At 42.8% G+C, this 576,716-nt stretch overlaps 17 protein-coding genes, 2 long non-coding RNA genes, 1 other non-coding gene and 1 pseudogene across 45 annotated transcripts; 7 read left to right on the top strand and 14 right to left on the bottom strand.

Moving 5' to 3' along the window:
* Nucleotides 1-859: 859 nt before the first annotated feature.
* zgc:56095 (Ferritin, lower subunit-like) lies at nucleotides 860-78,845 on the bottom strand. Of its 5 annotated transcripts, none has more exons than XM_055923346.1 (5): nucleotides 78,307-78,845; nucleotides 15,430-15,533; nucleotides 9,719-9,865; nucleotides 2,100-2,225; nucleotides 860-1,809 (listed from the first exon to the last, which is right to left on the bottom strand). In XM_055923346.1, the coding sequence occupies exons 2-5, from the start codon at nucleotides 15,529-15,531 to the stop codon at nucleotides 1,660-1,662; spliced, it is 525 nt and encodes a 174-aa protein (XP_055779321.1). In that variant the 5' UTR covers nucleotides 15,532-15,533; nucleotides 78,307-78,845; the 3' UTR covers nucleotides 860-1,659. The 5 variants fall into 5 exon arrangements, with proteins under 5 accessions (XP_055779321.1, XP_055779338.1, XP_055779313.1 ...); XM_055923363.1 differs by lacking the exon at nucleotides 78,307-78,845 and adding an exon at nucleotides 30,319-30,431 and having other exon boundaries at nucleotides 15,520-15,533; XM_055923338.1 differs by lacking the exon at nucleotides 78,307-78,845 and adding an exon at nucleotides 30,319-30,431.
* LOC129855490 (receptor-type tyrosine-protein phosphatase H) lies at nucleotides 1,741-57,780 on the top strand. Of its 2 annotated transcripts, XM_055923219.1 has the most exons (19): nucleotides 1,741-1,910; nucleotides 5,856-6,404; nucleotides 48,847-48,907; nucleotides 49,321-49,578; nucleotides 49,902-50,165; nucleotides 50,579-50,848; nucleotides 51,197-51,460; nucleotides 51,757-51,993; nucleotides 52,153-52,419; nucleotides 52,776-52,869; nucleotides 52,958-53,008; nucleotides 53,193-53,274; nucleotides 53,513-53,603; nucleotides 53,889-53,965; nucleotides 54,429-54,563; nucleotides 54,775-54,897; nucleotides 55,153-55,313; nucleotides 55,573-55,708; nucleotides 56,190-57,780. In XM_055923219.1, exons 4-19 carry the CDS (start codon nucleotides 49,386-49,388, stop codon nucleotides 56,337-56,339), a joined length of 2,595 nt encoding a protein of 864 aa, XP_055779194.1. In that variant the 5' UTR covers nucleotides 1,741-1,910; nucleotides 5,856-6,404; nucleotides 48,847-48,907; nucleotides 49,321-49,385; the 3' UTR covers nucleotides 56,340-57,780. The 2 variants fall into 2 exon arrangements, with proteins under 2 accessions (XP_055779194.1, XP_055779185.1); XM_055923210.1 differs by lacking the exons at nucleotides 1,741-1,910; nucleotides 5,856-6,404 and adding an exon at nucleotides 46,453-46,765.
* Nucleotides 57,408-62,201, bottom strand: si:dkey-197c15.6 (putative nuclease HARBI1). Its single transcript, XM_055923316.1, has 2 exons — nucleotides 58,628-62,201; nucleotides 57,408-58,284 (listed from the first exon to the last, which is right to left on the bottom strand). Exons 1-2 carry the CDS (start codon nucleotides 59,319-59,321, stop codon nucleotides 57,878-57,880), a joined length of 1,101 nt encoding a protein of 366 aa, XP_055779291.1. The 5' UTR covers nucleotides 59,322-62,201; the 3' UTR covers nucleotides 57,408-57,877.
* On the top strand, nucleotides 70,098-148,743 carry LOC129855502 (potassium voltage-gated channel subfamily C member 1-like). Of its 8 annotated transcripts, XM_055923268.1 has the most exons (7): nucleotides 70,099-70,662; nucleotides 80,785-81,458; nucleotides 111,625-112,600; nucleotides 117,334-117,537; nucleotides 118,543-118,673; nucleotides 119,584-119,604; nucleotides 142,583-148,743. In XM_055923268.1, exons 2-5 carry the CDS (start codon nucleotides 80,835-80,837, stop codon nucleotides 118,662-118,664), a joined length of 1,926 nt encoding a protein of 641 aa, XP_055779243.1. In that variant the 5' UTR covers nucleotides 70,099-70,662; nucleotides 80,785-80,834; the 3' UTR covers nucleotides 118,665-118,673; nucleotides 119,584-119,604; nucleotides 142,583-148,743. The 8 variants fall into 8 exon arrangements, with proteins under 8 accessions (XP_055779214.1, XP_055779206.1, XP_055779243.1 ...); XM_055923239.1 differs by lacking the exon at nucleotides 118,543-118,673 and having other exon boundaries at nucleotides 70,098-70,662; nucleotides 133,476-148,743; XM_055923258.1 differs by lacking the exon at nucleotides 119,584-119,604.
* A 97-nt stretch (nucleotides 148,744-148,840) lies between these two features.
* LOC129855532 (potassium voltage-gated channel subfamily A member 7-like) lies at nucleotides 148,841-162,108 on the top strand. The gene is made up of 2 exons (XM_055923304.1): nucleotides 148,841-157,764; nucleotides 160,235-162,108. The coding sequence occupies exons 1-2, from the start codon at nucleotides 156,931-156,933 to the stop codon at nucleotides 161,138-161,140; spliced, it is 1,740 nt and encodes a 579-aa protein (XP_055779279.1). The 5' UTR covers nucleotides 148,841-156,930; the 3' UTR covers nucleotides 161,141-162,108.
* A 7,629-nt stretch (nucleotides 162,109-169,737) lies between these two features.
* Nucleotides 169,738-176,011, bottom strand: fgf21 (fibroblast growth factor 21). Its single transcript, XM_055923482.1, has 4 exons — nucleotides 173,991-176,011; nucleotides 173,707-173,784; nucleotides 171,881-171,984; nucleotides 169,738-171,773 (listed from the first exon to the last, which is right to left on the bottom strand). Exons 1-4 carry the CDS (start codon nucleotides 174,127-174,129, stop codon nucleotides 171,474-171,476), a joined length of 621 nt encoding a protein of 206 aa, XP_055779457.1. The 5' UTR covers nucleotides 174,130-176,011; the 3' UTR covers nucleotides 169,738-171,473.
* A 90-nt stretch (nucleotides 176,012-176,101) lies between these two features.
* LOC129855572 (liprin-alpha-3-like) lies at nucleotides 176,102-232,340 on the bottom strand. 7 transcript variants are annotated; one of them, XM_055923396.1, is made up of 31 exons: nucleotides 232,085-232,337; nucleotides 227,805-228,713; nucleotides 225,327-225,428; nucleotides 224,584-224,748; nucleotides 224,351-224,425; nucleotides 224,179-224,238; nucleotides 223,845-223,973; nucleotides 223,272-223,364; nucleotides 222,369-222,421; nucleotides 221,827-221,920; nucleotides 221,383-221,517; nucleotides 220,880-220,963; nucleotides 220,463-220,594; nucleotides 220,264-220,326; nucleotides 218,571-218,674; nucleotides 217,975-218,161; nucleotides 217,274-217,467; nucleotides 207,775-208,021; nucleotides 197,942-198,081; nucleotides 196,553-196,671; nucleotides 187,324-187,502; nucleotides 186,915-187,115; nucleotides 186,674-186,736; nucleotides 186,127-186,153; nucleotides 182,802-182,977; nucleotides 180,059-180,156; nucleotides 179,686-179,861; nucleotides 179,365-179,433; nucleotides 178,729-178,891; nucleotides 178,513-178,580; nucleotides 176,102-178,060 (listed from the first exon to the last, which is right to left on the bottom strand). In XM_055923396.1, the coding sequence occupies exons 2-30, from the start codon at nucleotides 228,132-228,134 to the stop codon at nucleotides 178,528-178,530; spliced, it is 3,711 nt and encodes a 1,236-aa protein (XP_055779371.1). In that variant the 5' UTR covers nucleotides 228,135-228,713; nucleotides 232,085-232,337; the 3' UTR covers nucleotides 176,102-178,060; nucleotides 178,513-178,527. The 7 variants fall into 7 exon arrangements, with proteins under 7 accessions (XP_055779371.1, XP_055779397.1, XP_055779380.1 ...); XM_055923422.1 differs by having other exon boundaries at nucleotides 196,553-196,674; nucleotides 217,975-218,119; nucleotides 218,595-218,674; nucleotides 232,085-232,336; XM_055923405.1 differs by having other exon boundaries at nucleotides 196,553-196,674; nucleotides 217,975-218,119; nucleotides 232,085-232,336.
* Nucleotides 232,341-233,931: 1,591 nt separating this feature from the next.
* LOC129855602 (pleckstrin homology domain-containing family A member 7-like) lies at nucleotides 233,932-244,642 on the bottom strand. Of its 4 annotated transcripts, none has more exons than XM_055923450.1 (12): nucleotides 244,494-244,642; nucleotides 244,225-244,323; nucleotides 242,698-242,806; nucleotides 242,430-242,515; nucleotides 242,107-242,211; nucleotides 241,886-241,976; nucleotides 241,340-241,386; nucleotides 240,263-240,394; nucleotides 237,005-237,586; nucleotides 236,397-236,515; nucleotides 235,585-235,709; nucleotides 233,932-235,321 (listed from the first exon to the last, which is right to left on the bottom strand). In XM_055923450.1, exons 1-12 carry the CDS (start codon nucleotides 244,620-244,622, stop codon nucleotides 234,012-234,014), a joined length of 2,934 nt encoding a protein of 977 aa, XP_055779425.1. In that variant the 5' UTR covers nucleotides 244,623-244,642; the 3' UTR covers nucleotides 233,932-234,011. The 4 variants fall into 4 exon arrangements, with proteins under 4 accessions (XP_055779425.1, XP_055779435.1, XP_055779416.1 ...); XM_055923460.1 differs by having other exon boundaries at nucleotides 237,077-237,586; nucleotides 240,263-240,397; XM_055923441.1 differs by having other exon boundaries at nucleotides 240,263-240,397.
* Nucleotides 244,643-244,930: 288 nt separating this feature from the next.
* LOC129855623 (uncharacterized) lies at nucleotides 244,931-246,907 on the bottom strand. The gene is made up of 3 exons (XR_008759527.1): nucleotides 246,551-246,907; nucleotides 245,355-245,426; nucleotides 244,931-245,036 (listed from the first exon to the last, which is right to left on the bottom strand). It is a non-coding gene; the product is annotated as an uncharacterized LOC129855623 (long non-coding RNA).
* Nucleotides 246,908-249,358: 2,451 nt separating this feature from the next.
* LOC129857771 (pleckstrin homology domain-containing family A member 4-like) lies at nucleotides 249,359-253,632 on the bottom strand. Its single transcript, XM_055926366.1, has 7 exons — nucleotides 253,311-253,632; nucleotides 250,831-250,903; nucleotides 250,570-250,668; nucleotides 250,227-250,323; nucleotides 250,035-250,135; nucleotides 249,786-249,904; nucleotides 249,359-249,579 (listed from the first exon to the last, which is right to left on the bottom strand). The coding sequence occupies exons 1-7, from the start codon at nucleotides 253,349-253,351 to the stop codon at nucleotides 249,378-249,380; spliced, it is 732 nt and encodes a 243-aa protein (XP_055782341.1). The 5' UTR covers nucleotides 253,352-253,632; the 3' UTR covers nucleotides 249,359-249,377.
* A 34,790-nt stretch (nucleotides 253,633-288,422) lies between these two features.
* Nucleotides 288,423-289,555, bottom strand: LOC129857828 (stonustoxin subunit beta-like; annotated as a pseudogene).
* A 15,677-nt stretch (nucleotides 289,556-305,232) lies between these two features.
* LOC129855630 (myosin-binding protein C, fast-type-like) lies at nucleotides 305,233-356,714 on the top strand. Of its 2 annotated transcripts, XM_055923501.1 has the most exons (30): nucleotides 305,233-305,320; nucleotides 327,536-327,553; nucleotides 327,960-327,977; nucleotides 328,716-328,739; nucleotides 331,073-331,099; nucleotides 340,485-340,553; nucleotides 340,847-340,995; nucleotides 341,423-341,540; nucleotides 342,375-342,423; nucleotides 342,697-342,756; nucleotides 343,220-343,389; nucleotides 343,507-343,639; nucleotides 345,384-345,508; nucleotides 346,189-346,294; nucleotides 346,531-346,694; nucleotides 346,955-347,120; nucleotides 347,374-347,480; nucleotides 347,657-347,686; nucleotides 349,159-349,301; nucleotides 349,515-349,779; nucleotides 349,913-350,101; nucleotides 350,342-350,476; nucleotides 351,095-351,262; nucleotides 351,606-351,694; nucleotides 352,015-352,210; nucleotides 352,537-352,676; nucleotides 353,686-353,845; nucleotides 353,987-354,123; nucleotides 355,875-356,061; nucleotides 356,600-356,714. In XM_055923501.1, exons 1-30 carry the CDS (start codon nucleotides 305,299-305,301, stop codon nucleotides 356,632-356,634), a joined length of 3,399 nt encoding a protein of 1,132 aa, XP_055779476.1. In that variant the 5' UTR covers nucleotides 305,233-305,298; the 3' UTR covers nucleotides 356,635-356,714. The 2 variants fall into 2 exon arrangements, with proteins under 2 accessions (XP_055779476.1, XP_055779484.1); XM_055923509.1 differs by lacking the exon at nucleotides 331,073-331,099.
* Nucleotides 356,715-358,225: 1,511 nt separating this feature from the next.
* Nucleotides 358,226-376,158, bottom strand: LOC129855650 (testicular acid phosphatase homolog). Of its 2 annotated transcripts, XM_055923534.1 has the most exons (13): nucleotides 375,858-376,158; nucleotides 375,687-375,747; nucleotides 375,215-375,359; nucleotides 374,534-374,629; nucleotides 374,133-374,219; nucleotides 373,095-373,250; nucleotides 366,803-366,901; nucleotides 362,292-362,390; nucleotides 360,473-360,605; nucleotides 360,092-360,174; nucleotides 359,758-359,864; nucleotides 359,030-359,208; nucleotides 358,226-358,783 (listed from the first exon to the last, which is right to left on the bottom strand). In XM_055923534.1, the coding sequence occupies exons 3-13, from the start codon at nucleotides 375,302-375,304 to the stop codon at nucleotides 358,674-358,676; spliced, it is 1,239 nt and encodes a 412-aa protein (XP_055779509.1). In that variant the 5' UTR covers nucleotides 375,305-375,359; nucleotides 375,687-375,747; nucleotides 375,858-376,158; the 3' UTR covers nucleotides 358,226-358,673. The 2 variants fall into 2 exon arrangements, with proteins under 2 accessions (XP_055779509.1, XP_055779519.1); XM_055923544.1 differs by lacking the exon at nucleotides 374,534-374,629.
* Nucleotides 376,159-392,343: 16,185 nt separating this feature from the next.
* Nucleotides 392,344-407,349, bottom strand: LOC129855641 (leucine-rich repeat-containing protein 4B-like). Its single transcript, XM_055923523.1, has 3 exons — nucleotides 406,902-407,349; nucleotides 397,813-398,415; nucleotides 392,344-397,682 (listed from the first exon to the last, which is right to left on the bottom strand). Exons 2-3 carry the CDS (start codon nucleotides 398,053-398,055, stop codon nucleotides 395,667-395,669), a joined length of 2,259 nt encoding a protein of 752 aa, XP_055779498.1. The 5' UTR covers nucleotides 398,056-398,415; nucleotides 406,902-407,349; the 3' UTR covers nucleotides 392,344-395,666.
* Nucleotides 407,350-438,565: 31,216 nt separating this feature from the next.
* Nucleotides 438,566-455,548, bottom strand: LOC129855658 (uncharacterized). 2 transcript variants are annotated; one of them, XM_055923563.1, is made up of 7 exons: nucleotides 455,344-455,548; nucleotides 441,412-441,438; nucleotides 440,993-441,193; nucleotides 440,641-440,792; nucleotides 440,140-440,395; nucleotides 439,905-439,973; nucleotides 438,566-439,386 (listed from the first exon to the last, which is right to left on the bottom strand). In XM_055923563.1, the coding sequence occupies exons 2-7, from the start codon at nucleotides 441,431-441,433 to the stop codon at nucleotides 439,334-439,336; spliced, it is 753 nt and encodes a 250-aa protein (XP_055779538.1). In that variant the 5' UTR covers nucleotides 441,434-441,438; nucleotides 455,344-455,548; the 3' UTR covers nucleotides 438,566-439,333. The 2 variants fall into 2 exon arrangements, with proteins under 2 accessions (XP_055779538.1, XP_055779531.1); XM_055923556.1 differs by having other exon boundaries at nucleotides 440,641-440,840.
* A 4,024-nt stretch (nucleotides 455,549-459,572) lies between these two features.
* On the top strand, nucleotides 459,573-461,287 carry LOC129855669 (uncharacterized). Its single transcript, XR_008759534.1, has 3 exons — nucleotides 459,573-459,660; nucleotides 460,320-460,395; nucleotides 460,633-461,287. It is a non-coding gene; the product is annotated as an uncharacterized LOC129855669 (long non-coding RNA).
* Nucleotides 461,288-469,066: 7,779 nt separating this feature from the next.
* On the bottom strand, nucleotides 469,067-478,723 carry LOC129855673 (uncharacterized). 2 transcript variants are annotated; one of them, XM_055923591.1, is made up of 9 exons: nucleotides 478,574-478,723; nucleotides 478,350-478,376; nucleotides 474,471-474,680; nucleotides 474,179-474,381; nucleotides 473,604-473,616; nucleotides 473,306-473,515; nucleotides 473,014-473,216; nucleotides 471,713-471,772; nucleotides 469,067-469,577 (listed from the first exon to the last, which is right to left on the bottom strand). In XM_055923591.1, exons 2-8 carry the CDS (start codon nucleotides 478,369-478,371, stop codon nucleotides 471,749-471,751), a joined length of 885 nt encoding a protein of 294 aa, XP_055779566.1. In that variant the 5' UTR covers nucleotides 478,372-478,376; nucleotides 478,574-478,723; the 3' UTR covers nucleotides 469,067-469,577; nucleotides 471,713-471,748. The 2 variants fall into 2 exon arrangements, with proteins under 2 accessions (XP_055779566.1, XP_055779558.1); XM_055923583.1 differs by having other exon boundaries at nucleotides 473,604-473,619.
* A 13,510-nt stretch (nucleotides 478,724-492,233) lies between these two features.
* Nucleotides 492,234-499,690, top strand: LOC129855682 (heparan sulfate glucosamine 3-O-sulfotransferase 2-like). Its single transcript, XM_055923604.1, has 2 exons — nucleotides 492,234-493,292; nucleotides 497,856-499,690. The coding sequence occupies exons 1-2, from the start codon at nucleotides 492,772-492,774 to the stop codon at nucleotides 498,472-498,474; spliced, it is 1,140 nt and encodes a 379-aa protein (XP_055779579.1). The 5' UTR covers nucleotides 492,234-492,771; the 3' UTR covers nucleotides 498,475-499,690.
* Nucleotides 499,691-518,779: 19,089 nt separating this feature from the next.
* On the top strand, nucleotides 518,780-518,855 carry trnaa-ugc (transfer RNA alanine (anticodon UGC)). The gene has a single exon. It is a non-coding gene; the product is annotated as a tRNA-Ala (tRNA).
* Nucleotides 518,856-528,100: 9,245 nt separating this feature from the next.
* LOC129855689 (ubiquitin carboxyl-terminal hydrolase 31-like) lies at nucleotides 528,101-554,639 on the bottom strand. Its single transcript, XM_055923617.1, has 16 exons — nucleotides 553,037-554,639; nucleotides 543,472-543,609; nucleotides 542,960-543,048; nucleotides 542,608-542,700; nucleotides 542,273-542,408; nucleotides 539,178-539,325; nucleotides 538,551-538,734; nucleotides 538,261-538,372; nucleotides 538,073-538,167; nucleotides 537,741-537,818; nucleotides 537,311-537,440; nucleotides 537,118-537,237; nucleotides 536,588-536,813; nucleotides 535,809-535,967; nucleotides 533,214-533,366; nucleotides 528,101-532,889 (listed from the first exon to the last, which is right to left on the bottom strand). The coding sequence occupies exons 1-16, from the start codon at nucleotides 553,586-553,588 to the stop codon at nucleotides 531,301-531,303; spliced, it is 4,002 nt and encodes a 1,333-aa protein (XP_055779592.1). The 5' UTR covers nucleotides 553,589-554,639; the 3' UTR covers nucleotides 528,101-531,300.
* Nucleotides 554,640-555,232: 593 nt separating this feature from the next.
* On the bottom strand, nucleotides 555,233-572,719 carry LOC129855695 (conserved oligomeric Golgi complex subunit 7-like). The gene is made up of 19 exons (XM_055923626.1): nucleotides 572,298-572,719; nucleotides 571,987-572,209; nucleotides 570,653-570,801; nucleotides 569,011-569,127; nucleotides 568,260-568,428; nucleotides 568,053-568,135; nucleotides 567,821-567,943; nucleotides 566,522-566,720; nucleotides 565,875-566,002; nucleotides 565,398-565,552; nucleotides 564,784-564,900; nucleotides 562,104-562,169; nucleotides 561,720-561,906; nucleotides 561,305-561,445; nucleotides 561,137-561,220; nucleotides 560,794-560,908; nucleotides 560,263-560,406; nucleotides 555,874-556,061; nucleotides 555,233-555,519 (listed from the first exon to the last, which is right to left on the bottom strand). Exons 2-18 carry the CDS (start codon nucleotides 572,147-572,149, stop codon nucleotides 555,895-555,897), a joined length of 2,307 nt encoding a protein of 768 aa, XP_055779601.1. The 5' UTR covers nucleotides 572,150-572,209; nucleotides 572,298-572,719; the 3' UTR covers nucleotides 555,233-555,519; nucleotides 555,874-555,894.
* Nucleotides 572,720-576,716: the final 3,997 nt, after the last annotated feature.

A 576,716-nucleotide genomic window follows, 5' to 3' on the forward strand; every position in this document is an offset into this window, starting at 1 on the left:
AGTAGAAAGGGTCTAAACCCTCTGACCCAGATGTTTTTTTGGGGGGGGGTCAAGTTAAGGAGCTCCTTTAGCATCTCGAACTCAGGGGCAACCAGGGGCTGAACCTGTTTTTAATTCTAATTTTCTTTATGGGGGTGTGTTTGTTAACAAATATCAAAAAACACGCAAATTTCACACTGATGTGTCTCCTCCGTGTAATTTTGGCTTTAGGATGAAAGTGTTGTGGGAGATTATGACGTTGCATGACGCATGCCAGATGTTACGTCATCTGTAATTGTATATTACGTATCAGCTAACATGTTATAGCAATGTGGTGCCCGACAGCACAGCTGATGACGTGGCACGCAACCATTAGTTGATGCATGGAACAAGACCATCATCAACAATGCAGCATGGTGCATTGTTCAGAAACATACAGTACTAGTTTTCATTGGGAAGGCAGAAAGCAATCAGTTTTGCATGTGAAAACACAGATTCCTACGTCACTTTTGTTTGTTCCAAATAGGATACAATCAACGCTAACTCGGTTCGCCCGGGGAATTAATAGAATCCCCTCACTGCCTATGCGTTGGGGAGTTTCTTATAAATCTTTTTATTGGCTAACGAAGGCCAAGTTTGACACGTTTGACCACCAGACCTTTCGCGCATTTGGGCAGAATTGTCTGGGAATGAGATTAATGCATGGGTGGAATTTAAGGTAATTTTCTTGTCAAAAATTGGGCTGAATTTTCCAGACCTATATTTTCTGTGCGGTTATAGAAAAAAAGATCTGGCAGTCGCAAGTAAAACAAACCTTCGCTCGACAGTGACTCAGTAATACCAGGAACCCCAACAGAAAAAAATTAGACAAAGCCATCAATAGTGTTACTTTTACTTTTATTCAAATTCAACTATTGATTAAATCCTTTAGAACATATTTGATTATATGCTGCTTTTTGGAGTAATGAAACTAGGTGTAACACAGCACTGATTCAAAATATGTAGGAATGCACAACACAATGAAGCATATTTACTGCTGGAATGCTTGATCAACTCTATGGCAGAAACCAAGTTGACTTACAGCACCAGAGTTGTTTAGGTGAACGAACACCTGGGGGCAGTTGCCCTTCGTGCCCACTCCCATACCCTATAATTCTGTATTACTTTGTGACTAATTTGTATACAGGTAGGCCAGAAAAGCCACATTCCTGATTGGCAGATGAGTGGCAAACCTGATCAGAAGTACCTGCTGCTCATCCATCGGTTGTTCTCTAAAAATGTGGTTTTGAATTAAAATAAAATTGTATCTACACACTGAAGGATGTAAAGGCGAAACGTCTTTGTACGCTATCCCTGATGCAGTGAAAATAATTTAGAAAAATTGAATAGTAAGCTTTATGTGACATTTTTGAGTGCGAACCCATTACACCTTTATGTTTGTCAGTGGTAACCACTGTTCACATCAGAGGTGGTAAATGGGTGTTGAGGTATTCAACTGTTCCATTGTCTTGCATTGTTTTCTGTACGTACTGTAAGAGGTATGTGGTTCTATTGCTAAATCCCACTTTAGTGCTACTTGTAACAGAAATGCATGCACAGTTAGAAAGGACGTTCTGCCCAGCACAACTCTCCAGACTCCAGTCCCTGTGTGAAAGCTGTGCTCTCTTCTTGCTGTGAGTCTTACAGGGTGTGTTTGTCAAACAGGTATTCTCCCATGGAGCCATGGGTCTCAGAGGAAGTGAGGCGGGTCAGGCTGCCCAGATGGTCACCCAGCTTCTTGATGGTGTCGTGGCTGTCGGACAGGAAGTGCTGCTCTAGGAAGTCACACAGCTAAAGAGGAAGTAAAGTTGTATTGTCATGACCGGGTTACAACAGACAGCACAGCATTGAGATAGATGCATACTGCAGCGGAGGCCACATGCTTTCTGCAGGTATTCTTTCAACATTCTATCTGTTCCTCCTTTTCATTTTTTGATCTGTTCAAATCACTAACAGACCAACATAGATGTTATGAGCTTCAGTTATACATAGCTATCAAATACATCTGATCTAATAACACTGAACATCCATTAAAATATGCATAACAGTTCATCACAATGGGATAATTATCATGGATTTACATGGGGGTCAGTGTGAGTGTTGGCACCACGGTGCACCTCGAGGAGGGACGTGTTGAGGGTTTTCTGAAACTCCAGGGAGAAGGTGATGGCATCCAGGCCACCTCGCCAGTCCTCCCTGCTGGGTTTCTGAAACAGAGACAGACCGCGCATTTGAAGGAATCAGTTTGAGCAAGGCGAGGCCCAGAACCGCTAATCTAGATCACACAGAGTAGTTATTTGGGATACATCATGCAAGGTTATTTGTAGATTAGTGATACTTCATAGTTTGCCTACAATGTAGTCAAACAGGCACAGTGACTTGGCTATCACAACTGCATGTAGGGCCCTGACAAATCCGCGTTGAGGAAAACGGACGGAATAACAAAATCAGGACAATGCATTCTAGCACCTCCCACATTGGGCATTTCATTTCCGCTTGACTTCGCTAACTCAGGGAGGGAGATGTCGCTAAATATGGATAAAATTTGTTAAAATTACATTCACATAATTTGTAAGCTACCACAGGATGTTGAGAAAATTGGATGAAGAATTTAAAACAAAATGTTTGCATATAGTATTACCGCTACAAAGTTGATGCTAGCTAGCTAATTTTTCATTGAAATAACATGGCTGGTTAGCTATCATTTCCACACGCCCTCGGGCCTTCTTTCTTAAAGTGGAACTGACAGCGTTTTAACTACATGGCAGATATGAAAAACAGAATCATAAAATCAGTCAAACATATCCAATTCCCAGTTTATGCTACAAAACCAAAAAAATAAGTTGTATTTGACTCAACATTTCATGACATACATTAAGGCATTGTTGGCAGAATAGATGGATGTAGCTCAATGCATGATCAATAAAATTCACCAATACATTTCTTGGTAGTCCAAAAAATATTACTATAAGGTTGTAAATCCCAGCTGGCCTGGTACATTGTTTGCTGCCTCCATTCGGGATGCACCGTTTCATTTTCGATGACTCAATATTTTGGACAAAAATGGACAAATGTAACTAAGGCTGGGAATGTCAATACAATCAAATTAACAAGGGCAATCATCACAAATCAGCCATAACGTGGCTAATAGGCTAACGTATCTATTTATGTAGCAAGCTAAAAACACAGCCTAACGTTCGCTAGCTAGCTGCTAGGAAGATGTCATGTCATGAGAGGAGTGACTGACCTTTTCCCCTCATTGTTTTTCGGTGGCTATACACAGCTAGAGATGCAGGTGTCATTTGGTAAGCTAGCAAGAACTTGAACGACTGCTATCCAGTTAGCATATCTCTTGCGTTCGCAAATTCACACTGGCTATCTACTCCGATTTCAAAGCACTTGTCTCAATGTGCTAGTGCAGAATAACTGAGGAATTTACGAATCGGCTGAATATGACCGGTATCAGTAAAAGTAGGCAAAAAAACTAAAAGTTAGTCATGAACCCTCTAGATAACATGCAAACAGCCTAGCTAACCAGCTCTGCTAGAGTGAGTCAAATGTGAGGTCCGTGTGAGGTGTTCTCTCATTTGTGTTGAAGTAGCTAGCTAGCCAACTTTAGCGTGGGGGCAGGCAAGCTGCAGAAGGATGAGTAATCTACAATTCCCCATTGTTTATCAGTGCAATTTTGACACCCAACTAGCTGAAACAGTTTGAGAGGGTTTATCTAATGTTACTTCGTTAGATTTTAGCTCATCTTGCTCTGCTAGCATTAGTTGTTGATCTTGTTGTTGTGCATAACTAAAAGGGAGAGAGCCTAACTTGACATGGTTGTTTGATCAATAGGACTGTAAAGTTCCCAAATGTAAGAGGACTCTTGTGGCATTGACATACTTGCGGAAATCCATTCTGGTGTATTTTGTGGCTTCTGGCGAATGCGTTCTAATGATCTACAGTCGCACTGTTGCAACTGCCTGTAAACACACAGTCCATTTAAAAGTGAATGATGGCAGGCCCGTGTGGCAAATGGACGAGACAGATGTTTTTATTAGGTTTTATTTACTGCAGTGTCTCTTAAATTGTCCAAGCGCACCACCGCTTTCCCACTCTATATTGCTATAGAATTTTCACAAATGCCTTAGAATGTTTGGGAATTACGTATACTAAGAATTTATGAAAAAGTGAATATGACCATATCTAAGCGCTCGCTTGTCAGAAAATTAATTAAAAAGAGTCATTCTTCCTGGTGGTGTATATTAACAGATTTGAGTAAGTTTATGTTGTTAAAATGCTGTCCGTTTCACTTTAAATAACTAGCTAGTTACAGTGCATTCAGAAAGTATTCAGACCTTGACTTCTCCCACATTTTGTTACGTTACAGCCCTACTCTAAAATTGATTAAATAGTTCCTCCCCATCAATCTACATACAATACCCCATAATGACAAAGCAAAAACAGGTTTAGATGAGACCCGAAATTGAGCTCAGGTGCATCCTATTTCCATTGATCATCCTTGTTTCTACAACTTGGTTAGAGTCCACCTGTGGTAAATGCAATTGATTGGGCATGACTTGGAAAGGCACACACCTGTCTATATAAGTTCCCACAGTTGACAGTGCATGTCAGAGCAAAAACCAAGCCATGAGGTCGAAGGAATCGTCTATAAAGCTCCGAGACAGGGTTGTGTTAAGGCACAGATCTGAGGAAGGGTACCAAAGAATTGCTGCAGCATTGAAGGTACACAAGAACATAGTGGCCTCAATAATTCTTAAATAGAAGAAGTTTGGAACAACCAAGAATTCCTAGAGCTAGCCACATGGCCAAACTGAGCAATCGGGGGAGAAGGGCCTTGTTCAGGGAGGTGACCAAGAACCCCATGGTCAATCTGACAGAGCTCCAAAGTTCCTCTGTGGAGATGGGAGAACCTTCCAGAAGGACAACCATCTCTGCAGCCACCAATCAGGCCTTCATGGTAAAGTGTCCAGACGGAAGCCACTCCTCAGTAAAAGGGACAACAGCCCGCTTGGAGTTTGCCAAAAGGCACCTAAACGGACTCTCAGACCATGAGAAACAAAATTCTCTAGTCTGATGAAGTCAAGATGGACCTTTTTGGCCTGAATGCCAAGCGTCACGTCTGGAAGAAACCAGGCGCCATCCCTACGGTGAAGCATGGTGGTGTACTTGAGTGGATGTACTTGAGTGGCCCAGCCAGAGCCTGGACTTGAACCCAATCGAACATCTCTGGAGAGACCTGAAAATATCTGTGCAGCGATGCTCCCCATCCAACCTAACAGCGCTTGAGAGAATCTGAAGATAAGAGTGGGAGAAACTCCCCAAATACAGGTGTGCCAAGCTTGTAGCGTCATACCCAAGAAGACGAGGCTGTAATCGCTGCCAAAGGAGCTTCAACAAAGTACTGAGTAAAGGGTCTGAATACTTACCGCATGTCAATGTGATATTTCAGTTTATTATTTAATACATTTTCAAAAGTGTCAACTTTTTTTTGCTTTGTCATTATGGGGTATTGTGTGTAGATTGAGGGGGGGGAAATGGCTAACGTAACAAAATGTGAAATAAGTCAAGGGTCTGAATACTTTCTGAATGCACTGTATATCAGATACATTTTCAGGACAAGCAGGGATAGAGCAAGCTAGTAATAGTAACATTATTTGAAACCACCACATGCGCATAATCTGTATCATATTCCATATGTTTGAATCTATTTGTACTTTATTGCTAACCGTCTCACGTCGTACAGATCATCAGCATGAAGATTGATTTCTATTGAATCGTCAATTGGACTGAACTCTCATTAAAATAACATTGTGCCTCTCTCTCAGATCTGCCAAGCACACCTCTGCCAGCTTCTCCCCGTGCTGACCACAGATGGACAGTACCCATTAGAGCTGCTGTTGATGGGTTCCTGGCCAAGCACCAAAGGCAGACAGGCATCCTGAAGCGAGTGGATGGGACATACAACTCTGCCATCAGCTCTACCACCAGTATCATGACTCATTAGCTGCTACAGCTAAACAAATGTACTAATGTGTATTGCACCATATAGTATTGTTTTTTCCCCTATACAAGATCTAGGGCGACTGTCTCAGTGGTTGGGTAAGCTTCTTCCTGGTTGTCCCGGTCCGTTCAGCACCAGTGTCTCCCAACCCCACCGTCTCGGGATAGGGTCGGCTTTTCTTTTCTGGTGTACTGTGTGTTCTTAGGCATGCTCCCACTAATCTCGCTCTCTCTCCCCTCCCGGATGACCTGAGCCCCTGGTCGTGCTGCAGATTCCGTGCTGCTGGTCCAACTGCAGCTGTGGACCCCTGACCTGATTTCATCATGTCTATGTGCTACCTTGTCCCGGACCCCTGCTGATTGAGCTAAGCCAGGTAGTCACTGTGCTTCTACGTCTGCATTGCTTACTCTTTGGGGTTTAGGATGGGTGTCTGGAATACACTGTGACAACTCTGTGCACCATGTACCTGTATAAGCCGCCCACATCTTGCCAGCCTCTCAGGAGTGTAAGTACCTACAACCATGCGTTTATTCAAGTGTCATGAAACCATAACAATAGTCATGCATTTGTAACAGTGAGTTGTGTTGGTTTTATTTCCCATATGTGAATGTTTAGCTGATCTGGACAACTGAATTTAAAATGATTCTCTAGGATGACGATCATTATCCACGACTACGATCCACATGCAATCCACCACCACTTTTCTAATGAACACTCCTCAATAAGCACATTGCACATGGATGAACAAAGTTAATGTATTTATGATTCATATTCCCTTTTGTCAGCTCAATATTACGTGTTCTTAATGTTTTGTACAGTCACTTCAGTCAAGTCACCCTGAATATTTTGTTGCCAAAATGATGTGTCTTTTGTATTGTTACTTTATACATGCTGATAATCTCATTTATTGAATTTATCCATTGCGAAGGCCACAGGGATGGCAGTCTTTTACCGTTCTCATTGTCGGAGTGGACACGTTGTTTGCAGAGCGCACAACCAATGCTAGACTTGTGAGACAAGTTCTGGTTCATTTCATTCCATTTATGAGTTCTGTCAATTTATTCATTGTCTATTGTTTGGCGCGCTCCTGTCAAAGTTGAGTAAGGACACGCACCTGATTACGCGTAGAAGTCGGCCTTAACTCACCACCAATGAGATGTGGCGCTTCTCAAAGTAATTGTCTTCACCTTAACAGCAAGTAAACAACGTTTTTACTTCCACCGAGAATGTTAATTCTTCTGTATTTGAAAAATCTTTCCAGCTTCTCCCCTTCGGTGTGAAAGGGAAAAATGTCATGAGCTGATCCAGTGGAAACGTCATAAATAAAAACACAATCGGCCTACCTGATTACTTCTTATCCCTTGCACAAATAGCCTACAGCTGTGTCTGTCCAGAGCTCACTGGTGCGGGAAAATGAGGGCCCACAATATTTTATACAATGTTGCAAGTTTTGTTAGCATGAGCTTTGAGCCAGACCCAGTTGATACAATATTTTAAGTTTGTTGCAGACAGGCCAATGTGATTTATGATATTTGGCCTGCAGACCGAAATGTTTATATCAATGGCAATAGAAGTTAGCTTAAGATTGTATCATTTTCATTTAGATAACTTTGTATAATTTATTTAGATAACTTTGATTAACCACATGAATGATTTTGAGATGCACCAATACATAAATGAAATTAAAACATGCATATGAATACCATAGCTGGCACGCAGATCAGTAGAAATTGTAAGATAAATTGGCAATCCAATTGAAAAAGGTTGCCGACACCTGGTGTAGCCTATTACCAGCAACTTCAGGAGCATAACGGCAAAATCTGTGAAATGCAGCGGATGGTTGGGTACAGGTTTTTCTGAATCTCTGGCTCCCTCTTAAGCCATGTCTTATTTCGTCAAAAAGTGCGCTATGTACTGGACGGGGGCTAGCAAGCGGTTTTCAAAACATTGGATTACCAATTTAAGCAATGAGATCTCGGCTTGCTAGATAGCAAAGCCAACCAAACGGACCTTAGCAAGCAATAATGTTGCAAACTAATGTTAGCTTCAACTAACATGACAAGTACATACATCTTTGTAAAACAATGTTAGTCTATGATATTAGCCAGAAAGCTCTGCTTCTAGCTAGCTAACCAGTCAAGTCTATTGAAGAAGCTGGCTAGCTAGCATAATCTTTGTACTGGTTATACTATATGTTGAAACACTAGTTTTAATATTTCTCACAAGTGTATCGCTGTAGCTTTCAAATTCTGCGAATGTCATTAAGTAATTAACAAATTTTATCCATATTTAACAAGATCTCCTCCCTTTGGCAACGCACCGGGAAATGGCGCCCATGATAAGATGGCTTGCAACGTTCAAGCGTGAAATGTGCATTGAGGGAATTCGACAATATTCAACTTATGAAATCAACTAAATCATTAATTTGCTCAAGTTAACCCTATCTGTCCCGAGACCGAGCGAAAATCAGCTTTTGATTTATCCGACTCATTTATTTGCATGTCCAGCCCTTATATTTAGCCTCACAATGAAGTGTTTTAACATTTATTTTCACGACAACCAAGGCTACAAAACAATTTGACAAACAGTTGCATTCATGAGTTTTTAATTGACAAATGTCAAATAAGTCTGCAAAAGCAAAAATCCGATAAAAATAAATGTATAGGAGCGCTGTATGTACAGAAATGGTTTGCTCAGTGGGAAATTAATATCCAACTAGTTAGTGACAACTGTGTTGCGTTTGACAGCAACTAAGTGAGGTTATTACAGTATTAGACACTATGTCCTTGGATTTCATATGATCTAACGACTCGCGTAGCTTGTGAACGCACCAGTAACGAGCAAAACATGTTACATGTGCGTGTTTGAGGGACTCAACTTTTCATAGGTCGATACAAATTACTAAAAGCTCAAACCATTTGGACTTGAGTCCTTGTCTCATAAATACTACTCTAGCTCAACCCCCGTTATTTACACACACTAATGGTTGGTACCAATGGATGCAGAAGACGTTTAAAAGGGGTTATAAGTAAAAATCACACCAGCGTCAAGGTGGGACTCATAGGGAATGAAATGCGATTAATTTTTTTCTGCAAAAAATTTTTTTCTGCAACTTTCTGAAATGGCATAGGAATGCTGTCTGTGTGATGCCTAGTCTATGCTTTGCGTAGCCATTAGCGATAAAGATAACCGTCCGCTGGCGGATGGAAAGGCTTTCCTAAAAATCTTACCAATTAAATGTTAACTAAGGATATCATGATTGTTTGCATCAATCAAGTGGGCATTTGTTCTGCAAACCCTGCAATCACATGAGCGCTACAGAAGCACAGGTGGTCTCTGGCTGGTGGGCGTTGCAATGAAAGGGTAACCACACCTACATTTCTTCGATTTTTATTTATTTTCCCCCCAGACCTCAAAGTGGTCTCCTGATGTGATTTAAGCTTTCCTGTAGACTTAGAAAAATAACAAAGTTGGATGTTCTATTAAAAAAAGTGATTTTGAGAGCAATCCCCCCCCCCCCCAAAAAACTGAAACCTGGGAAAACAAAACAAAAATGGAGAATTATGATAATGACAGAGGGCAATTCCAGGACAGGAAATTCAGTTGCCAATCTCAGGTACAAAGGCCTTAAAAGCAAAATAGGAGTGAGCATGTTTTGTAGTTAACCGGGGAGAAATAGTGACTTACAGCGATGGGCTGAAGGAGAACGCGACCGCCTCTCATATTCTGGTATTCCAGCAATTTTTCTGCCTGCTCTCTCTCCTTCACAGAGCGCTCCTGGAAAAAACTAGAGAAGCTGCGCAAAGCCACGTCGTCCCTGTCGAAATACATCCCCTGGGCGAGAACAGAGAAATACACATTAGATAAAAAGAGGTCGGTATCAACAGATCATGTTTTTATAACATGGTGGACTATGGGGTAGAAAATAGCCAGTGCCAGTCAAAGAACTAAAACACATGAAAATAACATGGAGAGGGAAGAATAAGAAAGAACATTTAGGAGAGAGGGCCCTATCGGAGTAGGCTAGAGCAGATAAGGGGCTAGATATACACTGAGTACAGCCTCCCGAGTGGCACAGTGGTCTAAGGCACTGCAGTGCTAGCTGTGCCACTAGAGATTCTGTGTTCGAGTCAAGGCTCTGTCGCTGCCAGCCGCGACAGAGCGGGTTGTGTTTCGGAGGACAAACGGCTCTCGACCTTCGCCTCTCCCGAGTCCGCACGGGAGTTGCAGCGATGAGACAATTGGATACCACAAATTTGGGGAGAAAAATGGGTAATAAATGAAAATAAAGATATACACTGAGTATACCAAACATTAGGAACACCTTCTTAATATTGAATTGTGCACCCCCCTTGCCATCAGAACAGCCTCAATTAGTCGGGGCATGGTCGAAAGCGTTCCACAGGGATTCTGGCTCATGTTGACACCAATGCTTCCCACAGTTGTGTCAAGTTGGCTGGATGTCCTTTGGGTGGTGGACCATTCTTGATACACAGGAAACTGTTGTGTGAAATACCCAGCAGCATTGCAGTTCTTGACACAAACCGGTGTGCCTGGCACCTACCTGCCATCATACCTAGTTCAAAGGTGCTTACATTTTTTGTCTTGCCCATTCACCCACTGAATCGCACACACAATCCATGTCTCAATTGTCTCAAGGCTTAGAAATCCTTCTTTAACCTGTCTCCTCCCCTTCATCTACACTGATTGAAGTGTATTTAACAAGTCACATCAATAAGGGATCATCGCTTTCACCTGGTCAGTCTGTCATGGAAAGAGCAGATGTTCTTAATGTTTTGTATACTCTGTGCATTCAGAAAGTATTCAGACGCCTTCACTTTTTCCATATTTTGTTGTTAGCCTTATTCTAAAATGGATTAAATTGGGGGTGTCCCCCTCAATCTACACACAATACTAATAATGTTACTTCCGGTGCTGACAGAGATGGCCGCCTCGCTTTGCGTTCCTAGGAAACTATGCAGTATTTTTTTTTCATGTGTTATTTCTTACATTGTTAGCCCAGGAAATCTTCGGTTTTATTACATACAGTCGGGAGGAAGAGCAACGTCAACTTACCAACATTACGACCAGGAATACGAGTGTCCCGAAGCGGATCCTCTGTTTGGCCCACCACCCAGGACAATGGATCGGATCCCAGCTGGCGACCCAAAATAACGGCGCCATAGAAGGGGCAGATGGAGCGGTCTTCTGGTCAGGCTCCGTAGACGGGCACATCGCGCACCACTCCTGAGCATACTACTACTGCCAATGTCCAGTCCCTTGACAACAAGGTAGACGAAATCCGAGCAAGGGTTACCTTCCAGAGAGACAGAGACTGTAACGTTCTTTGTTTCACGGAAACATGGCTCACTCGAGACAGAAACAAGCATCTCTCTGGTAAGAAGAAGGGCGGGGGTGTATGCCTTATGATTAACGAGACGTGGGGTGATCATAACAACATACAGGAACTCAAGTCCTTTTGTTCACCTGACTTAAAATTCCTCACAATCAAATAACGACCGCATTATCTACCAAGAGTATTCTCTTCGATCATAATCACAGTCGTGTATATTCCCCCCAAGCAGACACATCGACGGTCCTGAAAGAACTTCATTCGACTCTTGGTAAACCATATATCCTGAGGCTGCATTTATTGTATCTAGGGATTTTAACAATCTGAAAACAACTTCCGCGACACAAATAAGGCCCTCCCCCGCCCTCCTTTCAGGAAAGCTGACCACGACTCCATTTTGTTGCTCCCAGCCTATAGACAGAAACTAAAACAGGAAGCATCCACGCTCAGGTCTGTTCAACACTGGTCTGACCAATCGGATTACACACTTCAAGATTGCTTCGATCATGTGGACTGGGATATGTTCCACATAGCGTCGAACAACAACATTGATGAATACGCTGATTCGGTGAGCGAGTTTATTAGCAAGTGCATCGGTGATGTTGTATCCACAGCGTCTATTAAGACATTCCCTAACCAGAAACCGTGGATTGATGGCAGCATTCGTGCAAAACTGAAAGCGCGAACCACTGCTTTTAAATCAGGGGAAGGTGACCGGAAACATGACCGAATACAAACAGTGTAGCTATTCCCTCCGCAAGGCAATCAAACAAGCTAAGCGTCAGTATAGAGACAAAGTAGTCGCAATTCAACGGCTCAAACAAGAGAGGTATGTGGCAGGGTCTACAGTCAATCACGGACTACAAAAGAAAAACCAGCCCCGTCAAGACGGACTAAACAACTTCTTTGCTCGCTTTGAGGATAATACAGTGCCACTGACACTGCCCGCTACCAAACCTGCGGGCTCTCCTTCACTGCAGCCAACGTGAATAAAACATTTAAATGTGTTAACCCTCGCAAGGCTGCAGGTCCAGACTGCATCACCAGCCGCATCCTCAGAGCATGCGCAGACCAGCTGGCTGGTGTGTTTAAGAACATATTCAATCAATCCTTATCCCAGTCTGCTGTTCCCACATGCTTCAAGAGGGCCACCATTGTTCCTGTTCCCAAGAAAGCTAAGGTAACTGAGATAAATGACTACCGCCCCGTAGCACTCACTTCGGTCATCATGAAGTGCTTTGAGAGTGTAGTCAAGGACCATATCACCTCCACCCTACCTGACACCCTAGACCCACTCCAATTTGCTTACCGCTCCAATAGGTCCACAGACGACGCAATCACACTGCCCTAACCCATCTGGACAAGAGGAATACCTATGCAAGAATGCTGTTCATCGACTACAGCTCAGCATTTAACACCATAGTACCCTCCAAACTCGTCATTAAGCTCAAGACCCTGGGTCTCGACCCCGCCCTGTGCAACTGGGTCCTGGACTTCCTGACGGGCCGACCCCAGGTGGTGAGGGTAGGTAGCAACATCTCCACCCTGCTGATCCTCAACACTGGGGCCCCACAAGGGTGCGTTTTCAGCCCTCTTCTGTACTCCCTGTTCACCCACGACTGCATGGCCATGCACGCCTCCAACTCAATCATCAAGTTTGCAGAAGACACTACAGTGGTAGGCTTGATTACCAACAACAACGAGACGGCCTACAGGGAGGAGGGTGAGGGCCCTCGGAGTGTGGTGTCAGGAAAATAACCTCACACGCAATGTCAACAAAACAAAGGAGATGATCGTGGACTTCAGGAAAAAGCAGAGGGAGCAGCCCATATCCACATCGACGGGACAGTAGTGGAGACGGTGAAAGTTCCTCGGCGTACACATCACGGACAAACTGAAATGGTCCACCCACACAGACAGCGTGGTGAAGGCGGCGCAGCAAAATCACTCAAACTTTTACAGATGCACAATCGAGAGCATCCTGTCAGGCTGTATCACCGCCTGGTACAGCAACTGCTAGGCCCATAACCGTACAGCTCTCTAGAGGGTAGTGAGGTCTGCACAACACATCACCGGGGGCAAACTACCTGCCCTCAGGACACCTACACCACCCAATGTCACAGGAAGGCCAAAAAGATCATCGACAACAACCACCCGAGCAACTGCCTGTTCACCCCGCTATCATCCAGAAGGTGAGGTCAGTACAGGTGCATCAAAGCAGGGACCGAGAGACTGAAAAACAGCTTCTATCTCAAGGCCATCAGACTGTTAAGCAGCCATCACTAACATTGAGTGGCTGCTGCTAACATACTGACTCAACTCTAGCCACTTTAATATTGGAAAAATATATGTAATAAATGTATCACTAGCCACTTTATATAATGTTTACATACCCTACATTACTCATATGTATATACTGTACTCTATACCATCTACTGCATCTTGCCTATGCCGTTCGGCCATCACTCATTCATATATTTTTATGTACATATTCTTATTCATTCCTTTATACCTGTGTGTATAAGGTAGTTGTGAAATTGTTAGGTTAGATTACTTGTTAGATATTACTGCATGGTCGGAACTAGAAGCACAAGAATTTCGCTACACTCGCATTAACATCTGCTAACCATGTGTATGTGACAAATAACATTTGATTTGATTTGAATACCCCACAATGACAAAGCAAAAACAAGTTTAGAAATTGAGCAAATGTATAAAAATACAAAAACATCACATTTACTTAAGTATTCAGACCCTTTACTCAGTACTTTGTTGAAGCACCTTTGGCAACGATTTACAGCCTCGAGTCTTCTTGGGTATGACACTACAAGCTTGGCACACCGGTATTTGGGGAGTTGCTCCCATTCTTCTTTGCACATCCTCTCAAGCTCTGTCAGGTTGGATGGGGAGTATCGCTGCACAGCTATTTTCATGTCTCTCCAGAGATGTTTGTTTGGGTTCAAGTCCGAACTCTGGCTGGGCCACTCAAGGACATTCGGAGACTTGTCCCGAAGCCACTCCTGTGTTGTCTTGGCTTTGTGCTTAGGGTCGTTGTCCTGTTGGAAGGTGAACCTTCACCCCAGTCAGAGGTCCTGAGCACTCTGTAGCAGGTTTTCATCAAGGATCTGTACTTTGCGCTGTTCATCTTTCCCTTGATCCTGACTAGTCTCCCAGTCCTTGAAAAACATCCCTACAGCATGATGCTGACACCATGCTTCACAAGGAGGGATGGTATTGGCCAGGTGATGAACGGTGCCTGGTTTCCTCCAGACGTGACGCTTGGCATTCAGGCCAAAGAGTTCAATGTTGGTTTCATCAGACCAGATAATCTTGTTTCTCATTATCGGAGTCCTTTAGGTGCCTTTTGGCAAACTTCAAGCGGGCTTTCATGTGCCTTTACTGAAGAGTCTAGCCACTCTGCCATAAACGCTTGATTGGTGGAGTGCTGCAGAGATGGTTGTCCTTCTGGAAGGTTCTCCCATCTCCACAGAGTAACTCTGGAGCTCTGTCAGTGTGACCAATCGGATTCTTGGTCATGACCCTAACCAAGGCTCTTCTTCCGATTGCGCATTTTTTTTTTTGTACCCCTTCCCCAGATCTGTGCCTCGACACAATCCTATCTCGGAACTCTACGGACAATTCCTTCAGCTTGGTCTTTGCTCTGACATCCACTGTCAACTGTGGGACCTTATAGACAGGTGTGTGCCTTTCCAAATCACGTCCAATTAATTGAATTTACCACAGGTGGACCCCAATCAAGTTGTAGAAACAGAATGCAGCCGAGCTCAATTTCAAGTCTCATAGCATAGAGTCTGAATACTTAATAAAAAAATTAACACTTTACATTAGATAGTTGCAAACATTTCAAAAAAAAAAAAACTGTTTTTGTTTCGTTATAATGGGGTATTGTGTGTGTGTGTGTAGACTGACAAGGAAAATGTTAATTTAATCAATTGTAGAATAAGGCTGTAACATAACAAATGTGGAAAAAGCGAAGGGGTCTGAATACTTTCCGAATGCACTGTACATATTATATAGACCATACCAGGGAGAGGTAGGTGTAGGATGCAGTTAGCTTGATGTTCACCAGCTTGTTGATGTTCACCTCACTCTCTGGGTGGAAGTTGTGATTTACCTGCGACTGCATCTCTGAAATGGCAAAAAAAGATATGAAATTAACTAAAAGAAAGCAATGGTATGGAATATATATTGAATAATTTACAAAACCATGTTCACCCACACCATTACTAGTAACTTTCTTTCCTGCAATGAAACAAAGGCAGGAATTCTAAGTAAATAACTTGTAAAAAGCTTAGTCTTGGAAGTTATAAAATCATCGCTAATATAACTCATGTCTACATAAAGCTGTGTCCGTGCAGCACCGTACAGTATGTATAAACTCATAGGGTCTGTATGCGTGATAAACATATTGATAAACATATTGACTAACAAATACACACCTACTAATTGAATTCCACTAAATTATTCAAATTGACCTATAGACCAATAAGCATGACCAGCCAAATGTATTTCCATCAACTGTTATTTAAAATCAATGAATAGGCTAAAAAGCATTATTCTGCAATTCGATTTTACTTTCTTCTCCTGGACAATTGGCCCGCGCCCGTTTTATTTATCGGCTATTACCGGCTAACGGAAATCCTGCATATCATGTGTTGTGGAGTAAAGGGAGATCAAATTCAAGGTTTTATTCAGCTAAGGTGGCAGACACAGCGGACACTGTCTAACGGAAGCCATACTAAATAAGTGGCAGAGTTGCACGGTTAGAAAACACTCTGAAGTTTCTAAAACTGTTTGAATTATGTCTGTGAGTATAACAGAACTCATATGGCAGGCACAAACCTGAGAGAAAAAATCCAAACAGGAAGTGGAAAATCTGAAGCTGGTCGAGTTTCAACCAAGATCCCATTGAAATCACAGCGAGATATGAATGAGTATTCAGTTCCTATGGCTTCCACTAGATGTCAACAGTCTGTAGAACTTTGTCTGATGACTCTAATGTGAAGGGGGGCCGAAGGAGACAGGAATGAGTCACCACTGCCATGAGGTGAACATTCTTTGACACGTGAGGCAGCTCCGTTCCATCGCTCATCCGAAGTCAATGTAATTCTCCGGTTGGAACGTTATTCAAGATATATGTTAACAACATTCTAAAGATTGATTCAATACATCGTTTGACATGTTTCTACTGACTGTTACGGAACTTTTGGACATTGTCAGGTTTTAGTGAACGCGCTTCGTGACTTTGGAATTGTTTACCAAACGCGCTAACCAAAGTAGCTAATTGGACATAAATAACGGACATTATCGAACAAATCAAGCATTTATTGTGGACCTGTGATTCCTGTGAGTGCATTCTGATGAAGATAATCAAAGGTAAGGTAATATTTATCATGTCATTTCTCGTTTCTGTTGACTCCAACATGGCGGCTAATTTGACTATTGTTCTGAGCTCCGTCTCAGATTATTGCATGGTTTGCTTTTTCCGTAAAGTTTTTTTCTGACACAGCGGTTGCATTAAGGAGAGGTATATCTATAATTCCATGTGTATAACTTGTATTATCATCTACATTTATGATGAGTATTTCTGTTGAAACGATGTGGCTATGCAAAATCACTTGATGTTTTTGGAACTAGTGAATGTAACGCGCCAATGTAAACTCAGATTTTTAATATAAATATGAACTTTATCAAACAAAACATGCATGTATTGTGTAACATGAAGTCCTATGAGTGTCATCTGATGAAGATCATCAAAGGTTAGTGATTAATTTTATCTCTATTTGTGCTTTTTGTGACTGCTATCTTTCGCTGGAAAAATGGCTGTGCTTATTGTGGTTTGGTGTGACCTAACATAATCGTTTGTAGTGCTTTCGTTGAAAAGCATATTTGAAATCGGACACTTTGGTGGGATTAACAACAAGATTACTTTTAAAATGGTATAAGACACATGTATGTCTGAGGAATTTTAATTATGAGATTTCTGTTTTTTGAATTTGGCTCCCTGCACTTTCACTGGCTGTTGTCATATCATCCCGTTAACGGGATTGCAGCCATAAGAAGTTTTAAACCCTTTACAATGAAGATCTATGAAGTTATTTGGATTTTTATGAATTATCTTTGTAAAACAGGGTCCTGAAAAAGGTACGTTTCTTTTTTTGGTGAGTTTATTAAGTTAAAATAAGTGCTCATTGTTCATTCAGTATTGTTGTAATTATTATTACAAATATATACATTAATAAATCGGGTGCTCCACGTCCTTTCCAACCGATCAGCTTAAAACTGCTCTGCGCTCAAAGGGGGAAAAAATGGCCACTCCAAATTCGCTCCATTCATTAAAACCACAATTTAACCAACACACACACAACTATTTTTGTGACTAGCTGGACCTACCAATTCGTTTTGAAGTATTGAAACCAAACCATATGATTTGAATGAAAAGTATGTTAATAAACATGAAAAGGTGGATGTAAGAAGCGCTCATCATTTCAAATAGGCTACATGTCATATTAAACAGCATATAAACACTAAATAGGTCAGGAGCCATTCAGGGGGCCTAGTAAGGAACGAAAATTAATTTAGGCTATATTATTCCAAGGCTATACCCTACAAAGAAATACATTGTGAAGCATTTGCGAGTGCAACACAATAGGCTGGTAGGGACAAAGCGCGCAGCATTTCAACATTTCATTGTATTAAATCATTATAGTCTATAAATTGTGCAAATAGGCTGTGACTGATACAAATTAAACAAAATTACTTAGTGCTTTTTTTACTAATACATTTTTAAAAACACGAGTTTGGCCGTCTGTGGCTTCAGGTTCATGCGACAATGCCCGGATAGCAGGCCAGCAGCGAAGAATATCCTCTCCGCACTTGCAGAGCCACTGGGAATGCTAAGCACCCTTTTGGCCACTCTTGCCTTGCTGGGCAGAGATGTAGTTGTTATTCTATAGTTAGGCATAAAAGGTTTAGGCCAAACAACCCAATCAAAACAGAAAGCTCATTGAACGTGGGAATATGCCAGGCCTATTGGGCCAAAATCAACTATGGCCTATTGTATAGATAATAGAACAAAAAGAACAAAACTTAAGATCAGATTTTTTGGTTAAAATACTTCGCTACAATTACACACTTGGTGATCTACCCACCCCGTTCCTTTCTTTTAGCATGTGCACGTAGTAAGTACACTATCATGCTTTCGGGATACATGTCTTTTCAGATTCAACAATGATTTTTTTAGTTGTGAACACATCACTGCACTCCCTCCCTTGGTCTTCATCTTTGTAAGTCACCTTGATTTGCACCTGTGTTATAACAGTTTGTTTATGAAAATATTTAGCAAACTAAAGTAGCTAAAGCAAGGGGCTATTGCAGCACACAAATAGACTACAAATCCATACTGGGCCGGGCATGCCTTGAGCTCATGAAGTGGGTGCTACTGGAGCGGGCGAGAAGGACCGACGCTCCAGCCTTTGGGAATCTCGCTCCGCTCACATACTCTGATAGGTGGACTGCAGTCTGTATTCAGACCCAGAACGGGGTCAATACGGACCGTGGGTCCAGACAACAAAAAAAGAAACCTTTGGTGGGCATTTAAAAAAAAAAATTGTCATTCACTAACAGAGCTGATTATAACCGGTCAGAAATGACCAATTGATCCACTAAGCCATGTTATCTAGGTAGGTAATTTAGGCTAAGCTACTATCCAAATCTTGTAGTTCTCATGGCCAAGTTACATACCCAGGAGCCCCAATTGATTATTTTTCATTTTTTTACTCAAGTATCTCAATACACAAGAAATGGCAGGAAATGTTAGAATTGCAGGAATTTTGCTTTAAAATTGATAAATGTTCTCTCTGCTCCATGGCAAAATGTGTAGAACTGCAGGAATTAGCTTTGAAACCGCAAAAATAAAAATAAATCTGCCAACAAGATGTGTGAACAGTTTGGGGTCGCATTGTTGAGAGGTGGGGGTTGACAAATTACAATATCCATCTGGACCTTTGTCACCTAGCTAGGCCAAAGGCTGGCAGATGGCCACATTGAGGCCTTCCATCTTACCATCCGAAGGGAATACATGCAGCCGGCTAATACACGTATCCCCGTGGACCGGTTCGTACCTAAAGCATTCTCCATTCAGGCTGCAAATCTGACGATTTCCTCCTAGAACTCAATTTGACAGTGGGAAGTCATTACCCATTATCCACCACACTGGATAATGGGTAATGCCTAGGAATGCTAGTCCTGGATGTTGCTATTCCATTCAGCCAATCAGGTTGTAGAACCTGTTTACCCCAGGTTGGTGTAAACCAACCAAGTATATGTTAATAATATACAAATGACAATTGGGCTAGGGGGTACAATATCACATTACACAAGGACCTTAAGGGACATACAATACACTTATTATTCTAACAGCTTTTTTGAAACCTTTGGTGGTGCTTGGCTCTGCCCACCTCCTTGCTTGTTCTGCCCACTGACTCATCTGTTCCCATTGGAAACAACAGGCTGTGGTCTATCTTGGTTTGGTTATTAAAATCTTTGCATTCCCTTTGGACGGTAGGATTAAACGACTATAGTATCACCACCATCTGCCGGCCTTTGAGCTACCAGTAGCTAGGATGTGTGTGACCGTACCTTCTAAAATAGTATTTAAGTACCCCTGGTCTAACATAGTATTTAAGTACCCCTGGTCTAACATATCTCGAATCCTGGACATAAATAAAAGGCATGCCCAAATGGCTGAAAGGAACTGGCATAAATAGAAAAATACACCAGTTTCATTTTCATTTTATTAACAACAAATCAATACAGGAAGTACATGTGGGAACACAAGTGTATATATAAATAATATACAAAGGACAATTGGGCTAGAGGTACAATATCACATTACACAAGGACCTTAAGGAACAAACATACACTTATTATTCTAACAGCTTTTTTGTTAGAGTATTTAATTGTCTTAAAATACAGTTCAATTTATTTTTGTAAGGTAAGAAAATGTGGTGTTTTGTTTGTAAATTTACATTTGCGAATATGAAATTTGGTCAAAAGAATGATGAAATTAATGACACAAAAATGTTTCAGCTTATTTCTATCATAGGTAAAGAATCCAAGCAGTACATCTCTCCACAATAGTGTAAGATCCTCATAAATGTGTTCAATTATAAATCTACTGATGTCTTGCCACAGTTTTCTTACATTAATACAATGCCAAAAAAGATGCAACACTGTTTCTGGGTTGTCATGACAAAAGGAGCAATTTGAGTTGATGTTTTCCTTAAACTTTTTCATATAGTGGTTGACAGGATAATATTTATGAATCATTTTAATGGGAACTTCTTTAAATTTTGTTAACAAGAAGGTATGTGTATGGCAACATCTAAACTTTTTTCCAACGGATATTATCAATAAATCCATTCCAATAAGGCATGACATAAGGCATAGATAGATACAACATCCTGCTGAAACAAGGTTCGTATCGCTCTGTTGTTGAATGGACCAAAAGAGAAACAAATCTTTCCTACTGATGAGTCAACAGGGTCAACGGAAGGCAGGCTCTGAGGGTCAGGTCTTGACACGTTCCTGAATAATAAAGCAAAACCTGAGGGAATGGCATCTAAGACAATTACAAAATCTTTAGGTGTTACAGGGACCTTGTAAAGTGATAAGAATTCCTTATAACTGAGTAAAAGACCATCTGCATTTACCATTTGGCTCACCAATAGGATATTATTTCGGAACCAATATTCTAAAAACAAAGAAGAATTTTTATACAATATATCCAGATTATTCCATATATAATATCTGCGTGGAGAAGAATTCTGCTTATAAATTAAGGACCATGACAAGAAAACATGCCGATGAAAAGCAGAACGTTTCACTGGAACTTTGTCAATATTATAATTGCAAACCAACATGAAGTTAAGGCCACCAAAAGTAGAGAAGACATGATGAGGAATAAAATTACACATAGAAGTAGGTCTTCTTAGGATTTTTTTTATCCAATTGATCTTAAAAGTATCATTTAAGGTAGTAAAGTTCAGAAAATTCAGTCCACCATTCTCATAAGTGTTCAATACAACAGTTTTCCTAATGTAATGGGTACGGTTTCTCCACAGAAAGTTGAAAAGCATCTGGTCTATCTAGCGCCATATGTTAGTCTAGAGATAACGTCATTCTTGGTTATTAGGACTCTTCCTTTTAAAGATAAGTACCTCTGTAGCCATTGATTTAGCTTCTTCTGTTTTTTTTAATAGGGAAGTTCTTTTACTGGAATACCATAATATGAAGGTGTCACACAATCTTTGACAGGCATGAGTTCACATTTATTAATGTTAAGATATAGACCAGACGCTTTGGAAAAGGATTGTATCACATTGATCGATATGGGAATTTGGTTAGCATCTTTCAGAAAAATTGTAGTATCATCAGCCAGCTGGCTTATAATAAGTCCTTTACCAGCTATGGAAATACCTTGTACAGGACTGTTATTTAAAGAATTTGTTTGATTAATAAAAATAGGTACGGAGAGATAGGACAACCTTGCCTAATTCCACTCTAACTCAAATCTAGGTGAGGTGTCATATTTCAATTTGATAGAGCTGTTACCATTTGTATAGAGTCTTAATAGCCTCATAGAAAAAAATCCACAAAGCTAAGTCTCTCAAGGGAGTGGAAGAGGAACTGATGCTCTACTGTGTCAAATGCTTAATAAAAATCTAAAAATAATATGAAGCCATCCTAGGTTATTAGGTCTGAGTAGTCAAGTATGTCTAATACTAGTCTGATTATTATTAGAAATACGTCTGTTCCTCATAAAGCCAGACTGTGTTTCATCAATGATTGCATCCAGGACTTCTTTAATTATTTTTGCAAGTAGTAAGGCTAATATCTTATAGTCATTATTAAGAAGACAAATTGGACGCCAGTTATCGATGAGCAGCACTTCTTTTTTAGGCTGAAGTATCAGTGTTATTACCCCCTGACTCATTGTAGGAGGGAGAACATTGTTTTTAATACTCTAAAAAGACATCAAATAGGAAGGGAACTACTTGTTCAGAAAATAATTAGTAAAATTCTGATGTAATTTCATCAACACCTGGTGATTTATTGTTCTTTAGATGTTTGATAGACAATAATCTCTTTAACTTTGATGGGTTCACACTGTTTAGATTCTATATCACTGATGGAGTGAACATTATTCAGTGAGTCAAAAAACATATCTGTGGATTCCTGACAGTACGTAGAGCTATACAATTTTCTGGAAAAATTGCTACATTATTTAGTGATTAATTTTTGGTAATCTGTAATAACACCATCAATGTTTAACTTGTGGATAGTGTTATTTATAGAGTGAAATTTCTCAAGTCTAAAGAAATAGGATGAATTCTGTTCTCCCTCAATCCATTTTTTCCTAGATCTAATAAAGGCTCCTGCTTTTAATCTATCTATCTATCTATCTATCTATCTATCTATATGTTATCCAGTTTATTTTGTAACTCAATCAGTTCCATCTTCTCCTCCCGAGAGGCCGGCTGGGGACCTCTGAGAAAGGAAAGTTATCTTAAATGATCACCTTTTCCTCCTCAGCTCTTAGCAAGATTACTATCATATTTTATAAGGTATTTGGACACCTCAAATTTAAAGAGCTCCCAGTTCTTACAATACGATTTTTCTTCACAAGCCCTTTACCAAAAGTGTGAAAGCAGATCTTTAACCTCAAACTTAACTATATCATTATTTAATAATGGGCTATTTAGCTTCCAGTAGGATGCTCTACCAAGGTTAGTATCAGGGGTAAATATTTTGATATCAATGTAAATGGCCCTATGGTCTGTGAGGGGGGTAGTACAAATATTTGTAGTAACACTCACTATCAATAAACTTGGATATAAGCCAAAAATCTATTCTGGATTGTCTGGAACCTGTTTTGTTACTCCAAGTGAATGATCTGTCGGCCGGAAACCTCTCTCTCCATATATCAGTAAGATCAAACTTTTCCATTAAAAGTATTAAACCCAAATTCTGATTGGTTGGCCTACCTGGGGGGCATCTATCAGTTGAATTATCTATAGTACTGTTAAAGTCCCCTCCTATCAATAATTAATGAACTCAGAAATGTAGATAACCAATGAAGTATATGTTTCTCTATAGATTCAAGCAACTCATCATTCTCATGTTTGGTGTTGTACCCGTATAACTTTACAGTAATGAGCATAATGTCATTGTAACTGACCACAAGACAAATAAAGTGACCAAAGGGGTCACATTCCGAGTGTAGAATATTACCAGCGGTATTTTTCATTGTAGTGACACTAGCGGAGCGTTCAGATCCATGGGAAAGACAAATATCGTTGCCCCACTGTGACCTCCAGACGTTGGCAACAGCCGAAATTGAGTGAGACTCTTGAAAAAAGCAAAAATCTGTTCGAAATTGTTTAGCAAATAAAAATAAGGCCTTTGCGCTTCACATTGTTTCGTAACCCCCTAGCATTCAGAGAAACTATAGACAAAGACAAAACAAAGATTATATAAAAGAGGATACTTAGAGGTTACCTAGCCAGCTACACTTTCAAACAAAGTCAACAACGCAGCCACTGCTAGCTAGCCTATTTCACCAGCCAGCAGTACTATATCATTTTAGTCAATAAGATTTTTTTGCAACGTAGCTTAACTTTCTGAACATTCGAGACGTGTAGTCCACTTGTCATTCCAATCTCCTTTGCATAAGCGTAGCCTCTTCTGTAGCCTGTCAACTATGTGTCTGTCTATCCCTGTTCTCTCCTCTCTGCACAGACCATACAAACGCTTCACACCACGTGGCCGCTGCTACTCTAACCTGGTGGTCCCAGCGCGCACGACCCACGTGGAGTTCCAGGTCTCAGGCAGCCTCTGGAACTGCCGATCTGCGGCCAACAAGGCAGAGTTCATCTCAGCCTATGCTTCCCTCCAGTCCCTCGACTTCTTGGCACTGACGGAAACATGGATTACCACTGATAACACTGCTACTCCTACTGCTCTCTCCTCGTCTGCCCACGTGTTCTCGCACACCCCGAGAGCTTCTGGTCAGCGGGGTGGTGGCACTGGGATCCTCATCTCTCCCAAGTGGACATTCTCTCTTTCTCCCCTGACCCATCTGTCTATCGCCTCCTTTGAATTCCATGCTGTCACAGTTACCAGCCCTTTCAAGCTTAACATCCTTATCATTTATCGCCCTCCAGGTTCCCTTGGAGAGTTCATCAATGAGCTTGACGCCCTGATAAGTTCCTTTCCTGAGGATGGCTCACCTCTCACAGTTCTGGGTGACTTTAACCTCCCCACGTCTACCTTTGACTCATTCCTCTCTGCCTCCTTCTTTCCACTCCTCTCCTCTTTTGACCTCACCCTCTCACCTTCCCCCCCTACTCACAAGGCAGGCAATACGCTTGACCTCATCTTTACTAGATGCTGTTCTTCCACTAATCTCATTGCAACTCCCCTCCAAGTCTCCGACCACTACCTTGTATCCTTTTCCCTCTCGCTCTCATCCAACACTTCCCACACTGCCCCTACTCGGATGGTATCGCGCCGTCCCAACCTTCGCTCTCTCTCCCCCGCTACTCTCTCCTCTTCCATCCTATCATCTCTTCCCTCTGCTCAAACCTTCTCCAACCTATCTCCTGATTCTGCCTCCTCAACCCTCCTCTCCTCCCTTTCTGCATCCTTTGACTCTCTATGTCCCCTATCCTCCAGGTCGGCTCGGTCCTCCCCTCCTGCTCCGTGGCTCGACGACTCATTGCGAGCTCACAGAACAGGGCTCCGGGCAGCCGAGCGGAAATGGAGGAAAACTCGCCTCCCTGCGGACCTGGCATCCTTTCACTCCCTCCTCTCTACATTCTCCTCTTCTGTCTCTGCTGCTAAAGCCACTTTCTACCACTAAATTCCAAGCATCTGCCTCTAACCCTAGGAAGCTCTTTGCCACCTTCTCCTCCCTCCTGAATCCTCCTCCCCCTCCTCCCTCTCTGCTGATGACTTCGTCAACCATTTTGAAAAGAAGGTCGACGACATCCGATCCTCGTTTGCTAAGTCAAACGACACCGCTGGTTCTGCTCACACTGCCCTACCCTGTGCTTTGACCTCTTTCTCCCCTCTCTCTCCAGATGAAATCTCGCGTCTTGTGACGGCCGGCCGCCCAACAACCTGCCCGCTTGACCCTATCCCCTCCTCTCTTCTCCAGACCATTTCCGGAGACCTTCTCCCTTACCTCAGCTCGCTCATCAACTCATCCTTGACCGCTGGCTACGTCCCTTCCGTCTTCAAGAGAGCGAGAGTTGCACCCCTTCTGAAAAAACCTACACTCGATCCCTCCGATGTCAACAACTACAGACCAGTATCCCTTCTTTCTTTTCTCTCCAAAACTCTTGAACGTGCCGTCCTTGGCCAGCTCTCCTGCTATCTCTCTCAGAATGACCTTCTTGATCCAAATCAGTCAGGTTTCAAGACTAGTCATTCAACTGAGACTGCTCTTCTCTGTGTCACGGAGGCGCTCCGCACTGCTAAAGCTAACTCTCTCTCCTCTGCTCTCATCCTTCTAGACCTATCGGCTGCCTTTGATACTGTGAACCATCAGATCCTCCTCTCCACCCTCTCCGAGCTGGGCATCTCCGGCGCGGCCCACGCTTGGATTGCGTCCTACCTGACAGGTCGCTCCTACCAGGTGGCGTGGCGAGAATCTGTCTCCGCACCACGTGCTCTCACCACTGGTGTCCCCCAGGGCTCTGTTCTAGGCCCTCTCCTATTCTCGCTATACACCAAGTCACTTGGCTCTGTCATATCCTCACATGGTCTCTCCTATCATTGCTATGCAGATGACACACAATTAATCTTCTCCTTTCCCCCCTCTGATAACCAGGTGGTGAATCGCATCTCTGCATGTCTGGCAGACATATCAGTGTGGATGACGGATCACCACCTCAAGCTGAACCTCGGCAAGACGGAGCTGCTCTTCCTCCCGGGGAAGGACTGCCCGTTCCATGATCTCGCCATCACGGTTGACAACTCCATTGTGTCCTCCTCCCAGAGTGCTAAGAACCTTGGCGTGATCCTGGACAACACCCTGTCGTTCTCAACTAACATCAAGGCGGTGACCCGTTCCTGTAGGTTCATGCTCTACAACATTCGCAGAGTACGACCCTGCCTCACGCAGGAAACGGCGCAGGTCCTAATCCAGGCACTTGTCATCTCCCGTCTGGATTACTGCAACTCGCTGTTGGCTGGGCTCCCTGCCTGTGCCATTAAACCCCTACAACTCATCCAGAACGCCGCAGCCCGTCTGGTGTTCAACTTTCCCAAGTTCTCTCACGTCACCCCGCTCCTCCGCTCTCTCCACTGGCTTCCAGTTGAAGCTCGCATCCGCTACAAGACCATGGTGCTTGCCTACGGAGCTGTGAGGGGAACGGCACCTCCGTACCTTCAGGCTCTGATCAGGCCCTACACCCAAACAAGGGCACTGCGTTCATCCACCTCTGGCCTGCTCGCCTCCCTACCTCTGAGGAAGTACAGTTCCCGCTCAGCCCAGTCAAAACTGTTCGCTGCTCTGGCACCCCAATGGTGGAACAAACTCCCTCACGACGCCAGGTCAGCGGAGTCAATCACCACCTTCCGGAGACACCTGAAACCCCACCTCTTTAAGGAATACCTAGGATAGGATAAAGTAATCCTTCTAACCCCCCCCCCCCCCTTAAAAGAGTTAGATGCACTATTGTAAAGTGGTTGTTCCACTGGATATCATAAGGTGAATGCACCAATTTGTAAGTCGCTCTGGATAAGAGCGTCTGCTAAATGACTTAAATGTAAATGTAAATAAAAGTATAAACTGTAGTAGGATGAGTCAAAAACGGAGGAGCAGTGAACGTAAGCCATTAGGAACCGAGATCTGCACCATTTAAGTCAACTTTAAGTGAAAATAGCTCATTCCATAAACTCTGAGCTAGATGTTGTCTGGCTTTTGAAATTCAACTCAACTGAAAATTATGTTCAAGACCAAACCAAGGGTTCTTTGTAGTAAGAGACTAAAAAACCCTCTTTAGTGTAATCAGGAACAATTCTGAGAAAATACAAAATAATAATTTAAATAAAAGGATACCTACTATTTTAAGTTCATAATGAAAACTGATCTGAAAACTGATCCTAAGACCTTTTTCACTTGGAAATAAGTATTAATAACTAAATAGAACAACAACCGTGTAAAGTCAGAGCAGACCTGTATGCTCTTTAAAAACAGTATCTTAGTTACTTGTATACATAAAAAATAAATACAACTTTCAGTCTTCTTCGTAAGTTTAAACAAAATATGCCTTCTCGTCATACAAGACCAAACTAATAAATTGAAGTACCTGAGTATTCCGAAAAATCGTCACCTGATGCTTGTTAGGTAAAGTTAAACAATACAATGAAAATGAGAATACCATGGCCGAAACCATCAATCTGTTCCTTCTGGTTAGATTTTAGGGAGGAATATGGATTTCTGAACCGTTGACGAAGCCTCGTCCTCCGAAGTAAGCAGCCTTTCCCTCATTTTGTACTTTCTTGATTGTTGGCCACAACTTGTTCCTTCTTTCTATGTCCTCCTGGCTGAGATGCTCGGCGAAACGCATACCATGGCTCTGAAGGAAGGCATTCTTCCTAGCAGCTTTCCAGACAGCATCCTTGTGTAATCTGGCAGTGAAGAGGATGATGATACCACTTGGTCTTGAATCGTTTTGCTGTTGTTTCTTGCCGAGGCGATGCACAACGTCGATGGTATCACCAACTTTGTTCTTCTCTGCAGGCATAACTTCTTGGCAGATGCGGATAGCCTCTCCTCGCACATCCTCATTCTCCACCTCTGGCAAGCCGTAGTCTCAGGTTCCATCTTCTTGTGTATTGTTCCAGATCAGTGAGATGTCTATGGTAGACATTGTTATTATTTTCAACACTTTTTTCAACTTTTGCCACATCCTTGATTTCACCACATACAAACTCCAGTCTTTTCAAGCCTTCGATAACCATGGTGGTCGCGTCTACCATTTTCTCAATGGCGTCAGACCTGGAGTTGATGAGTAAGGAGAGGGTAGCCACGATGTCAGAGTTCATGTTGGGTTTTTTGGAGGGTGGAGGTTTGCACGGAGTAACCGGTAAAGGGGGGAATTTGTCATCTTCAACAGCATTCGAAAGCATGATATTATCCATAGGGCAAGGGTAGTTATGGCAGTTGTCTATAAGCACGTTTCTCTCTTGTTGATTAGCAATAGAACGGCTAGCTTCTTCCTTTCTTTTTTTGTCACGTCTTCGCATGGACATGCCGAAATAAATTATCCAATTCTTATTCCAGTCACAGGAAAGTTATTATATCTTGAACAAATAAGAACAGTAATAGTAATGACTGTAAACTTGTTTTTTTCACAATCTTTCTGAAGTTTGATGCGGAGCTCGGTAAAAAAGCGTATGTTCAAGCCGCCATCTTGGCCTCCTCAATATATATACCAGTTTAATTTGAGGACAACAATGTTGACAGCTGCACCATAAACGTTGCAAAATAAATGAGAAGAGATTTTAGATGTACCAATTCCATGGCACATGGTTTATGAACTGGTACAAAAAAACTACACCTGGTTCAACACTTAAGAGTTTTTACATTTAAATGATATAAAACCCTTGCCACTAACAGAATGATATATATATATATATATATATATATATAGATATATATATATATATATATATTGTAATGAAACAGGCAGGGATCAAGTCTCGAACCCTCGACCTTCTAGCCCGAGGTCCGGCTCGCTATCGACTGTAAAAGCATGCTCGTGCGGCAGAGTCGATTTCCACGCTTATAAACCCAGGGTCGTTACAATATATACATAAGACCGTGAGAGTGACCTAACGTTACAGCACGTCATTAGCGTTAGTTAGCTAACAGACAAGCACAAGGAATGCAGAGCAAGGCCACCAACATGAGTGTAGTTCTCTGATAACATGCTGACCAGACCGGACACGTGGCGTGAGCGAGCGTCGCAAAATAAATTTAGAAATCCATGTTATTCAATTATTGCACCCACACTACTTGCATGCGCCAACTAGCGTCTGACACCATGGGCTAAAATAGATGTCGTTCCTATTTCTGACGCAGATTGCGCTGCAAGTCCTGCCTCTCCCATCTCCTCATTGGTTTATAGAAGCAGGTGCCCATGTGCCATCTCCTCATTGGTTTATAGAAGCAGGTACCCAAGTGTCATCTCCTCATTGGTTATACCCACGTGGGTGATAGAAAGACGAACTGTTTTGCCAGTATTCATGGTAATACAATGAAAGTTTAGATGCTATCACCATATAATTTAAACGATGAAAAAGCCTGGAAGGAGGAGAGATGACTAGAAACGATTTGGTTGGCCGTTTGTGTGGATTAATTGTCGGAGTAGAGATCCTTGTGCATTTCAGGTAAAATAACAACTCAATGTTTATATCCCAGGACAAATTAGCTAGCAACAGCAAGCTAGCTAAATTAGGTCAAATTAACGTTAGCTAGCAAGTGCAAGCTAACTAGCTAAATTACCATACATGTTTAATGCTTTTCGACCTGTCCCCAAATTAATGTCATTGGTTCAGAGTTTGTTTTGATATTTTAACCTGCGTGTCGTGGTCGCGTTTGGTGTGGGGTGGCAAAATAAATTTATGCCCGATAGCGCACGCGCGCGCAGCCGGTTTGGGCAAGGTGATAGCTACATAACTAGGTTGTTGGTGTTACCCAAATCAATATTAGCTAACGTTCGCTAGCCACTGCAAACGATTTAAAAAAAAAATGTATCACACAAATACTATTGCTTGTAAACCTCCAGCTAATTGCATTGACATATCGAATACTGAAGTACCAGAATGTTCTACTTACGTTCTCCCTTTGTTTCTAATCACTAGAAATCGTTAGTTTACTTGAGAAACTGCACTATCTTGCAGAGACTTTGTTTATAACGTTGACTCGTCAACAACATTAAAGAAGTACTTCCGGGTCACGGAACGTCAGAAATTGTCAAAATAAAGGTCCCCCACGTAATAGTAGAAAAGTGTCATTAACCAGTATTTATTTATGATGTATGAAAAATGCATGTCTAAACATTAACAATGATTCATATGTGTTCATATTTAGGTGGCATTTACATAAAATGTGGGTTTTAAAACATGTTTCAAGGTCAAATCACTGTATATCAGTGGAGACTGCTGAAGGTAGGACTGCTCATAATATAAACTGGAATGTTCTAAACATTATTATGAGCTGTCCTCCCCTCAGCAGCCTCCACTACTGTGTATGCATTACATATTGGCTTATAGAGAAAAAACTATTATTTGTGCCAACGTAAAAGTGGGGTAAGGTGTACTCAGTAGGGTCTGTAGAATCTATATATTTTGTACATTTCATAGGGCTCTGAATAATACGGAGTGTTGCTGGACTTTTACTCTGGCCATTACATTGGCCTAAATGCAAATCACTGTATATGCATTACATATGGGCTTATAGAGAAAAAACGAGTATTTGTGCCAATATAAAAGTTGGCTGGAGGGTACTCAATAGGGTCTGTATAATCTATATAGCGTGTCATTTCATGGGGCTCTGAATAATACCGAGTGTTGCTGGCCTTTTACAGTGGTCAAACAACTTAAAATGGGGTGCCTGGACATTACAATGCCTTCAGAAAGTATTCATACCCCTTGACTTATTTCACGTTTTGTTGTGTTACAGCCTGAATTCAAAATGGAATAAATATTTTTTTCTCACCCATCTACACACAATACCACATAATGAAAAAGTGGAAACATGTTTTTATAGATTTTTGTACATTCTTTAAAAATAAAATACAAAAATATCTCATTTACATAAGTATTCACACTCCTCAGTCAATACTTTGTGGAAGCACCTTTGACGGCATTTACAGATGAGTCTTTTTGAGTCATTCAAAAATCATGTTAACTACTACTATTGAACACAGAATGAGTCCATGCAACTTTTTATGCAATTTGTTAAGCACATTATTTAGGCTTGCCATAACAAAGGGATTGAATATGTATTGACTCAAGACATTTCAGCTTTTCATTTTGTATTAATTTCTTTAAAAAATGTAGAAACAAAACTACACTTTGACATTATGGGGTATTGTATGTAGATTAGTGGGACAGAATCTCAATTTAATCTATTTTAAATGTCGGCTGTAACTGTCACAACCTGATCTGTTTCACCTGTCTTTGTGATTGTCTCCACCCCCCTCCAGGTGTTGCCCATCTTCCCCATTATCCCCTGTGCATTTATACCTGTGTTCTCTGTTTGTCTGTTGCCAGTTAGTTTTGTTTTGTTTCGTCAAGTCTACCTGTCTCTCGGCAGGCGTGAGAGGTGGGCGGCCGAGTTGCATGGGTTCGGGCCTATTGGACCATGATGGACGAGAGAAGGGCGTGGAAAACTCGCAGGCCATGGGTGACTGTATAGGCCTGCTGTCCACCAATAGGTTACCAATGGATATGGACATCCGGATATATTGGTTTAGGTCCGTTAAATCGGTTCGGTTTGTAACTCCCGATTTAAGTCCCCTCCAGTAGACTGTAAGGAGAGCTGGTTCACGCCATTCACTGACGGCAGCCATGGTGCGGAACTCAAAGGCATACTCCGTGGTGGAGTGACGGCCCTGTCGCAGCTCACATAACAGGTCCCCGGTGTGATGACCTGAAACTGAATGGTCGAACACCTCCTTGAAGAGGGCGCGGAAACGCAATTCAGAGGACAGGTCAGAACTTTGAGCGGCCCACAGGGCTGTGACCCAATCCAGAGCTTTGCCTGTGAGTAGGGAGATGTGAAGTCATCGGGGTGATGGTCTATGTACAGGTTACACTGCTTGAGAAATCCTTGACATTTCCCTGGGGAGCCGTCATATTTATTAGGCATGGATATGGGGGGAGATGCTGTGACACCTGATGTCGGTGAAGCAGGAATGGAATGGCGAACGAGGTCGCAGAGTTCATCGATTCGTTCCTCCTGTCGGGCTAGACGTAGCTGCTCCTCCACTGATTCCATCTGTCGTTTTTGGTGAGGTGTTCTGTAATGAACACAATGGGAGACAGAGGGCTGGTTTCAAGCACAGGGCGCAGCAGGTGTTTATTGTAAGGACCACAGGAGGAGGCAGGTAGCTGGATCCAGAGTCAGGCAGAAGTACAACAGTACAGGCAGGGAAAAGGCTAGTAACGTAGTCCTGGAGATCAGGCAATAGGTCGATAACAGGAAATCCGATAGGCTGAAGTACAGGCAGGGAATAGGCAAAAGGCGTCGTTAGTGAGGCAGGCAACAACTATCATACACGGGAGGAGTAGATTACGGGGAAAAACAGGGCTCCGAAGAGAAGTGTGTCACAAAACAAACAATACCTCACAGTGAAGGGGTGCACGGAACTGAACTAAATAGTGTGGGATAATGACATACAGGTGATTGGGATCTGGGGAGTGAGCTGGAAAGTGGGCTGGAAAGTGAGCTGCGTTCAGGGGATCTACGTGTTTGGGAGTGTGAGTTGGAAGCAGGCGTTACACTTGTGCATTTCAGGTAAAATAACAACCCAATGTTTATATCCCAGGACAAATTAGCTAGCAACAGCAAGCTAGCTAGCTAAATTGCCGTAATGTTTAATGCTTTTCGACTTGTCCCCAAATTAATATAGTTGGTTCAGAGTTTGTTATGATATTTCAATCTGCATGTCTTGATCACGTCTGGTGTGGGAGGACAACATCAACATACGAGCGATATTTGTTATGAATCAAGTGCTTTTTTGGACCAAATGTAATTGCATCTCTCATATTGTACTATATATTTTTGGTATAACAATGCGTCCTATGACGCAATGCTATATTTTAACGATATATTGTCCAGGCACCCCATTTTTAGCTGTTTAAACACAGTAAAAGTCCAGCAACACTGCCAATGACCTAGCTTTTTGTTCAAACTCACACGCAGCGCATTCGGAAAGTATTTGCAAAATGTTCTTAAAAAACACATTTTGTTGGCTGGAGGCAGGGCTTTCTCCTATAGATCTCAATTTTTATGGAAAAGTCTGCCTACCCATGTGAGAGACGCAGACTCGGTCTCAACCTTTAAGTCTTTACTGAAGACTTATCTCTTCAGTAGGTCATATGATTGAGTGTAGTCTGGCCCAGGAGTGTGAAGGTGAACGGAAAGGCTCTGGAGCAACGAACCGCCCTTGCTGTCTCTACCTGGCCGGTTCCCCTCTCTCCACTGGGATTCTCTGCCTCTAACCCTATTACAGGGGCTGAGTCACTGGCTTACTGGTGCTCTTTCATGCCGTCCCTAGGAGGGGTGTGTCACTTGAGTGGGTTGAGTTACTGACGTGATCTTCCTGTCTGGGTTGGCGCCCCCCCTTGGTTTGTGCTCTGGTAGAGATCTTTGTGGGCTATACTCGGCCTTGTCTCAGGATGGTAAGTTGGTGGTTGAAGATATCCCTCTAGTGGTGTGGGGGCTGTGCTTTGGCAAAGTGGGTGGGGTTATATCCTTCTTGTTTGGCCCTGTCCGGGGGTATCATCGGATGGGGCCACAGTGTCTCCTGACCCCTCCTGTCTCAGCCTCCAGTATTTATGTTGCAGTAGTTTATGTGTCGGGGGGCTAGGGTCAGTTGGTTATATCTGGAGTACTTCTCCTGTCTTATCCGGTGTCCTGTGTGAATTTAAGTATGCTCTCTCTAATTCTCTCCTTCTCTCTTTCTTTCTCTCTCTCGTGGGACCTGAGCCCTAGGACCATGCGTCAGGACTACCGGGCATGATGACTCCTTGCTGTCCCCAGTCCACCTGGCCTTGCTGCTGTTCCAGTTTCAACTGTTCTGCCTGCGGCTATGGAACCCTGACCTGTCCACCGGTCGTGCTACCTGTCCCAGACCTGCTGTTCTCAACTCTCTAGAGACCGCAGGAGCGGTAGAGATACTCTTAATGATCGGCTATGAAAAGCCAACTGACTGACTCCTGATTATTATTTGACCATGCTGGTCATTTATGAACATTTGAACATCTTGGCCATGTTCTGTTATAATCTCCACCCGGCACAGCCAGAAGAGGACTGGCCAGCCCTCATAGCCTGGTTCCTCTCTAGGTTTCTTCCTAGGTTTTGGCCTTTCATGGGAGTTTTTCCTAGCCGCCGTGCTTCTACACCTGCATTGCTTGCTGTTTGAGGTTTTAGGCTGGGTTTCTGTACAGCACTTCGAGATATTAGCTGATGTACGAAGGGCTATATAAAATAAACTTGATTTGATGATTTGATTTGTTTTGTGATTATTGGGTATTGTTTGAAGATTGAGGGGAAAAAACAATAGAATACATTTCAGAACAATGCTGTAACTGTCTTCTGCCGAAGTCGATGCCTCTCCTTGTTCGGGCGGTGGTCGACATCACCGGTCTTCTAGCCATCGCCGATCCATTTTTAATTTTCCATTTGTCTTGTCTTGTTTTCCCACACACCTGGTTCTCATTTCCCTCATTATGTGTTGTGTATTTAACCCTCTGTTTCCCTCATGTCTTTGTGTGGTATTGTTTATTCTGTTTCATGTTATGCGCACGTTAGTCTCTTGCGCTGGGTTATGTTAACCCGTATTGTTATTTCGTGTTCACTTTGCCGTGTGCTTTGGTTCGCCTAAATAAAAGGCTCCGTTGGCTACCCAATATCTGCTCTCCTGCACCTGACTCCCTTACAGCCATTTACGCATACCTGACAGTAACATAACAAAATGTCAAGGATCCTTGACTTTTTCCACATTTTGTTACGTTACAGCCTTGTTCTAAATTTGATTAAATAGTTTTTTTTCTCCTCATCAATCCACACAAAATACCCCATAATGACAAAACAAAATGTGTTTTTAGAAAATTTTGCAAATGTATTTAAAAAAAAAATGGAAATATCACATTTAGATAAGTATTCAGATCCTTTACTCAGTACTTTGTTGAAAGCCCTTTGGCAGCGATTACTGCCTTGAATCTTCTTGGGTATGTCACTACAAGTTTGTCACACTTGTATTTGGGGACTTTCTCACATTCTGCTCTGCAGATCCTCATGCTCTGTCAAGTTGAATGGGGAGCGTCGCTGCACAGCTTTTTTCAGGTCTCTCCAGAGATGTTCGATCAGGTTCAAGTCCGGGCTCTGGCTGGGACACTCAAAGACATTCAGAGACTTTTCCCCGAAGCCACTCCTGCGTTGTCTTGGCTGTGTTCTTAGGATTGTTGTCCTGTTGGAAGGTGAACCTTCGCCCCGCTCTGGAGCAGGTTTTTTATCAAGGATCTCTTTGTACTTTGCTTCATTCATCTTTCCCTCTCCTGACTAGTCTCCCAGTCCCTGCCGCTGAAAAACATGCCCACAGCATGATGCTGCCTCCACCATGCTTCAGCGTAAGGGATGGTGCCAGGTTTCCTCCAGACGTGACACTTGGCATTCAGGGCAAAGAGTTAAATCTTGGATTCATCAGACCAGAGAATTTTGTTTCTCATGGTCTGAGAGTCCTTTAGGTGCCCTTTGGAAAAGTCCAAGCAGGCTGTCATGTGCCTTTTACTGAGGGGTGTCTTACGTCCGACCACTCTACCATAAAGGTCTGATTGGTGGAGTGCTGCAGAAATGTTTGTCCTTCTGGATGGTTCTCCCATCTCCATAGAGGATCTCTGGAGCTCTGTCAGAGTGACCATCGGGTTCTTGGTCACCTCCTTGACCATGGCCCTTCTCCCCCGATTGCTCAGTTTGGCAGGGCGGCCAGCTCTGGGAAGAGTCTAGGTGGTTCCAAACTTCTTCTATTTAAGAATTATGGAGGCCACTGCCATCTTGGGGATCTTCAATGCTGCAGATTTTTTTTGGTACCCTTCCCCAGAATCTGTGCCTCGACACAATCCTGTCCCGGAGCTCTACTGACAATTCCTTCTAGCTCATGGCTTGGTTTTTGCTATGCCACGCACTGTCAACTGTGGGACTGTAACGGCTTTCCTCCTCCTCTTCATCCGAAGAGGAGGAGCAGGGATTCGACCAAAACACAGCGTTGTGAAATGACATGATTTTTAATTAACAAAACAGAAAACACGAACGAACACTTGAATAGTTACAGAACAATAAACGACGTAGACAGACCTGAACGACGAACTCACATGAAACACGAAGAACGCATGAACAGGAAAACTGACTACATAAAACGAACAAACAAACAAAACCGAAACAGTCCCATGTGGCGTAACATAACACAGACACTGACACAGGAGACAACCACCAACAAACAAACAGTGTGAAAACACCTACCTTAATATGGCTCTCAATCAGAGGAAATGAAAACCACCTGCCTCTAATTGAGAGCCATATCAGGTCACCCTTAACAAACATAGAAACACACAACATAGACTACCCACCCAAACTCACGCCTTGACCATCAAACACATACAAAATAACAGAAAACCGGTCAGGAACGTGACAGGGACCTTATATAGACAGGTGTGTGCCTTTCCAAATCATGTCCAATTAATTGAATTTACCACAGGTGGACTCCAATCAAGTTGTAGAAACATCTCAAGGATGATCAATGGAAACATGATGCACCTGAGCTCAATTTCAAGTCTCATAGCAAATGATCGGAATACTTATGTAAATAAGGTATTTCTGTTTTTTATTTTATATAAATTTGCAAAGAATTCAAAAAAACTGTTTTTGCTTTGTCATTATGGGGTATTCAAATCAAATTTTATTTGTCACATACACATGGTTAGCAGATGTTAATGTGAGTGTAGCAAAATGCTTGTGCTTCTAGTTCCGACAGTGCAGTAAAATCTGACAAGTAGTCTAACAATTCCCCATCAACTACCTAAAACACACATCTAAAGGGATGAATGAGAATATGTACATGTAAGTGTATGGATGAGCGATGGCCGAGCGGCATAGGCAAGGTGCAATAGATGGTATAAAATACAGTATATACAAGTGATATGAGTAATGTAAGATATGTAAACATGATTAAAGTTGCATTATTTAGAGTGCATTGTATAAAGTGACTAGTTATCCATTTATTAAAGTGGCCAGTGTGTAAAGATGTTTAACTGGCGGCAGAGAAGTCAGACGCAGGAGAGAAATAACTGTGTTTCCAACGGCGCAGTTTATTTACAAAAAATCCCCACCGGAAAACATAATAATAAAAATCAATGGGTAACATAACCCGACGCACACCAGTACAGACATACACATACACTTACAATAAACAATCACCGACAAGGACATTAGGGGAAACAGAGGGTTAAATACACAACATGTAATTGTTGGGATTGGAACCAGGTGTGATGGAAGACAAGACAAAACCAATGGAAAATGAAAAATGGATCAGTGATGGCTAGAAGGTCGGTGACGTTGACCGCCGAACACCGCCCGAACAAGGAGAGGGAACAACTTTGGCGGAAGTCGTGACACAGTGATTGGGTCTCAATGCAGGTAGCAGCCTCTCTGAGTTAATGATTGCTGTTTAGCAGTCTGATGACTTTGAGATAGAAGCTGTTTTTCAGTCTCTCGGTCCCAGCTTTGACCTCGCCTTCTGGATGGTAGCCTTCTGGATGGTAAGCGGTGTGAACAGGCAGTAGCTTGGGTGGTTGATGTCCTTTGATCTTTTTGGCCTTCCTGTGACATCGAGTGCTGTAGGTGTCCTGGAGGGCAGGTCATTTGCCCCCGGTGATGCGTTGTGTAGACGGCACCATCCTCTGGAGAGACTTGCGGTTGAGGGCGGTGCAGTTGCCGTACAAGGCTGTGATACAGCCCGACAGGATGCTCTCGATTGTGCATCTGTAAAAGTTTGTCAGGGTTTTGGGTGACTAGCCAAATTAGTCTTCCTCCAAAACGAGTCATATTTTGTTAGTAGAGACCCTACTGAGTATTTCCCACCTAACTTTAGCGGAGACAGGTAGAATAGCTTTCTCTCTACAAGCCAATATGTATCCCATGCAAATCAAATCAAACGTTATTTGTCACATGGGCCGAAAACAACAGTGAAATGCTTACTTACAAGCCCTTAACCAACAGTGCAGTTCAAGAAGAGTTAGGAAAATATTTACCAAATAAACTAAAGTAACAAATAAAAAGTAACACAATAACATAACAATAACGAGGCTATATACAAGGGGTACCGGTACCGAGTCAGTGTGCGGGGGTACAGGTTAGTTGAGGTAATTTGTACATGTAGGTGGGGGTGAAGTGACTATGCATAGATAATAAACAGCGAGTAGCAGCAGTGTACAAAAGGGAGGGGGGGTGGGGTCAATGTAATAGTAATTTGATTATAGGTGGCCATTTGATTAATTGTTCAGCTGTCTTATGGCTTGGGGATAGAAGCTGTTAAGGAGCCTTTTGGTCCTAGACTAGGCGCTCCGGTACCGCTTGCCGTGCGGTAGCAGAGAAAACAGTATATGACTTGGGGGACTGGAGTTTCTGACAATTTCATGGGCTTTCCTCTGACACCGTCTAATTTAGCTCCTGGATGGTAGGAAGCTTGGTGCCAGTGATGTACTGGGCCGTACACACTACCCTTTGTAGCGCCTTACGGTCAGATGCCGAGCAGTTGACATACCAGGCGGTGATGCAACCGGTCAGGATGCACTCGATGGTGCAGCTGTAGAACTTTTTGAGGATCTGGGGACCCATGCCAAATCTTTTCAGGAATCCAGGATCCAGGTGTTTAGTCCCAGGGTCCTTAGCTGTGGGAAAGGGCTGTGTGTAATGGTGGGCTATGGAGGGGGCGGAGTGAAAAGACAGTAGTTGGCTGTACAACACAGCCTCCCTCCAAAACTACACATATTTGGTTTTAGCAGAGACGGGTAGTATGTTGTCCTCTCTACATTCCAATATGTATCTTATGTACAGTGTATAACTTATTGCATTGGGGTCTATAGAGGGGGTGTAGAATGAAGTGTTGCTGGATATGTAAGAAACAGTAGCCCTCAAAAACAAATCATATTTGGTTAGTAGAGACCCTACTGAGTATTTCCCACCCCACTTTAGCAGAGACAGGTAGTAAGGTTTTCACTCTACAGTGCTATATTTGTACCGTATAGTGTCCAGGTGCAACCTATTTGACTTAAGGTAAAAGTCCAGCAATACTTGCTATGACCTAGCTTTTTGTTTGAACTCACCTGTTTTGTATTCTAGGGACTCTAGTGAGTATACTGGATCCTAGTTTTATGGACACACAATCAATTCTTTTTCCTCTACAGTGCAATTTGTTTGTGCAATACAGAACAAATACAGTAAGACTTTTCCTAAAGTTAACGTTTCAAAATTGCATTTATTGAACAATAGCACCAAAATATATATATTGTATAACAGTATGTTATTGACATTTGTTCACTGAAGCTCCAACCATTTCTCAATGTGCTCCACCTTCTCTTTAGTTTAGATTTTTCCTCCATGTAGTGTTAATTGTATCATTTATTTTGACAAAATTGTAACATTATGCACAATGCAAAGCTGCAAAAAATATGTATTAGTTTATCATACAAATAGCGTTTTACCGCTGACTTTTATTTTGAAGGCAAAATCCAAAAACCGGATGACTTGTCGATTAACCGGTGAGGCTCCAATTGGTGAGTTAAAAAAAATAATCTTGTCATCATGTGATAAAACAAGTGACGTGTATAAACCCTGGATGACTGACGGGGGCGCTGTATTGAAGCCACCACGCAGCCATCTTGGTACTAAAAAATAAAGGGAACACTTAAACAACACAATGTAACTCCAAGTCAATCACACTTCTGTGTAATCAAACTGTCCACTTAGGAAGCAACACTGATTGACAATAAATTTGACACATGCACATTTGTGGCCTGCTGGAGGTCATTTTGCAGGGCTCTGGCATTGCTCCTCCTGCTCAAAGGCGGAGGTAGCGGTCCTGCTGCTGGGTTGTTGCCCTCCTACGGCCTCCTCCACATCTCCTGATGTACTGGCCTGTCTCCTGGTAGCGCCTCCATGCTCTGGACACTACGCTGACAGACACAGCAAACCTTCTTGCCACAGCTCGCATTGATGTGCCATCCTGGATGAGCTGCACTACCTGAGCCACTTGTGTGGGTTGTAGAGTGAGAGCAACGCCAGCATTCAAAAGTGACCAAAACATCAGCCAGGAAGCATAGGAACTGAGAAGTGGTCTGTGGTCACCACCTGCAGAATCACTCCTTTATTGGGGGTGTCTTGCTAAATGCCTATAATTTCCACCTGTTGTCTATTCCATTTGCACAACAGCATGTGAAATTTATTGTCAATCAGTGTTGCTTCCTAAGTGGACAGTTTGATTTCACAGAAGTGTGATTGACTTGGAGTTACATTGTGTTGTTTAAGTGTTCCCTTCATTTTTTTGAGCAGTATATATTTTGGAAGCTATAGAAATGCATTTGTTTGTTTTTGATAAGTAAATTATATTACAGACACCTTAATGCATACTTTTAAATTATATTATGTGAGAAACATTTTCCTTCAAGTATTCTTTTTAGAGAGTACTAATGTTACTGTCCCTACTACAACAAAAATAAATACTTAAATACATGTAATTTTGTCTTTGAAATGCTTAATTGAAATACTGTAGAATTTCATTTATTTCTATGGAGTACTGCTCCTATTAGGGAGTGCCAATATGGCTGACCGGTGGCTTCAAAGTCTCTCAGTGGCCAATACATAGAATCAACAATCCAGGGTTTGTATATGTCATTGGATGAAACCAAGGTTTCAGGTCAGACTGCTCCTACAGGGTACTGAAGTTTAACCAGTTGAGGCTGGTGGGAGGAGCTATAGGAGGACAGGCTCATTGTAATGGCTGGAACTGAACAAATGGAACTGTATCAAACATATGAAAACCACATGTTTGACTCCGTTCCATTAATTCCAAATCCATTCCAGTCATTACAATGAGCCCATCCTTCTAAAGCTCCTCCCACCAGCCTCCACTGGTTAAATGTCAGTTTAACTGACATCCGGCCCAGAAAGACATTTTCCATACACGGCCACGTGGAGAAGTCAGATTAGAAAATTACTAATAATAGTCATAACCTTTGTGCACAAAACATCCATTGAATTATTCAAATAGTTGTCGCTGGGGACGATTTTAAATATATATATAAATAAATAATAAATATATATATGTATCACTCACACCTGAAGATATTGGGCACGTTTGAGTGGTAAGCTGAAAGTGGTCGACTGTAGACAGAAGTCTGCGAGTACAGTTGACACCGAAACACGACAATAACCACGTTTCCATCCCAGTTTTTATTGCGAGTAAAGTCATACTGTATAAAAAATTTAAAAAAATCACAACAGCTGTGATGGAAACCGGAAGTTTCCGGTATAATTTAACATTTTAAAATGCCAACAAATCATTTGTTTCGTTCGACATGGTGGGATCTTTTTGTGTCGGTAAAATCAATTATGCGAGAAATGGCGGTGGAAACCGCTTTATAATAACCATCATATCGAAGTAAACTTGGAGTCATGCGATGATATGGTGTGTGGTCCTCCCACTACGACTCGGGAAAGCATACAGTTTATTAGGCTACCGATGAAATACGTTATAATGAACTTCACAGGGTGGTGAAAGTGCACGGTGATCTTGATGCTCCTTTCCACATAATATCGAGGGTTTATATTCTGATGACATGATGATCGATGCTTGACTGCCGTTTTGATCAAATAAAAAAGTTACAGGCGCACATATATCATACCCCCCCCCCCCCCCCCCCACACCCTCTCAAAAAATGCTAACCTCCCATGTTTTGGGATCATGATATTTGTGCGTCTAACTTTCTCACTCATCATTATTCACGATTCATTCAGGATCATGATAGCATCCATGATAGCATTCACATTAATGTAGAAGTGTTTAGAAACATGTGACTCCAAAATGACACAACACATTATTTACCATTCATTTCTATTGGGCACAAAATAATCTGAAACACAGCCAAAACAAACTGCAAATGCAAGTCACAAGCTTGATGTAGTCATTGTGTGCTACTGTATGAATATCGGACCAAATACTTCACTTTTTACTACTGTCCCAATGCTTTTGGTCCCCCCAATACGTTTTCATTCATATCACTTCAGAATGTGTTTCTGTAAACACAAAGGAAAAACAAATGGTCTGTTTCAGTTTCTGAGAGTGAAGCGAAAGGGATAACTGGGCCAAAAATCTGTCTTCTCCAACTCACCAAGCGAGTAGCGTAGTTTCTGTATGGAGGTCAATGAGAGAGTGTCGAATTTTGTCAACAATATTTTTTAATGGCTTATTTGCTACGGGAGGTTTATTTGACCTAATATAAGTTTCGCAATGCTTAGGAGTGTACTGATATAAGTAGGACACGTGACATCCCGGTAACTGTGAGGAAATGTTTTGTTTTATTGCGGAGTTGTCTCGAGATGGCTATGCATATTCATGACAAGAGCCTTGTAGCATAGCGTCTCTCTCATTGAATACTAGGCGTTTGATGTCAACCCCTTTCATTGAATATTCAAAAAGTATCAAAACAATAAGATTCAATTTAAGCTATTATATAAAATATTTGCCACGAAAAGATAGCTCAATGTATGGGGCATTGAACAGTCAGCCTTCTGCAGACTCTGCCACAAGGAAACATAATCGATAGAACATAGTTTCCGCACAGGAGGTTGCTGACACTTTAATTGGGGAGGATAGGCTCATGGTAATGGCTGGAGCGGAATATGTGGAATGGTATTTAAAAACAACAAACACATTGTTTCCAATCCATTTGCTCCGTTCTAGCAATTATTATGAGCCGTCCTCCTCTCAGCTGGCTCCACTGATTTTTCTGGTACTGTCCATTGGTGGCTCTTTTGGAGTCAGGTCCAGGAATGGTCATAATATGAGGGTTCAGATGGACCTGTAAATTGTATTGTTAGGGGGATCTGAAAAACCATGATCAGTCAATTGGAAATATCATTATACTCTTGGGTAAAGAATTTATTTTAAGGGCACTTTTCAGCAGAAATGTTACAATTAGGGAGGTTCAGGACCCTCAAGACATCACAGTAAAATGGAGTAATGTATTGCAAAGGAAAGAGCAAAATGGCATTCAACTGGGAAAGATGGGTTTATCTGGACATTGGAAGGTTGGAGTAAAGATCAGAATTAATGGTGGATTGGCGCTGTAGGTGAGAATCCAGCACTTGAAGAAAGAGGAAATTGAGAATATACTGTATATATAATTATTTAACTACAGGTACCATAGATGTGAGTGAAATAGTTGAGAGTAGCAGTGGAAATATTTGTTTATTTATATAATTATTTTTCACTTTGGATTGGCTGAATACAGCTAGTCATTATTAGTATTTTTTGGTCCAATTTTTATTTGTTTTGGAGTGTGGGGAGGGGGGGGTGGGGGCAGGGGGGTCACTGAAGCCTAGTACTGCTGACTTAAAAGTGAGAAGTGCAACAGTAGGCCTACTAGCCTTCCATCCTCATCCACATCCTCCTTTTTCATCATAGCGTCCGACATTCTATATGAAGATGATACTGTAGCTAGCAATGAAGGGATTAAACTCAAAAGTGCGTTGTTCATTTAAACGGCAACGTTTCTCCAAAGTTGAATGTATGCATGCCATGACATCATGATGTGTTTGAGAACTGTGAGATCCATTCAAGATCCATATTGCCTGGGATCTTCTCAAAACTTCCTTACCAACTTAGTTGTCTCTCGTTACCAATATGTTCCAGTGGGGGGAACTGAATTTAAGAGTCATGATGGAGATGGATCTACATAACAGTTGCATTGCCTTCTGCGTACAGTATGTTGCACAATAGTGGTCTCTCTGTTGCCAAGTTGCCATTGTTCACTATTAGTTCGGCCAGAGAGTAAGAGGCTAAGCAAAAACTTTCACTCTCGCCTAAATCTGTCCAAAAAAAGCCCAATTTCTTTCTATGGGCTTATTTTGGACCTGAGCTTCTCGCCTGCCACCCCGCCTTTGGGACAACGACTCCCATTGTCAGGGCAGAGACATGACCATCTCATCATTATACACTGAGTATACAAAACATTAAGAACACCTGCTCTTTCCATGACATAGACTGACCAGGTGTATTTGGGTGAAAGCTATGATCCCTTATTGATGTCACTTGTTAAATCCACTTCAAACAGCGTAGATGAAGGGAAGGAGACAGGTTAGAGAAGGATTTTTAAGCCTTGAGACATTTGAGACATGGATTGTGTGTGTGTGCCATTCAGAGGGTGAATGGGCAAGACAAAATATTTAAGTGCCTCTGAACGGGGTATGGTAGAATGTGCCAGGTGCACCGGTTTGTGTCAAGAACTGCAACTCTGCTGGATTTTTCATGCTCAACAGTTTCCCGTGTGTATCAAGAATGGTCCACCACCCAAAGGACATCCAGCCAACATCCAGACACAACTGTGGGAAGCATTGGAGTCAACACGGACCAGCCTCCCTGCGAAACGCATTCGACACCTTGTAGAGTCCATGCTCCGACCAATTGAGACTGTTCTGAGAGCAAAAGGGGGTGCAACTCAACATTAGGAAGGTGTTCCTAATGTGTTGTATACTCAGTGTATACAGATCTCTGGTTAGGCATACTGTCACACAGTCCCATACTTGTTAATCACCTGATTTGGGACTCTACAGATGAGTGAGCCTGTTTCTATTTGCATATGTGGGCAGGCAGAGAGAATATGCTGCCTCGGAAAGTGTTGATGTGTGCACAGAAAACTGGGAAAACCTGATCTGGTACTTGAGAGCAGGATAATAGACTCATGGTGTCAATAGGGGCTTCCAAATAAAGATTAGAAGATCCCCCGCCCTGCTCGCACCCACACCGATTCCTCATCTCAATAGTTGTAGTAAACAGAGAGAAAACAGCAGTTATCGTGACGTTGCACGATGTCACCCAGCTCATTTACAACACCATTTTTGAAAAAGCCTCTGGGGAAAAAACAAGTCATTCATCAAATACTGCATGCTGCCATGCTTTTCCATGTTTTTCTAAAAGGTGTATAGTACATGTCATACAGATGTGTGACTTTTGAGAAATAATAATTTATTTGCAGAGTTCAATGTAAAACACATCCAAATTGTGCCACCATTGAGGTGCCCTTTCAAACCTGAACTTTTAGGTTCCACTTCACTGCTGTGTTACCTCATGCTCTCTCTCTAATTCCTCAACGTGTGTCAAAGTAATCTGTCATTTTTCTAATGTTTTATTGAAGTATTACAAAGTTATATTTTATTTGGCCTGTTAGCGTTCCGCTACTATGCAAATGTGTTATCAGTGGTTCCTGGGGCCATTTCCTTATTGTTCTGTTGCTTGAAAACCACAAGGTCAAAGTACTTAGATTTTCCCGTTCTCTGTAAAACCATAAATACCGATTCTGTTCCTGTCACTCAAGCAGCAAGTCCAACAAAGCCACACAACCACAGCTATGAAAACAGAAACAGCTAATGTACTTAGATCATATACATTGACTCTGTACCGGTACCCCCTGTATACTGCCTCGCTACTGTTATTTTACTGTGGCTCTTTAATTATATGTTATTTACATTTTTTACTTATCTATTTTTTTACTTAACATTTATTTTTCTTAAAACTGCATTGTTGGTTAAGGGCTTGTATGTAAGCATTTAACCTTAAGGTCTACACACATTTGGCGCATGTGACAAATACAATTTGATTTGATTTGATATTCAACACCTAGCGCTACATATTTCTGCCGCTTCATTTCCTTCCACGCCCCACATGCACACCGAGACACACTCAAAACCACACCAACACCTTTTCCCAATTCGTTTTTCATAGACAGCATTCAATCGCCCAACTGATAAAGAGCAAAACATATGTTCAATTTGCATAAACCTAATACATTTCCATGATAGAGATACTCTCCGAGACTTGACAGGAGGTGATGAGATAATAAGGAAGTAACAGGCGGGGCAAAGGTGTCTCTCTCTCTCTGCGTGGTTGTTTCAAGCAGAAAAAAAGAGAAGTAACAACAAAACAAGTTGCAGACAGCCATGATATGAGATCAGAGGTGACCGAGAGGAGGACGTGTGAGAAAATGAAAAGTCAATACTGATGGAATTAAGCAAATAAAGGATCGGTGTAGGCTAATCAGGGCACGAAGATAACCTAGGAGGGCCAAACATACTGTTGCTTTTAGTTTAGAATCATTTCAATAGAAAATAGTCATTGGTGTTGGTGCATTTTCAACATTTGTACTGTGCCACCATGGTTTGGTCTTCGTCACTAGCAATGGGATTATCTCACGTTATAGTGTGCCTCTGTGTGGCAGGAGTGTGGGTGAGTCATTTTCACTTTGCTTATTGTATCACTTGAATAGTCCAGGCCTCTGTGGTTTGACGTATGCTAGTGGTTTGATTGTTTAAAAAAAAAACTTGTCTGCTTAAAATAAGTTTGTTAAGAGCAGAAAATATGCCTATATCAATTAAAGCTTAAATGAAAAGGCAACAACACTTGAATCAGTACAGTGCACATGAATTGCTGTGTCATGCAGGTTTTGGGTCTATTTTCTTGAAATTCCAATTCAAGAAGTTAAAAATAAACAATTATTGAGTTGGAATTCCATTTTTTTCCCCTGAAGTGATTGAATTAAAATGGAATTGACTCTAACACGTGTACTGTTAAATATAGATATTGTACAGTAACATATTATGACTGACTTTGTTAAAAGCAGCAAACAAAATATATTTGTTATACAAAGTAATTCAATACGAATTTGCTTCTACACAGGCAGCCCAATTCTGATCTTTTGCCACTAATTAATCTTTTGACCAATCAGATCAGATCAATAATTGTGCAAAATGTCAGAATTGGGCTGCTTGTGAAACACAGCCTAAGTAGACATACCTTTAATGCATCTTGCTGTAGAGTTCGCTCTGAAATTATTTTCTTATCAAAAGGTAGATACTCCCCCAACCAGATGATTGGAAACTGATATACTCTATAATTCTAGCTGCTGTCGGACATCAGCTGGAATTTTGACATTTACTGTAGTCAAAATGAGATCGATTTATTGGGGAGATAAAATGCAACCCTTATGAAATGCAACCATCATACACTTTCTTCAATGTTCCTAACGCTTTAAAGGGGCAGTGCAGTCAAAAACATGATTTTCCTCTTATTATGATTTTTACACACTATAAGGTCGAAATAACACTCTGTGAAAGCTTGAAAAATACATTTGAAAAAATGCCTGTAATTTCAACCTGTTCCGGTGGGATGGAGTTTTTGGACCACAGCATGACATCACAATCTGATCGAATTATTCTGACCAATGACCAGTCATCCTATATTTGCATATGTATCCTCCTAATTTGAAGGGGTACGCGAGGTAGGCTCTAGTCTAGAGTCTAGATGATCCTATCCGCCAATCAGGGCTGTGTATGTAAATATATTTACATTTGTATCAACACGTTAGCATGATCAGGCTGAGCATTTCAATGGCAAAAGGAGGCACAGGGAAATAAATGATAAAACATTTATATTTTGAGTTATTCTCATGAAATAAACACACACAGTGATTTATTGGACATGCAGTGATGGCATTAAATATAGTTAGCTACTGATAGTTAGCCGTAACTGGTTTTGTAATTTACATTGGAATTAGGAATAGGCCTATTTGAATGGTCAATTGAATTATAACACAGTTGCATGTAATTAAGGCTGAATAAGATCCCCTTAGATACTGTGAGTTATTTTTGGACCTCTGAGGTTTATGTCACAATTTGGGGAAATACACAATCATTTCCAGAGAACTGATGTTGTAAGCGATAGACTCCTCTGTCCTATTCTATTGTACAAATACTGTACAGTTGTTCTTTGGTTCCCCCATGATACTGTAGTACTGGTAAGACACTAATCAACATAGCCTACTACACTGCTTTATACAAGTACTGTAAGTAGTAGGAGAGACTCGTAAGGCGAAAGCAAACACATACAAGCTAACATTGCGTGAATATGCTTGTTACACAAAGCTGAAAACCACAAGCGAATCATTTGGGCAAATGTCTATTGGTCGCTATTGGTGAAGTACGGCAAAATGTATGCTTACAGTTTGGGATTTCGAGAAAGGGAGAGAGGGTCATTTCAGATAATTCACATGGCTTGATTTGCAGCCTTCGGGTAATGGAGAAGAGAAAAAGCAGAAATGATAACAGCTGTATGAAATGTAAAAGCAGGAAGGGGGAGCAGAAGGAGTGTGAGAGTACACATTGGAGAATCAGTCAGACGTGTAGTTCATTTTACAGCTGTTATAACCCACCTACTAAATATAGTTATACTGAAGCTATGTCTGTGTGTGTTGCCACCACTGTCCCATATTTTTGTATGTTCTTCTAACAGAGCTGTAATTCTGCTTTCAGTGTCAATCATCTGTACTACCAACTGCTACACCTACAATCCCACCTACAACCCCTAAACCACGTACGTTTTCAATCTCATACCCTGCATCATTTGACGGGTGATTGAGTTACGCTTTAACTTCATGTACATGATATTTGAGTTATATTACATGTCATAGCTAGGGCCCTGTGTTTTGGTTAATCATGTAACATGAATTGGATTTGAACCTATATTTAAAGCTTTTTCCATCAAACGGTCCCCTTTTCACTTTATGTCAGATGCTCCAGCACCATCCTCAGACATTGCTTTAATTTTTTGGGGTGGGTCTCATTTACAGAAAAAGCTGAAAAGAAAGATTCAAATCCAGGTCATGTGACATGATCAAAACAAAACACAGGGCCCAAGTCATAGCAGATGAGACTAAGTCCTTTTTTTGGAGAACAATAATATTGCTAAACATTTTACTGACTGAATTTTTCTGTTTTGTGTCTCAGCTCCCGAGGATGTAAAACATGTCACTGTGACAGGGCAAAATGAGTCCAGTGTAACTCTGGAGTGGATGAAGGATATGAGGTACACTTATGAACTGAAGTTCCAAAATGGGACATCATTGATAAACACCACTGCAACAAATAATGTACTAGAGACACAGACAGTCTCCTCTCTCACTGCTGGGACAGAATACAACTTCACTCTCTTCAGTGTAGAAGGGAGTGACAGGAGCAGTGGATTAAACTTTACAGCTGATACTGGTAGGTGGACATTGGATGCATTTTAAGCTATTAATATAGGTCTTTAAGCTGTTAATATATGAAAGTATACAGTATACTGTACCTGTACAGTGAAATCATTTGCATACTGGTTTAAGGAAATACAACTGACCTTTAAAAAAAATGTTTTGTGTCTCAGCTCCTGTCAATGTAGATCATGTCAACGTGACAGGGCACAATGATACCAGTATAACTCTGCAGTGGAACAAACCAGAGAATGGCGTCGGCCGTTATTGGCTGCAGTTGCGTGATAAAGTGTATGCATGCTTCTGTCATATTTGATTTGCCTCTACTTTTTTTTCCAGCTCCCACCAACGTAGCTCAGGTCAATGTGACAGGGCAAGATGAGACTAATGTAACTCTGCAGTGGAACAAAGTGAATGGGAACGGGATCACTTATGAGCTGAGGTTCAGCAATGGGACTAATACGACCATCCCTGTATCTGATGTAGATGGACCAGTGACATACACAGTCTCACCTCTCAATGCTGGGACAAATTACCACCTCCTTCTCTTCACTGTGTTCAAAGTAGTACCAAGCAAGGGATACAATTTCTCCGCCATCACCCGTGAGTCTCTTGAGAATGGATTCTGTGTAATTTCTTGCATCCTTAAAGGCCTCCGTATTATGTCAATGTATGCACTCATGACTGTAAGTCGCTTCGGATAAAAGTGTCTGCTAAATGGCATATAATATCTTGCTTATGATGTCTTAGATAATATTACATCTACACATTCTAAAATCTACAAAGTGAGTGACGTGAGTTGTGAATGCATTATAAATACACATTGTGAATGCATTATAAATACACATTGTGAATGCATTATAAATACACATTGTGAATGCATTGTAAATATACATTGTGAATGCATTGTAAATATACATTGTGAATGCATTGTAAATACACATTGTGAATGCGTTGTAAATATACATTGTGAATGCATTAATTGTCATTGTTATCTTGCTGTCTTTCTATCTCAGGTCCCCTCAGTGTAGGTGGTGTCAATGTGACAGGGCAAACTGAGACCAGTATAACTTTGGAGTGGAGCAAAGTGAATGGCACAGGGATCACTTATGAGCTGCTGAACAACACCCTTAGGACTAATACTATCATCCCTGCACCTGATGAAAGTGGAACTGTGACACACATAGTTTCACCTCTCACTGCTGGGAGAAAATACGAGTTCACACTCTTCTCTGTGTTTGAAGATGTCAGGAGTACTGTTGGAAGTCAATTTTCTGCAGTCACTGGTAAGTTTTTTTTTTTTTTTTAATTGGGGGCGGGGGGGGGGGGGTACTAGATTGTCTTTCAGTATTTTCATGGATCACTCTTGTGTGAGATACATTAAATACTGATATATCTATAGCCTTAAAAAATATATATATGGTTTGTCTTCTCAGAAATATTGTTATTACATTTTAACATTTTAGATTTGGATTCATGCTTTATAACTCTGGGATCTTCTGATGCTGAGTAGTTATTGGGATTATTTAAAGATCAGACATGTACAGAAGTCATTTTTGAAACGGTACATTGACTGTGTTGATTGGTTATGTTTCTACTCTCTGTCTCTCTCTCTCTCTCTCTCTGTGTATTAGCTCCCCTTAATGTTGAGGCTGTCACAGTAACAGATACACACCGAAATGAGACCAGTGTAACTCTGGAGTGGAAAAAGCCGGCGAACGGAGTCTCTGGTTATGTGCTGCATTTCGACGATAATGGAAATAAAGACATTGATAATTTAGGAGAAACAGTGACAGATCAAGTTTCAACTCTCGTTCCTGGGAAACGATATGCCTTCACCCTCTTCACTGTGTTTGAAGGCATCAAGAGCAGTGGAGCAAGCGACTTCACAGTCACAAGTAAATTTGCCTTTTTAAACCTTGGTCCCCCAATTAGAATCATCTCACAGTTCTTAGCCTAAAATTGTCCAATCAGTTGTTTTATGTGGCTACAGTGAAAGTTCGCTCTTCAAGTTGGTCCCACTTTATTTGGACAGTCCAGATGGTCTAGGGTTTTATATACTATGGAGAAGGATCGAGTCTAAACTCAGCAGAACTATTGCCTGAATAACACAGTCGTTTGACACATAAAAACATAATGTGAGAGCTATTAAATGTGAGAGCTATTAACAGAAGTCCCTTGCTTTTCCTTGCAGAGATATTTTGCTCTGCTTTATCCTGGGAGGTCACCAGCTCATCCATTCAGACTGGGCTCCTGTCCGAGATAGTCTCCTATGGAGAAGCCAATAATGGCAGTCACACTGGAGTCGTCCATAACGTTAATGGCAAACTATCATTCACTGACCTTTACCCTGGCGCAAAATACACGCTGACTCTTTGGTTTGAAAAGGATTCTAAAAAACTTTCCTTGTGTAAACAGGTGGAGACTGTGGGTGAGTCAGTCTCTTACTTTGTCATAGTGACCTATTGTGTTTAGTCCACTTTTCCACTAAATATATTAGTAGCCTAGCATTGATGTATTATGGTACACCTGTAGGATAGTGACTTTAGCAGGGAGTTAATGTGACATATTCCTTCTTTGTTTTAATCAGTTCCCCCAGCCCTGATAAGACCGAGATGTGACTATTTATCCAGTGGCTACGCTTTCTCTCTGGCCTGGGATGTACCGGTGGGAATATGGACCAGTGTGGAGGTGAATGTGACTGGGAAAAGCCCTCAGAGGGTGGAGGGAGAGTGGGTGATGAAGGCGGACATCGATGGGGTTCAACCTGCCCAGACCTATCAAGTGTCTTTGGCCTCAATCTCTGGGCATCGGATGAGTAAGGCTGTCTCTTTCAGCTGTAATACAGACCCAAGAGGTGAGTGAGCCTAGCATTTATCTTTAAGCATTTCATGTTAAAAGGTTCAATGATTGGTCAATGATATTTGGGATTACCACCAATAACAGCATCTACACACAGCATGATGTGATATAGCTGCCATGCCTTCTGCTGGCGGAAAACCATGGGATCTCACCCGCTTCCTGTATTCAAAATGGAGAGCTTTTTTATCTTGTTTTATATGCTCTTTTGATACTAAATGTGTGTCGGTCAGTAGGCTTGTGTTGCTCATTTGCTCAGATTACTCTGACATGTTTTGAAGTAAACCTATAACCTATTGATTAACATGTCGTGCCCTCTGCTCTCATACTAAAGCCCAGGTTTCTTCCCTATAGGGGTCATTGCAGGGTCAGTCATGGCTGTGCTGCTACTCTGCCTCCTGGTTTGTCTGGCTTTCTTCATGTGGCGTCGGAAGCCAGAAATATTCAGGTCGGTGCTGCTGCCGTCACAATGACGTTAGATTAGGGAAACCATTTGAACTCAATAACCACTGCTTTTCTTTTCCCTTTTCCAATAGCCGGCCCAAGTTGTTGTTTGTGGATTCCAAACTAACCAGCAATAAATTCAAGTATGTACAGTATAGAGTTCATTTTCAGTATTTAAGAGTCAGACTTAGCCTTAAACTCCAACCCTTTAGCGACTATGTACAGCAAGGCCAAAAAGACATGCATTAGACCACGCAGCTGTTAATAACAGTAACGACTTTTGGAATATTCAACTGAGAACTTACTATCTTCTCTTTTTTCCCCCAGAGCTATTCCCACGGGGAAGTTTTCAGACCACTACCACACAATGAGCGCCGACACGAACAGAGGATTCAGTGAGGAGTATGAGGTAGCGATAACGATAACGTGCTCTCTCTGTTTCCATCATGGTGTTGGTAATGCAAAGTGGTTGGGCGATTGTCCAAAGTTGCGTTCCCTACCGTATTAGAATGTATCTTTTATTTTGTCCTCTTGTAAATCCATCTGTTGGTCCGCGCATAAGCCTTTAGCTGACCCTTCTGAATATGTAAACATCCATTTGTTTTTCTTTACATTATGCACGATCTATGCTTTCTATCTCTATGCAGGGCTTCATCCCTGTTGGCACAGAGCAGACTCAAAAAGCAGCCCTTCTGGAGGAGAACAAAAACAAGAACCGTTTCACCAATGTACTGCCATGTAAGTGTACTCTGGCTGCCATTTCTACAGTACACATCATATGAACAACATACCGTTGTTGAATTCACATCACCACTTTCCTATTGCAATAGTTGAACTTTGTGTCAGCCAATCGACTAAGTATAATAGGGTGGATCAGATATCCCTCAGATTCCAGGCAGAATTTGGGCCCAATCACCCCACCTGCAGATTTGATACAATTTGAGGTTATAGTTTTAATCGTCATAATCCCCAAAGTGAAGTTGTTAAATCATCAAGCATTTTAAATCCTTTCTCTCTCTCCAGATGACTGGTGTCGGGTGAAGCTAACCATCCTAAACCACAACATGAGCTCTGACTACGTAAATGCCAATTACATGCCAGTACGTACAGCGGCATATCAGTCATAGATTTCCTAATACAGAGCAATGTCCATATCAGTCCTAGATATCCTATACAGCTATTCTTACTGTGACTGCAGTAATTAGGTCAGTACTAGAATGATGTACTAAACTGATCTCAACCTTGATAGCCTGCTGTAAAAGGCCTACTTACGGTAAAGGGCTGGCTTGAAACATTGCATAGCACCAAAGGTCAACTTTCACCAATCTTACAAGTTATTTGCCCGTATATGTTCTTCAATACATCCCCACACAACCCTTTATGTCAGTTATAAAATGGCATAATGTAAAAAAAAATATTCTAGTGTCACGTTACGATATCGCTGAATCATATGATGCCTTAGAGGAACTTCTTACACCTGTAAATGTTTAGACATCTGAGTCATCATGGATTACTCTAAATCGAATAGGTGTGTTTTCTTAACCCTGGTGCTTTTTGTCTCAGGGCTACAGTAACAGCAGACAGTACATCGCTGCACAGGGTCCCCTGCCCACCACCGTCAACGACTTCTGGAGAATGATCTGGGAGCAAAGGGTAAAGGGTGTGGTCATGGTAACCAACTGCACCGAAGGAGGGAGGGTGAGTCCTGTCGGAGTCCTCGTTAATGTGTTTGCTTTGCATTGTGTGTGTGTGTGGAGATTGTGGTGACATCACAGATAAACAGTGATAGTCATAGAAATAGAATCATTAGAACGGGAAAAGCACCTCAGAACATGGCAATTTGACGGATTCCATTCTATGTACTGTATTTATATAGAAACAATGACCTATTCTGTCTGTGTCTCCCTAGACTAAATGTGAGCAGTACTGGCCTTCGGACTACACCCCTTGCCTGTACGGAGACCTGTTGGTAACAGTCAGGTCAGAGAAAAGGGTAACCAACTGGACCCTGCGGGAGTTTGTAGTGAAAAGTGTAAGCATAGTACTTGTTCTACTTATGAAACCTGGGTCATCATGTTCAGTAGGGCACACAGTTGCAAAACGTTCTGCTACAAAAAATGAACATCTCTGATCTTATTGGACAAGATCAGGTAGTTCCTTTCGGTAGCACTCTGTTTCAAAATGTTCTCTCCCTTCTGAACACCACCCTGGACAAGGTTTTCAGTGCATTCTCTGCTTACAACCCGTGTGAATGTCGCCCCTGCATTTAAATAATTCTGTCTTCCAGAGGGACACATCCGAGGAGCACCCTGTGAAACACTTCCACTTCACGGCCTGGCCCGACCACGGAGTCCCAGAGGGAACGGAGGCTCTGATCCAGTTCAGAGGGCTGGTCCGACAGCACATAGAGAGCCAAGAGAACAGCGGACCCACTGTGGTGCACTGCAGGTAATGTTACAGCACTGACAACACCCAGCCATTTCTCTACACAGAGAAACATTCTAAATAGGGATGTGCAATGTGGCAACCCTATTGCGGTGTTTGAAGAACACACCGTTAACCAACAAGTGAGGTGTGTTTTCAATGACTGGTGGTGACAGTTCAAGTATAGGCCTAGTTTTAGGTTGTCTCTTCATTGAACTGTATTGTTCTGTACTCTATCTGTAAACGTGTACATTATGTTTACATCACTCTCCCTGCCTCTCAGTGCTGGGGTGGGGAGGACGGGCACCATCATTGCTCTGGACGTGATGCTACAACAGCTGGAGAGGGAGAAGGCGGTGGGAATCGCTGCCTTTGTGCACAAGATGAGGCTGAGCCGGCCGCTCATGGTTCAGACGGAGGTAAGGCCTGAGTTAGCCTAATAGAAACTATCACCACATTAACGCTAGGTACTACCCTAAAACATGGGCAATATCTATTGATTAGGGTTGTGCGATATCTAGATTGTCATACCGTTTCTGTACCATACTGGGGTATACGATATTACCGAACGTGCACAAAACTATTTAGGCAACAGTGATCTTGATCCGGAGGGCATTGAATGTCTCTGCTGTAACCAAGAAGCTTGATCTTGACATCTAGCCACTTAGCTAGCAAGTTAGCAAACCAAATGCATAGCTGGAGGCCTGAGCTGGATATCATTTATTTGACACATCTTACATTTCTTTGTTATACTTAACTTGTAGTTGTAATCAGTGGCGTAACACACAGCTCCGCAGCCCTGCCCTCTTTGGGTTTAATGACTAAAGGTTTGATAAAAGATGAATACATGACCTATGAGGCTCCATTTGTGGCTTATCATTACCATTTACACTCTTTTAGTCGCAGTATGTTTTCCTGCACCAATGCATCATGGATTCTCTGGAGCCCAAAGAGAAGATGATACAAGAATCCCTTTATGAGAACTCGGACCTGATCTACGCCAACGCCACAGCACTGAGGGAGTTCCAAGCTGCCAATCCAAAGGCCTGAAGATAAGGCCATGGATTGTCTGCTGTGAGTTCGTTTTTTTTTCAATCACTTTGGCACATTTTTCAGATGGAAATGGTACATTTGAAAAACTCTCTAAGTACAAAATTCTAAACTGATAACACTTGTAATGCCCCTTACTTAAGCAATAATGCTTGAGGAAGTGTGCTATATGGCCAATATACCACGGCTAAGGGCTGTTCTTAGGCAAGACGCATCGCGGAGTGCCTGGACACAGCCCTTAGCAGTGGTATATTGGCCATATATCACAAACCCCCGAGGTGCCTTATTGCTATTATAAACTGGTTACCAATGTAATTAGAGCAGTAAAAATAAATATTTTGTCATACTTGTAGTATACGGTCTGATATACCATGGCTGTCAGCCAATCAGCATTCAGGGCTCGAACCACCCAGTTTCTAATAAACTATAATTCCAAATGGTAGCGCATAGTGACTCTTTCCACTTTGTCCTATTGAAGCACACAGGCTGATGGAGGATGATGATGAAGTATTTACAGCCACATCCATGTATGATTTGTTTTTACCTTCCAACATAAATTCATACATTTATGAGATAAAAATATAGAAATGTAGTGTTCAGCAGTTATCAAACTATACATGTTAACTAGTTCACTGGTTCGAATCCCTAAACCGACTAGGTGAAAAATCTGTACAAGGTGCACCTGTGTAATGATCATGCTGTTTCATCAGCTTCTTGATATGCCACACCTGTCAGGTGGATGGATTATCTTGGCAAAGGAGAAACACTCACTCACTTGAGAGAAATAAGACTTTTGTGCGTATGGAAAATGTGTAGGATTTCTTTTTCAGCTCACATGGGACGAACACTTCACATGTTTAGATTTTTGTTCAATGTAGATTGAATAGGTATCCAAATTGAAAGAATGATTTGGTGCAGTGAACAAGTGACTGAATTTGTTTGTTGTAATCAGTCAATTGAAAATGTTAAGATTTGAATCATGAGCTTTTTTGATGACCTGTTTTGAGTTGTGAAAATGTACCACATTCTTGTGAAAATTGCACCTATGTGATTGACTTAAACAAAAAGTTTAATTTTGTAATTTCTTCTGTATGTTGAGATTTTTATTTAAATATATTCACATGTACATAATGTTTAAGCATATATTGCATGTAATCATTCACTGGCTATGTTCAGGAGAATTCAGCACACTTCACATTCATGTAGGTACTTTTTTTAAAATCATTGTGTTAGAATACTCAATGCTGCTTGTGTTTTCAATAAATGTCCATTTTAGCCTATCAATTTCTAAATCGCAATTCAAATGATCCATGGAGGATTAGATTTTTACTTGGCATGTATTGACAATGTATAAAAACATGTAAATAGATAAACCCATAGTATTGTCATTTGGTTTTCATGTATCACAAAGCGTGATAAAATAAAATATTTTTTTTGTCAATCCAGTAGCACCTATTTTCACAAACTGTTATAATAAGGGACCGAACCATCCTCCTATTAAACCCAAATGTCAACAACCCTTTTATACAAATATGTCCTCAGTCTGAAACGCCGTCATTCCCGGAGGAATGCGAGAAATAAATGCCGATAATGGCAGCTCTGGATTTCTCGGCGTAGCTAGGCACCTCCACCACCGGCACCTGGTGATTCTCAGCCGGGTGCATGGTCTCTAGCACGGTACCGTTGAGCGCAGGCACCGAAAACTTCTTAGCGATGTTATGCAGGACACAGCAGGCCTTGATGATCTCAGCCTTCTTGTCCAGACTGTTCTGCTGCACATGGCCCAGATTGGCCAGGCACCTGAAGCGCCTCTTCACCAAGGTGATGGTCCTCTGGAGGACCGAGTGGATCATGCCGTGGGCTGCATTGAACCGCCGATCCGCCTTCTCTTTGGCTGGCGAAACGGTCGTCAGGAGGTGTCTGCTCAACGCATAGCCTTTTCCGGCTTTGTGGGATCAAAAAAGAAAAGAAAAAAAAGAGGCAAGTATGAACAATGGTGAATCACAACAGACTTTTTTAACACTGACGGAGTGACCCACCTAAAATTAGACCACTGTTAAAAGTTTAACTCACTCAGAACTGTTCCAGACCAACGCCAACTTACCTGATTTCAGCTTGTTGATTGTTTAAAACGGATGTTAGTACTGGGCTGAAACAGCCTGCACACTTAATAGTGCTCCAGGACCAGGAGTTGGAGACCCTTCATAACAGGGGTGACTAGTGGGTCTGCACGGTATTTCTAGTCATAAGAAATGTATAAAACATATTCCTGTGTAGAATTAGCTTACCAATGATCCAATGCGTCCCATGTGCTCCATGCTTTAGTTGCTGGGCAATATCCGACATATCCCATATGGTTTGCTCTGGTGTGCTGCCAACGCAGCAGTTTTCAACGCTCATTAAATTCCCTTCACAATCGCAAATGACTTGGGTCATGACGGTGTGGTTATCCATTGTGTTCCGAAAAGCTTCCTTGTCGTGCTGAGGTGGTCTCACCTTGACATGCATGCATCCCACCATGCCCATGGAGGTCGGAATCCCGCATATTTTCTTGATCTCGTGTGCCACATTTGCTCGTTCCTCACCATTCGCGGGAAAAGTGATAAACTCCCTGACCATACCTGACAACACTTTTGAGACATTGTTGATGACTTCGTGAATCTCCATTTGCTCCATTTGAATCATATCTACGACTTTGGTTGACAAAATACCATTTACGTAATAGTCCAGTGCCACTATCACCATTTCATCGACGGAAGGTCCATTCATTTGCTGGAGCGTGGCTTTCATCCGGAGCCTGACGCAATCCGTGATGAAACTTATGCAAGGTCTAGTTAAACGGAACCTCTCAAATAAATAATCATCATTGTAATCGCCCAAGTAGTTTTTCTGTGGCTCTGGGAAGTTGTTTGCCTCGGCCTCTTCGTCGTCCTCGTATAGTTCTGCTTGAGCAGCTAACCACACAGCGGGAGCAAAAGCCATGTCTAGGCTAGACTAACAGGCAAATGTTTGCAGAGAAACAACCCGTGTTGGATGCTCGGCATGGAATTAGAACATTCCGGCTAGATACTTATCTAAGTCCTAAACATGTCACATTTCATTCATGTTAAGCTTCAAATACACACGTTTCTTTGCACCGAACGATTGTAAACAATGAAAAACCTGGTGGAGGAAGGAAGTACATCTTCTTCATTGGTGGACATGGTCTGTAAAGCAGTTTAAAGGGGTAGACCCAATGGGTACACCGCCATCTGTGGGCTGGAGGGCTCGAGAAGCCTTTGCTACAAATGTACAGTATGACATGTATTTTACAGACTCTCAAAATAATGTATTGATAAAATCAGTGGTGGGAAAAATAACTGAATTCTCATACTTAAGTAAAAGTAAAGATACCTTAATAGAAAATGACTAAAGTAAAAATAAAAGTCACCCAGTAAAATACTACTTGAGTAAAAGTTTAAAAGTATCTGGTTTTAGATGTACTTAAGTACAGTGGTGGAAAAATTACTAATTTAGTAAGTAAATGCTATACATAAAATTCCTTATAGCAAGCAAACCAGATGGCACGATTTTCTTGTGTTTTTAATGTACAGACTGCCAGGGGCACACTCCAATATTTAATTTACAAATGCTGTATTTATGGTTAGTGAATCCACCAGATCAGAAGCAGTAGGGATGACAACGCGTTACATGAAGTGGACCATATTGATGTCCTACCTGAGCATTCGAAATGTAACGAGTACTTTTGGGTGTCACGGAAAATGTATAATGTATAATAGGAGTAAAAAATACATATTTTCTTTACTTACTCACTTTACACCACTATATACAATATATTGTATTCCCAAATTCAAAATATCACCTTTAAATGAAAATATGGCAAACCTTATCATTTCCCTCTCAATACATCAAAACCAAAATCAATATGTAAGAATGAGATGTAGCGTGCCTCGCCCTTCTGAGTAGATATAGACCCCTTTCCAGTACACGGCACACTGACCGACTATTGGGGGCAGTAAGAAAGCCATCGTCATCTACGCCTTTTCAACATAGCCTAGATTTACGTTTTTATTACTCCTAAAAAAAACTGTTTTGGGTTCTCATATGCTTATGTTTTGATTCTTGCATGAACAGTCCCTAAGATTATATTCGGTTGTGATCTTTGCAAAATAAATGATTTGCGATGATGATACACACATTATATTAAGCAGGACATTCAGACGAGCCTTAAAATGTCATTCTAATCCAAAAGTAGTGTGAAATGCACTTTTTTTTTTGCTGCCGTTCTATAAGAACTCCCCTTTGTTCTGCCACTAACTTGCGCGGATCGCCCTCATGCGGCAATGTTTGCAAACACAGAAAGGGGTCTATATATGCCACCTACAGGTATGGGTCAGGTTTGGCCCCGTCATTTCATTACAAAGACACATAAATCACCTGCATTATGAACCTCAAAAACTTCCAATACCGGAATTCTTATATTATTAGCTCATTATTTTCATTAGATTGCCTAATATAACTACGTACTCCAATATTTACTAGTAGCCTACCTTATTAAGGTATGCATGATACCCTCAGAAATGCTTTGTTAAAAGGCCCAGTGCAGCTGTTATTATGCTGATGTCAAATATTTCTGGGTAACTATTAAGTACCTTACCACATTTCCATCCAGTTTTTATGCGAGTAAAGTCGTACTGTGTAAAAGAAATCACGACAGCTCTGATGGAAACAGGAAGTTTCGGTACAATTGTATACATTCCGAAAGAACATTTGTTCGTTCGACATGTTGGGATCTTTTTGTGTCGGTAAAATGTATTATGCGAGAAATGGCGGTGGAAACGCCTTTATTACCAAACATTGATATAATAACCATGATATCGAAGTAAACTTGGAGTCACGCAATGACATACTGTGTGGTCCTCCCACTACGACTCAGGAAACCATACAGTTTATTAGGCTGCAGATTAAATAAGTTCTGATGAACTTCACAGGGTGGTGAAAGTGCACGGTGATCTTGATGCACATTTCCAAGGGTCTTATTCTGGTGACATGATGATCGATGCTTGACTGCCGTTTGACAAATAAAAATATTCTTGCTCATATCTATAGTAATCTCATCATGTAGACCAGCCTACCCGCACTGTATCTGCGAACTGTTGACTAGGGCGCACGCACCAAAACTAGAGTAGGCACATTTGCTATATAAGGCAACAGTTTTTTGGGGGACAAAACTATCAGTAGAGTTAAAAATGTGACGGAAACACATTGAATTTTAGATTTTTATTTGGTACGTTTAAACCTAAGTGAAAAAGTTAATTTTGTGGACAAAACGTCATCACGCACATATTTTTATTCGCAAATTATCCGTTTGGTGGAAACACCACAAAAATGTGCACATTTTTTATGCAGATTTTAGAAATGGCTTTTTAGCAAAAAACAAAACAATTTCTCAAGCAATCATTTTGTTAGGAATGTCTGGGTGTGGTCTGAATGGGGAGGGTAAAACGGAAAACTAGCTGTTATTGGCAGAGAGGTTTGGAACTCTCTTTGTTATTGGTCTATTACTAATTTACCGCATGGCGATGTCACCATGGAAAGCCGAAAATCCCGCACATGCAAACCTGCTGATTAGAAGGTCCTGTTTAGACTTTATTTTCAACCAGCAACTATCGGGAAATAACACTGGTATAAAACCGAGAAAAAAATTGAATTTTGACTGCACTGGGCCTTTCAATCCCCCCTGAGGGACTCTGGCAGGTCCGGGCTGAGGGACTCTGGCAGGTCCGGGCTGAGGGACTCTGGCAGGTCCGGGCTGAGGGACTCTGGCAGGTCCGGGCTGAGGGACTCTGGCAGGTCCGGGCTGAGGGACTCTGGCAGGTCCGGACTGAGGGACTCTGGCAGGTCCGGACTGAGTGGCAGCTCATGACTGTAGGGCAGCTCATGACTGTAGGGCAGCTCACGACTGTAGGGCAGCTCACGACTGTAGGGCAGCTCACGACTGTAGGGCAGCTCACGACTGTAGGGCAGCTCATGACTGTAGGGCAGCTCATGACTGTAGGGCAGCTCATGACTGTAGGGCAGCTCATGACTGTAAGGCAGCTCCTGACTGGCTGGCGGCTCCTGACTGGCTGGCGGCTCCTGACTGGCTGGCGGCTCTGGCGGCTCCTGACTGGCTGGCGGCTCTGGCGGCTCCTGACTGGCTGGCGGCTCTGGCGGCTCCTGACTGGCTGGCGGCTCTAGCGGCTCCTGACTGACGGACGGCTCTAATGGCTCGTGGCAGACGGATGGCTCAGACGGCGCTGGGCAGACAGATGGCTCAGACGGCGCTGGGCAGACAGATGGCTCAGACGGCGCTGGGCAGACAGATGGCTCAGACGGCGCTGGGCAGACAGATGGCTCAGACGGCGCTGGGCAGACAGATGGCTCAGACGGCGCTGGGCAGACAGATGGCTCAGACGGCGCTGGGCAGACAGATGGCTCAGACGGCGCTGGGCAGACAGATGGCTCAGACGGCGCTGGGCAGACAGATGGCTCAGACGGCGCTGGGCAGACAGATGGCTCAGACGGCGCTGGGCAGACAGATGGCTCAGACGGCGCTGGGCAGACAGATGGCTCAGACGCCGCTGGGCAGACAGGCAGTGCAGGAGGCGTTGGGCAGACAGGCAGTGCAGGAGGCGTTGGGCAGACGGCCGACTCTGCCCTGCTGAGGCGCACAGTAGGCCTGGTGCGTGGTGCCGGAACTGGGGGTACCGGGATGACGGCACGCACTTCAAGGCTAGTGCGGGGAGCAGGGACAGGGCACACTGACCTCTCGAAGCGCACTATAGGCCTGGTGCGTGGTACCGGAACTGGAGGTACCGGGCTGAGGGCACGCACCTCAGGGCGAGTGCGGGGAGAAGGAACAGTGCGTACAGGGCTCTGGAGACTCACAGATGGCTTAGTGCGTGGTGCCGGAACTGGAGGCACTGGGCTGGAGACACGCACCATAGGGAGAGTGCGTGGAGGAGGACCAGGGCTCTTAAAACACACTGGAAGCCTGGTGCGTGGTGTAGGCACTGGTGGTACTGGGCTGGGGCGAGGAGGTAGCGCCGGAAATACCGGACCGTGTAGGCATACTGGCTCCCTTGAGCACTGAGCCTGCCCAACCTTACCTGGTTGCATGCTCCCTGTAGCCCGTCCAGTGCGGGGAGGTGGAATAACCCGCACTGGGCTGTGTTGGCGAACCGGGGACACCATGCGTAAGGCTGGTGCCATGTAAGCCGGCCCAAGGAGACGTACTGGTGGCCAGATATGTAGGGCCGGCCTCATGACATTTCGCTCAATGCCCAATCTAGCCCCACCAGTGCGGGGAGGTGGAATAACCCGCACTGGGCTATGCACCCGTACAGGAGACACCGTGCGCTCTACTGCTTAACATGGTGTCTGCCCGTACTCCCGCTCTCCACGGTTAGCCTGGGAAGTGGGCGCAGGTCTCCTACCTGCCCTCGGCCCACTACCTCTTAGCCCCCCCCCCAAATTTTTTTGGGTGGTACTCACGGGCTTTTCGGGCTTCCGTGCTAGACCCCTACCCTCATAACTCCGGTTCCCTTCTCCGGTTGCCTCTGCTCTCCTCAGTGCCTCCAGCTGTTCCCATGGGAGGCGATCCCTTCCAACCAGGATCTCCTCCCATGTGTAGCAACCTTTCCCGTCCAAAACATCCTCCCAAGTCCATTCCTCCTTCTTGCGCTGCTGCTGTCGTTGCTGTCCGTTAACCCGCTGCTTGATCTGGGTTTGGTGGGTGATTCTGTAACGGCTCTCTTTCGGTGAGTGAGTTGACCAAGGCGCAGCGGGTTGTGAATACATAATGAACTTTATTTAACAAGACGAAACTAAACACACGAAGAACACTTGAATAATTTTACAAAACAACAAAACGAACTAGACAGACCTAAACTATGAACTTACATGAAACGAGGAACACATAAACAGGAACGACCGAACGAACGAGACGAGACAGTACCATGTGGTGCAACAAACACAGACACAGTGACAATCACCCACAAACAAACAATGAGAACACCCTACCTTAATATGACTCTCAATTAGAGGAAAACGCAAAACACCTGCCTCTAATTAAGAGCCATACCAGGCAACCCAAAACCAACATAGAAACAGAAAACATAGACTGCCCACCCAAAACTCACACCCTGACCATCACACACATACAAAACAACAGAAAACAGGTCAGGAACGTGACAAATATGCTACCTTCAACTTCTTCCAAACTGCACACAGAGACATACAAATGATATCCATGAGTTCATCTGACTCTGGTTAAGTAGGAAAAACGGCTTAATTCAGAAAATCCCGGACTATCCCTTTAAGCCCCCATCACAAAGAAAAATATTTCACCTTTATTGATTACCAACATGAACACTGGACTATCACGTTTCAACATAACTGGAACCTGAAATGTGTATTTTGTGTGTTCTGCCTGAAATTAGTCCTTCATCTTAAAGATTGTTTGTGTTTATAGATAATAACATACTCAAACAGAAACAACACAAAAACAACACACCCACAACAGCTGATACACACCACAACATGTCCACACCTGTCCATGAACACACAAAAAGACACAGTAGCCTCTCATTTCAATACACATATACATATCGAAATCCAACACGATGTGTTGTGATTATGTCTGTTGGGAAATGCCAATGTAAGGTTTCCAGGTTTTTGCTTAATTTGATTAAACACAGAATCTATTTGAGTGTAACAACATAGTGCAGCCCTCCAGTTCGTTAGTGACATTGATGACGCTTTCCAATTTATAGCTATACATGTTTTTTTTTGCTGCAATTAGACCTAAAGTTACAAAACTTTCTTTGATATTGGTCACCAATATTTACATTTCCCAATGTACATAATCATAGAGATGGATGGTTATAAATTCCTAGACACAAGGATATGATCGCACAGACTTTATCCCAAATGGTGTCAGTTTGTCACAGGACCCCAGCATATGTAATAGGGTTCCTTTAAAAAGAAAATCCTCAACAGAGATATGACATTTCTGGGTGCTTTACACGCTTTCTTGTAGGAGTGTAGTAAAAGGTATTTTAAAATGCAATAATGTATTTCTAAGGTTGTAGGAGCAAATACACAATACAGTATAGTTGAAGTCGGAAGTTTACATACACTTAGGTTGAAGTCATTAAAACTCGTTTTCAACCACTCCACACATTTCTTGTTAACAAACTATAGTTTTGACAAGTCGGTTAGGACATCTACTATGTGCATGATGCAAGTCATTTTTCCAACAATTGTTTACAGACAGATTATTTCACTTATAATTCACTGTATCAAAATTCCAGTGGGTCAGAAGTTTACATACACTAAGTTGACTGTGCCTTTAAACAGCTTGGAAAATTCCAGAAAATGATGTCATGGCTTTAGAAGCGTCTGATAGGCTAATTGACATAATTTGAGTCAATTGAAGGTGTACCTGTGGATGTATTTCAAGGCCTACCTTCAAACTCAGTGCCTCTTTGCTTGATGTAACGGATGTGAAATGGCTAGCTAGTTAGCGGGTGCGCGCTAGTAGCATTTCAATCAGTTACGTCACTTGCTCTGAGACTTAAGTAGTGTTGCCCCTTGCTTTGCAAGGGCCGTGGCCTTTGTGGAGCGATGGGTAACGACCGTGCTTCGTGGGCAACCGTTGTTGATGTGTGCAGAGGGTCCCTGGTTCGCGCCCGTGTCGGGGCGAGGGGACGGTTTAAAGTTATACTGTTACATTGACATCATGGGAAAATCAAAAGAAATCAGCCAAGACCTCAGATTTTTTTTTTGTAGACCTCCACAAGTCTGATTCATCCTTGGGAGCAATTTTCAAACACCTGAAGGTACCACGTTCATCTGTACAAACAATAGTACGCAAGTATAAACACAATGGGACCATGCAGCCGTCATACCGCCCAGGAAGGAGATGCGTTCTGTCTCCTAGAGATGAACGTACTTTGGTGCGAAAAGTGCAAATCAATCCCAGATAAACAGCAAAGGACCTTGGGAAGATGCTAGAGGAAACAGGTACAAAAGTATCTATATCCACAGTAAAACGAGTCCTATATCAACATAACCTGAAAGGCCGCTCAGCAAGGAAGAAGCCACTGCTCCAAAACCGCCATCAAAAAGCCAGACTACGGTTTGCAACTGCACATGGGGACAAAGATCGTACTTTTTAGAGAAATGTCCTGTGGTCTGATGAAACAAAAATAGAACTGTTTGGCCATATTTACCATCATTATGTTTGGAGGAAAAAAGGGGATGCTTGCAAGCTGAAGAACACCATCCCAACCATGAAGCACAGGGGTGGCAGCATCATGTTGTGGGGGTGCTTTGCTGCAGGAGGGACTGGTGCACTTCACAAAATAGATTACATCATGAGGTTGGAAAATTATGTCGATATATTGAAGCAACATCTCAACACATCTGTCAGGAAGTTAAAGCTTGGTCGCAAATGGGTCTTCCAAATGGACAATGACCACAAGCATACTTCCAAAGTTGTGGCAAAATGTCTTAAGGACTACAAAGTCACGCTATTGGAGTGCCCATCACAAAGCCCTGACCTCAATCCCATAGAAAACTTGTGGGCAGAACTAAAAACGCATGTGCGAGCAAGGAGGCCTACAAACCTGACTCAGTTACACCAGCTCTGTCAGGAGGAATGGGCCAAAATTCACCCAACTTATTGTGTGAAGCTTGTGGAAGGCCACCCAAAATGTTTGCCTTAAGTTAAACAATTTAAAGGCAATGCTACCAAATACTAAATGAGTGTATGTAAACTTCTGACCCACTGGGAATGTGATGAAAGAAATAAAAGCTGAAATAAATCCTTCTCTCTACTATTATTCTGACAATTCACATTCTTAAAATTAAGTGGTGATCCTAACTGACCTAAGACAGGGAAGTTTTACTAGGATTAAATGTCAGGAATTGTAAAAAACAGAGTCTAAATGTATTTGGCTAAGGTGTATGTAAACTTCCGACTTCAACTGTATATACAAAAGTACAGTATGTGACCATTAGTGAATTGGCAACATATAACCTATTAATAATATATAATTTGTCCTGCCATTTGTCCTGGTTCTTACAAATGGGTTGACATCCATGTCTTGAATAATCTAAGTCTAGCAAATAGTCTGTACAGTGCCGTAAAAAAGTATGTGTCCCCTTTCTGATTTTCTTTATTTTAGTATATTTTTGATACTGAATGTTATCAGATCTTCAACCAAAACCTAATATTAGATTAAGGGCACCTGAGTACATACATTTGATTTAATAAACAAAGTTATACAACAACCCACTTCCTCTGTGTGAAAAAGTAATTGCCCCCTTACACTCAGTAACTGGTTGTGCCACCTTTAGCTGCAATGACTGCAACCAAATGCTTCCTGTAGTTGTTGATCAGTCTCGCACATCGCTGTGAAGGAATTTTGGCCCACTCTTGCACGCAGAACTGCTTTAATGCAGAAACATTTGTGGGTTTCAAGTCCTGCCTCAACATCTCAATTGGGATTAGGTTTGGACTTTGACTAGGCCATTCCATAACTTCAAATGTGTTGCTTTTGAACTATTTTCATGTAGACTTCAATGTGTTTTGGATCATTGTCTTCCTGCATGACCCAGCTACGCTTCAGCTTCAGCTCACAGACGGATGGCCTGATAATCTCCTGTAGAAATCTCTGATACAGAGCAGAATTCATGGTTCCTTCTATTAAGGCAAGTCGTCCAGGTCATGAGGCAGTAAAGCATCCCCAAACCTCACACTACCACCACCATGCCTCACCGTTGGTATGAGGATCTTACTGTGGAATGCAGTGTTTGGTTTTCGCCAGACATAATGGGACCCATCTCGTCCAAAAGGTTGACTCAAATTAGCCAAAAAAAGCACCTTGAAGCACCTGGAGGATCATCAAGGCTCGGAGGAATGTTCTATGGACAGATGAGTCATAAGTATAACTTTTTGGATGAAATGGGTCCCAATATGCCAATATCAATTTAATCAAGATATTAGTGTTTTCTTTACATCATTTATTTTCTCTCCCATTCTCCAATTTGCCATAACAGAGTAAAATCCCAATTAAATCCATTTTATTTCCACTTTGTAACTGTAACCCCAAAATATGTGAAGAAGTCTAAGTGGGGTGAATACGTTAAATAGGCACTGTATTCGTTTGTTTGGACTTCAATAAGAACTTCCCAGCTTTCTTCATCAGCTTGTTGGTCCTCCCCAAAAATGTATTTTACACGATCGAACAGAATTCAGACCAAAGCATTGCTTTATACATGATATGTGATGCCTGTTATTTACACTTGGGAACATTATGCTAGAATAGAACAGTATAGAATAATATAACAGATCAGAAAATTCATATATGAGATTAACATCGAATATAATCAAATGGAATAGAAAAGATTTATACCATTTAAATGATATCATTCTATTCTACCAGGCCCCAAATACATTGCGCTGGCTTACCTGAGGTCTTCAGCACCCAAGTTAGGGTCCTCCGTATGGGTCCATGAGGTCCCTCATCCGCTATAAACACTGTCTGAAGTATCATCCACCTACTGTACGCATCATCCGCGATGTGACAAACGTTTGGCCTCAGTACACATGCAGCGCTTAACATGGCCAGATGATGTCTCCACGAGCCAAGATGGTATGTCGCTCGTCATAGACAGTCCTCCACAGAGACAGAGGTTGAATCACAACAACTGCTATCAGCCCCCATGGTGACAGTAGTCAAGTATAGCAGAGAAGCATGGAGGATAGATTTATTTCAATACTATTTCTGCAGTGCCATTCAGCATACCTTTGAGATGCTGACAGAGAGAAACACGTGCATTCTCCACCCCTAACAAATCAGAAGCAATATGGCAGATAGGTCCTTCAACGTTTATATGACTTGTTCATTTAATTGAACTGTAACCAAATACAACCAGGTGAGATGTTTGATGCACAAAACGTTTTCTTCTGGTTACGAGGTGTGCCAATGGGTAGGATGTGTCATACATTGCATATGTATATTCCACAGTATACTTATGCCAAGAAGTCAAGTGTACCAAAATGATGTAACACAACTTTGAATTAGTCACCTACTCCGTAGGTAAATAGGCTATATAACACCCCAATCAAAGAGAAGGAGCAAACACGTTTTAGTAAGATATCATTGATTCATACAATGCATAGGTTAATTTACTGCATTGCCCATACCTATAGGATGATACAGATTGAAGATATTCCATTCTAATCAGAGACATTCAGTGTTGTTGTGCTGTTATGTAACAAACTACTACTGTAGGTTGTGTTTCCATTTCTAGATCCAGCTCCACTCCCCTTTTTAACTCTCTTTCTTTCTCCGTGGTCTGCATGCTGCTTTTAGCTATCCTCTTTCCTCCCTCATATCACGACGTGTGTGTGTGTGTGTGTGTGTGTGTGCCAGCGAACATGTAAATGTGTGAGTAAAATGTTGAATACGGGTTACTTTTCGGCTATAGGCCTATTTACACGGACGCGTTCATAGTCGTGAGCCCATTGTTTTCTTCTTGGTAGAATTTTTTGCTTCAAAGAAAGGTCATTGCAATCGTATCACAAGTTAGCCTCTATATTCATTTGGGTCCCCCCCACCCTCTCCCTTTTTTTCTAACCCGCCCACATGTGTCATCGAAAAAAAAGGGGGGGGGGGGGGGGGGGCAGTGCAGAAGGTGACGCTCCTCCAAGCAAACAGAGAGACAGAAACGTGCGCGCGAAGAAATAGGGAGAGGAGTTGTCTACAGGCTATACAATATCTCCATTGTGACATTGGGAGGAGGAGATCTAGAAAGAATTGAATGGTAGCTACACCCTGCGCGTAGAAGCGTAGTCACTATAGGAAAGACGGGGAATTATTTTTTGGGCAATAACAGAGGTGGGAGAGGGGCATCGAAACCGAGAAAAAAATAGCCTGAGACAGTTTCTGTGTAAATTCTGATTCGTTGAATGCGAGAGAGTAATATAATGTCGTCAGCATGATCTTAGGTAGAAGTAATAAGCGACAATAACGATAACTAAACGTCATTTTCAACAACAGACACTCCTATTTTGTCTCATTATTATTATTCGGAAAGAGACCCTGTCATCTGAAAGCCGACAGGACACTGCATGGATATTTTCTCTGAAACCATACAACAACAAAAAAACGACCTTACAAAGAAAACTACATTTTGATTGATCTTGTGAGTTAATTTGCGTGTTCTTGCACGCACGCACGCACACGAAACGAACCCGAAACAAAAGCAAGTGAGTATTGATCGTGTGTGTGTATTTGTGAATTGATGTCATATATTAAACACTATTTATTAGCAAATCATCCCGCCTTACCGGCCAAAAATAAAGGCAGAGCGTCTACGTTCAACAGGTATTGTTCTCTCCACTGTCAGACCTAATGCAAACGAGGGGTGTTTTTATTCAATAACAAGGTGAGCAATCAGTAAATCAGTACTATGTGTTCAAATAGCTAAACATAAAGCTCGCCACTGGGTTCACATATTAGTATTCAGCTAACTTAGTGATAGTGTTACATAGCCCCCACACTCTTACTTACACTTAGGTTATAATCTGACATATATCAAACATTGCACATGTGAGGTGGGCGTTTCCCCACCTAGACCGGTAAGTAGGTCTTTATAGTTACATGTCTCTTAAAGGGATGTGTTTTTGTCTGAGTGTGGGTGTGCCTGTCCGTCTGTTGTTTTGCTAGTGTGTTTGAGTGTCCGTGTCATTCAGTGTGTGTGCATGTGTAAATGGGTAGCACAGGGGAAGTGTCAAGGCCTGAAATGGAGGTTTGATATAGCTCTGTTGGGGGGGGGGGGGGGGGGGGGGGGGGACACACGACAGGAAGGAAAGATGTGCATGGCATCTAAGGGACCACCTAATACAGGAAGTCAATAGTGTCAGTTTGATGTCTAGACTAGATGCTCTTTCTTCTTTAAACACTCTTCGTCCTATCCAGTCACATCATCAATAGTTGGATAATTTTGTCAAGTTGACCAACCAACGATCCATCCACATTTTTCACTCCATTATTTCTGTGTGCACAAAGTCTGTCCTCTGTCCTCAGTTCTGCATATCGCTCTCTTTCCTAGTAGTAAACTTTCTTTGATTCATGAGCGTATGTAGGCTCTTTTTGTGCTTGGGCTACCATCTGACTTCTGCACTTTCTGGACTCTTCATGTTGCTTCCTCTGCTTTCCCCCCTTTGTATTATCAATCTACAGCTGCATCTATAGATATAGAGGGTAACCCAGAAAACCTCCTTCTACTTTTAGAACAACGAGATGCATCAAAGGTTTATATTCGTGTATATACCAGTTGATATAATACTGTATAACTTGGTATACCCAATTTACAGTCTATGTTATACAATTATTTATAAATATACTAGACGTATAGGTAATAGATCCAACAATACGTAACAGACCAGAAGTATAATCCATCAACTAACTGTGATTGTATTACATAGATTACTCCAGGCTATGTTCTAACTAACTACCTCTTCAACTCTTATCTATAGCCAACTCAAACAATAGATCTCCATCTTTCCCACGTTTCTTCACCCTTCCTAAATCTGTCTCATCTCCAGCTCTAACCAGGGTCGTGTTCATTAGGTGTGTTCGTTCACAACGGGAAATGTGGGTTTCTCACTGGACAAAGCCAAGTAGTTTTCTGCCATTTGGTGCCTAATGAACGTGACCCAAATCTATCTCAAATGCCTCTCTAACTCAATCCCAAAACCATCACATAACCCCACATATCTCCTCCTAACTCTAACCTGTCTCTTTTTCTTTAAATCATAACTTCACCCCTCACCTTTAACTCTTGACATGTGCAATTTCTCTCCGTTAACTTCTCTCTATTTTACTCCTTTACTGCTTTTCCCATCCTTGACTTCAATGGTTAAACTTCACATCTCATTTCTCATTTCTTCACCTCCCCTCTCTTTAGTAGCCTATAATCATCAGCCGGTTCAAAGGTCAGGGCCCATATTCATTAAGAGCCTCAGAGGATCAGTTTAGCCTTTTAAACCATAATTAATACAATTTATATGGACGGGGACGGACGGACGGGGGGAGGGGACGACGACGACATAATCCTAGATCAGCACTCCTACTCCCAGACATTTTTTAAATACAGACCCAGGGCCCCCGAGCGGTAATGTACTACTCCTTATTCCATCCCTAAATGTGACTCACACTGTGTCCCCCATCACTCCACCTTAGGCTTCTAATGGTTGTAATGAGCCATGAATGCCAGTGTCATTAATTAAGAAACTGACCAGATTTAATGTCGTGAGGGACAGATGAGGTACAGGGTTCAAAGTTCAAACTCTACGGTCATTATGCTAATTTCTTAGTATGGGGGTGGGGGGGTCCTATAATGTTTTGGTTGGATATGACTCTGGTGTACATGATCCTCCAATTGTATCCCTTGTTGTTGAGCTGTGGGTTAATGAGATAATGGCTCAGTGGGTTTGTAAGGGCATGGAGCTAGCAACACCTGTGGGTTTTATTCCCGGATGGACCACATATACCGAATATAAATGTCACTGTCAATGTCCACAGTTCTGTAAGTTGCTTTGGATAAAAGCACCCCTGCGAAATGACGACAGTTAATGTTTAAACTGGTAACAGCACCGTATCCTTCTCCCTTTTCTCTGTCACACCTGGGTTGTGTTCATTAGGCCACACTGTAAGGAAACGAAGACAAGCGATTCTTATTGGATACGTTCAAATAGTACCACCTCGTTTTACTCCGTTTCAGAGCGCTTTCTTCCATTTCGATCCTTCTGAACATGACCAAGACTCTGTTTGGCATATTCTTAATGCCCTTTGGACTGTTACTGGTGTATTATCCTCTTACCCACCAAGGGGTGCTATAACATCCTCTCTCCATATAGAATGCTTTGGTATTCTTACTCCCTAGTCCCTACACATTTACTATGGCACGCTAAAGGTGTCCACCCACTAGACTTTGCTGTTATTTATTTCATTGAACCTTTACTTATGCAGGGAAGTCCCATTGAGACCAATGCCTATTTCACAAGGGAGCCCTGCTTCACAGAGAGCCGCAAACAATGCAAAGTACACGGTGAGGAACTAGTGACATAATTATTTGGGACACAATTATTAGGGTGCTACAGAATGCTAGGCTTATATTTCTATGAGCTAGACATTGTGGACTTGACCCCTAGCTTTGGGCAGCACTATGTCTGAAGGACAATTGGTCAGCATCATGTTGATGCAGAGTTTGGACTTCGGGATTTGGATTCCGTTGCTGTCCGCTTGAATAGTGCTGAATCTCTAATTGCTGCTGTTGCCGCTTATTTGTTTACGTCGAAACCTCCCACACAAGACTAAGTCACCACACCCTTTCTGAAGGACATTTGGCTCAGCACCCAAAGGGCTTTTGCTCAGCTCCGTTTCTAAATGTCCAATCCTCTATTTCAGCTTCTTCGTCCTTTGTCCCTGGGTCTATTCCTGAATCAAGCTCATATATTAATCATTCATTTCCAGCCTGCTAAAGAGGAGATAACCACTGTTCAGGGTATCTTTCAAAATGGAGTCTTTCATTACAAAACAAAGCCTGAAGGCTTGAAGAGGAGTTATCCTTTGGAGGGTGATTTAGTTTTATCAATATGCACTAGAACCACTGCCCTAGGGGCTCGGGGCTCCTCTGATGCTGTGGTTCTACATGGGGATTGGTCATGAGTGGCGCACCCCTGAGGTTGCTGCACTGGTGTCGCCGGGTAGATAAGCTAGGGCCTCTGGGAGATTTCCCAGAGTCCATTTCCCTCATGCACGGTTAATTGATTGTCTTTTTTAATGCACAGTTGGTTAGGGAATTGGTCGTTGGTATAAGCTAGCCTGATCGTTCCTTACGATGCCCTTGTCTCAGTGTACCTTGGCTTTGTGTTTCTTTGCTAATCCCGTGACCCATTGCATACTCTGAAAAAGGTTCTACCTTAAACGATAAAGCATTCTTCGGCTTGTCCCTGTATCTTTTCACTCAACAAACAACCCTTTTTTTCTTTCATCAGCCCTTGTCTCTGTCAAAGACTCCTTTTTTCTTAGTGTATATTACTCTCTCTCTCTCTCTCTCTCTCTCTCTCTCTCTCTCTCTCTCTCTCTCTCTCTCTCTCTCTCTCGCATGCTCTCTCTCTCATGCTCTGTCTCTCATGCTCTCTCTCTCTCATTCTCTCTCTCTCTCTCTCTCTCTCTCTCTCTCTCTCTCTCTCTCTCTCTCTCTCTCTCTCTCTCTCTCTCTCTCGCATGCTCTCTCTCTCATGCTCTGTCTCTCATGCTCTCTCTCTCTCTCTCATTCTCTCTCTCTCTCTCTCTCTCTCTCTCTCCTCTCTCTCTCTCTCTCTCTCTCTCATGCTCTGTCTCTCATGCTCTCATGCTCTCTCTCCCTCTCTCTCTCTCTCTCTCTCTCTCTCTCTCTCTCTCTCTCTCTCTCTCTCTCTCTCTCTCTCTCTCTCTCTGTGTCTCTCTCTGCTCACCTCCCTCTCTCTCCCCCACCTGCTTTCTTGTCCTTTCACATTCATTCATACTGTCTCTCATCTCTTGTTTCCCCCAAATACTACCCACACACCGCTCTCTTGCTCCTCCGATAGTAGAATAGCAGAATGTAGAGTTCCACCATTAAACACAAAGACAGTCGGAGGGAGAGGACATTATACGGTGACACTGCACTAAAAGGGGAGGTGACTGCAGTACTTTCCTCTTGCTGCAGTGCCTCCATTTCTCCTGATGGTGTCTCACCAGTACTGGGGAGTGTGAGGGAGATGGAAAAGTGGGGGAGGGTAAAGATGTAGAGAGAGAACAGCGAGAAACCTTGTGGTACATCCTTTGATGAGGAGATGGGTGGTGGAGGAAAAAAATCAACACACACACACACACACACACACCAGCCCACAGCCCACCTTCTCCCTTGCGCTTCAGCATAGTTGTACACATACACGTCTGTCTTTCTCTCCCCTCATTATTCCTCTTACCCATCTTCTGTCCCTCCTTCCCTCCCTCCTCTTAATGTACTCAGTCTGTCACCCCCTCCTCCCACCCTGTTGTATATCCCCACTAAGTGTTGTCCCGCTCCATCGTTACCCCTCCCTCTCTCTCTCTCCTTCCTCACTTCCATTCAGATGCTTTACAGGCATTACCAAACCCCTGCAAGATTGCTCCCTCTTCTATCTCATCACCTTTTCTCTCCTCCTCTCCCTCATCTTCCGCTCTTCTCATCCCCTGCCCTTTATCATCTCTCTCCCTTTCCCCTCCCTCTTTTTATTGCCTCTCTTTCATGTTTCCCATCATTGTTCATATAATTCTACTCCATCCCTCTCTCTCCTCCATCCATCCCACCTTCTCACACAAATGACTCTCACGTCACCTCTACCTCCCCTGCCTTATCCTCACTTTCCCTTTCTTCTCCTTCCATTCCTTTTTCTTCCAACCCCCTCCTCTTCCACCGCCTCTCTCTCCTCCTTCTATCACACTCTCTCTCTCGTTCTCTCTGCGAATTGGGAAAGGGTTTTGCTTTTTCCGCCAACCACGACGCTCATGTTCCGCGCAGTCAGCACTCCTACCAAATTCCTCCCTGCTTCTCTCCTCCTCTCCCTTTGCTCTCTGCTTTTCCTCTCTCTCACAGTCTTCTCCCCTCCCCCTGTTCCTTTCTGCTGGTACCTCACAGTCGATGCGCCCCATAATCCCGCGCTCCCTCCCCCTCTTGCTGCAGTGTTTCTGCTAATATACATTAGCGTCAGTGCCGCCATCGTGCACGAGCAGTGCACTCTCTCTTTCTCTACCTCTTTCTTTCTCTCTGTTTTTCCTTCATCGTTGACCTCCCCTTCTCTCTCATTCCAAGTTCATTATGATTAAGCGGCGTTTTCCCCTTAAATCGTTGACTTCATATTTTTTTGGAATGCTTTTGAATGCTTTTGTATGCAGTGCTCACACTCAGCCAGGTGAGCCTGTGTGTGTGTGTGTGTGTGTGTACGTTTGTGAAGGGGAGAAGTAGCTGTGGAGCGCAGGACACGGTGGCCAGGGCAGGTATAGCTCTGAGAGAAAGAAAGAGGGGGGTACGGTTCCTCCTTCGCTTTACTCTTGATCACTTTCATCTCTACCACTCTTTCTCTCCAGTTATGTTGTCTGTCCGTCTCTCTCTCTCTGTCCTTCGCTTTTCTCCCCCCATTTGAGCACAAGTTCTTCTTCCTCCCCATAGCCCCCCCCCCCCCTTTTTTTTTTTGTTGCAGTTGAGACGTGCGTAGCTACTTCAATACTGCGCTCCGAACACTGGCCAGCGTCTTGAGACGAAACTCATCAAAAGGCACCCAATTATCTTGTTAACACGAAGCCCAGACCTACTATATACATTTTCCTTTGCCAATGAGCATTGAGCATTTATCTCAAGTACTTATAATGTTTAAACATAGGTAATCACTTCCACAGGAAAGGTTTATTGATGTTCTAGTAAAGTTGCTTTCAATTCCGTCATTAATTCTCTTGAATGGTTACATTACTTTAATTAGAACGCTAAAATCAATATGTTCTCCCCATATGGTTGTATTGCGGAGAAAACATATTGGCTGGATAGGGTTTAGCATTTAGCAATGTTGACAACTTGTTTTTGTTCATGTAGGCTATTAACTATGACCAAATAGTAACCAAATAAACCCCAACTCTACATAAAGTTTTTTTTTAAATACTGCATTTTGAAGAATAGGGATTTAAAAAGTAATCATTGCTCTATGCAGATAGTTCAAGATTCTTTGTCCCCCACCCCCCACCCCTTGGACTTTGGGTGCACTAGAGTTGAGTAGAGCCCCTATCCGATTCCATGCATAGGAAAACAGCAGTGCCTGCTGTCCATGGTGCTGAAATGTTATCTCTCAATAATACCTTGGACTACGCAGATAGTTCCAGATTTATACTCCCCCCACCTTGGGGTTTGGGTGCAGTAGAGCCCCTATCCCGTCCCATGCATAGGAAAACAGCAGTGTCTGCTGTCCATGGTGCTGAAATGTTATCCCTCAACAACACATTGATCTATCTATGCAGGTAAAAAAATAAAAAATAATCCCCCCTTGGACTTTGGGTGCACTAGAGTCAACTAGAACCCCTATTCCGTCCCATGCATAGGAAAACAGCAATGTCTGCTGTCTATGGTGCTGAAATGTGATCCCTCAACAATACATTCGTCTATCTATTCCATGCAGATAGTTTAAGATTCTCTATTTCCCCCCCTGTGGGTGCAGTAGAGACTCTATCCCGTCCCATGCAGTGCTGCTGTCCATGGTGCTGAAATCTGATCGCTTAATTAACAATAGAAGTGCTTCTCTGCTGGAATCTCCCTCAGTTCTAAGATGACCGTTGGTTAGATCTCATTACTGGGTTTCTTTTCTGGTTCATTTGTCAAAATAAGCCATTTCAAGTTATTTAATGTATCTTTCTTTCTTGCTTCAACTCTCCTATATCTTTAAATCGTCCTTTGAAATAGTCCATTTCCAACTGCAAGACATGCAGTAAACACACAAAAAAAAGCACTGATATGATTTTGCAGTGTTCTTAAATTCAAAGTGCTCCTGGTATTTTTTGTTGAGCAAGCAATATCAGGAGTACTGCAGTGAAGAATAGTGCCAAGTTTTACTTGGGCAGTCAAGACTAAGGAATTGGAATCCTGTCTTACCTATCTATTACTCTACTACTACTTATTATTAGAGTTCTGTGACGTATACATACATCAACTGTCCCCAAATCAGTGTATCTTAAGTATCTAATGTCCTGTCAGTCTCTAATCCCTCTAAGTACTGTTCTCAGACCTGTGCTTATATCTGTCCCATATGCTGCCAGTCCATCCCATGCAGCAGCCTCTGATAGTTGGTAAACCTTACCTGAGTGGAGGCTGTCTTGAATTCTGGAATCTTTATATCTAGATAATGTTTCATACAAAACACAAAACTAGAAAGAAATGAGCAGAAAACAGTCCAAATAGAAAAAAAGATTGAAAACAAGTTCCAAGTTAAAGATGCACTTTGGAAATGTCTTAAAAGTTGTTTGTGCGGTTGAGAAAGTAGACGTACATGCTGAAGACAAGACATTGACAATGTGGTGATGAGAAAAAAAAATGCATCAAGCTAAATGTAAATGGTTTGAGAAAAAAAGTCACCAAAGAAATGAACAGGTGATAAAATAGTAAAGAGCAAAGTGAGAGACTTTTTGAGAAAGAAAGAACAAAATGAGGGGAGAAAGGAAGGAAAGTACGAGTGAGGAAGAAAGAACGCTCAAGTAAAATGCAGTGAAGGAAAAGAGAAGAGGAGTGCAGAGATGGGATGAGAGAGGGACACTGAGAAAGGAAAGAGAGAGTGTGAGATGAGGAGGAAACTGAAGTCCAGATTCCCCTTGAATGAAATGTGAGCGCCTTATGCGGAATATGAGATTGAGGGAACAAGGGAGAGAGAGAGAGAGCAAGAGAGGGGAAGGGAGGGCTAGAGATTGAGAGAGCGCTGGAGAGGGGGTAGGACGAGGAAGAGGGGGAGGAAAGGGGCGTATTCCATTAGAATAGAAAAGGAGGTAAACAACATACATACGGTTCACAGTATGCAGAGGCTTTGCATTGAAGAACACCTTTTCAGAAGGAAATGGATTCTACACTGACAATGCACTGCAATGGGGATGTGCTAACCTAGCGAGGGGCAGGAGAGAAAGCAAATAATTCTGGCTTTTTACTGCAGTGGAATTCATTCACTTGTATAGCGCACTCTCCCTCTACCTGGCACTCATCCTCTCTCTCGCTCTCTGTCTCTCTCTCCCTCTTTCCCTGCTTCTCAATCTCTCTTTCTCTCTCTGCCTCTCTCTCCCCACCTCTCATTCTCTCTCTGCCTCTCATCCTCTCTCTATCTCTCCCTGCCTCTGTCTCTGTCTCTCTCTGTCTCGCTCTCTCTCTCTCTTCCATTCCCTCTAGCTTTCCCATCCTCAGGTATTTGTTGGGCATCACTTGTTTTTCCCGATCTAGATTATTTCTATCCTTTACCGATCACTCCATTAAAAAGCTGATTTCTGATCTGTCTCTCGCTCCTCTCTATCTTTCCCTCTCCCCCTCTCTCTTACACATGTACACGCACACACACACGCACGCACGCACACGCACACACACACACACACACACACACACACACACACACACACACACACACACACACACACACACACACACACACACACACACACACACACACACACACAGAAGACGCAGAAGACACTATTGGAACAGCATGACATAACCTTGCTTCAGTTGAAAGTAAAGGCAGTAGAGGGATATAGGGAAACATGGTGCCTGTAGCAGACTGATGGAGTCGATCTAACATTAGTATGGACACTACACTCCTGGGAAGCGATTAACACACACACACACACACACACGCATCGAATGCTGTGCCACCTAACGTCAGAAAAGCATTAGGGACTTAGAGAAAGGAAAAGTGAAGGAGCGAAATGTATCCCTGATTTGTTATGTTATACCTCCTTCAAATTCTCTCTCTCTCTTTCGCTTTCACTCTTTCTCTCGTTCTCATACCTCCTCGGATGCTCTCCTTCTCTCTCTCCCCAACGACCCCCCCCCCCCCCCCCCTCTCGCTCTCTGCTATTTGGTACCGAGGCAAGCAGATTGCAGTGGAGGGGATGGGGGTTCGCTCTGCTGGGGTCTTTAGTGGCCTAATTAGAGATACTATATCAATGAATTGAGAGAAATTAGAATCCTTTTTGGAATCATGTACAGTGTACATCATCTTACAGTAACAGCAGCGTGAGGCACAAAATGGAACCAGTCGAATAAGAGTGATGCTAGGTGCTGAAATAGGAAATGGAAGATATTTTGCTTATAGCACATTCATAACACAACATGTATTTTTAAATGCTCAAGCAGTAGTCCCGTGGTCTCCGTTTTTGCCTTGCTTTACACTCATCGTATTATTCTCATATTTCCCGCCTACACATTTTAAGTGTTTAAAAAACGACAACAACAGTATCATCAATGTTGACTCAAACATGTGACATTCCACGCATTTCACTCATTCATTGCTGTATGTTAGTGACTGAATATGGACTAGGCCTACATCTCCCCTGTCTTCTGGTGAATATTACTTACCTGAACAGCCTTGATAAACCAACTTTACATTCAACCTGTTTTATCTATTGAAATCGTTCTTTCTTATAGCCTAATGAACCTGCTGCAAGGTCATTTACTACACTCTATGCACATTACATGAGGAATTATAGCGTAACTAAAAAACGATGACTATTTCTAATGTTCATATTTTATACATACATACCTTTCCTTTTTGCTAAAATGATGTCCCTTTCTCTACCCGCAGACTCCTCCTCCCTCCGTTTTCTCTCCTCCTCTCCCTCCCCCAGTTCTTCTATGCTCAGTTCGGTCTGCGTCTCCTCTTTCAAAGGGCGCAAGGGTGGGAACAAGTCATCCAACAAAGCATGTTACACTGCAGACATGACTTGTCCGTCGGAAAGCGAGAAAATCGTGATAAACTGCGGGGGGGTGCGGCATGAAACCTATCGAAGCACCCTAAAAACGTTGCCCGGTACCCGCTTATCTTGGCTTACCGAACCGGACGCCTTTAGCAACTTCGATTACGACCACAAAAACGACGAGTTCTTCTTCGATCGCCACCCGTCCGTCTTTTCATTCATCCTCAACTATTACCGCACAGGGAAGTTGCACTGTCCGAACGATGTGTGCGGTCCGCTGTTCGAAGAGGAGCTGGCATTCTGGGGCATCGATGAGACGGACGTGGAGGCTTGTTGCTGGATGAATTACCGGCAGCACAGGGACGCAGAGGAGGCGTTGGACAGCTTTGAGAATCCCGAACCGGAGTTGCCAGAAGACGACCCAGCTCTACCAGGAGGCGCAGATGGGGACATGAAAAGACTGTGCTTGCATGAGGACGGAAGGAAAAAGACTTGGTGGGAAATCTGGCGGCCCAGAATGTGGGCCCTTTTTGAAGACCCTTATTCCTCAAAATACGCCCGGGTGAGTGACTCTTTGTTATATCTGATTAAATGTCATATTTCATTTGTCATTCCAACTTTGACCACACATATCTGAGTCGCAATAAGTTGTTGAAAGTTTTTAAAATGAGCTTCCCTTACTAAACAACCAATATACGTATAGTTGACATGAATAATGCTACCTTAGATTTTCGTCCAATAAGCCAACATAATCGAGCAGGCCACTTCGGTAGGCTATGACTTCCTTGACAGTTTGCTTGTGTTAAACGGCAGGATATTGACTCACGGATACTGAATAATTAATTGTGATAGCATGGGAAAAATGGAAAAATCGTATGGCTCCTATGTTAATTCCAGATTGTAGACTATAAAATAGCCTACGTGTTGATATTGTTTCGTTATGAGGGTGCTGCCAAGTCAATGAGTTGACAGGGATACTGATAGCATATATATTTGAATCATAATCCACCAAATTCATGTTTTCATAGTAATATTGTCTAGATAATTTAGCCTGCTGTAACAGGTCCCATACCTGCATCCAAGCGCACTATTTTCTCCGTCCCCCTCCCGTAGCCTACTCAAACACTCCCCATTAGCCCGTTCGTGTCGATGCGCCTAAGCATGCTGAATTTCATGCTATTTATTTAGCGCTCATTTGAGCCTTCATACAACCTCGAAACTGGAACATAAAAACAAGTCTTCTTTTCGCATTTCCCCATTTGCCCTTGGTGATTGTCATTTTTGGCTAGTTTATCTGGCCCCCATTACAGTGCGAGGCTGTGATAAAGCCCCATTCATGCACGCTTTTCAGACCCATTTCCTAGAAGCTGCGTTCGTTTCGAATCAGTTGGTTCTCGAGCTAATAGTCACGAGAGCTGAGGTGCTGAATGTAAAAAAGGCTTTTACCGTTTGGTGATTTGATTCTCTTTGATGGTGCAGAAGTCAAACATAGCGTCATATACGGGTAGAAAGAAGAACGATACAGGGGTTTGATGAAGAGGTATAGATTCAATAATTGGATTGAATAGGCTATGTTTCTTTATCCACAAATGCGCGTAGGAAATAACATGTAGGCTATGCCCAATTAGCTGGCCATATAGTTTGCTTTGTGTACAAAGATGTTGACATCATGCATGTTGTAAAAATTATGCACACTCCTATTGATGTTGAGTACCATACACGTTTCCTCGTTGATGACACTGCAAAACACTCCTCTTTAGGCACATACACACACGCTGTGTGCACGTATGTAGCCAGGCACCACATGGAAACAACACAAGCAGACAACAGACAAAACAACACCTGCAGCGCAAACATGTATAGATCCAAGTACCTGTACTGTATGTGCAAAAATAAGTATACAAATACACATCCATACACGCATGCGTGCGTGCGCGCACACACACACAAACACACACACATGCACCCCCCCCCCCCCCCCCCCCCCCCCCCCAATCCTACACACACTGCACCTCTCTCTCTAGTACAGTCTCACCTGACTCTAGAAACTACGCAGCTGTCCACGTCCAGTATCTGATCTCAGCACAGGAAGAGCTGTGTGTCAGGGTTAGATAGATATATCATCTGGATTGGGTCACCTGATCTTTCCCTTTGGCAGGCATTGGCTTTAATGTTGGATAACAGGAAGTGCCTCTCTATTGGGCGCTCCAGCCGATGGCGGAGACCACATGAGTAGGCTGGATTCCTGACCGGCACTCCAGGGTTTCTCGAACCGGAAGATATGGGCGGCGAGCTTGAACTGACGGATCTACATATGAGCAGCGATCAATGATCAGAGACATTATTCATAGTACTATTCAACGGGCTGTTTTTTTTTTATTGCACATGAGTGCATGGATATACCGTAGCACAACACCCATACACACACACACACCACACACACACACACACACAGACAGACAGACAGACAGACAGACAGACAGACAGACAGACACAAGCTGCTGTCTGTGCTGCCTTTTCTGCTGCAGTAGACACCGGGAGAGAAAGGAGGGGGAGCACCGGCGAGAGAGAGAGAGAGAGAGAGGGGATGATGAGAGAGAGGGAAAGGTGGAGTAACAGAGATGGAGAGGGAATAGATAGGGACAGGGGTAGAGAAAGGGAGAGAAAGAGAGGGATAAAGAGAGAGAGAGGGAGGAGAGATATAGTGGCAGGAGGGCAGAGACGGAGATGGGGGAATCGCTAGAGAGAAATAGACATTGGGAGGTGTGTGTGTCTGTGTGTGTGTGTGTGTGTGTGTGTGCTGGATTCATCTTCCATCTGCAATGAAGGCTTTAGCAATACAATCTGCCTCGATATTTGATTGATTATCTTCTCTTTTTGTCTGCATTTCAATTCAGTAATTTTTCTTGCCCTTTAAAATGTAAAGATGTTTAAACATGAATCGAGGCTTTGTTTTTAAGTGATATTATATGAATATTTTACCATCTCATTTGGTATTGACGGCATATGGCTTTGGATGTGGTGTATTATTCTATTTAGCATCTTCTATTGATCCCTAATGGCTCGAGATTGAGTTTCACAGTGCGATTAATCACAGTGTCATCACATAATTGACATTCCTTGATCCTAACTTAATATAACCTCAATAGAATTCTTGTTAACGGTGTTGTTTTGTCACAATTTGTCCAGTTAACTCCTTTTCAACAACAAAGGAGATCTTGATATGTTTATGAACCGGTATTTTAACGATTGGAATCAGCTGTGGTCTGATCAGATTGCAATGCTTGTCAATCAAATTGGTCAATAGAACAGTGGTAGTGTAGACCCAATAGATTTCTGCGGAATGCAGTGTTTGTAGATATTCTAATAGCGTAAAACTTCAACGAAACACTGAGTCTCAAATAGAGGCCTGTTCCTTTTAATAGCCGGGCATCGGCACACAATTCAGCAAATAAACGGCCGTTTCAAATAACGGCAGGTCTAAGTGAATTGTTTACGAGTGAACATTAGTGAGTACCATAAAGATTGTGCGACAGAAGATTAACGAGAGCAAAATCATTGCAGTGAATGAGAGCGGCGTCTCATTCAAGAGGCGCAAAGAGCGAGAGAATGGTGCCGAAGCATGACATCGGGAGTGTATGATAAGCAGCCTAGTCTTTGCAAGTCTGATCTGCGATGGATTTGTTATTATGTCTATACTGGTCATACTGGTCCTAATAAACAGTGTGGTAGTCTTTTCAACATTTTATTGAGCAGAAGCTGCGTGCATTAAGGAAATAGAGGCCTGGCTCAAATAGACGCCTGTTTCCAATAAGCACCGGTTGTGTTCAGTGTAGAGCTGGGCGATATGGACAAAAATCCATATCGGGATAAATTGCCTGAATTGATGCGATAATGATGAACAGGCCGTTAAGTTTATAATATTAATGTGCAGCACAGTTGATTTTTTTTATCATCCTTTAAACTACTACGGTTTGTAACCATCGATTGTCCAATTTAACAATCATCCATATGAGCAAACGTACATCATTTCAAACGTCACATTCCTCTAGTATAGGCTACTTATTGTAACGAACGATATCAGCAAAATACCGGTATGGTCGGTGGCGCTCGTTTCCGGTTTATCGTCCCAGCTTTAGTTCAGCGATTGAAGCAAATAAACGTCCAGGCGATCAATTGAAGGTAGACACGGTGAGGCATGGGCTTACTATAAGCGTTGAGCACGCTTTACTATGAAATGGTATTCCAGTTCTATCACCAAGGCATATATTTGTGCCTGCTCTACTGATACAAGAACATACAGTAGAACCGAATAGAATGTATTTGATCCTTTCCCTGTTCATTCAAGAGTATATCACTTGCACCAGGTCCATTTAACCTTTTTACTGCAGCGGGCTAAATCAGGGTCACACAGAGTGTTTCTTGGTCGTCTGAAACGGGTCCAATTTGAAACAAAAGTATACACCTCGCACACGCACGGTTAAGGGCTTCAGAAAAAGAAGACACCCGCACCGTGTCAGATATAGAGTTGAAATGTTTCCAGGTTTGCGTTTGCATCCCAATATTAACCTCATACACATCACAGAAGACTGAAAGATAACAAAACCGTTTGACACAGAAACACTGGATTTTAGGTAGTTAAAAAAATAAATAAAAATGTTGGTTAAATATGAAATTCGGACAAATATGATTAACATTACACGGCGTGAGGCCACTAGGTCATTTGACTGCAGGAAAGGCCTACCACAAAAACATGACTTATGACAGTCATAGAGACATTCAGTATTTCTTCCTCTACAGTGGAATGGTATGATTGTCTGTCAGTAACGTATCTACTGGCATATCACATTTGTTGTCTATTATGCACACCGTATACATTTTGATCCTCACCCATACCCTTTTCACACTATCGTGCTCACCCAAACCAAACTGTGCTGCCTCTGATATTTTCCTATTCCACACTGTCCATTTTTCTTAGCACGATTCAACCACGGCGGATGCGCAACCAGGCCAGCTCACTACAACTTGGTTGGGCTCGGTTGAGCTCAGTAGGCCTTGTCTGAAACCCTCTCTCATGCTTCACAAATACAGCCTGGCTGTGTTGGCTCTATCAGTGTTGTTGGGGCAGCGTTGCATCCTGGGTGAGGGTTCAGACCCCCTGTGGTTCGCTGTTTGCTGTTCTCCTCTACTGTGTTCAGTGTCAGAGCGCAACATTCCTGTAATGCACACGAACGTGACCAGAACAGGGTGTATCCGGGTAGAAAACACTGTGCTGACCAGAAAATAAAAAGGTAGCCTATAAACAGGGGTTCCTATATATAGAACAGTGGTTATTGGACAAAATGCTTGGGGCAGGGTTTGGGGGACATTGCCATTATCGGTGCGGGACCATTGCGTTCGTTTTTTTTGGGGCACCTTGTTTGAATTCTCAAAGGAAGCTTGAATTCTCAAAGGAGGGAATGAGCGGATGGTATGTTTGGGACGGAAGTGGAGGTTTTCATATCAAATATAATTGGTGTAGGTTTCCAAGTTGGCGTAGAATCTGAAAGCACTCGTACTTCACACGCAGCATGTACAACAACATTCTTCTGTCTCCGTTTAGCGTAGACCGCTTGTGGGCTCTCTATTTTTCTACTGGGTCAGTTCTAATTTTGCGTAGTCGTGTGAGAGTTTTTCCGCACCATTTGGCCCTGAAGCAACCACCTCCCACTCTGTGCAGTCGGGGTTTGTTTTGAGATACGTGCCGAACGGGACTGTGGATTGTCTGAGAGTCAGCCAATCACAGCGAGCCTCCCAGCCAATCACGGTGGGATCTCGTTCTTCTCCTCTCCTTGCTTCCTTGTGATTGGAGGAGAGCCCCAAGGATTCCTGCTGTGCTCTCCATTACATCACCGTCCACATCAACAAGGGGCTCCAGAGCCAATGTTTCTTTCGTTCAAGGGAACCACTCACTCAAGATCACAATGTGCTTCTCACCGTTAGAATAGTTTGTATGACTTGTCCTAAATGTGTGAAGCTCAACGCTTTCCCCCACACCATTAATGTCCCAGTGCAGGTGATGATATCTCTTAGAAATAAACCCTCTGTACGGACACAAATTAAGGTTAGTCCTGGACTAAAAAAGCTCTTTCAAAAGAGAATCTCCATTGAGAAGGCTTTTTAGTCCTCGCCTAGGTTTAACTGCACAAGACAAAGGCAACGTACAGAGGGTTTATTTCTAAGAGATATCATCACCTGCACCGGGACTTATGTGTCTTAAAATATAAAATAAATATCCTTCGTCTTCCACTACACTATAATTGATTCTCCAGTGTGTTCATTCAAAACCTGATTGTAAACGAAGGCCTCTCACTTTCATTCTTGCTTTTCCCCCCTTATGAAATCCCTCTAAAAATAGAACGCGAGTAGCAAGGAGACGAGTCTTTAATCCTATTCTCTCTTGGCAGGTCTATCCCTCTGTTGCTTGCAGAATATCATCTGGCCCGTACGGCCATTTGATATAAACAGCGCTTACACCAAACAGGTTGACGCCCCGAAAATAGCCCGTGACACCACACCAACTGTTTGGTTGCCAGGTGAACAGGGTTGTTCATTTAGGAGCCACTCTCGCTGAGCTTATTACGGGTACACGGCGTGTCACAGGAGGACTCATGGGAAGGGCATAACTAACGATTAGCCAACTTCCCTTTTTGGTGCACGTGTTTGGGAAAACCATCACGTTCGGTTTCTATTTTCCCTGACGAGGTATTGTGCCTAGGTCTTCTTGTCTTGTGTTTGTATCAACCCAGCAATCCGAACCCCTCTATTTAGTGTAGTGTCAATGTAATACTATCTCTGTCTGTTGTTGGTATTTTTGAAGATGGATGCGTGACATCGTGCCAAAGGAGAAAAGTGGACAAAACAATCACGCGATTCGCATCAACCGATTGGGCACTTACTGTGAACTAACTGTAAACTGTAAACGTGCTTTGAAAAAAACGAATTCTCTTTGTTTTTCAGCCTTCAACTTTCCCATCCTAATACGTATTATGTTTCACACTTTATAAAGTATTTTGCGATGACAATGCCTTGTTGCAAGAGGCCCCCTCCACTCCCTCGCTCCCTCCCAAACTCCCTCATACCCACCCTACCTCTGTGCCTCCCTCCCCCATCCATCCATCCCTCCCAGCCTTCATCATCCATCCCCTATTACCTCCTCCCTCCCTTACAAACTTCTCCCTTCCTCCCTCACAACCTCTTTCCTCTCCCCCTCTGTCCTGCTCCGCCCGTGTTCTCTCCACCCTTCCGTTATGGCCCTGCTTCAGCCTTTCAGCACTACAATCTGCACAGCCAGTCAATTACTTGGGGCATAGTGGTACCCCTTGTTACTCTCCGCCATCGCACTTCTCAAACTGAAATCTGTTTGGACACCGGCGAGGCTGGAGAGTTCGGGTGGTGCCAGAACAGGATAAAGCGGTGTCAAACTGAATCCCTTAAATGGGGGACAATCCAGTCAAAACACGGGAGAGGGCGGGAGGTAGAGGACTCAGTACTGTACACACCTATACATTTACATTTACATTTAAGTCATTTAGCAGACGCTCTTATCCAGAGCGACTTACAAATTGGTGCATTCACCTTATGACATCCAGTGGAACAGCCACTTTACAATAGTGCATCAGATCTTTTAAGGGGGGGGGGGGGGGGGGCAGAAGGATTGCTTTATCCTAGGTATTCCTTGAAGAGGTGGGGTTTCAGGTGTCTCCGGAAGGTGGTGATTGACTCCGCTGTCCTGGCGTCGTGAGGGAGTTTGTTCCACCATTGGGGTGCCAGAGCAGCGAACAGTTTTGACTGGGCTGAGCGGGAACTGTACTTCCTCAGTGGTAGGGAGGCGAGCAGGCCAGAGGTGGATGAACGCAGTGCCCTTGTTTGGGTGTAGGGCCTGATCAGAGCCTGAAGGTACTGAGGTGCCGTTCCCCTCACAGCTCCGTAGGCAAGCACCATGGTCTTGTAGCGGATGCGAGCTTCAACTGGAAGCCAGTGGAGAGAGCGGAGGAGCGGGGTGACGTGAGAGAACTTGGGAATGCTGTTGTGTTCGGTGCAGAACCAGTCTTTCCCCACCCTGTTATTTAAGTCCCTCAAAGCAACCTCAAGGACGGAAGCCTTTAGAAACCACATTATCTTAGATGGAGGGCTGAAGAGCTGGGCTGGATGGCCTGCCCCGCTTATCGATGGCAGGGAAAACACTTGACAGACAGAAAGTAGATGCAGTGCTTACCTCTTTAGGCAGTGCACTTTACGCCGACGAGAACTATATTATATATCTGAACACTGTACACACCTGTATACATGCACATTTGTTAATCTGCACACACTCCAACACATTAACCCTAACACTTTCCCCATAAACCTTCCTACTGCTTATTCACCTTTACGCTGTTCACATAAAACATGACCCGTACACCTCTTCATTTACCGTCACGCTGTCCACGCCTGCAGTATGAAGTACACATAAATCATGAATCATAGTACACACCTCTGCCCATAAACCTTAATGTGTACATTGACCAGCACACTGTAGCTACACACCAACAGCAAAGACATAACTTACTGTTCTCAGAGTCCACATAAGAGTCCACATAAACCTTTTTCCACTGTACTCAGCTATGCAAATGAACGATGAAGTACTGTACTCACCTATGCACATTAACCAGTACACAGTAGCTACACACACATACATCAGAACATTATACACAGAGCTCCATGTTCACTTTTTATTCCACAGCTATGCACATGAACTAGTAAAATGGGTAGCAGGGTGCACATAAACCATTTGCTGGACCTGCAATTTGAATGCAGAATATTTCTCTGAATTAGGAAGAATGTAACAATTAGCCTAAAATGCCGAAAAACTAAAAACTGTTGGTGTTATTTAGACGGTCAATTAAATCTCAGCAATTATCTGGCACTCTGAGTCCTTCTCAATCGCCGTAGCGCGATTGAAATGTCAAGGTCATTTTCGATTGAGCCGACATACGCAGTGTTCACCGTGAAAGCGGTCTCCGCGAACATTGCCTTTACAATTCTATCGCGCTGTAGCGCAGGTCCTCAGCGCTACGGTTTAAATCAAGCCCTAAATGTTCAAATCTCAAAGAATGGACCTGTTGTCTTTTATATACGAGCTGTATTAGGGCTGCATTCAATCCGTATCGCGGAAGTATCGCGGAAGATCTGTGTTGAAATGTCAAGGTCATTTCCAATTGAGCCGACATATAAAGTGTTTACCGTGAATGAGGTCTCGGCAAACGCGGGAACAATTCCTTTAAATTCCAGTCGAGCTGTAACGTGGATTCTTCACGATACTTCTGCAATACGGATTGAATCCAGCCCTTAATTGTGTTACATCCATACATTGAAAAGACACACACCCACACACCCATAAATACAAATACTGGCATGCATACAGACACACATCTATCCAATATATCGGAGACATAGTCATCTTTCCCATCCCCATATCACCTTGGTTTGCCATAAAGCTGAGGTATGGGGCTGGAGGAATGTAACCACACTCAAATTCATTGATGGCGCTATGGATGCAAGGACTGATAGTTGGAGTGAGTACATACAGCACCAGTCAAAAGTTTGGACACACCTACTCATTCAAGGGTTTTTCTTTATTTTGACTATTTTCTACATTGTAGAACAGTAGTGAAGACATCAAAACTATGAAATAACACATATGGAAACATGTAGTAAGGAAAACAGTGTTAAACAATCAAAATATATTTTATATTTGAGATTCTTCAAAGTAGCCACCCTTTGCCTTGATGACAGCTTTGCACACTCTTGGCATTCTCTCAACCAGCTTCATGAGGTAGTCAGCTGGAATGCATTTCAACTAACAGGTGTGCCTTGTTAAAAGTTAATTTGTGGAATTTCTTTCATTCTTAATGCGTTTGAGACAACCAGTTGTGTTGTGACAAGGTAGGTGTGGTATACAGAAGACAGCCCTATTTGGTAAAAGGCCAAGTCCATATTATGGCATGAACAGCTCAAATAAGCAAAGAGAAACGACAGTCCATAATTACTTTAAGACATGAGGGTCAGTCAATACAGAACATTTCAAGAAATTTCAAAGTTTCTTCAAGTGCATTCGCAAAAACCATCAAGCGCTAGTCCAAATTTGACATTTTTGGTTCCAACCGCCGTGTCTTGGTGAGACGCAGAGTAGGTGAACGGATGATCTCCGCATGTGTGGTTCCCACCGTGAAGCATAGAGGAGGAGGTGTAATGGTGTGGGGGTGCTTTGCTGGTGACACTGTCAGTGATTTATTTAGAATTCAAGGCACACTTAACCAGCATGACTACCACTGCATTCTGCAACGATACGACATCCCATCTGGTTTGCACTTAGTGGGACTATTATTTGTTTTTCAACAGGACAATGACCCAAAATACACCTCCAGGCTGAGTAAGGGCTATTTGACCAAGAAGGAGAGTGATGGAGTGCTGCATCACATCACCTGGCCTCCACAATCGCCCGACCTCAACGCAATTGAGAAGGTTTGGGATGAGTTGGACCGCCGAATGAAGGAAAAGCAGCCAACAAATGCTCAGCATATGTGGGAACTCCTTCAATACTGTTGGAAAAACATTCCAGGAGAAGCTGGTTGAGAGAATGCCAAGAGTGTGCAAACCTGTCATTAAGGCAAAGAGTGGCTACTTTGAAGAATCTCAAATGTAAAATATATAAAATATTTGTTTAACACTTTTTTGGTTACTACATGATTACTTAAGTGTTATTTCATACTTTTGATGTCTTCACTATCATTCTACAATGTAGAAATAGTAAAAATAGATAGAAACTGAACAGCGGTAGATATAGCAGATTGTACCTTTAAGTATTTCTTCGCTTACAGGTTTATGTTTGATTGAAAATATATAGTTTTAAAACAGACTGCTCTAAAACACTAGTCCTAAAGCATGTTGTGAGTTGTTGTGAGTTCTGTGAGGCAGGGTTATTTGCATCTGGTATAAGGTTTGTGAGTGAGTATGCCTGGTTTGACAACGCGTGACATTCGGCTCCGCTGTAGCTCCCTGTGCCCCGTGACACTTAAACAGTCATGCTGGATCACTGCTCATTCCAATAAAAAAAATGACATGGGTAGGAAGGGTGCGACACTGGAACAATTCCTGTGTGACCATCTGCTAGCTCACGATGGTTCCACCCCGTAAGTCACTGGAGAGGGAAGAGCGAGCGAACGAACGAACGTTTGAAAGCACCAGTGAATGACCGGTTTAAGAGAATATGTTATGTCATGTCATATCGAAGGGGTTTATTAAAATGTCCCCATAAAGATTTGAAATGTAAGGTCTCAGATGGACCACCGTTTAAATGGCTCAAGGTCCTCGCAGTGAACAAATCGGAGTGCTCTCGCAATGCACAGATCTGAATGTCCTCACAAGGTAGGCAATAGGTAGCTCTACGAGGACATTTTTATTCACCCAGAGATGTACCTATTTTTAGCTCTTCACCGGCGTTTGGCCAGTGAAGTTGGGGGTGGTGAGTGAGTGGGTTGATGCTGGTTCGAGCTCTGAAATGTCCTTGGTGGTGAGTAAACCGCGGGAATCTGCAGTCTGTCTGTGTGCCCCATGTCTTTCCTGTTTCTCTTACAAAGCCGTTTTTTTCGTCACAATGCCCTCAGTTAGATTAAGGACAGAGAGATATAGAGATAGCAGAGATATAGAGATAGCAGAGAGAGAGAGAGAGAGAGAGAGAGAGAGAGAGAGAGAGAGAGAGAGAGAGAGAGAGAGAGAGAGAGAGAGAGGCAGGCAGGCACTCAGTCATCACAGCTTATAGAACATGGACAGCTTTGCCAAACTAGGAAAAGAGAAAGAGGGATACCTGGTCAGTTGCACAACTGAACGCATTCAACTGAAATGTGTCTTTTGCATTTAACCCAACCCCTCTGAATCAGACTATCACTCAGGCTTTCAGACAATGTAAGCAGGGAGGACAGGGGGACGGGGGGACGAAGGGGGTGAGGGGGGTTGTGTCGCAAGGACAAACGACACATAGTCCGCTGCAGTGATCTGGATCGAATACAACGCAGACAGGGGGATGAGGAAAGTGCAACACATCTCTGTTTCGCGCCCTCACCTACAAACCCATTTGCTTGTCTTCAGAAATGTTGGACAGGACCACAGTGAAAAATGAGATGGACATGTGACGTGTCGATCATAGAGTAAGGTGTGTTTGTGTGAGCTCACTGATTCAACACGCCACATAGTTACCGCAAGTTATAAAGGGCATCACAGTAGCTGGTAATTACATTTTCTGCCAAATAAAATAGTGTGCTCCAGGATTCAGTCATTTGACCAATTAGCAGAAGGTACACTCTTAGAGAAAAAAGGTGATGTCTAGAACCTAACAGAGTTATTCGGCTGTCCCCATAGGAGAACCCTTTGAAGAACTCTTTTTGGTTCCAGATAGAACCCGTTTGGTTCCAGGTAGAACCTTTTTGGGTTCCATATAGAACCCTTTCCAAAGAGGCTTCTCCATGGAACCCACAATGGTTATACCTGGAACCAAAAAGGGTTGTCCTATGGGGACAGCTGAAGAACTCTTTTGGAACCTTTTTTCCTAAGACTGTAGCATGTGAGAGGACTTCATTTTTAGTAACATCCTGTTGCTTCGATTCTGTGTACTTCTCTCTCTTTACTCACGTCCTTAGTGTGTGTACAGTACATAATCACACACTTCCGAAACAGACACGCACTCACGTGTGTACGCAAGGCGCCACAAACACACACCCATGCATCTCAATCACACCTTACCCCCCTCACCCCCAGCCTCATGCCCTTCATTGTCCCGCAGTGTCCCGTGTTAGGTGACCCCTGTCTGGGGCTCCAGTCTCAGTCTCGCTTCGCCGCTGGGTCTACATAGCTCTGGTGCACCAGGTTCTTCCCTAACCCGCCTCTCCCCCTATCCAGTCTATTCTCCCTGGGGTGCTGACTTGGCCGGCGTTCCTTCCTCCACACCTTTTCCGGTATATCTATCTGGTTCTGCTTCGCCTTGCGTTTTCCCTCACTTCTCCTCAAGTAGCTGTCACCTGATCCCCCTTAGCACCAATGTGAGAGGCGGGGGTGGTGGGGATGTGGCTGGCGGCAGAGGGGTCTCTGGCTACATTCCAATATCACTGTAGAATGAAACCCAATGGGAAGTTTGTTTTGTGCTTACTACAGCGTTGTACCAACACAACCATACATTGGGCATGCATTGTAAGTGATAGTGTATTGGGCATGCATTCTAAGTGGTAGTGTATTGGGCATGCATTGTAAGTGGTAGTGTATTGAGGATGCATTGTAAGTGGTAGTGTATTGGGCATGCATTGTAAGTGGTAGTGTATTGGGCATGCATTGTAAATGGTAGTGTATTGGGCATACATTGTAAGTGGTAGTGTATTGGGCATGCATTGTAAGTGGTAGTGTAATGGGCATGCATTGTAAGTGGTAGTGTATTGGGCATGCATTGTAAGTGGTAGTGTATTTGGCATGCATTGTAAGTGGTAGTGTAATGGGCATGCATTGTAAGTGGTAGTGTATTGGGCATGCATTGAAGTGGTAGTGTATTGGGCATGCATTGTAAGTGGTAGTGTATTGGGCATGCATTCTAAGTGGTAGTGTATTGGGCATGCATTCTAAGTGGTAGTGTATTGGGCATGCATTGTAAGTGGTAGTGTATTGGGCATGCATTGCAAGTGGTAGTGTATTTGGCATGCATTGTAAGTGGTAGTGTATTGGGCATGCATTCTAAGTGGTAGTGTATTGGGCATGCATTGTAAGTGATAGTGTATTGGGCATGCATTCTAAGTGGTAGTGTATTGGGCATGCATTGTAAGTGGTAGTGTATTGAGGATGCATTGTAAGTGGTAGTGTATTGGGCATGCATTGTAAGTGGTAGTGTATTGGGCATGCATTGTAAATGGTAGTGTATTGGGCATACATTGTAAGTGGTAGTGTATTGGGCATGCATTGTAAGTGGTAGTGTAATGGGCATGCATTGTAAGTGGTAGTGTATTGGGCATGCATTGTAAGTGGTAGTGTATTTGGCATGCATTGTAAGTGGTAGTGTAATGGGCATGCATTGTAAGTGGTAGTGTATTGGGCATGCATTGAAGTGGTAGTGTATTGGGCATGCATTGTAAGTGGTAGTGTATTGGGCATGCATTCTAAGTGGTAGTGTATTGGGCATGCATTCTAAGTGGTAGTGTATTGGGCATGCATTGTAAGTGGTAGTGTATTGGGCATGCATTGCAAGTGGTAGTGTATTTGGCATGCATTGTAAGTGGTAGTGTATTGGGCATGCATTCTAAGTGGTAGTGTATTGGGCATGCATTGTAAGTGGTAGTGTATTGGGCATGCATTCTAAGTGGTAGTGTATTGGGCATGCATTCTAAGTGGTAGTGTATTGGGCATGCATTCTAAGTGGTAGTGTATTGGGCATGCATTGTAAATGGTAGTGTATTGGGCATACATTGTAAGTGGTAGTGTATTGGGCATGCATTGTAAGTGGTAGTGTAATGGGCATGCATTGTAAGTGGTAGTGTATTGGGCATGCATTGTAAGTGGTAGTGTATTTGGCATGCATTGTAAGTGGTAGTGTGATGGGCATGCATTGTAAGTGGTAGTGTATTGGGCATGCATTGAAGTGGTAGTGTATTGGGCATGCATTGTAAGTGGTAGTGTATTGGGCATGCATTCTAAGTGGTAGTGTATTGGGCATGCATTCTAAGTGGTATTGTATTGGGCAAGCATTGTAAGTGGTAGTGTATTTGGCATGCATTGTAAGTAGTAGTGTAATGGGCATGCATTGTAAGTGGTAGTGTATTTGGCATGCATTGTAAGTGGTAGTGTAATGGGCTTGCATTGTAAGTGGTAGTGTATTGGGCATGCATTGAAGTGGTAGTGTATTGGGCATGCATTCTAAGTGGTAGTGTATTGGGCATGCATTCTAAGTGGTAGTGTATTGGGCATGCATTCTAAGTGGTAGTGTATTGGGCATGCATTGTAAGTGGTAGTGTATTGGGCATGCATTGAAGTGGTAGTGTATTGGGCATGCATTGTAAGTGGTAGTGTATTGGGCATGCATTGTAAGTGGTAGTGTAATGGGCATGCATTGTAAGTGGTAGTGTATTTGGCATGCATTGTAAGTGGTAGTGTAATGGGCATGCATTGTAAGTGGTAGTGTATTGGGCATGCATTGAAGTGGTAGTGTATTGGGCATGCATTCTAAGTGGTAAGTGGATATTATCGATTTTGGAACGTAGCCAAATCTTATGTCTATTGTTTCTTGTCTGTTCGTATTGCGTAGCTATGTTACTTTGGCATTCTTGCTATTTTACTGTTCAAATGTATGAATGCGCTTGAACGTTTGCTTTCGTTGTGGTATTGAGAAAAGTGCACACTAAAAATATCTATAACAAGCTTCTCGGCGATTGCTAAATAGAGAACAAGTAATAATTTGATGTCTTACAATGATGCTTATTGACATATTTCATGTCTCACTGAAGAAGCGTAAGGGACAATGCAGCCGTTTTTATATCAATATCAAATCATTTCCGGGTAAGAATTTAGTACCTTACGATAATAGAGTACTATTAAAATGGGCAAAAATTGCTTTTTTAGCAACAACAACAAATTCTCAAGCCAGAGTGGGGAGGGGAAAACTAGCTGTTATTGGCAGAGAAGTTAGTAACTTTATTTGTTATTGGTCATATTAACCAATTTATAATATCACCATGGAAAGCCGAAACTCCCTCTCCTTCAAACCTGCTGATTAGAAGGTCCTGTGTAGATTGTATTTTCAACCAGCAACTGTCATGAAATAACACAGATCAATTTTTGTTCACACTTTTACAGTGCTAGTTTTATCAGCTGTTGCACGATATGATACAAAACATAGGAAAAACTGTATTTTGATTCCACTGGGCCTTTAACTTGCTTAATGCCGAATGACCGTAATATCGTATACTAGATCTCAAATACCATTAACTTTAACTTTTTTAAATGTTTTATCTCCTTTTATATGTTTACTTACTTATGTAGGCTTACTCATGCTGCAATTCAGCTTTTATCTGCAAATGTGTACAATTCAAAATAACCTTAAATATATAGAACTCCGAACTCCTATATGACAACACTGTTGAGAAACCTTTGGTTTGGGAAGAAGTCACAGGTACTAAAATCTACTGTGAGAATTCCTCATTCGAATTCAAAAGAACACGGTGAGAAAAAAAATGACTTATTCCTTTCCCCGTCTCTTCTTTTTCTGTCCCACTTTCAGGCTCTGTCCATTTCACACACTACCTCACCGTAGGGTGCTGCTTTCTCACACTCACTGCGTGCTAGCCCCATCACTCCATTGTTCAGCATAAAATAAGAGGATGAGAAGTTTTGTACGGTTATACCTTAATTTTACATAGCTGTAATCAGGGAAAGGAACCGGTGCAGGAAAGAGAATTGGGGGGGGGGGGGGGGGGGGGGGGACATAACTGGGAACGAAAGTGATCTGTAGTGTTCCGAGAACCAGTCAATAATGTTCAAAAATGATTCCTGATGTCTAGTGTACAATTCGTAAGTCAGTGAAGTGATGATGCCTGTAATAGACTAAACACACTCCAATTCACGTCATGTCATGGTGTTCAGTGCTTCAAGCCAAACCCCCTCCAGGTCCGCCCCTCTCTCCCCACCTGTGACATTTCAGACGCATATCACGCCTGCACTTACCTGGCCAATCAGACATGTCAATAACTAGCTTACCGGTTCCATAGCAAGCTGCTCTGTCTGCGCTAATTGGTGGAGTGAATGAATTCGCTGAATGTAAAAACCACGTTGATATAATGGGTAAACGTTTTTTTTTTTTTTTTTTTTTTATTACGAAAAAGAACTATATGAACCTGTACTTTTCTAGGGGGGGTGGACTTGTTCAGAATATTATTATGCCGGTCGGAAACACTGGAACGGGAAAAAGAAAATGAATAAGGAGTTCTGTTTTGTCTCTGGTTGAAATAGAAATGCCAATTGAAAACGTACTGTTAAGCAGTTACTTTAGTAATGATGATGATGAAGAAGATTTTAATAAAAATGATGATGATGATGATGATGATGATGATGATGATGCACTTGGTCTAACTCAAATCCTTGTCACCGATTCAAGGTTAAACCCAAAGTCAAAGCTTTTACACCAAGAAGGTACTTCATATAACTCTTCATATAAGGTTTCAGTCATTCCCCCTTAAGATAATACATGAACCACTTGGCAGGTAGCCTAGCGGTTAACAGCGTTGGGCCAGTAACTGAAAGGTTGCTGGTTTGAATCCCCGAGCCGGCAAGGTGGAAAAATCTGTTGTTCTGCCCTTGAGCAAGACAGTGATACTCACTTATGAGTATCAGAACGGCACTTTTCCAGCTCAGGGATTCAAACCAGAAACCTTGCCAATACTGGCCCAATGCCCTTACCCGCTAGGCTACCTGCCAAGTGGTTCATGTATTATCTTAAGGGGGTATGACTGAAACCGTATATGAAGAGTTATATGAAGTACCTTCTTGGTGTAAAAGCAACAGCAACTGCTCCCCGGGCGCCGATGATGTCGATGAAGACAGCCCCCCGCACCTCTCTGATTCAGAGGGGTTGGGTTAAATGTGGAAAACACATTTCAGTTGAAGGCATTTAAGTTGTAAAACTGACTAGGTATCCCCTTCCCAAAAATGTAACCTATCGTACAAGTTGCCCTTGACGAGCAGATATCATAGCCGACTGCGGTTGTGTCATTGCCGATATGCTTTGAACTGTTGAAGAAAAGATCCTACACGAAATCGAATTGATGGTGGTTATACCATCGTAACAATGATCCAATATCATAGTAATGGAACACAGTGTTATGTTAATAATGGAACACAGTGTTATGTTAATAATGGAACACAGTGTTATGTTAATAATGGAACACAGTGTTATGTTAATAGTGGAACACAGTGTTATGTTAATAATGGAACACAGTGTTATGTTAATAGTGGAACACAGTGTTATGTTAATAATGGAACACAGTGTTATGTTAATAGTGGAACACAGTGTTATGTTAATAGTGGAACACAGTGTTATGTTAATAATGGAACACAGTGTTATGTTAATAGTGGAACACAGTGTTATGTTAATAGTGGAACACAGTGTTATGTTAATAATGGATCACAGGCGATATGTTCATTTAAGTCATTTGTCTATCGTACACCCAAGGTCATTCGAAATTCACCTACATCAATTTAGCACTTTTACAATTCATTTTGACATGATTGTCCAGCCAAAAATGTATCACTATTTGACAGAGTCTCACTTCCTAAAACACGGCCATGTGAGGCAGTGGAGGAGCAGTATTTGGCTGTTGATCCCTGTCCTTGGTGCTGAAAGGAGAGAAGGTTTCGCTAAAGCAGTGGTTGTCATGGTGACACAGGCAGGCCCTGGTAATACTGTAATGATAAAGCTCTTCTGGATTGTGCCGCAGTAAACACTGCCACTAGGGTCCCGTTAAAAAAGCACCACACGCGCTGCATGCAAAACGGCTAACGGCTATGGGCTCTTGCCTATTTCTCCTCAGTCTCTCTGAGTATGTCACTTACCTTCATTCATTTACTCCTTAGTTCATTCATTCACTCTTTCTGTCTCTTTCTCCCTCTCTCTCGGTCACTCACTCCTTCATCGTTCTTGGCTTGAACATTTTGTCACCCTCTCCCTTGACTGGGGAAATGGTTGACTTCTCCATTTCCCTTTTTTTCCCCCTCTCTCCAAGTCTCTCTCTCACCCACCCTTTATTTTCTTCCTTACAGCCATTTGCCCCCTCGCTTCATTCCATCCCCACACAATCTCATCTCTCTCATAAACTCCCTCGAACGCTTTCTCTTTTTCATTGTCCATTTCTCATTTCTCATCTCTCTCTCTCTCTCTCTGTCTCTGTCTCTGTCTCTTTATCTCCCTCTCTCTCTCTCTCTCCAGCTCTTTGTCTCTCTCTGTTTTGAATTTATGTTGATGCTCTTTCCCAATCTAATTGCAGAGAGACTCTATTGAGGCTTGAAGGTCATTGGACTACGTACATGCACTGTATATAACGTGTTATTCCCACAGAGAACCTTAGGTCATAGTATACTAATTCACTGTGCTCTCTCAATGTCCGTCCAAAGATTGTTGTGTGAGTCCATATGGACTTTCTGTGCTGTCCAGAATCCTCCACCCCCACTCCTTTCCTCCACTCTATCAAGGGGATGCCTTGGTCCATGTCATTATGATGCAGTAAAGAGAGGGATGAGGAGAGAAGATAAAGAGAGAGGAATGAGGCAGACAACATAGAGAAAGAGCCTCTGGAGATAAATAAGTGTGAAGTCTACTCCACCTTTCATATTCCACTCCTCCCTCCCTCCCACTCCTCCTCTTTTCCTTCTCTTCTCCTCTCCCATTATTTTTCTACTAGAAACACACATGCTCACACGCTCTCTCACACACACACACACGCACGCACGCACGCACGCACGCACACGCACCCGCACCCACACCCACACCCACACCCACACACACACACACACACACACACACACACACACACACACACACACACACACCTAAATATTGTAGATACACACTTGATGAATAGCTTGAAGTACAGTACATTTCGTTAGAGGTCAAGCCATGGGAATATTTCAGTGTATCATCACTCCACAAGCACAGTAGAATACCTGCACAACATACTATACGTAATCTGGATTGACTGAAGTGATGGATTTATCTATTGATCTGGTGTACAGAGCTACATTTTATTCAGCGAGGAAATGTTGCATTGCTAATGTGTACTATTACTACGGTATGAGCGTTATAGTTGATACAGCTGCTGCCACTGTGACAGTGTAAGTTTTGCGCCACATTTTTCAAAACGACTGATAAAAGCGTTGCTTTAACACTTTTTAAATCCCACCTTCGTTTATGTGACTTGCAGGATACTGTAGTGTCTAACTTTCCTATAAACACGTTCAGGTTGTTGCGTAGTGTACCAACCTTTGTTTCACCTTGAAATATTCTGCTGTATTTATTGTGGTTGTGGTTAAAGATTTGTTCAAGGCATACTTTACCACTATTGGATTTATGTATTGTAATAGACCCCATTACCTTTTAGACAATTGCAGTGTAGGCTATGCAGGAAATTGGTCAACGATTGTTGGTAAAAGATAGGTATTTTTTTTTCTCTCTTTCCCTCTTTCTCTCTTTTCCTGTCTTCCCTGGTGTTGGACGTTGTATTTTTACCACTATGGTCGGCCAGTTAGCATCCGTCCTATGAAGATCATTATAATTTTTTTAACATATATATATTTTTTTTACCTTAGCCTGGACTAATGCCTAGCCTAGCCCTGCACTTGCCTAGGCTAACTTACCCCTGCGCTAGGCCTGGTTGAATAACTAGCCTAGCCCTGGACCAATGCCTAGCCTCACCTATGCTAGCCCTGCACTAACGCCTATCTTTATACTAGCCTAGCCTAACCCAACAGTAACACGTCCTGCACGGCTTAAGTGGTAGAGGCGCTAGAGAATGTTCAGATTGTCCGGTCTTGTCCTCTGGTAACGCATCCATTTATCTTGTTTGTTTTGGTCCTGGTTTTATCCTTTGTTGTCCTCTATTTCATGTATATCCTCTTAACCCCCCTCTCATGCTCTCCTGTCCTTGTTACATCAACTGGTCCCCCCGCTCCCTCCCTTTCTTCCCCCCTCTGTCTCCCCACCTGTGCAACCTACATAACATTTTTCTGTGTTAGGCTTTTTTTGGCGGTGTGTGTCCAGCCAAGTGTACTGTGTGCATGTGTGTGTAGGAGAGAGATACGTTGAGAGAGACAGAAAGAGACAAACAAACCGAGAAGGAAAATGCCTCTCAGGCAATGCTTGTATAGCGTGATGGTAAATCTACTGTGTAATGTTTTCCAATATACATGATTATGATGATGAACGTAAAGTGCTATGAGTAACACTACTTCTAGTGGTATTGCTAACAACCATCATCATCACCATCCTCACCATCCTCATCGCCATCGTCATCATCGCCATCGCCGTCATCATCGTCATCCCCATCATCACCACCATCATCCCCGCCGTCATCATCTCAGAACCCGAATCGCGTTTCTAGTCCGACTAGAAGAAAACCTTGCCTCCGCCGTCGTCACCACCACCAACGCCATTGGATGGAAACTCTCTGCTCTGCTCAGTACCACCGCTGTGTGTACGGTCCTCAGCCAATGAGAGAGCGCTGTGTGCAGGTCCCACTGGTTCCTCCTAGTTCCATGGGATGGGGGTGGCGGGTGGCGATGATTGAGAAATACAGCTCTCCGTACGTGTGTGCGCGCGTGTTTGTGTGTGTGTGTGTGTTTGTTTGTGTGTGTGTGTGTATGTATGTGTTTATGCATGTTATAGAGGAGGGGGAGCACTGCAGCAATCTGGAAAAGGTAGGTCAGACAGAGTGGAGAGAAACATGGCAGAGGAGTAAGGAGGGAGAGAAAGGAAGAGAAGAAGATTGGAGAGAAATGGGGGATGAGAAAAGAGGGGGAAGAACAGAAGGTCCATAAGGTAGAGAGGCCAGGACATGGAGCGTCAGACAGACGTAGAGACAGAGACGTGAAGAGAGACCTGGAAGGGACAAAGAGCCAAAAGACTACTGTTGCTTGGTTCCCATCCTGAATTAATTGGTGTGTTCAGTGTTACCGATCCCTGACTTCTCTTTCACAGGCTCTGTAAAATTCAAGAACGAAAGGAAGCATTGTATATCAGATCCCCACTCAGGCGTAGGAACAATACGCACATTTCTCTCCATCCATATGGTCTGCCTATATGGTCATCCATAATTACTGTTGTGCCAATCAAATGCAGCGATACTGGCATATCCTTTCAGTGTATTTATATTTTTATGTTTTATGGCTTTCCAAGAAGGTCACTCGCTACTGTGAGATGCTACTGCTTTTCAGCTAATCTCTGCTATACAGAACATAACTTGAGTTCCTTCTCTTCAGATTTTCTCTACAGATATAGATATGTATCTTCTGATTCTATATGTGGATTGATTTTAGTTCAGTGAAAATACACTGCTCAAAAAAATAAAGGGAACACTTAAACAACACAATGTAACTCCAAGTCAATCACACTTCTGTGAAATCAAACTGTCCACTTAGGAAGCAACACTGATTGACAATAAATTTCACATGCTGTTGTGCAAATGGAATAGACAAAAGGTGGAAATTATAGGCAATTAGTAAGACACCCCCAAAAAGGGAATGGTTCTGCAGGTGGTGACCACAGACCACTTCTCAGTTCCTATGCTTCCTGGCTGATGTTTTGGTCACTTTTGAATGCTGGCGGTGCTTTCACTCTAGTGGTAGCATGAGACGGAGTCTACAACCCACACAAGTGGCTCAGGTAGTGCAGTTCATCCAGGATTGCACATCAATGCGAGCTGTGGCAAAAAGGTTTGTTGTTTCTGTCAGTGTAGTGTCCAGAGCATGGAGGCGCTACCAGGAGACAGGCCAATACATCAGGAGACGTGGAGGAGGCCGTAGGAGGGCAACAACCCAGCAGCAGGACCGCTACCTCCGCCTTTGTGCAAGGAGGTGCACTGCCAGAGCCCTGCAAAATGACCTCCAGCAGGCCACAAATGTGCATGTGTCAGCATATGGTCTCACAAGGGGTCTGAGGATCTCATCTCGGTACCTAATGGCAGTCAGACTACCTCTGGCGAGCAATGGAGGGCTGTGCGGCCCCACAAAGAAATGCCACCCCACACCATGACTGACCCACCGCCAAACCGGTCATGCTGGAGGATGTTGCAGGCAGCAGAACGTTCTCAACGTCGTCTCCAGACTCTGTCACGTCTGTCACATGTGCTCATGTGTTCAGTGTGAACCTGCATTCATCTGTGAAGAGCACAGGGTGCCAGTGGCGAATTTGCCAATCTTGGTGTTCTCTGGCAAATGCCAAACGTCCTGCACGGTGTTGGGCTGTAAGCACAACCCCCACCTGTGGACGTCAGGCCCTCATACCACCCTCATGGAGTCTGTTTCTGACCGTTTGAGCAGACACATGCACATTTGTGACCTGCTGGAGGTCATTTTGCAGGGCTCTGGCAGTGCACCTCCTTGGACAAAGGCGGAGGTAGCGGTCCTGCTGCTGTGTTGTTGCCCTCCTACGGCCTCCTCCACGTCTCCTGATGTACTGGCCTGTCTCCTGGTAGCGCCTCCATGCTCTGGACACTACACTGACAGACACAACAAACCTTTTTGCCACAGCTCGCATTGATGTGCCATCCTGGATGAGCTGCACTACCTGAGCCACTTGTGTGGGTTGTAGACTCCGTCTCATGCTACCACTAGAGTGAAAGCACCGCCAACATTCAAAAGTGACCAAAACATCAGCCAGGAAGCATAGGAACTGAGAAGTGGTGTGTGGTCACCACCTGCAGAACCATTCCCTTTTTGGGGGTGTCTTACTAATTGCCTATAATTTCCACCTTTTGTCTATTCCATTTGCACAACAGCATGTGAAATTTATTGTCAATCAGTGTTGCTTCCTAAGTGGACAGTTTGATTTCACAGAAGTGTGATTGACTTGGAGTTACATTGTGTTGTTTAAGTGTTCCCTTTATTTTTTTGAGCAGTGTATGTGTAGCCCTATCTTGTAGTCAAATGTTCTTTTGGCCTCATGGGTGGAATGTCATTCATATTTTTTCATAATTTCGTAATTAATCAACATTATTTAAAACAGACAACCTAAAATCCAGTGTTTCTATGTCAAACTTCATACAAATTTTAAAAAAACAGAATTATTACATTTGAATACTTTCCGAATGTATGCCAGCAAAATATATCGCCTCAGTGAGTAAGTGAGGAAAAAGAGAGGACGGCCAAGAAAATAAAGAGACTCTCTTTTTCAAAACTGAGTCACCATCTCGTCATCAGAAACGGTCTGGGCAGATTGAATATCTCAGTGCCGGGATGCTTTAATAACTTTGCCCGTTTTTTCTTTGTTTTTGCTCTCTGTCCAAGAAATTCGCCCTGGAGGACAGAGAGAGTTTTGGAAAGAAATGAGCTAGGCTGTAGTTCTGTTTGTAGATAGGGATATTCTCCTGAGGCAGAGAGAAAGGGAGGCAGTGTCCAAACAGCAATTGAAGTACACTAATGACACTCAGGGCTTTTTAGTGTATCCCATTGCTTTCTTGTCAGTGGTGTGTAGGATGTCATTTTGTCAAAATGGTCAGGAGATTCCATCTTATTTAGACTCCGGCTAATGTTTAACTTCCATCCCCAAACTGAAAGACAGACACACCATTTACCAGATGCTTTTAAAATCGAATAAAATCACATTGAGTGCATGCATTTCTTGTAAACGTAAGTGATCACTGTGAGAATTGAACTCATGACCTTGGTCACACGCTCACCAACTGAGCCACACAGGATCACTAGGGCCACTCTAACCAGATATGGTTTATTGCAGAAAAACCAGTACACATGCAAGAAGTATACAAACAGACATTGATAACATATGCTAGGCTAGTGGGAACACAGCAAATGACAGATTATACAAAGACCTTAAAAGATGCACACATATTGATTGTTTTAGCAACTTTTTTATTAGAATCATTTAGAATGGTCTTAATGTACTGCTCGAATTCCTTATAGAAAATGAATTTACATTTATGAATATTCATTTTTTTCCATTAGCACAATTAGACTTCAAAGGGGGGGTCAAATTATAGTTAAGGAAACCGAGCAGCACATTCTCCCATAAAAAAAAACAAAAGTAATCAAGAATATTGACAATTATAAAACTATTAATATCTATCCATAATTTCTTTACATGTAGACAATGCCAAAATAAATGCAAAACTGTTTCTGGATGCTCAACACAAAAAGTACAGTTAATGTTCATGTCTTTGTTGAGTTTCTTCAGGTAATGATTCGCAGGGTAAGACTTATGGATCATTCTGAAAGAGACCTCTTTGACCTTGTTAACAAGCAGGTATTTGTGTGGTAATAACCAGACTTTTTCCCAACAGATATTATTGACAAATGTATTCCATTAAGTTGTGACAAGGAATGGATACAATATCCCTTTGAAATAAAGCACGTATACTTTATGTCTGTTGTTCTGAGGGAGCAAGGAGAAACACATTTTTCCTATTGGAGAGTCAACTGGATTAAGCGAGGGTAGGTCAAGAAGATGAGGTCTGGTTACACCTCTAAACAACATAAGAGTTCCAGATGGAATAGCATCAAAGACTATGGCGAACTCTCTATGAAAATCGGATCATTTTGTAGGAATCTTATCAATGTTATAGTTACAAAGTAACATACAATTGAAGCCACCAAAACAGGAGAAGATATGAAATTCCAAATTGAAGTTGGATTCTTTAAGAAATGTTTAGCCCAATTTATCTTAAAATTATTATTCAAAGTTGAGACCACCATATTCATGTGTTCGGAACGACAGATTTCCTAATATAATGTGTACCATTTTTCCAGATGAAGTTGAAAAGCATCTGGTCAACCGCTTTACCTATTTTGTTGTCCAGATGTAGGGACTGGGCTGCATAAGTAAGTCTGGAGACACCTTCAGCTTTAGAAAGCAATAGTCAACATTTCAAGGATAAATCCCTCTGCAACCAATGGTTCAACATCTTTTAGTTTTTTTCAATAATAGATATGAAATTTAATGAGCATCTTTCCTGTCGATCCTTAGATATGGTAATCCGAAGGTATGTTACTTTTTCCTTGACTGGATTATTGCATATAGTGGGTATCAAACACTCTTTAATAGCAAACAATTCACACTTATTAAGGTTTAGGCAAAGACCAGATGCTTTAGAAAAAACATTTATCACATCGTCTGCTCTAGGTATCTGGTCAGCATCTTTCAAAAAGAGGGTGATGTCATCTGCAAGCTGAGTTATGATAATATTTCGGTCAGCAATAGAGATCCCTTTTACATCATTGGATTGAACAAAACTTGTAAGAAGTTGAGTTGCAAGCAGGAAGAGGTAAGGCATAATTGGGCAACCTTGCCTAATTCCTCTTTTCAAATCAAATCTAGAAGAGCCATGCTTTAACTTAATGGAACTGTTCCCATTCATATAAAGAGTTTTAATAGTACTACAAAAGAATTCCCCAAAACCAAATTTCTCAAGGGAGAGAAATAAAAACCCATGTTCCACTGTATCCAAGGCTTTATAAAAGTCTAAGAAGACAATAAAACTATATTCGAAGATTAGTTCAGAATAGTCAATAAGGTCTAACACCAGTCAGATATTATTAGATATATGTCTTTTTCTCATGAAACCAGATTGGGTCTCTTCTATAATTGAGTCCAATACTGCCTTCATTCTTTTTGCAAATATAGAGGCTAGTATTTTGTAGTCGTTATTGAGCAGACAGATAGGACGCCAACCAGATATGGTTACATGGCTATGGTTATAGACTGAATGTTGTCATTTAGTTATAGGGCAACCCATAATACATTTGCGGAATTAGTTCACACAATTAATAGAGTTTGAAACTAAGTCTGGCAGTTTGGATATCTCAAATGAACACTTCAAGAGGATAATATCCAGTTTGACGCCTTGTTGAATTTTGATTGATATGAAGTCTCTGGCTGATTGCCCTCCTGTTGTGCTGTCTGAATTGATCAATGGTTAATACACAAGTACCAGGTTTTAGCACCCATGCCGTGCATTATACTTGATATTTAGTCAGGTATCATTCTCACAATGCTTTATACCAGCGTTTACCTAACTCGGTCCTCGGGACCCCAAGGGGTGAACATTTTGTTTTTTTGCTGTAGCACTACACAGCTGATTCGAAGCTTGATAATTAGTTGATTATATTATATTATAATCAACTAATCATCAAGCTTTGAATCAGGTGTGTAGTGCTCGGGCAAAAACCCAAATGTGCACCCCTTGGAGTCCCGAGGGTCGGGTTTTGAAAACCCTGTTAATACAGTAGCACAATAATCGTGGTAGTATAAGGAATACAGTATGGTGTTAGGTTCTGAAAAAATGGAGTAAAAACTCAAAATGGACGGCTAGAAAAAGCTCAAACCAAGTTTATTCAACCCATTGGATGCTCCAGCTGCAAACACACTTTGCATATGATCTAACGGGCATTTATATGTCATGATGAGGTTAGAGGTATGACTTCTGTCCATCTGTTTCCCAAAACTGCCTAAATGTTGCGCTGTTGTCTTTGCAGTCGAGCCGTCTGGAAGCAGTTCCACTTCATACTGTCACTTCTCCATGATAGTTACAAGTGACCATATGTTCACCTTACTCAACGGACTTTGGACATACAGTGAATTCGGAAACTATCCAGAAACCTTGACTTTAAGGCTGTAATGGGATTTTTTTTTATTTATTCTAAAATTGATTACATCGTTTTCCCCCTCATCAATCTACACCCAATTCTCAATAATGACAAAGAAAAAACGGGGTTTTAGAAATTTTGGCAAATGTATAAAAAAACCCTGCAATATCACATTTACACAAGTATTCAGACCCTTTACTCAGGACTTTGTTGAAGCATCTTTGGCAGCAATTACAGCCTCGAGTCTTCTTGGGTATGACGCTACAAGCTTGGCACACCTGTATTTGTGGAGTTTCTCCCATTCTTCTTTGCAGATCCTCTCAAGCTCTGTCAGGTTGAATGGGAAGCAGCTATTTTCAGGTCTCTCCAGAGATGTTCGATCGGGTTCAAGTCCGGGCTCTGGCTGGGCCATTCAAGGACATTCCTGTGTTGTCTTGGCTGTGTGCTTATGGTCGTTGTTCTGTTGGAAGGTGAACCTTCGCCGCCAGTCTGAGATCCTGAATGCTCTGGAGCAGATTTTCATCAAGGATCTCTCTGTACTTTGCTCCGTTCATCTTTCCCTCAAGCCTGACTAGTCTCCAAGTCCCTGCCACTGAAAAACATCCCTGAGCATGATGCTGCCACCACCATACTTCACCGTAGGGATGGTGCCAGGTTTCCTCCAGACGTGACGCTTGGCATTCAAGCCAAAAACTTCAATCTTGGTTTCATCAGACCAGAGAATCTTGTTCCTCATGGTCGGAGAGTCCTTTAGGTGCTTTTTGGCAAACTCCAAGCAGGGCTGTCATGTGCCTTTTACTGAGGAGTGGCTTCCGTCTGCAGAGAAGGTTGTCCTTCTGGAAGGTTCTCCCATCTCCACAGAGGAACGCTGGAGCTCTGTCAGAGTGACCATCAAGTTCTTGGTCACCTCCCTGTACAAGGCCCTTCTCCCCTGATTGCTCAGTTTTGCCCGGCAGCCATCTCTATGAAGAGTCTTGGTGGTTCCAAACTTCTTCCATTGAGGAATGATGGAGGCCACTGTGTTCTTGGGGACCTTCAATGCTGTACCCCGACACAATCCTTTCTCAGAGCTCTACGTACAATTTATTCAACCTCTTGGCTTGGATTTTGCTCTGACATGCCCTGTCAACTGTGGGACCTTATATAGACAAGCGTGTGCCTTTCCAAATCATGTCCAATCAATTGAATTTACCACAGGTGGACTCCAATCAAGTTGTGGAAACATCTCAAGGATGATCAATGGAAACAGGATGCACCTGAACTCAAGTTCGAGTCTCATAGCAAAGGGTCTGAATACTTATGTAAATAAGGTTTTTCAGGTTAGATTTTTTTCTAAATTTGCAAAAAAAAATAAAAAAACTTTTCGCTTTGTCGTTATGGTGTATTGTATGCAGATTGGCGAGGAAAAACATAATTTTTTTATTTTATTTTTATTTATTATTATTATTATTTTTTAAATTTTATCCCCTTTTCTCCCCAATTTTCGTGGTATCCAATCGCTAGTAATTACTATCTTGTCTCATCGCTACAACTCCCGTACGGGCTCGGGAGAGACGAAGGTCGAAAGCCATGCGTCCTCCGAGGCACAACCCAACCAAGCCGCACTGCTTCTTTAACACAGCGCGCCTCCAACCCGGAAGCCAGCCGCACCAATGTGTCGGAGGAAACACCGTGCACCTGGCCCCCTTGGTTAGCGCGCACTGCGCCCAGCCCGCCACAGGAGTCGCTGGAGCGCGATGAGACAAGGAAATCCCTACCGGCCAAACCCTCCCTAACCCGGACGACGCTAGCCCAATTGTGCGTCGCCCCACGGACCTCCCGGTCGCGGCCGGCTGCGACAGAGCCTGGGGGGCGAACCCAGAGACTCTGGTGGCGCAGTTAGCACTGCGATGCAGTGCCCTAGACCACTGCGCCACCCGGGAGGCACATTAATTTAATCAATTTTAGAGTAAGGCTGTAATGTAACAAAATGTGGAAAAAGTCAAGGGGTCTGAATACTTTCCGAAGGCACTGTACATTGTGTTCACCTTTTCTCTTACAATACAATTCCATACACAAAGTTCCTCTTCACCATTAATTGACATATACTGTATATTCATTATGCAGATAACATAATCACTAAGGTCTAATATAGTAACATTTGAAAGTATATTTTAAGTTAGAACCCAACAATTACTATCAAGTGTGTTAATTGGAGGATGATAATGTCTTAGCAATATTGTTTCTTGCAAGTAACTCTGCATTCACAGAAATGTTGAAAAGTAGGGGGTTAATTACATTACTTAATGGTGAGTATTGGCTTCCCGTTACTGTTACCTTGCACTGGACTGTAATGGATCAGGTTGAGGATAAAATAGAGTGCCATCTCAAGCACTTTGGGCTTTAGGGATTTCCACTGTATGATTAATATATTAGTTGTAAGGGTCAAAATGTTTGTTGATACATCATGTACAATAGAGCTGTCAGTCCTTTTACTTTGTGTATAATACTTTGACTTAGGTGCGAATTGTAATTTCCCCAACATTACATATTTTCAAATAATCAGACTGGCTAGTTATTGGAACATAAGTTGGGACCACATTTCATTTCATCATGCTGGGCAACAAACAGGCTCAATGCCACATGTTTCAGACCCTTTATGTTGAACATTCAGCATGAGGGGGTGAGCACGTGCCCCATCCTGATTTTGAAACCTATTTAGTGCACTCTGAGATACATGAATATTTATAATTCATCAGCTTTTACCGTTTACGACTCTCTTTTTCCCCATCACTTTCTTTTGTGTCCTATCCGTCTTTCTTTTCTTGCCCTTTTCTCTGTGTCCGTGCTGCTCCAATGAGACAGTAGTACTCTGTATTCTCATTCCAGCCTTTCCTACATTCTCTAGGTTTATGACGTGTGGCTCCCGGTTTTCTATTTTTTCCCACCACTTCTCCTTGGACTGTCATGCCGTTGACCGTTGCAGCCTTTTTGATAAGTGTCAGATAGAGTATCCCTCAGTGCTTGGTCCAGTTTGACCCTGCAGTCACCCTCCAGGTCAACAATTATCCCATTTAGGTGTCTAGTCAGGTTTAATAATCTGAGCTCATGATCTCATCTGACTGAGTAATGCCCTGCAGTGTCCTGTAGGGGCTGACTAACTGTTGAGCAACACACCATCTGTTTTTCTAGCTATGTTGTTTGTATATGACTGTAACCCTTCTCTCCTTCCTCTCTCTTTTCTCCCTTACCCTCCCTCTATCTTCCACTCTTTCTCTTTGCCTTCTGTCTTCCTGCCTTTTCCCCTCCTCTCTCTGGTTCTTTCTGTTCTTCTCCTCCAGTACTGCGCATTCCTCTCCCTTCTGTTCATCCTCATCTCCATCTCCACCTTCTGCATGGAGACGCACGAGGCCTTCAATACCATCTACAACAAGACGGAGAACGTGACGGAGGGAAACGTGACGCGCGAGGTGATCGTCTACGAGGTGGTGACCGACAGCTGGCTTACGTACGTGGAGGGCATGTGCGTCATCTGGTTCACCATTGAGGTGATGGCACGCGTGGTCTTCTGCCCGGACAAGGTCGAGTTCTTCAGGAGCACCCTCAACATCATCGACTTCATTGCCATCATGCCTTTCTACCTGGAGGTGGGGCTGAGCGGCCTGTCCTCCAAAGCCGCCAAGGACGTGTTGGGCTTCCTGCGTGTGGTCCGCTTCGTTCGCATCCTGCGTATCTTCAAGCTGACCCGTCACTTTGTGGGGCTTCGCGTCCTGGGCCACACGCTCCGTGCCAGCACCAACGAGTTCCTCCTGCTCATCATCTTCCTCGCTCTCGGAGTGCTCATCTTCGCCACCATGATCTACTACGCCGAGCGCATCGGCGCCGACCCTGATGACCCTACGGCTGCCAAACACACAAACTTCAAGAATATCCCCATTGGTTTCTGGTGGGCCGTGGTCACCATGACCACTCTGGGCTACGGGGACATGTACCCCGAAACGTGGTCGGGGATGCTGGTGGGCGCGCTGTGCGCCCTGGCAGGGGTGCTGACCATCGCCATGCCTGTGCCCGTCATCGTCAACAACTTTGGCATGTACTACTCACTGGCCATGGCTAAGCAGAAGCTTCCCAAAAAGAAGGGCAAGCACATCCCCCGCCCCACCATGCCGGGCTCGCCCAACTACTGCAAGCCTGACGCTCTCGCTATGGCCACCGCCTCGCCCCATAGGATCCTGGGTAATGTACTCGGCGAGGTGATCGGGTCCGGAGGCTTCGACTGCCCCCTTGCTCAAGAGGAGATCATAGAAATCAACCGAGGTGAGACATTTCTATTTTCATTCTTCAGTACCATATTTTAAAAGACAGACTGCAAGTTAACAAACTGGTTTCGACCTTGACTTGTAAAATCTGCACGAGTTCATCAACACAACATGGAGCTTTGCTGAGCATCTGGGCAGTCTACCACTAGCCTCCCCAAGGGCGTAGAACACAAATTACTCCGTCATTTTTTTTAATTTTTGGCAAAGAGGTTGTGAAACTGTACAGTTTAGCATCGACAGATATCCAATCAAATTTGGAACAGGGATTTGCACAGTAAGTGGAGGATTCTGGTCTGTATAAGATTTAGGAATCCGAATGTTACCTGACAGCTAGTTACAGGCACTCAGTAATCTCAGTAATAGTACAGTCCTGCAGATCCATGAGGTGTGGGGTGTGAGTGGGGGTTTAGAGTGCCTATGTCCCTGATAGGGATAGTTTGGTTGGCGGGAGGGTGGCCATCTCTCAATCTGCCCTTGAGAGATGGCTAGCCCATCAGAACTTATGGGTAATTTATAATCAACTGGTGATTCCACATTTTCCGAGAGGCCTCCATCTGCCCGCGTAGAACAAACACAGTGCATAAATAACTTACCCATTTGGATCTGTTTGCAACAGACCAATGTGCTTTTTTTCATTTGGCATGGTTATATACAGTGGCGGTTTTACCATGTAAATCTTGGTAGAGCAACAATAAATAAATGTGGAATGCATGCCAGTAAAACCACTACACTACACAACACAACACTAAACAATACATTAATTGCACTATAACGGTGCCAAACGGTGTACACAAACTATTAGGGCCTAAATAAAGCTGTCCCAACAGCAGTCCCAACACCTTACCACTGCTACACCTGGCTATCAGCGGAGCGTTGTCTGGCAGCGAAACAATTCATTCAGCCTCATTTTCTGCCTTTAAAAAAAACATAGCTGATATGGCTGACTTGCTGAAACAAATGTGGTTTCTAATGACAATTGAGATGTACAAACTATGGCATAAGGGGACGACAAGCGGATAAGAGGCAATCCGTAATTTCAATTAAGATAATGAGCAAGCTAGGATCGACGTTAGTTAGTCAAAAAACGTTAGTCAATATAACTATTTGTTTAGCTTTTTCTAAATGTATAGCGACAGAATTCAGAACATGGGCCGTTTTTACAGTGCTCTCCCTATACACCAAGTTAGAACCATAGGATAAATAAAGGGGGCATATACGCAGACAATGAAAGCTCTTATAATATTCACTGATTACATTTCTCTTAAACAGGTTAAAGGCTACAGTAGAACAGTCAGAACAGTAGGCGTAATTAAGAGGCGTAAATTGACCAAATTATTAGGGTGAGGCACATGGGCTACTAACATCTTACTACACAACATACACTTAGTATTACTTTCTTAGGTACAGTATACATATCTCCCTGGAATATTACATCATTTATGAAGCCGCATACAATACATTTTGGACTAACATTGCTGTGCTCGGTTAACTTGAACAGGAAGGTGGCGCAGCGGTCCTCCGAGTTAACAGTTGTTTTGAGCGCGGCACAAATCGGGCTTCATTGACAGCATGGCCAATGTTGAATGTTTATCGTTTTAAACTTGGAAAAGAGCCCCTTAATCCCAGATTTGGGACCACACAGCCGCTGTCACTGATTCCTTCCAAACCACTCGTTGAATTTGCAATTTCCAACTTGTGGTGTAATGTTTGTGTCCAATGGCCGATGAGCACCGATACGTTATCTAAAATGATCATTATTTCTCTTCATATGACAAGGATTAAAAAGTATTTGCCAGTAGATTGTTGACTTGATTCATGATGATGACTGCTATCCTAAGATTGTGAAAGTATGATGTTGACATGATCAGTCCAATCAAAGCTACTGTACCCCCCCCCCCCCCAAAAAAATACATTATATTTTCCTTTCAAAACATGTGGGGCTCAAAACAGGTGTGACGGGTTGTCCACTGGTTGTATATCGCCTAATATGAACCCAATATCCACATACGACAATAGATCACATGTGTTTTGTAGCCCTTGAGAAATCATCAGTGAGTCAGCAATAATAGTATTTTATTGCATAAGCGCCTATAGTACCCCACCACTCTCTTACTGTCTTTCACGCTCTCTTTTGTTAAGGATTTTTTTGTAGGTTGTTAGTAGGTTGTTGAGCAGGAACTCATCTGGGATCAGATTTGACAGCTGTGTCTGAGGCAGTGGAGGCTGCTGAGGGGAATACAGCTCATAATAATGTCTGGAGTGAATGCAATGGCATCAACACATAAACACATTCATTCCACTCATTCTGCTCCAGCCATTACCAAGAGCCTGTCCTTCCCAATTAATGTGCCACCAACCTCCTGTGGTCTGAGGATACAGTGCCTTCGGAAAGTATTCAGACCCCTTTACTTTTTCCACGTTTTGTTAAGTTACAGCCTTATTCTAAAATGGATTAAATACATACAAATCCTCAGCAATCTACTCTCAATACCCCATAATGACAAAGCAAAAGCACGTTTTTAGAAATTGTTGCAAATGTATTACAAATACAAAACAGAAATCCCTTTTTTACATAAGTATAATGACCCTTTGCTATGAGACTTACAATTTAGCTCAGGTGCAACCTGTTTCCATTGATCATCCTTGAGATGTTTCTTCAACTTGATTGGTGTCCACCTAAATTCAATTGATTGGACATGATTTGGAAAGGCACACAACTGTCTATATAAGGTCCCACGGTTGACAGTGCATGTCAGAGCAAAAACCAAGTCATGAGGTCGAAGGAATTTTCCGTAGAGCTCCCCGACAGGATTGTGTCGAGGCACAGATCTGGGAAAGGGTACCAAAACTTTCTGATGCATTGAAGATCCCCAAGAACACAGTGGCCTCCATCATTCTTAAATGGAAGAAGTTTGGAACCACCAAGATTCTTCCTAGAGCTGGCCGCCCGGCCAAACTGAGCAATCGGGGGAAAAGGGCCTTGGTCAGGGAGGTGACCAAGAACCCGATGGTCACTGGCAGAGCTCCAGAGTTCCTCTGTGGAGATGGGAGAACGTTCCAGAAGGACATCCATCTCTGCAGCACTCCACCAATCAGGCCTTTATGGTAGAGTGGCCAGACGGAAGCCACTCCTCAGTAAAAGGCACATGACAGCCCGCTTGGAGTTTGCCAAAAGGCACCCAAAGACTCTCAGACCATGAGAAACAAGATTCTCTGGTCTGATTAAACCAAGATTCAACGCTTTGGCCTGAACGCCAAGTCTCAAGTCTGGAGGAAACCTGGCACCATCCCTACGGCGAAGCACGTTGGTGGCACATCATGATCCAGAGCGCTCAGGACCTCTGACTAGGGCAAGGTCCCCTTTCCAATAAGACAATGAGCCTTAGCACACAGCCAAGACAACGCAGGAGTGGCTTCGGGGACAAGTCTCTGAATGCCTTGAGTGGCCCAGCCAGAGCTCGGACTTGAACGTGATTGAACATCTCTGGAGAGAACTGAAAATAGCTGTGCAGCAGCGCTCCCCATCCAACCTGACAGAGCTTGAGAGGATCTGCAGAGAAGAATGGGAGACACTCCCCAAATACATGTATGCCAAGCTTGTAGCATCTTACCCAAAAAGACTTGAGGCTATCATTGCTGCCAAAGGTGCTTCAACAAAGTACTGAGTAAAGGGTCTGAATACTTATGTAAATGTGATATTTCAGTTTATTGTTTTTTTTAATGAAATCTGAACATTTTTATAAAAACCTGTTTTTGCTTTGTCATTGTGGGGTATTGTGTGATTGATGGGGGGGGGGGGGGGGGGCGCTTTAATCCATTTTAGAATAAGGCTGTAACCTATGTGTAAAAGGTCTAGGGGTCTGATACATTGCAAAGGGGCTGTGTAAGCACCAGTCATACTGCAGCATCAACTCACACCCTCAACCCCACCTCTTATACTACCATGTCCAGTTTATAGTTTACCATGCTGTCTAGCTAAGCCAGTATAGACATGAACTTTGACACATTAGCCATTATCAATTACATATCGTAGTCAAATCAAATGTTATTCGTCACATGCTTTGTAAACAACAGGTGCGGGCTATCAGGGAAATGATTACTTACGGGCCCTTCCCAACAATGCAGAGAGAATTTTTTGTTGTTGTTGAAAAACCCCCCACAATGAATAAATACACAATACACTATTTTACTGAATCTGTCTTTGCTTATGCATCTCGTGTATCTCATCTGCAGTATTAAATTGTGATCAGTTTACATGCAGTAACCCCCCCACCCCCATTCCTTTGGCTATTTTCTTATATACCTTTTTCCAGTGATGGGAGACTGAGGATTCATGATTTCTGTATCGCCGGGCCAAGGTGCCATGCCAAAACCTTCGATATAGCAGTCAATCAAAGTCCCTCAGCTTGCAACAGCAAGCTCTTTGATTGGGCCAATTGAATCATCAAGTCTGCAACTCCTTCCCTCAAACTATGTTCGAATGTCCGTACTAACATATTACGGAGAATGAAGCAGTGTAATGGGCATGCACCCTAAGTGGTATGCTAGTGTGGATGTGGAAACACTGTCCATTTTGGCCTCAGTCTCCCATCACAACCTTCCTCCTCTACTATCCAGATACCTCACTTCTCTCCTCCTCTCCTCTTCCTTCATTCCTTCTCCTTTACTCTCTGCTTCTCCCTTGCTCTGCTTCCTGCCCCCCCTTTCCCTGTCTTCTTCTTTTCCCGAAAGATTCCAAGCAGAACGGCGACGCGGCCACTGCGGCCCTGGCGAACGAGGACTGCCCTACCATCGACCAGGTGCTGAGCCCGGACGAGCGGAGTCCCGCGGGGCGAGGGGGCACCGGAGTAACCCGGGAGCGCTACCAGCAGGACCGCGCTTGCTTCCTGCTCAACACCAGGGAATTCCGCGCCACAGATGGGAATGTGCGGAAAGGTACGTCACTCCCACAGGGGACAAAACCGTAACCACATACACCACATAGGTCGACAGAGCTACACACAAGATGCCATAAGGCACAAGCACTGATACAGATAAAAATTCTCTGCATAGTTCTCTGCATAGAAGATGCTAATAGGGCAGGTGCACAGGGGACAAATACGTACACAAGTGATGTATACATGATCAAATACAGCATATATGGGAACTGATTTGTGGTTAGTTACTGAGAACACGCAGACAGACACAAGCAATGGCCAAGAGCATCATGGGAAGAGCCATGTTGGTGTGACAGAGAGGTTCCAGACACTAGTTTCTGACAGGACACAACAACACCCACGTACAACATCTTTACTCTTCTGCTCTTCTTTGCTCTGGCCTACATATGTTTCCACCTCTTCACCTTCATGCTGTGACACTTCCATCACACTTGGTATCACCTTTCTTTCTTCCTGTCTGTATTTTCTGTCCCTCTCACTTTCATTCACTGCCTCAAATTGTCACCCTCCATTTTGTCCTTTGTATTTTCTCATCTTCTCTCACGCTCATGGCCTCTCTCTCTTTCTCTGTCTCTTGTACATAGACAGTTGACCATGCATTAATTGACCTCTCGTCACTTCTGTTTCTCTCTCTCTCTCTCTCCCTCCCTCTCTCTCTCTCTCTCTCTCTCTCCTGCCTCAACTCCTCCCCCTTGATTGGCTGCCTCCCACTTGATGCCCTGTCCCCCCCAACCCCCTTTCCTTGTCCCCCACCTTTGATTCCATATCCCCATTCTTTTCCCTCCTCCTTTCCTTTCCTCTTCGAAACATGCCTCATTTACACCTGCTTACCCCATGTATACTCTTGTTCCGATTCTGAAACGCAATACCTCGATCCATTTCTTCACGGGCTGCAACAAACTTTTTTTTTTACCACCTACAACCACCACCACCAAACCTGCACCAAACACTTCTCCTTTACACTCCTCCCAAACTCTCAACGTCACTTTTGACGCTAAACTAGAGGCAGCAGGCTTGGCAGCCAGCCCAGACTCCCCTTTGGCTGATGAATGGTATAAGCTGGAAGGGTCTCTCCTACAGCAGGACCTCAATGCAAACTCCACCTCTTCCTGGATCAAACCATAGGGCCAAGAGGTAACACCTTAAAACCACGGGGACCCGAAATGGAACCCCGTTAGCTGTACCATGTTTTGTTTTTTTACCTAATCCGTCCGCCAAACATTTTAGGTTCTCTCAACTCCATGACATTGCATGTTGGCAGTTGACACTGAAACATACCACCCACAGACACACTTGAACACAGAACACACTCACACTCTCACATACAGTACACTATGCATGACTGCAAACCACAACTAGTACCCCCTGTGCTGTGTCTGTACAGTATGTTAGGTAAAGTCGAAGTATCACCCATAAATTGCCCTCTGTGTTAATGTAGGTAAGTTCAAATAGTGATATCAACCCTTACAGAAAATCACATGATTACACGTCTGTAGTTTCATGTTATCACATGTTTCTTTACATATTGTCACCTGTTATCACATTAACCTCACATCAGATCACATGTGATCACATGAACACGTGTTCACGTGAAAATGTATGTAGTGTATGTAATGTAATGTGTTCTTTCCGTAAGGGAATAGATAGGTAGGGGAACAACAGCACCAAGCTATTGAGCTACGGTTGGGTAAAACTGTGATTTGTATATCAAGGCCCAATTGCATTGTATTGCTCAGAGTATCATCCAATCAGAATAATCTATTATTCAGAATAACCTGATCTTTCTTTTCTCATATCATGAAATAAGAGGATCTACGTGTTTTCCATATTTAATGTATAGTGTAAGATACTGTGAGTGTGTGTGTGTGTGTGTGTGTGTTGCGTGCGCACCAGGCTGTGTATTTGAGAGAGTGTGGTCAGAGCGCGATTGTGTGTGCCGCGTGCGGCAGCTGCACTGAAGTAGCCCTGTAACACTTGAGGGGCTATCAGGAACGGCGGGTCACGTGTTGTCTGATCTGCTCTGTGTTGCTGTCTCTCTCTTCAGGTTGTGTCATATCACGCGTTTGTATGTGGGCTTTTTCATTCTTACACCCTACACTGTGTCTCTGTCCTACTCTCAATGCCGTCCGAGTGATGTGTTTGTGTTGTTGTCGCGTGTGGCTTTTACTGTGTTGTTTTGTCTGTCACTGGTGCTCTCTTTACCTCACTGACATTCACCCTGACAGATAGCAAAAGACACATCGCTCTTTGAAGAAATCAGCCTATGCACCGGGCGAAATTTCCAGTCTCACAGATTTCTATCATGATATGATATGTACATATTCTAGCTATATTTAGGGCTTACATAATGGATGATTTTGAATGCGATGTTGTACAGCGGTCATCTTTGGGTCAAAGGTCAGTGGGGTCAGCGGAGCCTCCAAGGTCACGGGAATAGTACCTTACGATGCATGCCGTGCCGGGAACAACATTTTCAGCCATATCATCATATGGCTCTCCTCAACATTGTACAGTCCTCACATTGATAGACAAATGCGACAAACTAACATCAATGCATTTCTGATTGACGAAAAGTTGTGTTTTAAGTGTGTCGTGTTTCGAAAAACACTATTCCCTAGACCTCAAAATGTGTACTTTCAGTGCCTAGTGTAGTTAAAAAGGTCAGACTTGAGTTCTTGGCTGTACTGTAGTGACCTGAGTACACTCTGCCCCCATAGGATAACCCTTTGAAGAACCCTTTTTGGTTCCAGGTAGAACCCTTTCCACAGATGGTTGTACATGGAACCCAAAAGGGTTCCCCTTTGGGGACAGCCGAAGAACCCTTTTGGAACCCTTTTTTCTAAGAGTGTAGTTAGCTGCACTTGTACAGTTAACTGCACTTGGTGACTGAAAGAAACACCGAAATACTGACTCACTGACTGATGCCGACATTACACTGCCAGACAGACACTATGACAGACTGATTGACTGACAACTGGCTACGTGCCATCTAAGGTAAGCGAGCCTTGAGCTGTTGAACTCCTCTCCTGGAATCCCCGGACTGTTTCGGTGTTGTGTGTTTTCAACGGTTCTTTTTGTGTATAAAACCTCAAGTTAATGCTGCAAATCCCTCTTTAAAACCAAAAAGGAGGCCATTTTAAGCAGGAAGCCAGAAGCACTAGAGGTTTCATAGGATGACATTCAATGTTTACTGAATGAATCCTCCTCTCGTTATCACGGTACAAGCGTTTGGTGGGGGGAAAGCTATAACCCTTTAACTCCCAGAACGTTATACGATATTTGTGCCAATTCTACATGTCAACGTTCAGCTCTCAGCATTGCTGAAAATATTGGTATCAGTAGGGGGACTCGAGGATCACAGAAACTTGACTTCCCTCTGTAACCTGAAACGTGTAACATTTGATAGTAACGGAATACCATTGCATCCGTGTGACGCTGAACAAAAATAGAATGCCTCTGAGCAGCATTGCCATTCAATCTCATATTGACCAAAAATCGAATGGAAAGCCAAATGGATAGGAATGAGGTGAAGAAACCCCAAGGGAACACTGTAAAATCACTGGAGGTTTGATGGCCATAATTGCTCCAGCTGAAAATAATAATGGCTTAACGATGTGTTCCGTTTTTTTGTTTTAAAGTGGGATTCCCTATTGTGCTCTCAAACTGGTGTTGTGTGCTTTCCCCACAGTTTCTTTCTTCGATCTTTGTATATGCAGTCCTTAAGTTATTTCAGTAGTATTTTAAGCCTCTCTACAACATACTTGTCCATTTGACCTCCTTCGCCCGAAATGCAATATGCAGGGTTCAATAAGGTCAAAGGGTCAATTACCTCTTTGATTGCTCACTTGCAGTCATTCCCTTTCCCCCTCAATACTGTCCTCCCACTTGATGCCCTGTCATCTGTTCTTTCTTCTTCTTCTTTCTCTTTACCCTCTCCTTCACTCTCTGTGTATGTTTCTGTGTCTATGGCCATGTCCCGAAATCTCTTGCCTAACTACTTACTAAAACGACACACTGTATCCTAATCGTACTGCATACAGTACTGTTTAGACATACTGTAAAAAAAAACAACGAATGCAGTAAGCAACAGCTATCAACATATTTGGCTCATCCGTACTGAGAAGGAGTCGTCTAATGTGCAACCACGCTCGTTCCCCACCACGCGTTCATTTCGGTACAGCGCGTCCCCTTATCGAATTATCAACTGTTGTCGAACGTGGTCTGAAAAGCCGATTCTCTTCCACAGTAGTGTGCATTGAACGCTACTAGAATCTAGTAACTAGATGAAAAGTTGATGTGAGTGGTACATCCTGGCATTCAGGGCATACTACATTTTTGAAGTTTCACATACTATAAAATGTCCTATTTTCGCATACCCAAATAGCCTAATATTTAGAATGCAAGTACGGGTATTTAGACATGGCCTATATGTGTGTGTATTAATATGTGTCTTGTGTGTGTATATATATATATATATATATATGTGTGTGTGTGTATTGTTTTGTGTGTCTCTCTTTGAGATTTCTGTTAATCTTCATTTCTCTATATTCTATTAGTTGATTTTGTTGTGTATGTTTAATGTCTGTTTGTCAAGGACCATTGTCAATCAGAGTTCATTTTAGTCTGTTTCTGTTGTTTCTGTGTCAAGTGTGTAATGTTATCAGTTACTTTGTCTCTACATGTTGGTGTGCTTTGTAGTCTGTTTGTCTTTAGTCAGATTGTCTATCTACCTTTCCTCCTCTCAATCTTCCCATCACCTATGCTTATTTTTAATAATTGGGATAATTTAATTTAATTAAATACATAAATGAATAATACATATATATATATACATTTATTTGTATTTGAAAATAAATAATACAACAAATAATACAACAAATATTTTAATAAGTTACATCCACAGTGTGGATTTGATTGTATTTCAGTATTAATTTCAATTGAAATGAATTAAGTCATCAAAAAACCTTTGACCTTCAGAAAATACATTTACAATAAGGTTATATTTAGGCACCATTGACTTATTGCATAAATATTTGTCCTAAAATAAATTAAAAAATATTATTTTGAAAAAATAGCTGTCTGTAACGATCTTCTTCATCTGAAGAACAGGAAAGATCGGACCAAAATGCAGCGTGGTACGTGTCTATGTTAAATTTATTATAACTGAACACTAAATACAAAATAACAAAAGTGAAACAACGAAAATCGAAACAGTCCTGAAAGGTGACACACCACAAAACAGGAAACAACTACCCACAAACACCAGGTGGGAAAAGGCTACCTAAGTATGGTTCTCAATCAGAGAACGATAGACAGCTGCCTCTGATTGGGAACCATACCAGGCCAAGCACATAGAAATACAAAACATAGAATGAAAAACATAGAATGCCCACCCCAACTCACGCCCTGACCAAATCAAAATAGAGACATAAAAAAGGAACTAAGGTCAGGACGTGACACTGTCAAATAATTTGCATACAGTACAATCTGGTCATAATGGACACAGTGGATGGATGGGTAAGAGACACGTTTTAATACCATGTGTAGGTCCAACGGTTAATATGTGGGCACAATCAGAATGTGGACAAGATCAGGACAAAGGACACATGTTGGCACCAGGTATAAACAGGGATTTTCTCTCTTTTTCTCTTTATACTCCCTTTTTTTCTCTTTTTTCTCTTCTCTCTTCTCTTGGTTGCCTGTTTTGGAGAGAATAGATTGTTGATTGATACAGTATGTTGCAGTGTAGTGGAACATTTTGATAATAGTTGAAACTTTGAGCTGGTGAAAGATTCTGCATATTCTAACTAAGGATAGTTTTTTTTACTATTAATTACATTGTAGAATAATAGTGAAGACATCAAAACTATGAAATAACACATATGAAATCATGTAGTAACCAAAGTAACCAAGTGTTAAACCAATCAAAGTATATTTTATATTTGCGATTCTTCAAATAGCCACCCTTTGCCTTGATGACAGCTTTGCACACTCTTAGCATTCTCTCAACCAGCTTCATGAGGCAGTCACCTGGAATGCTTTTCGTTTAAAAGGCGTGCCTTCTTAAAAGTTCATTTGTGGAATTTCTTTCCTTAATGCATTTGAGCCAATCAGTTGTGTTGTGACAAGGTAGGGTTGGTATACAGAAGATAGCCCTATCTGGTAAAAGACCAAGTCCATATTATGGCAAGAACAGTTCAAATAAGCAAAAAGAAACGACACTCCATTATTACTTTAAGACAGTCAGTCAATACGTAACATTTCAAGAACTTAGAAAGTTTCTTCAAGTGCAGTCGCAAAAACCATCACGCGCTATGATGAAACTGGCTCTCATGAGGACAGCCAAAGGAAAAGAAGACCCAGAGTTACCTCTGCTGCAGAGGATAAGTTCATTAGAGTTACCAGCTTCAGAAATTGCAGCCCAAATAAATGCTTCACAGAGTTCAAGTAACAGACACATCTCAACATCAACTGTTCAGAGGAGACTGTGTAATCAGGTCTTCATGGTCGAATTGCTGCAAAGAAACCACTACTAAAGAACACCGATAAGAAGAAGAGACTTGCTTGGGCTAAGAAACACGAGCAATGGACATTAGACCGGTGGAAATGTGTCCTTTGGTCTGGAGTCCAAATTGGACATTTTTGGTTCCAACCGCTGTGTCTTTGTGAGACGTGGTGTGGGTGAACGGATGATCTCCGCATGTGTGGTTCCTACCGTAAAGCATGGAGGAGGAGGTGTGATGGTGTGGGGATGCTTTGCTGGTGACACTGTCTGTGATTTATTTAGAATTCAAGGCACACTTAACCAGCATGATTACCACAGAATTATGAAGCGATACGCCATCCCATCTGGTTTGGGATTAGTGGGACTATCATTTGTTTTTCAACAGGACAATGACCCAACACACCTCTAGGCTGTGTAAAGGCTATTTTACAAAGAAGGAGGGTGATGGAGTGCTGCATCAGATGACCTGGCCTCCACAATCCCCCGACCTCAACCAAATTGAGATGGTTTGGAATTAGTCAGACCACAGAGTGAAGGAAAAGCAGCCAACAATTATTCAGCATATGTGACTGACCAGCTCAAATCGGTCTTATATAGCAACATTTGAAACAGTTTTTTTTTTACATTGGATAAAAGTAGAGAGAGCTACAAAATGGTATATCATACACTGTATTTTTGAGTAACAATGGGAAAGTAATTTTGCTTTGAACGTTGATAAACTTGTAAACTCACTTTTGAGAAAAGGGCCTTTGAATGTTTTGGTACCTACTGGAGAGCTCTCCTTTGTCTACAGCCATTCAGCATTGTTCACACCCTCTTAAGCCAGCCCCACCCATCTCTTTAAGGATTCACATGTGAGGTCATGTGCTAAACAGTGAGTAGTGTAGTAAAGATTAAGACTAGAAGTGGTAGTAGCCTACAACAAGGAACAATTCCAGGTAAACAGAAAGTGTCCAGATAAAAATATGTTATAAATATTTGACACACTTGTCTAAATTGATGGGTCATGTGAAGAAATGCTATTATCCCCAGCCACATCCAGTGGTGGAAAAAATACTAAATTGTCATACTTGAGTAAAAGTATAAATAACTTTAAATTCCTTATATTAAACCAGATGGCACAATTTTCACAATTTTTAAAATATTTTTATTGACTTATAGCTAGGGGCACAATGTACTTAAATATCAAAAGTAAAAGTAAAAATATAAACCGTTTTAAATTCCTTAATATTAAGCAAACCCGACAGCTCAATTATCTTTTTTTATTGACGGAAGCCAGGGGCACACTGCAACACTCAGACATATTTTACAAACGAAGCATTTGTGTTTAGTGACTCTGCCAGATCAGAGGCAGTAGGGATGAGCAGGGATGTTCTCTTGATAAGTGTGTGAATTGGACAATTTTCCTGTCAAAATGTAACGAGTACTTTTGGGTGTCAAGGAAAATGTATGGAGTAATGTAGGACTGCAGTGAAGTAAAAGTTGCCAAAAATATAAATAGTAAAGTAATGCACAGATATATAAAAAAAAACTACTTATTTAGGACGTTAACGTATTTTTACTTAAGTACTTTACACCACTGCCCAAATGCCTTCACACCAGGACATTAGCATACTTTATTTATACTGTTACACATGCACTTATCACATACTATTCCATACATAAGTTAAGGCCAATCAACCTGATTTGAAATCTGAGTGAGGTGCACATGTACAGTACATTAACAGATGCATGCGCCATATATGTATGTGGTGGACACTTGACACGGTCACATGATATAGTTGTGGCATGTCACAAAATCATGTTATGACCACGCATATCAATATTCATTTTATATTTCAATATTTTGCTAAGTCTTGCTAAGTGGATGGTACAGAAGGTGTAAACAGTACAGCCAAATGGTTACTTGCATAGTTGCAATATCAGAAATAGATACTGTATATTTTATTTATATTGACACTATGTACAAGAACAATATCAATAACGATATCAGTGATAGATGAGGTAGTGTAATGTGGTCTGTGTGTAGCTGGTGTAGAGGAGTCAGGCGCAGGACAGCAGATATGAGTAAATAAACGTATTTTACAAAAAAATGTCAAAGACAATACAAAATAAGCGAGCCCACACAAACGGACCGTATTACATAAAAACAATCACTCACAAACAAACATGGGGGAACAGAGGGTTAAATAATGAACAAGTAATTGAGGAATTGAAACCAGGTGTGTAAGACAAAGACAAAACAAATGGAAAATGAAAAGTGGATCGGCGATGGCTAAAAGGTTGATGACGTCGACCTCCGAACGCCGCCCGAACAAGGAGAGGGACCGACTTCGGCGGAAGTCGTGACAGGTGCATATGCATACAATCAGGGGGTAAAGTGGCAGAGCAACAGGATAAAAAAAATAGTAGCAGCAACGTATGGCGTGTATGTTAGTAGAGAGTCATGTGAATAGAGGCACTGCAGATAGTTGAGATGACTGGTCCGTCCAAACCACACATGAACAAGGGAATGTATATTCGGAGAGCCTGTTTCTGTCCTGCCCTTGACTTTGGTGCAAGGCATGTGATGTCCATAGCCTCTTCGTCGAAAAACTCCCTGATCTTGTCTAAAAGATAGTTTGTCTAGCTTTGTCCAGTCCAGGTGGTACTTTTACAGGCAGACCTTCTATGGGAGGTAGGATGTCAGCGTTGCGCAGCAGCTGAAACCTGGTCCCGACAGTCCGAACGCTCCTTGGCGACAACAACACCAGGCTCCAGAGCATCGAAGCTGTAAAACAGGGAATAACAACAACAACAAAAATCAGAAGACATTACAACCCTGCACAACATCCCTTCACCTCCCAAGTTTAGATAAAAACCTCATACAATGAAAATGATTTTTTACCTGAAATTCTGGCAATGCTTGACCTGTGGCAGCGGCCTGAAGTATGGAGTCAGGTGTTGTTGCCAGCCACAGCTTTCCACCAGCACCGTACCATCCTCCAGTCCAGCCATGTTGACCCCTGTCACAGTGCAGCCCTTCACAACAGCAGCAATCTCAGACAGTGTTCACTCTGGTCTTTCTGAGCGCTGCTTGATGAGGCCGAAGCACCAGTCAGGGGCAAACTTGGTGTGGCCTGTGATCAGGAAGTGAACGTCCAGATTGTGGTGGAGCTTGTGCATGGTCCACCAGGTACAATACCAGAGCACAAACGTATTCTTGTTTTGGCCACTGCAGTTATCACAATTCAGGTCCGCACGTGTTTTCCCAACTCTGTAGTTGGTGAAGAAATGGTACATGTAGGTGATGACTGCGCTGCTGCCTTTGCTTGCTTGGGCCAGCTCTCTTTTTAATGACTGTATGACTGGTGGATTAGAGTCAGGCCTGTTCTACTGATTGATGCTGAAAGAAAAATTCCAGATACAAATATCTGCCATCTGACGTCAGCTGGCTAACTAACAGCAAGCTTTAACTAGCAATACAAACCGATTGTCATAGCTAGCTAAAGTTAACCAATAGGTTCAATGTTAGCTATTTAGCTAGCTAACAGCAACCTTTAGCTTGCAATGAAAACAACTTTCTGACCAAATTAGAAACGTATAATATCTGAATCTGTAGCTAGATTCTTACCTGTATACGTGGATGAACGCTTCACGGCAGACTGCAACCCCTTTTATAAGACATCATGTGTTGTTTCTGTTTAACTTGCACAGCTTGTTTAGCCCGTTGTGTTCCACTGATTTCAAAACGTGTTATTTTCAGAGTGAGAGACAGCATTGCAGCCAGAAATCACAACTTTTTCCCACTGACCTTTGTCGATAGCACCTGATAAATTCAGGGCTGCAATGCTATTGAGAGCAGTAGCAACACATTTGCAGTTCTCCGTGGCTAACGTTCTATCTTTCAAAAAAACTGCAGTAGAAAGGATTATTTACGCATTACGAGCAGCTCATTTTATATACACAAGATGCAACACCGCAGGCCAATCCAAACTCATCTCTCGGCATGTTCAGCCCACTCATTATCTCTGCCAATCATGGCTAGCGGGAAGGTTGCTGACTTTCTCTGTGACTAAACCAACTAGGCTCATAATTTAACAATTTTATTCGTATTTACAGATGACATACTAGTTTGATATTAAGGCACATGAAAGTTCACAACGGCATTTCTGCCAAAAAAAGCATTTTGATAAAAAAATATATATATGTTCAAAAGGCTCTCCTATGAAGTCGTGACTTGCGACATACGCCTAGTTTCCTGAATCGGGTCACATATGTGGGAACTCCTTCAAGACTGTTGGAAAAGCATTCCAGGTGAAGCTGGTTGAGAGACTGTCAAGAGTGTGCAAAGCTGTCATCAAGGGTGGCTATTTGTTTAACACCTTTTGGGTTACTACATGATTCCATATGTGTTATTTCATAGTTTTGATGTCTTCACTATTATTCTAAAATGTACAAAATCGTAAAAATAAAGAAAAACTCTTGAATGAGTAGGGGGTTCTAAACCTTTTGACCAGTAGTGTATGTTTCGGATGGAACACTTAACAAGGATCTCCTCCTGAAGCCACTTCTAATAGGCAGATCTTCCAAAAAATTATGTTTATCTGTTACCTGTCAATTTCATCCTGTCCTAATTCATTGTTCTTTCAAAATATTTTTCAAATGTGAATGTATGAAAAATGAATTGTTTGTTGTTGCACTTCATAAATGCATCTAATTCTCTATGTCAAATATCACTGTTACTCACGTCTCTCCATAACAACACTGCTAATATTTTCACCCATGACAGCTTTTTATCCAATCTAATATTAGACATATATGACCTGTATAAATTGTAAAATATATATCTCCTTGGAGTGTAGGAAGAGGATAGCTGACGCACAATCAGTATGACCTAGATACAGTATGGTTAACAAGTCACTGCCAGCATAATATATGGTGTGTTTTCCCAAAAGACATCCTAGGCAAGTGCTGAGCACATTGTGGCTTGTGTTATGGTGCAAGAACAGACCAATATATTTAAGTATGGGTAATACAAACCCACACCATCTTTAACAACTTCCAGTACCTTCGGAAAGTATTCAGACCCCTTTCCTTTTCCCACATTTTGTTATGCTACAGCCTTATTCTAAAATGGATTACATAAAACATGTTCCTCGTCAATCTACAGACAATACCCTACAATGACAAAGTGAAAACAGGTTTGTAGACATTTTTGCAAATGTATATATAAAAAAACTGAAATACTTTATTGACATAAGTATTCAGACTCTTTGCTATGAGACTTGAAATTTAGCCCAGGTGCATCGTTTCCATTGATCATCCTTGAGATGTTTCTACAACTTGATTGGAATCCATCTGTGGTAAATTCAACTGATTGGACATGATTTGGAAAGGCACACACCTGTCTATATAAAGTCCCACAGTTGACTGTGCAAACAAATTGTCCGTAGAGCTCCGAGACAGGATTGTGTCGAGGCACAGATCTGGGAAAGGGTACCAAAACGTTTCTGCAGCATTGAAGGTCCCCAAGAACACAGTGGCCTCCATCGTTCTTAAATGGAAGAAGTTTGGAATCACCAAGACTCTTCCTAGAGCTGGCCGCCTAGGCCAAAATGAGCAATCGGGGGAGAAGGGCCTTGGCCAAGAATCCGATGGTCACTCTGACAGAGCTCCAGAGTCCCTCTGAATGTCCTTGAGTGGCCCAGCCAGAATGCGGGCTTGAACCCGATCGAACATCTCTGGAGAGACCTGAAAATAGCTGTGCAGTGACATTCCCAATCCGACCTGACAGAGCTTGAGAGGATCTGCAGAGAAGAATGGGAGAAACTCCCCAAATACAGGTGTGCCAAGCTTGTAGCGTCATACCCAAGAAGACTCGAGGTTGTAATTGCTGCCAAAGGTGCTTCAACAAAGTACTGAGTAAAGGGTCTGAATACGTATGTAAATGTGATATTTCAGAGGGGGGGGGGGGGGTTAACATTTGAATGAAAACCTGTTTTTGCTTTATTAGTATGGGGTATTGTGTGTAGATTGATGAGGGGGAAAAAACAGTTTTATCAATTTTAGAATAAGGCTGTAACTTAACAAAATATGGATAAAGTCATGGGGTCTGAATACTTTCCGAATGCACTGTATTATCTCATGTATGTATAGTATACAATACGAGAAGTATAACGTAGTATAGACTTGCCAAGAAAATTTGTATTTTTGGGTAAAAATCTGGTCTGAATATTTGTACTTCTCTGTTCTCCATGTTCCCTCCATCCACCTCTCCCTCTGTGATTAACATTCATTCTCCATCCCATTCCCAGGCCGCCAGTGCAGTGCAAGTGTAACTAAAGTCTGACTGTAGGTAGGTACTTCCCCTCTCATGTAGTGCCAATTGAGTTTGGCTTTAGGTCGGTATTAAAGTCATAGTGAAACAAAGTAGAAGTAGATTAAGTCCCCTGATATGGTTTATTGACATTTACTGTACATTCATTGTTTTATAATGTAACTAATCTCACGACAGTAGATATTAACTCCCTTTAAGTGTAATGAAAGTCTGGCTGTAAGTAGGTATAAACGTTTTTATCGTAGAGAAGAAGTGTTATGCCTGGTAGAAGTAGCCTTTAGCTCTTGGGTCCATCCTGGGTCTATTTAAATCCCCATACAATGCCTGACATTAGGTACGTCTTTCCATGTCAGTTTACCAAACTTCTAACTAGAGTCAAAACTGTCAAGGAAAGATGTGTGTTTTTTGTATTGTCCATGTGAGTCTCCATTTTTCATACTTCAAGTGTTACCGGATTCAATGTAAAGAAAGCTACTGTGGACGTTCAGTTATAAAAAAAAAAATGTAAAAAAGGGTTTGCTTAATGGAGCTTGATCTGTTTCCTCAGGAGATTAGTTGATACGATGTGGATTAATATAATGTTTTCATGTAGCTTTGATCGGTTTAGTTTTGGATCATATGAACAGTTTGTGTGAGCCTCTCTTTCTCTTTTTTTGGGGTTGTCTCTCTCTGTCTCCAAGTATTGCATGCTTCCATGTTGATTTCCAGGAATAGCACTAGGAGAAAATCCCCAGCGTACATGCTACTGGTGTGTCGCGCTATAATAACTCTCTCTCCAGCCCTACACTTCCACAGTAGCAAACATAGAATATCAGCGTCTAATGCGTGAACCTACAGTATATTTGTCATCATTAGTAGAAGTACCCTGGTAAAAATTAAATGGCCAATCATTTCAGCATTTAAAGGAACTCGATGTTGGCAAACAATATTGGTTGCCATTAATCCAGTCCAGGACTGTATCGATTCAAATTCATCATATGAGAAAATGTTTCGACTGGAATGTTGTGAGCTATCGACTGGCTGTAGACCCATTTGAACCTTTGCCATGTGAGGTTCTTTACATAAGTTATTCATTTGTACTTTGTAGAATGTGATATAACAGTTCCGTATGTAATATAATAGTTTCGGAAAACACACTCGCAGCCAATACATGCACGTGTAGGAACATAAGGGAAGCTAAAAGCTAAACACACTACACAGTTCGGATAAGTTGACCGTCCATCTGACCTTTGGAGGGTCAGTGGGACATTAAAAAAAGGTAAACTATGAATGGAGCAACAACAGTCCCCTTTACGGTACCCTGCCACTGTTCAAGACATGGTTGTGTGTGTAGCACTGGAGAAGCCCAGTGAAAATGTCCTCATCAATATTTCACTGAGTTGCCTTCAAACTAATGTGCCTCAGCCAGCTAGAATTTAAAAAAAGGAACTTTTTTATTTATGGACTAGTGAGGTTTAAATGTAGAGTGGTCTAGTTGGTCACCGTAGACTGCGACGTTGCCATAGTGAAGTGGTTTTTCCTAATGCAGCGAGGAGGCAGAAAGAGCATCATGCCAAGGGGTGTTCTTTGTTGTCTATCTTTGAGTGAAGACCCGTGAGTGTTGGAGCTCTACACTCGTACAGACAACCACTCTCTAATGAGACTATGACCTATGCCGCCATTAGAGGAGATTAGCTAGCATTTACACAATTGGCTGAACTGCCACATACTGTAAAATAAGAGTATGATAACCCAGTAGTGCTCTAATGGTTCAAATCCCGGATTGACACCTGTAGATCACACAGCTTCGCCCGCTATGGGCCAGTTAGGCGTTGTTAGAGTAGTGTTAACACCACTACCAATGGGGTTTTATATTTCACCTGACTCAACAGCACTCTTCAGCACACCACTGTGTAGTGTCTATTCTCTGTCTGCTCTCTACGGGGGGGAGCTCAATGTCTGCATGCCTTACCCAGTGATATCGACTGAAAGTACAGAGGGAAAAGCTATATGTTTTATGGTGCTTTACACAGAAACCTTCATGCAGAGTTTGATATAAAAGCAGAAATTCAGTGAGAATACCAGCGGCCATTGTAGTACAATAGATTTGGATTGGTTTCAATTTAGCAGCGCTCTGTGTTTTAACATACAGTAGTAGAACACTGATTTACAAAATGTTGCTTTTCCCCCTATAAATAATTCTCTGTTGCAGGATGTGGTTCCCAGGAAAGAGGAAGTGAGTTTGAATGTGGGGGAAATTTTGTTCTAATGTTGGCCATGTGAAGTTGTCAGGAATCTAAAGAGTGTCTTGAGAAATGGCCAGTTTGTAACCACGGATTTTGTGTCAATGAGTCTGGGCTCTTCTCACTCTCACGTCACTCGGGAAAATGGACACATGTATGACTCAGGACGAGACACAGTTTTGTGGAAACAATGTTAAAGAATACAATTTTTACGTCCCTGACAACTTCATTTGGTCGACCGTTTGATCAGTGAAACCTGAGCTTTGTGTATTTGCTTTATTTGTTGCTGTGTCTTGGTCTGAAAAGAACTGCTTTGTCTTTGACCAAATGGTTGTCTAAAACACCTGAACATAGGAACCTGGTCAGAGCTGTTGTCTTATTAGGCAATGTTGGGTGCTTTATTCAACTGGTCTGAAGGTTTGAATGTTTTAATCCTAAATTACCTATTAATCAGAACTTTTTTTGTTTTCTCTATTGAAAAGAATAATGAATGACATAAATCATAACTCGCATTTTCTTGTTCTGTCCCGTCCTGTCTTGTCTCTATGTCTGTCCTCGTCTGTCTTTTATATGTCTCCTAACATTTTGACATTATTTACTCACAATTTGATTTATTCTCATTTTATTACTTTCTATCGTGTACTGTTACTAACCTCTATCTTATCTATGCTAACACTCTCAATATGTTCTTCAATTATATGCATCCTTCATTCTACACCCAAATAACCATCAATATGTCAATTTTCCCATGGCCACCTTGTCATCACATGTATAAACATTTCAACTTTTTTTAAAACTTGCATTTAATTTAATCCTAAATAACAAATCCAACAACTAAACCAAATCATTATTGCAAACTATTTCCTTTCAATTAATGTTCTCCTCTAAAGCAACTGGCTATGAGAAATCTTGCAGCCTGAACAACATATCAGGAATGGCTGGGTCAACCTTGCGCCTCACTCCAATTACTAGCTCGCCCTTTGACACCTATGAGGCCCCAGGACCATTGCGCCGCTGCCGTTCCCCAATCCCCTCCATTTTGTAGCAGAAAGGAGGTTCATCGATAGGACAAACAAAATGATGGATTGGCTATAAGGACAGAATGCATTTATGCTGCCACTAGGGTTGTGTACAATGCAAAACAAATAGCAATAACGATAATGATTTTGAACGTAGAAAGATTCTGACCACTTGTCTTGTAAAAACTAAGATGTATGCGTCAGGTAGCTGATGGGGTCAACTTAAGATTTAGTGGTAATTCTTTATTTTACAGCCCAGTTTAAGCTGGTATTTACCTGGTATTTACATGGTATTAAGTTAACTAAGAAACTATGTGGTAACAAAGGTTATTTTCAGTGAAGAGGCGACTCCGGGATGTTGGCAGAGTTGCAAAGAAAAAGCCATATCTCAGACTGCCCAATAGAAAGAAAAGATTTAGATGGGCAAAAGAACACAGACACTGGAAAGAGGAACTCTGCCTAGAAGGCCAGCATCCCGGAGTCCCCTCTTCATTGTTGACGTTGAGGCTGGTGTTTTGCGGGTACTATTTAATGAAGCTGCCAGTTGAGGACTTGTGAGGCGTCTGTTTCTCAAACTACAGTTACATTTTCAATTGCAGAATATGTGCGTAGATTAACATACTGCCATTTTTGTGCTTTCTTGACCAAACAACCAAAGCTAATTCTGTCCAGAAAAAAAAGTTAAGAAATGAAACGTCTACAGTTCATGTAGCCAAAGGGAAAACATTTTTTTTTGTAGATATGGTCAATCTTAAATAGGTTTCTACTTAATTTGTCACATGTAAATATCAATATACAGTACGTATGTATAGACACCTTTTTTGGTGTTCATCACATGCTCCTTAAAAATATAAATATATATATATATACATATAGGCTCAAAAGGAAGAAGTATACATTTAATAATCACAAGGCACTTTCAGTTAATAGTTTCTAACACATTTAAAGGGATACTTCAGGACGTTGGCAATGAGGCCCTTTTATCTACTTCCCCAGAGTTAGATGAGCTCATAGATACCAGGTTTATGTTTCCATGTCCAGCAGAGGAGCTTGGTGGGAGGAGCTATAGGAGGAAGGGCTCATTGTAATCGCTGGAATGGAACACATTCCATTGTATCAAACACATCAACCATATGGAAACCACATGTTTGACTCTGTTCCATTTACTCCATTTCAGCCATTACAATGAGCCCGTCCTCCTATAGCTCCTCCCACCATCCTCCTCTGGTGTCCAGTATGAAGGACGTCAGAGGTAGTTATTCGAGCCAACGCTAAGTAGCATTAGCGCAATGACTGGAGCCAAGGGGTATCTCCTAGCATGCTGGACACAGAGACAGAAAAATGGTATCCACGAGTTCATCTGACTATGGGTGAATTAGATAAAGGGCATCATTGCCAATATCCCAAAGTACCCCTTTAAGCGACGTCAAAACTCTCATAGCGAAGGGATAGAACTGCAACTTAAGTCCAGTCCTAGCAGGTCATGAAAGATTATGACAATAACTATCTACAATTGTCACGGCTAAGACGAAATGTTGAATTAATATTTGAACATCACACTTGATGGTTAAGACACTGGTGTTTGTTATACACTGTCATGAACTGTTGTGTAAAGGTAGTTGCTTCTACTGTAGTGTTGCTCAACACTGTAGTGTTGAGTAAAATAATTTATGTAAGTAGTTAGAATAAGAAGATACATCCATGTTAGAGAGTGATAGGAAGGGCTGGTGAATGGAGAGAATGGAAATAAGTAAATATATAGTACTAGAATACTCAAATATTTGTTAAAATACTGTGAATTATACAAAATGATGTATAAAATAAGCCGGATTGACTAGTATAATGTATGTATCAGCTATCACTAATGCAAACACTTTACCAACACGTAGTATTACTTTACAAGTTGCATGTGCAGATTATACATAAACACACACCACTTTACAATACATGAAAGATATATATTATCGTAAAAAGCAGAACGGGGACATAAATATTTAACATTTATTCCAACCCACTGAAGGCTCAACCATCTGGATCAATATTTCTAACAGTAGGATGTTTAGTTTATATAAATATCTGTTTTTACTTTTGATATCATTTGGTACCTTTTCATTATTATTTCGTCTTGCTTCTTAAAAATCAAAAAAAAAAAAAAAAGGAATAGAAAAATTCAATGAAACAATTTATTCCACCTCTCAAAAGTAATTAAATAGAGGGGATGAGACTGGTCCTCAAATGGGATGCAGTAAAGAAGAACAACTAGCTAGAATACAGTCAATATATATTTGTTATGATCTTTATTAAATACAACAGATTGTCTTTAGTTTCCACAACCAGTCTTCCCTCTTGGATTGCCATCTTCGTATATAATAATTAATAGACATGAACATGTCATATGAAAAGAGAATCACTCATGCTCATATATGCAATATTACATGCAATATTACATTAATGCGGGAAACATACTGTGCACATACACGTAATTATGCAAATCTATTTTTAATCCTCAGAGAGTGCACAGACTTAATAGGCAATCTACCTATCTAATTGGGGCGGCACCTAGTGGTTAGAGCGTTGGGCCAGTTACTGAAAGGTTGCTAGATCGAATTCCCGAGCTGACAAGGTAAAAATCTGTCGTTCTGCCCCTGAACAAGGCAGTTAACCCACTGTTCCTAGGCTGTCATTGTAAATAATAATTTGTTCTTAAGTTCTTAACTGGTTAAATAAATAACTGTTCACAATCTAAATGTACTTACTGTATAATAATGACATGAGCCATTTGTCTTGTTCAAGTTGGTCTTGTCTTGATGGTCTTGTAGATTTTGATGTTGTTGTAGATGTTCTTTTTAATTTTTTTACGCTGAGATAATTTTGTATTTCTTGTATTGGTCGCGTGTATTCATTGTAGGAAATGGACTTTCTGTACCCGTCCGTATTTAAACAAATATTTGTCCTCAAAAGGTCTCACCACTACCTTCAGATCCATATCATCGTAAGTACCTACATTCCATAAACATAACACAAAGGAAATATGACAGACAAAATTTGTGAAAAGCAGAAAGACAAAAAAAGAAAGAGCCGAATCCCAACTTGAGATCTGCGCGTGTCACTCGAATTCTCACACCAATCTCCCATTTGCTATCAACGCATGGTTTACATGATAGTGCAAGTTGTGCACGTAGATCTCATGTTTGGAATCGGCCCTATGGGATTCAATCAAGATTTGAATCTTGACTGAGCAATATCCTGCCTATCAGTACATCCTGCCTACCAGAACTTATTATGGACCTATATATATTATTGACCAATAGTATCAGTTGTCGTAGTCTGTCCTCACTACTCTTCGTCTAGCAGGCTTATTGTATGACTCTGAAAATAATTAAATGTTTTCCTGGAAATCCAAGAGCTTCCATACATTTGAGTTTCCAGAATCCTGATGTAAGGCCATATCCCAATTTGAGACATGCATGTGCCTTTCTTTAAGCAAAGCCTCCATTGATGTTGGTGATTGATTTACTACGTTAATGTTTGCATTGCACATGCACATCTTAGGTTAGGATGTGTCCATATTTCTGCACACCTGCACATTGTCTATAGAGGAAAACATGTAGAATATGTATCACTACTACAGCAGGTGCTATTCAAATAATATTTTAATGAAATTGCTGTGCTAATTTGAAGGAAACACAGCTGTTATGTAAATTAAGCAATTAAAGAAAATGCCCACCCATTTCTCTTCATTGGAATGTTTTTGTTCTATGATGATTGATTGTCTATAGTTTATGATCAATGGTGGTTAGAATTTTTTTGGGTCATTTGCATAGTCACATAGTTCGTTTTTACTCCAATTTTCATTCTCCATTTGTAAACATACCACCTGTTCGTAATTGCAATGGAATGTAACTGAAATATAAGAATGTATAAACTTTGTTTCCGTAGAGAATGAAGGCTGGTATCATATTGCTGTGCTCAATACAACAGACTTAGAACAGACCGACAAATGTTGAAAGGGCCTCTATGAGGCTTCTATAGGCTGCAATGTCAATCTAGGAACACATACAAGCTAGCTAGATTTATTTAGCTACACCTGCAAAGCAATGCTTGTCAATTAAATGGTGAATATTGAATATGCGCATAACTGTATCTACTCACGTGAATATATATTAAAGTCACCTGAAATTCATTTTTCGATGTATACTTTGTCAGTGGGGAACAGGCAAGCTTGGATGTGATTGCCAAATTGGATTTAGCCTGATCCAGATGGTTATTTTAATAGTTTATTACTAATGCTACAAACACCATGTGTCTGTGAATATGCTAAGAGGGGAATTGTACAACATTCTCAGTTTAATTTCCATAACTGTTAATCATTATGTCGTATTTAAACTGTTCATGTTTATGTGGGCTATTTGAATTCATGTAAAAAAGAAACATATGCAACTCAGCTGAAATTATCTTAAACATTCAGGAAAATAGTTTACTTATGCTGGATGTATGCTATACATGGTCATATCTGCTTCTTTATGTACGGTTGAAGTCGGAAGTTTACATACACTTAGGTTGGAGTCATTAAAACTTGTTTTCAACCACTCCACACATTTCTTGTTAACAAACTATAGTTTTGGCAAGTCGGTTAGGACATCTACTTTGTGCATGGCACAAGTAATTTTTCCAACAATTGTTTACAGACAGATTATTTCACTTATAATTCACTGTATCACAATTCCAGTGGGTCAGAAGTTTACACACACTAAGTTGACTGTGCCTTTAAACAGCTTGGAAAATTCCAGAAAATGATATCATGGCTTTAGAATTGACATCATTTGAGTCAATTGGAGGTGTACCTGTGGATGTATTTCAAGGCTGACCTTCAAACTCAGTGCTTGAATTGTTTGACATCATGGGAATATCAAAAGAAATCAGCCAAGACCTTGGAAAAATAATTGTAGACCTCCACAAGTCTGGTTCATCCTTGGGAGTAATTTCCAAATGGCTGAAGGTACCACGTTCATCTGTACAAACAATAGTACGCAAGTATAAACACCATGGGACCACGCTGCCATCATACCGCTCAGGAAGGAGACACGTTCTGTCTCCTAGAGATGAACGTACTTTGGTGCAAAAAGTGCAAATCAGAACAACAGCAAAGGACCTTGTGAAGATGCTGGAGGAAACAGGTATTAAAGTATCTCTATCCACAGTAAAACGAGTCCTATATCGACATAACCTGAAAGGCCACTCAGCAAGGAAGAAGCCACTGCTCCAAAACCGTCACAAAAAAGCCAGACTACAGTTTGCAACTGCACATGGGGACAAAGATCATACTTTTTGGAGAAATATCCTCTGGTCTGATGAATCAAAAATATAACTGTTTGGCCATAATGACCATCGTTATGTTTGGAGGAAAAAGGGGGAGACTTGCAAGCCCGAAGAACACCATCCCAACCGTGAAGCACGGGGGTGGCAGCACCATGTTGTGGGGGTGCTTTTCTGCAGGAGAGACTGGTGCACTTCACAAAATAGATCATGAGGAAGGAAAATTACGTGGATATATTGAAGCAACAGCTGAAGACATCAGTCAGGAAGTTAAAGCTTGGTCGCAAATGGGTCTTCCAAATGGACAATGACCCCCAAGCATACTTCCAAAGTTGTGGCAAAATGGCTTAAGGACAACAAAGTCAAGGTATTGGAGTGGCCATCACAAAGCCCTGACCTCAACCTATTGAAAAATGTGGGCAGAACTGAAAAAGTGTGTGCGAGCAAGGAGGCCTACAAACCTGATTCACTTATACAAGCTCTGTCAGGAGAAATAGGCCAAAATTCACTCAACTTATTGTGGGAAGCTTGTGGAAGGCTACCCGAAACGTTTGACCCAAGTTAAACAATTTAAAGGCAATGCTACCAAATACTAATTGAGTGTATGTAAACTTCTGACCCACTGGGAATGTGATGAAAGAAATAAAAGCTGAAATAAATACTTTTCTCTACTATTATTCAGACATTTCACATTCTTAAAACAAAGTGGTGATCCTAACTAACCTAAGACAGGGAATTGCTACTAGGATTAAATGTCAGGAATTGTGAAAAACTCAGTTTAAATGTATTTGGCTAAGGTGTATGTAAACTTCCAACTTCAACTGTCCATAGGAATGTAATATTTCAGAACTATACACACTTTGACATAAGGTAACTGTATTCTGGTCAGTGGTGAAAGACATGTACTGTAAAGGTAAAGCTTAACATGGGAATAATATACTGAACAAAAATATAAACGCAACATGTAAAGTGTTGGTCCCATGTTTCATGAGCTGAAATAAAAGATCCCCGAAATGTTCCATATGCACAAAAAGCTTATTTCTCTCAAATTTTGTGCACACATTTGTTTACATTCCTGTTAGTGAGGGTAGTTCTTGAATTGCGGAGGCATTTGGGCATGGCATTTTGGATTATTAGATTTTTTAAAAATGTATTTGGGTATTTCCCATTCTAAATTAACTACTATGGCAGCTTAATGACTACTAAATAATTTTACCGTTATGATTAAAATGTGCGGGCAACAGGAATAGTAAAACCAATGATGTTGATTGATTGATTGATTAACACCAATTACATGTTTGAGATAATTTAGGATTTTCTTAAATGAAGGCCACAGATGCTAAAATCTAAGGTCAGTAACCCTTTACATTTTTTAAACTAAAGTACTTTAGTTCACAATCTAATTTCCCTTAATTTTAATTGAGTAACACAAGTTACACTTTTTACACCAAATTATCAATGGAATCCTAAAATGTATGACACACTAAATCACACTGTGATTAGCTAATCATTTTCTTCAACAGAGACCCTCCCCCAATAACAGTTTGCCACTGGTGGGAATGCTCAAGGTCCTAGTATATCTTTGAAATTACAGATTTTAAAGGGCAGTAACACTAATTCCATAACATTTTTGGAAACACATTATATATATATAAATAGGGATTTTAATAGCCTTTGATTTTCTATCTGTACAATATATTAAATACTTTTGTTTGCTTTCTAGCATTCAAAACAATAGATAGATATCGCCGAATCACAAAAGCATGTTACTACAACTTTACAACTTTAAACATGTTACTACATGTTACTACAATCCACTGCTTGGATAAGCCATTTTTCTTGACATAAGTACTTTAAACATTGCATAAACATAACATTTTGCAGTATAAAGGACTTGCATTATGTTTTATCATTGACTTAACAGTTAAATATGAACAAAAACATGTCTGATGTGTACCTATTTGTAATTTGAAAGTTTTTTTCATGTTTGAAATGGCAAGGAACGCAAATGCCACCGCAATTCAAGAACGACCCAGCAAGTTTTTCAATCCCTATTCAAATAGATATGATGATAAAGGGCATCCTTGTCTTACACCTCTAGATGATGTACTATTTTCAAAAAATATATAATTTATTGACTTGATTTTATACTTCATGATGAACTCTTTTAGTTTTGGCCTCATTTCTTTGCTCACTTTAATTCCAATCAGCTTTTCGCTTATGAATTTCAGGATATATAAACACCTACAGTAGATGATTTATGAGTTGACATGCCTCCTCAAACTGTGCTGTTATGTTTGAAACCTGCTAGTAGTTTATAAAAAATGCAGGAGCCAACTGACCCAACAGAATCATCATAAATTGTGAATGTAGCAGTGTGTTGAATTAGTAAAAAGGATGACATCATTTAGTTTTAAGAATACAAACAAAACAAAAATAACATCAATGAATAGCGGGATATTTATGTGGATACTTGCACGTTTTCCTGGAGAAAACTTTAACCAGCTATTTTTCAGTGGACATTGACAGATGAAGAGAGATGGAATGAAGATCAGTTTGAGAAGAGACATTCTAAGTGTGAGAGGATGTTGTGTAATTTTGTGGTGAGACTTTGTAAGAATTTCTTAACACATCCATAAGCAATGCATTATGCTCTTATGAGACACAAACATATTTGCAATTACAGGTAATGCCACAACATTACCAGTTGCTACCACACATGTATTTATACTTACTTTATTCATGTTAATTTATTAGCTTCCCAAGGTATTATGCAGGGCTTATAAAGATGCTATGAAGTTCTAATGTAGTGTTGAGTCTACTCTCTGATGTACAGTGCCTGTCGTGTTGACATAAGATTGTGTTAGTGTGTTTTCTTCATTAGGATAATATGTGTATGTGTGTCTGTCTGTCTGTCTGTCTTGTCTGTGTCTGTGTTGAAAGTGTTGTGCCCTTCCTGTCTCACACAAACACAAACACAAACACACGCACACACATACAGTACAAACACACAATTCTACAATACTCCTCCCCCCCACACACACACCAACACACACATAATGATGTCATGTGGTCAAGTATTTTTTGCAAAAGAGAAATGGTAAACAGGTATATAATGCAAAGTGAAGATTGAACGTGTGTACAGTAGTTTGATTGGAGAGGGGAGGGATTGGTTGGGCGCTGGTGTCATTGGATGTGATGTGTGACTGCAAATACATCTGTCACCTGTAGTCACAGGTGAAGGTACACCGTTAATGTAGAGAAATGCCCCAAATGTATGTCAAATGTCCTTGATGTCTTTAGAATTGTCATTTATAGTATAAGTTCAAAATATGTACATTTTACTCTCACATGCACAGTAAACCTGCAGCATCCAGGTAAAGCAGATCCCACATCATTTCATATTGTCAATTGTGTATAAGTTACATTTAATTTGATATAGGAATATATGTAATACTATAATGATATACATTTATGTAAATGAGTAACAGTTGGGGGCCTTATTTGTCCTTTTATACTCAGAAAAATATTGATAAACTACTGTATTGGTAGCATGCTAATTTCTAACGCTACGACTGCTAAATGTAAAACCTTTCTTCACTGTAATCCTATTCAATCTTAAAGTGTACAAAATTAACAGCTGTTTATTCTTGTCTTTGCAGTGTTAAGTTTCTAGCAATTTCTCTAAAGAAGACATACTGAGTCAGTTAATCAGAAATGAGCGGAGGGAGCCACTTTAACCAAGACGTGTGACACGGATGGAGAGTTAAAAGGCATATCTTTGGCGTGACGAGAGAGAGAGAGACCGGAGGGTGATCAAGATAAACATGAGGTTGGATCTTTACGTTGTTACCAAAGCAGCCTCTTGGAAACTCCGGCCACACTTTTGAAGACTGTCTGACCGATCACAATGACGACTGACTGAGCATTGCACTGACACACTCAGAGAGAAAAGGACTCCTACTGCAACATTCCAGAGGACATTATATTGTGACGCTCAACCATCTCACAGTACAGTGACCAATAACCGACTGCAGTGCTGATCTACTGAGCAACTTAGAGAATCAATTAATTATCACTCACCTATAAACGAGCGACCAGGTCTACCTAACTATGTAGCATCTCTGCTAACACTGTAGCATTTGTTAGCTGGGAAAATAACGTCATGACCTTATCCATTGACAGGTTTGAACAGAGCGATGCGGAAAGACGCACTAAATGAAAACTTTACATGCCGTTTTCCTCTTGTGTTATTTCCTTTTACAAGAAACTATTGTACATGAGAGACAAAGACAAGTTGCCCTCGAACGGTTCTTTGGAACATTTGTGACAGCAACTAAACCAGTTACAGGTTAAATGAATCAGAGAACTGAATTTGGACATTTGATCATATATCTGTTCTCCCACCTCACGAATGAGTTCGTGACTTGTAGAAGTGAAAGAGATTGGTTATCAATCAAGCCTTTACGTCTCCCATTAATTTCCATTCAATTTGGAAAGACGATGCCAGGCCCTCAACATAGTGTAATATATGCACATATGATAGAAGTACATAGATGACCATACCAAATGGATGTAGCATCAACAGAGGACCAATTAGTACTGTATTTTTTACCCCTGCAAAATAATTATTGATGGACAAGACTCTCTCTGTCTCTCACGTACTTACTTTGAAATCCACGTGGCATACTGTACCAAAGGTCCTATGCATGCACTTGCTGTATGACTTGCCTATAAAGTAACAACAGTACGGGCTGCTATGGGATGAACACTCCATGTATCTAGAGCAAAGCTTTGAACTGCCCTTGATACCTTCATTATCGCCTCGCTTTGGTACAAACGTACAAGTTGGAAATGCCATTCATGTATATATATAACAGAGGTCATTCCTGAGTATATTTTAAAACATATTTAATTGAATTATATTTATTACAATTACATTCCTCTTGAACAAAAAAATACTTCATGAACATACGTGTATGACAGACACTGGTATCGGTCACTATAAATTGACTAATTTACCTGCTGCTCAAATCAATCATGAGTAGAGCACAGACTGACTAAAGGTCAAGTCCCATGCACAGACCTGCCAACAGGAGGAATAAGGTTCTAACTTAATTACAGCACAGAGGATGCCTCCATAATAAGGATACCTTGAAGTCACATCAACGTGTATCCGGTGGTGGAAAAAGTCCTCTGCTGTGGTTTTTACAAGGAACTAAACATGCACATAATACTATTATTATTATACCAGATGCATATATACTGCCAATGAGGAAAATATGTTCCCTTATGCTTATACTGCCCCCCCCCTCCCCAGACGCATATACTTCCCTCATCTCTCTCTTGTTTCCCTTGCTGCCAAGCAATGACCAATGACTGCTTCAGGGTTAAGTCAAGCCTCCAACAAGATAGCGATGCCCTCCAAATGAGACCATTAATAAAGTAAAACTGAGGAGAAATGGACCAAGGAAGTAAGAAAGGGGGACGTGTACAAAGAGAACAAATCTATATTTTGATAAACAAATCAGCTATCCATGGCTTCAGATGGAGAAGGAGCCCCAACTGAAAACAGGGTCAAAATGCCATTGGGAAAAGCAGTTGCAAACGTCTGTGAATATCATAAAAACCTATATCGGAACTGGTTTGGCAAAAAAGAAAGAGAAAAGTAGAGGAATAATAATATATGAGAATTACGTTTTTGGAAGGTTGATGTGGTGGTTTGACATTCGCAACTGTGTTACAACAATAAAGAGAATAATGGAGAGAGTCACATGAGTGAGAGAAGGCTATGGGGACGGCCCGGAGTGGGTGGGGCCCGGAGTAGGGACGGCCCGAAGTGGGTGGGGCCCGGAGTGGGGACGGCCCGGAGTGGGTGGGGCCCGGAGTAGGTGGATGCTGTACTAAACAATGAAGAAGGGAAAAAAAGAAAATGCATTTTTGTAACTTTGTTTACCAGCATGACTTCCCTGCATGACTGTCTTTTCTGCAAGCCCTTTGTTGAAGACAAGGGTACTAGAGATACAAAAAAAAATATATATATAAAAGGAATTATTTAAAAAATGTTATATGCAATTAATATATATGGAAAAAGATTATAATGAAAGAGAAGAGCTATATTTTGTTTTGAAAAAGTAAAAAATGTGAATATTGAAACATGTTTGTTTGCAAAATACACACTGAGCTATGTTATGTTAGATGAAATCTCTCTGCTACTACTGCCCCACATTCTGCATTCATTCATTCAATTTTATTGACCTCTGCAGTACTGTCTGCTTTTATTAAGCTGTACTTAAGTGTTTGTTGCTTCTTGTTTCGTTTTTGTTTTTTATTCTAGCCAGTTATAATTCTATCTAAAATTAGCATTTAAGGGTTAATTTCACTCTTCATATTTGTGAAGTGATCTTAGTCCTTTTCATTGATTCAAAAACTCAAATGTTGTTTCCCTTCCTTTGATCATTTTCACCACCACTGTAGCAGCCATTTTAAAATCGATAGCTCTCCATACTGTATGTTTGAAAGGTGTATACATTACAAATATTTAATGTTTGCTTTTAGTTGTTGTTGAGAATAATAGACAATTTTGTCATATGATTGTAGCAGGGCAAATTGATACCATGGATGGTTACCTTCTATGCCTGTTTGGAGAAGTTTGTAACAGGTTGTTATTGGAAGTGGCTGGGTGGGTATGTTCTGGGGAAGGCAGTTTTCTTCCATGCCGGGATTTCATCCGATCAGCGGTAGATCCGTGTTATAGTGCGCTTGACATTTAAAGGTAATTTCCAATTGAGCCGTGAACGCGGTCTACGCGGACGTGGGAACGTTGCCTTTAAAAGGTGCATAGCTGACAAAGTGCGATTGGATTGAATCACAGACTTTGGCCCGGGGTCAAAACGAATGCAGATTAATGACCTGTGCACTGCGATTGATTTTTAAAGGCGATTTAAACTGCTTGAGTCGACATCTGCGGCTTTTACAGCGAACATTATCTGTGTCTTTTGAAGTCAATTGCTGTGCTGGATTGAATCCGGGGCCTTAGTTAGTTATCCAATAAAGTGCAATATCTGTTCATGAGAGAGAGAGAGGTCGGTCAAGAGAGATTTGTTACTAGTCGAGAGATTTCAGGTTTGCATGAAACAAACTGCCATTCCAAAGTTGTGTCTGTTTTAAAAGAGACTCAGGTGTGTCGGTGGTTTGTGTGGATTTAGGTGGTTTGCTATTTTTCGTATATAATAAATTCTAGTATATAGATACAATAATGTGAACACCTTACAGTGACGTGAAACGCATGCATTGTGACTTGATTGTCGATCTCCTGAGGGAACGCGGTCTCGCCATATCCCAAGCTCCTTTGTTGTGTGTCCTGAAACCAGTCCTGATGTTATGAACACTGTGCCGTGTCGTAGAGCAGCAACGTCTTCCTTGGAGAGACAACTGAACACTACACACACTCTCAGTGTCAGCATGGGTGTGTAGAGGTAGCTTGTCCTTGTTGTTGGGTGGTCAGGTCTTGCATTCGTTCGTCATCCATTCGAGAACCATCCAGCTGATAGTCGTCGACGGGCAGCAGCTCACGGTAGCATACGTAATGTTATAACACGCTTCATACACGTTATAACATGTTATATCACACTTCATACAAAGACCCAGAGCTTCCAAACTGATGTCATTGAAGTACTTTAAAATGAGGGGGGAGAGTGAAAGAACCAGTGGCCACTACTGTGCAAGTTGGGTAGGTGTAGAAATGTGTATTTCACTAGAGTTCCCCACTGTTGAACAGGTTGGGTGAATGTTGGTTTTCCAGACACTATCTTTAATAACAGTGGCTTTCTCTTAAGGGTGTAAGCCCTGGCAGGTCCAGGATCAGCCCAGGCAGCTGTAAAAAGAAAAACTATCTCTGTCCATCCCTAATCATGCATTCTAATTGGACTATCACCACTAGACTAGACTTAAATGAATGAACTATGGAGGTTACTCACTTATTAAGTTCAATCTATTTTGGTTTTTACAGGGTCTACAATGTTGTCCACTTTCCCGCAAAAATTGGTCCATGATATTTTTCTTCTTCCTCATCGTTTTGTTCACTTTTTCCTTTCAAACTATGATTTCAGTCATTCTTTTAGAAGGCGTTAAGCCACTTAGGCTTTGGGGGTCGCGAACTGTAGTGTTGATAAATATTCCAGAGGTAAACTTCCAGCAACCACCGTTCGTGACCTGAACACACTCGCAAATTCCGAAGAATTTTAGATATATTTTGGGGTGGTTATGTTATAATATAGCACAGTATTGTTAATACTTTCTCTGTTATTGACTGATGAGTTTTACATTCCTTTATTATTATTATTATTATTATTATTATTATATATAAAAAAATACATGTGACTGCCCCCTTCAGGCTAAAAACAAGATGTCTTTTTTTTCTCATTTTCGATTGCACAATACTGCTATTTGATTTAGCAATGTTGAACACAATGGGTTAAAGTGTTAAGAGTGCTAAGTCTGTTTTATGTTCCATTTACAAAATGCCTTTTTAGAACCAAGGGATATACGTAGATATGGACTTTATAACACTTTCCTAACCAATGCTCAACAACAGCTACTGTAGATGACACATCATGTGAGATTCACCCACACCTGCAACGAGTTAAGTGACTTTAACATATCCACTCATGGTATTATGAAGTCCTTATTTACCCTCGCCGACAGTGAGTACCCCTTTTGTATGCTTGATGATCTATCTATAGTCAATGCATTCTCTAATTTCAGTCTGTGCTCATTTTGAATTGAAGGTTCACCGTAAATTCCACTGGTACTATTCATGTATTTCATGTACTATCAACAATTTTTATGATAGAAACCAGAGACAGCTATGCGGTTTAACTACTTGTATGGGTATACTATGGGTATGGATAAGTACATTGCCAAGCTAGTTTAGAGCTGTCAGTTGTCCCTAAGAAAACAAACAACTAACCCTTACCCTAAAGTACTTGTATTACCTCAACACGTAGTATAATGACAGACAGAGAAACATAAATATACCTATTGAACCTAATATATCATACATATATGGATATATACAGACACAACTTAAAGACAAATACGGTAAAACTTTATAATAACAAGCCATTAGAAATGATTATATGTACATGTTACTGAAATGCTTGTAAATTAAAAAATAAATAAAAACGAGTTTATTAATAGTATGTATACTATTTACATAGTTGAATGCTTATACTTGAAAGTTGTTATAAAGGGTTACCACAAAGTCATTAAAGACATATTGTTACCTGTGGACCCTCAGTTCACGCATGGCCTTGAGTTTAAACATAGACAGACAAATGTAAACCTAGTCATCAGCATTCCAAAGACAAAATATGTCTCATTTTTTCACAACACTTTGTAAAACAGACTTAGGTATTATTGTTTGCTGCCATGGTAGGAGAATGAATAGGAGAAACGAAGTGGTCACTGGAATACATGGTTGAGACTAATGCTGTATTTTATTTTTGAAATGTTGGAAACACAAAAGTATTATTCATCAAGAAACTGTATAAAGTATATTTATTTCGATGGAATGTTCATGATCTATCTTTTTATATTTTGAAGAAAAAAATAGAAACATATCAATAAAGTATCATAATTGAACATCATTTCGACTATTGAGACTTAAAATGTATGAATGTCAATGCGATCTAATGTGAACAGAAATTCGCAGCTTGAACGAATAAATGATTAAAGTCATGAACTGCTTTTTCAAAGACATTCAATTGCTTCAAATCATTGAAATGAAAACTTAAAATAAATGAAAAATATTTCACATCAATAGTGTTGTTTGCATTATGTCTGCGTCAACACTTTAATATTGTTTTGATCATCATAACTACAACACTTCAGAAAGTATTCACACCCCTTGACTTTTCCACATTTTGTTGTTTTACAGCCTGAATTTAAAATGAATTAAATTGAGATTTGTTTGTCACGGGCCTAAACACAATACCCATCATGTCAAAGTGGAATTGCTTCTCAAAATGTTTACAAATTAATTAAAAATGAAAATCTGAAATGTCTTGAGTCAATAAGTATTCAACCCCTTTGTTATGGCAAGTCTAAATAAAATGTGCTTAACACATAATAAGTTGCATGGACTCACTCTGTGACCAATAATAGTGTTTAATAGGATTTTTTCAACCACAAAGACCAGTAAGGTTTTCCAATGCTTTGCAAAGGGCAGCTATTGGTATATGGGTAAAAAAAAAAGCAGACATTGAATATCCCTTTGAGATTGGTGAAGTTGTTAATTAAACTTTGGATGATGTATCAATACACCCAGTCACAACAAAGACACAGGCATCCTTCCTAACTCAGTTGCTGAAGAGAAAGGAAACTGCTCAGGGATTTCATCATGAGGCCAATGGTGACTTTAAATCAGTTACAGAGTTTAATGGGTGTGATAGGAGAAAACTGAGGATGGAGCAACAACATTGTAGTTACTCCACAATACTAACCTAATTGACAGAGTGAAAAGAAGGAAGACCGTACAGAATACAGATATTACAAAACATGTATCCTGTTTGAAACAAGGCACTAAAGTAATACTGCAAAAAATGTGGCAAAGCAATTCACTTTTTGTCCTCAATACAAGCGTTATATTTCGGGCAAATCCAATACAACACATTACTGAGTGCCACTTTCCATATTTTGCATAATGGTGGCTGCATTATGTTATGGGTAGGCTTGTAATCATTAAGGACTGGGGAGTTTTTCAGAACAAAAAAATAACTGGAATGAAGCTAAGCACACGAAAATCCTGGTTAAGTCTACTTTTCACCAGACACTGGGAGATTAATTCACCTTCTACACCAGAGTCGCTTACCAAAAATACACTGAATGTCCCTGAATGGCTGAGGTACAGTTTTGACTTAAATCTATTGTACTTGAAAATCTATGACAAGACCTGAAAATGATTGTTTAGCAATGACCAACAACCAATTTGACAGAGCTTGAAGAATTTTGAAAAACATAATGGGCAAATGTTGTACACTCCAGGTGTAGAAAGTTCTAAGAGACTTACCCAGAAAGATTGACAGCTGTAGTCGCTGCCAAAGGTGCTTCTGCGAAGTATTGACTCAGGGGTGTGAATGCTTACAGTGGATTCGGAAAGTATTCAGACCCCTTGACTTTTTACACATTTTATTATGTTACAGCCTTATTCTAAAATGGATCACATGTTTTTTCCCCTCTCATCAATCTGCAAAATACCCCACAATGACAAAGAAAAACAGGTTTTTAGAAATCTTTGCAAATTTATTCAAAATAAAAAACTGAAATATTACATTTACATAAGTATTCAGATCCTTTACTCAGTACTTTGTTGAAGCACCTTTGGCAGCGATTACAGCCTCGAGTCTTCTTCGGTATGACACTACAAGCTTGGCACACCAATATTTGAGGAGTTTCTCCCATTCTTCTCTACAAATCCTCTCAAGCTCTGTCAGGTTGGATGGGCAGTGTCGCTGCATGGCTATTTTCAGGTCTCTCAAGAGATGTTCCATCGGGTTCAAGTCCAGCCTCTGGCTGGGCCACTCAAGGACATTCAGAGACTTGTCCCGAAGTCACTCCTGCGTTGTCTTATTGGAAAGTGAACCTTCATCCCAGTCCTGAGTGCTCTGGGGCAGGTTTTTTATCAAGGATCTCTCTGTTCTTTGCTCCGTTATTCCAGCTTCCGTTATTCCGGCTTCTGTCTGGCCACTCTGCCAAAAAGGCCTGATTGGTGTAGTGCTGCAGACACGGTTGTCCTTCTGGAAAGTTCTCCCATCTCCACAGAGGAACGCTGGTGCTCTGTCAGAGTGACCATCGGGTTCTTGGTCACCTCCCTGACCAAAGCTCTTCTCCCCAGATTGCTCGGTTTGGCCAGGCGGCCAGCTCTAGGAAGAGTCTAGGTGGTTCCAAATTTCTTCCATTTAAGAATGATGGATGCCGCTGTGTTCTTGGGGACCTTCAATGCTGCAGAAATGTTTGGTACCCTTCCCCATATCTGTGCCTTGACACAATCCTGTCTCGGAGCTCTACGGACAATTCCTTTGACCGCATGGCTTGGTTTTTGCTCTGACATGCACTTTCACCTGTGGGACCTTAAATAGATGTGTGTGTCTTTCCAAATCATGTCCATTCAATTGAATTTACCACAGGTGGACTCCAATCAAGTTGTAGAAACATGTCAAGGATGATCCATAGAAACAGGATGCACCTGAACTAAATTTCGAGTCCCATAGCAAAAGGTCCACAAAATGTGGAAAAAGTCAAGGGGTCTGAATACTTTCCGAATGACATGTTTCAGTGTTTCATTTTCAATACATTTGCAAAGACTTCTAAAAACATGTTTTCACTTTGTCATTATGGGGTATTGGGTGAGAGTTTCTTTTAATTCAACCCATTTTTAATTCAGGCTGTAAGACATCCAAAATGTGGAATACGTCGAGGGGTATGAATACTTTCTGACGGCACTGTATGATCAGTGTCTGTTTCATTTTAAACGTGTGTGTTGCCCATTCCATGAGAAACAGAAACCTTTCAAAACAGAAACGAGTTTCATGTCGACTTCGTTTTAATGTTGCAGACATGGGGCTGAAGATATTTGATGATGCACAATTTAGTTTGCCAAAAAATAGCATGACTTTAACTTTAACTCTATTCATGATAATACACAAAATCTGTAATATCAATATAAATGTTTGGCACTCGTAAGATATAAGAGAAGGTGCTTAAAGTAGATATTTCAGGCCATTATATTCTTCATACACCAGATAAATGTTTTTTTCGTGACAGTGTGTCAAGTGAATGTGTAGGTAGGTCTTTGCCAAATAACATAACATTGACACGTTCTAAAAATCACAATCCAAAATCTATACACCAGTGTTTACTGTGTAATGTCACATGACATTTCAGCATAGCGTGGCTCAGAGCCATGTATATATATATAACTCTGGTGTGGCAGAATACTCACTATCAAATGGCTGCAGCTGACATCACATGGACTACTGTGTCATTGCAAATAGACATATAGTACACTGAAGCCATATAATATGGTTTTGTAACATTATGCCCATGTGTGTTACCGCAATTGACAAGCCACAGAAAGATGAAGGACAAAAACAACAAATAGGATGTCCATTCCATGGATTTGAATCATCAAATCAAATCCAACTTTCTTTGCCACATGCGCCGAATACAACAAGTGTAGACTGTACCGTGAAATGCTTACTTACAAGCCCTTAACCAACAGTGCAGATCAAGAAGAAGAACATATTTTCCAAGTAGGCTAAAATAAAAAGTAATAATAAAAAAGAACACAATAAGAATAACGAGGCTATATACAGGGGGCACCGGTACAGAGTCAGTGTGCAGGGGTAAAGGCTAGTTGAGGTAATCTGTACATGTAGGTGGGGGGGCGAAGTGACTGTGCATAGATAATAAACAAACAGCGAGTAGCAGCAGTGTACAAGAGGGGGATCAATGTAAATTGTCTGGTGCCGATTTTTATGAATTATTCAGCAGTCTAATGGTTGGGGGTAGAAGCTGTTGAAGAGCCTTTTGGTCCTAGACTTGGCCCTCCGGTACCGCTTGCCATGCGGTAGCAGAGAAAACAGTCTATAACTTGGGTGACTGGAGTCTCTGACAATTTTATGGGCTTTCCTCTGACACCACCTATTATATAGATCCTGGATGGGAGGAAGCTTGGCCCCAGTGATGTACTGGGCCGTTCGCACTATCCTTACGGTCAGATGCCGAGCTGTTGCCATACCAGGTGGTGATGCAACCGGTCAGGATGCTCTCGATGGCTCTCATGATTCATCCTTTTAGTGTGCCACTACAATAAATCACACACATTAAGTGGGATGAATTGAGTGCTTGTTCAATTATTACTAGATAACGTTACGGACAAAAAAGCAGTGTGTTTTTGTGTGTATTTGTGTGTGCAGGCCGCCTGAGCAAATGTCAGCAGGGGCCTTTTTGAGCTTTTACTGCAATGTGCCAATACACCACCCCCCTCAGGTGGTGAGATTTAGTCTTGGCCGTGAAGTCTGACTAGTAATTGAGATGGAAAACATTTAGTACAGTACCAAAGCACTACAAGAAATGAAACCCCTTCATCTTGACACCCGTTGACCTTCAGGACACACCCCTGGCACACGCCTGGGACACCCCTCCCTGGGAATTTCCTCACAACCTTTCTCTCAAAACAAGATGACCACATGCAGTTCCGCTTTTATCCGTTGGGTTTTCAGTTCAGTTGAGGCAATGTTTGAGTTTTACTATTACAGTGCATTTGAGAAGTATTCAGAACCCTTCACTTTTCCCCCAAATAATTTACGTTACAGCCTTATTCTAAAATGGATTCAAATATTTTTTCCCCTCATCAATCTACACACAATACCCCATCATGACAAAGAAAAACAGGTTTTCAGAAATTTTTGCAATTTTATTTCAAAATAAAAAACGGAAATATTACATTTACATAAGTATTCAGATCTTTACTCAGTACTTTGTTTGAGCACCTTTGGCAGCGATTACAGCCGTGAGTCTTCTTGGGTATGACACTATAAGCTTGGCACACTTGTATTTGGGGAGTTTCTCCTATTCTTCTCTACAGATCCTCTCAAGCTTTGTCAGACTGGATGGGGAGCATCGCTGCACAGCTATTTTCAGGTCAAATCCAGAGATGTTCGATCAGATTCAAGTCTGATCAGATTCAAGTCCGAGCTCTGCGTTGTCTTGGCTGTGTGCTTAGGGTTCTTGTCCTGTTGGAAGGTGAACCTTCAGCCCAGTCTAAGGTCCTGAACGCTGTCAACTGTGGGACCTTATATAGGCAGGTGTGTGCCTTTCCAAATCATGTTCAATCAATTGAATTTATTTAAAATAATAAAGACAATCGCACACTCTATGTATAAACTCCCAGTAAATCCCAGTATTGGGTAAATCACGTTTCGGCATCACTGTGGCTTCTTCGAGGAATGCCTAATATACAATGGAATTGCTTAACCAAGATGACATTGAATGTTCCTGAGTGGTCTAGTTACAGTTTTGACTTAAATCAGCTTCAAAATCTATGGCAAGACTTGAAAACGACTGTCTAAAAACAACCAACTTGACAGTGCTGGAAGAATGTTAAAAGATTAATGGTCAAGTATTGTACAATCCAGGTGTGCAAAGATCTTAAGAGACTTACCCAGAAAGACTCACAGCTGTAATCGCTGACAGTAATTCACTTTTTGTCCTGAATACAAAGTGTTGTGTTTGGGGCAAATCCAATACAACACATTACTGAGTACCACGCTTCACAATTTCAAGCGTAGTGGTGGCTGCATCCAGTGGCAACATTTTGAGCCACAAAAAATAAAAATAAAACTTGTGTTGTATTGGTGTTAAATATATATTTTTGTGGGGTGGTTGCCTGTTTTGCATGTTATTTTGGCATTAATACATGTCACATATCAGTTTGCAAACCATGTAAAAAAATATATATAATTGAGGTCATAAAGCCCCATACAAACATTTTGCATACCACTGCTGGCTTGCTTCTGAAGCTAAGCAGGGTTGGTCCTGGTCAGTCCCTGGATGGGAGACCAGATGCTGCTGGAAGTGGTGTTGGAGGGCCAGTAGGAGGCACTCTTTCCTCTGGTCTAAAAGAAATATCCCAATGCCCCAGGGCAGTGATTGGGGACACTGCCCTGTGTAGGGTGCTGTCTTTCGGATGGGACGTTAAACGGGTGTCCTGACTCTCTGAGGTCATTAAAGATCCCATGGCACTTATCGTAAGAGTAGGGGTGTTAACCCCGGTGTCCTGGCTAAATTCCCAATCTGGCCCTCAAACCATCATGGTCACCTAATAATCCCCAGTTTACAATTGGCTCATTCATCCCCCTCCTCTCCCCTGTAACTATTCCCCAGGTCGTTGCTGCAAATGAGAACGTGTTCTCAGTCAACTTACCTGGTAAAATAACGGTAAAATAAAAAATAAATAAATAAATAAAATTCTTGAATAAGGCACAGCTCCAAAATGCAGGTGTTTCAGCCTAGCTCAGTGCTTTCTGTGGTGGTGTGGCAGCCAGTGGAAAATACGGAGCATAGGGGTTGGTAATGTTCTCCAGTTGTGCTGTGATTGGCTCAGTGTTCTGTCACTCATGGGAACACTACGTCACCGCCAAATCTAAGGGGAGAGCTCGAAAATTCAAGCCCCTTGGGTGCTACCATAGAGTTACATTAGAAGTGCCCATCCAAGAAGTCTCAAGGTTATTGGCCACAGATAAAATGACGTCAAATCACATTATATGTACAGTTGCTTTTATTGGACTGATCATGTCAACATCATACCTTCAAAATCTTAGCTAGCAGTCAATATCATGAATCAAGTCGACAATCTACTGGCAAATCCTTTTTAATCCTTGTCATATGAAAATAAATAATGAAAAGAAATCAAAGATAAAACGTATCGGTGCTCATCGTCCATTGGACATAAACATTACACAACAAGTTGGAAATCGCAAATTCAGTCTGCTTTCCTCCAGACACTGGGAGATGAATTCTCCTTTCAGCAGAACAAGAACCTAAAACACAAGGACAAATCTACACTGTAGTTTCTTACCGAGAAGACAGTGAATGTTCCTGAGAGGCCGGGTTAAGGTTTTGACTTAAATCTACTTGAAAGTCTACGGCAAGACCTGAAAATGGTTGTTTAGCAATGGTCAACCACCAATTTGACAGAGCTTGAAGAATTTTGAAAAGAATGATGGGCGAATGTTGCACAATCCAGGTGTGGAAATCTCTTAGAGACTTACCCAGAAAGACTCACAGATGTAATCGTTGCCAAAGGTTCTTCTAGAAAGTATTGACTCAGGGGTGTGAATACTTATGTAAATAAGATATTTCTGTATTTCATTGTCAATACATTTTCTAACCTGCTAGATTTGGAATATTCAGATCATCATAAGTTGAGAACCTGATGAACATCACATCTCCCTAAGCAGCACAGCACTGTTCATTTAGATTTGTGGGCTGACATGGTGTTTATCATTATACATTAGAACATTATACAGTCCATCACTGAAGTCAATCATGGCATTCAAAGGGCATTCGATCCAACAAATGACAGTCAGCCATCTCGGTTGTCCGTCTCATGGAGCGGGCCCCATTTCAGTTAGGGAGCGTACTGTAACACACCAAGTACCAGTGCAGAGGCGGTGACATTTGAGAGGGAGGGTGAACGTTGTTCCCGGCCCTGGAGCAAAAGGGAGCGAAAGGACGGGAGGGGCCAGGCGCAGATTGAATTTCAACAGGACAGCATTCCCCCCCAAAAAATGTAAGACAGATAACATAAGAGAGAGAAGAGGGAAGGACAGAATTGTGAGTATTGAACAGCAAACAGGTAGAAACGTAATTCGTGAACCGGTCAAGGAGGTGAGAGACAAGAGTGGACAAGTACTGGAGGAGTGTCCATCAAGGAGTGTCTCAGGGTTGGGGACAACTGTAGAAGACCACGTGTTGGACGGACATGGTGACAGACCGAAAGATTCATGGGAGAAAAACAATGTGACTTTCCATCCTGCAATTAGTCTCCGTTAGCGGCTGCTATTCACTCAGTGAGTGACTCTCTACATCTGGCTAACTGTGTGCTATCAATTGCTCGTTAGTCATTATACCTCACGTTTATAGTGCATTGTCGTTACTGTTCTGTCTCAAACAATTATTTTATGCATGAAAGGTGTTGCATAACCCTGACCAATGAAATGTGTGAAAGAAATGAAGAGTATACCATACAAACATGTTTGGATTATTTGGACATAGTGTACCTTAGACATAAATACACATAGTTTGAAGATGATTTCGTACAGTACAGGCCTTTGTACATTTACATGTCTGACAGAGAACTCAACAGTAACAAAGACGTTCGACATGACTGCTTCCTCTTGCATATTTACAGCTTACATCCTGCAACTAATAATGACTATATCATATGTGTAGTGATAATGCCTCTATTCCCACACTGATTCAATTCCCACTCTGGTTTCAGACCCACATCCTCTTTAAGTCCAGACTGTCCTTACTACACACAAAGGAGAAAGGGCCTGGATTGTGGACTAGGCCAATAAAGGCAGGGATGGAAAACAACGACCCAGAAGGAGGTGGAGAAGGACGAAGGAGAGACATAGAAGAAGGAGAGAAAGACAAACAGCTGAAGAACCAACTCAACAGCGAGGAGAAGGGCGAGAAAGAGAACCAGGTGGGCGGTGAGAAGGAGAGGAAGCGGGTGAGCCGGCGGTCTGGATCACTGTGGAGGAGCGGCTGGGCGCCGAGCGAACGTCTTGCTATCAACGTCTCAGGGATGCGCTATGAGACCCAGCTCCGCACCTTGGCCCAGTTCCCAGACTCCATGCTGGGCGACCCCAGACGGCGGCTTCGCTACTTCGACCCATTGCGCAATGAGCTCTTCTTGGACCGCAACCGGGCCTGTTTTGACGCCATCCTCTACTTCTACCAGTCGGGCGGGCGGCTCCGGCGGCCCGCCAACGTGCCCCTGGACATTTTCATTGACGAGCTGTGTTTCTATGAGCTGGGAGAGGAGATCATGGCACGCTTCAAGGAGGATGAGGGTTTCCCCAAGGAGGAAGCCCCATCGCTGCCCGTCAACGAGGTCCAGCGGAGTCTGTGGATGCTTTTCGAGCATCCGGAGTCGTCATCGGGCGCGCGCATCATCGCCATCGTCAGCGTCATGGTGATCGTGGTGTCCATCCTCATCTTTTGCCTAGAGACGCTGCCTGACTTCAGGAGCGAGAAGGAGCTTCGTGAGGTAAGGCAGCAAGAGGGCAAGGGAGGAGTGAGGTGGGATAAATAGGAGACAAGGACAATGGAACAAGTTGGTGTTTTGTGTGTGTGGGGGAGTTTCTCAATAGTCCAAACTGGCATCCTCCACTTGTTTCCTCATCTTCACCGGCACTAATCTGACAGCTCTGTATAACTGGAAGTCAGATAGAATATGTTAGTGGCCAACTGGAGGACTTACTTATTCTTGTTTTATTCTTCAAATTCAGTGTTCGACTTGGACTGAAATAAGTGCTAGTACCCATTTTGGGTGCCGGTATTGTTTATAGTTAGGTGCAGGAGCTCCACAATACGCTTGAGCTAATATTCTATAAGAGGAACGAACTGGAGCTCAAGCAGTAGAACATGCGAGGTGCCGGTACTCAGCTCTGGTGAGCTCCTGCCCAAGTCAAGCACTGATGATATAGAAGGAGATTGAGTGGGGAAAAGCTTTTGGAGTGAATATTCAGTAGAAGGAAAGTGTTACAGAACATTGTGACATACTGGACATGTATTGGAAAGGGAGAGTGTCAATATTATATTTTGTGAAAGATGCATAACAAGCATATAAGTAGCGAGGCAACGATGTCAATAAAGCAATGACGTCATTAAAGCAATGATGTCATTGAAACAATCAAATGAAATACTACATTTTGGTCTAGCTCCCACTTATCTGCTTTTGAATATTTAATAGAATTTTGAAACGCGTCACGAGAACAAGATGGATGGAGGGAAAGATAAATGAGAGCCGTGTGTCATTTTTAAATCATAATAATAATTGAAACGGTTCAAATCGGATATTGGATATTTATTTCAGATGTTGATTGAATGAGTATGGTGACACGCGTTTTGTGTCGTACGGTCAACTCATCAAGCAAAGCCTACCTCGAATGGTCTGTGTGTCTTGAATGGGATGTGTGTAGTTACATGTGTCAAACGGCAACCCGATACCACTAACCAGCAGGTGTTTAGGTAAACACACTACCGGTGCGCATAGCTGACTACAGTGAATTATGTAGAGAAATATTGACAGGGAGACAAATCAAGGAGAGATAGAGTAAGGCTAACGTGTGATTATTTTAGTCAGCTGTTAAACTGGATACACTTGGATTGGGGGGAGCGCAAAAGGGTACAGGAAGCGAAGGGGGGGGGACTAAAATACAAATAAAAGGAGAGAAAGTGAGAGCAGACTCTGAGTAAATTCTCATCACGTGATTTCGACTGACACTGAGAGCCTAGAGGTCAGAGATGGCCAAAGACCTCTACAATATACTTCAGTCACGAAGATGAGATGGGAAGACCTTGGGAGATAAAGCGACACACGTTGTGTCATGTTAACACATTCCTTCAGGAGAGCTGTGCTAGGCCGATGGCGGCTGCCTTTTTGCACGAGGGCCGACAGCCAAGAAACGCAGTAACCCCAGTGAGGAGCGGCTGGCTGACTGAAGAGTGCTGGCTATGCTGGGAGGAAGACGGGATAGCGACAGTGGAGATGGATGGGGAGTAGTGTGAACATGTTGATGTTTCATGTTTCTCCTTGGCGATCTCAGGGGGCTATATATAGTGCCAGGACACTCCTAAGAGTACATCAACACGTAGATATCTGCCTTTATTAATAAACACGACGACTGCGACCTGCTACCAGAGAGAAATCATGAATAGGTCCTCCTAGATTATACGTTTGACTTGTATTGTATCTCCAGACACACGGTAATATTTCACACATTACACTCCTGGGTGTTGTGATGACTTTTCCCCCCTCGAGACGTTTTGATCACTAGACATTAAATATGAGAGGCTGAAAGAAATAATCGGTGTACAGTCTGGCACTCTGACAGGGGAAAATAGACAGACAGGTGGACAAGCTGATAGACTGTCACCGAACAGATTGAAACTCAAAGCCAGAAATAATTTAAGCTCAAAGTGTGAAAACAGCTATTTCACGTGTGAAAATGTGCAACTGCAAATTTGACGTGCTTTTTTCGTAAGGGAACAAATGAACCCCCACGATATGGCGCGACATTTTGTATTTGCTTGTAGTACATGTTGTTACTTAAATTGTTTATAACTAACTGACAAGAACATTGTGTGATCAGGCTGGACCAACACAACAGTATTTTCCGTTGTCAATAAGTACTAGATGATTAGTAAGGCATAAACCAATAATAAGCAGATGGGGAAGTATAATTCTGATTTTAGGAAGTGAAATCTGTAAATTGAAATGAAAGTTTATTTCAAGTCCCATTATCTGCTCAGTTTTTGCTCCAAGATACCAAACCCAAACATACCGAAAATGTTGCAATACATAACATAACACAGAAAAATGCTCTACAAATCACAGTAGGCCTACAACGTCTCATTTCTATCCTCTGACAGACTAGAAGTTCAATTTGTATTTTTTCTTTCTCATTTTCCCCTCTTCCTCCCTGCCTCCCTGTCTTCTCCTCTCCCTTGTCCAGGAGTACTTCTACAAGTACCATGCCCACGACAAGAACATCTCTGTGCACATGCTTCCCCCCGCCAGTGTCTTCCAGGATCCCTTCTTCCTGGTGGAGACTATATGTATCTGCTGGTTCTCTTTTGAGCTGTTCATGCGGTTCATCTGCTCGCCCAGCAAGATGCACTTTTTCAAGGACGTGATGAACATCATCGACTTCACAGCCATCCTGCCCTTCTTCGTGACACTGATCACTGAGCTGTCCAAGGACACGGAGAACGCACCGGGAATGTCACTGGCCATCATCCGTGTAATCCGGTTAGTCAGAGTGTTCAGGATCTTCAAGCTGTCCCGCCACTCCAAGGGCCTGCAGATCCTGGGCCAGACGCTGAGGGCCAGCATGCGTGAGCTAGGCCTACTCATCTTTTTCCTCTTCATCGGCGTCATCATCTTCGCCAGCGCCATCTTCTTCGCCGAGGCCGACCACAAGGACACAGCGTTCGTCAGCATCCCTGGCGCCTTCTGGTGGGCTGTGGTTACCATGACCACCGTGGGCTACGGTGACATGTACCCGGAGACGGTGTGGGGCAAGCTGATTGGCTCTATGTGCGCCATCGCCGGCGTGCTTACCATCTCGCTGCCCGTGCCCGTCATCGTGTCCAACTTCAGCTACTTCTACCACCGCGAGACGGAGTGCGAGGACCAAACCCAGTACACACACGTCAAGACCTCGCTGTGGGAGGACGAGGAGCACGAGGAGGGGGAGGAAGGGGAGGAAGAAGGGGCCGGAGAAGGTGATTACAATGCCATAGAGGGCATCTGCAACCCTCTGAATAGGACTCTGTTGGGGGGGCTGTGCGCTGGGCAGAGCAGGGAGTCAAGTGGGGCAAAGATGTACCTCAGGGAACCCCTGGTAACTCAGGTGTGACAACAGGATGTGATAACAGGATGACCCTCAGTTGTGATCCCGTCACAAAAAGAGAGAGAAACAAAAGAGTGAAAAAATAGCTATTGAAAAAGAGGGATTACAAATGTTTAAGACAACTGAATGGCAAACTGTCACTGGGCTATAGCGTGAAAGCAGCAATACGTGTAGGAGAAAAACATACAAAAACATACATGCCTGTTTAACACTACATTCACCAGGGGAGGCATTAAACAATTGACTGGTGTAGGAACATACAACTACACTACCGCAAATTGCTTGCCAGAAAAATAAAGGAGAATGAGTGACATGCTTATTGCTTTCCATGGTCATGCTATTTATTATTTAAGCTATGAGTTGTAAATTGTTCATTGTAATATTAGCTTGTGTGTTCTTTTAAAGAGTTGAATCTTCCTTGTCATTTTAGTGCTGTCAATATAAAACCATGGTGTCTTCACATCTTTAATTTAATCTAGAGGATACAGTTTGTAAAATGTATTTTGTTTTAATTTATTCAGATGTACTATGAGAGAGCGCCTTTCAGGCTGAATAAGCAAATGTTGGTCGACACAGACAAGGAGCAACTATGAGATAGATATAGAGCACAATGTTACTCAGTCACAGCTTCTCCGTCCAATGACGCATGTGCTAATGCTAATAGATAACAGGTTTTACATGCCACTTCAACATTCTCAATCGGACTACAGCTACAGCATGCTTGTGAGGATGTGTGACTTCTTCTCAAGTTTATACTTCAGAGCCAATATTTCCTGATGGCTGGAGCTACATAAATGTAGCAACATTCTGGTTCCTATTACTGTATCGTCTGATCTCTGATCAGATCGCCGAACGTATTGTTACCAATTTATAGGGAAGGAGCTTGGAGGTCGTTTATCTCAGGGTGACTTGGTGTGAAAGGCCTATATTTGTGTATGTGTTGTTTTTAATAAAGATTCGATTTTGTACATTTTCTTAAGATGCCGTGTGCCGTCCATTGCTGTTGATAATCAGAAAGGCTACATACATTTAATGGAATTCTCGCCACGTTCCCTTCTTCAGAGAACAGGTGAAACTCTAGCTAGAGCTAGAGACATTAATGAAATATTTATTTTCATTTTATTCTGTGGACAGCCCTTCGGTTGAAGCTTTGGGAAAAGAGACTGTTGAACAGATGGTAGAGGACAATTACACATGCAATTAATATATATATTTTTTTATACTAATGTGTTTCCATTTTTGATTTATGAGACATTTCTGTAAAAACTCAGATCCAGGATGAGCCCCCACAATCTACCGTCGGAGTCGAGCTGAAGTGCTGTACAGCATCTCTCTCTGAGCATCCGAGTGGCACAGCGGTCTAAGGCACCGGATCTCAGGTTCAAATCCAGGCAGTATCACATACGGCCGTGATTGGGAGTCCCACAGGGCGGCGCACAATTGGCCCAGCGTCGTCCGGGTTTGGCCGGGGTAGGCCGTCATTGTAAATAAGAATTCGCTCTTAACTGACTTGCCTAGTTAAATCAAGGTTAAATAAAAAATTAAAATCCCAGGGCCTTTTCTAGAAGCAACTAGAAGCATTCTTGGTCTTGGTGAATGATGTGCTCTTATGTCCACTAGAGGGCAGTCCAAACCAACATCAATCATACATCCACCATGAGGGAGTGCTCTAAAGTCTGTAACAAAGAAATGCTCTGGTTTTTTGACACCACACTCCACAAAGCAAGTCATGCAGGGTCTAGTTTTATCATATCTTGATTATTACCCTGTCATATGCTTAAGTGCTGCGAAGAAAGACCTAGTTAAGCTGCAGCTGGCCCAGAACAGAGTGGCACGTCTTGTAATCAGAGGGCTAATATTAATACTATGAATGTGTCTCTCTTGGCTCGGAGTTGGTTGTGGAAAGATTGACTGTGCCACTTCTTGTTTTTATAAGAAACATTAATGTGTTGGAAATTACAAACTGTTTGCATAGTCAACTTACACACAGCACTGACACACACTTACCCAACCATTCTTTTCACAGTTCCCAGGTCCAGAACAAATTCAAGGAAACTACAGTCGTATGCAGAGGCATGAGTGCATGGAACTCCCTTCCATCTTATATAGCGCAAGTGAACAGCAAACCTGGTTTCAAAAAAACGAACAAAGCAACACCATGGCACAACGCCTCTCCGTGTGACCTACATGTTGTATCACATTGAGACCACAAGATGTCACCAAATGATTTCCCCAAAACTTTCCCTGGCTGCCACTGCTCTTGCTCAACAACAGAAAATGCCTGTGTCATCACAACTTTTGGACATATTTCAACAAAACCATTTTGTGGTAAATGTATCAATTTTCTGGAAATGTTATAAAAATTATAGATCTAACTTCATTGGAATATATATATATATATTCCAATGAAGTTAGATCTATAATTGTTCTTTAAATATACAAGTAGGAAAGCCTTAAGATAAATAATCCACTTGTTTAGAGAAAAAAATGTAGAATCATTTTTGAGTAGTAGTAATATATTGGCTGAGCGTGTTGGGGACAACTCGTCCTCCCCCCTCGGGGCTAGTTACCCCTTTATGGTTATGAATGTGTTTCTACCGGTCATTTAGACAACGATGCTAACTTGCTAGCTGGCAACTTCACTAGCAGTAAATGCTAGCCAGCTAGCTAGTTAGCATAAGCTGCTAGGAGTCCTAGCTTGCAACCTTACTACCAGATCGAGGTAAAATACATTAAAAAGATAACGTAGCTTAATTGCAGTTGTAAATGTTTCCATTAGTGTGAGCAGTGCAGGAGGTGGGCTCATGAGATGTGCTCCAACTTTACTGGGGACAGCTTTATTTGTGACCTACATATGAAGTCGGAAGCTTACATACACATAGGTTGAAGTCATTAAAACTCGTTTTTCAACCACTCCACAAATGTCTTGTTAACAAACTACAGTTTTGGCAAGCCGGTTAGGACATCTACTTTGTGCATGACACAAATCATTTTTTCAACAATTTTTTACAGACAGATTATTTCACTTATAATTCACTCTATCACAATTCCAGTGGGTCAGAAGTTTACATACGCTAAGTTGACTGTGCCTTTAAACAACTTGGAAAATTCCCCAAAATGATGTCATGGCTTTAGAAGCTTCTGATAGGCTAATTGACATAATTTTTGTCAATTGGAGGTGTACCTGTGGATGTATTTCATGGCCTACCTTCAAACTCAGTGCCTCTTTGCTTGACATCATAAGAATATCAAAAGAAATCAGCCAAGACCTCATAAAAAAATTGTAGACCTCCACAAGTCTGGTTCATCCTTGGGAGCAATTTCTAAACGCCTGAAGGTACCACGTTCATCTGTACAAACAATAGTACACAAGTGTAAACACCATGGGACCACGCAGCCGTCATACCTCTCAGGAAGGAGACGCAAAAGTACAAAAGTATGTATATCCACAGTAAAAGGAGTCCTATATCGACATAACCTGAAAGGCCACTCAGCAAGGAAGAAGCCACTGCTCCAAAACCGCCATAAAAAAGCCAGACTACGGTTTGCAACTGCACATGGGGACAAAAATCATACTTTTTGGAGAAATGTCCTCTGGTCTGATGAAACAAAAAAAGAACTGTTTAGCCATAATGCCCATCGTTATGTTTGGAGGAAAAAGAGTGAGGCTCGCAAGCCAAAGAACACCATCCAAACCGTGAAGCACGGGGGTGGAGGAGGTTCTGCAGGAGGGACTGGTGCACATCACAAAATAGATGGCATCATGAGGTAGGAAAATTATGTGGATATATTGAAGCAACATCTCAAGACATCAGTCAGGAAGTTAAAGCTTGGTCGCAAATGGGTCTTCCAAATGGACAATGACCCCAAGCATACTTCCAAAGTTGTGGCAAAATGGCTTAAGGACTACGACGTCAAGGTATTGGAGTGGCCATCACAAAGCCCTGATCTCAAACCCATAGAAAATTTGTGGCCGGAACTGAAAAAGCATGTGTGAGCAAGGAGACCTACAAACCTGACTCAGTTACACCAGCTCTGTCAGGAGGAATGGGCCAAAATTCACCCAACTTATTGTGGGAAGCTTGTGGAAGGTTACCCGAAATGTTTGACTTAAGTTAAACAATTTAAAAGCAATGCTACCAAATACTAATTGAGTGTATGTAAACTTCTGACCCACTGGGAATGTGATGAAAGAAATAAAAGCTGAAATATATCATTCTCTCGATTACTATTCTGACATTTTGTAATTGTCACGTTCCTGACCTATTTCTGTTAGTTTGTTATGTGTGTTAGTTGGTCAGGACGTGAGGTTGGGTGGGCATTCTATGTTTTCTGTTTCTATGTTGGTTTTTGGGTTGCCTGGTATGGCTCTTAATTAGAGGCAGGTGTTTGGCGTTCCTCTAATTAAGAGTCATATTTAGGTAGGCGTTGTCACAGTGTTCGTGGTGGGTGATTGTTTTCCGTGTCTGTGTCTGTACACCACGCGGGACTGTTTACGGTTTGTTCGGTTTGTGTAGCCTATGTTCCTATTCGTGCGTTTTTTCTTGTTTTATGTAAGTACGTCGTCTAGGTCTGTCTACACCGTTTGTTGTTTTTGTTAGTTTAGTCAAGTTCGTGTTTTGTTTAATAAATTATGTGTTCAAACTCCACTGCGCCTTGGTTCGATCACTACTCCTCCTTTTCGGTAGAAGAGGAGGAGGACCGCCGTTACAGAATCACCCACCAAATCTCCAGAACCAAGCAGCGGAGTAAACGGAGTAAGGGACAGAGAAAGAAGGAGGAATGGACTTGGGACGATGTATTGGACGGGAAAGGTTGCTACACATGGGAGGAGATCCTGGCTGGTAGGGATCGCCTCCCATGGGAACAGCTGGAGGCACTGAGGAGAGCAGAGGCAACCGGAGAAGGGAACCGGAGTTATGAGGGGACGCGTCTTGCACGGAAGCCCAAAAAGCCTGTGAGTAACACCCAAAAATTTCTTGGGGGGTGGCTAAGAGGTAGTGGGCCAAGGGCAGGTAGGAGACCTGCGCCCACTTCCCAGGCTTACCGTGGAGAGCGGGAGTACGGGCAGGCGCCGTGTTACGCAGTAGAGCGCACGGTGTCTCCTGTACGAGTGCATAGCCCAGTGCGGGTTATTCCACCTCCCCGCACTGGTAGGGCTAGATTGGGCATTGAGCCAGGTGTCATGAGGCCGGCTCAACGCGTCTGGTCTCCAGTGCGTCTCCTCGGGCCGGCATACATGGCACCTGCCTTACGCATGGTTTCCCCGGTTCGCCTACATAGCCCGGTGCGGGTTATTCCACCTCCCCGCACTGGTCGGGCGACCGGGAGCATTCAACCAGGTAAGGTTGGGCAGGCTCAATGCTCAAGAGAGCCAGTACGCCTGCACGGTCCGGTATTTCCGGCGCTACCTCCCCGCCCCAGCCTAGTACCTACAGTGCCTACACTACGCACTAGGCTACCAGTGCGTCTCCTGAGCCCTGTTCCTCCTCCACGCACTCTCCCTGTAGTGCGTGTATCCAGTTCGGTGCCTCCAGTTCCGGCACCACGCACTAAGCCTCCTGTGCGTCTCCAGAGCCCTGTACACACTGTTTCTTCTCCCCCTACTAATCCTGATGTGCTTGTCCTCAGCCCGGTGTCACCAGTGCCGGTACCACGCACCAGGTATAGAGTGGGCTTTGAGAGTCCAGTGTGCCCTGTCCCTGCTCCCCGCACTAGTATGAAGGTGCGTGTCCTTAGCCCGGTGCCTCCAGTTCCGGCACCACGCACCAGGTCTACAGTGCGCCTTATCCGGCCAGAGCCATCCGTCTCCCCAGCGCCATCTGAGCCATCCGTCTCCCCAGCGCCATCTGAGCCATCCGTCTCCCCAGCGCCGTCTGAGCCATCCGTCTCCCCAGCGCCGTCTGAGCCATCCGTCTGCAATGAGCCTGCAAAGCCGCCCGTCTGCCATGAGCCTGCAAAGCCGCCCGTCTGCCATGAGCCTACAGAGCCCTCAGCCAGACAGGAGCCGCTAGAGCCGCCCGCCAGACAGGAGCCGCTAGAGCCGCCCGCCAGACAGGAGCCGCTAGAGCCGTCCGTCAGACAGGATCTGCCAGAGCCGCCAACCAGACAGGATCTGCCAGAGCCGCCAACCAGACAGGATCTGCCAGAGCCGCCAACCAGACAGGATCTGCCAGAGCCGCCAACCAGACAGGATCTGCCAGAGCCGCCAACCAAACAGGATCTGCCAGAGCCGCCAACCAGACAGGATCTGCCAGAGCCGTCAGAGAGCCATGAACGTCGAGAGCCGTCAGCCTGCCATGAGCGTCGAGAGCCGTCAGCCTGCCATGAGCGTCGAGAGCCGTCAGCCTGCCATGAGCGTCGAGAGCCGTCAGCCTGCCATGAGCGTCGAGAGCCGTCAGCCTGCCATGAGCGTCGAGAGCCGTCAGCCTGCCATGAGCGTCGAGAGCCGTCAGCCTGCCATGAGCGTCGAGAGCCGTCAGCCAGCCATGAGCGTCGAGAGCCGTCAGCCTGCCATGAGCGTCCAGATTCGTCAGTCAGCCATGAGCTGCCCTTCAGCCAGAAACGGCTATATACCCAGAACTGCCCCTCAGTCCAGAGCTGTCTCTCTGTCCGGAGCTGCCTTTCAGTCCGGAGTTGCCCCTCTATCATGATCTCCCTCTCTATCTTGATCTACCTCTTTATTCTGATCTATCCCTCTGTCTTGTGCTATCCCTCTGTCTGGATCTATCTCTCTGTCCCGGTGCTGTCCCTGTCATTGATGTTACTAAGGGGATTTTGTGGGGGTAAAATGAGGGTGGACATTCTTAGGGGGAGATGGAGGCTAGGATGGATTATGGTGGGGTGGGGACCTCGCCCGGAGCCTGAGCCACCACCGTGGTCAGATGCCCACCCAGACCCTCCCCTAGACTTTGTGCTGGTGCGCCCGGAGTTCGCACCTTATGGGGGGGGTTATGTCACGTTCCTGACCTATTTCTGTTAGTTTGTTATGTGTGTTAGTTGGTCAGGACGTGAGGTTGGGTGGGCATTCTATGTTTTCTGTTTCTATGTTGGTTTTTGGGTTGCCTGGTATGGCTCTTAATTAGAGGCAGGTGTTTGGCGTTCCTCTAATTAAGAGTCATATTTAGGTAGGCGTTGTCACAGTGTTCGTGGTGGGTGATTGTTTTCCGTGTCTGTGTCTGTACACCACGCGGGACTGTTTACGGTTTGTTCGGTTTGTGTAGCCTATGTTCCTATTCGTGCGTTTTTTCTTGTTTTATGTAAGTACGTCGTCTAGGTCTGTCTACACCGTTTGTTGTTTTTGTTAGTTTAGTCAAGTTCGTGTTTTGTTTAATAAATTATGTGTTCAAACTCCACTGCGCCTTGGTTCGAATCACTACTCCTCCTTTTCGGTAGAAGAGGAGGAGGACCGCCGTTACAGTAATGCTCGTCTGTGGAAGGAAGAGTGGACCAAAGCGCAGCGTGGAAAGTGTTCATGATATTTATTACAAGAAACACTCAAACAAAAATAAGAAATCCCAAAAACGAAAGCGAACAGTTCCGTCAGGCACAGACACTAAACAGAAAATAACACCCCACAAAACCCAAAAGGAAAATCACAACTTATATATGATAACAAATCAGAGACAACAATAGACAGCTGCCTCTGATTGGGAACCACACTCGGCAAAACAACAAAGAAATAGAAAACATAGATTTTCCCACCCGAGTCACACCCTGACCCAACCAAACATAGAGAATAAAAAGGATCTCTAAGGTCAGGGCGTGACACATTTCACATTCTTAAAATAAAGTGGTGATCCTAACTGACCTAAGACAGGTAATTTTTACTAGGATTAAATGTCAGGAATTGTGAAATGTATTTGGCTAAGGTGAATGTAAACTTCAGACTTCAACTGTATGTACAAATTATAATCATGCAATAGCAGAGCATGAGAGTAGCACATCAATGTTACACTGAGTTAATAGGTTCAGTTATTATTACTAAATGTTATATTCCAATGTTATTTACTGTTATTAGTTATATTGTCACGACTACCGCCAAAGTCGGTCCCTCTCCTTGTTCGGGCGACGTTCTGCGGTCGACGTCACCGGTCTTATAGCCATCGCCGATCCACCTTTCATTTTCCATTTGTTTTGTCTTTGTTTTCTACACACCTGGTTTCATTCGACAATTACATGTTCATGTGTTTAACCCTCTGTTTCCCCCATGTTTTTGTGCGTGATTGTTTCTATGTTCAGTCGGTACGTTATGGCTGGTATTTTGACGGGGTGCTGTTTTCACCCGTGCGTAATTGATTACCGTTTATTGTTGGTCAAGTGTAATGTTACCTTGTGCCTTTATTTTGAGTAAAGTACGTTGCTCACTCATTCTGCTCTCCTGTGCCTGACTTCATGCACCAGCTACACCCACCTTCTGACATACATTCCATTCCAATGAATATTTATTTTAATGAATTAAAAACAATTGAATACCTTTTGCTCCTGAATGTCATTTTAAAGACTGCTGGGTCTTAAAATCTTGCATTATTCAAATGATATTTAGTGCAATTGTACATAATGGATTGTATGGAACAGGAACAATAAAGAAAGAACAAAGAAAATGAATGTGCTGGTACCTGGGTACCTTAATAGTTTTATTTGCCTAAGCATGATCTTCATTCACATACCATTTTATTTTTCAAATGTTGCTTTTTTGTGTCAACAATTACACATTGTTCTTAGGGGGGGCTAGTTACCCCCTAGTACTCCATGTGTAACTGATAGATGCACACACACGCACTACATGTTTATGTTTTTAAATGTATGTAGATTGTAAAGTCTTTTGTAATGTATTTTTCGTTATATGTCGGACCCAAGTAAGACTAGCTGTCGCCATTGGCGTCGGGCTAATGGGTATCCTAATAAATCACAGGGTTCATTATGTTGGCTACAACCTTCCAAACACTCAGCACTTATTAGCTATTTATGGTGTGATGTGTTTAAGCATTTCTCCAGAAGAACTGTCCGGGTTTGTCTTGCCTATTCCTCCATTTTAGTATCCCGACTAGAGCATCCTTGCTGCTTTTGTTATTTTCATTGTATTGTTATTCAGTGTTTTAGAATTGAATTAATAACATGATCTAGCTGGTATTTTCACTGGATATCCGCAGACAGCCTAGTCATACTTCACTAGAAAACATGAGCATATATAAAGCTGTGTTACAAAATTACCCTTTATTTATTTGTTTATTTATTTAGCAATACTCTCTTGGACTATAATATCAATAAACTCCTAGACATGGTGTCAATAGCCAGATAGAACTATTGTTCATACATAATTTAGCAACCTGGTCTCATAGACTGAACGTAACATAGTAAAAGTAAATCCGGGACACTCAAATTAGTATGATATGTTACATTTGCTATGGTTACATAAGACAGAAGGTTACTTAAAGCAATCATGTAAGAAGGGAGGGTGGATGGGTTGACATATATAGCGTGAATGTCTAGGAACCCATAGGTTGCATGTTCAAATTTCATAACGGACAACTTCATCATTTTAGCTAATTAGCAACTTTTCAGCTACTTACTACTTTTTAGCTGCTTTGCAACTACTAAGCATGTTAGCTAACCATTCCCCTAACCTTAAACCATTAACCTAACTCCTAACTTTAACCCTATCCTTAACCCTAATCCCTAGCCTAGCTAACATTAGCCAGCTAGCTAATGTTAGGGTTAGCCACTTAGCCACCTAGCTAACATTGGCAACCAAAAAATTGGAATTGATAACATATCATACATTTTTGCAAAAGCGTTACATATTGTACGTTTGCAAATTAGTATCATATCATACAAATTGTAATTTGTAACATATAATACGAAATGGATACTGGACCTCCACAAAGTACTACATTCATACGAAATGTAACATATCATAATAAAAAGTGAGTCTCGGATTTACATACAGAATAATACGAAATTATCTGAGACTAGGTTGCATTTAGGCTTCAAATATAAATAACACAATAAATTATAGCTACAGTACAATGATTCAAACTTGAATTCATGACACAAGAGTGAAATATACTGCATATAACATATTCAACATGACATTCAAAGTGAGACAATATACACAGCAGTCAGTCCCATCATAGAGTTATGGAACTAAAGTTCACCATCTACTTACCGAACTCTTCGAGCCAAAACATTTGCCACGGGGCAATAAAAGTAACAGTGTTTCTACCACAAGTGAAAAGAAATCACTTTAGGAATTAACATGGTTATACAATCCAGTAAACCTTGAAATAAATATACTTGGTTCATTGTATACTTCCATCAACAAACTCAATTTTTAACTTCACTTATCCCTGGAGAACTGTGGACTGACAACACCAGTGAGACCCCTGCCGAAAGGGTTATCCGAGTCCAGGTCAAGCTGTTGCTGATTCTGTTGTCGATTTTCAGCTGTATTCGTCATACTTCTAGATACCAAAATGTTCCTCAGGGGTAGGAACCGCGAGAACGGGAGCCCATGTTGCGGTGTGGAGCCTTTTGAGGCGAGGGACACATACAGTTTGTGATGTGAAGAGAAGAAACGAGAGTATCCATCAGCTAGCAGCAGCTCTCTGAAGGAGCAGTCGGCCTCTGTGTAGTGGCTCTGAGGAAATGGATAACGTCGAAAGAAATGTGTTAGGTGCAGTGAAGCAAGGCCTTTAGCGGTGCCATATTTCAAGCTATAGTAGATTATATTTGTCCACTGCTCACCTGTCCCCTCAACTGGCCAATGCTGTCCACACAGAGGAAAAGGGATGAGGACACACCCTTGATAACTGTCTCACCTTGTCGAACTGACCTCATCTCCAACACACCTGAGAACACACAGTAAACACATTCAATACAAGTGTCATCAATTATTCAGGTGTTTGGGAGATGACTTATAAAAGTATAAACTTCATAATATTATATTCTGTAAGGTCTATCTGTCTGTCAAACACTCACTGCAGTGGAGGCTCCTCAGTGAATTTCAGAAAAATAAATAGTGAAACATAAAAAAGTGATCCCTTTTAGATTAAACTATACTAAATATATTGTCAATGAATAATTCATTAAAACACACTGTTTTGCAATGAAGGTCTGCAGTAGCCTCATCAGCACTCTCTGGGGTAACACCATAGTGGGCTCCCGAGTGACGCAGCGGTCTAAGGCACTGCATCTCAGTGCTAGAGGCGTCACTACAGACACTGGTTCAATCCCAGGCTGTATCACAACCGGCAATGATTGGGAGTCCCATAGGGCGGCGCACAATTGCCCCAGCGTCATCCAGGTTAGAGTTTGGCCGAGGTAGGCCGTCATTGTAAATAAGAATTTGTTCTTAACTGACTTGCCTAGTTAAATAAGGGTTATATAAAATAAATAGTATAGCCGGAGCACAGCTAGTTTCCGTCCCCTTCAATACAAAACCTAGAAGGCTCATCGTTCTTACCCCACTCCGTAGACTTACACAGTAAATATGACGACTTCCGTAGGACGTTCTCCAACCTATCAGAGCTCTTGCAGCATGAACTGACATGTTGTCCACCCAATCAATGGATCAGAGAATGAATCTAGTACCGAAAGCATAAGCTACAGCTACATAGCACTGCAATGTATAAAATGTGATGAGCAGTTGGCTCAAAGAGAGAGAAAGACAATAGTTGAACAGTTTTGAACAAATTAATTTATTCAAAAATAAAGGAAAAGCAAGAGATAGAAAGATAGAGAGCTAGCTATATTTTGTAGTATTTTTTCACATTCACTCACTTAGCTAGCAAATGCAGCTATCTAATTTAGCCTACTCAAACACCTGGCTCAAACAGAGAGCTATGCTGTGTTAGCTAGCTGGCTAGGCTATCCAACACTGAAACTCTTCCAAGCCAAGGTAAGCTTTTCGTTTTATTTATTTATTGCCATTGGGGCCCGCCAGTGTAACTATTAAACTGCTTGCTGTACACAGTACTGCATGATTGTAGTTTACTAACTCGTTAGTTGTAGTATCTATTTTGACTATGACGTTAGCTAATATGGTGACAATGATGTAGGCTGTGTGTAACGGTTAGCGGTTATGGTATAAATGTTTGGCTTGGAAAGGTTTTTCTGCCTGGTCACAGACAGCTGTTGTGAAGTCCACAAGCGAAGGGAAAAGGTGAAAGGAGGACAGTGCGGAGATGCAAACAAATATTATACAACGAGCAAAATGATCATGCTGTTTGTATGTGGCTGCTATGAAAGTGAACTGTGTGTGCGGGTTATCAGAGGTGTTTTAATTCCACCGTTTCTTAAACGGAAGCAAATGGAACAAAACAGGGATAAACATACCTGAATTTGTCCAATAGAAACTCTTGTTTGCAACTGTTTGGAGTAATGATTACACCCTAGATTAGCTAGATGCAGGCAAGAGTGGGCAAGGCGGTATTGAATGTGTCATTGTCTATTAACTTGATTAATACACATTTTCTCTCGACCTGTGCACCTACCTTGTAATAGAAATTCGTCCATGCTCATAAAAAAAAGTCCTCCCTAATCTTAAACGGCACCGACCGCCACTGACTTACTGTGAAAGGTCTGAGCAGGGCTCCCTGTCACTTTTCCATCAGGGGTCATCTCCAGAAACAGTTCTTTTCTTTGATTATCTGGGGGGTGGGGAGACATTACGTGTAAACATGACAACAACAACAACAACAAAAACAGTATTTAAGAGGCAATACCTATTACTACTAGGAAAAAAAGATGGCCTACACACTGCGAGCATAAACCAAAGGATCGATAAGTACACACCTGAAATAAGTTTTTTAAAAAGTGAATGAATATAAGACAGAAGAGAAGAGAAGCGTAATACCTGTGTAGAGATGTCTTTCTCTGACTTGATCATTGAAGAGCAGGAGTGGGTTGGAGTCAGGAATATATGATGATATAGAGAGAGATAGGAGGACCAGAAGGGAGCAGGAGAACAGGGAGATGTGTGCACACAAGGACATTTGCGAGATGAAATTGACAAGAGAGAGCTCTTGCAAAAAAATAAATAATCTGGTTCGGCAATGTTTCTGGATATGTCAACAGAATAAATAAAATAAATAACAAATAAATAGAGAAACAACTAGAAAGCTGTCTTCACCCAAAATTCTAAAATGTAGCACGGTGTGCATCCTTATAAAGGAGGTAATGGAGAACGTCAGGGGGAGGTCACAGGGATTGACGGTATAAGGATGAGTCAGGTCGATTCGAAGGAGTTTATAATAACATAAAGTTGTAAGGACCTGGAGAATGTGAAAAGCCCATGGTAGGAAATGCACAGTGGCTATATAAGGGCTTCCTCCTTGTCGGTCCCTTCTAAGACGAATAGTATTTATTTTTACTACAGTGACAATTTTTTTCCAGCATGTTATGCTCATGGTAAGCAACTTGGTATTTACTAGAAAACTGTGCGCAATGTCAAAGAGCAAAAATTGGTACCAAATTAGAGCTTATGGTTTCCAACTTTCCTATCTGTTTAATGCTCTTTTCAAGTGTTAAAAAACAAGTGTTCAATTGTGAAACGGCTCAACACTTCTTTTAAAGTGTTTCGGTTGGATTCAATCATTTACAATTTTCACAAGACATCAAATAAACATATCTTTGTTGTTTGTCTTCCATACCGATTGCTCAACGTCATGACGGCTGTGTTAGTTGAAGACGGGGAAATGGCAGGTACTGATGACAATGTTTGTATTATTTTGAGTGTGTATAAGACAGGGGTATGCCGTGGGATTTACAACCGTCGTTGAGTTTGTGTTTACTGAAGTCCAGCTGCAGTAAGACACTTTAACGAGATCCGGGACAGTCGGCCTGCAACAGTCACACATGCATTAGCACACTTCTGAACAACGTAAGACAGACCGTTGCTCTGTATTCTCCTGAATGAACGTGCACACGCAGTCATCTTGTTGGACGGGATCCAGTTAGCGTGAATTACACCTTCCGCCATTCTCGTAATAACAAGGCTTGAACCTTGACTTGAATTTGATGTTCTCCGATACGAGTGTAATGGAATGTACGTCATTGTAGAATGACGGGTGAATTTGCCCTTTGATATCTTCCGATACAGGCACATTTCACTGTTCTGAACTCGCTCAAAGTGACATTACTTCATGGAAGAAGCATTACACATTACTGTAGGCTAGACTAATTGACGCCGCGCAGTGAAGAAATCTCTGTCAACATGTCTTCATGATGACGAATGAAGGATGGAGCCCCACCAACAAAGTCCTATATTCACTGCAGATTCACCCAGAGGAAGTGTACCTACGTAAGGACGTTTTCCACACCGATAGCCTCGACAAGTTTATTGGGGTTAGAGAACTGGCCGTTTTGTTTAGATTCTCTGCCAAAACATTTGGTTAAACTATGAAACATTTGGTTAAAAGCTGTATAAAATGTTTATTTCAAATGTGTTCTATGAAACAATTTACAGATCATTTTGTTTTCCTCACAGTTCGGCATGTACAGAGCATGAGGTGGAATAAGGGGGAATTTCCCAGCCTCTAGTTTCCAGAGAAAGCCCATGTAACACACGGACACGAAGTAGTGTTATTGTCTTCAACCTCAGAAACAGGAAGAAGCTGCTGTTTTGATGCAATGAACGTGGCCACCTGCCAGTAAACAAGTTACTCTATAGATTCAAACAACAGATACTGTATGTCATTGACACGAAGGGCTATTTTCAGGTGGAATTGTTACATAGAGCGCCTTTAATGGAGAGAAAGCAAGTGAATGTTAAAAATGTAAGTCCAACTGAGAACTTGGGAGAAAACGTGTAAATATCATCACAATACATCTACACAACCATAAGAGGGAAGAATGATGAAAATCAGGAAATCATCAAGTAATCTGTCATTTCCTGTTGACCTCCCGTGACCTTATTTGGAATAGAAAATATAAAGCTGAACATAATAAACAAACACTCAGTTCCCATCCATTTTACAGGTCTTTTTTAATTACAGCTTTTACAATCATTATCATTATTGTTATCATATTATATTTAATTATCCTCACTACTCTTCATTATTGATATTAGTTTAAATCATAACACAATTTGTTTTCAAAATGTACACATACAAGTAGTATATCTTAATGTCCATCATTTGAAACGTATTTACGTTTCAACCTAAAATGAAATTACAGTCAATCTTAACTAAGTATGAAATTAAAATACCGTTCAATACATACATACTGTACACACACACACACACACACACACACACACACACACACACACACACACACACACACACACACACACACACACACACACACACACACACACACACACACACACACACACACACACACACACACACTTACTTACCTACATACAATAGAGGTTATCATTAAAAAAAATGATAAAAAATAAAATACACCCATTTTACAAATTCCTTACCCAAGTTTTCACATCATTAGATGATTGATATCATTACTCTCACTCTATGTTTTTGTTTTGGCATGCATATTAACACAAACGTTCACTTCTTTTGTCTTTTTTTTTTAAAAACAGGATTTTGTCATAATGCACTTCACCAATTGTCCATGGTCCTTCTCATCCCATGGTGTCTGTTATGGCTTAAGAAGATACGAATCCATTCCCTCATTCCCTCACATACTCTGCCTTCGTAACACTTTGTAACCCTTATGACTCTGTACCTCGTACAGTACATTGCTTCTCAACCTCTGGTCCCTGGACCGACAGCAGTCCCTAGGGTGATGCTCACCGATCCCTCAGATGTTTAGCTGTACCTGACCCTAGTGAGTACTCAAATGCTCGTTTTAATGTAAGTGCTTCCCCAAGAGAGAAGGACCATAGCTTGTGGGTCCTTAGTAAAGGTAATACCTTAGCTTGCCTGTCCATGGTACAAAAAGGTTGAGAAACAAAATCCTAATACCAGTTACTGAGATGGGGTCTGCATGTTCTATCGACAGTTCAAATAAAAAAAACGTCTATCAGGGTCATCATTCTGTTGATCCAAATGGAAATGCAGTTTTACACCCCAATGAAAAAAATAAGAGTCACTGTGTCAGATTTCCCATTTCACACACGGAAGAAGAACTTCACAATGGGCGATGGAGTAATTTCTTTACAGCATCGAACAGCTTCATGCCACAACTGTGGACTAAGACGGAGAGAGAGAGAGAGAGAGAGAGAGAGAGAGAGAGAGAAAGAAAGAGAGAGACAGAGAGAGAGAGAGAGAGACAGACAGAGAGAGAGAGCGAGAGAGAGAGAGAGAGAGAGAGAAAGAAAGAGAGAGAAAGAGAGAGAGATAAAGCGAGAGAGAGAGAGCAAGAGAGAGAGAGAGAAAGCGAGAGAGAGAGAAATTGAGAGAGAGCGAGAGAGAGAGAAAGCGAGAGACAGAGAAAGCGAGAGAGAGAGAGAAAGCGAAAGAGAGATAGAGAGAGAGAGAGAGAGAGTGAAAGCGAGAGAGAGAGAGAGAGAGAGAGAGAAAACGAGAGAGAAAGAGAGAGAGAGAAAGCGAGAGAGAGAGAGAGCGAGAGAGAGAGAGAGAGAGAGAGAAAAGAAGGCGAGAGCGAGAGAGATAGAGAGAGAGAGTGAGAGAGAGAAAGCGCGAGAGAGAGAGAGAGAGAGAGAGAACGCGAGAGAGAGAGAGGGAGAGAGAGAGAGAGAGAGAGAGAGAGAGAGAGAGAGAGAGAGAGAGAGAGAGAGAGAGAGAGAGAGAGAGAGAGAGAGAGAGAGAGAGAGAGAGAGAGAAATGGACAGACAGACATTCACTCTATTTTAGTATCTTTTCATTCTCTTACATTGTCCTTGTTTCTTCAAGGATTCCAGTGGAATTCTTTTTTGTTTATGTTCTATTCTCCATTTTGTTGATGATCTTCATCTTTTTTTCTTCAAAAACATTTTTTTGTGGGGGGGGGGGGACTCTAAAACAAAGACAGGATAGATAAATGATGAAGCAACCATAAAGTAAAACTCAATTTTAGTATGGGTCGGTTCTTGTCTGGAATGTGTTTGGAAAACTGAGATTACTGAAAGGACTGAGATATGTTTGGATGAAAGGTTACTGGAATTACTGAATTGTTTTTTGGATGACTGAGAACACTGAAATGAGCTAAATGAGTTTCGATAACTGATATGAATGACTGAAATACAGTCTGTTTGGACGCATGAGATTACTGAAATTAGCAAAATGTACTTGGATGACATGCTTGGGTCGACTGAAATTCAGACAATCTTACAGAAGGTGACAATAAACCATTCCGATTTTTTAGAAGTTGATGCTTTGTCGAGCCAAGACGCTAAGGAATTATCTCTGACTACTTTGCAACCTTTAATACGTTCATGATATTCTTTGGCAATTAAGTATTTTTCTCACCTGATGTGCTTATCTCTAGCAGGAATATGTTCTCACTGACCCCGACTCACCCCTGGGCCCAGAGTTCACTGAAACAGACAGCATTACGATTTTCAAACACCTGTCAATGACACTAGACTTCCAGTCAATAACACTGAAATGAGTGGTCAGCATGGAACCAAGGACTCATAGAGCAGGTTTCCAGTGGGAAGGACATGAAGAACAGGACCCCCTCACCTTCACTCTGGACTTTCCTCAGGGTGACGGAGGGCGTGGAGATGGCGGAGGCACGGAAGTTGGCGGGTAATGTTTCTGAGGAGTCAGAGGTCACGCCCCGGAGGTCCTTCTCTCTGAACATCTTCCTCCACGAGGGCGAGCGTGTGAACGTCTTAGTGCCGTCCTGTAAACAAGACGCAGAGGATTGACACACAAACAATATTCTACCATGCAATTCATTACATTTCCCAAATGCTAGTTAAGTATACTAAAGAATAGCATGCGGGAAAAAATACATGCACATGGGCAGGTAGCCTTGAGGTTGCTGGTTTGAATACTGGAGCTGACAAGGTAAAAAAAATAGATATATAATTGCAGTGCCCTTGAGCAAGGCACTTAACACTAATTACTCCAGGGTCGCTGTACAATGGCGACTCTGGCCTTGAACCCACTCCCTGCAGGTTTTCTCAGGGGGAGTTGGGATATGCAAAAAAAAAAAACATTTCCCATTACACATCTTGTGTGTGACAGGACAAATATAAGCATCCCCCCAAACAGTTAATGTTGGTTGAAACAAACTGCCTATCTTGAAAATATTGCTTATCTTTATGAGCAATAGCCTTAAGTAACCAACTCAATTTTTAAAATGCGTTTTACCTCATCTGGTCTTCTCTCAGTTCCCATGGAGATGAGGGTATTGTACTCCTTCTCCAGCATCTGCCTCGCCTGGGAGAGAAATAATGAGTGTTTTAAGATTATAATTAAGATTATCAAGGGGATTTCATGATTAAGATTATCTTGATTAAAATGTAATGACCAAACAGTTGCAGGTAAGGGAAATTAAGTAGGTTGGGTGATTGTGGTGAATGAGGGTTGTTGTGATTAGACTACGATAGTAGAATTGAGCGCATGTGCTCTGACTTTCTAGCATAGTGGTGAGTACCCGCATGTTCTGACCGGACTTCTAAGTTCAGGTACCTGTGTGTTCTGATTGGGTATCTGGAGTAGCAGGGCAAGGTCAGTGTAGTCAAACGTGTCGTCCAGGGCTAGGAGGGCCCCATGCACCCCACTCTCTGTGAGGTTATCTGCAAACTCCTTTAGCCCAATGGCCTGGACCCAACACATCACTCGCTCATTGGACCATACCATCACATCTACGGCGGGGGCAGAAAGCTATTACAGTGAAACAGCTAATACAGCGAAACAGCTCATACAGTGAAAAAGAGCATTTGAGAGACAGAAACAATAGAATCGTTTGCCATACAACATTCATTTGCGATATCAAAATCCAAATCTCAGACGAGCCCCGGAATATATTACGGCTCAAGTGACCAGTGTGCAGTATTCTCACCTTGGTTCTGATGTTGGCTCTCATCCCTCCTCCTTTCAAGCTCCTTCCTGTCGTAGTTCAAACGCTTCAAGCACATGATGCCATAATGCAGACTTACCCTGAGCGAGAGAAAGAGAGGGTGAGAAAGAGAGAGAAAGAGAGGGTGAGAAAGAGAGAGAAAGAGAGAGAAAGAGAGGGTGAAAAAGAGTGAGAAAGAGAGGGTGAGAAAGAGAGAGAAAGAGAGGGTGAGAAAGAGAGAGAAAGAGAAGGTGAAAAAGAGAGAGAAAGAGAGGGTGAGAAAGAGAGAGAAAGAGAGGGTGAGAAAGAGAGAGAAGAGAGGGTGAGAAAGAGAGAGAAAGAGAGGGTGAGAAAGAGAAGGTGAGAAAGAGAGGGTGGGAAAGAGAGAGAAAGAGAGGGTGAGAAAGAGAGAGAAAGAGAGGGTGAGAAAGAGAGAGAAAGAGAGGGTGAGAAAGAGAGAGAAAGAGAGGGTGAGAAAGAGAGAGAAAGAGAGGGTGAGAAAGAGAGAGAAAGAGAGGGTGAGAAAGAGAGCGAAAGAGAGGGTGAGAAAGAGAGAGAAAGAGAGGGTGAGAAAGAGAAGGTGAGAAAGAGAGGGTGAGAAAGAGAGAGAAAGAGAGGGTGAGAAAGAGAGGGTGAGAAAGAGAGGGTGAGAAAGAGAGAGAAGAGAGGGTGAGAAAGAGAGGAGAAGAGAGGGTGAGAAAGAGAGGGTGAGAAAGAGAGAGAAAGAGAGGGTGAGAAAGAGAGAGAAAGAGAGGGTGAGAAAGAGAGGGTGAGAAAGAGAGAGAAGAGAGGGTGAGAAAGAGAGAGAAAGAGAGGGTGAGAAAGAGAGAGAAAGAGAGGGTGAGAAAGAGAGGGTGAGAAAGAGAAAGAGAGGGTGAGAAAGAGAGAGAAAGAGAGAGGGTGAGAAAGAGAGAGAAAAGAGAGGGTGAGAAAGAGAGAGAAAGAGAGGGTGAGAAAGAGAAAGAGAGGGTGAGAAAGAGAGGGTGAGAAAGAGAGAGAAGAGAGGGTGAGAAAGAGAGAGAAAGAGAGGGTGAGAAAGGAGAGAAAGAGAGGGTGAGAAAGAGAGGGTGAGAAAGAGAGAGTGAGAAAGAGAGAGAAAGAGAGGGTGAGAAAGAGAGAGAAAGAGAGGGTGAGAAAGAGAGGGTGAGAAAGAGAGAGAAAGAGAGGGTGAGAAAGAGAGAGAAAGAGAGGGTGAGAAAGAGTGGGTGAGAAAGAGAGGGTGAGAAAGAGAGAGAAAGAGAGGGTGAGAAAGAGAGAGAAAGAGAGGGTGAGAAAGAGAGAGAAAGAGAGGGTGAGAAAGAGAGAGAAAGAGAAGGTGAGAAAGAGAGAGAAAGAGAGGGTGAGAAAGAGAGAGAAAGAAAGGGTGAGCAAGAGAGAGAAAGAGAGGGTGAGAAAGAGAGAGAAAGAGAGGGTGAGAAAGAGTGGGTGAGAAAGAGAGGGTAAGAAAGAGAGAGAAAGAGAGGGTGAGAAAGAGAGAGAAGAGAGGGTGAGAAAGAGAGAGAAAGAGAGGGTGAGAAAGAGAGAGAAAGAGAGGGTGGGAAAGAGAGAGAAAGAAAGGGTGAGAAAGAGAGAGAAAGAGAGGGTGAGAAAGAGAGGGTGAGAAAGAGAGAGAAGAGAGGGTGAGAAAGAGAGAGAAAGAGAGGGTGAGAAAGAGAGAGAAAGAGAGGGTGAGAAAGAGAGAGAAAGAGAGGGTGAGAAAGAGAGAGAAAGAAAGGGTGAGAAAGAGAGAGAAAGAGAGGGTGAGAAAGAGAGAGAAAGAAAGGGTGAGCAAGAGAGAGAAAGAGAGGGTGAGAAAGAGAGAGAAAGAGAGGGTGAGAAAGAGAGAGAAAGAGAGGGTGGGAAAGAGAGAGAAAGAAAGGGTGAGAAAGAGAGAGAAAGAGAGGGTGAGAAAGAGAGGGTGAGAAAGAGAGAGAAGAGGGTGAGAAAGAGAGAGAAAGAGAGGGTGAGAAAGAGAGAGAAAGAGAGGGTGAGAAAGAGAGAGAAAGAGAGGGTGAGAAAGAGAGAGAAAGAAAGGGTGAGAAAGAGAGAGAAAGAGAGGGTGAGAAAGAGAGAGAAAGATAGGGTGAGAAAGAGTGGGTGAGAAAGAGAGGGTGAGAAAGAGAGAAAGAGAGGGTGAGAAAGAGAGAGAAGAGAGGGTGAGAAAGAGAGAGAAAGAGAGGGTGAGAAAGAGAGAGAAAGAGAGGGTGAGAAAGAGAGAGAAAGAAAGGGTGAGAAAGAGAGAGAAAGAGAGGGTGAGAAAGAGAGGGTGAGAAAGAGAGAGAAGAGAGGGTGAGAAAGAGAGAGAAAGAGAGGGTGAGAAAGAGAGAGAAAGAGAGGGTGAGAAAGAGAGGGTGAGAAAGAGAAAGAGAGGGTGAGAAAGAGAGAGAAAGAGAGGATGAGAAAGAGAGAGAAAGAGATAGTGTTACTGTCAATGTCCTCACAACCAACGACACAACCGCTGTAAAATCCTGATGCAGACAAACTAAGGTGGAGAAGAAAAGAGAGAAAAAATAACTCTTGAACAGAGAAGAGGAATGAAAGAGATGTTGATAAGAAACACATGGAAAAACCATCGGTAGAAATGTGTAACTAAGCAGAGGACACTAGACAATGATCCGGTATTTGCTTTGGTGTTTTCATGCGGCACACAAATTAAGGGAACAGATTTGTGCCAAATCCATACCAACATTTTTGGCATGAATCTGCTTCCATACACAGATTGCCTTTCGATGACACTAAATATTGATTGAAATTATTTGAATCCAACCTGTGGAAGCTGTCCACCATTTTGAGCTGTCCCCTAAGCTCCTTCTTGGTGAGGTGGTCCAGCATGCGAGCGTCCACAAGGGACTCCATGAAGTAGGAGCGGTACTGGGGCAGACCCAGGCTGGGCAGCCACTCATTCCCTACCCACTCATGGTTCATGTCCCCATAGGCAAGGATCTAGATAGGGGAAGAAAGAGAAAGAGAGAGAGAGAGAGAGAGAGAGAGAGAGAGAGAGAGAGAGAGAGAGAGAGAGAGAGAGAGAGAGAGAGAGAGAGAGAGAGAGAGAGAGAGAGAGAGAGAGAGAGAGAGAGAGAGAGAGAGAGAGTCAATGTCCACTGAGAGACAGTTTATTTAAATGTTCAAAATATCCTTCCAAAATCTCTTGTGAGATACAGTACCAATCAAAAATTTGGACATACCTACTCATTCAAGGGTTTTTCTTTACTTTTACTATTTTCATTGTAGAATAATAGTGAAGACATCAAAACTATTAAATAACACATGGAATCATGTAGTAAGCAAAAAAAGTGTTAAACAAATCAAAATATATTATACATTTGAGATTCTTCAAAGTAGCCTTGATGACAGCCTTGCACACTCTTGGCATTCTCTCAACCAGCTTCGTGAGGTAGTCACTTGGAATGCATTTCAATTAACAGGTGTGCCTTGTTACAAGTTCATTTGTGTAATTTCAAATCAAATCAAATTTTATTTGTCACATACAGATGGTTAGCAGATGTTAATGCGAGTGTAGCGAAATGCTTGTGCTTCTAGTTCCGACAATGCAGTAATAACCAACAAGTAATCTAACCTAACAATTCCACAACTACTACCTTATACACACAAGTGTAAAGGGATAAAGAATATGTACATAAAGATATATGAATGAGTGATGGTACAGAACGGCATAGGCAAGATGCCTCTTTCCTCCTTAATGTGTTTGAGCAAATCAGTTAAAAGACCAAGTCCATATAATGACCAAGACCAAGGTAAAAGACCAAGTCCATATAATGACCAAGACCAAGGTAAAAGACCAAGTCCATATAATGGCAAAAACAGCAAAAAAATTAATAAAACGACCGTCCATCATTAAGACATGAAGGTCAGTCAATCTGGAAAATTTCAAGAGCTTTGAAAGTTTCTTCAAGTGCAGTCGCAAAAACCATCAAGCGCTATGATGAAACTGTCTCTCATTAGGACCGTCACAGGAAAGGAAGACCCAGAGTTACCTCTGCTGCAGAGGATACATTCATTAGAGTTACTGTAACTGGACCTTAGATTGCAGCCCAAATAAATGCTTCACAGAGTTCAATTAACAGATACAGTTGAAGTCAGAAGTTTATATACACCTTAGCCAAATACATTTAAGCTCAGTTTTTCACAATTCCTGACATTTCATCCTAGTAAAAATTCCCTGTCTTAGGTCAGTTAGGATCACCATTTTATTTTAAGAATGTGAAATGTCAGAATAATAGTAGAGAGAATGATTTATTTCAGCTTTAAGTTCTTTCATCACATTCCCAGTGGTTCAGAAGTTTACATACACTCAATTCGCATTTGGTAGCATTTCCTTTAAATTGTTTAACTTGGATCAAATGTTTTGGGTAGCCTTCCACAAGCTTCCCATAATAAGTTGGGTGAATTTTGTCCCACTGCTCCTGACAGAGCTGGTGTAACTGAGTCAGGTTTGTAGGCCTCCTTGCTCGCAAACGCTTTTTCAGTTCTGCCCACAAATTTTCTATAGGATTGAGGTCGGGGCTTTGTGATGGCCACTCCAATACCTTGACTTTGTTGTCCTTAAGCCATTTTGCCACAACTTTGGAAGTATGCTTGGGGTCATTGTCCATTTGGAAGACCCATTTGCGACCAAGCTTTAACTTCCTGACTGATGTCTTGAGATGTTGCTTCAATATATCCACATAAGTTTCCTCCCTCATTATGCCATCTATTTTGGGAAGTGCACCAGTCCCTCCTGCAGCAAAGCACCCACACAACATGATGCTGCCACCCCCTTTCTTCACGGTTGGGATGGTGTTCTTCGGCTTGCAAGCCTCCCCCTTTTTCCTCCAAACATAACGATGGTCATTATGGCCAAACAGTTCTATTTTGATTTCATCAGACCACGGGACATTTCTCCAAAAAGTACGATCTTCGTCCACATGTGCAGTTGCAAACCGTAGTCTGGCTTTTTTATGGCGATTTTGGAGCAGTGGCTTCTTCCTTGCTGAGCGGCTTTTCAGGTTATGTTGATATAGGACTTGTTTTACTGTGGATACAGATACTTTTGTACCTGTTTCCTCCAGCATTTTCACAAGGTCCTTTGCTGTTCTTCTGGGACTGATGTGCACTTTTCGCACCAAAGTACGTTCATCTCTAGGAGAGCGGTATGACAGCTGCGTGGTCCCATGGTGTTTATACTTAAATACTATTGTTTGTACAGATGAAAAGGGTACCTTCAGCCGTTTGGAAATTGTTCCCAAGGATGAAACAGACTTGTGGAGGTCTACAATTATTTTTCTGAGGTCTTGGCTGATTTCTTTTGATTTTCCCATGTTGTCAAGCAAAGAGGCACTGAGTTTGAAGGTAGGCCTTGAAATACATCCACAGGTACACCTCCAATTGACTCAAATGATGTCAATTAGCCTATCAGAAGCTTCTAAAGCCATGACATAATTTTTGTGAATATTCCAAGTTGTTTAAAGGCACACATACAAATTCGTGTATGTAAATTTCTGACCCACTAGAATTGTGATATAGTGAATTATAAGTGAAATAATCTGTCTGTAAACAATTTTTGGAAAAAGCAGCCAACAAGTGCTCAGCATATGTGGGAACTCCTTCAAGACTGTTGGAAAAGCATTCCTCGTGAAGCTGGTTGAGAGAATGCCAAGAGTGTGCAAAGCTGTCATCAAGGCAAATGGTGGCTACTTTGAAGAATCTAAAATATAACATATATTTTGATTGGTTTAACACTTCTTTGGTTACTACATGATTCCACATGCGTTATTTCATAGTTGTGATGTCTTCACTATTATTCTACAATGTAGAAAATAGTAAAAATAAAGAAAATCCCTTGAATGAGTAGGTGTGTCCAAACTTTTGACTGGTACTGTAGATAGATAGAGTTAACCTCAATCCTAGTCCTGAGTATAGTCTATACTTTATTATGAAGCGGACAAAAAGTCTGTAAAAGTATTGATCAAAATCGAAGGAAAATGCCCAAATTGCTGTATCGGATTTATGGTCTGTTTGCAATGTGTTATCATTGATTTAATTTCCTGTTCATGACAATAATATTCATGGCAAAAACTACAATAATATCTCACCTGGTCCCAGCTGAACTCCTTCACTTCCTTCAGTGGAGGCAAAGGAAAGGGATAGAGAGAGAAAGGAATAGAGGTGGAGGGAGAGGGAAAAGGAACGATTGCCAGGACGTGTTTTTACGGTAAATGACAGGAGGCGTTATGGAGAAGAAAAGTTGTAAGGAAGGAAGGGCAGAAGGAGGAATAGTTTGTTAGTGAATGAAAATTAGTTGGAGAAAAACACTACACTCAAAGAGAATTTGGGGGGAGTAGTGGGGAAAAGGTGCAGCGACACATGCCTAATCAGAGACAAAGAAAAGGAAAACAACTTGTAAATGGAATTTCATTCAGCATAGTCTCAAGTTGCTTGTTGATTTCAAGCAAGTTGGATGTGTACCATCAATTCTTATACAGTTAGGAATTAATAGAATATTGTTAGATAATTGAGTTGCACAAAAGTCTCGGGATGTCTTAATTGGTCAAACATAGATTAAATCACCTTTGAAATAAGATAGTGTGTAGGAGAACTAAAAGCAAATATAAAAAGTGAGAGATAGGCAAAACAACTTACTGGTTTAATGGCAGCGGTCAGTGACTCCATTTCGGCATGAGTCATCCATATATCACTGGTCGACTGTGATGTCATCGAGGACAATTTGAGATTCAGATGGGAAAAGAATGAGGATATGATTACAGTTTGCATACATTTTCACTCAGACTTATTCAAACGTCTATATGTGTGGCAAGTATGTTACTGAACATAGGCTAATGTTTGTGTGCGTGTTTGTGAGTGTATATGCTGTAACACTTACGGAGCGTGTGCTGGCCGGTGCCGAGGGGCTGGTGAGGGACACCATCTCCTGGATGGCCAGGCGCAGTTTGAGGCGGTGCAGGGGGTTACTGATGCCAATCTCCCGCTGGATCTCTGTGTCCGACAGGTTGGCCATGATGGCACCGCTCTTCACATTGGCACGACATGCTGCCACATACCAGGCGGGCATGCCCACCCACAACTAAGAGGAAGAGGAAAAGGAAGAGGAGGGAGAAGATGTATCTGCTTTGGGAATATTTACAAAAATATTCCCTGCCGATAAGGATGAATTTAATATGTTCATCATGTACAGTACATTATTCAGATTCATTCATAGTAAGATGGAGCACCTTCAGGTAAAACAATGCACATGATTTCCTCCCAGATGGTTAACCAATGAGACGTCATACCTCAAGCCATGTAACCACCGTGGGGCCATCCCATGAAGCGAAGGGAAGACCCTGGCGACAAGCTTCTTCTAGCAGGTCGTGCTTCTTCTTGCTGCGGCGATCTTTCTCCACGGTGCCAGTTCCCATCTTGGCCAGGCCCAGGGGGTCAGCTGAGCCCAGGTCATCAGAAGGTGTGGAGGCTGAGGTCAAAGGTCATGTGAGAAACTACTCCCCATGATTACTGGACAATCTGTCTTGCCATAAATCATTTGTTTTTCTTTTAAAAACATAGAAAAATGCTACCCTGGTTGATTATTTAAAGAAATATTGAGTATAACAGTGTACACTGAGTATACCAAACATTAGGAACACATTCCTAATATTGAGTTGAACCTCAATTAGTTGGGGCATGGACTCTACAATTTGTTGAAAGCGTTCCACAAGGATGCTGGCCTATGTTGACTCCAATGCTTCCCACAGTTGTGTCAAGTTGGCTGGATGTCCTTTGGGTAGTGGACCATTCTTGATACACACGGGAAACTCTTGAGTGTGAAAAACTCAGCAGCATTGCAGTTCTTGACACAAACCGGTGGCACTGACTACCATACCCCATTCAAAGGCACTTAAATCTTTTGTTTTGCCCATTTACCTAAGGGACCTTCCTGCAGTTCCTATCGCTTCCACTGGATGTCAACAGTCTTTAGAAATTGGTTGAGGTTTTTCCTTTGAGAAATGAAGAAGTAGCCATATTCAGAATGAGGCTCCAGTGAAGTGTACTGTTTGTTAGAGGCGCGTGACCAGAAAGCATGCTACACATTGTTTTCCTCCGATATTGAACACAGATCATCCCGTCTTCAATTTTATAGATTATTTACGTAAAAAAATACCTAAAGTTGTATTACAAAAGTAGTTTGAAATGTTTGGACAAAGCTTACAGATAACTTTTGAGATATTTTGTAGTCACATTGTGCAAGTTTTAACTGGTGTTTTTCTGGATCAAATGCGCCAAATAAATTGACATTTTGGATATATATCGACGGAATTAATTGAACAAAGGGACCATTTGTGATGTTTATGGGACATATTGGAGTGCCAATAGAAGAAGCTTGTCAAAGGTAAGGCATGAATTATATCTTTATTTCTACGTTTTGTGTCGCGCCGGGAGGGTTGAAATAGGATGGTCTGTGATTGTTAGCTGGGGTGCTATCCTCAGGTAATAGCATTGTTTGCTTTCGCCGTAAAGCATTTTGGAAATCTGACACGTTGGCTGGATTCACAACAAGTATAGTTTTAATTTGGTATATTGAATGTGTGATTTCATGAAAGTAAAATTTTTATATTAATTTATTTGAATTTGGCGCTCTGCATTTTCACTGGATGTTGGCCAGGTGGGACGCTACCGTCCCACATATCCCAGAGGGGTTAATGGCCAAAAAGCTCAATTTTAGTCTCATCTGACCAGAGTACCTTCTTCCATATGTTTGTGGAGTCTCCCACATGCCTTTTGGCAAACACCAAACGTGGTTAATAATTTCTTTCTTTAAGCAATGGCTTTTTTTCTGGCCACTCTTCCGTAAAGCCCAGCTCTGTGGAGTGTACAGCTTAAAGTGGTCCTATGGACAGATACTCTAATCTCTGCTGTGGAGCTTTGCAGCTCCTTCAGGGTTATCTTTTGTCTCTTTGTTGCCTCTCTGATTAATGCCCTCCTTGCTGGGTCCGTGAGTTTTGGTGGGCGGCCCTCTCTTGGCAGGTTTGTTGTGGTGCCATATTCTTTCCATTTTTAATAATGGATTTAATGGTGCTCTGTGGGATATTCAAAGTTTTGGATATTTTTTTATACCACAACTTTATCCCTGACCTGTTTGGAGAGCTCCTTGCTCTTCACGGTGCCGCTTGCTTGGTGGTGCCCCTTGCTTATAGGTGTTACAGACTCTGGGGCCTTTCAGAACAGCTGTATATATACTGAGATCATGTGCCAATTCATGTGACACTTAGATTGCACACAGGTGAACTTTATTTACGTAATTATGTGACTTCTGAGGGTAATTGGTTGCACCAGAGGGGCTTCATAGCAAAGGGGATGAATACATATGCACACACCACTTTTCCGTTTTTTATTTTTGACATGCCAGAAATCACCTGGCCTGTCACACCCTGATCTGTTTCACCTGTCTTTGTGCTTGTCTCCACCCCCTCCAGGTGTCGCCCATCTTCCCCATTATCCCCAGTGTATTTATACCTATGATCTCTGTTGCCAGTTAGTTTTGTTCGTCAAGCCTACCAGCGTTTACCTGTCTGTTACCTGTCTGCTCCTGTCTGTTTCTAGTTCCCGGTTTTGACCATTCTGCCTGCACTGACCCTGAGCCTGCCTGCCATTCTGTACCTTGTCACACCACACTTGATTATTGACCTCTGGGCTATGGCAGTATGGGAACAACAGTTGGCCGTATGCTTCAGTCTGGAGGAGTTCATGGCAGAGGTAAAGGAAGTTTTCGATGCTCTATTGTCCGGGAGAGCGGCTGCCCAGAAGTTACTCCAGCTTCGGCAAGATTCCCGCAGTGTGGTAGACTATGCGGTGGATTTCCGCACGTTGGCAGCTGAGAGTGCCTGGAACCTGGAAGCACTTTTCGACATGTCACTGCACGGAGTATCGGAGGAAGTAAAGGACGAGCTTACTGATGGATCTCGACTCGCTCATCGCCTTGACCATTCAGATCGATGGGCAACTACGGGAACAAAGGAAGGAGAGGAGATTCGATTTCACTCGCCCGCCCAAGGATTCCACCTCGCCTCCGAGGCATCCCTGAGGTCCCCAATGGCTGCGTTACCAAGAGAACCCGAGGCTACCCAAGTTCCCCTGAAAGTCTACGAAGTCTGCCGATTCACCTCTTCCCGAGCCAATGCAACTAGGCAGAGCTAGGCTGTCTGCAGCCGAATGGCTATACAGGCTTCACACTAAGAGTTGTCTGTATTGCGGGACAACTAGTCATTTTGTCTCCACCTGTCCACTAAAATACCAGGCTCACCAGTAGGAGCAAGTACTCTGGTAGGCCATACGGAGAACTTTTGTTCCCCCCTGACTCACACCCCTTTTCATGCCAGTCGAAATCTCGCCGGGTACTCATCAACTCTTGGGCCGATGAGAGCTTTATGGACGCTACCCTGGCGTCCGAGCTGGGCATCCCCACCCTGCTGGTCATCTATGAACAATTGAACATCTTGGCCATGTTCTGTTATAATCTCCACCCGGCACAGCCAGAAGAGGACTGGCCACCCCTCATAGCCTGGTTCCTCTCTAGGTTTCTTCCTAGGTTCTGGCCTTTCTAGGGAGTTTTTATTAGCCACCGTGCTTCTACACCTGCCTTGCTTGCTGTTTGGGGTTTTAGGCTGGGTTTCTGTACAGCACTTTGAGATATCAGCTGATGTAAGAAGGGCTTTAATAAATACATTTGATTTGATTTGGACGGGCGCTCTATAGGCCATGTCATCCACAATACCACCCCCATCAACCTACGTGTATCAGGGCACCACAGCGAGACGATCCAATTCCTGCTCATTAAGTCTTATCAGGTTCCCGTGGTATTGGGATTCTCTTGGCTCCAGCAAGTGCCATCATGGGCTGGAGCCCGTTTTCCCACACTCATTGCCTGAAGTCAGTGCAGACTGACCCAGGACATCTTCCTGGGGGCTCGGAAGTTGCCCCGGACCTCTCCACCAGGACCTCCGGGAGATGTTCAGTAAGGCCCGGGCCACCAACCGCGCCGATCCTATGACTGCGAGATAGACTGATGTTTTTCCTGACGAGGTCCACTCCTCCAGGCTTGCCTGCCACTCGGGTTCCCATCGGACCCTGGCCTTTGTGCGACAAAGCTTTTGTGCGACGCCTATCATAGTTCCTGACATTTCCACGTTTGTTGACACATGCACGATCTGTGCACCGAACAAGACTCCTCGGCAAGCACCGGCTGGTCTCCTTCAACCTATGCCTGTCCCTCACTGTCCCTGGTCTCACACATTTGTCACGGGTCTCCCTCCGTCTGATGGCAATCCCGACATCCCGACAGTAGTGGACCGGTTTTCCAAAGCCGCCCAATTCATTCCTCTCCCCAAGCTACCCTCTGCCAAAGAGACGGTCCAGCTCATGGTGCAGCACGTCTTCCGGATCCATGGACTCCCAGTGGACATGGTCTCCGATCGGGGTCCTCAGTTCTCGTCCCGGTTGTGGATGGCGTTCTGCACACTCATTGGGTCATCGGCCAGCCTGTCCTCCAGGTTCCATCCCCAGTCCAATGGCCAGTCGGAGGGAGCCAACCAAGACCTGGAGACGACTCTTCGTTGCCTGGTCTCCGCCAACCCCATCACCTGGAGCCAGCAACTAGTGTGGGTCGAATACCCCTGCAACACTCTTCCTTGCTCTGCCACGGGTCTCTCGCCCTCTCGAATGTTCCCTGTTTTATCAGACTTCGCTCTTCCCTGAGCAAGAGGAAGAGGTCGGCATACCTTCAGCATATGTCGGCATACCTTCAGCATAGGTCGGCATACCTTCAGTATATGTCATACCTTCCGCCGCTGTCGTCGTACCTGGAAGAGAGCCCGGTCGGCCCTTCTCAAGACCACCTCCAGATATCGACGACAAGCGGACCGCCACCGGACCCTGGTATTGTCTTGGGCATAAGGTATGGCTGTCCACCCGGGATATGCCCCTCCGCGTGGAGTCCCGCAAACCTTCTCCACGGTATATCGGCCCTTTCCCCATCTCCAAGGTCATTAGCCCCTCTGCTGTTCTTCTTCTGTTGCCCTGTACCCTCCGTTTACATCACACTTTCATGTGTCTAGAATCAAACCCATGTCTCACAGCCTTTTGTCTCCTGTTTCCTGACCCTGAGACTGCCTGCCGTTCTGTACCTTTTGGACTCTGATCTGGATTACCGACCTCTGCCTGCCTTTGTCGTTTTGCCTGCCCCCTGTTCTAGTAATAAACTTTTGTTACTTCGACACTGTCTGCATCTGTCACGCCCTGGCCTTAGTATTCTTTGTGTTCTTTATTATTTTAGTTAGGTCAGGGTGTGACATGGGGAATGTTTGTGTGTTGTTGGTTTTGGGTGTTGTTTATGGTAAAGGGGTTGTTGGGTATAGTATATGGGTTTGTGTGGAGTACATGTGTCTAGTGTTGTCTATGTATGTTTAGTTGTCTAGGAGAGTCTATGGTTACCTGAATGAGTTCCCAATTAGAGACAGCTGATTTCGGTTGTCTCTGATTGGGAGCCTTATTTAGGGTAGCCATAGGCTCTCATTGGTTGTGGGTAATTGTCTATGTCAGAACGTTTGTAGCCAGTGTGTGTAAGTGCACAACGTTATTTAGCTTCACGGTCGTTTGTTGTTTTGTTCGTTTTGTTAAAGTGTTTTGTGTCGTGTTTATTTTCGTCATCTTTAAAAATAAAAGAAGATGGCTTACTTTCCAAAAGCTGCGTTTTGGTCCATCAATCCGCCACACGATCGTGACAGAATTACCCACCATAGGACCAAGCAGCGGAAAACAAAGCAACAGCAGCAATGTCAAGACTCCTGGACGTGGGAGGAAATTCTAGACGGGAGAGGACCCTGGTCACAGCCAGGGGAATATCACTGCCCCAAGGCAGAGATGGAGGCAGCACGGCGACACGGGAGGAAGCCCAAGAGACAGCACAAAAATTTTTTTGGAGGGGGGCACTTGGAGCAGTCGGCGAAGTTGAGGGGTGAGTCTGAGTGTGTCGAGGAGTTATTGGACAGATTGGAGGAGAGTGAACGAAGGGGAGATTATGAGACATTCGAAGAGTTGTTGACGAAATTGGAGGAGAGTGAAGAGAGAGAGCTGTTGGTTTGGCAGAGTATGCAATGCATTCTCCCTGAGGAGCGTATTAGCTGTCCGATGCCACCTGTGTCAGTTCCTCGTACTCAGCCTGAAACTTGTGTTAAAGTTCCGGAAGATTTGAAGCCGGCTATACACACCAGGTCTCCAGTACACCTTCACAACCCGGTGTGTCCTGTTCCTACTTTTTGCACTCATCCTGAGATGCATGTCCCCAGCCCTGTACCACTAGTTCCGGCACCAAGCACTAGGTCTAAGGTGCGTCTCCAGAGCCCTTTTACGCACTGTTCCTGCTCTCCGCACTAGCTTTGAGGTGCGTGTTTCCAGCCCATTACCACCAGTGCCTTCACCACGCATCAAGCTTCCTGGGTGTCTCCAGAGCCCTGTTCTTCCTCCACGTACTAGCCCTGTGGTGCGTGTCTCCAGCACATTACCACCAGTGCCTACACCACGCACCAAGCCCTCTGTGTGTCTCCAGAGTCCTGTACGCACTGTTCCTTCTCCCCGTACTCGCCCTGATGTGCGGGTCCTCAGCCCGGTACCACCAGTACCTGTACCACGCACAAGGCCTATAGTACGCCTTGAGAGTCCAGTGTGCCCTGTTGTTGCTCCCCGCACTAGCCTTGAGATGCGTGTCCCTAGCCCGGTACCACCAGTTCCGGCACCACGCACTAGGCCTAATGTGCGTCTCCAGGGTCCAGTATGCCCTGTTCCTTCTCCCCGCACTAGCCCTGAGATGCGTGTCCCCAGCCCGGTGCTACCAGTCCCGGCACCACGCACCAGGCCTACAGTGCGCCTCAGCCGGCAGGAGTCTGCCGTCTGCACAGCGATGACTGAACTGCCCGTCTGCCAAGCGCCATCTGAGCCATCCGTCTCCCCAGCGCCATCTGAGCCATCCGTCTCCCCAGCGCCATCTGAGCCATCCGTCTCCCCAGCGCCATCTGAGCCATCCGTCTGCAATGAGCCTGCAAAGCCGCCCGTCTGCCATGAGCCTGCAAAGCCGCCCGTCTGCCATGAGCCCACTGAGCCGTCCGCCAGACAGGAGCCGCTAGAGCCGTCCGCCAGACAGGAGCCGCTAGAGCCGCCAGCCAGACAGGAGCCGCTAGAGCCGCCAACCAGACAGGATCTGCCAGAGCCGCCAACCAGACAGGATCTGCCAGAGCCGCCAACCAGACAGGAGCAGCCAGATCAGTCAGCCAGCCATGAGCAGCCAGATCCGTCAGCCAGCCATGAGCAGCCAGATCCGTCAGCCAGCCATGAGCAGCCAGATCCGTCAGCTAGCCATGAGCAGCCAGATCCGTCAGCTAGCCATGAGCAGCCAGATCCGTCAGCTAGCCATGAGCAGCCAGATCCGTCAGCTAGCCATGAGCAGCCAGATCCGTCAGCCAGCCATGAGCAGCCAGATCCGTCAGCCAGCCATGAGCAGCCAGATCCATCAGTCAGCCATGAGCAGCCAGATCCGTCAGCTAGCCATGAGCAGCCAGATCCGTCAGCTAGCCTTGAGCAGCCAGATCCGTCAGCTAGCCATGAGCAGCCAGATCCGTCAGCTAGCCATGAGCAGCCAGATCCGTCAGCTAGCCATGAGCAGCCAGATCCGTCAGCTAGCCATGAGCAGCCAGATCCGTCAGCTAGCCATGAGCAGCCAGATCCGTCAGCCAGCCATGAGCAGCCAGATACGTCAGCCAGCCATGGGCCGTCCCTCAGTCCGGAGCTGCAGTCCCTCAGTCCGGAGCTGCCATTCCTCAGTCCGGAGCTGCCATTCCTCAGTCCGGAGCTGCCATTCCTCAGTCCGGAGCTGCCCCTTACCCTGGTGCTGCCCCTTACCCTGGTGCTGCCCCTTACCCTGGTGCTGCCCCTTATCCTGGTACTGCCCCTTACCCTGGTACTGCCCCTTACCCTGGTACTGCCCCTGACCCTGGTACTGCCCCTTACCCTGGTACTGCCCCTTAGTCCGGAACTGCCCCTTAATGCAATGGGGTTAATGTGGAGGGGGGTCATTTGGAGGAAGCCCAGGAGGTGGTTAGGGACTGTGATGACGTGGGGACCACAACCAGAGCCGGAGCCGCCACCGTGGATGGAAGCCCACCCAGACCCTCCCCTAGACTGTGTAATGGTGCGCCTGGAGTTCGCACCTTAAGGGGGGGGTTATGTCACGCCCTGGCCTTAGTATTCTTTGTGTTCTTTATTATTTTAGTTAGGTCAGGGTGTGACATGGGGAATGTTTGTGTGTTGTTGGTTTTGGGTGTTGTTTATGGTAAAGGGGTTGTTGGGTATAGTATATGGGTTTGTGTGGAGTACATGTGTCTAGTGTTGTCTATGTATGTTTAGTTGTCTAGGAGAGTCTATGGTTACCTGAATGAGTTCCCAATTAGAGACAGCTGATTTCGGTTGTCTCTGATTGGGAGCCTTATTTAGGGTAGCCATAGGCTCTCATTGGTTGTGGGTAATTGTCTATGTCAGAACGTTTGTAGCCAGTGTGTGTAAGTGCACAACGTTATTTAGCTTCACGGTCGTTTGTTGTTTTGTTCGTTTTGTTAAAGTGTTTTGTGTCGTGTTTATTTTCGTCATCTTTAAAAATAAAAGAAGATGGCTTACTTTCCAAAAGCTGCGTTTTGGTCCATCAATCCGCCACACGATCGTGACAGCATCTGGGTCTTCCCTAACTCGTGATATGGTCAGTATATGTCATGGAAAGAGCAGGTGTCCTTAATGTTTTGTATACTTAGGGTATATTAGTGTATACTTTATAAGTAAACAGTTTGTGTGCAAAATACAGGCGACCTTACATTGTTTCTAACCCTCACACCCCACACACGGTCAACCGGTGGTGAAAAGTACTTAAGGAAAAATACTTTAAAGTACTACTTATGTATTTTTGGGGGGGTATCTGTACTTTACTTCACTATTAACTTTTTTGGCTACTTTTACTTCACTACATTTCGAAAGAACATTTTGTATTTTGTACTCCATACATTTTCCCTGACACCCAAAAGTACTAGATACATTTGACAGAAAAATTGTCCAATTCACACACTTATCAAGAGAACATCGCTGGTCATCCCTATTGCATCTGATCTGGCAGACTCACTAAATACAAATGCTTCGTTTGGAAATTATGTTAGAGTGTTAAAAAAATATTTTTAAAATTGTGCTGTCTGGTTTGCTTAATATAAGGTATTTGAAATTATTTGATACTTAAGTACATTTTAGTAATTCCATTTACTTTTGATACTTAAGTATTTTTAAAAACAAATACTTTTAGACTTTTACTCAAGTAGTATTTTACTGAGTGACTTTTACTTTTACTTGAGTCATTTTCTATTAAGGTATCTTTACTTTTACTCAAGTATGACAATTTAGTACTTTTTCCACCACTGTGGTCAACTCTCTATATTGACTTACCCAGAGAGGCAGACTGACTCCCAGGTCCTCCGATCCTCCCCTTCTCTTTCTTCCCAAACAGGCGTCCAATGGAGGACTTGATGCTCTTCTTCTTGCTGGCTTTGTGGAGAGAGTCCTGACTACTGGGGGTTGCAAATTAATCACAGAACATCACTGGTGAACAAAAAAATGCAACCATTTCAAATATTTCATATAAGGAAATCAGGCAATTGAAATAAATTCATTAGGCACTAATCTATGGATTTCACGACAGGGAAAACAGATATGCATCTGTTGGTCACAGATACCTTTAAAAAAAAGGTAGGGGCGTGGATCAGAAAAACCAGTCAGTATCTGGTGTGACCATCATTTGTCTCATGCAGCGCAACACAGCTCCTTCGCATAGAGTTGATCAGGCTGTTGATTGTGGCCTGTGGAATGTTGTCCCACTCCTCTTCAATGGCTGCGCGCAGTTGCTGAATATTGGCGGGAACTAGAACACTCTGTCGTACACGTCGATCCCGAGTATACCAAACAGCTCAATTGGTGACATGTCTGGTGAGTATGCAGGCCATGGAAGAACTGGAACATTTTCAGCTTCCAGGAAATGTGTACAGATCCTTGCGGCTTGGGGCTGTAAATTATCATGTTGAAATGTGAGGTGATGGGGGAGGATGAATGGCACGACAATGGGCCTCAGGATCTCATCAGGGTATACTCTGTGCATTCATATTGCCATCGATATAATGCAATTGTGTTGGTTGTCCGTAACTTATGCCTACCCATACCATAACCCCAACGCCACGATTGGGCACTCTGTTGACAACGTTGGCATCAGCAAACTGCTCGCCCACACGACGCATAAACGTGGTCTGCGGTTGTGAGGCCGGTTGGACGTACTGGCAAACTCTCTAAAACGACGTTGGAGGCGGCTTATGGTAGAGAAATTAACATTAAATTATCTGGCAACAGCTCTGGTGGACATTCCTGCAGTCAGCATGCCAATTGCACACTTCATCAAAACTTGACACATCAGTGGCATTGTGTGACAAAACTGCACATTTTAGAGTGGACTTTTATAGTCCCCAGCACAAGGTGCATCTGTGTAATGATCACGCTGTTTAATCAGCTTCTTGATATGTGACACCTGTCAGGTTGATGTAGTATCTTGGTAAAGGAGAAATGCTCACTAACACTTTACATGTTGCGTTTATATTTTTGTTCATTATACATGATGGTCACTGAAATAGTTGGTAATCTAGTCTACTTTATATCCATTCTATTGGCATTAATATATTTTAGATTTTATTTTATTCAACCTTCCTTTCAATAAGGAGTCATATACTTTCCATTACCTAGCTTCCCAGCAAACACACATTGTCTCAATGTTGACTAAAGTAATAACTGTACCTGCGGAATTCGCGGTGATCATCCAGCCCAGCCCCTGGGTGTGTGTGAGTCATTCTATCCAATCGCAGAGCACGAGGAACCGGAGGAGGGGTGGAGTCAATCAAGGCTAGCGCCCGGCAGTCGTCGCCCTCTTTGCTGTTCTGCATTGACAGACAATCAGTTCAATTGAGTCACTGTAGACAACTATTTGAATCAAATCCCAAATCAAATCAAATTGTCTTGGTCACATACATATGGCTGGCAGATATTATTGCGAGTGTAGCGAAATGCTCATGCTTCTAGATCTGACAGTGCAGCAGTATCTAACAGGTATTATCTAACAAATTCCACAACAAAACCTAATATCTAACAAATTCCACAAAACTTAATACACACAATCTAGTAAAGGAATGGGATGAGAATATATAAGTATAAAATATATGGATGAGCAGTAACAGAGCGGCTAAGATGCAATAGATAGTAAAGAATAGATAGTGAAGGATACAGTATACAGTATACACATATGAGATGAGTAATGTGAGATATGTAAACAGTCTTAAAGTGGCATAATTAAAGTAACTAGTGTTCCATCTATTAAAGTGGCCAATGATATGAAGTCTGTAGGTAGGCAGCTGCCTTTCTGTGTTAGTGGTGGCTGTTTAACAATCGGATGGCATTGAGATAGAAGCTGTTTTTCAATCTCTCTGTCCCAGCATTGATGCACCTGTACTGATCTCGCCTTCTGGATGGAAGCGGGGTGAACAGGTAGTGGCCCGGGTGGTTGTTGTCCTTAATTATCTTTTTTGCCTTCCTGTGACATCAGGTGTTATAGGTGTCCTGGAGGGCAGGTAGTTTGCCCCCGGTGATGCGTTGTGCAGACTGCACCACCCTCTGGAGAGCCCTGCGGTTGTGGGCGGTGATACAGCCCGACAGGATGCTCTCAATTGTGCACCTGTAAAAGTTAGTGAGGGTTTTCGGTGACAAGCCACATTTTTTCACCATCTTCACCACACTGTCTGTGTGCGTGGACCATTTCAGTTTGTCGGTGATATGTACACCGAGGAACTTAAAACTTTCCACCTTCTTCACTGCTGTCCTGTCGATGTGGATAGGGGGGCGCTCCCTTTGCTGTTTCCTGAAGTCAACGATCATCTTTTTTGTTTTGCTGACATTGAGTGTGAGGTTATTTTCCTGACATCACACTCCGAGGGCCCTTACCTCCTCCCTGTAGGCTGTCTCGTAGTTTAGTCATTTAGTTCAGTTACCTTAGCTTTCTTGGGAACAGGAACAATGGTTGCCATCTTGAAGCATGTGGGGACAGCAGACTGGGATAGGGATTGATTGAATATGTCCGTAAACACTTCAGCCAGCTGGTCTGCGCTTGCTCTGAGGACGCCGCTAGGGATGCCGTCTGGGCCGGCAGCCTTGCGAGGGTTAACACGTTTAAATGTTTTACTCACTTCGGCCACAGGGAAGTAGAGCCCACAGTATTTGGTAGCAAGCCGTGTCAGTGGTACTGTATTGTTCTCAAAGCGCGCAAAGAAGTTGTTTAATTTGTCTGGGAGCAAGACGTCGTTGTCCGAGACAGGGGGAGTTTTTTTTGTAATTCGTGATTATCTGTAGACCCTGCCACATACGTCTTGTGGTGGAGCCGTTGAATTGCGACTCCACTTTGTCTCTATACTGACACTTTGCTTGTTTGACCGCCTTACGGAGGGAATAGCTACACTGTTTGTATTCGGTCATGTTTCCAGTCGCCTTGCCATGAATAAATGTGGTGGTACGCGCTTTCAGTTTTGCGCAAATGCTGCCATCAATCAACGGTTTCTGGTTAGGGAAGGTTTTAATAGTCACAGTGGGTACAACATCACAGAGTCCGCGTATACATCAATGTTATTCTCTGAGGCTACCTGGAACATATCCCAGTCCACGTGATCGAAGCAATCTTGAAGTGTGGAATCAGATTGGTCAGACCAGCGTTAGATTAACCTAAGCACGAGCGCCTCCTGTTTTTAGTTTCTGCCTATAGGAGGGGAGCAACAAGATGGAGTCATGGTAAGATTTGCCAAAACGAGGGCGGGGGAGGGCCTTGTATGCATCGTGGAAGTTAGAGTAGCAGTGGTCGAGTGTCTCTGATTTATGCCCTCCTTGCCTGGTCTGTGAGTTTTGGTGGGCGGCCCTCTCTTGGCAGGTTTGTTGTGGTGCCATATTCTTTCCATTTTTGAATAATGGATTTAATGGTGGTCCATGGGATGTTCAAAGTTTCTGATATTTTTATAACCCAACCCTGATCTGTACTTCTCCACTTTATCCCTGACCTGTTTGGAGAGCTCCTTGGTTTTCACTGTGCCGCTTGCTTGGTGGTGCCCCTTGCTTAGTTGTATTGCAGACCCTGGGGCCTTTCAGAACAGGTGTAGATCATGTGACAGATCATGTGACACTTAGATTGCACACAGGTGGACTTTATTTAACAAATGATGTGACTTCTGAAAGTAATTGGTTGCACCAGATCTTATTTAGGGGCTTCATAGCAAAGGGATGAATACATATGCACACACCACTTTTCCGTTTTTCATTTTTTTGAATTTATTTAAACAAGTTATTTTTTCATTTCACTTCACCAATTTGGACTATTTTGTGTATGTCCATTACATAAAATCCAAATAAAAATCAATGTACATTACAGGATGTAATTCAACAAAATAGGAAAAACGCCAAGGGGATGAATACTTTTGCAAGACAGAGTATATATATATATATATATATATATATATATATATATATATATATATATATATATATATATATATTATCATTATTATTTGTGTTCTTGGGGACCTTCAGTGTAGCAAAAAAAATGTGGTACCTTTCTCCAGATCTGTTCTTCGATACAATCCTGTCTCTACGGACAATTCCTTCGACCTCAGGGATTGTTTTTTTCTCTGACATGCACTTTCAACTGTGGGACCTTATATAGACAAGTGTGTACCTCGGGCCTACTGAGTGGCGCAGCGCTCTAATTCTTCTTATTATACTTTTTTACCCCTTTTTCATGATATCCAATTGGTAGTTAAAGTCTTGTTGTCACATCTGCTCCTGCCACCCCCCCTAGTGGACATCCGGTGTCTCATTGACCTGCAGCCATTCCCCCAGTTCCCTCTCCCTTTCCCCTTCTCTCTGTGTGTGTGGTTGGAGACAGGTGTGCTGGAGTCAGAGCAGTTCCCCACCAGCTACAACCCGTTCCATAATCAAGACCTCTACAAATACTCAGTCCTGCCACTTCCACTCTGCTAGATCATAATCTCTGCTCAGTCAGTATTATGCTTCTCACCTTTTATGATTATTCAAGATCCTGTTACCCTCCTGTGCCTGTTTCCCTGCCTGACACTGTTATCCTCTCACTGCACTTTTGCCACTCTGACTCTGGTACCCGTCTCCTGTTCCACATCTCACCACCCTGCTACCCTGTTTTGGATTCAGCTCACCATCACTTCCTTGGATTTCCCTCCGGACCTGTTTACCCTGTCTCAACCCAGCTCACTCCAACCTCAGCCTCCACATCTGGTTTCCTACAACCCACCTAAGCTTCGTCTGACCTGCACTCCTCTCTCCCTGTGTTGCAATACATATCTTGGTTCATTCATCCCTGTTTCCTGGTCTGAGTCTGCGCTTGGGTTCCCCTGTGCTGCTCTGCGTAACACTTGTCCCATCGCTGCAACTCCCGTACTGACTCAGGACAGGCGAATGTCGAGAGCAATGCGTCCTCTGAAACACGACCGTACCAAGCTGCACTGCTTCTTGGCACACTGCTCACTTAACCCGGAAGCCAGCCGCACCAATGTGTTGGAGGATACATCGTACAACTGGCGACCGAAGTCAGCTTGCAGGCGCCCGTATCACCACAAGGAGTTGCTAGAGCGTGTTAGGACAAGGAAATCCCGGCCGGCCAAACCCTCCACCAACCTGGACGACGCTGAGCCAATTGTGTGCCACCTCATGGGTCTCCCAGTCACGCCCGGCTGTGAATCAGCCTGGGATCGAACCCGGGGCTGTAGTGACGCTTCAAGCAATGCGATGCAGTGCCTTAGAGCGCTGCGCCACTCAGTAGGCCCGAGATACACACTTGTCTATATAAGGTCCCACAGTTGAAAGTGCATGTCAGAGAAAAAAACAAACCATGAGGTCGAAGGAATTGTCCGTAGAGACAGGATTGTATCGAGGAACAGATCTGGAGAAAGGTACCACATATTTTTTGCTACATTGAAGGTCCCCAAGAACACAGTAGCCTCCATCATTCTTACATTTAAGTAGTTTGAAACCACCAACACTCTTCCTAGGGATGGCCGCCCAGCCAAACTGAGCAATCGGGGGAGAAGGGCCTTGGTCAGGGAGGTGACCAAGAACCTGATGGTCTTTCTGACAGAGCTCCAGAGTTCCTCTGTGGAGATGGGAGAACCTTCCAGAAGGACAACCTTCTCTGCAGCACTCCACCAATCAGGCCTTTGTGGTAGAGTGGCCAGACGGAAGCCACTCCTTAGTAAAAGGCACATGACAGCCCGCTTAGCCTTTGCCAAAAGGCACTTAAAGACTCTCAGACCATGAGAAACAAGATTCTCTGGTCTGATTAAACCAAGATAGAACTCTTTACTTGAATGCCAAGCATCACATCTGGAGGAAACCTGGCACCATCCCCACGGTGAAGCATGGTTTTGAAGGCAGCATCATGCTGCGGCAGGGACTGGGAGACTAGTCAAGATCGAGGGAAAGATGAACGGAGCAAAATAAAGAGAGATCCTTGATGAAAATCTACTCCAGAGTGCTCAGATCCTCAGAATGGGGGCGAAGGTTCACCTTCCAACAGGACAACGACCTTAAGCACACAGCCAAAACAACACAGGAGTGGCTTCGGGACAAGTCTCTGAATGCCCTTGATTGGCCCAGTCAGAGTCCAGACTTGAACCCGATCTAACATCTCTGTAGAAACCTGAAAATATCTGTGCAGCAATGCTCCACATCCAACCTGACAGAGCGTGAGAGAATCTGCAGAGAAGAATGGGAGAAACTCCCCAAATACAGGTGTGCCAAGCATATAGCGTCCTACAGAAGAAGACTCAAGGGCTGTAATTGCTGCCAAAGGTACTTAAACAAAGTACAGAGTAAAGGGTCTGAATACTTATGTAAATGTAATATTTCAGTTATTTCATTTGGATAAGTTTGCAAAAAAGGGTCAACGCAATAGTCCGGATAGCCATTTGATTAATTGTTCAGCAGTCTTATGGCTTGAGGGTAGAAGCTGTTCAGGTGCCTTTTTGTCCCAGACTTGGCGATCCGCTAACACTTGCCGTGCGGTAGCAGAATGAACATTGTATGGCTTGGGTGGCTAAGGTCTTCGAACATTTTTGGGGCCTTCCTCTGAAACCACCTGGTATAGAGGTCCTGGATGGCAGGGAGCTCGACCCCAGTGTAGAGGTTTTAATGGGTCCAAAAAGTTGGACCCGTTCCGAAATGGACCTGGGACTTTCCCACTTGAATCAATATGCATAAATTCATTTTTAAAATATAGAGACCTGTTCCAAATGGACCCGAGGACATCTAGATCCGTTCTGTATAGACGTCATTTTAATTAATTTTAATTCCAGCTTTCATTGATTAGATATCCAACTTTTACCACACACAGAGGAAGGCTCTATGACTGTAGCCTATTACCGCTTTGATGACTCATGATTGGCCAACCACAAGCTACACGCGCCATGCTCCACGCGCCATGCTTTTTCTTGTGAAAAGCAAGAGCAGCAGCATAAATAATAACATTTCTCTCTCTCTCTACTGCAGCAGTCACATTTGGATCTGTATGGGCCCTTCCGGACAAGTAAATTAAAATTACACATACCCGAGACCCGTGACAATCATATCAAATCCAACCCAGACCCGTGACATTATTTAGAATTCTGCATCTGGACCCACTCCGTTACCGGTGGATCCGTGAAGACCTCTTACCCAAGTGATATACTGAGATGTCCACACCAACCTTTGTAGCGCCTTGTGATTGAGGGCGGTGTCGTTTCCATACCAAGCGGTGATGCAGCCAGTCAAGATGCTCTCATTGGTGCAGCTGTAAAACTTTTTGAGGGTCTGAGGGGACTGCCAAATCTTTTCAACCTTCTGAGGGGGAAGAGGCGCTGTTGTGCCTTTTTCACGACTGTGCTAGTGTGACAGGACCATGTTAAGTCCTTGGTGATATGGACACCGAGGAACTTGAAGCTCTCGACCCGCTCCACTACAGCCTTGTCGATGTGGAAGGGGTGTGCTCACCCCTCTGTTACCTGTAGTCCACAATCAGCTCCTTTGCCTTGCCGACGTTGAGGGAGAGGTTGTTGTCCTGGCACCACACTGCCAGGTCCCTGACCTTCTCCCTATAGGCTGTCTCATCGTTGACGGTGATCAGGACTACTACCGTTGTGTCTTCAGAAAACTTAACCTGTTTGGGCTGCAGGGGCAGTATTGAGTAGCCAGATAAAAGGTGCCCATTTCAAACGGCCTCGTACTCAATTCGTGCTCGTACAATATGCATATTATTATTACTATTGGATAGAAAACACTCTCTAGTTTCTAAAACCGTTTGAATTATATCTGTGAGTCAAACAGAACTCATTTGGCACAAACTTCCTGACCAGGAAGTGGAAAGTCTGAAATCGAGGCTCTGTTCTACTTCCTGCCTATAAATGGGCATGATACGTATTAGTATACATGCACTGCATAGACCTTCCCCTGGATGTCAAGAGGCGGTGAGAGAAGAAATTTAGTGTTTATCTTGGTCTGAAGTGGAATACAAGCTCTTTGTATGACGTGTCCCCCATTTCCTGTTTTCTGGAGAGCGCGAGGAGGTACCTGGATTTGCCTTCTGTTTAGCTGCCGTTATAGGCGACTACTATCTCCGGCTTTGATTTTATTTGATATATGTGACCATATCATTGTAAAGTATGTTTTTTCAATATAGTTTAATCAGATTATTGAAATTTTTTCGGGAGTTTTGCCGTGTTCCGTTCTCTGACTTTGTTGACGATGGAGAGATTCGCGCCACTTGGCTAGTGCGCTTGCTAATTCAAGAGGGAAAATGGACGTTCTAAATCCAAACAACGATTGTTCTTGACAAAGGACCCCTTGTCCAACATTCTGATGAAAGATCAGCAAAAGTAAGAAACATTTTATGATGCTATTTCATATATCTGTCGTACATGTGAACTAGTCGTCGGCGCCCAACTTTTGGGTAATCTAGCTATACCGAAGCTGGATGTCGTAATGAAGTTATTTTTTAGAATTCTAACACTGCGATTTCATTAAGAACTAATGGATCTATAATTTCCTATACAACATGCATTTTTTAGTTATGTTTATGAATAGCTATTTGGTCAGAATATATGTGTCAGAAAAAGTGTCCGAAAAATATCCGAACGTTGTCGGAAATAGTAGCTACGTTAGCAGAATGTATAACCACTGATTTCAGCTCTAAATATGCACATTTTCGAACAAAACATAAGTGTATGTATAACCTGATGTTATAGGACTGTCATCTAATGAAGAATATCAAGGTAAGTCAAAAATTATATATCTTTTACTGGTTTGTTACGATCGCTAAACTTTTGCTACTGGGAAATGGCATGTGTTTCTGGCTATTGTGGTAAGCTAATATAACGCTATATTGTGTTTTCGCTGTAAAACACTTAATAAATCGGAAATATTGGCTGGAATCACAAGATGCCTGTCTTTCATTTGCTGTACACTATGGATTTTTCAAAAATGTTTTATGATGAGTATTTAGGTATTTGACGTTGGTGTCTGTAATTATTATGGCTGCTTTCGGTGCAATATCTGATTGTAGCTGCAATGTAAACTATGATTTATACCTGAAATATGCAAATTTTTCGAACAAAACATAGATTTATTGTATGACATGTTATAAGACTGTCATCTGATGAAGTTGTTTCTTGGTTAGTTTGGTTGGTTCTTGGTTAGTTAGGTTGGCTTTGTGCATGCTACCTGTGCTGTGAAAAATGTCTGTCCTTTTTTGTATTTGGTGGTGAGCTAACATAAATATACGTGCTGTTTTCGCTGTAAAACATTTTAAAAATCGGACATGTTGGCTGGATTCACAAGATGTGTACCTTTCATTTGCTGTATTGGACTTGTTAATGTGTGAAAGTTAAATATTTAAAAAATATATATTTTGAATTTCGCGCCCTGCACTTGAGCTGGCTGTTGTCATATTGTGGGCGGCCTCGGGCTGCAGCCATAAGAAGTTAATGATGGTGTTGCAGGCATGCGTGGCCACACAGTTGTGGTGAACAGGGAGTACAGGAGGTGTCTGGGATGATGGTGTTGATGTGACCAGCCTTTCAAAGCATTTCATGGTTACAGATGTGAGTGCTACAGGACGATAGTCGTTTAGGTGGGTTACCTTTGAGTTCTTAGGAACAGGGACAATGGTGGTCTGTTTGAAACATGTTGGGATTACAGACTGGGACAAGGAGATGTTAAAAATGTCCGTGAAGACACTTGCCAGCTGGTCTGTGTATGCTCTGAGAATGAGCCCTGGTATTCCGTCTGGCCCAGCAGCCTTGCGAGGGTTAATCTGTTTAAAAGTCTTACACACATCTGCCACAGAGAGCGAGATCACACAGTTGTCCGGTACAGCAGGGGCGCTCATTCTTGGCTCAGTGTTGTTTGCCTCAAAGCGAGTATAGAAGGCATTCAGCTCGTATGGGAGGTTTGCGTCACTGGGCAACTCACTGCTGGATTTCCTTTTGTTATCCATAATAGTCTGCAAACCCTTCCAGATCCGACAAGCATCTTAGCCGGTGTAGTAGGATTCTATTTTAGTCCTATATTGATTTTTTCCATGTTTGAGAGCCTGTCGGCGGTAGTAGCAGGCTATCTTGTAAGTGTTCATGTCTGTGTATTGTTCCTTGAAAATGTATAGCTCTAGCATTTAGCCCGGCGAGGATACTGCCTGTAATTCATGGATTCTGGTTAGGATTCGTATGTACGGTTACTGTGGGGACGATGTCATTGATGCACTTATTGATGAAGCCCGTGACTGATGTGGTAAACTCCTCAATGCTATCGGATGAATCCCTGAACATATTCCAGTCTGTGCTAGTGAAGCCGTCTTGTAGCTTAGCATCCGATTCGTCGAACCACTTCCGTACTGAGCATGTCACTGGTACTTCCTGTTTGAGTTTTTGCTTGTAAACAGGAAGCAGGAGGATGGAGTCATGGTCTGATTTTCCAAAGGGAGGGCAAGGGAGGGCCTTGTATGCTCGTTGAGTGCCTGCTTAGTACCATTCCCATTTCGTGGTGGAATGTAGACAGCAGTGATGATTTAGAGATGAAATCTCTCTTGGTAGATAAAAAGGTACGCAATTTACCATAAGGTATTCTAGTTCAGGTGAGCAAAAGCTTGTGACTTCCTTCACACTTTAAGCAGCACACCAGTTGTTGTTTACAAGGAGGAACACCCCTTTGGTTTTGCCCGAGTCTGCTGTCTAGGCGCAAACGAGGCATGGAGAAACACTTGAGTTTTATGTCCATATCACCCATCAGCCAAATTTCTGAAAAGGATAGAATATTACAACTTTTCACGTCCCATTGGTAGGAAACTCTCAAACGAAGCTCATCCATCTTGATCTCAAGTCGACCATCTCCGTCAGCACCATCTCAACCAGTTCTTATTGTAAACTGACATTATGATGTCATTTCAATTAGCCTTACCCATTGGGTTGCCACAACCAAGAAGACATACATTGAAATGCAAGACGTTTCCAATCTCAGATAGCCACAGCTGTAAGGTACTGTACCTGTCTGTCTGATTCTCTGGCAGGGGAATGTGGCAGTCGGGGGGTGGAATGTCCAGAGCTGGGGGGTGAAGGGGAGGCAAGGGTGGAGGAGGTGAGGGAGGGGGTCATGTAGCCCCTCCCCACGCTGTCCCTGGCCCCACCCAGTGAGGACGGGGGGAGAGGAGAGGAGTCCAGGGCCACGCTGCTCACCCGGCTCTCAATCTCCTCCGCCCTCAGCTCAGTGCTCTCCTTCTCCTCCTGGATCAGCCTGAGAGGAGATGGGGAAACAGAGAGTAAAAGAGAAAGGGGAGGAGAGGAAGAGAGATGAGATGGAGGAAGCGAGTGGAGGTCAGTGGAAAAGGGAGGAAAGGAGAAGAGAGAGGAAGAAAACAGAGCGAGAGGAGTTAAGGAGAGGAGAGGGTACAAAAAGAGGAACATAACTCAGTTTAGCATTTTACTCCTAAACTGAGGATAGCCGCAATGAGATGAGGAATAAATGTTTGTGGTATCAAAATCAAATCAAATTGTATTTGTCACATGCGTCGAATACAACAGGTGTAGTAGACCTTACAGTGAAATGCTTACTTACAAGCCCTTAACCAACATTGCAGTTCAATAAATAGAGGTAAGAAAATATTTACTAAATAAACCAAGTGAAAAAAATAAATAATAATCTAACCAAAAAGTAACACAATAAAATGACATAACAATAACGAGGCTATATACAGGGGGTACCGGTACCGAGTCAATGTGCAGGGGTACAGGATAGTCGAGGTCATTTGTAAAGTTTTGTCGTGCCCTCCTCACAACTGTCTTGGTGTGTTTGGACCATGATAGTTTGTTGGTGATGTGGACACCTTAAAACTTCTTGCCACTAGGGGGGTGCCATTTCGACATAGCACAAATTGGTCTCCAAATTAAACTGCCTCGTACTCAATTCTTGCTCGTACAATATGCATATTATTATTACTATTGGATAGAAAACACTCTCTAGTTTCTAAAACCGTTTGCATTATGTCTGTAAGTGAAAGAGAACTGGACTTAGAGCACTTTTCCTATGTCTGTGTGAGAATGGCAAATTTTCTCATCTGCTCTGAGACCTGTCTTTAACTTTGCCTGTCTTCTATTGGTTGAGATGCACTGCATACGTCTTCCCCTGGTTGTTAGCGAATAGGGAGAGTTGAAATGGAGTTTCTACGCAGTTCAGAAAGTTGATAAATTGGTTGGAACCGAGGTGTCCAGCCTTTTGGTCCTTCGCGCTGATGCAAAAAGGGTCTTGGAATGTCTTTTTAGAAGCTCTGGTTTTAGAAACTAGAAATATCCGGCTCTGTTTTTATTCGATATAGGCTTTAAAGACATCATAATCTTGTTATTTTAAACCGATTTATTTCAGTTTATGTCAGTATATTGCAATTTTCGGGCATTTCATTTTCTGACGTTGTATTGAGTTGGGTGTCTCTCTCTCGAATGCCATTGTGTACTGCTAATTGCAACGTCGAAGGAAACATTCTCCAACCCAGCAACGATTCTTTTGGCCAACGGACACCTTTCCCAAGATTCTGATGGGAGTTCAGCTAATAGTAAGTACTATTTATGCTGATAATTCGTTGTTCTGTTGAAAAAGTAAAATGCATAAGACAACATTATTTTCCATGTAGCCTTGCGCTATCGCACCCTGTATTGCACCCAGTATTGCGCAGTAAGGTTAATTTTAAAAATGTAATTCAGCGATTGCATTAAGAACTAATTTGTCTTTCATATGCTGTCCACCCTGTATTTTTTAGTCAAGTTTATGATTATTTATTGATTAGACTAGGTGACTCTCCAAGATGGCTACCGAAATTTTCTGGGGAGCTTGGCAACTTTTCTCATTGTATAAGCACGATTTGTGCCGCTAAATATGGACATTTTCGAACAAACTCTATATGCATTGTGTAATATGATGTTACAGGACTGTCATCTGAAAAATTCTGAGAAGGTTAGTGAAAAAATTCTTATTTTGGTGGTGAATACGTTATCGCTATGTTTGGCTGGAATCAATGCTGTTGTTTGGTTTGCTACTGTGCTAAGCTAATATAACATTATATTGTGTTTTCGCTGTAAAACACTTAGAACATCTGAAATATTGTCTGGATTCACAAAATCTGTGTCTTTCAATTGCTGTACGCTGTGTATTTTTAAGAAATGTTTTATGATGAGTAATTAGGGAATACACGTTGCTCTCTCTAGTTATTTTAGTCGATTTGTGATGGTGGCTGCAATGGTAAACTATGATTTATACCTGAAATATGCAAATTTTTCTAACAAAACATATGCTATACAATAAATATGTTATCAGACTGTCATCAGATGAGGTTGTTTCTTGGTTAGTGGCTTTATTTGGCCGAATTTGTGATAGCTACTGATGCAGTACGAAAATGGTGGAGTAAAAAAAAAGTTGTCTTTTGCTAACGTGGTTAGCTAATAGATTTACATATTTTGTCTTCCCTGTAAAACATTTAAAAAATCAGAAATTATGGCTTTATTCACAAGATCTGTATCTTTCATTTGGTGTCTTGGACTTGTGATTTCATGAACATTTTATTATATGATATCCCTGTGGCTTTAGGCTAGGCTATGCTAGTCAGCTTTTGTGATGGGGGGGATCCCGGATCCGGGTTTGGTAGGCGTTAGAGGTTAATAATATGCTTGTGGAATAAACCTCTGGATTGAGTAAAGCAAAGGAGGTGTGAGTCTTTCATTCTGTATCTGCGGTATTCACTCCTGGTTTGGACAAAGCAAAGGCAGAGGTCAATTTTAGGTATGTGTTTTTGTATGTGGAATTGACCTCACGATCACCCATTGAATGGGAACAGAAGATATTTCATATGTGGCAAAAGGGGTTATTGTGATTTGTATACAATGTGTTAATCTCATGCTTATCCGGCCCCTTTGCTGTGTGAACCTAACTCATGTTAGGTTGTCCCTGCATACCACTGCTGGCTTGCTTCTGAAGCTAAGCAGGGTTGGTCCTGGTCAGTCCCTGGATGGGAGACCAGATGCTGCTGGAAGTGGTATTGGAGGGCCAGTAGGAGGCACTCTTTCCTCTGGTCTAATAAAATATCCCAATGCCCCAGGGCAGTGATTGGGGACACTGCACTGTGTGTAGGGTGCCGTCTTTCGGATGGGACGTTAAACGGGTGTCCTGACTCTCTGAGGTCATTAAAGATCCCATGGCACTTATCGTAAGAGTAGGGGTGTTAACCCCGGTGTCCTGGCTAAATTCCCAATCTGGCCCTCAAACCATCATGGTCACCTAATAATCCCCAGTTTATAATTGGCTCATTCATCCCCCTCCTCTCCCCTGTAACTATTCCCCAGGTCGTTGCTGCAAATGAGAACGTGTTCTCAGTCAACTTACCTGGTAAAATAATGGAAAAATAAATAAATAAAAATTATCTGAACGGGCGCACCTGCTTGGATCCCCTCGCCACCATGGCCTTTTTCATATTTTTATTTATTTATATATATATTTTGTTTGCCTTCACCTCCCTTATCTCACCTCACTTGCTCACATTGTATATAGACTTATTTTTCACTGTATTATTGACTGTATGTTTGTTTTACTCCATGTGTAACTATGTGTTGTTGTATGTGTCGAACTGCTTTGCTTTATCTTGGCCAGGTCGCAATTGTAAATGAGAACGTGTTCTCAATTTGCCTACCTGGTTAAATAAAGGTGAAATAAAATAAATAATGAGGGAAGGACACACCTTTCTCGCTCTCTCCTCCCGCACTCGTTACAACATCAAACGCTACCGCAACAGCCACAGCCAGTTAGCTACCAATCGAACAGAACCAGCGGCGAAGCAAGCACGGACGAGAGGCAGACGGAAAGAAGCAGACAGAAAGAAGCAGATGGTGGGCACGTATAGGCTCAACACCACGCTCACTGGGAGTTCGACTACTGGGAATCTGGTGAGCTTGTCCAAACATTGTGTGTGTTGTGTGGAGGCGAACATAATTGAAGAAGACGAGGCCAGGAATTGCTGTGGTAGCTTACTAGTAGATGGTGGTAGAATTACTGGTGTATGTGTGCTTGTGTCTTCTTGACTAGTGGAGCGAGTTTGGGTTTTAGATGGGAGTTATTATTGTAATTATGTCCCGTCGTTGTGGCACCCCCTATTTTGATTTGGTTTAGTCCTTGGACATATCGCTTCGCTTTTTGTTCCTGATGATTTAACATAGACTGACAGACAGAGTTATTCAGTGATTCAGACGTCAAACTGTCACCAGTTCTGTCTTGCAGTTCTTATGAGGACGTTGTGGGTGGCCTTGACGCGACTCTCCTAGAACTCGGAACTTTCGCCACGGCCCGTTCCTCGAGTGCACTAACGCTAATCTGCACTACGGGCCTGCCTGACAGTGGTATTGTCAACAAGGATTGAACACTATTGTGTATTTTATCTTCATTGGTAAAGGAAAAATTATGAGATGAACAATAAAACAATCATTTTAAATGTTGTCCATAATAAATATCAGAATGTTATTCAAATCATATCAAATTTTATTTGTCACATACACATGGTTAGCAGATGTTAATGCGAGTGTAGCGAAATGCTTGTGCTTCTAGCTCCGACAATGCAGTAATAACCAACAAGTAATCTAACCTAACAATTCCACAACTACTACCTTATACACACAAGTGTAAAGGGATAAAGAATATGTACATAAAGATATATGAATGAGTGATGGTACAGAACGGCATAGGCAAGATGCAGTAGATGGTATAGAGTACAGTATATACATATGAGATGAGTAATGCAGGGTATGTAAACATAAAGTGCCATAGTTTAAAGTGGCTAGTGATACATGTATTACATAAAGATGGCAAGATGCAGTAGATGATATAGAGTACAGTATATACATATACATATGAGATGAGTAATGTAGGGTATGTAAACATTATATTAAGTGGCATTATTTAAAGTGGCTAGTGATACATTTTTACATAATTTCCATCAATTCCCATTATTAAAGTGGCTGGAGTCGAGTCAGTATGTTGGCAGCGGCCACTAAATGTTAGTGGTGGCTGTTTAACAGTCTGATGGCCTTGAGATAGAAGCTGTTTTTCAGTCTCTCGGTCCCTGCTTTGATGCACCTGTACTGACCTCGCCTTCTGGATGATAGCGGGGTGAACAGGCAGTGGCTCCAGTGGCCTTCCTGTGACATCGGGTGGTGTAGGTGTCCTGGAGGGCAGGTAGTTTGCCCCCGGTGATGCGATGTGCAAACCTCACTACCCTCTGGAGAGCCTTACGGTTGTGGGCGGAGCAGTTGCCGTACCAGGCAGCCCGACAGCCTGACAGGATGCTCTCGATTGTAAATCTGTAGAAGTTTGTGAGTGCTTTTGGTGACAAGCCGAATTTCTTCAGCCTCCTGAGGTTGAAGAGGCGCTGCTGCGCCTTCTTCACAACGCTGTCTGTGTGGGTGGACCAATTCAGTTTGTACGTAATGTGTACACCGAGGAACTTAAAACTTTACACCTTCTCCACTACTGTCCCGTCGATGTGGATAGGGGGGTGCTCCCTCTGCTGTTTCCTGAAGTCCACAATCATCTCCTTTGTTTTGTTGACGTTGAGTGTGAGGTTATTTTCCTGACACCACACTCCGAGGGCCCTCACCTCCTCCCTGTAGGCCGTCTCGTCGTTGTTGGTAATCAAGCCTACCACTGTAGTGTCGTCCGCAAACTTGATGATTGAGTTGGAGGTGTGCATGGCCACGCAGTCGTGGGTGAACAGGGAGTACAGGAGAGGGCTCAGAACGCACCCTTGTGGGGCCCCAATGTTGAGGATCAGCGGGGTGGAGATGTTGTTACCTACCCTCACCACCTGGGGGCGGCCCGTCAGGAAGTCCAGGACCCAGTTGCACAGGGCGGGGTCGAGATCCAGGGTCTCGAGCTTGATGACGAGTTTGGAGGGTACTATGGTGTTAAATGCTGAGCTGTAGTCGGTGAACAGCATTCTCACATAGGTATTCCTCTTGTCCAGATGGGTTAGGGCAGTGTGCAGTGTGGTTGCGATTGCGTCGTCTGTGGACCCTTTGGGTCGGTAAACAAATTGGAGTGGGTCTAGGGTGTCAGGTAGGGTGGAGGTGATATGGTCCTTGACTAGTCTCTCAAAGCACTTCATGATGACTAGTCTCTCAAAGCACTTCATGATGACGGAGGTGAGTGCTACGGGGCGGTAGTCGTTTAGCTCAGTTACCTTAGCTTTCTTGGGAACAGGAACAATGGTGGCCCTCCTGAAGCATGTGTGAACAGCAGACTGGGATAGGATTGATTGATTGAATATGTCCTTAAACACACCAGCCAGCTGGTCTGCGCATGTTCTGAGGACGCGGCTGGGAATGCCGTCTGGGCCTGCAGCCTTGCGAGGGATAACACGTTTAAATGTTTTACTCACCTCGGCTGCGGTGAAGGAGAGCCCGCAGGTTTCGGTAGCGGGCCGTGTCAGTGGCACTGTATTGTCCTCAAAGCGAGCAAAAAAGTTATTTAGTCTGTCTGGGAGCAAGACATTCTGGTCCGCGATGGGGCTGGTTTTCTTTTTGTAATCCGTGATTGACTGTAGACCCTGCCACATACCTCTTGTGTCTGAGCTGTTCAATTGCGACTCCACTTTGTCTCTATACTGGCACTTAGCTTGTTTGATTGCCCTGCGGAGGGAATAGCTACACTGTTTGTATTCGGTCATGTTTCCGGTCACCTTGCCACCTTGCCCTATTCCAGTCTTAGCTTCTTCACTGGGTGAGCAGTGTGAGCATCCACCTATTTCAGGAACTTGTATTGTTATTGTAGCTATGTCTACACTTACATTTACATTTTAGTCATTTAGCAGATGCTCTTATCCAGAGCGACTTGCAATTAGTGCATTCATCTTAAGATAGCTAGGTGAGACAACAACACATCACAATCGTGTCAAGTACATTTTCCCTCAACAAAGTGTTTATCAGCAAAGTCAGTGCTATTGGGAAAAGAGAAGTGATTTTTTGTTTAAAAAAATGTGTGCCACGACAGAGAAGGGGCTTTGACTGGGCTGAGAGGGAGCTGCCCTACCCCAGGGGTGGGAGGGCCAAGAGAACAGAGGTGGCGGAACGGAGTGCTCGAATTGGGATATAGGGTTTGAGCATAGCCTGAAGGTAAGGAGGTGCAGTTGCCCCTGCTGCTCCGTAGGCAAGCAGCAGGGTATTGAAGATGATGCGAGCTTCAAACGGAAGCCATTGGAGTGTGCGGAGAAGCGAGTCACCGCTTTGATGTTTGCAGAGAACGACAAGGGTGTTGTCCAGGGTCACACCAAGTTTCTTTGCACTCGGTGAGGGGAAAACTGTGGAGGTGTCAACTGTGATGAACAGGTCTTGGAGCGGGTTTGCCTTTCCTGGGAGGAAGAGCAGCTCTGTTTTGTCAAGGTTGAGCTTAAGGTGGTGGGCTGACATCTAAGCTGAGGTGTCTGCCAGGCACAGAGAGATGCGTGTCGCCACCTGGGTGTCAGAAGGGGGAAGGCGGAAAGTAATTGAGTATCATCCTCATAGCAATGATAGGAGAGACCACGTGAGGATGTGACAGAGCCGAGTGACATTGTGTAAAGAGGAGAGGGCCTAGACCTTAGCCCTGGGGGACGCCAGTAGTGAGACCATGTGGTGCAGATGCAGATCGTCTCCATGTCAACTGATAGGAGCAACCTGCCAGGTAGGATGCAATCCAGGAGTGTGCAGAGCCTGAGACGCCCAACCCTGAGAGGGGAGAGGATGATCTTATGGATAACAGCGGATAGATATAGGAGGATGAGAACAGAGGCGAGAGAGTCAGCTTTGCCAGAGCGCAGAGCCTCTGTGTCACAGAGGAGAGGGGTCTCAGTTGAGTGAGCCCGTTAGGGTCAAGAAGATCGTTCTGAGAGATTTGGTCAGAGACAGCACAGCACGTTCAAGTGTTTTGGAAAGAAAAGAAAGAAGTGTGGCCGGGTCTGTAGTTTTTGAGAAGGGGAGTGACTGACCATCTTGAAGTCCGAGGGGCCTCAGCCAGTGTTCAGGGATTAGTTGATGAGGGAAGTGAGGAATGGGAGAAGGTCTCCAGAGATGGTCTGGAGAAGGGAGGAGGGGTGGGGTCAAGCGGGCAGGTTGTCGGGCGGCCGGACATCATTAATCGCAGTTCTGCGTGTGGGGGACCAATCCGTAGGCTTCGTGAAAAAGGAACGGATGTCGTCAGCCTTTTTTTCAAAGTCGTTGACAAAGTCGTTCGCAGAGAGGCAGGAGGGTGGGCAAGGAGGTGGAAGATTGAGGAGGGAGGAGAAAGTGGAGAAGAGTTTCTCAGGGTTGGGGGCAGAAGTTTGAAATGTAGATTGATAGAAAGTGGCTTTAGCAGCGGATACAGAGGAAGAGAAGGTAGAGAGCAGGGAGTTGGGAGGATGATAAGTTCAATTTTCCTCCATTTCCACTCAGCTGCCCGAAGCCCTGTTCTGTAAGCACGCAGTGATAACCATCTGGGTGAGGGCTGAGTGTGTAGGGTTGGAGGAAATCAAGTAGTGATCAGAGATTTGGGGGGTTGCAGTGAGATTAGTAAGCGTGAGGTAGTGAAGATAGTGAAGATGAGGTCAAGGGTATTGCCTGCCTTGTGAGTGAGAGGTGACCGGGAAAGGGTGAGGTCAAAAGAGGACAGGAGTGGAAAGAAACGGGTGGAAAGAAATGAACTGAAGTCAGGCGTCGGGAGGTTAATGTCAGCCAGTACAATGAGTGGTGAGCCATCGTCGGGAAATGAGCTTATCAAGGTGTCAATCTCATTGAGGAACTCTCCAAGGGCACCTGGTGGGCGATAGATGACAACAATGTTAAGCTTGAGTGGACAAGTGACAATGACAGCATGGATTTCAAATGAGGAGATGGACAGATGAAAGAGGAAGAGAAAATCTCCACTTAGGAGAAATGAGTAGCCTTGTGCCACCACCCTGACGACCAGATGCCCTCGAACTATGACAGAACACAGAGACGACGAGAGAGCAGCTGGAGTAGCAGTGTTCTCTGGGGAAACCCACGTCTCAGTCGGGGACAAAAAAGTGTAGGGACTGAAGGGCAACATGGGCTTAGATGAACTCAGCCTTATTGGCCGTAGATCGGCAGTTCCAAACGCTACCAGCGACCCAGAATTCCACATGGGTTGTGCGTGCAGGGTACGCTAAACTAGAAGGGTTGCGGGAATAGGGTGGGGAGCGTCTGTAAAACCTATAGGGCGAGGAGTGAACTGGGATGGGAAACGCACACATACTTGCCAAAGCTACAAAATGAGATCATTAGAAAATAACTAGTTAAGATACTCAAGTGAGAGAGTAGTGTGACTGGTTAGGCAGAGCTCCCCAGGCTCTGGTTTGAACCTGGAGTGGCGTACACTACTTTTCTTTACAGCCTCACAAATCTTCTTTGGTATTTCTGAGGCATTTTTATGTATGTTAAGAACTCAAACCCATTATTCCTGTTCGTGGTGTAGCTGAATACTTACTTGATCTCCTTGTTGATGGCCTCCAGTTGCTCCTGCAGCATGATGGCAAGGGTCTGTACGTCCGTCTGTCCGCTGGGCGAGAGCAGCTCCGAGCCAAACAGGGTCTCCCTGTCGTCCTCGTCATCTGAGCAGCCCCCCTCGACTCCCCCCTCGAACCCGGGACCCAGCATGTTGCCACTGTCCCACTCTCCATACTGTAGAGCGACCGGGGAGGAGAGAGAGGGAAACAGAGAGAGGAGGGAGACAGAGAGAAAGGAAGTATGAGAGAATTAAGCGAAAGGGAAAAAGTAGAGATGATTAAATGAAAGGTTGCCTCGTCAAGTTTTTCCTACAGGCAGTCCAACATGACTTGGAATGCCGTTCGCTACTTTTATCCTCGCGTATCAAGTCACAACACAAACAAAATGGCCCCCATGTGTAGGAGTGGGGGCCATTTTGGGGGCCACCACCCAGGGAGCCACCACCCAGGGAGCTAGCCTGATCCTATACTGTACGTTGTGGGACAGAAGTTACGAGTTGAAGCCCTGATGAAGACAGCATAGCTGTCTAAACGTTGGTATTTATATATATTTTTGCATTGGAGCCATAAGAGTGCGCACCATTTCTTTTGTTTTCTTTTCGGAGGTTGGCTATAGCCCTTACAGTATGGAACCAGGCCACCAGGGAGCTACAGTCCTGTAGGTAGTTGATGAGATCCTCACCTTGTTGCTGTCATCCCTGGGGGGAGCCCATCGGCCGCGGTGTGCCCTCCGGACCACCACGCCACTGGAGGAGCTGCCGTAGCCGGCTGGGAGGGAGCCACCACCCTGGGGGTAACGGAGCTCTGAGGCACTCCCTGGAAGAGATCTTCGAAAAAGGGTGGAGGGAAGTGAGCTCACGTTGCTCGTCCTACAGAGTTTGTGAGATTTTATGAGATGAGAAAATAAAATTGCTTTATTCGTTGTAGCACATTTTTTCTGAATGTATTGCCGCCATTTCCTGAATAAAATTCACTTTTTAATGAAAGAATATTTCAAATATTCAAACAAATTGAGTATTGTGACATTTGATCCTTAATCACAACAATGGTTTATTCGTTACATTCACAACATTAGAACAAAAATCTAATTCTACATCAATTGACAGAAAGTTGAACAACGTAAACTTAAAATCAACTCTTTGTCCCGTTCGTCTCTTTGCTAAATATAAAACAAACATTTAGAAAGTCCATTTTATGAAGGGTAAAGTGTTCGTTTTCCCTCGAAAGGGAGAACAAATGTGTTAATTTGATGCTTTTATAAAATGTATTTATAAATACCCTTGAAGCTCCATTGTGGCTAACCTGGAATAGGAAGAGCCAGGCCTGCCCCTCAGTTGATCCAGCTCCAGCTGAATCCTCTCCAGCTCAGCTATGAGCTGGTCCTAGGAGAGAGAGACGGGAGCAGAGTACAGTACACGATGACATAATATTCCAGTAAAGAAAAGTTTCAACTTTTTTTTTTTACATGCATCTATTGCCCTATTAAAAGAACAAAAACAAAGCACGGATAAAGCAGCAGGTAAGAATAACGAAAGAACAATTAATCACAAAAGTCTCGGTCTCAAAATACTGTTGTCAGTGCAGAGCAGTGTGACTGGTCTCCAGTTGTCGCAGCGAAACACATAAACCCTTGCGATGATAAAGAGGAAGTTGTATATCGAGACAAGGGAGCACTCCAAAAAATGAGGGGTTCAACAAGGGTTCTTCGAAAATCCTCAGAGTTCTTCGAAGAACCTTAGGGTTCTTGGCACTGAAAATTGCCCCCAAAGGGATCTTCCAAGAACCCCATAGGTGGTGGGGTTCATCGAGGAACCTCCTTAGTTGGTGGGGGTTCTTGCAGGAACTTAACTGCCCAACTGAAACATGCAGGCACTTAACTGAAAAATGTAACGATCTTCTCAATTTAAGGTAAGTTTTGATCCCTTGTATGATCTAAATTCGTACTGTTTTATGATACCATTTATCTTTTCATATTTGTGAAAATCTTTCTAAAATGGACACAATTCAGTGGATATCAATCAACAAAAAGGTATGAATAGGTAGGCTATAACAATATGTTGAAGGCTAGCTGTATTGGGTGGCTAACTGCTCACTTTTGTGTCTGTGTCTGCAGGTAGAAGAGGAGGCATACAAAGGTATGTCAATTGGTATTGTCATGTTATGCAGATCACATTTACCATCCTCCTCCCTCGCCTCTTCAATGAATATCCCATAGGCCTCTAGGTGTGTATGAAAACCATTATCAAAACAGTTTTTATCATTCACATTCACCACAGAAACCAAGGTATGAACACTGTCGAGTGCATGTTTTGTTAATCATCTGTGTAATTAAAACATGTTGGATTCACAGACTTCACCCTCCCTAAACCTCTGATGAATACAACACGAAACCTGTTCGATCAACATGCACTGCGAAATCATTCTGGCGATGGATACGAAGAACATCAACACATTAACATCAACACGCCAGAGGATATACCCATTGGACTTGGGGCTCTGCTGGGAGTTTACCTCATATTTTATATTTTAATTGCGCTTTGCCACTAAGATAAACATTGAGAACTAAAACATCGTGTTATTGTTGTGCGTATTATTATTTATAATAATAACAGGGGAGGGGGTAGTTCAAAAATGAACCCCAAAAGGTTCATCAAAAGCTTCATTGAGGATCCATTAAAAGGAAGAACTTCTAGGGGTTCCTCCACAGTTTCAATTTGAAGAACTCCCAAAAGATACTCCAGGAACCTTTTTCTTTTTAGAGTGAGCATAAACTATCCACCCTATTATTCCAAAAGGGGTTTGCAACAGTCAGTGTATATCCCTAAAGGCAGTCCAAAGTCTTCGCAACAGTTTTAAATCGGTATAAAGTACAGCTGCTGTGCTCATCCCATGTATATACAGAAGTAAAGTACAGCAACAACATATATAATGAAATCTGACCGGCTGGATACAATAAGGGGAAGATATGTACCTTGTTTGCTAGAAGATCATCTTGGATTTTCTTCATGTTTGCTAGCTCCTCTGACAGGGAATTCTAGATGAGGGGAGGAGGGATTGTGCCAAGTTGACTCATGTTTGCTGTTGATTACGTTGATTAAAAAAAAGACTTACTGATCATTAATGGCAATTTTAGCTTAACTTAGCATACGATTAACAAAGCTTTATAGCACCTTCTCCTCGAGGGCAGCCATTCTCTCTTTGAGGTGAAGCTGCAGTCTCTCGTTGGACTCAGAGAGTAGCTTGTCCACCGTATCCGAGAGGCGTTTGTTGTGTTCGTCATTCATTTTCTCTCGCTGCCTTGCCTGAAACGTAGACAAAATGACACAGTAGGGGTCAAGGTAGAAAACACGATGTGAAGGGGAAAAAATTATAAAAAAGCAGAACCAACTGTTTGGTTTCGGGTAGCAATAAGAGTTCAAACAGTTCACAAAGACAGTATTGGGTTTTAATTGATTGGCCAAAACGGAGGGTAAGGAACACAATGTAACACTTCACCAATTATAGCCGGCATAATGCGTCGTAACTTGTCAGAAGCCCACATGAGACTTAGTAAAAGGCAAGTGTACAAACAAATAGTGCATTATTACCCTCTGCAATGCCTGATTTTTCTCTTCAAGTTGTGCCTCCATCTGTCGTAGTCGCTCCTCAAAGTTCCCATGGCGCTCCTCTGCCTAAAAAGAAAAGCGAGAGAAAGTGTCTGTACATGGGATCAAACATAAACTCAGACTAACACATTGAAAGATAGATTGGCTGCCAATAGGAGGACAACTCAGGTCATACAGACGGAGAGACGGACAGTTGGACAGACGGACAGACGGACAGACAGACGGACGGACAGACGACGGACAGACGGACAGACGGACAGACGGACAGACGGACAGACGGACAGACGGACAGACAGACGGGCGGGACAGAGGAACAGACATGAAACACGGGAGACCGACAAACTGAAAGAGAGACGGACGCGTTCAGGTAGAATGTGGAAAAGAGACGGACGGACACCCAAACAGTTTCACGGACAGACAGTTCAGATCCACACTTGAAAACAGAATCAAGACAGTGAACGCAGACATCCCGTACACTACAGTACCTTGTTGAGGGCAGCCACTCTCTGGGCGAGCTGGGCCTCGATCTCAGGCAGTGTCTCGGCCCTCTGCAGGGTCTGCTGGAGCTTCTGCTTGGCGTCATCCAGACGCTCCTGGAGCTGCCTGTTCTTCTCCTCACTCTGACAACACAGAGGAAGAGAGAAGGGAAGAGAGCGGATGAAGTCTGAGATATTTTGATACACTCGACTAAAATCCAAGTCTGAGCCCGAGGACTGATTTTCTGCACCCGGATTAAGCCTTGCCCTGGACTAACACACACTTTCAATGGAGATTCTCCATTCAGAGTGATTTACCTGTCTAAGATAAATCTAGGTCCAGGAAATAAGAATCAGGCTCTAAATATTAAAAGACGCTACTCTGGATATAACCTATCCATTTGTACAGGGTTACTGTACATGTACGCTCGTAGTCGGTCGTTAACCAATTACCTGTCTGTGCAGTGACTCCTTGCTGGCCAGCTCATTTTCCAGCTTGTCTTTGATGTCATGTAGAGAGGTTGCTTCCCTCTGAGCACTGAGGTACCTGCAAACAACATGGACACATTGTTAGCAAGGGGGGGGGGGGAAGGAGGATATTATCAACGATGAACGTTGGTCAAGATGACCGGCAGCGAGCACTGTAAACGCAAAAGCTATTTGACACGAAAGGAACGTAAACGCTTTTCACCAATATAAAGGCGCCTAAATGATGTTTAAGTGCGTTTATGCTCCACTACATCCCTGACCATTAGTTATGAGCTTCCACCCTTCACAGCATGTAGACACAAGCCAACTCTTGCAGTGCGCTGAAACAATTGAAAATGCCCAAACAGTGAGATAACACAGTGAGATAAAGAGGTAAGCTGCGAGGTACAGGTGTTGTGACACCTTGGTGACAACTTTTCAGATAACGAGGAAAACACCTGGTAGTTTGGCACCATAGTCCCGGGTGTTAAAAAGGGTGTTAAAAAGGGTGTTAAAAAGAGGGTTACCTGCGCTCTAATGTAGTGATCCTCTCCTCCATATCCTCCCTTTGGCACAGAGCCTGAATGATGCAGATACATAGTGAAGCATGTTTAAATCACCCAAAGAAACACATCAATTATACATGGCACACTGTAACACTCATCAAATGGCAACCTAAACATCTAACAGGGGAATGTGCACATTCAGAATTGACTACTGATTGACTATTCACTATCACATGTGTTCCGTCATTGTATACGTGCACAGCTCCTCTTGTCTATCTCGTCACTTAGGGTTCTTCTTTGATATTCTATCCAAGAGAACTTTAGTATAGGTATCACAATATAGGCACGCATGTGCAATATAAGTAGCTAAATAGGCGTTTATTATGTATTATTAACCGTTTACTATTCAAGGAGCAATCTGGGATTGGCACAGTCATTTGTTTGAACTTTGAAATGAATAGCCATGATGAATATGACTCATAAAAGCCTCTTTTCCCCAAATTCATACTAGGCATTCCAATGCTCTGTGCTTTGAGATATTTGCATTGGATGAACATAGTGGGATGGAACAGTCGCTGGAACAGAGAGGCCCGGGAGCTGATAGAATCTAAGTCAGGAGTGGGCAAACTACTGCCCGCGGGTCGCATTTTGCCCACCAGTCAATTATTATTATTTCGTTTTTGGGGGGGGGGAATGATCCAGGCTACATTTGAACATCTAAAACTAAGTAGAGAGTATGTAGAAATTATAATGGACTTATTTACTTTGTAAATAACTTCTCTATTTCTGGCCCGCAAATCAATTTTGACAAAGAACCCCCCCCCCCCCCCGTAGAATTTCATAATCCCGATGTGGCCCTCTAGCCAAAAAGTTTGCCCACCCCTGATCTAAGGCCTTGGCCAAGAACAGATTGGCCTGACATACCTCCTTCACATCCCTCTGGAGCTTCTGATTGGCCTCCTCCGACTTCGTCACTTCCCTCCTGGCGGCTGCAAGCTGTTCCTCTATTTCCCCAACCTGACGTGGCATGAGGAAGAGCAATAAGATGGTTAAGGGACAATAAGGGACCCTAACAGCAGAGGGCCTTCATGAGCGAAGACGTGAAGCACTGGTTTGGGCAGAGGCAGGTTTATGTTAGCTATATAGAAAAAGACTGTCATGTACTGTGTGGATTTTGCAGAACAGATGCAATGCTATGACTGTCCACAAGAGGGAAGAGGGGAACTGGTTTTAGCAATCTCCATACAACCCCCAACCGAATCTATTTTTCTTTATTGCTCTTCTCCCTCTTCTCTCTTTTTCACCCTTGTTCTCTCTCTCTCTCACTCCTCTCACTCTCTCTCTCACACACACTATTCTTGTGAATGGTTCATAATGGTATAGGCTAGATTATGGATCATTATAAACTAGGCAATGCATACATATACCGTTACATGTAGGGCAGGCTACATTCTCTCTCTCTCTCTCTCCCTCTCTCTCCCTCTCTCTCAAACCCACCTGTCGACACATAAGGGCCAATCTTTCTTTCAGCTGGGAGAGCTCAGCTCTCTGCCGCTCTATCTCCGTTTCTCTCTGTCTGTCGATCTCACCGTCGTCCAATCCAGAGGAGGGTCCATTGGGTAGGCGCTGTTGTCACCGGGGAGATGGTATGGAGAAAAGGAGAGCGACGGGGAACAAGATGAATTAGACCCATCATCAGACTGTTGACCATCAAAGAGACAGACTAAAGAAGGAAAACGCATCATAACGCCAATGATTTGCTAATGTTGTTGACTTTAGGACACTAACAAACACAAACACTGGACACGACACGCATGACTCCTCCCCTTACATCTTTCCCGCCGTCCAACCCTTGTTGTCGTCTTTTAATTTGGTCTCTTAAAGAGATCACCTGCAAGAGAGGCAAATGGTGAACAAAATATATTGAACGCGTTTTCTTATTATCAAGAAATGGCCGCTATAACATGCTCTAACTAAAGATATGTATCCCGCATGGCTTTTACCTCTTGGGCGGATGCTTGTAGTTGATCCTCCAAAAGGGTCACTCTCTCAAGGGCCACGCGGAGTCGCTCTCGAACCTTACGGGCCAAACATAAGAAATGACTGAGAAACGCTGTGAAATGTGTCTGTATGGATCTTTTCCATCAAAGCAAAGAAAAGTGACTGTTGAGAGAAAGTTACAGTAGCTGCTTATGAGTTGGGATGGAGACCCCAAAATGGCAGCCTGGTCGCCCACCTTCTCATCCAAAGCCTTGTGGTGCTCAAACAGGGACTTGAGGGCCTTGAGGACCTCCACTTCACTGGAGACCCCCGCCGGGGACTGGGCCTGCCTCTTCACCACCGTCATCCTCAGACTGCGCTCGTGACGAGACACAAGACACTCCAGGTGCTCTAGTAACAACTGCGGGAGGAGAGAGCGATAAAGTGATTGAGGTAGAAGAAGAGAGTTATATTATAGATTTATATTGTAAATATCCAATATGTACATTGTTACATCATGCCAATAAAGCAAATTGAATTGAATTGAATTGAGAGAGAAAGAGAGAGGGGCAGAGAGGTAAGAGATGCAAGGATGGAGATGGAGAGAGGGGCAAAGTAAAAGGTAGAAAGACAAACAGAGTAGGAGATGGAGAGAAAGAGAAAGGAGAGGAAAAAGAAAGAAAAGGGAGGAGAGAGAAGGTAAGAGAGGCGGAGGAGGAGAGGGAGAGAGACAAGGAAAGGTGGCAGAAAGACCGAGTAAGATAGTTTAGAGGGAGTAGAGAGGGTTGGAAGAGCATAAGGTAGCAGAAAGAAACGGGGGAGAAAGGGGAAGGGGAAAAAAAAGGAGGGCAGGGGGATGGAAGGAGAAAATGTGAAAGTGAGTACTAGGGAGGAGAAGAAGGAGTATTCGAGTCGATACCACAACTATGATGGGTGAGAAAGAACAAACACATCTGCTGTGAGAGTGCTAGTGAGTAAAATGGCCGATAAACATCTTACACGCGTGTTGTTTCTCTCCGCCTTGAGCTCAGCAATCTCCTCTTCCCTCTCCAGTAGCTGCTCCCGGCAAACATTCAGCTCCTTAGTCAGCACAGCAAACTCCTGCAGAGCCCCCAAGCAACATAACATTCATGAACAATATGGGCGACCTGTAACATGCTCACATATTCACAATCAAAGTAGATGCAAAATGACAGGAAATATACTTTAATCTGCAAGGTGTGCAACCAACTCTGTAATCACACACACACACACACACACACACACACACACACACACACACACACACACACACACACACACACACACACACACACACACACACACACACACACACACACACACACACACACACACACACACACACACACACACACAGACACTATCAGTCTCAGGCTCATAACCTCCTCTGTGAACTGGCCTTCAAGGATTATATCACTGTGTTACACAATGATACTGCACTGAAATGCAATGGAGAGGCGCGAAACACTCACAGCATTGACGTGTCACTTACAGTGCTAACTGGAAACACACTGTCAACAACAGTGTGAGTCAAATGTATTGCCATCACAAGGTAATATAACATGCAACCATCGTTTAATTATTCCTTGTGATCACAAGCCTTCCGGGAAAAAAACATGATCTCTATTACTTGGAGGGGAAAAAACACCAACTTCAGCCTCATTTTGTAGGCACAAGGTTTAGAACCTTTGTAGTTGAGGCACAACAACCACTTGACTACCTTTAGACTAGAGGACTACAACGGCAACGTGTTACGCTGCAACGCAAGCCATAGTAACAATTGCATTCGGAATGCAAATCGGAGATAAGAGAAGGGGGAGTATACAGATGGTGACACAGTAGGACCGTTGGCGCTCGGCCTTCTGGGATTGGTCCTTGTTTGGGTTAAAGCTCTGAATTTCACTTGGCATCTCTTCTCATTTCCTCTTATTCCATCTCTCTCTTATTCTCGCTGTCTGACTGTATGGTCATTGGATAGACTGTGGGCTCCATTCATTAGCACTCATATTTAAAGAGTAACATACAAACATACCCTTTATCACATGGTCCAATTGGTTGTTGTGTGCTATGTATACTGTACAGTTCACATACGTTTGTTTGTTTATTGTACGGAATGTGTGCTGTGTACTTATATATGAAACGTATTAGTTCCAATCTCAAATCACAGAACGGTATTGGGGTACTGTTCCACAATCTAGTTTTCACAATAAGCTGTGTGTGTGCCCAGGTAGAGGATAGGTTAACAAATATACATTTCATCGAACCTGATTTAAATATGATCTTTTTGAGGGAGAATATACCCACTGAAGAAGATTAGCCTCCACCTACGGTGGCCATGAAGGTCAATCTAATGAAAAATATGAATATGGTACTACTGTATAATTCCCTATTAAGCTATTGCCAATAACTGTATGGTTATTACCGTGCTAAAAACCAAAAACAAAAAAATCCCTCACTCTGAGATTTAAAATGGCTAAAAGAAAATGCTGAAACAACTAAGGGAGCAAAAAAGACAAAAAGGGAACACAAGCACAAATCCTCTCCATGTGTAAGCACAATACTAGTGTGGCTATTCTAAAGAGGCAGTAGTAGAATGAATGGATGTCCCTGTCTACAGCCTATAGTTTTTTCTCTACGTGGTGGATGGAGCACAGTGATCTGTCACTACAGGGACTTCTTTCGAGCCAGCTTGGCTCTGCAACTGACACATACACACGCACGTACGAACACAATCACACACACATGCGCACACACACACACACGCGCACGCACACGCGCACACACACACACACACACACACACACACACACACACACACACACACACACACACACACACACTTAGACATGCCAATCACACTCACATGAACATATACTGACAGTACCCACACTCATACACTGATGTACTATACACAACCCCCCGTACTAGGCCTGGGTGATGTACCGTTTATACCGTATACCGGGATATTTCAAAATACCGACGGGGTTGGTGGGTGCGTGCTACGCCACTGCTTCTAACTATAAGTTAAGTATATCTATAAGCAATCTAAGATCTAATAAATGATATCCAGCTCAGGCCTCCAGCTATGCATTTGGTTTGCTAACTTGCTAGCTAAGTGGCTAGATGTCAAGATCAAGCTTCTTGGTTAGAACAGAGACATGCAAACCCCCTCCTGGATCAAGATCCCTGTTACCTAAATAGTTTTTTTTGTTTAGTTTTTTTTAAAGCGCACCCTTGTGTGCAAATTCGGGAATACAGAAACGATATGACGGTATGAAAATCTGGATATCGCCCAACTGTACCCCATACACACCCAAACACAACTGCACCACACACACACACACACACACACACACACACACACACACACACACACACACACACACACACACACACACACACACACACACACACACACACACACACACACACACACACACACACACTATACTGTACCTGTGGCAGGGCGATGGACAGCTGTCTCGAGAGGGAGTCCTTCTCGTGGCCCAGCTCTCTGAGGCGTAGCTGGGCCGTCCCAAGGCAGTCTTGGGTCTCTCTCAGGCTCTCCAACAGCCTCTCCCTCTCGGTCAGCATGTTGACCATCAGGGATTCCAGGTTCCCTGTGCTGCCCCCCTCGTCACCCCCGCCCCTGGATTCCCCTCGGCCACCGTAGCCCCCTCCCCCCATGGCCCCACCAGGGCCTGTCCCAGCCCCAACCCCAGGAGAGGAGGGGCCTCCTCCGCGCCCGTCCTCCGAAATGGTGGGCATCACCTCACACATCATCATGAGACTGGAGAGAGTGTGGTGGGCTCCGGGGAGAAAACGTCTATGTTAGGAGTGCTTGTTTACGCAAAAGCCCTGTGTGCAGGGGTTCCGTAGGTCAAAGTGCGTGTACGTGTGATTCGTGGACAGAATGTCAATCTGTTACCTCACTTGCATGCGAGCTTCTGTTTGAGCCTGTTAATCTCATCACTGAAATGACAGAGTGTAAAAAAGAGAAATCGTTGCTTTATTTCTTTGTCAAAAATAGCTTTCAACCAGTCGTGTTCAACGCTTCCTCTTCACTCTCTCTAATTTGATCTATTACCTTACTTATTTTCTCCAAAACAACACCAACAAATAGGCCTAGTGGATTTTTCTCTCTCGCAGCTTTTTCTTACTGTGCAACAATCTGGGTTTTGTTGACCATGACAGAACTAGGTGATCTTGAATGACCAAAGCAGTAAGGAAGTATCTATGGGAAACTGGGCTGTGGTTTGAGTCTAGGATTGGCTGAGGGTGAGGAAGGGGAGGGGCCGCAGGAGAGGAAGGCCCACCTTCCTACTCGGTCCACTGATTGGGTCTTCACAGCACCGGGAGCGATAGCTGAAAGAAATGAAGATAGACGAAGTGTCACACTAGGCCCACCTTAGTTAACACACTGTATACAACAATATAGAAGCTAGGCCAGTACTACTACTACCGTAAGACAATGGCACAAACAGAAACCTTGTACTGCAACTCTTTGTAAGTGTAGACAGATAATAACCCGAAATATGCAATTTAATGTACAGGGCATGGGTTGTGTTCAGCAGGGCACATGTTTTTAAATGTTTTGCAATGGAAAACAAAACAAATGGTGTTCTTATTGGACAAGTTCAGGTGGCACCTCCCCATTTCAAAATGTTTTCATCCTACTGAACATGGCCCTGTTATTGACAACATGCAGTAATGGCCCAAACACCTCAGGCTCAAGGAAGTGTGTGTTATACGTATTAGTGTATTCTCTGTGATGAACTGAGCCAAAACAAGACCGGAAGGCACCAAGCTTGTGGTTTTTTCCCCGCTTCATTGTATATATAATAAACGCACAAATATAGAAAACCCGATGCCAAATGACAATCAAAAATATTTTGGTTTCCCGGCGAGATAGTCTTTCAACAAATTCGAATGGAACTGAAAGGGAGAAGAGCCATTGAAACGAAATGTGGAAGGCGGTGAACGGTTGGACGTTCTTGACTTTTGATTCCCTTAAATTTATTCTCAACCTTTCTGTATTATGAAATGTAAATGGGATGTAAGGTATTGTATTGATGTTAATCCCCAGTTTTTTTTTTTTTCTCAAAATGATCTAAATGAAGATTTAAAAAATAATAAAATAGTTAAATATAGTCCATATAAATATGAAATAAAAGAGTGTTCAGGCTTTGTGACCACACGGACTTATGTAACGTAATCTAAAGGCAGTTCCAGAACCTCGCCTCTCCAGACCGGGGAGCACACACATGCTGGTTCTGTAGTCTTTTTGACAGAAACTAGTACTGGTACAGTAACAACAATGGGCTGTCCGGAAGACTACAACTCCCAGACTACAACTTCAAGCTTATTTCTCACACCTGTCCAGTTGGAGATAGGGCAAGTCAGGCCATCAGAACCATGAGTCAGTCTGGGTATCCACTTTAGCCAGCATTCCCTCCATGACCTGCCAGGAGGGTGATGTCTGGCTAACTGTAACCAACCCAGCACCTACTGCACCTGAGTTACTGCTGCTGCTATATCAGCCTCTTCCATCTCATCCGGGAGTGCTGAGGAGGACCACCAAGGCCCTCTGTCATGCAGTAGTCTCCAACCCTGGTCCTGGAGACCTACTGGATGTGCAGGCTTTTGTTCCAGCCCAGCAATGACACACCTGACTCAGCTCTGAGGTAGAGGAACTTAGTGATGCCCAGTGCACTGCCTGTAAAACGGGACTAGAGAGACAGACTATAGAGATGGATATTTACAGTGACACATTGATAAGCAATGCAGAACACTGCCATAAGCTCCAAGCACAAACAGACTGAACAACCAGGCATATTGGCCTTTAGCCTCTGCACTTCAGGACCAGTACTAGACATGTCCCAAGTCAGGCTCCTCCACAAAATATCATCCCGATAGTAATGTAGCAGTACTTTCCTTATATTTGTGCGGTAGGCTATTCAAACATGTTAATGGCAATACAAATAGCCGACACAAGGATACAAGGGTGACAAACCGCTCACGTTATTATATAGAGTCAAAGACAGTTGGGCTTGTGATAATATTTCCATCATTTTTTTTATAGCAAGAAAAGGACAATAGGGCCAACTGCTTCTAGGCATACTCGGCTTATGAAAGCTAGTTGGTCATCTAGCACCATGTCTTTAATGCGCCTGACACACTGACTAATATGTCATGTGGACTAATATCATCAAAGAGTTACTAAATTATCTCTGTATACTATTTATCATCCTTCTTGTCATCCTCCTCATCGTCCTCATAATCTCTGTCTACAACCCACAGCTCTCACATTGCTGGTTGTGGTTGTTCCCAGCCGAGAATAGTGAGTTATCTCATGGTTGCTCTCTACATGGCCAATTAGGAGCAGGCCCCCAATCTTGTACAGTATTAGGTTACTAAAATATAAGCTGTATACCAATGGGGGGTTAAGGGAAATATAAAATGATGGAGAGAGAGAGAGTGAGAGAGAGATGAGGAAGGAAGGAAAGAGCAAGACAGCAAAAACAGCAGACCATTGGGGCGGGGAGGAGTGTGGCTCCTGGCTTTCACTATTGCCGACAATGGAAGAAAGAGGGGCATGATCTGTTCAACATACATTTTACACTATATACACAGCAATTACACACACAGGAAAAAATACATATTTGACATTTTTACGCATTAAGGATGACTGATATGGCGGTTGTTTGTCCTGTGTCACATTATCCACAATAGCGAATACAACATAGCCTCTTCCCATCCATGTCATACCACGAAACGCAACATTGGAATCAATAACTGATTTTTGGCAGCTGGGCAGACAGAATGAAAGAAACGAAAACCAATCAAACATGCCTTTAATCGCATCCCCGACGGTGTTTCAGTGCTGAAAATGACGCGTTTGGACATGATAGGCATGGATATACCTCCATTTCTGAATGTATGGCAGAAAAAAATACGATTTGATGAAACACAAACAGCCCCAGACAACTACTACATTCGTATAAACGAATAGCCTCGACGCACTACCTGTATTTGTCCATGATTTTGAGACATGCCTATGTGCATAAAAACATCCGCAGTTTGCATTAAGATATCTCGGTGGTTAACTCTCATCATGGCATAGGCTATAGGCTACTCGGTGTATGGACAACAGAAATACACAGAACGGGTTCGAGAATTGTATGTCACACATTTCGGATACAATTTAGTCCAGAGACAAACCAGAGACGAGAATGGTGATAAGAATATTCTTGGAATTGGTTGCTTCCTAAAGGTAGCATATAGGCAACGTTTTTTTCGTTTATTATAGGCTTATAGTAAACTAGGTAATGCATATAACGGCTACATATGCTGTTAATTGTAGACAACATTATATTTATCTCTCTCTCGCTATCTCTCTCTCTCTCTCTAGGTATCACCTCACCTAACTGTATGCAAACGCAAAGGGAGCGAGCGCGCGCGCCCTAAATAAATCGCGGTGTGTGTTGCTAACGCACCTGTCAATGCCTGACATTCCGAGCATTGAATCGTTTATTTTATTTATTTCCCTCCCTCCAAAACGCTTTCCCCCTCCCTTCCTGACAATACAATAAACATAACTGGTTATCGGCTACACACAAACGCGCACACATTTTCACGGACTCATTTGGACCGTTACAATAACGCGTGCATATTTTCTCATTTCATGCCATAAAAAAAAAATGGGTTGCGAGGAGTGGTGGAAGTTCCATCCTTACCACATTCATCACGCGACATCCATATTGTTCAAATCTGACGTTAAATATTCTTCGGATCCATCTCCGCTGATTTTGCCTCTCAAAAACCCGGATATATGGTTCCCCCCGTCTCTCTCCTTTCCACAAACGGCATAAGGGAGCGGGGAGCAACGCTACATCACCTTACCATAGCATCCCCCTCTGTCGGATTGGAAGGTAATGGGTCTTAAAGAAACATTCTCTCAGCATTCTCCGCATCTCTCTGTGATTTACGCGCGCGCGCACACACGCACGTGCACACACACACACACAGGCCAAACAAACACCTGATTAATTATAGTCTACAGTAAATGGCTACGAGAGACAGCTAGGCCATGTTGACAGACAGACAAACTTAACCATCGTACATGGACCACACCATGCATAATGCATAATATGATAAGAACCTAACAAATGAAAGTGAACACGGTGTGCATTAGGCTAGTTAGCCTATAGTTTATAGCCCTTCTTAGACACATATCAGCTGTGTTCTGGTGTTACAAATGTGCACGATTTGACTGCACCAGATAAGTCATTGTTGGGATGGTGTTACCATATCAGAATTAGGCCACAGCTATGAGGAAGTGCAGTGCAAACATCAAAAGCTATGTGCTACTTATACAAACAACCATTTTAGTTTGGAACATAGGCCATGGTATTTGTATTTTCATTAGAAAACACATATTTATGTTACTAATATTATGCAGGAGGAAGTCTTTTTTTCTTTTAAGACATGCATGACACAAAAGTATGGGAAACAATCCATTCCGTACTGAGTATGGTAAGAAAACCAATACAGACAATACAATATGACAAGAATGCTATTCTATGTTTATTATATCAAGTGAGCAGTTTGTACATTTAGTTATCATGTTGTTTTATGGGTATGTTGACGTGGAAGTAGAATCATATATCATGTATATTCAGCACACTACCCTATATTCCATTTCACAGCATGTTCCTCAGAAATAAATAAACAAACAAGACATTGTTTGATATATACATTTATGAAGATATTGATAGCGTATCTCAGGTAAACGGATAAGCTGGGTTGAGTTTGGCAGAGTCAAAACAGAAGGGAGGAAGCCCGGCAAGAGGTGATGTAATGTGTTCTCAGACAATGATGTCATCGACTGAGACACAGCAAGGATTTAAAGTGACAAAGGCATTATTAAAAACCCAGTTCAATTCTGCGTTGGGCCTGGTCAGAGAAGAGTTAATCAGAGGAGTAGCAGTCTAGAGGACCAGTGTTGAGGAAAGAAAGCGCTATTGATGGAAATATGTCATATATATTCGTAATATTATAATAATACAGCCTTAGTGCAACATATGGTAATGCCGGACATATGTTTATTAATTAGGACATTTGAGATACAAAACGCGAGCACAATTCATGTTATATAGTGAGAACAATAATACGTGTTATTGGTGAACAATGAACAACCATCCAACTGTGATACATAGGGGTATATTTGCTCAGTGTTAGATATGTAAACTGGGTGGAATAACTGTGTAACCTCGGCCCTTTGACATGTACTGTGCATTAGTTTATTGCTAGTACTGTACCCTACATTGTATTCATACTGCATATGATCACAGTATATACGCATATACAGGTCTTATGGTGAATTCCATTTTCTGTTGGTAGCATATCCTGATCATCGATCTCTTTTCTGATCATACACTTTTCCAGGACATAACATTTCAAATAACTTTAGATGTTTAACTGTTTTCATTGGTAAGCATCATCATCATTCTCCTTTCCCAGATATCTCTCTTCCCTTCTCCTCAGTACACTATTTCTCTCTATCACTTTCATACCCCCCCCCCCCCCCCCCCCCCCCATCTTGCTCACTCCAGTCTCTATTGTCCTACATCTTCCTTGTCATCCTCCATCTTCGTAGTCCCTCTATAAACTTGTCCGCAGTACAGTTACTCTGCCTCTTCCAAATGAGGCACTTCGATCCGCCCTTCCCTCCTCGTATAGGCCTAGCGAATTGGTTTTGGATAGGCTACATCTTTTTTGGACCGCGTCGCCTCTCTCTCCACTTAAACTGCTATTGGCCACCTTCAACTCTCCAGCTCCCTCCTGTTCTACCTTCATATCTACTGTTCCACGATTCTCTTGTCCTGTTTCTGCCCATCCACGCATATCCATAAAGGGGGCCTGTTCTGATTCAGGATGATTCGACGATTCGGGATTAGGTTTCCTCGATTCCTGACTTTGCATGATTTTCCCTTGACTCTCCTGAATGGGTTCCTCTGTTGCTTTGGGCAAAGCGTCATTGTCCGATATCTCTTCATAGATGCATAGGTCACGTCCTGGTTTGGATGAGACGCACGATGTTTGATTAGCAGATAGTGGTGCGTTCCGGTCCTTAGATGTTAAATCTTGCTGCTGATTGGTTGTAGTGATGTCTCCACTATCGTCTGTGGCTGTACCATAACTTTTGGAGGATTCTGAAGGGTGGCAACCTTCAATTTGTTGGTCTGTTGGTCTTACCACCCTATAGGTCACTTCATCTGCTGTTGAAATCTCATTGGTTGCCCCCTCAATCTCTTCTCCCTGATTGGATACTGATTGTCCATCAGTCATTGTAATGTCCGTGTCTGACAGATTGATGTCACTTGTGATTTTATAGAAGAGTGAATGATTTTCCAACATTTTCTCTAAACTTTCACTTACAGAAAATGTGTCACCATTGGAATCAGTTCCTGCGTCATGAGATGTTGGCTCATTGTCCACATTCAAGGTTTCCTTTTGGCACAATGACTCTATTCCGTGGTCGCGTAAAGGTATGAACTCTCGCCACTGATTGGTTGAGAGGAACCATTCTGCTTTCAGGTTGGTGGACAGAGAACTGCTTTCAACGTGATAGGATGAGAGTTCCTTTTGGTCTTCTTCCTGTTCTTTGTCATCACACCTCTTGAATTGCAGGCCTCCGTCAGTTTGGTATACAGTCATCGAGGAGATCTTATTGGAGGAAGTGGATGGTTCCTTTTCTTTTTTACATTTCATGATACCCTTTCTGTCACCGTGACCTTTGTGCTGTGTTTTGTTCCCAATATGACCCTCATGACCTTTCATATGCCCCTTCCCCTCATCTTCATAAAGAGGTTTCTCTCCAGGGGTCGGAGGTTCTACCGTCCTGTTACTACGTAGAACCCTCCCGTCACTATGACACCAGCCTCCGCAGACATCCTCATAAGGCCCAGAAACTGAAAAGTACAAACATTTCTGGAATTGGTGTGATTCTCTGACAGTAGAAGAGAGTAGACTGTATAATTACCGAGAGCAACGTAGCAGAAAGGGCAAACTTTCAGCATACATTTATCAGAATAACTCTATCACATCAAGCCAGCCTGAGTGTTTGTACTTAGGCATTATGAGTGATTCAGAGGGGTTGGGTTAAATGCGGAAGACACATTTCAGCTGAATGCATTCAGTTGTACAACGGACTACGTATCCCCCTTTCCCTTACCTGGCATCTCCCGGTTCTTTCTGGCCTTGTCATAGGTCTTCTGTGTAGAAGGGGTGTTGTGGAGCTCCTGTCTCTCCATCCTGGTCAGTGGATGTCCGGGCACCACGGCACTCTCTCTGACTGCACTAAGTGAGAGAGGGGAGGAGATTCAGAGGGAGAGAGAGAGAGAGAGAGAGAGAGAGAGAGAGAGAGAGAGAGAGAGAGAGAGAGAGAGAGAGGGGGGAGGGAAAGAGAGAGAGAGGCAGAGGGACAAAAAGAGGAGGTGGAAGGAAAGCCCTGAGATTAAAGCTAGATTCGTAGATGCATGCAAACTCATACAAAAAAAAAACACATGACAAGAACGTATAGCAACACAGAGACAGGTATACACAATCTATCAGTGGAGGCTGGTGGGAGGAGCTATAGGAGGACCGGCTCACTGTAATGGCTGGAATGGAGTAAATGGAACAGAGTCAAACGTGGCTTTCATGTGTTTAATGTGTTTAATACCTTTACATTTATTCAATTCCAGCCATTACAATGACCCCCGTCCTCCCATAGCTCCCCCCACCAGCCTCCACTGCAATCTATCTATGTACAGTATAATATATAGAGTAATTGATATCCCTTCTAATAAGTGTCTCTCTACATAGTGAAACACACTGAGCTGTCACAGAAGGGATTCATCATAACACACACACACACACACACACACACACACACACACACACACACACACACACACACACACACACACACACACACACACACACACACACACACACACACACACACACACACACACACACACACACACACACAATGAACCCCACCTCCGGATGACTCTCTCCCTGATCCTCTCCACACGTCTCAGTTTGGCCTCTCTCTGCTCAGGGGTGAGGCAGAGGTCAGGGTCCGGGGCAGATGTTAGGAGAGTGGCGTGTCCCTCAACCTGTGACATGAAAGCCACAATCCTGAGTCTTTGTCCGTATTTCATGAGGCATTCATAAGTTATATTCTTTCGGAATCAATGGGTGTATATCATTACTTGAAATCGCAGTTGAACAGAAGGAAATCTTCCAAATTGTGACTTTGACCTATGTGGCATGGTTAACTGTACAATAGTAAAAGGTGAAACTGTCATTAGGGATGATCTAATGAGGGGAGGACGGCTCACAATAACGTCCGGAACGGAGCGAATGGAATGGCATCAAACACCTGGAAACCATGGAAACCATGTGATTGATGTATTTGATACCATTCCGCTCCAGCCATTACCACGAGCCCGTCCTCTCCAATTAAGGTGCCACCAGCCTCCTGTGGCGTCACAGTTGTTTGGCGATCACTGGCTAATTAGTTTGTAAAAAGCCTTTATTAGAATGCGACTCGTGTTTCATAACTGAAATAAGAGATGAGGTGAAATGAACTGTACTCATCTCACCTTCTCTTCCTCCCTCTGACATCCTCCCAACACTTCTCTTGTAGTGTCATGACCCCCATCCTCCTTTCTTACCCTGGGATCAGAGGCACCGCCTCCATTAGAGGCCACACCCCCATTGCCCACAACGGCCCGGTCTTGACCCTGCTGGGGCCTCGGGGCCTCCACAGCAGACTCTGTGTTGGACGCCTCTTTCCAGGGGTCCTCTCTGGAGGATCTGGTGGTGACACTGTGGCTCTGCTGGGCCCTAGTTGCATTGAGCCCATAGGAGTTCTGCTCTTGCCTCGCTGAAGCTAGCTCCTGTAGAGCCCTAGCCAACCGTTTGGCCGGCGGCTGCTCCTGGCTCATCTCTCTCATCTCTGCCTGGGACCAACTGGAATTTTTATCAGGCATCTCGAATAACTGCCTTCTAGGCGCTTTCTGGAGTATTTGCTTGCTTTGCTCTGTCAGTCTTCCTGGAGGAATCTGCTCAGGCAGCGGAGTGGCCAACTCGGGAGGGGGGTCCTCGACAGAAACGCGTCGGGCAATCAGAGAGGAAGGCAAGACGGCTGTGAGGACTCTAGTCACCCTCAGAGGAAAGGGGGCCTAAAACAAAAAAATTACTCATTCACATGTATAGGCCTGCATATATACATACAGTATATGAAGTTTATTTCCAAATATTATTCACACGTTTTTCACATGTGTTTTTTCACTAGAAAGGATTGCTTATGGGTACCTTCAGGTGTGTGTAAAATATTACTGTTCTAAGATTTTTTATTCATAGATTAGATTAAACTCTACACATCCATTGTTTAGCTGGAATGGAACGTTTGTATACTGTATATTTGACACAGTGCCTTCAGAAAGTATTCATACACCACATTTTGTTGTGTTACAGCCTGAATTCAAAATTGATTAATTAAATCAAAAAAATTCTCAGCAATCTATACACAATGCCCCATAACGACAAAGTGAAAACATGTTTTTAGAATTGGTTTAAATTGTATTGGAAATTAAATATCTAATTTACATAAGTATTCACATCACTGAGTCAATACATGTTAGAATCATCTTTGGCAGCGATTACAGCTGTGAGTCTTTCTGGGTCTCTAAGAGCTTCGCATACCAGGATTGTACAATATTGTTCAAGCTCTGTCAAATTGGTAGACCGCTGCGCCACTCGGGAGGCCATTCTGTCGTTTTTTTTATCCCCCCTAAAAATCCCTAGTCCTAGCCGATGACAAACATGCCCATAACAGGATGCAGTCACCACCATGCTTGAAAATATGGAGAGTGGTACTCAGTGATGTGTTGTGTTGAATTTGCCCCAAACATAACGCTTTATATTCAGGAAATAAAGTTAATTTCTTTGCCACATTTTTTGCAGTTTTCCATTAGTGCCTTATTGCAAACAGGATGCATGTTTTGGAGTATTATTATTCTGTACAGGCATCCTTCTTTTCACTCTGTCATTTATGTTAGTATTGTGGAGTAACTACAGTGTTGTTGATCCATCCTCAGTCCTCCTATCACAGCAATTAAACTGTAACTGTTTTAAAGTCACCATTGGTGTCACGCCCTGACCTTAGAGATCCTTTATTCTCTATTTTGGGTTGGGTCAGGGTGTGACTAGGGTGGGCATTCTAGTTTCTTTATTTCTAGGTTGGCTTGATATGGTTCCCAATCAGAGGCAGCTGTCTATCGTTGTCTCTGATTGGGGATCATATTTAGGCAGCCTTTTCCCACCTGTTTGTTGTGGGATCTTGTTTGTGTATAGTTGCCTTGAGCACTGCATAGCTTCACGTTCGTTTTGTTCTTTATTGTTTTTTGCCGGTTCACGTAATAAAGATGATGAACCCAAACCACGCTGCATGTTGGTCCGATTCTTACAACAACGAGCGTGACAATTGGCCTCATGGTGAAATCTTAGAGTGGTTTCCGTCCTCTCTGGCAACTGAGTTAGGAAGGACGCCTGTATCTTTGTAGTGACTGGGTGTATTGATACACCATCTAAAGTGTAATTAATAACTTCATCATGCTCAAAGGGATATTCAATGTCTTCTTTTTTATTTTTACCCGTCTACCAATAGGTGCCCTTCTTTGCGAGGCTTTGGAAAACCTACCTGGTCTTTGTGGTTGAAACTATGTTTGAAATTCACTGCTTGACTGAGGGACATTGCAGTCCATGCAACTTATGTTGCACTTGTTAAGCAGAATTTTACTGCTGAATATATTTAGGCTTGCCATAATAAGGGAGTTAAATACTTATTGACTCAAGACATTTTAGCTTTTCATTTTTTATAAAAATAAAATAATTTCTAAAAACATAATTCCACTTATGGGTTATTGAGTGTAGACCAGTGACACAAAATCTAAATGTAATACATTTTAAATTCAGGCTGTAACACAACTAAATGTGAAAAAAGTCAAGGGGTGTGAATACTTTCTGAAGGCACTGTATGTGGTTGTCCCACCTAGCTATCTTAAAATCAATGCACTAACTGTAAGACGCTTTGGATAAGAGAGTCTGCAAAATAACTCAAATGTCAAATGTAAATGTTTTACACACAGATCTCATATTATTGATTATTTTAATTCTATGGATATATAGCGTCTTGGAATGAAACTTCAGATTAACATACAATATGTGTACACTGAGTGGACAAATCATTAGGAACACTCTTTCCATGACAGACTGACCAGGTGAATTCAGGTGAAAGCTATGATCCCTTATTGATGTCCCTTGTTAAATCCACTTCAGTCAGTGTAAATGAAGGGGGGGGGGGGGGGACAGGTTAAAGAAGGATAAGCGCTGAGACAATTAAGACATGGATTGTGTATACGTGCCATTCAGAGGGATAATGGGCAAGACAAAATGTAAATGCCTTTGAAAAGGATGTCTGATAGTACGTGCCAGGCGCACCGGTTTGTGTCAAGAACAACAACGCTGCTGGGTTTTTCACACTCAACAGCTTTCCTGTGTGTGTCAAGAATGGTCCACCATTCAAAGGACATCCAGCCAACTTGACACAACTGTGGGAAGCATTGGAGTCAACATGGGCCAGCATCCCTGTGGAACACTTTCGACACCTTGTAGAGTCCATGCCTAGATGAATTGAGGCTGTTCTGAGGGCAACTCAACTCAATATTAGGAAGGTTTTCCGTAATGTTTGGTATACTCAGCGCACTGTATATATCCATACAATGTTGGGATCATAGGTTCACATACATAATGGATCACACATAAATCCATTACACACTAATCCTCATAGAACCAACCTCTTCTTTCGGTTCTGAACTTTGATACTGGGTTTGGCTGGTGGGACCGGACATGGGCGGTTTCCTCCGACTGGCTACCCTTTCCTGGTGTCTCCTCATCCTCTCAATCTGCTCCTCTTCACTCATCCTTCCCTTCTGAGGGGAAAAGAAGGAGGCTTTAGTACAACGTGTACGACTCCAATGCACAGAAGTCATAACTGGTTGCCGGGAACGACGAAGAATGCCAGAGCATGCATCAGTAATAGTGCTAATAGAAAATCTGTGATATTGTGTGTGTGGGAGAGAGAGAGAGAGAGAGAGAGAGAGAGAGAGAGAGAGAGAGAGAGAGAGAGAGAGAGAGAGAGAGAGAGAGAGAGAGAGAGAGAGAGAGAGAGAGAGAGAGAGAGAGAGAGGAAAACTACAGCGAGAACCACAGAGCCGTGTGTCTCTGCTTCCCTCTGTTGACTGTCAGGGATATTGCAACATGCCCTAATTGTAAGGAATCTGATCAAGACAATAAGAAAATGCAGGTTGGCATTTACTGAGATGACTCATGTGCTGAAGGAAGCTCTGCAGAGTTGTCACTAGCTGGCACAACCGCGAAGTCATACAATCTTATTTTAAACCTAACCTTAACCACAAGGTTTAAAATCATGGCGCTTGCAACGCCAGGGTTGAGGGTTTGAATCCAACAGGGGACCAACATGAAATAGTATGAAAAATGTGTACACTCACTACTGTAAGTCGTTCTGGATAAAAGCGTCTGCTAAATGACTAAAATGTAAATGTAAACCTTAACCACACTGCTAACCGTAATGTCTAACCTTATATTAAGACTAAAAAGATCATTTTTGTTTTCATGAATTTATCGATGTAGCCCATTTTGACTTTGCAGCTGGCACATCAAGCGTAAACCACCCAGTCCTACCTCCAGGGCAAAACTCATGACAATAAGAGTCAACTTGCTACCTTGTTTTTGAATTTGGCTTTGAATATATATTTTTTAACCTTTCAGTTACTGTATTCGTATTCCATCAAGTGATTTGCATTTGAAAAAGGTGCAGATGGTGGAGACGTAGATTAATTAGACAATCTTACTTTATTTGTGGTGTCTGGTGTGGACCATCTTGAACTAGACTGAGATTCTGTGGGTGACAGAGATCGAGGGAATGAGGGAAAAGGAGTGTATAAGAAATAGTAATTGATAACATGAAGAAAACCTGACAAAGAAAATACAGTACAATGGACCACCATCAGAAGGGATGATTGTCTCCAAGGCAATTAAATAACCATTAAGTCTATGCTGCTGTTTGCCATAGTTATACCATACCGATACACTCTTAGAAAAAGGATTCCAAAAGTGTTCTTCGGCTAGTCCCCATAGGAGAACCCTTTTTGGTTCCAGGTAGAACCATTTTGGGTTCCAGGTATTACCCCTCTGTGGAAATGGTTCTACATAGAACCGAAAAGGCTTCTACCTGGAATTAAAAAAGGGTTCTTCAAAGGTGTTCTCCTATTGGGGACAGCCGAAGAACCCTTTTTAGGTTCTAGATAGCACCTTTTTTCCCCCTAAGAGTGTAGATAGGTAGTTCAAGTACTTGATAGTCATAGACATAGTCGTAAACCCCATATCATACTAGCTACCTGATGTCTCTCTCTGTGTCCTGTCACCATGGAGATCAGATTGGCTGTTTCCTCTTCTGTCCAATGGATCTCCTGGGCCACCGTAAATGCCCTGGAGTACATACACAGAGATCCCGGAGGGAGTTTCCACTATTGCTAGATCTACAAAATGGAGTGCAAGTGCCCAATTTGGGACAAGGGTAGAAAATCCGGATGCAACCTATGTCTCTCTCTATACTCACCTCGTAATTCGGATCCGTCCACACATGCCCCTGGTCTCTTCCCTGATTGGTGTCTTGGAGCTCCTGGGGTAAAGGGGGGCGGGCCGGAGGCTCTGATTCCACCCCCTGACAAAATCATAAACATCATTAACCAATCAAAGCTTATTGTTTGGTATCATTACACCAACAGCGCCCGTATGAGAACATTGAATCATAAGCCTGATCCAATATCCCTTTGGATAAATTGACAGAGTGCAGAGACCCCACTCTGTATTGGTATCATTCCACAGCACTATAGTAACTTACTAGGACACTGGTATTGTAGTATGGTAGTCGTACTGTACCGTTGGCAATCCACTCGGCATCCTCTCTGTTGGAGATCCAGGGGTCCCCGGGTGGGAGGATGACTTCTGGAATACTCCTGTGGGAACTGAGAAAAGACACACACGAGGTGAAGAGAATAAGTTGATACAAGAGCCATACTGTACACGGTATCTCTATATATCTGCCTCTGGTTGCTCCCTCTTTCAATGTGTACATACCTTATTCATTCCTAAGCATGAGCAATATGAGGAAATGTTCAGACAAAGTAGGAGTGTTTCTGACAGTTACCTGTGTGCATCTGGAAGCCCAGCAGGACCCGGAAGTTATCCCTGTTGACCCTGAGTCCAGAGAGGATGTCGTCCATCATCCACAGCTCTCTCTGGGCCTGGGACTGCTCCTGAGGAGGGACAAGGGTGAGAGGAACTTTTTCTACACAATTTAACAAAAACCATGGCCCTTCTAACCAGTTGTTTTTAGAACAACAAAAATGGCCACATTCATCAAGCTAGGTAAGATATCATTATTAAACATGTTTAATAATTAAGGTTTCTTCCTAGGTTCTGGCCTTTCTAGGGAGTTTTTCCCAGCGTTCTACATCTGCATTGCTTGCTGTTTGGGGTTTTAGGCTGGGTTTCTGTACAGCACTTTGTGACACCGGCTGATGTAAAAAGGGCTTCATAAACACATTTGATTGATTGATTGAAATTTGACAATATTAACAATGTCGATGATTGATGAAAGACCGAACTAGGTCAAACGTAATTCAAAGGCCAAATCAATTCTAATTAACCTCAAACCAAGTCTTTGAGTTGATTTGGTTCATGCAACGTTGAACACGGTGAGCTTGCCCCTATCAATTTTTTTTGTCCCCAAGTTTTTTTTCCTGGCCCCATAGACTTCTTTCAGGGTACATGGGAAAATAGAAGTTGAAAAAAGTGACAATGACATTTTATTGGGTCCCTTCAAAAACACCCATTGAAACACCTTAGCCCTGGAACAACATGTAGGCTAGTTTCGTACCGTCAGCACATCGTCAAATAACGTGCTCAGAAGGAGGAGTTCTTGGCCGAGTCGTGTGATTTAGCCTGCATTTTGCGATGACGTCGGTCTATCAGGTTTAACAAGCATCTTTATTAGTGCTTTGATTGATAAGTACTTTTTAGGGATGGTGAGAACCAGATGTGGCAGACCTTTCCAATGCTGCAGTACAGTACATTCCTCTGAATACTACGTGTTTTCTGTATTATGTCACTACCCTATTAACACGTATTAGTTTTTATGATAGTGATAAGATGGACCGTCACACTATTGTACTGTCTATTTTGGGACACATCGGTGGTATCCGAAACAATGTGTACAAATGTTTTGATGAAACGTTTTCAATCTGGCCTTATAAATAACACAAATATCTGTCTAATCAGGTTATGGCAAATTTCAGTCTGAATGAAGTTTTCTTTTGAAGTGACTGAAATGCGTCAGACATGTGTTGGAAAGTTCAGGAAAGCAGAAGGAAGATCATCAGGCAATCATTGTGTATTTCGTCTTTCCCAAAATGTTTGGTTTAAAAGCATGCTGGCGGTGCTTTTTGTATTACTGTGAAATAATAAAACTGGACGGGGACGAAAATTGAATTTCAGAATGTCGCGGGGACCCGTCAGGAATATACCTCATGTGGGTGAAACCGGCACTTATGGGTATGGGAAACATTTTATGAGTTGCAGTGTACTAAATCCAATTCAAGAACATTGCAATAATATAAATGTTATAAGAGAACAAGAGAATCTGTGAAGTGTCACAAAACCGAGGAGTTTATACTTGTGGCATCCCGAAATTACAGACGTGCTGCAGGTGTGATCTGAACACAGACAGCTCGCTCTCCATCCTCTCATACTGGCTCCACACTCTATCCATTTCCTGTACCAAAAAAGTAAACAAATGTACTTCAATTAGGGGTTAAGAAATCAAGTTGACATTCATAATACGATCTTGCTGATGTGGATATCAATGAACATTTTTTGTTTAACACTAGTACATTATAAAATCATAAACAATTCGTAAAAAAAAAAAGGTATCAGCTCCATCACCAATGAGACGTCACACATCCTTGCTCGGATAGTGACCAGTTCTTCCTGGAGCAAAGCCTTCTGGGTGAGTGCTCCTTCCTGTCCTCGGAGTCCTTGCTTCCTCCACTCATCCAGTTGCAGCCTGGTCATCTCTAAGGCGCACTGGACACTGTCCTATCAGAGAGGGAGAGATGGGAAGGGTGAAAAAGTTTGCACAATACATACCACACCGTCGTAATACACGGAAGGATTGTAGAAGCTTCCAAAGGTAGAAGTTTGGGGTGCGACAATAGGTGCTATAATGGAAAATGTCACCAGATTAAGCCATTGACTACACAGTCAAGTCAAAGTCAAGGTGAAGTCAAGACAAAGTGTGTGTGAAGTGTTGAGTGAATAACAACAATATGCACTATTGTTGTAGAGTAGAAAAGTGAGAACAATGTGTATGCTATGGACAGGAAACTGTAAGCTGAAGGGACTGACCTTGTCAACTTGTAGATGGGCCAGCTCTAGAGAGAGAGACTGGAGAAGCTTGTCACACCCACACAGTCTAGTCAGCACAGCCTAACACAATCAAAAAAACAGTTAATCAATCAAACACAGTTCAATATGGAGGGGGGGTGCTGAGGAATATTTTTTTACAACGGGATGGGGAGGTGCTGACGAGTTTTTTTCTCCACTAATACAGGAGTAATAAAGGCCTAGTTTACACATTTTGTGGACATACATTTAAAAAAAAAATGATTTATGATTCGTCAGCACCTCTACTCCCTGCGGCTATGGTTCAATTAGTGACAAAATACAATATAGAAATCAGTGAAACAATAAGAAGGATATATTGACTGCATTTCATTAAAGGGCACAAATACAAAATATTCTTACATCTGTTTCACTCTCAAGAGGCCTGATGGGTGGCGGCGTCTCTCTCTCTTTGAACAGCTCGGACTTGGAAGACTGTAAGCAGAGAGTTCATGACAGCTCATGACCTAACCAATTCGATTTTCATACTGATTTTGATACACTTCCTCCTATAACTCGAATGAAATCCCAAATCGCACAAGGTATCACGTATGAGTTCCTTGTGAATAATGGAATGTATGCGTGTACATTAGAAAGTGTACCCAAATGCGCTGACTTCCAGCTTGAATAACAGGGCATCTTAGGTGAAGAATATCCTTGTTTGTGTGTACGTGTTTGGGTTTGAATCAAGTTTGCTTGAGGGAGTGTTTTCTTTTTGTGTTTTGTAGAGCCATCGTCTCGTAATGCTACACAAAACATCGAAATATTTTAGAGACCAGTTATACGTTCAGATATAGTATGTCTCTAAGTTCAATTATTATGAAATGACTTTGCCCATGAACTCCACCGTCATTGATACATGCTTTATAGTGCATGACAAAACAGGCTGTATGGCTACTGCCATTATTCTCCTTTGCAGAAATGCAATGGTGTTGAAACACACCCTTTGACCTCAACAGAGTGTAGTCGGCAATTCATTTCATAATCACCAACAGCACATTGATCTGAACACACGGAAGCTACGACAGCCTCATTTTGCCAAAATTGTAGCTAGCTACATGTGGCACGAACAACAGAAAACACATAATTGTCAAACAACGTATGTGACGAACAGAGATTGAGAAAATAGACAAATACAGAACGCAAAGGCTTTCACTAGACAAGACAGTTTACAGTTATTGGACTCACTCGCCAGTAGCTAGACAACAGGACGGACAAACGGCAAACATCTCTCTAGGATGCTAGCTGTTCCATAGACCTCTAGTAATTTCACGTAAACTAGCAAATGCGCAAAAATGGTATCCACTAGTTCATCTGACTCTGGGGAATATACAACTATCTCTTCAATAGTACTGAACATGTAAGTGTTCCCCTAAGTACGTGCAAGTCGAGTGTCATTATTGGTATAACTTATCAGCAGTGCAGGTACTAAATTACAAGTCTATGGTATATTGTCATCTAAAGTGCTACAGACAAAACACAACATTAGCAAGTAACAACATAAAAAGCGAGTCAAACACAGACCACAGACAGACAGACCACAGACAGACGGGTTGTACCATAGGTGGCGGTAGCAGACAGACAGACATATGGCTGCGATGGTGATGGTGGTGGTGATGGTGGTGGTGTGGGGGGTGAGGAACATGGGGATCTCTTGAAGATGGGGGTAAAGGGGGCAATAAGTCTGTTTTTCCCCCTGTGGAGTAGCTCTGAATAGAGAAACAGGGCAAAAATATATACAATACAATACGTAATTAAGAATATTGAGATATACAGGCAATATACAATAACATGGCTTATTATAGAAAGTCTATATGCTAATAATGATGGTTATACAAATAGGTTTTACAATCAAGTTATACAATTATTTTCCTGTAAATGCACTATGAGGAATTATAATGTTATTACAATTACATACTGTAGGTATGTTTTAACTCTCTGTGTACAGACAGTGTACAGTATATTCTATGTTGATGTACAGTGCATTCGGAAAGTATTCCGACCCTTTGACTTTTTCCACATTTTGTTACGTTACAGCCTTATTCTGAAATGAATTAAATACAATTTATTTCTCATCAATCTACACACAATACTCCATAATGACAAAGTAAAAACATGTTTTAGACATTTTTGCAAGTGTATTCAAAATTTTAAAAAGTGAAATATGACATTTACATAAGTATTCAGACACTTTACTCAATTGTGGAAGCAACTTTGGCAGCGATTACAGCCTTGAGTCTTCTTGGGTATGACACTACAAGCTTGGCAGACTTGTATTTGGGGATTTTCTCCCATTCTTCTCTGCAGATCCTCTCAAGCTCTGTCAGGTTGGATGGGGAGTGTCGCTGCACAGCTATTTTCAGGTCTCTCCAGAGATGTTTGATCGGGTTCAAGTCCGGGCTCTGGCTGGGCCACTCAAGGACATTCAGAGACTTGTCCCGAAGCCACTCCTGCATTGTCTTGGCTGTGTGCTTAGGGTCGTTGTCCTGTTGGAAGGTGAACCTTCTCCCCATTATGAGGTCCTGAGCGCTCTGGAGCAAGTTTTCATTAAGGATCTCTCTGTACTTTGCTCCAATTCATCTTTCCCTCAATTCTGACTAGTCTCCCAGTCCCTGACCCTGAAAAACATCCCCACAGCATGATGCTGCCACCACCATGCTTCACCGTAGGGATGGTGCCAGGTTTCCTCCAGATGTGATGCTTGGTATTCAGGCCAAAGATTTCAATCTTGGTTTCATCAGACTAGAGAATCTTGTTTCCAAGCGGGCTGTCATGTGCCTTTTACTGAGGATTGGCTTCCATCTGGCCACTCTACCATAAAGGCCTGATTGGTGGAGCGCTGCAGAGATGGTTGTCCTTCTGAAAGATTCTCCCATCTCCACAGAGGAACTCTGGAACACTGTCAATTGGCCATCGGGTTCTTGGTCACCTTCCTTACCAAGGCCCTTCTCCCCCGATTGCTCAGTTTGGCTGTGCGGCCAGCTCTAGGAAGAGTCTTGGTGGTTCCAAACTTCTTCCATTTAAGAATGATCGAGGCCACTGGGTTCTTGGGGACCTTCAATGCTGCAGAAATGTTTTAGTACCCTTCCCCAGATCTGTGCCTCAACACAATCCTGTCTTGGAGCTCTACGGACAATTCCTTCGACCTCATGGTAGTCAACTGTGGGACCTTATATAGACAGGTGTGTGCCTTTTCACATCATGTCCAATCAATTGAATTGACCACAGGTGGACACCAATCAAGTTGTAGAAACATCTCAATGATGATCAATGGAAACAGGATGCACCTGAGCTCAATGTCGAGTCTCATAGCAAAGGGTCCGAAGACTTACGTAAATAAGGTATTTCTGTCTTTTATTTTTAATTACATTTGCAAACATTTCTAAAAACCTGTTTTCGCTTTGCCATTGTGGGGTATTGTGTGTAGACTGATGAGGATTTTATTTTTTGATTCAATCCATTTTAGAATAAGGCTGTAACGTAATAACATGTGGGAAAAGTCAAGGGGTTTGAATACGTCCCCAAATGCACTGTGTACCGTTCATAAGGAGATGACGCTCTGTTGTGCACGCTCTGTGTATAGTCATACTGTTTTGTACCTTTCCAAAAGCTCTTCGTCCGCTTGGAGTATGGTGGAGGGAGGAATATACAGGCGTGGGCTAGGGGGGGAAAAAAGTCAACATGGAGATTGAGATAATTAAATAATTAAAAACCCAACCTTAATCCCAACCTTAATTAACTTCTTCTTTAATTATGTTATCTTGTCTATGTTTTAGTTTTACCTTGTAACAATAACACGCCACGGACTCATTGAATCCTTCTATTATTTGATTCTCCACCCGGCATCTAAACCTTTACAGGTGTCGTCGTAGAATAACACCACAAATCAATGAGTCGTGTCCTCCTCACCCTGTTGATTGTTTGCCATCTGTCAGTCCCTGGAGTGTGGGGGGCGGATTTAAACTCCATCTTGGGAGACACAGGGGCGTAACACATGGTCTGTGGCGTCATGGGAGGATCCTCCTGGGGTCGAATATCAACCCGCCCGACTGGTGTGTGGGGTCGCGATCCCAATTGACCTCTGGGGGTCAAAGAACCTGTCCCCATGAATTCTGTGGGCTTGGGTGGTGTGTTAGGACCAGAATGGAAGGGGAGGGAATCCTCATCTGTCCGGTCTCTCCTTCTGCTGCTAAATTCAATTGGGCTGGGTGTTCTGGGCGATGGGCTAAGTACACAAAATAGCACAGAATGCACAGAAGTCACCACCCCCCCCCCTTAGACAATTCCCCCAGAACAATCGTGCGACTTTCTAAATGTGCTTGGTGACAGAGACAGTGGCAGGTGACAGATGTCTAGGCACTGAGGCTGCTTGCAAATCCTCCCGTTCTACCTTCCTCGTACGCTCCGCCTCCCTCTTGGTTCCGAATGTGGTGTCCCCATTCTCCCCCTGGCGACCTGACTTGGATTCCTCTGTGATGTGTTGGTGTGCGCGGCATTACGGGGACCACGGAGAGAGGGGGAATGAGGGAGATCCACCGACTCACTGCTGCCACCTATCTGCGTGAAGTCCTGATAACTCGAGCAACGCCTGAGAGAACGGAGAAAAGGAAGGATAATACATTTATAATTTTTTAAATAAAAATTCCATAATGACTGGATTATATCCTCTTTATAATAAAATAAAATACAGTTCTAACTGAGTCCTGTGTTATTATTATTGTTATTATTACGTAAAGGTTTTATTTAAGGAAATCCAAAGATGAAGAAGTGTCCAATAGAGCTCTATACAGGTACCTGCTGATGGAGCTGTCTGCTTCCATACAGGCGGACTGACTGAGTGCTCTGACCCAGCCCAGCATGTCCTCCTGAGTGTCTGCACTGAAGAAGTAGGAGCGCATTCCCTGGTGCACCACCTAATATCATATTAATACATTATTTTACAGTGTACACAGACACATATACTGTGTATACAGTATAAAAACATACAGATACTGAACATAGAGTCGACATAGTGAAAAGTGGAACGTATACTAGGTTACTTACTTTGAAAGTGTTTTTTCTGTTCTTGCATTCTCGTGGTGTGCAGAAGAGAATGTTGTAGCTAGGTAGCGGGATGCTACCCAAAACAGATTCTTCTCTGCTGTCTGGAAGAGAACGAGTTGAGAGAGAAAAAGAGATGAGAGAAGCTGGAGAAAAAAGCTGGAGAAAACTGCACTATTTATGTCAGGTACACACACGACAACAGTATTCTTCGCTTGCCTTTGTAGTAGAATAAACAGTAGTTAGACAGGACAAACCACCTTCTCTTCCACAGTTTCAGCCCAGAGCTGTCCTACATGGGACGAAACATTTATAAGAATTACACGATTTACAATTCATAAGCATTTATGACAAGTAGAAACACGTTTTGAAGCAGCTATAAGCATGAATAAACATTAATAAGCATTCATGGATTATTCACGAGTTTTAACATAGTGTTACCGAAAGTCCGACGTCCACATTCAAAACAATGCCTGTTTAATTGCTACCGTGCAGTGATCAAAACGTGATCTAGGATGTTCTGTTTACTGAACAGTACCTTCTTATTGAGCCAACCTCTTATCACCACGGGGCAATTGGGGTCTCTCTTAGCCGCTCTACATCTCTTCCCAAACGTCTGCACCCTGTCATCACCGTCCTGTGAGAGTTTGAGAGAGGATCATTGATAGCTGTGCTGATAAAATAACCTCCGTAAATGTCGAGCGTCACGATGTTCAGTCGTGCCAATGAGCATTGAGCTTGTTAAACAAAAACGAAGCAAAGGTAGAGGTAGAGGTGGTTCAGGACAGGAGAGACAAACCTTGCTTCTGACGGGAAAAGAGGAGATTGTGACCACACTTGAGGCATGGCTCATTCTGTCCTGGTCCTCCATTCTGTGAGAAAGATACAGAGAGAGAGAGAGAGAGAGAGAGAGACACAGAGAGAGAGAGAGAGAGACACAGAGAGAGAGAGAGAGAGAGAGAGAGAGAGAGAGAGAGAGAGAGAGAGAGAGAGAGAGAGAGAGAGAGAGAGAGAGAGAGAGAGAGAGAGAGAGAGAGAGAGAGAAGGAGAAGAAAAGAGGAAGAGGAGATGAGGGCGAGGAGAGGAGATTAGGAAGGTAAACATTGATTAACAATTGTATGCACTTCAGTGTCCGTATGAACGATTTGCCATGAAAGAATGATACGTTGATGCCTAATTTTACATAGTCAATAGATGTACAGGTTCTCTTCACTAACTAAAAAAAGGCTAACTGTGATCATAACAGCAAGAGGCCCATAATGGTTTGTACTACACAGCTTTTCTATGAAGAGCTGACAGTGGCAATACCAACCAGAAGACACCAAGCAAGCACAAACACTGGTAAGTAACAAATCAACAGCTACAGTCAATGGCGATAAGTAGGCCTAAACTTGATTCTCAATAACAACGAGTGTACTCAACAGGGCTTGCCTCACCAGACCCAACCAACATTACCAACACACTACTACATACAACTATACAACTATACAAACCAAACAGTGTGTTACTCCCATTCAATTCATTCCCATCAAAAAAACGATGTAATTTGCTCCCAAGTACAAAATGTATCATGTAACAAGCACATATCCATACCGAACTGTTATCCACTTTCTGTTCCTTATGAGGGGGGGTACCGTAGTGTACTTGCCCGACCCTTTTCCCCCCAACTCTCTCTCACAGAGTTCTATTCTGAGCCCTCACAGGCCCTGCCGTCCCATGGCGAAACTGACAGGTGACAGCTGCTTAGCCATGGTAGCAGGTGGGGTTCTGGGAGTGTGTGAAAATCAATATGGCGCAGAAAGCAAAGATGGTATGCGAGACATGCGAGGGGAGCGCAAAACGGCAGCACTAGACTGCACTGCTGAGGAGGACGGAAAAAGGGAATATAAAAAAAGGGTGGACAGGGGGATGGGGTTAACATGTTGAAGGCAAGGAAGCAGGAAGGGATGAAGTCATTGGAAATCCATCCGTTTTGTGTGTGTTCTGTTATGTCACTGTTACTGAATCCTGTTACTAGCTAGAAAGCTCCACAGCTACAGTCGTGGGAGACCCCAGTTATTCCGAATGGTAACATTATTAATCTACGCGACTATCAACAAACTACAATTGAGCGAGACATGGAGTAAGAGAAGACAACAAGAAGCCATTGTCAGGGATGATGGCCTGAGCCAACAAGGGTTTATGTGGGTGTAGTGAAATATTTGGAGAATCTCCTTCTGACCTGGTGGGGTCGCTTGCTAGCTTGGGGAACAGAAACGGAAAATGCTAAAGAGCGCTAGCGAAGACAAACAGAGTGTTTGTGTGCCACACAGAGCGGGCTTTGTAGCCTTGCGCTCAAGGAGCCCGGGAGCATCATGAGAACGCCGACAACGATTATGTTGAATAAATCACGCTAGGAAATCATCTCTTTCCATCTAAACACAATATCTCACTAACAGAGACGCTTGTATGCTGACAGTGTTCACCAATCGTAACCTTCAAACCTCAACACACTAGTGATGACCCTCTTAACTTATGACCATCTTATAATGGCCTTATTACCGGTAATGAGAGGAAAAAAATGGCTTTGGATGGCAGCATAATGTAGTATGACTCTGAAGCCTATCAAACAAACTAGTTTATGGCTAAACACAACTGTTACATATCAAGTGTTTTTCAGCTTAGCTCAAAATAAGTTCAGTACCATGGTCACAAATTTCAACCACAAACAATGGGTCATATAAGGCCAACTATACAGTACATAACATTTCAAAACGCAGATGACCTTACTGGGAATTCATACAGAGTATGGATTACTTTATAAAAATACCAGTAGGAAACATATTGTAACACAATATCAATACAATAAGGGCATTGTAGATCAACCAGTGAACTTGATTTACTGAGAAAATGGCAAAAATCACGAGGAGTCACCTGTTTAGTCAACCAATGGATACACAATAAATAAGGACAGGTGTTATCTGTCTAATCGACTGTTTATCATTTATCTATTGATATTACAACTACTAATTTCCCACAATGAATCGTGCACTGTGGCTTTTGATCAAAATATAAATATGTTAATTAATAATAATAAAAGTTCATTTGGGTACATTTTAAGTTTGTCTTTTAGTTTTTTATAGTAAAGAAGCACCATACAACTGCTTTTGAAATTGAACTGAATTAAATATGACTAGTCCGGGGTTTTTTTTGTTGGTCAAATTAAGACTCAAAAGAGTTCTCAACATACCATCTCATATTAATTTCTCAATGAATCATAAAGATGCCATATTGCTGTACCTGACCAATCGTGTCTGCCTGCTGGCTGTCTCAACCTCCATTACTTGGCTCTAGTCCTGAGTCCTCACAGCATCTTCCCAGGGTTGGCTGCTCTGTCCTGGCTATCACAATCGCCTGTTGCCCCTTCAGTCACAACACTATCCTACTCTACTGTACTTCAATATCCTAATGTGGTAATCTCTCTTTCTATCTCTATCCCAAATGTTCTTCTGTGCTGGGTTAATCTGCACAATTTGTTCGGCAATCTACCTACGCTGTCCATTGACACTCAATCTGCCTTTCTTCCTTCTAACAGTGGGCTCTCTGTGTGCTCCCTCTTCCTCCCTCCTTCCTTTCCTCCCTCCCTCCCTGCCCTTGGCAGTCTCTCTCTTTCGCTGAGTGTGGGATTGTGATTTAGGCATTTTGAAAAAAACAGCTGTTCTCTCTCTTTCTTCCTCTCTGCCCTCCGTGACATTTTATTGCTATTCCCCAGTTGATCAGAATCTAGGTTTGTGCTAAGAAACTGGGGACACTGATGTGCACACTGTTAAAATGAAGTGTTTTGTAACAGTAAAACTAGTGGTCACTGAGCTGCCACCAAGGTGTTCTGAAACATGACATAGTATGACTTTTTTTAAAAACATTTTATTTAACTTTTATTTTAACTAGGCAAGTTAGTTAAGAACAAATTCTTATTTACAATGACGGTCTGGGAACAGTGGGTTAAGTGCCTTGTTCAGGGGCAGAACGACAGATTTTTACCTTATCAGCTCAGGGATGTGGGATTGCACAGCTGGGGCATTCAATCTAGCAAACTTTCGGTTACTGGCCCTACGCTCTAACCACTAGGCTACCTGCCACACTTAATCAAGAGTTGTGCAACACCTTGCAGAAGACTGAGAGCACTAACCTGGAAAAGGTTGAAAACGCTATTATGGTGTTTCGAATCCTGTTTAATGCAGAATTAGAGCCATTCTTTTTTGGCGTTGTTTCCTCTATCTAAAGCGCTTAAAACCCTTCTTCTGAAGTTTGCAAATACTGTAAATGGGAGTCCCTCTTTTTGTATATCCCCAGCTATTATATGGTGTGCTGTTAAACTTCTCATTGGTCATTCCAGAAGCTCAAATGTACAATATTATGTTCAAACAAAGGATACGAGAAAATATAGTTTTGTAAAAATACGTTTGTCCAGCATAAAAATGTATGAATACAAAATCCCTTTTTCAAGACATTACTTTTTCAAATAGTTTATATTCTCTTTGCAAAATATCAAATGACAACAAAACGTTAACAGGGCTTTCACATTTTTATATTGATAAAGTAAGACGGTTCAAAAATCTGTAAGGCATTTATCATATTCATATTATTCAAAATCAAGGGACATATAATAATTAGGTGGGTGCTTACATTTGTCCTATTTCACACATGTACAAGTGTGAATTTGACTTTTTTTGTTGCATATCCCTGGCTCTATGGGGTCAGAGCCAGGGATCAACCATTATTGACAGCAAACCTGGAGAAATTAGGGTTACAGATGTTTCACCTAGCCGGCTCCAAACCGCTAGGCTACCTGCCACCCTTAATATGGCATTACATTTCACATTCATTGGGGGAAAAATACAGGAAATGACTGCTAATGTTAGCAGTAGCACTCTTAAAAAAACGTGTACAAAAATTCAGCCCGGAGTTCAATGCGAAGCGATGGTACATGGAAGGTTGTTCAGATGCACAACTTCCGGACTTGTTTCCGTGCTGCTGTGCGGTTTGTTGATACTTTGCCACCTGCCAACCTTACGGTTTTTACTTTTCCATTTTTAATAACCGTTTCATATTTTTATTTTTCCCTCACTCTACTTTTTTCATTCAACTTTTTCACCCTTGGCGCTTTATATAGACATGGTTCTACAGGACCTCCACCGGCCGAAGTAAAGTAGTAACATTAACATTATGCCTTCTAATTGCAGTCGCTGTACTCATAATATACAGGAGAACTATCGCCTAATGGCGAGGATAGCCGCGCTGCAAGCCCAGCTTCAGACACAATCGTTAGGCAAGGGTAATGTAAGTGTAGGAAAGGATGAAACAGCGTCTGTGCCACCAGTAAGTAGTATAAATCCCCTCGCACAGTCCCCGCAGCCGGACAACTTTCTCATGGCTTCTGGAAGGAAATGCTGTCGCTCATTAAGCCGACAGAAACTTTCAACCGGTTCTCCCCTTTAAGCAACGAGTCTGAAGCCAAGTCTTCTCTGGTCTCTCCTCCACTCGTTACGGGGTCTGAGCCGCCGAAGCCTCCCACCATTAGCTCTGACAAATTGAAAACCCTAGTCATTGGCGACTCCATTACCCGCAGTATTAGATTTAAAAATAATCATCCAGCAATCATACACTGTTTACCAGGGGGCAGGGCTACCGACGTTAAGGCTAATCTGAAGATGCTGCTGGCTAAGGCTAAAACTGGCGAGTGTAGAGAGTATAGGGATATTGTTATCCACGTCGGCACCAACGATGTTAGGATGAAACAGTCAGAGGTCACCAAGCGCAACATAGCTTCAGCGTGTAAATCAGCTACAAAGATGTGTCGGCATCGAGTAATTGTCTCTGGTCCCCTCCCAGTTAGGGGGAGTGATGAGCTATACAGCAGTCTCACAACTCAATCGCTGGTTGAAAACTGTTTTCTGTCCATCCCAAAGATAGAATTTGTAGATAATTGGCCCGCATTCTGAGACTCACCCACAAACAGGACCCAGCCTGGCCTGCTGATGAGTGACGTACTCCATCCTAGCTGGAGGGGTGCTCTCATCTTATCTATGAACATAAACAGGGCTCTAACTCATCTAGCTCCATAATGAGATAGGGTGCAAGCCAGGCAGCAGGCTGTTCTGCCAGTTGAGTGGAGTCCGCTCAGCTATCCCCCATTGAGACAGTGTCTGTGCCTCGATCTAGGTTGGGCAAAACTAAACATGGAGGTGTTCGCTTTAGCAATCTCACCGGAATAAAGACCTCCTCCATTCCTGTCATTATTGAAAGAGATTGTGATATCTCACATCTCAAAATAGGGCTACTTAATGTCAGATCCCTCAATTCCAAGGCAGTTATAGTCAATGAACTAATCACTGATCATAATCTTGATGTGATTGGCCTGACTGAGACATGGCTTAAGCCTGATGAATTTACTGCGTTACATTTTTTATTTTTTTATTTAACCTTTATTTAACTAGGCAAGTCAGTTAAGAACAAATTCTTATTTACAATGACGGCCTACACCGGCCAAGCCCTAACCCAGACGACCCTGGGCCAATTGTGCGCCGCTGTATGAGACTCCCAATCACGGACAGTTGTGATACAGCCTGGAATCGAACCACGGTATGTAGTGACGCCTCAAGCACTGAGATGCAGTGCATTAGATCGCTGCGCCACTCAGGAGCCCAAATGAGGCCTCTCCTCCTGGTTACACTGGCCACCCCTCAGAGCCTGGTTCCTCTCTAGGTTTCTTCCTAGGTTCCTGCCTTTCTAGGGAGTTTTTCCTAGCCACCATGCTTCTACATCCGCATTTCTTGCTGTTTGGGGTTTTAGGCTGGGTTTCTGTATAGCACTTTGCGACATTGGGCTGGTGTAAAAAGGGCTTCATAAATTAATACATTTGATTGACTGATGATTGATTGAATCACAGTACAGTTAGATGATATGATTGACAGTTGACAGTTCAGTTGGCATTAGTCTGTCACCCTTATCTTGATTAGCTTTCGTAAGGATTGGCCAGCACGTGGGTAAATTAGTATCTATGTTTTTCTGAAGGGAGAGAGAAATTACTCTTATTATTACATCATTAAGTTTTGAACTGCTTTAATATTAATAAATTGCAATATGAATATATGTACAATGATTAAATATATCAATAGCAGTATGACAAATGCATACACATGAATGTCAAAAGTGGGATTCAATAACATGTGGTGTGGTAGGCTAGAGCAGACTAAACATATACTGTAACATATACACTATACAGTGCATTCAGAAACTATTCAGACCCCTTGACTTTTTCCACATTTTGTTACGTTACAGCCTTATTCTAAAACAGATTAAATCGTTTTTCCCCCTCATCAATCTACACACCATACCCCATAATGACAAAGCAAAAAAAAAAGTTTTTAGATGTAAAATAAATTAAAAAACTGAAATATCACATTTACATACATGTAAGTATTCAGACTCTTTACTCAGTACTTTGTTGAAGCACCTTTGGCAGCGATTACAGCCTAGAGTCTTCTTGGGTATGACGCTACAAGCTTGGCACACCTGTATTTGTGGAGTTTCTCCCATTCTTCTCTACAGATCCTCTCAAGCTCTGTCAGCTATTTTAAGGTCTCTCCAGAGATGTTCGATCGGGTTAAAGTTCAGGCTCTGACTGGGCCACTCAACAACATTCAGAGACTTGTCCCGAAGCCACTCCTGCGTTGTGTTGGCTGTGTGCTTAGGGTCGTTGTCCCGTTGGAAGGTGAACCTTCTCCCCAGTCTGAGGTCCTGAGCGCTCTGGAGCAGGTTTTCATCAAGGATCTCTCTGTACTTTGCTCCGTACATCTTTCCCTCGATCCTGACTAGTGTCGCAGTCCCTGCCGCTGAGAAACCACCATGCTTCACTGTATGGATGGTGCCAGGTTTCCTCCAGACGTGATGCTTGGCATTCAGGCCAAAGAGTTCCATCTTGGTTTCATCAAACCACTCCAAGTGGGCTGTCATGTGCCTTTTACTGAGGATTGGCTTCCGTCTGGCCACTCTACCATAAAGGCCTGATTAGTGGAGCGCTACAGAGATGGTTGACCTTCTGGAAGTTTCTCCCATCTCCAAAGAGGAACTCTGGAGCTCTGTCAGAGTGATCATCGGGTTCTTGGTCACCTCCCTGACCAAGGCCCTTCTCCCCCGATTGCTCAGTTTGGCCGGGTGGCCAGCTCTAGCCTTTTCACGTGCGAGTTCCAAATATCTCTAACCGTCGCCCCTGCATGAGTTTTTTCATGCGCGTGATGTCAGAATCCTCTCACTGTTCCAAAATGTGATTGTTACTTAACACGACAGTTACCCACACTGCCCGCAAACCAAGGCGCGCTGCCTGCATATTATCAATAGGCTATGTTTCAACTTGTCAATTTCTAATTATTTTATAACAAGTTTTATTTTCTAACAACAGTTTGAATTGAGGTGTGTTCCACCTCCTCGTTAATTCGCACAAGACGTAGCCCATTTCACTCCTGTGGACAATTTATGTTTAAGGCTTTACTGAGCGGACAAACTTCTCTCTTCAATGTGAGCCCAAGCACTTCCCAAGTGTTTCCCCAGATCAAGGATGAAGACATTGCACATCTCTAGTCAGAACAGGCTTTGCACAAATGCTTCCCACAGCACATTTTCTGGCTTGCGCCCGCATTGCCTTCGTGGTTATTTGTCTTACAAATTGGACTTTGGACATGTGTGCGTTCCTATCAAAGTAAGTGGCTTATTTTCTGTATATCATGTTGTCGTTTCTGCTGTAGCACATCATATGTATGTATGGATCTGTATTTACTGTTTTAATAACATGTTTTCAAGTACTGGTGACAAATCATGCATTCCGGTTCTTGCATAGATTGTAATGAACACACGATTTGTGTAAAATACTTAAATATTGTACTGATTATGATGAGTTAATGTTAAGCTATTTGCCGGCTATGTGTGGCGACATGTTTGTTGACATCATACAAAGCATTCTGTTTGTCACGTTAGTGTCTGTCAGACCAAAGATGTTATAACGCTCGACTGACATATGATGCTTCAAGACAACTGTGAACTCGGAAAAATACTAGGTAAAATCATGACTTCAATGATCTTCAGGTCCGAAAGTCTGAGCTCTAGACCGAGGCCTGATTTCCCAAGTTGGAATTCTGAATTGGATGACCGTCTAATTTTTTCCCCAGAGATCCCAGTTGTCTTGAACACGGCATCAGAATGTAACTTTGGTACCTAAGGGTTGCCAGCTCAGACCCCCCTTTCCAGGGGGTTTATTTTTATTTAGCGTATAACCTTTTCTTGCGTTTGACCCCATTTATTGATAAATCCACCATCATAGTAGTATTTCCTGCATCATATCCCCCCACAATACCTTCCCCCATTTCTACCCACAGACTTGAAAACCCCCCACAAATTAAATGAACCCCCCCACAAAACCCCCTAAAATGGTTTCATCCCTGTTAAGCTTTTTTGCAACGGTAAGGCTAGGCAGTAGGCTTGTATTTGATGTGATGATCTGTGAGGTGAAAACATTATATTTGCTTTGTGATTGTCAAAAACGGTAAACGACTTGTCAAGTCATGTGCTCTGGTTTTTGTATACACTGTAACAAGTACATCAACGATTTGTAATATGCTGAAAAGTGGCTAAACTATGAGCGCAGTCATCTTTGACTGTTTATTTGTGTTTGTATAGTGAATTGCATTCTGGGATTAGGGAGTTTTTGCTTGTCAAACGTAAACAAACATGGCTGCCTTCATAAAGAATTTTAGCTGCTGTTAGCTTAGCTGACACTCATTTATTTTCTAAACAGCATTACATTAGTCTCTTGTGCTCACCAGATGTGGTACATTGTAAACTAGTCAAGCTGTTACATTGCTAACTTATGTGTCACGCCCTGACCTGATAGCTTTTTATGTCTCTATTTTGGGTTTGGTCAGGGTGTGATTTGGGTGAGCATTCTATGTTCTATTTTCTATGTTTTTGTATTTCTTTGTTTTGGCCGGGTATGGTTCTCAATCAGGGACAGCTGTCTATCGTTGTCTCTGATTGGGAACCATACTTAGGTAGCCCTTTTCCCTCCTTTCTGTGTGGGAAGTTAACTTTGTTTGTGGCACATAGCCCTTAAGCTTCACGGTTGTTTTGTATTGCTTATTGTTTTTGTTGGCGTCACCTAAATAAAAGGAATATGTACGCTTACCACGCTGCACTTTGGTCCACTTCCTTTGACGGCCGTGACATTATGTTTTGTTTTTTTGTCAGCGCAACCTATTTTTTAGACTAGTTTATGGAATGAGTTTGGCTGTGGATGTGTTCCGTGTGATGCTTGGATGATGAAGTTCGCATTTATCTTTTACAATAAAAGGTCAAATTGAGGAATAAAGTTTAAGACCTTTATTTTCCATCAGTACCAAAAAATATTTTGATGCTGTTCAGAAAACAATGGTGTTTAGACCTGTTTGTTGTGTCATACGTTCTGTTGATACTGTTCCAATCACGTATTTGAGATCATACGCTGCAGGGACCACTCAACAATGATCACAAATATGTGATTGTATGAGTCAAAGGGCTAGGAAGAGTCTTGGTGGTTCCAAGCTTTTTCCATTTAACTATGATGTATGCTACTGTGTTCTTGGGGACCTTCAATATTTCTAAAAACCTGTTTTTGCTTTGTCTTTATGGGGTATTGTGTGCAGATTGATGAGTAAAATTTTTTATTGAATCCATTTTAGAATAAGGCTGTAATGTAACAAATGTGGGAAAAGCCCTGCTAGAGCTGCCCCGGTCAACTGTAAGTGCTGTTATTGTGAAGTGGAAACGTCTAGGAGCAACAGCGGCTCAGAAGCGAAGTGGTAGGCCAAACAAGCTCACAGAACGCGACCGTCGAGTCCTGAAGTGCGCAGCACGTAAACATTGTCTATCTTCAGTTGCAACACTCACTACCGAGTTCCAAACTGCCTCTGAAAGCAACGTCAGCACAATAACTGTTTGTCGGCAGCTTCATTAAATTAGTTTCCATGGCCGAGCAGCTGCACACAAGTCTAATATCACCATGTGTAATGCCAAGCGTCAGCTGGAGTGGTGTAAAGCTCACCACCATTGGACTCTGGAGCAGTGGAGAAACGTTCTCTGGAGTGATGAATCACGCTTTTCCATCTGGCAGTCCGACGGACGAATCTGGGTTTGGCGGATGCCAGGTGCATAGTGCATTGGGGCAGGTAGCGTTTCATGGTTCGGGATAGGCCCCTTAGTTCCAGTGAAGGGAAATCTTAACAGTACAGCATACAATGACATTATAGACGAGTCTGTGCTTCCAACTTTGTGGCAACAGTTTGGGTAAGGCCCCTTTCCAGTTTCAGCATGATAATGCCCCTGTGCACAAAGCGAGGTCCATACAGATATGGTTTGTCTAGGTCGGTGTGGAAGAACTTGACTGGCCTGCACAGAGCCCTGACCTCAACCCCCTCAAACACCTTTGGGATGAATTGGAACGCCGACTGTGGCTGAATGGAAGCATGTCCCTGCAGCAATGTTCCTACATCTAGTGGAAAGCCTTCCCAGGCGTCCACATACTTTTGGTCATGCACTGTAGTATGTGGGGCAACCATTGAACACAATATCAAGCTCATAAAACTAGAAGGCAAACAAACCAGCAGTATTAACTAAAAAACAGGCCTTCATTTGCATAAAAAAACAAGTGCACGAAAGGTGCAAACAATGCAATTGTGTCAATGTACAACTACATGTAAAATCAAGAATACGGATCAATTATTCAAAATGGCTGTTTGATTAGGATTATCATTGACCATTAGCAGCCAAAATGTTACACAAAACAAACGTTCTTGTTGACTGAATTATTTTTCGGTTTCCTTCTTCAATGTAATAGCAATTTGTATTTACATTGTTATTGACACAAACTTTGTGTCTATACAGTAGAGTTTCACCTGGGTGTTTGATGTGCTCTTTCCTGTCTTAGTTTGTGAAGGACCTAAATACAGGGGAGGCGCCCGCAAACGTGCCTGTTTTTATTCTTGACTATAGAGTTTGCTAGAGGGCACACCTGATACCAATGCCTTTGCTCCACCTCCATGCCCAGACTGGGGGAATTCTGAACAGTATGGCAGCAAAATGTTTGAAGTTCACATTTAGCCTTTAATCTCATATTTGTCTTCTGATATGGGGCCCATGTTCCTCACATGGTACATGGCTGTGTGGTTGAGTGGGTAAATTTCTAAATACATTTTCCATCTTACTGCCCCAAAAGTTGGGAGTTAAATTATGGCTGTGGTGGTCATGAAATGTTGTCAGGTGGTGATTGTCAAGCAAATAACTGCCAGTCTCACGGCTGAGTTAACATAAACACATTTAGCGTCTCCTGTCTTCCACGCATAGCCTACAAGCCACTGATGCAGACCTTTGGAACATCATTTTAAAAAGTCTAATAGATCCATGTAAAATAGCCTACACCATCACAATAAATCCATTATTTATTTTAGACAGGTCTAAAAAAAACAATATATGAAGAAAATGTAGTCTATTTCAGAAGAACAGAATAGCTGAGTTGTCCTTGGCTGTGGGCTACACTAGTTAATTTAGCAAACAAGATTTGCTTCGAATTCCGTGGCATTATTTTATATTATTGACAAGCACTTGAAAATGCCTCGAATTTCCGGGCTGCATCCCCTTTGTGAGGCCAAATAATCCCTCTAAAAAAATCCATTCCTTTTGCGGCCAGTAGCCGTAATGCCCTTGGGCTGAATTTGATCATTATAATTCCCTTCTCCCCACTCCTTGCCTCTCACTTCCATGGTTCTCAGTCACGTGATTGGGTGTTTCTCACAGGCTACAAGTGAAGACAGACACATCGGGGGACGCAACTGCACATGTCCTTATCTAATTACGAGGTGCATACTGAAGATATTGGAAGAACTGTCTAGTGGTGTAAAAAGTACCCAGTTGCCATACTTGAGTAAAAGTAAAGATACCTTAATAGAAAATGACTCAAGTAAAAGTGAAAGTCACCCAGTAAAATACTGCTTGAGTAAAAGTATTTCGTTTGAAATATACTTAAGTATCAAAAGTAAATGTAACTGCAAAAATATACTTAAGTATCAAAAGTATAAGTATGAATCATTTCAAATAGCTTATATTAAATAAACCAGATGGTACAATGTTCTTGTTTTTTAAATTATGGATAGCCAGGGGCACAGTACAACATGCAGATAAAATTTACAAACAAAGCATTTGTGTTTTTGTGAGTCAGCCAGATCAGAGGCAGTAGGGATGACCAGGGATGTTCTCTTGATAAGTGCATGAATTGGGCCATGTTCCTGTTCGCTAAGCATTCAAAATGTAACGATTACTTTTGGGTGTCAGGGAAAATGTATGGAGTAAAATGTACATTCTTTTCTTTAGGAATGTAGTAAAGTAAAAGTTGTCAAAAGTGTAAATAATAAAGTACAAAAACCCTAAAAAACAACTAAGTATTTTTACTTAAGTACTTTACACCATTCGACTGTCCACGTTTACTTTTCGTCAGCCAACAAGATGAGTAGGCCTAATGAACAGCAAAAGCACAAGCCTATGTCAATTTACTATCCCCCATAGTGCAAAAGTTTACCTATTCTGTGCGAGAATTAGTCCGGGACAAATTAATACAACCACTGGCATCAATAAACCTTTTTTAAGCAATGAGCCTGACACAACAGATGAGAATGTTTAGCTTAAAATATTGATAAACTATTACTGTAGGCTATTTCTTCCCATTATAAGCGCAGCAATGCGCCCACTGCAGTAGGCTAGAAGCGCAAATGTTCCATTAGCAGTAAAACCCCTTTATCAAAAGTGACCACAAATGTGATTATGCACGTAATGCTTTTATTATAAAGGTGCATTTTTATGGTGAAAATTATCTTCCCCAAACTTGAACTTAAAGCTCTTTGCCAGTTAGGCTCTACACCCCTTGTAAAGTGGATGGATGTGCTTCATTTTAAGAAGTTATCTGGCCACTTTACTTGTGATACAAACCTTATCAAAACATATAGGCCTATGGGCTAGGTTATATGAGGTGTGTAATTATGATTTGAAAAAGTCCCCCCAAAAAGCATGCGCTGTTTGCCTTAAACTGGGCATCATTCATAAGTGGTAATATATCATTCAGGCTAGTATTGTCAACTATCACAATATTCATGATTTAATCTTGTCTTTACATATAGTAAATAATATATTTGTGAAATTTATTTTGATTTAGAATGGACCATTATCATGCACCTATCTCAGAACGGGCAGCGTAAAAAAACATGTAATCTATGCACTTAAATTGTGAATGGAGGACGCCTTTCCCGTGGTTAATTTTCATGCCAGCCAGGTAGGCTATAATTAATGCACTTAATATTAGGAAGGTTGATAAATAAATATAGTAGGCATAGTCTATAGAAAGCTGATGGGATCCTCATTTTTTTTAATAGAGGCTGTCTAGACGTGACTATCATTAATGTGATGACTGTTATTTTATCAAATCAATTAACTATGTTTAATTATCACATGATTAAATGATTCATGTAACAATTAACTCATTAGTAACTTGGGGCACCACGGGAAAACCTATTTAACAAGTTACTATCTCCCAAATTAAACTCTTATAAGATATATTCATATCTATAGATAACAGTCACTTAATAATGTGTTATTACCTCATCAGCTAAATGTTGTGGACTTCGTGAATCTGCACAAACACTAGCCTAAGTGATTATTCAGAGATACACAAATTGGCTTAATTATTTATTTACTAACTAACTAAATAATCACACAGAAATACATAAACACACACACTGTATAGTTTATTGATTACTAACATAAGGCAATGAGAAGTCCCTAGTGGACAACAAAAACATGACCGTTTGATTACACAATGAATGCGGGGGGGGGGGGGGGGGGGGGGGGGGGGGGTTGGGGGGGAATGAAAGAGCGGGAGAGACAAAGAGAGTGGACTTATCGTACATACATTTGGAAAATACGCTCGTCGTGAATATGGATATTTAGCACCCTAACCACCGCTCATTCGGATTTAGAAATGCAACATATATTTACGCTTAGATGTCTTTCTCTGTCGTCTCTCTGTTGAAACCACTCGTCTGTCTATGGCGATTAGTTTGAGGGATGTAAGACTCTGGTTTGTCCACCAGAGGTCCCAATGTCCTTTGGTCGAGTTTCCTAGATTATTTTACATATACAGCTGCAGACTGTGAATGTGTAGTCTCGTCTTCAACTTCTTCACTCGTCGAGAGTTTCAGAGGGTCTTACCATTTTCTGGTCTTGTAGTTTTAAACCATTTGTCACGTATTCAGCTTGCGTTGCACGTAGACTGGTCTCAATGGTTGATTATTCAGGGTACAGCTAGGACCACTTTACACACCGGCAGCAACCCGGCATGTTTTGGTCTAATGTTAATTCTTCAGCGATTCCTTTTAAACACTCGCCTTGGAGGGCGGTTCCGTCACATTGACACAATGTCTGTGCCCACTTGGGCGTGGTTACTGACTGAGCAAAAGTCTATATGAAAAACAATTATCTCATTTAGAAGGCTAAAATCACATTGTTATATTTTCAAAAGTATTCTTATACCTAATCATTTATTTAATACAACAATTACATGCAAACCTGATAACTAAAATGTGTACACCTTCAGAGATAGTTATTTAGTTATTGATATCACAAAATAATAAACGTTTGACAGGATTGTTCTTTAAATACCCCTGACCATTCCAAATGTTTGGATTTCAAAACTAATGTTCCAAAGTCCAATATTTTGATGTTAGAGTTTTTAGCAAGAGTCTCTCTCTACACGCAATGGATGTTTTACTTCTCCATACTGCAGGGCCAAAGGGAGAGTTTCTGCAAGGTATTTACGATCCGGTTGTTAAGTCATAAAATCGGACCAACTCCCCCCTCTCCTGTGGGAGAGAGGGGGTTTGGGCTAATCTGGCACCCATGATCCTCACCCAGGAGAGAGAGTCATGACAAGGCCATCACTCTGTTTTCTCACTCAATTGCATAGCCTATAGAAATGTTGTGCAACATGAGCTCAAGTGTTTGATTCGATTTTCAAATACATTTGCATTGATGTCAGAGTGATTAGAGGGACAATAGAGTGCAGAGTACCAGGCAGTTAGCAAGTTTGGTAGGCTACTAATGACCATCATCAGCATCAGAGCTTGGAGAAGCCTAATTACCGTGACTAGTCGGTCACATGGAATTTGACTGCCATCATGACTCGTGACCGGCGGTGTGGTAATATGGTCACCGTAACAGCACTAGGTTTAATTCCTGCTTCTTTATTTCCCACTTTCACACCTCCTGCTTCTAATCTGTCTGAAAAAAATAAAGATTCGATTTGAGATGATTTTACATGGATTTAAAAAAATGTAACCTTAAAGAGGAATGGAAACACTAGGTTTTAGAACGGCAGCTAACTGTAACTGTAAATCGCTATATTGGCATTGTTGCGTCACTGGCAGGAGAGAACATTTTTGAACTCCCAAAAACTGCTGAATTTACCGAGTAGCTCCGAGTCTGAGAATGAGTTTATTACAGAGAATTAAATCATGTTATTTAGGGAGCCAATAAACCTACTGAAGCCGTTCATGTTTGAGCCGATCAATTCCCCAGATCAAAGAGTTTGTTCCCGTAGCAGTAACAACACAGACATGCCGCCTGAAACACATCAGCTCGAGGGTCGGCGTAGCCAAACACAAATTGGTGTGGGAATAATGCCAGATAATGGCTCGAGTATGAGTGTGTGTTTTAGAGAGATGATGGTGATGCAGCACAAAATCCCGGCAGATGGTGGCTGTATTACATCCGGTCAGAGGTTCCTGTCAATCTGTCTGGATGGCGATGAATTTATTGGACGTGTCACTAATCCTTATGAAGAACTTCCTGGCAGAAGAGCTTACACGACCAGTCAGCAGCCGATATGCCAGTTAAAATATTTGTGACATTTTGCTTGATTATACATTTTTGAAGGTTAATATCAGTAGTGGGTAGGAGCTCAATATACATAATCAGTATCCTTTAATGATGTTTATCACCAGCACTGTTTGGCGCGATGGTAACACATTTACCTTTTGATTAGACGACCGGAGTACGAATCGCAGACAGCGTCATGATTCATGAAATCTCATTCTAAACCAATAATGGGGCGTGCTCATTATAAATACATAGTGATTTCTTTTCTGTATCAGACTAACTTTTCTTATGATTTTGTTTGCAGAGCATATACTGTAGGCTGGCAGTTTATCGTCAGCTTGCCCTATGGGCACAAGGGGGAATTGGATAAGGTGTGCGGCCATCTCATCCCTGCGTTTGTCATTTCTTCCATAAGGCACGCATACCCAGAAGCATAGGCTTTTTCATAGGGTTTGAGTTTGAATACAACCAGTTCCTTTAGTAAATCTAGCCTGCTGTCATTTTTTTCAAGACATAGATCTAATGCCTGCACCTTATGTAAAAATAGTATTAGTTAGCTTGTCCACTATAACAACAGGTTCAAGTGTAACCAGATAAACTTCCTTTGAAGATAAAACTACTTTCAACGTGCACTAATCCCGTGTCCCTGTCGCTAGAGTAGTGACTTCAACTAGCTTTGGCTTCCATCTATTGGAAAGGAATGGTAACTACACTGGACAGCTAGTTGGCAGAGTCAAAGTAGACTTTTAATAATATATGCCATTTAGCAAACTCCTTTATCCGTTCAGTCGCTTTCGCTTGACTCCGAAGTCAGCGATGTTGATGATGGTTGGTCGGTAACCCCTACACTATAACCCTCAAAATGTAAAACGTAGGTGCAAGCAGAGGGCTTCAACGTAGGCCTATGACTCTTTTCCATTCGGAAACTCCCAGTTGCCACATCGAAAGTGCCCTTCATCGCAACGTCTGCCTCCGCGAAATGCTGTCTGCACCATCCTGTAGCTCGAGCTGGCACGTCCTTCCTCTTCAGGACATGGAGCCACAAGTTGTGGGTCCTTGGGCTGCCGATGGTAGCTTACCAAGGGATTTTTTGGAGACAATTCATACAGCCTGGCGCTATACAGTTCATGTTTGAATTACTACTTGTTGTTGCCATCTTCGTTGTCCTTACCTAACCTCACTTACTTCGATTCACTCTCCACGCGAAAACTCAATACCTCAGACAATTTGATGATTCCTGCCAGTGACGCAGTGGCGTCAGTCGTTACTATGGCAAAATAAATTGGCACTGGCCATCGCTCAAATTATTATTTTACATATTTAACCTATATTTAACAAGGCATGTCAGTTAAGAACAAATTATTTTACAATGAGTGCGTAACCCAGCCAAACCCTAACGACACTGGGCCAATTGTGCGCTGCCCTATGGGACTCCCAATCACAGCCAGTTGTGATACAGCCAGGAATCAAACCAGGGTCTGTAGTGACACCTCTAGCACTGAGATGCAGTGCCTTAAACCGCTGCACCACTCGGGAGTCCAAATTAAACCTCGTCGATGATCAAAATACTAAATATAGAGATGTTTTTATGTTAAATGCACATGTTTAGTATTAGGATTGAATAGATCTCTTTGCTTAGATTTACTTCCCAAAGTGTTTCCATTCCCTTTTAAATCCATGTTTTATTGAATCCATGTTAAGTCTACTTATCTCAAGTCTGAATCGGGCCCAATGCGCTGAAGGTAACAAGGATATTTCAGCATAGTAAATTCATTCTGAAGATTGGCTAGGTGGACTAAAGCAGTGTTTTGACAAGCAGGAGACTCAGGTTCGCATCCACCTTCACACATCCCAGCCAACTTTTATACATGTTACCCCTGTTTTAACTTACATATACAGTAGCCCTAAACATTTCGATTGTAACATAATTTATGATCTCACAATGGGCCTGGCAACTGTAGCCTATAATAAATGCCATTGTCTACCATAGGAAAAGTATAAAAATCTTAATCAAAATATTGTCTGAAAATCATCATAAATCAATATTTACGCTATAACAATTGGCATTTCAAAACCATTTGATTGTATGAAACACAGTCTGCCAAAACATCAAATCAAAGTTTAGCGGTTGTGTACACTGTTTTACAGATGTTAATACAGGATTCTGTTTCAAGATCCAACAGTGCAGCCATATCCAGCAATACAATTACAATACACACATAATCCAAAAGACATTAAGACATATCTGAATGAGCTTTTTGTGTTTTGATCCTACCTTTTACATCCACTGAAACACCAACAATGGTTTTCACAAGACTCTCTTTAAAACACCAGTATTCCTATTAAGAATCACTTCCGATATTTCAGAGTACTCCCATAGTGTTTTGAAATACATTCTGTGTATCCTAACACTTACACAGAACAAAAATATAAACGCAAACATGTTGGTGTCATGTTTCATGAGCTGAAATAAAATATCCCAGAATTTTTCCATACGCACAAAAAGCTTATTTCTCTCATATTTTGTGCACAAATGTGCTTTCATCCCTGTTAGTAAGCATTTATAATTTGCCAAGATAATCCATCCACCTGACAGGTGTGGCATATCAAGAAGCTGATTAAACAGCATGATCATTACACAGGTGAACCTTGTGCTGGGGACAATAAAAGGCAACTCTAAAATGTGCAGTTGTCACACAACACAATGCCACAGATGTCTCAAGTTGAGGGAGCTTGCAATTGGCATGCTGACTGCAGGAATGTCCACAAGAAGTGTTGCGAGATAATTAAATGTTAATTTCTCTACAGTCATGTTTGGAGAATTTGGCAGTACGTCCAACCATCCTCACAACCGCAGACCACGTGTAACCACACCAGCCCAGGACCTCTACATTCGGCTTCTTCACCTGCGGGATCGTCTGAGACCAGCCACCTGGACAGCTGATGAAACGGAGGAGTATTTCTGTCTGTAATAAAGCCCTTTTGTGGGGAAAAACTCTGACTGGCAGGTTCTGTCACCCCAGTGGGTGGGCCTGTCTCCCCAGTGGGTGGGCCTATTCCCTCCCAGGCCCACCCATGACTCTTCCCCTTCCCAGTCATGTGAAATCTATAGATTAGGGCCTAATGAATTTATTTCAATTGACTGATTTCCTTTAATGAAATGTAACTCAGTAAAATTGTTGAAATTGTTGCGTTTATATTTTAGTTCAGTAGACATTGGGTTTACATTCAAACACCCTCCAAACTACAGAACTCAGCTTAGGTGAACTACTTTTCATGGTTTCACTACACAATGATGGTGTTTTGAGTCTTTCTATTTTAATAGTGCACTTTCAGTGATGGTTTTGACCCTTGTTACTCTTGTAATATCACTGTCATTGTATCGAGTTGGTGTTTTACTGCACTGTTCCATTATACAATGAATACTGTCTCAACATCCAGTTTAGACTTCATACTATCAAGTAGACTTTCCTTCCAGAGAGAGGTTAGTGAGAGGCATAGGAGAGTCCAGAGCCTTCTATTATAATACATTGTAATAAAGGGCTCCCGGAGATTGATGGTTAAAGGGAGTTAAAACAAGGGAATATGACACTATATTATTTTACTTTCAGTTGTGAGAAAAAAGTGTGTGATTTTTTTTTAAACTAGGCAAGACAGTTAAGAACAAATTCTTATTTACAATGACAGCCTAGGAACAGTGGGTTATTTGCCTTGTTTAGGGGTAGAAAGACTTACACAGTTTTGTGGCGTGCAGAAGACCCAGGTTCAAACCTAAAGGGTTATTTGGCCCATGCAGACAAGTTATTTTCAACCATGTAGAAAATCAACCAATACACACTTAGAAAAATAAAACAATTGACATAAAGCCTTTGTTGGAAAAAACCCGAGATGCTTCTATACCAGTCTCTCAAGGTTTTGCAGCGCTTTTCGTTGTGATATTTGTGGGCAAGAACAACACAAAAAATGTGCTGACGGTTTGTTGACGTATGGCTTGATTTAACCATTTTATGCCTAAAGTTTGGTGATTGGTTGAAAGTGTGAGCCCTCTTTTTGTAGTGCAGTTTGATGTGGTAATATTGCAGTGATTTGACTGTTTAAAGACACCCTCCAGCAATTTTTGAACTTTTCCTGTTGAAAAGCAATATCGAAAGTATAAATACAGTAAACTGCACACATTGAAGGTTTTTTTAAAATAGTTTTTATCAAAATAGTGTTTTTTAGGCACAACTGCAAACTTCAAGGAGTAGGGCATTCAAGGAGTAGGTCTGATGGTCTGACGTGATGTCATCGGCCTCCCGCTTGCTGAAGGAATAATAGAGGACCACCTATTGACATGTGCCTTTTGTTAAGTATGTGTTAAATGAGGTGAAAAGGAGACTGGAGGGTGTCTTTAATGCAATAAATAGTGTGTGGATTGGTCAAATTTGCAAGCCCTGCTGGAATTGATGAATTTGCAACATAGAAAATCCTGATATAGAAACTGCTGCTTTAATTAACATCAAACAGTTATTGCCCATTGACATCAGAGTCATTACCACAGATGTCTACAGTTGTTTTAAATTAACCTTTATTTAACTAGGCAAGTCAGTTAAGAACAAATTCTTACTAACAATGACGGCCTGCACCGGCCAACGCTGGGAACATTTTGTACTGCCCTATGGGACTCTCAATCACGGTCAAGTTGTAATACAGCCTGGAATCGAACCAGGGTGTCTGTAGTGACGCCTCTAGCACTGAGATGCGGTGCCTTAGACCGCTGCGCCACTCGGGAGAATTGAAAAGGTAAAAGACCAAATCCATTTATTGAATTCCCCTTTGATGAACAGCAGTGGCTGAGGAGGAAGAGGCATCACATGTGACATTCAGCTATGCTTTCCTTTTTGATTGGAGGTGAACCTGGGGCCCGTTTACGGCAACCATAGACCAGCAGAATGAGCCATTCCCCTGATATGAAGACCCGATCCAGCACCCAGCCTAACGACATAATCCTTGTCCTGCAAAGTTGTTATACATCATCTTAACAGTAGATGGGGCTGTTGTCTTGACAGAGGATTGGAAAGCCAATGTCCATACAACATCAGCTATGTACCATTGCTCTTGCTCAGTAGATAGGGAGTCGGGTGTAAAGTAATAACAGTGTAGGTACACATTTTTACATAGCTAGTACTTACCTGTTTACATAGCTAGTACTTACCTGTTTACATAGCTAGTACTTACCTGTTTACATAGCTAGTACATACCTGTTTACATAGCTAGTACTTACCTGTTTACATAGCTAGTACTTACCTGTTTACATAGCTAGTACATACCTGTTTACATAGCTAGTACTTACCTTACCAATTTTGATATGATTGCAGCATGCACATTTTCTAGAATTCGCAAATAAACATTTAACATTTAATTATACAAAACAATACACATTCAACAATGTCCTTCAACAGTTTTGGTATGTAGTGCACCACTTTCTAGGTATTTATTCCACTTACATGTCAACGCATCTTTGTCACATTTTATTTCACATAGCCTTGAAGAGGCTTTTTGAGAGGTGAAACATGAATAGAAATGTATTAGAGTTAGACTATACAGCTCACTAGTGCTGTTTTAATATCCAGCACACATGTATTGCACATTTGGGGGGGGGGGATAAGCAACTGTTTGTCTGTTAGAAGTTTTCATCAAATGCCAAATTACTAACAGACAAACAAAGTTACGACCACAGCTTGGGCACATGACCTGTCCACACCAAACCAACTTGAGAGGCTGGTTTCCTCCATCTGTCCTTTGTTGGTATGTGTAATTGTGTTTGATTTAGTGTATGCTAGCCACAGAGAATGTGTGGTGGCCAGTTGGGGAGAGGGAAGGAGAAAGCGAGAGAGAGATGGTCCTCTTAGAGAGAGAGATGGTCCTCTTAGAGAGAGAGATGGTCCTCCTAGAGAGAGAGATGGTCCTCCTAGAGAGAGAGATGGTCCTCCTAGAGAGAAAGATGGTCCTCCTAGAGAGAGAGATGGTCCTCCTAGAGAGAGAGATGGTCCTCCTAGAGAGAGAGATGGTCCTCCTAGAGAGAGAGATAGTCCTCCTAGAGAGAGAGATGGTCCTCCTAGAGAGAGAGATGGTCCTCCTCCGAGAGAGATGGTCCTCCTAGAGAGAGAGATGGTCCTCCGAGAGAGAGAGATGGTCCTCCTAGAGAGAGAGATGGTCCTCCGAGAGAGAGAGATGGTCCTCCTAGAGAGAGAGATGGTCCTCCTAGAGAGAGAGATGGTCCTCCTAGAGAGAGAGAGAGAGGAAAAAGACACAGTGGAGGAGACGGGTGACTAAGAGTCTCAGTCGACCACAGCAACTCACATGTATATAGAGCAGTAGTGTTAGGAAGTAAGTCTACAGAGACTAATAGTATCAGAATAAATGGCCAGCCTATCAGTGATAGGATCGTGTGTAGGGACAGAGGGGTGCATATTATGCCAGCAGCATACCACCCTGCATCCCACAGCTGGCTTGCCTCTGAAGCTAAGCAGGATTGGTCCTGGATGAGAGACCAGATGCTACTGGAAGTGGTGTTGGAGGGCCTGTAGGAGGCAGTCTTTCCTCTGGTCCCCCCCCCAAAAAACATTGCCATGTGTAAGGTGCTATCTTTCAGGTGGGATGTTAAACAGGTGTCCTGACTCTCTGTGGTCACTAAAGATCTCATGGCACATATCGTAAGAGTAGGGTTGTTAACGCCGGTGTCCTGGTTAAATTCCCAATCTGGCTGTCATACCATCATGGCCACCTAATCATCCCCAGCTTCCAATTGGCTCATTCACCCCCCTCTTCTCCCCTGTAACTATTCCCCGGGTTGTTGCTGTAAATGAGAATTTGCTGTCAGTCAACTTACAAGAAGAGTAAATGAACTGGGTGTGGTGAGAGTGAGTGGACATTAGGCTATTGTCCAACCTAGTCCTATTGGACCATAGGTACAACAGGAGAGCACGTTTTATATATCGCTAAGCCTGTACCAGTGTAACTACCATTAACATGTGTTACCTTGTAATGAGCTAGTAAGTGCATGCACATGTTCAATATTTACCCCCTTTTTCCTCTCACATTACGTATTTTTGTTGGAAAACAGAATAAACCGTGGTAAGAACTACGGAACTTACAACTGCTGCCCTGGAATTATTCCCGTGTAAGTTTGATTGAGTCAAACGTGTGGCTCAGTTGGTAGAGCATGGCGCTTGCAACGCCAGGGTTGTGGGTTCATTCCCCACGGGGGGACCAGGATGAATATGTATGAACTTTCCAATTTGTAAGTCGCTCTGGATAAGAGCGTCTGCTAAATGACTTAAATGTAAATGTCAACTGACAATATACTGTACATTTGTGACGGCTGAGCGAATAACCTTGGGTATAACATTGGGCACACTTGGCTACTATAGAGTGCATGCACGGTGTCATAAATAAGAGAGTGCATTCTCAAGGGCAGTAGCGGACCTGATGTTTAGCAGGAGCTAATGAACTATGTAATGGTCAGAATCACGGACACGTTAGCGCGGTAAGCACAGTGGTATGGCATAGTGCTCTCCCCATGCCATTCATTATCCCTTCAACCTTTTTCAATGTCAAATCAAATCACAGTTGATTTGTCACGTGCGCCGAATACAGCAGGTGTAGACCTTACAGTGAAATGCTTACTTACAGGCTCTAACCAATAGTGCAAAAAAGGTGTTAGGTGAACAATAGGTAAGTAAAGAAATAAAAACAACAGTGAAAAACAGTTGCGAGGCTATAGCAGTAGCGAGGCTATAAAAGTAGTAAGGCTACATACAGACACCGGTTAGTCAGGCTGATTGAGGTAGTATGTACGTGTAGATATGGTTAAAGTGACTATGCATATATGATGAACAGAGAGTAGCAGTAGCGTAAAAGAGGGGTTGGCGAGTGGTGGGTGGCGGGTAGTGGGACACGATGCAGATAGCCCGGTTAGCCAATGTGCGGGAGCACTGGTTGGTCGGGCCAATTGAGGTAGTATGCATATATGATAAACAGAGAGTAGCAGCAGAGTAAAAGAGGGGTTGGGGGGGGGCACACAATGCAAATAGTCCGGGTAGCCATTTGATTACCTGTTCAGGAGTCTTGTGGCTTGGCGGTAAAAACTGTTGAGAAGCCTTTTTGTCCTAGACTTGGCACTCCGGTACCGCTTGCCATGTGGTAGTAGAGAGAACAGTCTACGACTGGAGTGGCTGGGGTCTTTGACAATTTTTAGGGCCTTCATCTGACACCGCCTGGTATAGAGGTCCTGGATGGCAGGCAGCTTAGCCCCAGTGATGTACCCTCTGTAGTGCCTTGCGGTCGGAGGCCGAGCAATTGCCGTACCAGGCAGTGATGCAACCAGTCAGGATGCTCTCGATGTTGCAACTGTAGAACCTTTTGAGGATCTCAGGACCCATGCCAAATCTTTTTAGTTTCCTGAGGGGGAATAGGCTTTGTCGTGCCCTCTTCACGACTGTCTTGGTGTGTTTGGATCATTCTAGTTTGTTGGTGATGTGGACACCAAGGAACTTGAAACTCTCAACATGCTCCACTACAGCCCCGTCGATGAGAATGAGGGCGTGCTTGGTCCTTCTTTTCCTGTAGTCCACAATCATCTCCTTAGTCTTGGTTACGTTAAGGGACAGGTTGTTATTCTGGCACCACCCAGCCAGGTCTATGACCTCATCCCTATAGGCTGTCTCGTCGTTGTCGGTGATCAGGCCTACTATTGTTTCGTCTGCAAACATAATGATCGTGTTGGAGTCGTGCCTGGCCATGCAGTTGTGGGTGAACAGGGAGTACAGGAGGGGAATGAGCACGCACCCCTGGGGGGGCTCTAGTGTTGAGGATCAGCGTGGTAGATGTGTTGCTGCCTACACACACCACCTGGGGGCGGCCCGTCAGGAAGTCCAGGATCCAGTTGTAGAGGGAGGTGTTTAGTCCCAGGATCCTTAGCTTAGTGATGAGCTTTGAGGGTACTATGGTGTTGAACGCTGAGCTGTAGTCAATGATGTAAGTGCAATGTACAGTGCATTTGGAAAGTATTCCGACCCTTTGACTTTTTCCACATTTTGTTTATTTTAAAATAAATGTACTGAAATATCACACTTCCATAAGTATTCAGACCCTTTACTCAGTACTTTGTTGAAGCACCTTTGGCAGCGATTACAGCCTCGAGTCTTCTTGGGTATGATGCTACAAGCTCGGCACACCTGTATTTGGGGAGTTCCTCCCATTCCTCTCTGCAGATCCTCTCAAGCTCTGTCAGGTTGGAGGGGGAGTGTCGCTGCACAGCTATTTTCAGGTCTCTCCAGAGATGTTCGATCGGGTTCAAGTCCGGGCTCTGGCTGGGCCACTCAAGAACATTCAGAGACTTGTCCCGAAGCCACTCCTGCATTGTCTTGGCTGTGTGCTTAGGGTCGTTGTCCTGTTGGAAGGTGAATCTTCGCCCCAGTCTGAGGTCCTGAGCGCTCTGGAGCAGGTTTTCTTCAAGGATCTCTCTGTACTTTGCTTTGTTCATCTTTCCCTTAATCCTGATTAGTCTCCCAGTCCCTGCTCCTGAAAAACATCCCCACAGCACGATGCTGCCACCACCATGCTTCACCGTAGTGATGGTGCCAGGTTTCCTCCAGATGTGACACTTGGCATTCAGGCCAAATATTTCAATCTTGGTTTGATCAGACAAGAGCATCTTGTTTCTCGTGGTCTGAGTCCTTTTGGTGTCTTTTGGCAAACTCCAAGCAGGCTGTCATGTGCCTTTTACTGAGGAGTGGCTTCCGTCTGGCCACTCTACCATAAAGGCCTGATTGGTGGAGTGCTGCAGAGATGGTTGTCCTTCTGGAAGGTTCTCCCATCTCCACAGAGGAACTCTGGAGCTCTGTCAGAGTGACAATCGGGTTCTTGGTCACCTCCCTGACCAAGGCACTTCTCCCCCGATTGCTCGGTTTGGCCGGGCGGCCAGCTCTTGGAAGAGACTTGGTGGTTCCAAACTTCTTCAATTTAAGAGTGATGGAGACCACCGTGTTCTTGGGGACATTATAAACTGCAGGCATGTTTAGGTACCCTTCCCCAGATCTGTGCCTCGACACAATCTTGTCTCAGATCTCTACGGACAATTCCTTCAACCTCATGTCTTGGTTTTTGCTCTGACATGCACTGTCAACTGTGGGACCTTATATAGACAGGTGTGTGCCTTTCCAAATCATGTCCAATCAATTTATTTTACCACAGGTGGACTCCAATCAAGTTATAGAAACATCTCAAGGATGATACATGGAAACAGGATGCACCTGAGCTCAATTTCGAGTCTCATAATAAAGGGTCTGAATACTTATGTAAATAAGGTATTTCATTGTTTTGTTTTTTTATTTGTAAAAATGTGTAAAAACCTGTTTTGTGTGTAGATTGATGAGGACATGTTTTTTATTTAATCCATTTTAGAGTAAGGCTGAAAAAATTGGAAAATATTGAGGGGTCTGAATACTTTCTGAGTGCACCATACAGTCATGGCCAAAAGTTTAGAGAATGACCCAAATTTAAATTTTCACCAAGTCTGTTGTCTCAGTTTGTATGATGGCAATTTGCATATACTCCAGAATGTTATGAAGAGGGATCAGATGAATTGCAATTAATTGCAAAGTCCCTCTTTGCCATGCAAATGAACCGAATCCCCCAAATACATTTCCACTGCATTTCAGCCCTGCCACAAAAGGACCAGCTGACATCATGTCAGTGATTCTCTCGTTAACACAGGTGTGAGTTTTGATGAGGACAAGGCTGGAGATCACTCTGTCATGCTGATTGAGTTTGAATAACAGACTGGAAGCTTCAAAAGGAGGGAGGTGCTCGGAATCATTATTCTTCCTCTGTTAACCATGGTTACCTGCAATGAAACACGTGCCGTCATCATTGCTTTGCACAAAAAGGGCTTCACAGGGAAGGATATTGCTGCCAGTAAGATTGCACCTAAATCAACCATTTATCGGATCATCAAGAACTTAAAGGAGAGTGGTTCAATTGTTGTGAAGAAGGCTTCAGGGCGCCCAAGAAAGTCCAGCAAGCGCCAGGACCGTCTCCTAAAGTTGATTCAGCTGCGGGATCGGGGAACCACCAGTACAGAGCTTGCTCAGGAATGTCAGCCGGCAGGTGTGAGTGCATCTGCACGCACAGTGAGGCGAAGACTTTTGGAGGATGGACTAGGAAAAACCTCAGGGATAGACTGATATTATGCAAAAGGTACAGGGATTGGACTGCTGAGGACTGGGGTAAAGTAATTTTCTCTGATGAATCCCCTTTCCGATTGTTTGGGGCATCCGGAAAAAAGCTTGTCCGGAGAAGACAAGGTGAGCACTACCATAAGTTCTGTGTCATGTCAACAGTAAAGCATCCTGAGACCATTCATGTGTGGGGTTGCTTCTCAGCCAAGGGAGTGGGCTCACTCACAATTTTGCCTAAGAACACAGCCATGAATAAAGAATGGTATCAACACGTCCTCTGAGAGAAACTTCTCCCAACCACCCAGGAACAGTTTGGTGACCAACAATGCCCTTTCCAGCATAATGGAGCACCTTGCCATAAGGCAAATGTGATAACTAAGTGGCTCGGGGAACAAAACATAAATATTTTGGGTCCATGGCCAGGAAACTCCCCAGACCTTAATCCCATTGAGAACTTGTGGTAAATCCTCAAGAGGCGGGTGGAAAAACAAAAACCCACAAATTCTGACAAACTCCAAGCATTGATTATGCAAGAATGGGCTGCCATCAGTCAGGATGTGGCACATAAGTTAATTGACAGCATGCCAGGGCAGATTGCAGAGGTCTTGAAAAAGAAGGGTCAACACTGCAAATATTGGCTCTTTGCATCAACTTCACGTAATTGTCAATAAAAGCCTTTGACACTTATGAAATGCTTGTAATTATACTTCAGTATTCCATAGTAACATCTGACAAAAATATCTAAAGACACTGAGGCAGCAGACTTTGTGAAAATTCATATTTGTGTCATTCTCAAAACTTTTGGCCACGACTGCATATTTATGAGCTTCTAGGGCTGTGTTTCATGTCATATGTGTTACCTATCATTGCATGGGTTTTGAGTTACCACTAAAACACGCTCACACATACAGGCACACATATGTACCGGAATTAATGGAATTAATGAACCCGTATTCTTAGATCAACAATGTTGTTGTTCCTGTCATAAGGGTGCTTCTGTCACACTAACATACAGCACATAATAGCCTAAATCTCATTATAACGGGACTACTGTATGGCTCACCGTTATGTACTTAAGTAGGTGTTAATTGCACATACAGTATGTACACTCAGTGTTCAGTTTATTAGGTACACCAGTCAAGTACCGGGCCGGACCCGCCTTTGCCTCCAGAACAGCCTGAATTCTTTGGGGCATGGAAACGTTGCTCAATTGGTATCAATGGAACTGTGTGCCAGGAAAACATTCCCCACACCATTCCACCAGCGCCACCTGCCTGTACCGTTGACACCAGGCAGGTCGGGGCTGTGGACTGCTGTTTACGCCAAATCCTGACTCTGCCATCAGCATGACGCAACAGGAACCGCGATTCGTCGGAAATGGCAATGTTTTTCCACTCCTCAATTCTCCAGTTTTGGTGATTGTGTGCACACCGGAGCCACTTCTTCTAGTTTTTAGCTGATAGGAGTGGAACCCGGTGTGGTCGTCTGCTGCAATAGCCCATCTGTGACAAGGACCGACGAGTTGTGCGCTCCGAGATGCAGTCCTGGACACACCACTGTTGTACTATTATTTGTCCGTTTGTTGCCCTCCTGTTAGCTTCCTGTTCTCCTTCCACCTCTCATCAACGAGCTGTTTTCCCTCACAGGGCTGCGACTGACTGGATGTTTTTTGTTTGTCGCACCATTCTCGGTAAACCCCAGACACTTGTCATGTGTGAAAAGCCCAGCAAACTGGCCGTTTCTGAGATACTAGAACCGGCGCACCAAGCACCGATGATCATACCACGCTCAAAATCGCTTTGTCCCATTCTACTGTTCAATTGAACAGTAACTGAATGCCTCGATGCCTGTCTGCCTGCTTTATTTAGCAAGCCAAGTGTCACGTTCGTCGTAACATTTAAGTGAGGAGGACCAAAGCGCAGCGTGGTTTGAATACATACTTGAATTTATTTAACGAAGACGAAAAACACTTGACAAACTAACAAAACAACAAACGAACGAACGTGAAGCTATACTACGACAAGTGCAGACACAGGCAACTTACGTAATGACATAGACAATCACCCACAAACTACCTAATGACTATGGCGGCCTAAATATGGCTCCCAATCAGAGACAGCGATAGACAGCTGTCTCTAATTGAGAACCAATCTAGGCAACCATAGACATACATACACCTAGACTAAACACTGCCCCATAAACATACAAAAAACCCTAGACAATACAAAACATACATCCCCCATGTCACACCCTGGCCTAACTAAAATAATAAAGAAAACAAAGATAACTAAGACCAGGGCGTGACACCAAGGCTATGTGTAAGAGCGAACCATTTCTGTGAACGGGTCTGGTGTACCTATTAAACTGTATTATTTGTATTGTATTATTTGGACTGTATTATTTGTGATGTGTTGGATTGGATAATTCTGTAGTCTTGTGGGGAACACAACTCCAACCGACTGAGCCAAATAACTTTTTACTAAACTAAGTGCTATAAAGCTGTTTATATGCTTACCAAGCGCTAACTAACTGCAAAGAACCATATCTCACGATGGGTTCTTTGCAGTTAGTTAGCGCTTGGTAAGCGGATTAGTCATTACTGGGCGAACAGTGATGTTCCTTAATGGTAGAGTCAGTTATAGGACACCATCATACACAGCGGGTGACTTCCTGCTTACAGTAATCAACAACAACAATAACAACACAGTCAAATCAACCATCCACATCGACAGGGCTTCAGAGGAGAGGGTCAAAAGCTTAACGTTCCTCTGCAAGCACATTACCGGAGACCTGACATAGACCTATCACACAGACACTGTGGTAAAGAAGGTAAAGCAGTGCCCCTTCTACCTCAGGCAACTGAAGAAATGTGGCATGGCCCCTCAGATCCCCAATAACTTTTACAGATTCACCATTGAGAGCATCTTGTCTGGCTGCGTCACAGTCTGATATGGCAATTGCAAAGCGCCCTCAACCACAAGGCTCTACAGAGGGTGGTGTGGATGGCCCAGTACATCACTGGGGGGCGAACACCCAGCCGCAAAGGGCGTTTTCGCCAGGCGATGTCTGAGGAAGGCCTGGAAGATCATTAAGGACTTCAGTCACTCGAGCAACAGACTGTTCACCCCATTACCATCTGGCGGACAGTACCGGAGAAACAGGCTCCGAGACAGCTTCTACTACACTGTTGAACAGCTAGCCTTAGCTCTCTACCTGCTCAGATCTTGTCACGATCGTGTGGCGGATTAACGGACCAAAATGCAGCAGTTGGAAAATATGCCATCTTCTTTTATTTTAACACGAACGAAGATGAACACGACACAAAAACACTTCACAAACTAACAAAATAACAAAACGACCGTGAAGCTACAAACGTTGTGCACAAACATACAGGCTACTAACGTTCTTACATAGACAATTACCCACAACCAATGAGAGCCTATGGCTACCCTAAATAAGGCTCCCAATCAGAGACAACCGAAATCAGCTGTCTCTAATTGGGAACTCATTCAGGTAACCATAGACTCTCCTAGATGACTAACCAACATAGACAACGCTAGACATCTACACTCAACACAAAACCATATACTTCACCCCATAACCCCTTTTCCAAATAAACACCCAAAACCAACAAAACATCAACATTCCCCATGTCACACCCTGACCTAACAAAAATAATAAAGAAAACAAAGAATAATAAGGCCAGGGCGTGACATAACCCCCCCCTTGAGGCGCGAACTCCGGGCGCACCATACACAGTCTAGGGGAGGGTCTGGGTGGGCTCCCCTCCACGGTGGCGGCTCCGGCTCTGGTCGTAGTCCCCACGTCACCACAGTACCTAACCACCTCCTAGGCTTCCTCCAAACGACCCCCCTCCACATTAACCCCATTGCATTAAGGGGGAGTTCCGGACTAAGGGACAGCTCCGGACTAAGGACCAGTACCAGGGTAAGGGGCAGTACCAGGGTCAGGGGCAGTACCAGGATAAGGGGCAGTACCAGGGTAAGGGGCAGCACCAGGGTAAGGGGCAGCACCAGGGTAAGGGGCAGCACCAGGGTAAGGGGCAGCACCAGGGTAAGGGGCAGCTCCAGGGTAAGGGGCAGCTCCGGACTGAAGAATGGCAGCTCCGGACTGAGGGACTGCAGCTCCGGACTGAGGGACTGCAGCTCCGGACTGAGGGACGGCCCATGGCTGGCTGACAGATCTGGCTGCTCATGGCTGGCTAACTGATCTGGCTGCTCATGGCTGGCTGACGGATCTGGCTGCTCATGGCTGGCTGACGGATCTGGCTGCTCATGGCTAGCTGACGGATCTGGCTGCTCATGGCTAGCTGACGGATCTGGCTGCTCATGGCTAGCTGACGGATCTGGCTGCTCATGGCTAGCTGACGGATCTGGCTGCTCATGGCTAGATGACGGATCTGGCTGCTCATGGCTAGCTGACGGATCTGGCTGCTCATGGCTAGCTGACGGATCTGGCTGCTCATGGCTAGCTGACGGATCTGGCTGCTCATGGCTAGCTGACGGATCTGGCTGCTCATGTCTGGCTGACTGAACTGGCTGCTCCTGTCTGGTTGGCGGCTCTGGCAGATCCTGTCTGGTTGGCGGCTCTGGCAGATCCTGTCTGGTTGGCGGCTCTGGCAGATCCTGTCTGACGGATGGCTCTAGCGGCTCCTGTCTGGCTGGCGGCTCTAGCGGCTCCTGTCTGGCGGACGGCTCAGTGGGCTCATGGCAGACGGGCGGCTTTGCAGGCTCATGGCAGACGGGCGGCTTTGCAGGCTCATGGCAGACGGATGGCTCAGATGGCGCTGGGGAGACGGATGGCTCAGATGGCGCTGGGGAGACGGATGGCTCAGATGGCGTTTGGCAGACGGGCAGTTCAGTCATCGCTGTGCAGACGGCATACTCCTGCCAGCTGAGGCGTACTGTAGGCCTGGTGCGTGGTGCCGGGACTGGTGGCACCGGGCTGGGGACACGCATCTCAGGGCTAGTGCGGGGAGCAGGAACAGGGCATACTGGACCCTGGGAGCGCACATTAGGCCTAGTGCGTGGTGCCGGAACTGGTGGTACCGGGCTGGGGACACGCATCTCAGGGCTAGTGCGGGGAGCAGGAACAGGGCATACTGGACCCTGGGGACGCACATTAGGCCTAGTGCGTGGGGCCGGAACTGGTGGTACCGGACTGGGGACACGCATCTCAGGGCTAATGCGGGGAGCAGCAACAGGGCACACTGGACTCTCAAGGCGTACTATAGGCCTTGTGCGTGGTACCGGTACTGGTGGTACCGGGCTGAGGACCCGCACATCAGGGCGAGTACGGGGAGAAGGAACAGTGCGTACAGGACTCTGGAAACACACAGAGGGCTTGGTGCGTGGTGTAGGCACTGGTGGTAATGTGCTGGAGACACGCACCACAGGGCTAGTACGTGGAGGAACAACAGGGCTCTGGAGACACCCAGGAAGCTTGATGCGTGGTGTAGGCACTGGTGGTAATGGGCTGGAAACACGCACCTCAAAGCTAGTACGGGGAGCAGGAACAGTGCGTAAAGGGCTCTGGGGACGCACCTTAGACCTAGTGCTTGGTGCCGGAACTAGTGGTACAGGGCTGGGGACATGCATCTCAGGATGAGTGCACAAAGTAGAAACAGGACACACCGGGTTGTGAAGGTGTACTGGAGACCTGGTGTGTATAGCCGGCATCAAATCTTCCGGAACTTTAACACGAGTTTCAGGCTGAGTACGAGGAACTGACACAGGTGGCATCGGACAGCTAATACGCTCCTCAGGAAGAATGCATTGCATACTCTGCCAAACCAACAGCTCTCTCTCTTCACTCTCCTCCAATTTCGTCAACAACTCTTCGAATGTCTCATAATCTCCCCTTCGTTCACTCTCCTCCAATCTGTCCAATAATTCCTCGACACACTCAGACTCACCCCTCAACTTCGCCGACTGCTCCAAGTGCCCCCCTCCAAAAAATTTTTTGTGCTGTCTCTTGGGCTTCCTCCCGTGTCGCCTTGCTGCCTCTATCCCTGCCTTGGGGCAGTGATATTCCCCTGGCTGTGACCAGGGTCCTCTCCCGTCTAGAATTTCCTCCCAACTCCAGAAATCCTTTGGTGGTAGGTCCTGTTGCCGCCTTCCATGCCGCTTGGTCCTAGGGTGGGTAATTCTGTCACGATCGTGTGGCGGATTAACGGACCAAAATGCAGCAGTTGGAAAATATGCCATCTTCTTTTATTTTAACACGAACGAAGATGAACACGACACAAAAACACTTTACAAACTAACAAAATAACAAAACGACCGTGAAGCTACAAACGTTGTGCACAAACATACAGGCTACTAACGTTCTTACATAGACAATTACCCACAACCAATGAGAGCCTATGGCTACCCTAAATAAGGCTCCCAATCAGAGACAACCGAAATCAGCTGTCTCTAATTGGGAACTCATTCAGGTAACCATAGACTCTCCTAGATGACTAACCAACATAGACAACGCTAGACATCTACACTCAACACAAAACCATATACTTCACCCCATAACCCCTTTTCCAAATAAACACCCAAAACCAACAAAACATCAACATTCCCCATGTCACACCCTGACCTAACAAAAATAATAAAGAAAACAAAGAATAATAAGGCCAGGGCGTGACAGATCTGCTATTTATCTGCACCTTAGAGACTATTTGCATTGACTCTCCACACATCCAACCCTACATACACACACATTCACACAAACACACACACAAGAACACGCACGCACACACACATACACAGTTACCACTACTGTACAATTGATATACTATTATATACTAACTGCTCAACCAAGACACTATTCACTTTATTACTCGTAAATAACAGTCATACTTGACATTTTATTTTATTTATTCGTTATTTTAGCAAGTAAGTTGACTGAGAACCCGTTCTCATTTACAGCAACGACCTGGAGAATAGTTACAGGGGAGAGGAGGGGGATGAATGAGCCAATTGTAAACTGGGGATTATTAGGTGACCGTGATGGTTTGAGGGCCAGATTGGGAATTTAGCCAGGACACCGGGGTTAACACCCCTACTCTTACGATAAGTGCCATGGGATCTATAATGACCTCAGAGAGTCAGGACACCCGTTTAACATACCATCCAAAAGACGGCACTCTACACAGGGCAGTGTCCCCAATCACATACAGTGCCTTCAGAAGTATTCATACCCCTTGACATTTTGTTGTGTTACACCCTGTATTCAAAATTGATTAAATATATTATTTTTCTCACTCATCTACACACAATACACCATAACGACAAAGTAAAAACATGTGTTTAGACATTTTTGCGAATTTATTAAAAATGAAATACAGAAATATCTCATTTACATAAGTATTCACACCCCTTTGCTAATACACTGCGAATTGAGCTCAGGTGCATCCAATTTCCTTTGATCATCCTTGAGACGTCACTACAACTTGATTGGAATCCAACTGTGGCCAATTCAATTGTTTGGACATGATTTCGGAAGAAACACACCTGTCTATATAAGGTTCCACAGTTGACAAAGCATGTCAGAGCAGAAACTATACCATGAAGTCCAAGGAACTGTCCATAGATCCACAAGATAAAATTGTGATGAGGCATATATCTGGGGTAGGCTATGAAATAATTTCTAGTGTGTTGAAAGTTTCCAAGGGCACAGTGGTCTCCACTATTGGGAAATGGAAGAAATGTGAAACTACTCAGACTCTGCCTAGACCTGGACGTCTGACCAAACTGAGCAACCGGGCAAGAAGAACCCTGGTCAGAGAGTTGACCAAGAACCCAATGACCGCTCTGTCAGAAGGTTCCTTGGCTAAGATGGGAGAACCTGCCAGAAGGACAACACTTCACCAATCTGGGCTTTATGGGAGAGTGGCCAGACGGAAGCCAGTCCTGAAAAAAAGGCTCACGACAGCACGTCTGGAGTTTGTAAAAAGGCACGTGAAAGACTCTGAGAGCATAAGGCAAAAGATTCTGTGGTCTGATGAGACAAAAATGTAACTCTTTGGCCTGAATGCAAAGCGCTATGTCTGGAGAAAACCAGGCACAACTCATCACCCGTCTAACACCATCCCTACTGTGAAGCATGGTGGTGGCAGCATCATGCTATGGGTTATGCTTTTCATTGGTACGGACCGGGAGACTGGTAAGGATAGAGGGAACAGTGAATGGAGACAAATACAGGCAAATCCTTGATGAAAACCTATTTCAGAGTGCAGATAACCTTAGAGTGGAGGAAGATTAACATTCCAACAGGACAATGACACCAAGCATACAGCCAAAGCAACGCTGGAAAAGCTTCAGAACAAGAATGTGAAAGTCCTTGAAGTGGCCCAGCCAAAGCCCAGACTTGAATCCCATTAAAAAATCTGTGGAAAGTCTTGGAACTTGCTGTTCACCGCCCAAAAAGAAAATCCAGATGTGAAAAGCTGACAAACATTCCCAAGATGACTCAAAGCTGTAATCGCCACCAAAGCTGCTTCGACAAAGTATGGACTCTGGGGTGTGAATACTTATATAAATGACATATTTATGTATTTCATTTTCAATACATTTGCATACATTTCTAAAACATGGCAATGTGGAGTATTGTGTGTGTATGGGTGGGGAACAAAATCAATGTAATCCATTTGAATTCATGCTGTAACACAAAAATTGTGGAATAAGTCATGGGGTATAACAATTAAAATAAGGGCTGTGTTTCGTTTTGGGTTACCTCCCCCCCCCCCCCCCCCCAAAAAAAATCTATGCTCATTAGCTGCTAATGCGGCTATCATAAAGATCTACAAATGCCATGATGATCTGTACGAGACTAACGAGTCCGGTCAAAGGTAAGAATCTCTGAATGAACTAAAATATTAACTAAATATGGTAATGAATAAATTGTCAATATTTCTTTAAATGGACAATTCTGTGGACTTTCTTGTGCAAGTTTTAAATTGACAGAAGACCTGTTAGCAAAAGGTGTCAGCTAGAGATGACATGCAAGAGCTTGCAGGGATTTGTAGTCTTGCATGATGTCTACTTTGACGCTATTTAGCATTTTCAAATCTGAGATTAAATAGAGCCGAATATATTGATAAAAGTCACCTTGTCCAAGACTGATTTACATGGTTATCAAAATGTCACGCCAGGGTAAGCCTACACGGCCCTAATTTCCAGTGTATCTAAAATCCCCTGTGGGAAAAATAAATGGCGGGAAAACGATTGGAACACTTCCGTTTGACTGCTAGGTTTTATGGGTATTATGACACCTCCACTGTGGGGCTTTATAGAGGTAGGTACACGACCCCCTGACCCAATTTACGTTGAGTTCAGATTTTCAAAGTTGCCCATCCCTGTTTTAGACGGCTTGTCAGGCGTGAGGACCTCGAGTTCTCATACTCTAGGTCACATAGGTTTTCCTCATTAAGGAAGTCATTTATTTTGGGGCTAGTGATATCCAGGTGAGTCTGTACAATCAATCACTGTTGTAGATGAGTGTAGTGCAGAGCCAGAATAAAGACTCACAGGTATTGTGTAAAATTCAGTCAAATGTGTTGTCTGATTTAAGTATCCTTCTTGTGATAATTTGTACTCTCTGGCTGAAAGTTTGGAGACTATTTTAGGTGTCCACTTTTGAAGCTTTAACTATGTGCATATAAATTGCTAATTAGCTTTGATTTCATCATGAAATATGACTAGGTAATTTGATACTTTTCAGAAATTGACATACAATAATTATAAATAATTCAATGTATTTGAGTGATCAGCAATTTAAGTACCTTATTTGCACTTATGCTTTACTTATGGACACCAACAATGTTTTTGTTGTATCAAGACTCAAATTAACCAAGATAATATGCATTGCAATCATAGAAATTAACACTTTATTGAGTTTTCTTTTTAGAACAATCACCACATTCATAAATATATTGACATAGAAAATGATGCAACAGTGTCGTACAGACACAGTACGAGAACAAAAATAGCCGAGAAGCTATAAAAACTAGGCTAGAAGCTATATAATCTCAGAGGCCTTTGCAAGAGTTTAAATTCTTCATGCACAACACACATCATGATGTTTTTGTCTCAACCATTAGCTAAGGCAGCATTTCCCAAACTCCGTCCTGGGGACCCCAAGGGCTGCACGTTTTGGTTTTTGCCCTTGCACTATACAGCTGATTCAAATAATCTAAACTTGATGAGTTAGTTATTTAGCTGTGTAGGGCAAGAGCAAAAACCTAAATGTACACCCCTTGGGGTCCCGACGACCGAGTTGGGAAATGCTGAGCTAAGTTATTCCCCAATTCGTGACTACAAATCTAACTCAAGACCAGCTTTTCTTCTCCTGTATAAACTCATCCTCCAATCCTTGTTTTCCCATAGCTTTTATGTCCCTTTTCTAGAGTGTAGGGCCTTTTCAAAACTTATATTCTCCTTTTCTTTGTTTAAACCTTTCACCTGTGTAATACAAGATATCACATATGTAACATTTAGCGTGACTACCCCCTGTCATTTTATAAAACGTATTAATAATCAACTTCCCCCTCAGAAAATTATTCTGGTTTCTTCAGGATCATGCAGGAAGACTGCACCCCAACCCAGAACCCTGGCAGAATCTTCGACTTAATAGGGCCCTCAAGTCTATTAAGCAGCTTCACCTCCTTCTCCTCTCCCTCTTTCCCTTCTTCCACAAGGTAGTAGCTCATGACGCCGGCAAGCTGGTCGACATACACACCAAAGGTGGAGCACTGTGGGATGTCCCAGATGTCCTTGTTCCTCGCTTTGAACCACACCTGGTAGCAGGAGCCGGACCAACCCAAGGGACAGAATTCCTCATTCTTCCCCAGGCCACTGGGCGTCCCAGCATTGACCCTCCTCGCCTCCCTGCTCCTTCATATGTGGTGCCGATGACCACCCATCACCTCCCAGTAGCCCCTAAAGCCCCAAATACCCTCTAAGAGAGGAAGATAGGTACGATGATAGATAAGACAACAGTGCTGTTCGTGATAAGGGTAATATAAAAAATAACATTATGCAAACGTGTATTCATGTGCTATAATATGTGCATTATACTGCAGCACGAGCATTGTGAGAAAACCCATGTGCTTTAGGAAGAAATAGTTACCTGAGGGGAGTATTCATATCTTTTTGGACTGTCCAGGACGGTTCACATGGTATCATCTCCTCTACGAGACACCTTGGCCCAGTCCTCAGAAATCCACAGCATCCTATTGGCTGTCTTGTCATCCAGAGACAGGTTGATCCAGTCTAGATGAAAGAAGAATTGGGCAAATACATTCATATTATTCCATATTTGAAAACATTTGCTGAAAAAGGTGCACATCCTTATGTTTTAGAAGCGTGGCATGTTGGCTCTGGAACATTGGGTGTTATAGACGGGTGCTTTCTCTGTGACTAGAGGGAGAGAGAAGAGAAAGTGTCAAACAGGAATAAGAGGAATTTGGCATCAATGTGTAACACATTTACTCATTATACTAATCAAAATTAATATCTGTTCTACACTCTGATAAATGCTGGGTTGGGGGTCACTTAGTTGGATTGTTTTCTTAACTGCTGGGTTATTGATGCTGGGTGCTGGGTTATTGAGATATGACCCAGCGGGTCAGATTATAAAACTGGAGGTGTAGCTTAGTAGGGGCGTGGCTTTCAGATCGTTCTTTTTGACCACCCGTGAGTGTAAATGTAATTCCGGTTCATCTGTTCTGTTGTTAGCACATGTTATGGTTGAACACTGACACTATTGAAACTTTAATTTGGCTTACACAAGTGTATGAGTTTCTCAAGAGCCTATGCATAGCTCAATGTTGGGATAGGTAAATAATAATGTCATAGATGTATATATTATAATGTGCAAAAATATTCAAGGAAAATTGAACTTTGCGGCGTACAAACTTAACATGATGAACAGGAATGACATTTACTCTTGTGGGTGGCCAAAAATAATTCTCAAAGCCACACAACTGGTTGATGCTTACTTATAAAACCCTCTTAGGCCTCACTCCCCCCTATCTGAGATATCTACTGCAGTCCTCATCCTCCACATACAACACCCGTTCTGCCAGTCACATTCTGTTAAAGGTCCCCAAGGCACACACATCCCTCAGTCGCTCCTCTTTTCAGTTCGCTGCAGTTAGCGACTGGAACGAGCTGCAACAAACACTCAAACTGGACAGTTTTATCTCAATCTCTCCATTCGAAGACTCAATCATGGACACTCTTACTGACAGTTGTGGCTGCTTTGCGTGATGTATTGTTGTCTCTACCTTCTTGCCCTTTGTGCTGTTGTCTGTGCCCAATAATGTTTGTACCATGTTTTGTGCTGCTACCATGTTGTGTTGCTACCATGTTGTTGTCATGTTGTGTTGCTACCATGCTGTGTTGTCTTAGGTCTCTCTTTATGTAGTGTTGTCTCTCTTGTCGTGATGTGTGTTTTGTCCTATATTTACATGTTATTTATTTTTAAATATAATTCTTTTAAATCCCAGCCCCCGTCCCCGCAGGAGGTCTTTTTCCTTGTGATAGGCCGTCATTGTAAATAAGAATTTGTTCTTAACTGACTTGCCTAGTTAAATAAAATAAATAAAAATGTCTTTTGTGTGGGGAAGTGCTTAGTAATAAGTCTCTCAAAATGAACAAATTAATAAAAAGACATGTCCTGATCAAACATCCAGGCACAACATGTCGGTAAACCCAGGGAGTTCTTTCAGAACAGGGCAGAATGCTTCAGGAAACAGTGCTTCGAAAGTGGAAAAGTAAGTCAGCTAGCATGGCGTTGTTGTCCTTTTATAACAGGTGATGACAAGCAGAAATAAGGGAATACTATCTCTTATAGTAGTAGATGTGAGTTTCTCTTTCAAACAATCCCCTGGCCTTGTAACGTTACACAGCTAACAGCTAACGTTAGCCAAAGCAAGCTAACTAGCTACTGATAGTGCAACCCTAAGAGACAGTACAGATGAAGATGAAAAATGCAGGCCTACTGTACATTTTACTGTAGAAATGATTGTTGAAAACAAGTCTAGGTTGGAACTGTTGCTGTTACAAGTAATCATTTTTATTCTGAACTGGAATAAACTGATTGATGCAAGATGCTTTTTGAAGCAAACACTCACACAGTTCTGGGTTGCTCATCTGCAGCATGAAGCATTCTCCTGCCTGACTAAGAAAACAGTAGATGTTCTGATCCAGTTTGGCACCACCTACCTATGCAAGTCAGCGTTCTCAGGTACAGAAACAGTGTCAATGCTGAGCATGACCTCAGTGTTGCACTGTTAAAAACTGAGCCCAGAATAGACCTGCTTGTTGGAAACTTCAACCAGCCACACACCTCTCATTAGGACTGTGTGTATGTGTCTGTTTTCTGGTCTACATCTGTGTGATGTGATCAATCCGTTTATTCCAATTCAGAATAAAAAATTGTATTTTAACAGCAACAGTTCCAACCCAGACTTTCTATCAACAATAATTTATACAGTAATTTTTTATCTGTACTGTTACTTAGCGGTGCACGATCAAAAAGCCTGTGTGTGTGTGTGTGTTCAGTTATACATTCTGTGTGATGTATAAATCAATAAATTTGTTCCAGTTCAGAATTAAATTATTTATTGTATTTTAACAGCAATAGTTCCAACCTAGACAGGTACGTCAGAGTGTTTTAATGGGGAAAAATAAACATGAAAAGATATTTATGGGTATTTAATTATTTGTGTTTGTCTATATTGCTTTTTTTTTTAGAAATAAGGGCAATGAAATGCATTGATATTTACGAAGAGTTCCATATTTTCCTACCCTTGGGTCCCAGGAAAACACAGAATTTCTCATTTGGGTCCCAGGAAAAGACAACATTTCTCATTTGGGTCCCAGGCTGAAAAAGTGTAAGAGCCCCTAATATAGAATCTTCCTGCGGGCTAAATTGAAATGTAACGCTTTGGTCATGGATCTGATCACAGATCTGTGGTCATTTTGGAGAAGTTCTGGAGACAAAGTATTTTTTTATTTTTTTTAAATCTTAGAATCAATGTTGTTAAAGAGGTATCAGCTAACGTTAGCTTGCTATAGCTGGCTATCCTCTTCCTCCGTTTCTGAATTAATTTGTGGCTGTTATTTTCTAGCTGGTAAAATGAGTGAGCTAGGTTTTGTTTGTGTACTGCCATATGTTGATAACATAGCAAAGTTTGTCACTGGTATGGAATATTAAATATCAGATAAAACCCGGGATGAGAGTGTCACGACTCCCACCGAAGGTGGTTCCCCTGCCTGTTCGGGCGGCGCTCGGCGGTCGTCGTCGCCGGTCTACTAGCAGCCACCGATCCATTTTTCCTTTTCTGTTTGTTTGGTCTTATTGGTTGCACCTGTCTCTTATTGTGTTACTTGATTTATGTCTATTTAGCCTGTTAGGCCCACCTATGTTTGTGTGGGATTGTTTTCTGTTAGTCAGGATGTGCATGTTTGTGTTCCTGTCTGTTTGTGCCCTGTGTTGGGTCGGACATTTTTTCGGTCTATTTTTCGCCTATGGTTTTGGGCGTTCGTTTGGGAATCCAAATAAAGACGGTTTTCCCCAGTATCCTCTGCTCTCTGCAATTGACTCTGCACCCACCACTCCAGGCGTTTGTGACAGGGAGGGAGGAGAGAATTCACATTCTGTTTCATTTGCTGCTGGCTTGATCATGTTCACTCAAATACTTTTTTCCACATGTACACTGAACAAAAATATGAACCCAACATGCAACAATTTCAACGATTTTACTGAGTTACAGTTCATATCAGTCAATTTAAAGTAAATTCATTAGGGCCTACACTATGGATTTCACATGACTGGGAATACAGATATGCATCTTTTGGTCCACAGATACCTTAAGAAAAAGGTAGGGACGTGGATCAGAAAACAACTCTGTTTCTGGTGTGACCACCATTTGCTTCATGCAGCGCGACACAGCTCCTTCACATCGAGTTGATCAGGCTGTTGATTGTGGCCATTGGAATGTTGTCCCAATCCTCTTTAATGTCTGCATAGTTGCTGGATATTGGCGGGAACTGTAACATGCTGTCGTACGGCGTGTCGATCCCGAGCATCCCAAACATACTCAATGGCTGACGTCTGGTGAGTATGCAGGCCATGGAAGAACTCTGACATTTTCAGCTTCCAGGAATTGTGTACAGATCCTTGCAACATAGGGCCATGCATTATCATGCTGAAACATGAGGTGATGGCAGTGGATGAATGGCATGACAATGAGCCTCAGTATCTTGTCTCTGTTTCTCTGTGCATTCAAATTGCCATCGATAAAATGCAAATGTGTTCGTTGTCCGTAGCTTATGCCTGCCCATACCATAACCCCACCGCCACCATGGGGCACTCTGTTCACAACGTGACATCAGCAAACCACTCACCCACATGACGCCATATATTCTGTCTGCCATCTGCCCGACACAGTTGAAACTGAGATTAATCCGTGAAGAGCACACTTCTCCAGCGTGCCAGTGGCCTCAAAGATGAGCATTCGCCGAAATGCCGTCAGGTCAAGACCCTGGTGATAACGACGAGCATGCAGAGACGGTTTGTGACAGCTTGTGCCAAAATTCTTCGATTGTGCAAACGCACAGTTTCATCAGCTGTCTGGATGGCTGGTCTCAGACGATCCTGCAGGTTAAGAAGCCGGATGTGGAGGTGATGGGATGGCGTGGTTACACGTTGTCTGCGGCTGTGAGGACGGTTGGACATACTGCCAAAATCTCTAAAACAACATTGGAGGCGGCTTATGGTAGAGAAATTAACATTAAATTATTTGGCAACCGCTCTGGTGGACATTCCGGCAATCAGCATGCCAATTGCAAGGCCCGCCTTGTTTTGTAATGAGCAAGCTGTTTAATCAGCTTCTTGATATGCCATGGCTTGGGGGTGGAAGAAGCTGTTCAGAAGCTTCTTGGACCTAGACTTGGCGCTCCGGTACCGCTTGTAGTGTTGTAGCAGAGAGAACAGTCTATGACCAGGGTGGCTGGGGTCTTTGACAATTTTTAGGGCCTTCCTCTGACACCGCCTGGTATAGAGGTCCTGGATGGCAGGTAGCTTTGCCCCAGTGATGTACTGGGCCATACGCACTACTCTCTGTAGTGCCTTGCGTTTGGAGGCCGAGCAGTTGCCATACCAGGCAGTGATGCAACCAGTCAGGATGCTCTCGATAGTGCAGCTGTAGAACCTTTTGAGGATCTGAGGACCAATGCCAAATCTTTTCAGTCTCCTGAGGGGGAATAGGTTTTGTCGTGCCCTCTTCAAATCAGTCTCTATTTGTGTCCTTGGTCATAGCCTAACATATGGAATGTTCTTATAAAAGTTTCCTAGCCGTGAAGTGTCCATATTTTTTTCCCTTACCCTCATCTTTAGTTAGGAAAACAACTAAATCTGCTGCAAAGAAACAAGCAAGTAAAGGACACAATACAGAAATTAAGCCATGCTCTAAAAAATGCTGCGTTAAAAACAACCTAAATATAGGACAGAACACATGCTGGGTTATCTTGACCCAGTTGGGTTGTTAGGATTACCCAAACATGGGTAAATTTAAGCATTAGTTGTCGTTTTTATAACCATCAGTTTGGTTGACCCAGAATCTGGATCTTTTTTTTAATGAAATCCATTGGTTAATTTCAGGTGTGGGTCATTAGGGTTTTTCTATTGTCACGCCCTGTGATTTGGGTGGGCATTCTATGTTTTCTGTTTCTTTGTTTTTGGCCGGGTGTGGTTCCCAATCAGAGGCAGCTGTCTATCGTAGTCTCTGATTGGGGATCATACTTAGGCAGCCCTTTTTCCCACCATTAGGTTGTGGGATCTTGTTTTCTGTTTTGTGTTTCTGCCTGACAGAACTGTGCGCGTTCGTTTTCACGTTTGTTACTTTGTTTGAGTGTTTTTTGAAATAAAAGTATCATGAACACTTACCACACTGCGCCTTGGTCCACTCTTCATACCACCAACGAGAGCCGTTACATTTATTTTATTAAACCTTTATTTAACCAGGTAGGCTAGTTGAGAACAAGTTCTCATTTACAACTGCGACCTGGCCAAGATAAAGCACAGCAGTTCGACACATACAACAACACAGAGTTCCACATTGAAAAAGACAAAAAGTCATCACTGTATTTGCATTTCATGACGATTGAGCTCAGTCAGAACTTGTGGCTAGCATGAGTCCATTTCATGATGGCGAGTGGGAATAACAAGTCAGTGGCTTGAACGACATCGGTGTGGGTCGCGGAGTGATCTTCAAGATAACTGCAGAAAAAAAGATCCGATAAAACCGCGAAGCACACGGACACTCTCTACCTCTCGCGCAGCTGCCAAACTGAGCAGAGCCCGCTGCTAAGCAGAGAGCGCACTGAACCGAGTTCGCAGTTGCACTTGGCCAAATCAATGAATTAAATAATTATACATATTAATGAAATAATTATAAATTTACGTCACGACCCACCATTAACAGGTCCGACCCATACATTAAGAAACGCTGCTCTATAGAAAACTCCCCCGGCACCATCCACACACAGAGTGCGCAGACAGCCAGCGTTTACCAAAACACAACTCATGCAGCAAGCTCCCGAAATGAACTATCCCATTGCGCAAAATCCACCCCTTTTAAGAATACCTGGCTACTTTCTCCAAAATGCCAGCAGATCCACAATCGAATACATGGCCAAAGCGTGTGTGTTACTTTAGCTTCAATCAGTGTTATTTAGATGGAAGACGTGAGCCAAATGTGGTAGCTCTATAGCTAGCTAACGTTAGCATAACAGGTGAAGCCCTGTTAATGCTTTGTCTCTGCTGGTGCTGCTGTCTGTTTGTGATACTTTATAAGCCACGTTGTTGGTATGGACAGCAGTGTTTTGCTGACGCCCTCCTTTCATTGTTGATAGCCGTGGAAGTTCTCGAGGATGAAATGTGAGATTGCCCAATTTTCTCCACCTCTTTCTCACAAATGTATCTCACTTTTTAGGAAGTGTTTAATTTGCGTGACCATATAGGCATACTCGCATTTGCATAACAAGTGTTGCTACACCCTGCTATCACACAAAGCTTGGCCATCTTGATGAATACAAATGCAATTGCTAGCTAGCTCCATACTACTAACCAACAAGATTTGTTTCGTTTTTTGAGTATATAAAGGGTGAGCATGTATTTATATTTCCTCGCTGTGTGATGCTGACTATGGGGCGTTGTGGGATTGTTTTCCGAAGTTAGAGCTGATTTGGAGAAAACCTCAAACCCAACTTTTAGAACAATATTACAGTAATATAAAAATGTATTTCAGAGTTTGTAATTTGGGAAGGTTTTCTTGGGGTGCTCTAATTGACTATTATATGCATTTCTGGCATTGAGAAATAGATGTTACATGCCCTTAAGTGGGTAGACTTTTACACCCTCGGGGGAAGAAGAGGTGGGGGCATTTGGGGGTGTCTGGATCAAAATAAAGTTGAGTGGATGAGGTTAGCTAGGACATTTGAAACTCCTGTAACCTTAATCGTGTAAAGCAACTCAATAAAAAAAACTAGGACATGGACACATTGTAATGTGAGATTCAGTGGCTGGGCATCACACTGATGTGTCAACACTACTGGTGGATGGGGGGAAAGAGATATACAGAAAATCTAACGTTGCCAACCAAGGTGTGAGGTGACGCCACATGAAGAAGTTCATCCAATTGATGAACTTGAGGAACTTGACCTACGTTGAGGACTTGTTTGTAAGACACCTTTCCATGGATGGTCTGAGCATAGGTAACCACTTTAACTTAACAGTACTTGATACTAAGTCTTATAACCAGATACAGTTATGAGACTTCTGGGACCTTTTCAGTTCAAGCCGTTTTTGTGTTTCTGTAACCACACCAGAGCAAGACTTTGCACTTCCATTAAAATCTTTGGGAAATAGATTGGAATTTCAGAGAGGGGTGAACTGGAGTAAGACCCAGTAACCAGCTCAGACAGAGCTGAAAGGAGAGGTTGAGGAGAAGGTGATTGATGATGGAGATGGTTAGCATAAAAGAGATACTATAGAACTGGAACAGAATATTAGTATGGTTCGGGAACGTGATGTGTCTGACAGCAGCTTAATCAACAACGCCATCAACATAATCAACTTTGTGGATGTTTGAAGATGGAAAAGATGTTTGGAGCAATATGATACAGTGGGACAGAACATTGTGTCTGGAACAGGACTCAACTGAAAACGTTAGAAAATAAAGCGTTCTGAAAATGCTGTCCTCAACATTTCTAAATAGGCATCAGTCTTTAAATGTGTTTTCATGAAACATACACTATGGACGTTAATTAAAAATGTGTTCTTCAATAAACCTGTATGGGTTCATATACACTGAGTGTACAAAACATTAAGAACATCTGCTCTTTCCATGACATAGACTGACCAGGTAAATCCAGGTGAAAGCTAGGTGTCACACCCTGACCTTAGTTCCTTTGTTATGTCTCTATTTTGGTTTGGTCAGGGCGTGAGTTGGGGTGGGCATTCTATGTTTTTGTTCTATGTTTTATATTTCTATGTGTCTGGGTGAGTGTGGTTCTCAATCAGAGGTAGCTGTCTATCGTTGTCTCTGATTGAGAACCATACTTAGGTAGCCTCATCCCACCTGTGTTTTATGGGTAGTTGTTTCCTGTTTTGTGTTTGCACCTTTCAGAACTGTTTCGGTCGTTCTCTTTGTTATTTTTGTTATTTCAGTGTTCATTAAATAAATATGGACACGTACCACGCTGCACCTTGGTCCTCTCCTTCCAACAGCCGTTACACTAGGATCCCTTATTAATGTCACTTGTCAAAAGTTTGGACACACCTACTCATTCAAGTGTCTTTCTTCTTTTTTTACCATTTTCTACAATGTAGAATAACAGTGAAGACATCAAAACTATGAAATAACACGTATGGAATCATGTAGTAACCAAGAAAGTGTTTTGATTTGAGATTCTTCAAAGTAGCCACCCTTTGCCTTGATGACAGCTTTGAACACTCTTGGCACTCTCTCAACCATCTTCATGAGTAATGCTTTTCCAACAGTCTTGAAGGAGTTCCAACAAATGCTGAGCACTTGTTGGCTGCTTTTCCTTCACTCTGCGGTCCACCTCATCCCAAACCATCTCAATTGGGTTGAGGTCAGGTGATTGTGGAGGCCAGGTCATCTGATGCAGCACTCCATTACTCTCCTTATTGGTCAAATAACCCTTACACAGCCTGGAGGTGTGTTTTCGGTCGTTGTCCTGTTGAAAAACAAATGATAGCGCAAACCAGATGGGATGGCTACTCTGCGTCTCACAAAGACACTGTGGTTGGTACCAAAAATCTCAAATTTAGACTCATCAGACCAAAGGTCATATTTCCACCAGTCTAATGTCCATTGCTTGTGATTTTTGGCCCTAGCAAGTCTCTTCTTATTGGTGTCCTTTAGTAGTGGTTTCTTTGCAGCAATTCCACAATGAAGGCCTGATTCACACAGTCTCCTCTGAACAGTTGATGTTCAGATGTGTCTGTTACTTGAACTCTGAAGCATTTATTTGGGCTGCAATTTCTGAGGCTGGTAACTCTAATGAACTTATCCTCTGCAGCAGAGACAACTCTGTCTTTCTTTCCTGTGGCAGTCCTCATGAGAGACAGTTTCATCATAGCGCTTGATGGTTTTTGCGACTGCATTTGAAGAAACAATAAAAGTTCTTGAAAGGTTCCGTTTTGACTGACCTTTATTTCTTAAAGTAATATGGACTCGGTATTTCACAAAATAGGGCTATCTTCTGTATACCACCCCTACCTTGTCATAACACAACTGATTGGCTCAAACGCATTAAGAAGGAAAGAAATTCCACAAATTATCTTTTTAACAAGGCACAGCTGTTATTTGAAATGCATTCCAGGTGACTACCTCACGAAGCTGGTTGAGAGAATGCCAAGAGTGTGCAAAGCTGTCATCAAGGCAAAGGGTGGCTACTTTGAATAATGATTTGTTTAACACTTTTCTTGGTTATTACATGATTCCATATGTGTTATTTCATAGTTTTGGTGTCTTTACTATTATTCCACAGTGTAGAAAATAGTAAAAATAAAGAAAAGGTGTGTCCAAACGTTTGGCTGGTATTTTATGCAACTGGAAAATTGGTATTGAAGCATAAGGTGGATGGGAATGTGCAGGACGTAAACAGTTTAACCATTTTTTGAGATTGTACAATCTTGTGTGTCACACCCTGATCTGTTTCACCTGTCTTTGTGCTTGTCTCCACCCCCCTCCAGGTGTCGCCCATCTTCCCCATTATCCCCGGTGTATTTATACCTGTGTTCTCTGTCTGTTGCCAGTTCATTTTTTTTTGTGAAACCTACCAGCGTTTGTTCCCCTGCTCCTCTCTGTTCTTGCTCCTGTTTTCTAGTCCTTCCCGGTTTTGACCGTTCTGCTTACCCTGAGCCTGCCTGCCGTTCTATACCTTGTCCCACCTCACTGGATTATTGACCCCTGCCTGCCCTGACCCTGAGACTGCCTGCCGTTCTGGAACTTTTGCACCCTCTCTGGATTACTGACCTCAGCCTGCCTTGGACCTGTCATTTGCCCACCCCTCTACTAGAAATAAACGTTTGTTTCTTCGACACTGTCTGCATCTGGGTCATACCTGAAACCTGATAACGTGACTAGTTAGACTGGAAACTACGAAGAATAAGTCCATAATGTATTAGGTTTGGTTAACCTTAACCCCCCCCCCCCCCCCCCGCAGGACGGTTGAGCTAACGTAGGCTAATGTGATTAGCATGAATTTGTAAGTAACAACAACATTTCCCAGGACATAGACGTAACTGAATGGGCAGAAAGCTTAAATTCTTGTTAATCCAACTGCACTGTGCAATTTACAGTAGCTATTACAGTGAAATAATACCATGATAGTGTTTGAGGAGAGTGCACAGTTATGAACTTGAACATGTATCAATTAACCAATAATAATACATTGTGACCTTTCTCTTGCATTTCAAAGATGACGGAAAAATACTATTTAAAAAAATATATGTTTTTTTCTTTGTATTATCTTTTACCATATCTAATGTGTTATATTCTCCTACATTCATTTCACATTTCCACAAACTTCAAAGTGTTTCCTTTCAAATGGTATCAAGCATATGCATATATTTGCTTCAGTTCCTAAGCTACAGGCAGTTAGATTTGTCATTTTAGGCGAAAATTGGAAGAAAGTATCTGATCCTTAAGAGGATTAAGAGTCACTGATGTGGAGTGTACCTACATTTTCATTGCAGTGATTTGGATACCAATGCATTTAAAATGCAACACAACAATACTTTTAGTTGTCTTTTCAAAATATTTTTGTTTCTCACACAGTACTTACCTTACATTTACCATAACATTGTGTGGTAACAATAGATACCTGATACTTATGGTCACTAGTGAAAGTCTACACACCCCTTGCACAGTCTTCACAGTTTGCTGCCTAAATCCCCCCCAAATAAAAAAAATGGGGGGATTTCTACCAAAAAAAGCATATCAACAACATTGCCTTCATTTCACATTACAGGCCTGTATGAAAAAGTAAAAGGAAGGAAGCCTGATTTTTAAAAATCCACTCCAAATCATCCATTCTGTTTGCAATAAGGCAATACTGCAAGACAACACAAAACTACAGGTTTGGGTCAAATTGAATACAATACAGAGTTATGGGTATGCTTGTCATCGGCAGAGACTGGGGAGTTTGTCCGGATCAAAATAAATATAAAAGGAGCAAAGCCCGGGTAAAAAGTGAGAGGATAACCCACCCCAGTCTTCTGGAAACCTAACCCTGGGATAGAGTTTTATTTTTCAGTGGACAACTACACAAATGACAAAGACACACCAGAATGGCTTTCCAAGAGGTGTTGAGTGTCCCTGAGTGGTCCAGTCTCAGTCCTGACTTAAATGTGCTTGAAAATCTGAGACAAGGTTTGAATATCGGTGTCTGTCAATGATTCCCAACCAAATTTACTGAGCTTGAGCAATTTTGACAAAAAGATGTAAACTATACACTGAGTTTACAAAACATTATGAACACCTGCTCTTTCTTTTTTGTTGTTGTAATTACACTTTTTATTGTTTCCCTTCACAATATAACAATGCAATTGAATTCCATTTAACACTAAGCAATAACTTGACAGACATGACTATAAATACAATAAAGAAGATAGAAAAGGAAACCAACTTTAAATTGTTCACCCACAACCCCCTCCCCTTCTCCATAACAGCTATTACAACAAAATGATAAAAAAAATAAAAAAAATGTAATTAAAAGACCCTACCCCTACCAGTCATCTATCTATGTACAGTATGTCTGTAGTCGACCAGGCCATTACATATTGTTTTCTCTTTCTATCTTGGAGAGAAAATGTCCCCAGATGTCAGAAAAGTTATCGAGTTTGCCATGAATTTTATAAATCAATCTTTCATATGAAGCCGTTTCTGCTAAGGCTATGTACCATTCCTTATACGAGGGAGGGTTCTTCTCCCTCCGGTGTCTCAATATGACTCTTTTGGCTGTGGTTAGAGCAACCTTTAGCCAGTTTAAACACGAGCTTCTCAGTCTATCAATATCCTGATATTCAGGATTTCCAAGTATTGTGGTACCCGGAATATCCCCAATATTTTCCATTTCCTTCTGCCAAAAGGTATGCAAGCTGGTACAGTTGCAGAACATATGGATCCTATCACCTGCAACTGACTGACATCTCCAACGTAGGTTGGATTCTATCAAACCTATTCCGTTCAACCTCAGAGAAGTCCAATAAATCCTATTGAAAACTTTATAGACTGACCAGGTGAACTTGACACAACTGCGGGAATCAATGGAGTCAACATGGGCCAACACGAGGGGGGTTATGTTGCCCTAAAAGTTGGTAGAATCTTGCTCAAAATTATTCACATCCGTAATGGCTACATTACAACGTGTAAGACATCTTGTTTTTTTAATGTATTAATTTTGAAAATATCATTTTGAAAATATCATTTTGAAAATATCATTTTCTTTGTAGAGTATGTTTGAAATTCCAAAGAATCCAAAATACAGGTCACGAGTATTTATTAGGTAATTATGTCACCCAGTAAAAAAAAATACCGGATTAATAGGAACAGTTAAATGAAGTATAGCAAGATTTTACATTTAATTCACACTGTAAACTTAATGGCTGTGTTTACAGGCTATTAAATGTCAGATCAGTCAAACGGTGACGGTGTCAGCCACCACTCAAACTCTTTTACCTCTCTCACTGCATAGCAACATCTATTCTTAAATTACATTTAAACATAGGTGGTCTTCCGTCTATTTGGCTATATTGGTTTCATGATGTAAAGTTCCAATTCTGACAAGATGTTGGTTCTAATTCTGTCCTCTCCCATTTTAAAAATGACGAATGTGGGAAAACTATTTAAAAATACTATACATTAGTTACATAAAATCCTCGAACACTTTAGGGAAATCTTGTTCTTTACATCCCTTCAGACACATACCAATCTCGTCAGTTTGTCCAGATTTTAGAGCTAGTATTCAAAGAAAAATGAAGCAGAAACCGTGTCACCTGTTTTGGTAAACACTCTCGAATTGATTAACAGAGCTATGGATGCGAAGACCGACCATCCAGAGATAAACATTATATGTTGTTTTGAGGCTATACAGAATTTGTTTACAAGAACATTGTTTGCTATCAATGAAGTAAACAAAACAAGCCTATATTTGGGGTTCTGGTGGGTTACGACAGTTGTTCTACGCTCATGCATAAGTTATATTCTTCAAGAATCAATGGCTAAGTGCCATTCTTTTAAAAGTCCTGAAATGGATTTGGCAATCCCCTTTAAGGGCCAAATCCAAATGTAAACTCTGTGCACATATCTCACATTTCAGTGCAAATCTCAGATTAAAACCAATGCATTTAGGCAACGTGTTAACGCATGTGTATTAAATGTGGATCTGGCTGTGCAATGAAAGTTTGTGTTAGTGTGTGGACCTTTGGGGTGTTAGTTGATTGTGACCCCACCCCCTCTCTGCCTGTTGAACAAAGGGTATCAAGTTCCTCCCTCTGTCTCACTTTTTTCTCTGTCTCTCATTCTCTCTATCCCTTCCTCTCAGTGCATTTCAGCCCTGTCTGCAACTATATCTCTCGGTGGGTGCACCGGGCCGGCGTGCTCGTCGCTTTCACGGATTTACGCGAGAGCTGAGCAGCAGGGGACTTGTCTCCACGGTGACACTAGCTGTCAAGCCAGTCGCATTCTGCTAGCTGAGGAGTCACAGCTGAAGAGGCGGTGACGAGCAGTAATGAAGACATTCCTTCAGACCCGCTTTTAAACCACTAGATGTCAGTGAATAGGAGACAGGGGAAAGTGTCAGATAGTGTAACTCTAGAATGGCACACTATCCAGTATGGTCAGGCTCTGTTGACCATTATAGCGTATATAGCTTCTGAGAGCCTTATTGGTACATTTAGAAAGGCCTGGGGAGGGGGATTAAATTATGAGTAGGAAATACTGGATTGGCTAAATTTTCCATGTCGATGGGCCAACAAAAAGTGGGGAAAAGAGAAAGTCATTAAGAATTCTATATTGTTAAATCTTTATGGTCTTACAAACAAAATGTTTATTTTTAATCAGGGGGAGGAGTGGTGAGGGGGTCATCCGGCCACTTGTTAGGGTATACTTATTCACTGGCTATTAATAGCTCTGATATGGAACATAGGAACTAAATTAATGAATATAGTACGTACATGTATGTGTCATGGTTGGGGTCAGTTCGAATTGAAGGCCGTCAATTCAGGAAGTAAACTGAAATTCCAAATGTAGTAATTGAAAAAAAGCATACAGTATATTACCAATGACTTCTTAATAAACTGAAAAGTAGAAGCTATTTATTTCATCACTTTTTCCTTTTACCCCCAATTGTTTTAAACCTTTAACCCCAACTCTGATATGTAAATGTAGGTCAAGAAAAAGTATCCTATTATATTGAATAAATATGGTACATTAAAATACTACACTTAATTTTTTTAACTAGGCAAGTCAGTTAAGTACAAATTCTTATTTTCAATGACGGCCTAGGAACAGCGGGTTAACTGCCTTGTTCAGGGGCAGAACGACAGATTTTTACCTTGTCAGCTCAGGGATTCGATCTTGCAACCTTTTGGTTACTAGTCCAACGCGCTAACCACTAGGCTACCTGCCTCCCCACTACACTTTATATAATGTGATATAATATAATGACAAATAAATCTAACTAGAAATGGAAGAAGGAAAGAAAACAAAGAGCATAACCCAGAGCTGCTTTATTTGGCCTATGGGTCAGGCCCTTTGCACACATAGCACCGAATGTGGATCTAACGTTAGTCTGACGATCGTTCAGCACGCTGTGTTTTAGGGACCACCCACAGTAGACCTCAAACTGCCATTTTCCTTTGATTTGACATGTTAAATTGGTGCACATTCGGTTAGCAGATTACGTTCAGAGGTGCTAAGTACTCTCGGCCAGCAAACGCTATTCGTGTGTCTGAGCCCTTAATAGTAGTGTGAGAGGTGATGATTGGGGCAGCGGTGACATACACGAGGTGCAAGACAAAGTGATAGAAAAGCAGCAGATGTTGCTACGCTCACAGCATAGTTTCCCTCTAACATGACAAGTATTCCACAAGTTTAATACGTCGACCGATCTCCCGGTCAAATAAACCCCTTTCACCACTCTCTCCACCTTCTCGCCCTCTCTTGTCTCCCCCACCTTATCACTCTTGCCTCTCACTTCGTCTCCTTGGAATCCTCATTGGTTTCAAGTGACAGCCTCTCCCTTTCTCTCTCTCTCCCCTTCTCCCTACCTTCCTCCCTGGTGGGTGGGTGACTTAAGTGCCAGGAGAGCTTTGAATAAATAAAAAAAAGAGAGAGAGAGAGAGAGAGAGAGAGAGAGAGAGAGAGAAATAAAAGGAATAAGCCCTGCAAGCCGTCAGACTTCCAGCCGAGACGAGAAGGCACTGGGATAGCCACTGGGATAGTCATGCCTGAAGCCGCTGATGCAGGTATGCACCTGAAGGATCATTAATTTGAATCAGTATGTGGAAAGTATTTCTGTTAGAGGATGCATATCTAAGATGTGAGGGTGTAAAGCGCTAAATTGTAAAATGTGAAAGGATTTTTACATAGCCGCTAGATATTTAGTTAATTGTTCATTTGTTTTGCAAAAGTGGCGTAACTGTAGACATATTGTTGCAGTGTTGAACATGCATTCTGATATATATTTACGTCAATGTCCATAGACTTACTTTATTGTTAGTGAAGACTACTTCATAGAGAACTCTGTCTAAATATGGAGAAAGGAGTGGGATGTATCTCGAAATTCCTCGCAGAAATGGTTTATTTGAAAGTCATAATTGTCGTCTTCTCACGCATTTAGTAAATTGAGTTGTCAATTTACTAAGCAGTTTCTAAAGTGATTGTTTTGAGCAAATGCATAGCTAATATGAATACGTACTGCACGGAATATGAATGAAGAGACATTCAACCCCAGAGCAATTTCCAAACAGTGTACACTGATGTCATTTATAATACTGTTAGTAAGCTACAGTACATTTCTTAAACCAGACTGCATGCAATTTGGTTCCAGCTAGCAACAACCTGATGTGAAAAGGTACTGCATATCTTAGGTTGGAGAGGACAAAATAATGGCGCTTAGTACATACGGTATGTCATGTCAGAAGATGGAGAGAGGAACAGATGCCAGGTGCAAGAGAAGTGGTTTGATGGACTAGTTTGCGGAGAAAAATTACTACACATACAGGGGGTCTAATCTCATTGCCCTCTCAGTTTCGTCACTGCAGCACAACATGAACTTGATCCAGACAATTACTACTGGTGTATGACACTATAGGGTGACCAAACGCATGTGTTCAGAATCAGATGAGCTAATCAGGTGATGCAGTCATAAGCGATGTATAGCTTACACATGCCCTAAGGAAACTGATGATGTGTGCAAGTTTAAAAGTGCAAGCTCTTGCACATGTGACATAAAGGATCGTACGTGATGGCTTTGCTATGGAAAACTCAGCAGTCGTTAAGTTTGATCAAATAAATTGTACAGTATCAGGGGGAAGTTTTGTAAAAAAGAATTTAAATAATTATGAATAGTACAGTTCTGTGTAAGGCGCATTCTGTGATTTCCTACAGATATATGTTCCCTCAAAAGGTTAAAAAAAACATACAAAATGTTGACTATAAGCTCTAATATATTGATACCATGACAAACCTGGAAATTGTATTTGTATGAGAAATGTAACAAATTGAGCTGACATCACAACCAATGGATTGGAACACTATCTACTCTATAATTTACTATCTGATATGTGGGCATAAGACTTATGTCAATTCAGGCTACTAGTTACTTGTCCAGAAGTACGTTTATTTTAATCGCTCCTCAGTTTTTTCAAAATATTACAGCTCATACAAAAGCATATACCTCACCGATATTCACACATTTTCTGCACCTGTCCTGAAAAACAAAAAAAACCTTTTCTTTCAAGGTTTACTTTCATTTGTTTTTGTTCCACATTTACTAGCTGGTTTCGCTCCAGACCTTTGATTTATACACAAATGCATGCTAGGGAAGGCACGCATTGGGAATAATGCCTGTCTTGGAAGATTTCATTTCCTGGTTACCAGGACTGTCGGGAAAGTTGAGAAATATACTGTTGTTTATGATAATGTCATTTAGCTGATGACAACATATCAAAAATAAGCTTGGTAGCATCATGACGTTTGAATCCCAACTTTTCCTACCTATCGAAGTTAGACTGACACTTAGTAACCCAATAACGTTTGGGTATTTCATGACTTCAAACTTGTCATAAAACTTCACGCACTATATTTAGTGATGTGTGTCTATGGCGGATTTCAATATATGGTTGGCTTCCTCTCCTCTGAGGAGCGATCCGTACTCCTTTTTAACATCCACTTTGACTAAGTGTTACCGTAAATCACAACGCTGGCGGTAACCTGAGAGAGGGACTAGAAAACCAGAGTGTGAGAGGGAGATGAGTTTTAAAGACACCACGTTGATATCAAGACAGGACGATTGGCCTTGTCTTTCTGCCGTCGCTGCTCTACCACCTTTTTCCTCTGACAGAAAATCTCTGTATTTCTTTGACACGTATCGCTGTCTGTTTTACACTGTGTTAGTCTTCAATGACAGTCTATGAAGTCTTGAAATGTGACACACACTAAGCACTACTAAGTATAGAAGCTCCCACAGCTCCTTATCTTTGTGGAAGCCTATTGCCACATTTCCAAGATTTCCAGACCCCTGTCCTACCTACTGTCTGTCACCTATGAAACAGTGACCACTGTAACCCCCATAAACTTTCACCTCCTTCCATCTACTCTCGTTCTCCCAGAGCCATCCTTTTTCACCCTGAATTTACTGGTGGTTGGGCCTTAAGATAGATATGATATCCCCTTGCCATGTCTGAACCCCCGCCACCATCTTAGACCTTTCTTGGCCCCGTCCTCACTCAACCGCTAACCTTTGACGGCTCAGCTCAAATAACCACCACCCTCCCTGATTGACGGGTTCCTGTACATTAGGGTCACCAGAAAAAAAACTCTAAATATAATATCATTTTGAAGGACAGATACAAACAGTTTATTTCAGTGTGAGAATACTCTGAAAATGTGAAAATACATTACAGTTTAGTAACAAACTTCTGCCGTAAATAATTTAAAAAAAACAGGAAATACCAATTTGTACCAAGTATTTACGTAGTTTATAATCATTCATAAACAATTGACATACATTGGGGCAGCTTTTCTGCCTGTCATTTTAGCTACTCAGGATACAGAATGGTCTACTCTGTGTATATTTTACCCGTTTGTCCTTCAAACTACTTATCAATGCCTCGGGGGTTCTTGCATTTCTGTGTCGTTCCATTATTAGGTAACCACAAGACTATTTCTTTCTTTTTATCACTGATCTCTCTCTTCCCCCTTCTCCCAGTTAAAAATATCCCCACTTCACCTCTAACCTTTTTCCTCATCCACATTACTCCATCCACATTAATATGATATCACGACGGCATATAAGGTTTTATCGTTTCCAACTTGCAATATAATTTGCTATAAATCATGATCTAATCCTCCTTCTGTCTCTACAGATGTAGGATCTTGTCATGTATTTGAGGTTTAAAAAGGCTTCTGAAGTTAGTGATTTCCATTTAGAAATGTCAGAAATATCCATTATGAAAATGTGTCAACCCCTACAAAACTGTCCATTAATTACAATCAATATAATAATTAATTTTTCCTGTTGCTGCAGGATTATTTTCCTGCTGAAGCAAACTAGCTCAAATTAAGATCTTTCATCTGTACTTTTCAAAAAATATAGTCCAACCCTTCCTATTTGAACTAGTTTCCCATCCCACCCTTTCCCGACTCCTCTCTCAAAAACTTGACAGGTCTGTTTTCAACGTAAGTGGAGAGAGATAGGGAGAGAGCAAAGGGTGGCAGGTAGCCTAGTGTTTAAGAGCATAGGGCCAGTAACCCGAAAGGTTGCTGGGTTGAATCCCTGAGCCAACTATGTGATAAATCTGTTGACATTCCCTTCTGCAAGGCACTTAACCCTCTGGATAATCGCTACTGCTAAAATATCAAATTAAATGTAGAGATGACAGTTTGTTGGCCATATTTCCTTTCATCTTTGCAAAACATTATGGTGGCAAAATGAACTCTTCATCATCCTCTCTCATGTTTCCTGTACATCTTTATTTTGTTTTCCTCAACATGGCTTGTGCAATGCACTTCCTGAAACCAGAAAAGGAAAAGGTTGGCATTCAAAAAACATCGTTATTCCACCTCTTGCCACTATTACATTTTCGGGCCATATTGCATTGAATTGAATTGATTGGTTTTGAAGGCATTCTCCCAATATGATGTCACTCTTTCAAGACATACAGTGCCTTCAAAAAGTATTGACACCGCTTGACTTTTTGTTGTGTTACAGCCTGGATTTAAAATTGATTACAATTTTGATTTTTTTTCGCTGGCCTACACACAATATCCCATAATGTCATAATTATTCAAAAAGGAAATGCTCAAATGTCTTGGGAAATGGCAAACCTAAATAAGTTCAGGACAAAAACTTTGCATAATAAGTTGCTTGGACTCACTCTGTGTGCAATACGTGTTTAACATGATTTTGAATGACTACCTAGTCTCTGTGCCCTACAAATACAATTATCTGTAAGGTCCCTCAGTCGAGCAGTGAATTTCAAACACAGATTCAACCACAAAGACCAGGGAGGTTTTCCAATGCCTCGCAAATAAGGGCACCTATTGGTAGATGGGTAAAAAAAAAAGCAGACATTGAATATCTCTTTGAGGATGGTGCAGTTATTAATTACACGTTGGTGTATCAACGCACACAGTCATTACAAAGATGCAGTCATCGTTCCTAATTCAGTTGCTGGAAAGGAAGGAAACTGCTCAGTTACAGAGTTTAACGGCTCTGATAACAGAAAAATTAAGACGGATCAACAACATTGTAGTTATTCCACAATACTAACCTAATTGACAGAGTGAAAAGAAGGAACCCTGTACAGACTAACAAATATTCCAAAACATACATCCTGTTTGAAACAAGACACTAAAGTAATACTGCAAAAAATGTGTCAAAGCAATGAACATTTTGTTCTGAATACAAAGTCTTTTGTTTGGGGCAAATCCAATAGAACACATTACTGAGTACCACTCTCCATATTTTCAAGCATAGTGGTGGCTGCATCGTGTTATGGGTATGCTTGTAATCGTTAAGGATTAGGGAGTTTTTCAGCATAAAAAATAAAGAGCATGGAGCTAAGCAGAGGCAAAATCCTAGAGGGAACCCTGGTTCGGTCTGCTTTGCACCAGACACTGGGAGATGAATTCACCTTTCAGAAGGACAATAACCTTAAACACAAGAGCAAAGCTACACTGGAGTTGCTAACCAAGAAGACAGGGAATGTTCCTGAGTGGCTGAGCTAGAATTTTGACATAAATATACTTGAAAAACTATGGCAAGAATTTTGAAAAGGAATAAAGAGGAAATATTGCACAATCCAGTTGTGGAAAACACTTAAATAGACTTACCCAGAAAGACACACTCTTGTAATCACTGCCAAAGGTGCGTCTACAAAGTATTGACTCATGGGTGTGAATACTTATGTAAATTAGATATTTTTTTATTTTTTTAAATCTATACATTTTCAAAATTGTCAAAAAAATCTGTTTTCACTTTTTCATTATGGAGTACTGTGTGCCGATGGTTGAGAAAGAAATATTTAATCAATTTTGAATTCAGGCTGTAACGCAACAAAATGTGGAATAAGTCAAGGGACTCCCCATTGTAGGTTTATACTTTACCTCCTTATCTGTCTTGTTTCTGTCAAGGCTCTCTTCATGGCAACTTACAGTGAGCTCCAAAAGTATTGGGACAGTGGCACATTTTTTTGTTGTTAGGGCAACAGACCGGGAGAGATGTCTGCCTCCCCATGTAGGATTAATAAATCTTATCATCAGGACTGTCGTTTGAAATCACATTGATTTACCACAAGGCTTAACCGTCCTCCAGATGCAGCCATAAAAGACGCCATCTAAGTGTCTGTGTATGGCCATGTTGCACCAGATCACATGCTCTTAGCTAAAGATAGCAAGACTGTAACTAAATATACAGTATCTGTTTCTATGTACATATTTAAAATAATTGTATGATATGGGCTGACTATTACATCAGTCCCGGCCTAAAGTTCCTATTGGCTCAAGGCCAAGGTGGGCAAGGTCAAGGGGGCTGATTAGTGGGTGGAAGGTCCCTTGAGAGGTCAGAGGCGTGACCTGTAAACAGACACTTCACAGCTCCAAGGCAGAGAGTGGCCATCCTCATGCAGCAGACTGTCCATACATGTAATCAACTCTAGCTGAGGGGGAGAGGGGTTTTAACAGCTGCCCCTCCAAATTAAAAGAACTTGGACTCAAAGGACCATTCAGTCACTGTCCCAGTACTTTTGGAGAATTGCATTGCATTGATTGCTTTTGAAGGCAGTGTTCCCAATGTGATGTCACTCTTTCAAGACATACAGTGCCTTCAAAAAAGTATTGACACCGCTTGACATTTCGTTGTGTTGCAGCCCTGATTTAAAATTGATTAAAATGTAGATTTTGTTTCGCTGGCCTACACACAGTGTGTCAATGACCTCCCCATCATCACTACACAGCATTTCTCGAATGAAAAGTAAAGAAATTAGTTGTATTAATAAATCCTATAATCAGGACTGTCATTTAAAATCACACTGATTTACCACAAGGCTTAACCGTTCCTCCAGATGCAGCCATAAAAGAAGCCTTATACGTGTCTGGGTATGGCCATGCTGCACCAGTCCTACAGTAGATCACATGCTCTGAGCTAAAGATAGCAAGACTGTAACCTAATATACTGAATCTGTTTGTATGTAGGCCATCATTGTAAATAAGAATTGGTTCTTAACTGACTTGCCTAGTTAAATAAAGGTACAAATAAATAAAAGTACATATTTTAAATCCTTTTATGGTATGAGCTGGCTGACCCCTATTAAATCAGACCAGTGGTGTGGCTACGATCCGATCGATGTTCCTTAGACGAGGTACCTTGTAGTCCTCAGGCTTGGTCTTGATCATGTGGCCGTCTTGCTTTGGCTTGAGTGCTCCTGGTCTGCAGGAGGAGGTTTGTGCAAGGCCTTTAGCCAGCTGCATTCCAGTGCTCCTAGGGTTACGGAGCACTGCCTCCTGCGATTTTGGCTGTGATGAGACGGGTGGGACCAGTTGGCCACCTCGAGGAGCAGTTGGCCATTGCAGCTTAGCCGTCCCATTCGTGCTGTGTTTTTGGGGGCTGTGACATGGTGACTGGTCATGGTCTCCTTGACTTAGATCTTGTGAAGGACGTGGGGGTGGCGTCCCTCACAGATGTTGCAGAGTTTCTTGAGGATGCACTTCTCTGCTGAGCGCTATCGGTCACATCTGGTGCAGCGCTCCTCCTCGTCTAGGTCATTGGAGTAAGTTGAGTAGGGCTGGAGCTAGTCCTTAAACTTATATCGAAGTGGCGAGGCTGGCTTTCCCCAGGGTGGACTCTGGTTGGTTCCGTGAGAACGTTAGTGCCCCATATCTTCTGTGGGCATACGCTCACACCTCTCTCTGGTCGCTTGTGCCCTGCCCTGACACTCTGCCTCGATCTGGAGCCAATTCGCTAGGTCTGTGAGATCAGGACACTCACCATCGAGCGGGCAAGGATGGAGAATCTGCGGAGACCCTTTGGATCATCCAGGCGGACGTCAGCGGCATCCATCGTGTGGGCGATCTGCTCAAGTGCCAGGTTGTGTGGGAGGCCCCACTGCTGCCCAAGGGCATCCATCGCTGCTGTATAGGAAGCTGGATTATTATTTTTTATTATTTTTGTTGGACTTATAAAGCTATACAAATTACGAATGTAACAGGTACATCCTTTTATCCCCCTATACTTATTGAAACACCTCCCTTCCTTAACAACAAAAGCCGCGTATAAATACAAAATTAAATACATGTAAATAATAATAAATATATAAATATATATGCACATATGTACATATACACATACAGTTGAAGTCGGAAGTTTACATACACCTTAGCCAAATACATTTCAACTCAGTTTTTCACAATTCCTGACATTTAATCGGAGTAAATATTCCCTGTCTTGGGTCAGTAAAGATCACCACTTTATTTTAAAAATGTGAAATGTCAGAATAATAGTAGAGAGAATGATTTATTTCAGCTTTTATTTCTTTCATCACATTCCCGGTGGGTCAGAAGTTTACAAACACTCAATTAGTATTTGGTAGCATTGCCTTTAAATTGTTGAACTTGGGTCAAACGTTTTGTGTAGCCTTCCACAAGCTTCCCACAATAAGTTTGGTGAATTTTGGCCCATTCCTTCTGACAGAGCTGGTGTAACTGAATCAGGTTTGTAGGCAAAGCACCCCAACAACATGATGCTGCCACCCCCGTGCTTCACGGTTGGGATGGTGTTCTTTGGCTTGCAAGCCTCCCCCTTTTCCTCCAAACATAACGATGGTCATTATGGCCAAACAGTTCTATTTTTGTTTCATCAGACCAGAGGACATTTCTGTAAAAAGTACGATCTTTGTCCCCATGTGCAGTTGCAAACCGTAGTCTGGCTTTTTTATGGTGGTTTTGGAGCAGTGGCTTCTTCCTTGCTGACTGGCCTTTCAGGTTATGTCGATATAGGACTCGTTTTACTGTGGATATAGATACTTTTGTACCTGTTTCCTCCAGCATCTTCACAAGGTCCTTTGCTGTTGTTCTGAGATTATTTGCACTTTTCGCACCAAAGTACATTCATCTCTAGGAGACAGAACGCGTCTCCTTCCTGAGCGGTATGACTGCTGCGTGGTCCCATGGTGTTTATACTTACGTACTATTGTTGGTACAGATGAACGTGGTACCTTCAGGCGTTTGCAAATTGCTCCCAAGGATGAACCAAACTTGTGGAGGTCTACACATTTTTTATGAGGTCTTGGCTGATTTCTTTTGATTTTCCCATGATGTCAGCAAAGAGGTACTGAGTTTGAAGGTAGGCCTCGAAATACATCCACAGGTACACCTCCAATTGACTCACATGATGTCAATTAGCCTATCAGTAGCTTCTAAAGCAATGACATAATTTTCTGGAATTTTCCAAGCTGTTTAAAGGCACAGTCAACTTAGTGTATGTAAACTTCTGACTCACTGGTATTGTGATTAAGTGAATTATAAGTGAAAAAATCTGTCTGTAAACAATTGTTGGAAAAATTACTTGTGTCATGCACAAAGTAGATGTCTTAACCGACTTGCCAAAACTATAGTTTGTTAACAAGAAATGTGTGGAGTGGTTGAAAACGAGTTTCAACGACTCCAACCTAAGTGTATGTAAACTTCTGACCAACTGTACGTACATACATATACACAAAAATAAAATTAAAATATCACAACATACTGTCCCTTCCCTCCCACACCCTCTCATATCCCTGTTGGCCAGAATTCTTACTCCTGATCAATAGAAGGCAACTGTTCAAAAAAGGACATTTAAGGCTGCCATCTCAATGGCTTGAAAATAACGAGATCATTAAAACTGGCAAACTTGCCATCTAAAAAGAAATCTTTGAAACATACCAAACCTCTCTCTTGCCACAAAACAAAAGCCTGGTCGAGTTTGGAGGGTAGAAATAGGTGGTTGTTTCAGATAGGGCTTAGAAGAGAAGGGGCAGACAGTCTCAAATGTTGATGAAATTGTCACCAGATCTTCAAAGTAGAGAGCACAATGGGGTTTGGACACAAGGAGCACAAGTAAGGGCAGAAAGGGTTTCAGGAGTGTGCTTCTAATTTGGAGCATTACACCAGACCATAATCTTTTGAATATTGGCTTCCCGATAGTAAAAAAGTAAATTTGGAAGTGCCAATCCTCCATCTTGTCTCCTTCTTTTAAATATTGCTCTACGTATCCTAGGTGATTTGCCTTCCCAGATAAAATGACTAATGAGCCTATCCAACTTGGTAAACAATGATTTCGGGAGAAAGATCGGAAGACATTGAAAAACGTATAGAAACCTAGGTAAAATTTTCATTTGAACAGATTGGATTCTGCCAGCTAAGGGGAGAGGCAGACTATCCCAGCGTTGTAAGTCTGCTTTAACTCGTGTAACTAGACTTGCAAAGTTAGTTTATGGAGGGTAGCCAGAGAATGTGTTATACTCACGCCTAAATTGGAAAAACCATAGACGGAAAGGTAAGGCTCCAGGGGAAATTTGCTTGGCAGCGGGATTGATCAGAAAACATGAACTTTTCTGAATGTTCAATTTGTAACCTGAGAATGATCCAAATGTGTCTAAAATATGCAGTATGTTATTGACAGAGTTCACAGGGTTAGTGGTATATAATAGTAGATCTTCTGCATATAGTGACACGTTGTGTTCTTCACCAGCTCGGTGTATTCTCGTGAATAATGATCATTTTAAGGCCAAGTAAAGCGGTTCTATCATATCTGCAAAAAGGAGTGGGGACATAGGGCGCCGGGTCCCTCTGGAGAGGGGAAAGTATTTTGAATGTTGAAAGTTGGTGTGTATTCTAGCCGTAAGAGCAGAATAGAGGAGACGTATCCATGAGATGAAATTGGACCCAAAACAAAATCTTCACAAAATCTTAAGTATAATGCCCAAAAGACGGCGTACATTGGAAAACAGTTGTCGCCCTTTGATGATCATCAGATATGACACCCTGAAGGCAGGGTTCCAACCGGCGTGCTAGAACCTTAGCTAATAGTTTAACATTAGCCTTCAAAGTGAAATGGAATGATATCCACTACATTCCGCCAGATCTTTATCTTTCTTGGGTATAAGTGATATGTAGGCTTGAGTTAGCGTCGGGGGGAGAGAGCCATGTGATAACGAGTCGGTGAACAGATCTAATAGTAAGGGGTAGAGTTGATCTGAGAATTTTTTTATAAAAAATCAATGGGGAAGCCATCAGGGCCTTGCCACTTTGCATTAACTTTAGAGCCTTTGTTATCTCATCTAGAGGCTTATCCAGAACTTTACTCATGTCCATATCAATAGATGGAATATCCAAGTTATCTAAATAGCCGCCGTCGTGTGTGTAAGAGTTCCATGTCACCAGTCTGACTGGAAGTCCCAAAACGTCAAATGAAGAAAAAGGAAAAGAGAGATTGAGAGAGGAGCAGCATGAAAAAAACTGCTGAATAATAAAAAAATAAAAACCTTTAGAGAAACAGAAACAGAGCACAAGAATCTTTGGATAATGCCAACATAATGTTCAATGGCCATAATATGACGTCCACTAGGTGTTGCCACATGGCTGAGATAATGAGAAACATTCGAAATTAACCAGTAGGCTATGAAAAGGGTCAGCCCCTGTCTTGGTACATTTTTACAAACGTCCTTAGGTGGAAACAATTCAATAACAGTACACAAACGGACAACTAGCATTTTGGATATATACCATTAAGCAAACGAACCGTGGGTCTAAACTCTTCAGCTAGTGCAACAATTTAACAAGAGTGAAATTGGAAGAGAGGAGTGAGATAAAGTGAATGTGACTGAGGACTGTCAGTGAGCAACATCACCAATTAAGGCCAACGTAAACCACGGTAGTTCAGAATACATCAAGGAGAGCCCCAATGAAAAATGCATTTATATATACACAAATATCGGTAGACCGGATCGGTGTCTAACTTGCTAGTAACAGTATCCAAAATAGCCGATAGGTGGCCAAACTACCATGTGGGCTATAGATTGCCATAAGTGGAACAGCAAAATCAAAGCCTTAGTCAAAATAAATACATCTAAATGCTACGCTTTCAACAGCGATTGTCTTTGACTAAGAAACTAAATGAGATCAAATGAAAGTTTAAATTACAGTGAGACAGCATAGTATGCCAGTGTCAACAACAAATTCGTTATGTGCTGCCTCAAACATACCTAGTCTAGCCGGCAAACTTTAGCATGGTATTATTTCACGAGAAACGGATTGATAGATAGCCATAGATGTATGTAGCTTAGTGTCCCCACTAGGACTAACGTTGCTCACATAATACAGGCAGGTGAGCAATCGATTGTATTTGAAATATTGCGAAAGGCCTGTTTGGTTTGCATGCTGTTATTTCACTGACATATTTGCCGTGTGTTTCCGATTGTAGGCTATGCCTTGTTATTGGGCTACAATCCACAGCGAGGCTATTTTTTTAAAATAAGCTACTGATCCTCTGTGGCTAAGTTAAAGGCCTTTTCATGGTGTAGTAGGCTATTCTGAATTATTAAATGTATTTCTGAACAGACAGCAGTAAGTCTATAACTTTGGCAAATGTATTTAAATTCATCATCAGAACCCTTTGCACGGCTATGGTTCTCTAAGGAAATAAATGATGGTCAACGCTGGAGAGATGAGAGCAGCAGGCTCATGTCTATCAGAGCAGACAGGGAGAAAGGACATAGAAAGTGAATCTCATTCTAGTAATGTGAGAGATACTGGCGCAATTCTCACAAAGCCACGGCCACGCGTTGGTCTCAAACATAGGTTACAATGTTGCGCGAATCATAAACACGGGCCGGCCCAACCCAAATCAACTCTTAGAATATTAGGCCAGGGCTGAAAATCTACTTTTCCACATTATGTTTATTTTGTGGGGGCAGGATAATTAACAAAGAGGCAACTCAAATTAAAAAGATTTTCATGTCACGAGAGGTACCGGATCCAACAAAACAGTCCAAAACGCGGAAATGCCGGAACCTGTTCTGCTCAAATGAAACACTGCCTCTGTTTCTTGCCTCAGGCTGCACAGGCTGTTATCTCACCAAGTGATCATATTTTCACCCATCAGACTATTCTCAATTTAATCTTGTCTTTACTAATATGTTAAATTCATTTTGATTTAAAATGGCCCGTTATCAAATGGGCAAGAACAGGGGCAAGACTAAAAATACATGTCATCCATATACACTGGAATAGTGAATGGAAGCCACTTTTCCGCAGGTACATTTTTCAGTCATGTTGGGTAGGCTACTCCGGTTCTGGTAATTTCGCTGCACCACAGATGATATACCACTCAAACCCATGGGCTGTCCAACTGTGTTCCTGATGCTACCCAGTGCTTAATTTGGGAAACCAAGTGAAATCTGTTTGTGAACATCAATAGAAACATATTTAATGAAACTGTTGACATCTCTCTGAAAGGGCAACCAATGAAGAACAAACACCATTGTAAATACAACCCATATTTACTTTTGTACATCATTATAAAACTGGACATAGCCATAATATGACATTTGAAATGTGCTTATTCCTTTGAAACTTGTGAGTTTAATGTTTACTGTCAAATTTGTATTGTTTATTTCACTTTTGTTTATGATCTATTTCACTTGCTTTGGCAATGTTACCATATGTTTCCCATGCCAATAAAGCCCATTTGAATTGATTTGAATTTAGTTGAAAGCAATGAAGGAGAGAGGGGCGTAGATGGAAACTCATGGTGGTGAGATATTCTTTAATTAAAGGCAATGTGTCAGTCTATTAATTATGACGTTTAATTTTTTTTTTTTTTAACTATTACTAGCCTATTCGAAATCTAAAACAAATTCACTATAAATGTAGGCTAAATCTGCCAAATTTTGATTTAGGCTAGACCAATTATGTACCAAAGATATCTTGAATCAGTATTTTTTAAATGTTTTTCTGCTATGTGTAATATGTGGTTGGCTATCTATTGTATAATGGCACAATCATTATTTTAATTCAGGGTTTTTGGCAGGCAAGCTGCAGAAGGACGAGTAGGCTACAATTCCCCATCGTTTATCAGAGCAATTTTGACGGCCAGCTAGCGAAAAAGTTTGAGAGGGTTTATTTAATGTTCCTTCGTTAGATTTTAGCTCATCTTGCTCTGGCTAGCATTAGTTGTTGATCTTGTTGTTGTTGATGTGCATAACTGAGGGAGAGAGAGCCTACCTTTTCATGGTTGTTTGATCGATAGGACTGTAAAGTTCCCAAATCTAAAAGGACTCCTGTGGTATTGACATATTTGCAGAAATCCATTCAGGTGAATTTTGTGGCTTTTGGCGAATGCGCTCTAATGATGTAAAGTAGTGCTGTTGCAACTGCCTTTAAACACACAGTCCAGTTCAAAGTGAATGATGGCAGGCCTGTGTGGCAAATGGCTTGTTTTTTATAAAGGCCTACTGTAAATCTGATTGGCTATGGCGCACAGGTCTGCGTAGACTCCGGTCCTGGACGAGACAGATGTTTTTATTAGGTTTTATTTACTGCACTGTCTATTAATTGTCCAAACGCACGGCCGCTTTCCCACTTTGTATTACTGTAGAATTGTCACAAATGCCTTAGTACATATAATTCCCAAACATTCTAAGAATTTCTGAAAACGTGAAAAAGAACATATTTAAGCGCTCGCTTGTTTCATGTTTCATGCTGCTAAAATGCTGTCAGTTCCACTTTAAATATTGATGTCACAAATTTATTATTTGTACAGTTCTTTATTACAAATGTTGTTATTTGTTTCATTTGACAGTGTAAAACCTCGCAGTACTAGTTATTTCTCTGAAAGTGAGGTGTCTACAGTATATAGCGTTTTGCAAAAAAAACATGATTATTTCTCTCTCTGAAATGAAACCATCAAGTGATAGATTTCCAACAAATACAGTACATGTCTGTCATTGAACAACCCCATGCCACGATTAGAAAGTGAAAAACGCACCAATCTCTTTTGTAATTTCTTTAAAAAATAAAAGCAAATTATTTTAAACCAATATTTCTGAAAATTTTGGAATGAAACTCTTCATTTGTTATGTTACTGAAAAGGAATTTCTACTCCTGATGCATTTTAGCATTTCAATGTTACATTCATCAAAAGTCTGACCCATACGATATATGTAGGGCATATTGGATGCCTACGTCTGTATGTGACCAACCAGGTATCAAACCAGGTAGCGTGACTCTATGGACTGCATTGGTCCATTGAGCTGAAGCTTAGGCATTAGCGTTGGTAGCCAACACAAATCTTTAAGTCTATAGCGAAGTTATACATCATGCAAGCATATTTCACCAAACCACCTCCTCTTCGTGGACATCTTCATGAAGCTATTGGAGGAGACTGACCAATCAGTGTCTAATCACTGTGGAGCCAGAAGTGTCAAACAGGGTGCTACTCTATAGCTGGAGTTCATATGGACAACCGAAGACAGGTTGTTAATCAGTGAATTAATGCTCACTGGGTCAACAGTCCTGTCACACACTAGTTCATTTGAGACGTTAGTAGGGCTGTGGGGGTCATTAACTTTTGTCAGCCAGTAACTGTCATGCAAATGCATTGCTGCTCTGCTTGTGTGGCAAGCAGGTTAAGAGATATCTAATCAATGGAAGATGTCATTAAAACGACAGAATTAAAAGTGAAATGAGAAGGAACAGGTAGGCTGCTATTTATAATCCAAATGGAGTTGTTGTTATTTGTAGGCTATCTTCTCTCCGTTTGATGCAGTCAAGACAGGTACTATAATCGGATTGGATGATAAATAACTAGCAAGAAGTTTTTATTTAATTTTTTATTTCCCCTTTATTAACCAGGTAAGCTAGTTGAGAACAAGTTCTCATTTACAACTGCGACCTGGCCAAGATAAAGCAAAGCAGTGCGACACAAACAACAACACAGAGTTACACATGGAATAAACAAGCGTACAGTCAATAACCCAATAGAAAAAGAAGACAGTCTATATACAGTGTGTGCAAATGGCGTGAGGAGGTAAGGCAATAAATAGGCCATAGTAGCGAAGTAGTTACAATGTAGCTAATTATCACTGGAGCGATAGATGAGCAGATGATGATGTGCAAGTAGAAATACTGGTGTGCAAAAGAGCAGAAAAGTAAATAAAAACATTATGGGGATGAGGTAGGTAGATTGGGTGGGCTATTTACGGATGGGCTATGTACAGCTGCAGCGATCGGTTAGCTGCTCAGATAGCTGATGTTTAAAGTTAGTGAGGGATATATAAGTCTCTAGCTTCAGTGATTTTTGCAATTCGTCACAGTCATTGGCAGCAGAGAACTGGAAGGAAAGGCGGCCAAAGTACGTGTTGGCTTTGGGGATGGCCAGTGAAATATACCTGCTAGAGCGCGTGCTATGGGTGGGTGTTGTTATCGTGACCAGTGAGCTGAGATAAGGCGGAGCTTTACCTTGCATCGACTTATAGATGACCTGGAGCCAGTGGGTCTGGCGACGAATATGTAGCGAGGGCCATCCGACTAGAGCATACAGGTCACAGTGGTGGGTGGTATAAGGGGCTTTGGTAACAAAACGGATGGCACTGTGATAGACTGCATCCAGTTTGCTGAGTAGAGTATTGGAAGCTATTTTGTAAATGACATTGCCGAAGTCGAGGATCGGTAGGATAGTCAGTTTTACAAGGGTATGTTTGGCGGCGTGAGTGAAGGAGGCTTTGTTGCGAAATAGGAAGCCGATTCTAGATTTAATTTTGGATTGGAGATGTTTAATATGAGTCTGGAAGGAGAGTTTACATTATAGCCAGACACCTAGGTATTTGTAGTTGTCCACATATTCAAAGTTAGAACCGTCCAGAGTAGTGATGCTAGTTAGGCAGGCAGGTGTGGGCAGCGAATGGTTGAAAAGCATGCATTTGGTTTTACTAGCGTTTAAGAGCAGTTGGAGACCACGGAAGGAGTGTTGTATGGTATTGAAGCTCGTTTGGAGGTTAGTTAACACAGTGTCCAAGGAAGGGCCAGATGTATACAGAATGGTGTCGTCTGCGTAGAGGTGGATCAGGGAATCACCCGCAGCAAGAGCGACTGTAACGGTAGTCATATTCCTCCTCCTCGGACGAGGAGAGGCGAGAAGGATCGGACCAATACGCGGAGTGGTTAGTGCTCATGATGATTTAGTAATAAACGAAACTGAACACTGAAAATACAAAAACAAATAAACGAAGAGCAGAAAACCGATACAGTACCGTGTGGTGAAAAACACAAACACGGAAACAAACACCCACCAAACACACGTGAAACCCAGGCTGCCTAAGTATGATTCTCAATCAGGGACAACGATTGACACCTGCCTCTGATTGAGAATCATACCAGGCCGAACACAAAAATCCCAACATAGAAAATCAACCATAGACAAACCCACCCAACTCACACCCTGACCAACTAAAATAAATACAAGACAAAGGAAAACAGGTCATGAACGTGACAGCGACATTGTTGATGTATACAGAGGAAAGAGTCAGCCCGAGAATTGAACGCTGTGGTACCCCCATAGAGACTTCCAGAGGTCCGGACAACAGGCCCTCCGATTTGACACACTGAACTGTGTCTGAGAGGTAGGAAATTACTTTTAAAGTGTGGAAATTACTTTAAAGTGAGGAAATTACTTTTAAAGAACGACCAGGCATCCTTGACTGACGGGATGAGGTCAATATCCTTCCAGGATACCCGGGCCAGGTCGATTAGAAAGGCCTGCTCGCTGAAGTGTTTTAGGGAGCGTTTGACAGTGATGAGGGGTGGTCGTTTGACCGCAGACCCATAGCGGATGCAGGCATTGAGGCAGTGATCGCTGAGATCCTGATTGAAAACAGCAGAGGTGTATTTGAATGGCAAGTTGGTCAGGATAATATCTATGAGGGTGCCCATGTTTACGGATTTAGGGTTGTACCTGGTGGGTTCCTTGATAATTTGTGTGAGATTGAGGGCATCTAGCTTAGATTGTAGGACTGCCGGGGTGTTAAGCATATCCCAGTTTAGGTCACCTAACAGAACGAATTCTGAAGATAGATGGGGGGCAATCAATTCACATATGGTGTCCAGGGCACAGCTGGGAGCTGAGGGGGGTCTATAACAGGCGGCAACAGTGAGAGACTTATTTCTGGAGAGATTCATTTTTAAAATTAGAAGCTCGAACTGTTTGGGCATAGACCTGGAAAGTATGACAGAACTTTGCAGGCTATTTCTGGAGTAGATTGCAACTCCTCCCCCTTTGGCAGTTCTATCTTGACAGAAAATGTTGTAGTTGGGGGTGGAAATCTCAGAATTTTTGGTGGCCTTCCTAAGCCATGATTCAGACACAGCAATGACATCAGGGTTGGCGGAGTGTGCTAAAGCAGTGAGTAAAACAAACTTGGGGAGGAGGTTTCTGATGTTAACATGCATGACACCAAGGATTTTTTGGTTACAGAAGTCAACAAATGAGAGTGCCTGGGGACACGCAGGACCTGGGTTGACCTCCACATCACCCGAGGAACAGAGGAGGAGTAGGATGAGGGTTCGGCTAAAGGCTATCAAAACTGGTCGTCTAGTGCGTTGGGAACAGAGAATAAAAGGAGCAGATTTCTGGGCGTAGTAGAATGGGTTTAGGGCATAATGTACAGACAGGGGGATGGTGGGGTGCGGGTACAGTGGAGGTAAGCCCAGGCACTGAGTGATGATAAGAGAGGTTCCATCTCCGGACGCAATAGTTATGCTGGGTGAAGTCACCGCATGTGTGGGAGGTGGGACAAGGGAGGTGTCTGAGGCAATTTTGAGTGGGACTAGGGGCTCCACAGTAAACTAAAACAATGATAACTATCCTAAACAACAGTATACAAGGCATATTGACATTTGAGAGAGACATAAAGCGAGGCATAAAGCAATCACAGGTGTTGATTGGAAGAGCTAGCTAAGACAACAACAGCTAATCAGCTAAGACAACAACAAAATGTAAAATGGCGATGAATGGGCAGAGAGGGTCGGTTAGCTACACACAGGGCCTGAGTTCGATAAACAAAAATAAACAAAATGGAGTACCGTGATTAATGAACAGTCCAGCATGCATCATCTATGTAGCCAAGTGATCATAGGGTCCAGTGAACAGCACTAGATGGAGCAGGGAAGCCGCGGGGTAGTTGCGCTAGCACTTGGGAGACACAGCGATTAAAGTTAGCAGGCCGGGGTTAGTAGTAGCTTATGCTCCGACATCTGGCAAAGGCCGGTTGAGGGCACAGCGGATAGCTGACCAGTCACGGTGGTATGGCGGAGAGCCGTGTCGACAAAGGGTCCGGGCCAGATAGCGAAAGAGGTGTTGTAGTTGTAGTAATTTCGTTTTCTAGCCGGGAGATGTGCCTGGCTCACGGCTAACTGATGCTAGCTTCGGGGCAGGGGCGTGAGCCACTATAGCCACTCGGTAGCAGCGATGATCCGATGTAAAGGACCGGAGTTTACGGCAAGGATCCGGTGGAGTAGAGGATTCAATCTGTGTTGGGGTAGGGTCCAGGAGGTGATCACTGAGTAGGCCGGGAGGTGGGCCTGGCTCAGGGCTAGCTTCGGTCACTCGGTGGCAGCTAGCTAGCTGTGATGATCAGGAGTAATGGTCCAGGGCTTTTGGCAGGAATCCGGCGTTGTAGTGGAGAAAACAGTCCGATGCTGGCAGGCTGGGAAGTATTATCCAGGCTAAAAAAAACGGCTGGTGTCTGTGCAAAGGGTAAAGGCCGCTAGCAGTGGCTGACAATGACTAAATAGCTAGTAGCTAATCAGCTGGTTAGCTTCTGATGGCTAGCTTCTGATGGAGGTTCTGGCTATAAGGTATAAAAAAAAGCGGATCCGTATCACATTGGGTGAAGGCGGGTTACCGGAAGGTATATTTCATTTAAAAATGGAAAAGAGATTGAAAATAAATTGAAATATATACAATAAAAGACGAAAAATACAAAAAGGACACGAGAGGACGACAAAACCACGTCTGCACACATTTTGGTAACATGATATCCTCACCGGTCCCACTCCCATTCACAAGGGGAAAATAGCAAAGTAATTTTTTTGGTCTGTTCATTTTGCCTTCCCTTGTTAGTAGTAGCTAACGTCAGTTGGCAGCCTGGCTAGCTTGCTTTAGCCTGGATAAAAACATAGCAAGCTAGCTAGCCTTTTAAGTTTAAGTAATCACCATGTGAAATAATTAGATTGATAATGAAGAAAATATGCCCTGCAAATATTGAGTGTAAAAAACATTATGCCAGTTTGATATGCTGCTTGTGTATTCATTCCCATATCAGCTACAACGTCATCCTGTTTTGGTCACGCAGAAAACGCACATGGCTAGCTAGTTGGGTACAGCAGGTTCTACCATTTTTGATAGCCTGTAATCACTAGTTATTACTTCTAAGTAAAATACATTTTGGCGTCGAATCTTGTTGTGTGGTTTACTGTTTAAATTGTCGTTGAGATTATATTTGGTAATCAATGCAAAATAGTCTACTTTGATGAATAGCCTAGAAATCCTATAGGAACCAAGCGACAACACTGCTCCCACGACCGTCTCAATTTTCAGAAGTAAAAACGCACGTTGAATGCCAGAGTTTATTACAAGGAGCTACCCCTTTTGTGACATAAAACAACATTCCAACACTCCGAATCTTACGTCTGCATAGAGTTTTTAGTAAGCTTTACTCACTCATTCAAACACACCACACGGCCCCTCCTCTCTCTCCCTTTCTCTATAGCTCTGGTTAATAAAGCAGCAAAACTATTCGCTTTTCTGCTGCTTCCCTCAAGCAAATCGAACCAAATGTATTTATGCATATTAGGTCCAGAGCTTTCCCGTGTCCATTTTGTAACGGGACCTCTAACTCCCATCACCATTAACTCCTCATCATTCAGATTATTCAAACTCATAGTGTTTAGGGAGTGATTAGAGGGACATAAAGCACTGAGTACCGGGTCATTAGCGAGGGCCGTTATCAAGTTAGGTAGGCTACCAATCAATGGCATTCATTTGCGCAGCTTTGGATGGGATTACCGTGACCAACGATCACATGAAATTTGACTGCGGTCATGACTCCTGACTGCTGGTGTGGCAGTAATACGGTCATCACGATAGCCCTACACCCGTAACCCAGGGATCAGCAGAGGCCGTCATATGTTGAACCAAGTCATGCCCTCAGTAACTCCAACCTATCAGACGAGTTTAGTTTAGTTTTTCTTCATTGGGAAAAGTAGGTGTTATGAAGTCTCAGTATCTCTTTTACATCAGGAATACCACATACTAAATCATAATCTCAAGTATGGATACAATGTGAGTTGGTGTTAGTGCCCCAGCTGTGCCATGGCACTAGGACTGGAGGAGCCTCCATTTCCCTAATGCACTGGACTCTTCCCGGCATACTGAAGAGTGTTTTACAGATTTACACCTACTCCTCTAACAGGGTATCAGGGGCATTCACACCACGATGGTAGCCAGATAATACCCTGCTGTCTGTATTATCCAATTACTTCGTATTGCAAGATGTATTTTTACCTCGATTTTTGAAGCAGATGTAAACAAACAAAAATGTGAGCAATGCACTAAAAGGTGTTATGTGATAACCATTACTTCTGTCTGATACTTACCTAAACACACGGAAGTCAACACAATACCTGGTATCAAACAGTGCATTATGAAACCGAAAGAAACAGAAGTTGGTAACAAAAGTTGTAATTCATGTCAAATGTAATTATTAGACAAAGACACCAGGCAAAAAAAGCAGACAGTGAAACAAAGTGTAATCTACATTGCTGAGAAGAAGAACATAAGGATGGTCAACGTATCTGTTTCAGATCGATCAAAGGTCTTCCTGGATTGAATCCGAAAATGTCTTTGAAAAATGTACTTTAGCAGGAGCTTTTAGGGTAGAAAGAGACAGCCTGGCTGAGGACTGCAGCAGAGGTCAGCTCTGACTATTTAAGACAATGATGGGCAACTCAGGGAGAACTGACATGACTTCAGCAAGGACATAATACACCGCCCCTTTTCCAGCCGCCGCGGTAATGTAGTCAGGCCTGAGAAATCGTTGGGAGCCAGCTATATGATATGCCTGATGCGTCTATTTCAGATTAGAGAGGGTTCTTTTACCAGCTTTCTGCCTTAGCCAATCCAAAGTCGGTCCCCTGTCCAATACCCCTGATAGGCAAAAGGCTGGCTGGACAAAAACCCGGACGGACCAGAAAGAGGAGTCATACCGGCAGGCCAGATAGCAATGTCCCGTTCCAGAAATATCTACTGTGGGTGATCCAATGACCCTGAGGTCACAGTGAAATTTGGGGTCAGGTATCAAATTTAAGGGTAATGCAGGCCGTGTTTCACAGTCTCCTACAAATTCTACTGGTGACGATTTTAAAGTGGATATTAAAAGTCTGGTGTCTTCCACTCTAGAGTTACACTCCAAAGAAGTGAGCCACACAGTAAAATGAAACACTACATTTAACATAGCTGCTCTAACGTCATTGCATGGACCGTCTGTTGCAAACATGCAGCAAAAGCTGTGAGGGGAAGGCAAATATTAAATAAAGCTTAGTCTTATCACCTTAAGTCCCTAAATTAGACACCTCAAAATACTTAAGCATTGTCAGAAAATGTTGTGTACCTTTGAGCATAGAAACAAAGCTTTTTTTATTGAAATGCCATTTTTCTCAATTTAAGTGGTAAGCATTTTTTTTAATTGTAATGGTTTCATGATTGCAGTCGCGCATACGTCATTGTAACACTGCCAATTTATGTTTTCCATTTCAGATCAGGTCATGCGAATACTTATTTAGGAATCAACTGAGGATCAACAATGTTTTCCCTACAGTCTTATCAACTCTTCTGATGTGTTGTACTGTGTGTTTCTGTTCTCTTTTAGTGAAGCCGGAGGGCGAGGGTGAGTAACCTATGGTGGCGACCTTTGAGTGCATTACAGTGGCATAGTTAGACATGATAATGACTCACATTTTTCCATGTCTTCTTGTCAACTGGTCATGTCAGAGGGTAAGCTACAGGAGGGTAGGTTACAGGAACTACTGTAAAACAAAGCCATGTCTCCATCTGCTATTATTGTGCATATGAAGTGGCTGAATGGCAGAGTGGACTGATGTAACTAAAACATGTAACTTAAACATCTTTACCATGATAATGTAGTATAATTTGACCCATTGTCTTACTTTCATGTAATTGCAACACCCATATAAAGATATGAGCATATTGTCATGGTTTTGACCAGTACTGATGACTGGTTATATACTGTCCACTTCTTCTTATCTAACCATTTTTTTTGTTTGTCTTCTCAGGAGAAGCACCAGCAGAAGGTACGGTGATGATTTCTAGTATAGACCCCAGTTCAGTGTCAATAAAACCACCTTTCTATGGTCTTCATACAATTGTTTAGAATGCAACACTTTTTAACACTTAGTGTAACACTGAAAACGTGATTCTAAAACGACCGCTTGTCACTAATCCCAATGCCGCGAATAGAACACGAATCAATATGTAGTCACAATTAAATCAGCTGGCATACATAATCAAACCAAAATATCCCCCAAAATCAACTTGAATATATAGACTCAGTCTTTGAATCACAAATGAAAGTGTTAAAAATGACTGCTCTGTTTTAGTCTAGCAAAAAAATGTATTTTAGCCTGGTGGAACCAACCAGATCGCTACATTCCTCTGATTAGTTGAAGGTGATCCAATCGCTGATAAATCACTTTTGAATAATTCCCATTATTAGACATAAGCTCAAACAGTTTCAAAATGGAGGAATGCCAGACTGATACGTGCAGTGAAAAAGAATGCTGATCAGGCTGGTTCCACCCGGCTAAATGTCTTTGTCCTCCAAATAAAGTGAATATTCAATTCAGTTCAGTCCCAGAATCCAGCGATGCATTTAAAAAAAAAAGTGGCTCAAATCGAAATAATCCAGGCGCAATAAATGTATTAAGGAAACACGAAAAGCTATACACTTCCCAGTTCAGTTGTTAGTCTGTGTAACACGTCTAATATCCATGCTGTAGTCCCTCTGTAAATAATGATAGTTTTTTCCTCAGCCGAAGAAAAAACAGCAGAAGATGGTAAGGGACACTATGTTTTATTGTGTTGAGTGTTCAGTGTTGATAGGTTTGGTTGTACGTGCAGTATAACCTCAAAGAAACAAACTTCAGATACAGAGTGAAACGGTCAACTGAATGAGCAAAATCAAAGATTTTTACCGCATAAAATAGAATTACTGTGGGCTACTGTACGGACAAACATAAATGTTGTTATTACCTGCTAAAACACATCAGACATTAACAGAATTTGGCTCAATGATTATAAAATACTTACTGTACTGCAGTGTACTTGATGCAGTGTACTGTACTGTACTGTAAAATATGCTATCATATGCACTTTGATGTCTGATGTAGTCGCGTTTGATTATGTATCATCTGCACTCTTGCTGTCTTCCTTTGTTTAGTTTATTATTATTTTTGTATCTGTATCATTATGTGATTTGTCTTATTCGTCTTGTTTTTGAAATTTTCTACTTATTTGATCTTAATGCATTTTGATTTAACTAACCTGTACAAAAGTAGGCATGGTGTCTAAAGTACATACATTTATTTGCTTCGTAAAGAAGATGTGGAAATGCATGCACTCCGTCAGCTGTGTGTTGGTTTGTTTATGTTGCATTACAATCTGATTTGATATCTGTGTCTATGTATACACATGTTTGATGTGTGTGGGTTTGCACATACTATCCGTGAGTGGCATGTGTGCTAGGTTGGTTTGACTGCTGTAATTTTTTAGGTATACAAAGTATATTGAAAGCAGGTGCTTCCACACAGGAGTTGATCCTGAGTTAATTAAGTCAAACACCAGATCTCAGCCCAATTGAACACGTCTGGGAGATTCTGTAGCTGCGTCTGAGAGCGTTTTCCACCATCATCAACAAAACACCAATGGATGGAATTTATCGAATGGTGTCGCATCCCTCCAATAGAGACACTTGTAGAATGCCAAGGCGCCAAGGCGCATTTCAATTGAAGCTGTTCTGGCATCTCGTGGTGGCCCAACGCCCTATTAAGATAATTTGTGTTGGTGTTTCCTTTATTTTAGCAGTTACCTGTACATATGCATGCATGTCTGTATGTATGTATGTACAGTCTGGTCTGAAATTGACTCTGATAAAGATGAGCAACTGTATAAAATAAATAATTTAAATACTGAGCTATATTGTATGCTCAAACAAATGGGGAAATAATATTTGATACAATTTCTCAAAGAAAGATATTTTGTTAAACAAGTAATATTTTTTTCTCAAATAGGTAGGGATCAAAATGATTGACACCCCTAAAGATTCTTATAAAAAAAGTAGTCAAACGTTTAGTATTTGGTCCCATATTCCTACTGTATGACTCTACAAAGTTGTTGGATGTGTTTACATTTATTTTTGTTTGTGTCTCAGATTAATTTGTGCCCAGTAGAAATTAATAGTAAATAATGTATTGTGTCATTTTGAAGTCATTTCTACTGTAAATAAGAATAGATTATGCTTCTAAACCACAGGAGGCTGCTGAGGGGAGTACGGCTCATAATAATGGCATCAAACACATGGAAATCATGGAAATCATGTGTTTGATGTATTTGATACCATTCCACTTATTCCGCTCCAGCCATTACCACGAGCCTGTTCTCCCCAATTAAGGTGCCACCAGCCTCCTGTGTTCTAAACACTTTTACATTCATGTGGATGCCACCATGATTATGGATAATCCTGAATCAATCATGAATAATGATGAGTGAGAAAGTTTACAGAGGGTCAAATATCCTACCCCCAAGGCATGCTAACCTCGCCTGTTATTGGTAGTGGTGAGATATTAGCATGTCTTGGGGGCACTTGTATTAGTATACTGTACAAGATATGTATGTATGTATGTATGTAGGTGCTTACGTATGTGCCTGCATACAGGCTATGTTCAGGTCATGGTAAACATATAATACTCATAATATGATATCTTGCAAAGTAAAAAAAACTACTATTTTAGCTGATGCAAAACCAGCAGACGGGAGTAAGAGAACTATATGTGTAAGTATGCGGTATGTGTATGTTATGGACACAATATACTGTATGTGTTTGTATTCATGTACTGCACTGTGCAGTATACATGTTCCTCAGTGTGTTAACATTTGATATTTAAAATTATTAGATTAAATATCTGTATTTTTTTAATAATTCCTCAGACTCTGGCATGTGTGGAACTACGTCATTCTCTAATTTTGGTGGTGCGATAACCCTGTTTCAGTTCCTCAAGGACGTCCAGTGTTTGCAGTTGAGTTGGTACTGCGTGCATCAGAATCATATGTCCAATTCACAGGAATGTGTCTATTTTATAGTTTTCCAGTTAAAATGCTTCCTTTTTCTCAGATGAGGCACTGCCTGAAGGAGAGGAGGGTAAGATAAGTTTCGTCGGACCGTATAAACTATCAGAGGATGCCTTTGTACTGTATGACTGAGAACACAACCTATGTGTCAACTGTCAACAGCAGACCTGGGTCAAATACATACACAGTTGAAGACAGAAGTTTACAAACACCTTAGCCAAATACATTTAAACTCAGTTTTTCACAACTCCTGACATTTAATCCTAGTAAAAATTCCCTGTTTTAGGTCAGTTAGGATCACCACTTTATTTTAAGAATGTGAAATGTCAGAATAATAGTTGAGAGAATGATTTGTTTCAGCTTTTATTTCTTTCATCACATTCCCAGTGGGTCAGAAGTTTACAAACACTCAATTAGTATTTGACAGCATTGGCTTTAAATTGTTTAACTTGGGTCAAACGTTTCGGGTAGCCTTCCACAAGCTTCCCACAACAAGTTGGGTGATTTTGGCCCATTCCTCCTGACAGAGCTGGTGTAACTGAGTCAGGTTTGTAGGCCTCCTTGCTCGCACATGCTTTTTCAGTTCTGCCCACAAAATTTCTATAGAATTGAGGTCAGGGCTTTGTGATGGCCACTCCAACACCTTGACTTCGTAGTCCTTAAGCCGTTTTGCCACAACTTTGGAAGTATGCTTGGGGTCATTGTCCATTTGGAAGTTCCATTTGCGACCAAGCTTTAACTTCCTGACTGATGTCTTGAGATGTTGCTTTAATATATCCACATAATATTACTTCCTCATAATGCCATCTATTTTGTGAAGTACACCAGTCCCTCCTGCAGCAAAGCACCCTCACAACATGATGCTGCCACCCCCATGCTTCATTGTTGGGATGAGTTCTTCGGCTTGCAAGCCTCCCCATTTTTCCTCCAAACATAACGATGGTCATTATGGCCAAACAGTTCTACTTTTGATTCATCAGACCAGAGGATATTTCTCCAAAAAGTATGATCTTTGTCCCCATGTGCAGTTGCAAACTGTAGTCTGGCTTTTTTTATGATGGTTTTGGAGTAGTGGCTTCTTCCTTGCTGAGCGGCCTTTCAGGTTATGTCGATATAGGACTCGTTTTACTGTGGATATAGATACTTTTGTACCTGTTTCCTCCAGCATCTTCACAGGGTCCTTTGCCTTTGTTCTGGGATTGATTTGCACTTTTTGCACCAAAGTACGTTCATCTCTAGGAGACAGAACACGTCTCCTTCCTGAGCGGTATGACGGCTGCGTGGTCCCATGGTGTTTAAACTTGCGTTCTATTGTTTGTACAGATGAAAGGGGACCTTCAGGTGTTAGGAAACCTCCAATTGACTCAAATTATGTCAATTAGCCTATCAGAAGATTCTAAAGCCATGACATCATTTTCTGGAATTTTCCAAGCTGTTTAAAGGCACAGTCAACTTAGCATATGTAAACTTCCGACCCACTGGAATTGTGATACAGTGAATTATAAGTTAAATAATCTGTCTGTAAACAATTATTGGAAGAATTACTTGTGTCATGCATAAATTAGATGTCCTAACCAACTTGCCAAAACTATAGTTTGTTAACAATACATTTGTAGAGTGGTTGAAAAACAAGTTTTAATGACTCCAACCTAAGTGTATGTAAACTTCCGACTTCAACTGTCGGTCAAACACTGTTCTGCGCTTGATTTAGCTTGCCCAGTACAATTGAACTAATGAAAAAGCTGCACAACTGCTAACTATAATAGCCCACCTCAAAAGCTGTCAAGTATTTGACCTATGTATTTGACTCATGTATTTGACCCTAGTCTCGTCTATTTAAGCAAGGCCCGAGGGGGTGTGGTACATTGTGAATATACCACGGCTTAGAGTTGTACTTAGGCACAAAAGTGACAAATATGTAATTTTGCTGAACTATCGCTTCAAAATTACATGTTTATATATTTGTTTCCTTACTTTAAAAGCAGTCTATGGACAAGGAGAGACTGCAAATAAGGAAATAAATATATGTATATGTAAATATATAAAGTACATTCCTTTAATGGGGATAGCAGAAGAAACAATGATGTACTTGTATATTTTGTGTAATATATGAATGTTTGGATGAACAGTATGTGACATTTTGTACCATGCACAACATGTATGGGCCTGTACGTGTTGATTACCTGAGTAATGCCATACAATGTAAGTGTGTATGTATGTGGAGTAAATTGGCGTTATTTTAATATATTCTATAATGGTTTTGTTTGGTCTCGGACATGGTGACACCATATTATTGTCTTTGGTGGTGCATGATTGCAGCACAATTATTGTTTATAATGACATTGTCTGATTACTGTAGTTGAAAGTGAAAAGTAAACACAGTACTTTGTATTTCCAGGAAAGGGAGAATGAAAATGGCATCATTTTCTTCTCTTTCCCAAGGAACTATGACCAATGTTCATTATAAGAGGCAAAAGCTTTTTTAATATTGTATAATTCGATTTTTGGAAATACTTACTTCATACAGTTTATTTATTGGAAATATTTATTTGGAAATACAGTATCAGACAAAAGTTTGGACACACCTACATGTACTCATTCAAGTTTATTTTTTTATTTTTTCTACATTGTAGAATAATCGTGAAGACCTCAAAACTAAATAACACATATGGAATCATGTAGCAACCAAAAAAGTGTTTAAAAAAATCTAAATATATGTTATATTTTTGATTCTTCAAAGTAGCCACCCTTTGCCCTGATGATAGCTATGCACACTCTTGGCATTCTCTCAACCAGCTTCACCGGAAATGCTTTTCCGGGAATGAAGTTCCCACATATGCTGAGCACTTGTTGGCTGCTTTTCCTTCACTCTGCGCTCCAACTCATCCCAAACCATCTCAATTGGGTTGAGGTCGGGTGATTGTGGAGGCCAGGTCATCTGATGCAGCACTCCATCACTCTCCTCTTTGGTCAAGTAGCCCTTACACAGCCTGGAGGTGTGTTGGGCCATTGTCCTGTTGAAAAACAAATGATAGTCCCACTAAGCCCAAACCAGACGGGATGGCGTATCGTTGCAGAATGCTGTGGTAGCCATGCTGGTTAAGTGTGCCTTGAATTCTAAATGTGTCTGTTACTTGAACTCTGTGAAGCATTTACTTGGGCTGCAATTTCTGAGGCTGGTAACTCTAATGAACTTATCCTCTGCAGCAGAGGTAACTCTGGGTCTTCCTTTCCTGTGGTGGTCCTCATGAGAGCCAGTTTCATCATAGCGCGTGATGGTTTTTGCGACTGTACTTGAAAACTGACCTTCATGTCTTAAAGTAATTATGGACTGTCGTTTCTCTTGTCTTATTTGAGCAGCTCTTGCCATAATATGGACTAGGTCTTTTACCAAATAGGGCTATCGTCTGTATACCACCCCTACCTTGTCACAACACAACTGCTTGGCTCAAACGCATTAAGAAGAAAAGAAATTCCACAAATTAACTTTTATCAAGGCACACCTGTTACTTGAAATGCTTTCCAGATTGACTACCTCATGAAGCTGGTTGAGAGAATGCCAATAGTGTGCAAAGCTGTCATCAAGGCAAATGGTGGCTACTTTGAAGAATCTCAAATATAAAATATAATTTGATTTATTTTAACACTTTTTTGGTTACTAAATGATTCCATATGTGTTATTTCATAGATTTGATGTCTTCACTATTATTCTACATCGTAAAAAAATTGTCGAAATAAAGAAAAACCATGGCAATGAGTAGATGTGTCCAAACTTTTGACTGATACTGTATATATTTGGAATATAGCTGCGAGCAGCAATGAACAGTGTTCACAGGATGAAAGAAAGGACACAAAATCAGTTTCGATAACAAAGCAAGCATTATCGTGTAGGAGCTACTGTATATTCTTTTAGGTGTAGTCAGTGAAAGCATTGCCATGTTTATCTCTCAATACCACAAGGAATTATTCAAATAATTACTTAATGTGTTGAGTTTATGTACCAATTCTGGGGTCAATTGGTTTATGTTAAGATTTGTTAAATATTGTTAGCGTATTGGTATATTGCAGTCATCTTTGAATTCTGGGACTTTATTTTGCCAATCTGTTTGTGTAAATTGTTTAAATCTCAGTCGGTACTCTCCACATTAACATTCCAAAATACTTCAATACACTCTCACAGCTGTAATACGCAGACTGCAAGTCAGGACTTCCTGTTTAAAGTTTTCCCTAATAAAATATCCACTTTTCACTATGTTCTGACCACATAATGTGGAGTGTATTTACAGAATGTGGAGGGTATTTAAACTGTAAAATCAGTTATTTAAAAAAAATGTGTCAATAACTTAGCCATCTTTTGATCAAACGTAAGTTTAGACATGTACTATGTCCCTACATTCCACATTTGCTGCGATTTGGTCCTGGTTCATGAGAAGAAGATTTTTGAAGTATTTGGTAGCATATTTTTATATTGGCTAATATGCATCTACTGGTAAAGTGTGGCCATCTTTGAATGAATGCATCAGCGTTATTTTCTCAAACTCTTTAGGGACTCTTTGGAGTCCAAAGACCACATTTCGAGTGAATCTCACTTAGTCCATGAAGATTTTGGGGGGGGATTGTTTTAAACATTAGTGTTGCATAGTCCAAAAAGTGAATTGTTAATAGTTTCCTTATTTTTTAAAGATATTAATGCCAAACTTAACATGTTTCATCATAATAATGTATTTGAGGACCCTAAAAGTTTCAAGTAGATAGGCCATTGTGCAGTGGATTTACAAAGAATTTAAATGGACACCAATCCCTTAGCTTTTCTCAAACTAAATTAAGATATGTACCATGGGCCTACATACAGAATTCGGTGTTAGATGTTCGTTTTTTATAGCTTTTCAAACGTTTTCAAGATGGAGGAAAATCTGTCCTGACGGATCTTATGGGTCCTTGAGCCAAATTTGTTTAGCATGAGGAAAGACGCATACATACAAAGTTTCTGGTTTCTAGGTCAAACAGGGTGACGTATTTGAGGATTTAAGTGAGACTGCTTACAACAGCGCCCCTATTGGCCAATCAGTGACATTATATTTTACCAAGTTACTCATTGCCTATAGTTCCTGTGTTACAAAAGAGAAAACAAGTTCCCCGTCTATGCTTGAGTTATTTGACCATGTCAAGGAAAAAAAATGTAATCCAGCTTCGCTGTGAACCCCTAAATATATATTTGGAAAGACATATTGATGATTTAATCATTACAATGTGTAATTATCAGAGGCACCTGCAGAGGCACCTGCAGCCACTGGTGAGGCTAATTATATTTGGGGAGAAAGGAAGAATTAACGTGCCATACTTTTTTCTCTCTTTCCCAAGGAAATATAATGGTCGTTATTAGAATTCTAAAAGTTTTTGGGATTGGAAACAGATATTTATTCATCATTTATTATGTGCTTATTATTTTTAGAGGCACCTGCTGAGGCAGCTCCAGCCCCAAGTGAGAATGTAAATGTGGAATGTTGTTTACATTATCTGCCTCCTCTGTATATTCTTTGATGTTAAGTCACCTATTTAGGGGACTTTGAGAGGTCCTGAACCAGTTCCGACTGACATTTTGGTGTACAAAGCGTTGCGTCAACATCGTACTGTCCCGTGCCTTATTGTGCCAGAAAATCCAATTTGTCTTCTCTCCACTATCATTCTCTCAGCAGAGCTGAATTAAAATGTCAGGTTCCAGACCCCACATTTGTATAGGGAGTGACATGTCACATTTTCTGGCCTACCCAGACAAATAATCGATTTGCTCTCCTTCTGAGCAACAGAGCCCAGCCTGGGAGACGGTATAATGAAAGGGGACAGTCAAGCGAATCCAAATTGTGGTTTCATCTCACTGTGGTATTCCCAGACGGATTTAGAGCTCTCAACATGAACAATACTAAATAATTTCATAGAATCATAGAACAAGACCACATACTCTTGGTCACAGACAGATTAATTCACTTCTGCTTGAAGCTGAAGTTGTAGCGGCGTCTCTGCGCCGCTCAATGGACGTTTCCGCGGAAACGTATCTGTCGTCAGTCTACGAAATTGTGTCAATGTTGTACCGTAACTAATGATCATATTTATTTTACAGTTATAATACACGCAAAATATTATACTAAGTCGTCTATAATTTGATTGTTACTATATTTAGAAAGCATTTCAGTCGTTTCAAGCAATATTGCCTCACTTTTGTTGAATAGAATAAACAATATATTATTTTCATAATATTTAACTACAGTATGTACTTGAGCTTGTGTCCTCAATTGTGAGTACACCTCAGCAACTTACAACGATTTAAATCTAAAACTATGCAACATTAACAGTTCTTGTTTGTGGCCATCTCATGAAAAATAATTATATTTGGATATGTCTTTTTTAGGCGTAAATCTACATTTTACCCTATCATTCAAGCGGGCACCGGAAAAGTGTTTGTAATATTCTGATACCAAAACTGTATTGATTCATAAATGTCTAAAGCCTCAATGTAATGTAAAGCTATGGCAATGAGTATCAAGTTGCATCCTGTCTATTTGGCCTACTTACCAATGGCTTTAATGAAAACCGGATACAAGGCTGTACAAATGGAATAGCCATTGTAGTCAAAAATGTGTTTTTCAACACTACCTTTTAAGGGGTTATCTGGTAATACTTTTCAAGCATTTATTCATTCTTATGCTTTACAAATGAACACTAAATGTTATAAATGCTTATGAGTTATAATTCATATAAATGCTTATACATGTTTACAATGAATCGGTGTTGTAGTAGCTTACCCGCGACTGCATATTGATTGTATTTTTACTCGGCTTTGACTCTGACAATAAGGACTCTTCATTTCTTCCCTAGAACAGCCGAGACCAGCAAATTAAACAGATCATTGTTAACAGCTCCTATTTATCATTATTAACAGCTCCCAAGGGGACACGAGGGAAGTTGTAACACATTTTGTATTTCTAGACCTGTTTGGGGTCTGTGAGAGGGTTTTGTGCATGTATGTTTTTTTGACATAATGGTATAGTTCAACAGTGTGATATTATAAACTGGGTGGTTCGAGCCCTGAATGCTGATTGGTTAAAAGCTGTGGTATATCAGACCATGTACCATGGGAATGACAAAACATATTTTTACTGCTCTAATTACACGAGTAACCAGTTTATAATAGCAATAAGGCACCTCAGGGGTTTGTGGTATATAGCCAATATACCACAGCTATGGGCTGTATCCAGGCAATATACCACAGCTAAGGGCTGTATCCAGGCACTCCGTGTTTTGTCGTGCATAAGAACAGCTCTTAGCCGTGACATTTTGCCCATCTACCACACCCCCCTCGGCCTCATTGCTTAAATGTAAACCGTGTTTGAATCATGGATGCTGATTGGCTAAAACGGACTATATACCACGGGGTATGACACAAAATATTTGAATACTGCTTTAATGAAGTTTCACTATGCATACCACTGCAAATGATATAAGAAAATAAATAAGGCTTGTATTAACACATTTCCCCTTGCTTCTAGCCTAGCAGTTGGTTTACAATAACGGGGGCTTGTATAAACCTTGCTGTCTGTCTCACCGAACTCAGCAATGCAATGTAGAAATGCGATCTCCCCTGTAGACTACCATAGAGAGTGATGTCCTGACGAAACAGCAACTTTTCCGACCAGACCCAGGCGAAATAATGCATCAGCATCACTATAATGGGCAAACATGAAGCTGCTTTGCTGTCATTTCAGCTGTAGATGCTAACTAGCAAGTGGGTGACTAGCTAGCAAGTGACGAGAACGTTAGCCCACAGATGAAAGGCTAGCCTGCATGCATAGCAAAACATATTTGATTGCAACCAGATTTACGTCCATACTATGTCCTCTGGTGGAAGGATGAAATAGAAGGAATTTACCTTACAAAATCAAGTTTTTAATGAACATATGTTAGTTATTGTTTTAATAGCAATAAGGCACCTCTGGGTTTTGTGCAATATGGCCAATATACCATGGCTAAGGGTTGTGTCCAGGCATTCCACTTTGTACTGTGCCTAAGAACAATCCTTAGCAGTGGTACTGTATATTGGCCATACACCACATCCTTTGGACCTTATTGCTCAAGGATAAACGAATATCACGATATGCCTTGCTCGTATCGATATCCAATGATATCGATATCATACTATAAAGTGTTACCAACTTTTTATGATATTGTAGTAAAGTAGCCTACCTGCACATTCGATTGCTCAAACACATAGTTGTGGGGGGAAAAAATCATAGATCTTGACGACAAACATCTTGATTACTTCAGCGAATAGCATTCTAATTCTGGAAGTTGTGAATCTCTTAATAATAATACATCAACTGGTTCACTTTATTTAGAGACCCAGGCAGAACCAGCAAGATAAGAAGTAAAACGGTACAAGAAACGTTTCCTCCGGTCCGGTCGAAAGACTGTGGTCCAGTCCAGTATCTTGATTTTAGGACTCGATTTTCACAATTGTTTCAGTGCTATTGATTATTCTGGTAACATTCCTGCACAGTTAATATGGGTTTACAGTATTATGATCTTGCTGGATGTGTGTATGTATTTGAATGTGTGTGTGTTACAAGATATATCCAAACAATGGATTAGTGCTCATCCAAAAATGTGTGTTATGATTGTTCAAAACATGCATATGTTACGAAAAAAGGTGTGAGACCAGGTTGCTTCCTAGTATGTCTATGTACATGTGTGTGTGTTTGTGTTTCAAGAGGTATCCAAACGGCTCCTTTGAAGAATCTTAAATATAAAATATATTTTGATTTGTTTAACGCTTTTTTGGTTACTACATGATTCCATATGTGTTATTTCATAGTTTTGATGTCTTCACTATTATTCTACAATGTAGAAAATAGTAAAAATAAAGAAAAACCCTTGAATGGGTAGGTGTTCTAAAACTTTTTGACCGATAGTGTATGTAAAAAGAAAAAGGTGTGAGACCAGGTTCCTTCCTTTTGCTTGCTTCCTTGTATGTCCAGATGTAGGATCTTAATGCGTTTGCTACAGCAGGAAGATAATCCTGTAGCAACAGGAAACTTGAATTATTATGTGGATTATACTAAATTGACATTTGTACAGGGGTTGATACAGTTTTCGTTACGGCAAATCAATTCTGATATTTCAGTGGAAATTGCAAACTACGGAAGCCTTTTTAAAAACTCAAATGCACATACAAGTATGCATTTCCTGCTGTGCAGGAGCAGGACAATTCTCAGCAAACAAAAGAGTGATCAAATTAAGATCCTACATCTGTGAGTGCGTGTGTGTTTGTGTGCGTTAATGTGTATGTGTGTGCGTTAATGTGTATGTGTGTGTGTTTGTGTGTGTTAATGTGTGTGTGCGTTAATGTGTATGTGTGTGTGTGTTTGGAAGTGTGTTCTCATCTCTACCCTCACACCCATCAGGGGCCCATCAGTCACAGGAGATTACAGGACTGTTTGTTCAGCACCCCGAGACTACGGTTGCCATAACAGGTTATACAAACAACACTGGCAGTTGACTAATACTAGCTACATCCTAGCATGCAAATACCAATGTGTCTTACTACTTTGTATTCACGTAGGGTTTTGTTAAACTGAATAGTTATTTGCTGTAAATAAATACTACAGTAGGCCTAATTCTGTCATGTACTTTTACCAACCTGTTGACCTGAAGTTTACATAATTCAGCTGTACTGTAGGAACTTTGGTATAGGAACACATACAAATAGAAAATTGCCAAATTCTATTCCTTTACTGGCTTTCTGAGTGTTGATTGTGAATGGCAGGTACGGACATTGTGTTTACTGCCAAAGTGGACTCTACTACACTAACAAGGAAACCCACCATTAAATGGCTGAAGGGGAAGTGGCTGGACCTGGGCAGCAAAGCAGGAAAACACATGCAGTTCAAAGAGACTTTTGACAGAGCCACAAAGGTAGGTCTGTGCAAGTGGGTGGGTTTGGCTGGATGAGTGGAGGACAAAAGTGAGTGAATGTTCTATGCATCACCACCCCCCCCCCCACTCTCTCTCTCTCTCTCTCTGCCCATTGCTTAATTCTTTCTTTCTCTCTCTCTCTCTCTCTCTCTCTCTCTCTCTCTCTCTCTCTCTCTCTCTCTCTCTCTCTCTCTCTCTCTCTCTCTCTCTCTCTCTCTCTCTCTCTCTCTCTCTCTCTCTCTCTCTCTCTCTCTCTCTCTCGCACGTACACTCACTCACTCGCTAACTCTCTCTCTCTCTCTCACACACACACACACACACACACACACACACACACACACACACACACACACACACACACACACACACACACACACACACACACACACACACACACACGCACCCTTAAATGTTCTACTCCACTTAGATCTACACCTGGGACATGAAGATAATCAAGGTGGTCCCTGGTGACGCTGGGGCCTACAGGTGTGAGGTCACCTCCAAAGACAAGTGCGACAGCAGCGCTTTTGACATCTCTGTGGAGGGTGAGTGGGACATTTTAGGAACACTGACCACTGTCCCCTTAAGGCAGGGGTTCTCAAACCTCTCCTCAGGGACCCCCAATACACTTTGTAGCCCCGAACTACCATCACATCGGATTCATCTATAAGGCTTGATGATGAGTTGAGTCATTCAGTGTGCTACCTTTGAAATGGATGAAATACATGGAACGACTGGGGGTTTTCGAGAAGACGTTTGAGAACCACTGCCTCAAGGGACCCAAGGCACTCTTGAAGTTAAAGGCTTATTGTTTTGGTATGTTCTGTAGAGCAGAAGGCATCATTGCCTTTGTCAGGAAGTGATGATGTATCACCCATACACTTAAAAAATGATTCATGTCAAGTTATACCTAAATACTGAATGGAAAATGTTGTTTACCATCTATTATTTCTTCTATTCAGCATTCCCAAAAGAACAGAAGATTCTATAATGTATTTTTGCTATTGGATTAAATGTTAGTTAAAATGACTAGACAGTGAGCCTATCATTATCTGATGTATCGAAAAATGTGTTCAACTCCAATGAGTGCACAATCAAAGGTTCTTAACATAAGATAGGGGGTATTACAAGTGTGGCAGGTAGCCTTGCCGTTAATAGCGTTGGGCCAGTAACCGAAAGGTTGCTGATTTGAAACCCCAAAACCGAATAGGTGAAAGATCTGTCGTTGAGCACGGCATTTAACCCTAATTGCTCGTGTAAGTCGCTCTGAATAAGAGCGTCTGGTAAATGGCTCAAATGTAAACGTGTAATCAGTTTAGCGTCTAGGTGCACGCTACTGTATCCCATATGTGTTCTTTATGCAATCCCTCTTATTCCAGCTGTGCATATTGAGGAGGAACACGATATTATGTCCGCATTCAAAAGAACGTAAGCATTTCTATTCATGTTTTGAGCTTATTAGTATTTCTTTGTGTGTGTGTGTGTGTGTGTGTGTGTGTGTGTGTGTGTGTGTGTGTGTGTGTGTGTGTGTGTGTGTGTGTGTGTGTGTGTGTGTGTGTGTGCGTGTGTGCGTGCACACCTGTGTACGTGTATGATTGAGTGCTATCCGTAACGTGTTCGACTGCATTTCAGCAAAAATATAATGTCCATCGCTTAATCTAGAATGACAGTGTATTTTGTGTCCTGTCTTTCTCTAATTAGGGATGCTGGAGAGGATGAAGGCAGTTTGGATTTCAGTGCTTTGCTGAAAGCTACCAAGAAGTGAGCACTGTTAACATTGTGTGCCATATGTAGGGATCACATAAAGTACCAGGGATCAGGGATCACCGACCACATTCCAGGGATCACCGACCACATTCCAGGGATCAGGGATCACCGACCACATTCCAGGGATCAAAAATGCATATATGATTACATTATTATTGTTTTTAGGCTGTATAATTGTTTTTAATGCTACATCCATTTGCAGTATACAGTACATTCCTTCATACAGCCTATCCTTTAGATTACGCGTACAAAGTTGATTGGATAGTATGATAGAACGTGCTGGAACGAGTCATTCATTTGTAACGGTCATATTAAATGGAAAACTGAGAGTGGAATGACCATTGACTTGATAGATTTTTGCATTGTTTGACGAGGTAGCCTCTCCCTTTGTCCTCTCTCTTCATCTCGGGCCCTCTCGCTTCCTTCCCTGCCTCATCCTTCCGTCTTTCACCCACAGGAAGAAGAAGCCAGTCGTAGATGAGGAGAAGGCCGACGTGTGGGAAATCCTGAAGAACGCTCAACCCAGCGAGTATGAGAAGATTGCTTTTGAGTACGGCATTACAGACCTGAGGGGTCTGCTCAAGCGACTGAAGAAGATGAAGACTGTTGAGCCCAAGCACAGCGACGGTAAGATGGAGAGGGGAAATACAAAAAAAAAAAGATTCTCAAAGTTAAACAAACGGTAGTATCTTGCCAATCTTACAACAATTGCACCCAGTGTCATGCTCTCTGTTTCCCATGCAGCTTTCCTAACGAGAATGGAGTCTGCCTACTCTGTGGATAAGGGCAAGAAAATCGTACTGCAGGTGGAAGTGGTTGACCCAAATGCCCAGGTCAAATGGTTGAAGAACGGTCAGGAGATAAAATCATCAGCCAAGTACGCACACAAATAAACACACAAATACAGATACACACACCATCAAACACACACACATCCTAGAAGAGGTTACTGGGAGGCTGAGGCTCGGTGAGGGTCATTATGGTTAGAACATATCATGACTGAGGGCCGAACCCCAACTTGAGAAATGACGGCGTTGCTGGAACCTTTGCAGATGTCAATAATCGAATCACGTTCATCTCCTGTTAGGATGTGGCCATAACTTACTGACGTAATACTAGCAAGGGGACGCGAAAGAAGTGCAATGGCTATTCATGGAGATGGCCACTAATCGAGATTTACAAAATAGATTCAAAACAGTCCATTTACGTGAGGAAGCTATAGGCTATGTGACTGTTTCCTAGTAATGAGTTAACGTGACTTAACCCAAAACACCAAAAGCAAACTCACCAGGTTGTTTGTTTACGTTCATCTTGGCATATTCAGTCAACAATATATATTTTTTGATGAGACGTTTTGTATCATGTAAGCCTTCCATTGAACAATCCCCGTCAAAAGGCAATGTAGGCCTATCTATTTTTGTCTTCTCTCTGGAATGCATTGGTAGAGCAGAGTCCTCTCTCTCTGTAGCAATGCCAGATATGTGATTAATTGCACAGTCGGCCCTATCTGATTTACCGCAAGCTAAGATGGTGTTCTCCGCGTCTCCTGGACTTGACCGGCAGTGCTGGAAAATAGCTCTCTAAAATTATCTCTCCACAACTCCATCATTCTAAATTGCGCTGCCATCAACACATTTTATTTATAGGAAGCCATAATCAGCTTCTCAGTGGCCAACAAATCATGTTGACAAGTCATATTATTCCCTGCGCACAAACGCCTCATGTTTTTTTTTTAAAAATCTGAATATTTTTGCCACCATTTTTTAAGCCTCAATCTTGGCAGTGTAGAGACATTTTTGGCATTTTTAAGCCAATTTCCTGCAATTCTACACATTTCTCCATGGAGCCGAGAGAAAATGCTGCAGTTTTAAAGTGAATTTCCTGAAATTCTATGCATTTTGCCATGGCTAATGCTGTGTTCTTTTGCTCAAACATAACAAAATCAATAGTGCTGAATTCCTAGTTTTTCATTTTTATTTTGGTGATTGTTAGTTCTGAAAGATTATATTATAAAGAAAATGGATTGGTCCATTATCTCTTCTACATACTTTGTATCTGATTAGTTGTTTATGTTTACACTAAAAACTGTTTGGACTTAAGCAGCCCGAAAAAACACTTGGGCTGCCCGCCAAAGTGTCTTCTATTCAGAAAAATCCTTGCTCATGTACAAAGTCAGGTCTGAATCATTATCATGGACATGGCTCAATTTAATGGTCATAGTTGTTTACTTGTGGCCTCGTGACAGTTTGGTAACCTTTACTGTACGTCACCTCTGACTACCTAGTACTCTTCGCTAACTCTTAACTTAATACTCTTCTATTCTTTCTTTTTTACGTTTTTCTTTTTTGTCTATCCCTAGTGTGAACTATGAGATTTATTGCGGTACAAGAAAAATGGGCAACAACTTTAGAAGACTAAAATTACCCATGCGTTAGTTCTTCTAAACAAACGATAGGTCAATCACTTTCCTAAAACTGTAGATTGCCATTTTATTCAAGTTGACATGCTGCTCATACATGTCTTATAAACTGTCTTTCGGAGAATGTGAAACGACATTCATTTACAATGGTGTCTCTGTCCGTCCGTTCGTCCGTTTGTCCGTTTGTCTATCTGTGCACCAGGTACATCGTAGAATCAGTTGGCAACATCAGGACGCTCACCATCAACAAGTGTAGCCTGGCTGACGACGCTGCGTACGAGTGTGTGATTGGGGACGAGAAGTCCTTCACAGAGGTGTTTGTCAAAGGTACGCCTTGTTCTCACTCGTCTACACTCAAAAGTTACTATTTAGAACCTAAAAGGGTTCTTCGACTGTCCCCGTAGGAGAACCCTTTGAAGAATACTTTTTGGTTCCAGGTTGAATCATTTTGGTTCAAGGTAGAACCCTTTTGGGTTCCAGGTAAAACTTTCCCACAGAGGTTCAACATGGAACCCAAAATGGTTCTACCTGGAACCAAAAAGGGTTCTTCAAAGGGTTCTCTTATGGGGACCGCCGAAGAACCCTTTTGGAACCCCTTTTTTCTAAGAGTGTGGAGTTGTGATTTGTTGATGCCATGTATCATAAAGTGTACCTTTATTGTAAAGTGTTACCCATGTATCCTTTATTTAACGAGATGACTCCCATTTACATAGTCATCTTTTTTTGCAATTCAACTTTGACCATGAGAATCATCCAGTATCCATATAACGACAATAATCATAAAACAAAAAGATTTTGAATAATGTAAAAAAATATATATATTACAAAAATATTTGCAGTTGTGTACGCTCACTGTCACACATTTTTCAAAACGACTTTTCCCCTGAGGGCCACCGTGTAGCCAATGTACCAAGAAATAAACACAATGCTTTTTACACTGCACTTACGATACTGTCCCAGTGTTAAGGAACATGAAAATGGTGTCTTCTTGCTGTTGTCCTCTCCAGAGCCCCCGGTCACCATCACCAAGCTGCTGGATGATTACCACGTGGTGGTGGGAGAGAGAGTGGAGTTTGAGGTGGAGGTGTCTGTGGAGGGAGCACACGTTAACTGGTCAGTAAACCTTTCAGTAATGCTTTATTTTACAGTCCCCTTTAATTTGGTATCTTTATTCTATTTACATGGTGTTAACTAAGAAACGGTGTAGTAAAAATGTATACTTTATACTACTGACCTCAAAGTTAAATAAAAAGTAAAGTAAGTTCAGCTTGGAAGGCCTGAACCATTTTATGTTCCTAGTGTCTTCACAATTCACTCAGGTGTTTCTATCACCTACTCTCACTCCTCAGGATGTTTGAGGACCAAGAACTCTCCAGGGACTGCCATAAGTACCGCTTTAAGAAGGACGGGTTGAAACACATGCTCATCATCCAAGAGGCTACGCTGGATGACATTGGAATGTACTGGTGCTTCACCAACGGCGGGCGAACCAAAGGAGAGCTGGAAGTTGAAGGTACCATTCTTTGTTCTCGGGAAAAGATGAGACATATTTTTCGGTCTTCATGTTGATTCAAATTCGGTTCTATATCTGCGGTGGATTTTTGTTGTAATGTCGTGGACAAACACTTGTCGGTATGCTAGTTTGGGTATCCTCTCACTTTTCCCTCTCCCTCTCTCCCTGTCTCTCTCTCTCTCTCCGCATTCCTCTCGCTTTCCTCTCTATCCCTGTCTCTCTCACTCTGCCCTCACCCTATTGCCCCCCCCCCCCCTCAGAGAAAGAACTGGAGGTGTTGCAGAACATCGCTGACCTGACGGTGAAGGCCGAGGACCAGGCCATGTTCAAGTGTGAGGTGTCTGATGAGAAGGTGACAGGGAAATGGCTCAAAGATGGCGTGGAGGTGCTGCCCAGCAGTCGCATCAAGCTGACCCACATCGGAAGGTACGGGACGGGAGAGACGTGGGGACAGGTTACGTGTCAAGTGACTTTAGATTGTAATAATGTTTTTGTATCAACTTCTGATGATGTTTTACCTACAGAATGTGTTATGGTCATATGTAACCACATGGACTGTCTGTCTTTTATTTTCAGTATGTATTGTATTCTAGAATGACGAGGAGCTGTGACTGTGTAATTCGCTATTGAACTAGAATGTGGCAATTATCTCAACTTCCTCATCCGTAATGTGTTTTAGAATCCATCGGCTTACCATAGACGACGTCAAGCCCGACGATGCTGGAGACTATACGTTTATCCCAGATGGATATGCCCTCTCACTGTCCGCAAAACTCAACTTCCTGGGTGAGAGAAAGAGAGAGAAAAGATGAGAAAAATATCTCGATTTTTTTAAATTACAAATTCGCCAACTTTGGAGAAATTTACATCATGCCTATACATACTGTTTAAATGGAAATAAAGTCCCGTAACATCAGTTCAAGTCACATATGAATAAATACATTTTGTCTTCCTTTCAACAGAAATTAAGATCGACTATGTCCCCCGCCAAGGTAGGTTTTCTAAATTACTGCTATAAACATAATGTCATAAGTATTGATTCACATCAATATATGTAATATATCAATGTACAGTGCATTCGGAAAGTATTCAGACCCCTTGACTTTTTCAATTTTTTGTTATGTTACAGCCTTATTCTAAAATTGATCAAATAAAATAAATTCTTCATCAATCTACACAAAATACCCCATAATGACAAAGCAAAAACATGCTTTTAAAAATGTTTGCAAATGTATTAATAATACAAAACTGAAATATGATATTTACATAAGTATTCAGACCCTTTACTCAGTACTTTGTTGAAGAACCTTTGGCAGCGATTACAGCCTCGAGTCTTCTTGGGTACAACACTACAAGCTTGGAACACCTGTATTTGGGGAGTTCCTCCCATTCTTCTTTGCAGAGCCTCTCAAGCTCTGTCAGGTTGGATGGGGATAGTCGCTGCACAGCAATTGTTTCGGTCTCTCCAGAGATGTTCGATCAGGTTCAAGTCCGGGCTCTGGCTGGACCACTCAAGGACATTCAGAGACTTGTCACGAAGCCACTCCTGCATTGTCTTGGCTGTGTGCTTAGGGTTGTTGTCCTGTTGGAAGGTGAACCTTCGCTCCAGTCTGAGGTCCTGACCACTCTGGAGCAGGTTTTCATCAAGGATCTCCCTGTACTTTGCTCTGTTCATCTTTCCCTCGATCCTGACTAGTCTCCCAGTCCCTGTTGCTGAAAAACATCTCCACAGCATGATGCTGCCACCACCATGCTTCACCGTAGGGATGGTGCCAGGTTTCCTCCAGATGTGACGCTTGGCATTCAGTCCAAATAGTTCAATCTTGGTTTTATCAGACCAGAAAATGTTGTTTCTCATGGTCTGAGAGTCTTTAGGTGCCTTTTGGCAAATTCCAAGCAGGCTTTCATGTGCCTTTTACTGAGGAATGGCTTCCATCCAGCCACTCTACCATAAAGGCCTGATAGTAGTTGACCTTCTGGAAGGTTCTCCCATCTCCACAGATGAACTCTGGAGCTCTGTCAGTGTGACCATCGGGTTCTTGGTCACTTCCCTGACCAAGGCCCTTCTCCCTCGACTGCTCAGTTTGGCCGAGCGGCCAGTTTTATGAAGTGTCTTGGTGGTTCCATTTGTAAGTCGCTCTGGATAAGAGCGTCTGCTAAATGACTTAAATGTAAATGTAAATGTTCCAAACTTCTTCCATTTAAGAATGATGGAGACCACTGTGTTCTTGGGGCCCTTCAATGCTGCAGAAATGTTTTGGTGCCCTTCCCCAGATCTGTGCTTTGACACAATCCTGTCTCGAAATGTGGTAAAAGTCAAGGGGTCTGAATACTTTCCCGAATGCACTGTGTATATGTATGTATGTATGTGTGTGTCTGTGTACGTTGATTATCAATATACTGTAGATATAATAGTCTTACATTTACATTTACATTCACACCGTTATTTGCCTTGTGTATAAAGACCCACCCAAGATCCATCTAGACACCACCGGCAACATGGTTTCCCAGAACACCATCATTGTGGTGGCTGGCAACAAGCTGCGCCTGGATGTGGAAATCTCTGGAGAGCCTCCTCCCACTGTCGTCTGGGCAAAGGGAGACACGGTGGGCACTTCCTGTAGTAATTCATATAAGTATGTGTGGAAGTCAGTTGCTAATTCCTAATTCCTTTGTCTTGGGTGTTTCTGGTATGGTTTACATGTATATACAGATATGATATACCTTTAATCAATTGACATATTCATGAAACCAAACAAACCTTATTTTTAGGCTAACATACTTTTGCTCGTGGGCGTGTTTTGATTTCTTGTCTCTTAGGCAATCACAGCTGTGGAGGGGCGTGTGAGGATAGAGAACCGGAAGGACCTGAGCTGCTTCGTCATAGAGGGGGCGGAGAGAGAGGATGAGGGCAACTACTCCATCATTGTCACCAACCCTGCCGGAGAGGACAAGGCTCATCTGTTGGTCAAGATTGTTGATGTGCCTGACTGCCCTGAGAATGTAAAGTGTACCTCGGTGGGAGAAGACTGTGCCACCATGGTCTGGGAGCCACCCAAGTTCGACGGAGGCGTCCCAGTCACAGGTACAGTCAAGATTTGTTCATGGTTTTTAAATACTGAAATACTTTAATGTTAAAAACATGAGTAACCCCTTTTAGTAACAGAACAATGTGGTGGATGGATGGGTCACTCATTCTCTTCCTCTCTCTCATTCAGGCTATCTCATGGAGAGGAAGAAGAAGGGCTCCACCAGGTGGACGAAGCTCAACTTTGACGTGTACGAGGGGGTGACGTACGAAGCCAAGAGGATGATTGAGGGCGTGTTCTATGAGATGAGAGTGTACGCCGTCAACGGCATTGGCATGTCTCAGCCCAGTCTCAACTCCAAACCCTTCATGCCCATCGGTGGGTGGAGTCTCAAACGGATCTCATCATTTTCTCCCTGTCACTATTGGTTGTCTCTCGCATCTTCCTGGATTGCTCAGTATTGTCCACCCTCACTTTTAGTAGTTTTGTCTCCCTCACTGCCTCTGTCTTTTGTGTCTTCTTTCTTTCTCTCTCTCTCTCTCTTTCTTTCTCTTTCTGTCTCTGTATCTATCTCGTATCTCCCTCCGTGTCTTTTGCCTCCTTCTCTTCCCACCACAGCTGCAACCAGTGAGCCTCTGGGCCTCAAGGTGCATGATGTCACAGACACCACATGTACCCTGAAGTGGCTGGCCCCTGAGAAGATCGGTGCCGGAGGCTTGGACGGATACGTTATTGAGTACTGCAAGGAGGGAGGTGAGGGTGTGAGACAAAATAAGACTGTTATCCCTTTTGAATGGGAATTTCAATTAGGCCTAGCTGTGTCTAAACACAGATTTGTGTCAGTTCAACAATGGCATGAAATGAATGTTGTCCAAAAACATGAATTTGTTGTGTATTACAAGTTGTGGTAACATAGCTACCGAAACGGTCAGTTTCCTACGCCCTGTGTCAAACGCCATAGTCTATCATTGTTAAACTTTATATATCTTTTTCAAACCTCATTTATCACTGTTAAACCTCATTTATCACTGTCAAACCTCATTCATCACTGTCAAACCTCATTCATCACTGTCAAACCCCATTCATAACTGTCACACCTCGTTCAAGGTCAAACCTCATTTATCACACTGTCGAACCCCATTCATCGCTGTCAAACCTCATTCATGGTCAAACCTTATTTATCACACTGTCAAAACCTATTTATCTTGGCCATACTGTACCTCATTTATCACTGCCAAATCTCATTTATCCTGGTAAAGCCGACTTTGTCATTGTAAAACCTAATTTATCATGGGCAAACCTTACGTATAACACGGTCAAAACTCCTTTATCGCTTCCACCGCAGTCTGTTTCCCTTTCTTTTGGTCCTAGACACGGAGTGGGTGGTGGCGAACACTGAGCTGGTGGAGAGACAGATTTACACAGTCCGCAACCTTCCCACCGCGGAGAAGGTCAACTTCAGAGTGGTGGCCGTGAACATTGCTGGACGCAGCCCCCCTACCGGCCTGACCCAGCCCGTCACTATCCGCGAGATCGTGGGTGAGTTCTCTGTCGCCCGTAGGAATAGGACTGTGTGTCCTGCCGAACAGGACCCTGTTGTATTGTATGTGGTTCATTTCAACATCAATCTGGTGTGGATGACGTAAACCACTTATCTCAATCCCTCTCTCTCTCTCTCCCCATCTCTCTCTCTCTCTCTTTCTCTCTCCCCATATCTTTCTCTCTCTCTCGCTCTCCCCGTCTCTCTCTCTCTCCCCATCTCATGCTCTCTCTCTCTCTCCCCATCTCTCTCTCTCCTCATCTCTCCCCCTCTCTCTCTCTCCCCATCTCTCTCTCTCTCTCCCCCTCTCTGCCTCTCTCTCTCTCTGTCTCTCTCCATTAGAACTGCCCAAGATCCGCCTCCCTCGCTACTTGAGACAGAAGTACCTTAGAAGAGTGGGCGACAAAATCAACCTGACCATCCCCTTCCAGGTCAGTTGTTCAAAGTTACCCATTAAACCAAGGTTTGCATTTTTGTTTGTTTATTTAACCTTTATTTAACAAGGCAAGTCAGTTAAGAACAAATTCTTATTTACAATGACGGCCTACATATGACGTATGTTCCAAAGCTATCTTGAATGCTGTGACGTCTACAGAATCACTCTATTTGGGACAAGCTTGAACAGCTTATCAGGTGCCCATTATCGAGTGAAGTTGGTTTACCAGGTACCACTGCAGTTAGTCCTTGACAGCTATTGTTTTGTCCTTCATTTGTTTCTATTCTGAACAAAGTATTACCTTGTGTCTAATAGGGTAAGCCACGTCCCAAAGTGCAATGGTACAAGGACGGGGAAGAGCTTGACACTCGAGTTGCCAGCGTACGCAATTCTGAAGTGGACTCTATCCTGTTCATCCGCTCGGCTGAGAGATCCCATTCTGGGAAGTACGAGTTGGTCCTGCAGATTGAGAACATGGAGGCCAGGGCTATTCTGGAGATCAGGATCGTAGGTAAGAGATGAAAGACAACTGTAGACATAAGTGTCCTCCCTTCTTCCATCCGTGTAATGGCTAATGAACACAACCCAGGATCATAGTGAAGTGGATGGCTAAGTCATTTAGCATCGCTACAGACTTCCTGAGAACTGAAGTAGCTACTGTTACCCCCAGAACCAGAAATGGCTTGGCTTTTTGCGTTGTTGTGTCGCGGGTTCGAATCTACGAAGTAGACAGTATACTTGCTCTAGGCCGCTGTATTGTCTTACTGTAGTAAATATCGTGTCATTTTTTCATCCTAAACGTTTAAAAAAAATGACCATATATTTTTGTCCAATCAGAGACACCCGGGCCTCCCGAGGTAGTGAAGGTCACAGATGTTTGGGGCTTCAACGCTGCGCTGGAGTGGAAGCCGCCAAAGGACGACGGCAACTGTGAGATCACCGGTTACACAATACAGAAGGCGGACAAGAAGACAAATGTGAGCGAGGAGGGCATATACAGTAGGGACAAAGGGATCAAATACTCCATCCCCCAGTATGCAAAGCAACGCTATGGGCTACTGTATAGGATTGTGAATTTATGGAATGGGAATAAAAAAATAACTAGAACCAAATCAAATTATTTGGTAATGGACACTGTGGACTTTTTAAAGTAACTTGAAACACCAGATCACTACAACTAACCACTCTCCTCATTACTCTCTCTCTCTGTCTCCCCACCCCCACCCCTCTCTCTCTCTCTTTCTCCCCCGCACCCCCCCCTCTCTCTCTCTCTTTCTCCCCCCACCCCTCTCTCTCTCTCTTTCTCCCCCCCACCCCTCTCTCTCTCTTTCTCCCCCACCCCTCTCTCTCTCTCTCTCTCTCTCTCTCTCTCTCTCTTTCTCCTCCCCACCCCTCTCTCTCTCTCTCTCTCTCTCTCTCTCTCTCTTTCTCCTCCCCACCCCTCTCTCTCTCTTTCTCCCCCCCACCCATCTCTCTCTCTCTTTCTCCCCCCCACCCCTCTCTCTCTCTCTTTCCCCTCCCCACCCCTCTTTCTCTCTCTCTCTCTCTCTCTCTCTCTCTCTTTCTCCTCCCCACCCCTCTCTCTCTCTTTCTCCCCCCCCACCCCTCTCTCTCTCTCTTTCTCCACCCCACCCCTCTCTCTCTCTCCCCCCCCCCCCCTCTCTCTCTCTCTTTCTCCCCCCACCCCTCTCTCTCTCTTTCTCCTCCCCACCCCTCTCTCTTTCTCTTTCTCCACCCCACCCCTCTCTCTCTCTCTCTCTCTCTCTCTTTCTCCCCCCCACCCTCTCTCTCTATTTCTCCTCCCCACCCCTCTCTCTCTCTTTCTTTCTCCCACCCACCCCTCTCTCTCTTTCTCCCCCCCACCCCTCTCTCTCTCTCTCTTTCTCCACCCCACCCCTCTCTCTCTCTCTCTCCCCCCCACCTCTCTCTCTCTCTCTTTCTCCACCCCACCCCTCTCTCTCTCTCTTTCTCTCTTTCTCTCTCTAGGAATGGTTCACTATCTACGAGCACAACAGGAGGACAAACTGCACAGCCTCAGACCTGATCATGGGAAATGAGTACATGTTCCGCATCTTCAGCGAGAACCTCGTTGGAAAGAGTGAGGATTTCTGCCTCAGCAAGGACACAGCCATCATACCTAAGATAGGTGGGTATGTCTGTGTGTGTGCTGTACATACTTACATGCATTATGTCAACAGGGCCTATAGTATCTTCAATGCCTACAGTATTTTAACAGAGAAATCCATTACAGTATTAATTCATTACCACTCCCGTTCCTTTCCTTCAGGATTGGAGTACAACCCACCTCCATTCAAGGAGAAGGATATGCAAAGCGCCCCCAAGTTCATACAGCCCCTGCTTGACAGGTCTGTCGTGGCAGGCTACAGTACCGCCATCAGCTGTGCTGTCAGGGGCTTCCCCAAGGTATGTCTTTTGGGAGAAGTAGTCCGAATACTCTAACTGTAGGTGCAAAGGGGGGGGGGGGATTATGGCTCTGTCCTAAATGTCTCCAATTACCTTGTCATCATCTTCATGGCCACTGACCTGAAAGGATGTGTATACATATTCAGGATTCTTTCATCGTCATGAATGCACATTAGAGTGAATTCAATAAAAAAACAATGTTAACCAACCAGAAATATAATTTATACTGTATGGTAAATTCATACATGCACATTTCTGAATATTCATAGAGGGATTAATAGTGCATTCGGAAAGTATTCAGGCCTCTTGTGTATTTCCACATTGTGTTACGTTACGGCCTTATTCTAAAAGGGGTTTAAAATCTCATCAATCTCACTAAACTACACACAACACCCCATAATGACGAAGCAAAAACTGTTTTTTAGAATTTTTCGCAAATGTATTAAAAATAAAAACAGAAATATCACATTTACAAAAGTTCTTCAGACCCTTTACTCATTACTTTGTTGAAGAACCTTTGGCAGCGATTACATCCTCAAGTCTTCTTCGGTATGAAGCTACAAGCTCGGAACACCTGTATTTGGGGAGTTACTCCCATTCTTCTCTGCAGATCCTCTCAATCTCTGTCAGGTTGGATGGTGAGCGTTGCTACATCTCTCCAGAGATGTTCGATCAGTTTCAAGTCCAGGCTCTGGCTGGTCCACTCTAGGACATTCAGAGACTTGTCATTAAGCCACTCCTGCATTGTCTTGGCTGTGTGCTTAGGGTCATTGTCCTGTTGGAAGGTGAACCTTCTCCCCAGTCTGAGGCCCTGAGTGCTCTGGAGCAGGTTTTCATCAAGAATCTCTCTGTTCATATTTCCCTCTCTGTTCATACTCTCCCTGCCGCTGAAAAACATCCCCACAGCATGATGCTGCTACCACCATGCTTCAGCGTAGGGATGGTGCCAGGTTTCCTCCAGACGTGATGCTTGGCATTCAGGCCAAAAAGTTCAATCTTGGTTTCATCAGACCAGAGAAACTTGTTTCTCATGGTCTGAGAGTCCTTTAGGTGACTTTTGGCAAACTCCAAGAGGGCTTTCATGAGCCTTTTACTGAGGAGTGGCTTCCGTCTTGCCACTCTACCATAAAGGCCTGATTTGTGGAGTGCTGCAGAAATGGTTGTCATTCTGGAAGGTTCTCCCATCTCCACAGAGGAACTCTGGAGCTCTGTCAGAGTGACCATTGGGTTCTTGGTCACCTCCCTGAACAAGGCCCTTCTCCCCGATTGCTCAGTTTGGCCGGGCGGGCAGCTCAAGGAAGTGTCTTGGTGGTTCCAAACTTCTTCCATTTAAGAATGATAGAGGCCACTGTGTTCTTAGGGACCTTCAATGCTGAAAAAAAAAATAATCATACCCTTCCCCAGATCTGTACCTTGAAACAATCCTGTCTCGGAGCTCTAAGATATTTCTGTTTTTGCAAAAAATTCTAAAAACCTGTGTTCGCTTTGTCATTATGGGGTATGGTGTGTAGATTGAGGCTGTAACGTAACAAAATGTGGAAAAAGGGTCTGAATACTTTCTGAAGGCACTGTATATACCTACGCATTTCTAGACATTTACAAGCATTTCAAATGGCTTACTCGCGTTTTTATAAAGTGATATCATATTTTTGTTAAGTCCTTCCCCTTCATTTGTATTACATTGAAGGCCATTAAGGCCACATACTTGTCATGAAGCCACTGACACAAGTCTCTCTTTGGCTCCCACTTAGCCTAAGATCAGGTGGCTGAGGAATAAGATTCCCCTGGACGAGAACCCTAGGTTCCTGATGCAGAACAACCAGGGGGTTTTGACCCTGAACATCCGCAAGCCCAGTCAGTATGACGGGGGCAAGTTCACCTGCAAGGCTATCAACCCTCTGGGGGAGGACGTCGTGGAGTGCACCCTGCTCGTACGAGGTATGGATGGAGAGGGACAGGGGGGAAGGGAGGTGGAGGAAGAGTGGGGGTGGAGTACAGGGATGGGGAAACGGATTGAGGGAGAAAAAAAAGATGCCGATGTGAGGTGTAGAGAGAGGGGTTGGGCGGGGGAGGGATTGGTGAGAGATAAGGTGTAGTGCAAGCTAAAGATAGGAAGTGTGGAGCGAGGGAGGGTGGAGGGAAGGAGAGGGGTGGTGGGCGTAGGGCGGGAGAAAGGGATGACAGAGAGGGAGTGCCGGCTGGAGATATGAGGTACGGAGAGAGGTGCCGGGGAAAGGAGGGAAGGATAGAGAAAAGGAGGGATGAAAGGAGAGAAAGTGGAGTGCAAGCTGGAGGTACAAAGTATGGAGGGAGGGAGGGATTGAGAGGAGGGTTATGGAGGAAAGGACTGGGAGAGCGAAACAGGGAGTAGAATGATAGTCATTGTAATGGAAACAACACCATGGGTTCAAAAATACAACTTTTTTATATGACTGATGGATTGATTAAATGTCTTCATTTTTTCATCTTCTCATAGCTCTCAAGGACAAGGAGGATGGAGATGAGAAATGAGCTGCAGAATGTTCACAAAACATTCACAATGTTTCAGTAGGTTTTGAAGCATGCATTGAAATAAAAAATACTTGAAGTTCTGGCTGTTTTGGCTCTCCTTATTTCCTCTTGAGCATATTTTATATATTTGTGGAATCAGAGTAGTACATAGAAAATACAGTACATTGAATCAGAATATTCAGCACGCTTGTTAAACTACAGTTGCACATTTGGGCAAGTCTCTAAAAGCTTTCCACACCTGGATTGTGCAACATTTGCCCATTATACTTTTCAAAATTCTTCAAACGCTATCAAATTGGTTGTTGATCATTGCTAGACAACAATTTTCAGGTCTTGCCATAGATTTTCATGTAGATTTAAGTCAAAGCTGTAACTCGTTCACTCAGGAACTTTAACTGTCTCCTTGATAAGCAACTCCACTGTAGATGTAGCCTTGAGTTTTAGGTTATTGTCCTGCTGAAAGATGAATTAATCGCCCAGTATCTGGTGGAAAGCAGACTGAACCAGGTTTTCCTCTAGGATTTTGCCTGTGCTTACCTCCATTCTCCATTCAGTTTATTTTTTATCCTGAAAAACTCCCCAGTCTTTAACGATTACAAGCATACCCATAACATGATGCAGCCACCACTATGTTTGAAAATATGGAGAATTGTTCTCAGTAATGTGTGGTATTGGATTTGCCCCACACATTATACTTTGTATTCAGGACAATAAGTGAATTGCTTTGCCTCATTTTTTGCAGTGTTAATTTTCTTGCCATGTTGCATAGAGGATGCATTTGTTGGAATACTTGTATTCTGTAGAGGCTTCCTTCTTTTCCCTCTGTCAATTAGGTTAGTATTGTAGAGTTACTACAATGTTGTTGAGCCATCCTCAGTTTTCTCCTATCACAGCCATTAAACTCTGTAACTGTTTTAAAGTTTCCATTGGCCTCATGGTGAAATTCTTGGGGACTTTCTTTCCTCTCTGGCAACTGAGTAAGGAAGGATGCCTGTATCTTTGTAGTGACTGGGAACACCATCCAAAGCATAATTAATAACTTCAACATACTCAAGGGGATATATTCAATGTCTGCTTTTTTATTTTTACCCATCTACCAGTAGGTGCCCTTCTTTGCGAGGCATTGGAAAACCTCCCTGGTCGTTGTGGTTGAATCGACTGAGGGACCTTACCTCTAATTTAATGTGTGGAGTACAGAGATGAGGTAGTCATTCAAAATCATGTTAAACACTATTATTGCACACAGAGTGAGTCCATGCGACTTATTATGTGACTTTAAGCACATTTTTACTCCTGAACTTATTTAGGCATGCCATAACAAAGGGGTTGAATAAATCTAATACAATTTTATTTGTCACATGCGCCGAATACAACTGGTGTAGACCTTACAGTGAAATGCTTACTTACAGGCCCTTAACCAACAATGCAGTTTTAAGAAAAGACCTATAAAAAAAAGGAAGAGATAAAAGTAACAAATCACTAAAGAGCAGCAGTATAACAATAGCGAGGATATATACAGGGGGTGCCAGTACAGAGTAAATGTGCGGGGGCACCGGTGTCGAGGTAATTGACGACTTATTGACTCAAGACGTTTCAGCTTTTCATTTTTTATTAATTCGTTAAAAAAAATCGAAAAACATAACTCCACTTTGACATTACGGGGTATTGTGTGTGACAATAAAATCTTAATGTAAACCCATTTTAAATTCAGGCTGTAAGACAACAAAATGTGGAAAAAGTCAAGGAGATATAACTAATTCAATCATTTTCTAAATATTATAAAAGCCAAATCACTCAACAAAGACCTAAGATGACTTGACATTCTGCTAAATAGAACAAAATCCAATAAGAACTCAATACAATACAATACAAAACAGTACAACAGATCACAAGAGAACAAAATTCACAAGGTCATTGTATGGATTATTTCCATTTTAATCTCAGAGATAGTAGGCCTATAAGTATTGATGTATTGCCCTGTCCTCTCCCAATGCCTCCATGATGTTTTAGGAAGACTTATTCAAGCCTGGAGAGCCCTACTACCCCTCCCTGGAGTACAGGTTTCTCCTCTGGTGAATAAACACAGTTATGCTGGCCAACAGCGCCACTGTCAGGATAGCTACTGCCACTGCAAGCGCCGCAATGACACCTTGCAAAAGTTAGGAGAGATGCAATGATAAGTAATCAGATTTAAAAGATGTCAGTCTTAGAGTCCAGTTTCAATGAGCAGTGTCAGTTTCCGAGTAAATGTTATGTTTACTTATACTTACAGTATCTGTGGCAATATTTATGGATATTCTGGTGTATAGAATGACAGGAAAATGAGCTCCTATAAGCAAAAGTAACAAAGCAAAAGCTTTGAACCATTAGGACAATATGGAACTACCTTTCTTACCTGTGTTGGACCGTGACGGTTTGAGCCCGCACTCGGCGTCCCAGTCCGTTGAGATGACATCTTTAACCAGGTCAGTGAATGAGGTCAGAGGGCACGAAGTTGTCTCACAGCCAGGCATAGGGGTCGGGTAGGGATCACGGGATGAGTCATTACGGTAATACATGTCAAGAGAATAGGACCTGGAATAGTTTATACAGACTATGTAAAGACATAGCCTATAGTCATGTGTTATGCAGATTTCTGTGACACTTTAAGACTCATTTCACATCTCGCATACCATTTAGTTGTCATTTAAAGGTGCAATATGCAGAAATCGCTCAGCCATTTCCTGGTTGCTAAAATGCTAATAGTTCACCAAATGTTTATGCGGCAAAACAAGCAATGTATAGTGTAAGAAATTCATTGTACCTTCTAAACCACTGTGCAATATCTTTTCAATAAGCAAAAATATTGTATTTTCAGCTCTTTGAAGCTGGTGTACAAAACCGAAAGTAAAAGATGCAAATATGAAACATAAGCACGGGAAGCATAAAACTAGTGCACATAGAACAGATATAGCGCTTCTTGGACTTGCTTTTAATGTGAATGACTATGTCAATTTTTTCAGGTCACCCAAAAAGTTACATATTGCAGCTTTAAACCAAATAATTTGTACAGTTTATTGCGCTAAAACATTAGCCTTGTACATATGATCGTTTCTGGAGGTATCACAACTAAAACTACATTACCCATCATCCTCTTGGTAGAACTCAAAGAGCTGACAGGCAGCATAAGGAGGAAGAAGACCATTGTACACGTCTAGGGCAGCCTGGAGAGTGATGAGGGTGGAGTCATGCTAGAGAGAGAGAGAGAGATGTACACATTAGAACACAGAATTAATTGTGTCGCATAAATTTGCTTAATCACAGAGCGTTAACATTGTGCTTGGTCACGCGTGGATGTGCTTGTGAATGTGTAAATATGAATAGGAAGACATCCTAGATGTTAGATTGCATAATATGAAGTGTGAGTGTACATCTATGCATGTGGGTGTGTATGTGTGTGCCAGCGGTGTCCACTAACTGCTGAATACATGATGAACTTGAGCGTGCTCCCTTGCTCCATTGCCTTGGAGAAATTCCTCAGGATGGCATTCAACAGAACCCCTGAACAATAAACAAACCGTCAACATTATAAAAACAATCATAGTGACATACACGCAAACAAACAAACAGTTGGCATAATCCAACTCATTAACATACCATTCAGACCAACTCACAATCCACGGGATATGTCATCCACTCAGCATGAGCAACCTCTCAGCCCACAGTCACAACGTTAACTCAACGTCACTTCAACTTATTTTCAACTCTCAACCCCGCAGCCACAACATCAAAGCAACATTACTTCAACTCTTTCACAACCCACGTGACCTCTGACACCTTCTGAACTCTAACCGCTCACCTCCTGAGAGCCTGGCCTTTTCCTTTCTCTTGTGAGTGACGACGCTGAACATGACCTCAAAGGAGGATATTTCCTGTAGAGTGTTGAGTACTTCCTGTGTGGCCCAGCCAGGGGTGGTCAGGTTGTGATTCCTCTAACAAGGGTACAATGACAACCGTTAGCATCGTTCTGTTTGACGCGCAATGTTCTACAACACACGAGTCACAACCAAGCCTGTACCCGTGTAATTATTGTGGTCGCATCCCAAATAGCAACCTATTCCCTTTAAAGTGCACTACCTTTGACCAGGGCACATAGGACTCTTGTCAAAATTAGCACACAATATTGGAAAGAGGGTCCCATTTTGGATGCAAGCTCTATTTCACGGTTTGTATAAGTCGTTCTATTTATATCCGTCTCTGAAAATAACAGATGACGGATGTACACTTTGCACTGGTGCTAATGTGCATTACTGTAAGTATGACCAAGTCTACCTCTTATATAATCATGAATATTGTTCATTTCAACGAGCTATTGAGTTATTCATCAAGCCCAACTGCCGAGATGATCACATGGTAGTTTTCCCCTATATTGTTTGTTCCCAGGCGGGGCACAAAGGCCCAAAGAGTAACATCCAGGCTTTCTGGCATCAAAGTTGTCAATTGAAACCAATAGAAACCAAACTATTTGACACAGGGCAACTTGAAACAGAGGTAGGCATGGGAAGGGAGGGGAGGCGTCCTGCCTATATAATGAGTGAGGCAGGATCCAGAGTCAGATGAACTCATGGATGCAATTTTTATGTCTCTGTGCAGTATTTGTATTTGTATTTTTGTATTTATTATGGATCCTAAGGCAGCAGCTACTCTTCCTAGGGTCCAGTAAAATTAAGGCCGTTTATACCATTTTAAAAACATTACAATACATTCAGACTGTGTGCCCTCAGGCCCCTGCTCCACCACTGCCATATATACACAGTACAAAATCCATGTGTACGTGTGTGTATAGTGCGTATGCTATCATGTGTGTGTGTGTATGCATGTGTCTGTGCCTATGTTTGTGTTGCTTCACAGTCCCCGCTGTTCCATAAAGTGTTTTTTAATCTGTTTTCAAATCTATTTTAACTGCTTGCATGAGTTACTTGGTGTGAAATAGAGTTTAGTACTGTGCGCCTCACATAGTCTGTTCTGGATTTGGGGACTGTGAAGAAACCTCTGGTGGAATGTCTTGTGGTCTATGCATGGATGTCCGAGCTGTGTGCCAGTAGTTCAAACAGACCGCTAGGTGCGTTCAACATGTCAGTACCTCTCACAAACACAAGTAGTGATGAAGTCAATCTCTCCTCCACTTTGAGCCAGGAGAGATTGACATGCATATTATTGATATTAGCTCTCTGTGTACATCCAAGGGCCAGCCGGGCTGCCCTGTTCTGAATCAATTGCAATTTTCCTAAGTCCTTTTTGTGGCAACTGGACCACACGACTGAACAGTAGGACGTTAGAGGTAGTTTCGTAAGCCAATGCTAACTAGGATTAGTGCGATGACTGGAAGTCCCAGAGTGGCACGGACAACATGCAGGAAACGTGGGTTTCACGGGTTTCAAGCAAGTCTATGTGTGCATCCTAAATGGCACCCTATTCCCTTACAGTGCACTACTTTTGACCAGAGCCCTACGGGCCCTTCACAAAGTAAGTGGCCTATAAAGGGAAGAGGGTGCAATTTGGGACGTAGATCTCTTCGAAGGGGACCTGCAACTAACCCTAGAGGGGAAACCCTACATGTGGCATGGTATTTATTTCAGAGTCAGAGTGTGTATGCAGAGAGCTACATGCAATAGTACCTGACAGGAGAGAGTGTCGTAGACCCTCCAGATGGAATTCCTGCCCAGCAGCCTAGACACAGGATACCCAGTGTGGTTGGAGAGCTCCTGTATAAATCGCTGTGGGAAGATGTTCATCTTACACAATTGTTTTATTTTTTATTCCAGTCAGTCAATTTTAAGATTGCGCCTGGTGGATTCCTAAAAGCAATCACTCGGTCACATATTCACATGTCACATTCGTTTTTGGCTTCCATAAACAGTTGATTATTAAAACCGTAAGTCTTGTCAAATAAGGGCACTGTACCAAGGTTTTTTTTTATACCCAGTGCTTAGTTGAGAGAAAATGACTCAGGGGAAGGTTCATCTACACTGATGCAAAATACATGATTACTGTCAGTACGTGCTGATAGGTCATCGTTCTAGGTCCTGTATGTAGCTTTGGTGGCGACCCAACCAAATTCAGATAGAAATGTGAGTTGTAGATCTGTCATTCTCATTGGAGTCAAGTCTGATAAGCAGCATATTCTATGTGAGCTATTTCTATGCTTCCCGTCCTTAAAGAGATTGAACGGGATCTTATGGACTTACATATTGTACGAATTGGAATTCATAAACATGCTCATGAGCGCTACTTTTCAACTACTGGCTGAAAATATACAAAACCTTTATAACGTATCTTTAAGATTTGGTTTTGCATCTTTTTACTTTTCGTTTTGTACACCAGCTTGAATCATCTCAAAATTCGATATTTTTTATTTTAGAAAATATATTTCACAGCAGTTTAGATTGTTTAATGATTCTCTACACTTGTTTTGTCACATCAACGGAAATTAGGCAAACGTGATAGAATTTTAGCAACCAGCTAATGGGGAGCGATTTCTACATATTCTGTCTTTATGCACATTAACCTTTCACCTGCTTTTCAGATCACATAAAATGAGACAAGAGCAAGCCACTTGTGACTATTAAGATGAACCCAGGGTGACAAAAATGTTCAGATACCCCATCTTCTCACCAGAGGGTAGTAAAGAGTACCAAGGACGCCTCCATCAAAAGCCAGACATCTCCATAATAGGAACCAGGATGGGATTCAGTTAATTAAAGCCTTTTCATTTTAATTCTCAATATAATTCAATCCTGTCATTAATTAACAGCTCTGAGAATGTGAGAGAAATTGCACCAAGCAGCTTTTTGGAAGATGAAGGAGAAAACTGTGAGTGAAGAAATCACTGAGGGCCTGATGTCACACCGAAATAACTAACAAGGCCTTTGTGACAACTAATAACCTACCGGAATGAAACAATAAATCAGTCTTTGAATAACAAAACACATGTAGCAAGTGAGTCAAAATTAATTCACAAGACAAGATGAATAAGGACAGGGTTGTGAGGAAAAGGGTTTCATTGCTGCGACATATTGCTCAAGGCCCATCTATGACAGGATAGGACTTGAAATGACTAGACAGAACAAAATGAAACATTAACAATAACAACATTAAAAAAAACGAGTGAAAGCGATTGAGGTGTGTTTGATAACCTTGGAGTTTTTCCCCTTGGGGCTATTCTATTTGGACAAACTCAATCAAACGCAGAGTATTTGAAAGTATTTGACATACTACTATGCATTTGACACAGGTCTGAACATGTTATGTCATGTCTACTACAGGTGTAGTATCTTCATTTTTAAAACTCCAGAGTGGCGCATCATTGTAAATAATAATGTGTTCTTAACTGACTTGCCTTGTTAAATAAAGATTAAATATATATATATACAGTGGGGAGAACAAGTATTTGATACACTGCCGATTTTGCAGGTTTTCCTACTTACAAAGCATGTAGAGGTCTGTAATTTTTATCATAGGTACACTTCAACTGTGAGAGACGGAATCTAAAACAAAAATCCAGAAAATCACATTGTATGATTTTTAAGTAATTAATTAGCATTTTATTGCATGACATAAGTATTTGATCACCTACCAACCAGTAAGAATTCCGGCTCTCACAGACCTGTTAGTTTTTCTTTAAGAAGCCCTCCTGTTCTCCACTCATTACCTGTATTAACCGCACCTGTTTGAACTCGTTACCTGTATAAAAGACACCTGTCCACAACCTCAATCAAACAGACTCCATCCTCTCCACAATAGCCAAGACCAGAGAGCTGTGTAAGGACCTCAGGGATAAAATTGTAGACCTGCACAAGGCTGGGATGGGCTACAGGACAATAGGCAAGCAGCTTGGTGAGAAGGCAACAACTGTTGGCGCAATTATTAGAAAATGGAAGAAGTTCAAGATGATGGTCAATCACCCTCAGTCTGGGGCTCCATGCAAGATCTCACCTCGTGGGGCATCAATGATCATGAGGAAGGTGAGGGATCAGCCAGAACTACACAGCAGGACCTGGTCAATGACCTGAAGAGAGCTGGGACCACAGTCTCAAAGAAAACCATTAGTAACACACTACGCCGTCATGGATTAAAATCCTGCAGCGCACGCAAGGTCCCCCTGCTCAAGCCAGCGCATGTCCAGGCCCGTCTGAAGTTTGCCAATGACCATCTGGATGATCCAGAGGAGGAATGGGAGAAGGTCATGTGGTCTGTTGAGACAAAAATAGATCTTTTTGGTCTAAACTCCACTCGCCGTGTTTGGAGGAAGAAGAAGGATGAGTACAACCCCAAGATCACCATCCCAACCGTGAAGCATGGAGGTGGAAACATCATTCTTTGGGGATGCTTTTCTGCAAAGGGGACAGGACGACTGCACCTTATTGAGGGGAGGATGGATGGGGCCATGTATCGCGAGATCTTGGCCAACAACCTCCTTCCCTCAGTAAGAGAGATGGGTCGTGGCTGGGTCTTCCAGCATGACAACGACCCGAAACACACAGCCAGGGCAACTAAGGAGTGGCTCCGTAAGAAGCATCTCAAGGTCCTGGAGTGGCCTAGCAAGTCTCCAGACCTGAACCCAATAGAAAATCTTTGGAGGGAGCTGAAAGTCCGTATAGCCCAGCGACAGCCCCGAAACCTGAAGGATCTGGAGAAGGTCTGTATGGAGGAGTGGGCCAAAATCCCTGCTGCAGTGTGTGCAAACCTGGTCAAGAACTACAGGAAACGTATGATCTCTGTAATTGCAAACAAAGGTTTCTGTACCAAATATTAAGTTCTGCTTTTCTGATGTATCAAATACTTATGTCATGCAATAAAATGCATATTAATTACTTAAAAATCATACAATGTGATTTTCTGGATTTTTGTTTTAGATTCCGTCTCTCACAGTTGAAGTGTACCTATGATAAAAATTACAGACCTCTACATGCTTTGTAAGTAGGAAAACCTGCAAAATCGTCAGTGTATCAAATACTTGTTCTCCCCACTGTATATTTATATATATTGATCACTCTGTTGTCACTGAGAATTTTCCTGCAGAGCAGGATATTCAAATGAGCCTCGTTATTTACATACATTCACTGAAAACCTGTAGTTCTCTTTCTCTCTTGCTCGCTCAAACACTAAATCACCAGACAGAATAAATGTCCTACTACCGTAGGTCCTACTACTGCCACATGAAAATGTACAACATTGTATCTGAAATGCAGCCATATACATCAACAACTGTCGTTGTGTCACGCCCTGACCTTAGTATTCTTTGTTTCCTTTATTATTTTGGTTAGGTCAGGGTGTGACATGGGTGATTATATGTTTACCCTGTCTAGGGGTTTTGTATGTTTATGGGGTTGTGACCATTCTAGGGGTTTTGTATGTCTATGGTTGCCTAGATTGGTTCTCAATTAGAGGTAGCTGTTTATCGTTGTCTCTGATTGGGAACCATATTTAGGCAGCCATATTCCTTGAGTATTTCGTGGGTGATTATCTATGTCTATGTTTAGTTGCTTGTGTCAGCACTATGATTATATAGCTTCACGTTTCGTTTTGTTGTTTTTGTATAGTTCATTCCGTGTTCTTTCTTTATCTCAAGAAGATGCATTCAAATCACGCTGCGCTTTGGTCTCATCGCTATAACGAACGTGACACGTTGTATATAGCTTATTATAAACTGGGTGGTTCAAGCCCCGAATGCTGATTGGCTGACAGACGTGGTATATCAGACCGTATACCACGCGTATGACAAATCATTATATTTACTGCTCTAATTACGTTGGTAACCAGTTTATAATAGCAATAAGGAAACTTAGGGGTTTGTGGTATATGGCCAATATACCACGTCTAAGGTCTGTATCCAGGCACTCTGCGTTGCGTCGCGCATAAGAACAGGATGTATACCACAACCCCTCGGGCCTTATTGCTTAAATAACACAAATAGATAATGGTCTCTACTACAACATAGTGTATCCGAAATGCAGCCTATAGCCTACTTGTAGCCTATCAAAACTAACTTCCGTTTGAAATTATCAGTGAAAAAAATACAAAGCAGGATTATTTTACTCCTGTGACGAAACTGGTCCAATTAAGATGTATGAAGCGTCATAGGCTTTATGATTTGATGTGTTACCTTGACAACTCTTCTGAGACTTACCTGGTGAGACTTGAGAACTCTCCGGTAGTGTTGGCTGTCAAACGTCTCCCCCATCAGCTCTCTAAACCTGGGGCAGTGTTTGCTTGGGGACTTCAACAGCTTGTGAAATCCAAGACAAAACAACAACTTTTTATTCCTCTTTCAAATTCCTCTTCCTCTTTCTCATAAAACCCATGTAAACTCGGTTTATAGCTTTGCTTAATTAGTGGCCCTTTCTTTTCTGTTTAACGCCATCTCAGTGCCAAATGGCCTATTGGTCTGGGAAATGGACATGAAGGTCCATGCTCACATCTCCAATGGGCGTAGTGATATTGAGTTCCACATCAGGCTCCACACAAAACCAATATATCTTGATTCAAACTAGTCTTTTTTTTTCTTCAAATACTTCAGATGGGATGGGTTAACACTTCTGGAACTATTTCATTGGTTCCAATGTAACCAGGCAAGCTCAATCAATCACAGCTAAAAAAAATTGAAAGAAAACAAAACACTATTTTGAACCCAGGTCTACTGGATAGATTCATACAGTTGATTTAATGGATGACGTGTGAGTGAGTGAGTAAGTGGGCATGTTTGTCTATGCCAGCCAGCCTCCAGGCCAGGGCTCTATATGCAAATAAAACACCACATGAAATTTAGGAGCACCAGAAAATATATTTTATAATTGATTGAGATATACTGTATGTGGCCTATATTAATTCTAGATACTTTTGTGCCCTAACAATATGTAACACAGTAAATACATTTGTTTATTATAAAAGCTAAAATGTTGATATAAATACCTGTCATTAAAATTACAAAGAAAATTGTTGAATATTTGGTTTCTACATTGTGTAAAAGCACAATTTTCATATTGCGATGCATTACATTGAAAATTATACACTGTCTCTTTAAAGATATCAGGTTTGCGATTAAGAGCAGCGCTATTGGTGAAAGGAGGAGCTAGGAATCACATTGGGCAATAAATGGAGGACCGTATAATGCCCCACCCAGCATACTACCGAACAATCGCGTTCATGTTGTCATGCTGCTTCACGTGGTTGCTAAAATAATCGTCACGCAATCCCTTCTCAAAGTCAGGGTACGAGTCAAGAAACCTGACTATTTTTCTCGAAAGTACATAATGTCATGATTCCAAAGCTATGCGATATTACAGAAAACAAGTTATCTTACATCTCGGAAAAGACTTGTAATGTTGTACTTCTTGTTCACGGAATTCATGCTAATGTTGGGTTTTTACACTAGCGCCCAATGGACCCCCATACACTCCTTGAAGGAGATATTTTCTTGACGTAGAATAGCCCAGAATGCATCTCGCGGCCCATTGACGACGCATGGCAATGTACACAATCGCATTAATACGATTTCAATTTAGTTTCCAATCTCCTCAAAAGTATCTCTGTTAGTAGTGTGTGATTGCAGCTGTAATCGAACATCCCATTGGTTTCTGCATGAAGCCTTGAGCACACCATCTTCATGGCTGTGACACTTTTGATATTCTGTATTTCCCCTGATTGTCTATGCAATTAAAACATGGGTCTAAAGGGAAATAAAAGTATCATCAGAGTTTTTACCAGTGTCTGAGCTAGCTAGCTACAGGTGTTGCCCCTGCCTCCCGCCTGCTGTGTACCGGAGTCTAGCTAACTAACGTAAACTCGTACATCGCCTTGGTCCGTACAATTGCCCTTATTTTAGCGCCCCAAAAACGTAATACTTCCAGATCAACTGTAATGTCAATACCATTGTAAAGCACAATTTCTCCCCTTTCCAACAAAATCGATTACATGACCTAAACGCTGCCCATTTCTGCATAATTCAAGCAGGCAATGAGGCCCGTCGTGTCTTTTTAAAAATGGCGGGTGGGGAAGCGAAACTAATGCGTGGCAGTGAGAAGGACAGATGTCCTGTGGGAAAATTGCTTTTTTCACTCGATCTGTCCAACTTATCACCTTATCGCCTCTAAAATGTAAATAAAACACTATAAAGAGTTTATATAATGTGTCATTACATACCTATTTGAAGGTTTGTGTCGAATTTGAATCAGGTTTTTAGGGCTGTGCTAAAGTGATCTTAGAAGTTAACAGCGGCTTTGAGAATGATGATCGCATGCAATGATGCTGAAAAAATGACTAGGTATCCCCCCCTTACCCCGTCACTGTCCAACTCTTGTTTTTAAACGAAGAGAGAAGTGCTTCACCTGGTGGAGAGAGATTGTAAGACAGAAATAGTTGCTTTATGCGTGCTGTACGTTACGACATAACACGTCAAGATGTAACGTAGGGTCAGTTTTTTCGACTTTTCTCCAATACTATAGAGCCATTACCATGTCGATCAACGCTTGAATAGAAACCCAGTTCACACCCCCGCTTTTGAAGTCAACACAGGCGCTACAGTCCCATTAGTTTTCTTTGTAGCCTCGTTTGAATGTCGCGGTTACGCACATTTGTACGGAATGGGGTGAGTTTACGTTAGTCCTTCACTGACACCTGCTTGCTAGCACACAGTGTCCTTCGCTCCCACCGGCTGAACCTGCCCTTAACAGAACTGCAGGAAAACAGTGCCCGACAGGCGGGAGCAAAGTACACTGTCTACCGGTGTCCTAGATAGCTAGCTATCTATCCTGCTTCCTGCCTGCTATGTACCGGAGTCCTAGCTAGTTAGCTAGCACCCAGTGTCCTTCGCTAACACCTGCCAAACACCTGCCCTCGCCACCGTTAACAGAACTGGAGGAAAGCAGTGCCCGACATGCAGGGGCAAAGAACACTGTCTACCGTTTTCGTAGCTAGCTAGTTAGCTACCATTGTCGCCCCCGCACCATCTTATTTTTCTATGATATTAAGGTGGTCCACAAAAAAAAAGGTTTAAGGTGCATGCCACCACCTACTGTGCTGGAGTGTGCGATCAATCATGGTCTGCCAAATTCTGTACTAAGAAAATACATTTTTAAACCAAATAAATCTCTACTAACTTCTACCACACCCTCCCCTCAAAAACTCTCCCAAGCCCCCCAACCTCATTAAATATGATCTATATTATGTTGAAACAATCCATCCTTAGGATTATTCAGCATATTAACAACCATTTTGACAGTAACATCTGTTACCCTCATAACTATTTTGCCGTATCCACAATAGCCTTCAAGCTGGTATTTCTGCTTTCCACAACCCGAGTCGTGTTGATAACCTTACCAATGAAAGCTATGAAATGAACTTTATTCACCATCAAAGTGTCCTTTGACACAGCATATTCTTGAGCGCAAGATTTCTGAACAGGTCTCGAAAACATGCCAGGACCAGCAGAAGCACCAGCCCCAGCAGCAGGTCCACTTACTACAGGAACAGCCATGGAAGCTCCATCAGTCCGCACTGTAGTTCCACCAATCTGTTAACCAGCCTCTGCATAGAGTGCATTCGTAAAGTATTCGGACCCCTTGACTTTTTCCACATTTTGTTACGGTACAGCCTTATTCTAAAATCTATTATTTCCTCATCAATCTACACACAATACCCCATAATGACAAAGGTTCTTTTTTAAACATTTTTTTTTCATTTTTTGCAAATTTATACAAATAATAAAACAGAAATACCTTATTTACATAAGTATTTAGACCCTGTGCTATGAGACTCGAAATTGAGTTCAGGTGCATCCTGTTTCCATTGATCGTCCTTGAGATGTTCCTACAACTTGATTGGAGTCCACCTGTGGTAAATTCAATTGATTGGACATGATTTGGAAAGGCACACACCTATCTATATAAGGTCCCACAGTTGACAGTGCATGTCAGAGCAAAAACCAAGCCATGAGGTCGAAGGAACTGTCTGTAGAGCTCTGAGACAGGATTGTGTTGAGGGACAGATCTGGGGAAGGGTACAAAACATTTCTGTAGCATTGAAGTTCCTCAAGAACAAAGTGGCCTCCATCATTCTTAAATGGAAAACGTTTGGAACCACCAAGACTGTTCCTAGAGCTGGACGTCCGCCCAAACTGAGCAAATGGGAGAGAAGGGCCTTGGTCAGGGAGGTGAATAAGAACCCAATGTTCACTCTGACAGAGCTACAGAGTGCCTATGTAGATGGGAGAACCCTTCCAGAAGGACAACCATCTCTGCAGCACTCTACCAATCAGGCCTTTATGGTAGAGCGGCCAGACGGAAGCCACTCCTCAGTAAAAGGCACATGAAAGCCTGCTTGGAATTTGTCAAAAGGCACCTAAAGACTCTCAGACCATGAGAAACAAGATTATCTGGTCTGATAAAAACCTAAAAACTATTTGGACTGAATGCCAAGCGTCACGTCTGGAGGAAACCTGGCACCATCCCTACGATGAAGCATGGTGGTGGCAGCATCATGCTGTGGGGATGTTATTCAGTGGCAGGGACTGGGAGACTAGTCAGGATCGAGGGAAAGATGAACGGAGCAAAATACAGAGAGATTCTTGATGGAAACCTGCTCCAGAGCGCTCAGGACCTCTGACTGGGCCGAAGGTTCACCTTCTAACGGGACAACAACCCTAAGCACACAGCCAAGACAACGCAGGAGTCGCTTCGAGACAAGTCTCTGAATGTCCTTGAGTGGCCCAGCCAGAGCTCGGACTTGAACGCGATCAAACATCTCTGGAGAGACCTGAAAATAGCTGTTCAGCAACGCTCCCCATCCAACCTGACAGAGTTTGAGAGTGTCAGCAGAGAAGAATGGGAGAAACACCCCAAATACAGTGGTGCCAAGCTTGTAGCATCATGCCAAGAAGACTTGAGGCTGTAATCGCTGCCAAAGGTGCTTCAACAAAGTACTGAGTAAAGGGTCTGAATAGTTATGTAAATGTGATATTGAATTATTTATTTTTATTATACATTTGCAAAAATGTCTAAAAACCTGTTTTTGCTTTGTCATTATGCAGTATTGTGTGTAGATTGATGAGGGGGGGGGAAACGATTTAATCCCTTTTAGAATAAGGCTGTAACGTAATAAAATGTGGGAAAAAGTCAAAGGGTGTGAAAACCTTCCGAATGCACTGTGTAATACATCATGACTGATTCTATATCTCTGAGCCTCTCTAGGCTCTCTCTGCACCTGGCATCCACCAAATGATGCACTGCTGTCGTCGTACCCCCCTTCCACAATTACAACTTTTAACCTTCACATCGCTCCCACATTCACCGTAATCATGTTCCGCTCCACACTTGGCACATATTTTCTTTCCTTTACACTGAACAACTACATGTCCCATTCTTTGGCCTTTAAAACACTGCATTGGGGATGAGGCAAATGCTCTGACATTGAAACTAAGGAATCCTATCTGTACTTTTCCAGGCAAAACCTTCTCAAACCTCAGCATCACTGATAAGCTTTCACTTCTTTGACCCTCTTTCCTACTGATCAACCTTTTGGCCTCAATCACTCTGCCTCCCTTCACATTTTCTTTAATATCATCTATGGACATAGATACTGGGACCCCAGTGATGACTCCCCTCGACCTAGCATAAGCATCAGGGACATGGCTTTTAATCTTCTTCCCATTAAGCTTTTCCATTACAGAATCTTCCCTTGCTAAGCCTGGCTACCACAAAATATTATCAATCCACCATTTCCAATGGACCAGGCTAGTTTGACTTCACCTATCTCTACGGCATTGGTTAATCGGATAGGGTGTGAATGAGGCCCTGTGGTCTCATCAAACACCATCACAACTTTCCACGCCAACACATTCTTACTCTTGCTCCCTACCTTGGCCCTCTTTATGCTTTGCAGACTAGACGCTCCACTGCTTTCAGTATCATGATCTCTCTTCTTCCTATGTCTTTCCTCTACAGACCATTCAGATCCTTGACCCTCATCCTCCCACTCCAGATCATCAGAACGGTCACCCATATTGATCGCATTCCAGCACAGCTGTTGCTTCTCCAACCTTGTCTCCACTTCGTCCGCACTACTCGCCGCCGTTTCCAACCATCCGCCATACGTCTTTTTTGCTCTGATATGGTTCTTCCAGCTGGAGGGACCTGCCAGCTTGCGATCGATCTGCCATAGGAAGATGAAAATGTTGCGCCGATAATATTGGTCAGATCTTTTGACCTGGTTGGGTTAGAAGCACGCCATTTTCGCTGTCGTAATGGTGAAACCATGACGCGAATGACTCTGCACTCGCTTGTTTCTCTAGGGCACAGAGAAACAAATGGTACAGTGAAGCCTTATCGTTACAGATGTTTTCATAGTCGCTCAGTGCTCCCAAAATAAAACTCCTAGTCGCACAGGAAAATATTTGGTCGCAAGTTTAGAGCCCTGCGCCCGCCTACCTTATCCTGTGCTCTGGTGACAGTGTGCACTGGAATGGGCCGCCATGGTAACTGGGGCATGAGGGGAGGGGGGCGTCTGTTTGGGGGGAACAGCCCAGCCAGGTTAGCCTGGGCACTCATTAGAGTGCGGTCATAGTCTGTGCTCCGCACGTACACCTGTGTGGAGGGGAAGAAGTAAAGCTTTGGTTCCTATGTCTATACCAGCATACCACTTAGAGAATGCATGTCCAAAAAACTGCTCCACTGTACAGTAAGTGGTTTGCCAGTGTGCATAATGGAACAAAGCTTTACTGTATTAAGAATTAATATGTTCTACTTAAAATGTGCTTTTCCCTTTTCTGTCATCCTATGTGAAGTGATTGCACACTGTAAATCATTTTGACAACATTGGCTTTTCCTGTGATGCCGATAAAGCTTGCTTGAATTCGGATGTGACATGACAGGGGACAGGAAAGGTACAGCACGAGCTGAAACTTGAGTGTGACAACAAATCGTTAGCGACAGCGAATTAGGAAAGTTGTTATTTTGGTGGTAATTGCTACTTTATGGACGGAGGGAGGGAAAAGGGGAGAGAGAGACGGGGACGAGAGAGAAAAAGATAAAGAGATAGAATGGAGTGAAGAGAAAAAGGGAGAGAACGACAGGAAGAGAAAGAGAGAGACTGGAAAAGGGAAATCAGATCTTTGTTGTAATGCCAGTACGATGCGAACTGCCTTGGGGCAAACAGAGCCAAACAACATGCATGCAGTCTAATGCACAGTGACGAGATCAGGCGAGATTAGCCCACATGTTACATCATGTTATGAGGCCGGGGTGATGATGTCATCAACATGAGTCATTCTCATTAGCCTACACCATAACAGACATTACAGGCACTAAGTACCACACATGGATATTTTGTGGTCATATGCTCCAAAGAACCCAGACGTATAGCCCGAAATAGATTTGCCAAGACTCAAATGCACAAACAGCACACATGGTAAACAATGCAATTTGTCTCCTGTGTAATATGTACAGGTTTGGGCTCCAGTAACGCACCTCTTTGCTGTTGTAGTCTTCACTGAGGAAGAGTCCATAGCGTCTCTTTAGAAACCTGCCGACGTCAAACTGCTGTCTCATCCCCAACTGAGCCAAGCGAGACAAAAAAAAGACGAGAGAAAACTTATACCTCACACAATAGCCTAGGTCAAGTAAGAACTTCTACGGAGAAGATTTAGGAGATATTACTGTGAAGTGTGAGAACATTGCTTGTTTTTGTTACGTACAGGATTATCTAACGTTTCATGACAGACTCCTTCAACTTTTTCTAAAGAAAATGTGTGTGCTTGCTTAAGCTTATAGTTGTAGAAGAAGTTACAGGCACATTCAGAATGAAAATATAGGCAAAGGGATATGTTTTTTTGAAATATAATTGTCATTGCATACTCAAATTTCTGTACCTCAGTTAGCTGCCCGAAGCCTTGTGCCCACACTTCCTCACCGTGAGGGTCCAGGGGAAACGACTCAATGGGGGATCGATCGCCATGACGAAATACCTTACGCCAGTCATATGTTTTATGTCATATGTATAGAGCTACAGTACCTTACACAAGTCATGTGTCTTATATTCTTATGTGATATGCAGAAGTACCTTTTATACCTGGTGCTAACGTGTCCTATGTCCTAATCTTATCCACATTCCGATTGTGCCCACTTATTAGTCGTTGCATCTACACGTGGTATTAAAATGTGTTTCTTATCCGATTACTGTACCCCCATTGTGACCAGATATCCTAGTCCCTCCGGAGGTGGTCAGGAAGATCGGATCACAATCAGCAAATAATACGTATTTTAATCATCTACACCTGTCTTAAAATGTGGGCACAATCAGAATGTGGACAAGATTGGGACAAAGGACACATGTTAGAACCAGGTATAAACGGGGCTAAAATTGGGTTAAATTAAGCTTGATTGGTTGGTTTAATACATGGCTCCTACATCAGACATAAAATACAATATGATTATTGATCATCTTATTTACTTTTCCCTTCAAGCATAAACCATGTGTTGAATCTATCAGGATTTCATTAAACATTTCAAAACAAATCCTAGAAGAGTAAAGCAGAACTGTAAAGACTTACGGCAACAACAAATTTTAGAATGCGGGATTCAGTCGATGAGACACAAGAGAGAAGTAAAAGGTATCCCAAAGTTTTCAGGCATCCCACCATCTCTTCTGTAGTTTCTTTCACTTCTGTTACAGCGGGGTTGCCTTTTAGAGGTTAACTGAAAAAAAGGTCATATCGAATATCGATAAAGACAATTAAAAATGTTCTGCCAAATTCAGTCTATTTGCTCACTCAATATTACTTGGACACGTTTAGCAGAAACACACTATTTGGCACGTCCATTAATAAGGTCATTATTTTATATAAATGCAATGGTGATTCTAATTCCACAAGTTTAATAGTTGTTAATTAACTAATAATAGTTTGTTTGTTTAATAATAGTTTGTTAATTTCTTCTGAACCCTTATTTCATTAAATGTAAATGATGACCTGTCATGTAAATTAGAATAATTATAAAACATAATTACTACAAATGTTCACTTACCTTAATTTGTATGTAACAGACTCAGAGTAGTTCCTTAGAGCTGGTTTGTATTTGAAGAAATCTATGAGAAAAAGGCCCACTGCAGTAAATCTCATTCGTGAAGCTATACACAGATATGAATTGACATTTAGTGCATGTTTCACTAAAGGATGCACTGCTTTCATAACCCACCTAGCTGACCCCCTCTTCCTCTTCTCTTCCTCTCTCCCTTGTGATGCCTGCTCCCAATTCGCACTGGCCGCTCAAAATCCAAATAACCGTATCTGTCGATCTCACTCTCTCTCCCTTGACGTACCAATGGACCAATATACCCTGGCAGTTCTCTTCAGTTTCACATTTGATCTGTAGACATATCTGTCCACCTCAGACAGGACTGCTCTCCTTATGTAGCAGCCATACAGTGCCTATGGTGAACCAAGCCCTAAACATGAGAATCGTCCTTTAGCAAGGCTCTAACGATAGCCTTACTCACTTGGTGCCTCACTTAGTTCAACCCCCCCCCCCACCCACACACCACCACCACCACACACACACACACACACACACACACATAAACACACACACATCCGTGGGCACACAGACACATGCTTACATCCATGAGTGCATTCACACAAGCAAGCACACATGCACTTATGCACACACACACACACATGCATGCATGCATTCACACACACCACACACACACAGCCCGGGGCCACAAACACTCATTATATCGTGCCATGTCATCCACCATGGATTTTGCCCCAAAATTACAGGGCCTGCAGTGTTTTCCCTGACTTAGCAAACTTGTAGGGCTGTGTTAGTATCAAAGTCGCCTTATGGGTCAGTAAAATAGGGTAATAGGATGTACTATAGGCTTATAATTTATGACCCATCATGACTGGAACAAGTGAGCTGACTTTTAGTGCTCAGTTATTCATCAGTTCATTGTTTTGTAACCCTGTACATTCTTAGAATGTGGGGACAGCCAAAGAACCCTCTTGGAACCCTTTTTTGGTAAGATTGTAGGTATGTGTATGCATAGTAGGATTAATATGGTATAGCAGTACAAGCTAAATGACACATTTGAGTATACAGCCATAAGTCATAAAAAATATGCACACACAGTACACACTGTACACATTGTACACACTGTACACATTGTACACACACACAGTGCCTTGAGAAAGTATTCAGACCTCTTGACTTTTTCCACGTGTTGTTGTGTTACAGCCTGAATTTAAAATGGATTACATTGGGATTTGTCGTCACTGGCCTACACACAATACCCCATAATGTCAAAGTGGAAATATGTATTTATTTATTTTTTTTTTACAAATTCATAAGAAATGAAAAGCTGAAATGTCTTGAGTCAATAAGTATTCAACCCCTTTGTTATTGCAAGCTTAAATATGTTCAAGAGTAAAAATGTGCGTAACAAGTCACATAATAAGTTGTATGGACTCAGTGTGTGTGTGTGCGGTAATAGTGTTTAAAATTATTTTTGAATGACTACCTCATCACTGCACCCCACACATACAATTATGTGTAAGGAGTGAATTTCAAACACAGACTCAACCACAAAGACCGGGGAGGTTTTCCAATGCCTCGCAAAGAAGGGCACCTATTGATAGATGGGTAAAACATGTATTACACTTTGGATGGTGTATCGATAGAACCAGTCACTCCAAAGATACCAGCGTCCTTCTTAACTCAGGGATTTCACCATGAAGCCAATGGTGACTTTAAAACAGTTACAGAGGTTAATGGCTGTGATGGGAGAAAACTGAGAATGGATCAACAACATTGTAGTTCATCCATAATACTAACCTAATTGACAGAGTGAAAAGAAGGAAACCTGTACCGAATAAACTGCAAAAAAATTGGCAAAGAAATTAACTTCATGTCCTGAATACAAAGCCTTATGTTTGGGGCAAATCCAACACAACACATCACCGAGTACCACTCTTCATATTTTCAAGCATAGTGGTGGTTGCATCATGCTACGGGTATGCTTGTCATCAGAATAGAGCTAAGGACAGGCAAAATCCTAGAATAAATCTTGGTTCAGTCTACTTTCCAACAGACACTTGGAGACAAATTCACCTTTCAGATGGACAATAACCTTAAACACAAGGCCAAATATACACTGGAGTTGCTTACCAAGATGACATTGAATGAAAATCTATCGCAAGACTTGAAAATGTCTGTCTAGCAATGGTCAACAACCATCTTGACAGAGAGTCAGGGGCTGAGCCCCACCTGTTTAGAAAAAGTGTTGGGCCTGTTTTGCATGTTATTTTGGCATTCATACGTGTCACATACCAGTCTCCAAACAATGTAAAAAAATATATATATTTGAGGTTAAACTTCTTATGGCTGCAATCCCGTTAACGGGATGATATGACAACACCCAGTGAAAGTGCAGGGCGCCAAATTCAAACAACAGAAATCTCATAATTAAAATTACTCAAACATACATGTATCTTATACCATTTTAAAGGTAATCTTGTTGTTAATCCCACCAAAGTGTCCGATTTCAAATAGGCTTTACAGCGAAAGCACCACAAATGATTATGTTAGGTCACCGCAAAATCACAGAAAAACACAGCTATTTTTCCAGACAAAGACAGGAGTCACAAAAAGCAGAAAAAGAGATAAAATGAATCACTAAACTTTGATGATCTTCATCAGATGACACTCATAGGACTTCATGTTACACAATACATATATGTTTTGTTCGATTAAGTTCATATTTATATCCAAAAACCTCAGTTTACATTGGCGCCATGTTCAGAAATGCCTCCAAAATATCCGGAGAAATTGCAGAGAGCCACGTCAAATAACATAAATACTCATCATAAACTTGGATGAAAGATACATGTTTTACATAGAATTAAAGATACACTTGTTCTTAATGCAACCGCTGTGTCAGATTTCAAAAAGCTTTCTGGCAAAAACACAATATTCAATAATCAGAGAACAGCGTTCAGCCACAAAAGGAAGCCATACAGTTACCCGCCAAATTGTGCAGTCAACAAAACTCATAAAAAGCATTATAAATCTTCCCTTACCTTTGCTGATCTTTGTCGGAATGCACTCCCAGGACTCCCACTTCCACAAGAAATGTTTGTTTTGTTCGGTAATGTCCATCATTTATGTCCAAGTAGCTACTTTTGTTAGCGCGTTTAGTACACAAATCCAAACGCTCGTGCAGGTCCAGGCGAACGTCGGACGAAAACTTCAAAAAGTTATATTACAGGTCGAATAAACTTGTCAAACTAAGTATAGAATCAATCTTTAGGATGTTGTTATCATAAATATGCAATAACGTTCCAACCGGAGAATTCCTTTGTGTCTATAGAAGTAATGGAACGCAAGTCCCTATCATGTGAAATGCGCATGACCAGGAAATGGCTCTCTGCCAGTAACCAGTAGAAGCTTCATTCAATGTTCTACAGACTGTTGACATATAGTATAATATGCATATATTAGCAACTATGACTGAGGAGCAGGCCATTTACTCTGGGCACCTCTGTGCACCTTTCATTCAGCTACTCAATACTGTCCCTGCAGCCATAAGAAGTTAATCAAGCCGCATGCAAACTTGGTCTCTTTTGCTTTCTTGAGGAAGGCAGCTCCAAAACGCAGGTGTTTCAGCCTAGTTCAGTGCTTTCTGTGGGGGTGGGGCAGCCAGCAGAAAATATGGGGTTTGTAATGTTCTCTAGTTGCGCCGTGGCTCAGTGTTCTGTCACTCATGGAGACACTACGTCATCGCAAAATCTACGTGTAGAGCTACGTCTACGTTGAGACTTTGAGAGTCTACGTTGAGAGTCTACCCTTACATTAGGGTCTTTAAATTAAAGATCCAAGCAACCTCTCGTTTTAACAATAAATTGTCGAGGTCACCCCCTCTCCTAGGGAGGGTGACATGTTCGATGCCAATATAACGTAGAGACAAAATCGAGTGGTTTTCTTCCAAAAAGTGGGCCGCAACTGGTTAAGTCGAGTTTTTGCACCTAATGGTGCTACGATACTCCGAGATACGTACTTTTAATTTACGTTTTGTTTTACCCACATAATTTTTACCACAAAGACAAGTTATAAGATAAATAACTGCCTTAGTGGAGCACGTGATAACACCTTTCAAATCAAATCAAATCATATCAGGGAGTTTCTAGGGAGTTTTTCCTAGCCACCGTGCTTCTACACCTGCATTGCTTGCTGTTTGGGGTTTTAGGCTGGGTTTCTGTACAGCACTTCGAGATATTAGCTGATGTACGAAGGGCTATATAAAATAAACTTGATTTGATTTGATAACACCTTTGATTGGGATCTGTTTCCCTGTTTGGGGGTGTTTGAAGGATCTACATTTTTAAGTGCCACTGCATTGAGCACAGCCATTACACTTCAGTTTCCATCCAGTAGGGTTGCAAATAGACGTTGTGCAGGGATATCTTGGGGTGGTAAATCAGAGTTTACCAGTTGATCTCTGAGGTTTCTGCCCTGCGAGAATATGACCAAGGGAAGGTGCGAATCCACCTGACACACACACACACACACACACACACACACACACACACACACACACACACACACACACACACACACACACACACACACACACACACACAGTCTTGTATAACTAACCTTGTGGGGACACACAATTCAGTCCCATTCATACACACAATTCAGTCCCACACATACACACACACACACACACAAGTGGGCGCACATGTATGCACACGCACGTACACTCAAACACAAACTGATCTCTGTCTCATACTTGGGCCAACCTGAGCCTGGCATCCCCACTAAAGTACTCAAAGTAAAGGGTCTCTCTCTCTCTCTCACACTCACTCACTCACTCACTCACTCACTCACTCACTCACTCACACACACACACACACACACACACACACACACACACACACACACACACACACACACACACACACACACACACACACACACACACACACACACACACACACACACACACACACACACACACACACACACACACACACACACACAGTCTTGTATAACTAACCTTGTGGGGACACACAATTCAGTCCCATTCAAAATCCTAACCTTAACCCCAAAACGTAACCCTAGTTCCTAGCCCTAAAACTAATTCTAACCCTGACATTAATTCTAACCTTAACTCTAAACCCCCTAGAAATAGCATTTGACCTTGTGGGGAATAAGAAAATGTCCCCAGTTGATCAAATGTTTTTGTAAGCTATTTTTCTATTCCCCACAAGTATAGTTAAACACGACCCCTGCACACACACACGCACACACACATACAGTATATACTGTTGACACTGCAATACACTGACTACGACATCTGAACTGCATTAAAGGGATACTGCAGCAATAATGTTTCTGTCTCTGTTGAAATACAGTGCATTCGGAAAGTATTCAGACCCGTTGACTTTTTCCCCAAAAAACTACGTTACCGCCTTATTCTAAAATGTATCAAATAGTTTTTTCCCCCTATCAATCTACACACAATACGCCATAATGACAAAGCAAAAACAGGTTTTTAGATTTAAAAACAATTTACCTATCACATTTACATAAGTATTCAGACCCTTAACTCAGTACTTTGTTGAAGCACCTTTGGCAGCGATTACAGCCTCGAGTCTTCTTGGGTATGATGCTACAAGCTTGGCACATCTGTATTTGGGGAGTTTCTCCCATTCATCTCTGCAGATCCTCTCAAACTCTGTCAGGTTGGATGGGGAGCGTTGCTGCACAGCTATTTTCAGGTCTCTCCAGCGATGATCGATCTGGTTCAAGTCCAGGCTCTGGCTGGGCCACTCAAGGACATTAAAATATTTGTCCCAAAGCCACTCCTGCTTGTCTTGGCTGTGTGCTTAGGGTCGTTGTCCTGTTGCAAGGTGAACCTTCGACCCAGTCTGAGGACCTGCGCGCGCCCTGAGGCAGGTTTTCGTCAAGGATCTAGCTGTACTTTGGTCCATTCATCTTTCCCTTGTCTCCCAGTCCCTGCCGCTGAAAAACCTCCCCACAGTATGATGCTGCCATCACCATTGCTTTTCCGTAGGGATGATGCCAGGTTTCCTCCAGATGTGACGCTTGGCATTCAGGACAAAGATTTCAATCTTGGTTTCATCAAACCAGAGATCTTGGTTCTCATGGTCCATCTTGTTTCTCATGGTCTCTGAGTCCTTAGGTGCCTTTTGGCAAACTCCAAGCGGGCTGTCATGTGCTTTTTACTGAGGAGTGGCTTCCGTCTGGCCACTCTACAATAAAGGCCTGATTGGTGGAGTTCTGCAGAGATGGTTGTCCTTCTGGAAGGTTCTCCCATCTCCACAGAGGAACTCCGGAGCTATGTCAGAGTGACCATCGGATTCTTGCCAGGTCTAGGAAGTCTTGGTGGATCCAAACTTCTTCCATTCAAGAAGAATGGAGGCCACTGTGTTCTTGGGGACCTTCAACACGGCAGACATTGTTTGGTACCATTCCCCAGATCTGTGCCTCGACACAATCCTGTCTCGTAGCTCTACGGGCAATTTCTTTGACCTCATTGCTTGGTTTTTGCTCTGAAATGCACTGTCAACTGTGGGATCTTATGTAGACAGGTGTGTGCCTTTCCAAATGATGTCCAATCAATTGAATTTACCACAGGTGGACTCCAATCAAGTTGTAGGAACATCTCAAGTATAACCAATGGAAACAGGATGCACCTGAGCTCAATGTCGAGTCTCATAGCAAAGGGTCTGAATACTTATGTAAATAAGGTATTTCTGTTTTGTATTTGTAATACATTTGAAAAAATGTATAAAAACCTGTTTTTGCTTAGTCATTATGGGGTATGTGTGTAGATTGATGAGGGAAAAAATATTTACATGTATTTTTTAATAAAGCTGTAACCTAACAAAATCTGGAAAAATGGAAGGGGTCTGAATACTTTCTAATGCACTGTTATTGCCACAATTTCACAATGGTTGTCATGGAAACCCAGCATTTGATGCATTTTGAACGAATCTGTGCAGGGAGACTGAGACATTGAAAATGGGAGATGAGAGGTGAAGGGATACACAAATCCATCAAACGAGTGAACGTTACTAAACAGTGCAGGGCATTTCAACACAATAAGGCTCCAATGGGAATGAACGGTTGTGAGAAAGAGCACAAGAGAAACAGAGAAAGAGACAGAGCAAAAAGGACGGAGAGGGAAAGAGCGAGCTATTTTAGGCCGCGGGTTGTCATGGAAACAGCAGCCTCGCTACTACAAATGGAGACAACTAGAACACATGGATCGACAAACAAATGGCGTGCGTACAAGCGCATGCAAATGCCACGGCATGTGTGACTACTCTCCATCTTGGTCGGGTTAATCCTCATGAAAACACAGTCTCTTTCAGACAGAGTGAACATGAATGGGGTGCTTTAGTGAGAGGGGACAAACGCTGGGAGTCAGGGGCTAAGTAATGTCCATTCAGTCAATGGTGAGCCAGCCACTCAGTATGTCTTTTAATTAACCAGTCCCTTTGGCCGCTTCCTTCCCCCTCTTTTTCTCTCTTTCCCTCTCTATCTTTCTCCCTTTCTCTCTGCCCTCTCTCCCTTTCTCTCTCCATTTCTCCCTCCCTTTCTCTCTCCGTCTCTCTGAAGGACAGAGGTATTCCCACAGTTCTCGGGTTGCTATAGCAACACTGCGGCGAGAGAAAAAAAAAGAGAGGACACAGGCAGGAGGAGGAGAGAGGGAGGAGGAGGAGTAGGGGGGAGGGGTAGAAAGAAGCGGGGCCTAAGATGAGGGGATGTGTGAACAATGCTAATGCTAATGATAGCCGCACCCGACCGGGGCGATGGCGAATCTCTGCTTCTAGAGCCGCCGAGAGCCCAGACTGTCACTGACATTAACATAATTCTCGCCGGATATCTTATCTTGCTTCGAGTCGATATCTCTCTCTCACTCTCTACAGAACACAGTGGAGGCCTATAGCCATCTGCTCATTCATTTGACATTGAGTTGCTCGATTGTCATAATTGTGTTGAATTTATTTACCTCGTGAGCGTCGTTCAGAATGACAGGAAGTACAGTGATAAGATCCCACACATCATTACTTTACCCAGGGAGACTGAGAACGACAGGGGGATAATGCAGTGTGTGGTTATTGCGTGAGGACTTAAACAATGCAAACCAAAAGGGTCCATCTGACAAGAAGGCGGATTTTTTAAAACATGATAAATAAACGGATAAATATGGGATGAAGTTACATACGTGCTGTTATACACATACTGATATAATACCATTCCGTGAATGTATACAAAGTCGGCATGCTGTTGGTCCAGTCGACGACACCCGACGCATGCCTTCACTCAACCGAGTTCGGCCCGCGTCCTGGTGCTAACTGGGTAATAACGATGACACGCAGTCTCTAATATGTACATGTACAGTGTATGTACGTATATGTAGGTAGGCTATATGTAATATCACAAATATTTGTCACATCAACACATTAACACAACCGAAGACATACAGTATGTGCCACTGAAGGCCATGAGGAATATAAAGGGGAAATAATCTGGGTGTCCGTGTTGCCAATGTACAAAACAACTGCTCTTTCCATGACACAGACTGACCAGGTGAATCCAGGTGAAAGCTATGATCCCTTATTGATGTACTTTGTTAAATTCACTTCAATCAGTGTAGATGAAGTGGAGGAGACAGGTTAAAGGAAGGAATTTAAAGCCTTGAGACGATTGAGACGTATTGTGTATGCGCGCCATTCAGAGGTTGAATGGGCAAGACAAAAGATTTAAGTGCCTTTGAAGTAGTAGGTGCCAAGCGCACCGGTTTGAGTGTGTCAAGAACTGCAATGCTGCTAGTTTTTTTTTAATGCTCAACAGTTTCCCAAGTATATCAAGAATGGCCCAGCACCCAAAGGATATCCAGCCAACTTGACACAGCTGTGGGAAGCATTGAAGTAAGTCAACATGGGCCAGCATCCCCGTGGAACGCGTTTGACACCTTGAGTCCATGCCCTGACAAATTGAGGCTGTTCTGAGGGCAATAAAGGGTGGAACTCAATATTAGGAAGGGGTTCCTAATGTTTTGTACACTCAGTGTACATCTGGTGGACACATACATGCACAAGTCCAGTAGATACATGTAGGCTATGTATCACTATGGCCAGCAATGTGTGTCCCATGCATACCGCATAGGCCTACTAGGGGGACCGTTGTTGTTGGCGTCTCGTATACCTTCTGCATGTCAACTGTCTCTCTGTCCTCTCTTGTCAATCAATAACTCATCTCTTGACGTCAATACTGTTGTACCCCATGGGACAAAAATGTATTTCCTTAGGACAAATGGAGCAGAAGAGGGGGGAGAGAGAGAGAGAGAGGTAGATAGATAGACAGACAGACAGACAGACAGACAGACAGACAGACAGACAGACAGACAGACAGACAGACAGACAGATGTGGAGAGGTAGAGAAACTTGTTCTGCCTTCCTATCTCATCATGTCCTAAATAATATATTAGACAGCAAGAATTGTTACGTCTTTCTTTGCTTCCCTTTTATCTTTCTTTCTTAACTTTTTTTTCCCTTCAGTCCTTTGCTTCTTAAAACAATCTTCTCCTTCTTTGTGTTGTCAAAAAATGACTTTTCAGAGAGAACGAGGACCTGCCCCCCAAAAATAAGAATACTGTACATATTGGAACAGTAATAACATGGAATCAATATATTAATCTAGACACAACAGAGAGGCAGCAGACACAGAAACGATCAAGTGCCTTTACCACTGCCCCATATTCTCAAGTGTTGAGTTCGCAGACACAGATTTGTCACTTCCACAGTTCCCGAGATAGTTGTGAAACTGACAGTTACTTGCAAACGCATTCAAATGAAATATATATAGCTCATGTTAACAGGCTTGAGACTGAAACACTCCACTCAATGAGTAGTGACATGTTCCAAACATGGACCTTTCACCCTCTTCTCATATTTTTCATTATTTCTCGCTTTACATTTTATAATCCTTTATCATTTCCCCTTAATCCTCATCCACTTCCTTGCCATCATCCTACGGTGTCCCTAAGGAGCACAGTAGCTTCACCGTATCATCCGGCAACCAGAGGCCTACTGTAATGTACCATACGCAGTAGTGATGCATACTGTAGTCTATTCCAAGATGTATCCACACACGTCAACATAGCGCATAAACTTACCTCAGCATACCAACATACATGACCTACTACTTCTCCCCCGTTCATCTGCAAGACTGGGATATCGGAGATGATAGAGAAATAGAATAGCTCAAAAGCAAGGAATCCCTTTCTAACCTCAAAACTCTTTTTACAGTGGCTGGTGAGATATTTGCGGAAGTCCTGTGCTTGTTAGAGGTTCTGTATTGGTAACATCTAACACGGTTAGAAAACATTATGAATGAGATTCTAACGCACTGATGCATTCTGAATGTGTGTGCTATTTCAGAGTGTGTTCATGATGCACCACAAGGAAAATATATTTTGGTAATTGACCCATTGCTGCATTGCTGGAAATGGAACACAAGACAATCATCAACAAAAAATGAAGATATTCTGCTGACATTTTCTGTTAAGGTAACATGTTTTCGCTGAGAGTAAAAGAACATTCTAAGAGGAGACTGGAGACATAAGCATTTAAGTTTACGCCATGCTTGACTGGGACTGAAATAGGTGCCAGTACTCAGTTCCTGTGAGCTGCGGCCCAAGTCAAGCACTGGTTTTACAGCTTTAGAATATAACTGCGATAGCCTCGTGTATGTCCTCAAAGACGTGGACAAGCTGTTCAGGAAGCTTGTCAAGGAAACAAGAAACACTTTTTTAATCATGTACGCATGGTATAAATACTGTATCTCCTCTTCAGTCTCAGTGTCAAAGGAAAATGCACACAATCCCAGTAGCAATACGGGCAAAGGTTTCCATTTGGAATCAAACACATGCATTTCTTAACAACAACAAATGTCCATATTTTATTCCACAAAATTTGTTTCAGGTGGGCACATGAACCAATTGGATCATCATTTTAAAAAAAGTTGGCACAGGCTCCAGATACACTCTATCAACCTACTCCCCCGTCTCCCACCCTCTTCCACCTTTTTGCATTAAACGACAGGGAAAAAATCACCAAAATTAAACCAATAGGCAAAAACATGTTTTTTTTTACCCAGAGTAGAATTACAAATATGCAGTTATTTCAGGTGACATAGCTTGCTGGGTTGAGCGCTGTCTCCCCCTGAGAGACATCAAATGAGGTAATGAAACTGCTCTGGCGGAGGAGTGTGTTCGGAAAGTGGAAGTGGAGATATGGGTTAAGAGTATGACTAAAATAGAACGCGGATAGCATCTTCCATAGCTCTTTGAGCTGGTATACACTGTCCAGAATATTAATCGAGATTAAAAAAAACACATTTTCCTGAAAAATATATTATTTACATCTGTACATTTCCACGTACCATACATTGTGTTAGACACTGAGACATTCGAGAGCATTCGGTTCTCATCTAATGGGGATCGGGAAATAAAATTCAAATACAAAATAATAGTAAGCTGAAGTAGCAATTTGTCTCTATTTACATATAAAGATCCCTATCTCAAAAGTAATTGTATTTAGTACAATATATCCCTAATACACACAATAACTCCTATTCAGTTGAATACATTCTGTTCCTTAGTCATTCTCTCACATGTAGATGTAGCTGGGAAATGTTGCCCAGTCCCAGGCTTTGAGTGGCATTGAAAGGCAGAGCCTATCCACCCAATTCCCTAACAGATCACATAATCCACAGCCAGTATCTAGCCATTGATGCGACATCCACACTTGAATACAGCGACCATAAACTGCTCTTGTATGCATGTACTGTGGCCATGCTCAGAAGAACGCTACCTCCCTAAAGCAACAAAAAAAACTAAATGTCCATGGTTCTAGAGCAAAGGCTCTACTGTAGCTGCCTACGCACTGTGACACCTCTGCTCCATAGCTCCATAGAGAAGTTCATGCAGTGTCAGTCTACCAACAGACACTGTAGTATATGTGCAGTCTGTTTGTTGGCCAGGGGAGTGAAAAGGGAATCCCCTTGAGAATCACTGCTGGGAGGCTATTGAATTTGAAGGGAACGATAGCACGGAAAGAGAAAAACAGGGCAAGAGAGCAGGCTCGGGGAGGCTCAGGGAGAGGATAGATACATTTTCTGGGGATCCAGATAAAGGGGACAGCGATGGGGAGGAAAGTCGCATCCATCAACTAAAACAATTTGTCCCCCTTTCATTACAATTAGTCAGGTCACAATTAGAAGGGCCAAAAACGTAATGTTAAAAAAAAAACGTGCCCCCAGTACAAATGGTTGTGCCTTGCTGTGAGCGATGAGAAGGGGCTATTTTCACAAGATCACCTTGCACTGCCACATATGTCCGCGCTAAGATCACACGCTCCTCTAATCACATTTGCATTCCCAGCATTTTATCTTCCGTCTTTAAGTGTGGATGCGTGTTCAATTTGTTTTCCGCCGCAGCGTACGACGCATTCCGCTTCTCTCTTCAAGGCCTCTTAAGAATATTTACGATTGATGCGTTACCTAAATCTGCCTGTTCTGTCGACATAAAAGCCTACTTAAAGGCGCGAGTGATAGATGTTATGTCGATGTTTTTTTTTTTTCTTCTTTCGTTAACCCACATTTATTTCCTTTCAGCTCATTCTGTGTGTTTGGCAACACAGGTTACGATTTATCTACTCGAAATTTCACCTCAAGGTGTTTGGAGTGCAACTGCTTTCAAGCCTCATCACAGCTCGAGGTTATCTCCTTCAACTTGTTAATAAGCACCATCCTTACTGGAAGCTACAAATGTAACTCTGTTTTCTGTTACAATTCACCAATTGCTACCAACCCATCTCTTTAGGTCCAATCAATGTCTGTACTGCAGTGTGACGCTTGTTCCAACAGGACGTTTTTTAAACAGATGTACAGACAGTCTCCAGGGACCAATGGGGGATCTCCAGGGGCTGCAGGAGGACAACCACATATAAACATGCCCCAAAGAACATGCCCCAGAGAATTGAATAGTGTCCCTAATGTACAGTAGTCTTAGTTAAACATGGCATATAAGCGTCACAAATCAGACAAATGTTGCAAATATGAAACGCAAAATGGATCATCAGTTTCGCATTTGTCAATCCACATTTCTTGATATTGGTTGTAATCAATATGCAATAAACCTTATGAAACTGGGACAAATAAGTGGAACATACTATGATTCCAGTACTGAAGGCTTATACCCACGGTTATGGGAAGTTACGTTCACCTTTGTATGACGAACCAGATGTAGGTAACTGTTCTCAACCATTACTCTGTAACCAATTGGGTGCAAAACACATACAGTTACTCTATCCTGACCACAAAATAAAACTTGTCCTGTGTTCTAACAGTGTGTCAAATCAAGAAGGTAATCTATTAGTGGTTCCCAAACTTTTGTTAGTCCCGTACCCCTTCAAACATTCAACCTCCAGCTGCGTACCCCCTCTAGCACCAGGGTCAACACACTCTCAATTGTTGTTTTTTGCCATCATTGTAAGCCTGCCACACACACACACACTATACGATACATTTATTAAACATAAGAATGAGTGTGAGTTTTTGTCACAACCCGGCTCGTGGGAAGTGATAAAAGAGCTCTTATAGGACCAGGGCACAAATAATATAATAATAAAAATCAATAATCTTGCTCTTTATTTAGCCATCTTACAAATAACACCTTATTTGTTGATCAAAAATGGTGAATAACTCACCACAGGTTAATGAGAAGGGTGTGTTAGAAAGGATGCACATAACTCTGCATTGTTGGGTTGTATTGGAGAGAGTCTCAGTCTTAAATCAGTTTCCACACACAGTCAGTGCCTGTATTTAGTTTTCATGCTAGTGAGGGCTGAGAATCCACTCTCACATAGGTACAGTACGTGGTTGCAAAGGGCATCAGTGTCTTAACAGCACGAGGCAAGAAACTCTGAGCGCAGCCCTATCCAGAAATCTGGCAGTGGCTTCTGATTAAATTCAATTTTCACAGAACTGCTTGATGCAATTTAGATGAGGCTCTCTTGTTCAGATATCCGTAAGAGGACTGGAGGCAGGGCATGAAAAGGATAATGAATCCAGGTGTTTGTGTTGTTCGTTTCGGGAAAGTACCTGCGTAATTGCGCACCCAGCTCACTCGGGTGCTTTGCTATATCACATTTGACATTGTCCGTAAGCTTGAGTTCATTTGCACACAAAATCATACAATGATGGAAAGACCTGTGTGTTGTCCTTGTTAATGCAGACAGAGAAGAGCTCCAACTTCTTAATCATAGCCTCAATTTTGTTGAATATAGTTGAGGAGAGTCCCTATAATCCTAGATTCAAATCATTCAGGTGAGAAACATCACCCAGATAGGCCAGTCATGTGAGAAACTCGTCATCAGGCAAGCGGTCAGACAAGTCAAAATGATGGTCAGTAAAGAAAACTTTAAGCTTGTCTCTCAATTTAAAAAAACGTGTCAATACTTTGCCTCTTGATAACCAGCCCGTTTCTGTATGTTGTAAAAGCGTTACATGGTCTCTACCCATATCATTGCATAATGCAGAGAATACACGAGAGTTCAGGGGCCTTGCTTTAACAAAGTTAACCATTTTCACTGTAGTGACCAAAACATATTTTAAGCTGTCAGGCATTCCCATGGCAGCAAGAGCCTCTCGGTGGATGCTGTAGTGTACCCAAGTGACGTCGGGAGCAACTGCTTGCACGTGCGTTACCACTCCACTATGTCTCCCTGTCATGGCTTTGCCCCATCAGTACAGATACCAACACATCTTGACCACCAGTCCATTTGATGTCAAAAAGCTGTCCAGTACTTTAAAAATATCCTCTCATGTTGTCCTGGTTTCCAATGGTTTGCAGAAGAGGATGTCTTCCTTAATTGACACCCCCATTAACGTAACGGACATATACCAGGAGCTGTGCCAGGCCCGCTACGGCTGTTGACTCATTCAGCTGTAACGCATATAATTCACTGGCTTGTATGCGAAGCAGTAATTGTTTTAAAACATCTCCTGCCATGTCACTGATGTGTCGTGAAACAGTGCTGTTTGATGATGGCATTGTCTGTATAGTTTTTTGGGCCTTTTCCCCCAGCATTGTCCCAGCCATATCCGCGGCAGCAGGATAAATTAAGTCCTCCACATTAGTATGGGGCTTGCCTGTCCTAGACACTCGGTAGCTCACCAAAAAACTCCCTTGGATTATTTTTCAAATTGTCATGTTTTGTTTCTAAATGTCTGCGCAAGAGTGAAGGTTTCCTGCAAGAGAGTAACGGTAAATTTGATTGGATTTTAATTATTTGACTAGGCTACCTGTATTTGACATTGTGTTGTTATTTCGCTGAACACTAGATGGTTGAATTGAATTTTTGCCAGTGAAACGAGGATACTCAGGCAAGAAACAAAACCTCACCCAAATGTATAGCCCCGTTGGAAAATGTAAATGTACTGTTTGAAAACGTGAAGAAATTATTAGAATTTTAAAAGAAATTGAATAAAATTTTTATTTGGCATATCCCCGACGGCATTGCGCGTATCCCTGGCACCCCAGTTTGGAAATACCTGATCTAGATGAATCAAGGGTAAAATCCATCTAACGTCATTTTTTGTAAAATACTTTAAAGATAAATATCTTTACGGTATGATGTGCACCCTGACAGATGGTAGACCTTTTTGTCACTCCTATGTAAATATTATGAAGACAGTATGTCAGGCCACCTCAAGTATTATTACCTTGGTACTTGCTGTACACCTCAACATGCTAGCAAGCTAGCAACATCACAACAAGAAAGAGCACCTACTCATGTGTGGTTAAACAAACTTGCAATGACTTCCACTCATGCATTGATTAAGAGTGTACTTTCATAGCCCAATGTCATTAAGCCATACTGCAGTGTAAGATTCAGACAAGTCCACAGCAGTGACTCACACCTGTCTACGGTGTCCATATTAGGACACTTAATTCCAAGCGACAATGATATCAACTCCAAGTGACTCTGACATAAACCCCTGCTAACTCTGACACAACTTCCATGGATGTGTCTCTGACCTAATATGGGCACCGTACTAGTGGTCAATGAAGTACTAACTCCCTTTTCTTCTTAAAATAGAAAAAGAAAAATGACAAAACACACAGAATAATTTATATTTTTCAGAATGAATTTCATTTTTGTTTTATCAAATCCACGCCATAACTTAATGTATCATCATGTAACCCCGGCTTAAATGTCAAAACGTGTGTAGTACACGGTGCCCAAGATGAGAAAACAACAACTGAATCGGAACTATGTGTGTTGAATAGTTCTGTATGTGAAATATGATTTACAGCGAGCAGAAATTTAAGCCAAACTGGCATAGACAGCAACGTACAATACCTCTCAGTCATTGTATGACAATCATAGAAGTGTAAATACCATATGTATTGATTTGGCCAAAGTTATAGAAAAATAGTACAGTGTTTCAAACCATCTACTCCACCATTTTGTATCCCTGGGTTTATGATTTATACAGATGACAGTACATTGACAATGACCATATTAATAATATTACACTTGAGATACAACCAACACTTGTGGAAAAAAATGTCAACAAATGAACACAAAAATGACACTTTTATTATTTTGCATTTAAGGAAATCTATATGTTTTCTATAGCTTCATCTTCATGTATTTCACATCATTAAAAAGCTTTCCAAACAACAACCTAGTTCAGTTTCTTGTTCTGTTTATCAAATGGAATCTTGTACCAAAAGGTCAGTTTGTGGTTTAGAATACAGTATTCCATTATTTTCTCACAATTTTCTGGCTGAAGTAATAGTAATCCACATTCTGTGTAATTTATCCCATTTTTGCTCCAAACACCAAAAGAAATGGCATCTGCGCTGTAGCATCCAGCTGTAACAAGAGGTGGGACAAACAACACACTCAGTATGCCATCTGTTGCAAAAGGCCATCATCTTCTTCTTCTGTGAAGTAGAGTGAAGAAGACATAGTTGTCAAAGTTCATGTGTTCTCTTCTGATGTTGTTACCCGGGGCATGACTTAGTAGTAACTGTATAATACTTCCTGTTGTGTAATAATACTTCCATCAAATTCACCACACCACTATCTTCAGGGTGTAACAGGATGGTTGATAATTAGGATAATTATAATAATAATAACAATAATAACATAATAATGTTAATAGTAATATGGCTTAAATAATAGATTTGTTTCTCCAATGGTACAATCGTAACAACAGTGATGCTACAATATTGATATTGATCATCAAACATGGCCAAATATTATAATTCCAAGAAAGGACTTTCTTGTTCTACTAGCATATTCAGGAGGTACTTAATATGCTCTTTGAAATCTGACAGCACAGTTACCAAATGTAGCACATCAACTGTCATCAACAGTGCAGCCATATGTTGGAGTTTTTAGTCTTCATTTATATTCTAGTAGCGTCTCAGTAGGGAAACAGTTGAACTCTCTGCCGGGCCATAAAATACTATATCAGCATCCTACTTCACTCCTTTTGAGGAGGAGTGCCATAATTACTGAAAATGTGTGTAAAACATCAGGGAAAAGCTTGCTTTACAACTCACTAATAGTTCCTTGGTTGGTCGGTCGTTTTGCCCGTCTCATCTCAGAAAGACTACAGGCAACACATAAACTGAGCGACATTGAGAGCTGACAAATTGCATCGACAAGTAATTCTGCCCTGTTATTGGTATGTTCGGTATGTTCCTTTCATATCTTAATACTGATCAAACTAACTTAATAAATCCAGATGTAAATGTACGAGAGATATTATCACAAATTCTATCAGAATTGATCATATTGTTATTAATGTTATTATTATCGTGGTTGTCTTGATCATTATCAGAATCATTATTTCCTATTAAAAAAAAACGATGCACTCGTTACGGGAGTATAACAACGAGATCAGAAGAACCAGCCTTCCCCACCCACTCAAGCACTGAAAATGTATGCAGCACCGCCAGGAGAGGGGTGCAGCAATAGCGATTGTTGAGTGGTTTGCAAATTACACAGAGCAGCATGTTGGTGCAAGATCACCTCCACATACACAAAGACGTATGCGGGTAGCGTTACCATCACACCCGTCAAATCTCAGTCGTCTTTCACCTGAATGGAGTTGGCGTGTTCAGTTTGCTCTCAATTGCAACAACCATTTTCATATCAGTTTTCCGTGTTGATTCACATCACTTCCTTGGGGTTAAGGAGACAAACGGGATTCTGTGTCATTTGAAGCAGCCTTTTAATGCCAATGTAACTCCCTCATAAGAATGACTAAAAGCCGGTCTTGAGATATTAAAAGAACAGACATCATAATATGATTACCAAGATGACTAATGGGAGTATCGTATACCATATAGGTTCAACCTAGATTGAAATATGTAGCCTACTGATCACTCTACTGCATGTTTTCAGTTGGTTTCCATTGACCGCCCAGACCTCGATATATGATTTATTTATTTCATGTGAATGATACATGGCTAGACAACTGTACACATTATATCAAACTAAACAAAAATAATTGAAGACATAGTTTAAATGCACAAAGCTTTAAATGGTATTAACACATGAAAGGTACACCGTAAAAAGATGGTTCGTACAATTGTCATACAACCAAATACTATTATCATACATTTCTGTTCCACTAAACCAAAGAATGTGGTCGAATCCACCCACTGAATGCCATTGCAAAGACAGGCATTTAATCACCCTTATGACAGCGTTATGTGGCATCAAAATGGTCACCATGAGAAAGAAGTTCATATCAAATTCACCACTTATAGCACATATCTTGCTACTGATCGAGTTACACTTTGTCAACATTTCCCATACAAGTCTTTGCAAGGTATTAGCTCACTGTTGATGTGTTTTGTTATTTCACCTAAATTTGCTGATGGTACACGTATATGCTGGCATCTGGAGCTCTCATTTGAATAATCAAGTAGCCTGCTGGAACATATGGAATATATTCTCAAAAACAAACAAGAACAGAAGTGTCCAGTTATCGTCACGGTTGAGGGAGTGAAACACAGGAAAAACAGCTCGCCAAACAGAAAACTGGGGGAACTCTCCGACCATTCTTCAGTATTCATGGCAGCCAAATTCATAGATTCACAATGAGTGTTGCAATTGAGCCCTTATGTATTCGAGGAGTAGCCAAACTCAAAACATATGTATCGTATAATCAACCTTCACAATCACCGCCCCTGATTATTCACAAAACAAACTACTACAGCTCGTACATCCTCCAAAATATCTCTGCGTTAGAGTCTGCAATGTAACATATTCAAATGAAAATATATTTATGTATCTGTGGGATTTTCACAGTAGTTTGTACTGTACTGTACTGTATGTACCGTTTGTCCTTCCATTTCTGCCTACCTAAAGCCTCAAGGGGAGACTATTGAGTTCATATGAGATAGTGTCTTGCACAAGTATTTTCTGTGAAAGCAATGTCTCTAGCATTTTTCCCCCTGCAATGTCTCCAAACGTCAATGTGGTCAGTGCTGTGCGTGACTTAAGTCTTGACTTACTGGCCAACCACAACTTGGGGGATTGAGCTACAGTACTTGGAAAGACGTTTCTTCTATGTGAATACAACTCGTAGAAACTCCAAGAAACATTTGCTTTGACACAGATTTACATTGTAGCGATGTTCGTTTTTGAACTCCATTGCCGTGATCGTTACTACAAACACAAGTAGCCCATTGTGGTAATCCTTGGCTAAGTACACTGTCGCTGACCAGTCTATGTGTTTGTGTATTGCAGTGTCAGTCTATCCACTCTCCTGGTGTAATGTCAATGCACTGTAGTGTTTAATCGTTCAGCACGTAAAGAGGCCATCAATCCCCTCTCTGTCTTTCCCTTGCACTCTCTCTCTCCTCACTCTTTTTTTTCAGATTTGAGTCTCTTGAACGTTTTCCTTTGAGTTTCCCTTGAACAAAAGAGGCTCCATTTGTGGATTCTGGTTCTGGCTCATGAAACCCTTGATCGATCCGTGTAATCCCATGGGGGACATGGGGAGGGACATCGGCAGAGGTGGGGAAACAGAAAGAGGGTTGGTGTTGGCGCCATTTCCGGACATGGTCTGGAAAGTGGCTGAGGAGATTGGAACCTGTGTACAGGAGATGGGGATATCCTGGCCTTGCTGGTTCAGTGGGGGTGGGTTGTTCTTGTTGCTTAGAGTACTGATGCCTGCCCCTGTCCCAATGCTCAAACCCATCACGTTGTTGTTGAAATGATTGGCCTTGTAGTAATGGTTAAGATGCTCTGATCGCCCGATGTTGGGAAGGTTGACTATTTCCGGATGATGCATCCTCAAGGTTCCGTCTCCTCCGCACCCAGATTGCATGGTCGATCCCCCTGAGATGCCGCTGCCGGCCCCGGCACCCATCTCATCCTCCACGTTGATGATCTCGATGGCGCGTGTGGGGCCATGGTGCTTGTGCAGCTGGTGCTGCTTCCTAAGCTTGTAGAAGACCACCAGCATCACGGCCGCCATGAAGGTGATGGCCACGAAGCAGCCAATGATGATCTTGGTGGTCTTCATCACGTCGTCCAGGCCAGGGATGTTTGTGACCTCCATTATCGACACTGTGACTGCCTTTTCAGTGGCTCTGGTGGCTCGCGGTGACAGAGAGGAGAGAGATGAGCGAGATGGCGATATGGTGAATCCAGCCCTGCCTTTACCCAGTACCCCTCCTGAAACAGTGGGACCCAGGTAATCTGGCGGTACGTAGGTTTCGTTGATGTACTGCCTTGCAGCGGAATCCTCCCCATTGTTAGTTTCCACGGTTTCCACAGTGACGGTGGTGAAGTAGCTGAAAGGGTTGCTGGAGTCGGAGGTAGACACGTTGAGCACTGCGGTTGCCGTAGTGTTGCCGGCGGAGTTGGTCACCATGCAGGTGTATTGGCCCGTGTCCTGCACAGTCACATTGGTGAAATTCAGGGTTCCATCGTGAAGGACTGAGATCCTGACGCGGTACGACCCATGCGTCATGAGGGTGCCATTTGGGGTGAGCCAGTTGACAGACGTCATGGAGGTGCCAGTGCGACACTTCAGCTCGGCAGCCATGCCCTCTGTGACATTGAGGTCAGTGGGTGGCTCTACAATGACGGGAGCGTAGCATGTGAAGTGGCTCTGGTCCAGCTCACCAATGTACCGGCCCTTCAGGCCTGGGGGCGCGTGGCAGCGGGCACAGCATGTTGTGTTACTGGGCACCGTCTCCTTCAGCCACCAGCTAAGCCACAGGACATCGCAGTTGCACACCCAGGGGTTGTGGTTGAGGTGCACCCGCTCCAACTGGTGCAGCGGGGTGAAGAGATCGTGGGGCAGCGAGTGCAAGGTGTTGTGGGACAGGTTGAGTTCCTCCAGGTTCTTCAGGTCGTCGAAGGCATTGCGCTCAATGACCGTCACCTTGGAGTGCATTAGCCACAGTTTGCGCAGCGACACCAGGCCTTGGAACGAGCCGGGCCGGACATTCCCCAGCTGGTTCCCAGACAGCTCTAGCTCCTCCAGTCGGACCAAGGGTGTGAGGTTGGGGATTTCCTTCAGACCGCACATGCCCAGGTTCAGGAAACGCAAGTTGAACAGGCCCTCGAAGGCGGCCTCAGAGATGTAGTCCAACTTCCGTAGTTCGCCCAGGTCAAGGCGGCGCAGGGAGGGAACGCGGTGGAAAGCGTACGCCGGCAGTGTCTCGATGGGGTTGTTCCGTAGCCAGAGCTCCCGCAGCTTGCTGAGGTACTCAAAGGCCTGCGACGGTACCAGCGTGAGGCGGTTGTCGAAGAGCTCCAGGGTATTGAGGTTAGGCAGGCCATTGAAAGCGCCCACCTCGATTTGTCGGATGTGGTTCTTGGAAAGCTGCAGGATTTCCAAATGCCGCAGGTGCTTGAATGTGTCAGACTTTATCACCTGTTAAGAGAGATAAATACATGTTGGTACATTGTAGCCATATGAAACGGCTCTGCCATAAAGCATACTCTTTTCATATGCGTACATGTATGGATTGTAGGTAAACGTAATGAGAGAAAGGCATAATTACCTCAATCGTGTTCTCTTGTAGGTTAAGGTATCTTGTGTTCACAGAAATACTGTCCGGTACTTCCACCAAACTCTTCCTTGTACAGATGACTCGGCTTGCCTGATTGGAGCAGCTACAGGGGTTTGGACATGGGGGCGCAGCCTCTGTTACCTGAGGTCCATGGTGGTGGAGCCACAGTAAAAGCTGGACCAACCAGAGGAGGGAGGAAGGGGTGGAGGGGCTGGTCACCATGACAACACGCATGGCAAATGGGTCATGACCCACCCCTAGTCCTAATATGTTAATAAGTCCCCTCTGATACAAGACAATTAAGTGGTTCCCTTGTTGTTCATTTTACCAATCCATTCTATTGTTCTCTTTCAAGTATTTTTAATAACTGTGAAGAACTGTTAGATATTAAATGTTCTCTTGATTTATCATTTATATTTCCTCAATTGACTATGTTAATGTCAGTGTAAATATAAAATGCCGTCTAATTTTCAGCACAGCTTTTTAGGGAATTATGTATTTGTAGATCCCATGACAATTATTAGAACAACAAAGTAGATGTTTGGTGAATCTGCTCTTGATAGGCGTATCTCTGTGGATGGTAGATGCTCCTCACTGTATAGGGGAGGAAGAGAGAGAGCGAGAGAGAGAGAGAGAGAGAGAGAGAGAGAGAGAGAGAGAGAGCGAGAGAGAGAGAGAGAGAGAGAGAGAGAGAAAGAAAGAGGGATCAGACAACCTCACAAAGCATGAGTTCTGTAACTGTAGAAGCATTGTGAAATCTCTGTGGGCACTGAAACATCGAATCATGTTGGACTTTTAACGCAATTGCAAGATTGATGGTCAATACATAACATGTTTGGAAAGCATGTCAGCTTTCAGGTTTACACTAAAGCATTGGTTCTCATAAATTAGGCTCTAGAGCTTACTGGTGAGTCACCTACTATTTACTAAAGGTGGCAGGTGGCCTAGCAGTTAGAGCGTTGGGCAAGTAACCGAAAGGTTGCCAGTTTGAATCCCAGCTCCGACAAGGGGGAAAGTCTGTCATTCTGCTCTTGAGCAAGGCAGTTAACCCCCCACAAGTGGAAGTCAAGTTTCGGTTGGACCTTGTGTGCCATTGACAATATAAATAAATCATGTAAATGTAATCCTTCATAGGTCGAGGGGAAACATTTTAGTCAAGGCTTGATACTCTGAGTTTGCTCAAAAAGTGGATCACAAAATATATATATTTTTTTTTTAACTCAATAGCTCAGGTGTGTCACAACTCAAAGAAACCACAGGCCTAGAGCAAAGTATGAAGTAGACTTTAGAGTATGATTCATTACTCGACGATGAGAGAAAAAAACGAAACACCTTTGTTATTTATGAGCATAATCATACACACTGTAATGTATTTGGACTGGAGAAAAGGTATTTGTGTAAAGAATAAACATGAACACATGCCAACATCACTCTAAAAGACTATAACAAGCAAGCGTTGAACTGTCAGTTTGCTATTCTATTTAATGAGGTATAACTTGTTTTTAGAATCACTGTTACACAACTACTGCTACATGGTGGAAACAGCTTAAAGTTTCCCGACATCAAATTTATGGTGACCTAGCCCTAATGATCTGCAAGACAGATATTAATTGAGTCACAATCAGTTCTATTGATTACAAGGAACTGGAGGGTATGTTTTGTGATGTTGAGGGGTACTTCCGCAACCAAGTGTACAGATGCTGGATCATAATTTGAGCCAGTTTGCTACAGCAGGAAATGAATCCTGCAGCAACAGGAAATTTGAATTATTATGTGGATTATGATTGATGGATTTTTTTTGTATGGGTTGATACATTTTTGGTATCAGCAAATCTTGAAATTCTTAAGTTTGAAATGACAAACTTTAGAAGCCTTTATAAACCTTGAATACATTCCATGTTTGCATTTCTCAGCAACGAAAATGGAGATCTTACATCTGTAACTCAGCTTTCGGCATCCCTCCTGACTGGTCTGCATCCTCCAATAGCCCTTCAGGGTTTGATTGGGGTGAAAGAACCCGGGTTAAACTTGTACCCCCTAGCCTTGCGACTGTATAATTTCAGTAGTCCATTTCACGGTGAACGTGTTTTACATTAAGCAACTCAACCCTTGTATCTCTAGTGTGATACCATCAGGCTACTCATGATGTACACGTACCACATTTGAAAAGAATTGTCTTATGAAGACACAAACAAGTAATTTATAGGTTATTGCTGATTACCAGTTTACCATATCATTTTTACATGGTCATTTCTGACAATTTCTGCTTCTACAAATTGGGAAGTAAAATAGCTAACATAGTTATCTTAGGATGTATACAAACATGGGATCCCACTCTCATCTCTGATTCAGAGGGGTTGGGTTAAATGCGGAAGACACATTTCAGTTGAATACATTCAGTTGAACAACTGACTAGGTATCCCCCTTTCCCTTTCCTTCATCCTCCTTCCCACACACTACCCTGTACTGTCCCTTTAAGACCGACAAATATGGAGACCCTTATCAGAACCTCAATACAATACTACATGTGGTTCAAGGCCCTGTTGTTCAAACTAAAGCTACCTGTGCTCAAATTCTTGTATATCCATCTATATCATACCTCTCTGGTAAATAGTCAGATTGTAACCCCAAAACATCCTCTTTCCTACGCAGTGCCATGGATGCATGCGGTCCTAGAAACCCGGTTGCTGTGGCAACCGGCTCACACACCATCTTGTGTTTCACTGCCCAGTGCCCTATCCTGATTTCGATTTGAATATTATTAGGTGCAACAGAAATATGCGCATTCACTTTTATGTGGCATGTCTTGACCTCTGTATTTAAATGTGTCTGTGTGTCCTAACTTCTGTTTCTTAAAAATCTGATGAATGTATGTTGTCCTTCTGTATATAATGTTTTCATGTTTATGCCCGGGGACTGCAGACGTAAGTAGCTGTTAGCTAAATCTGATGCAACACATCTGAGACGTATGTTTTTCTTGTACGTTGTCCCTGACTAAATAAACGTAATAAGTCAAATGAATTTATCCCACGCTGTAGATATACCTACTGTAGCAGCTTTACTGTATGGGCGTCATTTTCAACCAATCAGTGTCTCATTTTTCACTCATTTAACACCTACATTCAGTGGCCAGTATATTAGGTAAACCACCCCATTCCCGAAAATAGTTTGCTCCTACAGACAGTGACCGTGGCTTGCTACATAAAGAAGGCAGACAGGCATCGAGGCATTTGATTACTGTTCGATTGAACGTTAAAACGGGCAAAACGAGAAACCTAATTGACTTTGAGAGCGGTATGATCGTTGGTGCCAGGTGCACTGGTTCCAGTTTCTCAGAAACGGCCGGCCTCCTGGGGTTTTCGCGTGTGACAGTGTCTAGGGTTTACAGAGAATGGTGTGACAAACACAAAACATCCAGTCAGCGTCCGTCCTGTGGGCGAAAACAGCTCGTTGTTGAGAGAGGTGGACGGAGAATGGCAAGAATCGTGCAAGCTAACAGGCGGGCCACAAACAGGGAAATAACATTGCATTACAACAGTGGCGTGCAGAACAACCTCTCAGAACGCACAACTCGTCGATCATTGTCACGGATGGGCTTTTTCAGCAGACGGCCACATCGGGTTCCACTCCAATCAGCTAAAAACGATAAGAAGCAGCTCCAGTGAGCATGCGATCACCAACACTGGACAATTGAGGAGTTGAAAAACATTGTCTGGTCCAACGAAATCCAGTTTCTGTTGCGTCATGCTGATGGCGGAGTCAGGATTTGGCGTAAGCAGCATGAGTCCATGGCCCCTTCCTGCCTGGTGTCAACAGTACAGGCTGGTGCCGGTGTTGTAATGGTGTGGGGAATGCTTTCCTGGCACACGTTAGGTCCCTTGACACCAATTGAGCAACGTTTCCATGCCCCGAAGAATTCAGGCTTTTCTGGAGGCAAGGAGGGGTCTGCCCCGGTACTAGATTTGTGTACCTAATAAACTGGCCACTGAGTGTAAGTCAAAAGCTTTTTAGGGTTCTGTACGCTATGTTACACTGTCGGGTGCCTGCATGTCAACAGCCCATACTTGCTCACTAGACATGGCATGTTTCTTTCTCTGACAAAGGGGTCATTAAAAAGTTATGCTTTACAAATGTTCTAAACCAATCTGAAATATCTGGCTGGTGGTTTACAGCTCTAGTACTAGAACTAGGCCTACCTATTGAAATGATTGAGTAGCCTAAGTGAGTCCACGATATCTTTAGACCGAACTTAACATAAATAAAGGAAAAATACACAAACTTCCCATACCACAATGTCAAAGTACCTGATCCAGAGATGATCCCTCAAACATATACGTTGCACACATTGAACACACTAAAGCCAACCCCTGCGTCTCACGATAAGAGCGTAGGGAAACAAACTCTTCATGAATCCTAATGTGCGCATAGGCTGCAGATTAGATCCACATCAATGGGTGTTAAAATATTGCTGAAATCTTAATGCAGCCATTAAAGGGCCCAGTGTAGTAAAAAACTTGATTTCCTGTGTTTTATATATATTTCCACACTATGAGGTTGGAATAATACTGTAAAATTGTGAAAATGATGATAATGCCCTTTTAGTGTAAGAGCTGTTTGAAAAGACCACCTGAAATTTCAGCCTGTTTTGGTGGGATGGAGTTTTGGCCTTCCATGGTGACATCACCATGCAGTAAATTAGTTAATTGACCAATAAGAAAGACAGTTCCAAACATCTCTGCAAATAACAGGACATTTTCACTTTCCCCCATCCCACTCAAACCACTCATAGACAGTCCTGGCAAAATTCTTGCTTGAGAAATTGCTCTTTGCTAAGGAAGCTATTTTTTTAATTTTTTTTTTACCATTTTAACAATCACAGAAAGGTACTTCATTGTTACCCAGAAATGATTTAATATTGAAATAAAAATGACTGCATTGGACCTTTAAGAAGCTTATGATGGAGAATAACCTAAATATAGGTCTGTGGAAATGTTCTTTACCCGACCTCACACGTACACACACACTCACGCAAACACGCACACACAAACACTTGTACACACCAAAGTAACGTTTAAATCCATGATTCTCCACTATAATTTCAACGTTGAGACAAATGATTGTTGTGTCACTGGGCATTAGATAGTTTACCGGTCTTTGCAATGGACAGTCGCATTGGGGGAGGGGAATATATTAAATATGTGCCCCGGAGGTCCCTTCACGATCTATGTGGCCATCATTGTAAATAAGAATTTGTTCTTAACTGATTTGCCTAGTTAAATAAATGTTACATTTAAATTGAAATTACATTTTTTTTTAAATGTGGGGCCTACACTCCAGAATGATATCTCTGAGATTATGCCCACTGGGCACTGACGTCAGTTCAACGTCTATTCCACGTCGGTTCAATGTCATTTCATTGAAATGATGTGGAAACAACGTTGAATCAACCAGTGTTGGACTTGTCCATCATTGTGAAAATGTTCTCTTTTATTGTGGCGATCTTGATCAGCAAAAGTACATTTTTATTACATAAGAAGTGTATGTTGGGTCTTACAAGACAACAGAGGGACGCACCGTTGTAAAGCGAGTTTATGAGCTCATGGCTGCATGGGGAAATGATTGCTCTTTACTAAGACTCAATCCAAAGCCATCAAAACAGAACACATAGTGTTGTCCATGGATGTACAGTATCTCTTATTTTCAGACTCTCTCATACAGGCTGTGCACTGTGGAGGCAGGCATCTGCAACAATGCAATTCTATAGTGCACATTCTCTTATTGTAGGTGAACGTTGGCTACCTACAGTCTACTAAGGCATGGCAAATCATAACATTTCCTCTCAATTCAATGTGTCTATCACAATAAGACCAGCGAACTGACACAAATGTGTGCCTTATTATTTGATTTACTTGTTTTACTGAATCTCCTAGCCCTTTACTCCCTTCAACAGAGTGAACTTCTGTTAGGGAGGTGGCTTTAGCCTATCTTGGGCTACGCTAAAAAGCACTGGGGGAAAAAACACACTGCGAACTCTTGAGTTACCCTATACCACACATTCCACCTTCAGTGGAAGAAAAGGTTGAGTCGTCTGTAGCCTTTTTCTTTTATTTCCTGTCGCAAATACAGAACATTACATTATGTTCATATAACATGGCTCCGGTTTCATTCCCATGTGACATAGGCTCTTCTTACTCCTTTCCCCCATACACTAGTCTTTACACTGATGCAATGAATTTGTCTCATGTCAAGAGCTGGTTGCAGTTGCACACATGTAGATATTGATCGACTACACACAATCAGTTCTGGGAGAAGAAAGCGTTCAGTCGTGAAGAAACAAATGATCTGCAACCTGCTGGCCAAATGTTACACCAACACATGATTATTGTGTAATCACTGTCTAACAATGGTTTATTCTTTGGATCTGTTGAGGTGAATAGTGGGGTAACACTTTACTTAACTAGCCAGCGGTTTCAATTGACTTCAATAGCCTGCAACTATAATGTCCATTATGATGCAGTTATAATGCATTGTCGAGTGTATAATGTAGACTATTATAATAGTGGCAAAATGATCCTGAATAAATAACAGCCATTTTGAGTAAGTTGAAATGTTGATACATAATAGAGACATAGGCCTAACATAAGACTATTATAAGCCTTATTATAAGACATTATAAAGGCTCATAGCTTATATGGTTATAACAAGTTATAAAGCACAGCACTCTAGTAAAGTCACAGTAAAGTGTTACCAATTGTGGCTTTGTGTGGCTTTCAATATCCTCGGGCTAAAGGCTACTTGAGCATAAATAGAGTTCCTGTAGGGTTCCCAACTCTTTCCGTGGCTGCCACTGCTCTTGCTCAACAACAAAATATCCTCTGTGTCATCACAACTTTTGGAGATATTTCAACAAAACGATTTTCTGGTAAATTTATCAAATGTTTTGAAAATCTGAAAAAGTTGTAGATATACTCCAATGAAGTTAGATTTATAGTTGTTTTTTAAATATACAAAAAGGAAAGCCTTAAGATGAATTATCCACGTGTTTAGAGAGAAACATGTAGATCATTTTTTTGTAAAGCAGTAATATGTTGGATGAGTGTGTTGGGGGCACCCCCCCCCCCCCGCCCCCCCCCCCACCTAGTTAGCATTAGCTGCTAGGAGTGCTAGCTAGCAACCTTACTACCAAATCATCAAAGGTAGAATACATACAAAGATAACGTAACTTAATTGCAGTTGTAAATGTTTCCACTAGTGACTGATTGCTTTGCAGTTAATGTTACTTTATAGCCTTTCAGCTATTTTGCACAGCATCCCTTTGTTTTCAGTCACAGGTGGGGACTGGATTAGGTGTGAGCAGTGTAGCAGGTGGGCTCACGAGTTGTGCTTCAATTTTACTGGGGATATCTTTATTTGTGACCTTTGTACAAATTAGAATCGTGCAATAATAGAGCATAAGAGAGTTGCCATATCAATGTTACACTGAGTTAATTAGGTAAATTATTGTTGTTGTTATTAAATGTTATATTCAAATGTTATTTAATGTTATTAGTTATATTCCATTCCAATGAATATTTATTTTTATGAATTAAAAACAAAGATTGAAAACCTTTTGCTCTTAAATGTAATTTTAAAGACTGCTGGGATTTCAAATCTTGCATTATTCAAATAATATTTAGTTCAATTGTACGTCATGGATTGTATGGAAAAGGAACAGCAAAGAAAATGTATGTGCAGGTGAGTTAAAAGGAGGGACTTTACATCAAATCTCCTCATAGTGCGGCTATTAATGGTGGCATGTGCAACACCCTTCGCCCCATAGTTGATTTAAACAATTAAAATTAGACAACTGGACATAGCTTTGAAGTATTACGTAGTAAAGAATTTCTAAATACAACTGATTAAATGGATTTTAACACACTTTTGTGAAACCCTATTCCATGATCTTCTACCGGGGTAACTGGCCACCGGCACTTTAACAAAAACAGCCCTTTTCTAAAAACAACATTTCATGAAAAAACTCAACTGTAGCCATTTATTACCCTTTATAGTTTATTCGCCTACGCATGGCATTCATCCAAATACCATTTATTTCCCAAACCGTTGCTTTTTTGTGTCAGCAATTAGACATTGTTCTTTAGGGGGGGCTAGTTACCCCCTAGTACCCAATACCACGCTAAATTAGGCCTGATATTTACAGCTGGTCTGAGATTAACACAAAGCTGCAACAGCGCTAACGTCTAGGCCTACTGTAACTATGACAACACTAAATTGATTCGGAGTTGTTGGACGTGGGCTTCCTGTTAGGAGGAGGCTATATTCAAAATAGTGGAAATCAGAATGTTAGCCTATTGGGGAAATTAGGTAGGTCAAAATGGTGCTTCAAACACTTCAATTGCAGGAGATATTTTTTTCCTCCTTAATTGGTCTGACATTTTACAGCATAAAATGGAGAGTCTAAACATTGGAATTAACAGTCGAATTAGATCATTTCCAATGAATTTATATGACAAATAGGTTTAATCTATTCTCAATGTATGTCCAAAGCACAATAAACCCTAGTGAATATAAATTAACATACAATTTCATTAATGCAGCTGGCCTCGCGCTACGGCGCACCTTCTATGGAAACGCAATTGAAATTCTTAGAATAGGCCAAATTCGGCACATGCTGCATTACAAAATGGCTTGCATCGACTGTCTCTTTGAATGTGGAATAATGACAACTACACAATTGCAACAAGAATAATGATATTTAACGTTATGAAGGTATATTACTACAAAATAGGCTTACATATGGTGACAATATGATTTCAACAGCTTTTAGGGTTGAAATGATCTTAAGAATACATTTCAACACAAGATCATTTCAACACATCAGCTTTGATTTTCAAAATGTCTAACGTTAATTGGAACCTACTAATTATGCCGTGTATCCATTTATACTTCGCTATTTTAGCTAATAAAACAGTAATGTCGCCACCTGATATCCGCAGAAACAAACCAAAATAAGAAATAGGTTGACTACGGCTGTCTTTTCAGACGTTTCTACCAGTATTAGGCTATGTGCAATAGACTCATACCTTTCTGTTTCAATTGCTGCGGCGTGAGGTCGACGTTTTCTGCTCCTTTCGATCCCTCTCCTTTCGTCAGTCCCCCAACCTCTCTATCTCTTTCTCATTTTCTCTTCTCTAAATTGATTCGCTCGCTTCCACGGCTGTGAGTTCGGGTCTTGTTCTTGTCTTCCGCAGCAGCAACGCAACAGGGACTTCATACACCGATAGCACGTTCAATATAAGCAGAATCCACACACACCATGAAAAAAGGTGAAGAAACGTTAACGTTACAATATATAAAGCGGTATTTAGTTGAAATAAAAACGAAATCCGGATTGGATGCATCCAAGCGTCTTCTTATCCTTGGAGACGCGCGCAGGCAGCAAACGCGACGGCTCCCGTTGGGCAGTGTATTTTTGCGCTCCAGCATAAGCGGCAGTATACGCACATTCCGTAGGTCTGCAGCTGAATGCCACGAAGACAGCGTAAGCTCTCAACATGGATCACAGAAGACCAGCCATTTATGATGGAGGGCCATGGTCAAGAAACTCGCCATGTATTCCAAGACATATGGCGCTAATGCACTACAATATCCTCATGGTCTTTGCAATCGTTGTGCAGGCCCTACTATAACCTATGTTTGTAGGGTGAGTGGGATATCAGGTCCAGTGGGTTTGAGGGAACCTAGATAGATCTATGGTGGGCTACGGACAGTGGTCACAGAGTGTTAAGTGTTTGATATGACTCAGCACTCTATTGCTCGATTAATTGATTGATTCGGTACATTTCAGGAAAAGTTGCATGAGGTTTCGCTGCAGTGTGCTTAGTGGCTTTGAGATCAAGATATTGCTGGTTGCCAATTGCATCTCAGAGTGAGTGAGCATATTGCCACTGGGCCTTTGGGCAAAGTAGCTATTTCACTAACCCCTGGGCATTTTCAGTTGTACTATTGTTACAGAAATGTTGCCTTATTTAAATGTGTATTTTTGTTAACCTTTATTTGACTAGGCAAGTCAGTTAAGAACACATTCTTATTGACAATGATGGCCTACAAATATCAGACCTGACCTGACCAATCCACATTGGTTTAACACAGTATAAAGGTTTCCTAGAAGAAGAAAGAAATAAACATTGAGGCAATGGCTTTTCAATTCGGGTTTCGTATTTTTGTAGTGTATCTAAGGTTGTGGCCTCATGGCATACAGCTTATTAGCAGTGTTGGGGAAGCTACTCTGAAAAATATAGTTTACCAAGCTACATGGCAACAAAAAAACACTACGTACGTTTTAATTTAATTAAACTACACTAGATGACCAAAAGTATGTGGACACATGCTCGTCGAACATCTCATTCCAAAATAATGGACGTTAATATGGAGTTGGTGCCCTCTTTGCTACTATAACAGCCTCCACTCTTCTGGGAAGGCTTTCCACTGGATGTTGGAACTTTGCTGCGGGGCACTTGCTTCCATTCAGCCACAAGGTCGGGCACGGATGTTGTGCGGTAAAGCCTGGCTCACAGTCGGCATTCCAATTCATCCCAATGGTGTTCGATGGGGTTGAGGTCAGGCCTCTGTGAAGGCCAGTCAAGTTCTTCCACACCGATCTCAACAAACCATTTCTATATGGACCTCGCTTTGTGCAAAATTTTTACCACAAAGTTGGAACCACAGAATAGTTTAGAATGTCATTGTATGCTGTAGCGTTAAGATTTCCCTACACTGGAACTAAGGGGCCTATCTCGAAGTATGAGAATCAGCCCTAGAACATTATTCCTCCTCCATCAAACTTTACAGTTGGCACTATGCATTGGGGCAGGTAATGTGGTTTGTCCGCCAGACTGCCAGATGGTGAAGCGTGAAACATCACTCTAGAAAACGCGTTTCCACTGCTCCAGAGTCCAATGGCGGCACGCTTTTCACCACTCCAGCCGACGCTTGGCATTGTGCATGAATATAGGCTTGTGTGCGTGCGGCTGCTCGGCCATGGAAACCCATTTCATGAAGCTCCTGATGAACAATTATTGGGCTGATGTTGCTTCCAGAGACAGTTTGGAACTCAGTGATGAGTGTTGCAATCGAGGACAGATTATTTTTACGCGCTGCGCACTTCATCACTCGGCAGTCCCGTCCTGTGAGCTTGTGTGGCCTACCGCTTCGCGGCTGAGCCGTTGTTGCTTCTAGACGATCCACTTCACAAGAACAGCACTTACAGTTGACTGGGACAGCCATTTGTCAAACTGACTTGTCGGAAAGGTGGCATCTTATGACGGTGCCACGTTGAAAGTCACTGAACCTTTCAGTAAGGCCATTCTACTGCCAGTGTTTGTCTATGGAGATTGCATGGCGGCGTGCTCAATTTTATACACCTGTCAGTGTAACAGTATAACTTTACGTCGTCCCCTCGCCCCGACACGGGCGCGAACCAGGGACCCTCTGCACACATCAACAACGGTCGCCCACGAAGCATCGTTACCCATCGCTCCACAAAGGCCGCGGCTCTTGCAGAGCAAGTTGCAACCCTACTTAAAGTCTCAGAGCAAGTGACGTAACTGATTGAAATGCTACTAGCGCGTACCCGCTAACTAGCTAGCCATTTCACATCCGTTACACTCACCCCCCTTTCAACCTCCTCCTTTTTCCGCAGCAACCAGTGATCCGGGTCACGGCACCAATGTAACAGTATAACTTTACGTCGTCCCCTCGCCCCGACACGGGCGCGAACCAGGGACCCTCTGCACACATCAACAACGGTCGCCCACGAAGCATCGTTACCCATCGCTCCACAAAGGCCGCGGCTCTTTCAGAGCAAGGGGCAACCCTACTTAAAGTCTCAGAGCAAGTGACGTAACTGATTGAAATGCTACTAGCGCGTACCCGCTAACTAGCTAGCCATTTCACATCCGTTACATCAGCAACAGGTGTGGCTGAACTAGCACGAATGCACTCATTTGAAGGGGTGTCCACATACTTTTGTATATATAGTGTACCACCAAGCTACTGCAAAATGTTGTTAAATTACTAGTTAAACTGCATTATTCATTCCTCCCAAACAATACTTATTATGACATATGGACAACCAAGCAATCAAGAAAACATTGAGCATCTGATCTGAATTTTTGCTCAGTGGGTATAACAGCGAATGGTTTTGTCGGGACATAACAGCCTTGGACAGCAATTATGTGTGTCGTGATGCCGTGTGTGGCATGTGGTCCTGTTAGTCGGTTCCTTGTCCTTTCCTTCTCGTAAATAGATCCCTAAACTGAAAGTAATTGAGTTTAGGAGAAACAGTGACACTGCTCCACTTGGTGTATACCGCCCACCTTAAACGTTAGCAGGGCCCTCCACACCACCCAACTCTAGTAACCTGTTGTACAATGCACTGGATCCTGTCACTCTGTTTCCATGCATTCCACTGAGAGTTGTGTTCAACTTTTAAAAAACACAAGACTATAGCTATTCTCAGCAATCCACAGCATTTGCTCTCAATCAATTTTCAAGCTGCACCCGCATGAACCCATGATAAGTTCAAATGCGTAGCTTATAGCATCACTCCCTCCACCCCCGTTCCTCCTCACCCCATCTATCTCCACAGTACAGGCTGTGGAGTAGAGCACAGACAAGAGTATTCACCAGAAGAACCCCTCAGATATACTCTCCACTCCCTCGCTTTTCGACTCCTCCCCTTCCTCTCCCCGAATGCCGTAATGAGCATTGCTCACAACCGATAGCTTTCGCTAAGAGCTGCACAGCAATGAGGTCTCTGTGCTTCTCTCTTCCTCTCCCTCCCCCTCTCTCCGCCTCTGACTCCCTCTCCCCCTCCACCTCTCTCTCTCTATTAAATTTCCAGTCACACAGTGGTGCAGAGGATATTCCTCTTTTCCCTCTTTCTCCCTCTTCCCCTGGTCTCTTGCATTCCCCCCACACTCCTTCTGAAATCTTAGTCCTCTCCCAATCCCACTCTCCCTTTCTGGCTCTCTTTCAATCCCTTCCCTCTCGCTCTTCTTCCTCCGTACATCTCTTCCCCTTCCCCTTCCAACCCCTGCACCATTTAAAATGTTTCCATACACATCACCAAAGATCACCCCACCCCCCGCTTTACCTCTTGCCCCCCTCTCCCAACGCTCTGTCCTCGCTGTCATTGCATGTGTGGCAGTACGTGTGTGTTGGTGTGTTTGCGCGTGCGTGTGTACGTGTGTGTATGTGCACGTGTGTGTGTGTGTGTACGTGTGTGTGTGTGTGTGTGTGTGTGTGTGTGTGTGTGTGTGTGTGTGTGTGTGTGTGTGTGTGTGTGTGTGTGTGTGTGTGTGTGTGTGTGTGTGTGTGTGTGTGTGTGTGTGTGTGTGTGTGTGTGTGTGTGTGTGTGTGTGCGTGTGCAGGCGAATGAGCAAACACTTATAGCTGTATTGCTTGTGTCATCAGTACAGAGAGGCTACCTGACAGGAATACAGTGGATGGCACTAATCCTGCCATTGAGAGAGGGGTGCATGTGCACCATCTCCAATACATCCCAACACATAACCTCTTAATGTGGTGCTATGATCCACAGGGGAGAGAGAGGGAGAGAGGGAGAGAGGGAGAGAGAGAGAGAGAGGGGGATGGAGATTTAGCAGTGGCATGTCATCGCAAGACACATGTAACATGCTGATAGCTCTGGAGAGGTGCAGCTAGGACTGTGGAGACACACAGGAGGGTGTCGCTACGTATTCATCAATTCCATAACACTTTGGATCAAGAATGTTGGATAGCTGTCTCTATGCCCTGTCTTTTGAGATAGCAAAGCTGGTTGTGCACATTCCTATTGTGGTGAACATTCATTTACACGCATTGTTGTGGGTCATTAAATGTGGGTCATTAAATATGCTTTGAGGTTCTAGTAAACAAAATAGCAGTCTGCTTGATAGGCATCTGATGTGAGCTTGCTAACGAATTGATATTTTGGCACTTTAGTCTTTTGGATCTGTTCTATTTATAACTGTGACTGAAAAGATAGAAAACCGTTCAATGTCATTTGTGATACAGAAAGAGATAGATACGGAGTGAATTTAGTGCTATTCATGGTGACAACGCTGTGTGCTGTGTGAGGGAGGGAGAGAGCCAGAGGAGAGAGTCTAGTGTCACAGTATCTTAGCAACTGCCTCCATCTCCTTGGAGACAAGACCTGACATCATTTCCCGTCTGTGAGAAATCGCTTTGGTTTGTACACAGTGTGTGTGTGCGTGTGTGTGTGTGTGTGTGTGTGTGTGTGTGTGTGTGTGTGTGTGTGTGTGTGTGTGTGTGTGTGTGTGTGTGTGCGTGCGTGCGTGCGTGCGTGCGTGCGTGCGTGCGTGCGTGCGTGCGTGCGTGTGTGTGTGCGTGCGTGCGTGCGTTATGTGTATGCACTCATGTTTATGTGCAGATGTGGGCCTGTTATGATTGCTAGCAGTATATGCAGTGATGCAGTGGGGATGTATTCCAATATAATAGGGTGTATTCAAGAATGACTTTCAGAAAAGAGTTTACAAATATGTATTAGTTAAAACAACATATTAAGACAGACGTTAACCAAAATGCCTAACCTGAAAGTAATATTATGAATTGTTTCTATACTTTTTTACTGAATTCAAATGTAACTTTATTTTACAAATTATTTATTTTTACTTTATTTAAGGTAACAATAAACACATATTTTTCTGTAAAGTTTATTTTTCCAGTCAACAAAAAAACACAAACGTACTAGTTTGTTTTAACCTTTATTTTACAAGGTAAGTCAGTTAAGAACAAATTCTTATTTTCAATGACGGACTAGGAACAATGGGTTAACTGCCTTGTTCAGGGGCAGAATGACAGATTTTTACCTTGTCAGCTTGGGGATTCGATCTATGCAACCTTTCGGTTACTAGTCCAACGCTCTAACCACTAGGCTACCTGCCACCCCTTCATTAACAATTCATATGTATTTAATTACTTTTTAAAATGTATAAACATTTAGAAGCATTAAGAAGCAATTAGGATAATTTAGCAAGCACAGAATTGATAAATAGTTAGCGAAGAATTTAACATGGCTTATTCAGGAAAATTATTGCCCCAAATTTGCTACCTAGATACCAATGTTTATCAGATAGCAAAAGTCAGGGATAATAAATCCAATTTATTTGAAAAGAAATTCTGACACTTTTGACAATACTTTGTGAAAATACACTACATGACCAAAAGTATGTGGACAGCTGCTCGTCAAACATCTCATTCCAAAATCATGGGCATTAATATGGAGTTGGGCCCTCCTTTGCAGCTGTAACAGCCTCCACTCTTCTGAGAAGGCTTTCCATTAGATGTTGGAACGTTGCTGTGGGGACTTGCTTCCATTCAGCCACAAGAGCATTAGTGAGGTCAGGCATTAGTGTAGGTCTCGCAGTTGGCGTTCCACTTCATCCCAAAGGTGTTCGATGGGGTTGAGGTCAGGCCTCTGTGCAGGCCAATCAAGTTCTTCCACACCGATCTCAACAAACCATTTCTGTATGGACCTTGTGTTGTGCACGGGAGCATTATCATGCTGAAACAGGAAAGCGCCTTCCCCAAACTGTTGCCACAAAGTTGGAAGCACAGAATCATCTAGAATGTCATTGTATGCTGTAGCGTTAAGCTTTCCCTTCACTGGAACTAAGGGGCCTGAACCCTGAAAAGCAGCCCCAGACCATGATTCATAACTCCAGAGAATGCATTTCAACTGCTCCAGAGTCCAATGTCGACTAGCTTTACACCACTCCAGCCAAGTTAATGTGCTGATGTTGCTGCCAGAGGCAGTTTGGAACTCGGTAGGGAGTGTTGCAACCGAGGACAGACAATTTTTACGAGCTGCACGGTTCAGCACTCGGCTGTCCAGTTCTGTGAGCTTGTGTGGCTTACCACTTCACGGCTAAGCCGTTGTTGCTCCTAGATGTTTCCACTTCATGATAACAGCATTTACAGTTGACCGGGGCAGCTCTAGCAGGGCAGAAATTTTGCAAACTGACTTGTTTAAAACTCCTATGACGGTGCCATGTTGAAAGTCACTGAGCTCTTCAGCAAAGCCATTCTACTGCCAATGTTTGGCTATGGAGATTGCATGGCTGTGTGCTCGATTTTATACACCTGTCAGCAACGGGTGTGGCTGAAATAGCCGAATCCACCAATTTGAAGGGGTGTCCACATACTTTTGTATCTATAGTGTACTATAGTGTGCTGATTTAGTACATGCATTTCACAATACTAGTAATGATTAATGTATACATAGCTGAGTGTTTACAGCAAGACTATGTCTGCTGCTGTACTCCCCTGAACAACCAGTGTGCTCTGCTGTCACCTAGTGAACACAGGAGAAAACTACAACGTTAATGAGTTTCACTTATACACTTAAATTCATATGCATGCAATCATCTTATTAAAAAAATATACACTGAGTGTATAAAACATTAGGAACACCTCTAATTTGAATCAGCTGTGTAGTGTTAGGTCCAAAACCTAATCGTGCACCCCTTGGGATCTAAAGGACGGAGTTTGGGAAACGCTGGATTAAAGCCTAATTAATTGCTGATATTCCATCGAAATTGATTTTATGCAAACGTTTATCAAAAAATTTACAATTTGATTTACATTGATCAAAAATTCATAAAATTACTGTACAAAACATAAGGAACACCTCCATGACATAGACTGACCAGGTAAATCCAGGTGAAAGCTATGATCCCTTTTTGATGTCACCTGTTAAGTCCACTTCAATCAAAATAAAATAAAATCGAAATTTATTAATCACATACAAATACAGTATCAGTCAAAAGTTTGGACACACCTACTCATTCAAGGGTTTTTCTTTATTTTTACTATTTTCTACACTGTAGAATAAAAGTGAAGACATCAAAACTATGAAATAACACATATGGAATCATGTAGGTCATCTCTGTATACCCACTGAAAGACCCACTGGTTGATGCTTATTTATTAAACCCTCTTAGGCCTTACTTCCCCCTATTGAAAGACTCAAACTGGACAGTTTTATCCCAATCTCTTTATTCAAAGACTCAATCATGGACACTAATGTTGACAGTTGTGACTGCTTTGCGTGATGTATTGTTGTCTCTATCTTCTTGCCCCTTGTGCTGCTGTCTATGCCCAATGTTTGTACCCTGTTTTGTGCTGCTACCATGTTGTGTTGCTGCCATGTTGAGTTGCTACCATGTGTTGTCATGTTGTGTTGCTACCATGCTGTGTTGTCATGTGTTGCAGCCTTGCTATGTTGTTGTCTTAGGTCTCTCTTTATGTAGTGCTGTGTTGTCTCTCTTGTCGTGATGTATGTTTTGTCCTATATTTTTATTTAATTTATTTATATTTTTAATCCCAGCCCCCAAACCCGCAGGAGGCCTTTTGCCTTTTGGTAGGCCGACATTGTAAATAAGAATTTGTTGTTAAAACTTGTTTGGGATAGGGGGCAGTATTTTGACGTCCGGATGAAAGGCATGCCCAAAGTAAACTGCCTGTTACTCAGGCCCAGAAGCTAGGATATGCATATAATTGGTAGATTTGGATAGGAAACACTCTAAAGTTTCTAAAACTGTTAAAATTATGTCTGCGGGTATAACAAAACTGATATGGCAGGCGAAACCCCAAGGACAAACCATCCCCCCCCAAAAAGAATTCTGCCTACCACTATTTTCAATGGCTATCACTTTTATTATAAGGCGAAATCCTCCCAGATTGCAGTTTCTAGGGCTTCCACTCGATGTCAACAGTCTTTAGAAAGAGTTTCAGGCTGGTTTTTGGAAAAATTTGCCAGAAATTGTAGTTTTTCTAGGTGGCTCCCATTTTGGCTGTAGTGTTTCCAAGCGCGTGAATGAGAGCGCTTTCTTTGGTATTTTTCTCCGGTAAAGACAATAACTGTTCTCCGTCTTAAATTTTATCATTTATTTACGTATTAGGGTACATAAGGTTTGATTATAAACGTTGTTTGACTTGTTTGGAAAAGTTTATTAACATTTGGGATTCATTTTGTATGCATTTTGATGGAGGGAAACTGGGGTGATTATTGACTGAAGGGCGCCAGCTAAACTGAGTCTTTATGGATATAAAGAAGGACATTATCAATCAAAAGGACCATTTGTGGTGTAACTGGGACCTTTTGGAGTGCCAACAGAAGGTCATCAAAGGTAAGGCATTTTTTATATCGCTATTTCTGACTTTCGTGTCACACCTGCCTGGCTGTCCTCAGATAATCGCATGGTGTGCTTTCGCCGTAAGCTTTTTTGAAATCTGACACAGCGGCTGGATTAACAAGAAGTTAAGCTTTATTTTGATGTATTATACTTGTGATTTTATGAAAGTTAAATATTTATAATACTGTACTTTGAATTTCGCGCTCTGAAATTTCACCAGATGTTGTGCTAGCGGCACGCCTTTCCCAAAGAGGTTTTAACTGACTTGCCTAGTTAAATAAAGGTAAAAAAAATATGTAACCCAAAAAGTTATTAAACCAATCAAAATATATTTTAGATTTTAGATTCTTCAAAGTAGCCTTGATGACAGCTCTGCACACTCTTAGCATTCTCTCAACCAGCTTCACCTGGAATGCTTTTTCAACAGTCTAGAAGGAGTTCCCACATTGCTGAGCACTTGTTGGCTGCTTTTCCTTCCCTCCGCAGTCCAACTCATCCCAAACCATCTCAATTGGGTTGAGGTCGGGTGATTGTGGAGGCCAGGTCATCTGATGCAACAATCCATCACTCTCCATTTTGGTCAAATAGCCCTTACACAGCCTGGAGGTGTGTTTTGGGTCATTGTCCCATTGAAAAACAAATGAGAGTCCCATTAAGCGCAAACCAGATGGGATGGCGTATTGCTGCAGAATGCTGTGGTAGCCATGCTGGTTAAGTGTGCCTTGAATTCTAAATAAATCTCAGACAGTGTCAACAGCAAAGCACCATCGCACCTCCTCCATGCTTCATGGTGGGAACCACACATGCGAGATCATCTGTTCACCTACTCTGCATCTCACAAAGACATGGCAGTTGGAAGCTGTTCTTGCCGTAATATGGACTTGGTCTTTTACCAAATAGGGCTATCTTCTGTATACCACCCCTACATTGTCACAGCACAAATGATTGGCTCAAACGCATTAAGAAGGAAATAAATTCCACAAATTAACTTTTAACAAGGCACACCTGTTAATTGAAATGCATTCCAGGTGACTGCCTCATGAAGCTGGTTGAGAGAATGCCAAGAGTGCGCAAAGCTATCATCAAGGTAAAGGGTGGCTACTTTTAAGAACCTCAAATATAAAACATATTTAGATTTGTTTAACACTTTTTTGGTTACTACATGATTCCATATGCATTATTTCAGAGTTTTGATGTCTTCACTATTATTCTACAGTGTAGAAAATAGTAGAAATAAAGAAAAACCCTGGAATGAGTAGGTGTGTCCAAACTCTTGACTAGTACTGTAGATATGAAAATATTTACAGTATTTTATTCACCCATCTGTTACTGAAGCCTGTTGCCGATGGGTTAACTAATAACTCTAATGTCCCCTCCAACTATTCACATAAGTGCCATTTGAACTATACACTTTTTTATCTCTTTACAATGTGACTGTGATCAACTGATACAGGTAAATATTCCTCCTGCCCCAACAGTGTGGGATAAATACAGTAACTCTATGATACGCTCTATCTTTTCTCCTCTCTGATCACATGAAGGCAACAGTCTCAGTAACCCCAAAATGATGTTTGTCTTCTCCTGGCCTCTGTGTGTGTACGGCTCCATGAACTAGTATCATGGATTTCCTCCAAAGAAATTCTCACCGAGAGATGTTAGCTTTTGTATCAATCTCTCAATTCTCTGTCCTTCTCCTCCAGCTGTCTGCTGAACTCACTCTGCATCTTTGTCACTGAGATCAGGATGCTCCTCTGTTACTCAGGTAGGACCACCTTCATCAAGTTTCTCTCGGCTTCAACTATGGCCTCTTCTTCATGCTGTCTGATCTTTCCTATATCCTTCCTGTGCATCTCTTCCCTCTCCCTCTCCCTCCTCTCCTTCTTTCTGTTCTCTCAAAATTTCTCAAGCTCTTTCTCAATCTCATCCCTTCAATCAGACTTAATTATTAGCTTAATCCTTAGATCTCTTTTCTTCTCCTCATCCCTCTCTTCTTTCACCTGTCTCTCCAGGTCAGTAGTTTGCTCACTGAGTGTTCTGATATTTCTCTTATGGTCCTGAATTACTCCCTCTATCTTCTTCAGAGAGACCTGCAGCTCTTTATTAACCTTGTCTTTCATCTCCATCTCCTCCCTTTGTTTTCTCTCTCTTTCCTGTTGTACATTTCCTTCCATCTCTCTGACCTGGGCCTCTGCCACCAGGTAGGTCTGACTGCTATAGAAGCTCTATATCAGGGCTGTCCAACACTGTTCCTGGAGAGCTACCCTCCTGTAGGTTTTCCTTTCAACCCCAGTTGAAACTAACCTGATTCATCTTATCAACCAGCTAATTATTAGAATCAGGTGCGCTAGATTAGGGTTGGAGCGGAAACTTACAGGATGGTAGCTTTCCAGGAACCAAGAACAGGATTGGAGACCCCTGCTCTATATGTTTCCTGACATAATCATCTCTACCTGGTCTAGCAGCTCTAGAACCTGAGTGCCATGGCCCCTGTCCTTAATGTCAAGGATGTGATACCTGCTTCACCATTTCTCTACAAGCTGCTGGAGGTCTTGACTTCCTGCTTGGAGAAAATTGTCAATGCTCTGCTCTTTCAGGCCATCAACATGGATGACTATAATCACAGTTTATCCCCAGCAACCCTCCCAAAACATCTCCTCCGTTCTCTCCAGCATCCCTCTCTCCTTCCCCTTCAAGTGCTCCACTGGTATGACCAGGGGGCAGGCGTGGGGTCCCGGGACAGACAGACGGATACAGAGCCGAGTTCCTGTTTTATCTCCTCCAGAGAGAGTCCAGGGCTGAACTAGTCTGGAGTGTCCACCAGCTCCAGCCGTATCCCACACACATCCCCCTCTCTACTCTTGGTCCTCTGGGTAATTGCAGAGGGGCTTGCCTGGGCTCCAAACTCCTCTCTGCCGAGGATAGTGTTTCTTGCGGCACTCCTGACAGCTCCAGTACTCCCCAGTAGCACCAGTCTCAGATCAGGCACACTGGGAGACAATGGGGAGTCTGGACTGCTGCTCTCTCCTCCCACTGTAACACAACAGAAGACAATTAAAGATAAAGTTAATCATAAACAAAAATAGGATTGAAAATATATGATAGTTTGAGATGAAATGGATCACTCACTAGTTGGAGGAAGTCTTATAATGTTTCTTCTCCTGACTCCTGACTGTAATGCAGGGTGTTTATTTGCAAACTGGTCTCAGAGCATTTCGTATCATTCTGTACAGTGACTTGCTCAATATGGATGTGGTCAGATGACACAGATGCTAAGCTACAGGACTGTTTTGCTAGCACAGACTGGAATTTGTTCCGGGACCCATCCGATTGCATTGAGGAGTATACCACATCAGTAACCGGCTTCATCAATAAATGCATCGAGGACGTTGTCCCCACAGTGGCCATACGTACATACCCCAACCAGAAGCCATGGATTACAGACACCATCCACACTGAGCAAAAGGGTAGAGCACCCTTTTTCAAGGAGCGGGACTCTAAACCGGATGCTTATAAGAAATCCTGCTATGCCCTCAGATGAACCATCAAACAGGCAAAGAGTAAATACAGGACTAAGATTGAATCATACTACACCAGGTCCAACGGTCGTCGGATGTGGCAGGGCTTGACAACTATTACCAACTACAAAGGAAAGCCCAGCCACGAGCTGCCCAGTGAGACAAGCCTACCATACGAGCTAAACGACTTCTATTCGAGCTTCGATACAAGCAACACTGAAGCATGCATGAGAGCACCAGCTGTTCCGGATTACTGTGTGATCATGCTCTGTGTAGCCAATGTCAGTAAGACCTTTAAACAGGTCAACATTCACAAGGCCGCAGGGCCAGACGGATTACCAGGATGTGTACTCCAAGCATGCGCTGACCAATTGACAAGTGTTTTCATTGACATTTTCAATCTGTCCCTGGCCGAGTCTGTAATACCGGCATGTTTCAAGCAGACCACTATAGTCCCTGTGCCCAAGAACACCAAGGTAACCTGCCTAAATGACTACCGGATCATAGCACACACATCTGTAGCCATGAAGTGCTTTGGAAGGCTGGTCATGGCTCACATCAACACCATCATCCCAGAAACCCTAGACCCACTCCAATTTGCATACCACCCCAACAGATCCAAAGATGACGCAATCTCTGTTGCACTCAACACTGCCCTTTCCACATGGACAAAAGGAACACCTACGTGAGAATGCTGTTCATTGACTACAGCTCAGCATTCAGCACCATAGTGCCCTCAAAGCTCATCACTAAGCTAAGGACCCTGGGACTAAACACCTCCCTCTGCAACTGGATCCTGGACTTGCTGACGGGCCGCCCCCAGGTGGTAAGGGTAGGCAACAACACATCTGCCACACTGATCCTCAACACGGGGGCCCTTCAGGGGTGCGTTCTTAGTCCCCTCCTGTACTCCCTGTTCACCCAGGACTGCATGGCCAAGCACAACTCCAACACCATCATTAAGTTTTCCAACAACACAGCGGTGGTAGGCCTGATCACCGACAATGATGAGACAACCTATAGTGATGAGGTCTTTGACCTGGCAGTGTGGTGCCAGGACAACAACCTCAAGACAAAGGAGATGATTGTGGACTACAGGAAAAGGAGGGCTAAGCAGGTTGAGAGCTTCAAGTTCCTTGGTGTTCACATCACCAACAAACTATCATGGTCCAAACACACCAAGACAGTCGTGAAGAGGGCATGATAATGCCTTTTCCCCCTCAGGAGACATGCGCATGGGTCCTCAGATCCTCAAAATGTTATACAGGTGCACCATTGAGAGCATCTTGACTAGTTGCATCACCACGCTACAAAGGGTAGTGCGTACAGCCAGTACATCACTGGGGCCAAGCTTCCTGACATCCAGGACTTCTATACCAGGCGGTGTCAGAGAAAGGCTCTAAAAATTGCCAAAGACTCCAACCACTCTAGTCATAAACTGTTCTCTCTGCTACCACACGGCAAGCAGTACCGGGGGCCAAGACTAGGTCCAAAAGGCTACCCCTAAGCCATAAGACTGTTGAACAGCTAATCAAACGGCTACCTGGACTATTAGCACTGACACCCCCCCTGTTTTATCCACTGCTACTCGCTGTTTATTATCTATGCATAGTCACTTTACCCCTACCAACATGTACATATTACTTCAATTGCTTCAACTAACCTGTACCCCCGCACATTGACTCAGTACCGGTACCCCCTGTACAATTGAAATCAGAAGTTTACATACATTTAGGTTAAAGTCATTTAAACCTATTTTTCAACCACTCCACACATTTCTTGTTAACAAACTATAGTTTTGGCAAGTCGGTTAGGACATCTACTTTGTGCTTGACAAAAGTAAATTTTCCAACAATTGGTTACAGACAGATTATTTCACTTATAACTCACTGTATTACAATTCCAATGGGTCAGAAGTTCACATGCACTAAATTAAATGTGCCTTTAAACAGCTTGGAAAATTCCAGAGAATGATGTCACAGGTTTAGAAGCTTCTGATAGGCTAAAAATGGTAGACCTCTACAAGTCTGGTTCATCCTTGGGAGCAATTTCCAAACGCCTGAAGTTACCACGTTCATCTGTACAAACAATAGTACGCAAGTATTAACACCATGGGACCACGCAGCCGTCATATCGCTCCGGAAGGAGACGTGTTCTGTCTCCTAGAGATAAATGTACTTTGGTTCGAAAAGTGCAAATCAATCCCAGAACAACAACAAAGGACCCTGTGAAGATGCTGGGGGAAACAGGTCCAAAAGTTTCTGTATCCACAGTAAAACAAGTCCTATATCGAAATAATCTGAAAGGCCGCTCAGCCAGGAAGAATGCACTGCTCCACAACCACCATAAAAAAGCCAGACTACGGTTTGCAACTGGACATGAGGACAAAGATCGTACTTTTTGGAGAAATGTCCTCTGGTCAGATGAAACAAAAATAGAACTGTTTGACCATAATGACCATCGTTATGTTTTGAGGAAAAAGTGGGAGGCTTGCAAGCCAAAGAACAACATCCCAACCGTAAAGCACGGGGGTGGTAGCATTATGTTGTGGGAGTGCTTTGCTGCAGGAGGGACTGGTGCACTTCACAAAATAGATGGCATCATGAGGGAGTAAAATTATGTGGATATATTGAAGCAACATCTCAAGACATCAGTCAGGAAGTTAAAGCTTGGTCGCAAATGGGTCTTCCAAATGGACAATGACCCCAAGCATACTTCCAAAGTTGTGGCAAAATGGATTAAGGACAACAAAGTCAAGGTATTGGAGTGGCCATCACAAAGCCCTGACCTCAATCCCATAGAAATTTGTGGTCAGAACTGAAAAAACGTGTGCGAGCAAGGAGGCCTAAAAACCTGACTCAGTTACACCAGCTCTGTCAGGAGTAATGGGCCAAAATTCACCCAACTTATTGTGGGAAGCTTGTGGAAGGCTACCCGAAACGTTTGACCCAAGTTTAAACAATTTAAAGGCAATGCTACCAAATACTAATTTATGTATGTAAACTTCTGAACCACTGGGAATGTGATGAAAAAAAGCTGAAATAAATCATTCTCTCAACTATTATTCTGACATTTCACATTCTTAAAATAATGTGGTGATCCTAACTGACCTAAAACACGGAATATTTACTTGGATTAAATGTCAGAAATTGTGAAAAACTGAGTTTAAATGTATTTGGCTATGGTGTATGTAAACTTCTGACTTCAACTGTACATATGAGATGAGTAATGCAGGATATGTAGACATTTAAGTGGCATTATTTAAAGTGACTAGTGATACCTTTATTAAATCCATTTATTCAATCTATTACGGTGGCCAGAGATTTGAGTCTGTATGTTGGCAGCAGCCACTCTATGTTAGTGATGGCTGTTTAACAGTCTGATGGCCTTGAGATTGAAAAACAGCTTCTGTCTCTCGGTCCCAGCTTTGATGCATCTGTACTGACCTCGTCTTCTGGATGATAGCGGGGTGAACAGGCAGTGGCTCGGGTGGTTGTTGTCCTTGATGATCTTCTTGGCCTTCCTGTGACATTGGGTGCTCTAGGTGTCCTAGAGGGCAGGTAGTTTGCCCCCCGGTGATGCGTTGTGCAGACCGCAGTACCCTCTGGAGAGCCTTGCAGTTGTGGGTGGAGCAGTTTCCATACCAGGTGGTGATACAGCCCGACAGGATGCTCTCGATTGTGCATCTGTAAAAGTTTGTGAGTGTTTTAGGTGACAAGCCGAATTTCTTCAGCCTCCTGAGGTTGAAGAGGCGCTGTTGCGCCTTCTTCACCACGCTGTCTGTGTGGGCGGACCATTTCAGTTTGTCCATGATGTGTACGCCGAGGAACTTAAAACTTTCCCCCTTTTCCACTACCGTCCCATCGATGTGAATGGGGGGTGCTCTCTCTGCTGTTTCCTGAAGTCCAGAATCATCTCCTTTGTTTTGTTGACGATGAGTGAGAGGTTATTTCCTGACACCACACTCCGAGGGCCCTCACCTCCTCCCTGTAGGCCGTCTCGTCGTTGTTGGTAATCAAGCCTACCACTGTAGTGTCGTCTGCAAACTTGATGATTGAGTTAGAGGTGTGCATGGCCACGCAGTCATGGGTGAACAGGGAGTGCAGGAGACGGCTGAGAACGCACCCTTGTGGGGCCCCTGTGTTGAGGATCAGCAGGGTGAAGATGTTGTTTCCTACCCTCACCACCTGGGGGCTGCCCGTCAGAAAGTCCAGGACCCAGTTGCACAGGGCGGGATCGAGACCAAGGGTCTCGAGCTTAATGACGAGTTTGGAGGGTACTATGGTGTTAAATGCTGAGCTGTAGTTAATGAACAGCATTCTTACATAGGTATTCCTCTTGTCAAGATGGGACAGGGCAGCGTGCAGTGTGATGGTGATTGCGTCGTCTGTGGACCTATTGGGGAGGTAAGCAAATTGGAGTGGGTCTAGGGTATCATGTAGGGTGGAGGTGATATGATCCTTGACTAGTTTCTCAAAGCACTTCATGATGACAAAAGTGAGTACTACGGGGCGATAATCAATCAAAAACATACTGTAATTCGCTCTGGATAAGAGCGTCTGCTAAATGACAAAAAAAATAAAATAATAATAATCATCATTTAGTTCAGTTACCTTAGCTTTCTTGGGAACAAGAACAATGGCGGCCGTCTTGAAGCATGCGGGCACAGCAGACTGGGATAGGGATTGATTGAATATGTCCGTAAACACACCAGCCAGCTGGTTAGGGAAGATTTTTATAGTCACAGTGGGTACAACATCACCGACACACTTGCTAATAAACTCGCTCACAGAGTCAGCGTATACATCAGTGTTGTTGTCTGAGGCTACCTGGAACATATCCCAGTCCATGTGACCGAAGCAATCTTGAAGCGTGGAATCCCATTGGTCAGACCAGCGTTGGATAGACCTGAGCACGGGCGTTTCCTGTTTTAGTTTCTGTCTATAGGCAAGGAACAACAAAATGGAGTCAATGTCAGATTTGCTGAATGGAGGGCAGGGGAGGGCTTTGTATGCATTGCGGAAGTTAGAGTAGCAATGGTCCAGAATGCTACCAGCTCATCTCGCGCATTCGATATGCTGATAGAATTTAGGAAGCCTTGTTCTCAGATTAACTTTGTTAAAATCCCCAGCTACAATAAATGCATCCTCAGTGTATATGGTTTCCAGTTTACATATTGTCCAGTGAAGTTCATTCAGGGCTGTTGAGGTATCTGCTTGGGGGGGGGGGAATATACACGGCTGTGACTATAATCGAAGAGAATTCTCTTGGTAGATAATGCGTTTGGCATTTGATTGTAAGGAATTCTAGGTCAGGTGAACAAAAGGACTTGAGTTCCTGTATGTTGTTATGATTACACCATGAGTCGTTAATCATAAGGCATACACTCCTGCCCTTCTTCTTACCAGAGAGATGTTTGTTTCTGTTGGCTCGATGCATGAAGAAACCGGGTGGCTGTACCAAATCTGACAACATATCCAAAGTGAGCCATGTTTCCGTGAAACAGAGAATGTTACAATCTCTGATGTCTCTCTGGAAGGAAACTCGTGCCCTAATTTCGTCCACCTTGTTGTCTAGAGATTGGACATTGGCGAGTAATATGGTCGGAAGCGGTGGATGGTGTGCTCGCCTTCTAAGTCTGACTAGTAGGCCGCTCTGTAGGCCTCTCCGCTCCATAGGCCTCTCCTGCGGTGACCGTGTTGTTTTGGGTGGGCCTCTGGTATAAGATCCCATGTCCAGGGTGGATGTCCGAACAAAGGATCCACTTCGGGAAAGTCGTATTCCTGGTCATAATTTTGGCAAGTTGACGTTGTTTTTATATCCAGTAGTTCTTCCCGGCTGTATGTAATAACGCTTGAGATTTTCTGTGCTAACAATGTAAGAAATAATACATTAAAAAAACGAATTACTGCATAGATTCCTAAGGCCCTGAAGTGAGGCGACCATCTCTGTCGGCGCCATCTTGTATGGTAACTAGCTAACTTATGACAGGCTAAACTGCTTGCGATCTTTCCGCAGCAGTAGGCCACAGAGGTGTTATGTGCATGCCCACTGGCATATGGACACGTCCAACCACTGCCCCAGCTATGGGTGAACAGTCAGTTAAAGAGCTCCACGCATCAGGGTGAAGTAGGACCCTGAGCTAAAATGGACAACAGCAAATGTCAGGAGGACCTGTGCCCTCTCATTTACTCAGATGATCCAGGACTTGGGGGGATTGGTTACTGATGGTTACTGCTGCCCACTAGTTTTCCAATTGTAGAAAATATCAAATGTATTCTTTATTCATATCCCTATAACCATTAATATGCCTGCTTTCTATCAGTTATTCATAGAAATACACCTGCGTCATGTAGGTAATTAGTTAATTAGTAGGGTTATTGTGAGTGCACAATATATACAGCAACTTACGAAGGTATTCATCCTCCTTGGCATTTTTCCTATTTTGTTGCCTTACAACCTGGAATTAGAATAGATTTTTGGGGGGTTTCTATCATTTGATTTACACAACAAGCCTACCACTTTGAAGATGCAACATATTTTTTATTGTGACGCAAACAAAAAAACTGAAAACTTGAGGGTGCATAACTATTCACCTCCCCCCCCCAAAGTCATTATTTTGAAGAACCACCTTTTGTAGCAATTACAGATACAAGTCTCTTGGGGTATGTCTTGGTTGGCACATCTAGCCACTGGGATTTTTGCCCATTCTTCAAGGTAAAACTGCTCCAGCTCCTTCAAGTTGGATGGGTTCCGCTGGTGTACAGCAATCTTTAAGTCATACCCCAGATTCTCAATTGGATTGAGGTCTGGGCTTTGACTAGGCCATTCCAAGACATTTAAATATTTCTCCATGAACCACTCAAGTGTTGCTTTAGCAGTATGCTTAGGGTCATTGTCCTGCTGGAAGATGAACCTCCGTCCCAGTCACAAATCTCTGGAAGACAAACAGGTTTCCCTCAAGAATTTCCCTGTATTTAGCGCCATCCATCATTCCTTCAATTCTGACCAGTTTCCCATTCCCTGCCAATGAAAAACATCCCCACAGCACGATGCTGCCACCACGCTTCCCTGTGGGGATGGTGTTCTCGAGGTGATGAGAGGTGTTGGGTTTGTGCCAGACATAGCATTTTCCTTGATGGTCAAAAGCTCAATATTAGTCTCATCTGACCAGAGTACCTTCTTCCATATGTTTGGAGAGTCTCCCACGTGCCTTTTAGCGAACACCAAACGTGTTTGCTTATTTTCTTCTTTAAGCAATGGCTTTTTTCTGGCCACTCTTCCGTAAAGCCCAGCTCTGTGGGGTGTATGGCGTAAAGTGGTTCTATGGACAGATACTCCAATCTCTGCTTTGCAGCTCCTTCAGGGTTATCTTTGGTCTCTTTGTCCTCTCTGATTAATACACTCCTTGCCTGGTCCGTGAGTTTTGGTGGGCGACCCTCTCTTGGCAGGTTTGTTGTAGTGCCATAGTCTTTAACATTTTTAATAATGGATTTAATGGTGCTCCGTGGGATGTTCAAAGTTTTGAATATTTTTTAAATAACCCAACCCTGATCTGTACTTCTCCACAACTTTATCCCTGGCCTGTTTTGAGAGCTCCTTGGTCTTCATGGTGTCGCTTGCTTAGTGGTGTTGCAGAATCTGGGGCCATTCAGAACAACTGTATATATACTGAGATCATGTGACACTTTATTTAAGTCCAAACTAATAATGTGACTTCTGAAGGTAATTGGTTGCATCAGATCTTATTTAGGGGCTTCATGGCAAAGGGGGTGAATACATATGCACGCACCACTTTACCGTTTTACAATTGAAGTTATTTTTTAAGTTATTTTTTTCACTTCACCAATTTGTACTTTTTATGTATGTCCATTACATGAAATCCAAATAAAAATCCATTTAAATTAAAGGTTGTAATGCAACAAAATAGGAAAAACGTCAAGGGGGATGAATACTTTTGCAAGGCACTGTAAGGAAAGGATTTATCTGCAAATAAACATGAACCTATGGTCAATTAATACAATGTCAAATCTAAGGTCTAGGTTAGATTGTATCAATACAAATATATTGGGGTCGAGATAAGGCAATGGAGCTTAGATGTAAGAAGCGTGGGTTGTGCGAGAAATTGGGTTTAGGTGCAAGTTTGCTGCCAAGCTGATGTGTAGCAGTAAATTACTGTTTTCTTTATTTACAAGGACATGATATCAGGAGATGTTGCCCTGCATGTCAAGTTTTTGTTTTAATCTCTTTTAAGGTGCAGGAAGGAAGACATATTGTCACATGCGCCGAATACGAAAAGTGTAGACCTTACCGTGAAATGCTTACTTGCAATCCCTTAACGAACAGTGCAGTTCAAGAAGAGTTAAGAAAATATTTACCAAATAAACTAAAGTAGAAAATAATAAAAAGTAACACAATAGCATAATAATAACGATGCTTTATACAGGGGGTACCGTTACCGAGTCAGGTTAGATGTAATTTCTACATGTAGGTAGGGGTGAAATGACTATGCATAGATAATAAACAGCGAGTAGCAGCAGTGTACAGTACAAATGGAAGGGGGGTCAATGTAATAGTTCGGTGGCCATTTCATTAATTGTTCAGCAGTCTTATGGCTTGGGGGTAGAAGCTGTTAAGGAGCCTTTTTGTCTTAGACTTGGCACTCCGGTACCGCTTGCCGTGGGGTAGCAGAGAAAACAGTCTATGACTTGGGTGACTGGAGTCTCTGACAATTTGATGGGCTTAACTATATTATATATATGCTCTGGATTGCAGGAAGCTTGGCCCCAGTGATGTACTGGGCCATATGCACTACCCTCTGTAGCGCCTTGCGGTCGGATGCCGAGCAGTTGCAATACCAGGCGGTGATGCAACCGGTCAGGATGCTCTTGATGGTGCAGCTGTAGAACCTTTTGAGGATCTGGGGACCCATGTCAGATCTTTTCAGTCTCCTGAGGGGGAAAAGGTTTTGTCATGCCCTCTTCACGATTGTCTTGGTGTGTTTGACCATGATAGATCGTTGGTGATGTGGACACCAAGGAACTTGAAATTCTCGACCCACTCCACTACAGCCCCGTTGATGTTTATGGGGGACTGTTCGGCCCGCCTTTTCCTGTAGTCCACGATCAGCTCCTTTGTCTTGCTCAAATTGAGGTAGAGGTTGATGTCCTGGCACCACACTGCCAGTTCTCTGACCTCCTCCCTACAGGCTTTCTCGTCGTTGTCAGTGATCAAGCCTACCACTGTTGTGTCATCAGCTAACTTAATGAGGGTGTTGGAGTCGTGTTTGGCCACGCAGTCGTGGGTGAACAGGGAGTACAGGAGGGGACCAAGTACACACCCTTGAGGGACCCCAGTGTTGAGGATCAGCGTGGCAGATGTGTTGTTGCCTACCCTTACCACCTCGGGGCGGCCCATCAGGAAGTCCAGGATCCAGTTGCAGAGGGAGGTGTTTAGTCCCAAAGACCTTAGCTTAGTGATGAGCTTCGTGGGCACTATGGTGTTGAACGATTAGCTGTAGTCAATGAACAGCATTCTCACATACATAGGTGTTTCTTTTGTCCAGGTGGGAAAGTGCAGTGTGGAGTGTCGATTGAGATTGTGTCATCTGTGGATCTGTTGGGGTGGTATGCGAATTGGAGTGGGTCTAGGGTATCCGAGAGGATGCTGTTGATGTGAGCCATGACCAGCCTTTCAAAGCACTTGATAGCTACCGACGTGAGTGTTACGGGGCTGTAATCATTTAGGCAGGTTACCTTCGCTTCCTTGGGCACAGGGACTTTGGTGGTCTGCTTGAAACATGTAGGTATTACAGACTCAGTCAGGGAAAGGTTGAAAATGTCAGTGAAGACACTTGCCAGTTGGTCCGCACATGCTGTGAGTACACGTCCTGGTAATCCATCTGGCCCCGCGGCTGTGTGAATGTTGACCTGTTTAAAAAGGTCTTGCTCACATCAGCTACCGAGAGCGTTATCACACAGTCATCCAGAACAGCTGGTGCTCTTGTGCATGCTTCAGTGTTGCTTGCCTCAAAGCGAGCATAAAAGACATTTAACTCGTCTGGTAGGCTCGTGTCACTGGGCAGCTCGTGTCTGGGTTTCCCTTTGTAGTCCGTAATAGTTTAAGACACCTTTTCCTTCAAGGTTTATAGCAAGATAGAGGAAGTGGTTCTTGCAGCTGACTCTCTTCCTGCAGTGGTGGCCTCTGTGCAGCAGCTGACCAGGATCCACCAGCAAATCCTTCAGCAGCAGGTTATGAAGGACACGTTTTCCTGCACTGTATGCAGAGGTGAGCGACCTCTGACCTGACTGCCACACTGAAAGCAGTGTATAGGTCACACTGTAATCTTTTGTAATTTGTGTTTAATTTAGCTGATAGTCCTTGCTCATCCAACAGAACATGTGTTACATACAGGTGTATCAGCATTAGAGACAACAACTATAGAGAGTACAGTACTTTGCTCCCTGTGGAGCGAGCATAATGCAGCATCAAGCCCTTGTTTTGCCTGATGGTCCGTGGCAACTTTTTTAGCTTCCCCCCCAAGACAGGCTAATGGTCTTCAATCCTTTGTGGTTGAATCAGAATTGCGGTTCAAGTTTAAAGGACATCAACACCATGTTGTCCTGACTAATTTGGTAAAGGCTAGTTAAAAGTAGGCTCAGCACAGTATTCCATTCAGAAACCAGATCATACAGACATAGCATTACTTTCATTTATACATTTATTCTTATAAATGTATGGGGTGATCACGTCAGAGCAAAAGCAAAGTAGCAGTTACTGAAATGATCACACTCAAGGATAAAGTTCTTAACAGAAAGAGCATGGAAAATATACACAATGGTGTGTCCTCAGTCCCCTCCTGTAGTCCCTTATATACCCACGACTGCGTGGCCTCCATCATCAAGTTTGCTGACGACATGACAGTAGTAGGCCTGATCACCAACAATGACAAGATGGCCTACAGGGAGGAGGTAGGCACTCCGACGGTGTGGTGCCAGGTAAACAACCTCTCCCTCAAAGTTATCAAAACAAAGGAGCTGATTGTGGACTTCAGGAGGAACCTGGCTGGACATGCCCCCATCCTCATCAACGGGGGCCGCCATGGAGACGGTCAATAACTTCAAACTCCTTGGAGTACACATCTCAGAGACGCTGAAATGGTCTAACCACACAGACACCGTAGTGAAGAAGGCACGACAGCGACTCTTCAACCTCAGGATGCTGAAAAAAAATTGCCTTGTCACCGAGGGCCCTCACAGTGTTCTACAGGAGTACCATCGAGAGCATACTCCTGGGCTGCATCACAGCCTGGTACAGCAACTCCACCTCTGCGGACCGCAAGGCTCTTCAGAGGGTGATGCATGCAGCCGAACGCACCGTTGGGTGCACACTGCCTGACCAACAAAACTGACCAATAGTTTCTATCCTCAGACCATCAGGCTGCTGAATAACCACCACTAGTCAGCTATCTGCTCCCCCTCCCCCTGTTACTCCCCCTATGGACATTATTTCTCCTACTGCTCCCCCCTCCCCCCAAATGGTCATGCTGCTGCTCCCCTTATGGTCATCCCACCCCCTCAGCAGTCTTTACTCTGCCTCCACCCATATGGACATGTATTTATTCATCATTGCCACAGTTGCTATTATGTACATAGTGCTATTTCTATTTAAATAGTTTTTTATTACCATTTTCATTATTTTATTTCACTTAGTCCTGCATGTCGGTGCTCGAAACTTAAAGATTTTCACTGTACCCTGAAATCACACCTGCAACCCTGTACATGTGACTATGAATCACTCTGAATCTGAATCAAATCTAAGAAGTGGTGAATCTGTTCTATGTGCACTATTTCTATGCATCACAAGGTGATGGAGTCCAGGTGAGTGTCATTATGCGCGTAACGCTGGTGACAGGTGTGCGCCATAACAATCAGCCTGGTGACCTAGAGGCTGGAGAGGGCGCACATGTGACAGTATCCTGTTGCAGCCCCTCTCCGCCCACACCATCTCTGTTCATTAATTCAATCTTGTGGACGACGTAAGAAAAATGAGTACGGATATTGATTCAACAAACCGTACGCCAATCAAATACTTAACTTTTGAGTACTTTAACCTGTTTGGGCTGCAAGGGGCAGTATTGAGTAGCCAGATAAAGGTGCCCATTTCAAACGGCCTCATACTCAATTCTTGCTCGTACAATATGCATATTATTATTACTATTGGATAGAAAACACTATCTAGTTTCTAAAACCATTTGAATTATTTCTCTGAGTGAAAAATAACTCATTCTGCAGCACATTTCCTGACCAGGAAGTGGAAAGTCTGAAATCGATGCTCTGTTCTTCTTCCTGCCTATAAATGGGCACGAGACCTATTAGTATACATGCACGTCATACACCTTCCCCTGGGTGTCAAGAGGCTGTGAGAGAAGAAATGAGGTGATTATCTTGGTCTGAGATGGAACACATCATCTTGGAATGACGTGTCCCCCATTTTCGGTACTCTGAAGAGCGCGAGGTGGACAGTGGGATTGCCTTTTGTTTAGCTGCCGTTATAGGCGACTATTATCTCCGGCTTTGATTTTATTTGATACATGTCACCATATCATCGTAAAGTATGTTTTTTCAATATAGTTTCATCAGATTATTGAACATTTTTCGGGAGTTTTGCCGTGTTCCGTTCTCTTCCGTTTGTTGATGTAGCAGTGTGATGTTGTTCCCCTAGATTATGCACCAAATTGCACACAAGGACCAATTCAAATAGGCCAGGTCAAGAGGGGATGTTAATAATCTGATAATAATAATAATAATTCAGTGTATTTTTTTTATTTAATTACAGCTGCATAGCTAATGTTTTTATTTGGTGTACAAACACTTTTTCATACCAATATTGTACATATAAAAATATAAAACTGTCATAAGGTTATACAATGTACTGTTTTGCAACCACATGTTTGTTATAGTGTGGACAGTGTAGGAATTTATGTTAACAAGTTTCACAGAGCTCGCTGACTGGGGTATCTGTTGTAACTTCTGAGTACTTGTGACAGTGGTTGAGTGAGTGTCCATGTGCTCGCGCAGGTGCAGGAGAGCTGTGACTGCACCAAGGGTAACGTGTGTGTTGTCTCTTCGTGTGCAGGTATGTCTTTTATTTTGTCAGAATTATGTTCTGTATAGTTTTACTTGTATATGCTGTTGTGCAGCGAGTGTGTGCACGCAGCACCTGTTAATTCCTTTTGGCGCTCTTTTGCCTGACCCTCGGCTAGCAAGGTGCCGGAGAGCTGTGACTGCACCAAGGGTAACGTGTGTGTTGTCTCTTCGTGTGCAGGGCAAATAAAAAGATTTCAACGAGCAGACCATCAGTTGTGGCAGCGTCTTAATTAAGAATTACACAACGCAGAACGAACCACGCTACAAACTGGTGCCGCGACCTGCCGACTGATTAGCTCAAGCTGCGCATGCGCACTTGTTGATGGTTTGCTATAAGTGAATGTATACTGTAAATAGTGAAGGTGAATGTAGCATATTCACTAGATAATTGTATTGGTGTTTATTTGCATGTTTTGAGGGAATTTGTTTATTGCATTTTTTTTGTATTTGTATGCAGTAAATTACATGTAGTTTAGTTCTCTATTGAGCCATGGAAGACTCTCAAGTCCATAAGATGAGTTATGCTGGGGATTTTGGTGTGGTTAGTGTGGGTAGAGGGAGGGGTGTCCATGCATTTACACCATTTGTACAGTCAGCTTCTGGGAGTAGAGTGGTTGCTAGTCCTGAATTTACTAGCACTGGGAGGGGTAGGCTGTTTACTCCACCTGACCAGGGTATCCCACCTATGTCTCTCCTGTGAGCAGCCCGAGGCTGGCTGTGGAACGTCTATGGCTCCTGGGAGTGAATTGAGTAGAGCTGGAGACGATGTCAGTGGGTTGGTTTCCTGTGAAAAGGTGTCTGCTGTCCTCCAGGCCCATCGCCGATGGGATGATGGTGCCACAGTGAGGGCCGTTTCACATGTGCAGCACCTTGAGAAGTTGATGTCCATGGGTCAGAGCCCTTTACCTGTCCTTACACACAAGGAGCTGTATGATAACCAGTCACTGGATCCTATCATCAGCAGAGTAATGTTCTTTGTAGATAGAGGCCGGCGCCCATCTAGGAGAGAGCGAGTCTTTGAAGCTAAACAAACAGTTTATACTCTAAGACAGTGGGGGAAACTCACCACGCGGTTAGGGATTCTGTATCGTGTCTCAAAACACCCAGTGAGTAAGAAGAAAATATTCCAGTATGTTGTACCTGTGTCTTTGAGAGGCCTTGTGTTGAAGGGAGTTCATGATGATGCTGGTCATCAGGGTCAGCAGCGCACATTGTGGCTCACGAGACAGCGGTTTTACTGGGAATCTATGGAGAAGGATGTCAAGGAATACGTGGCCCACTGTAAGAGATGTGTGTTGAGTAAAGCACCTGAGCCTGAAGCAAGAGCTCCACTTGTCTCCATTGTGACAACGGCACCTTTAGAACTTGTGTGTAGTGATTTCTGGACTGCCGAAGATTCAAACAACAAGTCTATTGATGTGTTAGTAGTGACTGATCACTTTACTAAGCTGGCCTGTGCGTATCCATGTCCAAACCAGTCTGCTAAGACTGTTGCTCGTGTTCTCTGGAATAATTTCTTCTGCATTTATGGGTTCGCTGATTGCATCCATTCTGACAGGGGTGCTAACTTTGAGAGTTTACTTATTGCAGAATTACTTCAGTTATCTGGTGTTGAAAAGTCCCACACCACACCTTATCATCCCATGGGTAACGGTCAAGCAGAACGTCTGAATCGCACACTGGGTGGGATGATTAGAGCTCTGCCAGCTAGGTCTAAGGCTAAATGGCCTCAGATGTTGAACACATTGACATTCTCCTATAACTGCACTGTTCATGAGACTACTGGGTTTCCACCCTTCTTTTTGATGTCCGGACGCACCCCTAGGTTGCCGGTAGATGTTATGTTTGAAAGTGTGCTGTTGGATGGGGACACAGTAGATGTGGATAAGTATGTCCAGTCTCTGGGTGAGGATCTGAGAGAGGCTATGACATTGGCCCAGCAGCATGCCAGTAAGCAACAAAAGAGACAAGCCGAGGTCTACAACAGACGGTCTAAGGGTCACTCGGTGCAGAAGGGAGATAGAGTTCTACTTGCTAACAAGGGGGAGAGGGGCAAGAAGAAACTGGCTGATCGCTGGGAGAGTGTGGTGTACATAGTGGTTGCAAAGAACAGCTCACTGAACACATATCGTATCCAACACCCTACCACTGGACGCATCAAAACTGTGCATAGGAACCTGATTATGCCAGTCAACTTTCTGCCTTTACCTTCGTGGGAGGAACCTGAGGGGCACGGATCTCTATCGAGTGGTGACGTGATCTCTGAGATGTCTGCAAAGTCGAGCCAAATGGATGGGAGTGACGCCAGGACTGTCCACTGGGTAGTAGGCCTTCCTGAGTCTTCTGGGAGGATACTCCAAGAGGATGGTGAAGTCCCGGCTGATGGAAGTGAGGTGGAACAACCGTATGAAGTCCCCTTAAGTGAGGTGTGCTCAGCAGAAGTGGACCAGAGAGATATCCCCGAAGCCTACAAGAGTTCTGATTGCGAAACTCCATTCAGTGTGGATGATGTTACCTTGGTTGAAGATGCTTCGTCAGTGTGGTCTGTGACAATCTACCAGGATTCTGATCAGTCGTCTGACACTACTAGTGTTGAGTCGGTAACTGTAAGTGTGCTGGCTACGGAGATGCGGATCTGTAGTACTCCCCATCCTGAGGTTAGACCTCTGAGCAGGGTTAGTGCTGTCTGTGACATTCCTGCTAGGTTTGTGGGTGAGGGTGTTCGGACTAGACTAGGTAGACTTATTAAGCCAGTGGATAGGCTAATCCAAACTATGTCTACACAGGAAATGAAACAGTTCTTGGTTTCTCAGTGACGGTAGGATATTGCCCACCTTTTCTTTTGTAGGAATGTAGGAATCTAAGCATGTCTTAGAATGATTTCTGGGTTTGTCTAATATATTTGACAATTCATGTAACTTTGTGTGTAGTCCATCGGCATAAAATGTATATGGCATTTTTCGTATACGGTTGAATAAGGGATTAGCTACCCCTTATTTTTCCTAATCCTTCGCGGGATAGCTTTTCAGCTGATCGACCATTTGTGGGTCTAGAATTAAGGGACTACACTGGGTTACTCTGTCGCCCTGTGGGTGTGAATTTTTTTTCTTTCTTTGCTTTGTTACCTTTGAGGTAATGTGTTTTGTTTTGGGCCTATAATCTAGTGTAAAACAGTGGGGGTGAATGTAGCAGTGTGATGTTGTTCCCCTAGATTACGCACCAAATTGCACACAAGGACCAATTCAAATAGGCCAGGTCAAGAGGGGATGTTAATAATCTGATAATAATAATAATAATTCAGTGTATTTTTTTATTTAATTACAGCTGCATAGCTAATGTTTTTATTTGGTGTACAAACACTTTTTCATACCAATATTGTACATACAAGTGATTGTAAAAGTTTTGTATATTTTGGTTTGGCCCATCGCGGGTTATCTGTATCCCCATACCAATTTATCGTTCTCTTTTGCCTGACCCTCGGCTAGCAAGGTATGTTGTCCTTGGCTCCGAAACTGTTTAATATAAAACTGTCATAAGGTTATACAATGTACTGTTTTGTAATAGTGTGGACAGTGTAGGAATTTATGTTAACAAGTTTCACAGAGCTCACTGACTGGGGTATCTGTTGTAACTTCTGAGTACTTGTGACAGTGGTTGAGTGAGTGTCCATGTGCTCGCGCAGGTGCCGGAGAGCTGTGACTGCACCAAGGGTAACGTGTGTTGTCTCTTCGTGTGCAGGTATGTCTTTTATTTTGTCAGAATTATGTTCTGTATAGTTTTACTTGTATATGCTGTTGTGCAGCGAGTGTGTGCACGCAGCACCTGTTAATTCCTTTTGGCGCTCTTTTGCCTGACCCTCGGCTAGCAAGGTGCCGGAGAGCTGTGACTGCACCAAGGGTAACGTGTGTGTTGTCTCTTTGTGTGCAGGGCAAATAAAAAGATTTCAACGAGCAGACCATCAGTTGTGGCAGCGTCTTAATTAAGAATTACACAACGCAGAACGAACCACGCTACATTGACATGGAGAGATTTGAGCCACTTGGCTAGCGCGCTTGCTAAATGAAGAGGGAAAGTTGCCGTTCTAAATCCAAACAACGATTGTTCTGGACAAAGGACACCTTGTCCAACATTCTGATGGAAGATCAGCAAAAGTAAGAAACATTTTATGATGCTATTTCATATATCTGTCGTAGTCGTCGGCGCCCAAGTGTTTCTGGCTATTGTGGTTAGCTAATATAACACTACATTTTTTCCCCGCTGTAAAACACTTAATAAATCGGAAATATTGGCTGGAATCACAAGATGTCCGTCTTTCATTTGCTGTACACTATGTATTTTTCAGAAATGTTTTATGATGAGTAATTAGGTATTTGACGTTGGTGCCTGTAAATATTATGGCTGCTTTCGGTGCAATTTCTGATTGTAGCTGCAATGTAAACTATGATTTATACCTGAAATATGCACATTTTTCTAACAAAACATATGCTATACAATAAATATGTTATCAGACTGTGCTCTGATGAAGTTGTTTCTTGGTTAGTGGCTATTTATATCTTTATTTGTTCGAATTTGTGATAGCTACTGATGGAGTAAAAAACTGGTGGAGTAAAAAAAGTGGTGTCTTTTGCTAACGTGGTTAGCTAATAGATTTACATATTGTGTCTTCTCTGTAAAACATTTTAAGAATCGGACATGTTGGCTGGATTCACAAAATGTGTACCTTTCATATGCTGTATTGGACTTGTTCATGTGTGAAAGTTAAATATTTAAAAAAAATATCTTTTGAATTTCGCGCCCTGCACTTGATGTGGCTGTTGTCATAAGTGTACCGACGCCTACACATATACAGTAAGTGAATTTGTCCCAATACTTTTGGTCCCCTAAAATGGATGGAAATACCCTCAAATTAAAGATGACAGGCTGCACTTTAACCTCAGTCATTGTATCATTTCAAATATAAAGTGCTGGAGTATAGAGCCAAAACAACAACAAATGTGTCACTGTCCCAATACTTTTGAAACTCACTTATTTGGGAAATTACATTTACAGAGATGCCCTCTTACCTCACTCCAAATCAGATAACATTTCTCTAATACTGAAGTGTCCATGAAAATCACACTGCTTGTAATACATTAAACAGCATTTTGCATACGGTGTCTATAATTATTATTTTGGGGTGTTGACTACTTATGTGTTGAAGGGTTACAGATTCCGTGATAGAAATGAAAAGGTTACCGTGAATACAGTTTCCTCAAAAGGTGAATGCAGTTTCCTCTAAAGGTGAATGCAGTTTCCTCTAAAGGTGAATGCAGTTTCCTCTAAAGGTGAATGCAGTTTCCTCTAAAGGTGAATGCAGGTTCCTCTAAAGGTGAATGCAGGTTCCTCTAAAGATGAATGCAGGTTCCTCTAAAGGTGAATGCAGGTTCCTCTAAAGGTGAATGCAGGTTCCTCTAAAGGTGACTGCAGGTTCCTCTAAAGGTGAATGCAGTTTCCTCTAAAGGTGAATGCAGTTTCCTCTAAAGGTGAATGCAGTTTCCTCTAAAGCGGGAACATTCCCTTTCAATTTCAATGACGCTGAAAAGCTGAACTTCCGCAATGTGGATTGAATAGAGCCCTTACACTTATTGCTACCTTAAGTCAGGTGATATCAACGAACTCCTCTCTCTCCCTTTTCTCTGCATGTTGGAAATAGCGCTACGGAACATGAAAGCTGTTATGAGCTAAAGCCCATTCACTTACTGTACAGCATCTATTACTAAATTGAGTACAAGTTCTTCTTAAGAAAAGTATGCATCATGTTCACATCAGTTATAGTACTAGCTAAATCCTCTTTGCACAGCTGGACCTGTATGAGTCAGAAACAAAATGAGACCTCAGACAATTTAATTTCATAATAAGACAAGGCCGATTAGGCTCACGTGATAACATCCTTTTTTAGATTTAAGTTCATTCCTCATAGACATCAGGAGAGTATGACACATTAGTGCAACTCTGATCAAAACAAAAGTTTACTGAACAACAATAAACAAATGTACAGATTATTTTTTCCATCTTAAAATGGTACAAGGCCATGACCATACTCACAATGTGTTATATGTACCTGTAGAATATATTCTTTATGGGTAACACATTATTAAATGGGTATACATGAGAATTTACTGTATGGCATTATTTAACCTTTATTTAACTAGGCAAATCAGTTAAGAACAAATGCTTAATTACAATGACGGCCTAGGATCTGCATTTGTTCAGGGGTAGAACGACAGATTTGTACCTTGTCAGCTCGGGGATTGACTACAATCCACACTTTGGTTTTGGTAGAAAAGTCACACCAAGAAACGCTTATGTTAGCATTTTCAAACTAAAACATTATTTTGATCAGCATAAAGTGTCTGAAGTTTCACATCACAACGATATGACTGTTTTGGAATAAAATGGTCAGTGTACTAAACATTAATAGACTGACCAGGTGAATCCAGGTGAAAGCTATGATCCCTTATTGATGTCACTTGTTAAACCCCCCCGCCCCTCCACATGCACCGAGCAGTCAAAGTTTAAGCACCACCTTCGCCCAATCCTGGTACATCCAAATAATCAGTGACGAAAACCCAAACAAAGGATCTACCGCTGCTCCTTATCCTGTGCATTCCATCCCGTCAACTGATTCTTCGGGTTTAGGCGCAGAATCTGTCCAGGAGAGATTAAGATCAGTCCATAGACCGCTTAGGATATTTGAGGTCATAATTTCGCTGAACAATCCTATTACGTTTAAATGAAAGAGTTACAACTGTTAAAAAGGCCCAGTAAAGGTGGTGCCAAACAAAGTCATGTGTGAAAATAGTCTGCAGTTGAAAGACTGAAGCCCTCAAAGCGTTTAAAGGTTATACATGTAACATTTCTACCTGCAAATCAGACATGTAACATTTGTACATCAATTACATTTCAGTAGTAATGAAGGAATAAAAATCTACGAGGGAAAAACTGGGAGGTCCGGCTAGCTGTTGTGTGTAGGCTACATCTTTTTACGATTCGTTTGCATTCGCGAGGTTGACAACATCAGTAAAACATTCACATTACAACTCTTCGTCAAGTCCTTGCAGCAAAAAATGACAGAGTAATTCAAATGTTTAATTCACATGACATCAAAATGACGGTCTCTGCACTTGTTTGGAAAGAAATCATTGAGTTTTATAGATCAGACTCACCAGTCGTCTGTGCTGAGACCTCGCTTCTCAGTCTGTCTACTTCGATCTTCAGATCACGTACCTGTTGTTCTGAGATGACAAAGGACATGCAAATTCTGTTAGGCAAAAACGCAAAGCAGCTGTGGTGATACTACATGTATGATAGTTACATCTCCTCATACTGTACTATCAAAATGATTCTGTAATAGTGGTTATGATTAATTAATAATTATGTGATTATTAAAATCTGTCTCACCAAGTTTTTCGTTTTTATTGTTTGTAACCTCCGTTTGTCTGTCACTTTGCTTTATCTGATTCTCCTTCTCTTCTAGTTGTTTTTTGTTCACTTTTAACATATCTTCTTGTGTTCTGTTTAGTTCATCTATCTGCTTTAGTAGTTTGTCCTTATGTACACATTGCTGACATTTTTGTTCCCGTTGTTCTTTTTTCAGTGGATCCACTTGCTTCTTACTCTTCTTCCGCTCAAAGCAAATTTCTGTGAAGCTCTTCTTCTGTTGTTTTGTGGCATCAAATACAGTCAAAAACAAACATTAAACTAGCAATCATTATTCTAAGACTATCAGACCCTGATTAATAAAACATTTAAGTGAAATCTGTGTTTCTCCATATTTGTATACCGTATAGGTGATATGACACATTTGAATGGGTCAATAAAAAAAACATTACAAAAGTATGCATGGGGAGTATGAGAGAAATGTACCACTAGTACATGTAGGTTGTTGGTAGGGTGAATTACCTTTGGCTGTATCTTCAGATGGCTCCAAATCGTACCGACTGCTTCTTTATTGCGAGGACAGTCCAGTAGTCCCTGGTTCTCATGGAACAAACAGTCCACTGTTAGAATATCATCTCTGGTCACCAGTCTGCTACTGTCAGGTACTGTGTAGTCTGGGTTGAAGGTATGATGCAACACCACCAAAACAACACGTTTAGCAGCTGTATAGAGAGTGACAAAATAATGTTCAGCATTTAACAAATAAAGCTTTCAGATAATTAGCATATTGCTAGATACATAGGTCAACACTGACATGGATTTGATATATAACATTTCAGATATACAGTATATGTCAATAACTTTGCTTCGTTACTTGGGATCTTCTGCATTGCTGCTTCAATATCAGTCCCAGCACGACTGACGATAGGACAGAAAGTTATGATGACATCACTCTTCTCCGGGGTCATCACTTCAGTAAAGTCTTGTTGCATGGTGAGTTGCTTCAAAAAGTCCTTATGAGAATCCAAGGTATTGCCACTGACAACAGTGAAGAATGTTCTTATCCTTGGATTACCTGCAAGAGGATATTAAAGAGGGAACCTTTACTGTTAATTCTGTGACCTTAATCATTAGTGCAGCTGCCTTATGTAAAAAAAGGTGGTGTATCAGCTCGGCTACTTTTTGTAACAGCTTACAACTTTATAACTGACGTATTTTGATGAAATGTCAGACCAGTACATCTAAGCAAGAAAAACAACCAATGCCATCTGAGAAAGTAACATGTTGACTTACTATGAACACTGGACTCTGCCATTTTGCCTGCATAAAAAAAAAAGGTTTGAAACCATTATTACAGACATCATTAGGTTACTGATAAGACAATTTCCAATCCCAATGATAATAACTAACAATCCCGAGGTTTGTAAGACCATGGGTATAATAATAATTAGTCAAAGACTCAGCTTATACAAAAGGTTAGTACAGTTTATTCAGAGAACGTTCTAAAGTCAAGAATACAAAACAATACATTTTATACTGACTTCTCACGCCCACACATACACACAAACAGACGCACACACATACAGACGCACACACATGTCCTGCTACCCAGCCGACAGAGATTAGTGACCTTGTCCTTGAGACGTACTCCCCGTTCTCTCCCAAATCTCTAGTCAGGTCGGCACCAAGCTCAGACAGTCTGTGTTTATAATACCATACAGACATATTGTCGTTACCCTAATTCTGACGAGGACTACACATTTATTGATTATGATTTTATACATTCTAATCACTTCCATACAATTATATGTTTATGGGAAGAATATTCTAATCATTCAATTAACAGATCATTTCCACTTATCAGTTATTTTATTTATTATATTTTATTATTATATTTTCCCCTTCCAAGTAAAACACGTCTATTGAAATTGGAATGTTGTGTTTATTTTTGGAAATTGAAAGTAAGACTTCTTGGGCTCTATGTTACGCATTGCTCATTTGCAATTTCGACCTGTTAAAGCTGGCACTCTTCTGTTTTCAAACCTTAGCACCAGAATTGGTCATTTACCTGTCTTATATGAACTCGCTTGCGCTGAGGTGTAAGTGGTGGCAATATCTGAGGTGTGTTGTTAAAAATGTGCGCCAAAGTGCCAATTTCAGGCAGCGCTGGTGGGATATTTAAGACCAACCAAAACCTGGTCTCTTAGAAGCAACGTGTTTGCTATTATGGCGTGGATTTTGACAGCGGAAGCGCAGCCTATCCAGCTGTGACGTACAGTGGCCATTTGCCCATGGAACAAGAGGGATGTGCATTTTGTACCTGTAAACCTCTTATTTAGAAACCTAAAAAAACGAAATGTTTTTAATAAAACATTTATTAAAAACCAAGCATAGCCTCTCCTCCTCTCAATGAAGGCTATTTCTTTTGTCCTGCCCAATGCATTCGCCAACTAGTCACGACTATCATAAAGGGTTTGGCTCATCAGTCCGCTTTAAAATAAATCTTAAAATCACCAAAGCTTTATTAGAAGATCAAGTTTGGGAGCATCCCCTTTTATCTATCTAGGAGGATATTGTACATTATTTTAGCCAGCTCCTGTTGTTATTTTGGATGTGTGTGAAAACCCCTCCATGTAGGCTATATGCTCATCATGGATTAAGAGATGATCCGGTGACACTCATATTTAGAAACAATTATGGTATTTTCCTGTAACAATTGCTTGTATTATGTTTCGTTTGTCAAGAAGCCGATCCATAAAAGGTTTCTAAAATGGTGTACTCATGAGGCTTTTGTATTATTCCCAATTCACACACTGTAGTTCGTCCTTCAGTGCAGGATACTCTATTCGGCTTGTATCCATTCCCCATTTCCAAAGAGCGCCTCTTTTCCGGCTACAAAAGACACATTCCTCCAAATATATTCAAAATATTCCGTCCTATAACACCAAATCATTGGTAGGCCTAGGCTATATCTAGTGCATTCAGATGCTAACTACCTTTAGCGCCTATTGATGATAGAATCTTCTGGGTCGGGTGAGTTTTGTTAAAGGACTGGTTGCATGATATATATTCCACAAATCTAATGTAGATTGCTGATATTCCATCTAAAGGAGTGTACAAAAAACACAGACTGATCAAGTGATGCAGGAGAAAGCTATAATCCCTTACTGATCCCACCTGTTAAATCCACTTCAGTCAGTGTAGATTAAGCGGAGGAGACAGGTTCAAATCAGGATTGTTAAGCCTTGAGACATGGATCGTGAGCTAGGGTTTTACTAACATGATTGCGGTGGCTGGAGCAAGGTCGTAAGTGTTCAGTTGAGCAGGTGTGGTCGTGAAGGAAACAATGAGAGGTCAGAGATAGCCAGACTTGTAAATTGAGCTAAGGAACAGCAGGTTGGGTTTTGGAGAAACACCATCAGTGCGTGCTCTGCAAGCAATGCAGCGGATGAAGACGCGGCAAGAGCGTGGTGAACTGAGATAGATGTGATTATAGACAGTGAGGAAGGAGAAGCGCAGAATGTAGTGCAAAGATGTGTTGAGGAAGAATGGTGTCAGACATGATAAAGAAGAATCTGTACCAATAGGAGTGACATTTGTGGAGAAAGTGGACCTTTGCCTTTTGGTGGATCCATTTGTGGTTTCAGGGTGGGTGAAAAAGGAGTTGAGGGCAGTTGAATCAGTGAAGGTAACCTGTGGTGGACTTGTTATATTTGTTTGTTTTTCTTCTGACCAGAGGGAGCAGGCACTCAGCATCACGCAACCTGGGTCAAGATCTGTTTCTTGATTTGCTTTTAGGAACAGGGCACCATTAAATTATTTCTGAGGTAGGGTTAAGTGTGGAGGTGGAGCAATTGAAGTTGAAAATTACTGGTGTTTGTGACGCCCGTCGTTTGGTGCGACGCAGAACCGGTGGGGAGCATGGTAAAACAGTGGGGTCATTGTCAGTCCTTTTGAATTTTGATTCAGTGTCTCTACCAGACAAAGTCATGTTAGGATATATCCGTTATCCTCTTTGGGAAAGGCATACCGCTAGCGCCCGGCCTTGACAACATCCGGTAAAATTGCAGAGTGCGAAATTCAAAAATACAACATTCGTATTATTAAACATTCATGAAAATACAAGTGTTATACATTGGTTAAAAGCTTAACTTCTTGTTAATCCAGCCGCTTTGTCAGATTTCAAAAAGGCTTTACGGTGAAAGTACACCATGCAATTATCTGAGGACAGCGCCCCTCGTACAAAAGCATTAAAAACATTTTCCAACCAGGCAGAGGCGTAACGAAAGTCAGAAATAGCAATAAAATAAATCACTTACCTTTGAAGATCTTCCTCTGTTGGCAATCCAAAATGTTTATTTTTGATTTTATTTCACCTTTATTTAACCAGGTAAGCTAGTTGAGAACAAGTTCTCATTTACAACTGCGACCTGGCCAAGATAAAGCAAAGCAGTGTGACACAGACAACAACACAGAGTTACACATGGAATAAACAAGCTAATAACACAAACAAGTCAATGACACAGTAGGAAAAAAATTAAGTCTATATACAATGTGTGCAAAAGGCATGAGGTAGGCAATAAATAGGCCAAAGGAGTGAATAATTACAATTTAGCAGATTAACACTGGAGTGATAAATGAGCAGATGATGATGTGCAAGTAGAGATGCTGGTGTGCAAAAGAGCAGAAAAGTAAATAAAAACAGCATGGGGATGAGGTAGGTAGATTGGGTGGGCTATTTACAGATGGACTATGTACAGCTGCAGCGATCGGTTAGCTGATCAGATAGCTGATGTTTAAAATTGGTGAGGGAAATAAAAGTCTCCAACTTCAGCGATTCTTGCAATTCTTTCCAGTCACTGGCAGCAGAGAACTGGAAGGAAAGGCAGCCAAATGAGGTGTTGGCTTTGGGGATGATCAGTGAGATATACCTGCTGGAACGTGTGCTACATGTGGGTGTTGTTATCGTGACCAGTTAACTGAGATAAGGCGGAGCTTTACCTAGTATAGACTTATAGATGACCTAGAGCCAGTGGGTCTGGCGACGAATATGTAGCGAGGGCCAGCCATACAGGTCGCAGTGGTGGGTGGTATAAGGTGATTTGGTAACAAAACGGATGGCACTGTGATAGACTGCATTCAGTTTGCTGAGTAGAGTATTGGAAGCTATTTTGTAGATGACATCGCCGAAGTCGAGGATCGGTATAGTCAGTTTTAATAGGGTAAGTTTGTCGGCGTGAGTGAAGGAGGCTTTGTTGCGAAATAGAAAGCCGATTCTAGATTTAATTTTGGATTGGAGATGTTTAATATGAGTCTGGAAGGAGAGTTTACAGTCTAACCAGACACCTAGGTATTTATAGTTGTCCACATATTCTAGGTCGGAACCGTCCAGGGTGGTGATGCTAGTCGGGCGGGCGGGTGCGGGCAGCGAACGGTTGAAAAGCATGCATTTGGTTTTACTAGCGTTTAAGAGCAGTTGGAGACCACGGAAGGAGTGTTGTATGGCATTGAAGCTCGTTTGCAGGTTAGTTAGCACAGTGTCCAAGGAAGGGCCCTAAGTATACAGAATGGTGTCGTCTGCGTAGAGGTGGATCAGGGAATCGCCCGCAGCAAGAGCGACATCATTGATATATAGAGAGAAAAGAGTCGGCCCGAGAATTGAACCCTGTGGTACCCCCATAGAGACTGCCAGAGGTCCGGACAACAGGCCCTCCGATTTGACACACTGAACTCTGTCTGCAAAGTAGTTGGTGAACCAGGCGAGGCAGTCATTAGAAAAACCAAGGCTATTGAGTCTGCCGATAAGAATACGGTGATTAACAGAGTCGAAAGCCTTGGCCAGGTCGATGAAGACGGCTGCACAGTACTGTCTTTTATCGATGGCGGTTATGATATCGTTTAATACCTTGAGCGTGGCTGAGGTGCACTCGTGACCGGCTCGGAAACCGGATTGCACAGCGGAGAAGGTACGGTGGGATTCGAAATGGTTAGTGATCTGTTTATTAACTTGTCTTTCAAAGACTTTAGATAGGCAGGGCAGGATGGATATATGTCTATAACAGTTTGGGTCTAGGGTGTCACCCCCTTTGAAGAGGGGGATGACCGCGGCAGCTTTCCAATCTTTAGGAATCTCGGACGATACGAAAGAGAGGTTGAACAGGCTGGTAATAGGGGTTGCAACAATGGCGGTGGATAGTTTTAGAAAGAGAGGGTCCAGATTGTCTAACCCAGCTGATTTGTACGGGTCCAGGTTTTGCAGCTCTTTCAGAACATCTGCTATCTGGATTTGGGTGAAGGAGAAGCTGGGGAGGCTTGGGCGAGTAGCTGCGGGGGGGGGGGTGGGTGGAGCTGTTGGCCGGGGTTGGAGTAGCCAGGAGGAAGGCATGGCCAGCCGTTGAGAAATGCTTATTGAAATATTTGATTATCATGGATTTATCGGTGGTGACCGTGTTACCTAGCCTCAGTGCAGTGGGCACCTGGGAGGAGGTGCTCTTGTTCTCCATGGACTTTAGTGTCCCAAAACTTTTGGAGTTACAGGATGCAAATTTCTGCTTGAAAAAGCTAGCCTTTGCTTTCCTGACTGACTGCGTGTGTTGGTTCCTGACTTCTCTGAACAGTTGCATATTGTGGGGAACAGTTGCGGGGAACAGTTGCATATTCACCTCTTGGTGATGTCATTCAGAAACACACTGTCAAATTTCACTGAAATGTCGGACGACACACAGCTGTACATTTCGATGAAACATGGAGAAGCCCCAAAATTGCCTTGCCTGGAAGCCTGTGTTTCATACATGGTGGCAAATGTTTTACTTTTAAACTCAGACAAAACTGAGAGAGAGATCTGCTGTTGGTTCTTACAATTAATCTTGATGATTGTACAGTCATCTCAAATAAAACTGTGAAGGACCTCTCTTTTGATGAACATATCAAAATAAAATATTTCAAGGACAGCTTTTTTCCATTTTTGTAACATTGCAAAGATCAGAAACGTTTTGCCCAAAAATTATGCAGAAAAGCTATTCCATTCTTTGTCACTTCTAGATTAGACTACTGCAATGCTCTACTATCTGGCTACCTGGATAAATCACTAAATAAACTTCAGTTAGTGCTAAACATGGCTGCTAGAATCTTGACTAGAACCCAAAAATGTGATCATATTACTCCAGTGCATGCCTCCCTACACTGGCTTCCTGTTAAGGCTAGGGCTGATTTCAAGGTTTTACTGCTAACCTACAAAGCATTACATGGGCTTACTCCTACCTAGCTCTCCGATTTGGTCCTGCCATACATACAGTTGAAGTCGGAAGTTAACATACACTTAGGTTGGAGTCATCAAAACTCGTTTTTCAACCACTCCACAAATTTCTTGTTAACAAACTATAGTTTTGGCAAGTTAGTTAGGACATCTACTTTGTGCATGACACAAGTAATTTTTCCAATAATTGTTTACAGATTATTTCACTTACAATTCACTGTATCACAATTCCAGTGGGTCAGAAGTTTACATACACTAAGTTGACTGTGCATTTAAACAGATTGGAAAATTCCAGAAAATTATGTAATGGCTTTAGAAGCTTCTGACATCATTTGAGTCAATTGGAGGTGTACCTGTGGATGTATTTCAAGGCCTACATTCAAACTCAGTGCCTCTTTGCTTGACATCATGGGAAAATTAAAAATTAAAAAGTATAATTATAATAATTATATTTACAAACATACAATAAATAAGTCATAATAAAGAGTAAAATAAAAAATAATAATAATGAGACATTGGATCATATGGTCACCTGCCGTAAGCTACATACTATACATTACGTGTGAAACATTATATAAGGATTATATAGAGATTCAATCAATGTGATGTGAGGGGAGATTCTCCATATAGTCAATAAAAGGTTGCCAAATTCTGTAAAATGTGTCTAACTTATTCCTCAAGCAGTAAGTGATTTTCTCCAGTGGGATACAACTATTAACTTCCGATAGCCACACTGCAACTGGCAGGGAGGAATCCGATTTCCATTTCAAGGCATTACATTTCTTGGCAATCGCTAGCAATATTTCTGTTAGCTTTATAGTATGGCTTTGCCTAAGATTGGAGTTAGTAAATTTACCCAGGAGACAGACCTCCGGGTCTAAAGGGAATGCAACCCCGTGAATTGAGGATATGGTATCGCATACCCCCTGCCAGAAACCGTGTAGTTTTGACCACTGCCAAGTGGAATGGAGGAATGTTCCTTCATCTGAGCCACATCTAAAACATAGGGAGGAGATACCAGGGTTGAACTTGTGCAGTCTAGATGGGGTGATATAGAGCTGATGGAGGAAATTAAACTGGATCAGTCTGTATCTGGAGTTCAATGTGGATGTAACACCATCCCTGCATAGGTCACTCCATAGACCCTCCATAGACCCTCCATAGACCCTTTTTCCCATCTAAGTTGGGGTTTATCTAGCTCAGGCAGTGTTAGTCCTAATATATGAGCATCGTAAACACGGGAAATGGTCTTGAACAGTGGTTGGTCAGCGTGGCAGAGTTGTTCAACAGGTGACATCTTAGGTAGGTTCCATTGTCCCTTGAGAGTCACCCTAATAAAGTTGCGTGGTTGTAGGTAGCTAACTCTGGAGGGAAGCCATCCTCCACTGGAGATTTATTAGAAGGTAAGGATTTAATGGCCTCCAGCAATTCAGGAACTGAGAAGTGTTCACTCAGGCGCTCTCTGTCTTCCTCTGACAGGCATGGGAGGTTGAGAGAGGAGAGAAATGAGTTGATCTCTGATAGATCATCGCTTGAATGGGAAGTGTAGAGGTCTTCGTAGTATTTCTTAAAAGTATCATTAATTTCAGTAGGGTCGAAAGATATCTCATTAGTAAGAGTTTCTATAGCATTAATTGTCCTCTTACTTTCCTCTGCTTTCAGTTGCCATGCCAATACTTTGTGAGCTTTCTCTCCAAGCTCGTAATAACGCTGTTTTGATTTAGTGATGGCCCTCTCAGCTTGATATGTGTTCAGAATATTATATTTCAGTTTTTTATTTACCAAAAGCCTGTATAGATCTTTAGTCGGGCCTCTTTGGTAGGTTCTCTCTAGCTCGGAGATTTCAGGTTCAAGGGCATTCAGTTCCGCACCGTGTTTTCTCTTCAACCCTTTAGTATAGGACATGATCTGTCCCCTCAGATAGGCTTTCAATGTGTCCCAAAGAATGAAACTGTCGGGAGCAGAGGGTTTGTTTGTCAAAGTAAAAAATATTGATCTGCTCTTTGATGAATGCACAAAATTCAGGTTGCTTTAGGAGTGTAGAATTTAGTCTCCATCTACCTTGGTAGGAATGGAGATTGATAATACCAGAGGAGAATGGTATATAAGCAATCTGGGGAGATACTCGATATCTAACACTCTATGAAACAGTTAGGTCGATAGTAAAAAGTTATCTATGCGTGTGTGTGTGTTGTGTGGGTGTTATTAAAGAGAGTAGTCCCTATCCTGTGGGTGCAACTATCTCCAGATGTCAGGTAAATTGAGATCTTTCATGAATGACATGGTGAGCTTGCCGGCTTTGGTAAGAAGTGAGGGTTTATCAGAGGACCTTTCAAGAACTGTATCTAAACAAAAATGTGAATCTCCTCCAACCAGTAGCCATCCTGGTGGTGCTTGAGCAACCTGAATGAAGACATTCTGAATAAACATATGGTCATCGAAGTTAGGAGCATAAATATTCAATAGGGTCCAAAACTCCGAAAACATATGCCCCTGCACCAAAACAAACCTGCCCGAGGGATCAGAGATGGTGTTGTTGACGCAGTTGCAGTTCCTCTTGCTGTGGAGTTAAAAGAGGACGCAAAAACTTGTCCTACCCATTCCCTCTTCAATTTCTTGTGTTCGCTGGCTGTAAGATGTGTTTCTTGTAAAAACACAACGTCAGCCTTTAATTTCTTACGGTATGTATAGACTATTTTCCATCTTTTTTCTTTTCACCCTCCTTTTTCTCCCCAATTTCATGGTATCCAATTGTTAGTAGTTACTGTCTTGTCTCATCGCTACAACTCCCGTACGGGCTCGGGAAAGATGAAGGTCAAGAGCCATGCGTCCCCCGAAACACAACCCAACCAAGCCGCACTGCTTCTTTAACACAGCGCGCCTCCAACCCGGAAGCCAGCCGCACCAATGTGTCGGAGGAAACACCGTGCACCTGGCCCCCTTTGCTAGCGCGCACTGCGCCCAGCCCGCCACGGGAGTCGCTAGTGCGCGATGAGACAAGGATATCCCTACCGGCCAAACCCTCCCTAACCCGGACGACGCTAGGCCAATTGTGCGTCACCCCATGGACTTCCCGGTTGCGGCCGGCTGCAACAGAGCCTGAGCTCAAACCCAGAGTCTCTGGTGGCACAGCTAGCACTGCGATGCAGTGCCTTAGACCACTGCGCCACCCGGGAGGCCCAGACTATTTTCCTTTAAATCGGGCTGTTAAGACATTTTACGTTGAATGTGACATATTTTAGTGGATTAAGCATAGGTTGGGTTTCAAATATGTAACCGAATGGAAATCTCTCATATGTAAATAGTCAGGAAATGTTTCAACTTTAGATAAAAACACAGAAGTGACCTATGTGTCTCTTTAGGAAGGAAACAACAATAAACATAGAAAAAAAACAGAAACCCCACCCACCTCGATTGTCAGACTAAAACAACAATCCCAACAATCAAACATGAATACACTTGTAGAGATACGTTGTTGCTGGCAGGGGTTTCGGCGCTGATGTTCTGTGGGCGCGTTTGATTTCCAGTGGCTTGTTGAGGTTGATTATCCCTAGGACATCTGGGAGCCATTGAGTGAAGAAACGGACTGGGTCACAGCCCTCGCTGTCCTCTTTCAATCCCACCACACGGATATTACTACGTCTGCTCTGGTTCTGCATCTGGTCTACCTTGTTTTTGAGGTAGGCATTGTCCTTCTGCAGTTATATCAGAACCTGGTCATGTCAAGTGATGGTATCTTCAACTGTGTTAATGCGCAACTCAACCTCAGTCGTTCTTAAAAGGAGATCATTCATGGAGGCTTTCAGGTCGTCAATGGAAGAATGGAGTTCAGACGATTTCTTGTCAATTTTCAGAGAAAGACCTTTGTTACCATCCTGAATTTCCTGGAGGAGAGTAGTCAGCATGTCGGCAGGCTCGCAAGAGGCAATCTTGGGAATCAACAACGTTTTGGTTGTCCTTCTTGCCTCTCGGTCGGAGGTCCATGGCTCTTTGGGAAGGTTAGTACTTGACAATTTATCAGCCGATGTTAGAATATTGTTTCAACGTTGTTATTTAGGTAATAATGAAATAACTTTGAAGAGCTCGGTTTGTCAACGTCTGCTCAGCTCCGCGGCATCACGTGCTCCCCGAACTGCCTGATCTTTATTAGCCGATATAGCTTGCAGGATGTTAGTTAGCCATTATACCTGGATTTACTGCTGCCATAATTACTCTTCAGGCTAGCATGTGGCTAGCCATAGGTACGATCAGCCAACGACAGAGTTTTAGCAAATTTGGTTATAGACATTCAATGTCTACTAAAATGGTAAAGGTTTATCTTGACTTTGTGTAAAAGTATGAGAAATGCTGAACTGCTAATAAGTGATGCGTTTCAGGCTTGCTAGTGGTTAGCCAGTAGGTGCAAGCCAGCAGGGGTGTAAAAGGGGCTATGCTAAAAGCTGTATAAGTGTTTGTTTTTTTAGGCCATGGAGAATAAATAAATTGCAGGATATGGTCAGATGATGGCTTCATTCAAAGTGCCAAAATATTTTTCAAAAAACATTAGGACTCAGTATGATGTGGGTCTTCAATCTTATGTGGACAGTGGCTTCACTCCTGTTTGTGTAGTGCTCCTCTTAACTTCACTTTTCCGAACGCTAATTCTCCCAAAATACAAATGTAAAGTGATATGTCATATTGGGACTTTTAGTTGGAAGGATGAAACAAATCAGAATGTTAACAGCAACCTTATTCTGCAATCTTCCCTTTAAGATCCCCAACACCTGCTCTAAATGTTAATGTGCATTGTTTTCAGTATAGTTTTGCAAACATATGTCATATCAGCGACAAAAAATAAAAAGGTTATATTACTACCCACCTTTTATAGGGTTAGGTTCAGGGTTCCCACGCGGCCATATTTCCATGTTACAGCACTTGTTTACGGAAAACAGACGAAAGACGGACTACCTTTGCTAATTAGCTATATGGGTCTCCGAACACCTGTGTGTAAACGGAAGACGGATGCCACAAATGTGTTTTCACTGAAAAATACTGGTCGGCTGCAACTGCATTAAAACGAGTTAAAACAGTGTACAATAAGTGTATATTTTGTATTTGTGAAATTATTTTGATGTGATATGAAAATAGAGGGCTTTGTTTCTGGACCCTTACCGCAATTGAGAATCGATTCATGTCTAGATGGAGTATTGGATTGTTTTGGCTGTAAGATCCTTGGACTATAAGGAGAAACATTCGGCTCATTTAATCCATTATTGGGCTAGGCTATATCTTGCTTATTGAGAACATGCCTCACACATAAAATCTAAATATTACGTGCTCCTAACCAACTACTATTTTATATTTTTTCGTTTTATTTGTAACTTTTTTAAAAATACGTATTTTTGTATATAATGTTGCTGCTCCCGTCTCTTATCACCAAAAATAACTTCTGGAGATCAGAACCGCCATCATTTGCATGACGAAAATACAGGGGGAAAAGGGGCGGAGTTCGGGCTACCTTTTGAGAATTCGTAGGTGAGTAAGTAAACCCCCACTGCCATCCATTCTATTGGCCAGTGTGCAATCATTGGAAAACAAAATGGATGATCTACGATCAAGATTATCCTACCAACGGGACATTAAAAACTGTAATATCTTATGTTTCACCGAGTCATGGCTGAACGACGACACGGATAATATAGAGCTGGCGGGATTTTCCATGCATCCGCAGACAGAGAAGCTACGTCTGGTAAGACAAGGGGCGGGAGTGTGTGTCTATTTGTCAACAACAGCTGGCGCGCGATGTCTGATATTAAAGAAGTCTCGAGGTATTGCTCGCCTGAGGTAGAGTACCTTATGATAAGTTGTAGACCACAATATCTACCAAGAGAGTTCTCATCTATATTATTCGTAGCCCTCTATTTACCACCACAAACCGATGCTGGCACTAAGACAACACTCAACCAGCTGTATAAGGCCATAAGCAAACATGCCAAGAGTGTGCAAAGCTGTCATCAAGGCAAAGGGTGGTTACTTTGAAGAATCTCAAATATTAAATATATCTTGATTTGTTGAACACTTTTTTGGTTACTACATGATTCCATTTGTGTTGATGTCTTCACTATTATTCTACAATGTAGAGAAGAGTACAAAAAGTTTAAAACTATTGAATGAGTAGTTGTCCAAACTTTTGACTGGTACTGTACATAGACATGGAATCACTAGTCACTTTAATAATGTTAACAGACTGCTTTACCCAATTCATATGTACATTACGTTCGAAAAGTATTCAGACCCCTTTTCCACATGAACATTTTTTTTCTCGTAAATCTACACACAATAAACCCATAATGACAAAGCGAAAAAAGTGTCCATAGAGCTCCAAGACACGATTGTGTCGAGGCACAGATATGGGGAAGGGTACCAAAATATGTCTGCAGCATTGAAGGTCCCCAAAAACAGTGGCCTCCATCATTCTTCTGACACAGCTCCAGAGTACCTCTTTGGAGATGGAAGAACCTTCCAGAAGGACAACCATCTTTGAAGCATTCCACCAATCAGGCCTTTATGGTAGAGAGGCCAGACGGAAGCCACTACTCAGTAAAAGACACATGACAGCCCCCTTGGAGATTCTCTGGTCTGGTGAAACCAAGATTGAACTCTTTAGCCTGAATGCCAAGCGTCACGTCTGGAGGAAACCTGGCATCATCCCTACTGTGAAGCATGGTGGTGGCAGCGTCATGTTGGGGGAATGTTTTTCAGCGGCAGGGACTGGGAGACTAGTCAGGATCGAGGGAAAGATGAACGGAGCAAAGTGCAGCGAGATCCTTGATGAAAACTTGCTCCAGAGCGATGAGGACCTCAGACTGGGGTGGAGGTTCACCTTCCAACAGGACAACAACTCTAAGCACACAGCCAAGACAAGGCATGAGTGGCTTTGGGACAAGTATCTGAATGTCCTCGAGTGGCCCAGCCAGAGCCCGGACTTGAACCCGATCGAACATCTCTGGAGAGACCGGAAAATAGCTGTGCAGCGATGCTCCCCAACCAACCTGACAGAGCTTGAGAGGATCTGCAGAGAAGAATGGGAGAAACTCCCCAAATACAGGTGTGCCAGGCTAAACCATAATCACTGCCAATCACTGAGGAGTGGCTTCCGTCTGGCCATTTATTAGTCTAGAAATAAATCTCTTTGCCAAAATTCGTCATCTCTCCCATGTCTTATTCGACAAGTAGTTGTTCTGAAATGTTTATTGCTTGCCTACATTTTACTCCCTCCTCTATGTTTAATATAACACACATACATTAATTATTCCTTTTGGTTGCCTATCCAGACGTGAAGTATGTTCTATAGACAGTATTTGATTGCGATGTGTGCCACAAAGTATTTGACTCTAGTGACAAAATTAAGGAAATTAGAGGGGGAGTTCAGAAAGGCCATTTTCTTGCCTGCCGAAATTCTAATTTATAGACTAATAAAAACATAAATAGCCAAACCGAAAACTGCAGACATTACTAGTGCCTCTCCCGCGACCAAACCGCCATAAAAAAATTAATAAATTAAAAGCAGCCTAACATGAACATTGACAGCTGCCTTGAAGGACAAATAAAAAATGGTTTCTGCTACTAAGATCAGTGAAATGTAGGCTAAGCTGAAAACGGAGTGAAGAGCAGAAATCTCAACTAGCAAGCAATGAAGATTTGAGTGTGGTGAGCGTACACGCGAAGGGCAGGGGGGGGGGGGGGGTTAGGCACAACACCGGTTTTCGGTTCAGGTATGTGAGATGTAATGTACACCCCAATTAGATGGATCGAAATCCTCATTATTTCGGTTAATGATTTTCAATTTGAGCGTCATTATTTCTATATAGCCTACACTTACTCGTTCAGAACTACTAACGCGAGTGGGACGTTAGGCTTCGTGACAATGACAAGAGCATCTGCGCTAAGATTTACCATTGCGTTAGGTTTGTTAAAATAGAGCCCCTTACCTTTAATGGTCTTCCACTTCAGATTTGTATTTATATTTACCCAGGAAAGTCAGTAGCTGATCAAAATGGCTGATTTATATCTGCATCAATGTATGACAGTCATAAAAAACAACTATCCCTTCATTAAACAATATCTAAACCACCATCATCCGAGGACCGAAACACTTTTACTTTCGCTTTTCCTCAGGCGAAACTGGTTCTTGTGCTTATGGGGTGGGGGTGGGGGTGTGTGGGGGGGGGGGGGGGGGGGTAGGCACAACATCGGTTTTCGGTTCAGGTATGTGAGATGTAATGTACACCCCAATTAGATGGATCGAAATCCTCATTATTTCGGTTAATGATTTTCAATTTGAGCGTCATTATTTCTATATAGCCTACACTTACTCGTTCAGAACTACTAACGCGAGTGGGACGTTAGGCTTCGTGACAATGACAAGAGCATCTGCGCTAAGATTTACCATTGCGTTAGGTTTGTTAAAATAGAGCCCCTTACCTTTAATGGTCTTCCACTTCAGATTTGTATTTATATTTACCCAGGAAAGTCAGTAGCTGATCAAAATGGCTGATTTATATCTGCATCAATGTATGACAGTCATAAAAAACAACTATCCCTTCATTAAACAATATCTAAACCACCATCATCCGAGGACCGAAACACTTTTACTTTCGCTTTTCCTCAGGCGAAACTGGTTCTTGTGCTTATGTTCATGCGTGCAGTCCAAACACTTAAAAGACACACCGTATGCCCTCAAATTAAGTGGACACCTCTGATGACTGCAGGGCAATGGGCGAGGAAGGAATGATTTTTAAATGGACCGTCCTTACCCGGAAATTCGTAACACGTTCATCCCGCAATGATTTTGTTTTCAGCTACCGGTATCTTGTGGTTGCTTTATATGCGCTACAGTCAATTATGATTGCATATCTACTTACATTAAATATCATTAATAATATACTCATACTGTATGATAGCTAGTCGTTTAATTAGCTAAATAACGTTAGAATGCCTAGCTGGAACTTCTGAAGAAGGAAAATGTTTTATTTCTACAATTTCCAAAAGATAACCAAACAAAAACATCATTACATTTACGAGACGTGTTTGTGCCGTCCTGTGCATTAGTAGCACAATTGCTAACTTATTTACATTCGTTTTTACTTTACATATGTTGACTCCATATTGACGTTGAGGTTTTAATTTTTGACTGACAATCGTCGCAAATTAAATTATGGGGAGTTTCAGGCTCCGAAGTGAACATAATTGTACACTCGCAAACTCGACTAAAAACGAGGGCTGAGGGGCTTACGTTGCAAACTTCCCTTGCTTGGCTAATCATTTGAACCGCCCGCCAGATGGTGACGGGGATTCCCCGAAGGGCATAAGGCGAGGTGGACGAGGGTGTGTCTTTTATCGGTTTGAACAACACCCATATTTCCTCTCGGCAAGGCCAAACAAGAGGAAATTACTTGATTTTATAATTTCTCGTTGAAAAACAAAACAAAAGTTTGGTATCAACTCGTTTTCTCGTTTATGGTTTCCAAATCTAGTAACAGATAACAAATAAAGATACAATTGATTAAATGTTTTTATTTTTTGTTCATATCTGGAAGTACACGCACCCTAATATAATGTAACGACCCTGGGTTTATATGCGCGGAAATCGACTCTGCGGGAGTCGGGAACTTCCGCTGAAGTTGGTCCCTTTCCTTGTTCGGGCGGCGTTCGGTGTTCGACGTCACCGGCTTTCTAGTCACCACTGATCCATGTTTCATTTTCGTTTTGTCTTCATTGTACACACCTGGTTTCCATTCCATAATCAGTGTTCCTTATTTAACCCTCTGGCTTCCCCTTTTGTTTTGTGCTTGATTGTCGTTGTCAAGTGGTTTCTTTTATGTGCTCTGGATATTTATCCTTGTTGGAACATTGCTTATATTGAGTAAAGCTCAGATTTTTACTCATACCTGTGTCCTGCGCCTGACTCCGCCTTATCTATTCACCTAGAACGCTGTCAACCAGATATACCACATTGGTACACATTGTAGAAATTAGGACAGGGATGGGTGTGTTTTACTGAAACAAAACCAACTGGAAAATTTGCTTTATGATTCAAGTTACCCTTTGAAATGCCGAACTCCAATGTGTCAACGTTCAGTAAAAAAGCACACTTGAAGCAAATATAAACATTTATTAAACCAATTTAATCAAAGAGCAGTTGAACAAGAGCAAAAAGTTGAGGATGAGGGGATAAATTCATTGATGTGGTCCGCCAGCCTGGCAACGTGGGATTGGTGCCAACAGCAAAGCAACTTCCCCTAATATATCCTGGAGAGAAAGAGAGAGCATGTGGCAGTGGAGGGGTCATTACAATTCTTTGAAAGGGACACAACATAGCTCAGGCAGTAGAAAGCTCTCTCATCCATTTATATGCAGATGATACAGTCTTATACTCAGCTGGCCCCTCCCGGGATTTTGTGTTAAACGCTCGACAACAAAGCTTTCTAAGTGTCCAACAAGCTTTCTCTGCCCTTAACCTTGTTCTGAACATCTCTAAAACAAAGGTCATGTGGTTTGGTAAGAAGAATGCCCCTCTCCCCACAGGTGTGATTACTACCTCTGAGGGTTTAGAGCTTGAGGTAGTCACCTCATACAAGTACTTGGGAGTATGGCTAGACGGTACACTGTCCTTCTCTCAGCACATATCAAAGCTGCAGGCTAAGGTTAAATCTAGACTTGGTTTTCTCTATCGTAATCGCTCCTCTTTCACCCCAGCTGCCAAACTAACCCTGAATCAGATGACCATCCTACCCATGCAAGATTACGGAGACATAATTTATAGATCGGCAGGTAAGTGTGCTCTCAAGCGTCTAGATGTTCTTTACCATTTTGCCATCAGATTTGCCACCAATGCTCCTTATAGGACACATCACTGCACTCTATACTCCTCTGTAAACTGGTCATCTCTGTATACCTGTCGCAAGACCCACTGGTTGATGCTTATTTATAAAACCCTCTTAGGCTTCACTCCCCCCTATCTGAGATCTACTGCAGCCCTCATCCTCCACATACAACACCTGTTCTGCCAGTCACATTCTGTTAAAGGTCCCCAAAGCACACACATCCCTGGGTCGCTCCTCTTCAGTTCGCTGCAGCTAGCGACTGGAGCGAGCTGCAACTAACACTCAAACGGGACAGTTCTCAATCTCTTCTTTCAAAGACTCAACATGGACACTCTTAATGACAGTTGTGGCGGCTTCGTGTGACGTATTGTTGTCTCTACCTTCTTGCCCTTTGTGCTGTTGTCTGTGCCCAGTAATATTTGTACCATGTTTTGTGCTGCTACCATGTTGTTATGTTGTGTTGCTACCATGCTGTGTTGTCATGTTGCTGCCTTGCTTTGTTGTTGTCTTAGGTCTCTCTATGTAGTGTTGTGTTGTCTCTTGTTGTGATGTGTGTTTTGTCCAATATTTACATTGTATTTCTTTTTAATCCCAGGCCCCCGTCCCAGCAGGAGGCCTTTTGCCTTTTGGTAGGCCGTCAATTGTAAATAAGATTTTGTTCTTAACTGACTTGCCTAGTTAAAGGTTAAATAAATAAAATAAAAAATGGCGGGGAAAATTACAAACTCGTATGCACGTGCACTGTATAAGCCTTAAACCTGTACATTTCCATTGTCTGTTTCTGCCATGTAAGAAGAAGCTCGTGTTTTTTCACTCTGATCTTTGTGTAACTTAGTCACACGGCCAAAGACAAAGGGCTGTCTCTAAGAGTGACCAGTTTTTGGTCCATCCTGTTCTTTTTGTATCTTTCAAGGGCACAGCTGTGTGGAGATATGAAGAGAACAGAGGCCAGCTTGAGCAGCAGCAGCTAGACAGCAACAAAACTAGCTTTATCACTTGTTTGTCCGCTATGTTCCCACCAGGCTCTCACACATCTGCTAAACTGCCACGTAGACAAAGGTTATAAAAGCTGAGACCCAACTCTTGTTTGTTGGGCTCTTAACTCTGCACCTTTTTGAGTGATTGTTAAGCGCTACAGAATTGCAATTCTTAAAATAAATGGTTGTTGTTTGAAGAATCTACAGTCCCTCTTCCTTTCTGGATCAAATTTCCATGACAATTCTTGCCGACGAGGATGGGATGGCTAACTCCGCTTGCTGATCGTTCCCAGGGACACAGAGGTTAACTGTGCACAGAGGCTACATTAGGCGTGGCTCAGGGAGCCCACACTCCACTCAAAAGAGCAGAAGGAACCCGCCTCGAACCCGGCAGGGAGCGTCAGTGGACGCATACCCCATCCCGAACAGACAAAATAAATTAAGGGTGAGACTGATTTTCTTTCAAACATCATAGACAATCCTGTTCTGGGAACAGGTTGTGCACATTAGGTCTTTGTTGAAGCAAAGACACCCCTAGTTAGAAACTCAGTTATTTCTGATAAGGGAAGTTCTAGAATCTTTAATTAAGGGAGAAATTCTGTGACGAGTTGCCCTGTTGGAGCAGGGTAGGGTTCTCTGTTGAAGCAGAGAAGCGGCCATGGGATGACATGACATGTTTACGAGTTATGTGGTCCCATGGCACAATCCTGAGATCGAAGTAAAAAATATTCCTGCAGGTTAGAAAAATGTTGTAAAAGAAAATGAATTAATCAGTGGGCTGGTAAAACAGTTGATTATGATTGAGAAACCAGCTATACATTTAAACCCTACATTTAAACCGAAAATTTGCATAGGAGAAACTACCGTGTGGGTACAAAATATTTTGATTGAGAAGAAATGACTCCTTTTGAATTTGAAGAAAGGAAGACGTTCCTAACTAAATACAGTTTGTTTTGTGTGTTTGTATTTGTTTCCTGTGTGTGTGTGTGTGTGTGTGTGTGTGTGTGTGTGTGTGTGTGTGTGTGTGTGTGTGTGTGTGTGTGTGTGTGTGTGTGTGTGTGTGTGTGTGTGTGTGTGTGTGTGTGTGTGTGTGTGTGTGTGTAGACGGGGTTTCACAATGGGAGCCAAGAGCTGTAAGGGAGAGCCTTGTCTGCCCGACCTGCTGACAGGACCGGTAAAGGTAATGGTGGATAAGTAGGGCAGGGACATTCTGGAGCAGGTACCCCTAGCAGGTACCTCTCTGGCACAAGGTAGAAGATTTTCCCTTAAAAAGGCACGTTGAGTGAAGCTTTATTGGAAGAATGTAGAAAGAAGTTACAGGACTTTGAAGAAACCAAGAAAGCTAAGGCAAGTAGACTGGGATGATTTATGATAATGACTTTCCACCTCCCTTTCCACCTCCCACTGTACCCACCAGCACCCGCCCTGGTTGTCCAACACCAGCCCGCTCAGCCGCTTCCCCCGCCGCAGCTCTACCCCTAATAAGACCTGATACGACTGCAGGACCAACAGACCCCCCAGAGGCAGCCCCAGCACAGTAGGAACACATTCTACACACGCCTACATTGACTCCCATTTCACTGGAGTGAGGACAGACTTTATCAGACCCAGCTGGCTGGACTGTGTGATTGCATAAAATAACATTACCCGCCCATAACTGATTGGACAGCCATCCATAGTCGCACGCAGGAAGCTAAAGGGTCACTGGAAGACTACAGGCATAGATTGGATAACTTTTTCCGCAAACACAGTGGCATCAGACCAGCAACAGACGGTCATCGAACACTGTAAACACGCTGAGAGGCAGCAACTGTCTCAAGAAGATAAGATGAAACAGAATGAAAAAGGGAGGGCGGGAAACTACAAGCTGCACAGCTGGCCTTCTATCAAGGACACAGCAGCAGGCTCAGGGAGGACCTCAAAATGATGGACAGCGAGGAAGAGGTAGAGGGAGACAAGGAAGGGGAGACAGTGCTGAAGAACGGGCTGGATAACAGACACCACAAGGTAATAGCTTGACCTGCTATATCTGTGGACTGGAGGGACATTTCACCAGAACATGTCGAAGCAAACCTACCAAACGGGGTGGGGGGGTGGGGGGTGGGGGGGGGGGGGGGGGCTGGAAAACTGGACCACTGCCGAACACGACCTTTTACAACCCACATATGGCTGACGCGAGGTAGTGACAGTTGACACTCTTGGACAGCATTTAAAGATTTTATCAAGCCCCAGTGAGGAGCCAATGGTTTGTCTCTTCGTCAGTGATGAGTCAATCAATTTTATAGTAGATACTGGCGCTGCAATGTCTGTCATAAATTCTAAATCTATGTCCAAACCTCCCATGTGAAATGAATCAGTCAACACTGTGGGAGCCTCGGGAGTGACTATGAAAGAGTTGTTCACGATGCCCCTACCTGTTAAACCTGACCTGCATGTTGCCCTGTAAATGTAGCGGGAAGGGATCTTCTCTGTAAGTTGGGAATTAACATTCTTTGTAAAGAAAAGGGCCTCACTGTTATACAGCCTCAGGGGACATGCCATCTCATGCCGCTGTCTAACTGACCCAACGTGTGATTGGTACTATGCATGGGACATACAGCACAATGACGGATCACATTGTGACCCAGTTGGAGAGATTTTATCAACAGCCCGTAGCTGTTGGAAACAAACTGGTAGTTTTATGCCACAGACTGACTTACATTGCATCATTGACGAGAGATTTATATTATGAACAGAACTGTCTGACAGGAACCACACTCCAAGAGAGCTTACTATGTGACATGTATAGTGGGCCCCAATTTTGCGCTCTTAGTGTGAAGATGTCTAAAGAACAGGCTTTATTTTATATTTTTAGTGACAGGGTACCACATGTTTGAGAAACTAAGGCTACTGTTATAGCCTCGCTACTGTATATAGCCTCGCTACTGTTATTTTATTTCTTTACTCACCTATTGTTCACCTAATACATTTTTTGCACTGTTGGTTAGAGCCTGTAAGTAAGCATTTCACTGTAAAGTCTGCACCTGTTGTATTCGGCGCACGTGACAAATAAACTTTGATTTGATTTGACAGATGACGTTGCCTGGGAGGATACTGGTGTCTGGTTGAAACCTGTCTTGCAGGTTACTGACTGGGAAGTTAGAGCGGATGGGTATAAAATTCTCCACGAGCACACATTATGCGTGCCTTACTGTTGGGTTGCTGCTGTACAGCGAGGCGTGCGTGGTTTAGATAACGCAAAACCAAATAAACGGATGGTTTCCATGGAGACTGAGTCAACCCTTGTTGGCTGTTCTCCCAGATTCTCTGTGGGATAAGATAAGTATGACATTGGGTAAATGAGGGGCGTGAAACCGCTTACGTCACACCTGAGAGCACACCGACCCGGCCGAGCCCAGTATCCTCCGAGTCAGGAGGAAGTGTGGGAGATTGCCCCTGTTCATGCTTCATTGGTAGAAACAGGAGCAATGGTGCCTTGTCCAGACTCTCCCTGCAACACCCCCATTCTTCCTGCCCGAAAAGTTTCAGGTGATTGGCGTTTTGTTCAAGATCTCAGACCTGTTAACGATGCAGTTCATGCAAGCGCTCGTTGTGCCAAACCCCGCAACAGTACAATCTGCAGTGCCAGCACCGGCTAAATGGTTTTCAGTTGTTGATTTGGCTAATGCTTTCTTTAGCCTTCCCGTCGCTCCAGAATCACAGTTCTGGTTTGCCCTTACATTTTTAAACAAGCGTTGGACTTGGACCGTTTGCCCCTAAGGTAAGCCCCTAAGGTTATACGGAATCACCTGCAGTGTTTTTTCTGCCGCTTTGGCTCACAATTTAGAGGGTTTCATACCCCCTGCTGGGAGTACGTTAATACAGTATGTCAACAACCTGTTACTGTGTCTTGAAAACCAACAAGCATGCAAAGTCGACACCAGAGCTCTGTTAGTGTTCCTTGCTGAAAATGGCCACGAAGTTTCTAAGAAAAAAAACTGCAGCTTGTGTCTCAATCCATTAAGTATCTCGGACATGATATTACATTAAATGGGAGGAAATGGTAGAGCGTGAGGCTGCAATTCTCTGTACCACAGCCAGTTACAAAACAATATACAGTACCAGTCAAAAGTTTGGAAACACCTACTCATTCAAGGGTTTTTATTTATTTTGTACTATTTTCTACATTGTAGAATAATAATGAAGACATCAAAACTATGAAATAACACATATGGAATCATGTAGTCACCAAAAATGTGTTAAACAAATCAAAATATATTTGAGAGTGTGCAAAGCTGTCATCAAGGCAAAGGGTAGATACTTTGAAGAATCTCAAATATATTTTGATTTGTTTAACACTTTTTGGTTACTACATGATTCCATGTGTTATTTCATAGTTTTGATGTCTTCACTATTATTCTACATTGTAGAAAATAGTAAAAAATAAAGGAAAACTCTGGAATGAGTAGGTGTGTCCAAACTTTTGACTGGTACTGTGTGTTGACAAACAGGAATGGCAGGCTATTGTAGAGCCTGGCTACCTGACTATGCTGAGGTTGTACAGCCACTCTCTGACCACAAGATGGCGATGAATGACAAGATACAGTGGACTCCAGGGGGACTGAAGGAGAACCATTAGTGTCTTATACAGGAACTACAGCTGCCACTACCCTAGAGAGTGCTAAATATACCACCACATCTGTCATCCCAAGCTGCAGAATCATTTTCTCTCACTTGTGCATGCATTTTGTTTAAGGATACTGTTACGATGTATACTGGCAGCAGGTATGCATTTTGGGTTGTGCATGACTTTGGCAACATGGGTTCTTCACCTCATCTGGGAAGACAATTTCACATTCTAAATTGGTTGAAAACTTGCTGGGAGGCTATTTTGTTGAACTTCATGTCTCTGTTAAAAAACATGTTTTCTCTACAGGATGTTTCTGATCTACAATCAGGTGCAGCGCCTGGGGAAGTGAGCCAATGTGTCAAAAGGGAGAAGTAAGGGTAGAAAACCTGTACTCTCGGACGCTGAATTTAAGTAGGCAGAATTGAGCTGACTGATCTTTTGGATTTGAATTTAAGTGAACCAAATTTAATTTAAAATAGGCCTGGAATTAGTTAACTGGTTGATCTAAGAGTTGACTGCTGTTAAGAAATGTAGATACTGTTAAAGAACTAGACAAATAAGGAGGGGTACCCCATGAATTAATGTGTGGACGCACACAATACCAGAATGATTGTGAATGAATGATTGCATAATGATGAACTGTTGAACACATTTTTCTTAAGGACAGGTCGAATACCTGTCAAGTACACCGCTGGAATGGCAAGTTACACTTAACTGCACTTAACAACGCTCTGAAGTCTATTTTTCCAGGAGTTCAAGCAGCTTTGCCTGAACCAAAGGGGAGGACAGCTCCACAAATTGCAGCCAGGAGATTGGGTGGTCATCAAGGACTTCTGCAGATAGACTTGGCACCAACAGCGCCGGACTGGTCCATTCCAGGTGCTCCTGACAACCCAGACAGCGGTGAAGGTTGCAGAGAGGCGTATGTGGGTTCACGCCAGCCATTGCCACGGTTGTTTGGGTCCTGGGAGGAGCAGAGCAGCACAGAGCGAGAAGTGACCACAATGCAACTGAAGTATGCAACACCAGCATCGTCCCACGACGGGACTTAAATAACAGCCGCTCGGGCTCGAGTCAACGGCAGGCTCAGGACGGGAGTCCAGTAAAGCTAGACTATGAATCAAAATGTCATGGGAATTTTCTACCACAATTAATTTGGCCAGGATAACAGAGGACCTGATGCCTCTGGATCTGCAGATATATACAGATATTGGCTCAACACTCACCTTCCAATCAAAATAATTTATATTTGTCACATGCGCTGAATACAACAGCTGTAGACCTTACAGTGAAATGCTTATTTACAAGCCCTTAACCAACAATGCAGTTAAGAAAAATAAGTGTTAAGAAAGTATTTACTAAAATAAACTGAGGTAAAAATGCTTTATTAAAGAGCAACAATAAAATAACAGTAGCGAGACTATATACCCCCTGTATATAGTCTCGCTACTGTTATTTTATTGTTGCTCTTTAATAAAGCATTTTTACCTCAGTTTATTTTAGTAACTACTTTCTTAACACTTATACTTTCTTAACACTTATAGCAGTACAGAGTCAATGTGTGGGGGCACAGGTTAGTCAAGGTAATATGTACATGTAGGTAGAGGTAAAGTGACTATGCATGGATAATAAACAGTAGAGCGTAAAAATGTGTGTGTGGGGGGGGGGGGGGGTTGGACATGCAAATAGTCCGGGTAGCCATTTGTTTAGCTGTTCAGAAGACTTATAGCTTGGTGTAGAAGCTGTTAAGAAGCCTTTTGGACCTAGACTTGGCGCTCCGGGAACGCTTGATGTGTGGTAGCAGATAGAACAGTCTATGACTAGGGTGTCTGGAGTCTTTGGCAATTTTTAGGGCCTTCCTGACACCGCCTGGTATAGAGGTCCTGTGTGGCAGGAAGCTTGTCCCCAGTGATTTACTGGGCCATACCCACTACCCTCTGTAGTGCCTTGTGGTCAGAGGCCGAGCAGATGCCTCCAGCACCGTCAATGAAAATGAGGGAGTGCTTGGTCCTCCTTTTCCTGTAGTCCACAATCATCTCCTTTGTCTTAATCATGTTGATGGAAAGGTTATTATCCTGGCACCACACTGCAAGGTCTGTGACCTCCTCCCTATAGGCTGTCTCATCGTTGTCGGTGATCAGGCCTACGTTGCTCGGTGTTGGCAACTTGGTAGCATTGGAAATGACAAGGCTATCTCTAAACCTACGTTGGAAACACTTATGACATACAGTACATTCGGAAAGTATTCAGACCCCTTGACTTTTTCCACATTGTTACGTTATAGCCTTATTCTAAAAATTATTATAATTTTTTCAAATCCTCAATCTACACGCAATACCCCATAATGACAAAGCAAAAAGAGTTTTTTAGAAATGTTAGCAATTTAATAAATAAAAAAACCTGCAAATATCACATTTACATAAGTATTCAGACCCTTTACTCAGTACATGGTTGAAGCACCTTTGGCAGCGATTATAGTCGTCTGGGGTACACCTGTATTTGGGGGGTTTCTCCCATTCTTCTCTGCAGATCCTCTCAAGCTCTGTCAGGTTGGATGGGGAGCGTCACTGCACAGCTATTTTCAGGTCTCTCCAGAGATGGTCGATTGGGTTCAAGTCCGGGCTCTGGCTGGGCCACTCAAGGACATTCAGAGACTTGTCCCAGAGCTACTTCTGCATTGTCTTGGTTGTGTGCTTAGGGTTGTTGTCCTGTTGGAAGGTGAACCTTTGCCCCACTCTAAGGTCCTGATCGCTCTGGAGCAGGTTTTTCATTAAGGATCTCTCTGTACTTTGCTCCGTTCATCTTTGCCTCGATCCTGACTATTCTCCCAGTCCCTGCCGCTGTAAAAACATCCCCACAGCATGATGCTGCCACCACCATGCTTCACCGTAGAGATGGTGCCAGGTTTCATCCAGATGTGACACTTGGCATTCAGGCCAAATAGTTCAATCTTGGTTTCATCAGAACAGAAAATTTTGTTTCTGATGGTCTGAGTCCTTTAGGTGCCTTTTGGCAAACTTCAAGTGGGTTGTCATGTGCCTTTTACTGACAAGAGGAGTGGCTTCGTCTGGCCACTCTACCATAAAGGCCTGATTGATGGAGTGCTGCAGAGATGGTTGTCCTTCTGGAAGGTTCTCCCATTTCCACAGAGGAATTCTGGAGCTCTGTCAGAGTGACCATCGGGTTCTTGGTCACCTCCCCGACCAAGACCCTTCTCCCCCGATTGCTCAGTTTGGCCAGCGGCCAGCTATAGGAAGAGTCTTGGGTGGTTCCAAACTTCTTCCTTTTAGGAATGATGGAGGCCACTGTGTTCTTGAAGACCTTCAATACTGCAGACTTTTTTTGGTACCCTTCCCCAGATCTGTGCTTCCACACAATCTTGTCTCGGAGCTCTACGGACAAATCCCTGGACCTCATGGCTTGGTTTTTGCTCTGACATGCACTTTGGTCTAATGGCGTTCGCAACAATTATGTGCATTATGTGCACCTACTGTACAGGTGGATAATAAGGATACAATAAGGAAAAAGTTGCGGGGTAAAAAATAAATTCTGTACAATCTATTAGTAACAAAATGTTAATTAAATCAGCCTGCTTTTCTGTTTTAATCAGTTCCCTACACAGGTTCAGAAGATCCTGTGATGGCGGGACATTTCCTGGCGACAGTAGTCCCTGCAGTGCTTCTGCCGTTAAGTCCTGGAGGCCCAAAAAAACGTCTCGGCTGCAGATATAATGATGTCCAGCATCTTGGACAATATGGACACTTGTGCTGTACAATTAATAACTGTGGCTATAAATGCTACCAAATCCACCTTCTTCACAATAAGTGTATCCAGATCACTTGACATATAACATTTGCAACTGGTTGTGGTGCATCTACCACTCCCCTTCAACGCTCTTCACCGCCTCCACATAGGAGATTTGCTGTACAGCCTTGATCCTTGACACCTCAACCTCTTTCACCCTAACAGGGCATTCATAGAAATCGGGAAATTTGATCCCCACCACAGTTGCAACATTTTACATTCACAGACTCTTCAATTACATATTCCTTCCGTTTGCAAACAGTTGACACATGGCCAAACTTTTTACACTTCTTTGCATTGCATTGGGTTTTGCACGAATGGTCTTACGGCATATTTTATATCCCAACTTTACATAGGGTGGTAAATACTCATCAAACATCAATAATACAGAAACTTTGCTCCTTTTCCCCATACGGGTCAAGCGACGTGCATTAACTACTCCTGGAATTTTTAGCCTAAGATATTGCTTATCAATGTCCAACGGGATGCCAGAGATAACACCTTTTACCGGTGCCCTGTTCCGAAAATCAAAGCTATTCACTTCACGCGTCGATAATTTCGCGAGCCACAATGCACGCTCCTTTTCTTCTTTAGATACACACGATATCAACACCATACTACTCCTGGTTACTTTGATTGCATGGACTTTTCCCAGTGCCTTCTTCACCATCCTTGTGATGTCAAAAGGGTTTCCCAAATAAACATCCTTATCCAAAAAACATACTCCAACAAGCAACGATTTATCAGACTCATTTTCCACAACAATTTTTACCCTTTTTGTTCCATTATTAAACTTCAATGTTGTCCACTCATCTTTCTCGCTAAGCACTTCTGCTTACGCCATTTCACGGTCCTTCCTCACTCTTGCGTATGCCACGCTTCTGAAATGCACTGTCAACTGTGGGACCTTTATATAGACAGGTGTGTGCCTTTCCAAATCATGTCCAATCAATTGAATTTACCACAGTCACAATCAAGTTGGAGAAACATATCAAGGATGATCAATGGAAACAAGATGCACCTTGTATTATAATAATAATTGTATTCACCTGTTTTTTCTTTGTTATTATGTGGTATTGTGTGTAGATTGAGGAAAATAATGTATTTAATCCATTTTAGAATTAGGCTGTAATGTAACAAAATGTGGAAATAGTCAAGGGGTCTGAATACTTTCCAAATGCACTGTATTTATTAATAATAACAGATAATGGCAATGCGCCATTCTACACCTATCTACGAGTGATATCAATGCTATGACAATACGTCTTGATATGGCCTATAGTGGTGACAGACTGAACTGTCAAACAAAGCTGAGTGAAAAACTAGCCAGTAAATTAGTCTAGGTTAGGTTTAGCTGCAATTGTTTCAAAGCTTTTATACTCTCTATTAACCTGAGTCCACTGTGATATGTAATAAGGGGTTATTAGACACATACATGAACATGTACATGAGTAAGTCTTTATCAGAGCTAACAAGCTACAACTGAATGACATGTATAATTGTGTTTCTAAACTCAATGAAAAAAATAAACAGGACACTGGTTGATCTACAAACATCTGCAAGTGATATCACTGAGCTGTGACAATGCATCTTAATGGAGCATGTTGACTACTGTCAAACACATTTTGTAATCTACTGTAGCTGTAGAACTGTAGCATATTGTGTGCTTAACTTTTCAGAAACCTTAAACACTGGAAAAATGGTTTCGAAAAATGTCAAGGTAGGAGATCCTTCATCACTGCCAGGGCTGCCCCCAGGGTTTCTGGTGGACCCTCTGCTGGGCACTTTAGGCACTGATGAGTTCTGTGCCAACTCTCTCCCACAGGCCAGGGGTGCCAGGCCAGTCATTGTACCAGGCTTTTTGCTTCTCATCGGGGTGTTGTAGGAGGAAATAGTATAGGACCTTGAGAGCTTGTGGATAGGCCTGAGTGAGTGGACCCTGAATGGTCCTGTGAATGACAGAGAGGGTGAGAGAGTGTGAGGGAAATCAGTAATCAAGTAATATCAGACTTTCTCTGTATGGTTCATAATTTTTTTATTTAACATTTATTTAACTAGGCAAGTCAGTTAAAAACGAATTCTTAATTACAATGACAGCCTACCCCGGCCAAACCCTCCCCTAACCCAGACAACGCTGGGCTAATTGTACGCCGCCCTATGGGCCTCCCGATCACGGCCGGTTGTGATACAGTCTGGGATCGAACCAGGGTCTGTAGTGACGCCTCTAGCACTGACATGCAGTGCCTTAGACCGCTGCGCCACTCGAGAGCTTAAAATGATGACCTGCTCAGATGTCATACTGTCTCCTACTCAGTCAATAAGCACCAACCAGACAGAAGATCTAGCTAAATTAGCTACAGAAAGTAATGTACAAATCTCACCTTTCTGCAGGAGCTAACGTTACCTCGCTCTGGCCGGGCCGCTTCATCTTTTAGCAGTAGGTTGAGGGACTAATGTTAATTTACATCCACTACCTAGCTACAACTAGCTAGCATGAGGGACTAACTTACTTCCACTAGCTAACATGACTATAGCCATAGCCAGGTAGGGCTATCTACTGTAGCTAGCCAGCCTGCTAGCTAGTCAGCAGTAACACAGAACAATGAGGTTTAGTTATAAAGATATTTGGCAGTCACGTTAGCCGGCTAATGCTAGCTAGCCAGGTAGTGCAAGCCAACTTTGTTCAGTTGTTGTTGAGTTCGTTCTATTGGCATGCTAACTTCATGATAAATTAGGCATTTTAGGTATTTTTATCTTCCTGTCACACAAATGTAAAATCCTTTCTCTGTGCTGCGGACACTGTAGCTCAACCAAGACTGTAAACATAACCGCTATGCACCATTATTATTAGCTATATTAGGGGGCGTGTACGTCCAGTTTTAAACAAAATATATATAATCATAATTTGATACATTTTGTCGTTATTTATTATCTGTTACTCGATACCCAATTTTGAAACGAGAACGAGTTGATATCCAATTTTCGTTTTGGTTTCCAATTAGAAAAATTATCAAAGCGATTAATTTCCTCTTGTTTGGCATTCCCGAGATTAGACGAAATAGGAATTACCCATTAACACACGGACCTGAATTCATCCTCTTCTTTCTCGTTTTATGTTGGAAGCAGAAATTAGCATGTAGACTAGAATAAACGTGCTTTGTTTTCATGATCAGTTCTCATATTTTAGCCCTATCTGAAGTTGTTTTGTACTGTATGTATACTTTATGTTTTAAGCGATTACACTTAATGCAGTAAAAGCATGTATCCACCTGATGGCACTAAAGCTCTTACTGTGTAGCAAAGAAAGGGCAACGTTCCATTGGTGATTTTGTCATCGACTGTCAGTAAACATTGTGACTACAGTTGGTGCTGCAAACTTGGACAGTGAGTTTTCTCATGAGTTCCTCATGATAACCAAATTATTACTAGCCACAGTAGTGAATTTGACTATCCCTGGACTTTCAGAGAGGTGCATAGAATGTGAGTGTAGCAAAGCTAAGAGTGGGTCACACTCTTTAGCCTTGCTAACTCTGTCAGATCAGATCGCCCAGAAACCAGAACCTAAAGAGGAATCTGATCAACCCTCATCTTATTTCACAATAACCACTGTGAGGTGGTTTCCCTGTGATCAGTCTCAAAGTGAAAATCCTGCTTGATATTTGGATGTTGGATATTATTCCAATATAGATTTGAATGAGTCATTGGCAGATGTGTTAATAGCACATGTAGATAGACATGGTGCCTGCTTACACATATTTAAAGAGTTGAATGTTGACCCACCTAGCAAAAACACATTGAATGGGCATTGTGTCAAAGTCATATTTCAATGTACCTCATGGTGAACATTAATTACATTTGTCTTTGTATCAGCAAACAGTGTTCAACGTACCCTGCCCCAAAGAGGTTTAAGGTTTTGGGCGAGATATAAAAAGCGGGGGAAATGCGTTGATTTTGTACATTAGAAACAGATGCTCTCTTCAAGTACCAATCTTAAGAACAAGTTAGACTGATAAGTTGAGCAATATACAGTGACCTTGTTGAAGATTTCTCATTGAAGATGCTAACCATAATAGACCCTGCTTACCTTGAATCATTTTTGTGTGTGATTGTTACCAGGGTCCTACCATGGGGTTGGTGAAGGGATCTAAAAATAGATAGGTTATTAATACCTTTTCAGAAAATAATCTACATTACAGTGCTCTTATTACTGTGTAAATACAGTAACAAGTAGCCTATTGTAATTACTCATTGTTACACTGTACTGACCTTGTACTTGGGGTAAAGGTTATGGTCAGTGTTAGGGCTAGGGCTAGGTTTAGGGTTACTCCTGTAAGCTCTGTGTAAGTACAGTGTGACAATGAGTCATTCCAATACTTGTTACACTGTACTTACAGCAGTAATTACACAGTAATAAGGGCACTGTAATGTGACATTTTGCCTTATCTTACAAAATGTCTAACACTGCAAATTAAGATAATTGACCATATGGCTGACCCAAGAGTTTAGTGTTTTGAAGCTCCTAGATTGTTTAACAAAATACTTGAGCTTTTCTGACCCATAGTAGATAATAATAATAATAATAATAATAATAATAATAATAATAATAATAAATTCAAATAGATACTTCACATTTCATCAAAGCTGTTTTTGTTTGTATTGCATTTGCAAGACGTCATCAGCATTTGAAGATTTTATTTCAGATGACTTCAGGTTTCAATCAATGCACATTCAATAGGGAAAACTGTTTAATTACTTTTACAACAGTTTTTTGTTGTTGTTGTTTAATGTACAATATATTCAACTCGTGTCAGTTGAAAACTCAATTCAATATCAATATTCAATTCATTGCATCCCTTCAACAGTCATTTTGGTGGTTTCCATAAGTTGATTGAAAGAAGTGCTTATACAATTCAATCATACATTAAGCTAAACATAATTTTCCTAGGACTGTCTGTGTAACGGATGTGAAATGGCTAGCTAGTTAGCGGGTACGCGCTACTAGCGTTTCAATCAGTTACGTCACTTGCTCTGAAACCTAGAAGTAATGTTGCCCCTTGCTCTGCAAGGGCCGCGGCTTTTGTGGAGCGATGGGTAACGACGCTTCGTGGGTGTCAGTTGTTGATGTGTGCAGAGGGTCCCTGGTTCGCACCCGTGTCGGGGCGAGGGGACGGTTTAAAGTTATACTGTTACATCTGGGAGTGGTCTGAGTGGGGAGGGGAAAACTGAAAACTAGCTGTTATTGGCAGAGAAGTTTGGAAATCCCTTTCTTAATTGTCTTTTAACTAATTTATGTCGCCAGGCTGGCCAAAACTCAACCCACCCAAACAGGCGAGGGGCAAGTGCGGTGCTAAATAACTTAAAGTGGACTATAAGTTGTAACTATACCTTTGGTTGGACGTTTAGCCTCTTCAGAATCATATCGACTGCTTCTTTATTGCGAGGACAGTCCAGCAGACCTCTGTGATTAAACAGACAGTCCACTGTGAGTATTACCTCGCCCCTGGTCACTAGTCTGCTGCTGTCAGGTATAGTGGAGTCTGGGTCAAAAGTGTCATGATGCAGCACCACCAGAACAACAGGTCTACCAGCTGTCAAGAGAGTGAGGGATGAACAAGGTTAGTTTAAGAACTCTAACAAATAAAGCATGCGTTCAGGTAATTAGCCTCTTGATACATACCTAGGTATTGTGAGACCACCTCCAGTTGTATATCAAGTTCCAGAATTCCAAAGTTACCGAACATAGGACAGATCATTATGATGACATCACTCTCCACTAGTGACACTTCAGTACAGTCTCCTCGGCCAGTGAGTTGTCTTACCAAGTCCTTATCAGAATTGAAAGTATCCCCTACGACACAGGTGCATAATCTTCCCATCCTTGGCTTACCTGCAAGAGGATATCTCTGTTTTGTTAAAAAGGAAACCTTTGTTATTGTGCAATTCATAATATACATTTTATTTAGAGCACTGTTTACCTTCTGTGAATTCCTGCTGCAACAGAGAGAAGTGAAGAAATGAATCATTAGTATAGTATTCAATTCTACATTGTGCTGAACATAGATTTCTAAACCGATATTTAACTAGGCAAGTCAGGTAACAGGTCCAATGCAGCATTTTGAAATATTTTTTTAATTTCAATATAAAATCATTTCTGGGTAACAATTAGGTACCATACTGTAATTGTTTTCAATTCAAATGGTCAAAAAGAAACAATAATAGCTTCTTAGCGAAGAGCAATTTCTCAAGCAAGAATTTTGCTAAAACTGTCTGGGAGTGGTCTGAGTGGGGATGGGAAAATCTGAAAACTAGCTGTTATAGTTCAGAGAGGTTGGGTACTCTCATTCTTCTTGATCTATTAACTATTTAACCACCTGGTGATGTCACCAGCCAAACCAAAACTTTATCCCACCAAAACAGGCTGACATTTCAGGCGGTCTTTTATAACAGCTCTTATACTAAAAGGGAATTATAATTCATTTTCAGAAATTCTTAAGTGGCAAGGGGCAAGTGTGGTGCTAAATAACTTAGTGGGTATAAGTTGTAACTATACCTTTGGTTGGACGTTTAGCCTCTTCAGAATCATATCGACTGCTTCTTTATTGCGAGGACAGTCCAGCAGACCTCTGTGATTAAACAGACAGTCCACTGTGAGTATTACCTCGCCCCTGGTCACTAGTCTGCTGCTGTCAGGTATAGTGGAGTCTGGGTCAAAAGTGTCATGATGCAGCACCACCAGAACAACAGGTCTACCAGCTGTCAAGAGAGTGAGGGATGAACAAGGTTAGTTTAAGAACTCTAACAAATAAAGCATGCGTTCAGGTAATTAGCCTCTTGATACATACCTAGGTATTCTGAGACCACCTCCAGTTGTATATCAAGGTCCAGAATTCCAAAGTTACCGAACATAGGACAGATCATTATGATGACATCACTCTCCACTAGTGACACTTCAGTACAGTCTCCTCGGCCAGTGAGTTGTCTTACCAAGTCCTTATCAGAATTGAAAGTATCCCCTACGACACAGGTGCATACTTTTCCCATCCTTGGCTTACCTGCAAGAGGATATCTGTTTTATTAAAGATTAAACAGTCATTCTTTACTTCATGACCCTGCTTTTTGGCGCTGACAGAGTTGGCTCTATGTGAAGGTGTGTCCTGTTGAGCTCCATTATTGTGACAATGCTTACAGGAAACAATGTTTATTTAACAGTTTGAGACTCAACAACAATCCCATGTCTGCTCCAAATCTATAATCTATGACATAGATCTGACTAAACTGTGGTTTGTATTTTTGTAACAGTCCTGACCTATTTATGTTAGTTTTTTATGTGTTTATGGTCAGGGCGTTAGTTTTGGGTGGGCAGTCTATGTTATCTGTTTCAATGTTGGTTTCGGTTTGCCTGGTATGGCTCTTGATTAGAGGCAGGTGGTTTGCATTTTCCTCTAATCAAGAGTCATATTTAGGTAGGGCATTTTCACTGTTTGTTTTTGGGTGATTGTCTCCTGTGATGTCTTCGTTTGTGTTCGATGTATTCACTTTTGGAGCTGTTTGGCTGTTCGTATGTTTCGATGTCCGTTCCTGTTCGTGAGTTTACGTTTGTCTATGTAAGTTTATGTTCAGGTTTGCGTCAACGTCGTTTTGTTATTTTGTAAGTTTTGAAAGTGTTTGTTTTGTTTCGTGTGGCCATCAGTTTTCGTATTAATAATAAAGATGGCATATTTCCCTGACTCCGCATATTGGTCTGAAGATCCTTCTCTCCTCACCTCATCTGAGGATGAGGAAAGCGACAGCTATAACAGAATCACCCACCAACAAAATGTGACCAAGCGGTATGGGAAAAATCGACGGAGCAACAAGGACTTCTGGACTTGGGAGGAGATCCTGTCTGGTAGAGGACCCTGGGCGCAAACTGGAGAATATCGCTGCTCTCGTGAGAAGAGTGAGGCAGCCACAGCCCAGGAGCGCTGGTATGAGGAGGCAGCTAGGAGACGTGGATGGAAGCCGGAGAATCAAGCTCGTAACCGGAATTATGAGGGGACTCGTCTTGCACGGAAGCCCGAAAAGCCCATGAGTAACTCCCAAAAATTTCTTGGGGGGGGGGGCTAAAGGGTAGTGGGCTAAGGGCAGGTAGGAGACCTGCGCCCACTTCCCAGGCTAACCGTGGAGAGCGGGAGTACGGGCAGACACCGTGTTACGCAGTAGAGCGCACGGTGTCTCCTGTACGTGTGCATAGCCCAGTGCGGGTTATTCCACCTCCCCGCACTGGTAGGGCTAGATTGGGCATTGAGCCAGGTGTCATGAGGCCGGCTCAACGCGTCTGGTCTCCAGTGCGTCTCCTCGGGCCGGCATACATGGCACCTGCCTTACGCAGGGTTTCCCCGGTTCGCCTACACAGCCCGGTGCGGGTTATTCCACCTCCCCGTACTGGGCGGGCGACCGGGAGCATTCAACCAGGTAAGGTTGGGCAGGCTCAATGCTCAAGAGAGCCAGTACGCCTGCACGGTCCGGTATTTCCGGCGCCACCTCCCCGCCCCAGCCTAGTACCTACAGTGCCTATATTACGCACTAGGCTACCAGTGCATTTCCAGAGCCCTGTTCCTCCTCCACGCACTCTCCCTATAGTGCGTGTATCCAGTTCAGTGCCTCCAGTTCCGGTCCCACGCACTAAGCCACCTGTGCGTCTCCTAAGTCCTGTACACACTGTCACTTCTCCCCGTACTAGTCCTGAGGTGCGTGCCCTCAGCCAGGTGCCACCAGTGCCGGTACCACGCACCAGGTATAGAGTACGCTTTGAGAGTTCAGTGTGCCCTGTCCCTGCTCCACGCACTAGTAGGAAGGTGCTTATCATTAGCCCGGTGCCTCCAGTTCCGGCACCACGCACCAGGTCTACAGTGCGCCGTATCCGGCCAGAGCCATCCGTCTCCCCAGCGCCATCTGAGCCATCCGTCTCCCCAGCGCCATCTGAGCCATCCGTCTCCCCAGCGCCATCTGAGCCATCCGTCTCCCCAGCGCCATCTGAGCCATCCGTCTCCCCAGCGCCATCTGAGCCATCCGTCTGCCAGGAGCCTGCAAAGCCGCCCGTCTGCCATGAGCCTGCAAAGCCGCCCGTCTGCCATGAGCCTACAGAGCCATCCGCCAGACAGGAGCCGCTAGAGCCGTCAGCCAGACAGGAGCCGCTAGAGCCGCCCGCCAGACAGGATCTGCCAGAGCCGCCAACCAGACAGGATCTGCCAGAGCCGCCAACCAGACAGGATCTGCCAGAGCCGCCAACCAGACAGGATCTGCCAGAGCCGCCAACCAGACAGGATCTGCCAGAGCCGCCAGAGAGCCATGAGCAGCCAGAGCCGTCAGAGAGCCATGAGCGTCGAGAGCCGTCAGCCTGCCATGAGCGTCGAGAGCCGTCAGCCTGCCATGAGCGTCGAGAGCCGTCAGCCTGCCATGAGCGTCGAGAGCCGTCAGTCTGCCATGAGCGTCGAGAGCCGTCAGTCTGCCATGAGCGTCGAGAGCCGTCAGCCTGCCATGAGCGTCGAGAGCCGTCAGCCTGCATGGACCTGCCAGAGCCGTCCAAACAGGACCTGCCAGAGTCCTTCAGCCGGGATCTGCCCCTTGTCCCGGTGTTGCCCCTTGTCCCGGTGTTGCCCCTTGTCCCGGTGTTGCCCCTTGTCCCGGTGCTGCCCCTTGTCCCGGTGCTGCCCCTTGTCCCGGTGCTGCCCCTTGTCCCGGTGCTGCCCCTTGTCCCGGTGCTGCCCCTTGTCCCGGTGCTGCCCCTTGTCCCGGTGCTGCCCCTTGTCCCGGTGCTGCCCCTTGTCCCGGTGCTGCCCCTTGTCCCGGTGCTGCCCCTTGTCCCGGTGCTGCCCCTTGTCCCGGTGATGGTGCTTATCCTGGTGCTGCCCCTTGTCCCGGTGCTACCCCTTGTCCCGGTGCTACCCCTTGTCCCGGTGCTGCCCCTTGTCCCGGTGCTAGCTGTTTATTTAGGGGAAGGTAGTGTTAGGGTGGTCAGTAGAAGGGGTAGAAAGAAGAGGGGAGTGACTATGGTGGTGCGGGGACAGCGTCCTGAACCGGAACCACCACCGTGGTCAACTGCCCACCCGGACCCTCCCCTGGACTTTGTGCTGGTGCGCCCGGCGTTCGCACCTTGGGGGGGGGGTACTGTAACAGTCCTGACCTATTTATGTTAGTTTTTTATGTGTTTATGGTCAGGGCGTTAGTTTTGGGTGGGCAGTCTATGTTATCTGTTTCTATGTTGGTTTCGGTTTGCCTGGTATGGCTCTTGATTAGAGGCAGGTGGTTTGCATTTTCCTCTAATCAAGAGTCATATTTAGGTAGGGCATTTTCACTGTTTGTTTGTGGGTGATTGTCTCCTGTGATGTCTTCGTTTGTGTTCGATGTATTCACTTTTGGAGCTGTTTGGCTGTTCGTATGTTTCGATGTCCGTTCCTGTTCGTGAGTTTACGTTTGTCTATGTAAGTTTATGTTCAGGTTTGCGTCAACGTCGTTTTGTTATTTTGTAAGTTTTGAAAGTGTTTGTTTTGTTTCGTGTGGCCATCAGTTTTCGTATTAATAATAAAGATGGCATATTTCCCTGACTCCGCATATTGGTCTGAAGATCCTTCTCTCCTCACCTCATCTGAGGATGAGGAAAGCGACAGCTATAACAATTTTAGTATATTAATACAAGATAAGCAACCAATATCTCCTGAGAAAGTGACGTGTTGACTTACTAGGAAAACCAGCTTCTGCCATTTTGCCTGCATAAAAAAAAAGTTGGAAACCATAACTATACACATCGTTAAGCAACTTTTCTATTCATCCTATTCTCTATTTCTCTCAAGTGCAAAAACACATACTGTGTATACTGTGTATCTCTCTCTTCAGCATTTTTTGTTTTATGATAGAAATGTTTGTTTATTTTTGGGAAGTTCAAATATCAGATATACCCCCTTACCTTACTGGTCACTTCCACTTCTGCCAATTCTGATAATGTTTTAAAAATCAGATTAATTGCAATGCGAAATAGTCATTAAAAACAAACAAACTTCTCCTCAGATGTGCCGTATGACTATACAGAAAATCTATTGTTCACTTTCTGTCACGCCCTGGCCTTATTATTCTTTGTTTTCTTTATTATTTTAGTTAGGTCAGGGTGTGACATGGGTAATGTTTATGTTTTGTTGGATTTGGGTGTTTATTTGGTAAAGGGGTTATGGGGTGTAGTAGATGGTTTTGTGTTGAGTGTATATGTCTAGCGTTGGTTAGTTATCTAGGAGAGTCTATGGTTACCTGAATGAGTTCCCAATTAGAGACAGCTGATTTCGGTTGTCTCTGATTGGGAGCCTTATTTAGGGTAGCCATAGGCTCTCATTGGTTGTGGGTAATTGTCTATGTAAGAACGTTAGTAGCCTGTATGTTTGTGCACAACGTTTGTAGCTTCACGGTCGTTTTGTTATTTTGTTGTTTTGTTAAAGTGTTTTTGTGTCGTGTTCATCTTCGTGTTAAAATAAAAGAAGATGGCATATTTTCCAACTGCTGCATTTTGGTCCGTTAATCCGCCACACGATCGTGACAGAATTACCCACCATAGGACCAAGCGGCATGGAAGGCGGCAACAGGACCTACCTACACAGGATTTCTGGAGATGGGAGGACGAATTGGAAGGAAAGGGACCTTGGGCTCAACCTGGAGAATATCGCCTCCCTCGTGAAGAGCTAGAGGCAGCGAAAGCCGAGAGGAGGCGATATGAGGAGGCAGCACGGAAGCAAGGCTGGAGACCCGTGAGTAATACCCAAAAATTTCTTGGGGAGGGGCTCATGGGGAATGTGGCGAGTCCAGATGGGAGAACTGCGTCAACTTCCCGTGCTTCCTCTAAGAGGGAACCTGAGCCAGTCGGGCTGAGATTGGAGGGGAGCAATGGGAATGATGCAGAGACTGTTAAGGATTTATTGGGGAGGTTGGAAGAGAGTGAAATGAGGGAGCTGCTGTGTTGGTGCGTGAGGCACAAGATCCGCCCGACAGAGCGTGTGCGGGATGTGAGGTTACCTGAGTCAGCTCTCCATGCTTGTCCTGATGTGCGTGCTAACCGTCTGGAAAGGACAGTCCCACGAACCAGGTCTCCTGGACGCCTCCCTAGTCCTGCACCTCCTATATTAGCCCTATGTACTAACTCTCCTGTGACTGTCCCCAGTCCAGTACAACCAGTGCCTCCTCCACGCACTAGCCTTATGGTGCGTGTCTCCAGCCCTTTACCACCAGTGCCTAAATTACGCACCAAGCCTCCTGTGTGTACCCAGAGTCCTGTGCGTCCTGTTGCTGCTCCCCGCATTAGCCCTGAGATGCGTGTCCCCAGTCCGGTACCACCAGTTCCGGCCCCACGCACTAGGCCTAATGTGCGTCCCCAGGGTCCAGTATGCCCTGTTCCTTCTCCCCGCACTAGCCCTGAGATGCGTGTCCCCAGCCCGGTGCCACCAGTCCCGGCACCACGCACCAGGCCTACAGTGCGCCTCAGCCGGCAGGAGTCTGCCGTCTGCACAGCGATGACTGAACTGCCCGTCTGCCAAGCGCCATCTGAGCCATCCGTCTCCCCAGCGCCATCTGAGCCATCCGTCTCCCCAGCGCCATCTGAGCCATCCGTCTCCCCAGCGCCATCTGAGCCATCCGTCTCCCCAGCGCCATCTGAGCCATCCGTCTCCCCAGCGCCATCTGAGCCATCCGTCTGCAATGAGCAGCCAGATCCGTCAGCTAGCCATGAGCAGCCAGATCCGTCAGCTAGCCATGAGCAGCCAGATCCGTCAGCTAGCCATGAGCAGCCAGATCCGTCAGCTAGCCATGAGCAGCCAGATCCGTCAGCTAGCCATGAGCAGCCAGATCCGTCAGCTAGCCATGAGCAGCCAGATCCGTCAGCTAGCCATGAGCAGCCAGATCCGTCAGCTAGCCATGAGCAGCCAGATCCGTCAGCTAGCCATGAGCAGCCAGATCCGTCAGCTAGCCATGAGCAGCCAGATCCGTCAGCCAGCCATGAGCAGCCAGATCCGTCAGCCAGCCATGAGCAGCCAGATCCGTCAGCCAGCCATGAGCAGCCAGATCCGTCAGCCAGCCATGAGCAGCCAGATCCGTCAGCCAGCCATGAGCAGCCAGATCCGTTAGCCAGCCATGAGCAGCCAGATCTGTCAGCCAGCCATGGGCCGTCCCTCAGTCCGGAGCTGCAGTCCCTCAGTCCGGAGCTGCAGTCCCTCAGTCCGGAGCTGCCATTCCTCAGTCCGGAGCTGCCCCTTACCCTGGTGCTGCCCCTTACCCTGGTGCTGCCCCTTACCCTGGTGCTGCCCCTTATCCTGGTACTGCCCCTGACCCTGGTACTGCCCCTTACCCTGGTACTGGTCCTTAGTCCGGAGCTGTCCCTTAGTCCGGAACTCCCCCTTAATGCAATGGGGTTAATGTGGAGGGGGGTCGTTTGGAGGAAGCCTAGGAGGTGGTTAGGTACTGTGGTGACGTGGGGACTACGACCAGAGCCGGAGCCGCCACCGTGGAGGGGAGCCCACCCAGACCCTCCCCTAGACTGTGTATGGTGCGCCCGGAGTTCGCGCCTCAAGGGGGGGGTTATGTCACGCCCTGGCCTTATTATTCTTTGTTTTCTTTATTATTTTAGTTAGGTCAGGGTGTGACATGGGTAATGTTTATGGTTTGTTGGATTTGGGTGTTTATTTGGTAAAGGGGTTATGGGGTGTAGTAGATGGTTTTGTGTTGAGTGTATATGTCTAGCGTTGTCTATGTTGGTTAGTTATCTAGGAGAGTCTATGGTTACCTGAATGAGTTCCCAATTAGAGACAGCTGATTTCGGTTGTCTCTGATTGGGAGCCTTATTTAGGGTAGCCATAGGCTCTCATTGGTTGTGGGTAATTGTCTATGTAAGAACGTTAGTAGCCTGTATGTTTGTGCACAACGTTTGTAGCTTCACGGTCGTTTTGTTATTTTGTTGTTTTGTTAAAGTGTTTTTGTGTCGCGTTCATCTTCGTGTTAAAATAAAAGAAGATGGCATATTTTCCAACTGCTGCATTTTGGTCCGTTAATCCGCCACACGATCGTGACACTTTCATTTCACAAGAACTCAGGGCTCAACTCCTCCCCTTCTTTCTCTCTTAGAAGGGGACTGTACATGACGTGTGTGTACTCCCAAAAAATATTATGTCTTGTCTTCTCATATTTTGACCCTATATCTGAGTTTGTATTTTTTATGTCAATTGTGATTTCGTTCAATGCAGTACTAACATTAATTTAGCTGACTACACTAAAGGTTTTATAGAGTAATAGAGAAAGCACATTAGTTAGTCTCGATACTGTTGGTGCTTCTCTCATTGACTGTAACGGCTTTCGTCTTCCTCTTCATCCGAAGAGGAGGAGCATGGATTGAACCAAGACGCAGCGTTGTATCTTGACATGATGAATTTATTTAACAAGACGAAAAAAACACGAAAACACTTAAACAAACTACAAAACAACAAACGACGTAGACGAACCTGAACATAAGAACTTACATGACACGAAGAACGCATGAAACAGGAACAGACTACATAAACCGAACAAACAAACAAACAAACAAACAAACAAACAAACAAACAAACAAACAAACAAACCGAAACCAGTCCCGTGTGGCGCAACATACATAGACACAGACACAGGAGACAACCACCCACAACAAACAATGTGAAAACACCTACCTTAATATGACTCTCAATCAGAGGAAATGAAAACCACCTGCCTCTAATTGAGAGCCATATCAGGTCACCCTTAAACAAACATAGAAACACATAACATAGACTACCCACCCAAACTCACGCCCTGACCGTCAAACACATACAAAATAACAGAAAACCGGTCAGGAACGTGACATTGACAGTAAACATGGTGACACTCCTCTGAGATAGTGTTAGAGACCATGTGTTGTAACTTCTAGTGTTTAGTCAAGGACAAGGGAGCAGCAACTTTAAAGAGATTCTCTGGTTCTTTTGTTTACTTTTTAGCCAGTAGAACTGAAAGTAGCACTCACGAGCCATTTGAGGTCCCCGAAAATTGCGTACTACGTTACATGTGTGCAGATTTGTACAGCATGTCATTGCTCTCTCTCTCTACTGTGGGTGAATCATGTGCATCTTACTAGCTATCACTCAGATGGCAAGGGGCTGAAGCTCATTGGTTGAAACTCGAACTGCTTGGGGGCTGGCCCACGTGCGGTGAAATGTAGGGAAAATTGCGCAGCACAGCTACAAGATATAGTCCCTTTCAATCTAGGAATTTTGTGGCTAATTGAGGTAAAACAGTAGTTCTTCTCATAGATGATGTATGTATGAACTACACATTGACACATCCAGCCCAAAACGGGAGGTTGAAAAAATACTCAAGTTCCGTAGCATGTCTTTAACCAACTATGAGGAAGAATCTTTCACTACCCAAGTTTCTTCTTTAGGGAACAGAATCCCAAGTTGTGATTAGAGACTTTGTAAACATAATAGTTTAAAATTCATTCACAATCACAGGTTCTAGGCCCATTTATAGGAAACAATAGGGAAGCAGATATAAAAACAAGGCTAAATTTAAAGGAATAAAGGTTTAGATTTGCTTGCTTGAAACAGGCTACAGTAAAACAACGACACAAATTACTTTTCCTGGATGCTAAATGAAAGGAAGAGAAAACGGTTTAGCCATTGCATTTACAATTAAACAGTGATTATTAATAGAGATACAAATTAATTTACTTCAAGACAATCTTCGTAAGGGAGGGCTTTCAAAGTCTAATCCCAAACACAAACCAACTGGAAACAATTGAAAACAAAAATGGCATTCCTGTAGTCGCATATTTTTACAAAAACATTTGAAATATTGTCAAACTTATTAAGCAAACAAGCACTGATACAAATCCACAAACACACCTTCAATACAGTATTGATCATACCCCAAATATTTATTCTCAAATAGATTGCGTGGTCCCCAAAAGGTTTGCCCTCACACAAACAATAAAATGACACAGTAACAACTCATCACAGACTACACTGGACATTCAGGAGATCATGACTAGAAGGCATCCAGCTTTTGTCAAATCATAGTCAGATTTGATTTCTCGTATCAGGTTAGGAGAATTTACAGTGCATTCGGAAAGTAGCCAGACCCCTTGACTTTCCACATTTTGTTACGCTACAGCCTTATTCTAAAATGTATTAAATAATTTTTTCCCTTCATCAATCTACACACAATACCCCATAATGACAAAGCAGAAACATATTTGGGGAAATTTTAGCACATTTAGTAAAATTTTTTTTTACTGAAATATCACATTTACATAATCCTTCAGATTTACTCCATCCCTCCAAATCCATCCCTTTACTCAGTACTTTGTTGAAGCACCTTTTCGCAGCGATTACAGCCTTGAGTTTTCTTAGGTATGATAATACCAGCTTGGCACACCTGTATTTAGGAAGATTCTCCCATTCTTCTCTGCAGATCCTCTCAAGCACAGCTATTTTCAGGTCTCTCCAGAGATACTTGATCAGGTTCAAGTCTGGGCTCTGGTTGGGCCACTTAAGGACATTCAGAGACTTGTCCCGAAGCCATTCCTACGTTGTCTTGGCTGTGTGCTTAGGGTCGTTGTCCTGTTGGAAGGTGAGCCTTCGGCCCATACTGAGGTCCTGAGCACTCTGGAGCAGGTTTTCATCAAGGATCTCTCTGCACTTTGCTCCGTTCATCTTTCTCTCGATCCTGACTAGTCTCCCAATCCCTGCTGCTGAAAAACGTCCCAACAGCATGATGCTGCCACCACCATGCTTCACCGTAGGGATGGTGCCAGGTTTCCTCCAGACGTGACATTCAAGCCAAAGAGTTCAATCTTGGTTTAATCAGACCAGAGAATCTTGTTTCTCATGGTCGGAGCGTCCTTTAGGTGCCTTTTGGCAAACTCCAAGCAGGCTTTCATGTACCTTTTACTGAGTAATGGCTTCTGTCTGACCACTCTACCATAAAGGCCTTATTGGTTGAGTGCAACGGAGATGGGAGAACCTTCCAGAAGGACAACCATCTCCACAGAGGAACTCTGGAGCTCAGAGTGACCATCGGGTTCTTGATCTCCTCTCTGACCAAGGCCTGCTCCCCCGATTGCTCAGTTTGGCCGGGCGGCCAGCTCTAGGAAGAGTCTGTGTTTCCAAACTTCTTCCATTTAAGAATGATGGAGGCCACTGTGTTCTTGAGGACCTTCAGTGGTGCAGACAGTTTTTAGTACTCTTCCCCAGATCTGTACCTCGACACAATCCTGTCTTGGATCTCTACGGACAATTCCTTCGACCTCATGACTTGGTTTTTGCTCTGACATGCACTGTCAACTGTGGGACCTTATATAGACAGGTGTGTGCCTTTCCAAATCATATCCAATCAATTGAATTTACCACAGGTGGACTCCAATCAAGTTGTAGAAACAGCTTAAGGATGATCAATGGAAACAGGATGCACCTGAGCTCAATTTCAAGTCTCATAGCAAAGGGTTTGAATACTTATGTAAATAAGGTATCTGTTACAATACATCAATACATTTGCAAATATTTCTAAAAACCTGTTTTCACTTTGTCATTATGGGGTATTTTGTGTAGCTTGATGAGGAAAACATTTTATTTAATATATTTTAGAATAAGGCTGTAACATTTTTTGGGGAAAAAGTCAAGGGGTCTGAATATTTCCGATGGCACTGTACGTAGCAGGTTAGGAGAACTTATGTAGCAGGTTAGGAGAATTAACGTAGCAGGTTAGGGGAGTTAGGTTAAGGTTATGAAAAGGGTAAGGGTTAGCTAAAATGTAAAAACTTTCAACTTTTGACGTTTACTTGACAAAAGCTGGATCCCTTCTAGCCATAACCGCTTCAGGACAAAGCTCTCACAAAGGCCTAAAGGGTTATTTTAATCCCTTTTACATATTCACCACTAATTAGGGTCCCCTGGGAAACTAAGGATCTTACCCTGTCACACAAGGTCTTATGAGTAGGCCTCATTCCACTTGCAAATAGTGCATAACACTCCGAGGACCAGAGTAGCTCTGTGGCAGCTTTAGACTCTTCTACAATGACAAATAAAGCAGCAGCCTATAGGGACAATTATCAACAGATACCGTTCTCATTTGGATCACAGGCAGAAATTCAATTACAAAACCATTCAGTCTGAACTAGGATCAGCCAGACACCACTAGACAAACTGCTCTACACCCCTGAGATTGCAATATTTGTAAAGTCAAATTGTACGTTTTCTATTTAACTTAATTTAGGTATTCATCTTCAAAGACTTACTTCAATAGTTCATTTGATTGACTCATTATACGAAACCCCTTTAAATACAAATTCAAAGAATCAACATTTTTATAATACAATCATATTTTGTCAGGGTATTTAAGGGCTAAGTGTCTGATCAGATTTGGTGGAGTGATCAGATACTGTCTCCAGGCTGACCTTAGTATGATAAACGTGCGAGGTGATGTGAAATGAATCCTCAGACTATAAATATAAATATATTGATAAAGTAGATTGATAGAATAGTCATAGTTCAGCATATCTATAATGTAAACATTGCGTCAGTGTATTTATATGTGCTGAGTGTCTGATCAGATTTAGGAGTGGGTAATCAGATAGACGCTGCCCCCCAGGCTAACTGTTAGTCTGATAAATGGGCAGTTGTGACACAACACAGTGCACGCTCAGCAGCGGTGATTATAACATTTAATCACCAGCCCGTATCGCCATGCTGACACTGTCCAGCCAGGCTTCTCGCGCCAAGGGTATGATTTACCCGCCTCTGCCTGGGAGAAAAACTCATTCAGGAGACGGATTGCTGAGCGAGCCTCTCCGACCAGGCCTATAAATCACTCTTTAATCAAAGAGCACTGAGATTGGGCCGGCGTGGACACCCACGGGAGCACAGTTGACACCTCAACTCCTCCCTGCTCTGGAGCAGCTCTCCCCTGATCATTTCCTTTTCTCCTATGGTTTCTTATCTGGCTGTATGTATCAGTCATCTGGGGGTAAGACTGACAAGGATGTGGATGATGTGGATCTGGTGTCCCCCACTCACTAACCTCCAGAGGGATGTCTGGTAACAATGTGTGGGTGAGGTCACTTCACAGACTGACACACTGATCCATACCCATCACAAGGACAAACACACGTGTAACAGCCACATGTACACACACACACACACACACACACACACACACACACACACACACACACACACACACACACACACACACACACACACACACACACACACTATATTCACTCAGCAAAAAAATAAACGTCCTCTCACTGTCAACTGCGTTTATTTTCAGCAAACTTAACATGTGTAAATATTTGTATGAACACAACAATATTCAACATCTGAGACATAAACTGAACAAGTTCCACAGACATGTGACTAACAGAAATGGTATAATGTGTCCCTGAACAAAGGGGGGGGGGGTCAAAAGTAACAGTCAGTATCTGGTGTGGCCACCAGCGGCAGTGCATCTCCTCTTAATGGACTGCACCAGATTTGCCAGTTCTTGCTGTGAGATGTTACCCCACTCTTCCACCAAGGCACCTGCAAGTTCCCGGACATTTCTGGGGGGAATGGCCCTAGCCCTCATCCTCCGATCCAACAGGTCCCAGACATGCTCAATGATTGAGATCCTGGCTCTTCGCTGGCCATGGCAGAACACTGACATTCCAGTCTTGCAGGAAATCACGCACAGAATGAGCAGTATGACTGGTGGCATTGTCATGCTGGAGGGCCATGTCAGGATGAGCCTGCAGGAAGAGTACCACATGAGGGAGGAGGATGTCTTCCCTGTAACGCACAGCGTTGGGATTGCCTGCAATGACAACAAGCTCAGTCCGATGATGCTGTGACACACCGCCCCAGACCATGACGGACCCTCCACCTCCAAATCGATCCTGCTCCAGAATACAGGCCTTGGTGTAACGCTTATTCCTTCGACGATAAACGCAAATCCGACCACCACCCATGGAGAGACAAAGCCGCGACTCGTCAGTGAAGAGCTTTTTGCCAGTCCTGTCTGGTCCAGCGACGGTGGGTTTGTGCCCATAGGCGACGTTGTTGCCGGTGATGTCTGGTGAGGACCTGCCTTACAACAGGCCTACAAGCCCTCAATCCAGCCTCTCTCAGCCTATGGCTGACAGTCTGAGCACTGATGGAGGGATTGTGCGCTCCTGGTGTAACTCGGGCAGTTGTTGTTGCCATCCTGTACCTGTCCCGCAGGTGTGAAGTTCGGATGTACCAATCCTGTGCATGTGTTGTTACACGTGGTCTGCCACTGCGAGGACGATCAGCTGTCCGTCCTGTATCCCTGTAGCGCCGTCTTAGGCGTCTCACAGTACGGACATTGCAATTTATCGCCCTGGCCACATCTGCAGTCCTCATGCTTCCTTGCAGCATGCCTAAGGCACGTTCACGCAGATGAGCAGGGACCCTGGGCATCTTTCTTTTGGTGATTTTCAGAGTCAGTAGAAAGGCCTCTTTAGTGTCCTAAATCCTACGTTTTTTTTGTGTCCTAACTGTGACCTTAATTGCCTACCGTCTGTAAGCTGTTAATGTCTTAACGACCGTTCCACAGGAGCATGTTCATTAATTGTTTATGGTTCATTGAACAAGCATGGGAAACAGTGTTTAAACGCTTTACAATGAAGATCTGTGAAGTTATTTGGATTTTTACAAATGATCTTTGAAAGACAGGGTCCTGAAAAAAGAAACGTTTCTTTTTTTGCTGAGTTTAAGTATACACTAAACAAAAATATAAAAGGCAACATACAACAATTTCAAAGTTACAGTTCATATAAGAAAATCAGTCAACTGAAGTAAATTCATTAGGCACTACTCTATGGATTTCACATGACTGGGAATACAGATATGCATCTGTTGGTCACAGATACCTTATTTTTTTTAAGTAGGGGCGTGGATCTGAAACCATTCAGTGACTGGTGTGACCACCATTTGCGTCATGCAGTGCGACACATCTCTTTCGCATAGAGTTGATCAGACTGTTGATTGTGGCCTGTGGAATGTCCCAATCGTCTTTACTGGCTGTGTGAAGTTGCTGGATATTGGCTGTCGTACACGTCGATCCAGAGCATCCCAAACATGCTCAATCGGTGACATGTCTTGTGAGTATGCAGGCCATGGAAGAACTGGGACATTTTCAGCTTCCAGGAATTGCGTACATGATGCCGTATCATACTGAAACATGATGTGATGGTGGTGGATGAAGGGCACGTCAATGGGCCTCAGGATCTCGTCAAGCTCTCTCTTTGCATTCAAATTGCCATCGATACAATTTAATTGTGTTTGTTATCCGTAACTTATGGCTGCCCATACCATAACCCCACCGCCACCATGGGGCACTCTGTTCACAATGTTGACGTCGGCAAACCGCTCGCTTGCACGACACTATACATGTGGTCTGTGAGGCCTGTTGGACGTACTGCCCAATTTTTCTGTGACATTGTGTTCTGTGACAAAACTGCACATTTTATAGTGACCTTTTATTGTCCCCTTCATAAGGTGCACCTGTGTAATGATCATGCTTGTTAATCAGCTTCTTGATATGCCACACCTGTCAGGTGGATGGATTATCTTGGCAAATAAGAAGTGCTCACTAACAGGGATGTAAACCAATTTGTGAACAAAATCTGAGAGACCAACAATTTACACATTGCATGGACCAACAATTTACACGTTGTGTTCATATTTTTGTTCATTGAATATATACACTACATGACCAAAACTATGTGGACACCAGCTCGTCGAACATCTCATTACAAAAATCATGGTCATTAGTATGGAGTCAGTCCCCCCTTTGCTGCTACAACAGCCTCCACTCTTCTGGGAAGGCTTTCCACTAGATGTTGGAACATTGCTGCGGGGACTTGCTTCTACTCAGCCACAAGAGCATTAGTGAGGTCAGGCACTGATGTTTGGCGATGACGCCTGGCTTGCATTCGCCATTCCAATTTATCCCAAAGGTGTTCGATGGGGTTGAGGTCAGTGTAGCTCTGTGCAGGCTAGTCAAGTGCTTCCACACCAATCTGGAGAAATCATTTCTATATGGACCTCGCTTTGTGCATGGGAGTATTGTCATGCTGAAACAGGAAAGGGCCTTCCCCAAACTGTTGCCACAAAGTTGGAATACACAGAATTGTCTAGAATGTCATTGTATGGTATAGCATGAAGATTTCCAAACTACTACTATTTCCGAACTATGAAAAACAGCCCCATACCATTATAGTGATTGTGATCTTAGGCTTGTGTGCGGCTGCTCGGCCATGGAAACCCATTTCATGAAACTCCCGATGAACAGTTATTGTGCTGATGTTGCTTCCAGAGGCAGTTTGGATCTCGGTAGTGAGTGCACAGATGATTTTTACGTGCTTCGCGCTTCAGTACTCAGCTGTCCCGTTCTGTGAGCTTGTGTGGCCTACCACTTTATGGCTAGGCTTTTGTCACTCCTAGATGTTTCCACTTCACAATAACAGCACTTACAGTTGACCGGGGCAGCTCTAGCAGGACAGAAATGTTATGAACTGACATGTTGGAAAGGTGGCATCCTATGACGTGCCACGTTGAAAGTCACTGAGCTCTTCCGTTTGGGCCATTCTACTGCCAATGTTTGTCTATTGACATTGCATGGCTGAAATATCCACACCCGAATTTGAAGGGGTGTTGTCACACAGGGGGCCAGTACAAAAAAAAAATATATATATATATATATATATAGTATTATTGACGTCACCTGTTAAATTCACTTCAATCAGCATAGATGAAGGGGAGGAGACAGGTTAAAGAATGATTTTTAAGCATTGAGACAATTCAGACATGGATTGTGTATGTATTGTGTATTATCTTGGCCAGGTCGCAATTGTAAATGAGAACTTGTTCTCAACTTGCCTACCTGGTTAAATAAAGGTGAAAAAAAATGTGTGCCATTTAAGGGGTGAATGGGCAAGACAAAATATTTAAGTGCCTTTGAAAGGGGTTTGGTAGTAGGTGCCAGGCACGCCGGTTTGAGTGTGTCAAGAACTGCAATTCTGCTGGATTTTTCACTCTCAACAGTTTGCTGTGTGTATCAACAATGGTCCACCACCCAAAGCACATCCAGCCAACTTGAAACAACTGTGGGAAGCATTGGACTCAACATTTTTTTATTTAACTAGGCAAGTCAGTTAAGAACAAATTCTTATTTACAATGACGGCCTACCCCGGCCAAACCGTAACCCGGATGACGCTGGGCCAATTGTGCGCCGCCGTATGGCACTGCCAATCACGGCCGGTTGTGAAATAGCCTGGAATCGAACCAGGGTCTGTAGTGAAGCCTTTAGCACTAAGATGCAGTGCCTTACACGGAACCCAAACCGTCTGCGCGCGTGCGCTATCGTGCATAAATGTATTTCCCCCCCCCACACCAAACGAGATCACGACACGCAGATTCAAATATCAAAATAAACTCTGAACCAATGACATTAATTTGGGGACAGGTCGAAAAGCATTAAACATGTATGGCAATTTAGCTAGTTAGCATGCACTTGCTAGCTAGCGTTAATTTGTCCTATTTAGCTAGCTTGCTGTTGCTAGCTAATTTGTCCTGGGATATAAACATTGAGTTGTTATTTTACCTGAAATGCACAAGGACCTCTACTCCGACAATTAATCCACACATAAAACGGCCAATCGAATCGTTTCTAGTCATCTCTCCTCCTTCTAAAATTTTTCATCTTTGAACTTATATGGTGATTGCATCTAAACTTTCATTGTATTACCACGACAACCGACAACACAGTTGGTCTTTCAATCACCCACGTGGGTAATACCAATGAGGAGATGGCACGTAGGTACCTGCTTCTATAAACCAATGAGGAGATGGGAGAGGCAGGAGTTTCAGCGCGATCTGCGTCAGAAATTGAAATTACTTCTATTTTAGCCCTTTAGCGAGCAGTGTGGGTGCAATAATTGAATAACATGGATTTCTAAATTTATTTTGCTACGCTCGCTCGCGACGTGTCCGGTCTGGTCAGCATGTTAGACCGCTGCACCACTCAGGAGCCCAACATGGGCCAGTATCCCTGTGGAACGCTTTCGACACCTTGCAGTCCACAGCCCAACAAATTGAGAATGTTCGGAGGGCAAAAGGGGGTCGATCTCAACATTAGGAAGCTGTTCCTAATGTTTTGTATACTCAGTATTTATTATCAGTATATCATTTATGAATGACATGTAGGCTCGTAATTGTTGTCATAACATTTATATAATGATAGATATGCTATAGTCAAAGATGAACCCTTCTAGACACCGTTTTATATGGCTGGCATAAGCATTGGTTCAGCAGGTCTGATGACCAAATACAAGACATATTCTAATACATTACAGTGGACAAGCAGCAATAAATCAATGGAAGCCTATGGCACAATTCAAATATTATGATAAACCAAGGTGTCGTGAAGAAGATGAAGGATGCACTTGCGTCAGTTTTAAGATTTGGGTAGGCTAAAGGAACCTACAGATTTTTTCTCCAAAAAAAGAAATCTGACGTCAGGCGCACCTTTAATAATGTATATTTTTCTCTTGTATTGGCACTGGCAGTCTTGTGAAGTAGACGGAACGGAGAGAACTGCGCCGCACGCTCCCAGCTTTTCGAGCTAGTGCCCTAATAAGAAATACAATGATTTTACAATAGGATGTGTTCAAGATTTCATATCGGAAAGGAGGAGTTTTTTAACTAAGTGAAGAAGTACAACATACTACCGTAGGCTACTATTTCCTGACGCAAACACACACCTGAGTGATTTTGGTGGTTCGATCCAGGATGAAGTGAAGTAATGTGCGCAACATTGGAATAATTCGGATATCTGAAACAAGCTTGAATGGAATACCCTGATTGCTATTTGTAAGGTGGGCTTTTAGCCACCACTTAAACTGTTCACAGGGCAGTTTGGGGGGAATTGAGATATTAGTCAGAGCTGCGTAATGGGTTTATATGCCCGTGGATATAGGCTACGTTTTGTCTTCACTCTTTTAACGACAACGCAGATAACAAGTAAATAATCAATCAAAAAAAACATGCACCATCTAAATCCATGGAGATATGGCATGCATTCTCCTCTATAGCCGAGTTGCGCCGTCTTCATATAGGCATACCAGGACATGCATCTGCATATTTTCCCTATCTCTATCACTATCATATATATGCTACTGTCTCTTATTTTCTTCTGATGCTATCATGCAAAAACCAAGTGATCCAACGCAGAACTGCCTGCGCCTCAGGAGTGATGGAGGCAAAAAACTTCAGCAAAAATCTCCTTACTGCACTTTGCCATTGAACGCGGGAGGGACAAGGGAAATATCTCTCCATGAAGCGAACCAAAGCAACGCCTCGGTTAATCTCAACACAGTTCGGAATAACACATCAGACCGTCCTACCACTAACAACATGGGCAGTGGGAAATTCGGGAATAAGAAGTTGCCAAATGCCATCATTGTCGGTGTTAAAAAGGGCGGCACAAGAGCTGTCTTGGAGTTTATAAGAATCCATCCGGACGTACGAGCGGTCGGCACAGAAACGCATTTTTTCGACAGGAACTATGACCGTGGACTAGACTGGTACAGGTAAAACAATAACTAATTTTACACCTGCACAGGTGTCGACCTAGGGAGCTCATTAACGGAAGCCAACCGTCATGCCAACAGCTGTGTTGCGCGCGAATTCATCATGCATTGGATTTTTAAACTAAATTAGCTCTTGGTAATTAGTCCTGATTTTTGTAAATGGGCATTTTGTAAAAAGGTACATTTAGTGAACAGGAGCCTTGTGGAAGGCTCAATACCAAAATGTCTATTAATCTCGCTGTAATTTATTGTCATTCCCCTGAAACCCATTAACCTAATAATTTCCCCTCACATCTCCCCCTCCTCTATCTTATGGTTAGTTTACATCCCTCCTCTCGCTTAGTTTTTTGCCATAATAATTAATTGTAGCCTACTAGTCTGTCTGTTGAACGAGACAATGCAATCATCAGTGGAGAGGAGCGTTGAATCATTGAATTACATGACTAGTGTGTAGCCTGGAGAATATAGCCTCCTCTGACCTGTCCATCTGTTCAAAGGCAATGTCAGAGAAACACGTTCAAACAACAGTTCCATGTCATGTTGACAGTCATGTTGACAGTGGTCAGTGGAGGATGACAGTAATTGGAAGAAATGTTGTGCCACATCAACTCAGATGTTTTTGTCATCCATCAAAAAACGACCTTGAGCATCAGTGGCTATTACGTTCCAAATAAAGATGCTTTCTTTTTCAAGAACGTGTCTTCAGAAGATTGATCCATGATGTGTCTATTTGTCAACAGTAGGCTACAAGCTGCTGATTCATTGCATCTGTTTTTTTTAGCCATTGTCTGCAACTGTTTTCTTCTTATCAACGAATAGGATACCATTTCATTTCAATTAAATCAGACAGAGCTATGCACGCGTTTCGAGGGAGTTTTAGAACTTGAAGTGACCAAAAATAAATCGGTGTACCTGACAGAAAACAACCAAAAGTTTCGGTGGCCTACTTGTTTGACCCAGTTATGACCCAGAGAGTCATTTTCCTCTGTCCAATCTACATTACATCTCACAGGTGATTTATTACCGCTGAACCTGGGACTGAGCTAGTTACAGTATATGAGAAAGACAGAGAGAGATCTTTCCCATACAAGTCTCTTGTGGCAACTACCTTCTGTGACATTGGTAAAGTGTCCATATTGTTTTTTTGTTTCACTGGAAACAGGCCCATAGCCAGATTGGACCTCCCTTGATGTCTATGGCCATAACGTACTGATACTAAGTTAGTATACAATTACTAAATATACTATAGGTATAGGATCAACAACACATTTCACTGCACCTATCCAATGGATGTGACAATAATATATATATATATATAAACTCAGCAAAAAAAGAAGCGTCCCTTTTTCAGGATCATGTGTTGAGCGCACAATCCCTCCATCAGTGCTCAGACTGTCCGCAATAGGCTGAGAGAGGCTGGACTGAGGGCTTGTAGGCCTGTTGTAAGGCAGGTCCTCACCAGACATCACCGGCAACAACGTCGCCTATGGGCACACACTCACCGTTGCTGAACCAGACAGGACTGGCAAAATGTGTTCTTCACTGACGAGCCACGGTTTTATCTCACCAGGGGTGGTGGTCGGATTCGTGTTTAAGTTTGCTGAAAATAAACATAGTTGGCCTCCCGGGTGGCGCAGTGGTCTAGGGCACTGCATCGCAGTACTAACTGCGCCACCGGAGTCTCTGGGTTCGCCCCCAAGCTCTGTCGCAGCCGGCCGCGACCGGGAGGTCCGTGGGGCGACGCACAATTGGGCTAGCGTCGTCCGGGTTAGGGAGGGTTTGGCCGGTAGGGATTTCCTTGTCTCAACGCGCTCCAGCGACTCCTGTGGCGGGCTGGGCGCAGTGCGTGCTAACCAAGGGGGCCAGGTGCACGGTGGTTCCTCCGACACATTGGTGCGGCTGGCTTCCGGGTTGGAGGCGCGCTGTGTTAAAGAAGCAGTGCGGCTTGGTTGGGTTGTGCCTCGGAGGACGCATGGCTTTCGACCTTCGTCTCTCCCGAGCCCGTACGGGAGTTGTAGCGATGAGACAAGATAGTAATTACTAGCGATTGGATACCACGAAAATTGGGGAGAAAAGGGGATAACATTTAAAAAATAAAAAAAAATAATAATAAAAAATTAAAAAATAAACATAATTGACAGTAAGAGGATGTTTCTTTTTTGCTGAGTTTATACACACACACACACACACACACACACACACACACACACACACACACACACACACACACACACACAACCGTTCAAAGGTTTGGGGTCACTTAGAAATTTCTTTGTTTTTTAATGAACAGCAAATTCTTTGCCAATTAAAATAACATCAAATTGATCATAAATACAGTGTAGACATTGTTATTATTGTAAATGGCTATTGTAGCTGGAAATGGATGATTTTAATGGAATATTTACATAGGCGAACAGAGGCCCATTATCAGCAACCATCACTCCTGTGTTCAAAAGGCGCGTTGTGTTAGCTAATCCAAGTTTATCATTTTAAAAGGCTAATTGATCATTAGAAAACCTTTTGATAATATGATTTGCACATCTGAAAACTGTTGTGCTGCTTAAAGAAGCAATGAAAAAGGCCTTCTTTAGCCTAGTTGAGTATCTGGAGCATCAGCATTTCTGGGTTCGATTACAGGCTCAAAATGGCCAGAAACAAAGAACTTTCTTCTGAAACTCATCAATATATTCTTGTTCTGAGAAATGAAGGCTATTCCATGCAATAAATTGCCAAGAAACTGAAGGCCTCGCAAAACGCTGTGTACTACTCCCTTCACAGAACAGCGCAAACTGGCCCTAACCAGAATAGAAATAGGAATGGGAGGCCCCGGTGCACAACTGAGGAAGAGGACTAATACATTAGAGTGTCTAGTTTGAGAAACAGACACCTCACAAGTGCTCAACTGGCAGCTTCACTAAATAGTAACTGCAAAACACCAGTCTCAATGTCAACAGTGAAAAGTCAACTCCAGGATGCTGGCCTTCTAGGCAAATTTATGAAAAACAAAAACAGAAATACCTTATTTACATAAGTATTCAGACCATTTGTTATGAGACTCGAAATTGAGCTCAGGTGCATCCTTTTTTGATTGATCATCCTTGAGATGTTTCTACAACTTGATTGGAGTCCACCTGTGGTAAATTCAATTGATTGAACATGATTTGGAAAGGCACACACCTGTCTATATAAGCACCAACAGTTGAGAGTGCATGTCAGAGCAAAAACCAAGCCTTGAAGTCTAAGGAATTGTCCGTAGAGCTCTGAGACGCGATTGTGTCGAGGCACAGATCTGGGGAATGGTACCAAAACATTTCTGCAGCATTGAAGGTCCCCAAGAACACACTGGCCTCCATAATTCTTAAATGGAAGAAATTTGGAACCACCAAGACTCTTCCTAGAGCTGGCCTCCCAGCCAACCTGAGCAATCTGGGGAGAAGGGCCTTGGTTAGGGAAATGACCAAGAACCTGATGGTCACTGACAGAGCTCCAGACTTCCTCTGTGGAGATGGGAGAACCTTCCAGAAGGACAACCATCTCTGCAGCACTCCACCAATCAGGTGTTTACTGTAGAGTGGCCAGACAGAAGCCACTCCACAGTAAAAGGCACACGACAGCCCGCTTGGAGTTTGCCAAAATGCACCTAAAGGACTCTCAGACCATGAGAAACAAGATTCTCTGGTCTGATGAAACCAAGATTGAACTCTTTGTCCTGAATGCCAAGTGTCACGTCTGGAGGAAACCTGGCCCAATCCCTACGGTGAAGCATGGTGGTAGAAGCATCATGCTGTGGGGATGTTTTTCAGCAGCAGAGACTAGTCAAGATTGAGGGGAAGATGACCAGAGCAAAGTACAGAGAGATCCTTGATGAAAACCTGCTCCAGAGCGCTCAGGACCTCAGACTGGGGCGAAGGTTCACCTTCCAACAGGATAACGACCCTAAGCACACAGCTAAGACAACGCAGGAGTGGCTTCGGAACAAGTCTCTGAATGTCCTCGAGTGGCCCAGCCATAGCCCGAATGTGAACCCAATCAAACATCTCTGGAGAGACCTGAAAATGGCTGTGCAGTGACACTCCCTATTCAACGAGACAGAGCTTGAGTGGATCTGCAGAGAAGAATGGGAGAAAATACCCAAATACAGGTGTGCCAAGCTTGTAGCGTCATACCGAAGACGACTCATGGCTGTAATCGCTGCCAAATGTGCTTCAACAAAGCGCTGAGTAAAGGTTCTGAATACTTATGTATATTAGATATTATTATTTTATTTTTTTTATAAATTAGCAACAATTTCTTAAAACTTGATTTTGCTTTGTCATTACGGGGTATTGTGTGTAGATTGATGAGGGAAAAAAACTATTTACCATTTTAGTATAAGGCTGTAACGTAATAATATGTGGAAAAAGTCAAGGGGTCCGACTACTTTCCGAATGCACTGTGTGTGTGTATATATATATATATATATATATATATATATATATATTTTTTTTTTTTTTTTTTTAATGGCATTGCTGACCCATTCTTCTTAATCATGTATTAATTGTCTGTCTCTTCCTCCTCATTCAGATGCCTGATGCCACGGACTATGGAGAGCCAGATCACCATGGAGAAGACGCCCAGCTACTTTGTAACAAGGGAGACACCTCGCCGGATCTCCGCCATGTCCCGGGACACCAAGCTGATCGTGGTGGTGCGCGACCCTGTCACCCGGGTCATCTCTGACTACACGCAGACCCTTTCCAAGACACCTGACCTTCCCAGCTTCCAGGTTCTGGCCTTCCAGAACCAGAGTTTAGGATTGGTTGACACGTCTTGGAACGCCATCCGCATCGGCATGTACGCTCTGCACCTGGAAAACTGGCTCCGCTACTTCCCCCTGTCCCAGATCCACTTCGTCAACGGGGAACGGCTCATCACGGACCCGGCTGGAGAACTGGCACGGGTGCAGGACTTCCTGGGTCTGAAACGCATCGTCACGGACAAACATTTCTACTTCAACAGGACCAAAGGCTTCCCCTGCCTGAAGAAACCAGAGAGCAGCAGCTCACCCCGCTGCCTGGGCAAGTCTAAAGGTAGAACCCACATTCAGATAGATCACGACACTATCGAGCAGCTACGGGACTTCTACAGGCCATACAATGTCAAGTTTTACGAAATGGTGGGTCATGATTTTAGATGGGAATAGAGATTTGTGGGGAGGTCCGCAGTTTACAAGTGGCACAAGGAGAGACAAGATGTCATCCATGAATGTATGCACAGTTTAAATGTTTTTTTGGTGTGGTTCGATGGACCTCCTGTTTGGCTGTTGATAATAGTGTGGCTCTAGCTAAAGTCGTGGGTCCAAGTCTCGAAGGGATCACATACACATATTTAAAAAAAATATGTACAGTGCGTTCGGAAAGTATTCAGACCCCTTCCAACAGGACAATGACCATAAGTACTGAGTAAAGGATCTGAATACTTATGTAAATGTGATATTTATATTTAAATGTTTTTTATAAATTAGCAAAATTGTAAAATAGTAGTTTTTTGCTTTGTCATTATGGGGTACACTGTGTAGATTGATGAGGGGAAAAAATCGTTTAATCCATTTTAGAATAAGGCTGTAATGTAACAAAATGTGAAAAAGTGAAGGGGTCTAAATACTTTCCGATTGCTCTGTCCTGTTAGTCGCTTTAGATAAGTGTCCGCTAAAGTTTTGAAAATCTCCTGGCCATTTCCTGCTGACTAGCTTTCCTCTGTTGCCGACTAATGTATAAAATGAGCAAATGTCATGGGATAGATGTAACTCCCCTCACTAATCTCAACTGAGACCATGGAAAATGTGAGCATCATCTTCAGAGAGGGATATTATTGTAAAAGATAAATAGCACTCTGGGCTTGAACTAAATCTGAAGTGGGAGCTGGGAAGCCTCTGTCGATTCATGTATACACTGAAAAACATTCTTGCTGTTTTGACAGTATTGTACAATAAAACTAACAGTAAAGTACCATATTCATTATTTACAGTAAATTGCCATGAATGGTGATTTTAGGCGTAAACAGTAAATGATACTGTAAATTACAAAGAAACTTTGCTTTAACAGTACACTACTGTAAGCACACAGCATTGAGGTTCTGGAGTGACCCTATAAAACAAGATGTGTACTAAATGTATATGATTTACTAAATGATGTACACCTACTATTACACTGTAATGAAAACAATTGATTCATGTGGTAAATATGTACATTTATCAAGAGTAAAATACTGTGAAGCATTATACAGCAGCAGACTGTAAATTATGGTGCATTGTGAGAAAATGTTTTGGGCAGGGAAAGAATTGCTGTATTTCGAGTGTTACTGTAATTCCACCACAGAGAATACAGTACCGTACTTTTGGTGCACCAAAAGCCTTTTGACCACTAGTGGTTGCGTGGTATTGTTTTTTTCTGGCTCATTGATATATTTTGAAGCGTGCCTTGTAAGAAGCTGCATTTGGCCACCCGTTAGTGAGAGTGCTACACCAATTTCACTGATAGTAGTGCCCCAACAATTAAATGTGTATAGGGGACCTATTGGAATGGCAACTAGTCTCAAACCTTTAATGGTTGTGTATTTACCATGTGCTTTGGTCTCTTTTGCCCTGTAGTCACTGACAGTTTGGAAGCATTTGTTAACGACTCTAAAAGTGCACTTACACTTCTAGAGGCCTTAACAAAGATTTCCGAACTGCCATTCATTGATATGCTGTAATATGCAAACACATTACCTAGCAGCCAACCTGCTTGCACCAAGCCCATGCAATTATGGTAAAATACTGTAAAATACAAACCCCATCTCCCCTCAATGAATTTAAATAATTCATCTATTCATTAATTGATTCATTACAATTACCGTAAAACATATTACAGTAATGCACTGTACTGTTGTTTTACAGTAACTTACAGGCAGCCAGTTGTCTGTAAGTTACCATAAAACAATGGTAAAAGATTACAGTAACAGTATTGGATACCGTGACATACGGTATAGTAACATAATGTAAGTAAATAACCTCTAAGTTACCGTAAAAACAACAGGAAAGATTTTACAGTGTACAGCAAAGCTATAGCACAAAAGCATTAATATTTCCCAATCATTTGTTTATGATTTTAGCTGTGGACTAAATGAGCAATTAACCAGTTTCATTTCATGGATAAGAATGATGTAACATTTAACACTTGACTTCTGCTTTTGATGATGTGAGGTCTCTTTTCATGTTTCAATAAAAAAAATAACTTAACAAATATAATATATATAATCCCCCAATCTCCGCCAGATCAAATCAGATCAATACTTTATGAGCCCTCCTCTGTCAGTGAAGGTCACCTCGAATACAGTGGCCTCACTTCTGTTTGAATTTAGACATTTCGCCCTTTTCCCAAGGTAACCCATACACACTTTTTTTTCTCTTGCCTTTTACGATCTTACTCACGTCAATCTCCTCTAAATCAAAAGGTTGGCGTCACAATTGAAAAGGGAAGTGTGTGGCCGTACCATCACAGCTACACAGTCCATTTGGACAAATCACTTCAGCTCATCAGACTATAGAAGTTAGATTTTTGATTGTCCGTTTTTCGTGAATTCCGTGAATAAATAGCTTTCTTATTATTTATGACTCTTTGCCATCATAGAATTTGCACAAATTGTTGAGTTGTGTTTAATAGTGATGGAATATCCTTGTTGGGTACGGAATTCCAATAGCTTTTCAAAGACAAAGGAGGGAGCGCCTAGTTGTGGCAGGTTGTCAAATTGATTTGGGGACCACTTGGATCCCACTCGTCACATGATTGTATTGAAGAAGTTTGGTTTTGGATGCATGCTTGGAATGTTGAAACTAGGCTGCCTAGGCGTGTGCCTCAGGCTTACAAAACAAATGTCAAAATTCTGCAGTGAAGAAATGAGTTGCCTGTATTTTTAATAGGAAACATTAACAGCACTTATCTAAATGGGGCAATAAGTGTTTTACAATTATGATAGCTTATTCTAGACTAGAGGAAATACAGTATGTACAGTACATATACCTTTGCTGTATCTGTTGGTCATGACTCATGAAACATCATTAAGTGTGTTACGGATTGATGTCATGTTCAGATATTATACAACATCCGTATGCAATGAAAGCCTTACCTACCGACATTTGTGCGTTAAAAGTGAAACTTAGACCCTACAAATGGAATCAAGAGGAAGCCGGAGCTCTAACCAAATGAAGCGGTTCTCATTTCTTTGTGTGACAGAGCCACGGTAGCTCATCATTACTCAAAGAACTGTCGGAGAGGAATTTAGAACGCATGTTCATTGTCCAGAGGAAAGTAGGACGCCGGCACCCTCGTGCCATCGAGTTACCTCGTAGCTCTGCTGTTATTTAACAGTTACCGGGCTTCAAACCAAGGATCCGATTGATTTACATTAATTCATTAACCATGACTCTCGCTCTCTTCCAGACATACTCGTGTGCCATGGGGAATTTCAAGAGTTGTAAATAACCACTCAGTAAAAACAGAGAAGGACCATCATACATGTGTTAATGCTAGACTAGAGAGTGCAGAGGAGAATGGTTGAAGAAAGACTACTTGTTCTTTACATATCACCTGTTCTCTCTCTCTTTCTCTTTCTCGCTCTCCCAAATCCGAACAAGCTGTACTGTCTTGACAGAAGTGATTAAATGTTGCCAAAGCCACATTCTGTCTTTCTCGCTCTCTTTCCAACTGTCTCCCTTTCTCGCTCCCTCTCCAATTGTTCTCTCCATCTGGCTTGCTCTGCTGGCATTCATTAAACTGAAAGGACCTCCTGGTTTGAGGGACTTCCTCTACCTCCGCTGCCCCTGCTTGTCATCATGTTTTCCAGCAGCTCATTTCGGTGGCCTGTTGAGCACACACAGGTGAGCTTTTTCCAACAGGCAGTGTGAAAGGCAGCTCTATGTACAGTACACATGGGTCCTAATTAGGCCTGGGGACTGGAGGGAGCGATCCACAGGACACACGTCAGCTACACTCTGATTAGAGTCTCACAGTAAAAAGCCCCTCTGGAGACTGCCTGGAGGTCAAGGACCTCAATCTCTCTCTTTCTCTCGCTCTCTCTCTCTCTCTCTGGCTTTATGGGAGAGTATGTGTGGATATGGATCCTCTTATATAAGAAACCATACACATTATGCAAACTCATGACTGTAGGAACTGTGGATGGATGTTGGAATGTACTGGTCTTGTTTTTGATAGGAAGGCAACGGTATGTGCAAGGCTCCTGATGTATAAAACACATTGCAATACTGGCTGGATGAATGAAAGGTGTTATGAGGTATGAAACTGCAATTTACTGTTACCGTTTTAAACAAACTTATCTAAGGCCCTGATGTCCTGATATCTGCACTGTCAAATATAACTTTGAGCTTCATCTCTAGTGGATATATTCGATTTTGAACCTTTTAAAATGTTCATGACTAAGCCATTTTGAAGGCTTAACCATAATTATCTGGGTTTATTTGCAATAATGAAACCCGGAGCGTTAACTTTAACCTCAAAAGGACGTTTCAGTGCACTGTTCTCTTTGTGCGTTCATATCTTAAATGCCCCCAATGGCATTTCATTCTTATCTCACAGTCTCTGGTAATTCTAACCAGTTATTAATGCGGAAACAGTCCTGTGTACAAACCCAGATAAGACTTCAAGGACAACCCTGAGAAGCATTGTTGTATTTTCCCTGGGCAAAACAAAATGTTCTGAGTTTAAGTGGGTCTAGGAGACATGTACTGTGCTTTTGTTACATACAAGGACTTTAGACCAATTTACAAGTTATCGCGATTCAGGATGTTCAGACAAGATTGAATAAGGTACTTTGGTATCAAGATGAGACATATACCAGCTGACATTGCGACTCTATGGAACCCTGTCTACCTCCATCCAACCACTTCGTTTAGTTTAACTGCCACAGAGGACAGGAAATCCCAGTGGTCAAAGCCGCTAGTGGCTTTGGAGCCAAATTAAAATGAAGTGCTGACAACTGTAGCACACTCCCCAGCAGCTAATGATACAAGAGACATGTCCTGTACTTCTGCCTTCCAACATCAGCCAAACCTGAAAAACTCCCGGAGAGATCTGTTCACTGACTGTGTGAGCACGCCGCAGTCAGATAAGTGGATCAAGAAAAAGGTGAGGCAGCCGAGGATCAGCATTCGTACAAACTGATCCGGAATCAGCCCAAGAAGGTACTGTATACAGTGAATGAGAACAGCAGCTTTAAGATAGGATCACCTCAATGTATGTCACTCTATATATAAAGAAACCTACTGAAATCCTTATAGGCCCCTAGCCTCCAATATAATCCTTTATTGTCCATGTGTGAATTCCTGAGATGGAATACTGAAAATAGAATAGAAGCTGAACATGTGTATGCTGTGTTGCACTTCTATTTCTGATGGTCATCTGAAGGACGATGAAATGCACACGCATTCACTTTCCCCTCGTCCATTCCAATCATCACATCTACTCCACAAATCAACCAGCGGTCAACATCCCCCTATTTCAACTCCAACAGAGGGAGAAACGAAGATGAAACGAGATAGAATGCAAGTCCCCCGTTGTCACAAAGCTCTCCGAAATTCAGGGGAGAAATCCTCCAATTTAGAAGCGGTTGTTCAATCCCATTGCCTTGTTGTTGTGTCAATTTGTCAGATTGCCGAGAGTCTGTTCTATCCGCGTTTCTGTGGAGTAGATAAAGTGAGTTGAAGGACTGATTAAAACTGTGAATCTGCCAGGCCTCGACGGTCCTCACACCAGGAGATGAGTTCTAATTACACAGGATACACAGAATGGTTGATGGCTTACTGAGGAGAATAACAAAACGAGGCCCCATCCCGAGACCTCCTCCCCATGAACTTAGCTGTTAGGTCTGACGCAAACCAAAACTTCAGCCTGATGTATAAACAGAACCCAGGCTGGATGCGTGCACCTGTAGTGGTTAGCTAATAATAGATAGCAACACAGTGAGTCCTGCGTTTATCTTCAGCGCACAATGAGTGTTGCTGTAAATTACATGCCATTTGACATTCTTTGATTCCAGTAAATAATTGTATAAAATGTGTTATCCTTCGCTATAATGTTAGTTTAATGATGTAAGCAACGTGAAAGCGACACAAATGTCTTACTGATATTTTTGTAGTGCAAGGCATACGACACGTCAACTTACGTGGGTGCCAACAACGGAACAGAATGATCTACTACAGGTTTCACCAAATGCAAGGAATCCTATCCTAGCTACAATCAATTAGGAAACACAATTGAAGCCACGGCGGGTTATAACATGCATTCTCGTGGTGATTATTCTTTGACAGTAGGGAAATTACTGCAAATCCTGTGTGCGCCAACTTCTTAGGAATGTTCTAGCACTTTTAAAGATATTGAGATAGAGCTCACTGGAAGCAGAAAACAAACAACTCTCATACACATGTGCGCACGCACGCACGCACACACACACACACACACACACACACACACTATAGAGAGTGCGCCACCTCCCGTGCGGCTTGTTTTCAGATTGGATGTCAGGTGCTGTAGACAGCTGCGCTCATCATAGCTCTTATGAATACATTAGCTTTTATGTTCATCCAAACACTCATTTATCTTCCTCAAAAAAAACTGAAAAGGACAGAGATGCACCCATTTTCAGTTCTGGAGCTTTCACTCGGAAACGGTGTATTGCACAACACCAATATATGTTTCACTTGATGAGACAAATGAGACAAATTCTCATCTGTGGTCATGTAGTCATGTGTGCATTCCTGTGTGTGTGTGTGTGTGCGTGCGTGCATTCATGTGTGTGCGTGCATGTGTGTGCACGTGCGTGAGTGCATAGGTCGAGAGATAGCTTATGAAATATATGCTTGCATGATACACTGCAAGATCAAAGAGTTAGCCCACACTTCCCCAACAACGGAAGGTTTTTCTCCATCTCATTTCTTGCATCCCAGTATTACTGCATCGTACCGAAATACAAAATCAAAAGCGTCACCTACCTTGAGAGGAAAAAATAACCTCTGAAGACACATGATACAATACACACTGAGAGTACAAAACATTAGGAACACCTGCTCTTTCCATGACACAGACTGAACCGGTGAATCCAGGTGAAAGCTCCCTTATCGACGCCCCCCTGTTAACTCCACTTCCATCAGTGTAGATGAAGGGGAGGAGACAGGCTAAAGAAGGAGTTTTAAGCCTTGAGACAATTGAGACATGGATTGTGCACAGGGTTGGGTAAATTACTTTCTAAATGTAATCCGTTAGTTACTAGTTACCCGTCCAAAATTGTTATCAGTAACGTAACTTTTGGATCACCCAAACTCAGTAACATAATCTGATTCCATTCAGTTACTTTTAGATTACTTGCCCCTTAAAAGGCATTAGAAAAAGACAAAAATGTATGTTAGCAATTGAACGACATCTATTGCAGGATAAATCAATGTTAAAGTTTACATAGCTGGCCATATATGGATGTTACATTTTACTTTATGGGTTGGTTACGTAGGCTTCTTCTAACCCATCGCTTTCTACTACATATAATAATATGATAAAATTGTATCTTTACATTAAAACCAAAGTCTATCCGAATTCCAGTCATTCCAATACATGTTATACCCCTTGATCTTCAAGAATAGGACTTGGAAATATGGATGTATAGATTAGGCAAATAGTTTTACCCGAGCATAACCCCAAAACTCAGGATTTATTAGCCAGCCCTACTCTGTTGTTTATGATTTTGTTGTCATGGAGGAATGATTGGGCTCATTGATTCAAGTTGAAAAATAAATGCTGTGCTCATGGAATGGCATGCTTTGAGTACTCCTGAAAAGTGCTATTTACATGGTAAAAATGTATGCCATATGCTGAATTTGCTATAGGCCTATTGTTTACCTTTTTGTTGGTGACACTTTGATATCTTGATAAAGCAGCTGTTAAAAGGGAAAATTCACAGATGAAACAATAACAAAATGGTCGCCCTGCCTCTGTTTTGGTAAAAAGCTGGGGGATGGGGCTGGAGAAATGTAACCACTCTCAGATTAATAGACTGAGCTATAGATGCAAGGATTGACCATCCATGATATCGATATGATTGTTTTATCCATGTTATGAGGCTATACAGTGTTTGTTTACATTTACAATTTTGGGTTCTCATGGAATGTGACAGCTCATAGGGCTCAAGTTATATTCTTCAAGAATCAATGGATATGGATATATATATATATATATATATATATATATACATGCATGCATACATACACACACACACACACACACACACACACACACACACACACACACACACACACACACACACACACACACACACACACACACACACACACACACACACACACACACACACACACACACACACACATACATACAGTACCAGTCAACAGTTTGGATACACCTACTCATTCAAGGGTTTTTATTTACTTTTACTATTTTGTACAGTATAGAATAATAGGGAAGACATCAAAACTATGAAATAACACATATGGAATCACGCGTTAAAAAGTGTTAAACAAATCAAAATGTATTTTATATTTGAGATTCTTCAAAGTAGCCACCCTTTGCCTTGAGGACAGCTTTGCACACTCTGGCATTCTCTCAACCAGCTTCATGAGGTAGAATGCACCTGGAATGCATTTCAATTAACAGGTGTGCCTTGTTAAAAGTACATTTGTGGAATTTCTTTCCTTCTTAATGCGTTTGAACCAATCAGTTGTGTTGTGACAAAGTTGGGGTGGTATACAGAAGATAACCCTATTTGGTAAAATACCAAGTCCATATATTGTCAAGAACGGCTCAAGTAACCAGAGAGAAACAACAGTCCATCATTACTTTAAGACATGAAGATCATTCAATTCGAAACATTTCAAGAACTTGAAAGTCTCTTCAAGTGCAGTCGCAAAAATCTTCAAACGCTATGATGAAACTGGCTCTCATGAGGACCGCCACAGGAAAGGAAGACCCTGAGTTACCTCTGCTGCAGAGGATAAGTTCATTAGATTTAACTGCACCTCAGATTGTAGCCCAAATAAATGCTTCACAGAGTTCAAGAAACAGACACATCGCAACATCAACTGTTCAGAGGAAACTGCATGAAACAGCCCTTCGTGGTCGAATTGCTGCAAAGAAACCACTACTAAAGGACACCAATAAGAAGAAAAGACATTAGACCGGTGGAAATCTGTCCTTTGTGTCTTTGTGAGAAGCAGAGTATGTGAACGGATGATCTCTGCATGTGTAGTTCCCACTGTGAATCATGGAGGAGGAGATTTGAGGGTGTGGGGGTGCTTTGTTGGTGACACTGTCTGTGATTTATTTAGAATTCAAGGCACACTTAACCAGCATGACAACCACAGCATTCTGCAGCGATACACCAACCCATCTGGTTTGTGCTTAGTGGGACTATCATTTGTTTTTCAACAGAACAATGACCCAACACACCTCCAAGCTGTGTAAGGGCTATTTGACCAAGAAGAAGAGTGATGGAGTGCTGCATCAGATGACCTGGCCTCCACAATCACTCGACCTCAACCCAATTGAGATGGTTTGGGATGAGTTGGACCGCAGAGTATAGGAAAAGCAGCCAACAAGTGCTCAGCATACGTGGGAACTCCTTTAAAGCATTTCAGGTGAAGCTGGTTGAGATAATGCCAAGAGTGTGCAAAGCTGTCATCAAGGCAAAGGGTGGCTACTTTGAAGAATCTGAAATATATTTTGATTTGTTTAACACTTTATTGGTGACTACATGAATCCATATGTGTTATTTCATAGTTTTGATGTCTACAATTTTCTACATTGTAGAATAATAGTAGAAATAAAGAAAAACCCTTGAATGAGTAGGTGTGTCCATACTTTTGACTAGTACTGTATAGTAGATAAGTCCAAAAATGGATCTAGTAACTACAGATTGCCCCTTTAAGTCTATCAAAAGTGTGCGAGTCTGAGCATGTGTCCATTAGGCCTATGGATATATTTTTTTAGCAGCATAAATTAGATTCAGCAATAAAAGCCGCACTTTTATTTCATAGGCTGGGATCCGCACTATGCAGCTGTTGCAAGAGCACATTTGTCACTGGCTATCCACTGGTTTCAAAAACAATGATTGATAGGCAGCTTAAACTTATTGAATTCAACCATTATTGGGTTCAAATACACATTTAGATTTGTGAACAGCCACCCACAACAAACACAATTCGTAAGGCGCAAATAGCTAAATGAGAGAGCAGCAGTGTGATTCAAATCAATGCGCTATGTAGATATCAATAATAAGTGATATCCGTATCCCCGGAGACTACACCACTGCTGTCGTCCTTACCTCCAAGCGTTTATTCAAGTTGGATAATCTTTGGAAGCCGTCAGCAGTCGTACCATTGGAAGACATAGCTTGGACTGTAGCCTACAAAAACCTACTCCTGCTCTTTTTCCGCGATCGATCAAACCCATTTGGTGTGTCACTATAGTGGTCTCTGACTTGTGGTCAGACTCGCTCAGGTGGAACAAACTTAAACTTGCACCTTTTTCAATGCTGATTTGAATGTCATTGAGAAAACAGAGAAGTGTCAAAGATTTTTTTAATTTAAAAGTAATCCTTGAAGTAATCATCTAGTTTTTCAAAAGTATCTGTAATCTGATTACAATATTTTTGTTGGTAACATAACGGATTACAGTTACCGTTTTTTGTAATCCCTTACATAGGAGATGTAATCCCTTACATACCCTGATTGTGTACAGTACGTGTGCTATTCAGAGGGTGAATTGTCAAGACAAAAGATTTAAGTGCCTTTGTATGGGGTATGGTAGTAGGGGCCAGGCGCACTGGTTTGAGTGTCAAGAACTGCAACGCCGCTGGGTTTTTAACGCTCAACAGTCTCCCGTGTGTGTCAAGAATGGTCCACCATTCAAAGGACATCCAGCCAACTTGACACAACTGTGGGAAGCATTGGAGTCAACATGGGCCAGCATCCCTGTGGAACGCTTTCGACACCTTGTAGTCCATGCCCTGCAAATTAAGGCTGTTCTGAGGGCAAAAGGCGGTGCAACTCAATATTAGGAAGGTGTTCCTAATGTTTTGTACACTCAGTGTAGAAAGGGGTGAGACAAAAATAATGAGAAAATACTGGGACAAAAAATACACATTTTTGGAAGGCAGTGGAGGATTAACAAGCAACAACAATGAACTTTGATTGACAGCTCCAGATCTCTTTAATATTCCTGTGATGTTTGTCAAGACACGCCAGTGCCAGAAACTGACGGCCTTACACGTTGGCTGATGCAGCAATCTGGTGCGCTGCGCTTCTTTGCTTGCCAGCCACCTGGCTCGAAGACGCATAATCAACATCTCTGTCAATCACTTCTCAAACAGCCTATAGACTAGAAGTGTCAGTGGGAGTAGGATAGACACGTGTCGGCTGTATCTTGGACTGAAAACGCTTCACCGCCTTCTCACACCACACAGACTTGCTTATTGACAAGGGGATGTCAGACTTTCAGTGAGTGGGTTGGGATTCGTTGGACACTGCACAACGTAGCCGAGGTCTTAGGCAGTGTGTAGGTTTAGTGTGGCTACTCGTCTTGTGTATTTAGTAGTTGTCCATGCCTTTCAACATGCTCCACCTTTTGTGGTGGATTCTGGGGGTGCTGTTGTAGTAGAATAAGAAAAAAGACACAATTAGAGTAATCCATATGATAGTGTCCGAACAAGCTGATGACACAGTACACAACATCAATGAACTCAAGCTCTAGAAAGATGAACACGTGGTGTACAGTAAATGGCCAATCAGGTTGGGGGGCTGGTCCAAAATAGGGGAGGGTTGTCTAACATTTTTTGGTATTTTGAGGAGGGTTGTGTGCTTTTTCCATTGAGAACAGGGGAGGATAGTGTGTTTTCCCCTGACTTACATTCACCATTTTGCAGGTTTTACTATATAATGTCCTCATCTGCTTGCTTGTACCTCCCCTATCAAGGTGTTCTTCACTTAAGGAGTCCCCATGCTTCCCCAACAGTTTTGAACAGCTATTGCATATATTATGAGGACATTTTGTGACAATTTTGTTTGTTTTGATCTTCGGCTGTTCGTGCACACAACATTTTTTCCTGATGTTTCAAGTTCTTAATGTCACGTGCAGGCCTATAAGGTGACTCTTTCAGTTAGAAGAGGATCAAATCTGAATGTTCGGTTGGAAGCATTCGATTTTGCAATGGCATTGACCAACATTATTTTGGATGTGTGCGACCATGAGAACTGTTTTCACGGCGAAACATAATGACATGTTAAGTAGGCATAGTTACACTTGCAGTGCATTTTCCTGAGATTTCCAAGATCCATGATTTGTACAGGGTTTAAGTTCAATGTTCTAATTCAATTGTTAAATGCTTAATAATTACAAATAACACTGTCATAAATGTCATTAATGTAAGGAACGAAAGGTAGTGTTTTTTTCAAAGAATCTGTGAAGACTGCAAGCATTAACGCATAAATTATGGCCAATTCATGAACTAGGGTGTAAAACATGTTTTGATTCAACTCATGTACTATTTCGAACGTAGGCTACTGCGTGTGTTCATGTGTGCAAAATTGTGTGTGTTCTACGTTCTGCGTGTGTTCATGTGTGCAAAATTGCATCGACTGAGAGGGTAAGCTACCGGCAATGGTGTAGACCTAGTCGAGGGTAAACGCATGTAAACGCCGTTTATCCACCATTTTCAGAAAAATGCATTGAAAATGTAGGGAGCGTGACTTTTTGTTGTTGTTGTTTACCGGCTATCAGAGTTTACCCACCTATTTTTTTTACCACTACATTACTGGCTACCGGTAAGGCTTATTAGAAGGTCATGGTAATACACATTGTATCCTATTCTAGTAGATTGACCATGTGTGTTAGGGTGACCATCCCCCTTTTCCTGGGACAGTTTTAGCCCCATTTCAGGTATCCCAACTTTTTAGGCTACAAAAAAGGTTGATTTGTCAGCAAGACGCGTCAATTAATGTAGACCTAATCAATGGCAATCGCTGAATGTCATTAAGTACACTTTTTAGTGTTTTGTAACAGATGTCTATTTCCATTCATCAAATGGCGTGAGTATACGTGCAGTTTCGATGCTGGAATTATTTTGGAGTGGACGAACATGCACAGGTATCCTACTTTTGGCAATCAGATCAGAATATCATGCCTGGTTGTGTTCATGCCACATTAAAAGGTCAAATATTTTGATGTTGTCTTTACTATTAGGCCAATACATTTTTTTAATATAGATAGTGTAACGTCCTGACCAGAGTTCTTATGTGTTTTGCTTGTTTAGTGTTGGTCAGGACGTGAGCTGGGTGGGAATTCTATGTTGTGTGTCTAGTTTGTCTGTTTCTGTGTTCAGCCTAATATGGTTCTCAATCAGAGGCAGCTGTCAATCGTTGTCCCTGATTGAGAATCATATATAGGTGGCTTGTTTTGTGTTGGGGATTGTGGGTGGTTGTCTTCTGTCTTTGTTTTTCTGCACCAGATAGGACTGTTTTCGGTATTCACATTTATTGTTTTGTTGTTTGTAGTGTTCACATATTCTTTATTAAATTATGTTGAACACTAGCCGTGCTGCGTTTTGGTCCTCTCCTTCATCCCAGGAAAAAAAACATTACAGAACCACCTACCAAACTCGGACCAAGCAGCGTGGCAACGGGCAGCAGCGACAGCAGCAGAGAAAGGAGGAATGGACATGGGAGGACGAGCTGGACGGTAAAGGACCCTGGGCAGAGCCAGAGGAGTATCGCCGCCCCAAAGCAGAGCTGGAGGCAGCAAAAGCGGAGAGGCGGCGTTTTGAGGAGCTAGCTCAGCAGCGGGAGCCGGATCTGGGTTACACCACTTGGGAGGAAATAGACAGGTGGTCGGTTGACCCAGGGAGAGTGCCGGAGCCCGCCTGGGATTCCATGGAGCAATGTGCAGAGGGATACCGGCGAATGAGGTTAGCACGACAGCGCGGTAGGAAGCCCGAGAAGAAACACCCAAAAATTATTGGGGGGGGGGGGGGGGGGGGGGGGGGCTAAAGGGTAGTGTGGCGAAGTCAAGTAGGAAACCTGCGCCCACTTCCCATGCTTACCGTGGAGAGCGGGAGTACGGGCAGACACCGTGTTATGCGGAAGAGCGTACGGTGTCTCCTGTACGTGTGCTTAGCCCGGTGCGGGTTATTCCACCTCCCCGCACTGGCCGGGCTAGATTGGGCATTGAGCCAGGTGTCATGAAGCCGGCTCAACGTATCTGGCCTCCAGTACGTCTCCTCGGGCCGGCATACATGGCACCAGCCTTACGCATGGTGTCCCCGGTTCGCCAACACAGCCCAGTGCGGGTTATTCTACCTCCCCGCACTGGTCGGGCTACGGGGAGCATGCAACCAGGTAAGGTTGGGCAGGCTCGGTGCTCAAGAGAGCAAGTACGCCTTCACGGTCCGGTATATCCGGCGCCACCTTCCCGCCCCAGCCCAGTACCATCAGTGCCGACACCACGCACCAGGCTTCCAGTGCGTCTCCAGAGCCCTGGAGGGGGACAAAGACAGTGGTAGAGTGGTGTCCTCGTCCTGCGCCGGAGCCGCCACCGCGGACAGATGCCCACCCAGATCCTCCTCTTGAGTTTTAGGGGTGCGGTCGGAGTCCGCACCTCAGGAGGGGGGTACTGTAACGTCCTGAACAGAGTTCTTATGTGTTTTGCTTGTTTAGTGTTGGCCAGGACGTGAGCTGGGTGGGAATTCTATGTTGTGTGTCTAGTTTGTCTGTTTCTGTGTTCAGCCTAATATGGTTCTCAATCAGAGGCAGCTGTCAATCGTTGTCCCTGATTGAGAATCATATATAGGTGGCTTGTTTTGTGTTGGGGATTGTGGGTGGTTGTCTTCTGTCTTTGTGTTCTGCACCAGATAGGACTGTTTTTGGTTTTCACATTTATTGTTTTGTTGTTTGTGGTGTTCACATATTCTTTATTAAATTATGTTGAACACTAGCCGTGCTGCGTTTTGGTCCTCTCCTTCATCCCAGGAAGAAAACCATTACAGATAGACTGCCTATAACCTTCAATATAGCATAAATATTTGTAATTTAACTTTAAAATGCATTACCTTTTACGTGTGGCATAAACACAACTAGTCACAATGTTTGAATCTGATTTTTATTAACTATCGTCTATTGTCCTTTGAGAACTATGATAAAAAAATCATTGTGTTGGGCGATTTTAATACTCATGTTGACGAAGAGACTGACTCTGGACCTGATTTTACCAAGGGGCTCTCTATTGACATACCCTCTATTGTTGATGTTGCTTTACCTGATCACCACTGTATATGTTTTACTACCTTGTTACCCATAGCACAGGGTATTACTGAATGCATTATTAAGAAACGCTAACTTACCTCAAACTGCTAAAGATTTTATTGAGTGTGTGAACAATACCCCCTCAACCTTTCTGCCTTCCTCTTGTGATGATTTACTTGATCACTACAGCAAATCAAGGGCAACCATTGATGCCACAGCTCCAGTAAAGTTGAAGAAGGACACGTCCAAACAGAGAGCCCCTTGGATGAGTGAGGAAACAAATACATGAAAGAGAAATTGCAGAAAGGCAGAGCGGAAGTGGAGGAAGTCAAAGTTGCAGGTCCATTGTGATATTCTGAGAGAGCAACTTGGCAATTATAAATGCCAGACGGGCTCATTTTTCTAACTTGATCACTATTAATCAGAATAAATCAAGAGTGCTCTTCCTAACCACTGATGGCCTGATAAATCCTATCCCCGCAAACCTATGTGAACTTTCCTCCACATCTAAATGTGTTGAGTTTACATCATATTTCAGAGATAAGATAACCAACATCAGGCTGGGTATCAGTCAAGCAAGACCTGATGAGAAGTTTGATGATATGTGCCCTAGCCTACCACACAAAGGCTCCATGGATTTATTTTCCATGGTTGACACAGACATGCTCAGGAAAGTGATATAACAATTTAAGCCTTCTACCTGCCTTCTCGATCCTATCTCCACCACCTTTTCAAATCAGTTTTGAATTGCATATCTGAAGAATTGCAAGCTATTGTTAATCTCTCCCTGTTCACAGGCACCTTCCCCATTGCACTGAAAACTGCTATGGTGAAACCTCTTCTGAAGAAAAAGTCATTTAGATTCTTCAGCTTTTAGCAATTTTCAGCCAATCTCCAACCTTCCATTCTTAAGCAAAATTCTGGAGAAATTGGTTTTCAAACAGCTAAATTATTTTTTAAGTGCCAACTGTATTTTTGAAAAATTCCAATCTGGTTTTCCGGCCCACCACAGCACAAAGACAGCCTTAGTTGAAGTGGTAAATGATCTTAGAGCCAACATAGATGCCAAACAGCTCTCTCCTTGTACTCTTGGATTTAAGTGCTGTATTCGACACTGCTGACCATGATGTCCTGGACAGACTGGAGAGGTGAGTTGGCCTCTCTGGTTCAGTTCTAAATTGGTTTAGGATCTATTTAACGAGTGGTGAAAATAACTCAGAGGAAATACATATCACAAGGTTCAATTTTGGTCTGGTACTGTTCAGTTTATATGTTATATATGTTACTTGGCAGCGTTATCAGAAAGCACATTCATTTTCACTGCTACGCAGACGATACACAAGTTTACGTTTCTGTGTCACCAGAGGATTTTAGCTCCACGGATAAATGATTAGACTATAATAGTGATTTAAATACTTGGATGGCTCAAAACTTCCTCCAGCTAAATCAAGACAAGACCGAGGTACTTATTGTTGGTGCCGCACATTTTAATTCGCGGGAAATAAAGATAAAACAATAGGTAAAAAACCTAGGTGTTATTTTAGATTCTGAACTCAATTTCAAATCACACATTAGGAATGTGACCAAAATACTGTAGCTTTTTACCACCTGAAGAACATTGCCATGGTTTGTCCGTTTCTCTCTTAGGCTGATACAGAGAGACTCATCCATTGACTACTGTAATGCTCTCCTGTCTGGTCTACCCAAGAAAGCCATTGGTCCACTGCAAAACATACTGAATGCTGCAGCATGGGTAATGACCAAGCCAGACAGAGGGCTCACATTACAACGGTTTTAAGGTCTCTGCACTGGCTGCCTGTGAATTTTTGAATTATTGTTTTTTAAAACAATCTACAATTGTGCACCCAAATACATGACAGACATGCCTTTAAGTTATGTACCCAGTAGGTCCTTCAGGTCCTCTGGCACTGGCCTTTTAACTATCCCAAAGTCTAGGAGCAAGAGGCATTGGGGGGCATCCTTTAGTTACTATGCCCTCAGCCTCTGGAATAGCTTGAACCTGGGGGGGGGGGGGGGCTGAAAATGTGGACATTTTTAAAAGAGATCTTAAAACACACATGTTTAGCTTTGCTCTTCCTTATGGTGCTTTTTTGTCATTGAGTTTTTATTGATATTATTTTGTTTTTGTAGTAAATATTTCCATTTTATTTTCCTTGCTTTAAGTTTTTTTCCGTTCCTGTGAAGCACATTGTGTTGCATTCAATGTCTGAAATGCGCTGTATAAATAAAGCTTGGTTTGGTTTGATATGTTCATCCACTCCACGTTCATCCACTCCACTCTAATACAATTCCAGCATCCAAACTGCGCAAAGGCCATTCGATTAATGGAAAGAGACTGTTACAAAACACCAAAACGTCCAATGACATTTGGAGATTGTCAAACCAAGCCTTTGATTCTGAGTAGGGATGGATGTATTTTCTTTTTTATAGAGATTAACATACTCTACTTGACTGTGGTGTTGAAAATGCAAACCATGATGATAAGCGCACAAAGTCAGGTAATCAGTAGGAAGTTATGTGATGCATTGGCACAGAAACCTGTTGGTGGAAAATTTGTTCCATATATTTTATAGAATTATACAGTACCAGTCAAAAGATTGGACACACCTACTCATTCAAGGGTTGTTCTTTATTTTTTACTATTTTCTTATTTGTAGTAACAGACCAGTGGCGTGCCGTGGGCCTGGGGCCTGGGGCCTTCAGTGAGGTATTACACAGTCCCACCCGAATTAATCCACCACATTATGATGCCATGGCTCTAGACACTATACATTTAGACAGAAACGCAGTATAACCAGGCGTTGCGTCACCTTGAAATTGACAAATTGACATTTTTGGGTAAACAGTGTTTACCCAAAAACATGACACAATCAATGAGTCTTTTCAATATTTCCCTTCACCTTTTCATTGTGCAGCTCCGTTGCCCTGCGCGCGTGTTCTTTGAGCTGTAGATACACAGCGGTGTCCCCAAAAGTTTTCAAAAGCACCATTGCTTGTTAGTGCCCAGCCGTACTTTGGTGTCTCGTTGCTGCCTTGGTTAGACAACTCAAGTTTGCAAAGCCAGTGTGGCTCCAAACACCAAATCGATCACTTGCAAATAATAGGCATTCCCAGCAGTACAGTTTGCAGTGCTTCTCGGAGCCAAGGAGCCATTGACAGCGCTCGTAGTTGAAACTTTGAAAGTGGCGAGCGAACGAAGCACTTTAATGCCTGTGACAGGCTTTGTGGCGTTGGGCGACCTCTCCTTACAATGTCTAACTTTTCTTGAAAAGTTCGTCTTGAGAATGGCGTTATAATTATATCCTCGACCAAATCGATATCTTCTCCTCCTTCCGCCATTGTGGGTTGAAAAAACAGCTTAGTAGTACGCGAATTAATTCGTTTATCAAATTCAGTTTCTTAGATCTCAATAGGACCTGCCTCTCAATATTGGTAATCCAATCAAAAGACGTGCACGTACTACGCCTGCTAGCTGGCTCCTGTGTAACACTGGAGCCAGCCAGCAGGCGTACAATAGCCAACTCTAAAGCTGATTGGTTGACACTAAATGTTCATTTCCATTCACTATAAGCGACAAGCGCCCGCACTGTTGATTCTGAAGGCCTGAGGGCAGATTTTAGACCCCTGGCAACACATGATGGCTGAATATGATTGGATAAAAGATCTAACATAAAGACAAGCCCTCCAAATCTCAACCTGGGGCTGGAAGCAGTGCAACCAAGAGGAAAGCTATGAAATTAAGAGTATAACTCTTACTCTGGGGAATAATTTAATACATATTTGTGGGAAAATATAATAAAACATTTTTTTTATTCTGATGATGTTTAGGCCAGCAGAGAAGGCCTTGCAGGCCCTGACGGCCCACCACTGTAACAGACACATTTCAACATCAACTGTTCAGAGGAGACAGGCCTTCAAGGCCTTCATGGTCAAATTGATGCAAAGAAACCACTACTAAAGGACACCAAAAAGAAGAAGAGACTTGCTTGGGCCAAGAAACACGAGCAATGGACATTAGACTGGTGGAAATCTGATCTTTCGTCTGATGAGTCCTAATTTGAGATTTTTGGTTCCAACCGCCGTGTCTTTGTGAGACGCAGAGTGGGTGAATGGATAATCTCTGCATATGTGGTTTCCACCGTGAAGCATGGAGGAGGAGGTGTGATGGTGCTTTGTTGGTGACACGGTCTGTGATTTATTTACAATTAAAGGCACACTTAACCAGCATGTCTACCACAGCATTCTGCAGCGATACACCATCCCATCTGGTTTGCGCTTAGTGAGACTATCATTTGTTTTTCAACAGGACAATGACCCAACACACCTCCAGGCTGTGTAAGGGCTATTTGACCAAGAAGGAGAGTGATGGAGTGCTGCATCAGATGACCTGGCCTCCACAATCCCCCGACCTCAACTCAATTGAGATGGTTTGGGATGAGTTGGACCGTAGAGTGAAGGAAAAGCAGCCAACAAGTGCTCAGCATATGTGAGAACTCCTTCAAGACTGTTGGAAAAGCATTTCAGGTGAAGCTGGTTGAGAGAATGCCAAGAGTGTGAAAAGCTGTCATCAAGGCAAAGGGTGGCTACTTTGAAGAATCAAAAATATAACATATATTTTGATTTGTTTAACACTTTTTTGGTTACTACATGATTCCATATGTGTTATTTCATAGTTTTGATGACTTCACTATTATTCTACAATGTAGAAAATAGTACAAATAAAGAAAAACCTTTGAATAGGTGTGTCCATACTTTTGACTGGTACTGTAAATATACCATCAAATTGTTGAAAATCTGATTTCCCCCCTAGCTGATCATTGTCTGCAGCCGGCTCTGAACGTAGTGTAATGAAACAGTCAGGGAGAGTGAGCTCGTCTTTGGTGGTCGGCGAACCCTCAACCATCTAGCCCGTTAGTCCTGTGTGGCATCGACTGTGCCACAAAACCATGCTGAAGTGGTAAAGTCGATATCCATGTACACAGGGTTGCTACAGTCACTGTTATTTATGGTGGTAATCATCATTTTTTTGTACATTTGATGAGGGGGGAGGATGTCAAATGTCTTTACAGTACATGTGAAAACTATAATTAAAAAAAATATTTTTATGACACAAGTTGGACCAGCCCACCCCCCAGTAAATGGTCCCGTGTGGCTCAGTTGGTAGAGCATGGCGCTTGCAACGCCAGGGTTGTGGGTTCGATTCCCACGGGGGACCAGTACAAAAAAAGTATGAATGTATGTACTTGTAAGTCGCTCTGGATAAGAGCGTCTGCTAAATGACTTAAATGTAAAATGTAAATGTAAATGTTGATTTGTCCCTAATAAGATGCCTCTAAGAAATTGTAATAACTTCCACATTCCACTGGTCAGTCTGAAATGTGAATAGATGGACAATGCCAGGCCAGTTGTCACTTAGGCCTAAATGGTTAAAAGAACACAGAGACGCTACGGAGGAGCTATCCAGGGTCCTTATCCTGATACACCACTTCAAGTGCTGAAGTTGTTTTCTGAGCATTGCCCACGGCCTCAGGTTATATAATTCAGCTGTGGTTATCCCATTTGGCATCACATCATTCATATTGCATTAGCTAAAAAGCCACTCTAGCAAGGCTACACTCAGACCTGCTAGATTTTTTATCTCCAATTAAAAAGGAATTAAAGTAGTGCATCTTTGGACTCGAGAGAAGAGGAATAATTGACGTACTCTCTCTTTCATCTAAGTGAATTATTGACTGTGTTTTTTCATTCGCTGCAAAAATGCACTCACAACGGAATTCATCTGATCTCTGGAGAAGCTGCAGATGAGTACGTTGGTAAAATCATGAGCACCAACAAAGGAGGGAAGAGGATGAAGGGAAGAGGGATAAAGAAAAGATAAATATATAATTTTCCGATAGCATTCCAACCATATATCCCAAAGCACCATATTTCAGACTGCAGATTTTATCTTGCACAAACCATGTGATAAGTGTTAGCCAATTTAAAACGGACCACCTCATTGACACAATTCTGCAATAAAGTGCTCTGGAATCTGATGTCCAGGCCCAATGACAAAAACGAATTCACAAACGGTTCACATTTAAAAAAAAAACTTTAAATTATTAAATCAATTAACGGTGAACTTGACAATGGGTCAATTACTTTAACCATCGATTCATTATTTTTTTTAACATTTATAAACTGTGAGATAGTCATTCGTGCTAAGCCTATTAAGCTTGGTTGAATAATGGTTTTTAAATGCACTTAAAATGTTCTTAAAGCAAACACTTATTTCATCATGCAAACTTGCAAGGGTTTAACTGTTGAGGAAAATTCTCACTTTTGAATGGGCTGCATTGGTGCAATTATTTATTTATCCCAGGAATTAAGGCATCGTGTCAACATCTACCAATCTGCGCAACATGCTCGAAATAACGACGACCTTGAACGGCCCAAATTTGTTGACCCTGATGTCATGTGAACGTGCACAAAGAACGGGTCGAGAAAAAGGTCAGTGTGCAGAATCCAGAATGAGAGATTGCAGAGAAAGAAACAAAGGTTACGTACAGTATGTAACAACGGTTATGTGAGCTATATGGATCACTCCAATATATTGGTATCACTCCGCGGCAGAGGGATACATCCAAGGTGAGGATTTACAGATTTACTCCCGTGTACACCTGTGTCACGGCTGGGGTCCGCCCCTATATATAGACCCCATGGCCGCAACACACGTTCTCTACATAATTTCTGAGGCGCCTCTAGCACCGTAGAGGATTGGAATGATCCATAGAGCTCACATAACGGTGGTTACATACGTAACCTTTGTTATGTTTCACTATATTGGATCACTCCAATATATTGGTATACTCGTACCAGATTTAGTCGGTGCTAGAGGGACCTGGCCAGCCAGCGGCGAAGTCCCAGCGCGAGATCGAGACGCAGGGGCCGTCAATATGGAAGGGGGGTCCCGGCACAGTCCCCAGAAGAGGAGGCGATGCCCAGGACCGCTGAACCAACCACAGAAGGAGGTGCCACATTTACCCGATAGTACCTGGCAAAGGTGCAAGAGGAAGCCCAGCGGGCCGCAGCACAGATATCAGCGAGGGGCACTCCTCTCAGTTGAACCCAGGATGCAGCCACACCTCGTGTTGAATGTGCCACCACAGATCCCAGCACTGGCCTGCCAGCCAGGCGGTATGCTGTCGTAATTGTCTCCACGAGCCAGTGAGAGAGCCTCTGCTTTGATAGCCCAGCCCCCAGGACTCTCTCACCATAGCAGACAAAGAGCTTGTCTGTTGTTCTCACTGACGTGTCCGCTCCACATAGGCAGGCAGTGCCCTCACAGGGCACAGCATGCCGGAGGGAGGCCCAGGCTCCCTCGCCACTGCCGGGGGGTCGTAAGCAGACAGGATAAAAGGGATGTTCACATGTTTTTCTGACAGAACCTTCGGGAGGAATGAAGGGTTGGGGCGGAGAGATATACGCCCCCCCCCTGGGGTCCATCCGGTAGCACTCAGAACTTACTGAAAGAGCATGGAGGTCACCCACCCTCTTCATGGAAGTAATCGCTACCAAGAAAGCCACCTTCATAGAGAGGTGTTTCAGGGAGGCAGACTCCAACGGTTCGAAAGGTGGCTTTGCCAAAGCTGCAAAGACCACATCCAGATCCCAGCTCGCCATTGAGCGGGTCCTAGCTAGACGCAGGCGACGAACCCCCTTCATAAACCTGGAGACCAAGGGATGGCGCCCCACTGGCCTGTCCATCCACCCTACATGGCAGGCAGATACAGCAGCCAAATACCCTCTCAGTGTAGAGGCTGCTAAGCCATCATCCAAGCGAGACTGCAGGTATTGGAGGACATACTGCACCCCGCATGACTCGGGCACATCCTCAATACCAGTGCACCAAGAGCAGGACAACCGCCAGCGCAACTGGTATGCCGCGATTGTAGCCGGTCACCTTGCGCTCTGCATGGTGTTCCTTACGCCCTCCTGTAGTCCTAACATGGACCATTGATGCCGTTCAGCAGCCAAGCCCACAGACTGAGGTGGTGCGGTCTCGGATGCCACAGTGTTCCCCCGGCCTGAAACAGCAGGTCGGGTCTCAGGGGCAGTTGCCAAGGTGTCCCAGACAACAGGGACAGGAGAAGGCTGAACCAGGGTCGTCTGGGCCAGTATGGGGCCAACAGCAGCAGAAGATGCTCTGCCATCCTGGTCCTGTCCAGCACAGCTTGGATCAGGGGAAAAGGGGGAGGATGTGTAAGCTCCAGCCCTAGCCAATCGTGAGCCAGAGCATCCAAGCATCCGGTGACTCCGACATGGAGAACCACATGGGGCAGTGTGCATTGCCCAGGGAGGCAAACAGGTCCATCTGCGCCCTCCCGAACTTGGCCCACAGGTGCTGCACCACCTAGGGATGTAGGCTCCAGTCCCAAGATAGTGGGCCCTCCCTCGAGAGCATATCCGCTGCCACATTCAAGATGTCAGGTATGTGCGCTGCGCGTAGTGACGCTAGACGTCCCTGAGCCCAGAGTGACACCAATATATTGGAGTGATCCAATATAGTGAAATATAACAAAATGTTGTAGACAAGACAAAAACGTCAACACAACAAGTTTTCCATGCAATTTTGTTTTATTTCTGCTGGATGATTTAGCATAGGTTATTTAGTCAGTTAGCTAGTTAACTGTAGCTAGCTAACGTTAGCTTGTCTAGCGGTTTTGTTAGGCATACTAACTAGTTAATTATCATCTGCAGAACAATCTGTAGATTTTTGGGGAATTAGCTAGCATGCTAGCAAGCTAGTTTTTGACCTTGATTAGCTAGCTACCTAAAGCTGGCAAATAGCGATGCAATGGTTGCTACATGCTAGTTAACTAGCTAGCTAACATTAGGTGGACTCAATGGTCTTATCTTTCCAGAACCTTGTTCTCAAGGTATCCGTATCCCAAGGATATTACGTAAGACACACCCAGCATGCTAGACACTTGTGTCAACACACTGTGAGTAACGTTAGTTCCTTTTCAATGTAGCTAAACACTGGTGAACGTATCAGTGTTAGCAAGCACTATTAATGCTAGCTGGATAACACGACAACTAACTAGGTAGAAGGACAAGACATGATGATGATAACTAGTATAGGGTAAATGTAAATTGTCATAGGTACATTATTTTTCTTTACCCCAGATTCCAACAAGGTCTCAGACTCCAGGATGGGAAATTGCTTACAACAAAGAAACCGATGAAGACAGAAACAGAGGTGTCGATTTCCATTTTTACTTGTAATGTTAAAAAAGAAGAAAAAGACAATCCCATTTTTCTAAATTAGCTATCTACACTACTACTCACCACCACTAGAATAGTTATTTTTATGTTATTGAGTAGGCCTATATATTTGTTTAATCTAATTCATCAAATTATTATTCTAACAATACAAATCCTTTTTACATGTTGCTTTTTAAAGTTGACGAAAGGAGAAGCTGTCAGGGTTGTGTGCGGAGAATATTTGGAGTCAAACGCAGGACACAGGTGTTGAGCGAAACCACAGTGTTTTACTCAAAATAAATGCACAATTCCACAAATGGAAAATAAACAGATACATACACGTATCAACTACAACACCTAACGCACAAACAATCACGGACAAAACAGAAATGAAAGCCAGAGGGTTAAATAGGGAACATGATGGGGGAATTGAAACCAGGTGTGTATAATACAGACAAAACAAAACAAAACTGAAAAATGGATCGATGGTGACTAGAAAGCCGGTGACGTCGACCGCCGAACACCACCCGAACAAGGAGAAGGGCCGACTTCGGCGGAAGTCGTGACAGAAGCTCTTTTGTTTGTAGGTATTTTCACTAGGTAATGAGTAGTAGTTATATAGAAATTGCTCATATGTAACTTTAAACTTACACTTAAACTTACACTCCGAGACAGGATTGTGTCGAGGCACAGATCTGGGGAAGGGTACCAAAAAATGTCTGCAGCATTGAAGGTCCCCAAGAACACAGTGGTCTCCATCATTCTTAAAAGGAAGAAGTTTGGAACCACTAAGACTCTTCCCAGAGCTGGCTGCCCGGGCTAAACTGAGCAATCAGGGGAGAAGGGCCTTGATCAGGGAGTTGACCAAGAACCCAATGGTCACTCTAACAGAGGTCCAGAGTTCCTCTGTGAAGATGGGAGAACCTTCCAGAAGGACAACCATCTCTGCAGCACTCCACCACTCCTCAGTAAAGGGTACATGACAGGACTGTTAGACAATGGAGAAACAAGATTTTCTGGTCTGACGAAATCAAGATTGAACTCTTTGGCCTCTTTGGCCAAGCATCACGTCTGGAGGAAACCTGGCACCATCCCTACGGTGAATCATGGTGGTGGCAGCATCATGCTGTGGGTATGTTTTTCAGGGGCAGGGACTGGGAGACTAGTCAGGATTGAGGAAAAGAGCAAAGTACAGAGAGATCCTTGATGAAAACCTGCTCCAGAGCGCTCAGGACCTCAGACTGGGGCGAAGATTCACCTTCCAACAGGACAACGACCGTAAGCACACAGCCAACGCAGGAGTGGTTTTGGGACAAGTCTCTGAATGTCCTTGAGTGGCCCAGCCAGAGCCCGGACATGAACCCGATCAAACATCTCTGAAGAGACCTGAAAGTAGCTGTGTAGCAACGCTCCCCATCCAACCTGACAGTTTGAGAGGATCTGCAGAGAAGAATTGGAGAAACTCCCCAAATACAGGTGTGCCAAGCTTGTAGCGTCATACCCAAGAAGACGCAAGGCTGTAATTGCTGCCAAAGGCCCTTCAACAAAGTACTGAGTAACGGGTTTGAATACTTATGCAAATGTAATATTTCAGTTGTTAAAAAATATATATATAAAATTATTACAATGAACTACAGTGCTTGTTACAGTATAATTACACTGTAATAAGGACCCTTAAAATGAAGTGTTACCCAAAATACTTATAGTTTTTCAGAACACAACATGTAGTTATGATGGCACAAATTACATTGATCTTAGAGTTTCCCTCTCTCAAATCAAATTTTATTTGTCACATGCGCCGAATACAACAGGTATAGACCTTACAGTGAAATGCTTACTTACAAGCCCTTAACCAACAATGCAGTTAAGAAAATACCTAAAAAAAATAAAAAATATAAAAGTAACGAATAATTAAAGAGCATCAGTAAAATAACAATAGCAAGGCTATATACAGGGGGTACCGGTACAGAGTCAATGTGCGGGGGCACCGCTTAGTCTAGGTAATCAAGGTAATATGTACATGTAGGTAAAGTTATTAAAGTGACTATGCATAGATAATAACAGAGAGTAGCAGCAGCGTAGAAGACGGGGGTGGCAATGCAAATAGCCTGGGTAGAAGCTGTTTAGAAGCCTCTTGGACCTAGACTTGGCGCTCCGGTACTGCTTGCCGTGCGGTAGCAGAGAGAACAGTCTATGACTAGGGTGGCTGGAGTCTTTGACAATCTTTAGGGGCTTCCTCTGACACCATCTGGTATAGAGGTCCTGGATGGTAGGATGCTTGGCCCCGGTGATGTACTGGGCCTTACGCACTACCCTCTGTAGTGGCTCGCGGTCGGAGGCCGAGCAGTTGACATATCATGGCAGTGATGCAACCGGTCAGGATGCTATCGATTGTGCATCTGTAGAACCTTTTGAGGATCCATGCCAAATCTTTTCAGTCTCCTGAGGGGGAATAGGTATTGTTGTGCCCTCTTCACAACTGAATTGGTGTGCTTGGACCATGTTAGTTTGTTGGTGATGTGGACGCCAAGGAACTTGAAGTTCTCAACCAGCTCCCCTACAGCCCCATCAATGAGAATGGGGGCGTGCTCGGTCCTCCTTTTCCTGTAGTCCACAATCATCTCCTTTGTCTTGATCACGTTGAGGGAGAGGTTGTTGTCCTTGACACCACACGGTCAGGTCTCTGATCTCCTCCCTATAGGCTGTCTCGTCGTTGTCGGTGATCAGGCCTAACGCTGTTGTGTCACAGTTGATAATATAGTATGTGTGTGTGCTGTGTTATATAGGCTAGGGATGGGCAACTTCGATGGGGGTGGGGGCCACAAAAAAACAGAACTCATCATGAGGGGCCACCGTAAAAGTAAAAATAGACCTCACAATGGGCCTCAGGATCTCGTCACGATATTTTTGTGCATTCAAATTGCCATCGTTAAAATGCAATTGTGGTCGTTGACCGTAGCAAATGCCTGCCCATACCATAACCCACCGCCACCATGGGGAACTCTGTTCACAACATTGACGTCAGAAAACCGCTTGCCTCCATGACGCCATACACGTGGTCTGCGGAATTGAGGCCAGTTGGACGTACTACCAAATTCTCTAAAATGACATTAGAGGCGGCTTATGGTAGAGAAATGAACATAAAATGTTATGGCAACAGCTCTAGTGGACATTCCTGCAGTCAGAATGCCAATTGCATGCTCCCTCAACTTGAGACATCTGTGGCATTGTGTTGTGTGACAAAACTTCACATTTTAGAGTGGCCTTTTATTGTCCCTAGCACAACGATCATGCTGTTTAATCAGCTTCTTGATATGCCAAACCTATCAGGTGAATGCATTATCTTGGCAAAGGAGAAATGCTCACTAGGGATGTAAACAAATGTGTGCACAGAATTACTGAGAAATAAGCTTTTTGTGCGTCTGGAAAATGTCTATGGTCTTTTATTTCTGCTCATGAAACATGGGTCCAACACTTTACATGTTGCGGTTATATTTTTGTTCTGTGTACAAGTTTGGATAAGAGCGTCTGCTAAATGACTTAAATGTAAATGTAAATGTAGATAGCTGGCCCCTAGACTAATTGACCAATCTAAAACAAATTAGCTGACATGGGCTAATTGAGTGACAGCTGATGCACAATCAAATTTCGAAATTGCACCTTGTGTATTCTATTATTCTAACTCTCAACAGTAAGTTGAGAACCCGAGTTGAACATCCCTGACATAGGTCTACTGTTACAACGGTATGCACAATATCCTGTTGCCAGTAGATGTACGCTTGATCAATGACCTAGAGAGAGAGGCATAAGGATAAATGTAAAGAGGAAAGGCTTCCTGCATGCATGCATACATGCATACATACATACATACATACATACATACATACATACATACATACATACATACATACATACATGTAGGACCAAATAAACCTTCTTTTACAAATTCACCAGCATCCAAACAGCCTCCTTACAAACTCATGCCTTTCTCACAAGAGAGTGAAATGCATCTTGGTACAAGTGCGTAGGCGCTAATCAAGAGCCTGTTCCACCTCTAGCCGTCTTTATTCCCCACCCTAATAACGTTCCAGGAGTTATATCCATCGAGAGTGTCTTAAAATGGAGTCTCTCACAACAGCAGTATCAAGGATTAAAGTCGGCCCCAGGAGACACCCGGAGAAGACTGATCAATAAAATGAGATTGCCTGTCTAGAATTTGCGGGCCAATAACCCAGGGAAAGCATTCCTAGACCTCAATCAACACACTAAACGCATTATGTTCAGAAGACAAGCGAGATATTGTCATTGTTCAGGTGTTACATCAAGAGAAAAAGTCGACAACTCTTCTCCTTAGGTATCGCTAATAGGGTTCCCTTAGATCTCACACAATTGGCAACAGATTACTGATTCGGCATTAGAAGAACTTGGCTGCTGTGGCTCATATTTCTGATTTCAGAGAAAACATCTGGTTTGCTTTTTAAGCTTGCTGGTTTTACTGCCACCGCCCCACGAAAGAATATTATCTGTGTAGAGAGATAACAGAGACGTGGTTTTATGTATACTGCTCATTATTTATTTATTTATTTGCATATTTTTCCCATATATATATTTTTTCTTTCTTATTTAGTTATTTGTTTCGCTATTCCAATTTGGTAGATCAGCAATGATATTGATAGAGTACAATGATGTTTGATATTTCCTAGGCAGCGAGACTGTGGGGGAAAAAATAGACCTAGTTGTAGCCCCGGTAAGCAATTTCATCTGAAGGTTGGATTTCATCACTTTTCTCCCTCAGAGAGAGGAATAAGTGGAAACAGAGAGCACAAAAAAGATTCCTGAAATAGATGAAAATTACAGGGGAAAAGAGACAAAGAGGGTGTATTAACTCCTAATAACCCCCCAGCCTTGGGCAAAACTAATATATCCATAATTCAATCAGCTATAAATAAATGATGCCTCTGTAGTTTAATACACCAACTGTCATCCCTCTCAGTGACAACATTAGATTGGACAGAATGATATGTCTTGATAAAGGGAGATTCACTCAAAGTTAGATTTTAAGGGCAAATTCGGTTTTGTGGTTACTTTATTTCCAAGTCATCAACTGACATGCAGTAGAATTTGGAGTAATGGAAAATGTTTGCTCCACCGTGTGGACGAAACCAGAACTGTAATGATAAACAAACAAACAAAACTAAATCGATTCAAAGCAATATAAAATTAACAATTATTTTTATTTTATGACATCTTTTTGTTGTTGCATTGCTAAACCAATGGCATATACAAACATTGCTTTCTCCCTTTGAAGTAATGAACCCTTAAAAAATATGAAGAAAAAAAAGATTTCAGAACTGAGTCATTAAAAAGTGCATACTTTAAAAACTTTTTAGTAATTTTTTTAAAATTTGACACTCATGCGCTTGCCGAAAATAAATAATGACTTGCATTTGACCTTTTACTCTATTGAAGTCCCATTCCACTTGAGCATAATCATGATATGATTTGAAGCGTTTCTGTTGTTTTCTGTTGTACTGTATGTAGACTACCAAGGCTAGTGCTCCAGAGCAAAACAGCCTCCCTACTTAAAATTACCATTGTACTCGAGGGTGGGAAGGGGAAGATATCAGAATTTCAACAGCTAATTGCGAGGTTGAAAAAAAAGATACGTCTTACAATAGTTGAAATCTGCAGATATTCAATGTAATATAATCTATCAAATATATCAAAACATTAGGAACACCTGCTCTTTCAGTGATATAGACTGATCAGGTGAAAGCTATGATCCCTTATTGATGTCACCTGTTAAATCCACTTCAATCAGCGTAGATGAAGGGGAGGCGACAGGTTAAAGAAGGATTTTTAAGTGTTGAGACAATTGAGACATGGATTCTGTGTGTGTGCCATTCAGAGGGTGAATGGGCAAGACTAAAGATTGAAGTGCCTTTGAACGGAGTATGGTAGTAGGTGCCAGGCACAACAGTTTGAGTGTGTCAAGGACCGCAACTCTGCTAGGGTTTTTCACTCTCAACAGTTTCCTGTGTGTATCAAGAATGGTCCACCCCCCAATGGACATTCCACCAACTTGACACAACTGTGGGAAGCATTGGAGTCAACATCTGCCAGCATCCCTGTGGAACGCTTTCGACACCTTGTAGAGTCCATGCCCCGACGAATTGAGGCTGTTCTGAGGGCAAAGGGAGGTGCAACTCAATATTAGGAAGGTGTTCCTAATGTTTTGTACACTCAGTGTATATGTGATATTTTAAGGGTATTCCTTGGAAAGGGCGATTTTGAACAAGGCAACAGAAGGCAGTGTGGTTGCAGAGGTGATGCTGATAAAGGTCACCCCTGTATCACCCTTTACTGTATCATCTCACTTTGAAAAACATCTGGAAGATTATAGCTCCAGCCAGTATTTAGACAGCTGGTTCATAAAGTATTCCACTGAAAATAATCTTGTGTATTGTCTTTGGCTATTTGAATGAATGAATGATATAAACTAGTTGGGGATTCAGTCACTAAAACCATCTGAAAAGTACCTACTTTCAAACCATGACAAAGTGACATTTCACAATCATACTAGTTGTTTCCAAATGTATTTCTTATATTTAGTTATTAGATGTTTGGTTGCAGTGATCTATGGGATAGCGTGTCCCTTAAATTGTTTGGAATCAAACATGAGTCAAATGAATACAATACAGAAATCATTAATTCGCAAGTGAGTTGGTTTACTTTAAGGTGAAAGAGCAATACCTACAATTCATTTAAAAAAAAAAAGTATTATACTCTGAAGAAAATGTGCAAATAAAGCATTGAATGATGCCTAAACATGCTCTCTGATGCAGGCATTTGGAAAAATATACAGTTAGAAATATATACACATCCAAAAGTAGCAGTATTACTTGTGTGGACATTAGCAAGTGTTGCTTGCATAGTTTAATGCATGCATAAGCAATTTCATGCAAAGATTGCTGTCATACATTTCATCATGACGATCACTTTTCTGAATCTAAGTCAGTGCATTCTACGCGGGAAATCTGCTTGGTAGCGCATAAGCCAAAATGTGCACAGGCACAAGCTGTGATGACACAGAGAAAAACAGAAAAGGATAGGGCGGATCCAATCGCACCATATATGGTGATCTTATAAAGACGTCCCCATGTATTGTCTTTAGCAATGTCTTTGATGGCCTTGAGTGTGTCTTTTTTTTCTCACATCGACCCTGTGTTCGTCTTAAGGAATGTTTCGAGATGTCTGGCAGTCTGAATGTGGTCCCCTGTAAGGCCTTGACCACCCGCAGTGACAGTGGTCACCAGTCGGGGGCAGAGGTGAGTGGAGTTGTTCGGGCACTCTGGGGGGCTATTATGTCACACTATGATGTCACTACTATTCCAAATCAGGAACACCAAAGGGAGAGTGAAGAACCACAGTCCCAACCTTCCAAAATCATTGAGCGATGTCACCTTCCTTGTATATTTCTAATGGGTCCCTTTAATGCTATTGGCAGGTATACACACACCTCTAGTCCTGGATACATATAATGTCCTACTTAGGCTGGCAAAATGTTGTTGCACAATCACAAATGTTAAATTGGGATTATGTTATCATACTGGGAGTTTAAGTAAAATGAAAACCAAGAGTTGTTAGACTGAGATTATTCCTTATCTATATCTGGAATTAGAGTTGCTCAAACTGGGATTATCAGTACTGAACAACTAATACCAGTGAATTTGGGATTACAAATGTACCTGCATTGATAGCTCTTAATATGAGATTTGACATACATTACCACTGACCTATACTGTATCTAATTAGCTATTAACTGGGATTATGATAGGTATTGGCGTTTGTTTCATGGCTCCATATATTTAGATGCTCTGCCTGGTGTGGAATGTTTTGAACTATTTGAAAGTGGACCCAGAAGTTTTAAAAGTACAAAGAAGTCAGATGTAAAACACTGCTCGTTAACTACATCTGGTGACTGAGTAGTATTCCATGTGTGATCTATTGTGTGATTTACAGGGTTTCTCATCCTTACACTGCTTAGCAAATGTACTTGCTCGCTACACAAGTTCCTTTCGACGTCTGCCCAAGACGAACCTTGTCAAAGTATGCTAAAGAACCAGGTAAAAATGTCATTACATGTGCAGTTCATATAATAATCCAATTGATTAAAATCATTTTTCAAAAAAAGAATTAACAACGCAATCCATACAAAGTGCTTTGTTTCAATCCATTACTATAGAATAAATTGGACAGGGACAGATTGTCATGTATGGCAGCTTGCAATCATCTGGGGCCAATGAAAAGCCAGAGGTGCTTTTCAAAAGTCGCTCCCAAAGAGGAGATGTAGTTCAATCTTTGAGACACCTTGGAGCTTCACTTCATCGGTTGTTCTGGGTCCCCAAAGATATTTCACTTGGACTTCTGGGTGGTTCGTGAAGAATTGATGGGGATCTTTCGGGATGGCGGCAACCTCTTTTCAGGAGGTTTTTTCCCGTTGGCAGAGGCTTTCTCCACTCCACCGGTCTCTGCTCCGGAGGACTTGGACTTGGCGGAGGACAGTATAGAGTGCTTGGCTGGGTTGGATGTCTTGGACGATTCCTTGTCTTTGGCCGAGGGTGTGTTCATCTGGGCCTCTGGGTTCCCCTGCTGGGCCCTCTTGGCTGTTCCATTCCCCGCCACTTCTCCAGTCTCCTCCCCAGCCCCTTCTTCTGAGTTGCCTTTAGCCTCGCCTGTCCCTGCTTTGGCCGTCGTGGTTGGCTTTCCCCCGTCCGTGGACCTGCGTGTCTCTTTCTGCCTCAGGGCACTCTTGAAGAAGTTGAGTCCCTTTTCCTCTGTCTTGCTGTTCCAAAGAGGTCCCCTGGGCGGCGCTGCTGAGGCCGCTGCCGGTGCCACGCTCACACTGGACGATCGCAGGCTGGTCATGGAGGAGCTGCTGCTGGTGCTCCTCCCCCCAGCCCTGCTCTCCGCCCCTCGCCCCGCCCTACCTTCGCCCCGGCCAGTGGCACACACTTCTCCTCCACGGGACACACCACTGGCCCTGGAGGAGGGACCACCGTGGTTCACCCCCCTCTCTAACACTGAGGTGGTCCGCGACGTCTCCCGACTGGCGCTCCTCTCGGCTGCTCTGGTTCTCGCTGATGCGGAGCTCCTCTCCACCGTTCCTCTGGGCGACGTCTTCCTCGGCGGGTGTGCCGAGGAACTCTGGGACCTGGGGGAGCCTCCCTTCCTTTGCTTTGCTGTTTCAGGGTGAAGTGTTTCTGGGGTCTGCAACGGCTCCTTTTTCGTGGGGGTGGCTGTTTTGGCTAAGGAGGTCTTGCTGTTTTTTTTGACTGCACCCTCGCTTTTTTCTTTGGGGTTGGACACTGTGGCCGCCACGCTCTTGGCTTGGGTTCGAGAAGGTGACGATCCGTGGGTCACAGAGGAGGTGTGGGAAGGGGACGGTGAGGGGGTGGTTGGGTGCTTCTTGGGGCTCTTCTCGGACTCAACAGTCTTTGCAGAGTTTCTCCTCGCCCCAGCGCCCTCCTCTCCCCCTGCTCCTCGTTGTTTAGGCTCTTTAGCGATTGCTCCTTGACCCGGGCTGCCTGGCTCCACGACTGTAGCCACGTTACTGTTACCCCCTGCCGGGCTGGAGCTCCTCAGCTCAGCCTGGGGGATGGCCTTGGAGTGCACCTGCTCCAAGAGCCTTTTAGCCCCTGCATTACCCTCCACCACCAGGGGTGTCTTACCTCCAGCCCTTACCTCGGGTTTCGCCGAGCCGCTAAAGCAGGAGGTGGAGACCTTGTCATCAACCGCCTCGCCTATCCTCTCAAGGGTGGGCGAGGAGGAGTGGGACTCCAGGGAGAAGCGCGAGGGAGAGTTGGAGCGCAGATGGAGCTTAGTGGAGAGGGACCAGGAGGGCTTCGAGCCGTTCTCGCTGAGGGCCAGAGGGCTGGCCATGTTGGAGCGCGAGGAGAAGGTCTGTCTCTGGATACTCCTCACCGCCGGGCGGGTAGAGAAGCCTTCTCAACAGAAGGGGACAGAGATGTACAACTAAAGCGTTGGTGTGGAGTGAAATAGACTGAGTGCATGTTCATGACCTCTTTTCTCAGTGGGTTTCAAGCTAGTAAAGTCTGATATTATATCATTATATTACAGAATGATACAGATTGTTCAGCTTTGCAAAAACAACTGAAAGTAGGCTAATGTATATATAAGGCCTGCAGTGTCATCGTAACAATAAATTTTGTATCAATTTTAGTTCCAAGTACTATCATCGTGCAAACATATTTGATATAGCAGAAATACAACATCTTGACAAATATGCATGAGAGGCTGTTTCTCACCATCGTCTTCGCTGCGTTCCCCAGTGAACTCGGCCGACTCCGAGAGGGAGGCCAGCGAAGTGCGTCTGGAGGAGCCAGATGAGGCCTGGCTGGGAGGACGACTCCCTATCAACCTGCTGATCCAGTGTTCACACAGAGACGAGCTGGTCGAACCTGGGACGGGTAAACAAAGGACATATACTGTATGTATACAGTTGAAGTCGCAAGTTTACATACACCTTAGCCAAATACATTTAAACTTCGTTTTTCACAATTCCTGACATTTAATCGTAGTAAAAATTCCCTGTCTTAGGTCAGTTAGAATCACCACTTTATTTTAAGAATGTGAAATGTCAGAATAATAGTGGAGAGAATGATTTATTTCAGCTTTTATTTCTTTCATCACATTTCCAGTGGGTCAGAAGTTTACATACACTCAATTAGTATTTGGTAGCATTGCCTTTAAATTGTAAAACTTGGGTCAAACGTTTCGGGTAGCATTCCACAAGCTTCCCACAATAAGTTGGGTGAATTTTGGCCCATTTCTCCTGACAGAGCTGGTGTAACTGAGTCAGGTTTGTAGGCCTCCTTGCTCGCACATGATTTTTCAGTTCTGACCACAAAAGTTCTATAGGATTGAGGTCAGGGCTTTGTGCTAGCCACTCTAACAGCTTGACTTTGTTGTCCTTAAGCCATTTTGCCACAACTTTGGAAGTATGCTTGGAGTCATTGTCCATTTGGAAGACCCATTTGCGACCAAGCTTTAACTTCCTGACTGATGTCTTGAGATGTTGCTTCAATATATCCACATAATTCTCCTGCCTCATGATGCCATCTATTTTGTGAAGTGCACCGTGTCTTCTGCAGCAAAGCACTCCCACAACATGATGCTGCCACCCCCATGCTTCACGGATGGGATGGTGTTCTTCGGCTTGCAAGCGTCCCCCTTTTTCCTCCGAACATAACGATGGTCATTATGGCCAAACAGTTCTACTTTTGTTTCATCAGACCAGAGGACATTTCTCCAAAAAGTACGATCTTTGTCCCCATGTGCAGTTGCAAACCGTAGTCTGGCTTTTTATGGCGGTTTTGGAGCAGTGGCTTCTTCCTTGCTGAGCGGAATTTCAGGTTATGTCGATATAGGACTCCTTTTACTGTGGATATAGATACTTTGTACCGGTTTCCTCCAGCATATTCACAAGGTACCTTTGCTGTTGTTCTGGGATTGATTTGCACTTTTCGCACCAAGGTACGTTCATCTCTAGGAGACAGAACGTGTCTCCTTCCTGAGCGGTATGACGGATGCGTGGTCCCATGGTGTTTATACTTGTGTACTATTATTCGTACAGATGAACGTGGTACCTTCAGGCATTTGGAAATTGCTCCCAAGGATGAATCAAACTTGTGGACGTCTACACTTTTTTTTCTGAGGTCTTGGCTGATTTCTTTTGATTTTCTCATGATGTCAAGCAAAGAGGCACTGAGTTTGAAGGTAGGCCTTGAAATACATCCACAGGTACACCTCCAATTGACTCAAATGATGTCAATTAGCCTATCAGAAGCTTCTAAAGCCATGACATCATTTTCGGGAATTTTCCAAGCTGTTTAAAGGCACAGTCAACTTAGTGTATGTAAACTTCTGACCCACTGAAATTGTGACACAGTATATGTCCTTAAGTGAAATAATATGTCTGTAAACAATTGTTGAAAAAATGACTTGTGTCATGCACAAAGTAGATGTCCTAACCGACTTGCCAAAACTATAGTCTGTTAACAAGAAATTTGTGGAGTGGTTGAAAAACGGATTTTAACGACTCCAACCTAAGTGTATGTAAACTTCCGACTTCAACTGAATATATACATCATAAATGTATATATTAGACATACAGTATAAAAACATTTATATGTGCACATATGTATATGTCTATGATTTTAAATCACGTGTCTCAGTCGGGGAGGACATGACATCTACAGGGAGATTGGATGTGAGGCAAAAACCAAATAAGACCCGGGTATTCTACTACATGCCTCCAGACTACAGCCGTTTAGTCGCATTTAGCGTCCCTTTAACTTGGCTGTGGGAGTTAAATTTTTTCAGTAGTTTAATACACTTATTAATAAAGCACTATCAATGAACATGATGATTACTAATTTTTCTATTGCGTGACGCCATTCGTTGTTTTTGATGCGACCAAATCAAGGGTTGTTGCAAACATGTGAAAAAGTTAGTGGCACTAGTGCCACCAGGGGGAAAAGTTAGTTCAGGGCTCCAGACTATCTATGACATTGTTGCATCTTGTTGTTGGAAAACGTTGCATCCCATAGAATTATGGAATGGTGCCCCCGCACATTGACTCTGTACCGGTACCCCCTGTATATAGCCGCGGTATTGTTATTTTACTGCTGCTCTTGAATTATTTGTTACTTTTATTTCTTGCGTAATTTTTTTTATTCTGTGATTTTGTTGGTCATTTATTTTTAAACGGCATTGTTGGTTAGGGCTTGTAAGTAAGCATTTCACTGTAAGGTCTACACTTGTTGTATTCGTGACAAATACAATTTGATTTGAATTATGAATTAAATCGTTTTTTAAATAACAAACGCATATATTCTTACCTGCAACGGAGCTGTTAGCAGACCATGACGGGATGGTGGCCCGTCGTTGATAAAACAGTATGTAGGCATTCTGCTTGCAGACGTCATCGTCAGATATGGCTTGGACATCGCTGTCGTCAAAGCAGTACCACATGCCATCGATGGAGTTTTTACAGTGAGCTGCAGAAGAGGACATAATACGGATGGGATAAAGAGTCAATTATCCTGTTAACTGGATAATTCCGTGGATTTGAATTATTTGAGTTTCTAAAAAAAGAGCGGGGAAATGGATGCCAGTCAAACGTTTGGACACACCTACTCATTTAAGGGCTTTTCTTTATTCTTACCATTTTCTACATTGTAGAATAAAAACGATAAAATAACACATATGGAATCATGTAGTAACCAAAAAAGTGTTAAACAAATCAAGATATATTATATATTTGAGATTCTTCTAAGAAGCTGGTTGAGAGAATGCCAAGAGTGTGCAAAGCTGTCATCAATGCAAAGGGTGGCTACTTTGAATAATCTAAAATCTAAAATGTATTTTGATTTGTTTAACACCTTTTTGATTACCACATGATTCCATATGTGTTATTTCATAGTTTTGAGAAAATCCCTTGAATGAGTAGGTGTGTCCAAACTTTTGACTGGTACTGTACATGGAGTAAGTGGCTTTCTCAAGGGCAGACCAGCATTGTAAACCCATTGGGATTTGAGCCAGCAACCCTGTCAATTTATAGCCCTACTGCTGCAGGAACATATTAGAGTGTGTGTCCATACGTGTGTTGTTCGCTAACCTGTGTAATGACCTCCCGCCATTGTCCCGTGGTGGTTACACACAGCGTACAGGTCATACAGGTAGTCCTCGGGGTCGCGGCCCATCCCGTAAGGTCGTCTCCATGGTGACCAGTGCGAGGGCAGACTCCAGCTGCTCTGGCTCCGCTTGACCATATGGGGCGCCATGTCCATCCCGATCAGAGGAAACTTCACCATGTTCTGCATCTTCATCCTCCGGTCTCCGTCCTAAGAAGACACCATACACACACGCACAACAGCAACAAATTTGATGATGTTGGTTGAGGGTGGAATGCTTACTATGCTAATGCAGATTGGTTGAGTGTACAATGCTGACTGAGCTTGTAAGAATTAACATAATATTAGTGTTGACATACACTAGTAATACGATCGATACACGTGTCCTTGGAATTAAATACTGTTTTGAGTTTATTCCTGGGGTAATATAATGCTAACTGAGCTTATACACTTTGATTATGTAGTTGTATGAATGATGTTGATGTATAGTGTAGTGGTCTGTAGTGTACTGTACTTGTCTGAAGCGTTTGAGGTGCAGTATGAGGATGTCAGGCAGGGTCCAGAGGCTCAACTTGATGCTGCCCTGCTGTAGCTGCTTGCAGTGTGGGCAGCGCCAGGCATCATCTGGAGCAAGCTGAAACACACAGAGCAGAGCTCTCAAACACACAAACACACACACACACACACAGGCACGGGTACACACGTACCTGTTCCTCTTTGGTGTAGAGCTGAAAGCACTGGGCGAGGGAGCACATCTGAGGCTGCAGATGTCCGTCTTTCTGTTGACGTACACTCTCAGCATCTGGGATGTACTCGTCCTCGGTGCGTTTGAACAGACTGCAGCCAGACACAACAAAATGCACAGTTCACACCGAGGTCGCACAACAAGCTTCAAAGGAAACCATGAAAGTTCTATTCGAAATGTGTTGACAGAAACAGAAACTAGGGAAACGTCTCACCTCAGTCACAACAATTGCTTTGAATTCACATTCACATCCTCTTCAAGGAGCAAAACTATTTTTCTCACCGTATGAGTGACTGCCAGTCAATGCTAAATGTGTGCACTGGATCATGATGAGAGGTGAGTGTCTTTCCCTCTCAGCATTGTTTTTTGTGTGTGTGTCTCATTACACTTACTAGTCTTTTGTCTCTTTGTCCCATTCCACCACAATCTTGACATGTGGGGGACCTCCTGGCCCACAAGATTTGTACGCTCTGCAGACAAACGTTGGATAAATAGGAAATCAACGCACCGTTACCTTTGAGACCTATGACAGCTCAATGTGGAAAACAGGGTACGCTACATATCGAACAACAACCCAGACGCTTTAACACATGTGAAAAACCACGGAAGGGTTAAACAAAAGGCTAAACACGCTGAAAGGTTGAACACTTGCTAAACTAACTCTTGCTACCTGTCCTCTATCAGTGAGAGACAAGCGCCCTCTGGTGGCGCTGGGTGACATTACCTCTCCACAGAGGGGTGGCACAGTGGTTGCTCCTCTTGAGGTAAGAGATACGTGATTCCAACCACCCCCACTACACGCAAACTGAAGGGCCCAACCTGAGGGACGGCAAATACGTTTAGTTACACCGTGTACATATGTGTGTGTGTGCCTGTGTTGAATGAGTGTCTGCGTGGATAACCTGCACCTACCTGGACAAAGACCCCGGGACGCAAAAGGTGACGCATCTTCTCCAGGATCTCCTTCTGCAGAATGTCCCAGGTGACAGTCCGCTCCAGATACAGCACAAACGGATGACCAAACCTAGAATCGTCATAGACAAGGTGAAGAACAAGATTTTCCACATCCATCATAACTATATCAAATGAGTTTTCGTCGCCACTGTATGTCCCTTGAGATCATATTTTCCCGGTGCTCCTTTGCTTCACCACATTAAACTGGAATGTTTCATGTTGAAATCTTGAGGAGTTGCTTTGTGTACCTGCGTCCCTGCTGTCCAGCACAGGCTCTGTTACACACCAGCAGAATGATCTTGTCAGCCCCGCTGATCTTATTGGGGCTCGGAGGGGGAGTCACTGACTCTTCCATTTTTGTTGACACCTGTAGCCTGTTGTTGTCTGTCCCATACTTCAAGTTGTTCTGATTCAGATTAGCATGGGGACTTCCTGCAACACATTGCAGTATATACTGTAAATGTATTCACAGCACTATATGAACTAACTTTTGAGTTCTAAATCGAAACTACCCAAGCTGCGGTTGCGGTTACATTATCGTAAGGTTTAATGAAACAAAGATCAAAGCCTGCTACAGGTCAGTGAGATGCAAGTTTGTTGAATAAGGCTGTTAACCTGCGCAATATGTTGGATTCTGGCATAGGGACGCATATCTGTATACCCAGTTCTTATTGGGCTATTAATTTTCTGGGTCCAAAAGATACTGTACACGCATATGCAGAGAGGGTGAAAATAGGTAATCACATCCAGATGAAACATGATTTCCTATTAAATCCAATTGCTAAATCCATTTGTAATCTAATCTAGACTCATACCGCCCTAATACGGCCCAGAGCTAAACTGATTTACGGGGGAATCATAACATGAAGTCAAACCTCGCTGAGAACGGATCTGCTCTGGTCTAAACAACTCAGGTGTTTCAAAGGCAAATACGGAGTCGCTCTCTTGAATGATCTCAAGGTCGTCATCATCGTCACAGAAGGAGCGGTGAAAGCCATCGGAGTACATTTCGGTAAGGACAATCTGCACACACACACACGGATCATTAACAGAGATAGGGTTAATCTCATTCAATTAAATTCTACTTAAGATTTAAGCCTCCAGTAACATTTTGGCCTCCATCGAGGAAGGTCTCACAGAGGTTTAAACCTTTACACTTGTGGGAACTGGCCTATATGGATAGGGCTAAATTGAAATGTTTCTTACAGAAGAAATATGAAAAGCATGTGCATAAACATGGTAGCAATTGAAAGGGAACATTTTAGGTGATTATGGGACAATTATTAGACCAAAGGTGAGGACACAACAGCTCACCAGACACAAGACGAAATCCAAACATTACACTGTTGATTTTATGTGCATTTTACATTTACTGTACTTTTCGCCGCATTTGCTCATTATGAAATCTGAAAATATTCTGGATATATTCAGTAACATGCTACAACTTTTGGGTAGGTGGAACATAAGAAAAAAAACTAAAAGGGTTTGAGTGAGAGGACTAACTGGTGTCTCCAGTTACTACATTGAACTAAAATACAAACACAACATGCAACAATTTCAAAGATTTTACTGAGTTGCAGTTCATATAAGGAAATCAGTCAATTGAAATGAATTCATTAGGCACTACTCTATGGATTTCACACGACTGGGAATACAGATATGCATGCATCTGTTGGTCACAGATACCTTAAAAAAAGGTAGGGGTCTGGATCAGAAAACCAGTCTGTATCTGGTGTGACCACCATTTGCCTCATGCAGCATGACATCTCCTTTGCATAGTTGATCAGGCTGTTGATTGTGGCCTGTGGAATGTTGTCCCACTCCTCTTCAATGGCTGTACGAAGTTGTTGGATATTGGCAGGAACTGGAACATGCTGTTGTACACGTCGATCCAGAGCATTCTAAACATGCTCAATGGGTGACATGTCTGGTGAATATGCAGGCCATAAAATAACTGGGACATTTTCAGCTTCCAGGAATTATGTACAGATCCTTGCGACATGGGGCTGTGCATTATCATGCGGAAACATGAGGTGATGGTGGCGGATGAATGGCAAGACAATGAGCCTCAGGATCTCGTCACTGTATCTCTGTGCATTCAATTTGCCATCGATAAAATGCAATTATGTTCATTGTTGAAACCGGGATTCATCCATGAAGATCACACTTCTCCAGCATGCCAGTGGCCATCGAAGGTGAGCATTTGCCCACTGACGTTGATTACGACACTGAACTAACTGCATTCAGGTCAAGACCCTGGTGAGAACGACAAGCACCCAGATGAGCTTCCCTGAGACGGTTTCTGACAGTTTGTGCAGAAATTATTTGGTTGTGCAAACCCCCAGTTTCATCAGCTGTCCGGGTCTCTGGTCTCAGACGATCCCGCAGGTGAAGAAGCCAGATTAGGAGGTCCTGGGCTGGCGTGGTTACACGTGCTCTGCGGTTGTGAGGCCGCTTTGACGTATTGCCAAATTCTCTAAAATGACGTTGGAGGTTGCTTATGGTAGAGAAATGAACATTACCTTCTCTGGCAACAACCCTGCAATCACACAATTAACGATCCATTATAAATCGCAATCTGGGTCAGGTGGGCATCATTTGAAAGCGTGTTCTATTGCGAACATGACTAGATAGGTTTTAAACAGCGACATTATTCGGGGAAACAGATCATCATTTTGGTGAGCTTAGAAAGGAGTCGAGTGCATTCAGAAGCGTGTGCCGCGCACATTTTCTTCACAATAGACAAACAGACTCATTCTGTTCAGAACAACCCAAGCTATGACGCCATTTCATCTTGTAACTGCACATCAAACATAGTGATCATAAACGCTGACACTGTATATTGTGTATTTTATTCCTCTTGTGTTCATTTTTTAAAAATTTTTTTAAATATTTTTTTTAAATAACTCTGCATTGTTGGGAAGGGCTCGTAAGCAAGCATTTCATGGTTATGTCTACACCCGTTGTATTCGGAGCATGTGACAAATAAAATTGTATATGATCCGATTTTGACATGACTCTTATGATTTGAAAATGCGAAGTGCACATTTAGACTCACAGGTATTTGGCATACTTGTATGACATCAAAGCGGTATTTATTATAATCCTCAAGGTCTCATCTTTCAAAAAACATAGAGTCCTTTTCATTTACAGCATTTCCCTCACTTTTCCCAGACAACAAAACATTTACAAAAGTTGCCCAATTAGCAGGAGGGATGGGGGCAACTTTTTGACGCGCGAGGTGCTCGAGTTCAGAACGTCTGTCAGTCAAAACCCCTGCAGCTCTGTGAAGCGCAGAGCCAGAGCTCTGACGTCATGTGTAGCATGTTACTGCGTTTATCAGTGGCCAAATCTGCCATTTTTCAACTCGTATATGGGCACGAGTGTAAAGGGCTACAAAATCTCAAAAGGGGGTCAATTTCATACTGAAGAGCCAACATAGGTACGCTAGGCATGAGGTGTGTGGTTTATTCATATGAAATTCATATAAGAGTCATAAGATTGATTAACACACATGAATTATTACACAGTAACTCGGGATTTATACAGAGTAGTGGACCATATAAAATAGGATGAGCAAACAATATCATATGATCTGAGCATCCAATCATGACTCTAGGAGACACATCAAACACAAACAGTGGATTGTTGAAGGCTGAGATAATAGATTTCTCTGTAACGAAGATGCTCACAAGGGCCTCGAGTCCCCACCATTGGCTGAACCTAAAAAACAAACACCTACTTTGATCATGAATGAGCATGACTACCACTTAAATACCTACTCAACGCCTCAAGTTTTGAATTGACTAGTGTTGACATTTTATGTTTCAGTTTGAATAGTGCTGAAGATGGCTTTTTAGTAGAGTGGGCATTTTCAATCATTGCTGACCGTTTCACTCGTCTCTTATCCGTTCATCTGTATACATGTTTACACTTTGAGGCTCGATTTCAAAGGTATTGGACTTGGTACCTGTTCAGAGGGTATTTTGGTCTCCTGGGCCACAGCGTTTCTCAGTCTGGACACAGTGCTGGAGAGAGGCACAGCCACACCCACTCTCATACAGTGGGAACACTTTCCCTGGTACACCACCGTCACATACAGGGGCCTGGGAGGGACACACAGGACAATTGAGTTATCTTACCCACGCTTCAAGGAACACCATCATCTCATCATGCTTCTAGACACTCAGTTGTACGTTGAGATCAAATACAGCAGAACAAGACCCGGTCTTTCTGTAATTTGTAGTGGGGTATACTGTTTGTGTGTCAGATATTGCCTTATTAAGATATTAGATATCGTCTTACCGAGTGTGCGGTACCGGGATGGGCAGTGAGATGCAGAGGAAAGGGTCAAAGGTGTTGCTCTGTTTCTGGCAGTGAGGGCAAGTCAAGGAGGACCTATTTGTGTGGAGACAAAAAAAAGAAGAAAATGTTCACTTCGAACCGCTGTAACGCTTGACAGTGCACTGCCTGTGTCAATGTGAAAGCTACAATCACAACGAGCCAAACGTTAGTCGTCAAATTAGCATTAGAAAACTGGCAAGCTCACTTGTGTTAGGATCTACTCTATCTACAGTAGGTGTCGATCTATCCCAACTATATTCTGTAAGAGTGCGGTGGGGTGTCAATCAGGGGATTACTTTGAGGTGTGACTCACCTGTATTGAGCCTGAAATAGCTCTTGTACGAAAGAGCCAGCTGCTGGTAATGAGGATCCTTCAGGGACATTTTCTTCCTCCAACGGAGGCTACAGAGACAGCGAGCAGACAGATGACAGTCAGGAGAGACGACATATAGTAACACAGCAGTTAGTCAGGAGATAGATACTTAACAGCCCACATTAACGCCCGAAATAGAGTAACAAGAGATAAAAAAAAGAATAAAACAAAGTAAACACAATCAGGTAATTGACAGTTAAGGGAGATACAACAATGGAAATGCAGTAAAGGGGATACAGCCTGACGATACAGTTGGAGGAAATACAATGCTGTCTGTTCAGTACAGAAAGGTACCAATCCACAGTCTAGAAGCTTCAGAACCAGCACAGTTGGCAGCGATGCTACCAGACATGGCTCTAGGCTATATCTAATATCATTCAACGGTCTGAGATACAATCCCCAACGTGTAACTGATGTAATGAACGTAAGCATGCCCAAGTAAAGTTGGTTACCTTCCTGGGGGGTCTGCTGCTGGGCAGGACGATGTTGTTGAGGTCCTCGTGAACTCTGTCCAAGAGCCACAGCAGGAACTCCTGGGCATCGTGCTGGGCGTTGCCCCGGAACTGCAGGGCACTCTTCGACACAACATTCTGGGAAAAAAAAACAAATTCAAAGATGAATAGTAAAAGGAAGGTCACAAGTTAATGTGAGGCATTAAACATATCATTTTTGTTTTTGTTTGTATTGGTCCGTCTTCAAATTGAGACATGGCTGTAGAGCAGTAGTCGAAGCAAAACGAAAAACGTTGGTTGGACAAGGCCTTAACGTAACAACATGCTCCTTTCTCTATGTTGGACAGTACATGCCTTTCTACTGTAACAACGTGACGAGAAACCCTGAAGAAATAACACTTTAATAACGCTTCAATAGCCCGGTGAGTGACCGATTCAGTTATTTGTGGACACCTCCGTGCGTGGCGACAGAGCCATCCTTCCAGGCCAGGTGTAATCACCTCTGGTCACTGGCTACCAAATGTCACACAAGGGCAACGACGCAATCAGAACGCCGAGCGCTGTTCCTCCCAGTAAACCCCATCGGGAAACCCTTCTCCTTTTGAAACCATTAGCACTGCAGCCCCAGCACTTTATGCAAAGCACGACGCAAAGAAAGACCAAGCACTCAACCCGAAGCCTCTGTGTGCATACTAAAGGAGAAATGTAGAGTAGGTGTAGGATGTTTACTGTACGTATACTGTAGCATTGTACGCCACAGTAAAATATCTAACCAGAAAAACGACGAAGGTAAAATGGAGGTTGAGTGTTGTTGAGTCCTGGAAAGGCATCTGCATGATCTGCCTATGGGACTTGCAGTATAATACAGGCAGGTGAACTACCGATGATATGTATTTAAACAATTGCATTTGTAGAATGGCCTAATTAGTCAATGGCAGTGGAGATAGACAATGTATCACTCGATCCAGCAGTCGATGTACAGGAAAATGGATAGGGCTATCCCCGTGTGTATCTGTCGTTCATGTCTCGCTAATGTCTTCGTTAATGAGTTGTAAGTGCTCTCCGGTTTTGTTCTCAATGATGTGGCCTCAGACAGCAGCTGTTCTGTCTGCTCAGGCTCGTGTTCAATTCAACATGGTCGTGATTTGAAAAAGGTCTATACCTTCTACTGTCAATGGGGGAAACTCAAGTACGCTCCAATACAATACGGCTATTTGGTTACCAAGAAACTTGATGACGCAAACTGAGAAAATCATGAAGAAATTAGGTGTACGAGGAGCTCGGTATACGGTACTTTTAAGCGCCTTCCTCAACAACCCAGCTCAGAGATATTGTGACAATGCCGGCCATCGCCTTGTCCACTTAATGGCTTACAAAGTACACGGATTATAAAACTGTGTAAAATACTTAATTTATTGTGCAAAATAAGCCAGACGAAACGACAAAACAGCTTGGCAGTTCAAAGGTGCTAAAACCAACCTCTCACCTTTCCGACATGGCTCTATCGAACATTCTGAACACAACGGTTTTCTACTGGGGCTTACGCAATGAACTAACCAGGTAGACCTGTGAAGTGACCTGCCATGAAAAACTGAGCCAATGCCAATTAAAGCACAATTAACCAAACATTTAACTGATGAAGGTTGGGACTGATAGTAAGTGCTGAGTAATGGAGATCAAATGTAGCTGAATCAATCAATACAAAACACATAAACACACGTTCTCTTTATAAATAACTTGCATGTTTTAAAAGAGTCCAATGTATCTAGTGAAGGAGCCTCAATGGCTGCGTCTACAAATGCAGCCATTGAGATCAGATCTTTTCACATCAGATCTTTTTCAGAGCTGATCTGATTTGTCAAAAGACAAATTAGTGGAAAATATATCAGAATTGGGCTGCCTGTGTAAACACAGCCAACTTCATACATATGACCGTGGCTCTACACTCCAGAGTGAATAATCTATATAGAATAAGACAGTTTGTTCTCTGGCTGACAACCAAGGGAGAAAAAGGGACCGGAATAGAAACATTGTCAGGAATAAGCAGTGTGCAGTGTGCTGGATGGACCTGTTCAATTCAATTCCCCTCCAATATTTACTTTGAACCGGTAAAGCAGGACATGTAGTTATAAGACCCGAAATAGACAAAAAGAAAATCCCTGGTGCAAAGAAATGGAGGTTCACAGAGAAATCTTTAGTGAGTGACATTGAAAGGAATTCTGGTGCTGGTGATGGGAGGGTAACCTGAGCTTTCTAAGGGGAAACAACAGTAGACAGCTGACCGGGCTAATCTGCTGGGACACAAGCTGCTAGAGTCAGATGCTGCTACACATTTCAATGTCCATCGAAAACTCTACAGGAACACAACATCTCTGCTCTTCAGAAAGTCTGAAATCTGTCGAACCCCGACTTGATTTCACCGGGTGTGTTACCTTGGCGTGCTACTTTGTTCCTAATTTGCCGTTCTCACTGACCCTGGTTCCTCTCTAGGTTTCTTCCTAGAGCCCTGCCTTCTAGGGAGTTTTTCCTAGCTACTGTGCTTCTGCATCTGCATTGCTTGCACTTTGGAATTGTAGGCTGGGTATCTGGTAAAGCACTTTGTGACAACTGCTGATGTGAAAAGGGCTTCATAAAAAAAATGTGATTGGTTGAGTGGCAAAAGCGTTTATGCCATTCTCAACTAAACCCTGTAAATCTGTCGGATTAGGGAGATCCAACGGATAGGTGAGATTCACTGCTCCTGAATCCATCCATTCATCACGTCTGCCACTGCTAGTCTACTTGGAGGTTGTTGCTAATTGATTTGATTAATCAAGAGAACGGTACAGTAGGCTCTAATTGAAATTGGCACGTTAGTACATGAGCGATCGATAGTTAAATGTAAGCCTATATCAAAATAATGACTCTGTTCGCAGATATCTACATAGCAACTAAATTCATGAAAAGCCAATCATTAAAAAAAAGTGTACGCTTTGGTTCCCGGTGATATAATATAAACGTGGTGTATGTCAATTTTAACTGTAGCCTACTGTACCATTCATCACCAGGAAACAAAGTGTACACTTTTTTATGATTGGCTTATCATTCATGGACTTATATAGATATCTGCGAACATATTCATAATTTTGATATAGGCTTACATGTAGGGGCGGAAGGGTGGCCTAGTGGTTAGAGCGTTGGACTAGTAACTGAAAGGTTTCAAGATCGAATCCCTGAGCTGACAAGGTAAAAATCTGTCGTTCTGCCCCTGAACAAGGCAGTTAACCCACTGTTCCTAGGCTGTCATTGAAAATAAGAATTTGTTCTTAACTGACTTGCCTAGTTAAATAAATAAAACATGTAACTATTGACCATTAATGTTTTGGGTGGTTCTTCCTCTTACATTCATCTTGTTTGTTAGGCCATGTGGCTCTGACGGACATGTACAGTGCTTTCAGAAAATATTCATACCCCTTGACTTATTCCACATTTTGTTCTGTACTGTCACGCCCTGACCAAAGAGATCTTTTTATTCTCTATGTTTGGTTGGTCAGGGTGTGACTCGGGTGGGAAACTCTATGTTCTTTGTTTCTATGTTTTGTCCGGGTATGGTTCTCAATCAGGGACAGCTGTCTATCGTTGTCTCTGATTGGGAATCATACTTAGGCAGCCTTTTTTCCTTTTGGATTGGTGGGTAGTTGACTTTGTTAGTGGCATTATAGCCGAAGTAAGCTTCCCGGTTGTTTCCTTGTTCTTTGTTTTGTTGGCGACATTTATCAATAAAAGAAATGTACGCTCACCATGCTGAACCTTGGTCCGGTCATTTCCCTGACGACGATCGTGACAGTTACAGCCTGAATTCATATATTTTTTTTCCACTCACACATCTACACACAATACCCCATAATGACAAAGTGAACACATGCTGAGAAATTTTAGCAAATGTGTTGAAAATGAAATACAGAAATATCTAATTTACATAATTATTAACACCTCTTTGCTGTGAGTAAATACTTTGTAGAAGCACCTTTGAGTCGTCTTGGGTATGCCTGTATCAGCTTTGAGTCGTCTTGGGTATGCCTGTATCAGCTTTGCACATCTGGATTTGGGGATGTTCTCCCATTTCTTCCTTGCAGATTTTCTCAAGCTCTATTACAAGTCTTTCCACAGACTTTCAATGGGATTAGAGTCTGCGTTTTGACTGGGCCATTCAAAGACTTTCACATTCTTGTTCTGAAGCCATTCCAGCATTGCTTTGGCTTTATGCCTGGAGTCATTGTCCTGTTGGAACGTAAATCTTCTCCCCAGTCTGAGGTCATTTGAACTCCGAAGCAGGTTCTCATCAAGGATTTGCCTGCATTTGGCTTCATTCATTGTTCCTTCTATCCTTACCAGTCTCCCAGTCCCTGCCGCTGTAAAGCATCCCCATAGCATGATGCTATAACCACCATGTGTCATGGCAGGTAAGGATGGTAGAGAGAATAAAGTAGATGTCACACGTCAAAATGTTGATTTATGACCCTATGTCCTGCTAACGTGAGCATGCCCATATTTGGGCTTCCGGTCCGGACATCCTGGTGGGGAAGTGACCATGTGTTTGTGCATCCTGTTCCTGTTCTCACGGCTTAGATTGCGAAAAGAGTTTTACGATGTCTTTGAAGTTGTCATGATGGTTGATGTCTAGGTACCTGGTTGAACGGGGTGGGGGGGATGAACATTTCAAAGAGTAAGCATTTCAAAGAGTAAGGCCCCCATATTGCCCTCAGGGTTGTTGTCTATGAAACACGAATGTCCTGGGGTATTGGGCTTTGCAGACGCCTTATAAAGCCCCAGAACAATACATGCGTAAGACTGTACATGATTTTAAAAATCACCATGGATGCCTCCTTCAGTTCATGTAGGAAGGCCTCGGTTACCCCGTAAACTCTAGGGATAGACGGCACAAGACCCATAGACTCCAGGGCTCTGACCAGCGCTGGTATAAACCTGCAGGACCACAGTCTTTTCACCAGCTCCTCAAAATGATTGAAAAAGTAGTATCTAGGCGGGTCGTATAGGCACGGATGACGACGCTGGCTGGGATGATTGATCTCACAGCCGATGCATTTTTCTCGTATATATTCTCCAATCACCACGTCTAAAAGTGTAGCTACAGAGGCCTTGATGGTGTCAACAAAAATAGTACTGGCCATCCCATCAAACACATCCTCAGGCTGTGTAAATGTAGGTGGTGTCGAGGGTCTTGCCAGGGGGGAGTAGAGTGTCGGGCTGCGAGGCATAGAGTCCTTAGTGTCGGGCCCCCAAGACGTATCGGAGTCCTTGTAGGTGGTATGGATATCCATGGTATATGATGAAATGAACAACTGGCTGCTTTTTTCCCTTTTATTGTGGAACCAGGCCTTTGGGTATCTGGGCGTGGTTAACGCAGCCGCGTACTTAGTTTTCTTCTGACGATGTATCTTCTTGAGACTCGTTTGAATCGTAATCTTCACGATTCGTATATATTATGCACTTCCTTAAATGAACAAGGCTCTGCCGCTGTTGGCTCTGTACAAAGAGAGCATCCAACACCTGCAACATGTTCAATTCCATTACATCCCAACTTTTAAAAGGAATAAGCATACGCAGCCTGAAATCCCCAGTCAGGCCACCCTCACGGATGTTTTGGTTGCGGATTTCCTCGGTGCCTATATAGAACTCCACGCAGCCGCACGGAAGTCCATTCTTTCTTTGTATTTTCACCCTGTGAAATATTCTTCCTGAGGAGTCAGGGGTACCTTCCCAATGGGTCTCGTAGCCCGTGAACACACTATACCCCTTGGTGATAAGGCCCAGTTCAGGACACACAACCTTGCGAAAAACCGACCAGTCTTCAACACCATAATCCACTCCTAAAGTCTGGTCTGTATATTCTTCTCCTTCAGCTACCGTATAGAGGTTCACTCTACAGGCCAGGTAATCAAACCGATACCCCCATTACTGTCCATTAGACATCAACACTTGATCTTTCAGAGCAGCTGCGGGAGGTATTTGGGTTCTATACACATTTAAAAAACGCTTTTTTGGCGCATCATATATTGCGGCTTGATACTTTGCCTTTGCTCTATGTGCCACCCGAGGTCCTGCTTCCGTTGCTACAGTCATCACTGCTTTGCCACTGATCACAAAATCCATGGTGATTTTTTAAATCATGTACAGTCTTACGCATGTATTGTTCTGGGGCTTTATAAGGCGTCTGCAAAGCCCAATACCCCAGGACATTCGTGTTTCATAGACAACAACCCTGAGGGCAATACAATAGGGGGGGCCTTACTCTTTGAAATGCTTACTCTTTGAAATGTTCATCCCCCCACCCCGTTCAACCAGGTACCTAGACATCAAGCATCATGACAACTTCAAAGACATCATAAAACTCTTTTCGCACTCTAAGCCGTGAGAACAGGAACAGGATGCACAAACACATGGTCACTTCCCCACCAGGATGTCCAGACCGGAAGCCCAAATATGGGCATGCACACATGAGCAGGACATAGGGTCATATATCAACATTTTGACGTGTAACATCTACTTTATTCTCTCTGATGATGTTAGATGGGTGATGAGCTGTGTCTGGTTTTCTCCAGACATAGCACTTTGCATTCAAGCCAAAGAGTTCCATTTTTGTCTCATCAGACCAGATATTCTTTTGCCTTATGATCTCAGAGTCGTTCACGTGTCATTTTGCAAACTCCAGGCGTGCACCTTTTTCTCAGGAGTTGCTTCCGTCTGACCACTCTCCCATAAAGCCCAGATTGGTGAAGTTCTGTAGAGACTGTCGTCCTTCTAGCAAGTTCTCCCATCTCAGCCAAGGAACTCTGCAGTTCTGTCAGAGCGGTCATTGGGTTCTTGGTCACCTCCCTGACCAAGATCCTTCTTGCCCGGTTGCTCAGTTTTGTCGGACGGCCAGCTCTAGGCAGAGTCTGGGTAGTTCCATATTTTTCCATTTACCAATGATGGAGATCACTGTGCATTTGAAAACTTTCAACACTCTAGAAATGGTTTTATACCCTATATGCCTCATAACAATTCTATCTCTGAGCTCTATGGACAGTTCCTTGGACTTCATGGTATAGTTTCTGCTCTGACATGCACTGTTAACTGTGTGACCTTACAGTGCATTCGGAAAGTGTTCCCTTGACTTTTCCCACATTTTGTTACATTACAGCCTTATTCTAAAATGGACTAAATAAAAAACAGATCCTCATCAATCTACATACAACACCCTATAATGACTAAGCGAAAACATATTTTTAGAAATGTTTGCAAATGTATTAAAAATAAAAAGCAGATACCTTATTTACATAAGTATTCACACCCTTTGCTATGACACTCGAAATTGAAATTCCTGTTTCCATTGATCATCCTGGAGATTGGAGTCCACCCGTGGTAAATTCAGTTGACAGTGCATGTCAGAGAAAAACCAAGACATGAGGTTGAAAGAATTGTCCGTAGAGCTCCGAGACAGGATTGTGTCGAGGCACAGATCTGGGAAAGGGTACCAAAAAATGTTCTGCACATTGAAGGTCCCCAGGAACACAGTGGCCTCTATCATTCTTAAATGGAAGAACTTTGGAACCACCATGACTCTTTCTAGAGCTGGCCGCCCGGCAAAACTGATGGTCAATCTGACAGAGCTCCAGAGTTCCTCTGTGGAGATGGGAGAAACTTCCAGTAGGACAACCATCTCTGCAGCACTCCACCAATCAGGTCTTTATGGTAGAGTGGCCAGACAGAAGCCACTCCTCAGTAAAAGACACATGACAGTCCGCTTGGAGTTTGCCAAAAGGCACCTGAAGGACTCTTAGACCATTAGAAACAAGATGTTCTAGTCTGATGAAACCAAGTTTTAACTCTTTGGCCTGAATGCCAAGCGTCACATCTGGAGGAAACCTGGCACCATCCCTACAGTGAAGCATGGTGGTGGCAGAGTCATGCTGTGGGGATGTTTCTCAGCGGCAGGGACTAGGAGACTAGTCAGGATCGAGGGAAAGATTAACCGAGCAAAGTACAGAGAGATCCTTGATGAAAACCTGCTCCAGGGTGTTCAGGACCTCAGACTGCGGGCGAAGGTTCACTTTCTAACAGAACAACGACCCTAAGCACACAGCCAAAACAATGCAGGAGTGGCTTTGGGATAGGTCTCTGAATGTCCTTGAGTGTCCCAGCCAGAGCCCGGACTTGGAACCTAATCAAACATCTCTAGAAAGACCTGAAAACAGCCGTGCAGCGAAGCCCCCCATCCAATCTGGTAGAGCTTGAGAGGATCTACAGAGAAGGATGGGAGAAACTCCCCAAACACAGGTGTGCCAAGCTTGTAGCGTCATACCCAAGAAGATTTGAGACTGTAATCGCTGCCAAAGGTGCTTCAACAAAGTACTGAGTAAAGGGTCTGAATACTTATGTAAATGTGATATTTCAGTATATACAGTACCAGTCAAAAGTTTGGACACACCTACTCATTCAGGGGGTTTTCTTTATTTTTACTATTTTCTACATTGTAGAATAATAGTGAAGACATCAAAACTATGAAATAACACATATGGAATCGTATAGTAACCAAAAAAGTGTTAAACAAATCAAAATATATTTTAGATTCTTCAAAGTAGCCACCATTTGCCTTGACAGCTTTGCACACTCTTTGCATTCTCTTTGCATCGCAAAGGGGTGTAAATAGTGATGTAAATGTCATATTTCTGTATTTAATTTTCAATAAATGTTTTTAAAAATTCAAAAAACATATTTTGACTGTCATTATTAGGTACTGTGTGTAGATGGGTGAGTCATTAGGCTGTAACACAACAAAATGTCGAATAAGTCAAGAGGCGCGAAGGCACTGTATCTTCTTGACTCCTGTCATACTGTATGCAACGGCTCAGGACTGCCCTGAGTGTGCTCTCAACATTCAGATATCCGTCGGAAGTAAATCGTGTGTATATCTCCTGAACTGCAAAGCACCCGAGGCCTATGCACTAATACAGGATTGGCCAACCATTCTACAAGTCTGGTTGACACCGGCTCTGCAAGTATTCCTCACTGGGTAGTCACGTGGGTCACAGGCTACCATTCTGCTGGACTGAGTGTGCAGCTTTTTGTATCTAGCCCTTCTCAAACACACCTAGCCTACCTGCTCTAACACACACATACTCATCAACTGCGCATTATATGTTTCTGCTAATGACAGTCACTTTGAATGTATCAATAGTAGGCCTACAGTAGTTTGCCTTGATACGTTCAATCCCCACAGACACCCAGAAGATTGGGTTTACTGTACATGAAACTGGCGCGAGTTTCTGCAACAAAGTAACACCATGACAGAACGAACCAATGAAACAATCAGTTGCATTTGTGCGGTTACATTGTAACCGTTGGCAGGTGCATGTTAGTCACGTACTGCATTGTAACAACCCATGCCAACAATCTGAATGATTTTCAAGTGTGCGCCCCTCGCAGTTTATAATCCATAGGATTAATCCCATTTCCATCAAACAATAGACAACGATCAAAAACAAGGCACACGATTCAGTTGCCAGGACGTTCATCCACATACCTTGAATTCGCGACTGTGTTGTGGGGTGTACTCAAACGTCCACAGAGCGCGGACGAGACCAGAAAGTTGCTCGGTGACTTCACCTGACTCCTGCTGCTGGTGTCCCTTCCTTTGGATACAGACACCGTTTGTTGACTTCGGTTTATTCGATTCAGTCGATTTGTCATTAGTACCGTGACTGTTGTCCTCTCCACGGTATTGTTCCAATGCTAGATACTCAGCAAATAGCTCCGTGTTGCTCAGACATTGCAAGATAGCGTTCATGAAACAGGTGTTGCCATGGTTCTTGAGTCCGGCAACTCCGGGGACCTTGTCCCCAAACAGGAACCCGCCACAGTCACTGTCGTCGGAGGGGACAGAGCCGCCAGTGGTGGTCGGGATAGAACTTGCATCGTCTTTGTCGTCATCTTGATGCTCCTCGTTGCCGAAATGGGACAAAGTCGACAGAGTCCTGAGAACTCTGTTCATAAAGCTCCCCACGGAGCGCACCGAGCCCCTTCGGAAGAGCTTCTTGCTGAATGATTTTTTCTCTTTAGTGGCAGCTTTCGACATGGTCACAGTCGGGCTGGGGTTTCTCAATATGTAAATGTTACTAGAGGGAGAGAGAGCACCTCTGGACAATAATTGGATCAGTCTGTCATTCCCAATGACAAAAGCCAACCACAGTGATAATAATTATTGATGTTATTTATGTTCCTCGCTGATGATGACAGTAGTAGGCTATAAAACACTATTTTGGAGGAAAGGTGGAGCATTTGAGGGTCTTATCACCAGCAGCCTATAGCCTGAACAAAAGACCCATGACATGTCTCGTATCTCAATTAAAACACTGCGTCGGGTTGCATAAATATTCTCCATGGGGAGATGCTATCATGCCACTCTAAATTAGGTAGCCTAGAGGGTCTCCACGCACGAGCAAATGTTAATATTCTCGTAGTCTATCAATTTAGGGTCATGCCATGCAGGTGTAACATTTAGGATGCCCAACATGATCCGTGTTCATTAGAAAATCAGCGACTCACAATACTCGAACATCAACAGCAATGAATCAACCCATAAATTGGGACCACAGTGTACCGAGCGGGGCTCATGTTTTATTAAATAAACCGCAGCTCCACCTATATAATCCTATTCCAGAATCTTTAAGAAAATAAATATTCCACGATATTGCCCAAAACGATTGTATTGCTGATGTTTATAGACTCGTGGATGTCTTCACTAAATCGCCCATACCGTGGCAGCGCTTGCAGAAGCGCTCTTAAACTGAAAAGCCCCCAGAAAGAAGCCCGGAGGGAAGCATAGTCCACCGCTCCCTCCATTCGGTATAATACTATCCATCGTATAAGCGCCGTAAAATGAACATCGTTCGATACCTCCGTCGCCAAGTTTAAAGCAGTATCTCATCCTGTGATGGCTTATTTCCCTCTTAATTCTGATTCATCGCAAGGCCGCTTCTCCTGTCTTCATCATCTGGAGTCACCGATACTGCAGGCAGGCAGGGCGGTGACGGCTGACGTCACGGCCAAACACTGATCCATGTTGGAGGAGAGCAGGTAGCGGCATGTGATGCTGGCGAATTCTGCTCACTATGCTGACTGGGGTCTGTCTCATTCTACTTTCCTGCTATAGGCCAGAATGCTCCACTAAAAACCAGACAGTGACACATACACAGCTAGGCCTAAAATATATATAACACATTTGTTTACATTGGGAAAGATACTCCGATAATTTGGTGCCCTGAAAATTCAGATCCTCATTGCAGTTAGCCTATCCTACAACTGTTTTACGGCAGGCCAGGGGTAGGCAACTAAATTCCGGACGACTTTTGTCCGACGGATGATCGGTACGGGAACATAATTCTAATCACTGAGCTCCAAAAGAGATTGTATTTCAAAATAACAATTTCAGACATGATTATATATTACATTTTTTCGGGAATACTTGGGAAATTATTTCCTAAATTAAACAAATCCTTAGTTGAATTCATGGAGATTTTAGTCTATTTTTTTTAACCAAAAACAAAAAGCTTTGGCCTGTTGCCAACCCCAGCATTACAGTATGTTAATTAATTATTTTCTGAGATGAACCTTCATACTGTTAAACATAGCCTACGTGAACAATACTACCCTTGCTATGGCAACAGCATCCTCAGTTAATCAGACATTTAACTTGAATCTTCAATTCATTATCAAAGAGTTGAAGACAACAAGGCCACACGTTTATTAAATTAGTGGACAGATTCCAGTACATTACAAATAAGAAAAACCAATTCTACCTTGATTTACCCCAATATAAGTGCAAATTAATAAAAATGTACCATAATAGAAAACAATGTATTTCTTTATAACAGAGTAGCCAATAGTATGATGCCAAAGCAGTTTAAATATTTGATTTGAAGATGTTGCATGATGGGAATATCCCCAAATGGATACTTCTCAGTTTCTCATACCAGGGGTCCAGACTCCAGATTGTAGTTATCATATCTATAGAGAGAGGAAAAACAGTGAGGAACAAGCGTTTTGAGTAGGATCATCATTTTTACATGACATACTCCATATTTACAATGCGTATAAATAAAAAAAAGTGTAATTTGATATTTTTTTCTCTACATTCTAAGACTGGATTTGTTTTTTGGTCAGGTGTAAACAAATTCGAGATCAGGCTGACCAACACAGGAGGTGAAGGACACAATGTATTTGTGTTGGGACGAGAAAAAGACTGGGCCCTATACTTTTAACGTTGGACTTATGTGAGAGACAGTGCACATTCATCAACATTTTAGTATCATTGTGCCAGAGTTAGCGAAAGAGCTTATTTTTTTGTCCATAGTCCGTTACCGGTTTAGAGTGTGACCGTGGTCAGTGGTCCAGCCCTCTCAGGGCAGCGATGGTGGACACCAGTCTGCGGGGCAGCAGTTTGGCCGTCTGTCTGTACTCCTCTGGCTTGGCCCTCAGCAGTGTCACTATCTGCTGAAGGGTCCTGGAGGGCTGCAGGCCCAACGCATCCATCACGTTGCTCAGGTAGTCTGTGGGGAGTTAGGAGACAGATGTTGAGGACAAAACACTGTGTGGCACTAACACACTGAAAACATAGTATGGACATTATTATTACCTATTAAATGACTATATTATATGGCAGGGTCTACAGACAATCACGGGGAAAAGAGGAAAACCATCCCTGCAGATACCGACAAGCTAAAACACCATCTTCGCCCGCTTTGAGGATAACACCGTGTCACTGACACTGCCAAGGACTCCCGTGGTCCACGCATTTAAGCGTGTTAACCCTCGCAAGGCTGCAGGAGGCATCTCTAGCCATGTCCTCAGAGCATGCGCGGACCAGCTGGCTGGAGTGTTTACAGACTTTCAATATCCCCCTATCCCAGTCTGCTGTCCCCACTTGCTTCAAGATGTCCACCATTGTTCCTGTACCCACTGCTTCTAGACACAATGCCCACTTAACCCGGAAGCCAGATGCACCAAAGTGTCGGAGGAAACACCGTACACCTGGCGACCGTGACAGCGTGCATTGTGCCCGGGGCGCCACAGGAGTCGCTGGCCTCCCTAGCGCGATGGGACAAGGACATCCTTGCCGGGCAAACCCTCCCATAACCCGGGCGACACTGGGCCAATTGTGTGCCGCCCCCATGGGTCTCCCGGTTGCAGCCATCTGCGACAGAGCCTGGACTTGAACCCAGGACCTCTAGTGGCACAACTAGCACTGCGATGCAGTGCCTTAGACCACTGCGCCACTAAGGAGGCCACCGTAGCACTCACTTCTGTCATCATGAAGTGATTTGAGAGGCTACAGTAGTTAAGGATCATATCACCGCCACCTTACCTAACACCCTAGACCCACTTCAATTTGCATACCCCCCCAATAGATCCACACACGATGCAATCGCCATCGCACTGCACACTGCCTTATCCCATCTGGACAAGAGGAATACCTATAAGACTGCTGTTCATTGACTATAGCTCAGCCTTAAACACCATAGTACCCTCCAAGCTCATCATTAAACTTGGAACCCTGGGTCTGAACCCCGCCCTGATAAACTGGTTCCTGAACTTCCTGACAGGCAGCCCCCAGGTGGTGAAGGTAGGAAACAACACTCCACTTCACTGATCCTCAACACTGAGGCCCCACAAGGGTGCGTGCTCAGGCTCCTCCTGTACTCCATGTTCACCCATGACTGCGTGACAACGCAGGCCTCCAACTCAATCATCAGGTTTGCAGACGACACAACAGTAGTAGACCTGATTACCAACAATGACGAGAAAGCCTAGAGGGAGGAGGTGAGGGCCCTAGCGGAGTGGTGCCAGGAAAATAACCTCTCCCTCAACAAAACGAAGGAGCTGATCGTCGACTTCAGGAAACAGCAGAGGGAGCACGACCCTATCCGCATTGACGGGACCGCAGTGGAGGTGAAAAGCTTCACACATCACTGACAATCTGAATGGTCCACCCACACAGAAAGTGTGGTGTTGATGGCGCAACAGCGCCTCCTCAACCTCAGGATGCAGAAGAAATTCGGCTTGGCCCCTAAGACCCTCAAACTTTTACAAATGCACAATTGAGAGCATCCTGTCAGGCTGCATCACCGCCTGGTACGGCAACTGCGCCGCCCGCAACGGCATGGCTCTCCAGAGGGTGGTGCAGTCTGACCAACGCATCACCGGGGGCACACTGCCTGCCCTCCAGGACACCTACAGCACCTGATGTCACAGGAAGGCCAAAAAGATCAAGGATAACAACCACCCGAGCCACAGCCTGTTCACCCCATTATCATCCAGAAGGCGAGGTCAGGACAGCTGCATCAACACTGGGACAGAGAGACTGAAAAACAGCTTCTATCTCAAGGCCATCAAACTGTTAAATAGCCATCTCTAGCCGGCTACCACGCGGTTACTCAACCCTGCACCTTAGAGGCTGCTGCCCTATATACATAGACATGGAATCACTAGTCACTTTAATAATGTTTACATTCTGCTTTACTCATTTCATATGTATTTACTGTATTCTATTCTACTGTATTTTAGTCAATGCCACTCCGACATTGCGTGTCCTAATATTTATATATTTTTTAATTCCATTATTTTACTTTAGATGTGTGTATTGTTGTGAATTGTTAGATACTACTTACTGCACTGTTGGAGCTAGGAACACAAGCATTTCGCTACACCCCCAATAGCATCTGCTAAATGTGTGTATGTGACCGATACAATTTGATTATTACTATATTATTACCAATTCATCTCTTGTGGATAGACGAACTTAACATAAATGGTATCGTTGCGTCTGTCAACAGTCTGTGGGATGCAACGACTAACGAGGAACTCTGTTCTGGTACGATGATTTTTCACCACTGAACATTTGGACAAATTACAATTTTACAGGTGCTCGCATTTTTAACATTTCAGAAGGGGACATTTGGCCAATAGACTTGCCTGAAACTTGTAGAGTTTCCAATTAAGGGAGGGAGGGGGGATACTTTGCAAGTCAAGTTCACATCTCCCCCTGAAGTTAATCGAGCATCAACATTTTAGTTCTGGGTTTCCGATATTAATTACAAATAGATGTAGAGAGTACCTGCCAAGCCGAATGATACACTTTATTCATGCTTTGGCAAGAAGGCCTTTGAAAAACGCATACTTGATGATGCTCTGTTACTATCAACATCAACGTAGTTACATATAACTTTATAATTACAACACGTGTGTAAGTACGTATTGCTTCTTGGTTTACGTTTTTTAAAAATCATCTGAAAATGTAACGAGTCTGTAGTTTTACATCATTTTTTTTACTAAACAACCAACTCCAGATGATCATACAGCACGGAAGCAATGCCATTCAGTACTTATAACCACGTTGGCTCCGTGTACAAAATTGATCTAGAGCTATCTAACAAATATTTCATGAACGATTCAATATGACTCTAAATACATGGGCCCCAATACATTACATTTTACATTTAAGTCATTTAGCAGACGCTCTTATCCAGAGCAATACCATACGCAATGCAGATAGTCCGAGTAGCCATTTGATTACCTGTTCAGGAGTCTTACGGCTTGGGGGTAAAAACTGTTGAGAAGCCTTGTTGTCCTAGACTTGGCACTCCGGTACCGCTTGCCACGTGGTAGGATCTCAGGACCCATGCCAAATCTTTTTCGTTTCCTGAGGGGGAATAGGCTTTGTCGTGCCCTCTTCACGACTGTCTTGGTGTGTTTGGACCATTCTAGTTTGTTGGTGATGTAGACACCAAGGAATTTGAAGCTCTCAACCTGCTCCACTACAGCTCCGTTGATGAGAATGGGGGCGTGCTCAGTCCTCTTTTTCCTGTAGTCCACAATCATCTCCTTAGCCTTGGTTACGTTGAGTGATAGGTTGTTATTCTGGCACCACCCGGCCAGGTCTCTGACCTCCTCCCTATCCTATAGGCTGTCTCGTCGTTGTTGGTGATCAGGCTGACACTTATGTCGTCTGCAAACTTAATGATGGTGTTGGAGTCGTGCCTGGCCATGCAGTCGCGGGTGAACAGGGAGTACAGGAGGGGACCATTGAATGCACCCTTGCACAGCTCGCAAAAATGATTGCTGTCCTCTACCAAACTATTTCTTATGGTGAACCTGAACAATCTAAACAAAATCTGAATGATTGAAAACCTTAAAATCATCAGTTGGATGTGAGTTGCGTCCACTCTGGTAGGCTACACAACTCCGGTAAAACACCATTTTCTACAGCACATTTGGTAACAATGAGCCAGCAAATTACATTGGTTGTCACTCAACTAATAAAGCCTATAATTTGACATTGCGAAAGCCATTTGACAGGCCTCTGAATGCTGAAAGTGCCGCACAGATGTACCAATATCCTATTAGAACAGGGATAGGCCGACCTCTCGTTGGCACCAGCAGCTGTATCTCCCAGCTGTGCGGACAGTTGTTATTTGACAGTCATATGCCGTTAGTCACAAAAGTTCGACAGGCTACTGAACTGAAGGAGAGGACACATCAATTCAGTCACATCAGATGAGGTATTTTCGGAATAAAACAGTACGATTAAAAAACATTAGTGAACCGGCAATTCGTAATATTTGAACATCGGTGCGGTTTGGGCTCCCGCAGAGCGATGCACTCATATCTTAAACATTTGAACCGGGGACCAATGCGTATCGGTGAATCGTTACATCCCTACTATTTTGGAGGTAAGTGACGGAGGTACAGTACCGATGTCGGTGGCCAGCTGTTTGGTGGAGTGGGCCGTGAGCTCTGGGATGAGCAGGATGGCGTCACAGTACGTCTGCATGGTCGCCCTGGCGATGGAGCCCAGCCAGTAGTCTGCTGTGTTGTCCAGCTCCGGAAGGTCATCACCTGAGGTTGAAACAATGTCAGACAAACAATGTCAGGCATGGCCAGTCACACACAGAAAATGGCAAGGGCAGCTATTGAAATTAGGACAAAGAGAGGGAGACCGGAGGAGAGATGCAATGTGCAAGGAGAGAAAGAAAGAAAGAAGAGACCGGGAGTTTAGGGCAATAGGTAAAGTGGGGGGAAGACTGAGAAGAGGGGAGAGGTATGGGGAGATGGAAGAGGACTGGGGAAGAGAGGAAAAAGGTGGAAAACCTGAAGAGAGATGAGGAGCAAAAGAACAAGGGAGACGGGTACCAGACAAGAGGGGCAAAGATCTAAAAGGAGGGAAGAATAGAGAGACAGATGGAGGGATAGACTGAATGAAAGAGGGGGGTGGGGTGGGGTCACCTTGCTCAGGCGGGAAAGGCAGTTTGCCTGCGTGCAGGGCCAACTCCAGCGCCGGGTCTTCTTGCGTCACAAAGGGCTCCAAGTGGAGCGGCAGAGACATGATGTACTGTCCTATCTTTCAAGGAGAAACACAGGCAGTAAGCCACCTCAACACAACCTGACGAACCTGAACATTCATAGTACTTTAGTAACACTAACAGTGAACATTTACAGCAGAAATAACACCACAAAGACAGCTTTCAAGGACAGGTTATATTACATAATACATATACAATAACACTTGAATCTATGACTTGAATTATATAACCTGTAGATGTTGTGCTCATAGTTAGGCCAGACATACATTGGTGATGTACTCCTGTGGGGACAAGCTGAAGGTAGGCAGGTCTTCAGCATAGCTCTCTCCAAAACCTCCTGCATCTCGGCTCTGATAACAGCCATGGTACAAGACGGAACATATGTAAGTATTACATTTACACACAGAAACAAGATTCACTGACTGCACACACACCTCCATTTTGGAGACCAAGCAGAGTTGATGTTTGATCTGCAGGAAGACCGAGTCGAAGGCCAGCTGGTTGGCCTGCTGGTTGAGACGGGTCAGAGCCACTCGGGTCTCAGCCAGAAGACTGGAGTTACCTGTCCCCTTCTCCTACAAAACAACGGCAACTTGAACATGTCAGACCTCACAACAGACCTAACGCCCCCGAAAACATAGCGACACTTAATTGCGTTACAAGCCTTTATTGAAGCAAAAATGACAGTCATTGATCACAAGACTCTCTGTATTTTCACTCTGAAAATACAATTGGACATTTGACCATTTATAGGCTACATTCCCAACCTACAACTACCGTAACATCCCACTCAAAGCTAAAACCCAAATGAAAGTGCCAAGTCATCCCCCCCAGTATGACCATCCATACCTTGAGGGAGTAGAGCAGCCCCATCAGGCCGTTGTACTCTGCCATGTTGCCCCTCTGCAGGTAGTTATACTCCTGCCAGGGGTTCCTGCCGCTTGCCTTCCTCTCCGTGGAGCTGGCCTCCTGGATGCCCGCCAGGCTCCGAGGGCTGTACGACTCAGACAGGTACTTCCCCGCCGTGGCCAGGATCCTATAGGATCATAAAGTGGGTTGAGGCCCATGTACAATGCACTTTGAAATAAAACGTACTTAAATAAAATGGACCTATAGGACATGGCAAGAGAACGGGGGAAGTATGAATGGATATAAGTAGGGGAGTCAGGTAGCTAGGGAGTAGGGTCTGGGGGTTGATTTGGACCTCGGCTAGAGTGATGGCGTTGGTCTTACTTGTTTGACAGCTGCAGCTCATAGGCTCCACACTGTCTCAGCAACTCCCCACAGGTGGCAATGATCCTGCAATGCAGAGGATACACGGGGTATCAAAAATAATACACAGTTCATGCACAATCACCCTTTTCATACTACTGAGCCAAGACCAGCCGAGCTGTACTGCATTGGCCTGGTTGAACGTTATGAGGGGGGGGGGGGGGGGGGGGTGTAGATTTTTGCCTTAAATAGATCCAAAAGTTATTTTTTATGAAATTACCATAAACAATATCTAGTAATGCTGCATAGTTCTAGAAAGGTCTGAAACGGACCTTTCTGGTAAAAAAAAATGTTTTTATACAATTGCTGAGGTGTACTCACTTTTGAGGACACAGGCTCAAGTATATAGTACAAATATTATGAAAATATAAAAAAACAATATCAGACTTTTGTCCTATTCAACAAAAGTGGGGGAATAGGGCTTGAAATTACTGAAATGCTTTCTAAATATAGTAACAATCAAATTCTAAACAATTTACTATAATATTCAACCTTATAACAAACTGTAAAATAAATATGATCATATTTAGTGACAGTACAAGTTTGGATCCATTTCAACTGACGACACAGCATGTTCTACCAAGCGTCCTCTCAGCAAAGCAGAAACACCAATGCGAATGTGTACAGACTCGTTACAACTTCAGCTTTGCGCATTCAGTCATTCTGTCCCTCTGTGACCAAGAGAAAGTGGTCATGTTTCAATTCTACAAAATGATTTAGCATTTAGTCATGTCGAGAGCTCCCAATCTGGCTCAGAATATCACAGCGAGACGAAACCACAATAGACGGAGTCCCTAGACTGTCCCCTTTAATATGGCATTTATTGTCATGAAGCTTGCCCTGGAGGCAGCTCTGCAGAGTGGTCACTAGCTGGCACAGCCAGAAAGTCATAAAATCTGATTTTAAACCTAACCTTAACCACACTGCTAACCCTAATGCCTCACCCTCTCCTTAAATGAAGACCAAAAATGTTGACTTTGCATCTGGCCCATCTAGCAGAAATCGCTCAATTCTGTCTCCAGAGCATATTCATGACAATAAACGTCAATCTGCCTTTAACATGCCATCTGGCAGGCTGGGCACCGTCGCTCAGAGGCAAATTAAATAGATTCTTTGTCTAGATAGGGCACAAAATGTGATACGTCACTCCCTATGCAATTCGGGGTGTAAAACCTGACACTTAAAGTCAGCTCTGCTGACAGAGTGGTAGCAGAAATATGGGACTTTGTAACACACTATATATACAAAGGTATGTGGACACCCCTTCTGATTAGTGGATTTGGCCATTTCAGTCACAGCCGTTGTTGACAGATGTATAAAATCGAGCACAGCCATGCAATCTCCATAGACAAACATTGACAGTACAATGGCCTTACCGAAGAGCTCAGTGACTTTCAACATGGTACCGTCATAGGATGCCACCTTTCCAACAAGTCAGTTCGTCAAATTTCTGCCCTGCTAGAGCTGCCCCAGTCAACTGTAAGTGCTGTTATTGTGAAATGGAAACGTCTAAGAGCAACAACGGCGCAACAGGGAAGTGGTATGCCACACAAGCTCACAGAAAACAGAAAGGGACCGCCGACCGCAGCGTGCAAAAATTGTCTGTCCTCGGTTGCAACACTCCCTACAGAGTTCCAAACTGCCTCTAGAAGCAACGTCAGCACCAGAACTGTTCGTCGGGAGCTTCATGAAATGGGTTTCCATGGCCGAGCAGCTGTACACAAGCCTAAGATCGCCATGTGCAATGCCAAGCGACGGCTGAAGTGGTGTAAGGCTCGTCGCCATTGGACTCTGGAGCATTGGAAACGCGTTCTCTGGAGTGATGAATCACGCTTCACCATCTGGCAGTCTGACAGACACATCTGGGTTTGAAGGATGCCAGGAGAACCATGTTTACCCGAATGCATAGTGCCAACTGTTACGTTTGGTGGAGGAGGAATAATGGTCTGGGGCTGTTTTTTATGGTTTGGGCTAGGCCCTTTAGCTCCAGTGAAGGGAAATCTTAACGCTACAGCATACAATGACATTCTAGACTTTGTGGCAACAGTTTAGGGAAGACCCTTTCCTGTTTCAGCATGACAATGCCCCCCGTGCACAAAGCGAGGTCCATACAGAAATGGTTTGTCGAGATATTTGAGGAAGAACTTGACTGGCCTGCACAGAGCACTGACCTCAACCCCATCAAACACCTTTGGGATGAATTGAATGGAAACGCCAACTGTGAGCCAGGCATCAGTGCCCAACCTCACTATTGCTCTTGTGGCTGAATGGAAGCAAGTACCCGCAGCAATGTTCCAACATCTAGTGGAAAGCCTTCCCAGAAGAGTAGAGCCTGTTATAGCAGCAAAGGGGGGACCAAATCCATATTAAGTCCCATGATTTTGTAATGAGATGTTGGATGAGCAGGTGCACACTTACTTTTGGTCATGTAGTGTACAATAAGACACTGGACCCTGTGACATTAACAGAGTGCTTTGTACACCAAAATATCAGTCAGAATCGGTCCAAAACCACTCAGTCCCCTAAATATGGGACTTAACATCTAATTAACCATGGTTGTTGGAAGCATCCTGAAAATGACAATGTGCAAAGGAAAATATCAGAGCCAGCAGAGTTTGATTTGGGTTCACACAAAACCCACCTGACCGAGTTCTGGAAGGCAGTCCAATCCTCTTGGAACACAGCAGCACTGGGCATGTCCTCCAACCTGCACTTCTTCCTGACTGACTGCAGAGTGGTGGAGAAGTCTGAAACATACCTGTAGAAAAATTGGCCAAGACACATATATGTGAGAGCAATGTACAAAAGTCAACCAGAATATTCATACAAATATTGAAATGTGCGTGTACTGTGTAGTATGTGTATGAACTGTCAGTGTTTCCCCTAGGATTTTTTTCAGCAGTGGTGTCATAGTTAGGGTTGGAGGAGTAGTGGGTGTCCTCTTGGCCGCAGAGACAAAACTGTTATGTTTTAAAGCTAATTTCCTACAATTCTACACATTTTAGCATGGCTTATGCCGTGTTCTTATGCGATCTGAGTGACTCAAACATAACAAAATCAATTGAGGCCCCATGCGAGACATTTTTGAAATGGCGATTGTTAGTTCTCAAAGATGATCTTATTTAAAAAAATATATATACTGTACAGCTCTATTATCTTTTCTACATGCCGTTTAAGTTTACACTGAAAAGTTGAAACATTCCACCCCCCAAAAAATTATCAATAAAAACAAAGTGTACAGTCGTGTATAATTACTTGGCGAAGAGGGCTTTGAGGGCCTTGAGGAGGCCACACAAGGCCAGGCCGTCAGTCAGTTTGACACAGCGGTCAACAGCAGCACCGGCCAGGCCAAACAGCTTCCCCACCGAGTGACTCAGCTCCTCTACACAGTCTATCACCTCACCACGCTCCTGACAGAAGGAGGGGGAAAAGGAAGGGAATAAAGAGAGAGAGAAAGAGGGGCGGGAGAGAGAAGAAAAAGTACGATGACGAGAGAAAGAAAGAGGTACACGGTCAATGGTCACAAGGTCCTTTCCACTCGCCTGCCCCAAAAAAATGAAATTACCATTGAATAAGGTTTGGTATGTGCGTGAGTTTGTGTGTGGTATCCTAGCAGATAAGAGCGTTGGGCCAGTAATCAAAAGGTCGCCGATTCGAATCCCCGAACCGATGCACTTTACCCGAATTGCTCCTGTAAGTCTCTTAAATAACTAAAATGTAAATGTGCCTCACCAGGGGCATGGCGCTGATCTGGATGAGGAGGTGGGACTCCTCCAGGTCTCCATACTGCAGCTGGTAGGGTTTGTAGGGGTCATACAGGGCACTGACCAGCTCATTCACCTTCAGCAGGTTGTTCTCACCTGAGAGGTACAACCACAACATAAGTCTACCTTGTGAGCACTTAACCCCCCCCCCCCCCCCCCAAAAAAAAACACTCAGATGTCAACCCTAAGGAAAGGTTTGAATTACCTGGGTGGAGCTCAAGTTAGGATTCAGCGTTATGTATATCAACACAATTAATTAGCGTCACTATCAAGACTACCATAAACATGTCATAGGCAGATCTTTCAAATACTTCAGTTTCCCTACTGTAATTATGTTACCTATGGAATAGTCCCAAAAGTGCAAACTCCAAGCCAAATCAAGGCCACCTTCCAAGTACTTGACAAGTATTTTGACGCAGGGCTGATGTCATTACAATCTTATAATGTATATCATCAATCTCACTGCTGATTAACAAGGGACTACGGGTGAAAATAAACTGTGCAGCTAAAGCCGAAACTATTTTACACCTCAGCATTGACAGACTTGTCGATTAACGAGCAAATGATAGGCCTATAAATAAATAAATACATAGGCGCAGTAGCAGGCGAACAGACCCAGGTGTGGCAACATGGCCTGCGCCAGGCTCCTGCCGAAGGTGGCAGCGGTGTGGTGGAGCTCCAGCAGCGTGTCCAGCCGCTGCTCCTGGGGGGCGCGCTCCATGGCCGTGCTCAGACACACAGGGATGGAGGGCACCATGGCCCCCAGGGTCTGGATCAGCAGCACCGTCACCACCTCGTATGGATTCTTAAACACCTGGTGGTGGAGGGTAGATAGATTCATATACAGTCATATGGGGACATGGGGTTAGGTTGGAGATGACACGTTGTAGATGGAAGATTGTGGACCCTCTGCGGACATGTTTTTTTTACAGAAAGAATATATATTTTTTATTCTACAGTCTATTAGTGTAAGTCATGGTGTGTAAATGTATGGTAGTGTGAGTAAGGATGCCTAGGGCAGGGCTGTACGATATGGGCCAAAAAATATAATAGCTTTTTTTTATTATCATATTGTGATATAAATCAAAACGCTTGGGTGAACGGTCGGAATCATATAAATACTTATATTAAGACGCAAAGTGGAAAGCAGCCTCGTTTGTGTTTGGAACAATCTGTGGACTGCACGACGGGAACAGCATGCAAACTTATAGTGCATTGAGGAGGCGGAACTGCGCTGCTTTGAGTGACATGGGGCAAGGCTTGTGGAAAGCAGACGCAAGAGATGAGACATGACAAACAAAGTACCTTTTAAAAACTGACGCGGCCGAGTGGCGTTTTAAAATATTGCATACGATATGGATCTCTTGAGATATGGACACTACAAATGTCAATATTGCAATTTCGATGTGAATTGAATCACTTGTGCAGCCCTAACCTGAGGGTTTCTGCCACTACTTGCATTGCTGTATGATACAGTGTGGGAAGGATACTTAGTTGTGTGTGTGTGTTATGTTACGATGGAGCGCGTGTGTTATGGTATGATACAGAGCAGTGGTACTCAAAGTCGGGGTCGAGTGGGAATCGCAGTGTTTTGCCAGATTTTTCACACAATGAAATACATAATTGGGGTGAATTACAGATCATTGTATGGGACAATATACTAACTTTTTTGAAAGATAATTAGAAAAATACAATTTTATTGAGTAAAACAAAGTATTTATTGGTTATTTTAATTGTGATGAGAAAAGTGTAAATCTAAATTTATTTGAAGGTTAGATTTGGGGTGGGGAGCGCCAGAAATTTTGCTGAAAGAAATGGGATCCCCCTGAAAAAGTTTATAAACAACTAGACTGTTTGTGTGTGTGTGTGTGTGTGTGTGTGTGTGTGTGTGTGTATGTGTGTGTGTGTGTATACCTGGCTGCTCCACTGTAGCTGTGAGTGCCAGGTGGAGAGCAGGGTGTCGTAGAACTCAGCCAGCTGCTGATTTAGACTCAGCTCACTCTGAGACAGGTCCTGCCACACACTCACCAGCTGACCCTGGAAACACACAGGAGAATACAAGTCAACAATTGGAAAACACATACCTACAAAATAAACCATGTAAGCAATTACACTAAATTAAAATCAGTGACAATGTAACAGATACCTTATGACACTTGTAGTAGTAGGCAAGAAGCTGTGGCATTCTGTCGATCTCTGTGAAGACTTTCACAAAGAGCTTGGCTTGGTCTGCAGAAGAAAAGAAAACCATAAGCCTAGTCAGAATCAGGTTTCAGAAAGACCGGTCTAAACTAATACGGATTGAGTATTCCATCTCAACCCAATCATAAGTTATTTGCAGACCGTCTCTTACCTACAGACATGGAGTTGAAGGTGGCTACTATCTGGGGGCTGGCCAAGGCCTCCAGCCTATTCTTCAGAGCCTCCAGGTGCACACATTTCTCAGAGTAGTCTGGTGTGTCCACCAGCATAGCCAGGCTGTTTTGCATGGCGGTCAGTTTAGAAGAGATTACAGCCATGTCCTGGGGGAAAGAGGTAGTGTCAGAAAGTTCCGGTTAAATGGAAATCACTAGAGCTTGTGTGTTCCTGTTAACGTGGGATGTCTTCTGCCTTTGAGGAGTTGGTCACTTGTTATAAAGTCGACTCAGCAAAATGACGTTGTCACGATGCAGCATCGCAGATATTGAAATGAGCGAGATGCAAGACTTTGCTCTCTCACAGTATCTGCGCATGTGCATGGGTTCACTTCACACTGTTCACAGCATGGTAGCCAGGGCACCAAAACAGCAGAGAAGTTGAGCCTCACGCTTCAACGCTCTTAGCTGTTGCGGAAATCAACCCTACTATACTGTTTACTTTCTGCATCTACGTCATAATAGTCTACCTTTACGACATCCCGAAAATAGTATCTCCGAATATTACAAAGAACCAAGAGACTTCTACATTGGCTATATGTACTACATTTTTGAACAAGAAGAATATTTGGTCACCTATGCCACCTAAAATATCAAATCACTGAATCCTTAAATTAGTGCAGAGAGATATTACATATTACAGTATACTAAGGGGAGTGGAGCAGGGTTTTAGAGGTAGTTTGACGCCACCTGTGTCTTGAAGGTCTCCTCGATGTCTGCACTGAGCGTGCTCCATTTGTCTGCCTCCTGTAGTGCATCGGAGGCTAAGTGCATCCGAGACTTGACCTGATCGAGCTCTACCAAGACCTGCAACACAGAATCCACACGCCAAAGACTTAGTGCTGTATAACTGACAACAAATACAGTTGAAGTCAGAAGTTCACACACACTTAGGTTAGAGTCATTAAAACTCGTTTTTCAACCACTCCACAAATTTCTTGTTAACAAACTATAGATTTGGCAAGTCGGTAAGGACATCTACTTTGTGCATGACACAAGTCATTTTTCCAACAATTGTTTACAGACAGATTATTTCACTGTATCATCATTCCAATGGGTCAGAAGTTTACATACACTAAGTTGACTGTGCCTTTAAACAGCTTGGAAAATTCTAGAAAAATATGTCATGGCTTTAGAAGCTTCTGATAGGCTAATTGACATAATTTGAGTCAATTGAAGATGTACCTGTGGATGTATTTCAAGGCCTACCTTCAAACTCAGTGCCTCTTTCCTTGACATCATGGAAAAATCAAAAGAAATCAGCCAAGACCTCAGAAAAAAAATTGTAGACCTCCACAAGTCTGGTTCATCCTTGGGAGCAATTTCCAAACGCCTGAAGGTACCACGTTCATCTGTACAAACAATAGTTCGCAAGTATAATCACCATGGGACCACGCAGCCGTCATAGCGCTCAGGAAGGAGACAAGTTCTGTCTCCTGGACCTTGGTGCGAAAAGTGCAAATCAATCCCAGAACTACAGCAAAGGACCTTGTGAAGATGCTGGAGGAAACAGGTACAAAAGTATCTATATCCACAGTAAAACGAGTACTACATTGACATAACCTGAAAGGACGCTCAGCAAGGAAGAAGCCACTGCTACAAAACTGCCATAAAAAGCCAGACTACGGTTTGCAACTGTACATTGGGACAAAGATCGTACTTTTTGGAGAAATGTCCTCTGGTCTGATGAAACAAAAATAGAACTGTTTGGCCATAATGAGCATTGTTATGTTTGGAGGAAAAAGGGGGACGCTTGCAAGCTGAAGAACACCATGCCAACCGTGAAGCACGTTGGTGGCAGCATCATGTTGTGGGGGTGGTTTGCTGCAAAAGGTACTGGTGCACTTCACAAAATAGATGGCTTCATGAGGCAGGAGAATTATGTGGATATATTGAAGTAGCATCACAAGACATCAGTCATGAAGTTAAAGCTTGGTCGCAAATGGGTCTTCCAAATGGACGATGACCCCAAGCAAACTTCCAAAGTTGTGGCAAAATGGCGTAAGGACAACAAAGTCAAGGTATTGGAGTGGCCATCACAATTTTTACTGGGATTAAATGTCAGGAATTGTGAAACTGAGTTGAAATGTATTTGGCTAAGGTGTATGTAAACTTCCGACTTATTTGCTGTACTGGGAGCTTGTTATCCTATTTGAATAGGACAATATCCTGCCCATAGTACTATAGTATTATGCGACTGTGTGTATGTCGCCGTATCTACATGGACTGACTGTGCTGCTTATTTGCATGGTGTGTGTGTTTGCTTAGTCGCAAGTCAATTCCGATGAGTTATCCGTCTGATGTGTGTTTATAACGCAAATGGCTCCCATACCTGCATGGACTGAACAGTGTCCTGCTCAAATTTCCTGATGTCCTCTTTAACAAGGACCATCTGCTCCTTCAGGAATGACGCTTCCTGCTTCAGGGCCTCCACGTCCCGCAGCACTCTGGGCATGTTCTGCAGGGCCTGGTTACTGCTCTCTGAACAAGGAGAAATACAATTCAAATGTTTCTCATCGTGTAGGTCAATGGTCAGAGAAGCTGGATACATCAAATCATGCTTCGTAAACAACAGGTGTAGGCTAACAGTGAAATGCTTACTTACGGGCCCTTCCCAACAATGCAGAGAGAGAAAATATAGAAAATAATAATCAATACACAATGAGTAACAATAACTTGGCTTTATACACGGGGTACCAGTACCGAGTCAATGTGCAGGGGTACGAGGTAATCGAGGTAGATATGTACATAACTATGAATGAAGTAACTAGCCAACAGGTTAGATAATAAACAGTAGCAGCAGCGTATGGCATGAGTCAAAAACGTTTGTGCAGAAAGGATCAATGCAGATAGTCCGGGTAGCTATTTGGTTAACTATTTAGGGTTAGTGTTCCCACACGGCCATATCTCCAGGTTACAGCGCGTGTTTACGGAATACAGAGGTGACCACCTGTTCTAATTAGCAATCTAGCATGCTCCGAACACCTGTGTGTAATGGAAGAAAGCCACCAGAACGTGTTGTAACTGGAAAATAATCAGCTGCAACTGCGATAAAGTCTGTTAAAACAGTGTACAGTAAGTGTAGAATTATTTTTGATGTGATATGAAATTAAAGGGCTTTATGTTTCTAAACCCGTATCACAATTGAGAATCGACTCACGTTTAAATTGAATATTTGGCTGTTTTGGCTGCCAGAGCCAGAGCCAGTCTTCCTCTGAAAATAACAAGGTCCTTGGACAATTATTGGGTTACTGTAGTAGCCTATGACTCTTGGTTGTTCCAGTTCAGTTAACTGAACCTGGAATAGTTATGTTTCTTGATAGTTTCGGGGAACAGGCAGCAATAAAATAACATTTACACAAAATTGACAGTATGTCACAGTTACCTAGCCTTGGGACAACATTGGGATACCGCAGCAGGGATATGGTGCAGTTCAGACAAAAGTTGGAATCAGACGTTTATTTGATAGCGAGGGACACGTTTCACTTTGTCTGGTAAATAGTTCCTAGAGATTACAAAAAAAACTATGTATTTGTAATCTCTAGGAGGGGGGGGGTAAAGCGGCTACATTGTGGTAAGGTTATTTTTCGTCGCCAACCACCAGATCGTTCACAACTTAGGGAGTCCAACCAATAGATTCCCGATGTTGTCCCAAAGTTTAGTTACCCTCAATTGCATTGTTGACTTCCTGGATGAACAACTGCAGTTTCATGACCAGCGTTGCCGCGTGCGCATCTGCCTTCCCGGGCACATCCTTCTGCATCTTGAAGGCCCCATTCACCCAGTCCTTCACGTCGAAATCATCGTCCAGAAATTTGGAAAAGTCCATTTTGCTGTGCGACAAACTTCAGGTAGCTAGCGATGAGTGATGTCAAGACGACCCAAAATTCTGGGCGGGGATTAAAACCAGTTGGACAACATTGAAGACAGCTTTGTTAGCTACCAATAACATTCACTATATTAAAAGTAATACTTACCATTTCACTTCTGAATGTGACATGAACATAGCCTGGCCATAGAGGCTAGCTAGCTGCTTCTCATAACTTGAAATCTAAGTTCTCCCAATTACAGGTTTAGAAACGAACAGAAAATATACAGCCCATGAACATGAAATGACCATAATAACTAAATAGAGTTCGAGCAAAATAATTGCCTCCAGAGTTGATTTGAATGGACTAAAACATATAAAAAATAATCCGTTTCAGCTTTGTTGACAGATGACAACAATATCCTGTTTGTGCTCACTTAATGATCTTCCCCAAGAAACAAATGACTATAGATTGTTCCCATGTTGCGTCCCCATTACAATGATCTATGCTCGAAAATGGGTCAAGATGAGAACATTAAAAATACAATTATTTTAAAGCATCCATGAGGTTAACTTTCAAGATCAATTATTGTATTTGTAGATTAAAGTACGAAAACGAGGTGTGTTACACTTGAAGTCTCTCGTTGAAACCAAATCCTGCCTCCCGATGGTCAATTTGCAAAACAACTAGTGACAAGTTATGTAAAACATGTGAATACAAACCTATACAGTGGAATTTAACGTCTGAAATTGTCAGATTACTAGATTGGCTAAATTATTTCACATAAACGCAATTGTTTTAGCTGGATATGGAGCCCAGGGGTGAATTAATTACACCGATTGTGTTGCAAAACGTTTTGCAACAGAAACCATTTTGCAACGAAAACAAGTTCCTAGTGGACAAATTAAGGGAGGTCCATTCCCGGTTCGTTCAGTTTGCAGTTTACTTCCGTTTGGTTCTTAAACGGTAAACTGTTTCCGTTGCAAGATGCAATGAATACACCCCAGATAGATACTACATGGACTCATTTTTTAAATTATATTTTATTATGAACACAAATACAAAAAAAACAGAAATATACAAACAAGAGTACATAAACCTAACAGACAGGGGTATTACATATCAAGATTAATTTTCAATTTGTTAAATACTTTTATGGTGCGTATTGCTTTTTTAAAAACATTTACTGATCATTTCAAAATAATATTTAAATTCTCTCTTAAATAATGTGAAAAGGGCTTTGTTCTCTGCCCACTTCATTTTATGGATAAATAATTTTCCATGAAAGATAAACACATTATCAATGAAAGTTAAGTCAGGGTCCATATCAGTTGGATCAAAATAAAACATAATATCAGATCTCTCAGATTAACATTAATAGTCGTTTCTTTTCAAATAAAATATTCTAACTCACTCCAAAATCTTCTGACATAAGAGCAGTCCCAAAATAAATAGTCAAGAGATTCTGGGTCACGACCACAAAATACACATTTGTTATCAATAGCTATTTTAAATCTGTGTATAATAAAGGTCTTTACAGGGTAGATTCTATGAATGAGTTTGTATGATACTTCTTTCAACCTTATTAGATATACAATATTTACCAGACAACAACGAAACTTTGTTCCAGTTCACTTGTCCTCGGGCTGCATTCCAGTACATTTTAGCAGAGGGAATAGTAACATATTGACACAGTTTCCTTATATACATGGTATTACATTTATAGTTTCAAATGTCAATTCCTTCTAATTGTATTGAGGCTACAAAATCCTCAACAGTTGCACTTGGAGTATTGTTATATTCTCCTAAAAGAAGAATTGCACCTTTGGGGATAGCTCTAACAATTTGATACTCCTCAGGAGTGAATTGTGTGTTCTCATAAATTTTGGATAATCATATAGTTGTTCATCATTATTCAATAATTGTTCAACACAAATAATGTTGTCATACCAGTTCTGGAAAAATAAAGACTTGTTTTTGTATTTTATGTCTTTATTATTCCAGATTGTATACCTTTGTGGGGAAGAATTGTGTTTGTACATCAGGTTCCAAGTTAGAAGTACTTGTTCATGAAAGTTTGCAAGCTTAATAGGGATTTTACCCATATCAAAGTTGCATTTGAGTAAGAATTCTAGACCACCAATCTGTTGGAATATTAAATCAGGGATGATATTCCAAATGCAATCCTTATTTCTTAAATAGTTTTGTATCCATTTAATCTTAAATATTATATTAGAGGTTTTAAAATCCAGAGCATTCAACCCTCCCTCACCTTGGGTGCTACATATTACCGGTTTTCTTAAATAATGAGGTTTATTCCTTCATATGACGTTAAATATTTTAGTTACTGACAGAGGAACAACCAAGGCAAGGGAGGTATAAACTAATCTGGACAGACCTTCAGATTTTGATAAAAGTACACGTCCAGATAAAGAAAGATCTCTTAATAACCAGGAGTTAAATCTCTTTCCAATTTTCTCTACAATAGGAGAGAAATTTAAGTTGGCCCTTTCTTTCTGATCTTTGCTAACTTTAATAACAAGATATGTGATCATATCTTTTACAGGGATATTACATACTGAGTTTAAGTCGCATCTTTTCAACGCAAATAATTCACATTTCCTAATATTCAGAGATAAACCTGATACATGTGATTAGACATTAATACACTCAATATCTTTCCTGACTTCATTATCATCTTTCAAAAAATAGTGGTGTCGTCAGCCAATTGTAAACATTTTATCTCTTTGTCTTGTATCTGAATACCCCTAAAACTATCCTTATTTATATGAAGTGCCATAACTTGTGTGACCAATAAAAAATAAGAAAGGAGAAATTGGGCATCCTTGTTTAATTCCACGTCTAATGTCGAATCTCTGTGAAGTACCATGGGATAATTTAACAGAGATGTTACTATTATTGTAAAGTTTCTACTAGTCGAATATTATTACATATATGTCTGCCCTTCATAAAACCAGACTGGGTATCATCAATGATTTGGTCAATACCTTTTTAAGTCTTTCTGCAAAGATAGGTGCAAGTAGCTTTCCATCTTTGTTTATTAATGTGATTGGTCTCCAATTTTCTAACATCATAGAATCTTTGTTTGGTTTGGGTATTACAGAAATGAGGCCTTGGGTCATAGAAACAGGCAGGACCCGTAAATCAATTGCCTCCTTAAAAATATGAAATATAAATTCAATAATATCATTGTCACACCCTGACCTTAGAGCCTTTTTATGTCTCTAGTTTGTTTGGTCAGGGTGTGATTTGGGGTGGGCATTCTATGTTTTGTTTTCTATGTTTCTATGTTTTAGCAGGGTATGGTTCTCAATCAGGGACAGCTGTCTATCGTTGTCTCTGATTGGGAATCATACTTAGGTAGCTGCACTTTGGTCTTCTTCCAGCATCGGCCGTGACAGAACTACCCACCACCAAAGGACCAAGCAGCGTGGTAAGGGGGAGCAGCGTTTTCAGGAGGACTGGACATGGGAGGACATCCTGGACGGCAAAGGATCCTGGACATGGGAGGAGATCCTGGCCGGAAAGGATCGCCTGCCGTGGGAGCAGGTGGAAGCATCGAGGAAGGCGGAGGCAGTGAGTAAAGGGGCCCAGCGTTACGAGGGAACATGGCTAGCACGGAAGCCCGAGAGGCAGCCCCAAAACATTTTTTGGGGTGGCAAACGAAGAGATTGGCTGAGTTAGGTTGGAGTGGTGTCTCCAGTGCGCGTTCACAGCCCGGTGCGCGACATCCCAGCTCCCCGCACCTGCCGGGCTAGGGTGAGCATCGAGCCAGGACGGATGGTACCGGCTCAGCGCGCCTGGTCTCCAGTGCGTCTCTTCGGCCAAGGATATCCTGCGCCGGCTCTGCGCACGGTGTCTCTGGTGCGTTTGCACAGCCCAGTGCGTCCTGTGCCAGCGTCCCGCATGTGCAGGGCGAAGATAACCATCCAGCCAGGACGGGTGGTGCAGGCTCTATGCTCGGGACCTCCAGTGCGCTTCCACGGCCCAGTGTATCCGGTGCCTCCGCCAAGAACCAAGCCTCCAGTACGTCTCCCCAGCCTGGTGAGCCCTGTGGCAGCTCCACGTACCAGACTGCCCATACGTCTCCTCACTCCAGTGATGATCCACGGCACGAAGCCTCCAGTGATGATCCACGGCAAGAAGCCTCCAGTGATGATCCACGGCAAGAAGCCTCCAGTGATGATCCACGGCAAGAAGCCTCCAGTGATGATCCACGGCAAGAAGCCTCCAGTGATGATCCACGGCAAGAAGCCTCCAGTGATGATCCACGGCAAGAAGCCTCCAGTGATGATCCACGGCAAGAAGCCTCCAGTGATGATCCACGGCAAGAAGTCTCCAGTGATGATCCACGGCAAGAAGCCTCCAGTGATGATCCACGGCAAGAAGCTTCCAGTGATGATCCACGGCACGAGCCTCCAGTGAGGAGTCATGGCATGAAGCCCGCAGCGAGGGTCCCCAGTCCGGAGCCCCCAGCGAGGGTGCCCAGTCCGGGGCCCGCAGCGAGGGTGCCCAGTCCGGGGCCGGCGACGAGGGTCCCCGCACCAGAGGTGCCACCAAAGTGGG

Source organism: Salvelinus fontinalis, chromosome 1 (genome assembly GCF_029448725.1).
Source record: "Salvelinus fontinalis isolate EN_2023a chromosome 1, ASM2944872v1, whole genome shotgun sequence".
Classification (NCBI taxonomy): Eukaryota; Metazoa; Chordata; class Actinopteri; order Salmoniformes; family Salmonidae; genus Salvelinus; species Salvelinus fontinalis.

Excerpts from the sequence above, each read along its gene's own strand:
- zgc:56095 (XM_055923330.1), bottom strand. The coding sequence starts at position 11,266 with ATGTGCCCGTCTACGGAGCCTGACCAGAAGACCGCTCCATCTGCCCCT. Across the intron at positions 2,226-9,718 it reads TTCTCCTTCAGCCCATCGCT|AAACCCAGCAGGGAGGACTG; the intron begins GTAAGTCACTAT and ends TCTCTGTTTCAG. Across the intron at positions 1,810-2,099 it reads ACACTCACACTGACCCCCAT|CTGTGTGACTTCCTAGAGCA; the intron begins GTAAATCCATGA and ends CTTCCTCTTTAG.
- LOC129855490 (XM_055923210.1), top strand. The coding sequence starts at position 46,694 with ATGGTTTGGTCTTCGTCACTAGCAATGGGATTATCTCACGTTATAGTG. Across the intron at positions 48,908-49,320 it reads ACCTACAACCCCTAAACCAC|CTCCCGAGGATGTAAAACAT; the intron begins GTACGTTTTCAA and ends TTTGTGTCTCAG. Across the intron at positions 53,604-53,888 it reads TTTCACCAATGTACTGCCAT|ATGACTGGTGTCGGGTGAAG; the intron begins GTAAGTGTACTC and ends CTCTCTCTCCAG.
- si:dkey-197c15.6 (XM_055923316.1), bottom strand. The coding sequence starts at position 59,321 with ATGGCTTTTGCTCCCGCTGTGTGGTTAGCTGCTCAAGCAGAACTATAC. Across the intron at positions 58,285-58,627 it reads TGGGACGCATTGGATCATTG|CCGGAAAAGGCTATGCGTTG; the intron begins GTAAGCTAATTC and ends GATCCCACAAAG.
- LOC129855502 (XM_055923231.1), top strand. The coding sequence starts at position 80,835 with ATGCTCAGTTCGGTCTGCGTCTCCTCTTTCAAAGGGCGCAAGGGTGGG. Across the intron at positions 81,459-111,624 it reads ATTCCTCAAAATACGCCCGG|TACTGCGCATTCCTCTCCCT; the intron begins GTGAGTGACTCT and ends CTTCTCCTCCAG. Across the intron at positions 117,538-119,583 it reads AGATGGGAATGTGCGGAAAG|GTTGTGTCATATCACGCGTT; the intron begins GTACGTCACTCC and ends CTCTCTCTTCAG.
- LOC129855532 (XM_055923304.1), top strand. The coding sequence starts at position 156,931 with ATGTGTAGTGATAATGCCTCTATTCCCACACTGATTCAATTCCCACTC. Across the intron at positions 157,765-160,234 it reads GCGAGAAGGAGCTTCGTGAG|GAGTACTTCTACAAGTACCA; the intron begins GTAAGGCAGCAA and ends TCCCTTGTCCAG.
- fgf21 (XM_055923482.1), bottom strand. The coding sequence starts at position 174,129 with ATGTCCTTGTGTGCACACATCTCCCTGTTCTCCTGCTCCCTTCTGGTC. Across the intron at positions 173,785-173,990 it reads AGAAAGACATCTCTACACAG|ATAATCAAAGAAAAGAACTG; the intron begins GTATTACGCTTC and ends CCCACCCCCCAG. Across the intron at positions 171,774-171,880 it reads TTGGCCAGTTGAGGGGACAG|AGCCACTACACAGAGGCCGA; the intron begins GTGAGCAGTGGA and ends CCATTTCCTCAG.
- LOC129855572 (XM_055923386.1), bottom strand. The coding sequence starts at position 228,134 with ATGATGATGTGTGAGGTGATGCCCACCATTTCGGAGGACGGGCGCGGA. Across the intron at positions 187,116-187,323 it reads CGGTGGTTACATGGCTTGAG|TTGTGGGTGGGCATGCCCGC; the intron begins GTATGACGTCTC and ends TCTTCCTCTTAG. Across the intron at positions 180,157-182,801 it reads ATGGTGGACAGCTTCCACAG|GGTAAGTCTGCATTATGGCA; the intron begins GTTGGATTCAAA and ends TCTCTCGCTCAG.
- LOC129855602 (XM_055923441.1), bottom strand. The coding sequence starts at position 244,622 with ATGACCAGGCTGCAACTGGATGAGTGGAGGAAGCAAGGACTCCGAGGA. Across the intron at positions 244,324-244,493 it reads GGATGTGTGACGTCTCATTG|GAAATGGATAGAGTGTGGAG; the intron begins GTGATGGAGCTG and ends TTTTTGGTACAG. Across the intron at positions 235,710-236,396 it reads AGGGAGAGAGTCATCCGGAG|TGCAGTCAGAGAGAGTGCCG; the intron begins GTGGGGTTCATT and ends TCTCTCACTTAG.
- LOC129857771 (XM_055926366.1), bottom strand. The coding sequence starts at position 253,351 with ATGGAGGTTGAGACAGCCAGCAGGCAGACACGATTGGTCAG. Across the intron at positions 249,905-250,034 it reads ACAGAAAAAACACTTTCAAA|GTGGTGCACCAGGGAATGCG; the intron begins GTAAGTAACCTA and ends ATATGATATTAG. Across the intron at positions 249,580-249,785 it reads GCAGACAGCTCCATCAGCAG|GCGTTGCTCGAGTTATCAGG; the intron begins GTACCTGTATAG and ends CCGTTCTCTCAG.
- LOC129855630 (XM_055923501.1), top strand. The coding sequence starts at position 305,299 with ATGCCTGAAGCCGCTGATGCAG. Across the intron at positions 342,757-343,219 it reads TTGCTGAAAGCTACCAAGAA|GAAGAAGAAGCCAGTCGTAG; the intron begins GTGAGCACTGTT and ends TTTCACCCACAG. Across the intron at positions 349,780-349,912 it reads CGGAGGCGTCCCAGTCACAG|GCTATCTCATGGAGAGGAAG; the intron begins GTACAGTCAAGA and ends TCTCTCATTCAG.
- LOC129855650 (XM_055923534.1), bottom strand. The coding sequence starts at position 375,304 with ATGGTGGGATGCCTGAAAACTTTGGGATACCTTTTACTTCTCTCTTGT. Across the intron at positions 374,630-375,214 it reads TTCTAAAATTTGTTGTTGCC|GTATTTCGTCATGGCGATCG; the intron begins GTAAGTCTTTAC and ends GACTGGCGTAAG. Across the intron at positions 359,865-360,091 it reads AGTTCATCATGTATTCAGCA|CATGACTCCACCCTCATCAC; the intron begins GTTAGTGGACAC and ends CTCTCTCTCTAG.
- LOC129855641 (XM_055923523.1), bottom strand. The coding sequence starts at position 398,055 with ATGCGTGTTGTCATGGTGACCAGCCCCTCCACCCCTTCCTCCCTCCTC. Across the intron at positions 397,683-397,812 it reads TACAAGAGAACACGATTGAG|GTGATAAAGTCTGACACATT; the intron begins GTAATTATGCCT and ends CTCTCTTAACAG.
- LOC129855658 (XM_055923556.1), bottom strand. The coding sequence starts at position 441,433 with ATGGCAGAGTCCAGTGTTCATA. Across the intron at positions 440,396-440,640 it reads ATCTGAAGATACAGCCAAAG|AAGAAGAGCTTCACAGAAAT; the intron begins GTAATTCACCCT and ends ACAAAACAACAG. Across the intron at positions 439,387-439,904 it reads GGTCTCAGCACAGACGACTG|ATTCTGCGCCTAAACCCGAA; the intron begins GTGAGTCTGATC and ends TCTCCTGGACAG.
- LOC129855673 (XM_055923583.1), bottom strand. The coding sequence starts at position 478,371 with ATGGCAGAAGCTGGTTTTCCTA. Across the intron at positions 473,217-473,305 it reads GGTGGTCTCACAATACCTAG|CTGGTAGACCTGTTGTTCTG; the intron begins GTATGTATCAAG and ends CTCTCTTGACAG. Across the intron at positions 471,773-473,013 it reads GGCTAAACGTCCAACCAAAG|ATCCCTTCACCAACCCCATG; the intron begins GTATAGTTACAA and ends ATCTATTTTTAG.
- LOC129855682 (XM_055923604.1), top strand. The coding sequence starts at position 492,772 with ATGGCATGCATTCTCCTCTATAGCCGAGTTGCGCCGTCTTCATATAGG. Across the intron at positions 493,293-497,855 it reads CGTGGACTAGACTGGTACAG|ATGCCTGATGCCACGGACTA; the intron begins GTAAAACAATAA and ends CTCCTCATTCAG.
- LOC129855689 (XM_055923617.1), bottom strand. The coding sequence starts at position 553,588 with ATGTCGAAAGCTGCCACTAAAGAGAAAAAATCATTCAGCAAGAAGCTC. Across the intron at positions 538,373-538,550 it reads GCTGGACAGCAGGGACGCAG|GTTTGGTCATCCGTTTGTGC; the intron begins GTACACAAAGCA and ends TGACGATTCTAG. Across the intron at positions 537,819-538,072 it reads TGCCACCCCTCTGTGGAGAG|AGCGTACAAATCTTGTGGGC; the intron begins GTAATGTCACCC and ends GTTTGTCTGCAG.
- LOC129855695 (XM_055923626.1), bottom strand. The coding sequence starts at position 572,149 with ATGGACTTTTCCAAATTTCTGGACGATGATTTCGACGTGAAGGACTGG. Across the intron at positions 566,003-566,521 it reads GGCCATGTTGCCACACCTGG|GTGAGAACAACCTGCTGAAG; the intron begins GTCTGTTCGCCT and ends TGTACCTCTCAG. Across the intron at positions 561,446-561,719 it reads GGCTGCTCTACTCCCTCAAG|GAGAAGGGGACAGGTAACTC; the intron begins GTATGGATGGTC and ends GTTGTTTTGTAG.